This window comes from Lagopus leucura, unplaced genomic scaffold (assembly GCF_019238085.1).
Source record: "Lagopus leucura isolate 7727_CA_CO unplaced genomic scaffold, USGS_WTPT01 Super-Scaffold_100004, whole genome shotgun sequence".
Taxonomy (NCBI): domain Eukaryota; kingdom Metazoa; phylum Chordata; class Aves; order Galliformes; family Phasianidae; genus Lagopus; species Lagopus leucura.
The window spans coordinates 48461182-48934125 of NW_024962264.1; the positions used below are offsets into that span (position 1 = coordinate 48461182).

A 472944-nucleotide genomic window follows, 5' to 3' on the forward strand; every position below is an offset into this window, starting at 1 on the left:
GGTGGTTTTGAATAGTCTTTTCCTAAAAATACTAACTTTCTTTTGAGATTTTGGATAAGGAGCTTCAACACCTTATGAGAAAACTTGCATTGCTTGCTTCTCACACTGAACACCTGTTCTTCCATTTTTCACTAGGTTTAGGTTACCCAACACCAGAACATGCAATCAGGCAAAAAGTTTCCATTGCAATCATGATAAAGAAAGTCAGACACCCAAACATTCTGAGATGTTTCCACTAGAATGCTGTGGCTCAGAAGTAGAGAAATAGCTACCATTTGCAAATAATATTGATAGTAGTGCCCTAGGTGATCATCACTCATTTTAGGTCTGCTACAGATAGCAGCTGCTCAAAAAAATCAACTTTTTTTTTCTGCTTTGTACTGCAGACTAATCCAGATGTGAGGCCATCTGGGTAAGCAGCTTGCATATTAGATAAAGAGCTCATCCATCTGTAAAATACTTCATAAACAGCATTTGAATTGAGTGAGCTCTGTAAAAAAAAACCAAGGATGTACGATGAATGTGATCTAATGTCTCAGTTTCCACCATGTTCTTCCATTGTGCTTCCGGGAGCATCTTGACCCAATAATTTCCTAAATACATGTGAATATCATAGAGGGATTTTTTAGTGCTTCTGTTCTTCGTGGAGTTTTTGAATAAAAATTGGAGAGTTTTCATAGCGATGCACATGTTTCACATAGCCTTGTTCTATGACTTGACTTTCTAGTGACCAGGAATACTGCACATCACCTCCAGCTCCACACTCACCGCTCAACACTCAGGCAGTTCCAAAGGCAGGTTCAATATTGCAGCCTAAATGATATCTTTTCCTTGAAACCTGCTTTTTTTTTGTTGTTGTTCTTGCCTTTGTTGCTTCAGCTTTTCTGCCCCTATTCACCTCCTCATGCTGTGCAATGAAGGGGAACATCTGGCTGTAAGAGAATATTGCTATTACAGCCAAAAATACCTTGCTTCTCCTTTTTATACTCGGTATGAGTCATGAAGTGGGACTTTCAGAAACAAACACCTCGTTGTGGAAAATATTTATGAGGGTGGAGTGGAGGGTTGCAAATATGTATGTCTTTATTGAAAACTAAGTTGACAGCAAAAAATGTAGTCTTAAAACTCAAGTAACTGAGAGTTTCAATTGTGTACAATAATACCACCCAGAGTCTTATCGTGTTAGACTTGTTAGGCTGATTTTTAGTGAAAGGCCATGTTTGTCCCTTAATCCATTGATCTATTTCTCACTCGGACAAGGCAGCAGGATGCAGATTTTGGGAATGGAGCTAAGCAAGCTGCCCTGTCACCTCTGCCTGATTTCATTTTTGTTCTTACATTTGCTCAGGAAGTAAACCATGACACTCTTGATACCTGCTGTATTTACCCCTACAAGCCCAGGTGGCCATTGGATTAAACAAGGTAATTTTTTTTCTTATATCTATGCATTTCACCAACATTGTAAACAACATACAAGGAGTGTGTTTACTTGATAAAAGGGGTTTTATTATTATTGTTCTTGTTTCTTAAGTAATCATTCTCAAAGGGAAGCATGAAAAACGTGTATGGTCAAGATGCCAGTAACATGTTTGAAAACCAGCGTGCTGCTATTTGCTTTCCCTTGCATTCCTGGGCAGTACAGGGGAGGTCAGGTACGTTGCCCTCACCCCTTTTAACATGGGCATGAGTTCCTTCCCAGGGACAGGCACGCTGATCAAAGGGGGACCTCCTTGCAGCATGGAGGAGCGTTTGCAACAGTCTCTGAAATAGATCTGGCAAAGAAGTATCTCAGAATTACTCACTGTCAGGGAACTCCTTCTGAAAGAGGAAATGAAAATGCAGTTTCACAAGAAGCTCCTACATGGATTTAGGTAAGACATATGTCATTCATCACTTTACCTTGATGAGTTTAAGCTTTAGCTTCAACAGAAGATAACACAGTTGTTAAATACCCCTCAGATCTGTGCTATAGTGACACAGTTTGAAGCATATGATGATGAAACAGAACCCAAACTCAAGCACGAAGCTCTCAGTTCATCTCTCAAGTCCTTCCAAGGTTCTGCCTCTTCCTTGAGATGTCAGTACATATGATGCAGGTCTGGTGCAGAGGGCAGTTCAGTGTGCTGCTAGGAAGGGAGCCTGGGCTACGGCCACCACTACTCTAGTGGTGGGCCACTGCTAGGCTGGGTCAAGGAGCACTTCCAGCTGTCCTGCAAAAGAACATCTGCAGTGGCATGGAAACAGAGCGTCCTTCAGTGCAAGGCCTGCCCTGTGTTTCAGGTGGCTGTGGAGCAGCCCTCAAGCTACTCCAGTTCCAGGGATCAGGCTTGAGCCAACCAGTGCCTGGGTGCAGTAGCACTGAGATGGGGACAAGGCACTGAGCAGCTTAGAAAAGGTCACAGACCAAACAGGCCCAACACAGAGTATCCTGGCTTGTGCAAATGGAAATCAGCCTTGGGTCTGGCTTTAAAACCTAGGCGTAGGCACCTACATTATCATCCAGCCTCCTTTCAAGGTGAACCCATACACTTGTGCAGCTGCAGCAAACAGACATTACACTGCTTCTTGAGACCTCTGCTTCTGGCAGTCCAAACAGGCTTACACTTCGTTACCTTTATATCTTTTTTCCTTTGAACAGGTTTGTTATTTCTCTGCAATATTTATCTTGAGACCCAGCTGTCAGCAGCACGCACCACTAACATTTACACCTTTTCCTTTCTTGTTATCTGACAAGCAGAAACAGTGCAATAACTTCCTAGAACTATTCTTCCTGTGACAACAGCAGGGAAGTGGTGATCAGGACGATGTATGAGAAGTGCTTTCCTTTAGAGTAACTTGAAAATGCGCTTCCCCTTTCTTAAAACTGAAGCCTGCTTAAGTACCGAGCTAAGGATTACTTAATATTACCAGCTCTCACCCTGAGACAGCCTAGCATAAAAGCAATCACATCACTTCCCCAAAACTCAATATTCTTCCCCAAAATCAGGAACGCATCCTAATTCCCCAAACAGCCGTCAGCCCGACTAAGAGAACAAGGCATCTCCTATGTGTGACACACAACTCATAACTGCATTTTCCTTTTGTTGCTTTTGGGCGTTCATATGAGGTACTTGCAGCCCACAGAAGTGCAAAGCAGTGGCCATGGGCTGCAGGCCTGGAGAACGTCCCAGGCTGAAGCCAGCTGCTAAATGCAATGCGGTGTGCGAGCCCCCATCTGTTTCTGTGAACTATCCACCTTGTGTAATATTCCCTCTCCCAGGGACATCTCAACCTCCTTCCTCTCTGCCTGGATTTAGCATAAGAACGATCCCAGTGGCTCTGATGAAACCGCAGGGGTAACTTCCTTGTGAAATCACACCCAGCCTGAGGGATTTTGAGGCCTCAGGGCCAAGTTAGCTTCCTGTCCTCTACACCCTGAACCTGGCCTAAGGGCTACACAGCTCAGGTGTTTCCCTGACAAGAAAAGCAGAGAAAGAAACTATTGTCAGAGGTCAGAAGTTCTGAGGAAACACTGGTTCCTCCTTTCATTCTTCTTGGAAAGAAGAAGAGGTCTGTCAAGCCTGGGAGCTCCCCAGCCTCTGCACTGCAGGGGCACCCAGCAAAATGTAGCACAGGGCAGCTGTGAGAGCTAGCATCCAGCAAGATGGATACATTTTGCACGCATGAAGTATTACGGCATCCAGTTCCTAATGCCTGGCCTACGCTGAAAGCCCTCATTTCCCTCCTGCCCTCTCCTTGCTGGAGCCACCTCATTTTTGTGCCTCTCATTTTGGGGGAGGCTGGTACCCACTGGTGGAGAGAGCATTCCATATTAGCCTCCAATGTGCTCTTCCCACACAGAAGGCAAACGGTCTCCTGGTATGCATTAGGCAAAGCACAGCCAGCAGGCTGAGGGAAGGGATCCTTTTCTTCTGCTGAGCACTGATGAGGCCACACCTGCATTGCTGGGTACAGCTCTAGGCTCCACAGAGCAAGAGAGATATGGACGTACTGGACAGACCCCAGCAAAGGGCCACAAAGATGATGAAGATATGGGACCACTGTATGACAAGTGGCTCAGAGAACTGGAACTGCTCAGCTTGGAACAGAGAATGCTCAGGGGAGATCTCATCAATGTCTGTACGTATCTGAAGGGTGGGTGCGGAGAGAATGGTGCCAGGCTCTTCTCAGTGGCGCAGTGGGCACAGACTGAACAACAGGAAGTACTCCTGTGCTCTGCAGATAGATGACCAAGCACTGTCATGAGTTGTCTAGAGAAGTGATGAAGTTTCTTCCTTGGAGGTCTTCAAAAGCTGCCTAGCTGTGGTCCTGAGCAACCTGCTGTTAGTGGGATTGGACCACATGTCCACCAGAGATCCCTTCTAACCTCAGCAGTTCTTTGATTCTGGAGGAAAAGTGCCCTTCTATGAGCCAGGGTGCGTTACTCCAGCAAGGTCCTTGTTTAGTCTCTGCAGTACAGACTTTACATGGTATCTCAGTAAATGATGAAAAGCTGGAACTCTTGATCTCCTGAGGCCTGCCTACATGGCACTGCAGACAATGTAAAAGAGGATAACCTGAAATGAAAAGGATGACACACAAGAGAGGAAGACAACTTTTACACATGGGAGTCAGGCTACACTTTATGAATTAGCTGAAGTCAAGCCTGCACCATAACGCAGATCTCCCACCTGACAAATTACCTTTCCTCCTGTTTACAAACCAAACTTAACTCATTAAATTTGTGGCACATGCTGAGGATTTCCATCGCTCACTCTCCTGTCCAGCATTTCCTACCAGGTCACATAGTTGTCTCATGGGGTATAGATAGAAGAGTCTTATTTCTAAAACCTTTGTAAGCAACAGAAACAACTGTTACACTGCCCTACCACTGTCCTGCAGCCCAATGGATGTACCAGCCACCACACTCTGATGAGACAGAGGAAATGCATCAGCACTTAATAATTTACTATTATTTTAACACAAATCATGTCAAGAGTCTCTTGAGCATTTGAGAAGCATTCCTGCTCACAAGGAGCACACAAGCCTGGTTTTAGGCCCAACACCGTTACAGAGGACACAAAGCAATCTAGAGAGGAAAGCAAGATGGTGGCTTTTATCCTGAGCTCACCAGGCTGCTCAGTCCTTTCTGTTTTCGCGGCCCGGGTTAAAAGTTCACACAGCATAACAGCACGAGGGTCTCGGGCCACGGGGACCTGTGGTGGCTTTGGGGATACATGGTGCCTTTACCAAACTAAAAAGGCAGAGCACCTAACTTTTCACCTCTGAATGGATGCCAAAAGCCTCATTTGACTGTCAACATGCTAACAAAAGCTACAATTTCTTCCCCTCCTTCAAACTCTGCAGCAGAGTTTTTATCCCAGTCAAGAGAAAGATATGTAGCACTCTTAAAAAATGCAAGATACATAAATGAAGTAGGAGAAAGAGTAGCAGAACCTGACCACCTGACCACAGGATAAAACTAGTTACAGGATGTTAAGCCCCATCTATAAGGTGAATTTAATTCAGCAAGGTCCCTGAATGATGCATCCCAGCAGCGGCCTGCTTTGAGATGATGGTTTGGGTACATCAGCACTGCACCGTGGGAGCTGAGGAGGGTGGCTGCCCCAGCACAGAACCCATTCTATGCAGGGTACCTCACCACTTGATCCTGCAGCATCTCTGCTGGACACCATGTTACCCATCTATCATACGACGTCTTTCCCTATCTGTTCTTGCAGATCTCTTCAAGCATTTGCATTCCTCCCAGCTTACCTGCACTGGTAAGGAAGGCCTTTGTGAGTGCAATTAATCATGAGACCGGAGAGAGGACAAATGCCAAGCTCTTAAAGGCCAAGTTTCCAAAGTGGCATTCTGGACAAATACAGGCCCTGTTTGTGGAAAAGGTAATCCTCAAAAACACAGTATGTCCCAGCTCCGTGCCGTGTGGAAGTCAACCAAGCTATAGGAAAAGGTGAACTTCAATCTAGCAGTAACTGGTTAGAAGCCACAGTCAGCCCAGCCAGGCTCCAGAAAGTCAAACAGAATCAAGAGGGCTCTTCTCCATGACAGTTTTCAAGATGCCTCTGCCACCAGCAGCACTCACAGCTACACAGGGCTGCACCAAACAGCAAAAGTTATTTTCATGTCAGTTTGAGCAGACTGATAGCTGTTTGTCCAAGCAGTCAGACAACCTTCAAACGGCAGCTTGTGGCAGAAAAGGAGAAAACCTCATGTTATCTCTTTCAAATTTAAGTGCAAAATGCACTTTTGTCTTGCCTGACTTTAGCATAGAGTAGCAGTAACATTTTGAAAACAAACCCTACCCCACCCATATGGAAAGAAAGAAAAAAGTCACCAACACTGAATACTGTAGTCTCCTTCTAAGGAAAAATGAAAAATAAAAAAAAATAGCACATGACGTGCAGTAACATCCTCTTGCACAGTGCACAGAGAAAAACAACAGCCCTGGTAGGGGCACAGTGATGATGCCACCACCACTAAATGTCATTGGCAAGGGCACCACCTATTGTCGAGATCCCATTCATGTTCCTGTGTCCACCAGCAGACACCACCTTTCATCACAGCTTAATGATTCGGGTGACGTTTTCTCTTTGCCTCAAAAAATGCATTTCTTACTAGATTTCAATTGTTAGCTATAGTGTTCAATCATTTCCGTAAGTTAGGACAAGGTAAAATATGGCACTTCTCACATTTAAAAAGGAAGAAGGCTTTTCAGAATCCCCAGAGTGCAAAAAGGGAGAAAACACCCAGCTTTAAGCAGAGGAGCCCAGAGTTGGCCCAGCACGTCAAGGAAATAAAAGCACAACCAAAGCAGGAGCTGTTGGATCAGCGCAGGCTGTTGCAGCAAGAAGTCAAGCTGTGTGTCCACATTGGGCACTGCAAAAAAACTCTGTCCTTCCTCCAGAGAGGGCAAGTCCAGGATCAACTCCCACTTTAAAACGCTGCAGCTTGAGGGACTATTCTCCAAGATGGATCTTGCTGCCAGGAAAAGGAGTCCGTAAGTAATGACCAAAACCCAATCAGACATTCACTGAGGCTGTGGTGCAGTGACTATGGCTCAGAATCAGCTGTTAGAGCTAAGCTAGCATCTACCAAGTTTTCATGTTTCCAAATCCAGCTTTTTGTTGTTCTCTTCAGTTTATTAGGGCTTTCTATGCAAATGCACAAAGCTGGCTTGTTCCAGCACTGTACCAAGGCTATAAGACAACAAAGTCATAGGACTGACTCTGCAGGAGTTAACTCAGTCGAAGTCAGTTTTCCCCACCTCAGGTAATAAAATATGCAGGACTCGAGCCAGCACTTTGCTTTCAGGTGTCTTCCCATTCTTCCAGAAGCATGATATAGCAATATCTAAACAAAAGGGCCCTGGGAAAAGCCAGGCTTATGAGCTCTGAACTCATGATTATACAGCTATTCTTTTCCTCAGGATTTGTCCAATGATTACCTGTGACCAAAGTGTTCTCATCAAATGAGGTCTATCCAGAACACCATCCTCCTAATAACGCATCTGCATAGCGCTCAGACCTGCCCCTCTCCTTTGACTTAGGCCACCGCCTTCGGCTCTCACAAAATAGACCCATCTCTTCAAGGCAATAAATAAGTAATCCTAATACCACAACCCTTATTTTCAGTAATGTGAGCATTCAGCTCCCACTCACATCACTTAAAATCAGGCCACAAATCTGTTCCTTTCTGTGCCTGCAGATGGTTGCTTTCTCTCTCCACAGATGGCATCCTGAAGATGGGACAAGTGGCTTCCATGCAGAACTCCAAGTCTATTATTTGACAAAATCTGATAAAAGCCAAAATGTGTTCTTCCAAGGAAAGACAGAAGGCTATGCTTGTGGTAAAAATCCTTTATTAAACTAGATTTTGTAAATTCATTTTCACATTAGAAATTCTAAATGCAATTATAAAATTGTGTTTCAGTAAAAAAAATGACAGTTATAGTTAACAGCAAAATTACAACTTTATACAAATAAAAAAAATTTAATTTCAATTTAAAAATAGACATTGATTTCTTCCAATGTACTGGTCCTGAACACTTTGACACCTGGTAGCTACCAGAACACTCAGTCTTTTCATATGCACATTCACATAGAGTCATGTAGTACACAGCATACTTCATGTAGGTGAAGTAGCTTTCAAATAGCATTACCAGTTGGGTTTTCACTGTTTTGTTTGTGGTTTGTTTGTTTTTTTAATTAAAAATATTTTTATTAAAAAAAAAAAAAAAAACAACACCCTAATTTTGATACACAGGCATTGTGGTAACAAACATTCCTTTTTCAATGTTCGTACTCTATCCTCTTCCTCACTATGTGAAGAGGGCAGTACTACTCTGTAAACATGAAGTGCATTTGAAGACATGACCACGAGCAACATAAAGTCCATGTATGATTTATCACAGTACATTTATGATGATCTGCCATTGCTATCATCAATAAAAACTGTCCTCTTATTTACCAGACTTATTTTGTGGCAAGATGAAGTAACGATTTGGTTACTCTTCATCTGCTCATGTACTTGTTTAGAATACACGTTCTGCTAAACATGTGAAGATCTTTCTGACACTCTACACACAACCAACCAGGTTAAAGTAGGGCATCTGCATTGCTTCGATGAAGACTCCCAAGTCACAATGGCTCCCAACAGCCACAAAAAATGCCAGTTACATTTTGCCTGAGGTGTTCCTCAGCAGGCTTATAAAAAACACTAAGTTTAAACAAGATTATACCACATGATTAAAAACAAAACCCAAGTTAATCCACGCATTATCAAGGTATTGTTTAAAAATTACTTCTGCCCCATTGCTTTCATGACCAATAGAAATGCATTTCCAAACACTTGCACCACTTAGAACAACTAATCACCATTGCACTTAGGAACTTTTTATTCCTTCCTTTCTTCCTTCTTTTCTTTCTTTACTGTAGGGCTACACATCACTGCTACGGTTGATTGTTGAACTGAATTTTGCATGAACAATTTGAGAATCTTCCTGTATTAAAAATTGAAGTAAACATTAAAGTGTTTCATAGAAGAAGAAACCAGAAGTCACATAAGGGGTGAGCAGCCTTGCAACCACATGCTGCTGAACAGATTAAGAAGTGGCACACAATACAGGCATTTGAAAAGTCACACGTTTCAGAGTGCTGGTGGCCATACAACAAAGTGCTACTTGGATTAAAAATACCAAATGCAGAATTTTCACAATATGCCTCATGACTCACACTGATGCAACTGCAAAAGACATCAAATGTAGTTTTCAAACAATTCTATTTTAAATAATTCATCTCACTATAAAATACTTACCCTATTATAAAAACAATTGAAGAATCACAAGAATTCCGGTGTGTTTTTCTGTATAGTTTGGCAAGAATTAAGAAACTTCATGCTTTCAATTAATAGAACCCTACTTTCTCTCTCTGCACTGATTTTCTGCTCCACTCCATATCCCGCTCAGTAAAGCTTCTAAGCACACACTTAAACTCCTACAGGTGAAAACAGCTGAGCTCATCACCTTTTCTCTGAATTGGAAGGGCAATGCCTCAAGTCAAGCTGCTGAAGCTGACAGAGGTTTTGTCTACAATTTCAATAAAAGCAAGACAGCTTCTGCCCATTACAATATTAAACTGTAACTTTCATCCAAATTCAGCCCGCAATCAACAAATTATAATCAGGCAAACAACCAGCTTGTAGGAAGGTATGGTATCCAAAGTACCACAGCAAGCCCAGGCCTGTACCCAAAGACACAAGGGACAGAGAAAGAAGTATTCCAACTGCTCCAGCTCTGCACTTCTCCACTGACAAACAGATGGGAGAAAAGCTCTTCTAGTAGGGCATGGAGCTGAGGTCTTACCCTAAACATTTTTAGCCTTATTTGGTTAAACACAAAGAAAGAAAATAATGAGAGGGAGAGACACTGAAAATCTATGGGTGCAGCTTCCATAGACTGTTTTTGCACTTTTTTCTTTCCCTTTTTAATTTTAACCTCTTTCACACCCTTGATCTTGATTTATTTTTTTAAGTCTTACAGCAGCAGGTTCAAGAAAGGCTCAGAAAGTGGCACTTCAGGAGGACGCCGAGCCCACCAGGTCGGGCATTTTCTGGAGAAGTGAGAGCTGGGTGCAGTCACTGCTCCTCACTCGGCCAGCAGGAGAGAAGCTGTGCTTCTCACCTCCAGGGTAAGTGTATCGACAACTAGGCTAAGATGAACAGATGGACGAGGCAACAACTCCTGCTCATCTTCTGAACTGAAATCTAAGCTGTCTTTGTCCATGTCAGAAAGGTGTGAATATGCTGAGCGAATCAGGCCCCTTCCCAACACAACCAGAAGTGCAGGCATTTCTCTGGGTACAAGCTCACTTGCCTTACAACTTTGGCACCCAGCAGCTCAACACTGACATTTCCAAGTATAAACTGAGACCTTTGCTGGGCATCTCTGCCAACCAAGCCAATCATCAGGGACTATGCTGCAAGGAAGTGCCCCAGAGAGCCACATCTCCATTCAGTATAAAAAGCAGCAGTAAGGAAAATTTGCTCAAAAACAGAAGGAACTTCCTTTGTGCAAAAGAATGATCCTAGCTCCATTGAGGCATCTCAGATGTCTACAGCCCCAGGGCCTAAAAGAACGTCAGTCTTTCATTCTAGGCAGTCACAGAGGATGGAGCACAGGCTTCACCCTACGGGTGCAGTAGCATAAACAACCCTGCTAGTGCTACTTGGGGAGCCCAAATGTTTTGTATTTCAAGCACTGCTTAACAGTGTAGTTCAACAAGGAGAGAAAGGGACACGAATCAATAAAGTACCCCCAAAAATATAAAACTTATTACTTAACACAATTATTCCAGTAAGAGTCTGTTTGATTAAATATTATTCAAGCTATTCTTGCATTTAAAATCACCAAAAAAGATTACTGTATCTGTTAAAGCATGACAAACTCATTTTTTGATCTATCAAACACTGCATTCACTGTGTATCTATTACAGTAAATACAGCAGTAAATGCAGTAAATTTCACGTCTTTCCATTTGTCAGTGACACATTTGCAATGAAACCTATTTCTGTGCACAGCTTTTCTCACAGAAGTTCCTTGCTTACACTGCCCATGCACACAAATGGCAGAACTTGTACACACATATGGATTCATACAGAAACTCCCTGTGTGTGAAGTTCCTGGATAAGATTTACTGAGAAAGTATTTTAAAAATGAAAAACTCTCCTATTAATCCTTAACCTATGAATACTATTCCTAATACACAACTCCTATCCGTTCTTAAAAACAAAGCATTACATTAGGAAAGAAAAAAAAAAAAATAAAAGCAAACAAAAAAAACCAACCGGTTTAATGAATTCATGAATTCCTATGGCCTTCAGGAAGCAAAGGTGTACGATATAATTCATTGTAGAAGGTGAAATGAAAAAGGGTTCTGATTGCTTACTGAAAATCCATGCCAAAGTACAGGTGTTTCTATTTATTGGGTCTTTCAGACTTTGTTTCTTTTCTGTTTTTTTTTGTTTGTTTGTTTGTTTCTTTTTTTGTGGCTTGGTTTGGTGTTTCTGTGTTTAAAACATAGATACATTCAGATGCAAAACCACTGTGAACGGAGTACCTTTCATATCTTCTTCAAGATGGGCAATTACTACTGTAATATTCACATTCCATTTGATGTTAAAAATACATTTAAACGTCTTAAACAGACTTTCTACAAGGAAATTACCAAAGTTAATATACACAGAATGAAGACATCACTATTAAATACCTGTAAAATGAAGCAGTACTCATTTCATGCCATTCACAAAGTCACACAAGGTATACTCTTCATTCAATAGTTTTTGTGGGTTTGATATTATTTTTTTTTTTAATGAGCGCATTTCCCATTAGTTGTGTGTAAGTAGATGTTTTATTTTCTCCTTTAACAGACTGCTAAATCTATAAAAAATTACCTGACACATGGCTGGTCTTAAATCCAGTCCTTCCATTTGTTTCAAGAGTAATTAGGAATAGAATAAGAACAACAGAACTGGTTGAGTTGTCACAAAATGACCACTAAAAAGAACACCTCTGACTCTTGAAGAAATCTGGAAGTACTTTAACATCCAATGGCAATGGGATTTGAAATAGCAATAGTTGCTGAGTTCCCACCTCTCCTCTGCCTTTCAGAAGGATTGAGCACAAAGCTCTGAATCACAAAATAGCTGTACAGGGTTCTACATTCCAAAAACACTGGAATCACTGAAATTTAAATAGGTCAAGTGAGTTATGGACTGAGTAAGCTGAGAAGACTGCTGTATCTAAAAATTGTACCTCAACTGCCCTTGAACACATTATAAAATTCTCATCAGAATTCTTAATCTGCATTACTAAAACTTCAAATCCTGGATTTTTTTTTTTTTTTTTTTTTTTTGTATATTAAAACAAAAAAAATTTATCCCACAAGAAAATGTTCTTAGAAACATATTGACAAGACCATGTGCTGCAAATTGAGACCCCTTCTAATAAATACCATCCTTTAAAACAGATTAGAAAATATTATTGCAGCTGTTCAAAAAGTTTTTAGCTGTAATCCAACATCTCATTTTTTATGTTCCTCTTCTCATTAACCCTTCAATTCAGCATGACTTTCAGGCAGCCTGGCTTTATTTCTGCAAACCTGTGAAATAAGAGAAGATGAAATTTCAACATGAAAGTGACATTCAGTGTCATATTTCCAAGCCACCACCAAACACACAGAAAGCATTAATGTTCTCAATCAAGTAGGTGTGCATGCCAGAGTCAGATCACCAACACATCCTCTGGATGTGACAGTAAAGGTGGATTTTGTAGGGTCTGGAGAGGCAAAAAAAAAAAACAAAAACAAAAACAAACCAAAAAGAAAAGGTTGCCCAGTATTCTTGGTTACATTCATTCTGCCTCTCTTTTCAGATGTTTTTTTCAAACTACATTTTCTCTCCTGTATTCTGTAGAAAGTGAGAGGGAAATGGGAAGAAGTCTCTGCTCTGAATCCCACCTTCACAGTCACCTTCATTTATACTCCCATAAAGAAGAGGTAGCAAACGCATTGATGCCAACACCAGATTTGCTAAGTTGCTGTCCCATATAAGAAGTTGAGAGCTGAAGCATACATTGGAGACCAATAAAAAAGATTATTAACTCTTCACATTAAAAAGCTGGTGACCTTAAATGGAAAGAGGCAATTAAGCTATGTTTAGATAACTTTAACTCATAGTGTTTTCACTTATGTCAGATGAAAGGATCTCAGATTTAATAGGTATCCATTATATCACTTTTGAATCATAAAATTGTATAGGTCTTATGAAACAGCAGACGGGCATCAATCAATGTAGTAGCCTAGCAGTATGATAAAACAGACCAATTTTCACTCAGTTAAATGCAGGATAAGAAAAAAAAACCAAGTCCCACCAACAAAAATGTAAACTCACCTGAAGTTGTGGCTTGTGAGGTATCTGATAGCTGCTGGTTTGATGCGAGCAACTCCTCCCTGACTATGGCTTCCTCTTCCAGTGATAACACAGAGATAAGGTTTACCACCAGACTGTTGGTACTCTGTAACAGCAGGCACAGTAACAGTTAAAATTTATTCTCTGCAGAGACCTGGCATCCAGCACAACCTTCTCACCTCCATTTTTCTGAAAACTTTCACCAGTGATTTAGAGCTTTTTTTTCCTCATGCTGGCCAATGCACCTTTCATATAAAAGTAATTTCCCTTCTTCTGAAAAAGATACTCAGAAAACAAAACAAACAAACAAAAAAATACAGCAAAACTTTTTAAGTCTAGACTGCTTGTAATATGCAATGTGATCATCAGGAAATCCTTCAAAATTCCACAGCAGCTCTACTGGTTTTATCATCTATTCTTTACTTGGGATTTTTACCCTTTGGGAATATAATTAATTTAAAAAGAAGGGTGTTAGATACTTATTTTTTAAGTGACAATAACGTGAATAAAGAAATTACATGTTAATGGATATATGAAGAAAATGGAAAACAAATCCACGCAGTTTTTTGACAATTATGTCACACTATAATTTCTGCTACATTGCAGCACATGATTTCATAGCTCAGCACACGGCCCTTGTTAGGTGTTATTCATATCCTACAGATAACATCAGCCCAAATTGATAGAAAAGATTGCCCAAATTTGTAAAAGATTAAATAAAATACAAATGAAGTTGTATTGTCACAACCACCAAGATTTGTCAGTTAAAGACGATCACAGGATATTTTTCCTAAACTTTTCTCTCTCACTTTCTGTATTAGTTTGCAGTTCATTGTGTCAGCACTAAGTACTCTGTATTGATCCTTCTTCTACGTATGTAAGCAAACATGATTTTTTTTCAATAACGAGGTGAATGGAGTGAACAAGGAGCTCCTCCCACCATTCCTAAACTCCTGATGTCAGTGTAACTTCAGGAAATTAAACTGATAGATCAGACTGTAGCTTAAAGCAAACGAATGTTCTCCTAAAAGAAGACAATGTAATTTGATTAGCTCTGACTGAACATCTGACTCCCTGATGAACACTTAGTTTTTTGTTTCCACTGTGTGCAGTAGCTATCATTAAAAAGTTTTGAGCACTGGTGACTTGCACAAGAAATAGTTCATACAAAAAACACTCCCAATGCACTTAAATTTATAGGATAAACTAATAATGCAGAAAATGTCCTTTTACAGCAAGAACACTCAGCAAGTACGTCTCTTCATTGGGAGACAAAACAAGCCCTCAAGCAAAACTGCACATGGCATTTATGGAAGCAGCATTATCTCAAGATCCTGCTGACAGATTTTTACAACGCTTATCAAAAGACAGCTAAAACTACACATCTTCATGTGAAAGTTGAAGACAGTATCATCATGGTGCTTAGAATTGCAGTGATTTTTTATTTTTTTTTAAGAGTTTAAAAAAAGCAATAAGGTTCCAAACAAAGCAATGCAAGTATGACACAAACATTTGCATTATCATCCCTGTTAAAAACGCCATAAGGGATAGATCAAATCTTCGACAGATCAAGTCTTCAATAAAAAAAAACAACTGAGGATAAAACAGAAGCAAACAAGTACAAAAGCATTAGGATAAAAAAAGGATAGCACCACTGAGCAAAAATAACCATTACCTTGCCAAGGAAAACAACTTCCATGGGGAAATCCTGAAAATAAAACTACACAAAAGGCAGCTGCTTTCACGTGTTACAGAATTACAACTGGACTCTCTGCTATTGCTGTATATAGTGGTTTCTTAGTAGAGACCATGGAGAATAATTTTTAGGAGACAAGAATTATTAGCTTTTGCCTACCGTTGCTTTTTTCCTGCAGCACTCTGGACAACTGATTCACAGCTTCATCCACATGGAGACCATGCAGATCCAACACATTCAGAGGCAGCAAGGAAGTATTTACTCTTTCAAAGATTCGCGCAGCAGCAGCATGGTTGGCTTCTTTCATCTTCTGCTCATGAAGGCGACCCTTTATTCAAACGTAATGGAATATTACAGTCTGAGACATGATTTAAGCTCTACACCGGTTGCTGAGTTCAAAATGACAGTCCTGACAGGGTGCTTTTAATCTCACAGTTTGAGGTATTGATGTTTATAAGCACAACACAATTCCTAGAAGAAGCTCAGTGAAATCTACCCACAAGGAGATTTCATGAAATTTGTTTGCAGGAAACTGCTCAAAGCTGGCAAAAAGAAGAAACCATAAACAAAAGCTTCATGAGAAAGGGAAAAAGCTAGAGAAGGCACAAGAACATAAAATCTTTACATGAGCTAAAAAGTTACTCTTCGTGCCAACTGTCAGATTTATTACCCTAATAACTTCACTTTTTTAATCGCATTTTACTTTTTGAAAGTATTCAACAAAAACTTATGAAATAGTACCAAAGAAACTGCCTAATTGCCCAGGAAAACCCTGCTGAGTTATATAAAATACATTTTATATATTTTAGGTTAGTTCTTCTGAATGCATTTCTAAAAATCAGACTAACCAAGAAGTGCAAAAGCTTGACAAGTTGACTACTGTAATTCCTAATATTTTTGACATCTCTTATGACTAATGATATCAGTACAGCCTTAATTGGAAGTAAGGGCAAGGAGTGTACAGAACTATTAACACTACACTGTGAACAAGTACCATCTGTTTCCCAAAAACACTGCAGTGATCACATCTGAGAGACTAAAGTTAACACATTATGTCTCTGATAATCTTTAAGCACAACCTGAAATGAAATGAAAGACTTAACTCCAGGTACTGGACTGACAAGGGCTCAAGAGAACTGAAGTGACAGTCTGTCTTACACTTTCTTAAAATGGATCAGCTGAAGTACATTAGTGTCAGACCAGAGATAACAGCCCTATAATTCTCACTTTCAGAGAACTACCAGAACAGGACAAGGCCACCAGGCGTAAGTATTTTTTCATGAATAAAGGTACTTTGGCTTGCCTTCTTATCACCTAAAAGAAAATACATTATAGATTTCCAGACTGTATTCATAATTATGTTTAAGAACAAAAACAAAGGGAAGACTTTAAATCACACAGAGTGCTCCAAAAGTTATACCTCCTATCTGTTTCCATAGAAACTACAACAGATACAAAGAACACAACGATACTGTTTAATAGAAAAAATTCTCAGCTACAGAACACTACTCTTCAACATGGTCACCACCATTAGCTACACATTTTTGCCAGCTGTGAGCAAATGTCTGCATGCCGCACTTGCAAAAATCCGCATGGCTGTCCAGAATGTGGCTTGCCCTTCACACTGCCACTGCTGAAGAGCACCACCCACTGCTTCACTGTGTTCACATCCACTGTCTGGCCTCCATTAAAGCTCAGCAAGTGTTGACAAATGTCAATGAGTGCAATTTTTCCCACTTGGAAAAATTCAAAGACACCTTTGCTACACATGCACCTCCATGTCCGAGGCCCTTTTGTCAGACTGCCTCTCTGCTGCCATCTGTTGCACAGCATCAAAATGTAACAATATTGGTGAGAAGGTTCAGCCTCTACTGCCATACCACCAACATCTATCAGCCTCTGATACTGTAAGCCAACACAATAAAATAGGAGGCATTGCTTTTGGAGCAGTCCTAGTCATATATGCCGAGAATTGTGGTTGAATCAAGACTGGACTGCCTGTGCTCCACAGCCAGAGTTTACAAGACTGATCAGCAGAAGATCTACGTTCTGGAAAACAGATGAATGGCAAAAAGCATGGCATACCACACCACATTATCCTGATAGAAAAACAGCTTGTACTCATACAGACATACAAAATCAGGACACAAAGACAGCTGACAGTAATCTTCCAAAGACCTATGAAGGACTAAATAAGCAGAATGCTGAGGCAAAAGATCACATGTTAATAATTGATTCCTAATAAATACAAAAGACCTGTGTAGAAACAGTTCCTCACCAGTTAAGAGGAGCTCCAAGGATACACAGACGATTCAACAGCTAATGCTTATTGCACTCTACGTCATGCATTAGTGAACCTGGAAAGACCATTTTGACACAAATCTTGGTGCTTACGAGCATGCAGATGAGAGAGTGCACTCTGGGATGTTTAGCATACCTAAGCACTTGCATGTGATCTTTCACGAAGTTCCACACTGAATTTGGCTACATCAGTTTCATGTGTCAGCATCATTACTAACAAATGCAAGTTTAAGCATAAGGTGATTCTCAAAATACTGAACAAATCTAGCAACTGCAGTAGGCACAACTTTGTTATCACTTCCAATCTAGTATTTACTTATGTCTCTACACACAGAAAGAAAGCACTATATTTAAGTTTACCTGACGTGCATAAAATGCTGCCACAGGCTTCATTCCCATGTGATAGGCCTCCCCAGCCTTTTTCAAACACTCCTGCCTCTTTTGCTGGTGATGAAAAGCTTCTGCTCTAAAGTCATCATACTGTGGATACTCATATTCTTGAAATATTTCACTCAAAACATCATCTTCTTCCTTAGCTTTTCTTGCCTGTAAAAATTTGCAATCTTGAAACTAAGAATGTTTTCCAAGGTGTTTTTACTGACATGGCTTCGGATACACTTGTAACTACTATTTGAAATAATAATAATAATAATAATAATAATAATAATAATAATAATACCACCACCTTCTCCCGATTCTTTGCAGCACTGTATGAAGAAGCAATTTCGTTTCGCTGAACACTTTCTTGAGCTATAACTGTTTTTACAGGATCTGCCTCCAGAACACAGTTCAGAAATTGTTCGGTCTGCTCTAAAGAATAGCTGTAAATGATAAGTAAAATCTGTGACTTTCCAAAGGTATTATTAGCTGGTACTTCTATTAAAATACACATTACAGACCTTCATAGTGTTACAGATACAAATGCCTATGAATATAAAGCACTAGAATAGAATTTTCCAGCTTATTACAAAAAGACTTTGTCAATTTTGTCAAACGTACTGCATTACTGACATCAATGCACAAGCAGTCTTACTCATCCGAGAAGTAATTGAGGGGCACTCAAACACAAAAAGGACAATTAAATAGTAAAGTAAATTGCATCATATCTTCATAAAACACAGACATCCATTTAGGAATAAATGCTGCTGCCTGGGCTGCATAAGTTACTTTATCTTAAAATCTCCTCTGGACTGTGTTAAATAGTACAAACTAGCTTAAAACTAGCTCAGTTTTCTGAAACTTATGCAGGAAAATCCTCGTATTTCTAGTCAATTTTTTGTTTAGAAACTTAACACAGTAAGAATAGAAGATCAGCAGCCATTACATTTCTAGTAAGCCCTTTTTCTTCTTAATACTTCTCTTGCTGTTCAGTAAGCAGACAAGAGGAACATTGGTCAGAACTAGATTTTAGGAAAAACAATACTATGAAAAAGAATTTCATATGTGAAAAACAAGAGAAATATTTAAGCAGTAGAGGTGGATAAACAATTTATTTTAAACATTTCACAAGGAAAAGTTTTGATAACAACCTGGACAAGCGGAAAGACTGATAAATAGCTATGCAAATCTGTGTGGAGAGACAGACATTCAACTGGCCAAGGACGAAAAAGGAAAGTTTCTCATGAAAAGAAGTTCTGCTCACAGAGACTTTAAGAAGGTTGCCACATACAGCAGAAATATAATGCAGAAAAGAGAAGTAGAACACAAGCAAGAAGAAACAAAGAGCTCATTGCTGCTATAATAACCAGGAAACTACTAGCAGCTAACATCAGGCAATAGCAGCTTCCCTCTTGGTCTGAGTGCTATCTGCTGTGCACCCACTGTTACATTCTTCAGCAATTTATCCCACTTAATTTACACCTCAACTCTAGAGCAAATACACAGTTCCACTAACTGCAGTCAACAGCCAGATATGTACTTCTCCTGCAGAGTGAAGCTGTCTATTCTTCAAATGAAGAATCAAGTGTAACATAATTTCAGTATTCTTTTTTTAAGACCAGTTACTTTTGCCATAGTTAAATCTACAAAAATCAGGAAATGCCAGTTCAAAAAAAAAAAAAAAAAAAAAAAAAGGGAATTAATTTAAGTAATACCAAATAGTTTTACAAAGAACTATAAAGACTTCTTACTTATTGTCCTTGAAGATATCCATTAAGAAATTTTGATTAATAGTTGGAAACATCTCAAAAAGTTGCTTCTCCTTCAGTTTAGCAGCACAATCTTTTATAGCCACAGAAGGAACACGTTTCTATGCAGAAGACAAAGGAATAATATTCAAGCTCACGATTAGAACAAAATACAGTAACAGTGGAACCAACTATACTGCTATTTGTTAGGATTTCAAACAAAATATTCACTCAGTAGTTACATACCCACAGCTATGATAACACATCATTATCAGCCTGCCACACTGATTTGATGAGAAAAAAGGACAAGTGAGTTGTACTGCACACCACTGCAGTTCTCTGCAGTCATTTGAAGTGACTCAATTGGAGCGGGCTCATAACTTGGAAGATGTAAAAGGGCTACCTTTAGAAGGACTTTCAGTTTAGGAATGCACCTGATGCTAGCCTAATCAAATTAAGTTTTTAGGAAGTTCACCTCTACTCAGGTATCTGCAGAAAGTGATACTGAGAGGTTGGGATTGAAGCCATGTTTTCTTATCAAGCAGAGGAAACAACGCTGCTCTAGTGTAAAATATCTGAAGTTATAGTGTATTAAATACATCTGTAAAGTTGCATGGAGAATAATCATACATACACATATAATTACACTAATTATAGCCCAATATAAATTGATTGTTCTGATCATCCCAATACTCAGACTGCAGAAAAAAAAAGTTGTCAAAAAAGAAGCCAAGCTCCATGAATCCAAACCTGTGGACATCACATTATTGTTATCAGTAAGCCACATGCATGCAACTTAAAAAAAGAACCCACAAGCCATTCTTTCAAACTACAGGCTAGTAACATCCAAATTTCTTTAGTGATAGGAAAACATTCTCTTTTCCTAGGACAGCCGTGTATCAGAGACAACTACCAACAGAGCTGTCTGTTCTGAACTGCCCCACAGAAGAGGGCAGTGTTATGCATACACAAACAAGGCAGCGTATGGGAACTGTGTGGAAAATGCAAAACAAAAATCTCTGCAAATACTTATTATTATTTTCTGTTATTTTCTGACAAGTCAGTACAGAAAATCACTTGAGATTATCCTCAAATGCTTTAAAATATAAGTCTAATTTGTTAGGAATGTTGTGGGCTTAGAAAAAATATTAACAAATTCAATTTCTAAATAAACTATGCAAGAAGCTAAATAAGAAATTGCTGATATTTCTTTCTTATTAAGAAGTACAGGAAGTCACACCAGTCACCTCACTCTTTTTAAATGAGCCATGAAAAAAACAATTCAATCAAATGCAAATGCTAACCTGTATAGTGAAAAGCACCGTGATCTGTTTGTGAAACAGTCAGGATGTTACATTTTAAAAAGGAATTTAAAAAAAATAAATAAATCAACAAACATTTACTACAAGCAAATGTCTGTATCACTGCAGTTGATAACACTAATGGGCATGCATTTATTTCTCAAATTCTGGCTGTAATAAGCAGCACAAAGATGAGTCACTACATAAGACATTCCATTTTACTAATGGTAATGAATCATATAATCTGTACAAAAACTGTCATATTCATACCAGGTCCTCTTTCTCCTGCATAGCTATTTCTTCAGATATTATTTGTCTGAGAGAAACTTTCTGAGTTCGAGCATTCCAGTGATCCATAAAAGGAAAAACTTCTGATGTTGCTGCTTTTTTAATCTGTGTTTCGTTAGATGAACTTGAAACCCAGTTCATTCCTTTCTTCTGCATTTTATTCTCTGCATTTTGAGATAACAGCATTTTTGAGTCATTCATATTTATCTGCTGAATCAATGTAGAACCTTCAAAAGCAGTAAAAATGAAGTGACAAGTAAAACAATTAGTTTATTCACACAAGAAAAGTCAAAATAATTAAGATGCTTTCCAGCCTAGATAGAATCATAGAACCACAGAATTGATCAGGTTGGAAAAGACCTTTAAGATCAAGTCCAACTTCAACCTAACCATACTACCCTAACAACCCACCACTAAATCGTATTCCTGAGCACCACATCTAAACAGTTTTTAAACACATCCAGGGATGGTGACTCAACCACCTCCCTGGGGAGCCTATTCCAGCTCTTAACAATCCTTTTCCTGATAGCCAACCTAAACCTTGCACAGCTTGAGGCCATTTCCCCTCATCCCATCACCTGTCACCAGTGAGAAGAGACCAACCCTGCTTTCACTGCAAGAAACCTTTCAGACACTGGAAGAGAGCAATAACATCTCCCCTCGGCCTTCTCTTCCCCAGACTAAATAGCCCCAGTTCCTTCAGCAGCTCCTTGTATGGCACACTCTCCAAGCCCTTCACAAGACTTGTTGCCCCTTTTTTTGACCTGCTCCAGCACCTCAGTGTCCTTTCTGTACTGAGGTGCCCAAAACTGAACACAGTACTCGAGGTGAAGCCTCATCAGTGCCGAGTACAGAGGCAAGATTACTTCCCTAATCCTGCTCACCACGTTTCTGATGCAAGCCAGGATGCCATTGGCCTTCTTGGCCACCTGGGCACACTGCTGGCTCACATTCAGCCAACTGTCCATCAGCACACCAAACTCCCTATCCATCAGGCAGCTTTCCAGCCACTCCTCCCCAAGCCTGTAGGGTTGCCTGGGGTTGTTGTGATCAAAATACCCAACACTTTACCCTATTGAAACTCATACAGTAGGCCTCTGCGCATCAATCTAGTCTATCCAGGTACCTCTGTAGTGCCTTACTATCCTCCAGCAGATCAACACTCCCTCCCAACTTGGGGCTGCCTGCGAACTTACTGAGGGTGCACTCAATCCCTTCATAAAGATAACTGATAAAGATTGTTAAATAGGAGTAGCCCCAGTACTGAGCCCTGGGGGACACCACTGATGACTGGCTGCCAACTGGATTTAATTCCATTGACTACAACTCTTTGGGCCCAGATTTCTAGCATTTCACCCAGCAGAGTGTATGCCCATCTAATCCATGGGCAACCAGCTTCTCCATGAGAATGTTGTGGGGTACAGTGTCAAAGCCTTTAATGAAGCCCAAGTAGACCACATTGACAGCATTACCTTCATCCACTAAGTGGGTTGCCTTGTCTTAGAATGACATCGAGTTTGTCAAGCAGGATCTACCATTCATGAACCCATGCTGACTGGGCCTGATCCCCTAGTTGACCTTTAATTGATCTCTGATGGCTCTCAAGACTATCCATTCCATAACTTTCCCTGGCACCGATGTGAGACTGATAGGTCTGTAGCTATGGGGATCATCTTCCCAGCCCTTTCTAAAGCTGGGCGTCACATCTGCCAGTCTCCAGTCCACTGGGATACCCCTTGTTAGCCAGGACTGTTGAAGGATGATGGAGCGTGGCTTGGCAACCACATCTGCCAACTCCCTCAGCACTCTAGGGTGCAATCCATCTGGCCTCACAGACACTTGTGAGTGTCCAGCTTTTGAAGCAGATCCCAAACCATTTCCTCATGGATTATGCAGGATCTATTCTGCTCCCCATCACTATCTTCCAGCACAAGGTGTTGTGTGCCCAGAGAACAACTAGACTTACTATTAAAGACTGAGGCAAAGAAGGCATTAAGTACCTCAGCCTTACCCTGATCCTTGGTCACTGTGTTCCCCTCTATGTCCAGCAAGGGATGGAAATTCCCTGTAGCCCTCCTCTTCCCATTAATGTATTTACAGAAATATTTATTGTTGTCTTTCACCTCAGTGGCCAAGTTCAGTTCTAGTTGGGCTTCAGCCTTGCCAATTTTCTCCCTGCACAGCTTCACCGCATATTTGTAATCCTCATAAGTTGCTTGCCTCCTCTTCCAAAGAACATAAATACTTTTGGTGATTGTTAAAAAAGGATATTATTATTGTAGAAAACAACCTGATCATCTTCACCTACTTCCTGAAAGAAAAGCCACCATATTCCCCAGATTCATCAAATTTTCAATGTACCTTGCACATACATGAGGATATGCTTTTACAAGATAATTATTGACTTATGTATTTATATACTTACAATGATTAACATAATGACAGATGCCTTCTAGGAAGTTACGCTAACAACACTGGCCATTCAAGTGGGGATTTTGTGCCCACACTGCAATCCAAGTCTCTACCCCAATTGTATGTAAGAGGGCTGAGATATAGACAAACATTTTTTCCTAGGAAGCTGAGTGACTGGAAACTAGATTTACAGATTTTAACACTACCTGAACAATGACATGCATCTTCCTGCAATAAACAAGTAATCTGAAAAGGACAACAGTGTGTGCATGTTGTAGTTTCGACCTCCTTCCCTCATCAGCTGCAGAAATATTCCTCTGCTAGCAACTATCTGGCTGCATCTTTTCTTCCCACAGAGATAAGATATGTCCTATCAAACAGCTGTTTAATCTAGCCAGAGCTTCTCTAAATTCTTGCCAGTACACAAAATTATTTGTTTTTCCCTTTATCTACCTAGGATTGGTGATGCTGCATACAAGTAACATCTTTTCTATAACTCTGCAAAATAGTGGTAAATGAGAGTCAAGGCCAATAAATTAAAACTTAGCTTAATGACCTGTCCATCATCTTTTAACAATGAAAGTATTTGAAATCCTACTGAAATTTAAAATAATTAAATGGACTTACAATGTTGGTTTTTATTTTAATTTCTTTTTTGTTTTTGTTTTTTACAACGAATATCTAGCATACCTTCTGCAGACAACTTCCATGATTCATCTCTCCTCTGACGCTTCTAAATGAAAACAGTAAAAACGTGACTGTTAATAAGCTAATAAGTTAATAACATAGAAATTCACATTGGAACCATGCAAGTTTCTAGGCAAATCAGCCGTAAAATAATGTTTCACAGTATTTCTCAAAGATTAAATATTTTAAAAGAAATGCATTTAAGAAAAATATTTTAAAAGTGAAATTTAAAAGATAAAGATATTTGCAAAAGCACAAGCTTTAGAAACATTCCCCACCACTAGCATTTCAAAACTGTGTTGTCCCAGTGTGTAACTAAATAAACCAAACAAAAGCATGTCTGAACAGAAATCCAAGTTTCATGCGTTTATGTTGAAATGGAGATTACTGAACTCTTCAACCAACATACACATAGATGTTTTCTACTGACAGTAGATGTCAAAATGTCATAAATGACTTTTTGGCTAGCATACATTTTATCAATCTTGTTATGTGATTTCATACTATGGCCCTTTATTTTCAAGGCTCCTGTTACACGATGACACACTGGTAACTTGTAGTCCACCCCTTCAATTGTCTTTCTACAGCTCTGCCCATTACAACATATCCACCTACTCCACACAGTTCACAAAATACAACTGTATTTTATCACTGATCTCACAACGATATTTAAATCTTACACACACCTTTAGGTTAAGACATACAGACGAATGGTCTGAAACAGCATGTCACATCAAAATAAATCTACCTACCAGAATAGATTCTTTCCATTTTTCATGAATCACTTTTGCCAAATTCAGATCAATATGAACTACACAATCCTCAGCAGTTAGTGATCCTTGAGGAAGAAAGAAAGTACATCCATCAAAGTATTCTACAATATCCTGTCCAAGCACAGAAGGTACAGTGGCCTAGTACTTATTAAACTGAATTCTGGACGTTTTGCACAAATTGTCATTAAAAACAACAACAACAACAAAAAAAACACCTTCAGTAACTACACTAAGTTTCAAAAGCCAAGGTTTGTCACACAGAAAAAATTTGCACTCACTGACTTTCATTGATACTTGCTGAATATTTATCAAAGAATATATATATATAGAATATATATATTATATATAATAATATATATATAATATTTAGAATATATATATTATATATAATAATATATATATATAATATTTATTTATTTATTTATTTATTGAGTGGGTATGCAAGGCAGAAGCAGCCAAACACACCAATAAGTCAGGTATCTAGAGTTTCACATCACGTAAACTTTAGGATAAAGGGAAAAAAAAGGGAGAGAAAATAATTTATATCCCTCATGTTTTTATTCCTTCCCTTTTCTGTTAGTCTATGATTTTTGCATTTCAATGCATGTTCAAACTGCTTATGGCTTTCTTCACCATGATAAATCAAACTTTTTTTTCCTCCTGTTTTATTTTCATTTAAACATAGACTTAATTTTCTCTTTAAGCTATTCATATTCACCACTTTAGCTGATACCTAAAGTCTTTTTCCCCTTCTTTATTTTTTCAAACCAGTATTCATGTGCATCTTCCTCACCATCTCAATATTCCTCAAAGGCCTGTGGCTCAAAAGGCAAATAAGCCAACTTATTTTCTTATGCTTTTAAAGCATGTGTATTAAAAGACACAATTAGAATGTAACACTATTGGATTCATGTTTTACGTCATGCTTGGCTCAGTTTCATTTTTAGGTCAACAAAAGCGAACGAGTATCATGAAGAATTGTGCAAATACATTCTAAAACAATCAAGTGCCAGGGAAAAAAACCACAATGAAAATACGGAAATAATTACGCCCATACCTGCATCAATGCCAACAGGCCCAAATATTTCTTTCAACTGGAGAGCCAGTTCAGGAGGTAACGTTAGTTCTAGGCTATCTATATCAAAGGCCGTAGATGATACTGGTGAAGGGCTTTGTGTCTTGGCCTTATCTTCATTCCTGCTCAAAGTTCCACTTTCCTCTTTACCACTGATCTCCCTGGAACTCCCCAGATTTTCTCTATCAGTCTCCAGCTCTTTATCATTCCTAGAATCTATCAGAGGTGCATCATCCACATCCAGTAACAAAGGCATCCCTTTGGCATTCTCCACATTGCTTTCTGAAGAGTTGCTGTCGCTTTCATTAGTTAATTTTGAATTGGTAGTTGTTTTAAGAGCTTGAGATAAAGTTACGGGTACGTATAAATCTACATCAACTTGTGAGACTGAGAGCTTATTCATCACTTCTTCAACAGGACTCTCAGACTCCATCTTTTGCATTCCAGAAATGGACTCATTGACACTTGCTGCTGAGCTGCTTGCATAGCCTCTAGGAGCTGTATCACTGGAATTTTTCAGTTCCACTGAATCATTCAACATGACAGCAGTAAATGAGTCAGACACACCAGCATCTGCCACAATTGTCTTGGTAACTCTACTTTCCTCAGTGCTGATTGATGAGTTCTGGTCTTCTGAAGGATCAGAAACATTGCTAGCCCCAATGATTTGCTCTGCGTTTGTGCAACTGTCACGATTCTCATCATAGTTGGTATTTTCCTTGAAATCAAAGTCTGCAACAACTGGCTCAGCTTCTTTTACTTGAAACCATTCAGTATTAACATCGTTGTGCAACTTTTCATCAGAGTCTAAGAGTAGACCTGTGGCCCAGTTTATGTCTTTGTTACATCTTTCGTACAGATCTTTCACAGCTTCAACTGAAAATGAATCGAAGAGTTTACACAGCATGTTTAGCTTTTCAGTCTCATCAATATCAATAAGTTCACTTTCTTCCACAAATGTACTTTTATCATACATAACTCGATACGGTATTTTTTCCTGAGAACCTGAGGCATTATCCATGTCTTTGGGTTTGAAGCCATCTAATCTGCCATGCAATACTTTGACAGTCTCAGGAAAAAGCATTTTATTTTCTAATCTCCACAGGAGAGCAAAATCATGAGATTCGGTTTGTGAATGGCTACTTATCTGTTTACATGAGCATGCATCTTCTGCATGTTTCTCTTCTGCAGAATCAGGCACAGACAACTGTTCCTCTTCTTTGGAGTGGGGCAAATTATTGTTTGTAAAAGTGAGTGCTAATTTGTGATGTTTCCTTGTTCTCTTATTTTGCTGGGTTTTTTTCTTAGCAACTGTTTCACTACCTATCATTTCAGGTTGGTGAAAAAGCAACTCTTCCACATCCTGTTCTACAGTGTCCATAGGTATCCCACGAAGCACATCTACAGTGTCAAGAGCACTTCTGTTAACATCACCTTCAGTGTTTCTACCTTCATCAGACTGACTTAGACTTGTCTTCCTCATTCTTCTTGACCTTTGTTGTCGCTGTTCTAATGACACCGGCCAATGTCCCACTATTTGCAGGTCTGGTGCAACATTATCTGAAGTAGCAGAGAAACAACTAGAGGTTGTATTTTCTCCCTCCTGTCCTTTCACAACAGTACAGGTATCAGTTAGGCCAGCTTGCTCTTTACCTAATTCAGGATGCTGACTGGGAGTTTTACCTTCCCTATCACTCTTCAGAGAAGATTTTTCTAGCCTTCTAGTTCTTTTGACTCTCTGTCCCATCGTTTGTTGTACAGGCCAGTCACCCAGAAAATTCAGCAGCTCTGGTTTTTCTGATGCCTCCATAACCGAGACACTTGGTTCTCCTACATTACTTCTTTCTGTTGAACCTGACTCCAAGCCTATTTCACTGTTTTGTTCAGATTCAGTCTGAACTTTGAGAATATTGTCATTACTGTGTTTCTCAACTCCTCCCCTATGCAAGCATACAGTTTCTTCAGTTGTGATTATATCAGTCTCATCCATTTCTGTTTCAGTAATTTCCATTCTTTCTCCTTTTTCTTCTTTTTTCTCCAAGGGCAGCTCTTTCTCGACATAACTCGACAAATCAACATCCAAGATATCTTGAATGGTGTTGTTCTCAGTATTGTGTTCCACTGAGTTATTTTCCATTTCTTTTTCCTCTTTCTGATAACTCTCGGGAGCAAAATTACTTTCTGAAATTAGAGAACAACTGGAAAGAGGTTTATCATCTTCAGGTAAATTAAGAGGCTCCAAATCAGAAGCAAAAGGTTTGTTTTCCTTTTGGGAATGTGCTTCCCTTTCTCTGAAAGACAAATTGGAATAAAGAAAAATCTACTTCAAACTTTCTTTAAGCACTTGTTCTTGTCCACATTTTTAATTTTGGCTTTCCAATTCAATAATGTAAAAATTACAGATCATAAACTATCTTTCAAGACAGTTAAATCATCCAGTTGAATAATCTTAGTGAGAGGAAAACAAATTTAAGATGACTTAAGACAAATCTCAACACTTTATTATAAAAAACAATGAGCTAAACAAAGCAGAGCTTTCTTTGGTAAGTAACCCTTTTTTAGTTCAAAGTGCCTAGGAATACTTTTCCAGGAATCTATCTTCCCCTGTTCCCACCATTCAGTTCGGCACTGGAGCACTTTGTTACCACACTGATTGCTTGATACTAAACAAAAAAAGTCCAGAAATTAACTGGGAAGGGATCTGCCATTTCACATCACATCACTTTTCAAAACATACAACTCCCCATTAACCATCATTTCCTACTTGATTTCAAATTAATTAAAGAAAATAAAAGAATAAAATAAGATTTCCTATGCACTGTGACAATATCGGAACATTATTCAGATTAGCCATTACAAAATAATCTGTATTTATGCTTAACATAAATCTAGATAATTCTACATTACATATATTTGAGAGCAAGTTGGTAATTCATTACTATTGCACAAAACATCATCTTACACCAACACTGAAGCTCCAACTGTAGCTTGCTTGTATTCTGTTAAGTTAACAAGTTAACCAAGACTGGTTTACTGAAAGGTAACACAGCTACACAGATTTTCAAAGAGCATCTATTTGCTAGCTAGATCCCTTTACTGTTCATTTCTACAAATCTTGTAATTCCTAAAAATAATAATAAATAATATTATAAATATTAAATAATATAAATATTAATAATAATAATAATAAATCCCACAACTCTACAGTACTTCCTTTTCTGTTATTTATTTGATCTTAGGAATGTATAGTGTTCAACATCATCATCCAGGCCTTGCTGCTATAAAGTTTTATTTTTTTGCTTTTCTGTTTTTTTTAAAGCTACAAATCTAGTAAAAGAATCTAACCTATGACTTTCCTCCTGACAAGGATCTTCATTCCAAGCAGTAACTTCTGATTTTTCTGGGACAGAAGACTCCAAGATTGAGTTAACAGTAAGGCAACGTTCATATTGCTCCAACATTCTCTTGATCTTTTCTTTAGACACCCCATGAATATTCCGCCTATGTATTTGAAAAAAAGAAGAAAAAAAAGAAGAAACATTTCATATTTGTGTATCAGAATACACTAAGAGAAGGGAATAACTTGTGGTTACAGAAAGACTAACCAGAGAACTCAAGGGGCCAAGACAAAAGCTGAAACAGCAATTCTTACTGTATTAGTGTGCCAAGGCAGTCAAAATGGGGAGACTTAAACAAATTCCTGCTCTGCTTGACATCTCCCTACCCCACCTGGTGGCCCTATTCTGCAAGAGGATGTTTTGCTTAATACTAAAATCTAACACCATACAATTAACATGCTGCCTACAAATAAGCATCAGAAACACATCACATCAGATGTAGATACTGATACAGGAAGTCAAACCGGTAAGGCAGATTTCTGAACTCCCCCTTCCTTCACTGGCTTTTCTAAGCTAACAACTCCACGAGTCTTCAGGCAAAACCTATTTGCTTATTATTATGGACACATTCTTAGGGTCCAACATTTTCACCAACTCCGTTAAACACCAATTAGCAACATGTTCTAGGAGGAATTACTGCAGAACAAGTGAAAACTGACAAAGGTAGCAAAAAGGAATTGAAGGTGGAGGAGAAAATCCCAGCTGATCTCTAGCACCATAAGAAGGCTGGACTTTCCTTCCTTTGATCTAACCATAGTTTATTCCAAAATGATTCCCATTTGTTCCTGCTTTCTGAACGTGAAGTCTGCAAGGACCAAGAGCTAGTATTTATGTTGAAGGCTGCCCAGCAATCAACGGGTGTTTGGTTACTGAATGACCCAGAGCTCCTCTCAGTTCAAGGGACAACATAGCCTCATCTAGGCTTGGGATCAAGGAGCTCGTGTCATCATGACAAGATACTACCAGTCAACAAGGCACAGGTGGTCCTTGGTTTCTACTGAACCCACACATGTTTAGTTTCTATTTTAGGAAAGAAGATAATGTTCTTCACCTCCCTTGAAGAGTAGTCAAGTAAAAGCTAAGCATGCAAATTCAGATGACAACACATATTATGAAATCATAGAATAATTTAAAGTGAAAGGAACCTTTGGAGGTCACATAGTTCAAACTACTTTTCAGCCAGAATAGGCTGTAACATTTTGGATGTACCTCGTAACTGAGCATCCACAAACTTAGTGAAGCCTCCTCCAGTGATTGACCATCCTGAAGTTTGTTTTTCTTTTCTTAGACTTATTTTACGCAAAGAAAGTTCCCGAGCTCCAACTTGTTTATATTTGCAATCTAATGTAAAAATTTCCCTTACATTCTTACCTTTCAAGTTCTTTTGGTTTAAACTTCCACCACGTGTCTGGCTCTCGAAACATGACTTTATATTTGAACTGCTGAGCCTGAATAAAAAAGATATAAAACAAAGAACATATCAGACATGTAAAAGGACATACAACATGCACAGGCTGCTTTTTTAAAAGCTGTTTATTTTTCAAAAATAGTTACATATCTGGAATAACATTTTCTTTCATAGATTCACTTCTGATTAGATATATGGAGGTTTGTTTGTTTTTTTCCCCAACATGCTTACTTATGGTATAATTAGATGTGTGCCAACTTAACAGTAAAAATAAATAAAATACAGTCACTACTTTAAAAGTTGCATGTCCTCTGTCATGTCATGTCAAGATTGCAGCATCTCATCTTTCCAGGCATGGTATGCATGAATCTACACAGTCTCTTACAGAGAAAAGCTCACTGCTTACTTTCAGAGCTGGCCAGAGGCAAGTCAGTTCCAAACAAGCAATTCAGTTACACTAACATCGCTAGAGCAGACAGCCTTCCCAAAATCTGGGAAACTTGAGCAGGCTGCAAGTAAACAGTCATTAATATACCCTGTTCTCATTAGTGCAGATTACATTAAAAAAAAAAAAAAAGTAACTTGCTGTTTTTCTGATCATATAGAATAAGAACAGAACCTAGCTTCCCCAACAAAATACATTTTTACTCTTAAGTACAAAACACTTGGATTTGTCAGTTGGAAACCAGGTCAGCTCAATATGCAGGCATGTGCAGAACATGATGTTGGGTAATAATGTTTCACGTAACATTTCTATGACTCCAGACTTCTTTGTGACACACTAGCTAGACTGAGAATGATAATCACATTTTAAATCATATGTCGACAAAAGGGTCAACTCTTTCCACATGGAACAATCACAATACTAACCAAAGCAACATAAGGCTTCATCTCCCATGCCTGTATGTTTGTGTTGTCTATGATTATAGGAGAGATTTTCATTTCAAATGCTTCTTTGGCTGAAAGACACACATGTACAAAACAAAATGTGATATAATTAATTTCATGATAATACACTGGACATTACACTATTCTCTAAATATGTAACAATATTTGAATAGATAATCCATAATGATTAATTACTAAGTACTCTTGCACAGCTTGACTGGTGTGTTCCAAAGCCCTCTTATCCCCCCCTCATTTGTACAGCCACTGAGATACGACATTATTCTTTTGAATTAATAAATGGATGATAATCAAGGAATGAAAATGCAGATGTAAAATGCAGCAGGGTGACTAATCAATCAGTAAATCAAACTGAAAAAAAAAACTACATGATCACCTTAAAGTGGACTTCTTTGTTGCATACAAAATTCTTGGCTTTATAACAGTCTTAAGATTAGTCCACTCTGTAAACTGTATAAGATATGAAAAATCAAAATAATTATTTTTTTTCATACAAAGTAATAAAATGTTTAGAATTACTAGCTTTGAGATACAGCATCAAGTTCTGTAGCTATGATTGTTCAGACACACTGTCACCAAGTTATTGTCAAATCCCACATTTCTTATTTGCCCATTTTTACACAGATTATAACTTTTGACAATGTAGAAGTGATCATGGTTGAAATTTAGCAAAGAGAAACTTTAAAAAAAGAGTTGTTCATAGAAGAGCTTAGTGAAAGCCCCTACAAAAAAAAACACCAATTATGAAAAAACAGCCATTTCTGTCTAGTTCTTATAAATTTGCTTTAAATTTGACAGCAAATTAATGCTCAACAGAAAAAAAAAAACAGTAGGAAAGTATCTGTGTGTTATTTGTATCAACATTATCATTACTTATTGCGTATGTGTCCATATTCAGTCATCTTAATCTCAGAAGAAATACTCCCAGGAGATAGCACAGGCTGCCACTCCAGAAATGAGATCGACACCAAAATACATACCATTACAAGATCTGAGGACAAAATAACGTTTTGACAAAGACATTGGTATTCTCAATTGCAAAACACACCATGGACAAATGATACCTGAGTTTGTGCTCAGCCTCTTTAACCACACATGATAAAAAATAATTTTAAGATGAAGTAAATGCCAATCCTGTGACACAAGCGTTACAAAACAGGTAACTTCTTAAACAGCACACAAGCACTGAAATGTAAACAAGCAAGCCAGTCTACTATGTATTTCTCACCTCGTTTCCTGTTCCACTCGTGTGCTTCCCCTAAGCAATGTGCATCATAGTGGTACTTTCCACATTTATAAAAGTAGTCATCAGTACTAAGAATGACTCCACCTGGGTTATCCTCCAGTATCATCCTGCGAAAGATGAAGCAGTAAGTAGTTTTCTTCCCTTCTCCTCCCCAGCCCTGCTACTTATTATTATACATACACGTATATCGTTTCTTGCCCCAAACCAGAAACAGAAGCAGCAAACTTAGGTAAGGGAAAAGTCACCCTTTTGGCAAAGATGAACTGTAGCAATTTCCCTCCTTTACCAAATGCTGCAGATATCTAGGAAAAACAGCTGATACAGGTTCCCTACAAGTCTCATTTAAAGAAACCAGAATTTTTTCCATCTATACCTTGTGTCCATACTTTTATATGAACAAATATATATGCAGTCTTAGTCGCATCAAATATTTCAGATGCCAGACAGAGGAGACTAAGCACAGCATGGACTTTTGGAGAGCTACAAAAGAAATAAAGGGTTCAATCTCAACACATACTACTTGTTGTTTTGTTGTTTGTTTTTTTTTTTTCCCCCCAAAAGAACTTCAATGGCAGAAGAACTTCTACCTACTGAAGAGCTTGTATATTTCCATCTTTGTTACTGGAAGGAAACACTTGAAACTGATAGGAACTGGACTAACACAATAGACTCAAATACTACTGAAGTGACTCTCCGTTGGCATAAAACTCCATTCCAGACCTCAGACCAGTGACAGAAGTTAAAGCTAATTCCTCCTAGTTCTCTTTCCACTAGAGGTCAATGAGCTGGAAGTAACTTTGCTCTCTCCAGTAATTATTATTTGTGTTGTTGTATGTACCATGTATTAAATGTAGCATGACAATTAAGGTTTAATCATAGCTATTTACAAATGTCAGAAAATTGTCTTTGCCTGCACTAAATCTTTTAGACAATTAAGCAACTTCTTTCATAAGCTCACAATATAGATGTTCTACCTTGCCAAATATGATTTTCCTGATCCCGGAACACCTCTGAGAAGAACAAGTACTTGACCTACAAGGTGCATCTTTTTTCTCATCATGTGACAAACAGGTGGCTGCTGTGCTTGCGAGAGGTTCAATTTTGAGTTTCTATCTTGATTTTCCCATACCTTCAGAGAAGGGCTGCTATCCCAGGCATTTGGAACCACTGGAGAAGAAAAAACAAGTCCTTTTTCCAATGTCCTATAGTCTGAAACGGGCCTCCACTGTCCTGGACTGACAGCCACTGGAGTTACAAAGCTGTGACTTCCAATGGACGGATAAAAGGCAGGAGCCATAAGGTTCCATTGTTGTTGAGTCCGACATGATGGTGTAGAAAGAGTAAAACCATAATTCTGCTCAGATTGCTGAAAATCCTTAAGTTTTGGTGTTTTGAAACTGGATTTTTCAAGAGAGACACAGGCTTCTGGAAGAGAAGTGTTGTGAGTGTCACAGGCAGTCATTAACTCTCTGTGCTGTTGCAGGCACTGTGAATTAGGTTCTTCAGTGATAGCTACTCCAAGTTCCAGAGCTCTTTGTGAAGACTCACCAGAAGCAGTAGTTGCACTTTTATGACCTGAAACAATATGCTGTGCCTGATCAGAATTTCCACGGGACGTTTCTCCATCTGACTGTTTATAGGCTTCCAAAGCTATATCCTGGTGAACGCATATTTTTGACAAATCGGAATCCCCTAATGCTTGTGCAAAAGTGTCCGATGCAGCTGGTGAGCTTGTCTGGATGTTCAGCTGATTCACTGGTAGTTGAGAAGAACAGTTTTCCAAAACCTCATTACTTGTCGCTATTTGGTGTGGAAAAAGTAGAACATTGCAACCCAAATCCGATTCTTCCCACTCAGGAAATTCCTTAAAGCCATCATGTTCACATACAGTTTGATCATTTGCAGAATTAGGCAATTCGACACTCAAGCTGCATCTCTGAAAAGCATTTTCTATTAAGGAATCCAGTTCTTCAGTCAGCGGCATGTCAGGTGATAAGACCTTTTCTTCTTCTTCTTCTTCTTCAGAATTACAGTGTTTCACAGTACTTTCCCATATTCTTTGATTTGGAACAGATCTCCGCTGATTAACAAGGGCTAATGACGATGCCACGGATTCAAAATCTGAGGCTTTTGAGGATGCTGCTCCTTCAGCATGAGTGGACAGCTCTAACAGACAATCCATAGCATTTTCTACTGTTGAATAACATTAACAAAATTAACCATAGTCAACTGAAGAAATGCAGGCTGATGAGATTATAGTTTTTTACTTCAAGAAGTATTTATCACAAGTAAAGAGACAACCAACAAAGTTCACTAATTCATCTGTTAACATATCTTCTGCACCCTCATCATCTGCTTCTCATTAGAGAAAAAAAACAGAACTGAAAACAGACATATTGCAAAATAATAACATAATATGCATTAAAACGACTAAAGGAAATCATGTATAAAAATGACTAAGTTTAACTGAAAAAAAAACACCCAGATCTGGATGTTTAAATGAATACTTCTAATCTAAATCATCTAAGTGAAATGGTGTGAAATGGCGCTATTGTGAAGAGATACAAGTATAAAAATTACTTTCATGATGGCTAAGTCCAAATGAAAATGTCACAGTAGTCTGAAAATTTCAGTATCTTCATCAAATCTTTGTAAAGACACTAACTGGAGTATATGCCTATGAATAATGTGACCAAAAATGAAAAGCTAGCACAAGCAGTACCAGAGCACTAAAGCTAAGCTTCTATTTTTCTGAAGTACAATGCAGCAAAAAAAGAAAAAAAACACATTATAATGAACTTAAGCTTGTTTACTGAATTCTCCAAAAATCTTCTAGACAAAGCTGTCGTTTTCATAAAACTTATTGAGTCATGCTTATAAGTCTAATAACTCCATCAATTCCAGTTTTAAAGGAATAAACAACAAACATGAGTGACCTACTAAATTATAAACTCACTACAATTTTGGTAAGATAGAAACAGTAATAAAAGGAGAAGCCCTTTTAATGGCTACATAGCTTCCATGCATATGAAAAATATCAATCTCTATCTTGTTTACCAGTACTCTTAGAAAAATCTCAGCTAATCACAGCTTGATTAACATGCTCCACATATGACTTATTCCCTGCTCAAACAACTCAGATATTGTTATCCAGTATCTTTGCCGTTATTTTTATTACAAGCTAATGAGCTTGTATATAGGAAAATTTCAGAACCACAAAGCATGAGAAGAACTGGACACAGACATAAAAATGAAAATGACAGGAGAGGTGGGTAAGTAGTTTGGCCGAATACAGGGGAAGAAAAACAGTCCAAGTGAGGCTGCAGAGAATTCAACATGAAAAACAGAATTTATCCTGAAACAACTAATCCTCACTAGAAATGACAAGATGACAGTGCAAAACAGAAAGTAAAACAAAAGCTCAATTCAAATATTTAAGAAAAATCAAATGTTGCCAGGATAACGTAACGTGTATCACTGTCTTAAAAAAATATCATTCTAGAAAATAGCATACCCTCCCACAAGAACAGTTTATGCGTCCAGCAGATTTGGTACAGAAACTAATTGGAAACAGATTCCCCCCACAACTCTACTGCTGCCTGCTCTGTATCTCAGATCAAGCCAATTAAACTGTATCTCTGTTTTTTAAAGCCCACTGTTACTGCACATTACCAGCATCCCACAAACATAATCAAACTTTTGCATGGAGAGAGCTAAAAAAATAAAAATAAAAAATGTTATGACTCACCTACTCATTAAAAACTAGACTCACAAATACGTTTACGACTCCCACATCAACATGTTTGGTGTTGCCCTAGTAAAGAACTGTCTGCATATGGAACAAAGTTGAATGACAAATAAACTGTATTTACCTTTAAAATCACATTCCGAGAGAACCATATAAACCACACTAGGATCTAAGTCAGAAAACATTTCTGACATGCTGTTGAAGAGCTTTTCCTTATTGACACTGTAGGCTGGTTGTGACATTGAGAGGCTTGGGTCCCCCTGGGGTAAAAAAGCAGCAGCTCCAGTCTTCCGAGAAGGACTCCCACCAATTTTCCTTCTCCGTGGCATTTTGTTTACCAAAATCAGGTTGCTTTTCGTTTTATTTTGTTCCCATGAGGCCAAGAGTACCAAACTCAGAAATCACAAGAAAATTCTCATAGCCAAAATGCATACAACAGGAATAGCAGACCTGGGAAGAAGAGAACCAAAAAAAAAAAAATTTTTTTTTTAAATAGTCACATTTCCATGTCCCCTGTTAAGATACATAAAACATCAAAAAGACTTAAGCATCCAGAAAAAACACTTTTCAGAAGGCTGCTTTTCTTCTTTTCAAATGGCTGATAGCAAAATAGCAATCTTATTTTCTATCTATCCAATCTGTGCCTGAAAGAAAGTACAGTAAAGGAAGCTACCTATGCAAAGCAGACAGTTCACAAGTACTCCTCTGCCAACATCTACTGATGATCAGCTAACATTATGGAAAGTTTATATTCTGTTAAAAATTCAGAGCCTTTTTTTTCCTCTTACAAAACTACTGAAAGATTTGGAACATCTGTTGTTTTCCAGAAGTACTTCAGAGCATGACTATTCTTTATGTTTCAAATATTCCTAAGGGTAAAAAGTTGAGGTTCTTCAGTATTCCAGTATAAGAAAATATTGCCCAGACAGGGTGCAGCGTTCTCATCTTTGGAGATTTTCAAAACCTGACTGTACACGGCTCTGAGCAACCTACTCTAGGTGATGCTGATTGAGCAGGTGCATTGAACCAGATGATGCCCAGAGGTGCCTTCCATACCTCGTCGATTTTGTGGGTTTTATTTTTGTGTTTGTGTTTTAAAACTTTTAAAAACATTTTGCAGATCTATGAGCTATAAAGCCTGACGAGGCTAATGTCCTGCCCATGAAGCCTCTGAATGCTTCCAGTTAAAACGTTACGGCATCAATAATAACTGCAATTACTGCACTGATCCTCTGTAGAAGAAAGCAACTCTTAACTGAAGTAGAAGCAAGAGTGTAGTATGATCTTAGTCTTTTCTTTATGTCAAATAATAATAAAGCACTCTGTGTTCTAGGAAAGCTTATAAACTCACAATTTTTGTAACAAATTACTCAGTAAAGTAGCAAACTTCGTTACTGAAGTAAATTACAGCAAAGGATCATTATCCTGTAATAACAGCTGTGAACTGGCCACAGAATACCTCATTCTGTATCAGGATTATTCTGCCAGCAATGACCAATTTAACACAGACACACTCTTTCCTCACAGTGCACAAACGACAAAGCCAAATCAGTGTCAGCTTTGGGCAGCACCTTCCCTTTATTCTCCAGCAATCTCTACCACTAACTGCGTATTTAAAAGGAGATAGACTGTTATCTCCCAAGTTGTTAAGAACACACATAAGAAAAACAAATTTCAGGATACCAGGAGTTTCTACTATGTTTATGGACTTGAGCTACAGAAATGACGGACGTCTGAAACAACAAGAAGTCACAGAACTGTGAAAGGTACAGTGAGAAGAGCAGTACTCAGGAAGAAGAGAAAGAGACATAAAGGGGACGCGACCATGGAAGATGAATGCAGATTGAGGTCAATTGCGGCTGTTTTTTGAGGATCCTCATAACACTCCTGATTTCTCTCTCTGATTAGCTGCCCTTACATATTAGCTACCCTCTGCTCACTTAAAAATAAATAAATAAACAAATAAATAAAAATCAAGCAAAACAATTAAAAACAATGGCTTTTTTTTTCTTTTTGATTCATCCTCCAGGCAGTAAAACAGGCTGAGACGTATGTTCACAGAAGGTGCCAGTGCTAGAAAATCCTTGAGAGCAGCTCGGCAGAGAAGGACCTGGGGGTCCTGATGGATGAGAGACTTAACATGAGCCAGCAGTGCGCTCTGGCAGCTCGAAAGGCAAATGGGATCCTGGGCTCCATCAGGAGAGGGGTGGCCAGCAGGGACAGGGAGGTGATTGTCCCTCTCTACTCGGCTCTTGTGAGGCCCCATCTGGAGTACTGTGTCCAGGTGTGGAGCCCTCAGTACAAGAAAGACATTGAGATTTTGGAAAGGGTCCAGAGGAGGGCGACTAAGATGATCAGGGGGCTGGAGCACCTCCCCTATGAGGACAGGCTGAGGGAGTTGGGCTTGTTCAGCCTGGAGAAGAGAAGGCTGCGGGGTGACCTCATTGCAGCCTATCAATACCTGAAGGGAACCTACACCCAGGAGGGGAGTAAACTCTTCAAAAGGGCTGACAATAGCAGGACTAGGGGAAATGGATCCAAGTTGAAGGAGGGAAGATTTAGGTTGGATGTTAGGGGGAAGTTCTTTACAAGGAGAGTGGTTAGGCCCTGGAACGGGCTGCCCAGGGAGGTTGTGGATGCCCCGTCCTTGGACGTGTTCAAGGCCAGGTTGGACGGGGTCCTGGGCAACCTGATCTGAATGTGTATGTTTGGTGGCCCTGCTAGGCAGGGGGGTTGGAACTACATGATCCTTGAGGTCCCTTCCAACCCGGGTGATTCTGTGATTCTGTGAAAATACTCCTCACTAAAACTGGTTCAATGAAAGAAAAAATCCTGCAAGGGAGAAAGCTTTTCATGCACCTTGACATTCCTGCACGCCAACAGACTTTAAGCAGAACTCTGTTATTACTGTTTCATTTCAAGTCCCTTGTAATTAACAGTCCATGTTCTCCAGCTAGACCTTCCCAACATATTTCCTGCATTAGGATGCATACCACGCTACACATTAAGATGCATTACTCTAGGCATCCTAACAAAGCCATACGCTTCAGCCTGCATGAATCAAATCAGCAAATAAACTGTTTATGCCAATTAATCACACACCTCTCATCGTCTTCTTCATTTTCACTTGTCATTGCAGCAGCAATACTTTTTTCCCCCCAATTAACACACTACACAGAACAGTTTCAAAGGAAGAGATTTTGTTTGTATCAGTTGTGATCTGAATCTCTGCATTTTAGGTAAGCTGCTGGTGCCATGGTCAAGAGATTGAGAAATCTTGTAGATCTACTACTACAAGCCCTTAATATTATTACTGTGAAATGAAAAGAATACAAAAATAAGGTTATCACGGCCACCATCACAGACAGATATTTTGACAGATTCTCCTTTGTGTACACCCAAATTTTCAATGTAATTCCTCAACAGACTCCTGGGCAATGCTTTCTTGTTGATATCACCAAGCACGATAGAAATATATAAAAAGAGACGACTGCACACATGCAATATAATTCAGTGTGCTTTGTATAAGACATGACACTACCACACTAAGCTGAAAGGAAGAATTACTCGCTTGCTGATAGGAACATGCCCTGAACTTTAAAGAGGATTTTACCTAGGGACTTGCCTTTTCAGATACTCAAGTTTCTCTTTTTGAAAGCTAGTTTACTAAGAAAGGGGAAATCATTTTGAACAACTGAAGAGCCAGACTTGCAGGTCAGCTCCATTTGTAGGTTATGGCTAACATATTACAAATCAATTTGTAGTTTGCTGTGGATGGGGGCTTTTCTCCCCAAGATGAAAATGGAGTTGTAATAACAACTAGGGCTGCACTGAACACAGCGAAAGGGGATTTTAGAGATGAGGCAAAGGCTGTAATACATTGGTGGTCCACTAGGCAGTTCTGGGTACCACTACTCCACACATACCCAATTAGAGCAAATAGCTCTTTCATTTCAGTGCTGATGACAAACAACACTCCTGTGGCAGCCTCAGCCTCACCTACACAAAAAGCAAAATAAGACAAAAACCCTCAAGCACCCCTTCAAACTCAGTTTTTCCAGAAACACGCATCTACTGACATTAAGAGTCTCCTCCCATTGAAATTCAGCTACCACAAACATGTACAAAAGCCTGGCTGTACGAAAATTACCTTCTTTATGAAGGAACCCCATAAATGGAAGAGAAAACAAGTGTCTGGTATTTTCTACAAAATAGTATTGTTTACAAACCCTAACAACCTAACCTAGAAAACAAGATGCCATAGATCCATCAAGTCAAGGTGCTTCAGTCTTTCCAAAGTGACAGAATTTATTCTTAAATCACCCATTATGAGCCTGCAATGTTGCCTGTTCCAGTACTGCTACCCCTAAGGAGCTCAGTGATGAATCAGACAGCATCAAGAGAAGAGCAACACAGAGATCAGCAGTCATTACAGGCAAACTGTAACTGCCAAAACAGGCAAGCACTGATGTCACAACACACCTTTGTCTTTTCTGTTCTACAGTTGGAACAAGAAAGCGTAGAGAAGAGTCAAACCTCGCCAAGCAATGGGATGGACCAGAATCTCAAGTCTCAATTCCAACTTTAAGTAGCAACTCTCAATATTTCTTTCCAGGAAAAGGAATGCCAACAGTTTCTTAAACTATATAGGTTGCTCCAAAAGTAATGCCTCCTGCTTATGTCCATGGAAATTACAACAGATACAGACAACACAATAACACTGTTTGATAGAGAAAATTCTCAGCTACAGAACACTATTTTTCAACACAGTCACCCCCATCAGCCAATTCATGCAGATGAGTTGATCGAGATGCTCTTTATCTCACCGCGTGACGGCTGTGCACAGACATCTAGAACATGGCTTGTGTCTTTCATGTCTTTAACTACTGCTGAAATGCACCACTCACTGCCTCACTTTGCTCACATTCACTGTTTGGACCTCAGAAATGCTCAGCAAGTGCTGATGAATGTCGTCATATGCAAATCTTTCCACATGGGAGAAGTCAATGTCACATCTTTGCTTCATACGCACCTCCATGTCAGACACCATTTTGTCACACTGCCCCTCTGCTGCCATCCGTTACACAGCAACAAAACGTAAGGGAATATTGGTGGAAAGGTTCAACCTCTATTGCCATACTGGGATCATCTGCCTCTGACACTGTGGGCCAGCATAACCAAATAGGAGGCATTCCATTTGGAGCAGCCCTTGTCATAGATTTAAGAATGTATTTGTAATTCTCTAGGTGAACAAATGTAACATGACCCATGCTTCCAATAAGTACAATTCTACAAAAGAGGAAAAACACGGGTTTTTTTCCTCTCTCTCTCCCTCCCCATTTTTTCCTCCCCACTCATTCTAAAATTGACAAGTTTTCCCAGTCCTGAGAAAATAGATGAGAAAATTCTCCACAAAGCACAGAATGAATTTAAATTGCTGTAACTACTGCAAAGGAATTCCCTTGCAGACACATGTTCCAAAAGTTTCAGTTTTATTTTCACGAGCACAAATGTCCATAGAAAAAAATAATCAAAAATAGCAGGAGTATAGCAGTCAACCAAGTCAGACTCCTCACACTGGGAAGGCAGGTTGATGACAACACTAAGCATGCTTTCAACATACTATCTATAATGATAGAGAGCACTAAAAGAGATTAAATGAACAAAGAACTAAATTTATAATATTATACCAGTCTTCCTGACAGAATTAAAAGAAGAGGAAAGAGAAGTTACGTTCTGAAAGACAATGACTATGAAATGTTTTATGGAAAAAGAAACAAACAATCACAGCCTTGAGACCTACCAACATCGTAATTGCTACTGCAAAAGCAGCTGCTTAGGAGAGTGAAGAAATAGACTACTGCAAGGAACACATCAGCCCTTCAACATGGTCAACATTTGTTTCACAATAGCCTGCCAAGGCCAAATCTTAAAATCTCACAGGGACTGTTTACAGTACAAAATGTTCATCAATTAATTTTAAATAAATTAAGGGTGAATTCCAGTTAAATGGCTGCAAAGATATCTGGGAATCACAGCATTTAAACCACTTAAATGCTGTAATCACTATGTTCCTATAAAGTAGATGAATAAACAACCTATAGAAGGATTGGGAAAATTGAAACAAAGCTTATACTAACATTTTAGTGGCAAATTTTTAGGCAGAATAAACATTTTAGTGTCAAAGCCACACTCTAACACAGGTAAAGCAAACTGCAACTGCCATCAAACTTTAAATTTTCCTTAAAAGAATAAAAAATCAAAAAATCAAAATATACTCTTCTTCTGAAGATGCAGTGCAAAGAACTCAAAAACCTTAAAATCATCCCAACAAAAATTAAAGGAAAACAAAAACCCCTAAGATTTTCCAAAAAATGAACGTGATTTTTAATGGATCTAAAGATTTCACTTACAATCAGAAATAGTTGCTAATACAACCTCGTTTTCAATAACAAATAAGCCATCTCTATTACCACTCTTCCTTTCGCCAAAAAGAAAGATCCTTTTGGCCCTTCTCACCAAAAGAAGCTTCCAGCTTTGGCACAATGTAATTTTGAATGCTTACAACCAAAGCTGCTCATTTGGATGTTGTTAAGCTTTTCTCATCAATTTAAGGAAGTAAACCTCATATGCATTTAAAAACAAAAGTTTGGTTTTAAGTTTTATATCCAAAAAGAATTTTGAATTTCAAACCACATAAACTACTTATTAAGTAATGTTCATCTGAATCTTCAGAATGTTAGTGTGTGTGTATATATATGTATAGACACACACACACTTTTTTAATAACCACAAAACTTAAAAAAAAAAAACAAAACAAACAAAAAAAAACCTGTGTTTGAATTCAAATAAAACAATATTGGCATAGAACTTACATTTTCGGTTTCATTGTGTTGCCCCACAGTGGGTCCCTTCTCATCTTTCCAAAACCACCACAGATGGTATATCTAATACAGATTTGGAATTCAGAAAAAAATACATAAATACTTTTCTGTCAGGAAACCATGCTGTCAAATATGCGAGTTGAATGTCAATAGAAATTGGTAGAAGTGGGTGCTTCCTCCTGACAAAAGAATGATCAAAACACAAATTATAATCAGTATTATGCTCACAGCCCATGCAACTTTAAGAAAAGTTTTAACACTGAGCTATATACATATATATTTAATAGATTAAGCGTGGGTAACATTTTATTGAGAGAGTTCAACATGCTAAGTTGAACTCAAGTATCAGTTCGGCTAAGTGACTTCAGATACTTGTTTCTCACCTAGAAGAATGACTTACATCAGGTAACGAAATAGCATAATGACAGCAGAATGAACTTGGAACAAAAGTAAGTTTCCTTACTCATCATTCCACTCGGTTCTTCACCACAGTTCTTAGCCATCTTGAAAATGCTTATAGATCCATGTAGGTCCAGAAAAACTTCACTCCTTCATGTGATGAATTAGGCAACAAAAACCTAGTACAACAAAAACAGAATACATTACTTTCAGGTACACCTTTATCTTATAATATTCCACCAGCACTAGAAAGATGTCAGGAGGCACTACAACGGGTTGCCCAGAGAGACTGTGGAGGTGTTCAAGGCCAGGTTGGATGAGGCCCTGGGCAATGTGATAACAGCATCTGATTTAATGGCCGGCAACCCTGCCTATGGCAGAGAACTAAACAATCTCTGGAGTCCCTTCCAACCCAAGTCCATGATATTATGACAACATTACATGTACTCTTTAAAGTAGCTGAAAACTCCTAAACCACTGTGTTCCACTGATGACATTAGGTATACTCAAAGCCTAAGTTTCAGCGTACATATGAGCCTAGAGATCAGTTTCCTAACAATATCTTCCAAACAATTCAAAATAAAAAAAAAAGAGCATACATATGTAAACCAGATAAAGAAATCTAAACAAATTTTCTCTCATCCTCCAAATATGACAGGTTGTTGTCACAATTATTTTATGAGTCTTCTCAAGAGACTGAGAACCTCCCTACCATTTTGCATCTGAACATATTCCACTGCTCCAAAGTTTTAAGAAGACACATCAGAAACAAAGAAGGAGGGAGACCAACTTTTTAAAGGGTCTAATTGTTATAGGACAAGGGGGAATGACTTCAAACTAAAAGAAGGGAAATTGGGGTTATATATAACAAAAAAAATTCTTTACTCAGAGGATGGTGAGGCACTGGCACAGGCTACCCAGAGAAGCTGTGAATGCCCCATCCTCAGGCTTTCAAGGCCAGGCTGGATGAAGCCTTGGGCAGTCTGATCCAGTGGGTGGCAGCCCTGCTTATGGCAGGGGGTGGAACTGGATGGCTGTGAGATCTCTTCCAATCCAAGCCATTCTGTGATTCCGTGATTCAAAACCTGCACAGAGTTATCCAACACAGGCCAATAAGAAGGAAACGGTTTTCAGAAGAAAGGACCCCTGATCATTATGATGGGCTCAAGAGCCTTTGTCCACACAGCACGCTGAGGAGGGGTTGTTCACCCACAGCAGCAGGGATGTCAAATGGCCCATCCCACTGGGTAGCCTGGAGCCAGGACACTGCTCTTGAGAGAGGCCTCTGCTCAGTGAGCACAGACTGGCCTCCTGCTAGGTGTGTGCGACCAAAGCAACGAGGCAGTGTAGGGACAGATGGGACATACACAGCTGCCAGAAAGATTTCCTCCTGCATCATGTCTGCTCATTAAGAACTAGTTAATATTCCTTCTCAATTATCCCAGTACCAGGGCTTTTTTTTCAGACAAAGACAGAGTTGTAGCAGTTGAACATCTTCTCCACAAGCTTTTCTATAACTCAGATAAGGAAACTGCACATAATCCTAGGATATTTTCATTACCTTGTTTCCCCCACACACATACACACACTTTGCTACACCCCAACCACCTTTGTCTAGTTGTGGGCAAAGCCTCAAGGCTTGAGAGATGGCAAAAAGGAGTCTTGAGATTAAAGAGGGTGCAAATATGCAGCCAGACAGGCTAGAAAAGTAGCAGGCAGCTGTTGTCTTGTTTAAGGTGGTTGTTTCTCAGACAGTAATGACTGTCTGCAAAATGTCCCTCCAAACACCCAGGCTTGGCCGCTTTAAGGTTAGCAATGTCCGGGACGAAGTGCAAAGCAAAAGGCTGGAACCAGTGACACTAGTGGCTATGCTGGGGCTTCCACAGTTAGTGCTACTGCTTAGGACTGCATTCCTATTCCATGTTACAAAATAGCGACGGAGCATTTGGAAAGAGAAATGGAAACTCCTGCCAGATGGTACTGCAACTCCTTCACATCATGTTTCCAGAGACGTTCCCAAAGTCAGGTTGAAGGGCAGTTAATCAAGGTAACTGCAAAATTACTGTTCTTCTTCAGCTATAGAAATTCCTCACACACTCCAGCTGTACTTCCATAACTTTCCCTGAACTGCTTCATACAGACAGCACTGGACAGAACTTGCAGTTCAAGACTTGGCATCTCCCAGGATTGCTGGAAATGGCTATGAATCTTTTAAATTTTAATGGAGTTGCAATTTATAACTAAGAAGTTAAGACAGTGCAATGCACAAAGTATTTTAGGTTAATTTAAAAGGAAAAAAATGCGAAAACAATGAAAATACAACAAATTAAAAGCTGAACAAGACTCTCTTTATCAGGTTAACCTGAATATTACTGTAGTCTCCTACATTGCTGTCTGCGTTTCTCATAAGGATCTTTTTGATTTTTGCTGCGATTGAGGCCTGACAAAAGGATAGGCATTTATTTTAGCATTTAGAAAACCAACAAAAAGGCAGCAGCAAGGATAAAGATTGGTTCAGTAAGGATGAGATGATATTGGAAGCCAGTATTACTGAAGATCATAGGTGGAACTTATTATTATGGACATATACATGCAAGTGGCAGATGGAGCTAAAAAACAGATCATTCAAATAATCCTTATTCAGTTTTCTGCACTGGCAGCAGTCAGGACTGGTAATAAATGTAAATGCTACTGCCCCAAACCTTGACTTGTTTTAGCAGTTGATGCAAAGGAAGATAGGTTTACTTTCTACTTTTAGTTGCTGCTGGAATTCTAAACTGACACAAAGGAAAGGACTGAGGTGCTAAGCATGGATCTCCAGATCTATGCAGGCAATTAACAGCTTCTGCAATGTCACCAGGTACATGGAAGCACTAAAACCAAGGCTTCTCAGCTCCTCAACTTCCCCTTGCATTTGCTACACAGAACAACTCAATGGCAGCACTTTGCAATCAACTTTCTACAGCAAACCAAAGGTCAGCTTAACTCCTCCGAGCCCGTGATACATCCAGCCCTGCAGTCTGGCAAGCCCCAGGCGCCGAAGCCAAGCAAGTCTACAACAGTTTCCAGTTCTGCGACTCAAAATGACACTGTTGCACGCTGGGACAAAGCTGAAGCATGAGAAGTTCTTGAATTACAGAATGAGCTCAAATACAGAAGCACAAAAAAGATACATTCAGGTCTGCAGAAAGCACTTGAAAGAACAGGCTACACATGAGACGGTGACTGCTGGAACCTCAGTCGAAGCACAAAGCGTGCTGGAGTATCAGCCAGATTTTTCACCAATATCCAGTAACCAGTGGCTTCGAAACAGCAGTCTAAATAAGGAAGCTGAGTAGCCAGGCTGGGAAAAGACACACAACAGTTAATGAAATTAGCTGGTGGTCCGCCACACAACAGCAACACAAGCACCGCTCCAAAAAACAATTCCCAAACGTGAACATACTACAGTGCCACATAACAGGCTTCACATCGATTATACTATGTAATTACAAGTTAAAAAAGGAAGCAAGAAACGAAACCACATTAGGAAAGCGAGATAGGAACGAGAACAGATTATTCATGTAGTTATCCCAAATATTTTCCAAGAAAAAAGAAATTCACCCCATGAGTTTCTAAGCTGGAAATTACATTACATAGCTCTACCAGTACAAATATATCTACTTCTTACATTCTAATACGCTTCCATTTGTGAAGCCACCAGGCCAGCTGAACACAATGCATATGCAGCCATTACATAGCAATTAAAAAAGATAAAAGCCATTTTCAGCTTGCCATAAACCCACAGATAGATGACTTCATCCTTGTCCAAGTACATCAACAAAAAGCTTACAGCCACCAAGTGACCATTACTATTTACTTGAGAGTCTTAAGCCTAGCAATTTACCCTCAGGAAGTAATACATACGAGTTCAACTTTTATGACTGCAAAAATCGTCATGTGGATTTAAATCGTTTTTAATAGTCATCTGAGCTAACATGGACAATATCTGAGATTGGTATTATGGATTGGCTACCTAAATCAACCTGACAGTAGATCTATATTCCCAGTGGAGCCATAAGAAGAAACAGCTGGAAAACCTAGCCTCTTCCACAAGCACAGCTGGATTCTGGAGAAAATATCATTGTATAGCTGCATTTAATCGTGAGAGCCAGTTAACTGAAGACTATTTAACTCCCTAGTGGCATTTTTATAGTAGCAGACTCTGTAGAAGAGATGATGGCAGCAACTTCTTGAAGCACAAGAATTAATAATTCTGCAACTTCTATCAGCAGTAAATTAATGTACAGAAAATTCTGTGTAAAAATAACAGAACTGATTATTTCAGCCATTTAGCTACAGATTGGCACAGTTAAAGAAAACAGGCCCTAAAAGACCTCAGAAAAACCACCTGCCTAAGTCCCTATTCTATACACACTAATGCAGTATACACTAATTCAAGACAACAAAACTGTATTTTGTAAAATAAAGCAGGTCATGGATAAGGATCCACCTACACCATACGTTAAGTCACCTGTAGATGTGCTGTGGATGTTCCCAAAATTCACACTCAAGTTAACATTTCTGTCATGCACTACCACATTTCACATCCATAACACCATGAACCTCACTGCCCTCCCACACCAGTGCTTTCCCAGCTGAAATGCTCATGTTAGTGTAACAGTGGGAGCCTTTAAATAATAATAATAATGGGAGAAAGCCTTAGAGAAGAAATGAAAGGATTTTTAAGATGTGCTCAATCTTGCTGTATTTCCTTTACAGGCTCTCCATGTGGACACAGAGTACAACACTACAAACTACTGGAACTTTAAGGTGCTGCAAACATGACACGTACTTGCTCTGCCTTCCTAATGGCGACTATTAGCTGAATCAGCACTATAACTGCTATTACAAACGTATGTCACCCTTGATTTTCTTCTGCAATTTGCTTCAAGCCTGTAAGTAGTAGCTTGTAATAGACGAAGGGTGACTTATTTAACTTCCTTGTTCTTTCTGTTCATCTGAAAACTTCTCCAAAACAATTCTGGAGGACTTGCACTTAAGCTCCCTACGTGAATCATTCCCATCTTTTATCTGCATGACTACTGAAAGCTTCATAGGGGTGTGAGAAGCAAAATCCATTTTGTCAAGAGTCAGTGTTAAAACGTTTGTGGTGTCTCAGAGTCAAACTGTTCCCAGCTGTTTAGAACAAGCTTTAAGAACAGTAACATACAGAGAAACTGCACTTCTTTCCTCTGTTTAAGCTGGGCTCCCCATAGCACTGCATCAGAACTGCAGCCTGCATCCAAAACACTCGAGATCACCACACTACAAAGGTCACCACGCTTCAGGCTGTTCAAAACAAACAGCCCATTCAAGCACTACACTGCTCGTTATTTCCTTCTGCACGGGGCGGATTCAACTCTCGAAAAACTCATTTGAGGCCTAAAGGCGCACCGCACGCGGTTTGGCCGGGACAGGCGGACGGAGCCCTTCCTCCAGCAGCAGGTGAGGCCAAGCAGGCCGGCAGAGCGAGGCAGGCAGACTGAGGCCGGCGGGCCGGGCAGACCCGAGCTCCTGAAGCAGCGGCCCCGCCTCGCGACCGCCGCCACCCCTCGCCGGACGGCCCGGCGCCGTCCCCTTCCCCGCGCGGGGGCAGCCCGCAGCGCTGGAGACCTACGGCCGGACTCGGCCGCGCAGGACCTGCCCCGCGCAGGATCTGCCCCGTCGCCTCCTCTTCCTCCCGAGTTACGGGCAGCCCCCTTCGCCGATACCCGAGGCCGCGCCCGACAGCGCCGGGGATGGGCCCCAGCGGCCGCCGCCCGCCTGCGGCCTCCGCCATTTCAGGAGCCCTGCCCTATGGGGAGCAGGGGGAGGGCGAGGCTCCTCCCCGGCCTCACCGCTTCGCGCCGGAGCCCACCGGCCTTTACCTCCTGCCGCTCGGCTCGCTCGTTTCTGCCGGCCGCTGGGACGGGGGAGCTGCTCGGCGGCGGCAGGGGAGCGGGGGAGGCTGCGCGGAGCTCGCCGCGGGGACACAGTGCCGCTCTCCGTCCGGACGGGGAAGAACAGCCGGGAGGAAGCTCCGCTCCGCACCCCTCCGCGCCGCCCCTCCCCGCCGGGCCGCAGCGCCGCCCCGCGTGTCGCGGGCGGGCTGGCACGGCCTGCGAGGTCCGGCCGCAGGAGGCCGGGCGGCGGCCCTGCGGGGTTTAGCTGAGGGAGGTTCGTTCCCGATAAAGGCAGCCCCTGCTCAGCTCCTGTGCCCGGGGGGCGGCAGTTGCCGCCTTTTTCACGTGGCTGGTGATGCAACTGGGCGTTAAGCACGGCTTTCGCGCCAACCTCTGGAAAGGCCGGTTCCGAGCCTGCCAAAACACACCGAAACGCGACCTTCGGCGCCTCCCCCGCACCGCTTTGTCCCGGGCCGCTCCCGCCGCGGCACAGCGTCCCGGGGAAGGAACCCGTGGGCCGAAGCGGCCGGACCGCTCCTGTGAAAGGCGAGAAGCACCGCCGCCCCCGAGCCGTGGGGCCGTCTGCGGGCCTGCAGATCGCTTCCATTGTGATTCGTCCCATTCGGAGAAAGTGGCGCCCTCCGATCCCCATTTGCCCCTTCCCCTGTCGTACGAGATCTGCCTTCGGCAGACATTAAAGCGCTGCCGATGCGCTTACAAGTGCACAAGGCGCTCCCACCACCCCGCCGCTTCCTCCAGGGCCTGAGGTCCTCGCTGCCCCCAGGCCCTGCGTGCCGTACAGCTGGAACTTCAACTGCAAGGTCCAGAGGGAACAACCAGATGGAAAAAAAAAGAGAAGTTTTACAATGAAATAATCGCGCATGGGGAGCCCACTGTGGTCTTCTCGCACAACCTGCAAAAGAGCTCAGCAACTTCACTGTTGCTGGCAGGGATCACAGTCCCCCGGTGCTGTTTGTTAGGACAGCACCTGAAAAGCTATTTTATTTTGTTTGAACGTAAGTTTGTGTATATTTAGCAAAGAAGTAACGTTTTTTAAAAGGTGGGAAACAAATTATTCAAAACATTTAATTCTCAGGTAATTAGACTGACTCAGTTTGCCTGTCACTTTGCTGTTTTAGTGCTTATCCCGTAGTTATACGGTGTGCAGTATTTAAACAAATAAAGGACAAACTTTCACATTTGTACTACAACACGTACATACATATTAATGCACAGGATGTGCTGCTAAATTTCAAGAAAGTGCTCTCTTGCCCTGTCTCATGGTAAGAAAAAAAATTACTCAATACTGTGGTACTGGAAATGTCCAAAATCGTGGAAGAAAAACATCCATCAGCATTTGTGTGTGTATGTCTAGTGTCAAGCAGCTTTGTGCATGCACAGGGAACTGCTTCTTTCCTTCATTTGTTCAGAGCCTGGACAAATATCAGAAACAAAATCTTTTCTCTTTCAGGGTGTGATGCTGGTAAAGTGTTAATCATACGTTAGGAAAAATAGGTCGCATAGATTCCAGTCTAATGACTGTGTCTTTGTATTTTTAAGGTTGCCAGAAAGAGGAAGAGGAAGGCTTTCATTATGCTAAGTCCAATTGCCTCCATTAAGCTGCCATGCTGGTGGGGTGTTGCTGCTGGCACTCGATGCATAAAACTATGTTGTTCTTTGCCAGTTGTACGTATTACAGTATTTGACACCATGAAAATGCCAGACTAATTTGGGTACTGGCAGATTTCTCACTACAACAGCTAACACTTTAAACAGGAGGGGGGTTGGTATCTAGATAATTACCATAACTGTAAAAGAGATTCTTTATCTCTGTGCCTTTCTTTGAGTTTTCACACAACCATTTTTCACTTATTATCTGCTACTGTTTGGTTGTTTTTTGGTTTTTTTTTATTATTATTATTTTAATTCACCTCTTCTTATGTCTACAGTTGGCTTGTTTATACTTGGAATGGCTTGAACATACAGCATGTAATCTGTGCTGTTTGGCACAAGCTTTCAGTCACTGAATGCTTTCACAACAGATTTTCCATTTCTGTTTCTACAATCCTGCCTTCTCAAAGTAGAAATACTTCACTATGCTCTTGCTTATGTTATAACTCACATTAAAATATTATTACTACCAGATCTGGACTGTAAAAAAACAAGAAAATGTCAGTTCCTTCTGATGCTTCTGATTGTACAGCCTAAATCTACTCAGCAAATTGTGATTTCCTTCTGTGCTCAAATTGCCTCTGAGGGTCTACAGCTAAAGAGGAGATTAGATTAGATTCTGATTTGCAAGAACAATTTCAAGCTAGACTTGTGGATTGAATACCATTCTTATGCTGTAAGAAAGGCATTTAACTGTCAGTTTTAAAGATTCTTATTTTTATATACACTAACATACAGTAATAAATACCTCAGGGAAACACCTGTGAAATTGGGCTGTATTAAAGATTCAGATTTGCCTGCAGTAAATATAAAATATTTTATTTTTTTTCCGAGAATTTGTGGCACAGCTGTCATTCATCATTATTCAGACTTCTCTACTTTTTTTTTTTTTTTTTTTTTGAGGGAGAGTTCTGAAACTTGCAAGCAGAGCCCCAACTTACAGTATTATTTCCCATCTTCTAGAAAGGAGAGATGAGAAGAGCTCATAACAAATTCCCACAGTAAATGTTTATATAAGAGTTGATTCGGTCTCTCTGTGCTACAAGCCACCCTCTTCCTAGGATGCCTTCCACTGTCTCTTTCCATCTTTAGGTTTCACATACATTGGAGAGAATACAAAGGTAGCCTTTTCTCTTTTTTTTCCCAATGGATTTACCTTAATGCTGATTTAAAATGTTTACTTTGGCCTTCTGGACTGCGTGCATCTACGTTGTCTATGATCCTGGAGTTTGTGCTCCTACAAGAAATAACTTCTCTCAGCCAGAATTAAATTCCTCAAGTAGAAACTTAATTCTGTAGAGTTTTGGTTTGTCTTGTTTTTTTTTGTTTTTTTTTTTAAAAAGCTTTACATAAATAAATGTTTACAGAGTAAGCCACATTGTTATCTCTTCTCCTCCAGCCCTCTCCAGATTTATGTAAATGCACAGTGAATTATAGTGTTTAATCTCTATAAAGGGACTCCACATCTAATTCCTATACTTGAAATCCACTGATCTTCTGTTCCAGACAGCTATAGACTCCTCAGGTAACTGCAAAAGTTCTCTCTCCAGTTAGTATCACTGTAGTAATGTTAAATTATTCACATATACATTTTTTCATTCCAAATAATGTATTTTTCTGCACCTGTATTAAAATAACACCTTAATTCTGCTTATACAGGATTCTATTTCGGAAATCTTAAGTGAGGAAAAAGTAGTGTTTAGAAACAGCACAAATTTAGATAAATTTTTGCCACACCGAAGGCAACACCAAAAATTCTGCTGGCTTCAATAAGATTTGAAGTGAACTGGTCAGACTAATTCCAGCATTACAAATAATGAATCATAAATCATCAAAATGGTCAACATTTTGATCAATCAACAAAATGGTCAAGTCAACACTTTGGTTCATGTACCCTTCAGTAAGCTATCAAAGGAGCACATGAGCTTACTGCTGAAGGTTAGTAATATTATGAGTTTCTCAAGTCTTGGCTGAAAAGGCATTCTAAAGGGACATGTTGCTGGTATTCAGTTAACGTCCTTATATTTTAAAAGAGACTCTAGAGAGACTGCAGAAAAATATACAGTTTGCATATTATACCTCATCTATTAAACACTGCAAGAAAATACAAAGGATAAAGGTGCTTAGGTTTTTGGAAAGGGAATGGGGGAGGTAATGACAACAACTGCTGTAATCCAAGAAGTAAAGAATTATACTTAATTTTTTTTTTTTTTCTGCAGGCAGTGTGAGATCATGCTTTTATGAAAGAAGCCTCACTGCCACAAGGACTTTCAGAATTTGGAATAAGCTCACACTTCAGTTTTGATTTGTGATGAATGTTATTCATGTATTGGATGTTCTCTGCTGTGCTGTTTTCATCAATCCAATATGTCAAATTTTATAGATATCAAAAATCCATCCCAATCTGCTGAAACCAGAGAAAGGAAATACAAGTTGTGCTGAACACTCCTCCCTGGTGTGAGATAAAAAGTGATAAGCTGACTTTCATTGAAACTGTCATGTTTTCATCTGTTAGCTATCATTGATTTCACATTCGTAAACTGCATCAAACCTATCCCATAGCAAATTTAATATCAGTAATCCAAGAGATCGATGTATTCAAGATGTGGTCTAAGAACAAGGCAAGGAGTAAAGCTTATATTTGTATCATTTTAATCTCTGCAATAATTAGAACAAGCTGAACAGGAAAAAGAAAAAAAGAGATAAATGTTTGACACTTCAGCAACTTTACCATCATCAACATGTCTCAGTTTTAAAATAATAAAGAAAAGCACAGGGGATCCCCTTTGTACCTGAGTTAGCTGAGATCACCTCTGAACCACAACACACCAGCCGTTTACCACCACCATCCAATACCACAGAACAGAGTAATGACATAAATATGCCATCTATTTGAAACTGCAGGAACTCTGTAAGCAGAGTGCTGTTATCTGAATTGGAATTTGACCAGGATGTTTACTTATGGATTTTAACAAAACAATTGCAGTATGCTGACTGAGAAAGAAGACATTTCCAAGGAACAGCATCATTCACGGCCTCCACTCATGGGTAAAGCTGGAGCTGCAAGAACAAAATGCCCCACAGCAGAACCACGGGGGTCTCTGCTCTGTTGCACAATGACAGCTGGAGGTCTGGAAGAAACTGCTCTGGTTTGGAACTGGGCTACGGTTTTCCAGGTTGTGACAGAACTAACATCATTCAAGAGTTTGTAATATGAGACTTGAGCATTTTATTTTGTTTGGTAGCTGAGCTTCTCTTGGGATATCGTATTCACAGTCAGGTCCCTAGTATAAGTGATACCAGCAAAATCCAAATCACCCAACATTGTACAGTATCTTCCTTAAGGCAAATAGGGGTAGAGGCAGAAAGGGAAATAAGGTTGTTTCTTTTAGCAGGAAAAATGTATTAGAAAACTACAGTAATTTTGTATTCCTACCTGTTTACCTTCACCACAATAGCATGAAGAACATGAGAAACCTATCAGCTAGCTTGCCTATATTAGGGTTTCGGTACAGTAAGTTATTATGCATCACCTAGAATAACCATTTTACTTAGACCAAAAAAGGGGCATTTCCTCAAATACGTTAACTGCGAAGTTCACTTAACGCGATCGAATCATTTTGAGATGCAGAACCAAACCCTTGAAAACATTCACTGAAAAAGTAAATTTTAATTTGACTTTATTATAAAGAAAAGTTTAAAAAGCTGTAAGTAAATGTTTTCTTTTGATCATGTAATATTTCAACTAAAAATTAATTACAACATTTTAGTTATTCTAGATTTAAAAAACAAACAGACAAAAAAACCAACAACCTCCAGTGTTCCTATTCTCCTGGAAGCTTGGGGATGTCAGCTGTTTTACTGCTCTCATTCACAGATTTTAAAATGTTGGACCTTGCTCCAGAATGGAATTTCTAAGTAGCTGTAATATTAATTATGACCCTGAATTTTAGTTCCAGCAACCTATTAATGTCATCTAAGTGAATAAACATTTTCACCTGTCAAGAAAGACTCTACTCCATTGACTGATCAAATCATTTACCAGAAGTTAACAGCCTGCCAGTTACAAGTGATTTATAAATGTTTACCTCACAGTGACTGTTAACATCAGATTACAAAATGTATAAAAATCTATTTGCTTTCTTTCAGCAGTGTTTTTTTAGAGGCTTTATTTCAAAATACAGATCTGACCAACCCTGCGTATTTCACAAAAAATTTCTGAGTTCAAAACTATATGAGTACATGCTACATGTACATGAGCAAGGTATGTGTATCCCATGTGGTGTCAATGTTCCTCGGTCACCAGCTTTACAAAAAGAAACCTGTTTGGCTGCAACAACCTTCAAGCTTAAACTCAGTCATGCTGCTTGTAAAAATAAATTGGGATCCATTTTATGGTCTAAAATCACTAGCACTCATTTATGAATTCAATTTCACTAACTAGTTTCTGAACTTGAATAACTTGTGTGCTCTATTCCTTACACTGAAACAAGAAGCCAAGGAGATGGGGGAAGGGAGCAGGGAGCGTTGAGCATTTGAAAACAGCTTCATTGACTACATTTCTTTCCTTTCTTTCTTTTTAAGGAAATTCTTTGTTCACTATGTGACTCCATGTAACTGTCACATGACAGAATCTCAGTTACTTAAATAGCAAACTGGCTCCATGGTTATTTGGTCACTGCTGAACGGGGAACTAGGACATTTTTTTTGCCTTTCCTGCCTTTTTTTTTTTTTTTTTTTTTTTTTTTGGTCTCTTCAAAATAATCCACCTTTTACTTCTACTTTATATACCATTTCAACCCCTCTGTCACTAGAAAAAGCCACATTCTTTCCCAATGAATAACACCAGCAACAAAAGAAACTCAAATTTGGAGCACCGGAGGCAGCTTAAGACCATCTTATTTCAGATACAAAACATGACAGTACCTTTTTAAGTTTCCAATTTATTCAGGGGCTAGCTAAAAAAATAGGGTGAACTTGGACATGGCAAACTCATGTCAAATCCAAGTCACAAGGCCGAGGGAGTCAGATCTTTAGCTCTACTCCACCCTGCTCATGATATTCAGATTTGTATCTGTAACCAGATTTAGCTCACACACAATTCAGGATGTTGCAATTTGGATGTGGGCCCATCTTAACAGGGAAAAAAGAAACTGTTAATACAACCAGCATGCAAAAAATGTTTAAGCTTTCTTCAAATGGATGATCAGACAATGAACTCTTTGAATGATTTGATTCCTGTTGCCTACGTTCCCCAAAACCTGGGAGAAAGAACATAGTGTAAAATAACATGAAAGAGGAGCAATTCATTTGTTTGATGCACCTCCTCCATTACTGAGGTGTGATCTCTTCTCTTGCGCAGTAGTGATGGTGAGAGAGACCAGCCAGTAACTTTGGTAAGAATTACATCCTTATGTCACCACTGTTATGAACTGGGCAATTTTTAACATTACACATTTACTTTTCAAATTCAGCATCAATTAAAGGCGCCTAAAAAGTAAATCCCTATCTAGATTATGTTTAAACCTTCTATTGGAATTGATATAAGAGAAACAGCACTTCCTCAATTCAAGTTTTTTTAATTTACCTGTCATCTCTACATAGCCAGCTTTGCTGTTTTGTGGCCAGCAGATTGTTTCACCTGGCTGTATGACTGCTGCCACTGTCGCACACATGTTCTTTCCCACGATCAGCAAGAAGACATTCACTAAGCACCAAAACATCAAACAGGTATGCAGAAATAAAAGTCCCAAAATATTTTGATGCAGGTCTTCAACTCAGCTGGAACTCCCTATGTAAATGGCAAAAAATCCACAACAATCTTTTATTTTTTTTTTTTGACTTGAATGTGAATAGTATGCTCTGATTTGTAAAAGTTTTGCAAGTTCTTTCAGCCAGTTGCAGAAAGGATTTTTTGCATCTTCCACATACAGCGAACTAGAAACGAATTTGGTATTAAGTAAACATTAACTGTATGTGTAACTGGTTTTATAAATAACAGAACATCGCATAGTATTGTGTGCAGAATTTGGCTCCTTCAATTCAGCTTGACTTTGGCAACAGTGTACTTATTGATCACAAATAATGATATTTCAAATATATCTGCAATTCACTCAGCTGTTCTTTCCACCTTCCATCTCTCTCATTTTTTTTACTCCTATGAAACTCCTTTATGTTCAGACAGCTTCAGATCTTACCACGTGTGTGCATCTCAGCTCCTCCCATTTCTTCATCTCATTCATACACCTCACTGTGTTCCCACTTCTTGTATCTGGCAGCATGTTAAGAGGAAATTCTTTTTACTAAGGAGAACACAGCCCCAAAACTGGAGTTCGGTAAGGCAGACTAAATATTACTGCAAGTTAGCTTGAATTCCAAAAACAGTAAAACTCTTATTTTATTCATAGGCTATGTCAGCACATTTGTGTCTGTTTATTTAGTCACATTTCTTCCTTGTTACACGCAGCTGATTAGGAGGCTAAAGGACCTATTGCCAGTTACTACCTAATGTTTTCTCCCCCCACAGGTAATGCTGCTCTGTTCTTGCTATATTCAAACTCTGATAGGCTTGTCAACATATTTTATCATTTAAATCTTTTTTGCTATGAAGGTCTGTGAGAGAACATACTGTTACAGTTTTTGAAGCAAGGATACAAGCCTAGCGCATCAAGGCAGTGTCAGAGCTAAATGACTCTGAAAAGGAATGAAGAAACTGACTCACTCAGCTTTCTTCTCCACACGCTGGATTACAGATGGCTGCTGAGCAGAACTCGAAGGAAATTTTTAAAATATTGATCAGATATAGATCAATGACATCTCATAAGCAAAAACTGGGTACATATAAAGTAGCAACTTCAATGTTCACATGCTGGCTGAAAGCCTTTGTCTGCATTTTTAATAGTCTCAGATAAATGAGGCTGACAGTTTTAGCCTACGCTTAACTGCAAACACAAAAGATTAGGCATAAATATGCAGTGTCTGGAAGATAAAAAGAACAGTACCGATATATTTAAGAAAGCAAACGTTTACATGCTAGATACAGTATAGTTACAGTACATTACATGGAGAACATATGAGCTGCCTTGCCAATTTCAGACAGGATATAAATAGTGTTTTAGATGCTGGTAAAATTGTAAGTGCATACATATCAGTCCACTTTACAGTGGTCCCTCTGCTGGCATTCAGTATCATCATCTCCAGTGACTGCTACCATCGTGAGCTTTCCTATACCCAGTCATGGCAAATTTTTGGTTCACAGTCTGGCCACTGTGAACACATTTGCATCATTAAGCATTCATATCTGTCACAGCTATGCTTTCTCACTTCTGTGCTTGCTCTTGCCTTGTCTAGCCTACTTCTGGCTTCATCTGCTCCATTCCTGGTATTCTGTCCTCTCCTTAGAAACCCATTCATGGCCCACTTTGTTAAATATCCATTTGAATACTAGCTCAAATGAACTCAATCACCATCTTTATTGACCAATATTGCTGTTACTGAACACTATGCACCAGCACATTTGGAAATCAGAGCTTTCCTTTTACACCATCTGATGTAGTTTCCTCTCTCACCTATGGCCACACCATTCCACAGTTCAAATATATTATGCTGTTTTCGTAAACTCCAATTGTACTTCATAAGGTTTTGAAATTCCAGCTTTTACGTTTAAGTTCCCAAAGGGTGACATACATGCTGTAAGATTTTAATGAACATTTCCTCAAACTATGCACAAAACATGGACTGAATCATCATTAGCTGTTTTTCCAGCAGCATAAACCTATATGATCAATATATGTCCTGAATTTGTTCAAAGGCAAATTGCAATGATTCTTTTGCTTCAAGTCATACCCAAACGCTTTGATGCTTCCTCAAGTATGATAAATTAAACCCTTTTTGAAGCTTCTGAATACTACATGACATATCTATGCATCATGATGAAATGACCCCATCATTACACTACAGCTCCGAGATTTGACATCCATTCATCACATCTCTTTCTTTCATCATAATGGTGAACTCTAGATTTATACTCATTTGTAAAGTTTTGTATCATTCTTTTCTTTACTGCAAGCAGAAGGCATTGCATCCTCGAAAGAATTAGGAGCAGCAACAACACAAACATAATCAATACTTCCGAAGAAGCCTTTTAATCAGAACTGCAGTACCACACATTCTGATTTTTAAGACCACAGAACAGTTCTCATCTAAATGGGGGAAAAGGATGACTGCCTGTATAATCTCCTCCCTCGCAGGTACCTGCCATGGGCTAAACTTTCCACTTCTCTCAGTGGTATTTCCTTTAAAAGCAGTGCCATAAACTTAGAAATTCCCCAAATTTATCTTGATTTCAAAAAATATCAAGCAAACATAAATAGCCATATGCTAAAATTATAGATGTGACAAGTGCATATTTCCTTATAACCTGGCTGGGAATAAATAAATAAGTAAATAAAACTGGGGCAGGACATTTCAGAACTGAAAAGCTGTATTTGCAATGGACTCCTTTTAAGTGACCATAGGCTGATGTCTTTACGTTCTTTGTACAACTGCTTCTACTGTGCAGCAAGCATTAGACAGCCAATAAAAAGTCAGTTAAACATACAAGCTATTTTTGAATATGCCATAAGTAACTATACTTAATTAACAAAAACATAATATTATGCTTAATGGTCTGGCTACAGAGACCGTTCAGAAATTCAGTTATCTGGGATCAAATATATCCAATCAGAATCTGTCCAATAGAAACCATAAGATTTTGAACAACAACAGTTGGTTCAGTCACGGCTTTGCTTATATCAGCCTGAAAAAAAAACATTTCACCTCAAACAGTAGAAAGATTTAACTGTGAAATGCTTAATTTTTTGCTGTAGCAATTTATGAATGTGAATCCCAAGTAATTATTGATAGTGACAGGAAAAAAAATGGCATTTTTTGAGTGTGGTGCAAGTAAAGGTTCTTATTTATCTCTTGGACAGAAAAAGAAGATAAATGCTCCTACTGAAGATACTACAGGACAAAAGCAGACTTGGTTGTCAAAAATGAGTAGGTGTAAATGTATGTATGTTGGACACATCGGGAGTAGAGATAGAAACATCCCTGAGAATGTAATTATGGAATGACAGGTCATCATAATAGAAAACTGCAAGAAGGGAAGTGGATAGACGATTCATAGTAGACTGCCACGACTTCAGTTAGAGAATGCCCCAAACTAGTGATGGATTGAGGAGGCTTCTAAACATTCTCCTAAGATATCACCAACATGCATGTGCTAATAGATTGATTTTACCTAACTTCCAAGCAAAGGAAACAACCACAGTAGTTCTGTTAGTGCAGAATTGCAAGCAAATTCACAAGTAAACACTTTTTTTTTTTTTTTTTTTTTTTTTTTTTTTACACTGTTTTATCAATCCTTTTTACTTCTGCCTTCATACCACAAAGTCTAGTGGCAAGAAAAACGACTCTATCTGAACATGATTCCAAAGGACATCTTTCAGACACTACAGGAAAAAAAGTGCCCTTAAGAAAAAAAGAGCAAAAATCCATTTAGACAGATTATGGCTAGGAAATCACTTTCAAAGGAGAACACCATCCACCTGGTATGTGACCCTTCCCTAATTAACAACGGTGGTATTCAATGAGTTGTCAGTAAACTGGGGGATTCTCTTTCCCAAGGAAGCTCTTTCTTTCTCCAGCTGATTTTCTTCATGAGATAACATGCAAAAATTTTTCTTCTCTAGAGTTTTATGAATTTTGCTTTGAACAAAACAACTTGCTTCCAAAGCCGTATTTGTTGCATTTATCACATGAAGATGGGAGACTTTTCCTCCTAGCTTTGTCCCCATTCTCAGGACAAAATCCCCCAGCGCTGCATTGGCCCCCAGCACAAGAAAGACACAGAGTTGTTACAGAAGTGTTACAACAGTCCAAAGGAGCACCACAATGAATGTCAGAAAGCTGGAGCACCTCTCTTTTGAAGAAAGGCTGAGAGAGCTGGGCTTGTTCACCCTGGCCCTGGGAGACCTCATTGTGGCCTTCCAGTACTTAACAGGAGGGACAAAGACTTTACAGAGGCAGACAGTAATTACCGGGACAAGGGGGAATGCTTTTAAATCAAAAGAGGAGAAACCCAGGTTAAACATTAGGAAGAAATTAATTACTCAGAGAGTGGTGAGGCACTGTAACAAGTTGCCCAGAGAAGCTGTGGATGCCCAATCCTTGGAGGCCTTCAAGGCCTGGTTGAATGGGGCCCTGGGCAGCCTCATCCAGCGGGTGGCAGCCCTGCCCATGGTAGGGGCCTGGAACTGGATGGGCTGCAAGGTCCCTTCCAACTCAAGCCATCCTGTGATTCTGTGATTTCTCAGTGAGAGTAACTTCACTGCGAACACCCACTGGAATGGGATACATTTTGGAGCACTTTTACTACAGCAATCCACATTGCTAGGAAACCCACCTTTAAATCAGCTGAGCGTAACCCCCATTCTCAATTTACAGAAGCTGTATATAACATCATTATATAAAAACAGGTACTTAAAACAATTAGATACTTTTATGCAAGATATGCTATGCTGCAAAATGTAATTACAAACATCAAGCATTTCTCTGAAGACCTAATGCAGCAAACGTACAGATCATAATTATAACTGGAAGAACTGTGTGCAACTCCATATCTGAAAGAATAAACTGACAGACAAAAGGTAAGGGAGATCAGAAACATGGTCTAATATCAAAGTCAAAAAGCTGAAAGAAAAACCTGTGCAAAGCTAAAGCTGGAAAAAAAAAAAAAAAAAAAAAAAAGATTTTCCAAGGTTTGAATTCAATTGAGTTCAGAGGAACTTGTCTGTCATGGGAGAAAAAGAAAAGTGCATTATTGAAAAAAACAAAAAAGCTTTTCATAAAAACAAACAAACAAACAAAACCTTCATAACTACAAAGCAATCTGCTACATGTTGTAAACTGGCTAAATGCTAGAGCTGAAAACAAGTAATGATGCTTTTTTTCATTTTGACCTATTTGTTTGTTACTTAAAAATTCAGCAGTGAAGGTCCACACTTCACCTTTGCAGAAGTTCTGCAAAGCAAGACCTTTCAAGAGCACAGCTATTATTAGGAAGACAAGTGCTTTGCTAACCCACCAGATAGAATTTCTTACTTGTTTGCTAAGCTGACTGACTGATATGACTTATTCTGCAGTGTCTTGATAGGACTGCCTTGTTCTCGATCATTAGCACTATCTGCGCCTACTGTACTAACAAAGACCTGAGAACAACCATTAAGCTGTTACTGGAAACAAGGGCACACTGCCTAATTTAACAAGAGTTAAGGAATTCCCTGTGCTCAATCAGTCCATACTCTTCTGTTACACTTGAAAGCTGGGCTTTTTTGTTCTGAGAATCTTGTGCTGCATTATTCCCCCTACCAGAAAAAAAAAAAACAACTTTTTTTTTCTGTTACTTTCCTATACATGACACAGACAAAGAAGCAGAACAAATATGCCTCAAGTGTATGTAGCATCCTTTGTCTTAGTCTGCCTAAAAATTATATTTTAGATTACCATTACAAGTGTATTTAAAAAATAAAAAAATAAAAATTGAACTAAATATATTCCAGAAAAAAAAAAATTAAAAAAAAAAGGTGGAGGAGAGATTAAAAGTCAGTAAATTCCAATAGAAATTTTGCCAGGTAGGGAGTCAGTATAATTTGAGGACTAGGTCTTATTATTAGACAGAGCCATCCATTAAAGCCCAAGGGATCATGTGAACCTGGCTACAGCTGCAAAAGCAGCGGAGTCCAAGTCAGATCTGAGCTGCACGCTGAAATTAGAAGGGTGAAGGTCAAATAAGCAAAGGCAACAAACCAGACACTACCAGCTGCAATCATACCTGCAAGCAGATTTCAGGATTGTTCACTAAGATTACGAGTACCTCAGGTCAGATTATCTGAAGTCTTTATGTTTGCACATTCAGAAAACTAATTGCACGTATTCAGACTAATAGGCAATTAAGTGTTCATAACTCCCTTAATTGGGTCTGGTATCAGAACCACACATTTGTTTTTGCCCTTTAGAATTTCAGATGGTGCAGAAGTATGTACCCTGCTGATTCTCTTCTGTGGAGACAGGCCACTGCCTGATCAGACTGTGATTACAGAACTTGCACCTACTCCTCTCCACAACTTAGCTGATCACAATTTGCCTAAGATTCATTTCCAAACAGCGTGACAGTGTAACACCAGTACACTGGCAAAACACTCCTGCTGTGGACTACAGTACGCCAGCAAGTTGTGCTTTGTGTGGATACCAGAAACTACAGTCAGAGAGAGTGGCAAATCTTACCAGGAATACAACGACCTACTGCAGAGCTTCACCTGTGTTTAGTGGCTAAGGACAACTCCGATGCTGAAGGATGGCCAAACTTCTCATTCTGCTGGCTAATTGTGTCCGTAAAAGCTGAAATCTATTGTAAACCTCTTCTGGAATACTCAGCTTTCTACCAACGTGTTCTAGGACTTTTTCTTTGTTGTACTCCACATACAAAATCCTGAGAATTATGAATCCTTAGTGATGAATGTGGAGTAATGTTTAACTTCACTTTTTATCTGAAGCTGCAAAAAGATGCAGAGATCTTGGTCCACACAGTGAAGTGTTCAGCCACATCAACAGCTTGCTCAAGATAAAATTTTAATTAAACAAGCAAACCTTAGCTCTGACTGAAACCTTTTAACTGTCACATCTAACTACGTATTAGTTAGAGTATGCATACCTTATAATAAGAGTTTAGCTTATTCTTTGGTGGAAAACAAAACTGGTAGAACTGCACACTTGAGCTCTGCACTGCACTTGTTCTTAACTTGGACAGAAAGCAACATGTGGGACAGAAGCTCTTTCGTTTTTTTTTCCTTACTATACCTGTTGTATAAATGATTCTAGGTGGAGCTGGTACCAGTTTGTGAAAAACCTTCAACTACAAGATGTTATGACACTAGGTCATGCGACTATTTACATAAAATGCAGATTTTCAAGAATACACCAATACTTTTAAGCATTTTAAAAGGGGAACTTCAGAGAAATTTCAAGATTATCACACCCACGTGACTTCAATTCTGCCCAACAGAGAAATCTGCATAGCATCTTCCAAGATTTATACTAAGGTCATAAAGAAAATTACAAAGGGTCACTTCAAATTTATTTCTTGTATTATTTTTAGTAACTCCCATTCTCTCTATTTCTATTTAAATTGCAGACAGCTCATACAGGTTCTTGATATATGCTTCTCTTTTTAAGGAACAAAATAATATTCCAGAATTTGTTTCTGATTTATTGTGTTAATATAAGTATATTAAAAATGAGGAATCTACATCAAATTGCTTGTATTCATCATTTGTTGTAGGAAGCAAAGTATCTAATGTAAGGATTAAAAAAGAAAAGTTCCTTGAAAGTATAATAGCTCTGGCAATATGTATTTTTGCAGGCTTTTGACAGGTTGATAGCTAGTCTGAGTCCTGCTTCCAAAAATCTAATCTAAACAGCACTGATATTTAGGAGGAAATATTAAATAGAATCATAGAATTGCTCAGGTTGGAAAAGACCTTAAAGATCATAAAGTCCAACCATAACCTAACCAGACTATCTCCTAAGAGTACTAAGCCAGTGGTACAAGGCAGACAACAGCACTAAGCCCCACCTCTAACATCACATTGCCTCAAGAAATTTCTACCATCTTAGTTTTTGAATATTTGACCTTGCAACTTTAAAACATATTACTATACTTTCAGATGTCAGAAGAAGAATACAAACACAAATAATCAGTCGTGAGTAACTGGAGCAAATTCAACTACTATATAGATCTTTATTATATGAACACAGTCTCTTGTAGAAGCAACTGATTCCATTTTAGAATGATAAATGAGGCATACTTTGCCAGTAATTTCACTTAGCAGAAGGGGATTCCAGTTCATTTCAAAGCCCAGAAGAGCTACAAAATATTCCATCTTCGCTCTCCTACTTCTTTAGGCCTACTAAAGTTTACCCTTGTCTCAGTTTAACCATGAGTGCAGAAATCTCTTTTAATCCAACTTCCACCATAGAGTCATTCTAATTCTCTTGCCCAAGCATTCCAGAATGTAGTCAAATAAGGATATTTACATGTCCTCCAATTCACTATATAAGATTTCATTGTATCTATAAAACAGAAGGGGAAGGCTCTCAGCCTATTGCCTACTCTTCCTCTCAATAACATGAAGTCCTTGGTTACCAGGGGCAAGTTCTGTTGTTAGAAGCCCTGGACAACATCACAGACAGGAAGACAGACTCTAAGGGTAATTTTACTGCCATTTTTCAACCTGTAGTTCTTCTATAAAAGGCCCTAATTCCAGCAATACTTTAAGACTTGAGAGAATCTATTTTTAATTCCTTTTTTTAAAAAAAAAAAAGAAATTAATGAAGTCTTTCTCCTTTCCTTACATTCTGAAAAAAAAAAAAATCTGAAAAAAATAGTTGACTTTTTATCATTTTATGTTTTAAAATCAGTACCACTTCCTTAAAATTGTCTTCTGTACCCCACTCTTTTGTCACTTGTCTATTGTGAATTCCCCAATCCAAGTTAAACCTGGAGAGAACCTTATTCTTTTTAAACCAAGGACACAGAACCAGATATAAGTCCCTTGCCTGGCACCACTCTAGATTCCAAAAGCATTGCATCCCTTAAGCATTTCCTACAGCTCTCAGCCATTTTCACTGCCATCCTTCAGAGCAGGTTTCTGTAGGCTGCAGGCACCCAAAGCTTTCAGTTCAATTCAGGAAGACGCTGCAGGGAAACAGAGCACAGGTCTAGAAAGAAAAATTCCTGCTCACACGATCAGTCCAGAAGTAGCTGAGACCTCCTCATTCTCCCACCATTCCTCATAACCTGGTAGTAGGACCCTTCCCTCCAAGCGTCAGGTTCATCTCCCCTCTGTTCCACACAGCCAGCTCCCTCCAGCCACACACATCCCTGCAGACCTCTGCAGAAAGTTCATCAGCTAACTGCAAATAAGACACTTCCAGCTGGTGTGTAACCATGAATTATCAGCAGAATGCAGGACGAGCAAACGCATGGTACTTCTTGGACACCTGTACTTGGACACACGTGGCATAAAACAGGCCCAAAAGGGGATGGATGGATCCCACTTTGTCAGTGACTTTCCAGACATATCGGAAAGCAAAAGGAATATGGCAGTACAAAGACATTTCACTAGGGAAGGAATCCCTGAGGGTAGTGGTAAGGCCTCCTCGATCTGCACCCTTCAAGCTTCTGCTGAAGGTTTACATGGAAATCCAAACGTGAGACACTCATCTGCCATCAGCCAAGGCAAAACACCTAGATGTTGGCACGTAGACATAAACCTGGCTGGAGAAAGGCCATTCCCCTCCACAGTGCCACCATACATCGCTTCCCCCATTTGACCATTTACCACGCAGGTCAGCCGCGGCCGCCGTCCCCGCTTCGGAACCGAGAGCCGAGGGAAACGCGGGCCGAGCGGCGGCCGAAGCACAGTTACCGACACATCTCCGCTCGGCAGCCGGCGACGGCCGGCCCCGCCCGCGAGAGGCCGCGGCCCCTCAGCCCTCAGCCTTCGGCCCGCTCCCTCGGCCCGTGGCGCTCCGTCGCTTTTGGCGCCGAGCGTGAAGTGGCGCCAAGGCGGCCGCGCCCCGCACCGTGCCCCGCGGGCGGCTCCGCGACTTACGGCCGGCCTCATCCCGCCTCAGGGCCGGAGGCGTCCCGCCTGGGCGGCGCTGCGGCTCCAGGCCCGGGCGGAGGAAGGGAGGAGAGAACGAGGGGGCGGCGCGGCGCGGAGCCTCCTCCCGGCTGTTCTTCCCCGGCCGGACGGAGAGCGGCACTGTGTCCCCGCGGCGCGCGCTCGGCGGAGCCTCCCCCTCTCCGCTGCCGCCGCCACCGAGCAGCTCCCCCTCCCCCTTCCGAGCAGAGCCGCCGCACCGCCGCGCAGGGAGAAGGCGGCGGGAGCGGGCGGGCAGCGGCCGGAGGGGCGGCGGCGGAGCAGCGAGGAGCGGCCGGCGCGGAGGCCGCTCCATGCTGCACCTTCCGGAGCTGCGTGAGGTAAAGGCGGCTCCGCGTCCCGCGTCCCTCCCTCCCCGCGCCCCCTCCTCCTCCTTCTTCTCCTCGTCCTCCTCCCCGCGGCCGGGGGCGGCCGTGCTCTGGGCCGGCCCGGGGGGGGGGCTCTTTGTGGGCCCCGCGGCGGCGCACGGTGAGGGGCGGCGGGGCGCGGCGGGGCCGGGGGGGGCCGGGCCGGGCCGTGAAGTTGCGGGAACAAACGGAAAGTGGCGAGCGGCCCGGCCCCCGCCCCGAGGGGGGCTCCCACGGCCCGGGGGGGGCGGGCGAGGGGCCGGGGCCGGGCGGGGGGGTTTTGTTTGCGATCGCCGCCGCCGCCTCTCTCCCTCCCCCCCCCCTCCTCTCCCGTCGGTTCCTCTGCCTCCCGATAGTTTTGAGGCCTAACTGTTTAGGCCTCGGCTCCCGGCTCCGCGCCGCCGTGCCGGCTCCTCGGCGCCCCGCGTGCCGGGCATCGCGGCCCCGCGCCCCGCCTCGGCCGCCCGCCGTCCCCGGGGACCGGGGCGTCCTTCGATCGGGGCCGAAATTTCATTGTAAAATCGGCGGCTCCCAACTATCGGTGTCGGGCTGGAGCGGCCCCGCGATGAAAGGAGGAGGCGGCGGGGAGCGGAGGGGCCGGGGCGGCGGGGCGACGGGTCCGGCCCCGGGACGACGGGATGCGGCCGGGCGGCGGCGGGGGCTCGGGCGGCGCGGCGGGGGCCGGGGCCTTCTGCGAATTGAGGGTTCGAAATGGAAAAAGAGGGTTAGAAAGTCGGTGCCATTCCGCTGAACTTTTGTTTTCTGACCGATAGAGGCCGGTAGAGGACTGTGCGGAAGGAAAGTTTCTGAGCGGCGGCGCCAGGATGGACTTCCCGGCCGCCCAACCGAAACCCGCCGCCGATGGTAAAATCATCTACTACCCGCCCGGAGTGAAGGAGATCACCGACAAAATAACCAACGATGAGGTGGTGAAACGGTTAAAGGTAGGCCATCCCGGACCCTCTTCCTGCAAGTTTTGCTTCTCGCAGTAAATGTGTCATCGCAGGACTGTCGACTTCTCCTGTCAGAACTGAAATGTCTCCTCACCCACAGACGTTCATAAGAACGCAGATTCCTTGCTCGTCTCTAAAAGAGGAGGAATTGATTTTTAGTTCTTGACTGTCCTCTTGTGTTCTCTCAAAGCTGGAGTCAGTACAAAGAAATGCTGATTTGTACATGAAATGCATCCACTGTGTTGGAGGGGGTTCTGAAGTGGGGTCATAATTACTAATTTCAGGATGTATTGCCAAACTATTTCTTGATAAGCTAGGAGGTATCCGTGGGTTCCAGCAAAGTGAGATTTAGCAGAGTGGGGAAAATGACCAGGTCTAGTTTAGGGTATTCTGGACCAAAAAGACAGCACTGCTTAGAACCAGCAAAGATGAATTTCTGGAATTCATAGGTGGAGCCTTGTAATTGTTTCCGATGTAAAAATCAATCAGATTTTGGAGTTTAATGCAAGTCACGTGTCTGATGCTTAGCAAAGTTGCTAAATTTTCATAAACAAAAGGAATCATTGCTGTAAACACATGATTTTTTTCTTGTTTGACAGCATCCTGGAGGACTGTGAGGTTTATGGCTGCTTTATTTTTTTAATCTCTCTTTCCTTTAGATACATGAAATACTATGATACAGTAGTATTATTTCTCAACTCTGTGCCAAAAACAGAGAAGAAGATTAAGCGCTGACCAAATATTAGCACAGCTCATTTGTTAGCACCATGGTCTTTGGACCAGAATGTTGTCATAATCTAGGATTTGGGCCTGTGCCCAGGGTGGAGATGTGGTAATGATTTTTTTGAGATCAGAAATATTCTCTTATCTGATGATGTGTTTCCCATCACAGTCTTGTCTCCACAAAGATGGAAAGATAGAAATTGTGGTCTCACCCAGTTGCTCAGCACAGTGAAAAATGTCTTAATTATAAATGTGAAGAAACTGTAGGCATCGTCCTGTGCTCCCAAAGCAACAAGGCTCATGTCTGTGTCTTGTTTCTGTGGAAATTGACCTTGTTCAATTACAGATTGGAAATTTGTTTGCTGAATGCAAGAGTCTAACCTGGTATTTTCAAAACCGCAGTGGCATATTGTTACAGAAGAACCTAGAGCTTTGGTTGGACAGAGACCTTGAATCACAGTGTGCAGAATGGGGAGGAGTGCGGTTTTGAAACCTTTTGTGGTAAATGGGTATTCTTATTATTATTCCAATTGGAGGACTTGCATTGGTGAGCCATGCCATCCTACATAACAGAAATAATAGGATTTCCAAGACATACACATGTGTATCATTGAATTTCCTTGTTTGTGTGTTGTATGTGACTTTCAGGCTAAGAGAAGGTGTTCTTTCCTCATTTTTTATCAAGTACTGTTAAGAAATTGGGCTGTAGACTAATTGTAAATGGGAGCAAATAGTTTGGTTGTGGCTCCATTCTTGCCTAAGCAACAGAGAAAGATTTTTCTTGTATTGGTATTGCTTAATCTGAGTTTGGAAATTTTTTTCATCTGTTGTTCACTTTCCCAAAACATCAAGAAAATTGGAAGAAGTATAGAACCTTTTAGAACTAACCCAGCAAATATTCTTTCTTTGTTTTTGCTTAAAAGCAAGCATTAATCTTTGCATATGAAATCCATGTTTCTTTATATCAACTTGGTTTTTTATAGAAAGAAAATCACATTGGCATGTGGAATGTAATACAGTACTTAGACAGAAATGCACATGAAAGATTTGTTCAGTTTAAAGATAACTTTCCAGAGCTTTAAATATTGATAAAAGCCAGCTTGAGCAAAATGTACAGGCATGTTTTGATCCTTGCAGCTGTAGGGTTTTTGACTTGGCCATGTATCACCTAAAGATGCTCTGTGTGTATTTTTTATGTATCTTGGTGCTCTGATAGCCACCGTTCTTGGTGCAAGCACATTTTTATTCTCTGACTTACTAAAAGCACAGTCAACTTAATTGGCTGCAAATTTGTGTTGATATTAGCAACTTTTGTGATATCACATCTGTATTTTTGTGTCCAGGCTTCTACTCATAATGAAGGCTTTTCTTATTATTGGAACTTGAGACGTTCTGGGCACCTGTCCCAGAGTGCCTGAGCAGCAGCTTTTGTGCCAAGGACTTCTAAAAAGAGTGTTTTTCTATCCTTTCTCTCCTGCTTCGGGCTGTGGGTAATAAAATGTAGGCCAGATTCATTTGCAGTGTTTTGATAGATACGTATGCTAACATTAGCACTGCCCCAAAGATGGAGGTATTGAGAACTTTCAAGTCAGCGTGTGCCTTCTGAGCGGTGCCGAAAGGAGAAGCCTCTGCATTGCATGTGTGTGTTGCACAAAGCACCAGGAGCTCAGGCACTTAATGGTGTCAAAAATGTTTTTTAGTATGTTAGGTTACGCTGATGGTTCAGTGCCTCCTTGGAGTAGGATGTACGCTGTGTGTCATTTCAGCCATTAAAGAAGCGATTCCAACAATACTGTGTTATGGCTGGGGACAAATGGCCTGAGCTTAACTGAATCTATTAAATGGACAAATGAGGCAGCTCCCAAGTAACAGTTTTGAAACTTCCTGCAAAGTAGCTACAGAAAATTTGGGGGGAGATAATATTGCTCTTTACGGTGCACCAATTCATTATATAGCAGTTGGTCTCAGAGCTATAAATCAAATGTTTGTCACGTTAGTAAGGTTTGTAGGGAGAGATAGCATCTTTTATTTAACGGAATGATATAAGTGGAAAGTAAATAATTCAAGTCACCCAAGTCTTTCTTCAGGTCTATAATGAAACCAGCAACTCAGAACCAGTTGGGAACAGTTGCTATTGCTGTTATGTTTTTTCCTTTAAGGTAGTTTAAGGAAGCCTGAGGCACTCAGCATCTGTCCTGCAAAACTTCTCAATGACCTCAAAATTAAAACAAATAGTAATAATTGACTGTTGAACGTTTTCAAGATGGAATGTATTTTACTGCCTTGTCAAACTTGTATAGAACTTGTATACTATTGTCAGTAAAATATCAAATTTCTTTGATCACAAGAGAATATTTTCATGTGATTTATATGTAACCGTGTCATCATTAGGAGTAGGATTAGTAGTAGTGTAATTGATTGTCACAGTTACTTAAAATAACCATAGCAGTCCAAAATGCAGAGAGTTTCTCACAGCCGTTAAAGGTGAAGTGAGAGCTGCCATTGAAGGATGTCTGTCTCTGCTGCCAGTCTTCCTACCTGTGTTCTCTGTCTTCTCAACAAGTGTTTTGTTTTGCCTCATGGTAAAACTGATGGGTAAACAGATCTGGGTTAAAATTTAGGAGAAAACGAATTACTGCGTCGATTTTAGCCCGGATCATTTTCTTGCCTAGTTTTTCAGTAGAAGAACTGATGTGAGATGTACAAGTTCAGTTTAGGTTTGTATTGAAACTTACACAATTTGATAAGTGTTTGAGGGACATGTAGGAAAAAGGAAAGTGTCTGTAGTGCAGTGGTTGGCTTTACATCTAAGTATCAGTCTAAGCAATCCTAACTCATAAAATATGTACAAAGTGCATTTAATAGGCACTGAAATACAGAAGTACAAAAACAGTTTCTGAAACTTTACGAAAGAATGGAGTGAGATATATTTTGGTGTAGAGATTTTTAACAAAGCTTTAAGGCAGTGTAAATAAAGTTTTAATGAAATGAGCGTTCTGTGGGTGAGAATTTGTTGAGGATTATGCAGTCCTTTGTCATAGTTGGGGTTAGCATTCTGGTTTTTGTTCTGGTTTTCTGGATGGGGGGAGTCGGTCTTCCCGTAGTTCACAGTGAGTCCAGCAGTCTTGTCACTTTCTCATGGTAACAGTCCAGCAAGGTGTTTTCTGTGAGATTCTTTTTATCTCTCTCTCCTCCAGTTCCCCCTCTGCTGCCCCACCCCGAGGCCCAGTGTGTGATCATCTGGATTAGTATTCCTGGTGTGCCCTGCAGACTTCCTTATCTCGTCCCTTGGCATTTCTAAATTAGCTGATATAAACAAGCACTCCCTATCCTTCCCATTGTCTTTCTGTATGTTCCTCAGGTTAATAGATGTTGTCTTCTTTGTAGTTGAGCTTGCTGTGTTTTTATCTCTGGAAGATTATCCTCACATCACTAGAAATTGTTAATGCTAATAAATAATGCTAATTATTATGTGTGGATTTTTTTTTCCTCTTTTAATGTTTGGATTAAGCTGGAGATCTGTGAGGATAAAAAAAATAATCTCTTTACTCACCTAATATTTCTTTATATGGCCTTTGGGATTGTGTGGTACGCTGGGTGGAACTTGGATGTGCATGTGTTGCTATTTTGAAGGAAACTAAAAAATAAAACCTAGAATATCATCTGAGAGAAGAGAACCTGTTTTCTGTTGTCATACGCTGGGATCTGATATGTTTGAGGGGGGGAAAAAGATCCATATTAGATCCTTATTAGTACGTCAGATTGCGTTAACTAACAAATACTGTTTGCCTGTAAGAGATGACATGCATGTTCTCGTGGCTTAGACCTCTGACTTGCATGTCCATATGTGCTTAAATGTGAGAACTGTGAGTAGCTCTGTAGAGGTTGCATTGCCAGGTTGCAAAATGATCCACAGATAATTATTCTAACACTTCTTAAACTTCCATTAATTGTATTTAACTGCAGACTGCAGTTAGCAATGTTCTTGAGCTATTGCTGGCCGCAGAAGCCTAAAGCCAAATTTCTAATTTGAATTTGCTCATAGTTTAATCTTTTTAATTAGTTTGACTCTTGCAACAATCAAGTTTTTCATTAACTAGGACAGGCCACCAGTCAGAAGAAGAAATCTTATACTGATCTTTTTTTTTCTTCTTTTCTCCAATGAAGTCATAGCTCTTTTCTTTGTAAATGCCCCAATTTTCTCAATCCTTGGAGGAATAGACCATGTAGGTTCACCTGGATGTTACTTTATTTCAAATTGATTGATGATTAAATCCTTTTCAAAGATAATTTTCTTATGTTACAACTACACCAGTAATCAATGGCAGCTACGTGTATATAATATTATTTGGATGATATCCTGGCAATAAAAATATAAATGCGTTGCAAGAGAAAAGTAGTCCTGGTTGGGAGATGGAGGGAGGGGTGGAAACTGAAGTTTGCTGAATTAAGTGTGATAAGATCTGGAAACATGGGTACTGGAATGGGCTGCCCCGGGAGGTGGTGGACGAGATAAGGTGTTAAGGAATGTTTGGACGTTGTGTTGAGGGACATGGTTTGGTGAGAGCTGTTGGTGATCAGTGGATGGTTGGACTCGATGTTGCAGGTCTTTTCTAACCTTGAAGATTCTGTGATTCTATAATCCGATGATGAACCACTGAAATGGACAGACTAGGCCAGAAGTCTTTCTGTCCTTGTTTATTCTAATCAAAACCTCAAAGGATTATTAATACTATTGTGCTTAGTGGTTTGTTGTTGTTCTTTGGTGAGGGGTTGATACAAACCTTAGTTTAAGAGATGGAGAATTGAAAAGCTGCCCCTACTGGGAGGGGGCCAGGGGAACAACCACTAAGTTGGCTTCAGGGGCCTGATTTGGCAAGTCTGAGATGTAACTTCTGAAGTGACTGTGCATTTTGTTGCATTTTGCTCATTCAGACCACATGTTTCTTTGGTTTCAGTTACGCTTTGGAGTGCTTAGCTCTTCTTTGAAGCAAGCCCCCTCTTTCTGCTTAGGAACCTGGAAAATGTCACGTTTTCTGGAAAAAGTTTGTTGCAGGCTGTGTAACAGGCATCTTATAGAAAGTTTGTAATAGGTAACAGTATAGCAGGATCGGTTGCCCAATGAGGCCTAAATACTTCTCTCCTGCAGTATTTTTCTTCATTTATTGTCTTGCAGCTTCACTAAATAAATTCAGAAGTGGCGTCAAGGCTTTTTTTTGTTTGTTTTAAATGCGCATAATCGCGTAGCAAACACTGTATTAACATTAGCATTGAGGAAATGGTACAGCGATGTGATGTGTATAGATTTGTTTAACTTGGACAAGAGATTAATCATGGTAAAAGTATAGAAAATAATTGATGCCAGATAGTAGATTAGGAATTTCTGGTTGTGATCCCCTCTCATGGAGAAAGAGCATTTATTTAAATTGAAAGGTGAAACGTAAATATTGTTGAAGGTCAGCAATTTCTCAGGGTCGTACTGGAAGGTTGTGGCAGAGCAAAACTGAATTTGGTTTGCAGCAGTGCTTTACACATGTAAGTCACTTACTTGAGGTGGGTGTGCCTGGCAGTATGTGTTTTATGGTATAAATGTGGAAAACTCCTGCTGTATTCAAACATTTTAAAGTAAGTTTGGATACAAAATCCTAGCCATATTGCTGCATTCGTACAAGGAGTTTGTATGCGTTTGTGAAACAGCAGGAGCATTAGCTGTGCTCAGGGCTATAAGCAAAGTGTTAATCTTGCAATAGGGCTATGAGATGAGAGAAGAAAAATTATCACTTGGTTTGCAGACAGTAGCGTGGAGATGATTGATAGGAAGGAAAATGAAACATTGTCTGAGGTTACTTTTATTCCCTGTCTGCTTGAATCAGTTCATGTTACTGTGTTTGCTTAATGCCAATGTGTGTCTTTTGCTACCAAAAAATTAATTAGCAGATCATTAGTTCACAATGTGTATTAGAGCCACGTACTTTAAAGGAACCAAACTTGTGTAGCTCCTATTCCACATTAAACATTCTTCGTATATGAAGTTCTTGAATGGTCTGCAGCATGTCCTTAATCACTGTTGGTGCCTGGAAATGTAAAACACGTGCTTACTATGGGTCTCACTCAAAGCAGTGTGCGTTGGCCGGCTCTGCAGCTGCAGTAAACTAATGAACTGTATTCCCACTGCTGTGCTGACATCAGATTTTTGGTTGTTGCAAAGATGTCTTAAGCATGATGACGTACTGCTAGAAGAAAAGAAAGATAGAAGGGCTACAAAGTGTGCTCCTGCTCAGAAAGAAAAGGTGAGAATTTTCTCATTCCTAGATATTGTGGCATATCCTAAATGTACGTTTAATTAATGTGAGACAGATGAGACGCGCTTATCAGATAGAGGTGTCAGAACTGCAGTGGTGGGATCTGTTTTGCAGTCATGGTGGGGGAAAAGTTTCGTCAAAACTTATTGTGAAGGGCAGTCAGCCTATTTAATGTCTTATTTTTCCTTAGCCCATTTCCTTCTATCTGTTTGGCAGCGTTACTCGTCTTCATGATATTCTATTGCCATCAGTAAATGCAACCTGTTACCTTTGCTGAAATGCTATCTGATGGCGTCATTGGGAGTTATAGGCCTTACAATATGTTGTGAAGGTTGTGTTTTTTAAATACCTTTTCATAGAAATTATGACAGCCATCTTTAGGAGATTTGTCAGAAATTTCCAAGTCGTTGAAGTAGTACAAAAGTTTTATGGTGGCAAAATATGTTTGTAAGCATTAAAGAGGTGCATGTTTGTTTGTTTGTTGTTTCTACTTAAAAAAACCCTTTTTAATGGATGTAGGAGAAGAGAGGATTTTAAAAGGACTTTGGATAAATCAAATTTTTCTGCAGTTCTTTTCTTCTTCCCCCCCTTCCTTCTGTATCAAATGCAGCACAGTCCTTAAGAGGCTTTACTCTTCAGTAGTTATGGGAGTGGTTAGTAGTGTGAACTTCAGTGTGCAGTCATTGAAGAGTTCCCTTTCATCTACAATTTTAGTCTGTCTATCTTAGGACTTTCTGTGGAAATAACCTGATTAACCATCAGGGAATAGCTTCAGATTTGCAGATTTACAAAATACATTTTAATACTGTACAACGTGCTGATCTTAAGGCTATTTTATTGGTATATCTGACGTGAGAGACCATTAAAATGCTAAATTCAAACTGGTGCTTCCTATGAAAATCCTGTTACTGCAGTTCTTATTGCCTGAGAATTAGCTTCACAATTGGTGAAAAAGATAAAAGCAAATAGTTGAATGTAGGAGGTGCTTAATATGAAGATGTTGTGAATTTTGAGCCTTGCAATTGGGTTGTCTGATGCTGTAGTGTGGGTGTGAAAAGAGTAAGTACTGGAATCAGTTACTGTTCCTGAAAACAAACAAATGGGAGGTGTTTGACTGTACTTCTGTAGGAAGGAAAATGCTGCCAGATTGTTCGCCTCAAGTTTTTTGTTCTGTGTTCAGGTAGATAGTGGTCAAAGTAGGGTAAGTCGCATTACTTTAATATAGCTTTGTGTTCCTGCTCTAAAATATATGCGTGTTCTTAATTACCCAAAGTGCAGTAACACCTGTTTATTTAGTAAGCTCATCATTGAAATTTAATCAAACCGTGGTCATAATTTAGTAGGGAGTTATTTGAAATTAAATTGTAAGGAAAATGGAAATTCTTCCTGTAATTTAAAGTAATAAACCATGATATTCAGGTACTTATCTGTCACTAGCTGTGATGCCTCCCTGTGAGCTTCAGTTCTAATGGCCTCATCAGTTTGAAAGGATGTGACTTTTCTAAAACGCTTCGTTTACATGGAAAGAGGAATCATTCAGAATTATGCTTCTTTGTGCAGTGACATAATGGTATGAAAGGGTACCTGAAGGGAAGTTTTAATTCTTAAAGGTGTCCCAGCAATGAGATGAAATAGAGTTTTCTTTCTTTTGGTGGTGGAAACAAAGTTTGGCATTCTGGGAAGAGGTGGAAAAGATTACCCTATGGGCTTTTTGTTGTATTTAAGCAAGCAATTCTTCCTCAGCATTGAATTGCTGCCAAGTTAACATTCATTCACTTAAAAATTAAAGTAGAAAGAAAAGCAAGAGAATTGTGAAGGTTTTTGCTGAAAGTACATTTATTGAAATACCTCACTCAGTCATCCTCTGCAAATGTAGATGGTGCATGTCACTATTTCTGCAAAACTTCTAATCCATCTCTTATCTAAAGCTTCTCTAAAGACAGTAAAATTCCAGTGACAAGAAAATAGGTAGTTTTTGCTTCTATCTGTAAATGCTGACTAGGATGATCTGGGTCTTCTGATCTAGGAGTTGAGTTTGTGAGCCATTAGTGACATGGTTTTCTTAGAAAACATACGTGAAATATGAAAGTAGGCATAACTCTGCAGCCTGAGGAAAAATGGAAAATCAGGAAATGAGATTTCAGCTGTATTCTAGTTGAAACTGGTAATCTAGACAGCTTTGCAATGATGAGATGTTGGCTTTCAGATACAGATCTGTCTTTGTAGAATATTACGCATTGGTACAACTGGAAGTGAGTCAGCTGTAAACCTAGTAAGTTTTAAAAATATCTTTTGAACTGGGAGTGAAAAGCAGTTTAAAGACTATGTTTGTAAACCTCAGCTGGGGAAGTGAGCACAGCACATTTTCCCAAGGCAGTCTTACACTCCCAGCCTTTATTTCCTGTAAAAGTTAAAACGCCTTCTGTCAGATAACAAAGTAGAAATGCTGCCAGTTAATTTTGTTTAATTTTGACATTTTTTACCCTGGAACTTCGTTTTGGATCTTGTGCTGGGATGTCGGAGTACACTGGCCTGAATTGGATTTGTTATGCCAATATGAAACTGTATTCATCTTCTCCATGAGTTCTGTACTGCAGTTTCTCAAACTTTTTCTGTCTCTTGAGAAATGGCACAGCAGGACTGTGCCCTAATTCACACTGTCTTAACCTTCTTCAGAATCATTCCTACTTCAATCCATGCATGGGCTGTGATGAGTCTAAAAGTATAGAAACGGATTCGACTCCTATCAACGCATTGGTTAAAGGGCTGCATCGTGAAGTAGCTGCGTGTTGTTAGTAAGTTTAGTCTAAGCTGACCTGTATAGCACATATTTTAGTCTAGTTGAAAAGCAAGTTAGTTTACCTAAAAATGCAAAATGTAAGTCCTTTTGTGTATCGTGTTTTGGAAGCTTGTTGTTCTTGCAGTGCTGCACCTGAGTACTTTGAGTATTCTAAGCTGATGCTGCTACTGAAGAAAGGAGTTTTTCATCCTTAACCCTGCTGCTATTGCTATTCAGAGAGTTCCAATTCACAGTCCTTTTCCTTCTTTGAGTCAGCAGTTCTCTCAAGGTTGTAGAAGCAAATCAAGTTTGTGAAGACTAAGATGAGAAAAATGAAAAATGGAGATACGGAGTGAGGGAAGGAGTGTGGAGCAGGGGCAATAATGAAGTTGGAAAGGGTGAAGTTGCTACACCAGTTGCTGGAGGATTACTTTTAATCAAACCCTGCTGTGCTTCACTGTATTGGAGTGTGTGGACAGGCAAACAACTGAGCCAGACAAGTGGTCTTGCTTGTGGACCAACTTTTTCCCACGTGCCAGTCCAGGTGTTTGTGCTTCCCTCTCCTTGTGCTGGCAGAATCCGTGTGGCATTCTTGGGGTGGTACGACTGTTACATTCAGTAACAGTTTAATCTGGGACACTGTTCATTTGGTTCGATGTTATTAGCTCAACTTAAGGATAAATTAAACTGCACCCTGAGATTGGGCTGAAGCAGTCCTGCCCGCCCCTGTGGGGCTACCTTTGTCTTGTACTGACAGTAGCACTTGTGCAGCCACGTAGTGCCACTCCTCGATCCTGTGAGTGCTGATGTAGTGAAGGGATGGAACTGGCAGTTTTAGATTAACTTGCACTGCAGTGAAATTGCACTCTAAGAATTGCTGCAACGCCTGCCCCCATCCTGGTTTGGTGAGACAAAATGATGTCTCTTGTTTCAGAGAGCTTCAAATTTAAATGTAAGCAGTGTGCTATATTGGAAATTCATGCTGTGTTCGTACACAGGTGTGAATTTTGCTGGTGCTGGTGGTTTTGAACTGATGTGAATGTTGTGAGATCCTGAATGAATTTTCTAACGTTCTAACAGACTCGCTGCTAGAATAATAGATCGTACCATTCATGTTAATACATAACTGCTTTCAAAATAAATGGATTTTATGTTGGAGCTCAGAACTGGTGGGTGTCATATATAATGAGAGGTTCTTACACTTTTCCTTTGTCTAGGAATGTTTGGTTTTCTGCTTTCTCCCGTTATTATCTTTTTTGTTTGAACAAAAGAAATAGAATTTGAGGCTTCAGTGTTCTTCAGGCTGCCCTATGCCTGATGGCTCACAGTTCTATGCTAGTATTGTGATAAAGAGATGTGAGCCTTGATGTTTAGACTGGTCTTTTCCTGTTCTGCAGTCCACACTGTAGTCTTGTGCTGTGACTTGAACTAGAGTGTGCAGGACAGGCCATTGCTTGCAAACAGATTTGTCCTCATGCCAGCTCTTATTCTTTTTCCCCCTCCTAATGTCTGCTGCAGTTGATTGTTCTTTAAACAAAGGCTTGTGTGAACTTACATGTTCATACAGAGAAATGAATCTTCTAGATAATCATAATTTTTTAAAAAGGTACCTCCCAGCAGCTAAGCACCAGAAAGAGCTTGCTCTTTTTCCTCTGCCAAGCGTGAGCTAGTAAATACTAGAACGTTTTTCTGTCAGCCTAAAGCCAGCGTTAGTAACACACCACAGGGCGCATAGGTAGACCACGGGTTTACTGTTACGCATTCATCTGTTCCGCAAATATCCATAGAAAGCAAAAACACTTCTTAAAATGGTGGCCATTTAACTTGTATTTCTTATGCTCTTAGGTTCTGAAAAGTATGCAGACTGTTTTTTTTAAGGATGCCTTAATTGAACAAAAAACACAGAAAAATGTCCAAGCGTAATTTTGCTTATTCTTTGATGATGCAGTGTTTGCAGAGAGCTTGCACTTCTGTGGTGCTGTATGCATTGAAAATCTGTAGTTGCCAAACTTTTTTTTTTCCCTTAGCAACGTGCGTGTAATATATGGAAACTTCTTATGAAATGAACTGAACTGAAGTTATATGGGTAATTTTGATTATACAATCTTCTCCTTGAAACGATTTGATTTCATCTCGTGTTCTTGAGGGAGTTTCTGGCTTGTTTTTAGTTGTTTCAATTCATATTGTTATTTAAGCTAGTCTTCTTGTCATCTTAAATTCAGAAAGCTTCACAGTAACAAAAAAGAAAAGAGTGTGTGGATCTGTGTTGCATGTATCACCAGTTATTCTATCGGGGCTCCTGAATTCAGTTGTTATAAAAAATTTTGGAGAGCTTAGGTGAGTATTGATTCAAAATCTGTAATTGAATTCCTTGTCTGATTATGTAGAGAAAAACTATAAGCAACTGGTACCAGTCATGAGCAGTAAATCGACTGCTCTGTGGCTTGACCAGTGCAAAGAAACTTGGATATGTTGGTAGTAGATGATAATGCTGTTGCAAAGAGAACCTGTGTAAATGTCGAACTGAGTTAGCATTGTCTTAACTTGAACTAGAATGCACGCACGGTGGTCTTAGTGAAGGTGAAGCGGGGAGGGTGTCCTGATTTTTACAGAATTGTAGGGGTTGGAAGGGACCTGTGGACATCATCAAGTCCAACCTCCCTGCTGAAGTAAAGTTCCCTGAGTAGGTCATGCAGGAGGGCATCCAGGCAGGTTTTGAGTATCCCCAGAGAAGGAGGTTTCACAGTCTCTCTGGGCGCCCTCATATAAGGCTCTGTCACCTTCGCAGTGCAGAAATTATTGCTCCTGTTCATTTTCGTGGACTTCTCTGGGATTGACTACTAGGGACAACTATTTTCTTAGCCAAAATGAGTGATAAGCATTTTGTATTTTTGTCTGCCTGTGTGAATATTATATATCAAATTATAATTATATGTGTTGTATATCTCTCGTATCTCACTTTGTTAAGAATCAAGTCTTTTCTGAAATCTTCCTTTTGATGTGTAAAAACAGCTCCTAAGCGAATTAAAAGCAGATGTTGTTTGATGCTGTCTTTGTCAGCCAGGTATGGATGGATGGCCATGATGTGTGTTTCCACATGGCTTTACCACAACGTAGGCTTGTGAGTGAGCAACCAGAGCAATGGCAAAAGACATAAAGATATGAAGGTGAACAAGGCAGTGGATTCAAATGGGCAGCAGGAAGCTTCTTTATGCATCCTTCGGTTTCCTTTGCTGGTTGTTTCTCTGATTATTTCTTTTATTATTATTTTTAGTTTTTTGTTGTTGTTGTTTGTTTTGTTTGTTTGTTTGTTTAATTTTTTTTACTGTTAATCCAGTGCTGCACTCACTACTGGTGTGGAAACCACTGAGATTCACGATATGATTCAAGAAGGTAGCACCTTCTGCCCTCTGTTTGACTATGAGTTTCAGCCCTATCCCTGTTTTGATTACTAACCCTGCTCTTAACATCTGGACTGAAACTCTGCATCATGAATGTAGCTGTATTTTGGGAATACCTAATAGAAATACTGACACATTTTCTTCAATTTAACATACTTAGGCCACAATTTGCTGTCTTCTGTAGTAATTTGCAATGAAATAAATAGTCAAATATTTGGTCTCAGCACTTTTCTTAAAGGTGCTAAAAGGCTTTGTCTTAATGCCTGAGTTTTAGGCACTGGAGATTTTTCTTGATAGCTTTTCTTCCCTGGTCGTAAATCTTGGCTAACAGCACATTTACGATTTCAAATCAACTCCTGCAGGTATTAGAGACTGTTGTAAACCTCTGTAAACAATCTGTAGGCCAAAGTGCACTTGTAAATTCCTCGTTTCTTTCTATACAGATGCACTGCAAAATATTTAAACATTTAACAAAAAACAAAAACAAAAAAACAACCAAGCAAACAAGACCAGCAGAGCAATACGCTGCTAAATCTTTGTAGAATGAAAAAGTGAGAAAACATGCATAGCAAGATACTACAGTCCACAGGTTTGGGATGAACTATTTCAGGATGCTCCTGACCTACATGCTGTGATCATGAGGGCAATTTTAAAAAAAAATCAACAATAGAAGATTATACCTATAGAACATGAATTAAATTGCCAAGTTTCACACATTTTGGATTCTGAACCATAGCTAATGCAATGGAATTAAGTACTGTACATAGAATCATAGAATGGCCTGGGTTGAAAAGGACCACAGTGATCATCCAGTTTCAACCCCCTGCTGTGTGCAGGGTCACCAACCACAAGTCCAGGCTGCCCAGAGCCACATCCAGCCTGGCCCTGAATGCCTCCAGGGATCCACATCCACAACCTCCTTGGGCAACCTGTTCCCATGTGTCACACCCTCTGAGTGAAAAGCTTCCTCCTAATATCCAACCTAAACCTCCCCTGTCTCAGTTTAAAACCATTCCCCCTTGTCCTATCACTATCCACCCTCATAAACAGCTGTTCCCCCTCCTGTTTATACGCTCCCTTCAAGTACTGGAAGGCCACAATGAGGTTTCCCTGGAGCCTTCTCTTCTGCAAGCTAAACAAGCCCAGTTCCCTCAGCCTTTCCTCATAGGAGAGATGCTCTAGCCCTCTCTTACATGCAAGTTTGAAACAAACATAGGAAGTTTCTGTGAGTTTTAGGACCTGAAGGCAATAACTTTATAGGCTAGAGTGCAGCTAAATGTTGTGCTTTGGTAATATATTTGTATCAGTTGATTCATTTTAACAGTCACATGATCAATAATTTAATGTTCTCCTTTATAGTTTGTAGGTGAGAGATCTGATCTTGTTATAGATAACTTTTCCCATCCTCTTTTCTATTTTCACAGTCAGTGTGGGTTTTTTGTTAGGTTGTTTAATTTCGGTTTGTTTTGTTTCCTGAACCGCTTTTTGTATATCCAGCATGTGTCTGTGGACTGCAATTCTGAGGTCACTGCAGCTGAGCACATGAAGTTTATTTGATTCTCTGTTCACTTTTTGAAGAAGGGAAACAGAACAAAGATCATTTTTTAACAATGAGGCATTATTTTTGCTCTTTGCTTCAGGCCACTGGAAGCCAGTGCACTTGATGAAGTGTGCGCTTTCTCGTGTTTTCTGGGCAGCTTCTGTAAGCTGAGGCTTGTAAACTTCTCACATTTCTCAAGTCACTGGCCCCGTCGCTTTGTCACAGATTTAGGCATTTGTGAGATGACCAAATCCCGTGCCCATGGGGGCCAGATCTACGTTCACACCTGGGGCACAGTCCGGTATTGCTTCAGGTGTCTGAGTGTACAAAAGGAATCAGCTTCATCATTCTGCTGTTTCAGGTGAAGGCAAAAGTTGTGCACGTTGCTTCACTGTTGTCACTATCTAAAGACATGAGTGCCAGACCTGTCCAATGGGCTCATAAAATCTGTAAAACTGATTTAAAATGACTTCTGGTTTCTGAGGTTATTTAAAGAAGGTACTAAGTGTTTTAAACAAGCAAAAGGCAAAGCATTAATAGTGGCATTAGCTCAAAAAATGAATCGAGTCTTACGTTGTTTTGTACTTTTAGTGTTGAAGTATCTCTAATTTTCTCTTGGATAGAAGATTTTCTGCGTAAATGTAACATATAAAAGTGGTTGGAAAAAGACAAAACTATTCTACCTTAAGTCTTTTGATTTTATTTTTAATTATTTTTGTTCTCATTAAGCATGGTGGTACACCTCTTGGTTTCTGTTTCAGACATTCTTTATGAGAATGTTGCTGGCAGCCACTTAAATGATATTTAGCACTTGTAAATTGCTGATTTCAGCAACATGTTTTAGATAAATCTTGTTCTAATCTAAATTCAAAATGAATAATTATGCAACTGAATGTTTCTAAACAGTCTCTGGTTTTCTTTTTAAGTAGGAAAATGTCACGAGTTCTATACAGTGACCTTTCAGCCTTTCTAACTTTGTCTGGTTTTAGTTCTTTGTGTAATGTATTTATAGAGAATATATCTTTGCTTAGATAATGAAATAGTGACAGTAGGTGGAGAGCATCAGAATAAAGCAGAAGTGGATGTAGAGGTTAAAAATGGGGCAGTGTTGCCTAATGACAGTGATGCAGTAAGAATCTGTGGGGTCTGGCTAATGGAGAGTGCCTGGTGATGTCTTCATCTGAAGTCTGTACTTAGGAAAGAGGGAAAATGGTTGAGGTCTCTGACTTTTTGGGACATGAGTGATCTTCACATATTTCACTAAGAAAATCATAACACGAGAAGGCTCTCTGCTGTAACTTAGACGGCGAAGCGCTTAAAAACATGTTGAAATCTTTCAGCAAAAATGAATCCTTGCAATAATGTTTCGTTTCTGATATATTGCCTGCTACTTATCTTGGCAAAATCAGCAGCAGTAAAGCTGCAGTTGCCTATGAGGAATGCTGATGGACAGGTATGGCAGTTGCTGGCATATTCTAACTAGCCACAAGGCAAAAATCTGACAGAACTGATAAGCAACAGTTGCAGAACTCTTGTGGAAAAAAATGAGTTACTTAAATTTCTCAGAACGTGAGAAAAAGTTCCCAAATAAGAGTTCATTAGCCCAAGATTAAAATAACTGCAGAAAATAAACAGAAACACAACAGTTTGTGGAGGTAATGCACAATACTGCCCATGCAGGAAGGTACAGTAGAGCTCTCTTAAAGCAGTCCTTTATTTCTGTGTATTTACTAAATTAGGTGCCCTAAAATCTCATGTTTTTGGGAAAAGAACATTTACTGTGGATCAGGGAGGAGAAGTGACTTTGTGACTTGGTGAATTAGTTCAAGGTACACTTTTGAACCAAATAGATAATTAACAACATGGTTTGAATTGCTAAACAAGTGAAAATCCAGTCTTGTGACTGCTGATAAGATGGATATAGATGGATAATTGCAGAAAATAAAAACAAATTTGAGACAGACACAGGAATGTGTAAGTCTGTTTGGGTTTTTTTTTCCTCTTTTTTATCCCTTTCTCTCAATCTCCTACATTGTCCTTTTTAAGGCAATTATGATGGCAGTATTATATAGCAGTTGAATTTATTGTAGGCTTCTCATACTGCCTTTTTTTTTTACCTACGTTGTACTAAGCTACATGGGCATGTCATCATCTTTTACCAGGCTTATTTCTTAGAAACTTCATTCTGCCTTTAGAATCATTCTGTTTCTGAGCACCGTGGGTTTGACTTTTATATCAGCTGTGTTAATTCTTTTGATGTTCCATCCATCCATTTTATATATTTTTGGTAGAAAATTCTAAGAGGGGAAAACTTTGTTAGAATATTTTTAATTCTTTTTAATACAGAGGAGAAATCAGTGTTTATTACTGGGGATATTTGTAATTATATCAAAATAAAATAATTTAAATTTACATAATAAATTCTACAAGTACCACACTTTCCATGCAGTAATTGCACTTTTTTTTTTCCTCGCCAGTACTAAAGAAAGAAATAAGACTTGCAACCAGCAAACTACTGCAATTGTGTTTTAGTTCCCAATTCTTGCAGCCTTTTCCCCCACCCCCCCAGCAACTCAGTGCTCTTAGTGGGCTACCAAAAAACAAAGTGACCACATAAACAGTGAGCGGATGCCTGCATTTTGCCTTCAGTCCATCCTGGAAAAATGAAGAGCCCCATTTTGAACTTGGTGGCCACCTAAAGGGGATTTATTCATTTGTTTATTTATTTATTGCTAGTGATGTACCTAATGTGTAGCAAGGGGTAAAAAGGGTAGCAGAATTTTCTAATAAAATGATTCTTCTTTGGGGAATTAGCATTTGTCTGAATAGAAAATCTTTGCAGTCGTTTCCAGCTTGATGCATGCGGTAACTGATAGACCCACCAGTTGTTTGCTGATCTCCATGGCACTGGGCTGAGTGGGAGTGTCCGTTCTAGGCAGTGAGTTGTGTGGAGCAGGTTCTGGTTAAAGCACCATCAGTTAGGGTTTGCTGTTGTTTCTGGTCTGCAGTATCAATTTGGATTGTGAAATAACATGTTGTTGTTGTTGTTTTGTAGTAGGTTGCTTTGTTTGTTTTTACTATTTGGCAATTCTCATTTTTATCCAGTCTTTCACATGGAAATGGAAACCCACCATCTGTATTCTAGATTATCTCCATTAATGAGAGCTTTTTATTAAGGCTGCAGGAGGTAACAGGCACACAGACAAAATTCTTTGGCACAGCTTTATCACCAGGCACAGGTTCACGCTGGGACATGGCATCATTGCCTCCTGCAGTTCATTCAGGCTGAGTGCAATCTGCTTCTTTACAAAGCCAGAAAATGAATGCCGCAGCTGAAGAATATTTTCCTGTTGTCGTTGATACTTCTGTGTGCTACTGTATGTGGTGGCACTATGTCTAATTGCCAGTCATTGAACAGGTTCTGCTAAATAACTACTAATTTCTTTCTTCTGTTACTGTTCTGTTGCAGCTGAAGATCAAGACATTACAAATACTTTGTGTAGTTTTTCTGCTTCAGTAGATGTAGTTAACTTTTCAGTTCACCATAATTTACAGGATTGCTGAAATACAAAAACTGTATATTCTTAGAAAATAATGGATTTGTTGGTTTGTCTCATTGGTTGGGTAGGAACGCAAGCAGGCACAGGCATGCCTTGCCTTTTACATCTTCTCTGTGGACGATTGGGTCAGGAGGACTGTGTGATGCGCCCTGGAACACAACTGCACTGTAGTGTAGTAGTAACCATGGATCTGTTTTTGAAATATTGTTAGTACTGTAAGCGTAGTCTTCTAGTTGTATTTTAAAGTTCAAGTCTAAGGCTTGATTTTGTTGTGAGAACTGAGACTTAATGTTCACTGCAAAATGAAGCCTTGCACTCAGTTCACATTAGAAAACGAAAATAGTTCCTTGTTCAACACCACCTCCTGTCCTCTGGAAGAGGAAATGAATTATCACACAGCAATGAGTTGGTTATAAAGAATCCTCACTTTCACATCTGGAGGTTATTATAAAAGTACTGGGGAAACTTCATGTGGAAACAAAGACTCCTTCACCACAGGGAATACGCTTTTAAGAATGTTTTTGGTCTTGCCCCAACCATACATAGCACTTGCTAGTGTACCTTAGGGGAAAAGGTTTAATGAAACGCTTCTGATTGTGTCTTGAATTATAATTATAATATTTAAAGAATAGTCTTTTTAGTCCCTGTGCAAATATTCTTCTGTTATGTATCTATAAATGTGGGAGTGAAATTTCTGAGAAAGCAGGTTTTCAGTGTTTTAATTTATGAAATGTTAACCTTCTTCGGAGTACTTAAACAACTGTTAAACTTTGGCAGGAAAAACTGGAAAGAATCCTTTTCCAAATCTTTCTAGTAATAAAGACTAGATACCACTGCAGATTGAATTGCTTAACAAAATTAATGTTGGTGCTGTGGCACCGCACTCTAATCACAGATGTCTCCAAGGCGGTATGCAGCTTAAGTATGAAGTGTTGATTAGTATTTCCACTGTCCCTTCCCTCTCATTATTTGAGAAGAAGTATATACCCACTTAAAGCTTGTGATTTGATTTGGAGAATTATAGCTTATATCATAGCAAATCGGGCAATGGAGTTTTAAACCAGGATAACAAAATACTTGGAAGAATTCAAGTATGGAAAGAACAAACTAACAATATTTCTCAACACTTTTGTAATGAATTATTTTTAAAGGTCTTGGATTGAGTAGCCAGGAATGAAAAACTGACTACAAAGAAGAAGTAGATTTAAGGAAGTAATTTTTATTAATGACAGAGCATAGAATTAACCAAGAATAAATAGCGTGCTTGATAACTTTTTTTTTAGCTGTTTGGGAAATTATGAGGTGAATTGGTTTGGTTGGATTCATAGGATTCCGTGAGGATTTCACAGAATTCCTAGTCAGTCAGATATTTTAAAGTGGATGAGATGAATCCAGTAGAAGATCTTAGACTTAATAAAAAGGTAAGAAATGTGAAGAGAAAACAAGTATTTGTGAATTTATGTTTTAGAGGACTGAGTCAGGGAATAGAAATGCATCAGCATAGACCATATAGTGAAACCTTTCATGAGCAACTTCTGTCTAGAAAGGGAAATGGACCATAAAGTTGTGTTATGAGCAGGACTGCAAACAGCCATGGATATTATGCTTCCTTTCTAGAAATCAGGCATCTGTGCTAGTTTTAAAACTGTGTGGATATGCTCTTTGACACTGCACTTCTGGTGACCCTTTGGAGGAAGTGATGAGAATAATAAAGATGGTGAAAACACAAAGTGATGATGTAGAGATGTAAATGGATAAGTTAAGTTCTGCTGTCTCAGATCAGGAGACAAAACCAGGAAATACATCAGTAAATTTAAAATGAATAAATGGATTGATGTATTGGATACAAGTTTGGGAGTTTCCTGGACCAGAATGTTTCTGAGACAAAGAATTTAAAATTATCAGTGGTCACATCTTATACATATGTTGGGTTCTAATGAACAGAGTTAAAGATGTGTTTAGGGGAGACTAGCAGGATTTGAATACAGCTGCCAATTTCAGGCCTCATGTGCTTGTCACTGTTGAGAGTCTGCATTATGGTTAAGTGAAGAGCTTGGTTTATCTACCAGAAGGATAAATTCTTCACTCTCTGGTCTTGGCCACTGAATTGTCTTTTCCCATCTGCTGGCTTATCTATGCCTGTCAGAAAACCATCCGGGATATTCTCTGAGGAGGTTTTCTGCATTTCACATCAACTAGCAGTTACCCAGCAGATGTTGGAGCCAGTGCAAAATACGTGGTGGCACTGCATGGCCAGAAGCAGGACAGGGTGAGTAATGTGGGAAGGAGAAGCAGATGGTGGCAGCAAACTGTTTAACAGGATCTCTGTGTCACATGGAATCAAAACTGTAAGTACCGGGAGAGGGGTTTAAATTGTGCACTGCTGTGATTCGTGCTTGGCAGACTGGTCTGAAATTCTGTCTGTGCTTCATCTTGCTGTGGTATTTCATACCCTGTCACTTTGTACAGAACTTCAGAGAAGTTGGGTGTCAGTAAAAGCTGTGCTGGGTACTGTGTTCTTGACTTAGTACCGGCTCTTGACTGAGTTCAAATCAGCAGAGCCAGTCACTGGTTGCTGAATTTAAATCAGCTCCAAGATTATTTTTACCTCTGGTAAGTCAGTTACAAGGGAAGTTCTCTTAAATTCCTGGGCGTTAACACTGTTATAATCTGCTTTCTCTTAACCAACAAATTTTAGTATCTTCAGAACAAACAGAAGCATGATCTGTTTGGATGGAGTTCTTTAATAGTTTGAAGGAGTCTTTCAAAGCAGGGGAGAGGTGAAAAAGATCTTGTATTGTACAGTAGTCAATATAAATGAATTTATAGGATGTTCTTATGTGAGGAATAGTGGCTCTTGCTTAAGAAAAAAAAGAAAGACTTGGCTGTAGAGTAGCATTTGTCTTGGAGAAGAAAAAAAGCATAATTACGTATTACAGTGAAGGAGCTGAGATTCCATAATAATGATATTGGATTCTACCACTATTTAAATAAGTTGTGATGTGAAAGACATGTTGGATCAAGGCATGTGATTTTTTTTATCCTCACATTTGTCCATATCCTCACCCCACCTTTAGCATTTGTGTTACATGGGGAATCTTCTACATTTACAGCATAACTTAAATACTGCTATATTTTTAATTACGGAAATGAAGTGCGCAGGTAATTGTACTGCCTCTCCCAAGTTTGTAACAGTATTTGTTGTTCTGTTTTGGTTATCATGTGGTGTGTGTGATGTTTATAATCTTTATGTAGTTACTTTAAAATGTAAGTATCAAGAAAGTTTCTCCAAATAGATGAACTACTCAGTGTATTGCCTTTCTTTAAGTAGTAGTCAATGTATTTGCTTTTTCATAGGTCAGGTTAGTTTCTGGGCTTTTAGAAAATATTCTAATTATCTTCTTAACATCAAGCAAATCTAATACAGAGCCTGCTGCTTTATGAATGTGAAGATAGCAGTAAATTACAAGACTACTTTGCTTGTGATCTGGCAATTGGCCAAAGCTCCACAGAAGTGCCCTCTGTCTTCAGAAGAAGGACAGCTGCTTAAGCAGTTTGTCTGATCACAGGATCATTGCAGTGCAGGCTGCCATTGCTTTGCATCTCTTAGCTGGAAACCTTTGTCAATGTAGTCTGGGGAGCGGGGTATGAAGAAGGAAGCAAATAGTCTTTGCCCCAATGTGCTTTGCATAATATTTTGTGCATTTCTTTTTTCTTTTCTAAGTTATTTAGCGCTGCGTAAGGGTCATGTCAAAGAGTGCAGATTATGGATAGAATTAGGAGTGGAAATTAGAAAATAAAGTTCTTCTATGGGTTCTAATGGTACCAGAAAGGGGGCACTGCTTTTAATGTTACTAATGACAACAGCAAAACTTCACAGAAATAATACATCCTTTCTATTTCATTTTTCGCTACGATCCACGTGTGTCCCTTGCTTAATTTGTGTATCTGTTTCTGTCAAGTTAGGACTATTAAAAAGGCAATTAAATGAGTCTTTTTCCTTAGCATAAATAGCTCTCTTGTCTTTAAAGAGTGTTAAATACTTCAGTTTTGGTGGTGGTTTTGATAAATCAAACAGGTCACAGTCTTTTAATTGTATTGTCCCCTTTTACCAAAAGACTTTTTAGTCTCCTTTTGCAGCCATCTTCCATACCTTTCCCAAACTGAATTGTTGTTTTTTGTGTTGTTTTTTCATCAGTACAGGCAATCAGACTGGACAGGTATGTTTCGAATTAGTGTTCAATATTTTTAGCATTTCATGAGTAGTATTGCTGTTTTTTTTCCTTGCCTTGCCTGAAAATACCTCTCCTGTCACATCCTGCAATTGCATTTTCATTGTTTTCCTGCACATAGCCTGTTATTGGCTCATAATCTCTTTACAGTTGCTTAATAAATGCCCGTCTTCTGTTTCCAGCTGATGAGCTCTTAGCACAAATTGTTGGTTTTAAACACTAGGCATATGACTATGTTAGTAGATTAATTTTTGTTATTTCTTCTGTCCTGTGCTGCTGGTCCCTAGCTGTCAGTTGTCGTTATTCCTACTTCTTATGCCGCAGTTGTTTATGGGAACAGCAAACAGGGTCAATTATAACGCCATTCTCAGCTAATAAATTCACTCAGGTCCTGTATGTCCTTTCAAGTTAACACTTAAAAAAATGTCTAAGGAGGAGTGACAATGCTGAGCTAAACTCCATCTCCTCCAACTTATTTCAGCATGGCTCAGTGTGATGCTCTCCTTGACACTTACATTGCTTGTCATGGTCTCCCTTGTTTGGAAAGTTGATGGACTTAACAAAGTAAGTTTATCAGGTTAGCAAAGTAATTTTGTAAATCCCTTTTTATGTGTTATCCCGTTTTTCTAAACTCCTTTGTCTATTTAGTCTTTCCAAATTGGTTTGTATTAATACATTCTTCTGATGTCAGCCTGTGGGTTGTGTTGCTGAATCACCTTTCCTGATAATTAGGTTAACGTTTGCTGTTTTCTGACCCTGTGATAATCTTGTTTGATGTATTATAAAGGAAAGCAAACAAAACCTCTTGCTAAGTATGTGACTGTTTAGAGGTATTTCAGTTTTACTGCCATCCATGCAGTAATTTCCTTGTTTCCATATTTTCTGGTGGTTCCAGCTGATAGATAAGACTGTATCTGAGATAAACCAAGATCTCTCATCTCAAGTCTACATCATTACTTCTGCAGCTGTTGAGAAACATTTTTCCCAGATAAACATGTCTGTAGTTAATACTATTGCTCTTAATCAGAGGTCATCACTTACTATTAATAGGTAATGGCAAAGGTAATATATGATATTGCCTAAAACATCTGAGAAAAGAAATAGAAACTCTTCAGTGACAAAACTGAACATTTCAGTATTTGTGTGGACTTTGATACCAGACTTTCTCTTGGCTTTTTTCCTTATGCTAGCCATACTCTTGAAGAGAGAGCTAGGCTTTTAGAAGGAATTAGGCACTTCCAGGAGAAAAGGGAACTCAGGTCTGTAGATGTCATCAGACATCTGTGCTTGAATTTGGTCAGTATCTGTTCATTTCTCTCCAGCAAGTGTAAGGGATAGCCCAGAGCAATTGGCTTGCACAGTATGTGTTGTTATATATTCAGATAAGCACCTCCCAGAAAGTTTGAAATTCTTCAATTTTCAGTGTGCTCATAATACGTAGAGTGACTGAGCAGAGTTCTCTCCAGCTGGAATAAAGTGGTTTGCATGTCTGTACTGTCTCTTATGTTATGGAAGTGAAATGCTCTAGCTATGCTTAGAAAGCCTGGGAGGATGGAATCTTAGTGTGAGAATTAGAATTTTGAGGTACTATGGTAAAAATAGCAATAATGAAAATTTCTAGGTTAGTTTTAACACTTAGTGAAGTGCCAGTATGTGATAACTTAATGAAGACGCATTTAATCAAAGCAGCATAGAATGAATTTAATCTGAAATGTGAACAGCTGTATTTTGTTTACCTGTGCTAGCAATTGGTGTGGAAATTGGGTGCTTAACTGCTCAGAAAAGAGTGGATGATGTTACATTAATATATTCAAATACTGCTGTTTTGTCTCCTGATTTTTCCACTGGGGATGATTGTCTGTGGTGGAAACTATTAAGACTGGTAGGTTTTTCCATCAATGGAAATTGCTGCCCTAGCTAGGGTTGGTTCTGCTGTATGGCTGGACGTCACTTAACCAACAGTACTGCAACTTGAAAACGTGGTGAATTCCTGTTACAGCTTAATTGTTTTTCTCCTGGAATCAAAACTGGCTTAGTGTGACTGTAATTCCAGGTTTTCAGTTTGATAAGCACGTTGTTCCAGTACACCCATTTCTAGCTACCACAGTTGTTACTGGTACTGCAGCACAATGGCTGTCATATTTCTGTGGTATGGCTAAAGGTTTGTAACTGTGAAAATAATTGCAATATGAAGAAATAACTTTCATAAGATATTATCAGAACTTCCTAATATGTTGCCAATATTTATTGAGCACTGTGAAACTTGCATGCTACAGTTGTTTATTTATTTTCTTATTTCTCTCCAAAGGAACATGCGATTTAGCAGCTCTTTCTCCCCATATGTAGGACTCCATGCTTATTTTTGTTGAACCTCGTAAGGTTCCTCTCTGCCCAACTCTCTGAGCTGTCTAGGGCTCACTGATGGGCAACATGGCCTTCTGGTCTGACAGCTACTCCTCCCAGCTTTAAATGAATCATCAGCAAACTTGAGTGTGCATTTGTCCTTTCATCCAGGTCGTTGATGAAGATGTTGAACGAGACTTGCCCCAGTACTAACCACTGGGGAGCACCACCAGCTATGAGAAGTGATAAGAAGTAGCTACTTTTTTTTTTTCATCAGACCTTAACACTGAAGGAATTTAATGTATGCAGTCATTTCAGTTTTTAGTGTTTTGGGAGTATTTGTGACTCACATTCATAGACCAAGAGTTTGTGTTAAAGTTGTATAAACACTGGGGAAGGGAATGTGGTTTCCATCTTAGAGAGCTTGTGAGCAAATAGGAGGATAGCTGCGGAAAGGCAGGAGTGTGTCACTGCTATATACCATTCTATTAATGAATAAATGATTTAATCACATAGGCCATTTTTTGTACTTCTAAAGGCTTAGGTTGCTTGATTATGATTAGATAACTAGTTTTTCAGTTGTGCTAGAGGGCAACAATACCGACCCTGTAACTGATGAAGTTTTGACTGAGGTCTTGGCTTTCTAGCAAGTGCTGAGAGCCAAGCATATATTGTACTTAATGTCTGGGCTGTTTTTTTCTCTTCTGTTTCAACAATGATGTCTTATGTAGATGAGCAGGTGTTTGGAAGTTGTTCTAGTATGTAATGCCTTAAGCAGTGCCAGTAGTTGCTTGGCTTTAGAGAGTGCTCCTATGGTGTATGATTTTTAGATACAGTTAGTTACATGTATTCAAGAAATATATAGTATTGTTGAACCTTGACAGAATCAACAGATCCTGTAGGGTGTACTTTAATGCAAGTCTTCAAAAATATTAATTACCTTTTCCCAGAATGCTCTGCTATTTATTAGAAAGATGTACATGATGCTTTGAACTATTGCATTGTCTTTTATAGTTAATTTTTATATATTAATTCCTTTTTTGTTTTTTGTTTGGTTGTGGGTGTTTTTTTTTTTTGTTTTTTGGTTTTTGGTTTTTTTTTTTCTGCTTTTTTGTGGTATGTGTTTTATATACCCCATACACGTGATTTCTTATTTGTCCTGTATTCCTTATTGATTCCTTATTTGTCCAGGGTATTCTGTTTATGAAGCTTATGATACCTACAGGCACAGAGGAGTTAGGACTTGAGAGAGAGAAGGAATGGTTGCTTATATAGGTTATCCAGATTGGAAGGATTCTTAGTGGGACAAGTTTATGTGGCTGTGGATACAGTTTATCTTTGACCTCCGAAGCCACAGATATTTCAGTCCTTTCTACCCTGTTCTTAAAGCCTTCAATAATGTGGTTATCTGAAGCAATACTTAACAATTGTTACTGTTACATTTTCCCTGCCTGTAATTCAGAGTATTCCCATGTTCAGGGCAGTTGTTCCCCGTCCTGCCATCAGCAGACAAAAGAGGTGGTTACTTTTTGTACTGAAAGAATCTGGTGGATTATGAAGTGTAGGTTTTCAGTTTGTTTGTTTTTAATTTTTAAATTGGAAGGACAGGTGATCTGTGATGCTGCAGCAGAGAGACCTGTGCTGTCAGCTGAAGGAAGTAAAACAGAGTTTTGTAGGAGTTGTGTTTTTGTCCTTTCAGCTAATGCCTTTAATTATACCTTAAGAATAATCTATGGGAAACAGGCTGATGTAAGTAGAATTGGGATTTTTGTGGGCAGTGTCTTTCAGGTTCTGTTTTGTTCTGGTTGGTTTTTGTTCCCACCCACCTTGATTTTTCCTAGATGTTACGTCACGAGAGAATGATGATGTACATCGATAGAAACTGAGGAGTTTTGAGTAACACTGCGGGTTAGGTTACAATTAAACACCTGATTAGTAAGATGTACTGCATTTAAAACTGAGTTCCAAAATGTGGGGAAGGAGTGAAGTCGTAAGGCACTGTTTTCATGTTGGAAGTGTGGCATTCTTACTAAGGGAGGAACAGCCTTATTATCATTCGAATGACATAGTAACAAAAGAATTGCGGCAAGCATAAGAGAAGTGTTTATTAGCTTTGTCAGTTCAGTCTTCTCTTGTGTTTTACTGTAATATTCTACAGGCTAGACTTGAACCATCAACTTAACATTCTGTTTTCTTATCTCTCTTCTTTATGTTTACGGGGTAGACATGTGTATTGAGTTTACAGACTCCTATGGCTCTCCTTCACAATTTTCACTCTAAGAGTACTAGTAAGTAGAAAGACAAAACTTAATTTAACTTGGGTCATAATGACATATTTACCTGTGGAACACTGTCTGCAGTTCTGTGCTGGTATCTTGGGGGCTTTTTGTCCTTTAATGTTCCTATTTCAAAAGTTAAATCTGTGGCTCTTTAATTTTTTCAAACGAAATTTTCACTTTCAGTTTTGCCAACTAATTATGTTGAGATTATAAAATCCCAATGAAATGAAACATTTAAGACCAATTTTGATGGCATTTCATGGGAACTAGTAGTTCTTCCCTGTGCTAGAGGAAACAAGGAAAAACATACAGTTTTTTCCTTATATATATAAGAATATAGATGCAGTTTTGAGTATGCAGAGAGAGAGCAGATCTGCGGAGTTGGACATTTTATATGAGGGATGAAATGCTTATCTGGTATCTAGTTGATTTAATACAGATAAAAGGATTGTGTGCGTGTAAAGTAGCCCTTGGACTCTGTGCCTTGATGCAGCCAGTTAAGATTGCCTACTTGTAGGCTGGTATGGCTGATTGCACAGCTGCACTGTCCTGTGACCCATGTTTTAGGTCAAGCTGGCTGAGATGACCTCTAGCTCCTCCTACTGAGGCAAGTCCTCACATTGAAATGATTTAGGGCTCCAAGCTCATCAATACGTAAGATTTTGTGCTGCACCTCAGGTTCGTATTGGCAAAACGAGAAGAGATGCAGTATTTTTCAGTGTCTTATTGTAAAACACGGAGTTCACGTTCAGTAAGCATTTAAGCATCCAAATAATGCTTTTTTCTTTCTGATGTTTGTCCAAACAAAAAGTTGCATTACTGCAACTCAGTAGTCTAAAATGTATTGTTTCATCTTTTTAGAAAGTATTAGGAATGAGACCTAGTTGCACTCTTCAACTACTTGAACGGAGGATGTGGTGAGGTGAGGATCGGCCTCTTTTCCTGCATAACTAGTGATAGGACTGGAGGGAATGACCTCAAATTGTGCCAGGGGAAGTTCAAATGGGATGTTAGGACAAATTTGTTCTCTGAAAGAGTGGTGAGGTGCAGGAATGGGCTGCCCAGGGAGACGGCTGAGCCACCATCCCTGGAGATGTTCGAGAAACACTTAGATGTGGTACTATGTGGTTAATGGGGAAATGGTGGTGGTAGGTAGACAATTGAACTGGATGACCTTGAAGGTCTTTTTTAACGTTGGAGATACTATGATTCTATGAATAAAAGCTAAAAGCACTAAAATGGGCTTTGTTTTTTTTTTTTTCCCCTGTATTTTCCAGATGGTGGTAAAAACGTTCATGGATATGGACCAGGACTCAGAAGATGAGAAACAGCAGTATCTCCCATTAGCCTTGCACCTTGCATCTGAATTCTTCCTCAGGAATCCCAATAAAGATGTGCGCCTCCTTGTAGCATGTTGCTTGGCTGATATCTTTCGTATCTATGCTCCTGAAGCTCCATATACTTCCCATGACAAACTTAAGGTAAATAAAGGCTTTTTCCCTGCCTTATTCTCCTGTTGTGAATAAAAATTGTTCAGCTTTTTTAATGCATTTGTACTGATACCCAATTTTATTAAAAAAATCTTGGTTTAGTCCTGTGAGTCAATGGAGAGTTTTAAGGGCCTGAAAAGCGTTGTTGATAGATTTCTGTCAGTGTCTAAAATATTTTATATCATGAGTCTGTAAAAGGGAGTAGATGTCAGTACTAACAGGTTGTATTTTTATTCTCTACAGAATCTAACTTGTAAACACCTGCTTGTGTTTTGACAGGACATATTCTTGTTTATTACAAGACAATTAAAAGGCTTGGAGGACACAAAAAGCCCTCAGTTTAACAGATACTTTTACTTGTTAGAGGTAACGTAGTAATTGAAACTTTCAGTAGATGTGCTACTTGCTCTGTGATTCTAAGAAATGTAATTGATCCTACCTTAGATGTGCCCAATTTACAGGTGTTTATAGTGTAAATGATAGCAAACAAAGTAATGTTCAGTAGATTGCTTCTTTCAACAGTTAAAATTTCATAGGTATTTCGTAAGTTCATGCTGCCTGCAGTTGAGGTTGTGTTAAAATGATTGGTATTTATTAATGTTTAGCCTTTATCTTACAATTTTAGGCATTGGGTTTTTTGTTTTTTTGTTTTTTTTTTTTGGTGTACCCTTAAGGTTTTCTTACCTTGTAAAGAGAAAAAAATTAAATGCTGTTTAAAATGCAAATATTCTTATATTGATGGTGGGACAAGAAATGTTGGGATCTTATCAGTGTGCATTTAGAAAGTGTTTTATTATTTAATATCTTATTAATTTAAAAAAGCAGCATTGTTTCGTACCATGAATCCAAAATAAGTCTAGATATAACCTTATTATGGTAACAGCTTGTGTCAATCTGCTTTTGTACCTAAGAAATCAGATTATTCTCTAATTTTTCTTGTGGATGCGTACTGCAAAGCCCCTTTGTGTTAAGAGCTGTATATATGCAAAGCAAATATCCAGTCTCTTTCTCCAAAGGGTTTTTTATTGTATAATATTTTTATCTGAATAGAAGAAAAATTAACTAACATGATTATACTTAAGTGATTTGCAAAGTTTTAATATCCTGAATATCCTATTTTTGTTTTAGAATTTAGCTTGGGTTAAATCTTACAACATCTGCTTTGAGTTGGAAGATTGCAATGAAATTTTTATTCAGCTTTTTAGGACTCTTTTTTCAGTTATCAAGTAAGTTGAATCACTTCAATTATATTAAACTGTCAAAATATCATCAGATTTGGGGATAGACTGAATCCTTACGTAGCCTACAAATGAATAGATCTGAACAGAACAAAGTCCCCCTTCCTCCAAATGAGGAGGTAGTAGGAAAGCAAATGAGTACAAATTACTGGCAATTTAGAGAGGTGTGTTCCTAAAAGCAGACATTTCTGACTTCTTAAAATTTCTATGTTGTAATGGTATACTTCATTCTGACTTATGTGCATTTTTATTTCTGTGGTTGGATGTTTGCTTCTCGTTTGTTTCCCTTCTTAAAGCAAAGCTAGAGTATTCTAGATTTTTGAATTTTTCTAGAATAGAGGGAAGTCAAAATAGTTACGCTGATATTTTCAACATTTGAAAATGCAAGAGTTGAACACTGTTCAGTATTAATCCACTGTCTTTTGAAGTGCTGCTAGTATTTCTCAGGGTCTGAAAAGTTTGACTTGATAATATGCTTTTATCTTCTTAGTAATAGCCACAACCAGAAGGTACAAATGCATATGCTGGATTTGATGAGTTCTATCATCATGGAAGGCGATGGAGTAACTCAGGAGCTGCTGGACTCCATTTTGATTAACCTCATTCCTGCACACAAGGTAAAAATATTTAAAAGTAAAATATTATAGCAATATATCATTCTAACAATCTTAATTGCCTTTAGCTTGCTTATATTTCTGCACGCTTTAGGTTATCCGTGACGATTGTATTTTTTCAAGCCTTGTAACAGTAGGCTGAAAATTGCCATTAGGATTTGTTTGGTGCTGTTTCTTAGCTGTGTCTGGATTACTCATTATTAAGAAATTCTGTACTTAAACAGGAACAAAGCATATTTAATACTCTGAGAACGTTTTTACTTCCAAAACAACATACATATATTTCTCCAGGCTTCTGTGGAGACTTGCTTCTTGCATCTATTTGTCAGTCAGATTCCCTTCCATCTCCTTGTTATTTTTTTACTGTTTCTTTTCCATCTTAAACTTTTGTCCCAATAAATCCTATTCTTACCTAAAGCACATTAGTTTTCTAGTTCAGCTAGTTGCTTGTAGTTGTCTGTACTCTTTTATGAATTCTGTAATCTTTTCAACTTTTGTAGAGGTCCACATCCCTGTAGCTGTAAGTGACCCTCCTCTTGTGTGACAAGCTGTACATGAAGCCATGAGATGCAGTGTCATAGTATCAGCTCCTTTCTATTGACAGTAATGAGATGATGTATTGTTAGAATCCCTAATGGCAGGAGAGGCCTCTTAACTATAGAAGGGTTATTTTAAAATACACAGATCTTTCTGAGTTGTTTGTAGTCAATTACAGGCAGTAGAGATCAGAAGTGTATTGAAGAGTAGGTGTCTGTGGCAAGTGCCTGGTGATGCCTTGCTCTTTAGATACAAAGACCTTGGTAGACTGAGTGCAACTAAACAATTTGTTGTAACTTGCTCGTGTAAGCAAAGCAAAAATGAATATGATTCTTCAGCATATGTATTATTTTAATAATGTAATTTTGACTATTGAGAGAAGATGTAAAGACTGATGAGAGGAAGGCAAAACTCAAGTAAATACTGGGATGTGCAACTTATTTAATATTTTTTAGTATCTTTTATATCACTGATTGCCAGTCCTCATTGGCTCTTGGCCATCATGACTGGCAAAGTAATACACTGTACTCAGTGCAGTTTCATGCTTTTCTCAGTAATTTTGTCTATCTTAACCTTTCTTTGTTACCCATAACAAAAGAACTTTAGCTGCTGCTTTACATGTTACTTAACAAATAAATAAAACCAAGTTATTTTGTTTTTTTCTGCCAAGCAGAGTTTGACTATAGTAATTGTTCTCCTTTCATGCAGAGATCTCCTAAAAATTCTGGGATTATGTTCATTGTTTGTCCTTAGTTAATGTAAATCCAAAACATCACTGATTGCATGAAAAGCATAGTTTATTTTCTGGTACAGAACTTGTAACAGTGCTTTTATACCTGTGCAAGCAGTTGATAAGTTGTTCTCTGCTATACATTACGTAGATACCAGCATGGCTAGACGATTGCATTTAATAGAAGTTCATATTTGTAACGAAGTTGAAATATGTATTTTAGATGATGTATTCTATTCTTTTTTCAAACAAACTCTTCCACATCGCTTAAGAGGATAACACAATTAAAAAGAAGTATACCAATACTTAGACATGAAGTATCTCAGCATCTAAATGACACTTATTTGCACTTTCATTATCAATAAAGTGGTCCTAATATACGTTGTTCTTCTTTCTGAGTGTGCTAACAAGGCTCTCCTCTATTAAATGCAGTTTTTTAACAACAGTGTGGTACATCACAGCTCAGAAGACACACGGCATCAGGCTGTAGTTGTTTTTATTAATTTTAAAACCGGTACTTCCAGTCTATTTAGTGATTTATTTATTTGCATATTTAGTTATTAATGCTGCTCTTGACAAAACCATTCCTTAAAGAAGATAAAGTTCATGTATCTTCTACGTCATGTCCTATCCAGACTTCAAGGATTTATGCTCTGCCTAAGAGATTGCTTATTTTATTTGAAGATCCGCAGTAAAATGTACTTTTATATACAGGCAGCAGTTTGTCAGTTCAGTAGTACAAACATACCTACCAAGGTGATTTTTATGGTGGTCTGATACGGAGAGAAGTAATTTTGTTTTAGACCGTGTGGTAGCAAAAATTTGTGAAGATTTTATACATATCAATCTGATTGAAGAGGTATTTGTTTGAGCCTTTGGCCATTTGTTTCTCCTTAATATCAGTTGATGAGAGCTTTATTTTTGTCGTCTTGACAGCTTAAAGAACATGAGAGAATCATTCTCAGTGTAGACTTGCCAAATACAATCTTTCTAATAACTGGTCATCCTTATGCTTTATCTGTATTTTATTTGCAGTGGTTCATAATTTTCAGGGCAGCCAGCTAATCCAGCCTTCTCTCTTCTTTTTTTTTCTTCATTTTCTCTCCAAGCTGCATTAATCCCTAGATGAGATGATATATTGCATATGTGTCATGCATATATGTGGATTTTGTGCAGATTTGGACAGTCACATTTTTTAGATGTGTGCTTACATTCCTTACCTTGCTTGAGATTAATAAAACAATGTTTAGATTTGTAGACTTGTTGTGTTTCAACCAACTGTTTATTTGAAAAGATTGCAGACACCTCAGTGTGACAGCTTTGGTGCATGATACTTACCAAAGTATGGAATTGGGATAAAGTTTCTTTGAAATTTTTAATGATTGTATGTTAAAACATTTCTTTAGTTACTAGTACAATACTAGACTGATAACAACCTAGATGACTTTGCAAGTTTAGATTTCTTTGTATATAAAAAAAAAATCTTATTATGTCTGCATTGGTGAAGTTAATATAACTGAACTTTGAGTGCTTTGAAAATAAATAGATGGGTGGCAAAACATGTTTTACTTAAAATTGTGGTCTTTTAAGGCTGAGAGAGAAATGTGAAGTTAATTCAATTAGTTTGTCTTTCTTTAAAATTTTATATCCCCCTCCCCCTTTTTTTTTCCCAGAACCTTAATAAGCAAGCGTTTGATCTTGCAAAAGTTCTGCTGAAAAGGACTGTCCAGACCATTGAACCGTGCATTGCCAATGTATGTAAATTAGTTCATGATTACTGCAACTAACAATTTGTGCTTGTTGATGTTTTGATTTGTTGGAGGTTTGTGTATTTTAAAATGATGTTTATAAAAGTCACATTTGGAAATGTAACTAGAGGAATACTATTTTTTAGATAGGAATCATTAGCTTGCTTGGTTTTTTTTCTTCCTTTTTTTTTTTTTTTAATAGGAAGATATCCCATATAAATGAAGAGGAAGTAGATTTTTTTTCCATCTCATTCTTATAAATCTAGACTGTGACAACAGATGACCTGTCTTGCAGTATTATTTGGCACTAAAGAATCCTGTTGCAACAAAAGGAATTGTTAATGCTTTTTATATCTAGCAACCAGGCATCCTCATTTCATGCCTAGATGTAGGAGGAAGCACTCCAGACTAACAGCTCATTCATAGATTTTGTCTGTCCTAAACTTGTTTTAGTCAGAAAGACTAAAAGACTCAAGTTCTTTACAGGGCCTCTTTCTACTGTTTTTCCTTTTGATGAATATCGGTAATATGTTATTCTTAAAAGTCAGAATAGGTTAAAAAGGGAATTAAGTGAATTCATGAAAGATTAAGTATGTAAAAACTGAAGACATCTTGCCAACAAGTACCACTTTCCAGCCCCCCTGTTTTTTTACGCTTGTGTAATTACTCATAACTGGGAACAGGATAGTGGCCAGAGCGACTGTTGAGGTAATATTCTTTAACTCGTTCTTGCTTAAGTGTGTAATAGCTTTGTAGCATTTGCATTCCTCAAATAGTACTAGTATCAATCCATACTACCTAATAGGAAACGTATCAAGCACATTAAAACATAGCAAATCCATGAGAAATCTTTCATATTTTGGCTACCTTTTTTTGTTTGGTTGGTTTTTGTTTTGTTTGTCTGTTTTTTGGTACTGTCAAATACCAGAAGACCTATCGTAGTCATCTGGCATTCTTTAAAATGGCCCCTTCTAACTCAACTTTTTGTATGATTCTGTGAAGGAAAAATCTTCAATGTAATAAAAAAAAAAAAAAGTAATTGAATATCTTCCAATAGAATTAAAACATAAATGAGATTAACATTAAAATATGTTTTTAAATACTGCTTATGCCAATGAAGGAAAAGGGAAGCAGGAAAGAAGGGGACAGCAGACTCTTTAGCAGGGACTGTGGTGCTGTAAGACAAGGGGAAATGGTTTCAAACTTAAATATGATAGACTTAGGTTCGATAAAGGAGAAAGTCTTACAGTGAGTGTGGGGAAGTACTGGTGCACATTGCCCACAGAGGTGGTGGAAGCCCCATCCCTGCAGGCATTCAAGGGGCTCATAGACGGGGCTCTGAGCAACCTGATTGAGCTGCAGGTGTCCCTGTTCATTGCAGGGGATTGGACTGGGTGGCCTTTAAAGGTCCCTTCCAAATCTGAAGTATTCTATGATTCCATGATTCCGTGAAATGTGCTAAATAATAATGCTTTCATTCTAGTTTTTTAACCAGGTTCTGGTACTGGGAAAGTCTTCAGTAAGTGACTTATCAGAACATGTATTTGACTTGATACAAGAGCTTTTTGCCATAGATCCTCACTTATTGCTGTCTGTCATGCCCCAGCTTGAATTCAAACTGAAGGTAGGTTGCAATGTAGCTTGGGACAAATAATAAAATTTAAATGGATATTGAAGTGTGAGGTGCTGTAGATGAATAAGCGTTCATTAGCGTGATAAAAATTCTAGTTGTCATTTTTGTTTAATATTACATTTGTTGTTAAAATAAAGGCACCAAAGCATTAAATACGACTGTGTGCTTTCTGTGCTTGCAAATGCATACTATGTGTGCACACAGTGTGTAACAGCATTGCAGTCATAAATCCATATGATCTAGTCTGAAAGCTGTATGTACTTAATCTTTGGATTTCACTTGAAGTTTGTGAAATAATTGGGATGTGACTGGCTTAACTCATGAAATGCAAGGCTGTCAGCTTCTGTATTGATTTGCAGTATTTCATTTTGTGAAATAATGTTTTAATAATAGAGGAATTGTTTCCAAATATTTTGTCATGTTCTTAATAGTCAGCGTAATTCAGTTGACTGATGATGAATCTTTGGAGATAGCTGATTTATCCTTTTGTTTTGATTTTAAATTAGAAAGGTGTGTCTGGTAAGAATTGTGAAGAATTGTATGTGTGCATTTGCACACATAGGGTATAGGGACAATAAAACATAAGGAATGGGTAACCAATGAAATTACATCATTTTATTTTGATATCTTTTATTTGTGCACATCTATTTTGAAAATCTTAGTTGCTATTTATTTTTCACATGCATAGAAGTCTAAAGTATGTTTTAAAACAAAAATGAGACTATTTGCTGTTGAAAAGTTAGAAATACATTTTATTCAAACTGGGTTATAGATTTACTTGTTTGTTTACTTATTTATTTTATCCCTGAAAGGCTTTTTCCAAGCATAGTCTTCTAATCAGTGACTAACATTTTAAACTTTGGGCTTTTATACAGGTTGTGTGTGTCTGTGTGTGTTTAATTATATTTATTTAATAATCTAATTTAATTAGAAAGATTGGAGTTTATAAAAAATTATTTCGAATTACCTTACAATCTAAATTATAAAAACAGAAGGAAATGGAAGCCATGAACTATTCTCAAGATATCACAGGTAATGAATTGCAGTTTCTTTTTCATTTTTTGATTTTCAGAGCAATGATGGAGAAGAACGTTTGGCTGTTGTTCGACTTTTGGCTAAACTCTTTGGCTCTAAAGATTCTGATCTGGCCACACAAAATCGTCCTCTGTGGCAGTGCTTTCTTGGGCGGTAGGAGAAGTAGTGGTAGAACTCTGAATTTTCATTCTTGTTTTGCAGAATTTTCCTGATAGTGTTGCGATTTTGTGTTGTCAGGGAATGTAGCTGTTTTCTTGTATTTGAACAAATTCTTTCCTTAAGTCTTTGAATCAGGGTGTTGTGTAGGGCTGCATTTTAGAATAAAAAGCCTGAATGATTACTGCCATATTCCTATGAGGATATGGATTAGAGAAATAGCTACATTAGATACATGGCATAAATTACAGAGAATGAAATTCCAGACAATACTGCTGTGTTTACTGTTCAGCTGTATCTGCAACTGTACGTTTTATTTGACTTTTATCTTCTAAATGAGGTCATTTACTTTAAAGTAAATACAGAAATTCAGCATTACAAAAGCAAATGTTTTTAAATAATACATGTTATATGGACATATAGGTTCTTTATAATTTCATATATTTATATGATATGTATATATATATATACATATATAAAATATTTACTGTATAGTGGTGATTGATAGTGAACGTGTGATGGGGAGAACTTTGTCACTGAATGAAAACAAATGTGCCAACATTTCATCTGCAGTATAGTGTATTTATGCTTTAATTTTAATTCTAACTTTATTTCAGAAATAGCAACAAACTTATCTGAGGTGCGTTATGAAAACTAAATGATCATTATGGTTTTTTTCAACCCAGGCCATTCTATGATTTTATGCTTTCATGATTATGAAAATAAATTCAGAATGTTTGTAATGTATTATTTTGTCATCTAAAAGTATTCTAATAATTAATGGGACATACTACCAACACGTGTTACTACATAGAGAATAATCTTGATTTGCAAGGTTAATTAAAAATTAACATTCATAGTCTTCTGTCTCTCTAGGTTCAATGATATCCATGTCCCTGTGAGATTAGAGAGTGTGAAATTCGCCAGTCACTGTTTAATGAACCATCCAGACTTAGCAAAAGACCTCACTGGTGAGATGCTACTACTGGTATTTAGAATGATTTAAGAAATGAGCAGGATAGAATGTAATTACTTCTGTACATAACAATAAAGTTCTAAAATGTATCAAGTCCAATGCTTGATGCTGAATGGGGGAGCTTACTAATGTATAATTGCTTTCCGGTGAAGACAGGCCTATGAGGAAAACACATGCGTGTGCGTGGAATGCCTGGCATTGTGTGGCCTTTGTTACAATGAATCCTCAAGAAGCTACCCATTGCAGTTTTAAAGTATTTTCCGATTCTGTAGCAAGTTTTGCCACATGAATGCAAATATTTTGCGACATGCAGAATTATTTTCAAAAATAGTTGGTGTTCCTCTATGCTCTCCTCCATTGAATTTAGAAAAAGTTTGTTCCTTCAGTTCTTCATCGTTCTAACAATGAGCAGAATTTCAGATGTAACCAAAAATACTGTTCTTTTTTGATACAATGAAATTTTAACAATAGCCAATTATTTATAAATTATTTATTTTCTTATCTCTCTGATTTATAAATTATTTATTTTCTTCTCTCTCTGGAAATAAATATTTGTTTTATCTTTTTCTTTTTTTTTTTTTTCTTCCCCTTACTCAGTTTCAGTATATTCTAAGGAGTTTTTTTTTTGTTTTTTTTTGTTTTTTTTTTTTCAGAATTGCCTGTTGCAAATAAGATCATTGTTGTCATATGACTGAATATGTGAATTCAATTTGTAATTACTAGTAGGTTGCAGTATATGTGCAAAAAGCCAAACTTCTCATTGTTTCTCATTGTAACAGAATATTTGAAGGTTAGGTCACATGACCCAGAGGAAGCTATTCGACATGATGTTATTGTTACAATTATTACTGCGGGCAAGAGAGATCTTTCCTTAGTCAATGACCAGCTGCTTGGCTTCGTAAGGGAAAGAACACTAGACAAACGAGTAAGTGCTAATACTTTATTTTCAAGAATGTCTCTGCCTTTAACGTCATTGATAAAAGTAAAAACAAACAAACAAACCCCGCAGAAATAGAGAATCTTAAAGGTAGCCATTAAGTAGAATACTCTGGGGAAAATAATTTTCATCTTGACAAAGATAGGCATATTATGGAAACACCAATCGCACGCTGTCAAGCAAGTACAGTCGTTGGTTAATGAGGAATACTATAAGAGCATAGGAGTAACAACATAGATTTAGGCCAAAGGTCTCTACAGCCTAGTATAATTCTCACAGCGATCAGTTCTGGCTTACATCAGTTTGTCTCTTGAGGATTTCTTCAGTCTGCTTGATCACGTTCATCCTAGCTTTCAATGGAACTTTCTCCCTTGAATTTAGTAAGGTCTTCCTTTCACCTGTTTGTACTTGTTGGGTGTCCCTGGCACCTTTTCATGTTTAATGTATGTGTGGGGGAAGAAGTAGTTCTTGAAATGTAGTTCTTGCATTATATGAAATAATAATAAGAAAAAAAAAAAAAGCTGTCCCACTTACAGTTAACAAATATGTATACCTTATATTCTCCACTCCTCTGCTTTCAAAGATAAAGACTCACCTGACTGACTTCCACACAGGTCATTTCATACCTCTAATCATTCTTGTCTGGTTGTTCTGCAGTCCTGGTGGAACCAAGGTAACCAGACTCAGCCTGGCATTCAAAATACGTACAATATTGTGTACATTCTTAGTGACAGAATTTTTTTCTTACTCTTTAACATTCTGTTTGTCTTTTGCACTACCTCTGAATACTGAGCCCACAGCTTTGGAGAACTTTCATGTTGACTTCAGTATCTTGCATCATTCCAGTGCTGTTCATGCAGTTAGTGCAGGTGGTGGGAAAACCTGATCTTAATCTGAGTTTATTTCATTTTATGTTGTAATGGTTCAGTAGCGTAACATTTTTCTGTAGTTATTTATCATAGCATTAGATTTTACTACCTCAGATGTCCTATATCAACAAATTGTATGCTCAATGTTCAGTTAATTTTCTAATTCTTTTTATTAAGTGAAACAAATTCCCTCCTGATTCCATCCATAGATTCCCCTCCTTGTGGAATACCAGCCACTTGTTTCTGCCTTTTGACTCCTATGCTTTAGTTAGTAATTTCTGGGGGCCTCAGTGAGTTTTGCTGCCATCCCTGTGGGTCTGATATAATTAAGTTTTTGTTAGATATAACTTCCCTTTATGTAAATCATAATGATTAATTCTCTTAATTTTTGTTGTTGTTGTTGTTGTTGTCTGCACTTTATTGCTCTTATTGTTTTGTTTCAGTCTGTTTTCCCATTCAAAATCACATTTTCTGATGTGTGGCATTCTTTCTCTTGGAATCATTTGGAAAAAATCATTTCACATTTGCCATTTTCCTGGACAATTGTTCAATCTGTTCATTGACAGATTGCAGTAATGGAATAGTTAGTATTTGATGCATCGTTTCTAAATTCCTGTAGAAATCATGGTTAGGATACCATCTGGTCTTGATGATTTTGTTACTGTTTCCTAGTAAATCTGTTTTTAAACATCTTCTGATTATACTTAAGAATCCTTCTCAGACTATTGTCTTGGAATAAAATTGGATTTCAACCCTAAAAAGGAGCCTCGAATGCTTCCTGTTTCTGGAGTCTTTGGTGAACGTGTTTTAATTTACATGCTTACAGTACCAGTTTGGAAACTTTGCAATGGTTTATCAAGGTTTTACATTCAGTTTTATCACGGTTTATTTATGCTTTTCTGTTTTCACTGTTTTGGACATGGTTCAGTAGTGTTTCGGAGGGTGATACGTAGCAATGCCAATTTTTTTGTTGTTCCTGTTTGGTAGGCAGTGTTATTTCTGTAAAGCATGCCATTCTAGATAACCCCTTTAATTCTTTTATAATGACTTTCTCCTTTTTACATTAACATGTTTAGATGAGAATGTTACTGTAATGGGTTTGGGTTTGGAGAGAAGGGATTTGTCATCTTTATACCTAATAAATCTGATTTTGAGTATATTATATTCGCTATTATAAAGCAACTCTTTGTCCCTGTAGTATGACCTTACTCAATGTTCAGGCATGATTAAGACCACTTCCTTTTTTTTTTTTTTTTTTTTTTTTTTTTTTTTCCCCCTCACCTATTAGACAATTATCCCCCCCCCAAAGTTATTTATGAGACCTAAAATGTTTAGGCTAACTCCTGCTTCTCACTGGCACTTCCAACGAGTCAGAGTGAGATGATTGTTTCCTTAGCATGAGCAGACTCTTAGCATGAAGGGACTTTCTTTAATACTTTCTGAATTAATTAGTTCTAACTCCTCTTTTTCTATATGTACTAAAAACCACTGTGGCTTTTGTCAGCTAATGTTTTTTGTTTCCTTTTTTTAATTGCTATTATTCTTAATTCTGGGGTAGGAATTAACTATTCCAACAAGTAAGGGATTATCACGATCAGTGTTGTAACTCGGACCTGTAGTCTTTGGTGAAGGAGTTTTACTAGTTAACCAAGATTTTCTATGCAGACTATTAAGTGGGGGATACTATTCTCTCCCTCAATTAATCCTTCATCTGTTGTGAAATAGTTTCTTCTGGTTTCTTCAGCAAGTCAGTGTAAGAGGGCCTGTAGATCCTGTCAAAGTGTTTGTTAATGGGACATTTCCTGTTTACATGAATGGGTAGAGTAGCAATCACCAAAAACTGGAAGCTGCAGACAGCTCTTTCTTTCTTTTTTTTCTTTAATACTCTCTTTCAGTGATTACTTCAAAGCTTAGGCAAAAAGAGGCTTTCTCACTGTTGTGGAAAGTGGTCTCAGAGTTGAAGCCTTAGCAAGCTCAGCTAGGTCTAAGGTGTAGATTCCTAGACAAGTTTGCCACTTTAAGGCTGATGAAAAAAAGCTGCCACCTCTGCTTGGTGCCCAACTCTGAATACATAAATATTCCAAACCCTGGCTTAAGAAATCGCTTATTCAGACATGCCTGTTAAGCTCTACTTGAGTTTTAATACCACCAAACTCCTAGTTTTTCTTTGCTCAGCACATGGGAGCAATGGATTACTCTTTACAGATAATACCTTGCATAGTAAAGAGAAGAAACGAATAGGTATTACAAAGTTTAATTTAGAAACTCTTAATTTTTCAGTGTTTGCAGAGCCTGAATGTAGGAGAGCAGAATGTGGCCATTTTGTTTTTTATGCTTCTACATATTTGCTGTATTTTGTATGCTTGATACCTGTTTACCAAAGCTACTTCCCCATCTCCTTCTCTTCCTTCTCAAGTGGCGAGTGAGAAAAGAAGCTATGATGGGTCTTGCCCAGCTATACAAGAAATACTGTCTTCATGCCGAGGCTGGAAAGGATGCTGCAGAGAAAGTGAGCTGGATAAAGGATAAACTTTTGCACATATATTATCAAAATAGCATTGATGACAAGTGAGTCAACCTAAGCCTTCCTAATTTTAATTGTACAGTGATAAGAGATGCTCTGAAAATGAAAATATGTGCTTATCATGAAAAAGCTGTTATATTACATTCTGTACACATGGGTTTATGTTTATTAAATTAATAATTACTAAAGATGTATTAAGAACTCCAGGATGGTTACATTATCTGTTCTTGTATTTATGCTATGTACTGATAGAACTATGTCTGCTATGACAGTAAATTGTAATTAACTAACCTCTGCATGGAAAAAAGCCATCAGATTTTGCTTTTATTATGCTCTGCTGTGTTTGTCTTTTACTTCCCAGAGGTTAGCATGTTAAAATCAACGATCTGTGAGTACTGTACATGTATGTACCACAGTGACATCTCCTTTTGTCAGACTAGATAGAAATTGACCCTTTTGTTAGAACAGAAACTGAAGAAATGTCAGAAAGTGCTTCCACCATTGTCTAATTTTTCCTGTTTTGTCACTCAGTCCCTTTAGTTTAGAAATATTGTTTTTGGCTTGGGAGAGAAAGAATTTTGGCTCAGATTTTGGAAGATAGTTTTCAGCTCTTACTTCTTTGTCTTTTCACAAGAAAAGTCAAACTATGAAATCACACAATGATGGAAATTGAGCTTAGATTTCTAACATAGCAGACCTGGAATCCAGCCATACCTTTATAGTGTTTTTTAGCATCTTGCATATACAGTCTACTGCTTCAGTATGTTGTATAATCTTAGTAACTAGCCCAAATGGGTGACAGCATCCTTCAATTGCCACCTATTGTATTTAATTCTGTATCACAAAACACTGCTGCAGTTGTGAAGGATCTTGCTTTTGTTTGTCTTGCTGGTCATAACTGTTTCTGTTACATATTTTAATAATTGCTTTCTTAAAAAAAAACAAAAACTGGAAGTCTGCTGAGGTAGAATTATCAAAGAGTGGCATCAACTAGGAAATCTCCATGTAATTTGTACAAAGCCAATATTGTATTTGTGTGTATGTCAAATATGCTGGAGAGATTTGTATTTTTTTCTGATGTGTTCATAGCTCATTCAGCATTCAGGGAATGAATCAAAGTTCTATGGTGAATGTGTCAGATTTTTTTTCAGTATTCCAGCTTATTGGAAATGCAGAATATTGTGAAGGAAGCAAGTCAAGGAATTTCGAAGGATAACATCATCAAAGCTCTGTTTCTTTGAATGTGATTGTCTTCTAGCAGTCTTGTTAAGCCATATAAGGCAGTCTTTTGAGTGCAGTGACTGCATGCTGTTTGCATTTTGGGTGTCCACACTGAAAGGCTGGCAGCTTGATTCTCAGTGTTCTTCAAATTTGGCTGATACCTGGAATTTTAATCAAAATTTTGCTAGTTTTTAAGGTTGGACAATGAAATTTTTGGTCTGTCTCATTAGGTGATGTACTTAGAGTGGAAGATAGGACAAGTGGCACTATTTTAAGCTAGAAGAGGAAAGGGTTCGATTAGATGTTAGGAAGAAATTTGATACTCAGAGCATGATGAGGCACTGGTACAGGCTGACTAAAGAAGCTGCGAATTCCGCATGCTGGAGGTGCTCAAGGCCAGGTTGAATGGGGCCCTGGACAGCCTTATCTGGTGGGTGGTAGTCCTGCCCATGGCAGAGCATTGGAACTAGGTGGTCTTTTAAGGTCCCTTCAAACCCAGCCTGTTCTGTGATTCTATGAAGTAAATGTATTTCAATGTTGTTATCGATAGAGTTCTAAAGATAGTACTTTAAGTAGTAGAACTGTAAAAGTGCTGTGATTTTAAAGACTCAACCGTTCCAGGCCTTTAAACACACAAGTAGAAGTCAAAATTGGCAACTTTTGGCCTGCATTCTTTCCATATGGAAGGAGGATAAAATATAATGGTGAACAGCTTTCTGAGCCTTGCAGTGTTTTCCTCTGTGCATGTGGAATGACACTAGTCTTTCAAAAGAAAGTAAGTACTGCAGTATCACATAGTATTCAGGCATGAGGTGGAACAGAAGAAATTTTTTCTGGACATCCTTAATGTTAACACCTTCTAATATTTTTGATCTAACATTAAGTATTGGTATGCTGTGCTCAAGTCTGAGAACTTGCAGCTGGAAAGGTAGTTTATCACCTGGATGTGCTGAGATTCTTACCACAGATGCATAGGGAATGGTGCAAGATAACTACTTCATAAACACTGTCCTGTTGCCAGCTCTTGATATGCCAGTGAATGACTTTCCTCACAGGAGAAAAGTCAGTGTTCCATAGGTACCACCTATTCGTAAATCTTTACCCTAGCTGACATGGAAGGCATAATACAGCCTCACGATTTGTACTGACAGCTGTTTTTGAAAATGTATCTGGAGAGACATGGACCACAGCACTGTTCAAGGATTAGTAAAGCAGGTAGCTCTGATGCCTCCAATCACCTGTTCTATTAAACAGAGATGGAATCTCCTGAGATCTAAAAACCCTGTTTTCCAAGTCATCACTAGTGAAAATGAACACCTAAAGGGAAAAAAACAAGTTCTCTTTAATGTTAATGGAATACCTTGTGATAACTGTATTCATATTCATAGTCATACTTTTATTCCTCTGCCTTGACTTCATGTCCTTTTGAATGTTCTTTGTGTTGAAATAACTTACATTTGACCTGTTTTGCTTTCTCTGTTCTTTGTACAAGGCACTCCTTGGGTACTTACCAGGAATCATAGCAAACAAAGTCTGTAAATTCAAAATGTCTGTTGATATGGTAATGTGCGACTGGATGCTTTGCACAGCTCTCACTGCTAAGAATTAGATTAATATCTGAATGTTCTTTCATTTTGGAGTGTTACTAATGGGCTATACAGTCATACAGTAGCTTGAGTTTTGCCTTTTATTGGAAACTCTCAGTATGTCTACTTCTGTTGGTGTTAGGATTTTGTTGTTTTAAGAAAGATAACTGGATAAAGTTCTTGTTGGCTTGGTTTGCACTCACTTGGGTTTCCCTGTGCTCCTTTTCCTCTATACATTTTGCTGTTCTTTTTCTCTACCTTTTCAATGCTCACTTTACTTTCTGTGTTATAAATAACAGTTTCAAATATTTTGTGTTTGTCAAATGCTACTGTTTTACTTTACCCTTCCCCCCTAAGATGCGTTGGCTCTTTACTTTTACTTCCACTTCAGTTAAATTTTTATATCCTCTCCTCTTTACCTGGGCTTTCTACTGTCTGTATCTCTTTCACTTATGCACGAGGATGAACGAAGATTCTTCAAACCTGGAGAAAAAGGAGAATTTGAATGCTGACAAAAAGTTTCATCCTTTTAAAGTTGAAATTTAATGGAAAGGCTCTCAAGGAGCAGTTCTTGGTAATCTTTCTATCAGCAGTGGAGGTTATCTTTACAGATGAAAAGAGGCCACTTTTCTTCTGTGGGGGAAAAATCTAGTTTCTGTTGTTGTTTTTTCCTTTTTTTTTTTTCTTTCAGCTCATCTAAAAGAAATTACTAGTTTTGGAAATGTACAGATTTTCTCTCTTCTTTTCCTGCAGATTACTAGTAGAAAAAATCTTTGCTCAGTATCTTGTTCCACACAATTTGGAAACAGAAGAGCGAATGAAGTGCTTGTACTATTTGTATGCCAGCTTGGATCCAAATGCTGTCAAGTGAGTATAATTCCAATTCAGCTAATACTGTTTTGTTTTGTTTTTTTTTTTCTAACATCATCTGCTTATATTATCAAGACTTAAATAACATTATAGGTAACTGATGCTTAACGGTATTTGTGATTTTATTTCAAAATGTTTCCTTTAGCTCCAATAATTTTACATACAAACTGCACGAGGCCTTTAGACAAGAAGGCACCTTGATATTTGAGAAGATTTGTTTTAAGTCTTCATCCTGTGAGAACAATACATTCTCATTGTGCTATATACATGAAATTGATACAAGTAGATGAATAAAAATGAAAAATGATCTATTTTGTTTAGAATTGTTATTATTAATACTTTGTGGATTTGATTCACTCAGTCAGATGTTGCACTTAGTAAACAAGATAATTTATTTAACACTACATTCAGCATGTTATTGTGACAAATGAATCATGTTTTTCTTTCTGATTTTGCATGTTTTCAGAGCACTGAATGAGATGTGGAAGTGCCAGAACATGCTGAGGAGTCACGTACGGGAATTACTAGACTTGCATAAGCAGCCCACAGTACGGTTTTGAAAAAAATAATACTTTATCAAATGGACTTGTTAGACTAATCTACCTTTTTTTTTAATGCTATATTATTTGTTCAGCTGACTTTTGATTTCAACATGTAGACAGAGTTCTGTTGACATTAAGTTGCTTTCAGTAATGCTTGCCAAGTGTATGGCCTCCTTAAATTTCTCAGAAGAAATTAATGTGGTTTTTCAAGTTTTTGTTCATTTTTGATAGAATTCCTGATTCTCACTGTATAGACTTTAACATTTTCTAAGTGGAATATTTTCTAAATTTTTAAGTATACTTTTAAAAGTAAATCTTCAAACTAGCAGAGACTTTAAATGCATTTAATTTTGGGGTTTTAGTATGGGAGGCTACCTTTAGTGTTTTGGGTTTAATGTTGAGGGATTTTCTTTGTTTATTAGAACTGGTTGTTGAGTTTTTTAGGTCTTTTTCCAATAGAACATGCTGCTGCAATAGAACTGACAGATGATCTTAAAGGTATATTTTCATGAGGGAGACAGTGCTGATGTTTTTTTGTTTGTTTCTGTTTGCTGTTGTCCCCAGTCAGAAGCAAACAGTGCTGCCATGTTTGGGAAGCTGATGACCATAGCAAGTAAGTGTTAATAAGTTCTTTAAACTACTGTTACAATGTTCTTGGAAATTATTTTTTTATGAATGTTGTCATACTGAAGTAGCAAATTTATCTTAATAAACTGTGTTTAATTATATAGAAAACCTTCCAGATCCTGGAAAAGCACAAGATTTTGTGAAGAAATTCAATCAGGTTCTAGGTGATGATGAAAAGCTTCGGTCCCAGCTTGAACTGTTGATTAGCCCAACGTGTTCCTGTAAACAGGCAGATGTCTGTGTGGTAAGGAAATGGAAAAGCAAACTTTTTTAAATATTTGTGCTTAAAACAGTTATTAAGACCTAATGGTCTATTTTGATACCTTAATATGATTTATATATGTTTCTCATTGCTAAAATACCTTTTTAATTAACCTGTAAAGATTACTGATAATATAATCTTTGGCAATCATCCTAAGAAAAGCAAACAAATACTGGCTTTATTCCCTCCTGGGATTATAAGGATCAAACATTAAGTTTAAAAGACCAATTTCATTTTTTTTGCTTCATTTTAAGAATCTTTTTTATGTAAACTGTTTTAAACTGTCTCCCAGCACTGATAAAACTTACATAAGTGTGAGCACAACTATTGCACCATCTGCATATTATTAGTTCATTTTTCTTTGTACAAAATTATCTTGAGATCAATTTTTTTCTCTCTTTCTCTTATTTAATATCACTGCTGAGAATACACACATTAATATTAAATCAGGCTTTTCCAGAGATTTACAGTGCCAACAATTGCAGCAATTTGGTTGTCAGAGATCTCAGTACAGAGCATCAGCAAACACAGGCTTCTTGGTTTTTGCCTAATGGCTCTGTAATTGTCCAGGGAAGAGAACAGAATGGCCTTCAGAATTATGTTCTAACCACTAACGTATGGAATACATCTCTTTCTAAAACAGCTGACTTTGCAATCTGGGAATGCAGTGATGCAGTTTCAAAGGGAAGACTTATTTTCTCTCCTGAAGATTGTTTAGGGCAATCTGAAAATGGTTAGGGCAATTTCCTGGTCTGCGTAGATCTACAGCTTCCAAACTTGAAGTAAAAGGAAGGTTGAGAAATTATTTATTTGAGACTTGAGTTTTAAACTTGTGTTCAAAATAAAAATATTTTTGTATCCACCACCTTCTGCTGAGTTTGCAGCAGAATTTAATGTTTTTGACACTTGTTGCATTCAGAGGGGGAAGGCAGGTTTTTGATTCCAAGACATTCCCTGGCAAGAACACGGAGTCTGAACACGCGAACATCTGAACTGAACATTCAGTTGGAACTGAAGTGGCATAGTGCTTCTCCATATCTGCAGCATTGTAGCTTCTATTGCATTTTGTTGTTGTTGCTTATGGAATCTGAAGCATGCAGCAAGGTTTATATACAGATCTATGAATTACTCTTGTCTACATAGATACTTAAATTCTGTCTGTGTTGCACTTAGCACTCCCTTGGTTTTGTTTTGAATTTGGTCTCCATTTCCTTAAGAAACACTTAAGAAAGAAGTTTACATGCATCTTGAGTTTTAATGCTGTTGCAAAGCATGCCTGCTTTCACTGTAATGTGATAAAGAAAGATCCAGAAATAACAACAGTCCTCCTTAAAATACATTTCATTGACTATTTACACAGTTTCTGTAATTAAAAGAACTAATTTTTAACTTCTTCAACGTGCTTAGGAAATAATTAACATGAGAATAATTATTGTTGGTAATGTAACATTCTTGTAGAGAGAAATAGCCCGGAAACTTGCAAATCCTAAGCAGCCAACAAATCCCTTTCTGGAAATGGTCAAATTTCTTTTGGAGAGAATTGCTCCTGTACATATTGACTCAGAAGCCATTAGGTAAGTTTGGAAGATCATAGGAGCTCATGAATGGTTACAAAGTTGATTTAAGTAAAAAAAAAAAAAAGAGATTTTCTTGGGAATGGGTTATACAGGTTAGTCTGCCCTAACTGTAGATAGACATTTAAAAATATGTATTTTACATTAATATCTTGCATTTCTATGCAGTCTTGGTTTTTGTTTGTTTTTTTGGGGGGGGGCGGCCGGCCCCCCATTTTTTTTCTTACTGCTTTGCAATGCTACGTCTATAAATAATGATAAAATTTAGCAGTTGTTCCCTGTGAAACTGCTATTTGTGGGGTGTAAGGTGTGAATATGATGATCATAGCTCTCACGTAGTTAACTGCAGCACGGTCTTCAATATAACAGCTGAATTAATTAATTTTTATGGGATTGAGTAAGAGAATGTTTCTATTCCTTTTGAGACTTGTCTGGCAACCTAATTACGTTCAGAAACATTTGCTACTCTGTGTTGATCTGAATGCTACCAACATGTCTTTTACCTAAGCAATTAAATTTTGCAGTAAGCTAAGTCAGAAAGAAAAGGAATAATGAAAGAGTTTAATTTAAGAAAAAGATTATAACAAAAACACCAAACAGACTATCGCTGTCCCATAAATTATTGTCAAAACCAGGTAATCTTGCTGCTCAAACTTGACATTGCATGTTTTCAAGTTCTTTTTTTTTTTTATTTGTTTGTTTTTCTATCTCTTGTTTTAGTGCACTAGTAAAATTGATGAATAAATCAATAGAGGGGACAGCTGATGATGAAGAGGAGGGTGTAAGTCCTGATACTGCAATTCGTGCAGGACTTGAACTTCTCAAGGTAATTTACATTAAATAATCTACATTAAAGTAGCTAAGAATGAATGTTAGTAGTAGTATTTATTTAAATATATTTTAAGTATGTGCAAGATATTATTTAGTGAACTTTTGTAATGACAGAAAGGTTTTGATTGCTAATACTTGCTTGGGGAAAATAATATAAAAATAACCAGTTTTTGGGAAAAGTATGTTTCACAAAGGAAACACAGAATAGAAGTATTCTCCTTAAAGCAGGAATTGGTTTCTTCTTAGGGAAGTCAAAGAGGAAGATAAGGACATAAAGTGTGAAGAGGAGAAAAGAGCAGAGTAGGAGAGGCACTTCTTGTTGGCTTGTACAGTGCTGTAAGGAAAGCAGACAAGGAGGGGAGAAGGTGTTGATGAGTGAGAATTGCCTGAAGGAGAGAAGGAAGGACTTGAAATATCTGGATAACATCTGTGATAGATTTGGTAGTTTATTTTCAATATGTTATAAAGAGGGCTGTACAGTAAGAAAGAAGGGCACGGAGGGGCAGTTTAGATAATTGAGGTGAGACTTTTCTCACGTGTGAATGAGCAAGTTGAACTTCATGGAGACATATTGCACCAAATTTGGTAACGGCAGCAATGCATTAGAAACAGTTATGCAGAATTACACAGGGAAGTAAAGTTTATTTGTTCATGTAGCTCAGAGAAGAAAGCTGTTAAGGTTGAAGGCTTTGTTGCCTTCTTTGCTTTGTTTAAGAAAGTCACTTCAGATATTGATACAAACAACTCTGATCAAAGAAACCAAAATAAGATAAATATTAAAAAATACACAAAATATGTGCATTTTTTTAATTGATCTCCCTACAAAGTGTTATTTGAACTTTGTTATACATAATATAGTTTTCTTCTGGGATAATGGTTTGTTCTCTCCTTGCATCCTTGCACGCTTAGTTTTTTATTTAACATGACTTCTATTTAAAATAATGAGTATTCGATCAGTTTAGATTAAAAGACAGTAATTAAATACTGTGCTTGTTTTAACTTTCTTGATTTCTTGATTTCTCTTCTGCTCAGAAACCAGAGATTATGGAGAAATTAGGATTTTGGTTCAATTACATTTAGTTGAAAAGTGTTTTTAAGTAGACTGGAATATAAGTGAATAATTTTGGTTAATTATTCATTTTAATAGTTATTTTTCCATATTCAAATAATGTTATATCTTATAAAATGTTTGGAGGAAAGGAGGCCCTAAAGAATAAAATGTAGATGAATTTATTTGAAAATGTCTGTATAACTTTCTCCAAAAATGTAGTTTTTGAATGTAATAATCTCATGTGAGCATGCAATAACTATTTCTGTTGACGGTAAGGCTCCTGAACAGCTGTAAGTTTTTCTCTGATGATTCACTTACCTTGGAGAAATATACCTTTATACCTATGGTTTAATATGTATCTACAGGTTCTGTCCTTTACACATCCTACCTCGTTTCACTCTGCAGAGACCTATGAGTCTCTGCTGCAGTGCCTCAGGATGGAAGATGATAAGGTAGCTGAGGCAGCCATACAGATTTTCAGAAACACGGGTCACAAAATAGAAACAGACCTGCCACAGATAAGATCGTGAGTGTGTTTCTTTACATGCTGTTTCTCATACCCAGACTTCTGGCTCTTGGTAGTTAATTCAGAGTATTGCCCCTGAAGTGACATTACAGCCTTGTGAATATGAACAGCTTATCTTCCATCATTTTGTATTCTTTCACAAAGTTTCTGTCTCTTCATTTTTAAATTCCCTGTTCTCACATTATTTATTTATTTAAGATGTTACCTGCTTTTGAAAGTTCTTTTATAATAGACATGTTAAAACCAGAGTGTAGCATGTTTCCCAGGTTACAAAACAAGCAACAACAGAAATATGGTGGAGATGTAATTTCTTGGCACAATAATTTCCTTCACATGATATTTCTATCTTTGTAAGGAATGAAAACATAATCTCTAGTTAGCAGCTCTGTTTTGAAACAAATTGAGAAACAAGTTCCAAAAGCAGGCATAAATTTCTAAGAAAGAATAAAAGGCTGTCTATGTGTTGTCATCATAGTATTCATGTTGGTTAAAGCTACATAATCTACTAAGTATTCACAGACTTTACAGTTTGGTGACTGACATCTAAAATGTTAAAATCAGCCTTTTAGTAACTAACTAATCCGGGTTATAAACTAGAGGTTACAAGTTCTCGTATATTGAAATACTTGCAATATTACTACTGAGCAAAAACGTGTCAGAATATAGGCAGTAGTTCTAGATTTCGTATGTTCAGTGATGTTTACCATAAGTGAAAAATAGTTTTGTTTCAAGTAACCTGTTTGGCTTCTTTATTTCTATTTTTTAAACCAACTGTATGCAGACTGCTTGCTGCCCTTTGGAGTAGGGTTCACCGGTAGCAGCCCAAGTTCTTCCTCACATGAGAAACAAATGGTTTTGTGCCCCACTTCATGGACAGGGAATTCTAAATGGTTCTAGCGTTTTTTGAGATGTTTCTGTGTCAGGTGTTCTGTAAGCAATTCTGTCATTTTGACTCAGTAACTGAGTGCTGAGCATCATGAGCTAATGTCTCAGATATTGCTGTCTTAGGTGATAGGCCAGCCTTCCCACACTCTTGTGAGCCCCTGCAGTGGCTTCTGCCCTGCGCTTTCCTTCAGTGACCACTGATGAGCAAAAATAGATTTCAGGGGTCTCAAATGCAAAACTCTAAGCAGTTCTTAATCTGCTCATACACTGCAAATAAAGACTAAATTTAAAGCAGTAAAAGCCTATAAACCCACTAATGTTGAACAGCTGTTCCTAGGTTTTACAAATTTTCTTCTGCCCCGTTGCTTCCAAGCATGATGGAATAACAAGCCCCCACTGTTGGTTCCCCTCACGCTATAACCTTAATAACCTTTTTCTGATCACTGTTTTCTTTCATGTTTGATTTTTCCCTCTGAACCTTTTTCTGCCTGTGTACAGTCAGATGTGCAGCAGGTAATATTAAATATTTTGTTTGTTTTCAATTTATTATGGTCTTTTTTGAACTGACTTCAAAGGAGCGCATGATTTGTAAGACCATGTTCTGTAGAGATGTATCTGTATAGGTGAAAAGTTTCATGTTTTGTAGATCGCAAACTGTATTTTGAAGTATTTTATTTAATGTTTACAGAACATTAATTCCAATTTTGCATCAGAAAGCAAAAAGAGGCACTCCCCATCAGGCAAAACAAGCTGTTCACTGTATACATGCCATATTTTCAAATAAAGAAGTGCAACTTGCTCAGATCTTTGAGGTATGTCTTGCTTTTTTTTGTTTTTAAAATTTGTTTCTGTTCTTAGTTGAGACTAATGATTAATTTCTACTTCTAATTAGATACAGATAAAACAGATAATTTATGAAGTCAGCCTACAGATGTATGGTAGTTGTCATTACTTTTACAATAGAAAATTAATAATATTTCTGTTTCTTGTAGTCTTTGTAACATTCTGATACATAAGGTGCTCCTTTTTTGTCTATATGGGAGAAGGTAGAGAAAAATAAAGCAAATATGCTGGAATGCTCCGCACCAGATCTCATGAGAATGCATGTAGCAGATTCTAAATGGAGAATAACATCCTCTACTTTCAAACCATATTGAGTTTCCTTGTCTAAGATCTGTGTCTGTGCATTACTTTCTCACTCAGAAAGTGAATGCAGAGTAGTACACATCTACAAGTGAAGACACTAGCTTACTCCTCTCTTACTACTTAGAAAAGTGGTAAAGGAAAAAAATCATACGTAGGGCAGAGAGGTTACTTTTCACTATAAGCTCTTAAATAATACTAATATTAATATACACTTGTAAAATATCATAGATTCTCCATCATGGCCATCTTTGAATGTATATATAATTCAGAGGTGTGAAAATCTTTGAATTAAGTTTACAGAGTGTGATCTCTCTGCTTAGACTTACACGAGAGTGCAAGTTCACGTTCCCTTCTCTACTATCATGTTACTGTGGAAAGGTACTGAGTGATACAGCAACCTGGAATTATCAAAACTGTTGTCTTGAAGGAAATACTGATCACCAGTGGAAACAACTATTTACAGGATTGTACAGTTGTTAGTTTTAGGGGTTTTTTTTGACCTGCCATTATTTTCTGACACTTGTTAGCTACTTTTCAACTTTCTACAACTCATGAAGAACATAGAGTCAAGTTTCCTCCCATTTCTCCCAGGATTTAATGTGTTTCACTGTTAAAACAGGATGAGAACATAAAATCATATTGCTCCTATCTCACGTGAGATTTTAATTATTCTGTTAATTGGGAAATTGCATTCTTTCTCCATTCTGTTTTGCAAATGTTACTAATTCTTATGGAAAAAAAAACCCTGTAAAAGTCATCTGCAGCCCAGTATTAAAATAAGGTGTTTTTTAGGCATGGTGATTTACATATCTACAGCTCATTTTTAATATATACATACTCTTTTTTCCTCAGCCTCTTAGTAGAAGTTTGAATGCTGATGTACCAGAACAACTTATAACTCCGTTAGTCTCACTGGGTCATATTTCTATGTTGGCCCCAGACCAGTTTGCTTCTCCAATGAAATCTGTTGTTGCAAATTTCATTGTGAAAGATCTTCTAATGAATGACAGGGTAAGATCTTCTTTTTTTTATTAAGTCCTTACAATTCTCTGTGTTTGTTATTGGGGAACAGGGCTGTTTTGTTTTGCTTTGTATTTGCAAAATGGTTCAAAGGAATGTTCTGTAAATGACTCGTAAAGAGATGTCACGTCATAGAAGAATCTTCTGTATGAAAGAAAGCTCAGTCCAAAACTCTGTTTTGTTTCTCTCTACATTTTCTGTATGGGTTGAACCAGTTCTTAAACTTACATGAGTATCTGTAGTCAACAGGTGAGAAAAATGGAAAGTTGTGGTCTCCAGATGAAGAGGTTTCTCCAGAAGTACTAGCAAAGGTGAATGGCCAGCTGCCAATAATAATGTATATGTTTGAGTTTTAAAACTTACTTTTTTGAAGTTGTGCAGTGAGGAGTTTGATAAATCTCTTTAGAGTGTAGTAAATCTCTTTAATTACTTTTGTATTGGGTGTTTGGGGTTTTTTTAGAAGCACTGTTCTAGGTTTTCTGTCAATTATATAAATACACCATTACAAAATTGGTGGAAACCATGCATTTTGGTGTCTTGGCTGAGTATATTGAATGCCGAGAAAATTAAGACAACCAAAAGTTGCAGTTTTCCTTGTCAGAGATGTTATTAGTCCTTATTGACTGTAAATAAAGTTGATATAAATTGAGATTTTGAATTTTCTTTGTTCTCTTTGATAGGCTATTTACTGTGATTCTAGTTGTGACTGTTTTTAGAAAGGTTTGTGTAGTTGCTTTTATTGTTGATAATGTAGCAGGTATCATAGATGTACTTGTGAGAAAGCACTGAACCACAGCTGATAGTGCCTTTCTCTTTCTGTAAGTATTACTGCTTTGTTCTGTTCCTTTTAAAATATATCAACTCTAAGAAGTAGGAGTCTTTGGAAGCTTCTGTTTGACAGAAATGGACTGTAGCACATAACAAGTCTAGAAAGTAAGTTCATTGTTTGTTTGTCCATTTTTGATAGGTGCAAGCAATTAAACTTTTGGTACGCTGGCTGCTGGGTATGAAAAACAACCAGTCAAAATCTGCAAATTCCACACTCCGACTGTTATCAGCTATGCTTGTCAGTGAGGGAGACTTGACAGAACAGAAACGAATCAGGTCAGATTCTGTTACTTTTAGGCTTATAATAACATTATTGTGGAGTTGTGTACTAAAAACAGTAATTTGAATCCTTTTAGAATCTTAACGTGTGAAGGGTAATGTTGGGTAATATTGAATAATAGGAGGTGGATCTGACTGGAGTTTAAAATTTAGGACTGAATGGTGCATATGAAAATATTCTTCATACTGATTCTTTCTTGCAGTCTACTCATAATATAGCTTAGAACACTGTAGATATCTTGCTAGTAAAAGACATTCCAGAGAGACTTGCAGGAGTTTCTTTGAAAAAAACTGAACAATCAGGTTTAATACATTTAAATGTTGGGTAAATTTTGGGTGGAGCATCTTCCAATGTGGGGTTACTCTACACCACATCTCCATTCAGAGGGTAAGGGAAATCTGTAACAAATGAGTTGCTTTGATTCACGTAGTGGTATGCAGACAAGAAAGAGTGCAATAGAGCTGCAGAGCACCTTATTTTCACAAATGTCATTAAGTTAATTTAACAATATGAAGCTGTTGAGCTGGTCAGACTGGGAAGAACCTTGTGTTGTAAATGGTGTTGAAAAAAGAAAGAAATTGTGATACACAAGTAATTTAAGCAGAGTTTTGGGGTTTTTCCCTCCTGTTTGTATAGTAAATCCGATATGTCTCGACTACGATTAGCTGCTGGCAGTGCAATAATGAAGCTTGCACAGGAGCCATGTTACCATGAAATAATTACCCCAGAACAGTTCCAACTCTGTGCGCTTGTCATTAATGTAAGTAACTACTTTTATATTGAAGTGATTCTTAGAGTTCAAAGTCCTTCATCTGAGCTTTTGTTGCTGCTAAATTGATTATTTAATATTGCTCATTGTGGCTTTCGAGAGTTCTTGAAGCTGCAAATACTTCTTATACAACACTTGTTGATATTTTTAAAACATGTCACCCCATCATTCCAGTTGGATGTTTTCCATTGTTCTAACAGAATTGTTATGGTTGCATTCTTATGTTTTATTTTGTTACAGGATGAGTGCTACCAAGTGAGGCAGATATTTGCTCAGAAACTGCATAAAGCACTTGTGAAATTACTGCTCCCTTTGGAATATATGGCAATCTTTGCTTTGTGTGCCAAAGATCCTGTGAAGGAGAGAAGAGCACATGCCAGACAGTGCTTGCTTAAAAACATCAGTATACGAAGAGAATATATTAAGCAGAATCCTATGGCTAACGGTTAGTGTTTCAGTAAATTTGTGAAGAATACAGTGGTTGAATGCTAAATTGGAAGAAGTAATGGTTAAAAGTTAAGCAAATTGCTTTTATAAAGAAATACAAAGTTAATTTGTTTTCTCATTTTTTATATTTATCACATTTAAATCTAAATTTACTTTAGCATTAACCATAAAATACTTTTCTATATATTGCTGAGAAACATATGTGTAAAGTACAATACTGTTATTCTGGTAGCTGTTTTGCTTGAAAAATAAAATTTTGTTTTCTGATATGTTAGGTTTTATGATCTCTTCCTGATTTGGGGCCAAATAGTTTCAAAGTAGTAAAACTCATTTATATTTAATGATGGGGCAAACTGGAGGTGTCTCTGCCTATAGCAGGAGGGTCAGAACCAGGTGATCTTAAAGTTCCCTTGCAATCCGAACTATTCTATAATTCAGAAAGTAGAATCTGCAGAAAAAGGAACACAGACTGAAGTTTTATGTTCTGTGTATTTGGAAAAGTAATACTTGAAAATATTCTGTCTTGTGATGCTTGTCTGTATGTATGTATAACAAAGAGATTGGTTATGATTTTTGTTTCTTACTGCAGAAAAATTGCTGTCCTTGCTGCCTGAATATGTGGTACCATATATGATTCATTTACTGGCACATGATCCAGATTTCACAAAACCTCAGGATGTTGATCAGCTTCGTGATGTCAAAGAGTAAGTGTTGAATGATTCCAGAACTATTTTCTGTGCTTAGAAAAAATTGTTAGGAAAATGATCCCTTGTTTTGCAATATACTGTTGATAAAACATTAGTTTTGGAAAAGGAAGAAATCTTCAGAAACTGCTTAGCAGTGTATTCTGAAACACCAAATGGTAACCTTTAACTTTTATTAACTGTTTAGGCATCCATCTCTCCACATCACCACTCTTTGTTTTTGATTTTTCTTCTGTATTCATTTTGGATGGAGCTGTAAGCTAACTTGTTTTGGTACCACGAAAGCACATATAATGACATATTACAATATACGTATAATTAGAAAAACAATTATTTGCACAAATGTACATGTCCATATCTTATTTTTGTACCTTTATCTATGAGAATCCCAGTCTGATTTTTTTTCTTTAGTTGAAGACCTGAATTTGTTCTGATTTCTGAGTTACTTGACTCACACTTGGTCAGAACCTGGAGTTGAGAAAGATTTCTTAACTGATAATCAAGTCTGTTTTGTTTTTTGGTTTTTTGAGCACTTCTTGTTCTTGGCCACACCTGAAAGCACTCCACTGTGTTCTTTACTGTTTTATCCAGAATTGAACAAGTTCTGATTTGCAGTTGTTACAGTGCAGTACTGTGAGAAGTACTTTGTAGTGCACAGAGTTTTTCGGACATCCCTTGTATGGCTGTCCTTTGTTGCCAGATTTCCTCCCTCATTCTTGTCACAGGCTGGCTGAACTAGCCAGAGAGGACTGCTCCAAAGAAAGAAATGCTATGTACAGGAATCTTGGCAGGAATGCTTCTCTGAAAAGTTTTCTGAGATAAATCCAAAACATTTTTCTCCTAATGTAATACAGCATTTCTTTCAGGACTTCTGAGAGTCACAGTGTTCATTTTAAAGCGTTGACTTAGATGCTTATACACTTGTAGAAGCAGAGTGGCAGTGTGTTTTGCAGTTGTCTCCTCAGTTCATCTTGAGTTTTATGTAGCCTAAATGTAGTCAAATAAGGAAATACATGCTTAGTGAGTTCCTTGTTTGTAATTTGTGATATTTACACTTACAGTGTCTTTTGAGGCTGTCCTGTAGAGTTATGTTTGTTTTTGTTGTTGTTTCTCTCTCAAAAAGGTGTCTTTTCCCTCTGAATTGACATTCCAAAGAAATAATGAAATGCATGCAGAGAATGAACTTTCTTTAAGTGACTGTTCTTCTATTGCATCAGCTGTATCTGGCCTATTCACTTGGGATCCTTTAGTATGTCTGTTCCAGTGTTTATGTAGTGTGTGTTACAGTTGAGCAGTTGTATAGTTTGAGCTAGTTTTGTGTGGTCATGATGAATTGTTGGCAGTATGGTACCCATAGCCTGAGATAGTGATTGTAGAATTGCTGGAATTCTTTCTATTCTGAAGCCTAAGACTGAAACAGTTATAATTAAAGGTCTAGACTCTGTTCTCCTCTTTGGATGCTATCTGTTCATGATTTTTTCAAATTGACTTAGTTGCTTAAAGAAAAGCTAGCACAGCTGACTTGTTTTTTTTTCTTCCCAGAGAAGCTGCTGTATAAAAGTTGGAATGTAACTGTGGTTTATGGCTTTTTAGGTGCCTGTGGTTCATGCTTGAAGTTTTAATGACAAAGAATGAGAACAATAGCCATGCCTTCATGAAAAAGATGGCAGAAAACATCAAGCTTACACGAGATGCTCAGTCTCCTGATGAGCCAAAGGCCAATGAAGTAAGAAGTGCAGTTCAGATGAGTGTTTGGTGATGGGCTAAGGGTTTCACAAACTACTTGCTGGACAGGACTTACAGGAAATTTAAAAACATTAGCTCAGACATTTAAATTCTTTTAGAGTGTGCTAATTGGAAGCATTGTGTGTGTGCTACCAGTCTCATTCTTTCTGAAACTTGTTGACCTTAGCCAGCACACAGTACCAGAAAAGTTATTAAACAAGATTTGTTAAATATTCCTGTTATTCCGTAGTGCTTATTTTAATTCCAAATATCTGATTTTCCAACATAATTATTTTCTGTTGTTGAGGAAATACTGTAGTATATGGCTGCTGTTAAATATATGTTACCAGCTGAGAAGAGAAACCATTTATGGTGATTCCATCAAGAGCTTCTATTACACAGCTTAGATGTCTGTAGTTTTATTACGTTTTATTAAATAGTGTAATATTAAAAATGAGGAATTCTCTGTTCTAAGAGCCAACAGCATGGTTAATGACATAATTACAAAATATGTCCTTAGTAGTGGTTGTTTCACATACAGATTCAATTTGCTAAAGAACTGCATTCTCTACACAGCAAGTAATTCCTAAAGCATAATTTTCTTTTTTTCTTCAGAAACTTTATACAGTATGTGATGTAGCACTGTGTGTAATCAACAGCAAAAGTGCTTTATGCAATGCAGATTCACCAAAGGACCCTGTATTGCCAACCAAATTTTTTACACAACCTGAAAAGGTAAAGTTTTATTAATTTAATTTCCAGGGTAATAAGGGGAAATTCTTTGATTGTTGCAGTTGAGATCATGTCATGGAAAAAGGCATATATTTTTTCCTCAACCATATAGTTGGTATCACCAGGTGTACAATAAGCTAGATGTGTCTCAGCTAACATTTGCCAGAAATGTTTGTGACCTGGTGAGAGCTACATGTAGTAAACATCAACATGCTGCAGATATTGCTAGATCATTCTGTTGAAGTGCTGTACATGTTCTCCTGAATGTATGGGGATATATGTATATTCTGACTGTGTATTTAATTAGAATGCAAAACAGCCAAAAAAGAAAAAAGGAACATTCCTGACCTTCTGTGATGTTTTAGTTTAATAGCTGGCTATTTTGTTTGATGCCCAAACCAGTCCTCTTATTGCCCAGCAGTAGTCCAAGTGAGTGTACCTCTACTGTCAGCAATAATGCTGATGTTACTTCAGAGACTTACTTTTAAAAATGTATAAGTGGACCCATAGTAATTGTCCATACTAGTTTTGATCATACCAAGCAATGCATTTCACATTTTTCACTGTCTGAGACTGTTAACTGCCTTAGCAGAGTCCATTTAAACAAAACACAGTCTGGTTAATTAATTCTGGTTTGAGTGATGCCCCTGTGTTGGGAAGCTGGTGTCTGATAGGTGCCTGCATTCAGGTGTGGTGTTTTGTGTCTGTAAACTGTAGTCAGAGTGATGAAGTTCACAACTTTCAATTTTTCTAGAGAAGATAGCACTTGTTCTCTGTTAGGACTTCCCATAAAAAGATAGAAGTGAAGCAAGAGGGAAGTCAATTTTACTTCATTTCAAGTGATCCATGTCATTTAAGAAGGAAAAAATGTAAATTCCAGCTCCTCATATGCCATACTGTTAGTAATGCTCTTTCAGATCTCCTCTGAAGCACTAGTGTGACTGATCTTCATTAGATTTATTCATTATCAATAGAAGGTTGAGGCTCTGGGTAGACTGATCTAGTGAGTGGCAGCCCTGCCCACAGCAGGAGCATTGGAAATAGGTCCTTTTTAACTCAAGCCCCTCTGTGATTCTGAGGTGGCATAGTGCCATCACTCTTGAGAAATCAGTCGTGTAAATGTAAAAACAACAGCAAGATTGAGAGATCAAATGCAAATTAATTTTTTTATTTTTATTTTTTTTTTTAAATAGGATTTTTCCAATGACCGGAATTACATTTCAGAAGAGACAAGGGTTCTTCTTTTGACAGGAAAGGTAGTATATTCTGACAAGTTTCAATTAATTTGAAGATTATTGTGACTTTAAATGTTCTCCTTAGCTTGATAATAAACCATAAAGAGAATCATGATACTATAAAAAAAATTGTATGAAGAATTTGTATACAGTGATTCATCATTCATTCATTTGAGGGAATAATGAATGCTTTTAACTCCATATACTACTCAGTGTGGACAAAACACCAAGGTAGTACAGAGGATGGAGAACATAAAGGTAACAGAGGCATAGGTTCTTGATCTTGTCTTTCAGATAGTAACAGGTTTTTTCTTTATTCAAATAACTGTGGCATAAAACTATAATTCAGATACTTAATTCTGTGATGTTGCTAGGATTGATTATCGTAGATTTGTTGTCTTACTACTTTCAATATAACTGCTAAAGCTGTTAAATTTAACTATAAATGTCTATATCCATCTGATCATTTTAATTCAGATATAATTTGGCTGACACTCCATGTGGAAGAGAAAATACCTACCATGTCTTTCTTGTGGGGAGGAAAACATAAACAACAGTCTATTCCCGTTTTCTACCAGCCACTCTTTTTTAGGGGGATTCTTTCTTTCTTGGGATTCCTAGGTTGCATTTAAAGTTCATTGGAATACCTTTTATAGTAGCTCACAAAGCTAGCAGGTTGTTTTCTTGAGTTTAGTGAAACAGTGTTGGCTGACCTGTAAAAGAACAGTATAAATTATATCTCTATGTAACATCGTATGGGTTTTTTTTTAATGTTCATGTTCTGTGTTCAGTGAACAGTGAAAGCATTACTTTCTAAGTCTTCAGTCAGAGCAGAACTTTGTAGTAATGGTTCATTTTAAGGGTAGAAACAAGCAATCGCTCCATCAATAGCCATCATCTCAAACTGCTCCTCACGCTGTTTTTTGTTCTTTACAAAAACTCCTGCTATCAGAGCAGTTCATGTGGGTGAGTTCTGCTCAGCTGGCGGAATGCTGTATTTTTCTACTTTATGTTCACACTTCAACACTAGCCTGGATGCTGCTCAGCGAGCTGGTTAAGCTTGTTACACTGGCAGGAAAATAGGGACGGGGGCATGTAGATAGTTGTGTGCTCATTTAGCAAGTGTTGGCATTATGTTAGGAAGAGAGGAGGCAGGCAGAAGACTACCTTCTGTAAGCTATTCCTTGTTGGATAGCAGTTGGTAGTAGGCTGGTGTTATCTGTTTGCTGTTGTAATTGTTTCACTTTTGATATATATTTGATATATTGATATACAGCTAAAGGAGAGTTTGTGGTTAGTTGTATAAATGTAGAACATTTCTCTTTTGATAAAGTATTCAGCAAATGAGGCTACAAAGGTGCCTTACCATAAAATAGCAGGATTTTTGAGTTATGTTTTTTTCTCTTGTACTCTCTTAGAATAGAGTTTTATAGAGAATCAAGAGGGCAGGGTGTCCTGTGTCGAGCTAGCATTGTTTAAGTAATTGTCAGTGTTTTGGGAAAATAAACTTGAATTCCATGCTTTGATAGAATGCAGACACTTGTTTTTCTTACTTTCTTTTCAGAAAACACAGATGTAGAAAGACACCCCATTAAATCAGGCCAGTGTTTCTACTGGCCTTCTTTTATCCAGTGACCAGATTAATATGATCATGCAGTCCTAGCCACTTTATTTTGCATGCTTCCAAGCATATATGATTTCTAATGCAGTGCTAGACTCTGTATCTCTGTCTGTTGGTTTTGATGTCTGTTTATGGTGTTCACAAATTTGTCTGCTCATGTTTTGAACCTACTGATATTCTGCCTTCACACCCTCTTGATGAGGAAGTACTTTCTTTTCTCTCTCAAACATTTTCTCTCTCACCTGAGTTGCACCAAATGCTTCCTGTTTTCTAAAAATACCTAGTATATTGAGCAAATAAAACATGTTACAAGCATGAATAAATATTGATGCAGCTACTGAATGGTAGTTACTTTGGTAACAGGCTTTTTACAGAGATGTTGCTTTCTGATGGCCAAATGTTATCTAATATCTGTGGTATCCCTCTGTTGCCTCTTCTTCAGCTTCCTTGCATGGAAATTAATTTTTCTTGTGAGAATTGTAGAATCATAGGATAATGATTCTAGAATCATAGAATGCATTAATCTCCGAGGAAACATGAAATTACATGAAGAATATGACATGTTAGTTGGGAGAAGTCAAAGAAGTTTTTTCTTAAGAGATGGGAAAGACTTACAGCCTATTCAGCGTGATCAAATCATTCAGCAGCCATAGCAAGATACAAAATACCATCTCTCTATCAGAGTACCACAGCATAGATGGTGTATTAAGAAATTATGACTCAACAGTGTCAACCTTGGCAGCTTGAGAAGGCCAACCATACCTCGGGTACATGAGGCCCAGGCCCAGCACTTGCCAGCCCTGCAAGGGAACAGGTTGTCTCCTTGTGCTCTGTGCTGTGCAGCCTCACCTGGAGCTCTGTACATGTTTAGACACGACAATATAGCAATTACATAGAACTTTTAAGAGGGGTCATGAAGAAGGGCTACAGAGACAGGGAGGGGTGTAGAGGGCAGAATGTCAGGACTGAGTGGGAATCTGATAAATGTTTACAAATATCTGAAGGACGTTAGAAGGCAAATGGGTGAGGCCAGGCTCTTCTCGGATGTGCACAGCAATACGACAAGGCAATGGCCTAAAACTTGAACATAGGAAGTTACATACAAACATGCAGAAGAACTTCTTTACAGTAAGGGTGATGGAGCACTAGAACAGGATACCCAGGGAGGTGGTGGAGCCTCCTTCTGTGAAGGTATTCAAGACCCATCTGGATGCCTACCTGTGTGACGTATTGTATGGATCCTGCATTAGCAGGGGGGCTGGATTTGATCTCTTGAGGTCCTTCCAACCTGTGTGATTTTGTGATTCTATGATTTCTGTGATTCTTCACCAGAGGTTGGCCAGGCACTGGCACAGGCTCTCTAGGGAAGTGGTCATACTAACAAGCTGCCGGAGTTCAAGAAGCATTTGGATGATGCTCTTAGAAGTATGGTTTGAATGTTGGGTGGTTTTGTACTGAGCCAGATGTTGGATTCAATGAATCCTTGTGGGTGCCTTCCAACTCAGGATGTTCTGTGATTCTGTACACCTGCTTTCTGTGGAGTAGAAATGTGTGCGTTTTCTACTGGTGCAATGAATCCAATTTTGCATTATATTTTGAAGAGCTTTTTCCCAAAGACGTTTTGCTTTGCAAATATGGGATGTTGCTACATCCTTTTGATCTAGTATTATCCAACATCGTGTTTCTTATTGGTACTTCTTTAAGCACTATCACAGCTGGTGAGGGGTCGGAGCACAAGCCTTCTGGGGAGCGGCTGAAGCAGCTGGGATTGTTCAGTCTGGAGAAGAGGAGGCTCAGGAGAGCTTATTGCTCTATTGGGGAGGTTGATAGTGAGCTGGGGGTCGGCCTCTTCTCTCTTGTAACCAGTGATAGGACTAGAGGGATGCTTCAAGCTGCCCCCGGGGAGATCCAGGCTGGATGTTAGGAAATACTAGTTTCACTGAAAGAGCGGTCAGGCACTGGAATGGGCTGCACAGGGAGGTGGTGGAGTCACCGACCCTGGAGGTGTTCAAGGAACATTTGGATTTCGTGTTGAGGGACATGGTTTAGTAAGAACTATTGGTGATAGGTGGATGGTTGGACTGGGTGATCTTGTGGGTCTTTTCCGACCTTGGTGATTCTGTGATTCTGTGACTTCAAAGCAGGAAAGAGAACAATTGATGAAGTGCCACTAAATGATGAGAAATAAAACTGTGATAGACTGCTTGTTAATTAAGGATGAGGTCTGTAGCTCTAAATTGATGGCATCATGACCGAGACTGTTAATCCAGAAACAATATTTTTAAATATTCAAGAACATATTTAAAAATGTGTCTGAAAATTCCTGTTTTTAAAATAAAACCATTTTCTTTTAGCCAAAACCAACTGGTGTGTTAGGTACAGTAAACAAACCATTGTCTGCAACTGGAAGGAGACCGTATATTAGAACTACAGGATCAGAGACTGGAAGCAATATCAGTGTGAACTCTGAGCTGAGCTCTTCTGCAGGAAACAGATCAAGGTACAGAAGTATGCATGAAATACACTGAAATGATCTTGATTATTTATTTATTTGGAACTATTTCATTTTAAAAACTTGTGTATGTTTGTATAAATTGGTTTGAGCGCTGCTGGTCTTTACTTTTCCTCCATGTCTTTGCTAGAATTGGCTATTTCTGTCTGATAGAATTTCCATCTGAAACACGAGTTAGTTTAGAGTAACAATCATGATGTTTGTGAAAATAATTGCATGACACTGTGTCTGCCATAAAGGACTTGGCTTAAAAAGTTGCAAACATTTTATTTTCTGTTTTGTGTATCTTGGCTTTATTTTGTCTTCAATTATGCTACCAGGGAACAAAGTTCAGATATATCAGAAACTGGCGTCAGTGAAAACGATGAAAATCCTGTACGAATTATTTCAGTCACACCGGCAAAGACAGAACCTGTGAAAAATAAGGTATGTTTGGGGATTTTGTGGACTGTATCTCTATAATTAGCTTGAAAATGGGCATTAATTCACTATACATCTCTGTGGATGGTCTCAAAGGAATTGATAATGCCAGGTTTAATGTAACTACAGTTTTCTTAGTCCAATGAAACATCTCTGATTTTCAAAACTATTGTTAATTTTATGCAGAGTAATTTATAGGAGTCATGCTCAAAAATATTACAGAAATTCAGAAAATACTTCCTTTTTTTTTTTTTTTTTTTTACAGAGCACCAAAAGGTACCCACCTTTATTTTATGTTTTTGCAGTAACTGAAGATATTGTCTGGCGAATGTCAAGCGGTCCTCTAGAACAAACATGCACTAACTCTATATGTTGTTTAAATTTTGAGAATTTTTAATGCCTTCTTTTTCTTCCATTAGAGAGAGATGACCAGGCCTAAGTAATAATGTTGTTTGTTTGTTTTTTTTTAACTTATGAAGCATGTAGCTGCATGAAGAGTTATCAATAGTAAATATTAAGTCCTACACACGGAATGTATTAAACTCAGGCAGTGTACTGGGATCTGCCTAGGACTGCAGGTCTTAAGAAGGCCCTGGGGGGACTGTCTCAGTGGGAAACCAGCAGAACTTGTCAGCAGTATGCTTTGGCAGTCATGAGGGCAAACTGGGCCCTGGGTTTGCACCAGTATAACCAGCAGACTGTGTTTATTCTATTCTATTTGACTTTCTTTTGACCAAACCTGGAATCTTGTGACCTCAGATACTGAAAACAGGAGTCTTGCAGAGAGCCACCAATATATTAAAGTCCTGGAGATATATATCCAATATATTAGAGTCCTGTTATTTGAAGAAAGGTTGAAGGAGTTAGGTCTCTTCATCCTAGAAGAGAGAAGCTATGGCGGGACTTCGTCAGTCTTTCAGTACTATGAAGCTGTTCACAGAGAAGATGGAGGTTTTCTGTTCTTGTTGCTTAAGGGGAAATGCCATTTGGATATAAGCAGAAAAAATCAGGCATTGTGAGGAAAACTAAACACTGGGATAGGTTGCCCAGAAGCATTATGGAATGTCACTTGCTCTTCAAGGATTGGTATGGCAACAAGTAGGGTGACCCGTTTCCAGCAGAAGATTGGATCAGATGATTCCCGAAGTCACTTCCAATCTGAATGAGCCTGTGATTCTAAAATCAATGTAGATTTCTCTCATAATGTGGGGATACGTAGATGGCTCATGCTTTGCATATTATAAGAATTTGTATATCTACAGTGACAATGACTCTTTTAATTAGATGAAATCAGAGTAATAAACAGATGTTTTGGATTTATATAAATAAAAAGTTTTCATGATCTTGTCAAATAACATCCACATGTTCACAGCAATGAGCTAATGAAGAAAAGTAAAATATACATATTTCAACTGTATTATGCTTCCTTTTTTTTTCTTCTTCTTCTTTTTTTCTGTTTTTAATTCTTCTTTCCCAAAATAGAGCTTTTCTGAAAAGGTTGATAACAGGGAAGGTAGTTAAGAAATAGTTCTTCAGATTGTTTTTTAGGTTCTTGAAACGTGACCTTAGCAGAAATTTTTCAGGAGTGGTTGTTTGTAAAGATAGTCTGAAGGCATTTGTAAATGTTGCCTATGCATCTGTAAAACAGGAATGAAGATTATGGACACTGCAAGACCTATTTAAACATTTATTCAAATGGAAGAATATTTAACAGATAAGTCCTTGGTTCAGACATAGCACTTTTAAATAGCGAGAAACCTTAATTAGTTGAAATTGCTAAGTCATCCTAGCCATGCTTCTTAAATACTTTTCTCTCTGCATCTCTCTCTAGTAAGTGTTTCACAAGCTATTGTTCAAAGGAAGCTCCAGCATCCAATTTTTGTTTCCATGTGAATTATTTTTTGTGTAGAGACTTGCTTTGACACATTTGTCTTTCACATACAGGCAGCGCTTTGTGAAACTGAAACACTTCCATTACTTTGCTCATTTCATTGGGAAGAACATGCAATTAAGCCATACCTACTTAAACATGACAGAATTACCCATGTAAACTTTGTAGATGATCAGATCTTAATCCCTTATAGAGGCAGTGAAGGAGCTTAAGGAGAACTGTTGTTGAAGGCCAAAGCAACCTGCAGTTCATTATATTGACCCTGATTTCTCTGAATTAAGATTTGGAATTGCACACAGTCTAGAAAATTCTTTTTGTTTAGCCCTAAAAACCATCTTTAGTAAAAATTTTTACTAGATCTAAGCCGATTTGATTTACTTTTTAATAAGAACACTTTATTTTATGAATTCATGCTTCCGCCAAACAGAGGTAACAATTTCACTTTGACTTCGGCAATCTTTCTTCATATCAATGATTTTTCTTTCCTAGGAAATTAATTCCGATCAGGCTACGCAAGGAAACAGTACTGAACGTGGGAAAAAAAGAACAGCAACAGCATCTGGAACTGAGAATATTCATCAGAAAGCAGAAGAAAATAATGCAGATGAAACAGGACCATCGCTTGCAGCAAAAACCAGGAGAGGGCGTCCACCCAAACCTGAACCTCAGGGTACCACTGCAAAAAATGAGGAAACAAATAAGCCACCTGTCAGGGGAAGAAAAAGGGCAGCAGCCAGTCAAGAAAGTCCAGGAAGTTTAGAGACAGGTAATGCCAAAGCACCAAAACAGCAAGACACAGCAAAAAAGCCAGCAGCAGCACAGAGACAAATTGATCTACAAAGGTAAAAATAAATTAAATTAAAAATAAGTGGGTGGGGTGGGACTTCTCTGTTTCAAGATAGACTCTTTATTTAGAATTATAGCAGAGCACATGTTAAGAGCACAGCTAAGCCACAATAATTTACAAACACCATGATCCAACATACGTTATTTTCTATTATTTCAGTGTACACGCAGTCAGAGAACTGAAGTTGTTCTCTCAGGATGGTATAAATTGTGTTTCCAGTATGTTGCATCCTGGTTCCCCTTACTAGCATTGCTGTTTAAAAGTACTAAGATCTGAGGTTCTTTCAGTACATTCGTTAATGCTAAGTGTGCAGGAATTTGTGCATTGCTCATTGATGAGAAAGGCTTTAAAAGTGATCATCTTTAATGAATAGAATAAACTGTAATTCTAACTGTAATCATTTTCTCATATGTTGTCTGATGCTTGTTTAACATTAACAAACATTTAATATTACATTTTAAATAAATCAACAGTAGAATTTGAAACCATAATCTGAAAAATAGCTCTCTGATGATAATTTATTTTTCTGTCCTTTAGCATTTAAATGTGTTGATTCATTTCCAATGTAAACAAACAAATAAGCATAAATGTGCTGGTTCTGATACAGTGGTAATTTTAATGAAAATGTGGCAAAAGCCGTAGAGCAATAAGGGTAAGGTCAGCAAACCAGCATACTGAAAGAAAGCTCAATCTTAGGGAGGTGTGAATAATTGGGATGGTTTCTTTCTAGAGATTTTGTCAAATTGAAGATCTTGAAGAGAATCTTGGTCAAAAAGAATTACCCTTTTCTTCTCACAAGATTCATATACTAGTGAACTGTTCAGTCTCTCAAGAGAATAGTATTTGTGTTCTGCCTTGCAATGCTTGCTTTATATGTCAGTTTTGTTTAAGTCTTCATAAAATACTGCTCCACCAATAGTCTTAAGTGAACCAGCTCTGTCAAGATTCCTTGTTTGAGATATGCAATACATCTTTTCTTGGAAAAAATACCAAAACAGTGTTAACGTTTTTCAGAAGCCAGGTGCTTGGAAGTGATGGAGATTCACTGTTGGAGATAGACTCAAGTCCAGGATATTCCCAGAGTGCAATGGATCTTTTTAAAGCCTGTGAGAGCAGCCAGGAAGACACTGAGGATACAGAGATAGCAGAGGGAGGCTTCCTTAAGGTGTAGCAGGCATCTTATGTAGGACAATTCTATGGTTTTTATTGCAGTTTATACAGTAAGGAATCAAAGAAATGTCTTCTTTTTCTAGAAGAACTTATGTAAAGCCAGCTACATGTGATAGCTTTTCTGCTTTTAAGTCGAACTGTACGAGGTAGTGTAAACATTTGAAAAACCTTTGATTTGCTTCTAAGTAAAGCTATTTTTATAATTCTAGGTATTTAAATACAGTAAAACAAGTTGTTATTATACTGTGGTTTCAGTGAAAGCTCCAAATAAATGTATTTCTGCTTATGCCGAGAAAGCATAATTCAGTTATGGAGTGATCATCATTGGACTTGTGTATTTTCAAGTTAATCAGAGAGCTGTGAGATACAGTAAGGAAATTCAGCTGTGTTGAGGTAATGAAATAACAGCTAAGATACAAGCTAGAGTTGGAAGACTCGGCGTATAAAGGAAGAGTGTATGAGCTAACACCTGGATGTTATGGACAGCGTTTGATGCAGAATTAGCTGTAATCTCCTTGTCCTTAAAATTAACCTTTATTTCCTTTTCTCCCCCCACAAAAGGTAAAAAGAAAACTCACTCGAAAAGGGAGGAAATGAAGGCCAAATAAAGGCATGCTCCAAGCTTCTGCAAAAAACTAGGATTCAGAAATTTCCTGTACAGGAACTGAAATTACTTCAAAAAACACACAGCTTTCAGCTCTGAAAACAGAAGGAAAACTATGCTTCCCTTCCACGTGAAATTAATCCTTCTCAATGGAAATGTAAAGCAGAAACTCTTGAGAAAGAGGCTAAAAGCATCTGTACTTATTTCCCCAGAGACTTTTTTTATGAAAAGTCAATAATTAAGCAAATTGCTTAACACTTGGTTCCAGTTCCTGCATTCTGGAGTTTAAAAGTGTATTTACACCATTAATTTTCATGCTGCATTTTTTTTTTTTTTAAAGGAAGTCAGAGGGAGGTCCTTACACTGACACTGAAAATTCGCGATCCTAGAGCCAGGTATTCCCATGTTTCACAGAAAAGGTAGAAGTCTACTGAATGGATTTTAAATAAGACTAGAGGAAAAAAAAATCACACAAAAAAAAGTTTTTTGCTTTACTTTTGGAGACTGTTTTATGTATAATTCTTTCTGCCTGCCTACTTTTCTGCAAAAGTAAGATGTACAGATTTCAGTTCCCTGCTATGAAAAGTCATGTGGTGGCAATTTTATAAATGTTGCTTTCTGATTTTTATCAGAGTGGGAAAGTAATCACTTAAAATTATTAATTCGCAAGTAGACATTTCATTTTTTAATTTTCCCTCCATTTTAGTTTAATATAATTTGCAATAAATGTACATATTGATGTTTGTTTTATAAAAACATATATCACTTTTAAGTGTTTTTACTCCTGCGGTTCTGTTGGAATATTCTGAATTTTAAAGGAGTAAAGACAGTCCAGCATTTGATTTTATAATGTTTGTCACCAGATTTTTATTATTGATGTAAAGAAAAAAAAAAAAATCAATTTTTAAAAATAGTTGGACTTTGGCAGCTTTGTAAGGAAAGTTGGAAATGTTTAGGATTGCTCTCAATTTTAAGCATCGTGCTGATTGGAAGTAAGTCTGTTTTGCATTTTGTCTTCCTGTTCAGGCTCATTTTTAATGTTTATTTTAGAAGATTGTTGCATCAATATTACGTTTCCTGGCATTGTTCAGCATAGATAAAAGTGTACACTTTTATGTACACATGATCATATTTAAGTTTGTTGCATAAAATAAACGCTTCTAGGTGTCACATGGCAGTCTTTTTTCTTTCTCCCCCCCCCCCTTTTCTTTTTTTTTTAATTTCTCTCTCAAAAAACCTGTATCTCTGCATGGTCTTAGGTGTTCATAGAAATTAGCGTATAAGCTGTAAAGCAGACAGCTTCATGTAGTGTAAAAGGTTTGTGTTTAGGTGAAATTATGGTGGACAAGTGCTGAAGCTGTATGGCGAGAAGGGGGTTGGTCTGCAGAACGACTGCAAGCAGTTCGTTTTTCTCCTCCGTGCCTCACTGCTTCTCTTTTGCAAATCATTTTGCAATCCCCTGCTGGCCCTGTAGGGGAGCTGGGTGCTGTTGACTGAAGCTGAGGATTACTCGCTGTCTTGGGATGGATGCAGTGTGGTTGCATACTGATAAACAAGCACTGAGTCTCCCTTATCAAGCATTTATTTGGTGTCACAGTGTATTTTTTCTCTGTTACAGAGAAAACGTGCTCTGCTTTGCAAGTATGTGCAGCTTCTCCTAGGACTGTCTGAAAGTATTTGACTTGAAGTGTTTTAGGTGCTCTCATTGAGAGGGATTTGAAAAGCATTTAATCACACATTGATCCATCAGGGTTTTGATTTCTGTAACTGAGATACTTCCACAAATTTGATTCACTGATCATAACACTGTTGGTTTGGGTTTTTGTGCTCTGGTCAAATGCTTCCCTCATGGAGTTGATGTGCTCTGCTGGTTTAAAACAATTTTTAAACCCTTTAGACAGAAGTTTGTAGGTGCTACCAGGAAGAGGACTCTCTTAAAAATGAGCTCTGGTATTTAGTGATGTGCCTTTAAAAACTATGTGAAAAGTCTTGGCAAACTGTACAAATATTTAATTCTGAATTGTTTCAAAAAATTATTTTGGGAGGCAAGTTGAGTTTTTATAGGTCAGTTTTTAATCAGTTTAATTGTCAAGTCACCCAAGGGATCCTCATAGAGCTCTAGAGGCTAGACAGTGTTTGTGGAGGTTATATGATTCAGTGCCATGCTCTGAGCAGGGCTTTTTTTTTTTCTTTCTTTCTTTTTTTTCCAGTTTTCTTTTTATACTCAGTTTCTTTATTTTTCTTTAAATGGACATTTGAATTACTTCTGTACGTCGACTACCAGTATAGCTAAAGAAAATGAACACTCCATGCTGCAAATTAGGCTGTGCAGAGATGCATACCAACTGTAGGAAAAGGTCCCCTGGTTTGCTGGCACCGTAGACCAGCTTACATGCACAATTTCTCTGCCTGACTCCAGCTATCACTGACCAAAGCAAAGTGCTGAGAGCACATGAGGCAAAATTCAGTTACTCCAGGGGTGAGCATTAGCCTTTATACCAAATGCAGGGAAGCACAGGCATAATTTTTATCCATATGTAATGTTATACGTAATTTTATCCATACGTGTGTGCATTGCCAGTTCTCTTTTTGAGGATAGAACAAGTAATAAAAATCTGTTGATCAGTTTAGAGCTGTGGAATTGAAGGCAAGTTACTGCAAGGGAGGAGATGCTTATTTTGTAGTTGACCGTATGCGAGCTCTGAAATAGCAGTGGGGATTGTCTCTGGTAATGAGAGAACTGATGCTCAGAGGTTTCCACCTTTTATTCTGTGATAAAGAATAAAAGAAAGCCCAGTTAAAACCTGGTGTTTGTGGATGGGGCTGAGGTTTCTCATTCAGATCCATAGTTAGCTCTAAGTTACCATCTTTCAAGTTCCCATTGTCATAAAACTGTGACTCGGTTTCTTAGCAGACGTGCATTTGTCTCTGTTTCTCTGATTCTGAGGCTGTTTGGCTCTTAAAACAAAAGGAGAGGAAGGCTGTTCTGGGAGCATCCTTTGTAAAGTAGTACATGAAACCTGAACTGCCCTGCAAAATTTAATCTGAATAATTGTTATAAACAAGGTAGTATTTCTAGAGCAAACTGGTGTCTTAAACAGGAAGGATAATATGCATTATTCATCTTTTCTGCATATGCTAAGTAACAACAAAAATACCTTTCCTAAAATGTTTTTCCAGCCAGTAGATGGTTAGCTCACATTAATGGACCAAGTTCAACACTAGTTAACGTGAAACTCAGTAGCCAGTCTGATAGCTCTCATAGCTGAACTGTCTTGTCTGAAGTTCCAGAAAGATTTGGGTTCACTAAATAAGTACCCAAGAAATTGTTTCTTTAAGAAATCAACTGTGCTGATCCTAGTCCAGTTGCATGTGTGCTCCATGGCTGTGTTTTTGGCAGTAATAAGTTTGTTTGTTTGTGTGCAGAAATCAAGACACAAATCATGCTCGAGGAAATAGCCCAAACCAAAGAAGTTGGACTGTAAAGTCTGCTTGCAAGCCAGGCTCCAGGTGTGCATAGCTGATAACTAAACATCATTCAGAGTAGCTGGTGTCAGCGCGAGGAATTGTCTCGGTGCAACAACAGGTAGGCACAGAGAATAGCAAGGTGTTGAACAGCAGTTGAAGTTCTGTAAGCAGCACCTGCTGTGTCCCTCCAGCATCAGAAACACGACCCATCTTTCCCTCAGTACCTCGCCTTACTTTCTGTAGTTCCAAAGGAGCTGATGAAGTTTTAGGCTTACCGTAGCAGCTTGTAAAGAAAGAAATAAGTGATCTGATGGGACCGTAGGAAGAGGTCAGCTCACACTTGTTCAGGTTCTAACCCTTTGCTCAGGTTACAGAAGCAGAAGAAGCACGCACACTGCCTCCATTACCTGGTAGAAGCAGCTACACCTGAACTCAGCGATGTCTCATTTGCCTAAAGACAAACAATGTGATCGTGTTCCTCAGAGCTTTGGTGTCGCTCAGGGATGTTTGACACAAGCTGTACTTATGCTACAAAGTTACAGAATTACTGTCTGCACCAAACAGTGTACAGTCATTGTAAGGCTGCCCTGGGAGAAGCCTTCCTGTTTTACCTGATGGAAAGGTCTTCCTAACCCACGACAAAGTATCTTCTCAGTTTCTGCTTTGCAAAGTGTGATGACAAGCTTTTGTCAGGGAACAGCGTATCTCTGCGGTGGCTGGGTGTTGTCAGGGGGAAGAGTCAGGACTTGCTGTGACCCTTTAACTTTGATAAGAGCCATTCCATTTTCAGCCTGGTGGGTTTACCACCAGCTGCACAATCAGATGCATGGTCAGTAGAGCTGAGACATCCGTGGGCAGCACAGATGGTCGGCGCAGCTGGGTCCTTGAGGAGTGGGAGCATCGGGAGGCGCGTCTGCTCTGCAGAGGAAGCGCGGTGGTTATTGGAGCTGATTTGTAACTTGCTGAGAAGTCATGCTGGTGATGGGGTAGTCAACAGCAAGTCAGCTGAGGTAAGAAGCTCAACCAGGTAGCTCTGCATACATGCAGTGTCCCACACCCACGACCAGACTATTATTTCAACAGCCACGAGAGCTCAGATGCGTGTTCATAGCCACAAGAGTTCAGATGTGTGTTCATACAGCTGCAAGGCAGGCAAGCTCTAGAACAAGAAATACACGTTTTACTCCTTAAGTTCAGTCATTAAACTCATCTGTTTGCCCTGGAAGCTGAGATTGATGTATCTTGGCCCTGATTCACCAAAGCTTGGGAAGCAAAAGCTGGCCTATGATTATTGCAGTCTCAGACATGAGCTGAGCTGCTTTGGTGTTAGGTCTGAGTGCTCCACAGCAGGTAGATTATCACCATCTATTCTAGAATAATTTGAGTTCTTTCTTTGGTGCAGCATAGGTGTAGCAACCACTGTCTGCAAGAAAGCTGGGATGTTGAGGATATTTTGGGGTAGCACTGGTGTCTCTGAGTAAAGGTGTCTGATTTCAGCATGTTCCAGCCTTCTGCTTGGGTGAGGTTTCTCTCTTACACGTAGTTGCTGCATAAAGCTCTTTGCTTCTCTTACTCAAAGCCTCTAATGTACTGTCAGACAGACTTCCACATGTGTGTGCTGTTCATCACATTAACAGTTGGAATTTCTCCTGTTGATGTTTTTCCTATGCACATCTGAAAATCTGATGTCTTTACTGCTTTTATTTTGAAACTACGATACAGTTTTCAGCCATTTTGATACAAATATTCCTTTTTTTTTTTTTTTTTTTTTTCCCTAAAACTTAATTTGTCACACCAGTGGTTTCCACAGGCTTAACTGGATGTTGCAAGGACATGCTTCATTTCACTTTGTAATATTCCTAGTCTGAGGCAGGGGTTTGGAGACTGATCTTGAGATGACTGAGTTATTCTAAGCTGGTGGTGATACTTCCTCATGGTACAACAGCATTCATGTTGGATTTCTAAGGTGTTTTTCCAGAAACCAGAGGCGAGGTGGCATTCATGTGATAGGTTTTGCTTGATTTAGACTGGAAAAGTGCAAGTAAATCCCAGGCTCCAAACTGTGCATGTTCCTCCCAGCTATGAGGAAGTCCTGCCTCCTGTCCTTTGCTGCCATTTGGAGCATGGATCTATCCCAGCTCAAGTAGGTGGTTCTGGCTGCTCTTTGAGAACTGCGAGTACTTCATGGCTCTGGGGCTCCATCATATCTCTGTATAAACACCTGATAGAAGGTAGAGAACTGGTGTCAGACTCTTCTCAGTGAGCACACAAGAGGCAGTCATGGTTTCTCTCTTACATGTAGTTGCTGCAAAGAAACAAGGAATTTTGTTCAAATGCTTTTAAAAGATAAATAATAATAATCTTTATAGTGCAGGAACGGAGCACTGGCTTGGGCTGCTCAGAGGCCGTGGGCTCTCCTCCTTGGAGATGTTCAAAAGCCACCTGGCCGTGGGCCTGGGCACCCGCTCTGGTGTCCTGGAGGGGTCTGGGCTAGAGGGACCCACAGGTCCCTGCCAGCCTCAGCCGTGCTGTGCTCCTGTGATGTCAGCTCTGGGCTCTGAGTCCTTTGAAATGATGGCAGTTCACTCCAGGCAGCATTACATGATTTTCTGATTGCACACCTCCAAGCAGGCGCCTTTCCCATTTGTTTTCTCTTCCTGCTGACCCTGTCTGGTTGGTTTTTTTGCTCATCACACGAATTCATAATTTCACTTGTTTTTCAAAACCAGTAAGTACGATGTGTGGCAGTAACGTCAGGGGCTTTATTGTATAATCTCTTTCAACCTTCAGCCACCAACCATTTGAATGCACTGACACAGCAGATACTACCAAAATCCTTTTAAGTAGGATAAGGGAGGTGGCTTTGACCTCCCTTTGAAATATATATGTATGTATATATAAAAACAATCTGTTGATTACAGTTCAGACTCACGGCAGCTTTCTTGATGTCCAAACAGTTGCAAGTGCAGGGACTCCCGGAGCTGGGGGAGGAGTGCAGAGCTGAAATGGATGGCTTCTGCTGCAGCCTGGCGTGAGCGATTCTGCAGGGCTGTGCAGCAAGCAGGGCCAGGGCCAGCAGCAGGGAGGCCAGGCACATGTGTGGCTGTAGGCTCGGAAGGAAATTGCCCCTGTCCACAGCACGGGGTCATTGTTCCTAGAAAGATGAACTGACCAGTAGGCGCCGTTACAAATTCTAGATTTGGGACAGAAGCACAGCACAGCTGAGGCTGGCAGGGACCTCTGTGTCCCTCCAGCCCTGCCGCAGCTCCAGCAGGGACACCAGAGCAGGTGCCCAGGCTCATGGCCAGGCAGCTTCTGAAGATCTGCGAGGAGAAGACACCGCAGCCTCCGGGCAGTCTGTGCCAGAGCTGTCACCCACACAGCACAGAAGTGCTCCTGGTGTTCAGAGGGAACCTCCTGTGCTACATTTTGTGTCTCTTGCCCCTTGCCCTGGTACTGCACACCACTAAAAAGAACCTGGCTTCCTGCTCTTTGCACCTTCCCTTCAGGCATTTATGCATATTAATGAGATCCCCCTGAGCCTCTTCCAGGCTGAACAGTCCCAGCTCTTTACCTCTCCTCCCAGAAGAGGAGCTCCAGGCCCTTTATTAGACCCTTTCTGTCATATCCAGGCCGCTCAAGCTGTGCAGCATAGCACTGGACCAAGCACATCAGAGACACCTCACCAGAGCTGAGCAGAAGGGAAGGACCACTTCCCTTCCCCTGCTGGCAGCGCTGTGCCTAACACAGGCCAGGATGCCACTTGTCAGCAGCGAGGACAGGTTACTGAGTCATGTTCAGGTTGGTGGCCACCAGGACCCCAGGTCCATTTCTAGGGAGCTGCTTCCAGCTGGGTGCCCCCAGCATGTCCTGCTGCTGTGCCTCCTTATGTGCAGCACTACGGGTTTCTCCTTGCTGAACAGTCACAGCTGAGGACTGTTCCCAAGTGGGAAGAGTGACAAATGATCAGTCTGAGAAACAACACTTTCCCTGTTTGTTCTTAGGAGCCATTTGGCTTTTTCTACCTCTGCACCATCTGACTTGGAGAACTGTCAGTACTTTGTTCGGACATGTCTGCTTCTAAGTAGCTCTCTCTTCTGACAAGTGTGGCCTGCAGACAGTTTGCTCCTGGGGTTTTGATGTGGGTCAGGCCAGTTAGGGACTTGAATGTGGGAGATTGCTATAAAGGGCAATGTGCATGACAAGCAGGAGCGCATCCCCAGCTGCCCAGCCCAGCTGTAATGTGCCTCTGGAACGTTCATACACACGCTTCATTTCACAGGCTTTGTCCCTTTAATGGTGAAAGCCATAAACAAGTCTTCATTCCATTGAAGCTGACAACTTTGGCTCATTCAAATCACTTTGGACACAGGTAAGACACATCTCAGCCATTCCACCTTCCTGCAACGACTTGAAGATGCACCAGGAGTGCTCTTGCCCTGCTCCACACCCAGGGTTTGCTCTTTAGCCTCAGGGCTGGAAGAAGTATGGTAGTGGTGGCATTTCCAGTGCTATTTCTTTGCTGAGAAAGAAATACATACCGTGAGCTCTCACCCCTGTGAAATGGAGCTGACCAGCTCTAGGTCTGCTTTCAGAAACAAAATTCTCCTCCAAGCCTGACTGGCAATTCTGTGTTGAGCTGTTGCTGGTGAGGGGCTGCTGTTCCACTGGGGCTGTGTTAGGGTAGGTTAGGTTCCTGAGGCAGGCAGGGCTGTGCCCACAGGTGGGTACCATGGCTGCAGAGCCTCCCCAACCTCTCCAGCAGGCTCAGCAGGAGTCCTGCAGCTCACTGCCTCGCTCCCCTTTAACACACTGCAGTAATGCCTCTCCCAGCCCAGCAGCAAAGAGAACAGCTGCTCTGGCAGTAATGCAGGGAGGAAGGGACCTGGGCAGGGCAAATGACGTGCTTGCCAGCATCATCCTCCTGCCCCACTGTAAGTGGATTGCACTGTGAGCCACTTCTCCCCCTTCACCACCATAGCTCTCATTTTTCCCTCACAATTCCAGCTGCTCTTCATTTGTTCTTCATTTGGCTAAAACCCACCTAAAATCCTCACGTATTTCACCACAAAGCAGCTACTGCGTGAAACAATGTAATTTATTTGACATTATACCAGACATGGGTGCTCCAGCCCCAAACTTGGCCTTAAAACAATTTTAAATCCTGGACTTGCTGCACAGGCATTACCAGAGTTACCCAGCTGAGGGCTAAAATTTGCCAGCATTACAGCTGCCGAAACACAAACTTAAATACAGGAGAACTGAACCAAACATCTGTGATCACGATCAAAGCCTCGCTTCATGGTCACACCATCCCTGCACAGCAACGCCACGCGGTGCACAGCCCGCTAACCCAGCTCCAGGCTGTATTTCATCAAGTATCCTCTGTCAGCTCCCACTGAGCAGAAGGCAGCTTTCAGACCACCGTGTTCCGTTCAGCAACCACTGACCCAAGCCCCACAGCCTCTGCCCGAGCCCTCCCCCAGCTGCAGGACAGCACCGGGAGCTCAGCAAGAGCCATCACCTCCCTGCAGAGAAGTGCCGCAGTCCACGCAGCACACCGTGCTTGGAAATGCACAGCTACCAGATCAGCGGCAGCAGGAAACAAAGGCTGCTTCCTCTCTTTCTTCAGACACAGCCTACACCGCTTTGCTTCTTCTCAAGGAGACACCGCGTGTGCTCTGTGAGCCTTAGCCAAAATCACGCTTTCACCACACAGATTAAATTTACACCATTTCTCCCTTTTCCACGAGCATTAGGACAGAGCCCAGCCGCTCTCACTGCTGACACAGAGGCAGTGCACTGGGGAACACGAGAACCATCTGAAATACCAGAAATAAAAAGAAAACTGCTTTCAGGGAAACATGCATTTATTAAGCATTCCCAGCGAAAAGAAATCAACATCTTTTCAAATGTGTGTTTATTTAAAAAATCATTTGTGTACAAAAGTGTTTGTGTTTTTATTTTCAAGACAAAAAACACTGATGCTGCATCCCAGCCCCCCCACTCCATTACAGGCAGGCTGATGCACAGGAGCCCACCTCCTACCAAGCTTTTATCAGACTTTTTAATATATTTTTTAGGGTTTTCAGGTTGTTTTTTTTTTTTTTTTTGTTGTTTTTTTTTTTTTTTTTTTTTTGGTTTTTTGGTTTTTTTTTTAAGAAAAGTCAGAATTTCAGATGGAAAAGTGAAAAGCAGGGTTCTTCCACAGCTGACATCAGCGTTATGAGGGCAGCCTGCTCCAGCCACCCCCCAGCACCAGCAGTGGGCAGATACAGCATTTTCACAGTACATTTCCTCAGCTGTTGAGTCACGTCTCCCAGCTGACACCAGCAAGGAGAGGCTCAGCGCCACAAGCAGCCGGCCAGAGAGTTTGATGCCTACAAAGCAGGTAACAGCAGAGAAGGAACATCACAGTACAGGGCAAACGAGTTCTAAGATTTTGCTGAATGAGAGCAGATCTGAAAAGATGAGTTGCTAACTCCAGGGCACTGCAGCTGGAATAACCGAGCAAGAAGCAAAATGCATTGAGGACAGCTGGGCTGATGTGGCTACAGCTGAACCAGCTGAGGATGCAGCACCAGCAGAAGAGCGAGCTGTGTGCAGCCACTGATGGCTTCAGAATAGATCAGAAAATGAGCAAGAGGGAAGAAACAGCTGCTTCTTCACCTAGCCATGGGAGAAGGCTCTGACTGGAAAATGAGGAGAGTTCATAGCAAACCACCTGCACAGCCTTCCCAGGCAAAGCCCGAGGCACTCGCTGAGCACCCTGGCTTCCTGCTGCAGCTGGACGATGCAATGGATGGCACGATGAAGGGCGTTCTCAGCTCATCAAGTCCTACAAGCGCAGCACAAGTGAGCAGCTAGATGTTTGGATCAACTTCTGCCATCAACAAATAGGGCAGGAGCAGGACAGGACACCTGACCTTCTTGAGGCTGCATATAAGCAGACACGAAACCAAACTAGCACTGCTCAGGTGGTTATCCTTTTCCCCTTTGGGCAAGCCTCCAACACTAAGCCAGCTTTTATTGGTATTTAGGAAGGAAGCAAGGGACGTGCTCACAGTCAAGCTTCTTCCCCTCACTCTGAAAACAGAACATTTCACATTAGGAGATGCAGTAAACAAGAACTCTTGCTTGAAACTACGTTTCAGGTTTGATTTTCCCCCTCCCATAAATCAGCACTCCATAGGCTTTCAAGTACCCAGACTGATTCACAGCTTCAATTTGCATAGTTTGAATGTTTGTTGCCCACACCACCCCCGACAGGCTCGGTATCACCAGGTAAGCTCCTTCCTGCCTATTTAATTCTTTTATTCTGATCTGAAAGGAGAAGACGGACAGACAATATTCCTAGTGCGTTAGCACCCAGCCCCACGCTAACTCCTGGGCTAGGCACAGCACAGCGCCCAGCTGGCACAAGGCTCACCAGAAAGCTGCTCACTCATACCCAGTTCTGCGCTGCTGGCTTGGCACGCTTTTTGCTGCAAAAGGGAAGTTTGGAACACGCAGGAGTAGCACCGCAGGCCAGAACTTTCTGGAAGGATCCATCGCTAAGCTTTGTCCAAGAGGTCCCAGTTGGTCACAGCAGGAGCACAACTCCCTCACAGACACGAGGGAGAAAGCTGCGAGTTTGGCAAGGGGGAGCAGATGCCAGAGATGGAGAGTTTGGCACTCACGGGAAAACTGAGGCTTTTGGCAACACAAAGGGACATTCCTTTATCTCTATGCAAAATTACACTATGCTTTTTGAAGAAGTGGATGAGATAGGAGCTGCTGGTTCCCCACCAACCACTTTGCCAGATGAACATTAAAATGTTGAGCAGTGAGATCTCACGCTCTGGAAATCTGTATGCTCCATTAGCAACGCCTTGTTAAGAAAAACTGGGCCATCTAGACTTCAGAATAACTGTTTCAAGCTGCTTTCTTAAATACTGAAGGACGACAATATGAGATTTATTGTACTCGGCAAGCAACTGTCCCCACAGTTCACAAAAATTCGTTTTAAGCAAGCAGGAAATGTGAGCCTGAGCCTGAAGCAGTGAGCAGTGTGGCAGCTCTGCATTGGCCATGTGTAGGGCCCACAACATGGCGCCGCTCACGCACATGGCACAACTACATTGTGTACAAACTCAGCGAGCTGAATGCTGATAGTAAACTCCCTGGGGCTCAGCCCCAGCTGCAGCTGAACCAACCCTGAACAACCTTATTCCTGTATTCAACTCTGATAACTATCGAGAAGACAAAACCACTCCTTAGGAAAGACTAACATGAGAACTCGAGAACTTCAGCCCACTGATGTCTCCCTAATGTCATCTCTCCTTCCCAGCTCAGGCCTTGAGAAGCTGCCCTCTGCCAGCACCTGAGCCAGCATCAAGGTATCTCTGCTGTAAAGCACGTGGGGATGGAGGGCAAAAAATAGCATCCAACACCTACGCGTAAGGGAAAGGGAAGACAAGTGTTCTTGTACGGAGACAACAATGAGGTAACTTCACAAGAGAAACAGAAGTTAACAGGGCGTTGTTTCAGTGGTGACCATGACCACCTCAAAACCACTTCCACTCTTCTTCCCTCCCCATCTTCCTTTACGCACAGTTCAGGAAATGTGGGTACCTCTGGACACGCGCTTTCAGTGGGCGCTCTTAGGAGACCGATCTCATCCAAAGACACACGCAGAAGCCCACGACAGAAGTTTTATATCCCTTGACAACAATTTCAGAGTTTCTTCTTTTGATGAATAGCAGCGAAGAGCAAGGGAAAGCAGTCAGCAATTTATAATTACCACCAGGATAAAACAACACAACAGAAAAGGAGTTGATGTAATCAAGTTTTTACCCTGTACAACAGAAAAAACAGCAATCTGAGGTTAACACTAGCGGCGTTCTGCCAGTTTCCTACCGTCCCTGGTTCTCACCTAGCAAACCAGCTGAACAGTAGCAGCTTCTTGTTTAAAAAAATAAATAAATATAAAGAAAGACAAAACAATTTGTTTCCTTTGGCATCTTCGAGAATGATTTACACTAACTGAAGAAAATCCAAGAAAAGTGATCAGACTACACCTCAAAAAGCAGTATGTATAAGACTAAGCAAATGCATTTAGTATTGCACTGATATGAGCTAGAAGTATTTACTGTCTGTGCCCCCAAAATATTTTAAGCTCGGACACATGGGACAGAAGAGTTCAGAGCGCATCCCCGAAGAGTTGGGTCTGTACAGCTCTACTTTCTGGTTCTGTTCCACAGCTGTGCTCCAGACACTGATCAGGTGCAGCGTTCCTGATCTCATCCAGTACAACTTCTAAACAAACCTCTACGAAGAGTGAAACTATTTCAGCCTGCACTTCACAGTCCAAGAGAAACCCCAACCAGACGTCCCTCCCCACATCCCACCCCATTAATGCACTCTTCAGGAGAAGAGACAGTTGTGGAAAAATGCCTTACGTGGTACAGCACTGACAATCCCCACCCTATTCTCAGCATTTCTCTGAACGTCCTTGTCAGATATATTCTCAAAAGTTAGCATCATATTCATAAAGACAGTAGAGCTCTCTTTAAATAGATGTACTAGTGTTTGAAGTTGCAAAACTAATAATTTTCAAGCTTTTGCACTCAGGATGAAATGTCATTTTAATACGAATAAGACGACTGACTGTATGTACAAGCCAAGGTAAGTTTCAGTTCTCGTTTATCAGAAACATCAATCCAAAAGAAAGCTAAATTGAGAACAAACTTCTATGTGCATTTGAAGTATGTACAGTAAAAACACCAACACAGCCTCCATGTGTCAACTAGAGAAAAACGCAAGCAAGGATGAGTTTTCAAGTACCTGGAAAGCAATCCTTAAACTGAAGCCCAAAATAAAGCTAGGAAACTGCTGCAAAAACAGCTGATTGCATCATATCAAGCACTCAAAAGAAAATATAATTCTCAGTATGCCAGAGAATTAGCTTTTTCCTCCTTCAAATCCAGTGAAGTCATATTATCCAAGATATATTGAAGAACATTTTACATCCACTTAAGACAAAAAGAAAAAAAAAAAGAAAAGAAAACCAGCTCCATTCTTGTGCTATATCAAGGCATACTAAACCCTTACTAGTGTGTAGAAAATACGATGGATGAAAATCACTGATAATTCAAAATATGTTCTTCATAGGCGAGCCTAGACTACCATACATGGCACACAATACCAACAGAATGAAGAATCATCGAGGGAGGGTTCTTAGCTGTATGACGTCAGGGAGAAGAGAATCCGGCTCCCCAATTAATAAGCTACGAAGAAAAAGGTTCTGAACAGGTCACCATTTGCAACTTTGGGTGAATCTTTTAAAGTCTTTCAGGAAAACAGGAACACTCGAGTATTTAAATGGTGCTCTCTTCAGCGCCCCTACCTAATACGTCTATTAAGTACAAGCATGCAAATATAGGTCAATCCACAGGCACATAGGATCCATGTTAAGAACAGTAAGATAGCTGTGATGAGCGGCACCAACAATTTTGATGACTAACACTCAAAATGTGGCTTTCTGAATTACTAAATCAAAATCCTGAAGAAAGTTCCTGCTAGTTTTCGTCACACTGCTAAACACGAAAGTAGGCATGTTTTTCCCCCCCTTATTTTAGCTGAGCTCAAAGAATTTTTACAATATTTAGTAAGAAAAAAATTAAAGTATTTCCCCTTTTTAAATTTACACAGACGTTTAATTAGCTTTATTTACAGAGCGGTTTTTCAGTCTCCAATCGTGCCTAGATAGCATCATCAGGCAAGAGTGCCAGTTTTAAAAGAGAATCTATATAGAATCCTAAAAATAACAGATGGTGATGCTCCTCCGAAGGGGCAAGCTGGACAACCGAAGCAGCTCTCTACATGGTTCAGTTACTCAGGAGTAATTCTGTTGCAGTCTCTACATCCCATGATTTTGAAGACAAGGCCACTATTACTGCATTCTGCAATGAGAAAACAAACAGTAAGGTAAACAGGTAACAGCAACATTTTCAGTGCGTGAGCCTGCAACTGAGAAATGAAATTTGTTTGCAGATTTATCAGCTTATGTTGGTTTTTCACCCAAGTCTTAGCTAATCATTTTCAGAAAGGTTATTTCAAAAAGGGTGAGGGAACTTCAGATTTACTAATTTATTCTTTCACTAACAACGAAGCATCTCAGAACTCCAACTGCAGCCAAACCGCCTGACTGACCCTCCAAATTGAACAGAAATGGCCAGTTTTACTTCAATGTCTGAATGGCTCCTATTGCCTATATGCTTGCCCCACTCCTACTGGAAAACATTCAAGTTACCTATCATAGAACGGCTTGGGTTGGAAGGGAACCTCATGGATATACTTACCCTATCAAAGCCCATAGCACAAAGGTTTTCTATTTTTCTGGTGTATTCTGGACTAGAAACTGGTGCTCCAGCATACACATGTGCCCAAAGTCGAGCTGTCTGTTTAAACATTTCTGGATTTTGTTTGTACTATACAAAAGAAAGAGAGGGGAGAATGGGAAGTTAAGTCAACTCAACGGTCCAACCAAAGAGTACGATGACGCAGCAGGTTCCATTCCCAATTCTCTCTGTAACATCTTCAACAATATTTCAACCCTATTTCACGCTGATCCAACTCAAGTTTTTGAAACAATACGTGGAGGCGAGCGTTACACGCAGCTGAAGCTTATGCAAGCATTTAATTGGATGCGTTTGCCTTTGTTAAATGACACACTACAGGTGTGTGTACAATCCAGTAATACTAGCTCTGCCAACACAACGCTCTCGACTGCAGCGACCAGGAAGGACTACAGCAGCTGTATTTGGCACAGCTACCAAACGTTTCTGTTCAGCGCAGCAAAGCATGAGCTGCTCCCACGTCAGCAACTGGTGAATGTATGCATTGTGCTGAACTTTTGTGTATTTCTCTCATCACTGAAGTGACGCCTGGTTTTGTACACTGCAGGGACTTCTACATTTCAGGGAGGGCTGACTCTTACTACATGCCCTCCTACTCAAAATACGGATGTAAGGGCAGCTTGTTACCATGAAAAAGGGCTGAAAAACCAGGAGAATGTGCAAGAAACTAGGAAATTGCAACTCTCTGCAAGCTACTGTTAATCAGACAATAACATTTAAATACACTGCATAATTTTATTTTGCACCAATCTTGTCACTAGCAGGTTTTTCAGCAAACAACACAGTGACCATTATAAGAGCTTTTGCCCTGTGCCAGGAACTCAAAAGCCAGGAAAGTGGGTCATCTGTCATGAACTGTAGACAACAAAGCAAGACGACAGCTTCCTGTTCCAGCAACGTTCATCTAGAAAATCAAGTTTTAAATCTCCATAACCATACACTGCCTTTATTCAAACCATACTTTTTCTCCTTAATCATTCCTCCTGAAAAAGTTTTTCCATCCTTACCTATATAATAAGTGTTAGCACTAAGATGATGTGACAAGATACAGGAAAATGCACGATTTTAGAGTCATTTTAAGGACAGAAACACAACCATCATTCTAGTATTTTATCCATACATCTAAACAATCATACCTGTAAAGTACTGTCCAAGTCAGTACTTCTTACATTTCATTTCACTTTTCCTACAGCACAGTCCCAAATTCAACTGCATTATGAGCTGTGTACACCTCCTGCTAACTTTGTTCCCCACGAAGAACCCCACATAGTCACTGACTATTAATGGTGTTAAACAGAGAAGATAACCTACTGTAGAAATAACTCTTACATAAACAGTGCTCTCTAATACATTTTTAATCTTTACAACTAAAGAAGTGAGGAAGCAGTAAGGGTAGCATCAGTAACATCCCAAAACAATTCTGTCTTAAGAAAACTTCCTATTCTATTTTTTAAGGATTTGAAAATATTGGCAGATCTAATAAGCAACAAGCTGAAGAGGAAAGAATTTAAGTCGTGTTCGCATAACTGCATTTTATTCAGAACTAGCTTTCAGTTTCCTGAAAGTAGAACTCCTTTATTTAGTAATCTGGCTTCTCACTGAACTGAGAAGCACACAAGAATCTCTTACTGATGTCTCTGTATTGGGAGTCACAGTCAATTATGCTGCTGTACTTAAAAACCAGCTGTAACCAGTCAAGTATGATGAAGTAGTTTTGGCACTGGACAGCATCTGAAGATGGCAGGTACCTGAAATCACTGCCATTATCTGAGCAGGAGGAGTAGAACACTGCGTTCACCCTGAGATTCAGCCAAAACATGTGTAGGAAAATACTTCCCTGTACCTCATCTAACAAATAATTACGTAAATTAGCAAAGTAAAACAAAGATGAGCATACAGGATACATAATTCCTTATTAGATTTTGTTTTCAAGAAGATTTTTGGGGATAGTAGAGGGGAACAAGAGGATGGGACAAGATAAGTGACCTGGAAAAAACAAAGACCGTGCACCATTATGTGGAAGAACTGGATGTTAACCTTCACCTCTCTCAGAGTTTATAACAACTTTCTACTTACACACGTGTGTAACTAAAGGCCAACCTGCTGGCACAGCAGATTGGCCCTTCACATAGATATCTGTAGGGGACAAACTGAATCTTCCCCACACCAGCAGTGCCACAGTCCCACCTGACACCCCCAAAGACCACCTGGAAAACTGCAATCCAGAGTCCAGAGAGTTTCATGAAGTTTTCTATCTGAGGGAGAACAACTTCCAGCTGAAGTGTTTCTATGAGATTGTTGGAATTTTACTTTCAGCAGCAGAATAGGAAGTTCTATTTTTGTTCTTTGTGAAAAAGGAAAATGTAAAACAGCTTTTCCACCAACGAACAAAATGAGTTTCCTCTGTTCTCCACGTTTCCCTCTAAAACCAGACAGCTTTGATAAACTGATTAACTATCACCCTACATAGACTAGACTTTAGGAGAAGGGAGTACACACTTCTTACCCTTTCCTGGAGCATGCTGACTTACAGGAGATATAGAGAAGATTGATGCTGGAAGAACTTCTTACTTACTTACTTTTTTGTTACTGAAATATATCCTTATTATCAGCCAAATGCAAAGCAAAGCCTTCTCTCCCTCTCCCTCTCCCTCTCTCTCTCTCTCCCCCCTCCCCTTCCCCCCAAGAAAAAAGGAGAAATAAATGCATACTTGGGATTTTGCTGAAAACTGTCAAATGATTGAAGCCATAGAAAGGTTGTTCCCATCCTTGATCAACATTTTAAATAGCACCAGCTATTTTTTTTATAATAAATTGTTGCTACTGTCTGAAGAATAACAAACCTTGCTGATTACATTAGAATTCTATTAATACATATTTGACTAAAATAGTTAACCCAAGTACTTGCAAAGGTAAAACACAGAATGCTCCATGTAGATTAAACGTGTCTCACGAATAGTGACTTGCAGCATTTAATCCTAAGATTTTTGTTTTCAACAAATCAACACTCAGCAGTATTCATACTAATCTAGAAGAGGAGCTACAAGCCAATTCAAATCCAATAAATAAATAGTTTCAGAATAAAAACAAATGTTTGTGTAAGTCTTAGATTTTCACAGAATCATAGAAAGGCCTGTGGTGAAAAGAACTGTAATGATCATCTAGTTTCAACCCCCTTGCTATGTGCAGGGTCACCAACCACCAGACCAGGCAGGCTGGAAGGAAAGTTTAAAAGGAAAGTTACGTTGGAATCCATTTTACTATGCATAGTTACCTCCCGACATTTCTTACAAGCTAAATAAGGAACCAAGAAACAAATACATCTTTTCACACTGCACAGTAACTGCTATTTACTTTGGAATACAGAGAGTAAAGAACAAAACACTGTAGTAACTCACACCTACTGTAAAGCAGTTTTCAAATAGGTGACTGAAAAATCTTTATTGACTGACCTTATTCCAAACTCAGTTCAAGTTAATGAAGGTTACAGAAATGTTAGCAGTTCAGTCAACTGAGCTTCTTACCTGGTTTGCCACTACTGCGTCTTGCGGATCGTCTGGTTCTGCAGCAGCCAACAACGCTTGCAGAGATAACAACACTGTTCTTAGAGTCATTGCTGCTGCCCTGAAATTAGAATTTGAAAATGACTTTACCAAATCCCACACCTGTAGACACCTCTGCTGCTACAGTCATAAAACAAGGGATATGAGAATACATAGAGATATTTTAAATCTGGAAGTTAGAACCTTCAACTAGTACAGTTTAGAGGTAGTAAAACACAGTTTAATTGAAGTGAGTTTTTAAATGGGGACGTGATCATTAACGATGCTCTAAGTATGTGGAAAAGAACTCTTGACCTACACAATGGATCTTACCCACATCCCAGAATTCATTTCACTTGCTCAAAAAAAGAAGCTAGCTTGAAGTTTGTGTTGTCCTTCCTTACTACCCGTAACAGCACCTTGCTCAATCTCTGGGTACCAAACTGTCAGCCAACGTGTGCTCCCTCTGCTGGCACTCTTTATAAGAAAATAGCATATACAGAAACAGTGACCTTTATTTAAAATTCTTATACCAGATAAGGAATTTTACATTTGACATCTTTTGCATTGCATCACTTTACATTTCTTCCCCCTAAAGAAGTTAACAATTTACATAGTGAATCACTACCACAACAAAAAAAGGTTGGACAATTACAGAAGCATGCAACTGAAGGTAGTCTCCCAACTTTGTCTCATTTCAACATGATACACTACTGACAGTTTCAACCAGTCGTCCCGGTTTCAGCTGGGATACAATTCCAGACAGTGTAAGAAAACGTTTCTGTAGAAACAATGGTGCTCTAAAGGCATTTAATGGCTTCTCTGAAAGATGTTTGTTGAAGACAATGTGGCTCTGGAGTCTAAACCATCCATCTCCTAAGAGTTCATCATTTACCTTCATCTCAACGCCTATCGAGAATAAGAGACTTCAATTGCTTATAAAAGGGAAAACCAGGTATGTATCTAAAGTCAATCATCACTCAGAAAAGAGGTATCAAATCATTATTTGCATGTTAATCTGTAGAGCTGTAACATTTCAAATGTACAGTTTCAATAGATTTTGATCATGAACACCATCTCTGATCTACCATTCCAGCTGGCACATGTTGGCAGCCACATCAGGACCCTGCTGTGCTGAGCGGTTCAGCAGACTCAGTTGTTGCGCTGCTGGCACAGACAGATCTTCAAGGTAATACACAAAACTATTCAACCTTTTACTAGTGGAAAAATGCAACATTTTAGATTTGAGTTAGACAGTTACAGTACGTGAAATGCTAAAGGAACGTTGTGGAGAAAAGCATAATCAATCAACACAAGTATCAATTAACAGAAAGTAGCTTCTCCTTTTCTGGAAGGCTGGAAGTCAGTGCAGCAAGTTTGTTAGAATGGGTAGAGAGGAATTTCATCTGTTGGTCCAGATAGCATTGCTGTCTGTTTCTTTTTGTATTTCCAGTGTCAGATTTCAGAAGCTTGGCTGTTTTCCAGTACTGACGCGCTGTCTCGCGGTACGGCAGAGCGCATCTATGCTGCACCCTGTGTCACGTAAGGTGTCAGAGGTACGTCTGTGACACTTGAGTATTGTACTCCTAGCTGTATACACTAAGGCTTTCCTCCTATGTTGCTAGCCAGTCCAATTAGGCATTCTTCCCTAATTATGTCAAATTCTTAAAATATTTTTCTTAGAAAGTTAAGTTAAAAAAAAACCCACAACTTGATAATCACTGAGATTTCACAGTGTAATGTTCCACATCAAAATGAAGTGAGAAGAAGCATCCCATGTGCTAGAGATTTTAATTAGCACACATTGTCTCATTCCAACTGCTACATCAGTTTCAAGTCCCCTCAAGCACTCAGCTTCATACACTTAACTCTTCAAAACGTAACCCAAAAAAACTGAAAAGCCCTAACACTTTTACAAGATCTGTATTCTAAGAAATCAAGTATTTCAGCTTCCTAGCTGAATGCTTCTTTAAATTATAAAGCTGGGGATTAACTAGAAGGATGCTTAATCCAATAAGAACACCTAGTTACTGAAACGCAGCCTCAGCTGCACGAAGAGATCCTAGCTAACTCAGTAAACTGCATACAAACCATCTTGCTTTTCCATAGCTAAATCACACACACCAGAAGACTGACCCTGAATAACAGAGTTGAAGTGTTTTTGCATTACACACACCTGTGCTATTTTACTCTTACAATCTTCCTCTTCTCTGCCATCTTGAAATCAATCTGCCCAACACATACGTTGCTGGCACAACCCACAGGATAACTGCTAATGTTAAATGACTCATGATGCAATGTATTGACTTCTCTGGCACCCAGGTGTCAACAGACCACCAAACTTTCTCACCTTTCTAAGCTCAAATGGATGTAACCACTTCCATCTTCTTGCAGGGAATTTCAGAAGCTACCACAGCCACTACGCATGCTATTAACCCAAGGTCCTCAGTTATGTTGTTTTATTACACTGTCTAGGATTATTTGTTTTGGGGAGAGACACTTAACATGAACTATCAGCAACTGTAACAGACACCATAATTACACTGTCACCAAAAAAAGCTCTTCCAAACTCTTGTCTCACAGAAATCCTTCTACTTCAGGTGTTTGAAAATACTACCATTACTTAAACTGGACTGCCCAGGGCTCGTGGAGTTCTGACCACACACACTGCTTTTACAAGCAATTTACTTTCATTTACACTGTATCTTCTAGGAGCAGAAACAGCACAGCAGGGGCACAACCAAGGACAAGAGGTGCCTTGGAGAAACAGAGCACAAGTCCCAGCATGGCTCCTGCTGGCTCTGCCTTTCCAGACTCATCTCTCGTTTGTAGACTGATATGGAGCATCTTGGGACCTGCACTTCTGACACTCCAATTTCAAAATGGACAACAAAAATAAATACCTCACTTGTGTGGATATACAGATGGCTGACAACTCTCAGAACTCGCTGGGTTAGCTATATATGTTAAAAGGTTTTAAAATGTAATTTACAATGTACTTTCATTCCTCAAAATGGCTTCTTCATCTTACGCATAAGACAGCCTTCATTTGACACAAGCACCTGAAGAAATATTTTTAAGTTATAAAAGAAAACCAGATACAGTTTTAGCTTTTAATAGTGTAAAAATACACATACACTTTTTCTTTTTTTTTTTAACGAAAGGAAAATCAGGTTTGTGGTTTGTACCACTGGGTACTGTAACCATATACTCAACATTTCCTACCTTTAGGATATGAATTAGCTTTCCTGATCAAAAGGCCAAAAGTCTTTTTATTTTCTATGTAGATGAGGCTTAATTTTTTCAGAAGCAAATTAAGATTCCCAGAAGAAATTGGAAAGACAGCTAAAAATAGATTCTCATTCTCCCATTTCCTAAAAAAAAAAAAAAAAAAAAAAGCCATCTTCTTTCTTCCTATTGTCTACTTCTGGGATAATAAAGTGAACAGAAATGACTGCTCAGAATTACGTTCACAGACATCAGAAAAAAGCAGCAGGACCTGTTCCTCATCAGCAAAAAGCAGAAACAAGTGTCATCATCAGTTCTGGAGAAAAGCAGGCTGAGAGTGGCACAGAACAAACAAACAAGAACACACACCCAGCATCACCTCCCCAGAAGCTGGACAAGAATGTGCTGCGAGGAAAGTTGAGGATCTTCTTTAAAACCAACTTCCAAAAGAAAGAGGTTTTCCACATTTTCCAGTGTCCATCATCAGCCTATTTTTCAGGAATACAATTTTGAACAAAATACTTTGAACTCTTCTTATACCTGAAGCTCATTTTCAGGTGAGGATTTATAACTCAACCTATCATCAAGTTGAAGCAATTCCCTTTAGCAATGGAAGCTGCAAGTTCGGGTTTTAACTCCCTCCCCTCCTCTTTGCCAGAGGCAGAGTATTCTATCACTCCTGACAGACTCTTGTCTGACATCTTTGCCTCCTAAATTTCTTGGAAACCAACTTTGATGCCTCACTGCATTTGCTGATTGGCATGCTAAAATGGCTGATCTTTCATAGGTCGTATTTGCTTAGGCCATCATTCCTGTTATTTACTCTGGGTTTTTCCCATGGTTCCCATCTTCCCTAGACTACAGCGCTCAGAGCAGGCACACAAATCCACCTGAAGTCTTACCAACTATAAATAAGCAGGCAGTTACCTGATGCAGGTAAGCCTCTTGCACCCCAGTCTTCTACTTGCCTTCTACCTCAGGACCTCTTCAACTTCATTGTAACCTTTGACCCTATCCCAAAATGCTCCTAAGCCTCTAGGCAGGCCTGCTATCTTGAAATCTATAAAACGGGTGGGAAATGAGAACTTAGAATGGTAATCCCCACCTTGCAACTCCTATCCCCCAAGCAGGCTTCCTGATGGCATGGCACTTGGTAAACGTGCAAGGACAGTGCAGGGAAGCACTCTGCTAAGGAAAACCTGGATGCTGATAGATATGCAAACGTGCACTTTTTTTTCGTTTAACATCTTGGGGGCATTTCCATTAGAAATAAGCAGCCTCAGCTGGGGATGAATACAATGATAATATTGAAAGACATGCCAACCCAGTTGTGCTCAGCATGCCTGAGGTAAGAAATCTCCTACCTTTTGATGAGCTGAAAGAGTCCTAAGAGGATTACGAAGCACTCTCCCTCTCCCCACATCATCTTTAAAGGTAGGTAATTTTCTATTAAGGAAGATTTTATTTATGTTCTGTACATTCCTCTTTGAAAACAGTCTCTCTGGTACTCCACCTCTGAGAGGCAACCCAGCAGAACAGCAGGCACAGCTGCAGCCAGCAGATTGCTGTTCCAGTCTGTCAACCAGGCATGGCTACTGGAAACATTTATTGTCATTACTATTAAATAATCTGCAGTATTTATTCAATCTGTAGAATAACTAAACTTGTTCATCCTAGAGAAAAGAATTTGTACCAGGGGTTTACGGAATTTGGAAGGGGAGAAGAAATGAATGAGGCCTTTGAATGAAAGCCTGTTGTACAGTCACTATTTAGAGGAGAAATACAAGACTGGGTGGAGTGACATTGACTTTGGGATGGGGGGGAAGTGGCAGGTTTACTGCAGAGTTCCTTCAAGCAGCGTTAATATTCTCTGCCTATTTTTTCAAAGCTCTGGAAAGGCTTAGTGTCCCTCCAACAAACTGAGCAAAAACTCCAGCAGATTTAGATGCCCAAATGATTACTTGCTGGCTGTTGCTTATGTACCTATTAAAGTTATATTATCTCTTATAACAAGTTTGCTTATCAACTAAAACTGAAGGTTGAATGCTTCAGTACAACCACTACCAAAAAAAATATTCTTATAACTCATTTTTATATCATTTGTCAAAACCATAACAGCTAAAAGTTTTTTGTAGCAACGTACACAACCACAGCATGTCTGCTTGAAAACTCACTGCTCAAGGGATTCATGCAAAACAACTTCCAAATAATTTAGCTCTCAGGTTTCAGTTGAAAGTATTGATACAACTTATATTTAAGAATAAAATTCAGGGATAGAATACTAGCCTGGAAGATAAATGCAAGCTACGTTTAGTGAAACCACAAAAGAGTCAAATCAGCCCAGCATAAATGGTATTCTTTCTAAAATAATAATAATAATAATAATCACATCCCCATTTTAATTCTACTGGTAAACAGTAGTTCTGCAAACAAACTGGCATAACTGGTATTTACACATCTAAATACAAAAATCCACAGCTGCAGAGAATGTCAGCATCAAGCATATACTGCAGAGAAAATTTCATTAAACTCATTAAATCATCTAAAGGTGTTACTTTGCAAGCTGATAGAAGCTCCTGCCAATATACATAACAATATCTCAACCACGCTCATTAGAATAGAAGACTGTTACCATGGGTTGGGAGAGTAGGATGTTTTAACTGTTCAAACACACGATAATAGCTGTATTTGCACTCACCAGATATATGAGCATTATCATTGCATTATCAGCAAGACACAAGTGGTATGGTATCAGTGCTCCTTGTACCAAACAGTTTAAATACACATAAGGCAAGATCTTCTTCAAATATCCCCATTTTGAATACATCTTGGTGAGGGAAGGTAAGAACATTCTCTTTATTGGCAGATGTAGATTAATAGATCTGTGCAAGATCTAGCTTCCAAAGATTACAAGAGCACAAGTCAAATCTCCTCCGCTTCCTTTCCAAATTTCAGTTCATTATTTCTTTGGGCCTTCATGGTCGCCCATTGCTTTTGATATTTTATGTTTTTGTTGTTATTTTTCCATTTATTTGTTTTAAAGTTTCATCAACAACTGACAAGGCCAGAAACTCACCTGAAAGCTATAACTGCTTAACTTCTAAAGCAGCAGCTTTGGGATAAGACTGAACTGTGAGAATTTTTCAAGTCACAGCATTTGGCACTGATGAAAGAACAGAAGACCTGTTCCAGAAATGGAAACAGAAATGTGGTCTCCTGAGCCCCACTCTGCTGGTACAAAGGCAAGAACACCAACCCTTATTCACAGGAAACACTAATTCATGAACATATTAAAGTAATACGAAAATAATTGAACTTTTTAATTTGTTAATAGACTTTTGGTTTTATTTCAAAATACAATAAATAAGGAAGACCTCTGCTAAGGATTTCTTCCTCAGAGTTTTCAACAGGAAATGGCAGATGTTATTTTTGAAAAACAAACAGAAAAGTGTTCAGGAGTTTCAGTACAGAAAGATTTAGCCTTGAAGACACTTGAAGTCACAAGTCTAGGTACTGTGAGTAATGCAACCGACAGGGAATAAAGGAGTAGCAAAAGATGAGAGGAAAAAAAACAAGACCCTGAACTTCAGCGTTTTGGACAAATTCTTCTGAGGACACTATTAATGACTGCAATGAGGTCCCCTGTTAACCACCTTTGCTTCTAGAAATAAATGCTCACTATGTAAACCTTGCCTCAAATGAAAGAAACCTGCTCTCCCAGTGAGACTTATGTTCAAATCAGTGAAAGGATCCAGTGAAAGGATCTGTTAAAAACACCCCCTAAAGTCTGTTATTTTGCCAAAGCCAAAAACCAACCTACCAATGAAAAAACCTCCAGTAGAGAAACCAGCCTGCCAGCTCTCTGCCCAACAGCTTTTCGCTGATCTGCCTTATGATCTCTCAGGAAACTGCACTTGCACAGCTGAAGAGCCATTAATCTCCAGTACAACTGTAAGGGATGGTGCCAACATAAAAATACACTGGCTTTAGCTATATAAGTTGCACAGTGTACCATGCTGAAAGATTCTATTGCCTAAAGTATGGCTAAAGTACTGCACGATTATAAGAAAAAACAAGCAGTTCCAAAAAATGAAGACAACAAGTAATAATTATGTATGCTTTTCACAATTCATTTTGCTAATTTATACCATACTTTGCCACACGCACAGCAAAACTTCTCATCATGTAAAAATAAAAGTATATATCCCATGTGTCAGCTGCAAGACCTGAACTCAAACCTTCTGCTCTGGAGTTTCTCTTCCAAGCCCCGCTAATGCCTGCTTGGCCAATACTAGTCTTGATGAAGCTGGGGAAGTAACAAGCATTTGAATCTTATGTGAATTAGACAGTGATATTATCTAGCTGGGAATTACAGTCCCATTTCTTGGGGACAGATGTGCAAGAGTGAAATTCATCTTTCTTTTCTTTCATCGGATATCAGACAACAACACAACCAGTGCACACATTTCACACTGCTTGAAGATTTTATCGCTTGGGGAAAAATGTATGCAGTGAGTTCATCTCCTACTGTTTGGACAGATTTATTCCAAGGGTTTGGGCTATTAAAACATTTTTAATTAACACAACAGTAACAAATAATCAGTCAGCAACTGACCAGCAGCTAAAAGGCAAAAGTTTAGAAGTTCAAATCATAAGTATTATCAACCATAACTGAGATAGAACCAGTATAGCAGTCTCTTCTCCCCTTCCTATTGTCCAGCTGTTACCTTTTATACTCCCAGATTCCCAGCTGTTCCCCACACATTGTTTCAGCTCTCTCAGAATGAATTTTATTTGGAAGTGCAAACCAAAGTCAAAATGAAGTACTTATTTTTTCTGCTTTCATCTCAGGAGGCTGAGATGCTCAGAAGCTCAGAAGGCAAAAGGTAGCACTTGTTACTGGAGAACTAATAAACATCAGCAATGAAACGTATACAATGATCTGTGAAAAAGCTCATTCATCAGTTAATATCTACTCAATACTTCCCAAAGTTACTTCCCAGCCATTTCATTATAAAATGCTGCACTGAAATACTTTATGCTTTAAGAGTATATGAAATTACAAACACAAATTGAAAAGCAACGAGCTGCTGCTTTCCATCTAGGACACCGGTATGCTTGATTTTTGCACATTTAAGCCTATATGGAATCTTACCATTGATCTTTCAGAATATCCAAACAAATGGCCCCAGTAACTGAGCTAATATTAGGATGCCATATTTTGGTGATAAACCGCACCTAAAATACAAGAAAATTTCAAAATGCAATGGTTATTATATGCAGTATATGAAGTAAACATCTTTAAAATGTACCATTTGTAATATTATGAAGTAACACTGATTTAGGAAAGATCAAACTAAAAACTAAAAACAAAAGCTAAGACTATGATACGACCTTTTCCAGGAGGCCTCATGCTTGCAAGTCCATTTGCTACATACAATCTTGCTTTACTCAGAAACAGACTACTGCTCCACTGAGTGCCAAAATCATCCCCAGCTGTTTTCCCATATACTGTCACATGGGCACATCCTCACATCACACAAAGCCACTCAGAAATACCCTCCAGTAGTACCAGTGTTTAAACACGAGCATATGGTGAAAAGCAGACACATCTTCAGCATTGTCAAAAGTCAGCTTAAGTGCTGGAAAGCCCGCTCAGTTAAGGCATATCCCTGAACCCTAGACACAGGCACTGGATCTCACTGTTCAGCTGAATTGCTGGTAGCTACCAGAGCATCAAAAATGTTCCCTTGGTGGATGCTATACTTCCACAAACACCCACTCCTATCATCTTGCACAATGACCTTCAACAAACCCAAACCTCACTAAATTAGAATTTTTTCTCTGCTGTTGGAAAGACCTGGTCCCAGCACTTGCTCATCGATCGCGTCCATGTTTTAGCACTAAAGCGTATTCACACTCCTGAAGCATACAGAAGGTGATTTTTTGAAAGACGCCGAGAAAATCAGAATCAGCATTTTCCTGTATGAGCTGTCCCCTGAAAGAATGTATGCAAACCCATGGGTGCCCACTGAATTTTCTTCAAACCTCTTAGTTGCTTTTAACTGCCTTATAATGACTTTGACCTGTTTCGGTGTTTCTCATCTCCACCTCCTCACTCCAAACTCTTCCCAATCATTTTATGAACAGCACAGACTCTCTCTCAACTTCTGCCCCTGATCTGTAAGCAATCAGTGCAGCCAACACATTACTGGCCAAGTACTACAGCAAAACAGTGTACATACAGGACTGTAATAAAATCAAAACAATCAGTGTATGAATAGCTGACACCATAACAGTTCTGCTTTCCAGGACAGAATGTAAGAGCTCACATCTGCTGAGCCTCTTATTAACTAGCTCAACTCTGTACACGTGAAACGCAAAAAACCACCAGAAGGCACCATGTAAATATTAAGTATTTTCTCACAGAGAATGCAAGCTAACAATGGCTGTCAAACCACATTCTGAACAAGATAAAGAAATCTTCCAGATGAAAGGGGGGGCTAGATACAAGCCAAAAGGCCTCCAGTTCAAGACCATCTATTCCAGAATAAGCAGTACTGTGCTACAGTGCACTGAGTTTCTAACAGCTACCTATAAGCTTTAGAAATGAGCATCAAGCCCTGAAGCAGCAATTAAACCATGGTCCATAGACTTATCTTTCAGGGCCTACGATTGGTTTCAGCCATTCTTATTTTTAGCTCCCCCCAGAACACATGCTGATGAAAGAACTGAAACCAACAGACATTTCAGGAACAAGAAATTACTGTCTTTCACTCCAGACCCAAGGAAGTCACTCAAAGGACAAGAGCTAAGTGACACTGCTTCCCCTCCTCCTCTTTCCCAGTCCCTTCCCATTATTACATACCAGGGTGAAAATAATCACAACTCAGGACACATTCTTAGCCAAAAACATCTTTCAGACTTAAACAGAAAGCCAGTCAAGAGGCTGTGAGACAGCTGTAAGACAATGCTGGAGTCTGCTAGCTTATCATAAGCCACTGAAGAAGGGACCAAACAAGACTACAGGAATATACAACTGCAGCTGCACACAGCTGGAGTAAACACGATCCTGAGCACTATTTGAGATGGAAGCAGTCACAGATTGAAAATACCAGAAAGACACATAAAAGATGTGGTAAAAGTGAAGGGCAGCAAGCTGCAGAAGTTTAGCACACTTTTCCCTTCTCCCAAGCTTGTGTACACGTTTTATGCACCCCTTCAGAAAAACTGCAGTAAAGCCCTACTATTTCTATTGGTCTTTAGGTCACAAAATAACTGCAGCTCCAGCCGTATTTAATTATTAACAGAAAACTTGGAAGGTTAAACCTAAGACTTTACCAAATATAGTATATGGGGTTTAAAGAATTAAAAGAACAAACAATTATCTATTACAGCATTTCTTTAGCAGTTCCACAGAGCAGCAGGCAGAAATCAATACCCTCTACATCAAGAGAAGCTACCCAAAAACTGCATCTTGCCAAGAAGAAATTACAAGAGGGTCAATAAACCACTGCCCAGAATTTATCAATTTGTACTCTGAAGAATAAACAGTGGATTTCTGATTGGATACAGTTACACATCCTGCATGATTTCTACCTTGAAAAGACAGTTCCAGTCTAGAGGAGAATCAAAAAAGGAAGATGGGTACTGCAAAGCAAATGGGAACATAAGCAAATAACTAAGAATGATCAAAAATAAATTTTACAACAAATGTTGATCTTACCTTAGGAGGATTAAATGGATACGTTTCTGGAATTTTTATCTCTAGTTGATATCTTCCACCTTCAGAAAACAAAAACAAATAAGAAGTTAAAACTGAGTATTAATTAAGCTTAATCTTATCAGCAAAACATAGGCTTCTAAAGGCTCACATTTTCCAGCAATTTAAACTCACCAGTAGGCATTACCTAGAAGGTTCTTCTAGATTTCATATACTTTATACATAAATGAATGTTAATGACATCTAATAAAGTCATATCAGTGTATGCAAATCAGAATCTATATTCCTTAGGTACGTTACTGTGTACATTCACCTCTAGTTATTTCCAAAATTATCATTTCTCTATTCTGCGTAAGCAAAATATACTAAAATATAAATCAGTACCCCAAAACAGACATCAAATGAAGCAAAAGGCCACAGGATTGACCAGGGTGAACATGGAATGTTATGTTATTTTGACTCTTTTCTGTCATCTATTAAATACCAATCAGATTTCCTGCCCACCCCCCATAGCTGAAATTAATTTCACTTAAGCATTCCAGGCCTGAGAACATTCAATAATGCCATCTAAGCTACCGTGCTTTGGGAAAAAAGGAGGATCCAATGCTGTTCCCATTATATTTTACATTACTGTCTGAAGATAGCATTTACAACTCCAGTGCAATTCAGTACTTCCAAATACTAGGACTAATAATACTACTTGTAGAATTACAGCATGTAATAAAGGACAGCATGAATCTGGAAGATGGAACTCTGCTGTCCTTCTCTAAACACATTTTGTTTTCATCTGCCTGTTACTATATCATTATCTAAACATTCAAGATTCCCAGCTCAAACCATCTCTGCATACTCATGCTCACTTGCCAGGAAGCAGTGGCATCATTTTAATGATGAAAAGAACAGAGCATAGCAAGACACACACACCAATTTAGACACCTGGCTTTTATAGAAACTGAAAACATTGCTCCTCACTTGCTAATTTTCCCCCTCATTCTACCACCATTCTTTCTGAAAGAAACCTTTCCTCTCATTAAATATACTTTTTTTTTTTTTTTTTTTTTAATTCCTAAGTTATCTACAGCCCTATACAAAAGCAGATCTCAAGCACTCTGTATAGATCTACGTGAGAAAAAAAAAAAAACAAAAAAAAAAACCCACCATCTCACTGTTTTAAATACAATACAGTGTAATACAGTACACTTGAAACTGGCTATGGTTTAGTATCTGCTGATATTTTACAGAGCTGATGTTTTACAGTGCCTACTACAAATGCAGTTCCCTCTATTAATTCTACAGTAACTCCAAAAGATTCCGCAGAAAATATACCAGGGATAATAAGCCCCAAATTACCACCATTTCTGAACTGACTGCTTGCCTTTGCTTGCAGGGTAGCATGGGCAAGTTATTTTTGAAGACATTTAACACATCAACTTAAGCTCACTTCTTCTCTTTGAATGAGCAGCAATTTTTTCAAGAAACACAATTACACTGTTCCTAGATTACTAAAATCTAAAATCTAAAGTCCCTGCATGATTTCGTGGCCACACCATTTCGTAACACAATATAAGAAATCCTAGCCCTGGATATAACCATTTCTTCTGCACGCCATTAAGACGGTGCCTGTAAAAGACAGACTATTACAGCCTTCTCCACAATGGACTGCTTGGCTGCCAGATTTTTCCAGCTGGGATGTACAACTCCAAAAGATTTTAAAATGGCAGGGACCAGTAAGCTGGCAATGTTACTTATTAAGCACAGTTGTTGTGCGCTGAAGTTTACAGCTAAATCCATGGATTTGAAGACAGAATAAACAAGTCTGGACAGCTGTTAACTTCATTTCCTCAGCACTAAGTTTAAAACGCTAAGATTTCTGCTGTTTTCTTTATTTTTTAGAAGAAGGGAGTATGCATTTGTATGATCTTTTCCCAGCATTTAATACCTGAGCTCAAATTAACCGCTAATGGAAGAAATTCCTTCGGCACTCTTTTTGGAAAGCACATCTCTTGATAGAGTTAGACTAAGTTTTAGCAACCTTTCCTACGGAATTTACAGTTCAGACATTCCTTCGCTAACTGTGGTTCACATGCAAGCCTGGCTCGAAATTAATATCTTTATTACACAATGTGTAAAAACTATTGACCAGTTCTTGAATTCAAGTAAAAGAGCAGCTGCTAATAGACTTTTAAAGGTCCTCTCCTCAAATGGGTGCTCTGAAGTGGAAAGCAGCAGTGTTTCAGTGGCAGTCGTGTCCTGTAATATTCTAAAAATTGATCAGTATGAGTTGACAACACTTGCAGAAAAACAAAAGCTGTACGTTTGTCAAGAATAGATTGCATTCCTCCTCTCAGTCACCCCGAGACCAATTAATGCCCCAATAAGGCCTACAAAAGAACTCTGTAGCAGCAGTTTGTTTCCAGATACCTCATCAGCTGAGGTCACTCATAAATATTATCGTTCTTTTACTTCAACAACAGCCCTAAAAACTCCCTCCTGTATCAGGGAAGGATCTGACTTGAATGTCCATGTCAGTTAGCCTCTCCCCATACGGTTCGTGTGGCATTGCTGTTCAGACTGTAGATGACTGAAATCAGTCAGTGATTACGCAGCACGCGCTTCTGCTTTAGTCACAGAATATAAACCACACATGCTGGCAAGCCATCTGTAACTACATCAGAGAATAAATGCATCAAACTATGTTACAGAAACATTAGAACTTGAACTCAAACATCAGGAAATGCCAGAATTTGGGCTGATGGAAACTTTAATTTTGCCTCTTGGTGCATTTACCTCGCAGATTCAAGTCAGCGTGTGGGCACATTATCGTCCTGCCACAGTAAGTGTACGTAACAGTTCTGCCCTACTTCTCCTCAAAACAGGATATCTAGTATATCCTTTCAACTGCATCATTAAATGTACTCATTAGCATGGATGCAACTATGCCTGCACTTCCCACCAGAAATTTAGCACTAAACACAATGCCAGTTTTCATTAGCTACACATACTGAAGGTATGAACCCAGTGCTCCATTCCTGAAATTTTGGTCCAGCTGGAATTACCCAGCATAACATAGAATCCAGTTCTGCAGACATGCATTAAAACCTTTTTTAGCCTCCTCATGAACTGATTTAAAGTTCTTAAGTTTTGTGACACACAGATACATCCTTCATTGTAACAGCTCTCAAACCATTTTTCAAACAGAAATAACTGAGATATTTCCTAGTATCCAAATACCTGCAACATTAGCATCTTAAAGTAAGACTGGTTTTACAGCACCAACTATATTTTCAAAAGAATTACTCGACTAAGCAGAAGTACCAACTTCCAAGTAGGTTTACCAGGACAGTGCACTCGTGTCTGCAGTGCAGTTCTTTCAAATTGAAGGCACGTTACAACCTGAAGAAGTCATCATCTTTGCAACTATTATCTTCTGTCAGCTAAACATTGGAGACCGATGACAGGAGGGCATGTAGACATGGGAGACGAGGGAGAACTGTTATTTGCTTGACAGAGGAACTCCAGGTCTGGGGTTCTGGAGGGGAATATCCCTAACACTACAGACAAGATACTTTCCACCTTTCTGCTCCCTCCCTTCCAGATTCATTTCTTTTCTCCTCAGATTTAGGCACCTTCACCTCCTCCGATATCCTCCACCCTGTATTGGTTTATTTCCTCCTCTTTTACTGGGTCCCAGCTGGGACTCTTTCACTCCAGCTGGGAGAGTGCTGGAGTGCACCAGCAGCTCTTAGCCTGAGAAGCAGCTCCAAGGGAGCTTCTCCCTGACACTGTGACAATCACATTTCCAGCAGTAGCCACAGTGCTGAATGCATGTACACCTGTACCTACAACACAGCTTTCAGGTATTTTCCCAGTTGATAAGAATTTATCTTTCAGACCATTGATAAACAGCACAGATCTGAACAATACTCAGATCCCAATCTTGGCTTTGAGGCATGGAAAACTAGAACAACTGAAAAGGTGGAAAACCGATTAAGTTTTCATCAAAACAATTTGTCTGCAACAGTCCTTGGGACATTTTTGTTTACTGAAAGTTTAGCTAAAAATTCAAATGAAGTAGAACTTTTGCTAATACACCGTTTAGAGGTAACTAAAAAAAACCTTTTAAAAATCATCTTTTTTCATCAAGGAATTTTAATAGAAAGCATTTCCATCAGCTTCATGTTTATCATACACAGATAGGAGTGTCCACAGTTGTAAGCACTATGAGTTATTTGGTATCTTTAATCACACGCTCTATTAGCTCCTAAAGTTGGCTTTTTTTTGTTTTGTTTTGTGGTTTTTTTTTTAGTATGTATTTAATTATGTCCCTTTTTCCTGACTGAAGAAATGGGCGATTACTTGAATTGTGTGGCCACTGCTAACAGCTTTACCACACTAAAAAGTCACTAAGGTTACTTTTGAAGACAGCTGTAGACACAATGTCCAATAGAGTCCCCCACTCCAGTATAAATTAATCCCAAATTTAACTTGTACTGTTACTCTGTCTGAAGAGAATGCCATTGCATTTTGAATGACCACATTTGACCACAGAAATGCACATAAAGTTATACCAGACTAAAACTTAGATTCTTGATGCTACATGGCTAAGATGTCTAAAATTATTAATGCTAAATAAAGCCAGCATTGTATCAGTTGTACCACACAGCTTGTACCTGTGCATTTGATATTGGACAGCCTGTCCTGCTGCAGAACAGATGCACCAGGCAACACGTGTTAAACAGCTTAAAAAAAACCTTTCTACTAAAAAAAATTAACATTTCCAAACACGTAGCTCTTAATTTTTATCTTAATTAGTTTTACAAACAAAGCATCTTAAGACACACGAAACGTACAGCGACTGTATACATAAAAACTTTACTTGCCTTCATACGGTGTATCCGGAGGTCCTGCTATTTCTCCTCTTAATTCTGTAAAATTCTCATCTACAAGATCTACTTTAATTTGATTTTTGCTCGTCTTAAAAATAAACAGAGAAAGAGAGTCGTAAGTAAGCATTTAACACAGATTTCTCCACAAATATACTACATATTTCTGAACCGCTTAAATTTTTTAACATGGTGACCTAACGTTGGATCTTCCAGCTGGAGTCCTCCTCCAATAAAAATAATCTGTGAAGCATTAGCAGCATCATTAATTTTCTTTATATTATCACGAAAATAAGCAAAACAACTCAGCAGTATCTGAAGTTTTTTTTTTATTAGTTACATTTAAATCCTGATTGTTCTGTTAAACCAGCTAAAACTACGCTGGCTGAATTACATGCTGTCTTTTTTTCTGGTTTAGAGCTACTAGAATAATAATAGACATCATTGTCACTTTCACTGGAATAAGACAGACATCCCATGTGGAGCTCACTATTTTTGAACAAGATGATGATCTAAACAGAACACTGGAGTCTAAAGATCATGTTTATCTTTAATATTTAGGCATAAGGTATTATTTATACTCTTGAATTTCATTGTCACCTCCTCAGCATTTTCACACCCATGCCTGCAAAATAAAAACACTATTTTCATACAGAGAAAACATGCCTTCCAGAAACGCTCCTGATGCTTAACCAGAGCTGTATATTCCACTCAATTCGCCTTTCAAGTCCAAAGAGCAGTATTAATGAAATTCATACAGACCTTTCGGTCAGTAACATTTCTGACAAGGCAAAGCAAAATTCCCTTTTAGAAACACCATGACATTTTTGGAAGTGATTAAAGGTTTGCCCATTCTGCTGTCGCGTGTGCAGCGCTCACTGAACGCAACGGGGATTTCCTGAATCGCACATTATTTTCTTCACAACTTTTGTACCTTCTTCCTGCATCATTAGAACGTGAAGATGATGGTTGCCATCAGCTGGTTCTCAGATCTACCAATGACATGAAGCGTTAACGATGCAGAATTCACTGAACAACCACTGGGAGATTAACTACCTATTTCCTTCCCATAAATGGTCTATAGATTCAGTGCTACCCACCAAAAGCGGTGTGCCTTTCAGACCAGAGATGCTCACAGATATAAAGGGGGAAAAAAAAAAAACAAAGGAAAAGTTTAAATAATAGTTTCACCATGTAAAGAACATCAGGTGGAAGTTCCACTAAATTAATCCAGTGATTTGGGACTTCCCCTCTCCCCCTCCACTTCTGGTAACACACACTTGCCTTTAGACTTTGAGTAAAAAGCCCTCAACCCACAGAAGGGAGGCAACTCCTGTGACCACACAGCCAAGCAGAGGGTTTCAAAGAACACATTCAACCACATTACAAATTCAAGCCCACACCACGCACATCCAAAATTGAAAGTCAGTATTTAATTATTAATGTCTTGTTTAAAGGTATCAACTAATTGGCTTCTTTTATTTTAAATTTAGCATCAGGTGTTGCGCCATCTTTCATGACCTTAGAAAATACATCAGAGAAGGGAAGAAGCTATTAATAGAACCGATGAAATTACATTCCTTACATCTGAACAGATTTAAGATTGATTTTCATTTTTCCTACTCTTCAGAGAAGTTGCCTGACCACAGAATTTTCTTTCAAAGAACCTTTCAAACCTTTGCTTCCTGCCCAGAAAGCCAACAGCAGTATCTGCAGTCAACTCATGCTGGAACTTACTTTATTTTCCACTCAGCATTTTTACCTCTGTATCTTCCCCAAGACCCTCCATGTTGATGTAGCAGCTTGGATACCCATCTTCATTTTCCATGTCCATTAGTATCACGCTAGCAGCTTTTCACAACAATTCCCTCTCACCTTGAGCATTGGTGGCAACAAGCACACACCCACTATTGCTAGCTGCAGGACCACTTCCTTCACAAACCAGCAAGCCCAGTGCCAGGCGATGATGGGGTCTGTACTTTGTGCACAACCTTGAAGAACAGTAGGCTGCCTCACACTGTATCAGTGAAAGGGTTTATTTATTCTGGGGATCGCACCTCGTTTCCACCATGCCCCCATACAGCAAAGGACTTACGTAGCTGAAGGATCCCCTTCCTACTGTGCTGATAGACTTTGCAAGGCACAGCTCAGTTTGCTTTGCCAATGCTTGTTTTTGTCCACATCCCCAGAGAAATGGTCTGAAACATTTAATATTTAAACATACTGACTGTTCATCTCATCAAATCTGGGGTGTTTTCCTATAATGAGGATCACACAGGTAACAGCACTCCATCTTTGCAGCTCTAACAGAAGAAATCCCCGGCCTCCCACGCAGCCATTGGGGCTGCCTCTGTGAAGCTGCCACCACAGCACTGTTACACACTCCAGAAGCACGCCTCATCAGCACCAACAGCCCTCACTGCACAACACATGATCCAACCTGCGATCACACAGCACAAGCTGATTTTCCCAGAAGCACTTCTCCCACAAAGACCTCATTACTCTTCCATGCCAAGCCTAGAATAGCAACACCTCCTGTTGATTCAGTAGCAATTTGGTAACTAAATCACTGGGCTAACAACTCCTGAAATATCTGAGCCATGCCATCGCTGGCAGCATTTACTTCCATAGTTCCAGAGAAGTTTTGTAACAATTCCTACTAATATTACTTGTCAAGATGAAAACGCTCCACCCACACCAAAACCTTCTTCAAGGAATCTACAAGAACTAATGCTCTACCATCTCACTTTAAAATAATTTTGATCAAGGCTGATCAATGAGAAAAAGGAGGATTAAAGCAGTGAATGCAAGGCACATATCATTCCCGCCTCGCTTTTTTCAATATTCTAGTAAGTTTAGGAATGGAGGGTTTTTTTCCTTTTTAAATGCATCCCCTGCATCAAAGTAGTGCTCTGGTCTTCTCTTTTCAGAAGAACTGGTTAGACTCCATGTGCATTATTATAATCAATTCACCTCCTTTCCTCCAGCTCTCTGGCCTTCCCTCTTCACCTCACCAGAGCAGCTCAGGAAGCACACTGCAACCAGACAGCTCGTGCTTATGCCAGAAATGGGAGAACAGAAAAAAGGTAGGACATAGCACTTAACTAGAAAGCAAACCAGAAGTGCGAGACACTACACTGCAGCAAAATGGCAAATTCGACTGCAAGAAAACATTCAGCTCCATGCAAAAATGCCCCCTTCCCCCACCAGTCACAAACTCTGAAGAGCTGTAATAGCTCAACAGCTTGGAAATACTTCTTCAGACTCACTCCTGCTAAAAGCTGGAAAGGAGAACATCTCCAGAGCCCTAGAAAACCTGAAGCTTGTTAAGACAAGCAAAAGTGTCACAACTGTCAGTCATGGCTATAAATTATCTGTACTGCACAACCAGTTGAGATCAGTACATCACATTCATGGGGAGAGCTCTTGCTGACCTTCTAGGCAATGCTCATCATCAAGTGTTTGGGACGGGGCAGGGAAAAGAGAGGAAGCAAGTCTGCCTGAAATACATTAAAGAGCAGTTCTCCCAGATAAGAAAAGATCAATACAAAGAAATGCATTTTCTTAAAATACTGTGACATTCTTTGGCCCTACTACAGCTTTCAGTATTGAAGTTCTTCCACACTGCAAATTCCATCTCACCTAAGTTTCACCTGTATTTTCTAGTTGCTCTTTTTGCAAAGAAAAAAAAATGAAATCAGGGTAGCTTTGTCTTCTAATGGAAAAACTTTGTTTGCTAATATACTATGTAACTAATATGTAAAATATTTGAATGTATCTAAGGAGATACAAATGAGTACCCTGGGATATTTCTGTAGCACTTGTAAGGCATACAGACATTTTCATTGATCACTAACATAAATTCATCTCAAATTCCAACTGACGTATTTAACAAGAGATTAAACCTACATCAACTTTAAAATTCTGTATTACTACACATGTTCAGACACAATGACAATCCCAGCAGGATTTTCTTCTGTAAGAAAACAAAGCATCTCAAGAAAAACATCATCTCTCAAGAGCTGAACTAGACTCTGCAAAGCGATACATTTTACTAAAGCTTTCTTTAAAGCATCTAAGTATCAGTTGTTGCTATGTTCAGCAGTCAAAATGTCACTTTATCCCCAGTCTCAGCAGCTTAGACCAGCCAGTTGCCAAGTCTCTATTCTCCCCCTCTAGAGCTCCATGAAGAAGGCAGCAGGACTCCATGCAAGTGCTCACCGCACTGCACAGCAAGCATCTGGGTGAGAAGAATCTTACTAAGGTTCGTTCATTTCAACTCAACTCCCTTATTTGATTCACTGCAAACTGAGACGAGGAGGGGGAGCATAAAAGTAGGAAGCGACAAGGCTCCAAGAGGCACGTGACACTGCTTCTTGGCACTGCCTTTGGACAGCCTAAAAGTATTTTGAAACTTCAGCTCCAGTGGCTGTCTCAACTATTTCTGACAAAACAGTTGTGTCAGTCACAGGCAGGCAAAGGTGTAACTGACACAGCTATGCTGGCACAAGCTCATACGGTTATACAATCACAGCCTCTCTCTTGTGAGGATGGTGTGGTTAAACTGGGGAAGCCATGCTACGAATGCTGTGTATACAGCAGCACACTCACACTCTTGTGCTGACGCAAGGGCCCTAACAGACATAGGTTACATCTGTCTAACCACGCATGATATTTACAGTACCCAGAAGCATTAATCATGGGCAGGAGTTGCAGAACTGGAACAGGAACCTAAGCTGAGTACCACTGAGATGCTGACTGTCAGAAGGAGCACAGTGCAAGGGATTCCTGCTCTAAACAACACGGCTCAGCAAAGCCTACACAAACAAGCAACTCTAGAGGACTGCAAGGTATATTGCCTCAAATTCTGCATGCAGAGTTCTAGTTTTTGATGCAAAACAACTGAGAAACTCCTACAGTTAAAGAATGCTTTAATAACAGTTTGATTTCTATTTGGAATTAGTCATTTTATAAACATACAAAACTATTTGAGGCAGCTCCTGCAGTCCAAGTCCACTCTGCTTAGGCTGCTAGTAACGCTACATCTAAAGAAACTGCAGGATTCAGCTCATTTTAAATTGTCAATGTTAATTCACTCATTGAGTACATTTGGAAATAGTTTAGAACAGCTCTTCCATCCCAGTTTCCCCTATGGACTCCATTACTCCAAAGCAAAAGGTTTTACACCTACGTGCCATGAAGGCTCAGCTCTAAAGGATTCCAGAAGGGGAACAGGTAATAGACCGTTACAGTGATTTTCACTTGAACATGCTACTTTACCTTGCAATAGCCTCCCCTACTCAAATATAGCAAAAAACTTCAAAATGCTTTCTCAGTTTATTTCCAGTTAAAATAAAAAGTCATGTACCTGGCTTGAACTAAACTACCTACTTAAAATATGGACTAATTCATTTGTTTCCCCCCCAGTAAATATTACACAAACATTGCAGAACATGAAGGCATGTTACCTCAAACCTCAATTTTCCAAAGCAACAATACTTACACAACCATTAGCTGTTTTTGTTTTGTTTTCCTAATGAACTGTTGATCTGACTGGCTAGTAATGACTAAAAGTGATGTAATAACAAATAGAAGTTACTTTCTTGTCTGTCTTGAGACAACAGACAAAAGTAGACAGGATAGTTCCTATTAACGTTCCAGTAGAAGCATGATGCACACAGCATGAGTTCAGCTCTCATATACACATGCATAGTCAAAGTGGAATTACGTGGTATGACCGACTGACTTCTTTGGGGTCCCATAAAGCATAAGTGCAGAATGAAGCTTCTTCTGCAGCCAGCAATATTCATAACCTCTCTCTCTCCTACGTGGACACTGATGACTATAAAAACACTCCAAAGACCCAATGCAATCTTATTAGAACAGAATAAAAGACACTGACCTACTCTTCAAATAAGTTGCTGCTCACAAAGATACTTTGTTTATTATGTAGATAATCGTTTTATGAAGTACCCAGAGCAAGCAGATCCACACGCTCTCAATTCAAATACTGCAAAAACTAACAGTGATAGGTTTTCATGGATGCCAAAAAGGGAAAATATCATCAGCTCAGGAGTGCAGAACTGGACTACAACCCTAGAACAGGATACACGAGGGCAGCTCCAGAAGTAATCCCTCCTCTTTTATCATGTTGCCCCACAGTGTCAGAGGCAGACAGTGATGGTATGGCAGTAGAGGTGGAACATTCCTACTAATATTCCGTTACATGCTGTCATAATGTGACAGATGGCAGCAGAGGGCACTCTTAACAAAATGGAAGTGGGTATGGAGCAAAAGCGTGTCACTGAATTCCCTTCATTCAGAAAAAAATGGTACCCACTGATATTCACCGATGCTTATTGAACATTTATGGAGACCAACCAGTGGACGTGAGCACAGTGAGGCAGTGGCTGGTGTGTTTTTGTAGCAGCAATAGTGGGTCACCTCCACTGCTGTATGTTTTTTTAATAAGCGTAGCATGCAAGATCTTGTTTTTCACTGGTGAAAATGCACAACCACCACCTGCCTTTAGCTACGTTGAAAAATAGCGTTTTGTAGCTGAGAATTTCCTCTATCAAACAGTGCTTTTGTGCTCTTAGTATCTGTTGCAGTTTCCATGGAAATAAACAGCGGGCATTATTTTCAGAGCAATCTACACAGAATGTAAAGTCTCAAAATTGATAATCTTTGTGATAAAGTAACTCAGCTTTTCTCATCTTAAACACAACAAAGTTTTTACTCGGTTTGTCAGATACCGAAAGTTAGCATAGTAGGTATAATGTTTAACCATAAGTTTTTCCTTAATGTAATATCTGTACTAATTATTAGTGTAAAAATGAAGGATAGTAGTGACGATAATCCTTGGGTTGGGAAACCAAGCTCAGTGAGTAACGTAAGAGCTACACTAAGTATGCGCTCTAATTTAACAAGTTTAATGTGACCGAAAGACCATTAGACACAACCCAAGACTGTTAACTAGTACTTTCTTGCACACTCTTACAATTACAGAAGTTTACTATGGTACAACAGTAGCGACCTTTAAATTTCAGACCAAGTAAAGTGAACCAACCTTAGAACTCATACACTTCCTTCCCATTAAAGTCAAACTCCTAGAAAGAAGCATAGAAGAATGAATGGGAATCTGGGAAGGTTAAATGACTGGTTATTTCTACTACAGGGGTGTCCACATGGTTGTGGTGAGAAGGCAGCACCTACTAGCTGCGGCCTAACTGCAAATCCTAAACTGACTAACCCAGTCCTGTACAAACAACTGCACATTTCCTCAGGTTTTTAAAAGATCGCAAAAGACAATCAAATGAGCCTGACTTCAGTGCTTACCAACTTTTTTCCTGCTTTCTACTACCTTTTAGCATCTTTGGGATTCTTCCAAAATGAATGCCATTCACTAGAAATCTTGGATACATACTGACAACAAAAATGCCTCTAGCACCTACATAACACTTCTGAAAAAGTGCAATTGTATTTCAGGTGTAAAATGCAAGTAAACCAATAGTTCAGAAAGATCACCTTAGAAGTGAGAATAGTAAGAACTTTCCTTGAAACACCCTAGTAAATGTGTTTTGTTTAGAGCAAATTACTCTAACAAGAAAAAGCAGCTTATGGACCAAATTCTTTAAAGGCTGAGGTGCAGAGATCCAGCTCAAGTTATTTTGCCCAAGGGCCATGGTGTAACAATGGGGCTTGCTGGGTCAGGTTGGTAGTTGAGTCGATCACCGTGAAGGCCTTTCCTTGTAGGTGCCAACAAACACTAGTGTTATGAATAACACTGCTCAAATCTACCGTTCAAGATTCTCAGCAGTGATCATTTGACCACACCTTTGAGTTGGCCAAGTGCTGGTAATGGGAAGGCAAGTTCTGTTGCTCATTCCCATATTCAGTTGATTCTGTGATTTTCTGGTACAAACTGGAAGACGTAACCAAGCACACCACAGAGAATTAAGAACACCAAAAGGTGCACAGCAATGGCATTTCAGCATGCTTTTTTGTAACCTCTAATTATATATATAAAAAAAAAAAACACCTCTAAACCTTGCCTGTTGTCATAGGTAGAGTTTGAAATACACAGCAGAGTTCTTTCCAGCAAGGTATGAAGGATACCACAAATGGCTATTTTCAAGTTAAGATCCTCACATTTCAAATGAATAGAAGTTCCAGAAGCACTACAGATTTCATATCCATTCTACCCTACATGGTTCCAACTCAGAACTCATTCAACCTAAAAAAATCATGGCAACTTGGCACCTGCAGAAAAAAAAAAAATTAGTGAACTAGTGTCTGATTTGAGCACAGGGGATTCATTATCATCTTACAACAGCAGAAACTTCTCAGATAAAGAAAAAAACCTGATTTGTTCATGGAGAAAATATTTTATGAGGTCTGGTGACAGTTATAGAATCATAGAATGTTTTGAGTTGGAAAGGACCCTTAATGGTCATCTAGTCCACCTCCCTTTCAAAAAACAGGGATGCTTACAGCTCAATCAGGTTGCTCAGAGACCCACCCAGCCTGACCTTGGTTGTCAAGGTATCAACCACCTCTCTGGGCAACCTGCTCCAGATCTTCACTGCCCTTACCATCAAAAATGTTTTCACTCATATTAAACTTACTGAGGGTGTACTTGGTCCCACTGCTGATGTCACTGATGAAGATATTAAACAGCACTGTTCCCAGCACTGATTTCTGAGGGACACCACTGGTCACTGATCCTTATCCAGACATTGAGCCACTGACCACCACTCCCTGGGTACAAACATGCAACCAGTTCCTCATCCATCAGTCAACCCATCAAATTCATATACTTTCAATTTGGAGAGAAGGGTGATGTGGGGACCCCATCATAGTCTTCAGTTATAGCCTGTCATTTCCTTTCACAATAAAGAAAACCCCACCACACCACTAATTTAAAAGAACCTTATACTAGAGGCACAAAATGATGCAGGAAGAGACATTTGGAGAGCATCTAGTCCCACCTTCAGCTCAAAGCAGGTCCAACAAAGGTAGGCTGCCCAAGAACTTGTCTCACTGAGTTTTTGAACATCACCAAGGATAGGGAATCCACAGTCTCTCTGTCCAATCAGTTAAATCAGATGACTGTAATGGCTTTTTTTTTTTTCCTTTTTTCTTTTTTTCAGGATCCAGCTCTTACCTGTTGTTTCTCATCCTACCCCTGTGCACTAATGAAATAAGTATGATTCACCTCTGCAGTAAAGTATCTGTGGTGGGTTTAAGTGGCCATCTTTCTGCCCTTGTCTCACATCGCACACCACAGTCCCTTAACCTCCTTTATGGCATTCTACTGGACTCAGTTTGGCACATAAATGGATTTCCCAGAACAGGGTACAGCACTCCAGATACGGTCTCACAAGTGCAGGGGAAAGCGAAGAACCACTTCCTCATCCCTCTTCATGTTAAAACAACCCAGTATGCAGTTGGCCTTCTTTGCCACAGGTCTTTTTCTGCCAAATTTGCTTTGTCTCCAGTCAGTCCCCAAGCATATGCATTGATGTGCAGCGTTACTTCCCACATTCAGGACTTGGCACTTAAAAGTTCACTTCACAAGGCTCCTGTCAGCTCATGAATTTCTCCAGTCTCTACACGTCCGTCTACAAAACAGCCTGCACTTGAAGCACTGATGCCTCCCTCCTCCCCGATCTGAGGCCATATGCAAGTTTTCCGAGAGCCAAACCAGAGATTTGTACCAATACAACCTCATTTTAGATGCTCTCATTTTTACACTTTTTCTTTAATTAACTAGGCCCACTCTAGCTCTACTCACACTCTGCACTTACTAAACCTACACTTGACCTCAATAGGCCAATTCTTAATGGCCTACTGAGCAGAAAGTTGGTAGTGCTTAAATATTATGCTGCTGACTCAGGAGTCATAATAGACAACATTTCATTTTTATACATCTCCATTGGTCCTACATAATAAATGGTAAGAAAAAAAACACATACAAAGTGTTCATCAGGCCATTCTAATGACACTGAAGCACAATTACTAGTAAAAGCTTCCATTTTAGTGAATTCAGTTTCTAGCACCCAAGACTGCTCAAGTATGAGCAAATCAGGTGCAATGATGTTTTCCTGAACCTCAGTTCACAGCTTTCCCAATTACCAAGAAGTCATTTAGCAGCTTACAAACTGCTAAGCATCCCAAGACCACTAGAAGGAAACAAACACCACAGCTACTTGCTGCCTCAGGAGGGACCCAGTATGGCACACAACTGTTACTCTTCCCTTTTCTCTTTTATATCACAAAATCACATAGCAGACTCCAGAACAAATATCGACTTCCTTTTGGAAATGATGCAACTAAATTTTTGTCATCAACGTACTGTTTCCACTTGAAAACTATTTGGGACTCAAGTTACAAATTTTAACTGTTACTGCACATATCTGCTCTTGCAGATACTCATATTCTGCAACTACAGTCGAGTTCAATTTATTTGCAGCTCTATCTGTGTTTACCTTCTACGCAGATAAACCTCTGCCTTTTGATACATGGAAGAGGAACATCTTGTGGTAGAAATACCACCAACTCTTTTCTTGCCAGGAGGAAACCATGTTTACCAAAGTGTTACCCTCAATACCACAGAGAAGCAATTTCACTCCATAATAGCATTCGACTTAGAAAGCTCCTAACATGCTAAAGATATTGGATGGTCAACTTCACCTTGAATCCTCCACCGCCAGCACAACATCATTCCTTAAAGCACAACATGTGATACTATATTAAAATAAGAAAAAATATTTACACATTAAAAGTGCCTGATGAACTACAACCACTTGCCAGCACCAGTCCATGAATGAACACAATGCTTTTTCAGTACTCATTGCTAAATGTCAGATCCTTCCCCTCATAAGATAGCTGCTTACAAACAGAGAACGTAAGAACCTGGCTAGCATTCCAGTAACCCCATTCTGAAATAATACCAGCTAACCCTCACCAAAGCCTCCTCCCCGTCATCAAGAAGAAAGATAAACATCAGGCTATTATTTTCCCTCCACCAATTGTTGGTTTCTCCATCAAGCTGCAGCCTCACATTTTCATTTAGGATATGTTTCCCTACTTTGGATTTTAATTTAGCCTAATCCATGAAACTAACAAGATAAACTAGTGAAATGACAAAAGAAAAAAAGAGAGCAACTGATGCTTTGCCTAGACTATGATTCAAAACACTGTATGAGTTAATTACTGTTTACTACTTACGTTTTAATACAGGCACAATACAGTACCCTCTAACACATATTCCACTAGTGAAGTTATTACCTAGACTAGCAGCTTCACTTTTGTTGCATATGCAGGACATCATCAATCTGAGAATTTTAAAAACTTTTTCTACAGGACAGCAAAAAGCCTCCTACTGTGGAGAGAACTCTCAACAGGGAAATTGTTGTCAGTCTCACATACCTTATTCATAAACTCAAAAGATGTAAAGCTGCAAGGATCTCTACATTATCCCATTCCTAAAGATAACATGCAAGGCCATATAAAAAAAGCCAGAAATGGTTTAAAAAAAAAAAAAAAAAAAAAAAAAGCAAGAACGCTGAAGTGTGAGAAGATTTTAAAATGCTCTGTCAACCCCTCCTACCACATCAAAAATCCCTCAGCTCCTACCTGCAAGCCAGAGAGCAAGACAAGACTGAAAGCTGCTGTAGTGGTTTCCCAAAAATACTATTCAATGTCACACAAACAGAAAGCACTAAGTATATTTAGTCATACAAATATTAAACCTTATCTATAGCAAGAATAAGCACATTTTTCAGGATTACTTTTTCTGCAATACTTAGAAGTGAAACCTGGTGCTTCCAGTTGCAGAAGTTAAATACCACCCAGCTTCTCCCCCTTAAACATTCCTGGTTCTACCACCTTACTTCAGTACCAAGATGAGTATTGGAAGATGAGAGCAAACCCCTTGTATTCTTTCCAAGAGTGCTCAAGTCTTCCCCAGGCGTCTGCACTCCTACTGCATCTGCAGAGAAACAGGGGCTGCTCTCCACGCTCAGGTGTAGCTCAAAGCACCAAATGAAGAATAATTAAAGTGCAAATAACATGACTCACTTTGCCATCAGAGAGGGACTTAAACTTCTAAGTAACAAATTTAGCATCATCATTTGTGTTTTCTTTCTTTTAAAGGAACAAGATTTAAGATTAATGTCAGTATGTAAATTATGCAGGCAAAAAAACACACAATTATTTCCTTTTTGATTTGTATGAGTTATATCTCCATCCTCCATTCCTCAACTCACTGCATGTGTTTTCACATTAGTGGCACTACTGATACCCTAGTCTGACCACCTTTGAGCATATAAACATTCAAAATACACTGTGGTTGTCTAAATTGCAGGTGCTGATGAATGCTGAAATTCACTCTTTGTGATAGGAGAATTAGTATATCCTTAAACATCAATTCCATGTAAATTACTTCATCAATGTGACACTCTAACATGGCTAGCTAGTGGCAGGGGAAAAAATACTGAAGTGATGCATTCTAATGTTAAGATCTCGTAATTTTAGATTTGTAAGGATCAGGGTCTTCGTGGGGTTTTATGCAGCTTAAAAAGGAGAGCATTTCACAGTATTATTTATTTACAACATTCTATGCTGAGCCCTTCAACGCACAGAATAAAGAAACAAGAACTGAGAAAAATGCACTCTCCAGACCCAACTTTTACAGTAAAATAAAAAAAAAAAAAGCTGCATGGATCTCCCCCTAAAACTAGGGAAGTTTTCTTTCCCTCCCCTTTTCCACCTAAATAAGGCAAAGGGAAAAATGCCTTGAAGCTGTTAGACTTCAATTTCAAATATGAGCTGTTATATAGGGTACGGGGTTTAGAATTGGTAGCTTTGGTACGAAGAAACTCACTGAGAATTTTCTCTCAGTTTACATGCAATTCTGTCACCACGGTGCAAGAACTTGGCTATGTCCAGCCTGGGCTCTAAGGCAGTTGTAGAACCAGGCCTCTATGTTCCTTCAAGGGGCTCATCCAAGCTGTATAGCAACAATGCTATTAGTGCACTTTATTTTAAAGTACATCAACTACTGTTACGCTAAACACATTTTCCCTAAACCATTAATATATTTTGAAAGACATCCTCTCAACTTTTCCTCACTAACGTGTCCAGATTTCTACAACACCAGCTTTAGGAGTTATACGCTCCCATTAATATTTCACAAGCATCTAACCTGCAACATCATCCCAAGTAGGACGATGATGACGACACAACTATTAAATCCTATCTGGCTGACGTTCACCAACTCAGATACGGGTACAGCAAGAGCCATACCGATGTGATGTTTCAAAGGCTGCTCTATTCTCCCCTGAACAGATCAGAACTTCCTTAGTACCTCCCTGAGAGCAGCAGGCCATTCTTACCGAGCACCCATGGCCTCAGGTGTGCATCATTTCAGAAGGATGCAGGTGAAAACGAGGGAGACTGGGTAAGGAGAAAGAAATGAGGGAGGCTCTAAAGCCACACAGCTGAAGGTGAGAACCTACACCGGGATAATGGAAGTCCTGCAATGAAACAGCCTAGATAAACAGAGGTTTACCTGCAAAAAATTCAAGATATTAAAAACCCGGGCTTGTGCAGCAGAGGAGCGAGACGAGGGCGATGCTGGAGGCGGCGGAATCCCCAGCCCCCTCCATCACCCCCGGCCCTCGGGAGCCCGGCCCGGAGGACGAAGGCTGACGGCTGCGCGGACGGCGGGACGCGAGGGGCGGGCGGCGGGGCAGAAGGCCGGGGCAGGAGGCCGGGGCGGGCCCCACCCGCCCGGCTGGCAGCTCGCCGCCCCGCGACGGGGGGGCTTTCCGCCCGGCCTGTGGCGGGCCGGCCCCGTTCCCCCGGCTCCCGCAGGGGAAGGTCTCCGCCGCTCCCCTCTCTCCCCTTCCCGGCGGGTCCCTTCTCCTCGAGGATCGCCGTTCCCCTCCCCGAGGCCGCGGGACGATCCCACCCACCCCCCGCGCGGGGAGGTGGGGCCGAGGGGCAGCGAGGCCCCCCGCGGGCCGGCGGGCGCCCGCTCCTTTCCCCGCTCCCGCACTCCCACCGTGCAGCCGGGGAGGGTGGCGGCGGAGCGCGGCGGCGAGCGGCTCTGACCTCCTCGCTCTTCAGCACCTCCTTGAACTCCCGCTTGATCCTCTGCACCGCGATGTTGGCCATCTCCGCAGCGGGCACCCACTCGCCGCCACCTCCGAGCCGGGCCCAGCGAGCTCCGCCGCCGCCGCTCCCGCTGGATAACTCCCGGCCCCACCAAAATGGCGGCGGCTGCCGAGCATGCGCGGTACGGCTGCCGGCTCCGCGGCCGCCGCTCAGGCGGGGCCGCCGTGTGCGCGGCGTGGCGGGGGTAGCGGGGCCGTCGACCGCGGGTGGGCGAAGAGCCGCTGCGGGGACGCTGCCTCCCCCCTCCCCAGCCTCCTCCCCGCTGCCCCCGAGGGAAGGCTGCTGCAGCCGTGTGTGGAGGCGCGGCCGTCTCGCCCCGGGGACACCCGCGGTTCGCGGTGTCGCGGGCAGGGCCGCTCCCCTGCGGCGCCTGGCGTGACGGCGCGGGGTAGAGCGTGCGTGCAGAGCCCTGACGGCGCTCCCTGCCGCCGGCTGGCCCCGAGGCGGCTGAGCCGGGATTCAGCAGCCTCCCCGGCCTCGTCACCGCGGGGACGGCGGAGCCCGAGGGCGCGCGGGAGTGCTGAGGGCAGCTGGGCGGGGCCGGGCCGGGCAGCGGCGTTCCCCTGAAGTGCTTCTGAGGGAACATCTGGCTGGCAAGTCACTGGGCAGGTCCTTGGGAACCGGACGACTTCTCTCACGCTTTGAGAGTCTGCTCAGTCTGCCTATACAGCAATTCCCAGTTGTTTTGTCGTTCTTCTTGTTCCAAATGCTCGCTTGAGAAAACCGCAGTGCCTGCCCTTCGCACCCAGCCCAGCTCCTTACCCTCCTCGCGTGCTCCGATGTGCCAAAGTCTCCTCACACGGCACAGGGCAACTCTGGGCCCGATAGGCCCAGCAGCAGGTAATTGCGGGACACAATGCAAGCAAAGAAATGTCTTTGCACAGATTCTGCTGCAAGATTTTAAAAGTAGAGTGAATGGTGGAAATGTCAGTCCCGTGTAATGGGCTGTTATATTGTATTGCAGAACCAGCAGCTGCAAGCCACAGATGCTCTCTGTCTGGGAAGCTGAAATAGGAAACCAGGGATCATCCCGGCTGATCTGAGGTGCGCAGAATATGGTGTGGTACAGAGCGGTGCAGATAGATTTTCTGAGGGGAGCATGAGATTGCATTTACAGCAGTTGCTTATTCAGAAACTAGAGGCCTTTGAGACACTGAAGTCTATAGAAGTGCCTGCCCCTCCTGTGCAGTTGCCGGACAATGTGCAGTAGAGGCATTTTTTCACAAAGCAGCTTGTTTCCGTTTCCTTAGAACTGATTGTAGTGGCTTCTGATTGGGGTTGTCTACTTGTGGACTGGCTGTCATGTGCAAGTGCTACCTGCTTGTCTCCATTTGCATACACAGCATTTTGGCTGTTATAGCTCCATTAAAGAAAGTACAAGCCCAACAAATATAAAAGAACAACACTGCAGCAAACCCTGTCAGCTATATACGGATGCATATAGTCCTTATACTGTGTGTATTTACTCTTCCCCTGTGATTTGACTGGAAAAACTCCATTTTCCTGCAACAGTATTGTACCATGAGCATCTATTCATGAAATTAGATAATCTTTAAACCTAAGCTTGTATACAATGCAGTTTCTCAAGCTGAGGTTTTCAGACCTTTCTTGAGAAGGATAATTTCGCATTAGGCCAGGTTTGATTTTGATAACTTCCAGTGTGATCTTAGGCCTTCATCTAATTTAGACATTAAAGTCACAGATAGATAATGACAGAATGGAAGGGTTGGAAGGGACCTTAAAGATCATTAAGCTCCAACCCACTGTCTTGTGCAGGGTTACCACATACCAGATCAGGCTGCCCAGGGCTTCATTCAGCCTGTCCTTGGACACCTCTGGGGATGGAGTATATCCTGATCGTGTGTTTGAATTCCTTTTGAGGAGGTAGGCCATGGGTTCTCTGTGCCTTAAGTCCTCACCTGTGAAGCAGGGGTAATAACTGCTTTGCAGAGCTTTAGGATGAAAGCTAGGTTTATTGTGGGCTGAATTCCTATTGAGTGTTACGGACAAAAATGAAAAAGGCAGGACATCTAACCTGCAGGTTGAATGCTTCATGTCTTTCCAGACAGCTCCTAGGAGTAAAAAGTTTCTAATATTCAGATTTTGCTCTGAATAGAGTGAAAAAATAACCTCTATCTAGTGTCAGAATCCTTTGTGAGTGTGCTTGTATGTTATAGATAGTAGACATCCAGTAATGGCCACAGTAAAGGGCACTGATTTTGCAGTATTTCTAGATACTGGTTTGTATCTACAATTGTTTCCATGTGCTCATTTGGGTTATAAATGTCAGAGTCTGCTACTGCAAGAAGCAAATCTGATTAATATGAATTACTGTTCTCTTTTCCTTACCATAACCCACTCTTTTTGATGGTCCTTAGAATAGGCATTTTTCACTTATCTAATAATTGTTTCATATTCACCGTATATTTCTCCAGCCTTCCATTTTTGTGGTCATTCTTCTCTTCATTTTCTCTTTGGTAAAATATAGTGAATACAAAAAGGCTTTTTTATTTTTTGGAGGTAGAAAGGAGTGGGATCAATTTCTTCACACATTAAAATCCTGCATAACACTCCAGTACCTTATGCAGTCAGCATGCTAGGATTATCATAGTACACCTCCAATACTGTAGTATTCTATATTTTTACAGAAGATTCCACTGGCTTTTAGGCCATAACAGAAAATGCTTAGAAAAACACAAAAACATAGCCTATTTACATGATTTCAGTGAATTCTATATCTGACTTCATCATATATTGTATAACATATTGGTAATACAATTCTGTGTACATCCTCTGAATTAAATTCTCATTAGTATTTCACCCTTAGAAAAACCCATACACAAAATACACGAAATATAAAACTGTAGCCCCTTGAACGTAGTCAGCTCTCTGCTTGTATTATGGAAATCTGTTACACATCTCCTTTCAGGAGATTGCTTTTTCATTAATCCCATCATCATTTTAGCCTTAGAGCAAACAGTTCTTTCATTAACAGCTTTTGCAAACTAGCTCAAAATGATCTATTGGTCTTGATCAGAAATAACAGACTGAGAGGTACATCTCTAAAGATCCATGCATTGAGTATGCTTGGCACAGTGCTTCGAAATACTTCTGGAAGTGGGAGCGTGAGATATGGTGTATTAAATGAAGGTGTAGCTACGCAATCTTATTGCAGAAGTTCGTGGGATCAGCGCTTATAAACCAAGGTCAATGATTTAAGGCATCGGCCTAAGCTCTCATTAGGAAAAGGCAGCCAGCCTACATTAGCTGATACAAGGATAGCCAAACAGCCTAAACAATATATAGTTTCACATGTAGTATGGGAAATATTATCTATCCTACAACCTTTATGTCAGAAATGTCCCTACATTTTCATGGAAAAGTTCATGCACAAATGATGTGGGCATGTTGGGCTTACTGCAGACGTAGGACAGTCATGGCATACATGGTTCATCTGTCTGAGACTGGATGCCCCTCAACCCAGTGCGGTGCCTGAGGACTCCAAGTTGCTTACAACAGCACTAAGTATGATTAAATTGCTGTCCTTCGAGTTAAGATTATTGGTGATTTTCTTTTTTTTTGTATTTCAATATATTCCATATTTTATTCGGTTCATCTCAGTAGAATATCTTTCCATTAGAATTATCCAGGAGAATTCGGAATTTCTGAGGTTGTTCCCTGTGAAAATAATGAAATAATTTCTGAAACGATAACTTTCCAGCATGCAACATTTTTTTTTCTTCTTTTGCTCTGTTATGTCTTGCATAACAAGGCTTCTCCCCACCCAATCGTGGCCTCTTTCTTTTAGAGAAACCAGAAATGTCAAGTTTGGTCTTCTCACATTGCTGCTGGGGGATTTCTTAAGGGAGGAGAGAGCTGTCTCAAGAGATCCGTAGTGCCATTTCATAGAATCATAGTATGGTGTGGGTTGAAAAGGACCACAATGATCATCTAATTTCAACCCCCCTGCTATGTGCAGGGTCACCAACCACCAGACCAGGCTGCCCAGAGCCACATCCAGCCTGGCCTCGAATGCCTCCAGGGATGGGGATCCACACTTGGACATTTTAGAAAGAGGGACTGAAACTGTAACATATTTTGTACTCTTACTTTGTCTTCAAGAGGCATCCATCAAAGGATTAACCTCAGAGGTCGTGTTACTATTACATGAAATTAATTTCATATTTAAATGGTCAGATGCTTATTTATGTTACGCTTTATCAAAAAAAAAGTCATCAGCAACTAAAAGTCATCAGCTACAGTCCAGGAGCTGCTTTATTTACCTGTGGATCACTTAGTAAGTTTCAGACGCACAAAAATAAGCTTACCCTGCGTGTTTACAGACTGTCATATAGTGTTCCTGTTGTGGCAGCGTCCGGGTGACTCAACTCATTCCGAAGATTAGCGCTATCGTTAAAGTAACTACCGGTCGTACGAGTCGGCCGAGTTCTCGGCTGCAGTCCCAGCTTCCCCGTTCCTTCCAGCTGTGTCCGTGTGCGATCCGCGGCCAGGTGAAACAGTGCCCTCTCCCGGGTGGAACAGCGCAGGTTTCCTCGCTCGTGCGAGACGTATCCCTCCGCTGGGGAGCAGTTCGGCACGCAGGGAGCTCGTGGCGTTACTGCCGACTGCGGCGTTGCCTGCTCCTTCCGTCAAGGTGTTCAGGAAGAACAGTCCGAAACGCTCAAAGCAGCAGAACGGAAATCGTTCGGCGTTCCCGGCGGAGAGGTGGGGAATTCGGTCACGATTCACCCACTTTACAAGTTGTGTTTTTCAGGTTAGCAGGCTCGGTATATACACTAAAAATACAGTACGTGTACTAATTAAACTTAGGATGTATGTGAAGTCAGTCAGGCTGAAATTGTATGATGCAATTCACTTGACTTAGTGGAGTCAGATGAGAAATGAATTCAGCTGTTGATTTTACAACCTAAGACTTCAACAGCAAGACTTAGCAAAGTTTCCATTCAACAACGCCTGCACTGAGATTCTGGGTGGTTTAGTAGTAACACTCCATTTTTCTTTGCTTGTTAAGGACTTTCATTAGAAACTGATGTTATGGCCTGGACCTTTCATTAATTTGGTGATATTCTTCCAAATCAATCTTATATGAATATGAATAATGAATATCTTCCAAATCAATGTTATATCTGAACCTGATATCTTGGATAGGAAAACATGGAAATAAGCAGCCTCCTATTAAGTCTGTCAGCAAAATTATTATTATTTAATAATACTTCTTTGTGAAGGAGTGGTTTTCAAGTCATGGTATGTACACTGTGGGGCCCAGGGGCTGCTTCCCGTGGAATTATGAAAGGCACAAAATATAAAGATAAATAAAAATAATGATAATAAAAAAGCAGATTGGGCTGTGAGAAGCTTGTCATAATTCTGCAGGAGGTCCCAGGTTTCTTAATATTCTCAGTGAGTGGGCATCTGCCTTGAAAAAAATTGGCCTCAGCAGACTGGCAGATTGATCAGAGGGAAATAAAAGCACTTCTTATGAAGAAAAAGTTGTGAAGCTATACTCCTTTCTTCCTATTACAGAAAGAAGACAGCCATCTTTTTGAGAGTCCTTTCAAAATGGAAGCAAGCTGGGAATACAAAATTAGATTTCACGACATATTATTATTAGTCTCATGAGTATTAGAGTTACAGGGGAAGAGAGGATTTGGTAGATAATGAAAAAGATATAGTTACCATGCTCCTTTGCCAGTATATTGTTTTCCACTCACAAACATGTTCTACTCAGACTGAGCTGTTCATACTATTTTAAGCATTTTGCACTACTGTCTAATAATGTAACGATTCATAGTAAATTACCAAATCTATGTAACTTTATTTAATAGAAATTCAGTGTTCCTCCTTTCATAGGTACAAAGGGGACTTAGAGCTGCCTTGAAAAGGTAGCTGGACAGCTTTTCTTGGATAACAGGACATCATCTTCCCTGTCCTTAGGATTTGTGACTGGATAAAATCCCTGCTATTGTAATGACTACAGAGACTGAAGTCAGATTCAGACTGATGCATATGAAATTTCCATTTCCTAAATGTCATCAGGGCTGGAGCATATACGACCATGAAGCTAGAAGCTTAGATTTCTTGTTCAGTGCAGTAGTAGCCAAAGAAGTAGCTAATTGCTGTGAGAAAGTGAAAGAAGATTAAAATGGTGCTAGTATTTTGGAATGACTGCTTAGAGGTGGAGTTAGGGTCTCGTTAGAAGAAATTAGTTTAAAATTAGAACTGGAGCAGCAATCGTTGTGAAGCATAAATGGAATGAGTATGTGAATCCAGAATAAATTAAAAAATAAAAGCACTCAGAGTAGAAGTAACTGCAGCCACAACTTAATCACACAACAGCAGTCACTACGTGACTTCTGAAAGTGTAGCTGAGCTGGCTGCCCACAAAGTGGTCCAGCTGACTGTGTGTAGACCAGATTTGGGTCTGCAGGATACTTCTGTCTGGCTTTTCCTTTGAGGAGACAGAAAACACTTACTCAGGGACTGTATGTCACAAGCTGTCCTCTTGCATCACCGCTGCGTCTGCTTGGGAGGAAGGGATATGACTGGACAACTTGCTCTTCATGTCTGTGACCTGAGACAGCCATCAATGCAGGCTGCAATGAGGGATGTGCAAAATGGGGATCAGGCTCCTACAGGCAGTAGTTATGCATTGCATGTGGCCCCAACTCAAAAAAGCTTTCCAGTTATAAGAGATTATGGATTAACAGTGTATGAACAATCACAGTATAAGAACATGTACACTGAAATAAGAAATCTACCAGAGGACATAAAATTAAAGAGAGAAAAATTTTCAGTGTATTTTACATTGTCAGTTGTTACGAATCCTTTCAGAGGTCTATCTGTTTTCTAATGGGATCCCCAAAAGTAGGAAAATATTTCTCCTTTTAATAAAAGAAAAAAAAAAAAAAGAAAGCTAGAGTTGCTGAATTCAGCTAGTATTGCTTGATCTAGCAATTTGGGGATGCTGAGGCTTTTTGATTCCAACTAGATTCTGAAGATCTGATAGCCATCTTGCTAAACTGCAGTATAATCTGTCATGATGGGCACCAGATCCACAACTGATACAAGTCTTTTGGAACTGTCTAGAACAAAAATTTACAAATTAGTGAAGTTTGTCAGAGGTCATCCCAATAGAGCTTATCCATGACAGATGGGTAATTTATCAAGTTGTATTGCTGTTGATACCATCCTAAAATATCTGCAGTCTGGAGGCTACGACAACTTTGTAATAGGAAAATAAACTTTTCTATTGGTCTCACTATGGTTGAATACTAATTTAACTAAATCATCAAGTCTGAATCACTGCTCATTGTTTAGACCACAGTCATGTAAAATGTTAATTGTGCTGCATTTGAAGTCATATAAACCAGTAGCTACCAATTGAAGAAGATAACAAAGATAAACTGATTTTGTTGTTTTCCTAATTTAATTGTCTCCAGTCTGGCCATGTGAATAGCAAGCACAGAGGATGTGATGAGGAAGAAATTGAGGATAAATTCAAGTTAAACAATCAAAGCATGAATAGCATACACTTCATGTATCAAGTAATGTACAGTTTCTCTGAATGCAGCAGAAGTTAACAATTTCTCATCTTTGTGTGTCTGTCAAGCACGTAATATTTCATGGAACAGTATCTAGAAGATCCCTACTGCTCTATGTGCCTGTGTTTTCAGTAGTAGCATTTTCCTTTGCTTTGGCAGAAGATTCATTTTGGGTACAAGGAGCTTGTCTTGAACATTTTTCTCAAATGAGAAGTAGCAATTATAGCAGTTTCTGTGAGGTATAACCCATCTCATAAAATTTCCTGTTACAGCTTTCCCATCTGCCTGACAGAGTGCAAAAAGATCACGTGGTAAATTGGAAATTGGCACCTTTTAAAAGGCAGTATTCTAGACTGTATTTTTCTTTCCCCAATTAGAGGTTAGTCATGCTGGGAGAAATTCAGTCATGCTGTATGATTGTCTTTCAGGATTTTGCAGCTTCTAAATCCTAGTCCTAGGAATGCAGTTGTGTTACACTGTTGGTTCCTTCCCTACCCGTACACCAGACATAAAACCTATAACACCAAATGGTGTAGATATATAGCATCTCCCTGCATATACATTTCTGGGTGTCTTGAAGGATGTCCTTTATTTTCATTTCACTCAATTTCCTCCCATTGAAAACGTAGTGAAAGTGCTCTCACAGAGTCATCTAGTTCAATCCAAGTGAAGTGCTCAAAAGAATCAGCGAAAGCACTGACCAGGACCATGCCTGGTTGAGTTTCTAATTATCTCTAAGGACAGAGATGCCACAACTTTTCTGGGGAACCAGTTCCAGCGTTCAACCAACGATGTAAAGCAGTGTTTTCTTATGTTCAGCTGGAATTTCATGCACTTCAGTTTGTGCCCATATCTCCTGCCCCGACACTGGGTGCCACTAAGAGTCTAGCTCCCTCAGTTGTCTCTGGCACCAACTTCAAATTCTTTTCACCCTTTTTCAATAAATACCTCCATTTTTAGAGGCAACATCTGTTTCCAATTTAAACCTCAGTTGCTTAACACAAAGGTAACCACAAAAACCTACTTCAGCACTGGAAACGTAAATTCGTACTCTGAACATGGAAGCATTAATTTCTTACAGCATTTTTGCAAGATTTGCAGTGTGAAGCATGAGCTGAATACTACAGAATTCTTTTTTTTTTTCTTTTTTCCCCAACTGGTACTCTTATCAGCTCTATATACATCCTAATTTTCTTTCTTATACCAAACTACTAGGGTTTACAGCTGCTCTTTAACAGGTTTGGCATATCTTACTGCAGCAAGAATCCAGCTGTGCCATACCACATCCTCAGACAAATGTGCACAAGCTAAGGCTATCCAAACAGAAATGTGCACAAGCTGAAACCATCACATTAAGTTCACATGGAGCTTGGCAAGCTGAGACAAGAGTTATTCCTAAATTTTTTTTTCGATTCTCATCTTCTAAAATTCAAGATGAAAACCATGGTTGAAAGCACTACAGAAACCAGAGTATCACCATGATAACAGATCAGATTCTCTTCCAACAATTTGATTTAGTTCTCTGTAGTCTATATACAGACGCTGCCATCTTTTTAATGACTGGCATGAGTTATGCCTTTTGACACACTTTCTCAGTCATATGTGAAGTGTCTTCCCTTTTTTTATCTCTCTTTGTTCTTACTAAATAATGCCTTTTTTTTTTTTTAATGAGCAGTTACTCTTAAATTTCAACTGTGTACTGAGTAATCACATATTTTAATTAGCAATTACAAAAGTAGTTATATTCCTGTCAGATCAGAATAATTCCCAAATCCTGACCAGAAAAGTTTGATTCCCTGGTGCATATTAGATATAGTAAAGTGTTCAGAATATCCTTTGGGGTCCTATTTTCATTTCCTTCTCTAACACATTCTTGTACACATACATTCATTATACCAACGGGCTTGAACTTTGTGCCCATGGTGGGTGTATTAGATATGTCTTCTGTTGGATGTTCACTTGGAAAATGAACAGGAAGTCATTTTCATTTCAAGTCCATAAGTACTGTAACAGTTGAAGGCTCTGACTCAAATTCAGAGGCAGATTCAGACAGAACAGTAAAATGGCTCTGAACACAGAATGGGACACACTATGTGTCTTTCCCAAGTGGCAGCAGTTTTCAGATGAATGTAGCAGTGATAGCTGCTGGTAAGTTTATGGCTGCAGATAGTTTATGGCTGTGAACTACAGTGACTCAAGAAGCAGTTCATACTGCTTTTTGTGTTTTCTTTGCAAGAAAGCCACCACAATTGTGCAGCTGCTATTATGGTTTCTGCTCCAGAGGAAAAACAATTTGTTAAGGTTTTACTAGTGTTGGTCCACTTAGACCGCATTTTTAGAGGGGATTTCCCAAAGTATTTGCAAATTATGTTGCTACCAGAGATTGCATAATAGTCAAACACAATGAAATTCAGCAGACCTTTGTCTTATTAATTTGTGTGATTACTTAGGATGTACTGGTTTTATTCCACAGATCCAATTTTTGGCCTAATTCAAATGACTTTATCAGTCAGTGTTGTCATTAACAATTCAGTGGTTCAGACATTAATCTTCTATTTTTAAATATTTTCTTTCAGCCTAATCCTGTTAACATTCCAATTGATCTCCTTTCATTTCATAGTTACTGTAAGATACTAGTCAATATTCTAGTTAAATGTAAAATAATCCTTATCCCCTCCATTTCAGAGTTCATTCCTCCATTTCCTGGTTTGGAAAACATCACTGGCCAGCTACGATCTGGCAGCATTATAGCAATCCTTTGTGATCATTTCCCCTGACTGATGGCTGGTATCTAAAAGTCTGTGTTGGTGAGTTGATGCTTCAAGAGCACAAAAGCCCTCCTCTGGCAGCTTCAGTAGAATTCCTACTTTTGACAAAGCCGTATTTTTCCTGTAAGCCCTGACAGCTTAGGTTATGGTCAGATGTTCATTAAGCTTGTATCTGCACAGTAAGAAAATCTAGCAGCATAACTTTGGTTCACTTGTGATGAAATGACTACATTTCTCTTACATTAACCTGAGCACACAATACAAGCTTTGTATCAGCTAATTTGCAGGCTTGCTGCCTAATATCCCAGAGTACTTTGTAATTGTCCAGTGTGCTGTGAGATGCCATCCCAGCTAGGAATGTCTGTGAGCAACTTTTCTGAGGATTCGTCTTCCTTTTCCAAAATTAGATGCCTCTTTCTAATTTAAAGTATTGCTAAAAAGAGGCATTGCTGCCAAAAGGCAACACATACCTTGATACTACCACAAGGGAAAAAGACTTTATAGTCTTTTTCTTTCCACTTACTGGATGCCATTTTCAGGCCATGATACAGATGAGTTCCAAGTAGCTCTTCAGCATCAAAATTTGCAGTTGAATTTCTTGCAGATTCCTTCTGGGAACAGCATTATGTGGACTGCTTAAAGGAAAAGAGAAAGCAGACAGAAAAGTTAAGAGGACTTGCCCAATTTTCTAGGTCATTTTTCAGATCCTGTATGAATTGCAGCTGAAGAATTTCCATTCCACAGGGTATCTGGGTGGGAGCGATACAATGCCTAGCAGCACAAGTCATGCAGCAAAGATGAGAAGAACATCAGCAGGAGTGCTTCACAATGGGAAAGATAATGCTTTGGATATCTGTAACAAATTCATTCACTGTTTGTCAAGTTAGCTCACCAGCATGAATCCTGCTTTTCCACTGCTTATTAGGGTTAAACAGCAGAAAGCTAGCCCTGTGATTCTACCTTCAGTCAACAGATCTAGAGAATGACATACTGAGTTTTGCTCAACTCCTACCCTCCTCTATTGTACAGGGTTATTGGTGGAAGGAACATTGCCATCTTCTGCCCTTCAATCAGAGTCATCTTTGTATTCTTGCTTGGCAGTGGGCAGTACAGTTATTTCTACTGTGCTAAAATCAATGGATTTACAATTTTGTTGTTGTTACTAGCCAATCTTGAATGCACCTCATGCCTTTCTTCATAAAGTCATTACTGGTAGCCTAAATCATCGCTGTTTTCATTGTAGTTTTCCTGCCAGGAAGGACACTTCACAGAGTGAGTCTGAACACAGCCTCCCTATCAGAATCTCATTTTATTGCTGTGTCGTGCACTAAATTTCTGAGTGTGAGGGGGAGCAGATGGCTGAAACCTGGGAGTGGGAAGCTGAGATAGAATCACTGCCTGCTATGGCTTGTTCATTTGCCCGTGGGAACCAGGAGGGCCAAATTCAGAGGGATGCACTGAGGGATGCTGACAGAATGTTTTATGTAAAATACTTAGCTGCTTTCTGCCTACAAATAGTATACATGTACTTGTTGATTTGAAAGCAATAACCTTATGCATTGTTTCTCTTGCTCCTGGTCTGTACTTTATGTAGCTCCTATTGCCTGCTCCTCTTCCTTGATAGTTCATACTCAGATGTTTCATTACCTGAAAATCACTCTCCAACAATCCATCCCTCATTAGGTTCACTAGCTTACCATCTTTTCAAGAATGCCAATGGAAACATATTTGTTAAACAAAGAAAAATAATCAGATTTTGTTGTCAGAAAGGCAGTGCAAATAGTACAGAATGCAATACTGAAAAAGGCTAGCTTTTTACTGGGACCAGTTATGTAAAACTATTTACAGATATGTAGAGCTTTGCAGTAGTAATGTGAGGGGGAGAAAAATGGAGCAGGGAGGGGTGTGAGCATTTGCATCCCACCTAGAATGCTGCCTGGCTGGAATGCTGCATGCATGTCTTATCAAGAGACGATTTCAAGAGATTACAATGTGATACGTGTTCCTGGATGGGATGGTGTGAGAAATGAGCCAGAAAGATGCAAAGCACAGAGTCTGAAGGAAGCTGCATTTGGTTCAAAGCAGTAGAGGAAGTCGTCTCACATGTAGCTCTAAATGCCATCATTCCATAGTGTTTTCTTGCAGTTTGCTTGGTCTCCATCTCCATCAGTTCCTGCCTCTCCTTTGCAGCACCTTTGCAAGTTCATGCTATTACAGACAAGGCACCTGAGCCATCTAGTTTATCTCTTCCCATTTTATGACTGTACAAGTTTGCCATGGATCAGTCACTAGAGACTCTCTTCCTAATTCTACCAGTTCCCCTAAGTGTGCTTTCCATCCATTTAGCAACGTCAGTTTAGCTTTACTCACAAGCAAGAAAATAGAAGTATTAAGTATTTCTGCTTCAGCTTGACAATAGGAACCTTTCTCTCCACTACTTATGATTTGCCATTGCTCTGTTGTTGAGCCAGGACTAATATGGTAAGCTGTGTCTGGTTTGGGGATTTCAGGTCTCAGCTCCATTTCTAGAGCATTGACTGGCTCTAGGTGTTAGATTGGAGGGGCATACAGGTAGGCAAGGCTCTTAATGGTGTTGGGAAATTGTCTCTGCTTGCTTCTGGGATGGCTCATTCCTGAGATTTTTTTCTGTGGTGGCCTAACCTTGTGTCTGTGCCTCTGTTCACTTGCAGTATTGCAAGGTCTACGAGGGCCAGACCTGCAATGGGCATGGGCACCGGGGCTGTGTGTTAGGGACGTGGCTTTGCACACCAAGGATTGCTGGTAGTGCAAAACTGCCAGCTGGTGCTGTGCCTGATGCTAGAAATAGTGATGTGGGCTTGGCACACAGTGCTAGGAAAAAGTGCTCAGAAGAAAATAAACGGCATCCCCATTGCAGTGAAAGAAGGCTTGAGCTCCTCGTGAGAGCAGAGAACCGTGATGAGCCAAGGCTGTCCTCCCGTGTGAGCCGTGTCAGATTGCAGGAGGTTTTTGTGCTATGGGGAGTTACGGAGCTGGGAGAAATTGCAGCCTCTATCCAGCCCTCCTTTCTCATTGCAATTGCAACTTGATCCATGTTGGCCCGAGGCAAGTAATCTGCCCTGGATTACATTATTTCCTTCCCTATGGATTACAAGATTTCCTTCCCTATGAGATCCCTGCTGCGTTATGGAATGGTATCGCTGTCTCCAGGGCAAGACTTGCTCCTGACCCTCGCACGGCAGCACGGCGTTGCCGCTCTACGGCTGCATGAGGGTGCCCGACTGGCTGACGTTGGAAACCACCGTCTCAAGTTCTCCCTTCTGCGTTCCACAGCTTCTAAAGACGTTATTTTAAGGGAATGGCTGCAGAGAAGCCTTCTGAATCACGAGCATCCAAACAAGCTTTGAGGGACGAACTGCATCACAAATTCCCTCATTCTTCAGGGAGGTGAAAAGCACACCAGAAGCTGCACCGCTTCCGACCAAGCAAGCAGCCGGGGGGGGGGGGGGGGGGGGGCCCCGGGCCCGGCCGGCGGCGGGGGGGGGGGGGGGGGGGGGCGGGAGCCGGGAGCAGCTCGGCACCGCCCCGGCCGTCCGCCGCCGCCGGGAGCCGGCAGATCCGGGTCTCGTGGCGGCTGACGTGTGAGCCGGCCCCAAGCAGCGGGGCCGAGCCGCGGGGCCGCCTCAGCGAGTCCGCCCGCCCCGTCCGCGCAGCGCCCCGCGGCCCTCTCTCCCTCCGCAGCCCCGCGACGGCGGCCGGAGCACGGTGAGCGGGGAGGGGGGCGCCGCGGCCGCGGGGGGAGAGGGAGGGCCGCTGCCGGGCACGGCCGGGCGGGTCTCCGCGGACAGCCCGCTTCCCGGCCGTCCCTCCGTCCTGCAGGCGCGGAGCGGCCTGAGCCGCGGCCCGGGCGGCCCCAGTTGCCCCGAGGCCGGTGGAGTCCGAGACCGACTCAGCTGCCGGGCGCCTCGCCGGCTACCGGCTCGCCGAACGGCCGGCGCTCGCCCTTCGCGGGCGTTCGGTTGCGTGTCTGGTGGGGTTCGCTCGGCTGTTTTCGGTTGTTGGGGTTGTCAGCGCGAAGTCACACGCTTGTGGCTTTTTGGAGGATCTCAGAGTCAACCGAAGGTTCTGTCTTTCTGTCCATAAAGGAGCTGGGAGTGACACGCTGACGGGATATGCGCTTCCCTTGCTGAGAAAGCGGACGGCGTCCTGTAAAACAGAGCCTCCAAATGACAGCGTCGCGCTGCCGTTAGCTTCCTACGGGCAGGGTTCCGGGCGGGAGCCCTTGCCCGTGTGCCTCTGGGGCCGGTTGGTAGCGGGTTGCGGCGGGGCAGAGCGTTGCTGGCCTGGGCGCCCCGGGGAGCGCCGCGGCAGTTTCTCCCTGGCTGTCCCAGCGCCGCTGCCGGCTGTCCTGCCCAGGCTCAGCCTCTGCCCTCCCCAAGAGCTCGGACCTCGGCGTGTGACCTGCCCCGGGATCGGCAAACACCTGTTCTCCTGGCCCGCGGTCAGGACTGCCTTTAGGCTGTATGCTTAGTGGTGTAGGCAGTGTTTGCATTATGCGCTGGTAAACATCCTTGTCTTGAGAAGTCATGAAAACTCATTGTGGTGTTTTAGCATCCAGCTTTTAAAATAACGCATTATGTTAATGTTAACGTGCCCACTGGGCAAGTTGCCTATCTGCAATGAGCTCAATGGGTCACTTGTAAGAAGTCTCTCATGCTCAGCTCTTACAGTTCTGTTGACCTTTACTTGCTTCTGTTACTTTCAAAAGCAGACATCAGAAAGAAAATCTTTAGTCTCATTTTGATTTTTTTTAGCTGATTTCTTCCTGTCTGTAGCAACAGAGAATAATGTCCCTGATAGTTCTATCTCATTCTTCATATCCTTATGACCTGTCCAGATGAGAGAAATCAAACTATTGTTGTTACTGATTTTTTTTATTTTTTTTTTAAGAAGTGACCCTGTCATTGGCAGTGTAGCTCAAAACAATAGGAGCAGCTGGCAGAAAATAGTGGCTGTAACGGTTGGCAGCACAGCAGTCACTTCAGTCCTTCTCATGCCACTGGGGTAGGCAAATCTGAGCTCTGTTTGGCTCTGTTGCCCCTTTCTTTAAAATGTGAGATTTGCTTTTCTTGCCTAACCCCAGCATAGCACAGAGTTCTGTATTTTAATTGGTTTAAGATCATTTTGCATAAGACACAATACTAGTGTGAGGGCTTGGTGGATGTGCTATTGGCACTCTTGCAGAGTATTGGGCCACATGCATCTCTGACAAGCAGGAAAGACCCTGATGTGCTCAGGGCCATAAGCAAAAAGGGTCCATTTCCAAACTGAGATTGTAGCAGGAGCCTTTCTATTGTCCTGGTTGGAACATTTTTTAGCCTAGCTGGCTACAAAAAAGAATATTATGAATATGGTTCTAGGGGATTTTGTATGTTGTTGTTGTGGCACTTTCGCAGCACGTTACTGAAGTCATGCATTTAGTCTGTTAAATCCCAAGTGCATGACGCAGTTATTTTGTGCTGCATTCTGCAGTCCACGTTCTTCCTTCTTTCTAAAAGAAGTTAAGAAAAACATATTTTTCATTAGAGAAGTCATCTACAGAATACAATTTAAAAGTACATGATAGTTTTAATTCCTCTGTAACTGTCCAATCTGCTTTCAAAAGTTTAATATTTGGGTTTAGAGAAAGTTGGTTTCAAACTGACTTCTTGTTTCGTTATTAACCTCTCATTTTCTGCTTTCATATATTTAGACTTTAGAATTAGTGATGTGTGAATGTTATTTGCATAACAGATGTGTAATAAAACAGTCTGTTTTATGTTTCAGAATTTTCCCTCCCAGATATTTTAGGTACTTGACACACACTCTTAAAGGCCAAATTTTGTCTCAGATGACTTCATCATAGCAGAGTCTTTGCAGAAATTCAGGCCAGTGTAGTGGAAGTAGCAAAATCTTTCTATTCTCTATAAGCATGTATGAATGGAGGTGTCTGGTGCTCTGATAACACCAGGGATGAGATCCTTATGCTGTATGTTTTGAACATTTATCAGGTTTCTTTTCACAACAGATGTAGAAATATTTTGGCAGATGCACTTGTGCGTAGACAAATTGATGTCATCTGCCCATATTCTGCTTGGGAAGCAAATTAGAGAGCCTGCTTTGCATACTCTTCTACACTGTCACGCTTGATGTTAAGCATTCTTTCTGTTCTTACTTCCTAGATTTGATTTATTAATACATGAAGACCCTATCTGGTCATTGATGAAGCATCTGCAAGATGCTGAGGAGTGCTTCTTGGAAGATCCAAGTGCTCCTAAATCCCCTCTGAGTGCAGTGGAAGCTGAGAGAACTTTTTAAGGTTATATACTGCACAGCCAAATCTTGCACTCCTTGTTCAGTTTAAAAACAAACCACAAAACAGAAGAAAGAACAGTTTTCCCAGAATAGCTCCTTCAGCTTGCAGGCTTTGACTCACCGACAGCTAGCTTCCCAAGTTCCCAAGGAGCCTTAATTGAAGAAAGACTCAACTCCTTGTTGTGTAGGAATATAAGCGTGTATATGAGGAGGATCAAGCTGTGTTAGTCTTCTTTCTGCCAGACCTTGGCAGCGGTACAGTGGATGTTCATGGCCCTCTTTGCATCCCAGCACCTATCTCATGGCATTGGCATGGGCAAGAAGAAGCTCCTTAGCAGTGATTGATTCAGCTTTTTATGAGAGATCTGAAGATGTTCAGGAAGCAGCCCCTGGTGTGATTGAATGGTTGTACATTTGCATGGTTGTTAGTTGAACAAATGCGCTTTGGAGGCTTTAGTTACATTGTCTAGCTGGTATTTTTAGAGATAATGGAACAAATTAGTCCCATTTGGGTGGGAAAAGATAGAGTTACACTTGATAAAAGTTTTCCTCATTAAGATTAATTCTTCGGCAGCTCTGCATGCGTTAAAACCTGTGGTTTTCTAGTGCTAAATATAGTTTAATTCTTACTTTACACAGCTGATAGACCAATGTCATATCCAAAGCACTAAGCTGTCCTAGGGAAGAAATGATTTTATCAAAAGAAACAGAAACGCTGTACAAAAATGTAGTCCCAGCCTTTAGTATGAGAGAAGCAGTTGCAGTGTTTGGTTTGTCAGATTGTTGTCAATACAGTAACAGAGTTTTGTTCTTCTTTTGTTCATTGGTATATCCTCACGTATGTCTTGCTGTTTAATCATATTTTTGGTAAGACATTATTTTTGAAGAACTTGATAAGGTACTCTGTCAGTTTTCATATGTAAAAAGTTGGTAAAAGGAAAAAAAAAAAAAACAACTTTGAATAAAATTACATGAAGATGTGAAGAAAAGTTTGGTGTCAGCTCTTCGAACAGTTGGTAACCATTTGTGGAACAAAGCTTCCCAGTGTGAGTTGCATGGCTTCAATGAGAATGCTTCTGCCAGTGGTTGCAGCATGGTTAGGGGCTCACCACCTTCATATTCCTTGATATAGACATCTTCTGGGACACAGGGGTCACTGGATGCTTCACTTTCAAGTTTGTATGTAGAGCAGTTGTGTCCAAAGATTGAAAAATATCTTCTTTCCTGGGGGAAAACATTGGAGACGAAGATGCTATGATTTTATGGTTGTGATACGTTTTTCAAAGCAACTAATTGCAATCTTGTCAATAGTGCCATGGATTTTCCTTATGCAATTTAACAGATTTTAAAATCTGTTCCTTGTAGGTGCTGGGTAGACATGTATCATTTGCATAGCACTTTCCTTTTGATGATGTAGATTGGGCAGTGAGTCTGCTGAATGGGTATTAAATGGGCTTGGGATTAAAAATTGGGTCTTCTGTTTGCTAAACATACGTAAATAACAAAGCCCAGAAATCCTGTTTATTGTTACAGCTTCCTTCTGGTATAAGTGCTCATTAAAAGGCTCTATTTTATGAGCTCAAACCGTTTGCTTCAGGTATGTAGAAAACCTGATTCAACTTCTGTGTAAGGCAAAGACAGGCATCCGCCAGCTTCAGATAAAATTTGATCTGGCCTAGAGGGGTTGGGAGCAGGGCTGCCAGGGAATAGAGCTGCTTTCATCTGAAAATTGAAAATCCTGCTATCTTTCTCAGCATGCTGCTACCCTGCTAAATCTGTTTTCTCAGTGGCAAGTTATTAGAAACATATGTCATCTCTGGAGAAAAAACATAATGAAAATATTCCAGAGAATTTCAGTATAATTTTTGTGTTTGTGTGGGATAGGAGTAATATTAAGGTACAGTGCATTTCTACAGTTCTAAGGAGTTAGTAAGGCATTTCATAATCTAAATAATTACGCTCTTAAGAAGCAAGTCTCAAAAAAACTTAATCACTTATGCTTTAGGGCTGCACTTTCTGCCTCGGTACAGAGGAAATACTGTCATTTTTATTTGTTTTTATTACATTTTTGTAAAGAAGTGGATAAGAGATTTTTTTAATCTTTATTTTTCCAGAGAGATGGCATGTCTAAAAAATTCTCTATTACTGAGCCTCCGAAAAGAGTTATGTCAGACAAATGAGTTATCTCAGGCCATCTGAGCTGCAGTGGCTGTCTGGGTGCCCGTGGCACTTCTGAATGAAGTCTCAGCTCAACTTTTCTCTTTGACAGACTCAGCAAAGTCCCGTTGGCTTACAGGTCCCACAGGCTCAGAGCCTGTGTGAGAGCAGCTGCCACAGCTCAGCTGCTGTGTGGTGGCTTTGTTACACTGCAGTGATTTGCTCAGGAACTGGCACCTTGAGCCTCGCTGAAGGAGTTCTACGATTGCATCCACGTTGTGCTCCTAAATTGCTCGGGAACATTTGAATGCATTAATCAGAATCTTGATTCATAAACACTGGAACGAGAGCAGGGATGTTTTATGAATAGGTTACGTAGTTTGTTAGTGGAACATGTTCCATATACCCATTCTTGCCTCCCTGCAGAAGTCTGCTCCCTGGAATGCCAGCGTCCCCCCGTGCATGGCCGTGTGTTTGGATGGAGTCTGCCTGTGTGCAGCAGTGCCAGCTGCCAGCCCTCCTCACATGGCACGGGGCAGCAATGCTCTCCGTGGGGCTGCAGGTTCAGTGCTCGTGCAGCCCCAGTGCTGAATTTAGGAGACTGAGGAGTGAGAGAAGGAATGTCAGCAGAAGCTGCAGATAGTCTGCAGTGCTGGAGAAATGAACCAAGAGCAGGAAAGTAAGCACATTTGCCTCATAGCTGGATCTTACAGTTACCACTTGAGTGAAAAATTCCATTAAAGTCAATAGGACTTCTTAACCTTACAGAGGACCGCAGGAGAGGGCTCCTGATTTGCGCTGTGAACTAGTTAAATGGAATAGCTTAGTAATTGTAGAGGATTGCTCACCCTTTTGCATTAGCAGAGATTAAATTTCCTTTGGTCATTTGGTGTAATATAAATAATTTCTTTGTCCTAGACCACTGTCAGAGTTTCTACTTTAGAAAAAAATGCTGAAGTGAAGCTGAGGCATTTGCTTAGCAGAAACTGTTATTCTTGGACAATGTTCTGTGCCACTGACATCGTCTCTTAATTAGCTTTCGTGTTGCAAAAAACTTCTTTCAGAAAAATGTCATCCTTTTAACAAAAGGATGACCGAATGCTGACAGCTGGAGTTAGGCAATAATGTTCTGCATCAAATATTAGTAAATGAATTCTAAAATAGCTGGACTGCTTTTTTGGTCCATGAGTGGATGTGCATAATTAGCTCCTTTTCAAGTGCTTTAGCCGGAAGAAATGTGAGGCCACCTGCACAGGAATAAGTAAATAGCTTTTGAATTCTTGATGCGTCTTGCTTAGCTTCCTTGGGGGGAGTTGGTTTTGGTCACTGACTGCAACCTGATGGCGCTGAAGTCTGAAATCTCCCTCCCTCCAGGTAATGGGGACTGGCCATGAAGAGGACAGCAGGGATCAGTACTGCAGTGGTGGTTTGAGCGTGTGAATTCTTTGTCTCTAAGCCTTATGCTTGACACTGAATAGCTTTAATTAAACCAGATGCAGCACCTATGCCATCTTCTGCAGCTCCCTAGTGTACTGTTCTGCATTGAGCTGAGGCTCTTGGTGACACTCTTAGCCTTGGTCAGCTTTGTGTCATGGTCACAAGCAGGAAGCTTGCTGCCAGCTTTGTGTGAGATGCTGCCATCCTCGAAGCAGGATGTGCACACCTCAGTGAGAAAAGAATCGTGATGTTTGCCTGTGAGAGGTCTTTGTCCATACCATAAGCATCTAAGTTCTTGTGTTCTTACTTTGCTGTTCTTAGTGCCAGTGCCGCTGTCTGTCACCTGAACAATTCTTTTCCTGAGCTACTCAGAGCAAGTCCCAATGAACACATCACAGGTGGCCTAACAATGCTCCCTACATGATTGTCACACAGTGGTGGACCCGTGGGGATGAGGGATGCACCAGTGCTGCAGCAGTCCTGTGAGGCCATTGGGAAACCATTATAGAATCATAGAATATCTCAAGTTGAAAGGGACTCGTAAGGAGTGCCACTCCTGTTTCCACACAAAATTCAACCCCTATGTCTGAGAGCATTGTCTAAATGCTTCTTGAGGTCCAACAGTTTGCAGCCATGACCACTGCCCTGGGCAGCCTGTTCCATGCCCAGCCACCCTCTGGTGAAGAACCTCTTCCTGATATCCTGCCTGAACCTCCCCATCAGTAGGATGCTTAGCATTCGCTCCTCAGTTCTGAGTCTGTCCCTGCTCAGAGGCTCTTTCTCTGATTTATGTTCATCCCTGTATCATCCTTCAGTAGCTGGGTTGGCATTTCTTAGTTTCTTTGGGTTTGCTTCTACTTTAAACAAGTTGTTTTATAGTAAATTAGCATTTGTAAGAAGCGCCAGATGGATGGCACTGGAAAATTACTTCCTAATTTACTTAAATGCCAAATCATTTGTGAGACAGTAGGAAAGTTACCCACTGGTATGCCTGAAGGAAGACGTGTTTGAGTGAGCAGTTCTGTGGGGCTCCCGCTGGCTTTGGTGTCTGTTGGAACCAACCAGACCAGCAACAGCTGTGTGCATGGTTCTTTTCCATGAGAAGAGGAACTGGCTTGGCTGCATTGAAAAGTTCATCTTGGATCTCGTTAATTATCCTGAGAAAATTTGCAGCACAAAAATATATTTGCCAACTCATTAGGCTACGGCTGGAAGTCCAGGGAGACATGCTGATGCTTTCAACTACAAAATCAGCTTCATTCTCCCTACCCCCTGGAATTGAAAGGAAAGCGACTGAAGAGAATTGCTTCTGAAGTGTTGCTGTGTCTAGGAACTGTCTCTGGGTATTGTATTGGCTGACAAAGTCATTGCAACTCCTTTCACTAGAGGAGCTAAATGGATGATCTATTCTGGCACAATTGTTGGAGAAAGCTGTAATTGAAGCCACACGTCCAGTGGCAGCCCCCACACTGACATCCAGCTGTTCTGCTGCTGTGCCCATGCAGCCAGCTGGTTCTCGTCCTGAAAACTCAGTTTAATGCCCAGGAATAGACCTGGTAGAAGAAGATCATCAGTAGCTCTCTAGGGTTCCATGACCTTCAAGGGCCACTAGATCCTGGTTCAGTGAAGTCAGTGGGAGTGCCAGCATTTGCATCAATAGAAGTGGGGTGTAGCTGTGAGCTTGTTGAAGAGATGATGCTACAGAGTTTTCCTTGTACTGTTAATGAAATGTTAATGGCCTGCAGCCATCCCACCCTGGTAATGCCCAATCTTGGAAGTTAAGCAGGGTTAGGCCTGGTTAGTGCTTGGATGGGAGACCTGTTGGGAATACTGGGTGCTGTAGGCTTACAGACTGGAAGGAGCAGTCCTTGAGAGTAGCTCTGCAGAGAAGGATCTGGGGGTCCTGATGGATGAAAAACTTGAAATGATCCAGCAATGTGCTCTCACAGTTCAAAAAAGCAAATGGCATCCTGGGCTCCATCAGGAGAGGGGTGGTCAGCAGGGATAGGGAGGTGATTGTCCCTTTCTACTCTGCTCTTGTGAGGCCCCATCTGGAGTACTGTGTCCAGGTCTGGAGCCCCCAGTACAAGAAGGACAGAGAGCTGTTGGAGAGGGTCCAGAGGAGAGCCACAAAGATGACTGCGGGACTGGAGCACTTCCCCTATGAAGACAGGCTGAGGGAGCTGGACTTGTTCAGCTTTTTTTTTTCAGTACCCAAAGGGAACCTATAAACAGGAGGGGAATCAGCTCTTTGAAAAGGTAGATAACTGCAGGACAAGGGGAAATGGTTTGAAGTTGAGGGAGGGAAGATTTAGGTTGGATGCCAGGGGGAAGTTCTTTACAGAGGTGGTGAGGTGCTGGAACAGGCTGCCCAGAGAGGTTGTGGATGCCCCATCCCTGGAGGTGTTCAAGGCCAGGTTGGACGGGGCCCTGAGCAGCCTGGTCAAGTATTAAATGTGGAGGTTGGTGGCCCTGCATGTGGGGGAGTTGGAGATTCGTGATCCTTGAGGTCTCTTCCAACCCTGGCCATTCTGTGATTCTGTGAAAGGGCTTTATAAAAATATAAAAATATGGTAATACTAACCATTATAAAAATGCCAAATGGAGTGTTGCAGTGCTTCAGACTTGAGTACCGTGAGGGAATATTTATTTGAACGATTCAAATTATAGTGATAGAGGAGTGCAGATGACTGGAATGTTTTAATTAGTATCAATTTGTATACAAATTCCTTGTTACAGAGCCTATTTTTAGCCTTGTGTGAACTACGGAAGTTGCTTTGTGGAGGAAATCTCCTTCGGAGTCCTCAGGCTCACTTCTGCCAGTCCTGTAACCTCAGCAGTTTAATGCTGATGGCTGAGGGGTACAGGCCAATTTGTTCTGGTTTGTTAGTGGAATGTCCTCTGTGTTGCGTGAGGAGTATGTAGCCATTGATTTCTGGCAGAATTGCATTGGTTTATTTTAAAGCGCTGCACATGTTCTTGTTTTCTACCTATGTCTCTAGTTCCTTTTCTGATGTTTCATCCCTATTCAAATACAAACGCTTTTGTTTTCTTACGCTGTCCAAGCTTTATCCTGTGTTTAGTTATTTGCTTCCTTTGCTTTTTTAATAGCTCGGTTATCATTTCTGCCTTATTCCTCCTCTGTATTGCCCTGGTGATAGGAAATTTGTTCTACTTCTGGTGGTAGTAATAGAGAAGCTAGAAATTCCACAGAGTTGTGTGAAGGTGAAATCAGCCATGTCCTTATCTTCAGTTTGTTTATTTGAGAGAGAAACCCCCCAAATCTGTGTCTGTTGTTTTTCTTCTCTGTGCTCTAATCAAGTTTGAAGAGAAACTTGATGCAGAAATCAATGGATAAAATTCCCTGCCCTTTCTTACACACAAGAAGTTGTACAGCTGGAATAATAGGAAGTTAAATAACAGATCAGTGAGTTGACCGTAAGTAGTTCATCAGAAGGCTAACAAAGAACAGGGATCTATGGGAGGGTGGATGTGCATGTACAAATAGTAAAGAAGATGGAAATCAACAGGGAAAAGTGCTATATGTTTAACAAACACAGAGAAGAGTTTAGCTTCTATTTGCTGGGCTTGAATGTGTAGGCTTCTTTGTTGGTTGGCCACTAATAAGCAATATTTCAGCATTGCCGTGCTGGAGGTACCTTTCTGTATTATTTTGCTATACGCCCACTTGATGTTGAATTGGGCTTCATGTAACCAGGCAGGGCTGGGTGAGCCCCAGTCCCTAGGAGAGGCAGAGTATGAAACAGGTTTTGGAGTAGCCACTTGTACGAGAGGCTGAACCACTGCGTTTTGGCATGCCTGGCAATGAGACAATTGAGGTGCTTCTGTGTGCTTATGGTACCCAAGGGACAGAGCGGCCAGCAGAAGGAAGAGCCCTAGAAAAGCAGTGATCAGGAATGTGCTGTGAAGAAAATAACTGCAGAAAGCATAAGAGGCTGTAGGGATCATGGATATCGAGATGGCTTAGGTGCATGTGAGAAGGCAAATCCTTCCTATGGAAACACAGATCCTTTAGGAGAACGTGGAAAAGAATGGGAGAGAGGGTTTCTGCCTGTGACAGTGAGATAAAAATGGATATTTTATCTTTCAGTGAGTGAATTGTTCTGGCTTTGTGTGTTACTTTTGCTCATTTTAGCCCTTCATCATTCTTCAGAATGCCTGCAGAGCCTCAACATGTCATGTGCTTTTTTCTAAATTTTTCTTTCAATTTTTGTACGTATTTCCATTTCTTCTGCTATACTTTGCTAAAGCTGAACCCAGCAGCAAAATTAAGTGTCTGGCTTGGTAGAAATATTTGACAACTGTGCTTGGAGTTATTGCAGTTGTCTGTAAAAGAGCGTCAGGGAGCTGAATATAGGGAATTCTGTTTCTCTTTAAAGTAAGTGGAAAGATTCTGTTACTTGTCTGCTGCATGGAGGTATTTTGCTCCCAATGACTTCCAGCCTTCAGTTTAGCAGCACAGCAAAAATAGTTCTTGGAGAGGAAATCTTCAGTCATTCTTTTGTATTGTGTGTGTGATTTTAAGAGTGCTTGGATCCAGGAAAGATAAGAGTTAATGAGCAGAAAGCTTTGATATGAAGATGCCGGGTTTGATCCGTGACAGATCTGCAGCAGCTCTGAGTATGTGTTGTATATAGCAAGTGTCTCTTCAGATGATGTTCTTATACACTCCTTTCTGCCAAGGAATAGAGCTCACCAACACCTGTACCTTGACTGTCTCATTAATCAGCGTAGAATTGGAGTCACATTGGAGGCAACCACATGAAGAGTGGACAAAATGTCTTGTTGGCTGTCATGCTAAAAAAGGAATTTTGTTTTGTAATGGTGAGGGTGGAGAGAGGTGGAGTATAACTTCTGTCTCCCAGAGCTCCCCAGCTGCATGCTATTTGCTCAGGAGACGTGTTGCTGAGTTGGGAAATAATGTATAGTCATTACAATAATTTAAAGTACAGAAGAGTCTCCAGGTACAAAAAAAAAAAACCAAACCAAACAACCCACAACAATTAGATTGTATCTATAAAGATTGTTTTTTTGATATTAGGATGTGTAAAATGCAGTGTACTGCTGTAGGGCATGGGTTGGGAAAGATGGTAGCAGAAAAACGATTTACAATAATCATACAGCTGAGAAGACTCATGATTTAAAACATTTTTCATTATGGCTTAATTGCCTACAATTTCAGATAGAGGGCTTGTAGTGTGAGCTATTTCTGTCTTAATTCATCAGAGACCGTTCTCCTCTTTGCTTCTGAGTTACAGTCATCCTGGCACTGACTACAGGATTTTAATTCCAATACTTCTGTTTATGATTGCCTCTGTGGGCCACTTTACACTTAAAGTTGTGTTGATTCTTTGATGGTACTTCATATTCATCTGCATTTTTCTCTTTTTTTTTTTTGTATGTTTTCTGTCAGGTTGCTTAGTCTAGGGGCCACAGTATGTATCTTCTCGGTTGTTATCAGTGAGAGCTTTGCTGTATTTACCAAACAAATCTTCCAAATGCTTGTAAACCCAGAATTAAACACTGTGTAACTAATAATGTAGTGAAAGTAAAATACAATAATTTTAAGTAGGGTAAAAGTAACCTTCCTGGTCAGAGCACTTGCCTGTGGTTGGCACTGTAGCTTTAAATTCCAAGAAGACCAAGGTTGCGACCAACAGGAAAAGATCCAAAAAATAAAGAAGGGTTTATTTTACTTTATGTGATAGATTATATGTAAAAGAGCTGTGTTTGCAGAAGGTGGAGAGCTGGTGTGACTCATAGCAAAGAGGTCAGAGCTGGGCAAAATGAGCTAGCAGCTGACGTGGGATGGGACAATTGAGGTACTGGAGGAGGCAGGAAGCACACAGCAGCTCTGGAACAGGATTTCGGTGTGAGTGGGCTGCCTGAGTGCTATAGAGTCAAGGAATCCTGCCCCAGGATAGGTAAAAAAGTCTCTTATTACCAAATCTCATGTAGGGTCACAAAACATTAATAAACTTAGATCTAATTACAGAGCTTAGTTGATACCTAGTACTTTGTGCATTCAAAGTGTATTACAAATAAGTTATTAAGCCTGAAAGGTTTTAATGAGGAACGTAGTCAGAAGTGTCATTTTAGGAGTGAAAATCATCGTATAGTGTGGAGTTTCTTTATGTCTGGAGAGCTGTGTGTAAAATCTGTTTCCTCTAGTTCTTCATCAGGGGAAAAATAGTGTTTTTCTCACAATAGATGGCCTCCCTCATTCCTTTGCCACTAAGAATTTGTTACGGGCTTGGAGGACAGAAAGACAAAGAATGATTCCTTTAAGTGTCATTTGAAGGTGAGAAAGCTCATAAGGGAGATTGTGTTGGAAAGCTTGGAAGGCATTTTACTTGGTGACGTGTTCTGCTTTATTTTAGCTCATTAAGGTAATTTGTCATGTACAGCTCAGGTGCCTTCGGGTAAATTCCTTCTAGCACACTTCTACTTAAATTTGTGATGTTACATGACAGATTTCTCTTCCCCACTTACTGTCTAATCTTTCTCAGTTTATACTCTGCAAAGAACGCTGATTTGGTTTCACTGGTGAAGATTCTTATTTGATGTTTTGATTTCTCCTAGTTATATACAGATTAACACCTCTGCTCTCTTAATTGTTGTGCCATTACTATGTGTTACTCCTAAATTCTTCCAAGTGGGAATTAAATATTGTTTTGCAACTCTCATGGTTCCAGCACCTTATTTTAGGTGTCAGCGCTGTGTCCAGAAAAAGCATTTTGTGCTACTTAAAAATCGGTGCTTTTGCCTGTTCCTCATGCCAGAATAGTTTGATAAAGGCTGCTCTGGCTGATGTGACATGCTGTCCAGGGAACCAGGGCAATTAAAAATTTTCTTCTGCTATCACCATGCAGTTCCAGTGGTTCTGAGATAATGTCAGGAATGTTAGTGTAGTTGCTTCGTAACTAACTCAAAAAGAATCATTAGATCATCTCTCCTGCATAATGCAGAACATTATATCTGAACCTGCTTGCTTCTGTATCTTTATTTGGCCGAAGCACATCTCTGTGTATCAAGAGATGGGAAGTCCACCTCTCTGGCATTTGTCACACTGATGGTTTACCCTAATGCTTAAAATGCATGGCTGCCCTGTCGTCTTAATTTGGTTCATTACAGCTTCCAGCCATTGGTTCTTCGTATGGCTTTGACTCCTTCATTGAAGAAATTTTCAATACTTATTTCTGTTTTTCTAATCAAAGGTGCATTTCTGTTACATATCCAAGTCATCTCTTGGTCATCTTCTCGGTAAACTGTCAGGTTAACCTTTTTCATGACCTAGGCAAACAATCTTTCTTCCATTTCCTCAATAATTTTTTTTGCTTATTTTCAGTATTCTTTTTTAAAAAGTGGAGATGTAGTCAGGTAACCGTACTGAAGATGAGATTCTGTAATGCAGATATCTCTTACCTTCTTTTACTTACCTGGCCTTCTGCACCATGGCTGAGGAAAATATAGAAGAGTGGCAAGCATTCACAGTGAATTAGGGGAAAAACATGTAAAATGTGTTTTCTTTTTTCCACTACTTACCTCAGAGTGAAAGAACTACTCTAGTGATGCATTCTCTTCTATGGAGATTTCTTAAAGCCTTGTGGGTTGTCACTCTTTCTCCTAAGAAGATTAAAACATCAAAACACTTGTGTAGTTACCACACTAGGTGTTTGAAGGTGAAGTCTGCAGAGCACATCTGCTTGTTCAGCACATGCTCATTGAATGGTTGGTGCTCTCATTAACTACTTATTTTAGGGAATGGACAGTGCTGATCTGCCCTCTGCTCCCACGTGTTATGCCTGCTGGTTATCTCACAGTTAGGACCCCAGCATGTGCAGCACATAGTCAGAATCTAGCTTTAGTTAAACAATGTTTTAAAAGTATCACTCGTAGAAGCACAGAATGGTTTGGGTTGAAAGGAACCTATAAGGTAACCAAGTTCCAACCCCCTGCTATAGGCAAGGACACCTCCCAATAGACCAGGTTTATCAAAGCCCCATCCAGCCTGGCCATGAATGCTTCCAGGGAGGGAGCATCCCCACCATCACTGGGCAGCCTGTTCCAGTGTCTTAGCACCCTCCCCAGCTTTCCTGTAGGCCCCCTTCAGGTACTGGAAGGCTCCTATAAAGTCTCCTCAGAGCCTTCTCTTCTCTAGCTGAGGAGCCCCCAGCTCTCTCAGCCTGTCCCCTTGTGGGGTATACTCCAGCTTTCTAATCATCTTTGTAGCCCTCCTCTGGACTTGCTCCAACAGTTCAATGACCTTCTGGTGTTGGTGCCCCAGAACGGGATGCAGCACTCCTGGTGGGGTCTCACAAGAGCAGAGCAGAGGGAATCATCTCCCTTAAGCTGCTGGTCACACTTCTTTTGGTGCAACCCAGGATACAGTTGGCCTTTTGGCTGCAGGCACACATTGCAGAACAGATCTAGTGCATCATAAGAGTCCTTATTAGACAGAAAACAATCTCTGATTTGATCACAAGGTTAAAATTTCCTTCTGCTCAGCTACGCATTTTGAGCATCAATTAAATTACTGATGGAACTACTGGTGGACAGTAATGCTATACTTGTCCTGTTGCTGACATGTCTGGGGTGGAAGTGGTTTTAGCAGGGTATAAACTAGAATGTCTTCCCCACTGTGTCCATTTCTGCATCTTTTGAACTTTTTTTCTGTATTGCTGACTGAATGGCCTACTTCTTTGATCTAAAATTAGTGTGTACAGCTCCATTTCTAAAGCATTTCCAAGTATATCCACTTTTGCACCCCTGCCGCTCGCTTTCGTTATACAGTAAGAATGATTTCTCCCTCTAGCAAAGAAGTTACAGGATTTAAAATTATTTTACTGTACATTGATCCCAGGAGAGAATGCCAACAGTTTGTAAGGGGATTTGAGAGAAAAAATTCCTCCTGACTTTTCAGTTGATATTTGTACATTTAAGAGTGTCATTGTGCAGATGAGAAACCAAGACTTAATCTTTGTAGTTCTTGTTTGTCAGTATGCACTTCATAGTGATGTGTGGGAAAACCCAGGGGAGATATTAAAAAAATAATAATTTTTTTTTTTGCAAAAAATTATTTTGATCTCTAAGGAAGCCTGCGTGAGGCACTGCTTTCAGCAACATCAAAATGCAACGGCACATACCAGACTTTTTTATTCATGCTGCCAAAGGAATAATAGGATTACCCTGCTTTGTTTTGCTTTTTCACCCTGGCATTAAATGAGCTGAAATTTGATGTGGGAGTCTCTGTAAAATAAGGTCAGTTGAAAAAGAGTTCATTGTACTTTTATTTTTATTCTTCTTAGGTGTTCACAGAAAAGTTCAGGTTTATCCAGAGAACCATGGCAGAGGGTGGATTTGATCCTTGTGAATGCATTTGCTCACATGAACATGCAATGAGAAGACTGATTAATCTGGTAAGGATAATATGAGAATATTTATATTTGGAAGTGTGATTATATAGATGTTGCTACAGCACTTGCACACTTGCAGTTACTGATGCTTTTGATTTTGCTTATTCAAGTTGCATGTTCAGCTAGAATCTCTATATCTGACTCTCTGATGAATATTTGAGTACTTAATAAAGATTATAGCTTTCTCTTGATTTCCCAGGGCTACATTTTTACAGCACTGGCATTATTTCTATCGGAATGTTTCTCTGTAACTAGAAAAATCTGCACAAAACCAAAAAAACTATCTTGCAAACTCTCTGAGTTTAGAGTAATACCACACATATGAAATTCTACCTGCTCATGTGGCAAGATAACAACGTCTTTATTTTTTGAACTGTGCTTTAAAAGCTGAATTTGAGAAGCCAGTGATTGTGAGTACCAAATTCTGTTTCACGTAATTCCCTTTGTGAATGTTCATAAATTTGTTTCTATCCCATTTTCTTCCTTAGGATCTAGATTTCCTTTTAAGTTACTGAGTGCACCAGATAGATGCTCTCAGGGACCCTGGGTAGCTTTTTTTTTTTTTTTTTTTTTTAATAATTACTCTGCTCAGAGTAATCAGAGTTCAGCACAGATGTCCATAACAGCACTGCAGAACTTGTGCCACCATCTTTTCACTTTGTGCTTCTGGGCCCACATACCAAGAATGCTTTCTCAAAATCACGTATAGACCATACTTACAGAATTGCTGGAAACAAACTAAGTAAAACTAGAACAGCACAACTGGCCTCTGTCAGTGGGAGGGCTCAGTCACTGGTTGCAAGAGAAGGCAAAATCGTTGTCTGCAAGGGCAAAAGGAAATGCCAAGCACTTGTCACACGTGACCATGGAAATCCTTGTGCTGTGCATCAAAGCTGATGTTGTCAAACAACTCAAATCTGTGTAGTGTCCTGCTGAACAAAAGCTTAACATGACACCAGAAAAGCAGAGCATATCTGTATAGTGATTCCCTGTGCTTCATGGGCCTGATACTTTTTCCCTGTGGTAGATTTGAGGTATGGTGCAGCTTATGCTTGCCTGAGTCTTACAAGTCATGAGCGGTTGACTCGCTTTCTTATCTCATTACTCAGCAGGTGGCAGAATTGTTTAGGGGAGGTAGGTGCATGGAGTGAAAGGCAAGTGTGCCTATTTGCTAGTGTTGGCAGAATTATTCAGGACGGAAGGGTCTAGGTCAACCATCTGCTCAGAGCAGGGGTTGACAGTGAATTCAGGCTGGATCATTCAGGGCTTTTATTCTGAATGAGTCTTCAAAGCCTTCAAAGATAGCATTTGACAGCCTCTTGGGCAGCTTTCTCCAATGTTTTGCAGTCCTTTTGGTAAAGAATTCTTGTTCCAGCCACCGTTTTAGTTTAATGTCTCATACCCTCTGCTATACACTACTGTGAAGAGCTTATCTCTGTCCTCTCAGTAACCTCTTTGTAGGTGCTGGAGGCTGCAGTTAGATGAATCCAAAACAGTCTCTTCTCTAGGCTGTATGAGCCCAGCTACCTCAGGCTTCCCTCGTAGAGCAGGTGCTCCAACCCCTGCTGGAGCCTCTGGTGAGCCTCTGCTGAATCCACTTCATTTTATAAACATGTCACATATAGGAGAATCTAAGACTGGATTCAGGCTGAAAGTGCTGAGGAAAGATGAATAGTTACATCATTCAGTCTACTTGCACACTTCTGAAAGATCAGTGCACTTGGCACAAAGTTGTGCTAGTAAGTATGATTCTTCTGTGGAGTCTTTGCGCCAGGGCCCAACCATACTAGCCCATACTTCACAGCTAGGTGGCCCAATTTCAAAATACTCTCAGCTTTCCCAGATACTCTCATGGCTTCTGATGCAGTGAGGGCGCATCACTGAGGCCACAGGATGTTGCTTGGCAGGAGCTGACCCTGGGAACCTGTTTTTGCTAATTGTTTCTGTGAGAGTATAGCAAATACATCTTCTTTTGGATCATAATAACTCATTTGCTCTTTGTCTCACTTGGCGAACGATAGCTTTTAAATTCCCCTTTGCTCCCTACTGCCCTCGCGTGGTCACACGTGTTCTGTCCCGGGAATTATAAGAGCTAGGCACGAATCATGAGGTATGTGCTGTGTGCATCACTTGTGTTGACCCTGACTCCCCTGGACATATGATAAAATGGTGCAGAGGAAGCTCCAGGAAATTGGAAGGGAGAAAGGAGAATGTATGTTTGCTACTTTTTCCACTAAGACTTGTCAGTTGCAAATATGAAGCATGAAGTATGACTTTTGTCCCCACTTCTGCATTTCTCACCTTAACCTATTTTTGCTAGAAGGTGCCTATAGACAGTGGCACAAGTCAGCCAGTGTTCTTTTGGAGCGGCTGGAGGATTCTGGTTGTAGATGATTTGTCTGTGTTTTGTTCCTGGAATACCTCAAGCCATGTAAGGTGGCTGTAAGTGGATGATCTGGAGGCACACTAATTCCTGTGTTGTGAATGCACACTGAGTAAATCATAGGTGTCACCCTCAGGGCAGGGGTAACCAATACCAGTCTAACAGTGTTCCTGTGTTGCTGCAAGAATTGAATTTATTGCTCAGTGTTCAGTTTCCAATAAGATCATATGAATCAACATTTGAAACTGTGAGGAGTTGTGGGAAATGCCAGATTTCATCTATCATAAAAGGCAAAACAGCTGCTACTGGATGTAGAAGAGCAAATCACTATCTGGGGTAAGTCAGCAGAATCTAGAAAGGAAAAGTCTGATAACTTTGTCAGGGCCAGAATATCAAGTGACCTGCTTGTGATTTAGCATACTTGCTAAATCTCCAGTATTGTATCTGTAATTTTTATACTTCATTAAGAGTTTGCTTTCTGAGCTTTTTGTTTTGTCAGTTAATTGCACACAGTGAGCAAGAATTGTACTATTTGTTTTAAAAGGAATCCTTGCTTATCATTTTTCAGTGCTGCTGAGCTCCACAAATCTCAGTGGAGTCTGGGTACCTTCTAGCTCTGAAAGTTGGTTCTTCAAGACCATCATTCCAAAACCTTTGGGATGCAAGAAAGCTGGACAATCTGCCTAGCGAGATGGTGGGGGGGAATCCAGCCGTGCTTTATACCCAGAATGGCTCCATACTGCGAACTACTAAATTGTTAACTCTTGTTCATAGGTATAAAACACATGAGAGCACATTGGAGTGATGTTATTGTTTGGGAGCACTTGTCAGGACTCAACAGGTAGTTGTAATTATCTCCAGACCAAGCATTGTGAATTCAGAAGTTCAGAGTTAAGATCAAATATATCAGAAGAACAAAGTAGTTATCAGAGTCACTCAAGTATGGAAATGGACTTTTAGAATTCTTCAGTGCGGTAGTTACGTTATACAAAAATAACATGATTGATGTAAAGACTTTAATAACTCACACTTAAGCTAAAGTAAAGTAATTCTACAGATCAATTTATTTATAGCTGTATAGATCAGTGCTGATAAGAATTAAGGTTTATGCTGATGAAGAAGTCACATTGTATTCACTTATGGCTATTAAATGTGGACTTAAAATATATATATTCAAATACACGGGATTTTCATTAGAGTTAACTGTATGGAAAATTTCAGTGATAGTGTTATGTTAAGGTCAATAGGGGGTCAAAAAGTCCGTTTACATTCTGAAGTTCTCCTTTTAACTCCCAAAAGCATGACTTCTAATTTCTAAGTTAACTGGTGCATTTACTTTGAAACTCTTACAAAATGTATTTGGTATTCCAAATACCATAATTTGTGGATGGATACATTATAATTGTGTATGGATAAAATATAGTTTAGATCTCTACCCTAAATCAGTTCATCTTGTCATTACAATTTATTACACTAATGCTTATTTGAAGAAAAAGCCTTATTGTCATTTAAAGTCTTCTTCCTCTCTGCTACTAGAAATACCACAGGAAGTTACAAAGAAACAAGCAGTTCATTTTAAAAAGCCTAACTATTACGCTAGCTGTGTGGCTTGATTATTTTTCTGTCCTTCAGTTTACTTGACCGAGTATGGTTCTGTTTTGTTTCCTTAACACATGATGCTGTGAAGGTTTTATGAACAGTACATTGTGTAGCCTTAATGCATATGACATTCACAAAGATTTTTCACTGCTCATTAGGCTAACTGGAAGATGCCATTCATACCCTCAGTTCTTATAACTTGTACACTGATGCATCAATGGCATTGAATTATTTTCTCTTAATTGTTCTGACATTTTTCCTGAAGAGGATTTTTCAGGGTTCTCTTTGGTATTTTGAACATAGTAAACTTCTGTAGCGTGGCTCCTGTAAATAATAAGCAGATACTCTGATTTCCAAGTTTTCCTAGCAAACAGCAGAGATCTAAAGTCTCTGAGTGGGACTTCATAAATATCATCTCCAGTATGATTGGGAGTATTGGATATTACATACCCATGGCACCATCTGTTGTGATTTGGAGTTGTTTAACAATTTGACTATTGTACATTGGGTTCACTGTTTGCTCTACGGATATAGCAGATAACTGGGAACTTCTATACAAGGAAATAGGCACAGAAGAAAAATACCGCCAGATTTTCCATCCTTTGCAGATACGTAAGAGTTGTTAAGAGACAATAACAGATCTGTTAGCTTGTGTGACTTTATCTCCTGTTCTGTCTCCTCCTTCTACAAAACTTATTTTGACATGAAGAGCCAAAGTTCAAGAGGGAAGAACAACAGGCATTAAAAATACTTTAATGGGGGGGGGGGCTCAGTTAGACAAGGGGCCAGTTATTTGACAGAACCAAGTGAAGGATGTTCTTTGGTGTCAAGAGGAAATTATTTCTGTCTTAGTTGTGGCAGAGGATAGCAAACTTCTGGATAATAATGATGTTATATTTAAATCCCTGTTTTCCCCTTTTTAACATTTCTCCTGCAAAATGAAAATCTTTTCATCTGCACTGTGTTACTCCTCCAAACTTCCATGTTCTCTGAGTAAGCATGGGTGATCCATAATTCCAAGGCCCAGTTCAAGTCTGAAAACTAGACTGAAAGCATAGTGTATGTGTTTGGGATAATCATGCAAAGAGCATCTTCCATGAAGCCTGAGACCTGTGTATGACTACTTAGAGTTGCCAGAAATGTCAAAGTGAGCTGGTGGCACATAACTTTGTATGACATAAACAGCCCTTTTTTTTTTTTCTTCTATTTTTTCTGTGATAAGGTATTATTTGATTTAGAATTCTCTCACATTAGGCTCTACAAAAATGAGCAATATGTTCTTTACCCAAAGCATTTTTAGTTTTGTAATACAGAAGGACCATTCTTATGAACTGCCAGCAGTTCTGCTGAGACATGATGGCCTTACAGACCTCTATGGGAATTACAGCTTTGTGCTATGTTCTTTTGTAGCTAATTGCAAAGTAATGGCCCATGTCTAGTTATGTTATTATATCAGAAGGCTTGAATGTCTCAAAAACTCTAGGGAATACAGAGCAATTTTTTTTCCTTTTTTTTTTTTTTTTTTTTTTTTTAAATCTGCTTCATATTTTGAGGTGCTGTTGGATTTCTGGATAACAAAAAGATGCAAATTTTCAAGGTATTTAACAAAAAAGAAAAGGTTCAAACACTCTTCTGTCATAATTCTCTTGGCCAGGTCATTTTAGAGTCTCCTGATTATAAACTGGCATGGTCTGAAATAGTATCCAGCATAGCCATGAATCCTGACTGAGTGAGACTTTGTGCAAACAGCACAGAATAAACACAGATGATTAAAATAGAACTGCGTTGTGTGCTTCAAGTGACTGAAAAGCTCTCAAGATGCCAGCACAGATAAGCCTGACTTAAATAATCCTTCAGGCTTCCAGCAAGAATGAGGTACCCTACTGACGTGGCCTTCTATTGAAAGCAGAGCAAAACTATACTGAATGAATTTGTGATACTTTAAGGTGACCTTTTAAATGTGGAAGTTGGCCTGGAGACTTGTTACACATGTTGCATGGCACTTGCCTTCCAAATTCTTCTTGTAATAGCTGTTGCTACTGCTTCCAGTGTATAACTCTTAGCCAGGCAGCTGGAGAGCATGAAATTACATTTTACTCTCACTGTCCCCTTTTCTACCAGACCTGTGCCTTCAGTTCCTGGTTTCTTGTAGCCCAAGGTGGTTCAGAAAAGACCCTTCCCAAGAACTAAACATTAGGTTGTTCTTTAGGACAAAGAAGAAACTATCATCCTTCTGAGATGCAGGAGAGAGTCTTGATGCACCTCCTAAGGTACTGAGCCAAAAGAATAAAACGTAAGGATAGAGCGGCAGGATGCAAGCCTTCACCCAACTTAGTTGTCACTGGGTGCTCAAGGTGCTTGTACTGCACAAATTATGGCCCCAAAAGTCATGTGCTGCTAATAACCTTTAAACTAAAAGCTAGTTCTAGATCAAGCAGTATAAATGAAGGCTATTTTTTCTAGACAGATGAATGTTTAAAAAAAAAAAAAAAAGCCATAAAGAAAGGTGTATACTTGGGTCCCATAAAGTCAACTTTTTCCTATATGGAGTTAGGTTGTAGGACTTCATTGAAAAGGTTGTATTGTTTCATTGAAACTTCATTGAAAAGGTTGCCTTGTATTTCCCATTCCTGAGTTTAGTAGCATGATAGTAGCTGCTGCTTTTTAACCTCTGTGTTTGTGTGCATATACATATATGTAGGTCACTTCAAAGGTAATGCATCCTATTTATTTCCATGGAAACTACAACAGATACAAAGAGCAAATTCTCAGCTGGAAAACAGTATTTTTCAGTGCAACCACCACCATGCATTTTCACCAGTGATAAGAGCCTGCATGCCACACTGAAAAATCTGCACCAGTGGAGGTGATCCGCTCTTCCCACTGTTGAAACACCATCCACCACCTCACTGTGCTCACATCCACTGGTTGGTATCTGTAAGCATTCAGCAAGTGTCAGTAAATATCAGTGGGTCCCATTTTCTCCACGTGAAGGAGTTTAGTGATGCATCTTTGCTTCATACACACTTCCATGTCAGATGCCATTTTGTCATAGTGCCCCTCTGCTGCCATCTGTCATATGGCAACTAAATATAATTGAATATTGGCAGGAGGGTTCAACTTCTACTGCTGTGCCACCAGTGTCCACCTCTGATGTGGTGGCTCAACATAATGAGGAGGCATTACTGAGGTCACCTCTCAGTCTCCTCTTCTCCAAATGCTATATATAAGAATAAATATGTTGGTGAATACATGTATAACCAATAAATTGTAAATGTTATAATTAAATATATTATAAATATATCTATATATAAATATATTACACTTCAATACATGCATTATAAAAATATAATGTGTCAGTCACCCTCATGACTGTCTTAAATAGAGCTTATGTGGTATAACAGTATTACAAGTAGTTTGGAAGATTATACATTGAAAATTCTGTCAGCTTGATATTTCAGCACTAGTTCATTGATGGAAGCTGTGTTGTGAATGGCTGAACTGGGTTTGATAATCAATGCTGTGTTATAGCCCTCTCATTTGAGGAACATTGCTTTATCTCTTAGCTCACAAATGGTTATAGTGAACACTCAGTACAAACTGGTAGAACTTCTTGTTCTAAGCTTCTGTCTTGAAGGCCTCCTACACGGGAGCATGCTTTTCATTTAAACTGGTCAAAAATATCTAACAGTGTATTCTGTGTTTGTATTTTAGATACGCGTTTGTTAATGATGTCTTGGGAGATATATTGTTTGTGAATATTCTCAGTGTTTTCTGGAGTAACATCGTTCAGTTATTTCTATCTTACCATTCACCATCTGATATTTCATGTCATCAGAGGCTCAGTGATCTTCTTATGGTGACTCTGACTTTCACACTACTTCATCTTTTCACGTGACTCTTTTTCTTCTAATTCATTCTGTTTCTTGATTGTCAAGGATGTCAGTCATGTCCCAGGCCCTCAAGGCCAGCAAAATTACAAAATGAGATGCCAATAGAAGTCATGCAGTTGGAAAAAAAAAATGAGGGAAGAGTGGAAAAGGTGAATTGATATGGCACCAAGGTGAATCAGCAATCCTGGAGAAATAAGAAAACAAGAAGGAACAAGCTCTTGCCTAGATCAGGGTTTGTATGCATTTGAACTTACTGTTGCATCTTCATCTATGAAATGTTATGTCTTTTAGCATGAAAGTCAGTGCAGTGTTCTCCCTCTGGCATGACTGATTGGCGGCTCTGGGTCTCAAGAGTTGGTTCGTAAGCTAGGAATGCTGCTTTGAAAGGTACCGTCCATTCTTTCCTAAGTGTTGTTGAGAGGAAGACAGTAATTTGTCACCTCACAGGACCAAACTTGATATTTTTGTACCAGACTGTTACTGTCCCAGTATGAGCGTGTATTTATTTTATCTTAATTCTACACTTACTCATAAAAATGTGGGAGTCGGGAAGGTGGTGTTCACTGTTTTCCCTCTCATATCTCTAAAAGAAGCTAATGCAATTTAGAAGACAATTTAATTCCGTCAAAATGCCCTTCTTTCCACCTTTTTTTTTCCTCTTATTTCTGCTGGCCAGCTTGTAGGAGAATAATGCACGTAGGTGTCAATTTTATGCATCTTTAAATCTGAACTCTGGATAATACTTCAATTCAATTTACAGTCTGGCCCACATTCAGGACTGGCCTATCATACCAGACAAATTGTTTATCACGTTATTTACTAACTTTGGATGTGGCTGCCAACAGAGTGTAAACAGTGATTTCATTACCCAGAAGCATCAGATCCCAATCCAGAATATGTCACAGGGTTGTCATCTTCTGGCATAGTTGGGGAGAAAAGGCAGAGCTTACAACTGCTCTGAATTGCAAAAAGGGTATTTTCACAGAGGATGATATTTTGCCCTTATTATCACACAAAATTTTCTGTCAACAATCTTTATGGTTCCATTTTAAACTTTTATTCATGGGATGAATGACCACATCGTTGGTTATTTGTCCTTAACTCCCTACTTATCTGTCCTTTTCCTTGCCACCAGCATCCATTCCGGTTCTCTTATCTTGGTAGCCAGTTTATCTGCTTAATTCACACGTTTCTCTGGGCTTCCTTCAACTGCAATCTTTGGTATGAGAATCTTTTCCTGGCCTGGCTCATAAACTTGCTAATTTTTCCATCATGTCTTTTCTGAGAACTTCATTTCTGCTTTGGGCAGTTTCAAAGGCTTCTCTAAAAGGCAGTAGTTTTAATAAACAATTTATTTTCAGCTCATCTGCCACTGACAGTAGACATCATTGATTACTGCCTCGTGTTCCTGCTACTAGTCCTGTTCCTCTTGTTTCCTTACCTATTCATCACACTGCTTTAGAGTTGGGAAGTGCTTTTGGACAGAAATTACGCCACTGTTTCTTCTGGAAAGAGACAGACTTGTGAGCTGTGTCATCATCACTGTCTTCCCGATATTTCTCAACCTTATGCTTTGTCTTTATCTTTTTTTTTTTTTAACCCTAGTAATATTCTTAACCCTTAAAAATCTGAAGTTTTCCTCAAGCATTTGCTGTCAATTTTAATGAGAAGCACAGTTTTTCTGAGCAGAGATTGCAGGAGCAGTCCCAGGATTTGTGGCACCCTGTGGCAGCAAGTTCTGGAAAGTCATCTGTAGAGTTTCAGAAAAGTCCTCTGAAGAGGAAGCGAGGGGGCTGACACAAGAAGAAGTTACTGTGAAGGTGGACAGCTGTCTCAGTCCTCCACAGTAGCTGCCTGTGCTGAGTGGGAAATGCAAAGCAGCGGAACTTCTTTCATGGGAAGACTGAAACGATCCCAGTGGCTGAGCTCACTGTAATGGATAAACAAGTTCTGTGTTGAGCTAGACGAAGCTGGTTCACTGGCCTCACTACTTTGCTTGTGATGTTGTGGAGCAGCTAGCATGCAGGAAAAGTTCACGCCCTGACCACACAGCAGCGTGTTTGTCTGCTCATCCATTAGGTTTGCATGGGAAAAAAGTTAGAAACTTTGCTCATTGCAGCAGCTTTGCAAAAAAATTTGCAGAGCTGATAGTGGGGTCCCTTTACTGTGCCTGTTTGTGCTTTGGCCGCCACTAGAGACTGTGGAAGGTGGTGGCTGCCATTGCTAAAACCTCTGGTAACTGCTCTTTTTTCAATTATCTGACAACTGAACTGTCTCACATTCAAGTTTTTTTTCCAGCAGCTGCTACGTCCCTTAAGGGTGGTACAGTAGTCAGGAAAGAGAGCTAATCATCACTAGGCAAAGGAACAGTCTTGTTTCAGCAAAAGGTATTACCTTTTCCAGCTATTCACCTTACATAAGTTTTTCTTGCATGTGCCGGAATCTTTTCTTGTCTTTTGGCTAATTTAGTGACTGTTAAATACCAAATTTGTACTGGGTCACGGAGTTGCAACCTATTTCAACTGAGAGGGTTGAGAAAAACCTGTTTTTACTGCTGCTCATTTTCAGTCATCTGCCATGTTTCATCCCAGGAGAGCAGCACACAGCTTGTCATTGAGACAAATTTGCTAGCTGGTATACAGAGCCCTCCTACAGCTGGTGCTTGTAGGATAGGGAAGTTTTATGTGTATAGTCGGGAAAGAAGTGAGCATGAGGAGATAGTTAATAGGTTTTTGTCTTTTCATCTTTGGCTTCTCAGTCTTGCTGACTCAGTGGGCAGTGATCCTATGCTGTCAGTCACATCTTCTCTGGCACAAGTGGTTTTTGTAAGAAATTTTTTAATTAACTGGAATAGTTAATTTTCTAAGACATATTTTTATTGCTGCATGTGAACACACAGAGGCTATGCAGTGTAATTTTTCAGCTGGGATCATTAAATCTGCACTATTGTGTAGCTATGTATTGTTTTCAATTCAGAAGAATTTTACATGGATTATTAATGAAAACTGTAAAAATCCAGTTTTCTCCTTTTTCTTTCTGTAACTGCTTCACATAATAAATTGAGGTTCCTAAACCTACCTTGTATAATCGATTTTTCAATCACCGTGAAAGAAATGCAAAGTTTGTTATCTCTGTCCTTTGGAAAACAGAGTCCTATTGTCAGAGTATGGGTGACGGCACTTTGTAATAGTTCCTCTCTACATTGTTCCTCCATACGTAAGTAAACTTTTTTCTTTATTGGCAGGCTATTATTTTATTTTGTTTTTCAGCAGAGATCTGTAGAGCAAGTCCTAATGGCATTTCTCACTTACTGAAATATTTCTGTCATTGGTGTTTCCAGTAGTACTTATCTTTCTAGAGTTTTGGAGCCTGTTCTGACTTTTGAGAAGTCCCCAGTTTTTGCCGATGAGATAAAACTCTGTACGTTATAGACAACAAGCAAAATCCTAATGTCAGACATCATTCTAAGGGCCCACAAAATCTCAGGGCTTTAATACTTCTTGTGTCTTGAGCCAGGTGGCCTGCTGTGTCAGCAAGCATTTTCAAGCAGAACGTGGGCTTTTGATGCAGAAATGGCAATACAAAGTGTACATATCACTTGAGATGGCTTTTATAGATACATTGCTGACGTGGTTTTACAAAGTTGTGTTCAGACAGGTGTAACCTATGGAAATGGAGGTAGATAACATAGTGCTGGAGTACCCCAGGGCACTGTTGTCAGGTTGGGCGAACAAGATAGCACTGTCCCTAGCTATCCTGGGGAAAGGGCAGGGACAGGTGGATGCTCTATGCTGGCTGACCTGCGCTACGTTTCTGGTCATATACTTATTACCTGTCTTAATTCTGAGCATAATTCTGTTTTGATGAATACCTGCAATCTGCAGGCATTTTACAAATCAGGGATTGTAATTAAGCCCCTTGCAGTGTTAATCCCTTATAAGAATAGAAGGTGATTATGTTGTTGGTGTTTTTAAAATATGGTCAGAGTAATACCCAGTCTTCCCAGTCTTCTCAGTTCAGGAATCTCTCAGCAACAGATATTCCACATTGGTACTATCTGCTAATGTAAAACCTCTATTTTGAGAAAGAGGTCCAAAGGTTGAAAATAAACTGAGTTTTCATTGTTACATGAACAGGCCAGGGAGCATGCATGCTTTGATACCATTTTTTTCTGGTAAGGTAAGTATCATAGAATCATAGAATGATTTGGGTTGGAAGAGACCTTTAAGGTCATCTAGTCCCAACCCCCTGCTGCAGGCAGAGACATCTCCCACTAGAGCAGGTTTCTCAGAACCCCATCCAGCTTCCACAGGGCATCCTGGGAGGGATGGGTATCCACAACCTCTCTGGGCACCTTGTTCCAGAGTTTCACCACTCTCACAGTATGAATTTCTTTCTAATATGTAGACCAGATCTGAATGCAGTACTCCAGGTGGGGTCTCACGAGAGCAGAGGGGCAGAATCACTTCCCTTTGATCTGCTGGTCACACTTCACTTGGTGCAGCCCAGGATATGGTCGGCCTTCTGGGATGCAAGCGCCCATTGCCAGCTTATGTTGAGTCTTTCATCAACCAACAAAGTAGAAGTCTTTTACTGTAATTTCCCCTGCAGCTGCTTTTAACTATAGAAAGTACTGTAAGGTGGTACCCAACATTCCCTGTACTTCCTAAGGAAATTTTTGGTAGTCTCAGTAAATTTACCAACAGATTAATCAGAGAAAGAATGTTATAAGTCTCTAATGATATATTTTTAATTCTTTCTCAAATGGCTAGTTATTGAAGTTCATTGTAATTAAAGGAGCTTGAAGTTTCATGAGTGTCTTCCTCCTGCAGTTGCTCAACTGTTTCTTTGGTGTACTATTTCTAATATTGTGATACATACAGCTGATAAACGTATCAATGATGCCAGTACAAATGGAAATTGGATTTGTAGAAATTATTCACATGTTTCTTTCATGTGGAACATCTGTCTTATATTTGTGTATTTACACTGATGATAAACAGATTACCCTGCTGTGACAAGATGTACTGGGATTTGTGATATTACTGTGACATAAAACATGTCAAAAAGGAGATCACAGTTCTAACCAAAGCATCACAGCCGTTCTATGTTTTTTTAGGACTGTTATTATTAATCAGTGTAGCTTACCTAAGTAAGGAATAGAGTCTATTTCCATAATGCAGCAGATTAAATCCCATCCATTTAACCTTACCTGATAAAGAATGTAATATTTATGTGTCTTTAGCAATTCTGTCATCAATAAAATAGTTGTACTGATAGGCAGTTATCCAATGTTGACTTTTCTTACAGTTAGCAAGCTTACCTAGTAACAGTTTTATAATCTTTACCCATAAACAAGTAGGTAAAGCAAGATATCAATTAAAATCTATTATTAAAATATCTTAGGTGGAGTTACAGTAATTGATAAATTCAAACATGAAACTTTAATTCTACATCTCTCTATTTAACCATTATCACAGTCTGATCATTTGTTTTTAGGTCAGTCATGTGATTTAAAGTTCCAGTAATAAGCAAATAGGGTTTGGAAACTACCTCAGTACCTGGGATCCTTTGCATACCATAAGCTGTGTGATGCAGTGAAAGTTACAATTTCTCTTATCTTGAATTTGTGCTCTGGTTTTACACTGAATCTCGATTTTGGTACAAGCTGACCAAGTCTCATTGCTAATTGTCATGCCTTTCTTTTTCTCTGTTCTAGCTGAGACAATCACAGTCGTACTGCACAGACACAGAATGCCTTCAGGAATGTGAGTAACTGTTAAGTTCAGGAGCACGGAAGTAAAATAAACGGCTGTAATTAAATGTTATAAGAACATATTAAATGAAATCAAATACTGTGGTACTGAAACCATTATGTGAGGGAGGTAATTCCTGAGAATTTGTGACTCACATTTAACATTTGTACATGAGATGCATCATATGGAAGAGGATGCTGAGCAAGTGGGAGATGTCAGTACACCAGCACCACAGATGATCAAGCCCCAAGTATTATGTATCTTACCACTAACTTCCAAGTAAGATTATTTAAAATTCTTTCAAACCAGAGAATTTGGAGAACTTTATTTTTCCTCCTTACTGTCATGGCAGCTGAATATCACTGGTTATTCAGCTAAGGCAGCTTTGGCTGATAAGCTGACATAGACAACAGCTGTTTGACTGTTTGACTTGGTGGCTGTGTAGTTAACAAAGCAGTGTATTTAAATATACAATTCCTTGAAACTCGCTGTGAAACACATCAAGAATACCTTCCAAACAGTGAGCATGACTGGGATGATCAAGTGTTACCAGCTTCTGCTGAAAAGTATAGCTGTGCAGAGATTATGCAGTAATGTGAACATGCCCTGAGGTGCTCTGTTTACACTTTTCATAGTCTAAACGAAATGTTGCCAAGTGCTTATAAATAACAATGAAGTGGATCTGTTTTTTTCTATACTGCTTTACTATATGAGTGAGCATATGAGCTCACTCAATTAGCCTGCATCAGGACTATTGTAAGGCTTCCAGGGAATAACTGAGCAGTGCTCCTGCTGTTGTTACTCTTCTAGAAGTGCTTGTGTCTCCCGTGGGTCTGGGATCTTGTAAAGGTTTCCAGGATCCTGGGGTGAATGCATGCTTTCCTTCACTCTCGTGTTCCTATCTTCACACTACTGTAAATCCTGTTCAGAGATGGGCATCTAGGTTGTACTTGCACTGTGTCTTCCCTGCATGAAACACTCCAGCACTCATTGTCAAGATAGGCTGAAGGGGAAAAGTTACAAGCTTTACCAAATACTCCCTGAAAAAAAAAAAAACCCAAAAGAGTGGGAATCACGTTTGCCGTAACTGTATTTTTCCTTTTGAGCTTTCCAAATTAGCTGTATGTCTGGGACCTCCATCACGACTATGCATCCCTAATGCATCTGTCCTTGGGAAGATGTTTTAGTCTCCTTCTTTAGGCTGCTATGTCTAATTTCTTTTTGAATCTCTGTTTTTTTCTTGAATCCAGGAGAGGGAAAGGCAGATGAGAGGAATTAGGCTAAAGGCAGATGAGAGGAATTAGGCTGTGCATCCTTGTGAGCTGTAGTTCATGGTTGAAACCAAGCAATGATACATTCTCACTTAAACCTGAGGAGTCATTAGTATTTATGAAGCTCTCAGGCTAAGGGCTGTATAAATGAGTAAGTCCTGTTATGTATAGGCACAAAGCTTGTGGGATAGCTTTCAAGCTATACAGTCATAGTACAGTGGAGACGTGAACAGATTGTGGCAAATAGCTTTCAATCCTGAAAGAGATCTTTGCAATAGCTCTCTGTGCAGATGCAAGCAATTTGGCAGCAATTGTTCCAAACCAGTGGTTTGTTTCAAAAGCCCAAGGCAGAAATTATAGAGTAAATCCTTTCTACATTATTATGTTGCCTTAAATTTAGTTCCAGCAAAGGTATTTTTTTGCTGATGCGATCACAGTGACTGCCTGTTTGTCAGATTTCTGTGTGATTCTTCTGTGGTTCCATCCTTTAGCCAACATGAGGTCTGTGAGACTCCCAGGAGTTAAAAGGCAAAAATAAACAGATTGAGCCTGGAGAAGCTTCTAGAGACATTTTCAGACATAGATCAAAACAATTCTGGGCCCATCTTCTGTCTGTTGCTTCATGCCCTTTCTTTTCAGCTGTATCATGATGAACTTAAGGTTGAGTTGGATCTCCTCTTCTCCAGGCTCCATTTTGTGTTACTTGCTGCCTTTGATTCCTCATTTCCAGACCTTGATATGAAGAAACTCATTGTACTCCCACCCATTTGCTCATTCCCTGGATTTCGTCTTCCTTTTGGAAGCACAGCTGGGAATGTTGTCATAGACAGATTCTTAAGTTGCAAGGTTGTGGAATAACTGATGAAATGTGTGTGGTTTTGTTTTGGGAAATGTCAGGGCTGTGGTTCAGCCTGTGTCACAGCAATGTCATGTGTTGTGCTTGTGCTGTTGCAACCAGCTGGAAGTTATCAGGAACACCCTGCATTGATTCTTCCCGAGAACACTTTGTTTCTTCAACTCTTGGTATCAGATCTTTTGTAGATATTTGGAGCCAAGTCAAAACAGGAGCGCTAGCTGAAGTACAGCACTCCCTCACTCAGATTTTTGTGTTATTAGCTCTAAATTCTTACTTTCGGTTGTTAGCATCATTAAAAAAGTGGAAAGTTTCCTGCCAGGACTGGAACGAGTGCTTTCAGATTTACACTCCTACATATGAGAGGAAATGAGCACCACTTCAGAGAGCATTTGGGCACTCTGCTTGATGGCTGTTCTCCATCAGGATACCTGCTGTGATATGAAGCACACATCAATCTGATCACTTTTCCCTTCATTTCAGTGAGTGTATTGGAGTGCATTTTCCAATGGCAGTATCAGTGGTTCATCCAGTCCAAGGAGGCTCTACAGCTGCTGCTGGGCTACTCTGATGGCTAGTGGCCCTTCAAAGTCATCCTATCCTGTGGAAGGAAATTAGGGGCCGCCACCTGAGTTTAATCTCTGTGTTCAAGCAATTTCCAGACGTTCTGATCTGGAATTACCACATTCATATTTTGATTACTATTATTTTCAATGCTCTACTGGTTTGTAATGTTAACAGTCAGAGATGACTGTCTGAAATGTTGTCTACCCTACTTCCAAATTTTTATGTAATTTAAAGTGAATCTGTGACTCATCTTGAGTTGTACTCCTCCAGGGAAGTCACAGCAGCCTGACCTAATGGCATGAAATGTCTGCCAGCTCTTCCCTCCCTTTTCTGGTAATTCCGTTCTCCCTTCCTCCACTCGAATCCTTTTTAGATCTCTTCAGTTTCCTTGTCCCTGCCTTTGATTTTGTCAGCGTGCATGGATTATCTGCTGAAGGTCCCTCAGGCTCTTTGTCTTCCTCGATGATCCATCTACAAAATACTTCTCTTCATATGGTTTCATGCATTTCTTTCACAGAACAGGCAAAGCTAAAAACACTGTGGAAGGGTGTAAATCAGAGAGCGTATTTTTGCCTTTCCACATTGAAGAAGTTAAATGGTTAAAAGCTGAGCATCCAAGAGGAAATAGTATTGCCATGAGATGGCAGACTAAAAGCATCACAGAGATTCTACTTTCGCAGTAAAAGAAATGCAGTCTTTCTTCTTTTTTCTCTAGAGTGCAACCTCACTTTGAAAAATAGGACTTTAAGAGGAGAACTAATCTCTTGTGAGGAGTACTTAACAAGGCATTTGCTTATTTTAATTCTTGAGATTTCAGCTGCATGATCATGATGGGGTTGACCTTCCACCTGTAGAAATTATTTTTTCCAAATTCATCATTTTAGTAGCTTTGACTGCCATACAGTAGAACATTAAATGAGGTGGCTACATAAGGTTTTTTTTTTTGCCTTCTTGTCTTTCTCTGAGAGAAGGCTAGCTTGTATGGCCTACTGTTGTGCATGTCAGTCTCTGTTTCTATAGGTGAAAGCAAGCCAAACAATTGTATCTTGCACATGGAACAACAGTTCTGACTCACTGTAGTAATTATCTCCTATGAGTGGTAATCCCAGTCTCAGAGCAGCCCCTCATAAAGCTTTCTCCTCCACAGAGATAACTAAAAAATTGCAAGGGGTGAAAACTGTTCCCAGGCTTCGTTCAGAGTTACTGGGTAGGTAGGCAGACTCAGTCCAAGGGATCAGAGACAATGAAAATAAAGATCTTGGGCTGGATTTGGTGGTCTATGATTAGCCAGGTTAGAGACTATAAGCTTCACTTCACCGTGACACAGCTTACAAGGGGGAAATATGTTGCAGCATTCCATAGCAGTTGGTGCCTCGCAGGAACTGAAAATTAAGAACTAGATTTTACTGTAATCAAAATGGATGGCAGGGGCATTCATCTGTGAGATCAGGACAGTTTCCTAGTCATCTGGAAGTCCTAGAAAATATCACCCAGAGGTACTCTTAAAAGCAACCCTTAGTCTTAAAGAAATCAAAAGACCATCCCAAAATTACCTGCAAAATATCAATTGTAATTAAAACCACTTTGTTTGTGAACTCTCACAACATTTTTTCTACCCGTAGACGATGGGTAGATGGATAAATTCCATCCTACTTGGTTTCAGCTTCACTCGGCTGTTCTTTATCCATTAGCTGGTCTCATCTGATTATTTTATGACCTCTGTGATGCAACTTTTCTTAGTGAAAGATTCACAACATACTATTTTTCGCAGTAGCTGTAACAGCTTCTTGTTTGTTCTTTTGATTTCTGTTGCAAAGCTTGGAAAAGTGAGACACCCCATCTGTGTGAGACTTTGCTTATCCTCACCTCTTTATGTCAAGAGATCAAAGAAGCAGATTCTGAAATATCTCACATCCTTATTAAAACATATGGTCATTTGTAAATGAAGTGGCTTTAACAGTACTTGAATAGTATAAATAGTCTAGTAGCTGTTTTCATATCTAGCATGCTTTGAGTAGGTAGTACAGGGCCAACTGTGTTAGATCAGCTGTTGCCTTACTTAGTCTAGAACACATTTTGGTGCATTTGGCTCAATGCACACTGTATTACAAAACAGGCTGGGTAGAAATTGTGTCTTATAGGAATGCCTGTGGTTTCCCACTGTGGTTCCTTTTACTGCTTTCCATGACCTGTAGTGTCAATTGTATGTGAAATCAAGTCTAGCACATCACCTGAATTTTCATTCAGGTACATAGCAAAGCAGGCACCTCAAGCTGTCCTGTGTGCTGCTGAAGGTGGTCTCAGGGCAGCTGCTAATGTTGTCTGGAAGCTTGAAAGTAAAGCGGTTATTCATCTCATACAAAATTGTGTGCTGCTTTGCTGGCCTTCATATATAGTGAAGGTCATCCAAGATTTAAAATGCTGTTAAATCATGTTATATATGCTTTCTGAGTCAGTCTTGTGTTAGAATTTAATGAATTAAAGGCTGTAACATTCTCATTCATTATCTTTGCACTGCTCCTCGTATATAGCACCTTTTATGGATTCAGACCTCCAAGAGAATTTTTCAGTGTGTATTATGTCAGTAAAGGACATCAGTACAACAGCCCCAGTGTTCATTCAGAGAGCGCTGTGTGCAGAGTAGCTGTAAGCTTCCCCACAGTGCCCTGCTTCTCTGTTTGAGCTGTGTTATGAGAAAACTGCTTTCAGAGAAGAGCCTCTGGTAACAGTGGTACCTGGTATCTCAGTGATGATTCTTCAGGAGCAGCAATTGCCTGCAAGGAAATGACTGACTTGAGCAGTTCACTGGGTATGAGTTGTCTAACAAATGTTAAATAATAGCAGCTCCCAACAAGTAGTGCATCCAGCCTTGACTCCAAAATGAGATGGTTCAAGGAGATGATGAAACAAGTGAAAACTCTGATGGATGCAAGTGTTCTCATGTGTTAAAGGTTTTAGCTGGAATAGTAAAATAGAATAGACCTTCCTGTTCTGAAGGTTATTCGTCACAGCTTTGTGTTAATTGCTTTTGCAAACAGTTAACACTTAAAATCAATAGTAGATTTTCTTGTGGTTTCAGAAAGTGCATTCTCAGGAAGTGAGAAAAGAAAATTAGCTTTTTACAGTACTAAACAAAGTGCTTTGATTCATGTGATTTTATGGACTAGAATTTTAGTTGCTTTATTGTCAGCATGAAGGGGAAGCTTCTGATGAAGATGCTGATGGAATGAAGATGCTAATCTTGAGAATCAAGTTGAATTCTATGCTGTGTCACAGATTTCATGTGTGGTGGTCAAACCACAAGATCTAACAGGGTTTAATAGTGTTGGTCTGCTGTGTGAATACTGTTGGGTCACCGAAGTACAGCACAGCTGAAGTTGGCATGGACCTCTGGGTCCACCTGGACCAAACCCTGCTCAAGCAGGGACACCCAGAGCAGAGTGCCCAAGCACATGTCCGGATGGCTTTTGAGTATCTACAGGGATGGAGACTTCACAGCCTCTCTCTGAGAAGCTTGTGCCAGCACTCAGTGACCTTCACAGTTGTTTCCTGATGTTCAGCTGCCTGTGTTCCAGTTTGTGCCCATTGCCTCTTGTCCTGTCACTGAGTACCACTGAAAGGAGCCTTGCTCTGTCCTCTTTGCACTCTCACTTCAGGTATTTGTACTGATTGGTGACATACCCTGGAGACTTCTCCTCTCTAGCGAACGGTCCTACTTGGGGCTCTGCCCAATCGTCCAGATAATTAATGAAGATGTTAAGTCCTTAAATACTAGTGTAAATAGACCCATGTAAGTACCATAAGTCATAGTTATCTGTACATTGGTTCACACTTCACCTGACAACGTTAGCTATGAATTGATTATTTTAAATTGTGTTTCAGAAGGGAAAAGTTGATATTTTTAAATGTGCAAATATTTGCAAGACCTTCTTGATCCAGAAACACTAATCAACAGGCTAGGGGGATATTCTCAGTTTTATTTCCATGTGATTGTGTCTCAACATCTTAGTTAATATAAACTAAGAAATATTTGTAGAAACTCTGAGCGTTTCAGTGAAGTCTTATGAAATAGATTCTCTCTTTTCAAAGAGATAAGAAATGTGTTTTTTAGAAGTCTAACACTAACAAAGGATTACTTGCCTTAAAGACAAAGGAAGAACTAATCAGAAAATTCTATTGAAAAATATTTTCCTTAGATTTTTTGCTTTGTTTTGTTCATTTTTTCATTCAGAGGAAAGAACTGCTGTCACTCTGTTTTATAACTTGAGTTTTCCTTGTATGTAGTGCCAGGACCAAATTTCTCTGGTGACAATGTCGTCAGCTTTGCCATGGTAGTGATGGCCTGGGTTGTGATTGCATTCGTCTTGTTCTTGCTGAGACCTAGTAATCTGAGAAATTCCAGCACAGCCGGAAAGCCCACCAGCCCTCATAATGTGAGTGACTGTAGTAGTTTAACTATATTTGGTTTTAATACTGACCGTGTTATAGTCTTTCTCTTTTTCCTTTAAAATGTTCTTTGTGTATTTTCTTCTCCATTTTCTTGGAACTTAAAATAAGTAAAATCAAAGTGCATGTAGAATTGTGAAGGCCAGCTGTGAGGTCTGCCATGAAATGGAGCAGATATAGTTGCCCAAGATTTGGTTACAGTGTTCTCTGGACGCTGTCTCTGGTTGGAACTGCACCCTGCCTTCTTATGTGACAATTTTAGAGAAGTAAAGAAAGTCACATCATAAAATTTGGGAAGGTGACCTTCATCCTAGATGTAGGATATTGGAAAAAATCACTGTTGGTGGAGGAAACGTTGTCTGTATGTTCATATACCTGGAGACTGAAATAGGTAATGAAAGACCTTAAAGCACAATGTAACTTTCCTGGGGTTTTGTTTTGTTTTCAATTGCTCAATTCTTCTCTGTGAGACACTGTTCCTAATCCTCTGTGTGCTCTTTTTTCTTTTCCTGTGTCCTACCCCTAGAGACAAGAACCACCAGCTCCACCACTGGACTAGAGCTTTCAGTATCAGAGAAGTTCAGCAGCTAAAACCTTGCACGACCAAATGAACGAAGTGACCAGATTACTGCAAAACTCCCTTCAATACTGTTGTTTTCTCATTTATATAGTGCAGAATTACCACTCAGCAGTTATGAACTACTTTTAGCTACTTCAATTTTGCTTTTTATGTTACTACAGTTCCTAGTAGATTATAATTTGAATAATGATGAGGCATTGCAGGGTTTTTTGGTTGTTATCATAACTGCGGACATTCCACTCAGTGTCTTTCTGTTACAGCAATCTTAATTTCTTTGCAGTAGTTTCTGATATTCATTGAAAGAAAATTAAAATCCCTGTACATCTATACTAATGGAAATTATTACTGATCTTTCTTCAGATAAATCCATATTTTTTCTCCAGTATACTTTTAAGAGTTGTATTATGGTCGCAACTGTTATTTTACAGATGTGGTGAAAAGCAAAGAGATTATTTTGTATTTGCCCTGGTCCTTGGACCACTAACATAATTTTCAGGGCTGTTGGCCAAAGCACGAATTTTCCACTAGAATTAAATAATGTGCATGTGTGTGTGCACGCAAGGAAGTGAATGTGATAATTGCCACTGTCAAAGCCTAGACGTATGTATTGAGAGCTGTACAAAAAACAGGATACCACCAAAAATTAATTTAATCATGTTCTTTAGTAAATGATATATCTTATTCAATATGTTGTCAAAAATGTATATTCCAAAACCAGATTTGTTTACTTACTGAATTTATGAGAAGAAAAATCTAAGTGAGAAGAACTTGGCAGAGTTTTCTGTCCTTCTTTAGTCTTTTAATAATCAGTATCTTAAGTTTTTATCCATAGCATAACGTATATTGAGCAGGATGAATTTGTACCAAGAGGTTACCAATTTCTGGTATACAAAACATTCTGGATGTTCAGGTTTTTTCACCTGTATGTAATCAGCAATTCCTAACATTTCATCCTCACTACTGGCTGTAATTGTAGAATAACAAAATTGCAGGTGACTCCGTATGGCATGTCTTTCCCTCTAATACTTGTGTGTATGTGTGGTGTGATGCTGCGTGTGTATGTGTGGCTGTGCGCCTAAAGGTGCACATCTCCCATCGTAGCAAATGGGAAGGAATTTTTTATGTACATTAATTTAAGAGCATTTTAAAGATGTACAGAAAAGCAACACTGTATATTTTTCTTGATCAATATGAAAAAATGATGAGAATAACATAAAGAACATGTTTATGTTACCAACACAAAGCTTCTTTCCATGACGGTCAGTAGAGCAGACAAATGGGGATTCAAGGCCTTACTCTAGAAACCTTTTTTTTCTTGAGGACTTTAGCTGTGGAGCTGAAGGGACTAACTGTTCATATGCATAAAGGTTTGTATTAATGGGCTCTCACAAAAATCTCACTTCAGATCCCGTGGTTGGTAGACGCAGGTTTTTCCTCCTCAGGGCAAACGATGGGCCAGCTGAGCCTCCTCGCAGAGGAGCAGCGCAGACCTGAAGAACAGCCTCTGTAACTTTATGTAACTGCCCTTTAAATTTCTGTGGAACAGTGTGCTCCCAAGCACCGGAGTACTTGTTAAAAATCCAAACAAGTAAATTCTCTCAGTGACAGAGATGCAGTGCTGTGTAAAGCAATGGAGTTGCAGCAGAGAAACAGAGAGTTTGTCCTGTTGTGTGTAAAGGTGTCCAGGCCACGAACACTGTGTAAAAATGCCACTGGGACTGTGCTTGCTCTTTGCCTTCCTAGTATGTTTATATTTTGGATGCTATTTGGAACAGAAGAAGTAGTACAGAATCATTTTGTTGAATTAGAAAGAAGTATGCATTATCAGCTACACTGACCTTTTCTCCAAGAATTTTTGGCCAGAATCCTTCACCGCTAGATGCAGAAAACAGCTTTCCAATTGATTTAAAAAAAAAAAAAAAAACAAACCAGAAAACAAACAAACAAAAAAAAGCAAACAACTACTGAAACAGGCTTCATTTCAGCCAGAGCAAGCCACTCCTCATCCTGCTAGAGGCTGGTGAGATTTATAGCAGATGCTCCTCATTCATGAGCATCATTATTGCTTTTCTTAAATGTCCATGGATGTATTTATGAACCTCACTGTGTGCTCCCAACTCTGGTGGTCTTGGCAAACAAACTTTTGGTTCAGAGTAGTGCTGTGTTTTACTTTTAAATGAATTGTCTTTGCTTGAAATTCCTCTGAGTAATTGTCCCAGTGATTTTATGTCTGTATGCTTTCCTCATATAAATTGCTATTTTAAATTTTCTATGTAAAAGAAGAACATTGGAAATATTTTATTGTGAAATATTTTACTAAAGAGCCAGGCCACTATCCCAAATCAAAAGGTATGCCTTTAAATTCTGATATTTTCTCTAGCGTAACCTCCAAATCACCACTCTTAATTAAAAAATTACTAATGATAGGACTGTTTTGCCACTCTTATTCATGTTAAGTAGTGCCTTACTCATCTGGTAGTTGCACTGAAGTCTGTGGAACTACTCTGAGATAATGTACTAGTAGCAGCTTTAGTAAGAGTGGCAGAAATCTGGCCTTTAGTGATGTAGTTTGCAATGGCATAACCGTATTATCTTGGTTCCAGGTGCTTATGGTAAATTTTGAAAAGAAAGGCAGAAGAGATAAGTGGGATGCAAAGCTTCAGGTATGATTAATTCTGCAATAAGGGTTTTAAGCTCAGTTAGTAAGAGACACAAGTTGTAGCAACTTGGAAAACGTGGAGGAAAGTTTACAATTATACCTTCGCTTAGAACTTTGTTAAAACAATAGTATTTTTAGAGTCTGCTTAACATAATTATTATACTCTAAAATGAGAAATTGTATGTATTCATGTATTGTCTGCAGATCACTTAACCTTGTAATGTTCACTATTGAAAAAGGAAGAGCGATGATGTGATGTATCTAATGTAAATTGGTGGTTTAAAATGTCTGAATTATGCCAAACAAAAAATCATCTGTGCCATTTGCGGTTTCCTAGTAATCTTTTACTGAGTACTTGGATTGGGATAAAGGGCTTGTACTATGCACTTTTTATTGACTTAACAAAATAAATAGCAATCATTAGTAACCTTTTGTCTTGGTCTGATAGACTTTGTATAAGATGTAGGACTACACCAACCCATTAATTTCTAAATTTGAAATAATCTAAAAATAAATATCTCGTAAAATAGAATGGCATGTGTATAACTTTAAAAATGTAAGCTGTAACTTTTCAAACAACCCTGTGCCTTCTGTATGTATCTCAAGCAAGTCAGAATGAAGAATGAAGGTGATTTTAGACAGCCCTGCTTCTGCAGGAAGAGCTTTGATGTCTGGTACGTATGTGGTTTTCAGAAGAACATCATAGAATCTTTTGAATTGGAAGGGACTTTCACAGGTCATCTAGTTCTGCAATGAACATGGATACCTGCAGCTCCATCAGGATGTTCAGAGCTCTGTCCAGCTGGCCTTGGATGTCTCCAGGGATGGGGCATCCACCATCTCTCTGGGCAAGTTCTTCCAGTACCCTTACTTACTAAGTTCTTCTCACTACCCTTACTGTGAAAAACTTATATCTTAAATTCAATCAAAATCTCCCTTCTTTTAGTCTGAAACAATTTCCTCTTTTCCTATCACAACAGACCCTGCTAAAGGATCTGTCCTCTTCTTCCTTGTAGCCACTCCTTTAGGTACTGAAAGGCTACTCTCAGGTCTCCCCTGAGCCTTCTCTTCTCCAGGTTGAACAGCCCCAGTTCTTTCAGCCTGTCCTCATAGGAGAGCTGTTCCATCCCTTGGATCATTTTTGTGGCGCTCCTCTGGATGTGCTCTAGTAGGTCCACATCTCTCCTGTTCTGAGGATTCCATATCTGGACACAGTACTCTAGGTGAGGCCTCACCAGTGCAGAGTAAAGGGGAAACAAAAAAAAGGAAAGAAAAAAAAAAAATAGAGTATTTACTAAATAGTGGATACAGTGGATAAGGCCTTCAGCTATAATCATGCCTGGGAGGAAATATGAACAATTTCTGTGTATATGGAGAGATTTAAAGAATCTAATTAGAGGAAAGTCATATACTGGAAAGCAAAGCTTTGTTGTGCAAGAAATAAAAGCATAGCGTTTGAAAAGACATTCTCAGTTTTCAGAATAATCTTCCTTTGATTTTTATAGATTATTTTAAGCCTGAATGACTTTGGGGTTTTATTTATATTGCTATATTGTCTTTCAGTCCAGCTGAAGTTGTCCAGATGTATGAAAAGGTTCATGGACCCTGACCAAAAACTTGCTGCATTTTAGAACAAATTGTAATTGCAGTTTGAGGGTGCTGGTTGTCACTAACAAAAGCATCGCATGAAATTAACCATGAACTGTTAGGCCTGTGAAGAGTCAAGCCCAACAGCAAAGTCAAGGTTCTGGTGAGCTGCAGAGGTAGAGGTGAGTAGAGTGCATGCATACGAGCATGCTGAGCAGAACCACGTCCTCTGCCTCACAATGACTCGAGGCTGTGCCACCGTGCCCAGTCATGTTGCAGCTGGCTCTGAATACATGTGGGAGAAAAGGCACTCAGCCACGTGTCCTCTTTACAGTGTACAAAACTGCCATATGGTTTTTGTGATGCAACTGCATGAGCCTTTTCCAGAGGAGTGCACAGGCCCAATCCTACATGCCCTGTGTAATCTGTTCAGCTGCATCTCCTTCCTTCCTCTCAGCATTGCACAGCACAAAGCATGATTCAGGCACAGGTCCAGTAGGTCTGTGGACAAGTCCTCCAGGAGTGCCTGCAGCTCAGACCACACAGTACACATGGGACAGCCCCTGGGCTGGGCTGTGAGCAACAGTGCCAGGCGGACAATGGCCTGTGTCAGATGTCAGTGTACCAAGCTGCTTGCACAAACAGCTGGTTTTGGTTAATGATCAGCTCAAATCTTAACCTGACTTTATGCACTCACTAGATGGACACGAAACTTCCTTCATGCCTAGGGCTCTTCGCTTATCCTTTACCTCACCTTCGCTACCAAGGTGCTGACCTGGAGGCTGCACTGTCACACACTCATTTTCTCTTCCCCCTCCCCCCCATCCTACAAGTTCTTCATAAATTGCAATCTCTCTGGAGTCATGTAACGCTTTGTATACAGAGGTGAAGGATGGTTCCTCTGCTGAGCACCAACATTCGGATTGCCTCAGGTCTGCAGCTGCCAGGGAGGCAGGGACGTGGCCTCCAGCCCGCTGCACCATTCCTCACACAGACAGAGCACACAGCCGGCACTCACACTGCTACGTGCTCTGGCCGCTGAGCTGTTACATTAAAACAACATCAACACTTGCATTGGCCAAGTTTTTTGAATGAAGCACTCTGAAAGCTTTGGCTCACATCCAGCTCGGTTCTGCTGGGGTTGTATTTCAAATGCACGTCGAAGATCAGGTCTCTGAGAGCATGTAGCATAGGGACTGCTCGTTTTAAGGAAGGGTGAGTGGGTATGAGACGGGTAACTGAGTTAGGCCTGGAGAGATGGTGGCAGATCTCAACATACACAGAAGATGTACCTCTGGGGACCTAGAGAAATGCATTGTTAAAACTTGCATACCTTTCCATTTTATGTTCACCTCCCAGCACTGGGTTATTGACTGCTTCATGAACACTATCTGATGTGTAGCTGTATCCTAAAACTCACAACTACCTGTAAAAATACCTCTTCTCCTCAAGCAGGTGTGTATGAGTCATGGTAGTCACCTCACTATCCTGGTGCCTCTGTGAAGTACAGTGCAGGCTCAGCAGCACCAGGATCTGAGCAGAGGATCTGGCAGCATGGATGTGTGAGCAATGCTCTTCTAAGTATAGATTAGTTAAATTATTATGCAAATGATGGTCTTTAAAATGTATGCAGGAAGGGATTCATTAGTACTATCAGTAGCTTTCTCAATTTTGATTCAAAGGAAAAAAAAAGTGAAGACGAATCTTATGGGTATACTTGTGACTCAGTTTGCAGGAAGCTTGCTTACTTAGGATGGTGGCAGTCCTTCACTGACACTGTTGTTTAGCTGAATGGAAGCCCTGCCAAAATACCTCTCAGCAACCAGCTAAGGGAACATTTTAGTTTAAATCTTGCATCATATACATATTAAACTCATCAGTTAGAAAGCCAAATATGGCTACTCTGAACATCTGTTTTGAAACCCTGTATGGCACAGGATTTACCTTTCTTATTTCTTTTTTGCACTAAATATATATATATATATATATCTTTTAGAAAAACTTTCTAGAGGTGGACAATCCCTGAACTTTTTCAATGCTTTTTTATCTTCACTATTAGAGTGTCCTGAACTGGAATTTGTCAAGCTTCAGGTTTTATACATTATGTTTTACTAATTGAAAGGAATGATTGTTGAATTTCTCACAAGAAGAGGCCATTACAGACCTTCATTTTCTCTCACCTGGCTTTTAAGCATTGTGTCCCAGAAGGGAATATAGCCATAAGCTGGGTGCAGCACTTCCCGCATGGCAGGAAGGAAAGACTGTCAGACGTCTGGACTGGCCTGTGTGCTGGAGGAGGGAGCCATGGGATCTAGTTATCAGGCAATGCTAAATTAAAACACACACAAAACCTCATTTCTCATGTTCAGTTACTACTCCTGATGCAAAAGAACTCACAACTCACGCCAGGCCTTCAAAAAATGGAGCAGAATTCACACATATTTTACAATGTGGCCAGCAGAAGCCTCATCTGTTCTCCTGTTGCCTGGAGGTGTGCTTGCCTAGCAGTGAGCTCTGGCAGAAAGTTCAAAGGTGCACCCCGAAGCCTAACAGAAGCCTTATTGCTTCTGTGCTGTGTTGTAAAACACTCTGTGTTCTTGTAAACAAAAAAATTAAACACGCAGAGTCATTTAGAAGTTAGATTATTCAGTAACAAAACATGATCTGTGCAGTTCTCATTCTGGTGACTTCAAGTCCCATATTTTTTTCCTCCTGCAGTACCCTGACAAAAACCACAGTAGATGTTCTGAGGAAGCACCAAAAGCAGCATCTTTCTGGGGATGATCTAGAGCAGTTCTGGCAAAGGGAATTCAAGGTCAAAGTCTCCAGCAGGGAGCAGGGCAGTGTGGGCTATCAGGAAGGTCCTTTGCTCCATAGACAACACGCTTAATGTGCAGACAAGATGAAGCCTGGTCTAATACAAATTCGTGCGTTTGTGGCTATTTTGAGACCTAAGGAGACAGACTGAGTTTATGAAGATAATGGAATACATAAGGCTGTAGGACTGACTCAGTAGTGGGAACTCACCTTGCTTTGCATAGGCTCTATGTTCCCTGGGAAAAAAAAAAAAAAAACAAAAAAAAAAAAAAAGGATGTGATCAAAATTGAGACACCTGTGCAAATCATCAGTGAGACAAGGCATTACTTGTTTCCACTTCAGGATAAATGCAGTGAACCTGACACCTTTGCAGGGAGCCCTGGCTAACCGCACTGACTCAGCAGTGCGCCGTGCTGGGGCCAACACCTGCGTTGGTTCTTTCAGCTGAAATGTGTGTGTTCCATGGCACCATTGCCAAGGGACAGGGAGCTGGGATGTGTTCCAGCTTACATGGGTACAGGGCCTTCCAGGGAGAGAAATGGTACCAAAGGAAAGTATAAAAGACAAGCAACAGTTCTGATCTCTTCTTAACATACTTTAATAGGCATGGGTGAAAATGTCACATGAGAACAAGGCAGCACTTTATGAGCAACACCGAAGGACTTTAACACAGAGGGCCATCAGATCGCCGGGCAGTGCCCCCACGTAAGCAGGGCAGTGCCCCCAGTGCGAGGGAGGTAAGCAGAGTTCACTGCACCGCCTCGTCACGGCACCGTTTGCCACGCGGACTTCACACATTGTATTTCTGTTATTACCTATCCACTTTGTAACCACCTATCCTTGCTGAGAGCGCTCTGTACTACGTGAGAGAAAAGGAAGGACGACTTTTCCAGCGAGCGCAGCTGGAAGGCCAAAAGTCATTCACGGGCATCTTTTGCCACAGGAACTCAGCCCTCTGGTCAGAGCCGCCCGAGGCAGGAAAGGTGACCGCTCGAGCCGCCCCGGCCGGCGAGGCGCGAATCCCGGCGCCGCAGCTCAGCCTGCCGGAGCCCGCCGGGCTGCTTGAGGCAGCGGCACCGCTCGCCTCCTTCCCGTGGCCGGGGCCGAGCGAAGCCACCGCATCAGAGCCCAGCCCGGGCCGGGCCCGAAGACCCCAGGCGCGCCCGGGGGCCCCGGCGAGGCCTGCGCGGAGCCGCCTGAGCTGTCCGGCGCCCATTCGCCGGCGGCGGGGCGGGGCGGCTGCGCGGGGAGGAGCCGGGGCCGGGCCTCGCTCGGCTTCCCCGGGATGAAGTGGCCGCCTCAGCCCCGCGGCGGCCCTTTAAATAGCCGCCCCGCGCCTAGCGGTGCGTCGTCCTGAGCTTCTCGAGCATCTCCGTCTCGGCGTTTCGTTCGGACCTGCGGCCGCAGGCGGTGAGTCCTCGGGGTTGGCGGTGCGGTAGGCGGTCCGGCGGGGCCTCTTCCCCTCGGGCTGGCGGCTGCGGGGCTGGTGGCTCCGTTCCCGGCCAGGGGCTGCGGAGCCGGGCCCGGCCTCCCGCCCACCCCTCCGGATGAGGCCTGGCTCACGGCCGCTCGCCGCCCCTCGGCGCCCCGCGGCCCGGGCGGCTCCTCGGCTGGAGGCGCTGTTTGAGTTGCCGGCTTTCAAACGGACCGCAGGAACGTTTCCTCGGTGCCCGTGGAACGAGACTGGCGCGAGCAGGTCTGAAAGCCGTCCTCGTAAATTGCAGCTCGCCACTTACAGCCGGTCTTCTGAAAGCGCTTCTTTGTGGCAGCCCGACAGAAGAGCGCTGACGATCCGAGATCCTTGAGCTCGGATGGCTGGCCGCTGACTTTCATTTGTAACTGCTGGTTCTTTTCCCCCACCCCCCTCTTCCTAGAGCAATCATGTTTGAGATTAAGAAGATCTGCTGCATCGGTGCTGGCTATGTCGGTGGGCCAACCTGCAGCGTTATTGCACAGATGTGTCCTAAAATCCAAGTCACTGTTGTAGATGTCAACGAAGCTAGAATCAATGCCTGGAATTCAGACACGCTCCCCATCTACGAGGTAAACTTGTCCCCTATTGTCTCAGTTGTTCTTCTGCTTCCCTCCCACCGCACAGCACTTTTCACGTGGCCCTCTTCCCAAGCTTGGGAAGTGTGGCATAGCAATGTCCTTTAAAGACAGCATTCTGGAACAGCTGTGTGTCACTGCCACTCATTAAACCAGTTTCTTGAAACAATAACTGAATATGTCTGGTACAGGAAAGTATCTAGGTTCTGTACCAAGAGCCTAGTAATGAAAAATGAAACTGTTCTTCTAGTTGTACTAAATGATGCTGACTTTCTCCTGGGACCTTGTTTAATCATAATGTGCTCTAAGGCTTGGCTTGCAGGAGGGATGCCACAGCCTATAGCGTGACTCTGAACAGAGATAAGTAGACTTCCTTTGTCATATGTATTCATAGGAAAATGTGTATCATGCTCAGATTAGCAAGCAGGATTTGAATGAAGGTCACGAAAGTAGGTACTCTGTTTTCTATTAACATTTAGATGGAGTGTTTTGTTGGTTTTTTTTGTTTTTTGTTTTAATTTTTTTTCTGTGCATGGGCTTTAAAAAAACAACTCAACACATCTGTTTCCTGGAATGGTGTCTTCTACTTATGAAGAATGTACAAAAACTGCCAAGCATTAGTTCAGGCTGTTGTAAATTTGAGTCATTGCAGACACAGGGCTTTCTGTTTATTACTCAATTCGTTCTTGTTTCAACTTTTTCTTCACGGTGTCAGAAGGTACAAGGAAACTCTTTTACTTTCTAGTGAGCTACCTTTTTATTTACATCCTAGAGGGGTTACAGTTGGGACTGTTTGATGGATTGGTCTGCTTATGTTAACCTTTGCTTTCCTCTTCAGTTCAATATTTGATATAAAGTAAGACAGCAAAAATGTCTTGCACAAGAAAGCTTCTGCTTCTTTTTTCTTTTTTTTTTTTTTTTTTTTCCTCCCTCTCACTGTACTTTTACCTTCTAGTGATTACTCACCCTTGTCATGATGGGCATCTTAACAAGCTGGAGGCTGATTACCAGTTTACAGTGTGTGATTTGATTTTTTTCAAACAAAACATAAAGCCTTCATTTAGATATGTTTGTCACAGATCAATTAAAACATTCCATAGTCCATTCTACTACAGAGGATTGTTCATGCACCTGTAAGTGGATGTGTTAAGAGAAGGGAAAGTATTCCAGTGCCCTAAGCCCTGGAAAGAATTTCACCAAGTCATGCCTGTGTTGCTTTCACAATGCAGGTGTGGTTCTGATATAAACTTAACCTTGTCCAAACATGAGCAGTTGACAAAAGGTGTTGTCTTTATCTCCTGTCTTTCAACCTTTCTTCAAGAGGGTTTGGGCTTGATAATTTGATGGGAGAATATTTTTTTTAAATGCTGAGTCAGTTCATTAGATTTGAGCTCATGAGTTTAGGAAATCATGGACTGCGTGGCTGAGGGACAAGGAGAGCTATGAACACCTCTTTGTGCCTGCAGCCTTGGAAATATTTTAAGATTCCTTCTTGACCTTACTTAAAGAACCACTTGTAGAGAGATGCTATTTGTTGCTGATGGTAACAGCATTAAGCATGTAAATAACTGACACCTAGAATCTCTTATGTGAATAGCAGCTCAGTGTGGATGAAATCTTTGAGATTACAGTTCGAGTGTTTTGACTAAGAAATAGGGTTTGGTTTAGTTTTTTGTTTTTTGGTTTTTGTTTTTTTTTTTTAATTCTCCCCTATATAGAGCTGCAGAGGGTACTTCACATTTGACAGACTGAAAACATGCAACATGGAGTAAGAGCGTCGCTGTACCTGACAAGACATTCCATCTGTTTGTGCATAGCAGTTTGACTGCTCTGTGTGCCCTGAGTGACTAATGTACGTCATTTTTTACCTCAACTGTTTTCTTTTTTATGTGGTTTTTATTTTTCCTTTTTTCTTTCAGCCAGGGTTAAAAGAAGTGGTGGAGTCCTGTCGAGGAAGAAATCTCTTCTTTTCCACCAGTATAGATGATGCCATCAGAGAGGCTGATCTTGTATTTATTTCTGTGAGTTTGTATTTATTCTTTTTGCTGTGTTAACAAAACTAGGAAGAGTCCTCTGTTTTCTCATAAGGATTCATTTAGCCATGCTGTGTCACCGTGCCACCGACCTCTTGTTTCCTTTGTGCACTGTGGGAAAAGTAGTAAACTTTTTTATTAGTGTTATCTTGCAATCTGTTTCCTCTAGCCAGGAGAGTACTTGGCAGACCAACAGGCCCTAGGTCAAAATGATAATGCCCATATTTGTCTTGGCAAGGTGCAGGGGGCCTTAGAGCAGAACATAGTGCAGTTCTGTCTGTAATGCACTGAGGTCCACAGGATTTTAGTATTTATATTAAAATATAAATATCCTAGATTGGGATGTAACCAGTCTGATCACTGGTTACAAAGGTGGCTTATTTCTAGAAGATTTGAAAATCCTGTGAATTAATGAAATAGGAGCTGGCAGGGTTTTCTCATAATATCCTTCATTAAATTTATCACAATTTCTAAGCTATGACACTGTTAGGAAGCAGGTTCAGTCAGACATAACCTTATCAGGAAAGGTCATACTGCTTATAATGTGAAGCCTAAAAGAACTGACTTCTGTTTGTTTTGCTGGGTCACAGTTGGGTTTTGTTACTGAAGTCCTCCTTTTTTTGGGTCCCCTCTTTGTTAGGGCACCTCCGTACAGAGCTCTCTTTCTGACTTTTTCTCCATTGAGGGGTAGAGTGAATGCTGCTTGGTTGGATGACTGCCACTGATACAACCCACGTTTTGCCACCTGGCTTCCTGTCACTGACTGATGAAATGCTGTTGTGTTTTACACATTGTTGCTATTTCTTTGAGTCTGTAGTGAAAAGGACCCTCTGTCTTAATCTAGATGTGCTTTCCTGCATGCTTTCTGTGTACTTCACTGTAATGATTTCCAGCAGCTTTACACTTAGGTTGAAAGCATAATTGCCTTGCTAGTTGCAAGATTCTACATGTAATATTTATACTTACAGCATGGGACAGGAAACAAAAGATGACTGTCTGTAAGCATAAAGAAATTATTGCTGTGTCTAGAATATAAGGCTTAAGTTTTGCAGAAGCCTGCAGAGCTGCTATGAATTGCTCTTGTTTGAATTCTGTTTGAATAGAGGCCAGTGAGAACAAAATGGTGACTAAGAAAGCTAATAGCTGTTCATCTGATATGGCAACTAGAGTAATTGTGAGGTAGGACCGAACTGGGCTCAGGGAAGCAAAGCATCTGTCATAACATAAGACCTACTGAATAGGTGAAATTGAGAAGAGACCTAAAACATTTCTTCCCTGGCTGTGTTTTTGTAACTAGGTTAACACTCCCACCAAGACTTACGGGATGGGAAAAGGGCGAGCAGCTGATCTGAAATACATTGAAGCTTGTGCTAGACGAATTGTACAAAACTCAAATGGCTATAAGATTGTCACTGAGAAAAGCACAGTTCCAGTACGTGCTGCAGAGAGCATTCGTCGAATATTTGATGCTAATACTAAGCCTGACTTGGATTTGCAGGTAAGCGTAATATCAGATTTCTAAGCAGGCTGCTGTTTTCAAATTATTTTTTTTGTGTGTGTGTTGTTCTTTGTTTTACACTTTATTTCTGTGCCTACAGGTGCTGTCTAACCCAGAGTTCCTTGCAGAAGGAACAGCAATCAAGGACTTGAAAAACCCAGATAGGGTGCTCATTGGTGGTGATGATTCTCCAGAAGGACAGAAAGCTGTCCGTGCTCTTTGTGCTGTTTATGAGCACTGGGTGCCTAAAGAAAAAATCCTCACGACCAATACCTGGTCGTCAGAACTCTCTAAACTGGTTAGTGTTACTCATTGCTGTTACTGCAATCAGTGAAGGATGCAAGGGAGACAAAGCTCTTAGGCAGACTCTTACAAAAAGTGGGTGGTGCAGATAGGAAAGACATCTGGGATTTGGAGGGCCCAGTATATGTCAAAGGATATTTATCTTTTCCAGAGATCTCAGTTGAGTTAACAGATGATATCAGCTCCTTGCCTTTTATTCTTATTAATAATAGGAGTTATTACTAATAGCCAGTAGAGCAGCTACCTTTGTAAAATGTTTCCAACTCTGCAACTTTAGTACTACGTTGTTATGCTGGTATAAATGCCAGGTAATGAGAACTTTTACACTCCTTACTGCTACTTAGTGTCTCTGTATTGAAAGAGGAATTACTCTAGTATCTTGCTCCTTGTTGATCTGCGGGCATCCTGGTTTCCAGAAGAACTGAGCTCTATGTACTCTCTACTATGTTTTATTTTGTTTTTAAATTCTCAGGCAGCTAATGCTTTCCTTGCCCAAAGAATCAGCAGCATTAACTCGATCAGTGCTCTGTGTGAAGCTACAGGAGCAGATGTTGAAGAAGTAGCAAGAGCTATTGGAACAGACCAAAGAATTGGAAATAAGTTTCTGAAAGCTAGTGTTGGTGAGTGAAACAATCTTCTTTTCTTTCTTTTTTTTTTTCTTTTCTCCTAGGTGTCACAGATGATGGCACTTTGCAAAATGTCTTCCCAGTTTTCTTTGGGAATGGCTTCTAGTGGCCTGAGGAAAGGGGATGTCTCTAGAACACATGATGGCCACTTCTAACCTCTGTAATAAGATGTGGTAGTGGTGACTGTTACAAGAAACTTAGAGGCTTAAGGAATGAGATTAAATCATACGGCCTTCATGCTAGGAAGCATGGCTTGAGAATAATGATATTGAATATCTTTTCTAAGTACGTGTGGGAGTGAAAGTAAATAGTAAATGCATTACCAGAATTTCCACTGGGTTATTATAATTCAGCCTATGTTGTGTTACTTCTGGGACTGAGTTCTAAGGGTCAAGGATCCTTCTATTAATTGTTTCAAACCTCTGTTAGTTATTTGTGATCTTTGGTTCCTGCCTGTGAATAGATAGCCATTTGGAGGAAGGGGAGAACATAACCTTCCCTTTACATGCTTCTGAGAAATATTCATACCTCTCTAGGTGGTACTACTGGAAAGTAAATAATTCTGCCGTCTAGAGGCTCTTTGTTTCTCTGAGCCTGGCTTAAATCTTGTTTTGATTTAAATGGGATCTGAAGCAAACCTCAGGATTTTGTAACTGACAAAAAGCAGGTTGAGGAGTTTGATTCTGGGAGATTCGTAAGGTTTTCCACTTACCAGCAGTGATATGATGGAGAAAAACTATAATGCTGTCAATGGTTGCCAAAAGCTACTTGATTACAAAGATTGGAGTAGTACCTTGCTAATACAAGCCACTTCTAAAGTAACAGTCCTCTTTTTCAGGGTTTGGAGGCAGCTGTTTTCAGAAAGATGTCCTGAATTTAGTGTACCTTTGTGAGGCACTGAACTTACCTGAAGTAGCCCGTTACTGGCAACAGGTACAAGTTTTAAACTTCTGTATTTATTTTTTGAAAGAATGATATTTCTTCAGTGTTCGGCCTTAGAGCATTGTCCACATGCTTCTTCTGTGCCTTGGTGTTAAGGCAGGGATACTTTTAAAAAACACTTGCCATGCTGGGGGGTTGGGCTGAGAACCCTAAAAAAAAGTAACTTGATACTTGTGGAATCTTAGCCTTTGTTTGGAGTTAATTAACTTGTCTGGAGCAAATGAATTGTGAAGTTGTCTAGAAGCAGTAATAGAAAATGTGAAGCACAAGCTCTGTTGGCTTTGCAGGAGTCTATTTCCCCAAAAAGTCCCTTATACTGCTTTCTAGTTATCTGTTGCCTGGTTGGATGTCACTTTTAATTTTCTACTTAAAAAGTCTCAGGAAACCTTGTGTTATATATATATTTATATCTAATATAATAATATTAGATATATTTCTCTGCTTGAGAAAAGAAAGACTTGGATTTTATGCCGTCTGCCTCTGAAGATGTTTGGTTTGGTATGTTCCATAAATGCTTTCATTAGGATAGTCCAGTCCCTGGTAGAGAGAACTGCAGTACTGTCATTGGAGCTGAGTCTAACATACTGCATGAACCTTGTGCAGGTGCCCAGGAGGGATCTGATTTAATGTAGAACTTCGGTGCTCTGGTATAGCAGAGAAGGAGTCTAGACCCTGAGATCTGTTTGTGTTGCTTTTAATCTGTTTAAGATATGAGGAGATGATAGACAATCCTTGGAGCAGGAATTAATCATGTTATCTTAATAACATGGTGAATAATGGAGGGGAAAAAACACTGTCTTGAAAAAGACAAGGGACGACTTCAGTTTAGACTTTTTGGTTCCAAATATACTTCTGAGAAGACAACCTTGATATGTTAGCAGCTCAAGTGTATAGGAACACTTACCATTTTCTCCGTGAGTGTTTTCACAGAATCATTAAGGCTGGAAAAGACCTCAAAATCATGTAATCTAGCTGTCACATCCTCCCCACTGTGCCCACTAAGCATGTCCCTCAGTGCCACATCTGCTTGGTTCTTGAACACCTCCATGGGCAGTGACTCCACCACTTTCCTGGGCAGCCTGTTCCACTGCCTCACCACTTTCTTGAAGAAATTTTCCTAATATCCAACCCAAGCCTGCCCTGGTGCACCTCAAGGCTGTTACCTCTTGTTCCATCACTCTTACCAGGGAGAGGAGGCCAACCCCCACCTCTCTACAACCTCCTTTCAGATCACTGTAGAAAATAAGGTCTCCCTTGCGCCTCCCTTTTTGCCGAATAAACAATCCTATTTCCTTCAGCCATTCCTCATGAAACTTGTGCTCCAGACCCTTCACTGGATTTGTTGTCCTTCTTCGGGTTTTATTTAGCACAAGTCAAAGGGGTTGTATTCTTAAACCACTTTAAACTAGTTGTTCATAATGCTTTCCTGCTCTCCTGAGAGCACTTATTTGCAGTGTTTCTAAGTCACTTAAGCTGTGGTCAAATCAGATAGCAAGAATGGCTGCTGCACAGCTTGGATAACATAGAGAGTGCTGTGCTCATGTAATATGAGCTCTTACCTGTGCCTCTTGCTTCCTCAGAGCAATGTCAACTTGCAGAGATCTATCTATCTCAGCCCATGCTGTTTGGGTCATCCTGTAATACACATAAGCACCTGAATAAGCAGCTCTGTGAGTCCCTTCCTTGGCAGTGTGAGCATCACAGTGTCAGTAGTTCAGCCCTGTGCACGTACGTGGAAGACCTTGGACAAAGGCTGAAGGACATGCTGATCAGAGCAGTCCCACAATACGAACTTTCTTCTGTCTGGCCTTTGGGCAGGACAAGGTTCTCTAATACTGTCGTCTTCAGCACTTGAACCTACAGAAAGAAATGTCTCTCTTGCCCTGTTGCCTGCTATCCCTATGTTGCCCATCACTGCCTGTCATGTCCTTCCCTTTACAACACCTTGCTGAATTACAGAATCTCACTGCTTTCACTTCTTTTACTTGAAGAAACCTAGTTTGCCACCATCCTTCAACTGCATTGCTTACACTGTATGTTTTGCAGGTTGCTGTTGATTCCTGCTTTGGGTTGAAAATCTCAAAATCAATAGGGAAAAAATAGTTCTTTTCAGTTTGTGGTAAATACTGACTAGGTGAGGAGCCTTTTTCCCCTTTTCTACTGGTGATCTGGTGCCATGTGAGTTAAAGGCTGGGGGTCAAAGTATGAAGCAGGCTGGGAGGAAAGCACTAGAACAATCAGGCTGGATGAACACGTTTCCGTATGGCATCAAAAGCAAGGCACTTCAAAGTCTGCTTCAGCAATGTGAGTTTTGTGAACTGAAATCTCTTAAAGTGGATTATAAGATACAGAGTTCTTACAGTAGCCAGAGGCATGTAGGGAAGTGTAGGTCTAGCAAAAGGGTGTCCAGGTAACATCAGACACTCTAACACTGCAACTGCTTTCCACGTTTCTGCCTAGAGTTGGACAGCTGTGATTTTTTTTTTTCTTTAACTTTTTCTTTTAAATTAAATATAAAATAACAAAAAATCTAGCCCTTCAACTAGATTGTGTGTGTGTGTGTCTGTAAATGCATCTGCAGTCATGGATTAAAATTGTTCAACTAGATTGTGTGTGTGTGTGTCTGTAAATGCATCTGCAGTCATGGATCAAAATTGTATGCGTCTCAAGTTTTAAGTTAACTGAACTTACCTGTGGATTATTTGACACTAAATAAAAATACTTCATTTCTCAAGCATCTATTAAACTTCTGTGACTAGTTTGGCTTAGTCATTAGTACAATTGGTTTATAGTTAGTAGCTCTCTTCTGAGCCATAATGTTTTTTATAACTTCAGGTGATAGACATGAACGATTATCAGAGGCGGAGATTTGCTTCCCGTATTATTGACAGCTTGTTCAATACTGTCACTGATAAGAAGATTGCTATCTTAGGATTTGCATTCAAGAAAGATACTGGGGACACAAGGTAAGAAAGTGAATGCAATTAATTAACATGGAATCCCTGCACTAGATACAGCTGTGCAGCTAAACCCCACAAGTTCAGTTCTGTTAAAAAAAGCAGGTCAGATATGGGATCCTTAATCTCGTTTGAATCAAAGATCTGTATTATGTGCTTCTTAAATGGGTGAGACAGTTGATTCTTGATGTGAGACAGTTGATTCTTGATCTCTACAACATACCTGAATCATTCAGAAATTAAACAGGTAGCTTGTTCTATTTAGTCCCTAATTTGCAAAAGTAAAAGCTGCTTCTTGAGTCCTTCCAGTAAGGAATGCTAACACTTTTGCAGCTGACTCAAATTGCTATTAGAAGCCAAAATTCCATCTTTGTTTCCCCAGGGATGGCTAATTCTCTTTTCTTATGAGAGACAGTCCTGATACAATTATCTCCAAGTACAATTTGCATGACGTATTTAGGAGGGATGCCTTGTTACCTATGGTCAGTAGCAGTACTGGGACTTGGTACCTCTCTCTTACATGATTCAGCAAAAGAGATGCAAACTTCTTAAAATTACTCTCCTTGACCTTCCTCAAGACTTTTATTTTGCTGCTGGCATAGATTATTGCTAAGACATTTCATATAAAACTAGTATAAAGCTCCGACATTGAGCCTCACGACAATTGAGGATCTGTATTATTAAAACATACCAGCTGGTTCTTTAACTGTTTAATTCTCTTCTGCAGAGAGTCATCTAGCATCTACATTAGCAAGTATTTAATGGATGAAGGAGCAAAGCTCCATATCTATGACCCTAAAGTACCGAAGGAACAAATCATCTTGGATCTCTCGCATCCAGGTGTCTCAGAAGACAACCAAGGTAAGGATGCTTACATTAAATTTCTATGCTCACTATCCTCGCCACACCACAGCCAGAAGAAACTCTGCTCTCAAAATACACAAGGTCTATTTAAATATTATGTATTCGTTTTCACCATGGAAATGATGTGCTGTTAGTTACACTTATCAAAGTAGAAGATTGGCCTAGCTCAAAGATTACAGTATTATCTCTTTCCCCTTTGCTCTTATGGGCTAATGCTAATTCTGTACTATTGTATATTTTTCTCAAATGCTCACTTGAATACATAGAAAATAATTTTCTCTCTGTATAAATTAGGGAAAGACAAGCAAGAACATTCAATTGCAAGGGAGATTAATGTTGCTCTGTGAGCTCCTCTTTACCCCGAGTCCTGTCTTGTCTGCTTATGTAAAGTAGAAGTAAAGAAATAATTCTGGAATTCACTGTAGAGCATCCTGCCCTGTATTACTTTCTCATTTATCAGTGCTTCCTAATTAATCTGTTCATTCAAACTGGAAGTTTTTAAAGTAGTTGTCTTTAACTACAAGTCTCTTGGAGGAACAAAGGGTTTTTAGGACCCCTTTTCTCACTTCCCTTTAGTGGGAGGGACAGGCCAGTGATGGTGTGTGGTTGGGGGAGAAGACCTAGATCAAGTTGTTTCCAGAAGTGAGGAAAATGGCCCGTGATGAGGAAGGTGTATGTTACCTCACATCTCCTTGGACCTTGAGGGTGACGGGAGGGCTGCCTTTAGGCTTCTGAGGCAAGCAAATGCAGCCCACACAGACTTATTTACTGTGGTGTGAACTGAGAATTAAGTAAGTGGTAAGTACTGATATTGTACAAGCAATGACCTTGATAAGAGTTGGCATTTGATCAGTCAGTAGTAACTCCCAATTCTAGAGATGCTTTTGATTTGACTGCATTCTTTAAATTTGAATGCTTAATTTCAGACACTTAAGTGCCTGAATTCTATCTGTTCGAATGCTGGATACAAGCTGCTTTCATCAAGTAAAATCAAAGTGACAAATGTAGTGACAGAAGGCATGTTTAGATAAGCAACCCAAGAGTCTTTGAGTAGGCTGACAAAGGAAAATCTTGTTGGGATGCACCAGATTCTTGCAGGACAAGACTTTATTTTCCTTCTATTACAGTGTCTCGGTTGGTCACTATAAGTCAAGATCCATATGAAGCCTGTGATGGAGCTCATGCCCTTGTAATCTGCACTGAATGGGACATGTTTAAGGTAAAAATGTCACCTTCATCAACCTTCTTTTAAGTGAAGAATAAAAGATAGTGTTAGGCGACTTATTTCCTGTGTCTGCTGTAATTGCTTTTCACAGGAGTTGGATTATGAGCGTATTCACAAGAAGATGCTGAAGCCTGCATTTATATTTGATGGTAGGAGAGTTCTTGATGATCTTCATAATGAGCTACAAGTCATTGGCTTTCAGGTAACCGATTTGATGCTGCTGCTTCTGGAGTTTATTTAATCCTTCTGCTTTTGCTCACTGCAGTGATTGAATAGCAAGGAGGGGGAAACTGTTGTCTTCATGTGAGGCTTTAAATCGAAATGAATTTTTCCACTACCACATTCAGTAGCTTCTCTACCTGCTGCTTTGAAATCTCTTGTTCTTTTAAAAGAATCAAGCTATGTTAGACTATGCCATCAACACTCAGTAGTATAAGCAAGTCTTGAACCACTTCTAGCAGACAAAGAACTTGACTAAAACTACAGTTACCAAATCCTTGGACAAGACTACAAGTAAATCAGCAGGACAGATTGGATGTATGTTTTAATTGCTTTATGTAGCGTATTCCTGAGTACACTGTTCACATGCATAATGGCCACAGATTTTCCTCTTTTATCTTTTTTCTTTTTACACCTGCTTGAACAACATAAGCTTGTTTACATGTAATTTAATTAAAATTTGCTGTCAACTGCTGTGGAGATAACAGTGAAGTTGTTATAGGCAAATATGACATGCTTGCTTAAACAACTCTTTTTCAGAGCATGCTGAGGTAACTTCTATGTCCATCTTCAGAATATTCATTAAGTTTCTGCTAAACTTATTTAAAATAGTTAAACTCTTTAACTTAGAATACTTTATCTTTTGGTGCTTTGTGTCTGCCCTGCAGTGCTTTCTTGGTATAAGAAAGACAGAACTATTGAAGCAGGCCCAGAGGAGGGTCACCTCTCCTCTGCAGGAAGGCTGAGGGAGCTGAGCTCCTTCCACCTGGAGAGAAGTTTCTGAGAGCACCTCATTGCAGCCTTCCAGAACTTGAAGGGAGCTTATAAACAGGAGGGAGACTAACTTGTTAAAGGGTGTGGTAGAGGTTGGACAAGGGAATGGTTTTAAACTAAAAAAGGGGAGACTTAGATTGGATATTAGGAAGAAATTTTTTACTCTGAGGATGGTGAAGCACTAGAACAGGCTGCCTGTAAAAATTGTGGATGCTTCATCCCTGGAGGCATTCAAGGCCAGGTTGGATGCAGCCCTGGGCAGCTTGATCCAGCACGTGGCAAGGAGCAGGATCTGGGTGGGCTTCAAGGTTCCTTCCAGTGACACTTAGCAAGTATCACAGGAAAGATGTTCTTACTTACTGGGCATCTGAACTATTTTTGCTAGTTGATGTTTTGTCCTCTGTAAGCCCCACTCTTAGTAATTCATCCTACCAATTTACATTGATCTCATGTAGAATTTATCAGAAATCTCCCTTTCTGAATGTTGTAGGGCCCTGGTTTCTTTGTATGTCTTAACTTTCTCTTAAACAGCTGACTGTCTTTAGCATTGAGTTGAATTATTTCAGAAACAACCCACTCCCTCAAAGAGGGTGGAACCTTTTCTTTATCCTTATTTAGTGGATAGACATCTCTAAACAAAGGAGGCTTGAAAACACACTTTCTGAATACCCAGTAACATTTGTTGATGTTATTTATACTGCTAGTTGTATGGAAGCTAGGGCACATGAATACTTAAATTTCTAGGATGCAACTCTTTAAATCTCTACATGGGAACAAGTGAAAGGCTGATTTTTCTAAATTCTTTGCACTTCCACTCTCAAATTGTCCGCATACACAATGTGCTTCATAGCTTCTAGTGTTCCTCAAAAGTAGTTGTGACCTGGATTTAATTAGTAAACTCCCTGTACTCTGCTTATGTGACTGTTAGTTTGCTGTGCTCACTTGCTAAATGTGCTTTTCTCTTTTTTCTTTTTTCTTTTTTTTCCCTTCAGATTGAAACAATTGGGAAGAAGGTGTCAGCCAAAAGAATCCCTTTTGCTTCTTCTTGTGAAATTCCGAAGTTCAGCCTGCAGGACCCACCTGTCAAAAAGCCCAGAGTATAATGTTTAATAGGTACCGAAGGAATTCTGTCACCTTCTTAGTGATAATAACTGTAACCCTATGCTTTTTTTTTTTCTTTTTCTTTTTTTTTTTTTTAATGGAAAGATATTTTTCATAAACTACAGTCCGATTTTACGCTAGAAAACAGTACCTGGTACACATGAACTCAGCGTATTTTCAAATCTCTATTTTTCTAGCAATTTTGATTACTGAGGATGGTACAAACCTGTTTTTAATAATGAATCAACCTTTAAGAGGAAAAGTTACACTCAAGCTACAACCTTCTGCTTCCAGAAGTGTTCCTACACTGCACTTTAAGTGTAAATGCTCAAGTGATATGAGCACAAAAGAAATGGAACATCTATTTTACTTTAGTCCAGTTACAGACAGTGATCAGGAACTCAGTTGGTCTCACTTTTTTGTACTGTTATTTGGGGTAATTCTTTCCCCTTACATGCTTGTTTTAACTGGTGATGGAGTCAAAAGATGAGTTCTATGTGAATTTTGGTAGTTCTGGGTTGAGACCTAAAACAGAGCTGACTGCAACTATGTTGCCCTGATCCTCACTGTGATCAGCGTGTGCTGATGCAGTCTGAACTGCATCTGTTGGGTGCCAGGTGGCTTCTGCAGATGTCTATCACATACTTGTTGGCAGTGGAGTAGTAGCTATAAACCAATCCACTGGCTGATCTTGTTTCTGATTCTTGGTTCTTGCCTACATTCCATATGCCGCACATAAATTACTGATTTGATCAGATTCCTGGGGCATGATTTTCATAAATTACCACAATACAATTTTCCTTCAGCAGAAGAGCATTCTGCCTGCTGCTTGTTCAAACACAGAATTTGAGCAGACATACCTTAATTCAGTGTCAGTCCAAGTAGAAAGCAAACGTTAGCTTCAAAGCTAACGCTTTTTCTACTGTTCTTTCTGCTTATATTTTATGAATAAAAGCAGTATCTTTATGAACCTGCAAGAATTATTCTCTGCTGTTCAGAAAATTTAAAAAAGAAAAAAAATTCAGCCCCATACATAGTCAGCTTGCTACCTCATTTCATTAGCAGGAATTAATACTTCCTCTATTATCATGATACTTTTGCCTTTATTATTACTTTCTTTCTACTTGTTTTTATTATTCTCAATTGGCCAGTGCTATTAAAGTCCTTGATTATAGACTCTGTGTTTGGCTTGTTGCATGGGGTTGTGAAGTGGAGAAAGTTAGAAAGGGCTGACCAGAGAGAGGATTTGGACTAGAAGGCATGGAAGTCTTAGTTCAATGATAGAATCCTGTAAGCAGTCACAGACTACTTTCTGAATGCGTACAACAGCTGTGCCTTCAAGTATTCTATGTCAGTAGTTGTACTGAGAGCACAAGATCAATGTCTTGGTAATGAGGACTGTTGCTGTAACTATTTACTATGGAAGCACAGGTACCACGTAAGCCTGAGGATGGATCTTTGAAGCTTTGAGGGATGTGTAACAATTTGCAGAGGCAATACAAGGTAGTGTTAATTGTTTGGCTGTCCTATGTGTACTTTTGAGCTGGATGCTTTCAGATGCTGCACCTCAATGGTTTCTACAATCACTTTGGGCAAGTATGCCTGAAGTTGTTTTGTTTTTTTTTTTTTTGCTGTCACACACGGGATTCTTCTGTGAGGAACGTATTGGAAGCTTATCAAAATGAATGGGAATTATAGAGCCTTAAACTTATCTTCCATAGTGGTGTCTCCTCTTCCCAAGTCATTAGTGCTGCTTTCATACAACGCCTAGAGCAAAGGCTGCCCTGTGATACACCTGTGATACAGGTGTGGCAAATGTGAGTGCTCAAACTCCAGAATGCTGGATCGTCTGCTGTATACAGGCAGACATCTTTCTGGACTACCCCAGCAGAACCAGAGAGAGCAAGCTGGTAATGTCCCCTTTGGGATTGAGAGGGTGCTCACAAGTAGTACTCTTGCCCTGAACTATAATTAGGGTAGTACAGCACTGTTTCAGGGCTCATCTTGCATACATGCAGAAGAATCTTACCACAGGCCAAAATCACCGCTCATCTTCAGAGTACGGTTGCCAGGGAAATGGTGTTGGAGATGACTTGTATTCCTGTTTCTTGAAGGCTTGCGCTCACAAAAAAAGCATGAAAGAGCTGGGGTTGAGTGCTATCGGGTTTGTGTCTATGGGATCTTACAGAATGTAATTCTTGATGAGAACTGTGCAATATGAGTAATGGATTCCTGTGCTCTAATTTTTTAATGTTTCTTAATAAAATGCAATCCCACTGTAACACCATTTTTCACCGCAAAAGTGTGAATACAGCAGCTGAAGCAGTACAGTTTAATACAAGCCTATGAGTAGCATATGGGCTGCATAAATTGTCTCACTCAAGATGTACAGTAGTAAATCCAAGTGCCAGACATGATGTACTCTTTTTACCTCTTTGTATGCATGTGAAACTCTTAATTCAGACAAAACTGTTCCTGGAATGAGGACGGCCAAGAGCACTGCAACTGAATAGGGCAAACACATTTTTGTACAAAGAGCAGCATAAGAGCAGTTAGATCTCACGAGGGCTAGTAGGTTTATACCTCTCTTCATCCCTTGAGCCTTCGTTGGGGGTGACATAGAATTTACAGTATGCTATAATGCTCAACATCTGAAATTCAAAATGAAGTGTCAGACAGTGTGGGAAATAATGTGTTATCTATAATTGCTTTAGGCATAGGTCTTCATTGCCTGCTTTTTTTTTTTTTTCCCCCTCAATTCAAGCTGAGAATTGCTAGTGCAAGTTGAATGTCATCTTTAATAACTTTGCATGTAGTGAAAAAAGGGGACACCCCTATTCTCCTATTATTCACTGATCAGATGGAAAACAAGTCTATTCTTAAATGAATGCTTTTTCTTTTTTAACTTAATGCCTCTGTAAGTCACTGGATGGTGCAGCATATCTCCAGTTGGCTGTGTATGTTTAATTATGCTTTGTGTGGTGTTGGTTGGTATAATGATGCTTTAAAAAGATCGCTCTCTTAAAGAACACGTTGACTTGAGATCGTATTCCCAGAACTGTTTTCTTGAGTGCAAGGGAAACTGACAAAGCAGGCATACAGTACTATAAGAAGTGCAGACAGAATTAAGTGCTTTGCAAATATTCAATGTGAAATCTCTTCTGAAACAAGATTAGAGAAGTCATGAGATCAGTGCTGAATCTATAGCCATAACCTTGGAGTGTTTGGTGCCTTCAACATAAAGTGATAGGGGAAAAAATGGGAATAGGGATGAAAGATAGTTGGAAAAGTAGTTTTTTTTCAACTAGAAAAAGAACTTTAAAGCTTGTCATCTATGTTGTACAAATTGTCAGAGGTCCTCAAAGACCCTCAGAAATGAAACAAAAATACATCTATGCAGCCAAAATATGACTGCTTTCCTAGAAGCCATACAAAGCATGTGACTAGAAAATGGCTTACAGAGCTTGTGTAACTGGGGGCCTGCTGTCAGACAGTTGTGTAAAGCCTGAGATCATCTTCTGATCCACCCAGCAGCAGTCAGTAAAAAAAAAACTTACCATATGAAATAATGTTAGACTGTTTCACAGAAACATTTGTCTCAATAGGAAAAAAAAAAGTCATAGATGATCACTGCGCAGTGTCCTCTTGGCAGTTCTAAAATTGCTGTATGGCTCAGAATTTTTCTTCATTTTTCTGGTGTTGATTATACTGAAAGCAGTAACTTGGCAAAAGCTACAATAGCTTCCTAAACCCGCTCTATCAAAGCCCATTGTTTATAGGGGGGCCTCTAATAAAAGCTGGCAGTCATTACATGTGTGGGTATCATCAGGTTAGTGCTGCACCTCACCTGGCCTGCTGAAGCAGAGCAGTATTCAGACTCCTTGCTGTAGTGCCAACCTTCTGCTGCTCTGCTATGTGGTGTTTCAGCTGAAGGGAGGTGGCTGTGGCCCACAGCATGCCTGCTCTTGTTCAAGACTCCTTTGCAGACTTATTGATAACTTCAAAATTTTCACCTTTTCAAGGTACAGGCATTAAGCCTGAGCCATAAAGAACATACAATCTCTCCCTAATTTACACTACCGTCATACTATTTAATTAAATAAATTCCTTTTTAGTTTAAAGCTAATTTGTCTTCATAATGCCTTAGTATTGCTATACTTAATGCTTTATTTTGTGAAGTATCAATTATGCAACACTGGCCTTGGTGGCAGAGTTTGACTTTCACTGTCTATGACAATACCAAGATTCCACCTGCTCATTAGCTGTCATCCTAACAGAGCATGGAGTAGTGGGAGGGTCCTCTCTCCTTTCTATAGACTACAAAAGTGTATGTAAGTACTGCAGACAGCTCCAGCTTTACTGGAATAAGAGTTTATTACAACTAGACAACAAATTCCTGGAATATTTCCCAACAACTTTGTAAAAATAAAAGCTTCAGCCAGTTTTAAAAACTCTTATCTACTGTTCAGAACGCACAGCTGAGAATGATTAAGGAGAGACGACCATGACTGAAAAGACAGAAATGAACAGTTGCTATTATACCATATGCCACGCTTTTATTTCTACCTGAGCTTAGTACAGTACATAACAGACTTTACATTTCAGCCACAGTGCAGTTAAATCTGAATGCAGAAGAGTAAACACTCAGATCAAATCCCCTGGGGCAGGCACCCAGACTGAATGCAACCTCCACACGCTCAGGTGGGGTATAGAACTTTAATCCCCAGGCAACAACAGAGCAGAATTACAGTACAGGATATGCACAAATCTGGACACTCAATGCTGAAGCAGCATCTGTAGAAAGCAGAGGGGTTTGTTACAGTCACATACATACCCAAGCTAAAGGTGGCTCCCTCTTTGCTGCTATCAATTTCCTAGTGTTTTAAATTGATATCTATACAAAGTTAACTATCTTGTTTTCTTCACCTCATCCCCTAATTGAAACTCATCCTTTGAGACACCTGCAAAGCATTAGCTCTCAGAATGGCACAGTTAATTTTCTTAAGATGCAGGCAAAAGACATAATGTCTTGAATTAACAGTACTTCTCTGGTGTGGTTCAAAATAATCCTAATGTGGTCCTTTGTCATGTGTGCTTTTTTGTAATTCCTTTATTTCCCACAGTCCCTGCAAGCTTGTGTTACATAGTAATGGTAAGACACAGCAAGATCTCACTGCCTTTCAAAATACCTATTATTGGCATCTGAAGCAGTATCTAATTGCAGCAACATTGATGGTAGCATCAAATCTTTACTTAAACCTCTGATTATTTTTCAGCTTACCTCAATCACTTTGCTCTTTCAAAATCAATTCTGTCTTCTGACTTACTACTTAATGCTGGAAGGACTACATAGTTGTAGCATTGCCAGGAGTTAGGTACAATAACAGTGTTTTGGTAAGAGTAAAATGTTCTGGAAAGATAGTAAGTTTTCGTGCCTCCGCCATCTGGTCTTCTGTATTTCTGGAACTGGGTATAATTATGTGCTGAAAAAGGATCCTTAGAACTGGCTGCTTTAAATAGGCTCACTCTCCTTTTCAGATGACTTTCGTCTTTCTTTTTTCCACCAAGTTCTTCAAGAAGAATTCACCTAATCAAAAGGCAAAAAAGCACCAGAAGTCATTTGTAGGTGTTTCCAGGACATGAAGCGAAACAACGTGCATTCCTATTGCATTCTGTATTAGGGCTTACCAATATTCTATAGCTAGTCAGTTCTACACAGCTGCATTTTCAGTACAGCCAGGATGTGTAAAAAGACAAATCCATAACTCAACAAGCAATACCATCCATCCCCTCAAAATCTGAATTTTCTTCATGTTTAGTGTTATGAAAAAGCTCTGCTGCTTTGTGTTCTCAACCAGGTCGAGGTGAATTGATTTAATTAAAAATTAATTCCTATTTTATGAAGTAGCAGCAACTTGTAATGAAACCCACTATAAATCCTGCTTCAAATAGCCTGAGAAGCAAGGTGCCCCAAACCATCCTTCTGTGCTCTCTCCTTAGGAAAAAGCAGAATGTTGCACCTACACGGCAGTGCCACTAAGATCAGCTGCTACTGAACACACTGCTTTGTCAGAAAAAGCACTGCCTTAAGCGCGTCTAATTATTTCTAGGGCACTGCAAATAAATTCTGCCTTCAGCATCAAAACTGCACCACAAGCAACAACTGGCTCCATTAAAGCCTCAAGTGTTCAAGCAGCAGATTGTAATGGAAAAACTGAAGGCTGTGTACCCTATATATGAATCCTGTGCATTAAGTATAGCACAAGCTCGGTTTGCCAAAAAATCAGCTTATTCAAGGTGACAAGCCACACAACAATTGCACAGATACATACTATAGATGAACTACAAAAAACAGTAAATGTAAACAGTAAAAAAGCGTGACTAGATAATTTGCTCTTGAGAAAAGGTGAGCTTTGTTGCCTATTACCTCACAGTTTTAGCTTGATTACATAAAACATCACATCCTAAATAATTTAACACTGCTTAGTAATGTACCTGCTTTATAGGAGGAACGCACTAGAGGCCCGCTAGCTGTGTAATGGAATCCAAGATCGTTTCCTACTTTTTCCCAGTATTTGAATTTTTCAGGTGTTACATACTCCTCAACCTGAGTGAAAAGAATTCATTCTGATCAGCCCTTAATGTAAAGGAAATAAAATATAGACAGCATGTGGCAACATGGCACAATTAAATCTCAATTCAAAACGTTACATTCCAAAACAGATATAGTTGCAAAATTGTTGCTTCATCATGCTCTTAGCTCTGTTTTCAAACAGTCCTTTTGCACAAACCTTTTTGTCCAAGTTAGTAAAAACAAACAAACAACATAACAAACATCTCTTTGTTAGCAAATTATTTCAGTGAAACAGAGTAACAGTACAGAGACTCAAGCTCTGGACAGGTTACAGAAGAAATAAATGGTAATTTCTGCAGCTGAAGTGGCACCATTAAGGGCCAGCCTACCAGTCAGCGAAGAAGAGCTGACTTGAGCCATTCTGTTTGAGGCATGCAGGGAGACTCTTGTTTTGCAGAATCATTCCTCAGCTCCAGCTGTCTGCCCAGCTAATAGTAACAATGGAAAGTCTGCAGAAGATGGAATGATTGTAGCTGGGGCCATTTCTAGCAAGGAGTCCGTAACAGATGGGAATAAAGTTAGACAAGGAAGGAAATATTTCCCAACATCCACAATTAAGGGAAGGATGCAAATCAAGCCTCATTTTAGAAAGAAAAAACTTTACTGCAAGGTCCAGACCATAATTCTGTCTGTAAATGAAATTACCTTTAGGTGACGTTTTGTTGGTTGCATGTATTGTCCTAGAGTCAAACAATCCACACCTGCTTCACGCAACACTGCAAAAATAAATGTCCTTGTTAGTGGCAAAAGCACCACGAGGGATTGTCAGCAAGTGGCTAACACCCCACGTGCAAGGCTGAACCGCAGCACCCTGCAGGGGGTACGTTCTGCTCTCCCTGAACGGAGCCTGCAACCTCCACAAGCAGCAGCAATGCACCTCGTTCTGAGATCCAAGCTGCTGCACGATCTCTCTAGTTCAGAGCTGGAGAGAATACCACTGCACTGCAGTCACTTGTCTCACTGCAGAGACAACATGCTCTTTTTTGTTTTGCTGCTTTTCACTGCATCTTTAGGTCAAAGCCCTCCTCTGAGGGAAAATGGACACATGCACTTAGCACTTCTCCACTGGTTCAAAGCCTTCATGCTGAAGTTACCAGTACTTTTCTGAAGAGAAATAAATTTGCCAACACCTTTAGCCAGCTTTACACACCGAAGGGTTAGCTTTAATGTCTGCAAAAACTTGCAAGATGGATATTTACTAGAATCAAGATGCAACAAATGAGTTCAGGTTGTCTGCTTACAGAAAGTAACCCAGGCACCCAGCAGTCAGCTAGCTTGCAGGGCGATGCTTGCTGTGGTGATCAGGTGTGAGGGATCAGATTTTGAATGAATACCTCTATGTATTTCCTGGCTATGTGAACTGCTTGCCCCCAAGTCAAATAAAAAGATGATGTTTTGTTTACAGCACTTTGCACTCACTGTTACCTTGAAACTTCTTTACAGTGAGGTGACAGAGCACTGGAACAGGCTGCCCAGGGAGGTGGTAGAGTCTCCTCTGGAGATGTTCAAGACCTGCCTGGACGCCTACCTGTGCAACCTACTGTAGGGAACCTGCTTTGGCAGGGGGGTTGGACTTGATCTCTGGAGGTCCCTTCCAACCCCTACAGTTCTGTGATTCTGTGATTCTGTGAAACCTGATTAGGCTGATAAATGGGTTTAATAGCAGCACATTTACATGTTCTTCAGCTCCTACTTAGAGAAAGGGAGAGGAATGAGAGTAGAGTAACTGGATGGCTCCAAAGACATCCATGACATGCAAACAGCCCTGAGGCTGAACTTCACACTTCTGTAGGAAATGCTGGCCAGGAACTGATACGTCACAGCTGCAGAAAAACAAGGCTGTACCACTGCCTTCTAAATATATGGTTATTATGCAAGGGATAAAGTACAGGTAGACAATCCTTCAGCTGGATATGGGAGAAACATTGTAGGATGTACAAATATCTTGTGAAAAATGCCTGTGTGCACTATCCACTGGGAACTTTTCTCTTCTTAGAAAAGAATAGCAAAGAAAACAAGAAAACTCACACTTCATCGTTGAAAACACCTGTTCATCTGTCTCACCCAGCCCTAGCATGAGGGATGTCTTGGAAATGACACGGGGCTGCACCTCCTTGGCGTGCTTCAGCACACGGACGGACTGCTCGAAGTTGGCTCGGGGATCGCGGATTTTCCTTTGAGGTTTTCAGCACGACGGGGAGAACATCGGCGAGTTAAAGACGCCACGACAGTTACATTCTGTTACATCCCGCGAAGCCCAAACCACGGCTCGCCGTTCCGGGCCGCCTGCCGGCCCCGAGGCCCGGGCGCGGCGCGGCGCGGGCGCCCTCTGCGGGCGGGCGGAGGGCAGGGCGGCGCCGCGCGAGGCAGGCTGGGAACCGCGGCCCCGCGCCATTTCGGAGCTCCCCGCCCGCCTCCCCAGTCCTGAGGCGGCCGGCCGCCCGAGCGGAAGCCGGCGGGCGGGGGAAGGCCGGCGCGACGCGAAGCGGCAGCACGCCGCGTGGCTGCGGGCGGAGCTGTACAGAACGTTCTTGCCAGCAGGGAAGCGTTCCTTTTTCTCGCGGCAGAGTACTGTCAGATCGCGAGCGCGACGCACCCGCAGAACTGCGGAAAACCAACAGGCTACAGAGTGCCGGGAGCAGCGGGATGGAACAGCGCCCGGCCAGCCTGCGCCTTTTCTGCCGCAGGGCAAGCTGTGTGTAAGCCGCAGATAGTTCAAAGTACTACAGAGCTGCGAAACAAAACCTAGTTCTGAAGAAGAGAACCCGACACAATGGGATTCAGCTATGCTCTGTTCACAGTGAATGTTTCAGTTCTTTTGTTCGTCCTTTTTTAGGGCAAAGCGAGAGGCCTGTGGTCATCTCAGGAGGAAAAGGGAGCGGTGGTGCCGCCTCTGAGTGGGATTGGGACCGAGAGCTGCGTGCTGAAAGCAGGTTTAAATAAATGGCTCTGGCTCCCAGTCACAGAGAATTCCTTTCACAAAATCCCTTCTCCTACTGTACTGTATTCTGCTTCCATTTACACACGCTGTTCTTACTTACCTCTGTAATTCCGGAACGGTCTCCACGTTGTGGGCATACACGTCCAGCCCTGACAGTGCTACCTTCTCCACAGCCTTAAGGTCCCCTCGGAAATCAGGGGTAAGGCATTCCACAACTATTTTTGAGTTCCTGAGAAAAAGAAACTGGAAATGAACACATCCGTGGGATTTTTATCACTGTCGGTAAACATTCAATATAACAAAACCCAAACATAAGCAAACCGACGATGTGCTCATAAGCAGAGCGAAGTTAATTGGGGATATATGGCTAAAACAACAGATTTCTGCAAGTACTGACACTATTGCTTTTTTGTAATATCATTGTTCAAACAAAACACAATGTGTTTAATTCCTGATTTTACTGATGTGAGCTGAAATAGAATGAAAGTCAAATAATACAAAACCCCCCATTTCTTTGCAGTCTGTCTATATGTAATATTTTTCTGTCAGTCACAGGTTACTGCATGAAGTTTTAAATACTATTTTACTATTACAGCTCTGAAATACAGAGAAGATGTATTTCTGACCTGACACATAGTCAAAGAAATAATCCAGTGCTTAACTTTAAATAAGCCTGTGCTAAATTGGAAGTGCATTCCAATTTAAAATATTTTAGGACTTTTGTACTAGAAATATGAATAATGGGGGGGAAAAGGGCACATAAACAAGCTGAAGGCACACTTTTCTATTTGTATGGCCTCTCACAGAATCCAGCTAAAGGCAATTTTGACCTACATGCCATAGCACGTGTTGTGATTTAAGCTGGCAGGTGGCTCAGCATCACGCAGTTGTTTGGTTACTCCCCCCTTCCCAGTGGGATGGGGGAAAGAATCAAAAAGAAACAAAGTGGAACTTGTGGGTTGAGATAAAACTATTTACTAAGATAAAGAAAAGGATAATAATTATGACAAATATAGCAAGTGATGCACAAGCAATTCCTTACCACCCCCTGACCAATGCCCAGCCAGCCCTCCAAGTAGCAAAAGAGAGTGAGATGAACTCCCACACCTCCAAAACTCCTTCTGTGTGATGTCAAATAGCACGGAATGTCCCTGTGGCCAGTTTATGTCAGCTGTCCTAATTCTGTTCCCTCCCAGCTCCTTGGGGCCCTTTGCTGCAAATGGCTTTGGCTCTGAAAGACGTCACAGGCTAAATAAATAAATACATAAATAGATAGATAGCAGGCAACTATAAACATCGGTGTGTTATAATTTTTCTCCTAGAACCAAAATATAGCATCATATCAGACCCTTTGAAGAAAACAATTCCGTCCCAGCTGAAACTAAGATACAACAAGAAAGTTTTTTACTAAGAACAGTAATACATTATTAACGTACCTTTCTTTCAGATGGGAGACCGTCTTTGCGAAGTGTTCTGCTCCACCATCAGGCATATCTACAAGTATTCCAATTATTCAGTTAACCTTTCTGCTCAAGAAATGCATTTACTTATTAGTAGAGACAAAAAAAAAAAAAAAAAAAAGCAGAGTCACAATTAAATCCGAACTCATAAAGGAGTTCTTAGTCAAAGATAAAACTCATCTTATTTTACTGCTTATGCCAAAGGTTTGCAACAGATATTCTACCAAGCCTCACTCTGCACAGAGATTAAATATAATCATATTCACTTGTTTTTGTGGGCTCACTGTCAGCCTAAGAACAAAATGACTTTAACTATTTAAACTTTAACTACTGATCTGAGAAACCGTCCTACAAAAAAACTGAAACATCCAACTAAGCATTATTGCTCTTTTCTTGTAAACCACTTTGAAGCTATTGGATTTTCACCTAAAGTATATTGAAGAGTCCTTACAATTGTTTTTCTCATGCACATGATGTCACCACAAAAGAGCTATTACAACCACAGAACAAAAAGCAACTTTCAATACTATTAAGTATAATTTATTTCAGGTGTAGCTTTTGAAAACAAGTTCTGCAATAGCATAGCGTATGAATGTGATTTTTTTTCTGATCAAGTAGAATATAGTGTGTGTACTTTGAAAAAAGAAAAAGGTTCTTACAATATTTTATTAATTATTGTATATTTTTAATGTTAAGACCTCATTGCTATGTACAGCTATCTGAAAGGAGGCTAGAGAAGAAGGTGTCAGGTGTGAGGCATTGGCATCAAGCTGCGCCAGGGGAGGTTGAAATTGAGCCTCAGGAAAATATCTTTGTGGAAAGGGTGGTTAGGCATTGGAATGGGCTGCCCAGGGAAGGGGTGGAGTCCACCACCATCCACACGTGTGGATGTGGCACTTAGGGACATGGCTTAGCAGCAGGGTTAGCTGGATGGTTGGACTCGATCACAGAATAATTTAGGTTGGAAAAGATGATCCTCTGAGTGTAACTTCTATTGTATTTTACCAGGTATAGAGAGATACTAGGAGTATGTAGGCACTTTCCAAAGGTTTGGCACAGTTGACTCATTTCAAAGAAGAATTCTCAACACTTGCACTGATTTGCACACTTGTGCAAATTGCACAATTGAGCCCACACTGGAAGACATCAGTGACAGCATACTAACCGTCTCTGTCCACCGATGTCAATACAACGTAGTCCAAGCCCCACTCAGCAATAGCTTTTGCTGTGTTATAAGGCTCCTCGGGATCCAGTGGAGGTGGATTTTTTGCTGTCTTTACTGAACAAAATCTGCAGCCTCTAGTGCACGTGTCACCCATCAGCTGAAACAAGAAGGGCATTCCTACATTTACATTTTGCACATCACTACTGCTCAGCCAAGAAACAGCTGCATATGCTGTTTCAGCCTATCAGAACGCCTCAATACTAAAGAAAAAGGTGAGGAAGTGATTTCCTGTACATTTCATGTAACAAACCCACACCACTTCAGCAGAGGTTGCCACATATCCAACAATGTGCTACAAGTGCCTCAAACAGTTATAAAATACATGAAAAATTGTTAATGGCTTACCATAATAGTAGCTGTAGCTGTAGCATATTCACCACCTCCCCAGCATTCCCCAATGTTGGGACAACGTGCTTCCTCACATACCTGAAGTTAAACAGGCAGGAAAGTACTATATTTCAGTACTAGCCTACAAATAATCCTAATTCCATCTGTGATAAATGAGATTAAACAGAGTTACACATCGTTATGGAAGAAGTCAGCAGAATGGCTAGGAAGAAAATAATTGTTTCCTGGCATCCACTTCCATTCTTTACCCTCTAATATATAAACCCAGAGCCAACAACTCCTCAGCCAAGTAACTGCCTTATTAGTTAGCACAGATTGTCATTAGCATTTTAAATTTACACATTTCACAAGATACTGTATTCACAAGATCCATGATACATCTTGCCCCCAAAAAAACCCATAAACAAACAAAAAAAAACTCCAAAACCAACCAACCAAACAGAAAAAAAAAGCTCTCCATGCATACCTACCACTTTTTATTACCTTTCAGGGGGAAGTTCTTTACCAAGAGAGTGGTGAGCCTGGAACAGGCTGCCCAGAGAGGTTGTGGATGCCCCCCTACCTGGTGGTGTTCAAGGCCAGGCTGGATGGGGCCCTGGCAGCCTGGGCTAGTATTAGATATGGAGGCTGGCAGCCTTGCCTGCGACAGGGGGTTGGAGATCTATGATCCCCTGGGCCATTCTACGTTTCTGTGATTGAGGGTGTATTTAAGCAAATGCAAATTTCTGCAATTCCTTTTATAAAATTATTTATTATACATATTAATTTTTAATTAATTTGTTTTAATTTGTTTTTTGTAATTTTAATTAATTTAATTAATTAAAAATATTAATTATTTATTATATATATTTTTAAAATATGTATATATCCCTGAAACTGTGTGCATTTCCATTAAAAATAGTTACAACTGGCATCTTTTCATCTCTTTGATGATGCAAGTATTAAGTCATAATATTTAAAATCACAGCAGAAAAAAAACATTAAAAAGAAAAGTCAGCATTGGGTTTGATTTCAGCATCTAAGACCATACAAGACATAATGTCTACCTGTCCTCCACAAAAACAAACATACAAACAAAAAATCATCATCATCTCTACAGGAAACCTTGGTTTGATACTAGATTTACCGTGTGCAGATTTAAACTCCTCAAGGTATTTTTCAGTTTATTGTAATTTTTGCCCATGGGAATCTCTGTTTTCAGCCATGGAGGAAGTCGTAGCCTGAACAAAAATCAAACAAATGTAAACATTAATACATTATTTACATGGTAAGTTTCCATTAATTATACAGATCCATTTCAATTTGTTACACATCCCAGTGAGGTAGGGTTCCTTGAATATTGATGCAGCTCAGTGGCCAGCATTAATATCACTCACAGTCATAACAGGCTTCTCTCTTCTATGCATGTTACCATCCCAGTATTCAAAAATAGGAATTTGTTGTCACTTGAAGGCTTAAGGCTGTAATGATGGGATTTCATAGTACAACAGTGGAGAACACAACAATTAACAACAGTGTAAAGTACACAACTAGCAAGAAGGGAGATCAACTGTATAACTGGGAATATACTTTGTTTCAAGTATTTTTTAACTTATTCTGCATTAATTTGTTTTTTGATACCAGTAATATTTTTTTCAGCCCTTAAGTACAGCATGCTACCCTCTGATGTGCATTTATAACTTGGTACGGCACAAGCATTCAAGTTGAGAAAATATCATCACGTCTTAGTTTTGTTACATATTCAGAGTTAATACTGTGGGTTTTTTCCATGCAAAATCAATCTGGCAAGCCAATACAACAGAATTTAATAAAAGGACACGGTATACATTCTGCAGTTAATACCTGAACATGCAAGAAACTGCATGGAAGCGACTACAGCTGTTTGAAATTACATTTACCTTTCTCCTTTCTGACGCTTTAAATTGCCTTTGTACTCAGCCCACGCACTCTTATCTGCCAAATCTCCTGATACAAAGTCCTCTAAGTCTGGTCCATTTTGGAGAATTTTTTTTGTCTCCTCAGGCAAAGAACTTGATGTTCCGTACTGGTTACACACATGGCTTTCTGACACCTAAAAAAAAGCAACGGTGTTATGTACTAAATTGTAAATGAATTAGCGTTACATACTGAAGAACCGCCAGTCCTTTTGGTGGTTTACCATACGCTCTGCAACAGACTTCGTGCAAGTCTCTTCCCAAGGGCATTTATGTTAAACATTTATACTCTCCTTCACTTCAAGTCATGAAAAACAGACAAAAAGAATGACCAGTTCCCATATATCTCAGCGTCAGACTAAATTAAACAGTTTTTGATACAAGTATCACTGCATGGACTACTTTTTGCTTTTGAGACCGACAGGATTTTGAGGTTTAGATGCACATCGTCAAGTCAGCCACAGAAACGTACTATTTCACCGTGGACACGGCCTCAGTCAGAGCAGCACGGCACGGCTGAGATCGGGCCCAGCCGCAGCTCCAGCAGGGTCACCAGAGCAGTGCCCGCGCCGGGATGCTTCTGAAGACCTGCAAGGAGGAGAGCCCGCAGCTGGGCAGCCCGTGACGGAGCGTCACCCACAGAACCGCTCCTGGCGTTCGGAAGGAACCTCCCGTGCTCAGCTTTGGGTCCGCTGCCTCTTGCCCTGCCGGCACCAAGAAGAGCCCGGCTCTGCCCTCCGCGCCCTGCTTTCAGCTACTTCTGCCCATTGATGGACCTCTCTCCCACGCCGCCTCAGACTGCACAGCCCCAGCTCTGGGAGCTCCAGGCCCTTTGTATCTCCACGGCCCTGCGTGTCTCTCGTACTGGGGACGCAGAACCGGACCCAGCGCTCAGGTGCGGCCTGGGCAGCTCTAAGCAGAGGTGAAGAGCCGCTCGTCCCGACCCGCAGCCGACACTCCGCCCGACGCAGCCCGAACCCCACCGCAGCACAGCACACCACACCGCACCGCACTGCACCGCGCGTTTCCTAACCCGCCCGCGGCGGAGCCCTGAGGCGCGCAACCACGCTACTGGCCGCGACGCCCCGGCTGACAGACGGCACCCACCCACCCGCGCGTGAGGCCCCGATAGCAGCAGCAGTCGCCGGGCAGCGGTAGCGGCGGCGCCGCGGCAGCCCCTGGGCAGCAGCGACATGGCGACGCCCCCCGCCGCCTGGATCGACGCTCTCGGCGCTCGACCGCCCGCGCCGGCTCGCGCGCATCGGGGCTCGCCTTCTCTCGCCTCTCGGACGGCGGCCTCGGCGCGATGACGTCGACGGCTCGCGACCGGCTACAAGAGCGCGATGACGTCACACGCCGCCCCTTTCGGCGCCGCTTGCCGCCAGGTTAGTCTCGGCTGGTGGCTGCATCCGATGCCATCCGCGGCGGACCGGTTCCGCGCCGCCCCGCCGGGCTGCGAGCGGCTGATCGGGGCTGAGGTCGCACCGTCGCGGTGCTCTGGGCGCGGCCCTAGCGGGGGAGCCGCTGGGATGGTGCTTTCTCCGACGTGCCCCTTCCCGCTCCTCCCCGCTCTAGGCCTGGCCGGGTCCCGCTGCTGGGAAGGGCGCGGAGGCCGCCACCTCCCTGGGGCCCGGGGTCGGGCCTGCGTGTGGGCACGGGTGGCCGTAGCGGTGGCGGTAGAGGGTTGGAAGATCCCGTAGCTGCGGGCCGCGGGGTACGTGGGGGTTAGGAGAAGCAGGGCGGTGTAAGAAGAAGGGGCTTTCCCTCCCGGTCTGCAGCTTGTCGTGGTTGTCGTTTGCAGAATGAAGACCATCCTCAGCAACCAGACCGTGGACATCCCTGAGCAAGGTGCGTAGTGCTCTCCTGAAAGGCCCGTCGTGCTGCCGGCCTCGCAGCCGTAACGTGCGTTTGTCTGTGCTCGCTTTGCAGTCAGCGTGTCCCTGAAGGGCCGCACGGTCATCGTGAAGGGCCCCCGGGGAACTCTGCGGAGAGACTTCAACCACATCAACGTGGAGCTGTCCCTACTGGGAAAGAAGCGCAGGAAGGTGAGTGCTGTGGGGCTGCGCTCAGTACCCACTGGGGGGGGGGCAGCGCGGCCTGTTCAAAGGCTTGAAAAGTCTGGGAGCTTCAAGCAGATGTTCCTGGTTTTGCTTTCTTTGCGAATGAGTTCCTTTATGTTTCCTGGGACGAGTTGGTCTGGTGGAATGCTGAGGCCCGCTCCACGGCAGCCTTGAAGTTCTGTTGTGTCTTGGAGTGGTGTTGATTGTTCTTCTGTGTGGTTGCAGTTCTCAGTGTTGGGAAGGGGGTACCTACTGTGTGCTGTTCTTTTGCCTGGTGCATTTTAACTGGCCAAAATTAATTCAGTGCATTTCGTTTTTTGGAATTGTCAAGTTACGTTGGGAGGGCTGATTCTCTAAATATGTACATAATATTTCCATGTGGTGTAAACAGGTCTTCAACAAAAGAAAAAGGGCAAAAATGGCTGATTTTGGTAACTTTTAGTAAGCGTTTACTGCATCAGAAAAGCACTAGATCCTAACACTGTAACTGAGAAAATGGATAGCTTACATGTAGTAGTCTGACTTCAGAACAACTAGTTCAGCATTTAGGATGCTGCATCCTTCAGCTTAAGATTTCAGAACCTTTTTAGACCTGCTGCCTGTCCCAGCTTCTTTGCAGGTTTGTTACTGATGGGATAAGAATAAAACTTCTTGTGTGTATGGGGGTCACCACATGGGGCTGGAGCTGGGTGGGCCTTTAACAGTCTTTTGAGGAAATAAAGTATATCTGTGATTTTAATGGCTTCTCATTCTTAATTTGTCACAAAGCCACTTTATTTTTAGTACTGGACTGTAACTTACAGGTTTGTTGTGTTATTTATTTCTGTGTAGCTGCGTGTTGACAAGTGGTGGGGTAACAGAAAGGAGCTGGCAACAGTTCGCACAATTTGCAGCCATGTCCAGAACATGATAAAGGGCGTTACGCTGGTAAGTTTTGTTTTCAGATGGCATCTTTGTGGCAAGAGTGGACAGACTTTAACGAGCTTTTCTAAGCATGTCAGTTGTTATGCATATGAACAGCTTGCTTTCTTCTGTTTGGACATCAAAGAGATTCAGGGGGAGGAAGGCATGAACAATAAGCAGTGGATGTTTCTTGGGCTTAGTATCTTGTCCTTGCAGGGACCATATCTTCAGTGTATTTGGTTCTTAAATGTAGGCAGTGAGCTTTGTGCATCTGTTTTCCCTTCTGGATGACTTGTGATTTCCTGGTTTCAGTACCTAACGATGCCTTTTATCCTAGGGCTTCCGTTATAAGATGAGGTCGGTGTACGCTCACTTCCCAATCAATGTAGTTATCCAGGATAACGGCTCACTGGTGGAAATCCGGAACTTTTTGGGAGAGAAGTACATTCGCAGGGTGCGCATGAGGCCAGGTGAGTACATCTGGGGATATGGTACTCAGCTCTTTCTAATAGCGCTCCAAGCTGTTCCCTTTTGGTGCTGCCACTGATAGCAAGAAATAGCAGATTACTGGAAGCAGCATTTCTCAGTCTGTCTGAATTTATGTGACCTTGCAATACATTTACTGCTGTGGTTAATAACAGTTTTGCAGTTTATCCTTAGTAATGGGAAAACTTGAAGCTCGTTGCTGCAGTAGAAGTTAAAAGGATCCTAGCGTGTAATTTCATTGTTGTTTGGTTTTCACAGAGTTTGTTGGTGTGAATTTCTGGTGCTCAGTTTTAGACTGGTGTTTCTGTTTTAAACTTTGTAAGTCATCTGATTTCACACACATGTAGAGTTGTATTTTTAATTTTGTAATTAGCCAGGAGCACGTCTCAGTTTTCATCTTATGCTCAGCTCTGCGTACCTGTGTTTAGCAAGAAGCCTAATAAGGTGAACATTGGAAGGACAGGAATCATACAGTCATTATGGTTGGAAAAAATCTCTAAGATCGTTTAGTCCAACATACCATCAATATTGACAACTAGATCATATCCCTAAGTAGTACATCTGGCCTTTCCTTAAACACCACCAGGGACAGTGACTCCAGCACCTCCTGGGCATTCTGTTACAATGCCTCTTTCTGAGAAGAAATTTTCTAATATCCAGACTGAACCTCGGTCCAGCCAGTTTTGTGCCTGGCACAGTTGAGCCCAAATTATTATGTATTATATGATCCTGTACTATCTGGAGCAGTGTGTGGATGGGACCTTGGGACTGTCTCTGTTCTTGAGTAATCCCTCATTTTCAAACTGCTGCTCAAAGTATCAAGCAGAAAATGGGAATTTTTTTGGAGTGTGCAGGCACACTTCATCATCCAAGTGTGGTAGAGCTAGCACCTCGAAATGTCCCAAACCTCTCAACAGCAGCCAGTGATTGCTCAAAGAACTACAACTGAACCATGCTGGGGTACAGGGCACCTGATACCTCACCAGACGTAACTGTGATCCTGCCTCAAGTAGCTGTGTCATGGCATCTCAGATCCCTGTGCTTCCTAATGCACTGGAGATCTTGAGTAGATGGGAAGTCAGCAGGCACCAGGACAATTGAACCAATCATTGAAATTTTTACAAAAACTGTGAAGAGAAAAATGTAACACTTCAGAAACACAATTATTTTGAGATGTCCAGATTTTTTTTTATACTTCCACTACTGTGTGTGTGTGTGTAACAGATGGTATTTCAGGATGTGTTTAGATAAAAGTATCAGACTGCTCAGAACTCCCTGGTAGATGCAACATGGAGTTGGTACAGGGGCTTTGACTTTGGTTTACAGTGTGGTGTTAAAGGTGGGCTTGACTACTGTACTTGATTTTTTTTTTTTTAAATCAGCATTTACTTCAAAGATAGGTGTTAGTGAAGTGTTAGTTTACCACCTATTAACTATAGAGCAAACTATAGAATTGCACTTGTGATACTTTCTGTGCAAGAAAGTTTCCTGTTAGATTCCTGAATGTGGTAGTGCTTGTCCCTTAGAAAGGTTCTTATTGTTTCTTGTGTAAACATGGTGCTTAACATAGCAGAGGATAGGATTTTTTTTTTCAGTGACTTGGTCTGTATCTGGTTTTGTGTTCACGAACATAAGAACGTAGAAACTGGCACCACCTAGCTGACAGTCATGCTGGCAGATTCTCCAACTTATGTGCTGTGTTGGTGATTAATGCTGTAGTGCAGTAATGTGCAAGTCATGCTCTGGATTGAAGGGAAGTAATCTTTGTGTGCTGAAACTGCTGGGAGAGGACAATCTTGGAAGAGTTGTGGGAGGACCATTTTAAGTCATAGAAGCTCATTTGTTGTCTAGAGTAAGAATCACAGAATTATAGAATGGCCTGGGTTGAAAAGGACCACAATGATCATCCAATTTCAACCCCCTGCTATGTGCAGGGTCACCAACCACCAGACCAGGCTGCCCAGAGCCACATCCAGCCTGGCCTTGAATGCCTCCAGGGATGGGGCACCCACAGCCTCCTTGGGCAACCTGTTCCAGTGCATGAAAAACTTCCTCCTAATATCCAACCTAAACCTTCCCTGTCTCCGTTTGAAACCATTCCCCCTTGTCCTATCACTATCCACCCACGTAAACAGCCGTTCTCCCTCCTGTTTATACGCTCCCTTCAAGTACTGGAAGGCCACAATGAGGTCTCCCTGGAGCCTTCTCCAGGCTAAACAAGCCTGGTTCCCTCAACCTTTCTTCATAGCAGAGGTGCTCCAGCCCTCTGATCATCTTAGTGGCCCTCCTCTGGACCCACTCCAAGAGCTCCACGTCCTTCCTGTACTGGGGGCTCCAGGCCTGGACACAGTGCTGCAGATGGGGCCTCACAAGAGCCAAATAGAGGGGGGCAATCACCTCTCTCTCCCTGCTGGCCACCCTTTTTTTTTAATGGAGCCCAGAAGAGCCTTCATCCGTAAATTGGGACCTGAATGCTGTGTCTTTAGTATGTATTTATTGTCTTCACTGATAACAAGTTTGTGCATTTTCTTTCCTGTAGGCGTTTCCTGTGCTGTTTCTCAAGCCCAGAAAGATGAGCTGATCCTTGAAGGGAATGACATTGAATTGGTCTCCAATTCAGGTTTGTGAAGTAGTTGCAAGGGAAAATGTGATGATATGTTTGAGTTCATCTGGAGATGCCAGTTTAGCAAACAATTTCTGTTCTTTTTCTCCAATGCTGAAGTAAAGGACAGCTCAGATGTTTCTGCCTCATGCCTCATTGCCAAGAAACACTGAGTGAAATGCATACTTCTTTCTTTAGAACTGACATGATTTCAAGTTGATAATTCCCTCCTCCAAGTGATGGTTTTATTAGCTAAAATACTAGAGATACTGTTTTTGGATCTCTTATGCTAATGGTTTTGCTTTCTTCATAGCTGCCTTGATCCAGCAAGCCACTACAGTCAAGAATAAAGATATCAGGAAATTCTTGGACGGAATCTACGTCTCCGAGAAAGGAACAGTACAGCAGGCAGATGAGTAAAACTAATAGGTTGGTGTCCTATGTGGATTGGCATTATGTTGTACGTTAACGTGCTGTGGCTGTCAGGTGTGTTCAGTTCTTTCTGAGGACAAGCATGGCACCTTTGCATCTTGAAGTCTATGATGTACAGAATATGGGAGCTGGGAACAGTGGGGATGTGAGATAGCGTGTGTGAGAAGCAAGTGTCTGAAGACTGTGACTTGAACTGGGGGCTAGATAAAGTCTATTTCAGCAGAGCCTCAGTGGTTTACCATGTTCACTGCAGGGATGCAGTCGTATAAAGCTTCTTTATATCCTGAAACTTAGATTTCTTGGCAGCAACTTCACGTCTCTTAATAATGTTGTTTTATGTTGCTGTTGGTCTAAACATCTAACTGAATGTGGTATTTCTATAGCATGAATGTTAGTTTGGATGATAATTGAGAATTGAAAGCCAACTGGCCTGGGATGAAAGAGCAATTTCCAGTTATTACAGAGGAAACTTCCTTGGACTAACGCTCCTCCTGGTTATACGCTGGCTTTCCTTTTATTTTTTTCTCCCTAAATAAAGTAATACTAAGAAAAAAAAAAAAAGGATAGCATTTCACATGTTTTAGGGTCTTCTGCGTAGTTCTGTAAATGCTTGTAAACAAAAGTCAGATAAACAGTGATAAAATAATTGTTAATGTAAATTTGTTACTGACATTGAGCACAAGGATTTGGTGTTTAAGAATTCTAACTGCTAGAGGAATCTGATGCATTTCAGGTATGTATGGTTGCTTATGTGGTCCAAATAAATAACTTGTGTAGGATGAGGCAGGCTGAGTTGCATTTAAGATAAATGTGTGCCTTCCAGAGCTTGAGACAGGATGCTGATGAAGTGAATTTCATAAACTAAATCTTAGTAGCAGCAGGCAGATATCAGGTGCTTACAGGCTGCAGAAAAAGCGATTGCCAGCATTGCGCAGAGTTCTGTAAGAAATAGAACAACTTCTCTCTTTATTATACAGTTTTGAGCATTTACTCATTTTCAAGTAATCTTGTCTGAACAAGTTGGGCAGATTTTTTGGTGCTATTAATTCTTGTTTTGTATTAAAACTACCAGATAGATGAACTTGTTTTATGTCCGAAGCTTTTGAATGTCATGTTTGCATTGCTAGGTAAAACTTTTTAAAAAGCTCTTTAACGTTTTATTTCCAGTTGTCTGGGTCCTGAAAAAAAAAAACAAAACAAAAAATGAGACAGCATATCAGCACGTACTGGATTGGGACATCTGATACGGAAACTGAACAAGATCAGAGGTTTAATAAAATAAAATATATTTCATGTCTTGGTCTGTTATGTTGTTTTTTTCTTAAAGATCTAAATGATAATAATGTGGACCTACTCAAAGTCTTCATCATCTGGAGAAGCACATTGTCACATAGTCATGGTAAATAGTTCAGTGCTCTGCATGTTTGTAGTCTTGTGCAATGTTACTTCTCACTTGAACATTCAGATCAGCACAAGTCTGATGGATTGGAATCCTCATGCCACATAAAGCCCCAGATTGGTAGTTTTAAATCGTAACATTAAAAAATAGCAAAAGCATTGTTTTCAAATGAAGGAAATTGGTGTTTTTTCTTACTATGCAAAACCTCAAACCAGTGATTACAAAAGCAGATGACCACGTACAGATTCTGGCAGGAAATTCCAGATTTGAAATATGTTGAAAACAATCTAGAATTGTTTAAAGCCAACTTACAAGACTTTTTAACCTGGATGCAGGATTAGAGTAAGCCTGAACACATGACCTATGTGGCTTGAGCAGCATTGAATTAAGAAAACCGAAATACCTACATCAGAATTCAGATACAGCGGAGTTTCAGTGTGCGATTTGTCGTCTGTGGATTACACTTTTTTTCTTGGTTTCTCTTTTAAGATGTCTTTTTGTGACTTTGTGCTGTTTCTGTGCTATGCTAAAATCTACCTTGTAACTTTTATCATCAATTTTGGAAAGAATTGGTCTGGTATGAAATGTTGGTGGCCCTGCCTGTGATGGGGAAGTTGGAGATTTCATGATCTTTGAGGTCCCTTCCAACCCTGGCCATTCTGTGATTCTTTTTTTGGGGCTTGCGGATGTACAGTGCAGAATTTGAGGTAAAGCCCAAATTTGTTGGAAATGTTCTGACAGCTCTGCCAGCTGTGCAAGGAAATAACCTAAATGCTTATGCATTCAGGAGATTTTTTTCATCTGACTGCACCACTTTATTACTTGTAAGATTGTTTAACCTTTCATCAGAAAAAAAAGTATGTTCCATACTTTTCTAAATCTCATACCATTACTTGATTCATTTTTGTAAGACAATTTTTTGTTCGCTAATGGATACTTCCTTATAATAATGGATTTGACATTTGTCATTCCTGCGTTCTAGCTTGTTGCAGTCTCGATTTTTATTCACTATAAACATTTTGCTTTATTGAAGATTGAAGATTTGGCTTTGAAAATGGCGAGGCCGGACTCTTTTCAGTGGTGAGTGGAGACAGGACAAGGGGAAACGGCTGGAAACTGCAGCATAGGAAGTTCCACACAAATGTGCGCAAGAACTTCTTTACAGTGAGGTGACGGAGCACTGGAACAGGCTGCCCAGGGAGGTGGTGGAGTCTCCATCTCTGGAGATGTTCAAGACCTGCCTGGATGCCTACCTGTGCGACCTGCTGTAGGGAACCTGCTTTGGCAGGGGGGCTGGACTCGATGATCTCTGGAGGTCCCTTCCAACCCCTACAATTCTGTGATTCTGTAATTGCATAAAATACTTATATAAGGTGGCTAAAGCTTAATAACAAGGGAAACTTCTCTGCATGCAAAGGGAAAGTACCTACAGCAACTGAGTGATTCTGCGGTCAGTTGGTGTAGGAGTGCTGTACTACTGAGCTGAATTTTATAGGTATGAAATTTGAACAATTTCTTGTGTTCAAGCTGTCCCACTAAGGCAGTCTTCAGAATTCTGTGTTGGCTTACACAGTGAGCATGGAATTGTAGGGGTTGGAAGGGGCCTCTAGAGGTCATCCAGTCCAACCCTCTACTTAAGCAGTTCCCCGAAGTGGGTTGCACATGGAGGTGTCCGCATGGGCTCTGGAAGATTTTTGTCCAGGTAATGGACATGTGCATCTCTAATACTCCTGCCATTTGCTGTTCTAGCAGAGTGTTTTCATGTTCAAAAGAATCATGGTTTTACTGCTACTTGCCTTTTGAATAAATTGACTTCCTGTGATGTTGGCCAGTACTTGAAATAGACTGAGGGAGTAGTTGTGCATTTATGAACTGAGATTTAAGGTTGGGTGATGCAGGTTCAGTTGGTTACACGTGTACTGGTTTGAGGATATATGCAAAGTTTCTAGTTGGCTGTGCAGAAGGATCCACAATATTTAGCTGCCTTAATTGTTCAGTGTCAGTATACTTTTGCATCCTGGTAGTTCTGTGTGTGGGTGTATGGACTTGAACTCTAGCAGCTGGAAGTGATGACTGCCTTGGACTGGTAAGGAAGCTTCTCTCTAGGTAGCATTGTTTCTGCAAGATGGAAACAAACATGTCTCAGGTCTTACTATTGAGGTTCTGTATCCTTGGATAACAGTAGATAAATTGCATCACTTGCCTTGTGTTTGATGCTATTTTCAGTGTTCAGGGGCAGCTGGAAGTGACAGAATGTTTAGATTGTTGATCTAAAAGTGCAGAGTTACAGATAGTGATGGCACCTACCCATTTGGTGTTTGCTAACACTTTTATTTATAAACTACTAGTTGCATCTTCATGTTTAACATTATTCACAGCATGAATATACATCACAGAAAGTTTTGGTCCAAAGAAGTTTGTATAAAAGTGCATATCAGTTCTCACAGACTAGTATCTCTTTTCAAGTCACACAGTTTGTGTGGTTATTCCAAGGCACAGGAAAGGCATAACGTTTTCTTGGTACAGAAAGTGGAGAAAAGTGATTTCAGCAGAAGCAGGCATCATAGCTTGTTTTCCTGTGCATACAGTTACCTTCTGTTTTCAGCTGAGGTGTTCGGTGTGTATAACTGGAGTGACTCACATAGTGCTTTTCTGCAGTTGCCTGTTTACACGGTCCTCTGTAGAATGCACAGTCATGAATCCTGTTGAAAGTGGGCTTGAGCCCCCTTATTAAAGTGACACACAGATGCGCCGGATTCTCTTTGCCTTGAAACGTTTTCTTCTTTTTCTTTTGTGAAAAACAATAATAGTTAAAAGCAAGATCAGAGTGGAGAAAAGACAGCAGGCGAAGAATATTAATGGCTTCTTCTGAGAAACAAACAAACAGAAGCTACACTGCTTGTCGTTGGATGGATCGCAGACAGAGTAGTCGGCAGGAAAGCCGTTATTGCTTATCAGGTTATTGTAAAATTTTATTGAAGGCTTGCCTTTTGAGTCAGAAGTGAAGAATCCAAATCTGGGCTTAGATTTTTCCTCGGTCAATTTAAATGCGTAGTAGCCTCTAATCTTGACTTTGTCAATGTAGTATGCTGGGAGGAAAAAAATAGAGGGTTGTTAATATCGTTAATAACATTTTGTGTAACTTGCAGACTTTCTAGTAATGAGTTAAGTTTTCAAATGGTTATTCATTTAAAGACTATAATGACATCATAAAATATGTCCCTGCAGGACTTTGGAGAGCAGATGGTTAGCTGGGTCCTGAGAGTGGTGCTGATGAAATTCCTGCCTTATTCCAGACCCAGCTGCTCAGCCCTTTGTCATACATGATTGTTACCCTGCTGCATGCAAGTGCTGGGCGAAAAATACTTGAATGAAATAATAATAGTCCTTGGTGACTAGACATCTCTCACTCATATGTAAGTATAAAGTGTAGCTGAGGATGTGAGCCAGACTCAGCAAAAGCTTTCTAAACTACGGAGATATTTCCATGAATAGTCTGAGGTATCACGCTATCTGAAAATTGAATTTGGAGCACTGTGATGGTTGCCCCTTAAATGACCTTTTCCTTTGGGTAGCAGCAGAATTAATTATTGTCCCCTTGTTTGTAATGTGAAATTGGCATGAAAAGTAAACCAGCAAATGTTTATCAATTCTGTAGTAATTGGGAGAGAGCTAAGCACTGGAGGAGAAATGCTCTGCTTATTGTTAGTGTCCAGAAGCAGTCTGAAACTATGGCTAGCTGTGAGTAAGACCTGCCTCATTTTCACATGTTTAGCTTCTGGGGAGTCAGGATGTGCAGCCTGTGTTAGGGGACAGGTGCCCCGGAGGAGCTTTTGGATATCCTGTGGCCTGGCCAGGGAAGTCTCCGGAGTCTGTCAGTAGGAAATAGTGTAGGGATGTATTGCGCATCCTTGGCTGTATGGTTCAGGTACCAGTGCCTTTCAGGGACCTTTCTGTAACTGCCTCTGTCTCAGCTTAACAACACAGCATTGCTGCACTTCTCATGAAATATTATCTCCTGCAGACTTCGGAGTAGCTAGCATTGGGTAAAGCTTGGGTCCTGGATCTGTGCCATGAAAACAGCTCTGAGGAATCTGTCATAGGCTCACCTTTTAAAACCTCTTGTATGTATTTTTCTAAGTAGTAGTTCCGAAGCTCATCGTTGTCCAAGGACTGGTCATCTATTCCGTTTGCTGTGATGTAGATGTCTATGTCACCGTAGGTTCTTTTAATCCACTTCAGAACCTTGCGCACTCCCCAGGGCACCACTGCCAGCCGGGAAGGGGAGCTCAGGCAGGTGATGTCCTGCAGGAACTGGATGTCACGGTCAAACTCGTACTGGCTCCCGTTCTGGGGCTCGTGAATCACAAATCGTGTGGTGAAGTGATTCAGCGCGTAGAAGTCAGCTGCACCTTTAATGAGCTTCCTTTCCTCACTTGTGAAAGACGGCAGTAAAGAGTGGGAGAGGCCTTTTCTGTTTTTAAAGTGGATGTATTCCCTCATTGTAGCTGGATAGTCTCCGGTCTTAAATATGGGGTCGGCAAACCAGCCTATTTCAAACTGAAGGAACCTGTTGGCAGCTTTGGCGTGGGACTCAAAGTAGGGGTTGGCAGGCTCTGCCCAATCTGAGTGCAGGGACAGGGACACTTTGCCATGCTGGAAGGACCGGTACTGCTCATCGTATGTTCTCCAGGCCATGGCGTGCGCTATTAGCAAATTGTGCGCTGCCCGGTATGTATCGCTGCTGCTCCTGTTGTAGACATCACTGAGTCGGTTAGGCTCATTTATTGTAATCCAAAGTTTAACCAAATCACCAAGTTCCTGAAAGCATAAAGCCGCGTAGTCTTGAAAAGCATAGGCTGTAGACTGGTTGAGCCACCCTCCTGTCTGCAGCAAAGGGCCCGGCAGGCCCAGGTAGGCGTGCGTTGGGTAGTACAGGGTGACCATAGACTGCACGTTGAGCTTTAGCACTTCGCTAATCATGCATCTGTAATACCTCAGCACCTGTCTGTTGACCACTGACAAATCTCCATTGGGTAAAATCAGTGACCAGTCAAGTGCAAATCTGTAGTGGGTGACTTTCATTTTTTCCAGGAGGTCAAGTTGCTTTTTAATACTGACAAAATCCGTACACTGTGCCGGACGGGTTTTTAGCTTCACTCCTTCCACTTTGTGCAGGAGCCCATCTCCCGTGATGTTCCACAGGTAGAGGTTTGGATCACAGAACTGGGGTGAGGATGCCACAGACTCTGCCTGGGGAATGGAAAGCAGTATGTTAAAATGAGGTCATACTGACCCCTCCACCAGCGTACGCTACGTCCGTTTTCACGCAGATAAATGTCCCACATGGGTTCCCTCTGCGGTCACAGAAAGGACGGTTCTGATGGTTCTGCAAAGACAGCAGGGAATGTAACAGGCGGGCACGGATTGTTCTGGCACTGCTGCCAAGGTCAGTTCTGTGCAACCATGGCACAACAGTCCAGTCCCTGTTCTTACTGGTAGTCTTTCTGCCTGTGCAAATATCTGACACAATGTGTAGAGCTTAGTATGAACTCCATCTCTGCTCTCTTCTATTAGTTAGCAAGTATCTATGCAGAAAAGGATATATTTTTACTGTTATTTTTAACACTCTTAGTGCAATTTGTAGCATAATACAGTGAAGTTTAAAATATTATTTAAAAGAAGTGGTCTTTTCTATGCCGTATATTTACTCAGAATGCTTAACAGAATATATAGAAGCTTTATTTTCCTTACAGTTGTTGATAAGTAGGATAAATTACAGAGATTTGTTGGTATTTGGGGTGCTTAACATTCTTTTCATTGGACTACGTTTCTGTATGTGATGACAAAGAGTATCTCAGCACTGCCATACACATTGGTCATCCTGTCTACCAAATTTAAAGCTGAAATAGGTACTTCAGGAGACAGTTGGGAAAAAAGATGGTGTGCAGTGTGCGTTGAGATTCAGAATGAAAGGTACTGCACCCAGTCTTTTACTCATGAAGTAAGCTCATAATTGTTCTGCCTCCAGTGGCCATTTCTGCATTTTATTTACTCTTACCTTCAGAACAGACTCAGTGATACCCCAGGAGAAGTCACAGGAAAACTGAGCTTGAACACTTGGTGTAGACTCTCTTGGGAAGAAGCCATTTTCCTGTATGATTTGTTTATAATAAAGTGCAGATGACTTGGGAATCCGTTCCTTTTTTTCACTTTTGAAATCCACATAAAATAATCCACGTCGGATTTTGTAGGCATGCTGCCATTCAAAGCCATCAAGGAGTGACCAGGCTGTGTAACCGAACACATCTATGTTGTCATATTTAATAGCTGCGTAAGAGAAATTAACATTCATGATTATATTATACCATATTTAGTACTCTAACATACATATTGGAAAGTAACAGCTGCAAAAGATAAGTTTCAGTTGCCTTCAAGAATGGCAGCTGGGATCTGTTCGTAGCAATGGTGATTTTATGCAACTTATTTTCACGATTTGCTGCACTATAAGTTACAAGCATACAGTGCAAAGCTTTCAGCACTCTTCTCTGACACATGCAATGTCAGTAGCTACCAACCCATTCCAATCTGGCCTATACCAATGTTGTTTTATGGTTAAACAGATCAAATTGGTTTTGCTGTAAGCAGCTAATTTATATTAGATTTTTCTGTCAGCAAAAATATGAGAATATATTTGGAATGTTATTGTTAGTTAGACACAATTTCCTTCACATAAAGGAAAAAAAAGCAAACATTAATGATGAGGTTGCTCTGTATTTTGAAACATGTTGAAGAATTGATATATGTAAAAATACAGATTGCAGTTCTTGTAGTTATTAGTTGAGCACTGACCCAAGCATTTCAGAAGTGTGGGCCCACGGATGGTTATTGCAGACAAATCTGCTGCAGAAGAGGATTGCGTTTTCTTAGCTAGTAATCTACCTGCCGTGCATCTTCAAATGCAGTCCTGCCTCTAGGCTTCCCCCTGTTGCCATGCAATATTTAAAATATCAAGCCAAATGCAGGAATGTAACCTCAAATTCGGGACAAATCAGGCTATGTCATATATACTGGGCTATGTGAAGTTGACAGTTTGGAACAACTTCATCTAGACAGCCTTCATTAAGAGCTTGATCTTGTCTGTTGATAATCAGACATTCTGATTTCATATCTTTTCCCTTTGCTGAGGATTAGAAATGTTTTTGTGAAGGACGTAGGCAACCCACCACGGCAGCATGGCACACAGTGCGTGGTGCAGGAGGGCATGGCCTCAGCTGAGGCTGGCACCCAAGCCAGAGGTGTCTCCTACCCCCCAGCACCGAGATGGAAAAACACAGGTTTTACAGAGGCTTCAGATATTAACAGCATTAATGTTTTATATAAAATTAAATCTTTGGCCTTCAGAGAGCTGGTCCTGCCCTCTGGCTTTTTGGAGTGAAAATACCAATATTCCACCTGTGTATTTAAAACATGTTATCTTCTGCTTGGCATGGTGTAATCCCAAAGAATGATTGCCATTCTGCTGATTAATTCCATGCATTTGGCATTGAAGTAGGGGCTTGGCATGACAATGGCAGCCTGTTGTCTCTGCCTTATTTTCCTGCTGTCAAGGTATGTGCCCACACAAAGATTTTACACTCTGGCTGCCATCAGTGAAAAGTGATATGCAGTGTATTTATTTACATTCATTTCTGGCTCAGTTTTGTACCCAGATGTTGGACTTTAGCTTTCTGAGACAGGGACTAATTTTTTTCTGTTTGTACAGCACTACCACCAGTGGATCCTGATCTGTGGCTTGTACTTACACAGTAGAAATAATTAATAATTAACTTAGTTGCCATTACGTCTTTTAAAAAAAGATCAAATCTTTAAAAAAGCTAAATTATCTTTAAAATTTTCCTAACAAAAAAAAATCCCAAAAAGAACCCAGCAGCTCAGTTGTGCACAAACCTTGCAACACCTTATTTATGAAGTTTTTCATCATGTAGATGGCAGTGGTGTCATCGGTTTTCACGTGGCTGTCAGTGAACCAGCCGTTCTCTGCAATGAAGATCCGAGGACTGTCGTATTCCAGTTTAATCCAGTTCAGGACTTCCCTCAAATTGAGCGACAAGTTTTGTCCCATTTTCGGTAGTGTGTTTGGAGGTTTGAAGTTATCAGGACCGAAGGAAAATGCGAAGAAGTCAGCTGTTCCTTTTATGTACTTTTTTTCATCCTCAGTAAAGCGCGGCAAAAAAGATTCGTTTTTCAGATCTTCTGGATAATCGCCGTCCCCATGGATGGGTTTAGCAAACCATCCAAGTACTCTGTCCACAGACTGCTGGCATTTAGAAATGTCCGAAGTGTCTTCTGATCTGTTGGGTTCGATCCAGTGGGATCCCAAGACTATGGACATCAGTCCCTTCTGATACGGTTGAAAGTGTTTCTTGTAGTTATGCCAGACTTTTGCATGAGCCTGATAAAAGAAAAACAGGGTTGAATTGCTGCTATTTAATAACTCTGTGTCTGTGTAGGTAGCCAGCCAGACAGGTAGCTGGGTTTGATCTTCTGCAGACTTCTGTGGCAATATCACTGAATGATTAAGGTACAACAGTCACCCTGAAGAGATGCAAGGTCTTTATATGGTGGTAATGCTGAGCATCTCCTGTGTGCTGTTGCTATGATGCATTTGGCTTTCTGCCTTTTGATATAGGTCTGAAGGTTAGATGTTCCAGCAGATACGTGAAATGGTTCTTATAGCTAATTTTAGACCAAACAGCTGTCGACAGTGGGATATCAGTGATCTGCAGAGTCCCAGCTGGTTCTTTGTTTGTAAAGTACTGATTGTTGATAGAGTTAAAATTTTAAACTGTAATTACAGATTTTACATTAATTATATATCTCAAATTATGTCTCCTATGTCAATGTTGGCTCTGTGCTATTGATTGACTTTGTGCTATGGGGGCTACCTGAATTTGCTGTGATCAGACCACATCCCCTCTGTTCCTCTGTTCTGTTCTTAGGATGCACTTTCATTTGTTTGAATTTGCACTAATTATACAAGTGTTCCACTTTAAGTATGTATGTACAAAATGTGGAGGAAGCCCTAAGCTGCAGCTGAAAAATTTGAAACAAAATGTTGTTTCACAGTGTGAGAATTTTGATCCAGGCTTACAGTTCATTTCTTCTTTGAAGTTGCTATAATTACAATTTTCCTGACAGTACATAAAACAGAAAAGAATAAAGTTTATTCCTTTGAAGTATTCATTCTGACAACAGCACCACTTTGGTTTTGAAAGGAAAGCTGACAGCTGCATTTCCCAAGTTTTATTTGTTATGGCACATATCAGCGTTCAGGTGATGCCAATCAATGCCATCTGTAGGACAGACACAAATTTTGCCAAGTGTATTAGTGGCAATGAAAACATACCCTGTATTGCATTGTAATTCAATTTTTCAGATCATCGTTGCGTTTTAGACAGCTTAACATTGTCACACACTGGAATTACCTGTGAATGTCACATTAATTATTTAGTTAAGAGATCGTATACGTCAAAATTTTTATAGTCTGTGCATTAAAGCAAATGCATTGGAGATTTAGGAGCCTCTAGCATTGTTCTGAGTCCTGTACAGGAAAATAGGAGATTGCATGTGTCAGAGAAGGATGGCTCTGGATGTTCTGGAGATGGATGTGAGAGAGGAGTTGACACCTCCCTCTGCTGATGAGTTGTCCAATAACTCAGGGTTTACACTGCTCCTCAAGTACGGCTCTATACACTAAGCTTTAAAGCAAATGACTGTTTGCACCCAGAAAAACTGGGAGAAATATTGTGAAACACTTCTACGAGTTAGATTGACATTACAAAGCCAAACAGCATTGCTTACATTTGACAATAATTTCAGCTAGTTTATCTAGAAATGCACTGGTTGGAAAAAGGAAAAAAAAAGAATAGAAGGCCTGATGTCAGGTAGGTATTTATTTAAACTCAGGAGTACTGTGGAATGACAGCTTGTGAAATTTTGTGTATCAGTTTATGGTTTCTAAGGTCATGCTTGTAACATTCGTTCAAGGTCTGTCTTTGAAAGTACTGATAAAGCAACATTAACCTTTGAGATGGAGGTTAAAGGGAGGCCAGCAAAATTGTACTCATGAGGAAAACTGAAAGCTGCAGTTATAATATTACAAAAGGGATTTCGTACTAGTCTTATCAGAATATCTATGTGGCCAGTGCCATCCCCTCAGTTACCCTCACTGTCCCCTCCCAGAGGTCCCTCCAGCCCCACATGGCTGCTAGAGCCAGCCTTACTCTGGTGTTTGCTTGTAGTTGCCTGCCCCTACTGATTTCTTATGTGGTGAAGGAATATTATCCCCCAGACACAGCCTGCTAACACCTGTTTAATGAAAGATACATGTTCCTGTTGGTTTGACAAGAAAAACTTTGCTCAAGTCAGCTGTGTTATTCATACAACCAGGTAGCAGGATGGGGGCATCAGCTATATCTTAGCAATCCCGTACTACTAAATAAAGTGGAGTAAGAAGGCTTTGCCAAAAAAACAACCAATTACAAATGCACTACCGACAGGTAAAAGACTATCAGGGAGACTTCATTAGCTGCCTGTGCAATTTCAGGAAGTTGATTAGAGAAAAATAAAGTTACTACTAAAACACTGTCTGCAGGTGTGAAAGCAGCCACAAGTGCCATTCCACAAGAGCAGAACTAATGGAAATACATGCGTCTAGCATGAGTCAAGGTAGGATTTTCACATCACAAATTCATATGCATCACTGATGTCTTCTAATTCCAAGGGCTGTCCCAATTAAAAAAAAATGTGAGTGGTCTATTGAAGGTTGTGGCAGTTGTTGTAGATTTAATAGCTTTTGCTCACCAATAATTCTGTTTCAAACTGTTAATTGTCTGTGAAGCAGCTTAGCATTCTCAGGTGAAAGATGTATTCTAACTGCAAACTTACTGATGGAACCAGCTGATAATTAACATTTGTTTTGTAAGATGAAACATGAAATAAACATTGATTTAAAAGCTGTATCATACATTACGATTACTATTTTGAGTAAATCTTGACTAATCTTTTGTTTTCAGTTACAGTTTAATCCCTAATCTTTCACTTTCCTTGTTAGATCAAGGACAAATGTCAAGGCTGAGTACACAGTGAAAGCAGGATCAATATTGGGTATTTATTCTAGATACGTATGACATTAATTTCAGCATATTGTCCTGGCATTAGTATAACAATTATTCCATAGACTTCAAAGTCACAAGCGTGCTAAGCCAGTTAGTATTAACCCTGCAAAAAGGCTAGATAGAATGAGTCAATTTAATAAAAGAAAGACAACAGTGTTGTTCTCTCTTGAAATATTCTCATGCTCCTTCAAACTCTGCTGCTGTAAATTATTTTCTGTATGGACAAAAAAGCTTATGGAAATACCGACACTTTCAGATTCATAAGATTTGCTACAGTAAAGTGGCTTTCATAGAATATCTCAATATCGAATACACAAAACAATGTAGAGTTACTTCAGCATGCTGGCCAGCAAGAGAATTTTAAAAAATCCCAATAAAGAGATTCTCCCTTTGTGTTTAATTGTTTGGGTTTTAAAGAATGAGGAGCTAGAATAGACTGATGATGACAGTGTAAAAATCACTTTAGAAGCAGAGCTGGTGTGGGGGGCTTATTTGGAGAGTTTATTTTGGTTCAAGGCACTTTTGGTCTTGTGGTAAAGATGCCCTGTGGTCAGGATAGAGATAATGCCTTTCTTTTGCAAAGTGACACTGAAGCTGAGTCCTTGTGGAGGAAAAAAGGGCTGTGGACATGTAAGTGACCAAGTTTTCAAAGGGGTGGTTTGAAAGTTTGATGATGGAATTTGATGAGTGTTAGCCGTTCTGCACTTGGATTGCATGTTTCCTGATGGTTTCCAAGAAGTAAGCTAACTTGTAAGTAAGCTAACTTGGAAACAACAAATTGTATAGAAAAATGTGAATCATTCCTCATTCAAACCTTGTAAAGTACTGTCATCACTGATGACTGACACTGAAAAATCTTCCGGCAGTGGCATTTGTAAGCTTAAAAATTCTGCTGTCTCTCCAGGGCCATACTTCATGGACACCAATCTCTCTCCTGTTGTAAGAAAGATGAGCATTGGTATAGCTTCATCTTTCAAGGTCCTGAGGAGAGAAAGGGCAAAACGTGTCTGTGTGGACTTAGGCATAAAATGATTCCTGATTCCTTCAGCAGAAATTTGTTTTTAAAGAGAATAAATTATGGGACTTCTCAGAGACACGCTCATCCAAAGAGCCCAAAGGTAATAGTGTGTCCATGAAGAGATCCTGGCAAGGAACTGCTACCAGAGAGCTAGGAGTAACTCAGCCAGGCACAGAGAGGAACCTGAGCTGTGATGTGATGGATCTCTGTGTAGACATCCTGTGTGTTCTTTTCCAAGAATGTGTTATTAAAACATGTCAGTGAAAAAAAATATGTGGCATGATTTCCTTGTTCTGCTAGTGCTCTCCTGCCCTTTTCATCAAGGAGCAAGATGGAAGGGAATGTGAACAGTCTTAAACACAGTATTTAAAAAAAAAAAACAAAAAGTTTCTGCCTGTCACAGCAAGGACAGAACTGCCTGGAGGGCACTGATACAGAAGATGAAAAGATAGCTGGTCTGTAGTTTGTAGTGTTTACAAACCTCAGCCTAAGAAACAGAAAGAATAAAACTAGATCTACAGAAAATGGTGATAATTGATCTGATACATATCTGTTTAGTTCCAGTGACAGTGATTCAACTGCTTCTTATTTTCCTGCTTTTTTCCAATGTAACTACTATCAAATCAAAGAAATGCATCTATTTTTTCTTCCTGTGTGCAGTCTCTTCTTCCCTACCTCCGTAGTGCCTCAGAAGCTAATTCATTGTTTTTGTATTTTGTTGATATGTCTTTCAAGTGTCACATGGCAAGTTACACCTCAGTGTGTTCCAGTGTTGCTTTTGTGAAGGACAGTCCCTGTTAATGAAAAAAGGAGATGCAGACTGTCTTTCTCCATGTGGTATCCAATTTCACTTGTTCCTCATATTAGTGACTACCATCTGATTGACTAGAGATTCACCTAAGTGAGAATCTTAGCCATTTGTAATTTAAAAGCTTCAAACATCATATTTCCTATTCATTTCCATGTGAATACTACCAGATCTTTTCTAACGATGAGCAGCGTTATGACACACTGTGTAAAATATATACAGGCACATATTTCAGATGGAAACATCGATATCTATATATTGTTTTCTGAATGCAGAACTCCCAAGCGCACTGCTTAGCAACCTTTGCTTTCTGCATTCAGTAGCTGACTTTATTTCTGGGTCTTTAATAACAAGAGGGCTGGCTCTTAAAAGGTGCATCGGTGCCATTTCATTAGAAGGATGCAAACCACAGAAAGAAAGCACATGCAACAGCTGACACAGGATGTGCAATACCTTGTGCTGGGAACAGCATATGTCTCCTGAGCTTGAAGAGAACAGATAAATCCTTCTTTTGTTGAAAATCCTTCATAAGGTAATTACTTACCTAATGACCTTCATTCATGGAAGCAGATCACTGTCTTATTGGTTCTAAAATGTGTGGATTTTTTTTTTCCCAACTAAATATTTGAGTTTTAAGCTGTTGGTTTTCTTCAATCTACTAATTCTACTAAAGTTGTTAGTTAAGAATTAAAATAAATTTCTTACAGATTATGGCTACCTCTCTTGAAAAGCATATCACTCATGTCTTACGTGGTATGCTGGCTTTAACTATGTTTTATTAAGAAATATCTACATATATATATATATATATAAGATGTGTTGACTTGTGTCAACAGTTTCCACAAGAGTTTCAATTCCACCTCCAACCACAAAACATTACACTCCAGATGCTTCACTACAAATTTAGAATTCTTTGTAAAGAAGACCTGAAATCTTCAGGACTTTTACAGTGCCACTGGAGAAAACTGCTAATACATTTCGTAATGTTCACAGTGCTGTGGGAAAGATACAACATGAAAATAACTTCTGCTCAAGAATAACATATTGTGTGTTGCACAAAGTATCACTGAATGTTTCTTTCTAGTGATTTGTTTTATGCTCAGAAGCATAGATTTTAAAGCTAGAATGAACAAGTCTGAGTTAAATAATCTTCACTAAGAAACTTCACTTAGTAATTTGTGTATCACGCTCTGCTTGGCTTCCTGGCACACTCAGCTGATTCTTCAGTGGAGGTATTGCTCTCTTTGTGCTATGTGGTGTTTATATGGAAAATATACTGTGGAAAAATGCAGACACTGCTGAGCTGATAGTCCAGTTTCAGTTGTGCCACTCAGAAATGTAGGCAAGCCATACTGCACACTTGCATTACATTCTTTACATGTATTATATCAAATATCTTATATAGCACTTGAAAAACAAAAAGAGTGATTGGGCATCAGTTCTCTTTGAGATGCTTCACAAATCTCTATAGCTAAGTCAATTCATGTGCTATGTCTGAAATCAGTTATTGAATCTGGACACCTGATGACTCTTTGTGTAAAACTTCTATTGACTGCAGTGCGAGTTTTTCTGAAAAAAGATGTTCTCCAGCTCAAGCCTGGAAGCAAATACAAGAAATAGAAGTTGTAGAAAATTTTAAACACTGTTAATTAATATTTCCCAACGTGCATAATTCTTTCTGTGTAACAAATACATTCAGATGTATTTGTTAACTACATTTATAATGTATGGTAGGCAGAAGGAAAGGTCTATGACAGCTAGGAATTGCTTGAGCATGGAGAATTATACTAGCTTCTCTATCAAGCAGACAGGACAACTTGCTCTTTAAAGTACTTCGAGCACTACAAATAAAAACAAGGTGTATTTATATTGTTAATTATCTTAAACTGCTGTTGTCAGAGATTGTTTTAAATTACAGCGCAAGAAAATAAGAATATAAACTTTTAAGCATATGAACAAGCTACTCTGTGGAATGAAATCAGAGATGCTGTAAATTGTTCAGTTCTTAATATTAGCATGAATGTCTCTACATTTTTCCTTAAAAATACAACCTTGAGACTCCTCTTCTTGCCCTTCTCAAAGAAAGAATATTATGAACTTAGGACCCAGTACTGAAGCTGTTGAAGCTACCGAACACAGGGTCAAATCTATTGGATGTCTAATTCTGTAGAAGAAAGCTGATACATAAAATAACACTCACATAAAAATGAAAATGCAGAAATTGCTATGGAAATAATGTAATTTTGAAACTCTTAAATAGTAAAGGGGACATTTGTTATCTTCCAAAACCAAGAACTGATGACCTTGCTAGGTCAGTGATAAACATTTTGCAATATGATCTTACTAAGCCAGAACTAATCATATTTGTATAAACATATCTTCTATTAGTAGTAGAATTGATCCCATATGCAAATAGAACAACAATCTCTGCATGAGCTAATAGAATAGTCATTTTAGTGTGGCTGAATGACAGAACAGTCATTTCACTGTGACTAAAAGAAAAGAATAAAGAAGGAAACCCATGATCTTTGATAGGTAGATGCTGTAAGAAACTTAAATGGAGAAATAAACAAGCACTTGAAAACAATTACTGAGTCAGCTGCTGAGACTACAATGAAATAAATGTGGAGATTAAAAAAATATTCTTTTAAAGACTGCCTTAGCTGAGGGCTATTTCTTGGTATTTTCACATTCCTTCATTATTATTTTTTTACATAGATTACATGATGGATTTTTCCCATTACTTCCCATGACAGTGCAAGATTAGTTTGTAAATCCTTATTATACTGTACCTTGATCAAATTGTGTCCTACAGCGTAGACAGTGGTTATTTTCCCTTTCTCTCCAGGAGCATGAATACCCGTGCCATAGCCATGCCAAGCAACTAAATAAGGATTGTGGATGGTAATCCAATATTTAACACGATCCCCAAAGGTCTGGAAGCAAAAGGTGGCATAGTCATTGAAGATATCAATGACCGATTCATTTTTCCATCCCCCATACTGTTCTTGCAGTGTCAGGGGCAGGTCCCAGTGGTACAGGGTAACCACGGGGTCAATATTTCTGTAGATCAGAGAGTCAATAAGGGCGTTATAGTACTGGAGTCCTTTTTTGTTAGGAGCTGCTACCACTCCAGTGGGAAAAAGCCTTGACCATGAGATTGAAAACTGGTAAAAGGTAACTCCTAAAAAATCCAGAGCTGACACATCTTTGTCCAGCAAGGTGTAGCTGTCACTGGAAACATCTGCACTGTCAGTGTCTCTGAGCTCTGCGTGGATGAAGCGGTCCCAGACGGAGGGTCCTCTCTCGTCCTTCCTCCAGCTGCCTTCCACCTGGAATGCTCCCGTCCCTACGCCCCAGAGAAACTCTGTGGGGAAAGTGTCATACAAAAACATATGTTTTTCACTCACAGGACTGGAGTTGGGGTCCTTTTTCCACACAGATCTTCCCTCTCCGGCAAGCCCAGCAACTGTCCTTATGAAAACTAATGTCCAAAAAGCAACAAATCTCTTCAGCTGTCGGCCACGCATTATGCTGCTTTATAACGCCAGCATTAAAAGTCAGATTCCCTTCACCAAGACTGAAAAAAATCCATTCATTCCCTGGAATCCCTGCTGTGCAGGCTGTCTTCACTTGCCGCTAAATGCTGGAGTGTCTTATCAAAGCTTCACTAAAAGCTTGTGATTGTAAAAGCCCTGTCAATGATTAGCCTGAACTGTGAGACCTGGGGTGGGTCAGAGAACAGCGTAATTTTTAGGGAGGTGGCCTCTGTGTGGTCACTGAGACACCTCAGCTGTGTTCTTACTGCAGGAAAATAGGTTACCCGAGTGAAACAAAAAGCTTGGTCACTCGCATGGGAACATTCAGTTGACAGGGTGCTAAGAAGCTGTCCGGTTCTCTGTTCCTCCTGAAACTGTATTTCAAGGAAATGAGGAAGAAACAGAATTCTAATTACAAAGTCCTCAATTAAAGTGTGATTTAAAATTTTTAATGACTCACATGTTAAATTGTAAGAGTGCCGGAAGGGCTTGGGGGGTCTTTTCCCAGAGTTTAATTTTGCCTGCAAGAAATGTAACATACAGCATTAGTATACAGTTTATTTCTAGAATCAGGACAGAATCGTGCCTACAAAGAGACTGCAACATACATATGCATATCCCAGTAGTTACATCGAAACACAAGGCGAGGCTAAATTTATTCCAAATACACACAACTGCTGTTGTAGCTTATAGAAGTCCTATGTACAGCCCTACATACAGCATCAGTACAAAATTAACATGGGTTTGTTCTAGTCCTTAAGCAATTTCCCTTAATTTCTTTAAATAAAAATAATTAGCAAAGATAATTAGGCTTGAAAGATGTTATTTTGTTATTAATTTAATAACCTTGCAGCTGGGCCATCAGTACAGGGAATGTCTTGCAGAGCAGCTAGATAATATTTTATAGTTTCATCTTCTAACATATTTCAAATTACAGCTAAACTATGCATGTGAAGATTCGGTAAATTTAATAAATACCGTAAGGCTGATACCTGCCAGTCTTGATTTCTTCAGAGACAGTCACATAAAATGTATTCACGCCGCAGTCAGAGTTGCTGGATAGCAATGGATCTGTACCTGCAAGACAGTTGTGCGCTGAAATCTGAGCATGGAACAACTTACCACGTAGGTACAGCACTGTGCTCAGATGAATTAGCCCTGTTGACATGCAGGAGATGAAAGTCTAGATGGGCAGCTGGGCTACGGCTGCTTTATTGTTCCTGCTGCCTGTGAGAGCATGTTTGCAAGCAGCATGGGTGTCTTTTCTAGCATAGCCTAATGCCATTCTGACATACCTTCAGTTTAATTAAAACAGTGGAAGATGGAAGACATTTTATGTATTTGTTTATGAGATAAACAACAAAAAACTACATCTACCTCAGTGCACCCTTGTAAGCATATCTCAGCAGCGCCTTTACAAGAGACAGTTTCACCTTAGGTGATGGAGAAAGTTCCCACTAACATCTTCACTGCAGATCTCCAGTGGCAGGGCAGCCGCTCACCTAAGGTCAATCTGTCCAACAGAGCAGACCCAGCACTCCCTCAGCACCTGTTCCCTGCTTCTCAGCAAAGATCCTACAAAGGCAGTTTGAGAAAGGGAGGTGTGAATAGGACCTGTACCAAGTGGATCTACAGTATACACTGCCACGTTCCTTTTTTACTATATGGAATAGCATTTGAAATATTAATTGGATTAGTTATTGCATGAACAGAATCCATCTGTTTTAGCATTTAAAAGCTTCAACTGTGTGTACTGTACTATGAAGCAAAACTGAAATACAAGTCATTAAAAATGCTGTAACGCTAAAGTAGTTAGATACCATGACCAACATATGCATGAGCTCAAAGCACACATGAAAGCTCAAAGCACTGGGGCGACTGTATTGACAAAGTATAAACGACAGGCTTCTGCCCAGCAACTACAGCAGGGCTAGCACTGCTTGCACCTTATTTCAAACATGGTGCGGTGTATTTGCATGAGATGCAAAGGGCACAGCAGAGGCTTGTGCTCCCAGATGCTTAATTGAGATTAATTTACTAACTGTATTTCTTTCATTATTATCTATGTGACTTGGAGCATGCCCTAATCGAGGTCTGAAAATGACTGAATTTATTTTCTTTCTGCTTTGTCATTTTAACTGGTTAGTCTCTAACGTTACTTGATAAAAAGAAAGCAAACTGGGAGAATCATATAGTGACTTGAATTTGAAAGAGAGATGTGATTAGCTGAGCAAAGAGTTGGGGAAAGGAAATACTGTGACTGCTAAATCAGAAAACAATTTGCACAGCCAAGTGAGATGTGATCAGGGACTGCTGAGAAGAGAGGGTGCAGCTGGAGGGGAAGAGAAGAGGCAGTATTTAATTATTGCACCAGCTCAGGTGGCAAAGTCAGAGCAGGCTCCAGCCCTAATGCTGTTGTGGATGTCCACAGTGGGGTTTCCTGCCTCCAACCGTGCATTTAATAACCTTGGTTTGGGAATGAATTGAGGCTGGGAGAGGCTGTGGTCTCCAGGGCATCTGCCATTGACGCTGCATTAGTTGGGAAGCTCAGTTCTCATCTGTCAAATTTCTATTCTTGCTTCTGTCTTGATTAAGCAATTCCAGTTATGAAACCAACTTTCCACTTGAACACTGATCACATATTCTCAGTTCATGGGTTCAGCTTGGAAACGTGGGACTTGATCTGTAGAAATCTGGAACATGTGAATTTGAATGCATGCAGTGTTAGCATATGTGAGTGAGGACACTCTGCCTAGATACTCAAATGAAGATGGAGAAAAGACTTTGAAAGTTCACTTAGAAAAAAATGTGATATTTACATTAGCATCAGCTGCTCAGGCCTACTGAGGGCTCCAAAAAAGCACAACCTATGTAACTGTCTTCCACAGTGTACTTATCTTCACCTTATACAGCAAAAACTGTTTGAGATGGGATAAAAGTCTTTTCTAAAGACACATAATTGCAATGGCTGCTATAGAAAGCCTAATGTCAATAGAAACTAGATCATAGATTTACAAAGAACTTTTGGAATTTTTGGGCTGCAACAAAACACAAATTCCTGTTTTGAAAAAGAGATAAATTTGTGTTTTGTTTTGTTTTTAATATGGACTCTAATAATGAGAATGTTCTCTACAGGATTCACATGAAATATAGTCAACCATCTAGAAAATGAATATTTTAATGTTTATTAGTGCTATGAAAAAAAGAAGGAAACTTTGTTGCTGCGTTTTCCTAATCACAGCACTATGATACTTGTATTCATTAAGGCACTTCCTAATTTCTGAGGTTCTCTGGTTACACATAAAGCTCAGAATATCTGCATTCCATGATACATAATAAAGATTTCTTAAGTGACTGACATGTATTGGGCCCTAAAACAGCTGAGAAACATTGTTTTATGGACTTCAGAAGTGTATCAGGGCAATGGTGCAAGTTTATCTGCTTTGTACTTTCATTATTTCCTAAAATTTAAAACAAATTTTGTACAGCAGTAAATAAGACATTAAGATAGTTTCAATGAAATTTTATTTCAATTCCAAAATGAACCAACATATTAGAATACAAAAATGTTAAAAGAAACTTGAAAATATTAACAAAAGGAAAGTGGACAAATCTGTGTTTCACTTATCAATATGAGGTGTATTTTCTTTATAAACAACCTCTCATTAAACATGAAAAGGTCTTCACTGATCACTGCAACAACAGTAAGACTGGTTTTGTTCCACAGGGAAGAAGCCAAGAGCTTGAGTTCACATCTCAACACTTTTTCATGTATTTTGGAAAATATCAGTAGAAAAAGTCAAACATTCTTTCAAAAAAGGTAGAAAACAATTCAAGTTTTCTATTTTTTATCTTAGTTGTATGGAGGGTGATGACACTGAATGAACTTTTGTTACTTAAAAAGAAAAAAAACCAGCACAGTACTTTCAGTAAGATAATATGCCCTTAAAACATAACCCATGATCACTTATAGGATCGGTAAGGGTTCTGCCTTGGTTTTATGTTGCAAAGCACATAATAATATCAGAGGGCATTCAGGTTTGTTCTTGCAGCAGGGCACATTTTTTGGACTTGCAGTGGTATCACAGCAGTACAGAAAGAGAGAATCGTCCCCCTGCTGTGACCAGAAATGAGCAACAGTACCTTACAAGTACCCCAATCTTCTTTTTGTGAAGGGTTAATAAACTCCTGCCTTCCAAGAAACATGAATGTGTCACAAGCCTGCAAGCAGATACTGCTCTGCTGGATGTTATTCTAGGTAGCGTTATCAAATACAAACAGAGATAACCACCTGCAATAATTCTTTTAGCATTATTTAAACAGTTTGTGCAGCTCTTACAAATGTCAGCCTTTTCAGCTCCCCTTTAATTCTCCCACCAGGAACAGGCATGGCATTAAAAATGACATAACGAGGAAGAAATACATAAATACAAACATATTGCTAGAGATGCTTTTCCGAAGAGATGCTGGTTTTGTTTGCACTGCCATTACAGCTGAGCTCCCATAGTAAAAGCAGAAAGTAGTGAGGAGCACAGGCTGTGCCGCAGGCTGCACTCGGCTCTTTCACATGTGAAGCAGCGATCTGTTCCTGCAAACTGTGCTAATGTTGAAAATATCAAACGCAGACTCCAGGTGGCCGTGGTCCCCAAAGCTGAGAAGAGAGGCTTTCTAAAGCAGTGGCAGCACTCTACATGTTGGAAGTCCTGCCTGTCCACCCATTTTCTCCACCGCTGCCAGCGGTGGATTGAGCGGCTCCAGCGAATTGAAACACCGATCACTGAGAGGAGGTCTGACGTTTAATTCGTATCTCTGAGTGCATTCACCCCCACCGTTCAACAAGCAGAGACACAAGCGACAGAAAACTGAAAATCCGCCCCGAGGCCCGGACGGATGGCGGACAGCCGAGCAACCGGCCAAAGCCAGCAGCTCCCAGCGGGCCGGGCGCTCAGGGCGGCAGGACCAACCGCGAGGAGCCGCCCCACGCGGCCGGCCCGGCCCCGCCCCGCCCATCACGCTGTGACGACAGCGGCGCGCGCCCGGTGGCGGGAGTTGGCGCGAAGGTTGCGGGGAGCGGGGTGGGCGGAAGCCATGGAGTCGGAGGCGTCCCGCTAGCGAGGTCACCAACGCCGCCGCCGCCAGCAGCATGGTGAGCGCGCAGAGCGGCGTAGCGCCGCCCCGCGCCGCGAGGACCGGGGCTCTGAGCAAAGGCCGCGGGCCAGGCGCCGCGCGGGCGGCTCTGGCCGCGAGGGGGGGGCGGCATCGCGCAGATCGCGCCGTTGGGGCCGCGTGGCGGTTGCGCGCCTTCCCGGCGCGTGCGGCTGCAGCCCCCGTGCCACTGGAGCCGTTGGCGCGCGGCGCGGCTCTCTGCCGAGTAGGTCCCGCGCTCAGGTGCGGAGGCCGCCGCCTGCGGGCCCGGGTCCAGCGTGTGGAAGAGCGCAAGGAACCGTCCGTCCCTCGGCTTACTGTTCTGAGCGGGAGGTGTCCGCGCCTCCTGCCGCCCCCGGACGCGGCGGGGTACCGGCGCGGGCCGTGCGCTCGCCCGCTGAGAGCATTCCATGCTTCCATCCCCCCCAGCGCTGCCTGCCCGGCCGCTCGCCGCCTCTTGCGGTAGGCCGGATACGTGAGAGCGTTTCTATTTCAGCGCAGGGCGCTGTATCGCGTTTGCAGAAAAATAAGTACTTGAAAGTCTGAAAGTAAATGTGATTACCGGTAATGGAGGATGCAGCCCTAACGCGATTGTAACTATAAACACACGTGTGTCCCTGTGTGTCCTTTCCAAAGCGCTTCCCGCTTACACAGCCATTATAAGATGGGCTCCTGTATCGTCTGTTGCTTGCATACATTGGTTTCTGCTCAGGTGGGGTCTCTGCAAGTTCTGTGCTGTCTTAACTAAAAAATGTTATACAAAGCCAGGTTGGCTCAACTAGATCTTAATATCTTCTACCCAATGCTAAGCACTAATGGGCAGTGCTGTCTCTGTCTGCCAGCACTGAGAGCCCTGACACGAATGACCTGTGGTATTTAAGTCACCAGCTGCCCCACACGGGCTGCTGAAGCTCTGCAGCAGAACAAGGCATTTGCTGCCTCCCTTGCCACTGCCTGTCAGAAAGCTGAACTTCCTAGAAGACCCTCCCTTCCCTTTGGTATTCTGCTTCTGGGTGTCCCGCATCTCTCAGTGTTGGTAATTCCTAGAAGAGAGAAAGACTGCCAGCGTGGAGAAAGGATGAGTTGCCTCAGTCTGTGTGCTTTTCTTTCCAGTGCTGAAGAGAAGTGGCTGTACAGCACTGCAGTTGTGAAGGTAGAGGCAAAAAAAATAGCAGTGTCATTATCCCTGTACCCTGCTCTGTGATATTCAGGAGCAGCTGGGGCATGCTGGGATGTAATACTGAGCTCTTACAAACAGACTTTTATCGTGTAGTGCCCAACAGAAGTGTCCCCTGTCAGATTGGTTCTGCAGCTTATCAGCTGCAGAATGCAGCTTATGAGCTGATGTGTGCAGTTACACAATGAGTTGATTGGTGGGGGAAGGGATTCAATTTTTACCTAAACTAATTGCCTGACCCAGTTCCTGTGTGAAGAGCTGTACTGATACAGCTGAGGAGATGTGTGGTAGGGAGCAGGGCTACCTGAGCTGCCTCCAGCTGAGAGAAACAGTCCTGTGCCAATGCTGTGGCATAAGCTGCTGTGTACATAGAACTGGGATTCTACTCTAGAAATGCTGTGTGGTACCTGTGCCTCAATTACCACCATTAACTTCAGTATAGTTATCCAGCCAGGTTTAACTGATGTTACACGATTGATTTCAGGTAATGCAATTTTTCTGGAGATGCCAGATGTCAGAGCTGATGTTTTTGCAAAACGTGCACTAAAATAGACTGTAAATAAGTATGAGCTATCCTGCACAAGCAAGGCACTTATGGACACCTTTTGGAGTACTTGAAGCTGTGCTGCTTCCCATTGCAGTCATTGAGCTGAGTTGATGAAATTCAGTTTTCTGTTTCAGAATGTAGTTCAGAGATGCAAACATATTTGTATGATGTTATTTTGAAAAGTATTCTGCTTTAATGGACACTGGTCTTTTAAAACCATTACTTAAAGAGGTTGATGCTGTGGGGATTGCTGTGTCATTTAAACACTGGAGCAGCTGTTCTTGCATGAAAAAATGTCACAGAAAACCAATATGGAATGCTTATTTCTGAACTTTTCTTTTTAACTGAATATTTACTGAAGTCTTGAAAGTTATCCTGGTAAGCTCTTTGGATTGCCACCCTTCAGTACTAATAACAAGTGGGTTTCGCTTTCTATTTCTGCTTGGTAAAATGGGTGTATACAAATCTTCCAAGAGAAAACATGCAGCCTACTGTGATTTGTTGCTGTCTTGTAAGATTGAGGATTTGAAACAATAGTCAAATGGCACGAGCTAGACTGCAGAGCCAGTACTGAGGTTGTGCAGTTAGGAAGATAGCTGAGCAGGAGGCAGCCCACATGAACACAGCTGTTCAGGCTCTCCTGGTCTTAGGCATTACCTACTTCCCTAATCTAGTGGGAGTGATCAGAAGTATTGGGCCTTGATCGGGACTGTGGCTAGGTGTCTGCAAAATTTGGTGCTCACATGTGGCTCAGAATCCTTTATTTGGTAGCTGTTGATTTCAGATGCCTCTAAACTGTCACACTAAGCAGTAATTTCATTGACCCTCCCTCTTCTTTGTGTGAAACCGCTCCAAGTTATGCATAGGATTGGTGCAGCTGAAGCACCCCGGGGAGCTGCACTAAAATAGCCCCAGCTCTTTAGCTCTTTAAAGGATTGCCTGGGCACTCGTGCTGATCAGTGTTTCTCCACAGGCACACAGGACACAGGTCCCAGAGGAGATGTTACATTGCTATCAGCCTTCTCTCATTTGAGTGAGCATATGCAGTTCTGCCAAATGGTGAACTTGGGAATGAGTGGCATTATATACCAACAATATAGTTGGTCACAGGATGTTAAATAGGTAAAACCAGAATGGTGGCTGGCAGTGCTATCTGGGAACCAAGCTTACGTAGTGCATCTCCTGGAGTCGTTTTGATCGATACATATACTGCTTCATTTCTGCAATAGGTGCAATGAATTGTCTGACGTCCCTTGATAAATAGCATAAGATCTTTCTGTTATGAATCTCAGATAAAAACTTCTCTGAAAGATGACTTTATTGTTGCACTGTGATGTACTGGTATCCCACGCAGTTTTGAATTCACCATCTGTTATAGCCCAGCCATGGCTAACAAGGTTACTTTTCCTTCTGAAGAGTAGGATGACTGGAGGAAATTGGGGGATATATAACTGAAGATTGAAGAAAATGGTACGTAGTTGCTGAATTTCCTTTGTAGCTTAGGGCTTGTAGTTTAGTCACTCATAAGAAGATTGTCAATATGGGAAATGAAAATTTATTACTTAAATAAAATCCTTTATTCAGAAATGGCCTGAAATGGTGGCTTCTGTGTGGTTACATTTACAGTGTTTAATACGCTCAAACAGTACTAGAAATACAGAAGGAAATATGCTGCTGTTTCTGAGGACTGATAATTTGCAGCCAAGATAACAGTGTTGTGTTAGCACAGGGAAGCAGTTTTAGAATCTGTAGTTGCTATATTACAGCAGCACTTTCAAGGAAAAAGTAGTGTGGTGGTGATTGATTGCTTGATAGTTAGAAGATGCTGCTTTGAGCAAAACAAAAAAGTCATGAGATCTGATGAGACAGAAAATAAGAATTTATGTGGTATGATTTAGGCTTTAGCAGTCGAGAAACAGTGATGAAAGTAGTGGAAGAACCTGGGGCAGGCAGATGAGTTTCATGCATCTCCTTTACTAAGCCTTCATTTCAGAATCCAGGATATGATGGTATTGCCATACAATTTCCATCAGTCTGTAACAAAACAGTCTAATATTAATGCATATCAGCACGCTCAAGGAGTTTTTAGTTAAGTTACTAGAATGGAGTTACTAGTGATTTAAAAATAATTATTCACCAGATATTTTAAAGTTATAACTAACATCTATCACTATAAGAATCTCACCTTAATCTAAAGTCAGTTTGATTTGCAGTGTTGTAGTGTTTAAATTCTGTTACTATGTAAAAGATCTAGTGAGGACTGTAAGCAGTTTTTCTCTTGTGTGCCATGTGAGAAGTCAGTAATGCTGATGGAGTTATCGGGGTCACAAATCTACTACATAACTTCTTAGGGTTTTTTTAAGTAGGTGCTTTGCTCAAACGTTCTGACTGGGGTCAGAATTTCAGAGTGTTAGACTATGGCGTGAGGAGTGTGTGTAAAACAGCTGGGTGTTGAAAATTAATGCCTTGAGGAGCAGATTCCATAGATAGAAACGTGTACAGTCTTACTGAAGAGGAATTCTTCTCAGTCTACCAGTGTTCATTTGTTGGATCAGTCACATATGCAGGTAAAAAGTAAACAGACTGCGTTTCTACAGGAAATAACACTTCTGATTCTAGAAAATTGCTTTAAGCTAAGCATACTAAATAAATCTGTATGTGTCCCATTTTATGCTTTCAAGTTCTTTATTCTGTTGGTTTTCAGCCCAATAAACTCCGCTAATCCAAATCATGAGGGAACTGGTGAGAAAAAAGGAACCTGATGCAGACATAATCATTGATCATGTTTGTATGGAGATTTCATGTTATGTTTTCTTTAGCATTTACTACTTTACTACAAGAGGGATAACACTACCTAGATGTGTGATAGCTGCTGCTCTCTAATAGGGAATAGTTAGCAGCTGGGGAGGGTAGGGCCCTGAGCCACAGCCCTTACCTGCCATATATTTTGGCCATACCAGAGACTTTCAGAATGAAAGCTGAAATGGCTGCTGCCCCTGGAAGTGGTGATACCAAGGAGGTACAGATTTTGTGCTTCTTTTTTAATGATGCTGTAATGCTAGTTTAATAAACAGTTGTCAAATAGGGTTTTGGGGGGGGGCTGGCGCTTATTTTAATTGTAGCTTCAGTTTCTAGTCTTGAGTAGAGCTTTTTATGGTTCTTCTATGGTAGGATAAGAAAATATGGTTCCAAAATCCACCTTTTGGAGTCTTGTATTCTTAATATAATTAACTTTTCTTTTTGTTGAAATCTTACTTTGCTTTTTGCTAGCTAATTTTTTCAGTGAGATCAGAGTCACTGCCTTAAATTTGTTAGAAGGTGGAGGGTATGGTACGTCCTGCCAATAGGCTGCTTTGTAGCTCCTGGCACTTCTTGTCTTTTCACATTGCGCTCTACATCATGCCCAAGTTGGTCACGTTAACTATCAAAATACTTTGGGCTCAGTTTGTGATGATTAAGTGGGAAAAAGCAACCCCAGGCAGACATCTGTTTGAAGTCACTGCATTTCATTGCTAATGAAAGATTCTGAGTGTGTAAGATGACTCTCGAAAGGGGAAAAATACCTTTTTTTTTGTGACTGGGAAACAAGAGAAAGGCTGTGCGGTATCTGAGCGCTGCTTTTAACTATTTAGTCTTTGTTTTGTAATTTTGAGGAAAAACTTGTAGGTCAACAAATAACAGGAGCTGCTGAGAGTAATATTCGTTCTTTCAAGTGCTCTGCTCTTTTGCAGTGTGAAACTTGTAGGAGTTACTTGTATTTAAAACCTTATGAAAGTGTTTGTCCTTTAAATAGGATATCCGGAAATTCTTTGGAGTTGTGCCTCATGGAAAGCAACAGGAGTGCCAGGCTGTGAAAAAGAGTGAGAAGATAAAAAATGGGGAAGGAGAATCGAGTGGGAAGAAGAGGGGAAAGGAAACAAAGGTGAGTCTTGCTTTCCTTATTTGTAAGGTGCTTCATTTCTTGATTATGTGATTGTTTGTATCGTTTTTTAAAGTCATAACTTTAAAAACTTGGAACAGCTTGAAAATCTGTTTGATTTCCTTTAATTGGCATTAAAGTGGAGTATTTACTATCAGTTTAATTGCCTGCTGTTTACTTGGAGCATGCTGAACTTTGCTAGTGCAGTTAGTTCCTCATCTCCTCTCCCTGGCCCCTCTTCCACTCCCACCCACAAGTTAGAAAAAGATTGTTCTTAAAAGTAATACTCATAAATAAATTATCCGTCAGAAATGGTTTTAAACTCATAAATTGAAGCTGATTAAAGGCTGGGAGGACCTGTTTGCTGGTTGAGCCAATAAATTTTTTCTTCTAGGTGAAGAGTTCACCCAGTGAAGATGTTCCCAAACAAAAGCAGGCATACAAGAAAAAAAGAATAATCTATGATTCAGGTGATGTTCACAGTTGTCTCAGAATACTCCTTTCTATCTTTTGCATAAGGGTTGATTAAGTAAATGCTACATCTGACAGAAAGCTGTGCTTGGTTTGTTTAAATGCAATTAAGAACACTTCATAGGTAGCTCTGCTAGGGGAGGGAGGTATCTTTGAATGCACTGGTGATTTTTATTGCTTCACTGTAATAATTGTTTGATGGTTAAAAATGATGGATGAGAGAAGCCTGTGCCTTGCGTGTGCATTTCTAACAAAGCTTCTGTTTAAAAAGTAAAATTAAAAACTACTCCGAATAGCTAATTCTATTAAAATTCCAGAACTTCATGGTTGTGAAGAAATATATAGATATATAGATACATATTTAGACTATGGGGAGTTTTTAGTTTTTCCTGTCCTGTTAGGATAAGTAGCACCCTACCCTGGATACAGGTGACTGGTGGTGTAGTATAACTTTACAATTGCATAAATGTATTATGGTTTTAAATGTATCATCTGGAACTTATTTCTTCCATTATTTAAAACACTGATAATGATTTGCTAAAAATATTGTGTGTAATAATAAGGAAAACACCTTTTATAGCACTCATAAATGAAAAACAAACAAATAAAGAGCAGCAAAGAAATCACAAATAAACCATTAGCCTGTCAGGTTAGTGAAATTAAAATGGGGCTTTTGAACTTCTGCATTATTCCTGTCTGTGATATCATTTAATCTCTGGCTGGTTTCTGAACATCTGTGAAAGTGTCAAACTGGCAGCAGGAGTTTCTACAATTGTTCCACTGAAGACTTTATCTTGAAGTTTTAGTGACTTAGTAGACAATGGATTCTTCTGTAGAAGAGAAGGGGTGACTCGCATCTGTCAGAATGATGCTATTTTATAATAGCGTGCAGATGTGTTCAAATAAACTGTTTTACACAAAGCTTGTTGTAGGGAATAGCAGTAGAAATATTTCTGTTTAGAGCTGGAGTACAGAGGTAATACGTAATTCAACTTCTACCTTCAAATATTTGCACAATCTCACTATAGTGCTGTTATTGTCGGATATTGCTAATTTTTGCCCATTGTCAATAGGAGAAGAGAAATACTGCTCTGAGTTCATAAAGATGGAGAAGTTTTTTTTTTTTTTTTTTTTTTTAGAGAGAATAAAGTCAATTAGGCATGGATGTTTTTTCAATATATTTTTATATTCATTTTCTGTTATTATAATTTTAATTATATATTAGGATTTAATGTGGAAAAAGCTAGGCTTTGAAGTGTAACTTTCTGTTAAACATGCTAGTTGTGTCTGCTGCTTCAGCCTGTCCTGCATACTTATTTGGATGTTGGCATATATCGTCTTCTGTGGGATAGGTTTGTCCTCCTGTCAGCTTTTGGGACGTAGAGGATGTTGAGCTGAGTGGCAGCTTAGCAGTGTTCTCCTGAGAAATGAAGGAATACAACCTCATTTATCTACTCTAGCCTGTTGATAGCTTTTGGAAATAGGTATTGTAGAATAAGCCAACGTAATGGCTTATTATGTATAATGTATTATGTACAATGCCTTATAAATTTTATCTGGCTAATGAATCTATGCTGAAGGTCTGTTGTGATGAGGTGTGAGTGGTTTTTATAACTTTTATTTTTAAAACTTGTGGTAATCTGACAGTTGTACTCATTTTCGGGGGGGATTTTAGACAGATGCAGCTATTCCTAGATGTGTAACAACATTTCCCTATTCTTAACAAACAACCAAAAATTTTAGAGGAATGAGGCTGTGCTCTGACCTTCCATGTAACACCTTTTTCTAACACAGCTGATTCATTGTATGTGAACACATTAACTGATATTAGAAGATTTATTACTTAAAGTCTGTATTGTATATGGGAGAAATGTACATTTATGCTGTGGTCAAAATACAGATTCAGAAGAGGAGGTGCAGTCTGTGAAAAAAACCAAGAAGGCATCAGAGAAGAAAGCAGCTACTCCAAAACTTGGTCAAGTTCTAAAGCAGCACCCTGTTGTCTATGTTTCAGAGACAGGTAATGGAAACGTGATGCTTTGTGTGCAGTTGTAGTGGGGTTGGTTGCATCATAGGGTTGTTTGACTGATGTACTCTTAAATACTTGTAATAAGACCTCATACAGAGAACAAAAGATTATGTTTTCCTTAAGCTAACAATAAGCACTTCTGAATTTTAGTCTCTGCTATTGTGGAAAGCAGTGTAATTCTGATTAGTGATTAGAATTAGGCATGTGACTTCACAAGCTGGAATGTTTCTATTTGCTTCATAGCTGTAGAGGAGGCAAGTATGTATGTATGAGATGTCTTTTTCATACAGTTAAGCACATTTTTTGAAATGGCTGTTGGTTACCGTAAGTAGGCTTGAAAATCTGGATTTTAATTTATCTTTGTGTATGATTTTCCATGTCTTTAAACTTTGAAGAATATATTGGTGACTGCAAAAAAAACTTTTTTTTTTTTTTAAAAAAAAAAACATTATTTGTCTGTTGGTCTCTTTTTGTGTGATTGTTCCTTCAGGTTTTCTTTGCTCTATCATGAGGCTGTTTTGTTTACAGCTCGTTACTTGTTCACATCATGCAGTTTCCTTTATTAAATTGGAGATGTTATGGAGAAGTTGCTGGTATTGGTTGACAGGTAGACAGCAGCTTATGAAGGCTCATCTTACTTGTGAATTGAGCATATTCAGGTTTTGTGAACTCTGAAATTTGTCTGTGGAAGTGAATTAACAGCTGTTCTGGTGTTTAATACTTCAGTACATCTTGGGGATAGACTTCATTTGGCATCTGAAAACATTTGGCTGAATGTATGTGAATGCATTTGTTGTCATGTGAAGAGTTTTGTTTTTGAGAGTATTTGATATATTTACAAGGTTTTTTGCAACTTCTGGTGATGTTTTTATTAGTAATTGTTCTCCCAATGCATTTTCTGTAAGAGATCTTTTAGTGGCACTTAAGGGTATGACTGTATATGCAGGCAAAAAGAATCCAGTTATTAAAATAGTGACACTTATTAAGGTTCTGATTCCGTTCCTCTTTGTAAGGTAAAGACTAAAAGTGTTCTGCTTCAGAATGGTGCACTGCTCAGAGCTGAGAGCTACTCACTTTAAATCTTATCTTGTTACATTTGTTCTTTTCAGATTTGCTTTTAACACCAGTATATCTTTCTGCACAGGAGCTACTGTAACTTGACATTGATTTGTTGTAATGCAAATAAACTTTAGTATTTTGATACCAAGTACTGGTTACCATACTCGGATCACCTGTGTAAAAGCAACTGTAGCATTTCCCCAGAGTTACAACACTGTAGGGGCAGATTTTGGTCATGGAGGTGTTTCTTAGTGTGCAGGGTATCTGCCTATGTCTTGTTCCATGCTTCATCCAGTCTGAGTTTAGCTGAGACTTTAACGTTAACTTAATGTTTTAACTTTAACTGAGGTCTTGTGCGTTTGTTTTGTGCTCTAGAGATCTTTACTAGCTGCAGTTCTTTCCCACTATAGATTCCTAGAAACTGATTAAAGCCTGTGCAGTGTTGAAACCGAACCTTCTTGGATGACACATGTTTTATAAGTGTTAGATTTCTAGTTCTTCTGTTAACCCTCTGAGTTTTGTTTGCTCTGGCATCCAATTAGAGGTGTGACTCGGCTGGCTTTTTCCTTTGCTCTGCCTCTTTCCTCCTCCGGGCTGTCTTCATAATCTCTGTTTCTGAGATGGATTGTGCTTATTTTACTTGTCCTAGATATTTGACCTGGCATTTATCTGTGCTGTATCGCGTGTTGAGATGAACTCAATTTGCTAAGCTATCCCAAACACTTTTTCCATCTTGCTTGTTCTTATCTTTTACTCAAAACTTAATTTCCTTTGACAGCTTTCCTAATAAATTATAAAGGATAGCATTGATCTCAAAATAGATAAATGATTGGATTCCTGGAGAACAAAAAGCATTGATTAGGTTCATGATGCAATTCTAGGTGGTGTAATCAAGCTTTTCTTCATAGGGATATAATGGGAGTGCTGGTCAAGGTTATTAGTGAAATCCCTGAGAACCATGGATCAAGGTTGCTCTTATCTAAAGATTGTTAAGTACATACAGGGTTGACTTAGTCTACGTCTGAAACAACATCTTTATAATCTTGAGACTTAACTCTTGAATTTTGTTTTTACTGAATCTGTATAAACTGTTTCTTCAGCTTATTGGAATTCGGGAGAGGTTTCTGTCAAGTGTGTGACCCATCTATTTGCTTGGGATAAATATCTTTTGAAAGGATGGGGGGGATCCCCCGTGTCACTGAGGGGGGGAAATCCAGTTTTCTTAAATACTGTTGCAGGAATTAGTTTCTGGTTTGGGTAGGAGTGGAAGTATTAGCTTGTGAATTTTATTCACTTATTCTAGAACGGTAAAAAATAAAGCAGGAGTAATTGCTCTCTGGTTCTGTAAGAAATACTTTGTTAGTGAAACAAACTTAATGCTTATTTGAATTAATGATAGCCAGGGTGAAGTGAAGCTATTCTGGGAGGTAGCAAAGAGTCTTGGGGTGGGGAAGCCTGCCTTGTGGTAGAACAGGTGAGGGGATTGGGAAAAATCCAAATGTTTGTTGTACTTGTTAAATGGTCAAACAGTGTTATTTTAAAGAAGTGTGGAACCTTGGATTTTGTTTGTGGAAGATGACCTGTTGTTATGATGCAATGTAGCTTACCTGGTTTCATCATAAGTGGCTGTTTGGCAGGAACTGTGACTTAATTTACTTTTAGTGAACAATAATCTATCTTATATATTGTGCAGCGGTATTTATGGATGTGTAGCAATTGCTTTGACAATCTGAATATTGTAAAGTACAATTTATTTATTTGTTAAAGGCCTTATTCTAGGTGCTAGTCTGGATTACTCGTGAAGTTAGGAAAATGGAAGTTGGTAGAAGGTGAGTAGGATGGAAGTTACTGGAACGCTATTCCTCAAGGATTAGAATATAGGGCAAAAAAAGCACAGCTTGTCAGTGTGTTGTCTGAATACCAACTCTTTTCATACAGAGGATATCAAAAGAGAAGACATGGAAAAAATGGGTAAATGCTGGTGCTAGTGACCAAAAATCTCCCGAATCCAACCACTAGTTCAAAGTAGCAGCAGATAGTCAGTGAATAAGCATGTTTCATATTGAAACAGCTCATAGGGAAGTAAAAAAAAAATCTCACTTTTACTTTCTGGGCAATATTAGCATTGTATGTACTTACGGGAGTGAAAATGAGTGAAAGTAGTAAAACAGGTCTTCATGAAGCAGCTTCTCTTCATCAGATTTTATGAAAGGTCAGTCAAACCTCAAGGAAGTTTGACTTAAAATACACCCGAGGAAGGATAGCATGGAGTCTGGGAGAAATTTGATGGAGAAACAGGGGCTGGTGTTGCAGAGGACAGTGTACAAAGTGTGTAGGAGCAAGCTGTGTGGAAATTAATTTATTTAGGCGCCTGGGTGCTCAGTGTACTTCTTAAAACTTGATTATGTGTCTTGTTTTACCTTGTGTGAATCTGCAAATACTGGTAGAACAACAAAAGGGTCCTGTAATAATTCAGAAATAGCAAGAAGAGCATTTTTGTAAGTGTACATGAATCTGACTTCAGGGCAGTGCATTGTGTACAAGGGCACTCGTTATAAGCCAGAACCTGGGGTTGTAAAAGAGGCAGTATGCAGCTATGGTTGGAGTAAACTTTGCACTCAACTATATATAATTTTTCAGAAGATAAAAAGCAGAACTTCTGAAGTTCTTCCTGTTCTGTTTGCTTTAGTCCCTCCCCATTTAATTTTTTTCCAATACTTATACATTACTGTAAGCATATTTTAACTATTCAGTAGATGTAATTTGAGTGATAAAATTGGCCAGGTGAAGCTCACTAGTTCACACTCTCCTTCATGGGCTTTCTGTGACTGTAATGCTTCTTAAGATTCTTGTGGGCTTGGGAAAAGCATAGCACTTACTGAAAATATCATCCTTGGATCTTTTGATACAGACATTTAATTATTAGGGGCTTTTTCAGTTCCTTTATAGAGGATGTGCATTTGTTCTGTCTTTTGTAATAGTTACTGCTGTGTTGAGTGCTAATAAAGTTTTCTGGAGTCAGTTATGCTCCTAGGCATTAAAGTTGCAATTTTTCTGTGGGTTTTTGAGGCTTAGCGTTTTTAAAAATACAACAGAACAGCAAAACTGCTTTTAGTATTCAAAGTATCTCCTAAGGGGTGTGCAGTCTTTTCTTTACCCAGTCAACTTGGAATAAAGCTATATTCAACAAATCGTTGTGTTAAGAAAACAGCAGAGCATAATTTATTTAGCCTATAATAATGAACGGGAACTTCCCTGACCTCAGAGACATGGATCCTTTAAAAAAAGCCTGCCTAGCTCTTAAGATGTAATTATTGTTAAAGGAGCCATGAGTTGCAGTTTGGAGTAGTACTTCCCCATTCCTTCCCCATCCCCAGTGACCTTTTACCTCTCCTGAGGTGTGGTTTCACACGAAATGTGTTTTTTTAAATAAAATTTTATTAACCCTGTTAGGTTTTTGAAGAAGCTTTGTAGTGAAAACTTAGTTTTGCGTTTAGAAAGTAGTATTACAGCTCCTCCTTATTTTACAAATATCAGTTTTAAGGTTTCTGAGCACATATTTGAGTTGTCCCCACTTGAATTTTCTTCAAGGTTCTTCCTCCACCTTGTTTCTTTGACAGCACTGAATGTTCTTATCGTGCAGGTAACTTCAGACAATAAACCAGAACAAGAAGCTTCATTGCGTGGAGGGGACTCGTATCTGCTTTGGGAAAATAAAGCTGCTCTTATGGTGAAACTAACCAGTTCAAGTGCATCAAGCTCTCTGTAATGAACTGGAAAGTGTTAATGGACTGATAACTTCTGATTGCATGCCAGGGTGATACGTGCAGCAGTTTCTATGGCACTGTGCTTATTTAATTTAAAGGGAGTTGCTCTAATTAGTGGTTTGCAGATTATTTATGGTGATGATCATTTATTTTAGATCTAAAAATATATCACAATCCATATTATTTTAATGGCACCAAAATGTCTCACTAGAGACATTTGTAAAAACAGAAATGTGCATATTTGACTAAGGGTTTCATTTGGAATTTACTGGATGAAAGAGTTTTAATGGTTATGTAGTTTGGCACTGAAGTGTGTAACTCCAATTAGGTGTGGCAGTTATTCCACTGAGGTTCTGGCATCCCAGAACCCTTTTGTGATAGATACACAACCCTGAGTGAAAAATATAACTATTTCTTGAAATTATGTCTGCTAACTGGAAAATCCCAACAGATGTAAAAAAAAAAAAAAAAAAAAACTGATTTCAGAAGAATGGTACTTGGATGGTTCTGGTAGACTTTCAAATTTTTATAACAGAATGGAACCTTGACATGAGGATATAGGCAGAGCACTAACAATTATGGTTTAAAGTACATGTTTGTAGTACGCCTGAAATCAATCAGCTTGTTGACAAATGACACTGGAAATCTAAATGACTACACAGACCAGTTTTTGAAATATGGATTGGAACTACTGTGATTTTAGATGAGGGTGATAGAGGATACATTTTTAGGAGAGACGGTTATCATAGCTTTCTTAAAGACTTACTTTAAGCAAAAGCTGAATACAAAATACAGTCCTAACTTGTGTTGGAACTGTTAAGTACTGGTAAATGCGTGCTTAAAGTAATAAATACAAGCATTACTTTATCCACCCTGAACTTCAGCTTGGCAGTAATTCCTACTGCAAGTTCTTTAGGGCAGGAGCCATCTGAAGTCCTTGTGCAGATGTAGCACCACTAAAACTGAAGAATATCCAAGGTGTTGTCATCTTACACAAGCAGTGAAGGTATAGTGACTTTGGGGGAGGATGCAATCCTCTAGCTGTGTTTAGAAGGCCTTTCTGTGAAAGTCTGCAAGCTTCTATGTTTAACATAAGTTTTTCCTACTGCATACTGCTTACTCCTTGTATAGATGCACACTGCTTACTCCTTGTATGGATGCACTGCTCGTGTTTGGAGTTGGTATTAAAACCAAGCACTAACAAGTACTTGCAAATGGGCTGCAGGAGGTAGTTGATTAACCTCATTGTGCTGCTATAAAATGGAAGTGGGGTGTGTTCAGGTGTCACAGAGTAGTTTTTTAAACCCATCCAGGATGTAACAGTTATTGGTTGTTGCTAGGGCAGCTTGTTCCTGTAAATTACCTGGCGCAGAAGGACCCTGCTTCATGTGTAGTGTTTGTATCAAAAATAATTAAAAGCAATCTCCTGGCTGTCATGCACATCTGTTCCGTTAATCACACGAGTTTCTCTCTTTGTTACATCTACTTCATTTCCAGAAAACTCAACTAAAATGTGTGTCCTCAGCTTGCATTTGTAAGTCTTCAGAGGTTACGCTAGAAAAAAACCTAAACCTCAGATGTATTTGTTCAGTGTGTGCATTCTTTTTATAGCACACACAAAATGTGTGGATATAAACAGGAAATATTATTCTGACAGTAGTGTGCTGTTCTACAAATGTTCTACAGAGTAAAAGCCATCTACTTGGTGATAAGATGAATTCCCATTTCTTAGCGTTATTTGGGGGCAGGGACTTCTGCAGTCCCATCTCGACTGTTCACCTGGAAATTTCTGTAAGACAGGGCTATGAAAATGCTGCAATTGACCTATTTTGTCAGCTGAATTCAAAACTTTCCCCTGTGTTTTCCCAGAAATTGTTGTCTAGCTTCCATGAGTGGGAATGTCTTCCTCCCGTTGTGGTAGCACAGAACTGGTCATACGGTGAGAAGCAGTGATCTGAGCAGTCTGGTAGCGGTGCTGGGACTCCCTTAGTACTTTTAAGGCTGTAAAATAGGTCACCTTCTTGTTTGTAAGGGAACTATAAGTGTACAGCTGATTAATCAACCATGCTGTTGACTTCTGTGGCATTAGGCATGCATAAGGAAGAAGTGTGAAGGTGTTAGTGAAAAAGTTCAAGTTCTTACATGCTGGAAATAAGCGAGGGATGCCTGGAGATGAGGTAGACTTCTGATGTTTTGGGAAGTTCGTGAACCCGAGATGAAACCAGACAGGTGCTCACCTGTCTGATAAAGCATCTGTTGGATGCCACTGAGTGGCTTTGTTTCCTAATGACTGTTTTAGGGTTCTTGTCCATCTTTCTCTATTTACATTTATATGTGGCTGTCCCGAAGTGCTGTCTCTTGTTCTTGCTGAGCACTTGCCGTGTGCAAATGCTTCCAATTCTGTTGTTTCTAGGAAGGACATAATTAAAGCAAAACTCTGGTCATCCGTGGTGCTTAGTACTGGCATCATAAATGACTCAAATCCACATCCTTTTTAATTAAAAGTTAATTATATTTACTCTACTTCCCTCTAATTGAGGGAAAGCAATATTCTGTTGTTTTTTTTATATTGCTATTTAAGTGGTTACAAGTGAATAAGGAAAAAAAATTCAATCTTGTGTGCAGGTTATGTGATAGCAGTGGTAAATAAAGATTCTTTTCCAGCTTGGTAGCAGTCTTTAGATTAAAAAAAAAAAAAAAAAAAAAAAAAAAGAAAAAAAAACACGTTCATAGTTGGTCAGCTGAATGTCTTCTTGAACAAGTAAATGTAATTCCTCTCGCATGCACTTGTTTTTTTTACTAATAAGTGCATTTTGCTCCTGCAAATGTATTTTCTCATTTAAACTAGAAATATCAAAAGAAGCAAAATTCTGAAACTGGGTTGAGATGAGCAGTCTCATAGCCAGACCTCACGCTGCTGTGGATTAGGAGCCTAAAGCATTTGGTGTCTGACTCTCCCAGATAGATAACAGTTAAAGTGAGCTAAATGGCAATAAAGGATCTACAGCTGCCTGAGCAAAATGCGTAATTGGGCTGAGAACAGTGAAGCTTTCAGAGGGACCTGGGCTTCACTTTTGTCTTTCATATATTGCCTCGTGAATTGAATTGGCTGAAATTCCATTTTCTGCTAGATAATTTTTTTTATCTTCAGGCATTCTTCATTTAACTGCTGAACCAATTTCTCCCCTTGTAGTACTTTGCTCTATTTTTCTTTCTCTGAACTTTCACAGGAATAGTCAGGATCCCTGTTGATTTATGTTATGTGCTGCTTGGTAAGTGACCAGGAGCAGGAAGTCACAGCTGATGCCTAAAATGGTTGGGTGGCCTCCATCTGTTGAGAAACAGTGAACCAGAAGCAAAGATCTATAATTTTGTGTTTGTATAAAATAGAGATAGCAAGCATACAATGTAATTTAAACTTAGAAGTGATAAAGAAAACTGGCTGGCTGGAAAATGAATGTATGGTAGCAATAATAATGTGAATTTAAATGTAATTATAAAGCAGCTTGGAACATTTTTGTGCATGATGTGCTGTGTGAGTGATCAAAACATCTACATCTTGAGAAGTAAAAGCAGACTTCAGTTAGGGGCATGCAAATAAGACTGCCTCTGTTTCTTGCCAGTCAGTGAGCCTTATTCCTTTTGTATTGCCTTGTTCAGTTTGGGGCTTCACTTGCAGTTTGCTTCTTATGCCTTTTGAATTCTTAGAAGATTTCACAAGAAAGTGTTTTTATCACTAATCAAAAAGTGATGTTTTTCTTCTATGGTGTTACACTGATCTGATGGTTTGGCAGTGGTATCCATAGCTTTTTGTATGCTTCAGTGATAGGGTTTCATTTGTATAACTATCAGCAGGGCTTCACAAGGTGACACACAACTCCTGGAAGTCCTTGGTGATCTCTTTTTATTGATTTGACTGTGTGAAGAGTTTGGATCCAGAATGAATGGAAGACCATCAAGCTTTCTTTCTGTTTTCCATTGCTAGAAAACAGTGTACATGGGGAGGTTGGTGGCCCTGCCTCTGGCAGGGGGTTGGAGATTCGTGATCCTTGAGGTCCCTTCCAACCTAGGCCACTCTGTGATGTTATGAATCCTAAGAGCTAAAATTGAGTTTTGTTTTTGTTCAGTGATCTGTGGGCTAATACTTATTGCTACTGTGTGTACTGCTTCCTTCGCCTCCTGTGTTTGGAGGTGTCATTCTTTTTTATTGAAAAATCTGGTTTTGTGTGTTGAACTCCTGTGTGATTCCTGCTTTCTCTGAAACGGCTGGATTTCTTTGAGGTGCTTCTGGGTGTACTGGAAGGACAGCGAGTTTAACTGCAGAAATACAGAGAATAGAAGATAGCTCCTAGAATGTGTGACTAAGCAGAGACAGTTTAACAGCACGTTTTGCTAATGCACTCACAAGGTGTGAGCAGGACTTGACAAATAACTAAGTAATTATTCATACCCTATAATCATATGTGAGAATCTACTGCAGGTGCTTGTAAGTACAGTGTTCTAGTGTTCCAAGCATATATTAGGTGATCTATTAATACTACAAACAAATGAAACACAAAGCTAGATTTATTTTACGTATGTTATTTCAAGAGTTGTGCTGTGCAGTTGAATGGCAGTTCAGATTTCAGTGACCTGTATTTCTGTTTATGTGCTATCTTACGTAAGAGGGGAAGACACTCTGCAGACCTTTGTAAATAAGATGGAATGTGTTTATGCAGGCTGAAGACCTGAAGCTTTATTTTAGCAATCAATGTAGTCAGACTTAGCTACGCTATTTAGATGCTAAATATTATGTTATGGAATGTGGCTATTTATTTTCCCTCTTTTGCTCCAAATCAACTTCAAACGTGCCTAGTATTGTCTTAGGGTCTATGTTAATGCAACCTGACCAAAGTAATTCTCTGGACATTATGAGAACCACGTATCAGAAGTAATATAATATTCTTCATATTTAGATGAAGAGGATGACTTTGTCAACAAGAGAATTTCCTTGAAACCGAAGGAGAATGGGACATCAGCAATCAGTTGTCCAGGAACAGCAGCAGTGAAAAAAGGAGATGTAAAGCCACAGGCTAAAACCAAACCATTATCTCCAGTGAAACTGACTCCCACCTCAGCTCTTGATTACTTTGGGACAAGAAGTGTCCAGCGGTCAGAAAAGAAACTGGTAGCGAGTAAAAGGAAGGAAGTAAGTACTGATGGTGCTCCTTTAGGTTGCTCTGTGTCTGAATGCAGAACAAAATAGCTTACTTAATGGCCTTCAAACGATTCTTCCTTTTGTACTGCTTAAGGTTACTTTTTCATAACCACTCAAGTGTAAGGGCAATTTTGACAGTACATACAAGCATATCAAGTCTGCAAATACAGTTGTAGAGTAGTGCTTCTATATTTGAGAAGAGAGCATAAAGTTGGAAGCAGTGCTTTCTTTATTGCTTTTTCCCCCGTAACTTTTCTTAAAATATTACAGCAGTTTTATGAGAGGAGTAAACAAAGAGGTAGCTTATAGTTTAGAGAAGGGTGAAGGTGGGGTGTGGTGAGCTTGTACAGGGGGAAGAGGAATAATGTTGTTTTCCAGAGCTTTATAGTGTATGCATTCATGGAATAACAAAGCAACAAGTGTAGTGTGGAGGAAGTTCAAAATTGACAGTGTAGTTGTTGGCCCTGTGAAGCTGACCAGCTGTGGTAGCTTTAGAGGTGTTCAGTACTATTTGAAGAAGCGATACGCAGGTTACACCGTGGTTTTGTTTTGGATAGTAAAACCTCTTGAAAACAGTCCTGGTTAAATGTGTACAGGTTAGGGACAAAATGCTGCATGTCTACTTACCAGTCCTTTTCTAGAAGTACACAAAATGAAATTTTTATAAAATGTTGAGCGAACTGAACTGTTGGTCTGTTTTTTTTCCTTACATATAGCCTTCACAAAGCGCAGACAGCACACTAGATGATGAGGCCATTGCTAGGCAACTGCAGCTTGAAGAAGATTCGGAGGTAAAAGCTGTATAAATCTGTTGCTGTATGCCGGGGCAGTTTGTTTAACTTAAAATGTTAAGAAATGAAGATAGACTCTCTGTGGATCCTATAAATTACATGTGCACACGCACCTCTGTTTTGCTTGAACTCTTGTAGATTTATGAAAACTTAGTCAGGCAGTGATTTATAGCCATTATTTCAGTTACTTAAATAGAACGTTTCACCTATTTTCTGTCTCTGCAGACAGTTTCTACCCATGCAGGTGTCTAAAATCTTGTTTTTCACACAACTTGTTTTCTGCTTCCTTGCAATTGTATGTGTTTTATTCCCTGAGGCAAAGGCACACTTGTCACACGTGTTGGCTTTACTCTGGGAAAATCTGTTCATTTCCTGTTGGTAGTATTGAGCATCCTTAGAAATAGATATCTTAGGTGCAAAACATGACCTTATCCTTGACATCTCCGGAGGTGTGATAAATTTGGCTTTATTGTGTTGGAAAGTTAAATAATATGTTAGGAAAACTGAGTTGATTCCAACAAAAGCAGCAATTGTGTGACTATAACTCTGTAATCATCTGACATATAATCAGAGGAATGTGCATTGTCAGGTGCGTATCTGCCTCAGTCTGGTTTGTGTTTGGTAATCTGTGCCCTTCCCCTATCAAGGGGAAACAAGGAAGACATTCTTTTAATCATTATGGGCACATAAAAACAGTGCCTGTGGTATATTATTGTTACAAGGTCATCTGCTTGAGTCTTACAATGTGGCATGTTAGACATTAGGATAGTAATGAAATGATTTTGTTGTTTTGTTGGAAGAGCGGTCGGTATTTACTTACAGTGATGCTCACTGAATTAAGGAAGAGAGGTTTTCCCCAAAGGGTCATGTTTGATAGAAGAGGTTACCCGAAGATCAATTGAAACTGTATGTGTTGCATTCACCTTGCTATGTGAAACAAAGATCTGAAGGGACAGAAAACAACTTCAAAAACAGATTGTATGGGCCTGTTAACACGTCTGGTGCAACAAACTCAAACTCTAGTTTTGCACTATTTATGTCATTTCTGGGGCAACAAGTCATTCTGCAGTGCCACCTTCAGAAATTTATTTGTACCTGGTAAGCTGGTAGGATATTCCCATCTTCCTGCCCCTTCCCTCCTACCCACCCCAATTATATGCCATCTTATTTTAGATATTTTGTCTTGAACAGTAAAGAGTTTTAAAAGATAGTAGAACTGAAACTTCCTTTCTCTAAAACTTCTTTTCTCTCCTCCCAGCTGGAGAGACAGCTGCATGAAGATGAAGAATTTGCTAGAACTTTGGCAATGTTGGATGAAACACCACAGAAGAAAAAGGTTGAATTCTTTTTAAACTTTGGTTTTTCGAAATTGTATTGCTAGGGGTTATCTTGTTGAGACACCTCATCTGTGTCTAAAATTAAGAAGCTTCCACACAAATGCCTTAAAAATAGCAAAAAAATTCTTCTTGCATGAAAATAACATACTCACTTTTTTACACTTTCTTCATGGGATTTCTTCACTCAGTAAATTGTCATTTCTAGCAGCAAACACGAATATATCTTTGTGCTGTTTGTCTTGAAATGTAAATCTAAGTTATAGTTCTAATGAAGTCTGTCTCAGTTGTCTGTGGATGCATCTAAGCTGCTTTGTCTCCTCTGTTCCTTCTGCTAGTGGAGATCATCTGTGTCATGACACGTGTACCTGTCTGTAGGTTTCATCTTATAGTGAGTGGGTCAGAATCTGTTTTGTCTGGCAAAAAGCCTTTGTTACAGCCATACCACAGCTGAGACCAGTGGTTTAACTATTATTTCCATGTATGATCTCAATGGATGAAGGCATGTACCTAAAGTATGAGAATGGTTTAAATAGTTGAATGATCCTCCTTATAATTTTTCCATTCTCCAACCATTCACAGTTCACGATCTTGATCCAAATTTGATTTTTATGAATTTAGGAACTCACAGTGGATTTTTTTTTTTCCTGTGAGATAGTTTGTTTCGTTTGCAGTCATCTACAACATGCTGAGATTTGCTTTTGAACCAGTCTCAGTTCCAAGGGAATGTACACACTTATGAGTGATGCTCTTCATTTGAACAGCGATTGTGATGGAAAGGATCATATCCTTTAGGTTAAAGTTTTACATCCATCCCTGCTCATTTCACAGAAATGGTCTGCTCGTCTCTCTAATACCTGAAGTGAAGTGACATGCTGAGGGCTGATACCTTAGGTCAGCTTTAGCTCCTCTGTTTCCTGAGGACCAGATCAAGAAAAGTGAGTTAAGAGCACAGAATGGTGAGAAGTGATGGGAGAGAAAGGAAGGAAGAGAATATGCTCCATCTTCAGAGAGAAGGGGCAAGCAGGGATCTTCAGTTTTATCTCTAACCCCAGTGATGGGAGTTCTCCTAGTTGCCATAGCTTGTGGTGTGAGGCGCAGGACCACTTATGGTACAGTAAAACAGTTCCTGCGTTACACATCTAGGATTTTGGAAGTTAGGATAGCTCTTCTGGATATTGCAAACACTTCTGCTAGTGCTACTGCTATGAGAGTTGAAACATACAAACTGGAAGCTGTTTGAATTAAAAAACAATTATGTGTATGGCTGAATGTAGGATTTGCTCATCTGCTTGCTGTTGATAGTATTCTCACTTGTGGTAGGGAGCAGCTTTTTTGTGCACGTCATTCAGTCTGATGTACTGAACAGTTATAAAACAAACAAACAGAAACAAACGCTTAATGGCATTTTGGGACACACGTTTCTGATTTGCATCATTTGTTTGCTTAGGCCCGGAGAGATTCGGAGGAGCAAACGGTGTTGAGCATCAAGAGCAGTCCTAATGTGACGGGAAGATACAAACAATCCCATAGAGGTGGGTTTCTAATAGGGTGGATTGGTGAAATGTTTTCAAATTTCAGTATGTTCTTACCTATGTACTCTCACTCCTTTGCCTCTTTCAAGCGAAAGCAACAAACTCGGCAGCTGAAGTAAAAGAACAAACTAAATCTGAAAATTCAAGAGAGCCTAACTTACATCCACGGTCATCTGATGGTGAAATAGCAAGGGCAGTGACAGAGAAAACCTTGCCTTTGAAACCTACCTCGAAGCTTGTGGCTCTAAAACAGAAGGAGGAGACTACTAAAAAGGAAAGTGGCACTCAAAATTTAATATCAAAAGAAAAAAATGCTACGGGGAAAGAGGAGAAAAGAACACCCAAGAAGGAGAAAATTTCTCCCAAGAAGGCTGAGGTAGGAGCTGTTCATGTGAACCTAGTTGGCTTGGTGGAGCTTACAGGGAAGCAATTTTCCTATTGTATGTTACTGTTGTATCCAGGTACTTTTTTGTGTGTGTTTTGGGTGATTTTTTAAGAATTTAGAATCTTAGTAGAACTCCAGTTCCTAGCAATTCTAGAAATGTATGAGATAAATTAGCTGGACAAATACAGATGAATTACGTCAAGGAATTGAGCATTTTTTAATGCTCTCTAAGATGTGCGCAAACACTGAAACATCAGTGAAGTACTTTTTTTTTCCTCATTTAACTTCCTGAAAGCCTGTGTAATGCAGGATTTTTGGCAGCAAATGAAACAGAGGTGATTTTGTGAACGCTATACTTCTAAAGACACATCACTTATTTTCTTCTCCCCTCCCTCTGAAATTTCCTGTCTCTGAAATATATTTCATACTGTTAAAATGTTACATAGGAATGGAGTTCAGCGTTCTCTTAACTGTCTGATTCAGTAACAAGTGATTGAACATATTCCAACAGTTGTTGGCTACTGCAAAATGTACCTTTTAATCATAAAATAAAAATCTTTTTTTTTTTTGCATGTAAATAATAGTTGCAAGGGGGAGAAGAAAGCCTGTGGCATTTTGATAGGGTGAGAAGTAGTGGCCACAAATTGCAATGGAGGAGGTTCAGGATGGATACTAGGAAAAGTTTCTTCTCTATAAGTGGTGATGCATTGGCACAGATTGCTCAGGGAAATGGTGGAGTCGCCATCCCTGGAGGCATTCAGGAGCCACATGGATGTGGCACTGAGGGACATGGTTAGTGGGCATGCTGCTGATGGGCTGATGACTTGATTTTGAGATCTCCTCCAACCTTGGTAATTTCATGGTTTCCCTTTTTATTACCCGAATTAAATTTAAAAAATAAAAAGCTTCCATGACTTATAATCTACTTCTAGCATTTCTACTTCTTACTATAGCATACTATAGCATGTCAGTAACTGATCATCATTCTGGAATCAAATTGGATGTGAATTTAAAGTAATGACTTCATTAGTAAAATTAACACATATATGCTGAGTACAGATAAAGATATGAAAACTGAGAATAAATATTGGATACAGTTCTTTAAATAAAACAAAGTATGACTGAAAAAAATCACCATAAGCACCCCCTTCACTTTCCCCACCCCAGAGAAAAAAAACTCACAACCTCCTTTTCCAAACAGCAACAAAAAAATCCCACGGGCTTTGGTGTTACTTTTTAGTACGTAAAAACAGACATTTAATTCTCCTTTATCTTTGTTCCATAGGAATCATTTACACTGCAATCCTTGTGTTTTTCATTGCATTTTATGTATCTAATAAATGTGTTTTTATATGTACCATGTATTTATTTTTCTTTTGCCCAAGTCTATAAGTCCTGAGGACTCTGAAAAGAGACGAAGCAACTATCAAGCCTACAGAAGCTTCCTCAATCGCGAGGGTCCGAAAGCTCTGGGTTCCAAAGAGATACCTCAAGTAAGCTTGGCTACAGTCGAACTTCTCTAAGTAGAAGTGGTGTGCATCATAGGCTTCTGGTTACAAGTGATCTAACAAGCATCAACTGCACTATTTGAGGTTTTTTTAATGGGGGGAAGGGGGACTAAATTGGAATGCCAAGCAGTGATTGAATGCAAGAAAATATACTGAGAAAAGAAATTCCTTATCTGGCTTATGAAGCCATGCTGATGTAAAATAGTTACTTAGTGTTTGAAGGTTGCTGTCACTCCTTTGACTGACATTGCTGAGCTTGAAGCAGAAAGTGTTAGGAATGTGATAGGGTCAGGTTAGCAACGTGTGAAGTATTGTTGAGAGCAGTTCCTTCTAATAGTTTCTGAACTTCTACACCTGTTATCTATAGCTAGGTAGATTGGGTTAATTTTTAAAATTTCATAGAGCACTTGACATGGTAAAGATTTGAAAAACAAAAACCACAACAACTGAATGAAGGAGTATTTGTAGAACTGCATCACTGAATGGTATTTTCCATGTTATGGTTGTCAGGGAGCTGAAAACTGCTTGGAAGGCCTGACATTCGTAATTACAGGAGTTCTGGAGTCCATTGAAAGAGATGAGGCCAAGTCCCTGATTGAACGTTACGGAGGAAAAGTGACTGGCAATGTCAGCAAGAAGACAAACTATCTGGTTATGGGACGAGACTGCGGGCAGTCTAAGTGTGAGAAGGTGAGCACTGTGCCTGAGGAAGTGCAAGCAAAAAGAAATTATTTACTTGACTTGACTTTTTCATTTATCCTCTGCAAAGAGTGAGCATTACAAACGTGTTAAAAAGGAAAAGTTACTTAGCATAGTTAGTTCCAGTTTTTAGATTTCAGTTTATTTTTGTTTATACACACATACATTGAGAACAACAGCCTTCTGTTGCTTTTTGTTTTGTTTGTAAACGTAGCCTTTGCTGAAAGGATCTTGAAGTGAATTATGTAGCTCTCATTTACCATACTCTTAATTCTTATTTTTGCCCCCAGGCGTCAGCTTTAGGGACAAAAATAATTGATGAGGATGGCCTATTTGATCTTGTTCGAACCATGCCAGGCAAGAAGTCCAAGTATGAGCTGGCAGCTGAAACAGAGGTTGGTTTGGTTATTCTTTTTTTTTTTTCCTTTTTTTTTTAATTGCAGGGTGCTTTGATCTTTTATTCACTGAACAGTAGCCTTATCTGTGATTGTCAGTTTGACCTCATAGGTTAAAAGAATTGAAACTGAAGAACTGTATTTGTGTTTTAAAAATTCTACCTAGGACTGATAAGGTTTACTATAACCTTTTTATTCTCTGACATTGTTTTTCACATTTAGGTATTTTAGGTAGCTGTCTGAGGGATTGTTCTATCCTCTTAGATGGCTTTAGTTTTTAGCATTCTTTGTTCTTTGATTTTTATATGGTACCCAGAGACTGTACTGATGCACATTAGAGCTATAAATAACCATGTGTTTAGATAACAGGCTTTAGTGAAAACAAACAAACAAAGAACCTCCTAAGCCATACTAAATATAGTTATGTACGATTAAATCTAGCCTGTAGTGGCTGATAAAATGTTGGAAAAAAATAAATAAATAAATAAAAATGTTATGTTTGGCATAGATATTGCAGTTATTTCTGATGTGTCTAGACATAAATTGCCACACAAAATGCCTACTGTTGATGTCATCCCAAGAAGCAGCTCTGAGGTTGTACCGATTGCTTTTGCTCCCTTTTTGTTTGTTTTGGGTTAAATACCTTCTCTGCTTTCTTAAATGACTGCTGCTGCAGATCTCTTGTAAGTGTGTACTTGAGAGGAGTGCTTCGCTTTTTTTGAAAATGTGTTTCCTGGAAGTGTTCCTAGTGTTAAATTGTTTTTAGAGTTGAGACTTGGAATTGTTGTTTAAGATCTGCACTTCTCCTCTGTATGTGTCTGATGGAAGGCCTGTTCTCTGCAACCTGACAGTCATTGGTTTCAAGTGATTTCTTTTCATAATGCATCACACTCAGTGAGGAAGGAGAGTGCTGCAAGTTGGACTACTCCTGGGCTGACCTGGACACTTTGTGTAGTGGGTTCTGCTACACAACCTGGTGGCATTGTTTAACAGTGGCTTAATTTTCAGAGAACGTTCCTTGGTTTACTTCAGGGTGTTTATCAGTACACAAGCTCTGTGACTTTCTTATGCATGCCTCTGCATATGTTCAAGCACAGCACGTTAATTAATATATATTTTTTCAATTTTTGTTTAATTTTCCTAAGGCAAAGAAGGCAGAATCAAGACAGAAAAAGACACCACAGAAAACAGAGTCTGGCAAAAGGAATTTTAGCCCTCTCAAAAGGGAAGCTGACAGGAAGAAAAGTAATCGTACACCTGAAAAGGGAGGTACCTTCAGATCTGTCACGAAAGAAGCTACTGCCATTCGAAAGCTTAAGGACTTTGAACATCAAACTGTAGTGAAGAAAGAAGCCCCCAAACATAAGGGGACTTTGGTTTCTGAGAGCAGTGAAAATAAAACAGAGGCATTACTATGGGTAGATAAATACAAGCCTGCATCTCTTAAGGCGATAATTGGACAGCAGGGGGAGCAAAGCTGTGCCAATAAACTCCTCCGATGGCTCCGAAGCTGGCACAGGAATACCTCAGAAGATGGACAAGGTGGTGAGCATGGTCAACTTCTCTCTGTTCTTCCGTGCCAGTTGCACTGCTTGGTACCATATGCTGGTGGGGGCCCTCTGTGATGGGAGAGCAACTCTACACAGTATGAACAGAATGACTCTAAATTCAGATGCAGGTTTTTAGAAACAGTTGAGCCTGAGTGTTTTGTTGAAGCAGTTGCTCGCTTACCCCCTACTTCTGTCTGAAGGTGCTGTGTGGTATTTTCTTAAATGTGACTGTTGTTTTCCAAAGCAGATGAAAAAAATCTAGCAGTAATATCTATATAAATAGCATCCAGGCTATTTCAATTCTTTTTCACCGAGAGAAATAGTCATCAGTGCTAACCTGGCTGTACACGTGGGGAAAATGTGGGCTAGCAGTATGTCTAGAGGGCTGGCTTCATGCGTGAGGAACGAGAGGAGTGGTTAAGGTTCTCTGACAAGTAGCCACTGTCATGTGCAGTGAGCAACCCTACAGGCATTCTTTATTGAGAAAGTAGTAGTTAAGCTTCGCTGCAGCTGTCACAGGTAGTTGGTTTCTTCTGTGGTGTTGTTCCCTATGATATTGCTGTCAGAAAATGGCTGAAATAGTTTTATTGCATTAATATTTCAGTTTAGAATCTTACCTGGTACAGTTTAAACTGCTTTTGCCCATATGCTTAAGATGTGTGTATATTTTATTTTTTGATACTCGTATCAAGCCTTAAATGTGAAACTCCTGTAATAGTTGATATCTTCAAAGGTTTACATAAAATGTGCAGTGTATATATGTATGTAAAACCTGGAATCTTCTTTTATAGCAAAGACCAACAAATCTGGAGGCAAAGATGATGGTTCTAGTTTTAAAGCAGCATTGCTCTCTGGTCCACCTGGAGTTGGTAAAACTACCACAGCTTCTTTAGTTTGTAAGGTGAGTCTTCGTTAATCATTAGTTTTCAAATTTGAAAATTGGTTCCCAAGACTTTATCTTATACTGATCCTTTATATGGATGTGTGCAGGTGATTACTGCCTGAACTATCAGGTTCTGCTCCCAGCCTAGCTCTGCCTAGTCAGAACAGACTTAGAGGTGGCCCAGAGAAGGGCCACAAAGATGGTCAGATACTGGAGCACCTCTTCCACAAAGAGAGGCTGAGGGACGTGGGCATATTTAGCCTGGAGGAAGGCTCTATGGAGTCCTCAGTGTGGCCTTGCAGTGCTTAACGGAGGGGATCTCCAGGCATGATGGAGAAGGGTCCCTTTCAGGGAGTGCGGTGATAGCACTAGAGGTAATAGCTCTAAATGAGAGATTTGGATTGGATATTAGGGAGAACTTTTTTCTCAGAGAGTGGTGAGGCACTGGAATTCTGGCAAGCTTTTTGAAACTGCCTTTGGCAAACTTTTGGGTTTTTTTTTTATTTTATAAACTAATAGAGATACCTTTCCCTGACTTGACTGTCTCTTTATGATGAGAGAAACTGACAGAGCTGGGTGTCCATTTCAAAATCTGAATTTAGAAATTAGTCTTTGCAAACTCAGTGCAACACTGTACTCCACTGTTTCATGGCAGTCAGCTGGGGACTCCATATGGTAGGAATGCCTTTAAAGCTGAGTTATTAATAGTGATACTGTGGTGAGTTACAGATGATTTTGTTCTTAAGAACAAATCTCTCTCTCAAGAATTCTTAGGAAGATACTGCTGGCTTGCAAGGGTCAGGAAGAATCATCGGCTGTCTGGTCTTTTGTACTGGGAAATAAGGCTCACCTTCTCTCTACAATTCAAATGTTAAAAATAACTTCAGCCTTTTCGTTCTTTCATCCCTCCCCCCATTTCCAGAGGCCTTTGAGCTTTGTGCCAACCCAAGGGTCGATAACCCAGAGCTGTTTTCCCTGGCTGTTGCTGCACCTGGAGCTGAGTGTGCTGACTTGTGCTGATTTCTGCACTGGTGCAGCCTTTCTGCTTCTAGCTTTTCCACCTAGCTCACACACGGCTGCTGTAGGTCTCTCTGCAGAGTGCTCAGCTCTGCTTCTCAGACAAAGCTAACAAAACTGGGTTACCCAAGCTACAGGAATAAAGCTGTGTGCAGTACCCTGCTGCAGCTCTATGCATGTGCTGGGAGAATTTGCTGATAAAGGAGCAGCTGGTTTATGTTCCTTCAGGGACTGCAGGCAGACAAGCCCTGCTGTGAAGCGGTGCAGCTGCGGAGGGAGTCATGTATTTTCTAGCTGCTAAATAGTTAACTTTCTCCTTTCTGTCAGCTTTCTGTGGGATGTGGCATGTTGCTTTTCCTGACTCTGTGCATGAGATTTGGATACTCATCTGGAAGTACTATAGAGTTTAGCCAGCCTTGGCTCATAGTTCTGTTTCTGTCCCTTGGGACAGTTCAGTTTTATCTTTCACAGCAAAATCTTTGCCCCTTTTTTTCTTTTTTCTTTTTTTTTTTTTTTTTTGAGGGGATTGGGTTGGGGTGAGAGGTGGAACAGTTCTCTTTTTGGCATGTCTATTCCATGCTTGATTATAAGTATTTCTGGAGTGTGAGAACATAGAGGATAAAGGGAGAGAGGAATCAAAGCCACAGATAAGATTTGGAAGTAATGTTGCAAAAGCTTTTTTCTTGAATTCTGAAAATACTGTTTCAAATTGAGTATGCTGTTGTTCTTCACCAGTCTGTGTGGTCTCACTTTTCTGTATGGTTTTATGTTTGGACTAGGAACTGGGGTACAGCTACGTGGAGCTGAATGCCAGTGACACTCGAAGTAAGAACAGTCTAAAGGAAGTAGTTGCTGAATCGCTGAACAACACCACCATCAAAGATTTCTGTTCAGGTATGTCTTGTTTGAAGGTGGGCTTGGCTGTAGGCAGTTACAGGAGGGACAGAGCTTCCTTACTGCACAGTCATGTTAGGAATTGGATGTGCTCATCATGTGGAAGTGATCAGGCTCAAATAAGAGTAGCTTGATTTAGTAAGCTGTGCTAATTCATCCTCAACATAGGATTAAATCCTGTTATTAAGAGGATAAGCTGTTAATCAGCACAGGCTGCTGAAGGACTCTGCAGTTGTTCTTCTGTTGCCCAGCAGTTAATTTTGGGACGGTGACGTGAGTTACAGACAGCTCTGTTCTGTGAACATAAACTCCATATCAGCACATTGGCAGAGCTCGGACAAAAGGTTCATCGCTGCTTCAGCTGTCTAGGTTGGGCTTTCATAATGTGTGAAACACTGGGTAAAACTCTGAGCAAGATCCTGTTTTATTCCCTTAGGAGTAAAATATTGTATTGCAATCTCATTTTCTTGTCCATATTCATTTTCAGGCACATCCTCATCAGTTAGTGGGAAACACGTATTGATCATGGATGAAGTGGATGGTATGGCAGGCAATGAAGACAGAGGAGGGATTCAGGTGAAACTACTACAGTTATTAGCTGATGCCATTGCAGAGTGCCTGCCATATTTCATGCCTCTCTGTTGTCTTCAGCCGTGGGTCGCAGTCCCTCCAGGTTATGGTTCACTGACCTGTTTTAGTGATGTATCTTTGTGTGAGAATTACGCAGTGATAGAAGTGGGAAAAAGACATTTAGTTTAAAAAAAAACAAACAAAACAAAACCACCAACCTCTGCAGAACAAATAAACACACAAACCTTTTAGCTCAGCTGTGTGCACCATAGATGTTTATTCTTGGAGGGTGAATTTATAGCAGGCTCTCTGCAGCTGATGTCTGCCAGCAGTGGAAGGTTTGTAATCCAGCTTAGGACAGTTACCTCCTTCAGTAGACAATGGCCAGTGCAGTACTTTGACAAAGAGCATAGAGACCTTTAGCTCAGATACACGTATTTACCTTGCATGATCTGAAATTGAACTGAATTTCACCTCCATTAGAACAGCCAAAGATTGCTATGGTAGCTTAAGCTCAACGTGCAGGGCTGAGTTATTTGAGCAGGGAACACTTGATCTTTTTACTTCTACTTCCTCGTTGCTTGTGGCAGGGAATGGTTGAAGATGGGTGCTCCCTCTGGGCACAGTCTGGGTCAAACTGGTCTTTGGCTAGATGTCAGTACTCTTGGAGCTCAAGAGAATAACATGCAGAAAAAGTAGGAAAAAGGGGCAACATTTTCACTATGGAAATACAATTAAAGCAAGGAGCTGGTTTATTGATTTCAATCTTAAAAAGATTTGATTTAAGGCAAGGACTAATGCTGCTTGATATGACAATTTAAGCATTCTCATCTTCTGAGGTACTTGATGCAATTGTTACAATGTGTTTAAATTGCAGGAACTGATTGGTTTGATTAGACACACAAAGATCCCCATCATCTGTATGTGTAACGATCGAAACCATCCGAAAATTCGTTCCCTGGTCCACTATTGTTTTGATCTTCGTTTTCAGAGACCTCGTCTGGAACAGATTAAGGTAAAGATGGCTGCATGGCTTGCACTGAATTACCAGCAGCAATCTTATCTCTGTGTGGCACAGTTCATAGAGAATTGGAAAACACTGCTTGAAACTCAGCAGGTCACTTCACTGAGTTACTCTGCTTTCCCAAATGGGGTTGTCTGGCTTTATGGGAGGAAAGACTCAAGTATCTCAAAGCCATTCAGATATAGATGTCCATCTTAAATACATCCAAGGATTTTTTGAAAATGATCTCTTTTTTTTTCATACCAGTGTCAAGGACTGACTTGACTTGTATGTTCAGAAAGAAAACAGTTTAAATTATACTTAATTTAAAATAAAAAAACAAAACAAAACAACCCAGCACATTGATAACGTGCTCTGTAAGGGAAGGAATTAATAGGAAATCTCTGTCAGTTTCTCAGAACTGTTTGTGTTACAGGGTGCCATGATGTCTATTGCATTTAAAGAAGGTTTGAAAATTCCACCCCCTGCTATGAACGAGATAATCCTGGCAGCAAATCAAGACATCAGACAGGTCAGTGCCATTTCAGCATTAGCATGAATTTAGGTATAGAGATTAGGCTTTTTTCTTTTCTTCTGAAGTGTTTTTATGCTACCACGTTGTCACTTGCATTTTCCAGGTTTTGCATAATCTCAATATGTGGTGTGCAAAAGACAAATCACTGACTTACGATGAGGCCAAAACAGGCGCCGGCAGAGCCAAAAAGGATATCAAACTGGTACGTGTGAAATATGGGGCTGACTGGTAGTGTGATATTTCGGTACCATTACTGGGTTTGTAAGCATCTTCTGAAGTGAAGCACTGACAGCCTAGATGTGCAAGGCACTGTCAAATGTTTTCAGTACGTGTCAGTCTTGCCACAAGTAATGGGCCAGCAGTTAATCCAGCACTGACTTCCTCAGAAGACAGCACATCAAAATATGGAAGATACATACTTCATCTCTTCTCATTTTGATTGCTGTCTTTAGGAGGAAATTCTTTTAATATTAGAACTCAGTTCTCAAAACTGGCAAGGCACTATTGAAAAGGCACATTCAAAAGGGACAGTACCAGACACTGAGCTTGTGCTGATGAGTCCAGATACTGCTGTGTGCAGTCACTGTAGTAATTCTCTTGACACCGTGCTGAGTGTTAATTGTTTGCCTTGCAACCCACTTCTTGAAATACCTTTACCATTTAGGGCCCTTTCGATGTTGTCCGGAAGGTTTTTGCTGCTGGAGAGGAGGCTTCTCGTATGTCTCTTATAGACAAATCAGATCTCTTCTTCCATGACTATTCCCTAGCACCTCTCTTTGTCCAGGAGAACTATGTGCATGTGAAACCTGCTGCTGCTGGGTGAGTTATTCCATACCCTGAATTCACGTAGAATTTCACAAAGAGTACAATTTAAATTAAAACCTTTCTGTATTTATTTTGCTTTGTATTAAAATCAATTTTTCTTTTCCTCCAGAGGAGATCTGAAGAAACACTTGATGCTCTTGAGTAGAGCTGCTGATAGTATATGTGATGGTGATCTGGTGGACAAACAGATTCGTACCAAGCAGAACTGGAACCTCCTACCAACACAGGTGAGCACTCCACACTCATTTTGTGTGCTTTACCTATGGAGTGCAGTGTGTAAGACTCAAATCTCAAAATGTCAGTGTAATTTGATGACCTAGTATAGTCTGTGCTTTATGGAGTATGCTTCTGTGCTGCTGGGAGTAGAGCAGCTTCCTATAAATGACATGGATGACCTCATGCTGTATCATGAAGCAGTCATCTGAAACACTGAGAAAACTTAAACCTTCTTTACAAACTGTAGAACCATCTGAACTAATGTCAGTACTCATGTATGCCACGAGGCTGCTGGGTTGGGTTTTTTTGTGTGTAAAGGACCACGACTGGCATCAGAGAATGTATTGTACCACAAGTTGGAAGGGACCTCTGAGGTTATATAGCTCCATAATTAAATCTTTTAGCAGCTGTGTTTTTGTGAAGTGTTTGCTGTACTGTGTCCATCTCCTGGAGATGATAGTGCTTGTTGATGTGAAATGAGCTGTCTGTGTGACTCTAAACCAGAGAAACTATTTAGAAAGAAAACACACTTTTAAAGAGTCATCACTTGTCAGATATTTTACATCATGGTAACAAATAGGGTGGTACAAGAGATGAAATCTAAAAGGGATAAACAGAAACAAGCAGCCGGGGTTGCCTTAAGGTGAACTGTGTGTAGTGTGGAGCTCTCTCTATTCACTTAGCTGCTTTCAGTGAAACGAGTGTAGCAGTGCAGGTGGGTGTCAGTGAGATGGAATCCATTGTGTTCTGAGTTTTGTGTGTGTGTCATTCCTTTCAGGCTATTTATTCGAGTGTTCTTCCTGGGGAGCTGATGAGAGGTTACATGTCCCAGTTCCCTGTCTTTCCCAGCTGGCTGGGGAAATTTTCATCTACAGGCAAACATGAACGTATCATCCAAGAACTGGCAATGCACATGAGCCTGAGGTGAGGCAGTACTGATTCTTGGTGTGCGTCAACAGAGACATCTTGTTCTGTAGCTCATTACTTGCCAGTAACTCCGTGCTGTCCTTGGTACAATCTTAAATGTGTATTCTAGAAGTATCCTCACAGATAGTTGGTGATGTTTTTATATCGCTATTCTGGACAACAGTCAGAATGAAGACACTTCTTTTCTTAAGTTAGGGTTGTGTTTCCCCAAACACTTGGGTTTTTGAGTGCTGAATACCTTGCATCAGGTTTTCCCTAATCCAAGTGTGACAAAAGATATGTGGTACAACTCAGCTTGTGGTGAGCTCTTAAGGCAGCTGAGCATCCACTTGCTGAGAGACTAACCAGAGGCTGTGTTTAGAAAAGAGCTGTGTTGAGCTCGACAGATTTATTTCTCTCTTTCAATTTGACAAAGGACCCAGGCATGCAAGAGGACAGTAAATATGGAATATTTGTCTCATCTGCGCGATGCACTCATCCAGCCACTGACCGCCTTTGGAGCAGATGGGGTACAGGATGCTATAGCATTCATGGACTCCTACTGCCTGATGAAAGAAGACATTGAAAACATAATGGAAATAAGCATGTGGGGAGGTAAACCCAGCCCTTTTTCAAAGTTGGATCCCAAGGTAAGATTTACTAGATTTACTTCTCACATCTTTTGTAAGGAAGTCTTACAATGATAGTTATGGTATGGATGTGCTGCTGAAGGCTGGTGAAGATGCAAATGCATACTCTTGTGAACTTTAATTGAACATGGAAATCCATAGCAGTTCAGCTGTCGAGGCATCCTGTTAAGGGATGCAGCCTCAGTTGTTTTAGGGGTAGGTTGAACATGGGTGTCCAACCCTGTGCCTTGGGTTCCATCCAGTGAAGAGGCATTGTCTTGGCCACATGTAAAACACATAATGTAGGTAACATATGTAAGTAACAACACTTATTTTACTTTAAAAATATTTTTATTAAGACGTTTAAGAAAAAAAAGGGGAACAAAACCATAAAACCAGGGGGATATTTGCTCTCTTCTTGTGAAACTAATGCATTCTCAGGGAGTTCTCAGTGTGTCCGTCAGATTTTGGATGAAATGTTACCCTTCCTTGCACTCCATCCTTGATGACAGTTGTTCACAAATGACGTAGTGCCAAAAAGCGATGATTGGAGTAAGGCATGATTTCAGAAGTGAGGGATAGTTTTCTCTGGTAAGACTTTCTATAAGAAGTCCAGTAAAGAAATGAGTTAGAGGTGCAATCAGCCATTCAACTCACTGTTCCATTTGTGGATTTGCAGGTACAGTACTTATGTCAACTGAAAATGAGATTGTAAATATACAAATAAACTGTTAAGCTGATGCTCAGTGTTTCCTTCCCTCCTAACAGGTCAAGGCAGCTTTTACACGTGCCTACAACAAAGAGGTGCATCTGACTCCATATTCCCTTCATTCTGTGAAGATGTCTAGACGGCAGTCAGGATCCATAGGGACCTCTGACCTGCACGAAGAACTGAATGTGGAAGAGATCCAATCTGAGGAGGAGGAGCAAGATACTGTTGAAAGTGATGCAATGATCAAGGTGATTTCTCTTCCTCAGTACTACACTACCAAACTAAACTTTTTTCTTCTTATGTTAACTTTCTGGGACCTGTCACATCAGAATCAAAAACCAAACAAAAACCAGAGTAGATTTTAAATGCATCATCTCTTAAGTTCTTTACTTTTAGTAGTATTAAAAAAAAAAAAGTTTATTTTCATTGCTTTTTTTTCTGCTAGAATGTTGGAGCACAGTGAGACATCTTTGTACTGCATCAATGAATATAACCCAAGTGTTGGGCATGTCCTTACAGCAGCAGCAAACTTCCCTGCATCTATTGCTAAGCCAGGGAACTGTCACAGTGTTGCAGTGTCTGTATTCCATTGCACTTCAAAATGTGATGCTTGAAAGGGAAGGGGAGAGAGGTTCTTCCCCCTGCTCCCTTTTCTTTTTTTCCTTTTTAATTCACTGCATTTGATTTACACCTTCTGCCAGGTTACTCCAGGAATTTTAAACTTTCCCTGTACTCTCTTTGTAGCAAAAAAAGGTGAAGCCTTCCAAGCTGCCAAAAAGAGAGAAAAATGAAGAAACAACAAAAAAAGAAGGCAAAAGAAAAGAGAAAACAAGACATTAAAGAGAATAATCTTGCTCTGGAGGTGACTTTGTTTATCTAACTTCTGTCAGGAACATTTAACTGATCTGGTGATACAGAACCCATGCATTGACAGTGCTCCTCTTATAGAGGTGCTGTAGCTCCTGTTCTCACACGGGGCAGTGCTGTATGTTAGAAGCCATAACTACTCTTGTAGAACAGGCACCAGGGAGCGTGAACATGATGCAGATGTGGAGTGCAGTTACCTGGTGTTTATGCAAGTCTTCACAGGGCTGTTTTTAGTATAAAATCCTCTGTTATTATGTACTGAAATCTTGTAAATAGTAAATCCTAATCTGCACATTTGTACATTATAGCAATTAAGCAGTGTATAGAATTACAATAAATGTGTTTCACATGAGGTTTCTATTTTTGCTGAAGGCGCAGCATGTTCTGGCAGAGGTTCTGACTTTCCTGCATCTATCAGGCTTTTTTTTTTTTTTAATTAACTGATCCCACAGCCATAGAAAAGCAAAGCCGAGAGGGATTTAGTTCCAAAATTTGTAGTGTATAAATTTTACAGCTGCAATCAAAGCCAGAAAAAATACCTAAAAACTTAAGAACTGTTTAACAGAAACTAAAGCGATAAGAGCTCAGAATTGATGTTGAATATGAGAACAAGGGCAAAGGAAGCAAAACAAACAAACAAAAAAACCAAAAAAAAACCAAAAGCAGCAAGCAATACTCTCTGTGTGCTTAAGGGCAAATGTTAAATCTGCACCTCAACAACCTGAGGCCTCAACAACCTGATGGATTGAGATGCAGCCTTGTAAGTTAAACTCTTGAACACTGAACTGTCCTTGCTGGGAAATGTTGGCTATTGCCCTGTCAAATGAGCCCTGCTATCTAATTAAAAAAAACCCAAAACTCTGCAACCTCAGCAACTAAACCCCCAAAGCCCCACAAAAAGAGGCTCTCATACACACCTGAACTTAGCTGTCCATGTCATCCTGTTTGAGGTACTGCGTGCAGTCATTTATTTTCTTAAGATGAACAGCATTGATTGTTTCAGAACACATGGGACACACGTTTTCAGTCTGTAACATGCTGTTTTAAAGGAAGAGGGGCAACAGGTCAAAGGATGGTTGTAACACGATCAAGCCTGTGTTGTGTTGTGCCTGAGAGTCCTGTAACATGCAGTGTAAGAGATACAGGCTGGAGTGGCAGCTGTTCTGGCTAGTTGGGGAAAAGGTGAGTTGTGTGGTTTTTGTTTTGTGTTTTTTTTAACATACGAGAGCTAGCCCCACCAGGAATGCTGCTGCTGGCTGAGTGGGCATGAGGAAAAGGCAGCAGACCATGACTATAGCAGCTGGTGCTAGACCACAAGGATTTAAATGAGGAGTGCTTTGTTAGTCTGCACCCAGTGCTAGGTGCAAATTCCTATTCTAGTGGCTGCTGTTGGGCTGGTTCACTTGAAAGTGATGCCTTAAAAGTATGTTAGATGGAATGAACACTGAAATCTTTCAGTACAAAAAAATCCCAACTTACGTCTTGAATTCTGAATAGAGGGCAGGAAAGTCACAGTGTGGGCAGACAGTCCAGTCATCCCGTACCATATGTCGACCCTGCACGCAAGAGAAAGCAGTCATTCGAGGTCAGGTGCTCCCCCTGCTACGCCTGGCAGTTACTGTGGAAAAAGTCTCAGCACTGGAGTTCTAAAGATGTTAAGGAATGAAAAAAAACCCCATCGTTACAGTGTTACTTTGCTTACTGTGTAAATACTGTGACTAGAAAAGGAGCTCTAAACGATGAACAAGGTTTTCACTATAATACGTATTTATTTTTTTTATCAATTTAAGAATGCAATTATCACTTTAAAAATTATTTTAGTTTAGCAATTCTATATTGCCCATGTGGATACAGGAGTAGAAAGAGGTGACTGTAAAGTTACTGAGAGTTCTGGTGATGTGTGAGGTTCAAAAAATGCCAGCAGAGCCACGTGAGGCTCAGCTGTCTGTGAACAGAGCAGGAGAGCTGAAACAGCTTTATTTTTTTTTTATAAATTTTGGTTTCCTGTTGACTCTGATGCAGAAAATTCTTATGTATCATGGTCAACAGCGTGAAGCCCAACAGTGCCTTGATCTGTTTAACAATTTGTGCTCTAATACATCGTGCAGCAGTGGTTTGTTTTGACACTATCAAAAGGTATGAGAAAAATGACAGCCCTGATGATGTTACGGTGATGTAAAGGAACCATAACCAAGAGACAGCTTACATACCTGAAGCAGAAATAGACATGTACTAAGCCAATGGAGTAAAACAGTTTAAGAAACTACTAATATTTTTTGTAAGACTGATCCTTTAGTTTTAATATTAAAAGTCAAGTATGTTAACTCTCTTATTTGCTTCCTGCTTTAGTAAATCTGTACTTATTCTGTAATTTTAGTGTGACAAATCCCTTCGACCTAGCAGAAATGAAATGTTCATGTACAGGAGCTAACCACAGTGTTGACATGTCAGAGGTGAGATGCATGGCTCTCACTGGGAAATGTACACTGTCCCTTTTCAACAGACTGTAAAGAACCCAGAAACAAAACCAGTAGGGCTTCTCATTTTGCGTCAGCAATAGCTAATACTGAAACCAGCACTGGCCCAGTACTTAACATGGGAAGTGCCCCAGAGGTCTGGGTGTCACCGATTTGCCAACAGCTTGGACAGAACTGCCAAGCCTTAGCCTGAATCTAGTAGCACAGTGCAGATGGAAAACAAAAAAAAAAGCAGCTTTCTGTTCCTTCTCACAGTGTAGAAGAGGCACTCACCGTTGCAATGCAGTACGGCAAGTTGTTCTTACAGCTGGGACATAAGAGCTCACATTCTGCGAGCTGGAATGCACAGTAGGGACAGGCTGTTGTTGGCTCCTCTGCCTCGGTTTTGTCTGGGTGCCTAAGCAGTAACATACAAACATGAATAAAAACTCAAGCTCTCTGAACTTGAACAGTGCTTCTGGTGCCTGGCAAATGTTTGGAAGTACAGATGAACACTGCTCACCTGACCATTGCTTCGATTTTCTTTTTGTATTTAAGATCTATTTTATTGCGATTCTCAGGTCGCATCAGCACAGCAGCAAAAGTGAAGGCCGAGTTCTTCAATCCTGCTCTGTGACACTCAATTACTGTTGAAGTCAAAATGGGTACAATGTCTGCAACAAAACGAACCAATAGCAATAATTATGTACTAATATTACCATATAAAACCTTTGCGCTAATAGGACATCGATGAAGGATGACAGAATTTTTCTGTATCACTCAGCTGCACAAATTGTGCAATTCCTGCAACCACACCCAAGAACCATGGGTTCACCTCTTCCTTCCTGGTGCCTCTGCAGCACAGCCTGGCACTGGAAGTGTTTCAGTTGTAACCGTTTCTCCCAAATCTGGTCTATGCTGTGTAAAGTCTGCATTGTAGCGATGTGTTGAGAGAGAACCCTGGCTGTAAAAAGATAAAACACTAACAGGGATTACTACTGGCTGAGAATTAGCAGAGAAGGCAGACTGACCCATGGAACAGCCTGTGTGTGCACAGGTGAGGAGAGGTGCGCTATCAGTACCGCAGCCATCCATGACAGCAGCGTCAAGATTTCCCTCAAATGTTCCACGTGCCAAAAAAGCAGCCTTTTCAAAAGAAGGCTACTTCAACTTTGTGATAAAACCTCACAGAACATCAGCTGATTGGATCCATCCTGAGACTTTATGCATGGCTCAGGCTACTTAGCACTGCAGTTGTGGTGCTCAAGGACACATTAACCTTGGTTGAATCTCTCCTGGAGGTTCTCTACTGAGGAAGCACCCCAGGCACCTTCTAACAATGACTCCTGAGCTGCCCTGCAGAGCACAGCCCACTCATTTACGCTGTCAGTACTCACGTGATGGGAACTTGCTGATGTTGTTGGCTACACGTATAAGCATACGTGCTCCCTTCATGTGGTCGCCACGTTTCACGTGAGTCTGGAATACAACAAACACACCGAGGTGACTTCAGAGAGCAGAGAGCAGTTCCTGCTCTTGCTGTTTGTCCTCTGGGCAGCTGCACGCCCCCAGCCTGTTAGTGAAACTGGGCACGCGCGTATCAAGTTCTAAAGGAAGAACCAGAGATAATGGGAGCTGTTCTCCAGAGGTCTCTGTACTCTCCAGACCACAACCAGCAGGCTGCTGCCTGATGGCTGGCAGGCAGGGGGGGTGCAAAAAGGCCAAAGGCTGAGTGGCTTCCTCCTGACTGGCCACTGGTGTTGGCCACCAGAAATAGCCTGGGCTGCCCTGCCTAATTTCAATTAAAGAAAAGCAGTGATCTGCTTCTGACTAGTAACAGTACAAGCAGTGCACATATTTTTAAGTATGAGTGCTATATGCATAGGAAGCCATACTTAGGTTCTAAATTATTCAGTATTTTAAAGAGAACAGCCTAACCAAAGAGGCAGAAGCATCAAACAGGTATGGATTCTCCTGAAGCTCACCACTAGCTTGCACTTGGAGTCCATACTAAAACCTCCTTGGCAGTGCAGTTCATGAATACGGAGCACCCATCCGCACACTTCAGTAAACCACAGACTGTGCAACGTGTGTAAGAACTCAGCTTCTCCACTCCTTACCTTCACTAAAATATAGCTGTGTAGAATCATAAGGTTTGTAGCCATCTCAGAAGGAATTTTAATCTTCTGGGTCTTTAATTCTGAATACATACTGAAAAGAACGTCGTGTGCATTTCGGTAATTCCCTTAAAAACAAACAACACTGAATTGTAATTATTTTTTTTTTCTTTTGTAACCTAATAAATGTAAGGAAGCCAAACATGAAGCTGCATTGATTCTTAGAGCAAAACTTCTGCGTGACAATTTCTTTGCAAAGTCATAAGCAGTTGTTTGTCTCAGGATCCCAACCAGTATCAGCCAGGGAATTAAATAAGAAAAAAATACACTTGCAGAAGTCATCTAGACAGTAACAAAACATTTATGTGAACAACAACTTTGTATAATAAAGCTTTAAAAATGGAAGATGCTGTATCCAAGAGACACTGTTTCCACAACAGAGTAGAGAAAAGGTAATTTTACTTAAGAAAACTGCTTTATCGTTTGCTTTGGCAACTCCTTGCCTCTGCAACCAACCAACCCCAAACCTTACAGGGAGAGAACTTAAATGAGAACGTTAATTTGTGGCATTGCACTGCTTCCAGATCACTGATGGGGGATGTGTGGAAACCACAGGAGCTCATTAACTTCTAAACGTAGTTAAATTCAGCATCAAAATGTGTTCAGTGTAGTCAGACTGCTCTTAGCTAGCTGATTCTTCCTGCATTCTTTGTTTGCCATTATTAGAGCATAACAAAGTCATATTCTTTGCAGTTGGAGGCACTTAAGGAAAACTTCAGATTTAGTTATTTCACCAAGCATTGCTTCTCTCCATCTGCACAAAGCAGTTTGTTGTGTGTTGTTACTGCCATTGAATCAAGCTGCTGGAACTGGGTGGCACAGCATGATCAGCCTTAATATCATGTGAGTGTTACCTGAGAAACAAGTTAGGGGAAAACCGTGTAGGAAATGGCACACCCAAAGTGCATGCACTGCACAGTGCAGACTGCAACAGAATGTAAAACGGATTGTTAAGGAAAAGTTTCACCAACCATACTGGTGAAAACTTCAAAATCAAACTTGCTGAAATCTCCTAAAGGATGAGGGGAAAAACCCTTGATTGCCTCTGCAGAAGAAACAGTTGCTGCAGAACAGGTGATATTACTGAGAAAAACGCAGGGCTTATTTTGACACAGTGTCTGAACACATCTGAGCAAGCAGGGAATATGAACTACAACATGGGACACTCCAGCTTAGGTACAACGTTTTCAGATTCAAAGAAGCTAAAGAATGATCAAACCCTTGAGCCTGTACATTTCCTGCTTACATTATCAGCACTAATGCTTTATTTATTGCTGTGCTGCCCTGGCAGACCATGTTTGTCAAGGCCCCAGCCTCAGCCCATTGCTGTTTGTCCATTAATGTTAATTTCCATGGGCATTACTGTCCTCCAGTTCCTGAGGCTGCTGCTTTTCCTTTACGGATATTTTTCTTAACTTATTTGTAATGAAAAGAAAGCAGTGTTTTGGTAGGGCTGTTGCCATGGCAAAAGCAGCCAGCAGAGGAGACACTTATTTCACTTCTAGCCCTGTCCCTTCTTATTTCTCTTTTTTCTGTTTGTAACTTCAGGCAAACACAAGGCTCAGGCACCGAGGTACCTGACCCTTTGGCACAGCCCATCTCCTTCACACATCTACTGAAGGTTGAAACATGCAAAGAGTGAAGGATCAGAATCCAAAGCTGGAAACTGTGTAGTTTAACTGCAACTCTAAGATCTGTTATACAGAAAAGTATCAAGCAGTCTCCACCCCTGAATATAAAGAATGCTGAAATTTCCCATCACTTCATTTATTTCCATGCATTTAATATGCAGTTCTGAATCCCCATCTTTTCACAAAAGCTATTTCAAGCTTAAAAATGAATGAATATAATTAAAAGCTTCGCATTTACCAAAAGAGTAAGGCTTTATAGCATAATCTATATTGACAATGGTACCTGCAGCACTGTGAGGCCACAGCATCACGTATGCTGTCCTATCAGAAAAACCCGACTTACCTGAACGCTGCTCTTCCCTGGCGATTATTATAGCAGTTCTGGCAGCTTCTCTGTATTGCTTCAGTGCCATGTACAAGCGGAATAGGTACTTAGCATCCTAATTAAGTCAGACAAAAGCAGTTAATGCTGGTAAATGGCAAGCATGGTGTTCCCTTCCTCCCCTCATCCACCGTGCTCGCTATGAGGCCCCTGAGCTGAGAACCAGCAGCTCAGGCTGGTGCTGCCTGTGGTGGCAGAAGAGCACTCCAAACCCTTGCTGCGGTCACTGTTACAGCTCCAGGTGCACACAGCTCAGTGTGAGTGAGGGCCAGCTCAAAGAATTGAAAACTAAGGGGACAATTGGCTGATAAACTGTATAACGTTTCTAATTTGCTGCACTACGTACTGTCGGTATGTTGTGCAATTCAAGAATGGGAAATGCAGCAAAGGGTTCGCCCAAGAAGTGACAATCCAACAGCTTAATTCAATGTGAAGGAAACTGGTGAAATGATTTTAAACCAAAACTTCAAAAAACAAGATGAAGAAAACAACCAGGACTTCTGTTTTTCAAAAGGGACTCAGACTTCCCATACACCAGCACAAAAAAAAAGGTCAACATAAGACTTGGATTTCCGTAAGTATTTTAAGAAAATTGACGAGAGACCAAAAGATTCTTATTTCTAAAAATGCAGTTGAAATACACACTTGGATAGAAGGGCCTCGCTTTCAAGGAAGAGGAACTGTTACATGAAGAATAAAATCTGGTTTAGGGGCACTATTTTATACCTCCAGCTGTGATTTCAAAAGCGAGATTAAAATAAGTGCAGTCTGTATGTTACAATCCTTGGCTCTGTTAATCAAGGCCAACTTAATCTGCAACATAGCACATAATGGGATGCTCCCTAGTCAGAGAGAGGCAAGTTGGAAACAAAACACATCAGCAGCTTTAAGGACAGCTCAGTGAGGAAGAAAAGCAACAAACACAAAACCAAGTTGAACAATTCTGCGATATTATCAGTAAAGCCAAACACAATGGGTATGTCATGTTTAAACTGTTTACAAGTTCTTTAAAGATGATTAGTTGGGCTGTACTCCAGAACACTGCATGGCTTTTGTATACAAGTCCCAAACACATTGCAAAAAAAGAAAAAGGAATCAAGAAAGAAATTCAAGGGAAAAGAAATATGAAAGGTATAAACACAATTCCCAATAAAGAAATGACTGCAAAGATTAATTTCCTATCCAAGACGCAGGAAGGAAGACAAAAGAGAAGAAATAATCACAGAAATAAAAGCAAGCAAGACCAGTATGCAGAAAGAATGAGGGCGAGTCAAATTCTTCTCTTAACTTTCCTCATGAGGCAAAACGTGAAGTGAGCAAAAATAATTAATTTCAAGTAATGATGTAACAGAATTTTAAACAGTCAAAAGCTAGAAGAGCTGTAGTTTAACAGCATTGAAAAGGTTATCTGGATAAGAAACAAATGCATGTATCTTTGATATTATTTATCCTGAGGTCCCTGAGTGGGGGCACAAGAAAATGATGCTGCGTGGGCTATGGGGTGATTTTTCCCTGTTCCCACCTCTTGGTGTGGGCTCGGTGGGTGTCTGCACTTGCCCTGCTGAGCTGCTCCTCCCCTGTTCTCCTGCCTGGGACAGAGCAGCTGCCTTGTGGGAGCTGCCACGTCCTTCACTGCATCTCAAAGAACAGATTTCAGTAACTGACGTGACAGACATATGGAGAAGAAAATACACAAGTAGAAGGCATTTAACAAATGCTTTATGTTTTACGCCCTAACCTTTCACGCTAGACATTAAAAAGGCAATAAATAAAGAAAGGAATTTTCCATTGTCAACACATTTCCTAAAATCTTCAGAATTCCAATAATTAATTTTCCAGCCGACCTTAATTTTAGATAGCTATTATTTCAACTTAGTTTTGCTTTCTACAACGGTTGTGCCCAGCAAACATGCACAGACAGAACAGCAGAACTTTGCTACTTCATGCTTTCTGGAAAGTTCTAAAACACGACAAATGAAGAATCCCAGCATGCTGAAGTCAACAAATGCAATAGCCAACATAACACCACATTACAAACTAGCTTATTATGAGACAACAGTGTAGCAAATGTATGCTTAATACAATAGTTTTGGTAATATGGTGCTTCATTAAAGCCACGTGACATGGGCTGAAAGAAGTACCCAGGCTGCTCTGAGCGATTGCTGGGCTTGAAGATGAGTGCTGAAGGGATTAGCAAGTTTCTGCTGCTTGCCTGCTTGAAATTTGCTCTTACACTCAGCTTTACAAGAACACTACCACAGAAAAGCCACTATTCTCTAAAGCCCCCCTCTTGGTAATTTCAGAAGCAGCAGCTCTGTACCAGCAGAATAAGGATAAGGGAGAATTGATTTCTAATCTGTTTTTTAAACAAATAAAAGTAAAGTGATAAAGTAAAATGATGCTACTCACTGACAGAGACTATGGCAGATGGGATTAAAGCGTTTAGAAGAACAAGAAAGAGCTTTTAAAGGAGGAAAAGAAAGCTCTACACTGAATTTCAAAAGAATGTTAAAGACAGTAATCATGGCATTCACACAATTGCTGAATATTTCCTACAATCTTCAGAACCGTTTCACCATGCAGATCACACCACGTCAAGTCCCTTACCCAGTCCTAAGCACAGCCAGTGGGCAGGCTGCTGCCAACAAGGAGAAGACAGGATGGGACAGGTTCTGCCCAACCACTTTACAGCATCAATACAAAATTACTTTTGCTTACACTGATCTCAGAATCACAGAATGGCCAGGGTTGGAAGAGACCTCAAGGATCATGAATCTCCAACCCCCCCATATGCAGGGCCACCAACCTTCCCATCTAATACTTGACCAGGCTGCCCAGGGCCCCATCCAACTTGGCCTTGAACACCTCCAGGGATGGGGCATCCACAGCCTCTCTGGGCAGCCTGTTCCAGCACCTCACCACTCTCTGTAAAGAGCTTCCCCCTGACATCCAACCTAAATCTTGCCTCCCTCAACTTCAAACCATTTCCCCTTGTCCTGCAGTTATCTACCTTTTCAAAGAGTTGATTCCCCTCCTGTTTATAGGCTCCCTTGGGATTTGTTGTACCATGTCTCTAATGGCTTCATTCTCTTCTGGTCTCTTGCAGTTGGATTCTATTTTGTTTTGTTACTTTTTACTTCTCATATAATTTTTTTTGTAGTTCAAACTTCAAATTACAGACACATATTAAGAAGTGAATTAAAAAACCCTACATACGTAACTGTTTTTTCCCAATTTCTAATTTTGCAAAAGCAAGGCTGGTGTAGCCATCAACTGTCTATCTGGTGTCTCTGGAAGGCTAACATATTAAATCTTTGGGCACTCTGCTGAGAAGACAGAGATTTTTAACCTCACAACAGAATCATAAATCACACCTGTGATATTACAGGTGAAATAACCTCACTGTGCCAACACTGTGCATCCACAGGAAGCATTTACATTTTCAGGTGATCTCAATAGCAAATTCTCCCCTCAGTTCACATTTCCAAATTGTTTCTGGGCTAATTTCCTTTTGAGAACATGGTCATTAATTACTTAATGGATGGGACAGATGCTCCGTCCCTGGAGGTGCTCAAGGCCAGGTTGGATGGCGCCCCGGGCAGCCTGGTGTGGTATTAAACATGGAGGTTGGTGGCCCTGCCTGTGGCTGGGGGGATTGGAGCTTCCTGATCCTTGAGGTTTCTTCCAACCCAAGACATGGAGATGGAAGATTCTATGATTATGAAATCAAGGGGGGCTGCATAACTTTGAAAATCTGTCCACGACGTACCTCATTAGTTGACACGTTTTTGTTCTTCATTCCCTAATTACCACCTTACTTTCTTCCACTGCGACAGTATGACCAGTTCTCCATTGTGCAAGACATCAGGAGTGCTGCTTGTCCTCAGACACACACACATGCTGCCTGACCATCTGGCAAAGACAACCTCCAGCAGGCTAACTGATCCGAACAGCTGACTTCTGTCTGTTTGTCAGTGCCAGCACTGGTTTGGATCTCCTCTGCTGTCTCCACTGTATTTAGAGAAAGATGACTGTATTTCACTTCTTTCTCATCTTTCTGAAACTGAAGTTACTGGGTGAAATGACTCACAGAACGATCATATAAGCCTCGCTCCTTAGTGAAAGCAATCCTTAAAAAGCAATCTGTGTCTACCAAAATTTTAGGATAAAATAAACTCGAATGTTCTTGTTGTACAGCAACAGGACACAACAGCAGTGACAAAATACAATACCTTAGGCATGCCATCATTCTCTCCTGTCAGATAATCTATCAGTTCATTTTTTAGGGCCTCATCCTTTGCCTGTCCCACCTATTAAATAAAGACAGAAGAAATTACTGTGAGGAAAAAAGAAAAAATACAACACAAGCAGACTTTTCATAAAAAACTGCAGCTACATTTGTTTATCAACTGATGATGGGAAAATGCCAAACTACTGAAAGAAAACTTCTCGAAAAGATAAGTAATATTTTGTTTTATCAAAGTTGCTTACTGTTTCAATCGCCATTTCAATAGCCAAGTTATCTTCTGTGCTTGGACTTTTCATAAAGTGCCTTAATGCCTGAAAAGAAGTAGAAAAAGAGTTGAAGTTGAAATACATGAAATTAACATTTTTCTCATTTTTACCAAGTTGTTTCTCTCTGTCTTTTGACCAAAAAAAAAAAGGCACAACGGATGGACTGTATTCTATAGCCATCAGAATAGCCATATATGCCATACAGGTAATGGCTGCTTTTCATCCTGAAAATAAGATGTAAGTCTTTGCTAAATCCTGGCATATATCTTCATCTAACTGTGGTTGATGTGGCATTAGAAGCCTCCTTAGCTCCAGCTGAAAGCACAGTCACCTATGATGGCTGTAATCTGCAAAAATCAGGAACTTTTTTTAGCACGTGCTCAGTAAGCAGGAGTCAAACACTTAGCAAGCATCAGCTGACAGACTTGCCTGCCAACTGACACACTTCCTTCTTTTTAAAGATCTGTTCACGTTCGGGTGTGCAGCACTATTTAACAAACTATTTTTACGGCAACCAAATCTTCATTGGTGAAGCAAATATACTGCAAATTTTACCTGTATGTTTACACCTCTTAGAAATTCACTGAGGGTAATGTGACTGACATTAATCTGTCCCTACTGCTATGAAAAGTTTATCTGTGTGACAGTGTATAACTCATGGAATCAATACTTAGCTTTTTAACACCTTTTTGTATCAGTACATGCCTCAGTTAAGACAGCTAAAAGTGTACAGGTGAACTTGATTTGGAAGTACAGTATTTTCAACAGTTCCTATGAACAGTCAACCATCACTGCTTTGTCATTTAAGTACTGACCCGTCCATACTGGCCACACAACAAGAAAAACTTTCCCGCCTGAAAATGTTTCTTTTCTCCTTCAAAATACAGAGCGATGCTCTGATAATCTTCATTGCTGGTACTATCGGAAGCTGCAAGAGAGAGAAGGCCATGATAACAGAGCATTCCTATTAAGTAAGAAAAGGGCCCTAACAAAGAAATACCCGTTATACAGAGAAAACCAAAGCCAAGTAGAACCAAATTATGGCTTGTGTGCTTTTTTCCTACTTAAAAGACTAAATGTCAGACATCAGGGCCTAATAATGCATTGGCATTATTGTTTCCACAGGTTTCACATGGTAGTGGGATTTCTACAGACATAACAGAATGGCCTATGACATGCTATTTATTCTTTTCATTATGTCTTGGCAACAATAAAATAGAAAAGATGATATTAAGATTAACATTAGGATCATTTTCACAGCTTAAGAATATGAGGGTATACCTGTATTGCATAGTAAAAGATTATCAGGAGCTATCTAACCATTTAGCAGGCAATACAGCTGAGTCCTCTAACCAAGATGCCGTGTTACTGTACACACAAAGAGAGCCTCTTCTCCAAAGTTAGGTTTAAAACCTGTTTCCACCCACTTAGATTACAATTTGAGCCATGCTGCTGCGAAAGGAGAGAAGGAAGAAAGCACAAGGAATAATAATAGAACAATACTGCCCACCTTGACAAGCAGCTGTAATAGTATATCACCAAGCTAAGTGCTGTGAAGTTTCTGTAAGTACCCCACCCTAGCAGAAATGCATTTTTTAAAGGGAAACTTTCAATGTTTTATTGAAAAGATGAGATAGTTTGTTAGATCCTTATGTGAAACTTTCCACAAAGAAGGCTGCTAGAGCTCTAACAAAGCCAAGGTTTTGAAAACACCTAAGCTGGAAGTGAAACAAAGCTTATAGACCTGAATTAAAAACAGGATGCCAAATCTGCCAATAGTGATTGGAAACAAGAAATGAAAAGGGCTGGGAAACAAAACCACATATCCCTTGTCTTATCACTTTAATTTGGTCTAAACCAAGTAAAAGTACAGTAAAACACACTGTGTGCAAAGCATTAAACTGGAATACTCACTGATGATATCAGCATAAATCTCCATCTTGTTGTGCTGTTGAGCTAACGTGAAAGCTTCATTATTGCATTTAGACATGACCAGGAACTGGATGGCAGAACCATAGTCACCGAGCTGCAGGAAAAATCTAGTTGGAATGAACAAATTAATACCTTAGTTAGGTAACACAATGAATGCTCCAAACTTTAAGAAACATACAGTATTTTGTGGCATGCAAGAACGATGTATTTCTAATTTTGTATCTACGTATTTTATCTTTTAAATAGGTTACTAAAATTAACTTACTGCAAATAACACAGCATGGCAAACTTTTATTATTTTCTAAACTCACTACTTCAGGGTAATGTAATTTTCAATTGAAGAGTTAGAAAGAAATAAAGCAGTACCTGTTTAGTTGCCCAAACTTTAAAGAACTCGAGTCACTAAACTGAAATATGTAGTCATTAACCAAGCACTAGCAACTGAGTCTGATACACCAGCAGGCCTCACCAACTTCCAACAGGTATGACCTCTTCCAAGCTTTTAAAACTCTAACTGCCCATCTCATAAGCTGTAAGTGCAATAAAAACTACAAGAAAAGTACAAGAATATTCTTCCTGAAAGAAGTTAATACGAAAATTGTGCGTAACAATTAATTTTATGGTGCTCTCTATAGCTGCATCTAGAAAATCACTAACTTGGACAACACAATCATGATTTAAGAGTGACACTCTCTTTAAGTAGAGTGAAAAGGCAATGCTGGATTGAGGTAAGTTATGGGATGCATTAAGAATGTGTTCAAGGAAATATTATATTTTCTAAAAGCTCATAGGATTTCTTTCTAAAAAAATGCCACTTACTGTACTGAGCACAGTTCTACCCTCTGGCAACAATGCAGAAGAAAGAAACAGTTAACAGCCCTCAAAGAGATTAACTTCTTAACGTATAATTATTACCTGGCCACCATCTTTGCCCCATCAAGAGACTGGGTTTCTCTCACAATATTAACGGCCCTTTCAGGATTATTAAGGTGATCCAAACACAGTCGGATTACGCTGTCCCACTGTTTTGCATTCTCATACGCTACCACAGCTTCCTTGTACCTGAAAAATTACAGCTCCACAAGTTTTTCTGATTTTCAAAGACCTCTTTTCAGTATGGTATGAAAGAAACGTACAGTATTTTACTTCTGAGCCGTTATTCTGTGACACCTTCTTTTCAGTTTGCATAAATAGGCTTGTTTTGTGTTTACTAACTTTTCTCTCCACATTGTTTTCTCTTGGGAGTACATTTCTTGCTGAGACAGTAGAAAACCACGGAAGTATTTTTAACTTACTCTGTCAAGCCCCCCTTTTTGTATATCTTAGGAGTAGTTCATCTGTTTTATCAGCTCCACATTAAGTCACTCGGGAGTGAGAGAACAAGAAATCCAAACAGAAAACTAGTAGCACAGTTTCAAAAATGAGTCTATTTTCTGTTCCATAAATGAGTTAAAGAAATTCCTCATCCTTGCACTATGCAGTTAACACTAATAATATTGTCTAGTCTCATCCATCCAAGCATTTAGCCTTGGTTGTCTCATCTTACAAGCCATAATTAGTCTGAACTCCATTTCCCTACAGGCACTGACAAGTAGAAAACTAAACTTTGTGATTAAAATTTTATGATTATTGGCTGATATGACAAAGGCCTGTTTTGGTATTTATCATTTTAGCCAATAATTTCACTTTATCCAGTGCCTTGCAAGAGCAGCTATTAAGATGTAACAGTAATTTGCTTTCAGATTGAAAAAAATTCTTCCATGATTATTTCAATTTTGAAAGACCTTAAAAATCACAGCTTTATGAAAGGAATTGTTAGAAACAAACTGAACTTGAGTATTCCATTAATTGGACTGCTGTATTGCTGCAGCACCGTAAGACCTTCAATCATTTTTGTTATAAAGACAGTAATGTTTAGATGGGAAAAAATCAATTAAAACCATGTCTGTGATGGTAGTGGTTGGTCCTTAGACTATGTTTAAAATACTCATGCTTGGGTATTTCTGAATCCTTTTTTACAAGCATGTTTTATGCAAAATTTAAAGTCTGTCTTTTAGTATATTTTATAGAAATAACACATGCCATAAATAACAATTACATATTCTGTAAATGCAGATAAACACACCTGCCATCTGCTTCTTTGGCCTTTGCATATTGCAGGTGAATCTTTGGAGATGAAACATGAGGAAGAAGTTCACCGACTTTTGTCCTGGAAAGACAAGACAAAGTGAAGAAACATTTCTGGTTTCCTTTTTCTCTAGTAGAACAGGCATATTTATATCAATACTGAAAAGGTGGTTAAAAAAGAAAGTATTTGAACATAACGTGTAAGCTTTGAAGGCACTTTAAAATGTTTAAAGAGCTGTACTTAATAGTTGGAAAGAGGCAATTACAGGCAGATCCTCTGAATGACAACATCAACAACACAGCAGAGCATGTGTGAGGCTGCAGAGAGGCAGGCCCTAAATGTCCCTTCTGTGCCTGGAATGCAGAGCACTCCCTAAGGCTTCAAGAGACCTGAACTTACTTTTGCCTGAAGAAACAAAACAAGCCCCTCCCAGCTTCCATGTCAAGTCTGTCACTGTACATAAGCTACTCTTATTTAACAAGTGTTCTCTTGGTTCACCATGATGCTGCTGATGCACTTTCACAGCAGGATAAATTTTTGCATCGTAAATGAGCGTAATATTCCAGCCTAATTTTTAGAGCACTTGCATGAAAGAGAGGGGGTCTTTCTGATCTCTGCTTTATTCAGTTTCTCTTATTAAAATAACATAAAATGAAATTAGATAACAATCAAGACTCAGAATCTCTCTATAAAATAGAGAGCACATGCACACCATGCACACTCACACATGCAAAAAGGACTGGAAACTGCAGCTAACAGTGACACAATAAAAGGGGGGGGGGGGGGAAGGGAAGACTCCCATTTCCAGTAAGGCTGTATTTAAACCAACATAAGTTTCTAAGAGGTGAATGCTGTTCTTGTTCAAGCCTGAGGAGAGGAACCACAAAACCAGAGACATTTGCAGCCTTGTTCTTTTCCAAAGGCACCACGTCAAGTCCTCTGTTACAACAAACAACACCTCCCTGCAATCTGTACTTACCAGTTTTTACACCGGATGTACACTGATGCTGCCTTGTCATAATATTGTCCCTTCTCATACAGCTGTGCAGCTTCTGAAAATTGCTGTAATATTGAAAATCATTGTAATATCATTTGTAAACTATGATTATGAAAAAGTATCCTAATGCATTCACATATTCAACCTTAGGCTTTGTTAATTTACCTTCATACTCTCCAGAATAGCTCCACAGTCCCTTTTTAGTAACCTACTGGGATGCTTAATGGCCTGGTTTACGCCCTGGCGGATATCCCCCATTCGAATGCACATCTGAGCCACTCCAGCAAGGCAAGCTTCATCGTGTTCCTGATACTAGCAACCAAATGGAAAGCAGAGACATTACGTATCAGAAATTGCAGCTGGCAAAATCCACAGTAACAAAACACTGATTCCAAATAACAAAACATTACATGGACTTGGTGAATTCAATTTTTGCCTACAAATTCTTGCTCAGGTTCAGCTATTTTTTACTAGTTAAGAACAACTCTGCTTAATTTTTTTTTTCCTTAACCATTGGTCTTTTGTTTCTGTATTTCACTTGCAAAATCTGTCCCAGCCAAGCATACAGGGAATATATTATTACAAATGGCTCTGTACTACTTTATTCTTTCCTTCAAAGCCAACAGTAGAAAAAAAAAAAGCTTGTAATCTCTCTTCATTTTAATTTTTTTTTTTTTTCCCCAAACATGGTAAGGCCACTGAACCTTCATAAGGGCAAATGGCTTGAATTCAGAAAACACTGCTATTTTCTCTATTAAATTCCTGTATTATTATTTTAGCTGTTTCGTAATAGGCATTTTGCAAATATTAGGGAAAATAATGCCAGAATAAGGGAATATCTACTGAATAAGATGTCTACTTTGTAATGCAATCCTAGCATGGCTTTAAGTAGATAAAATTTCAGCAAAGAATAACCAAAGGAATAACGAAGATTTTTGCTTTAACAATTAAATCCTAGCAACATTACCCACAGTGTTTGCACGTCTACTATGAAACTGCTCAAACTAAGTCTTGTTATTCTATTCGAACACAATGGCAATAATGTTTTACGAGTAGAGAAAGCACCATTCTGTGCACTAAAAACACACAAAAAAGTACATAAAGGACTGCTATCACCAAAGCAATAGTTGTGTAGATTTAGCACTGAAATAATAAAGCTGAATTTAAACCATCTGAAACAAAACACTTGGAAGTGTAGTATTTGATAACTACACATGCTATCAGCACTGGAAATGAAATACCTTACTGTCCCCAGTGATTCCCTTCTCATAATGTGCCAGAGCATTCATATAATCGCCCCTGCAAGAAAATTGGAATTATGTGGAACAAGTTTTAATTGGAAGAGATCATTACCTTCCTACCTACCAGATCTCTCAGACAGATTATGCATGCAGCTGTTTTGCTTAAGAGATTAAAAACTGCAAATTAGGATGTGAGGTATGCAAAAGAAGGAATTACACAGTATGTTACGGCGTTTCCCTTTATTAAGCTATTAATCAAAAGGCAAGCCTGTCTCTCAATTCCTTTACACTGAGCTCAATCGAATTCCATGACAGAGAGGCACAGAATACCCATGTATGCAGTGCAACTCAATAATTTCACCTCTATTTCCACACATACTGCTGGAAAAAAAACCAATCTACTTTTTTTTTCCCCCAGCTTAACAGTGAAAGTTGGTGGTTTATTTTTTTATTTTTTTAAGTACATTCAGAACAGAAGTTACAGATGGTCTCATCATATATATTTATGGCCTCAGTTCCCTCCTGTCTGTGACTGTGTCCTCCAACAGTTCTGGGGGTATTACAGAAATGGGAATTTAATATACAGAGCTTTTCCCCTCAGGTTAGATGTTAAGCTGACTGAGTTTCATCTGCAGAGCCACAATACAGACTTAATATCACAGCAAACGGTTAATAATTCTCTTTTGAGGACTGTCAGGCCTGAAATCTGACACACTCCTATCTAAAATGTAAGAATATGAAGGCTTGAGTATTGAAGGAAAAACAAGCAAAAGTTTTAAGCGAGGCTTTTGTCCAATGCAAATAGTCTTAAACACTATGAATTTTCTCTATTTTCCAAATGCTCACATGCAACAAAGTACTTATTTAGGAGATGATATTACATAGTGGACCCACCATTCAAAAAGAATATAAATATACTGTAATCAATCAAAAATCACTACTACTTGCTAACCTATGCCTCGAGCATGAAGCATTTCTACAAAACTTTTCTTCTGGTCTTCCAGCTGCAAAAACTGGTAACTCAGCATTACAGCTGAGCTTTCTTAGCTACAGTATCTCAATGGCATGTTCTAGTCAGCACGAGCTTTGGTTTTCATGTTCTTACACTACAGTTTTACAGGAGAACTTACGTGAATTCAAGTTGCAGTGCATATTCCCTTGATATGAATGGGATTTGGTCTGGAGCCAAACACTTAGCCAGCTGAAGTGCACTGTCCCAGTGCTGCAAGTCTTTTCGCATCTATTAACAAAGAAGAGCATCATTTTCTGATGGAGACATCAAATTCTGAATTGTAATATGAACTTTACATTAGTCTAAATGCAATTATAGAGCTAGTATTCTAGTAGGATGTAGACTATTTGAGAGAGCTACATTTATCTTAAAAGAGAGTGTCTGCAAGTCACACAATAGCAAGAACAAAACCACAGAGGGCAGAATTACCAGAAGGTAAAATATTCCAACATTAAGGTGAAGAAAACTGCATACAAAATATTTACTCATTTTGAATACCTCAAGTGCAGAAATAGGACGAGAGGATGCCAAGTATAAATCCTGAGCCAGGTTAAAATTACTAGTAAACATGGCAAGGTGTCCTGCTAAAAGGTTGTGATCTTCTATTCCCTGCAAAAGGACACAATGGGTGCAACAATATTAAAAAGCAGAAGTTACAGGTAACACAGTCTGGTACACAGTAAAGCAACACGTCCCCACATAACAGGTGTAACAGACTCTACAAACCCTCACTTTCTTACTGTACCTCAAAGCCACAAATGCTGTCTAAAATCAACACTTTGCAGAAGTATATTCTTAAGGTACTATTGTGTGTACACTTTCAGATGCCTAAATACAATCAGCTTAAAAAATACGTATAAGTGGCTTTAAACACTCTCTTACAAATAGCAAAGGATAGAGATCTTGTCTGACACATGAATATGTATATTCTACTCCTTTCAAGAAAATATGGGAAAGAATTCTGCATCCCAGTCAAGTACTGCAACCATGTGAAGAGGAAATCAAGCAAGAGTTCTGTGGTTTGAATGCTTTCTGCTCTATAACAAACTCTCTTGAAAAAGATTCACCCACAATCTAAAAAAGAAAAATAAAAATAAAAAATAAAAAAAAGAAATTAGAAATTCTTAAGAAGAATTAAACCACAGCACTCCCCATTTAAAAAGGACTATGCTTTACCTTTATTTCTTCTAGTGACATCACCATCCCAGCATTCCCACACGTCCGATAAACACGTATTGCAAAATCCACCTCCATGTGATGTAAGCAAGCTTTGCCCAGCTCATTCCAACTAGACTGGTCATTCAGAAGTACACATATCCCCCACGCTTCAGAAAATCTATGAAGGGAAAAGTAATTTAAAACCAATACTTCCTGTACCTAAATTTCCTTCTCTACTCTTTTTTTCCCTGATACTACGACAGAGAAAACTCAAAAAAATCTCTACTTCTAAGCCATGGAGAGATAGACAATTATCAGGAACAAAGGAGAGGTGCAAACGCATAACTTACAGTTCTGCTTCTGCTATTTTTACCATTCTTTTTGATGAAATCACCTATTCTGGCAGTTTTCCCATTATACTGATTTTGCTTTGCTTCAGTGCAGTGGAAGAAGAGTGAGGCAAGAAGAACCTTCAGCCAGTTTTGGAAGAGCCACTGTCATAGGACCCCAAATCAGTCTTGAACAAATTACTTCTACTTGACAGTGGAAAAGCAGAAAGCAGCACTATTTCTTTTACTCTGGTTTGCACAGACACCATCATATGACCTGATGGATCAATCTAATTTATCCGTATTCAGCATGACATTCTCAGATAACCAGCTATGCTGTATAGAGCTATAAGCACAGAAAAAAATATTTACACAATAGAATTAAAACACAGATGTACCTTTTCAACATTAACGCTTGAGTAAGCATTTGTGCCAGCTCATTAGGTCCAAAGTCTTTCAAATCTCCAAGGAAACTGTGAGTACTGAGATAGATATTGTTTGTTTTCCCACTCTGAGTCTGACAAGTTAATTCTCCATTATACAACAGCAAAGGTTTTTGGGAAAAGGGGACTTCTGTACCACCTGCCAATATAATCTTCGATCCTAGATTCAAAGATTGGGAAGAAAGAAGGCATCATTTAAGAAAGCCCTACTTGGGAAAAAATGTGGTAACTGGTCAAGGTTGCTGGCTATTAACTCAAGGTCTCTAATTCTGATAGTTACAATCTACTGTAAAAGAGTACATTTGCCAGTGAAATAGAAAAAGTTAAAAATTATAAACGATAAAAATAATTTTCCAAATGTTGGTAGATAAATCTGTAGGCACTTGCCACTCATGTAGAAATAGCTATGGATACATTTTTGGTTAATACTATAAGTGAATAGAAGTTTTATCATCTGATCCTAAGAGCTTCTCTTGCAAAATACAAAATACAATTGAAGCATAGAGTGCAATTATCAGACAAAAGAGTGCAGGAGCAAGAAGCTTGAAGGGTTAAAATCAAAATGTCTCTTGCTGGAAATTTGCAGAGAAACCTACACAGCAGTTACTTTTTTTATTAGAGAGTTAACACTTCAAAACCTCTGTACTGTTCATTTTCATATGCAGTTGTGGAAATATTTAGCACAAATCAAAAACAGAACGTGTTTTACTTTAATAACTGAAGTAATTGACGATATTTTCAAAGCATTTGCAGTACCTTGAATGGCATCTTTATGAAAGACATAAGTGTACACTTTATCATCATCATAAGCAACAAAAACACCTTTATCCATTGGCCAGTTTTCCCACAGGATTCCTTTAATGGTTGGTGAGAAATTTGGAATCTCGTATATTCTATCATTTACCTGGGAAGAATGCAGAAGTAAAGTCACAAGGAAGCAAGACTAATGAAAAGAACTAAATTTTCATTCAGGTAATGATTAAGAATAGAGGAATAGAAGAATAGCAGAAATATGAAATTCTTATTACAAGAAGTTTTCTTATGAGCAGTGACTCTGAATAGCATAATTGTTTAATTCAGAAAGGAAGTAAGTGGAGAAAATACATGTCACAAGCATATTTACTTTCCTTGGAAGAAGAGCAATGGTACAGGCAGTGAACTGAAAGGTAGCACTTTAACATTAGCTAAAATATCAGTACTGGAATACACTAATATATAATATCTGAAAGGCATTTACCATAATTAAATTACCCTGATCTACTATGACACATTTTATTTCTTTACATTACTATTCTTTACATTACCATTCAAGCCTTTTTGGCAATTTCTTCTAGCATATGTGTTGAGTAACAGAAGTTTTATCATTCTCTATAAAACACATTTTACAAGATAGTTGGAGACCTAACTTGTAAATATTAGGGCACAGCTATCCCACATTAACTTACTGGACAATAGACAAAGCCATCACTTTTTTCATCTATGAAAGCCAGTCTGGTTCCATTAGGATCTGGAAAAATTTTTCTCACGCTGACAGGATGACGATATTCATTCACATATTGCCAGTCTTCAATGTAGAAATAATGAATGACTCCAGTCTAATGAGGAAAAAAAACCAGAAAAGGCTAATATTGACACTAGTAAATGGCAAGTAGATAATGAATTTGATTGTGGTGATTTTTTTTCCTATCTTAGAGATCTGAGTATGAAGAACATGTAAACAAAACAGCACTTCCAGGTTTCTTTTGACTTTTTTCCTCATTGCCGGACATTAGTAGGCAGTATAGGAAAACTTGAGGCTTTTTGGGAGTGGGATTAAAAAAATGGAGGGTCTTTTTATTTGAAAGAAAAAAAAACTACCTCACTAACTCACTTCCTGCCTTTTCCAATGAAAAAATATGAATATCTATATTACTGTAACAGGAGAGTGGAACAGCTGTTTATTATTTCTTATTTCTCTAACTAGCACTAGTTCTATCATTAACTAGCTGTGATCAAAAAATACCCAGAAATAAACTAAGAATCCAGAGATTTTAACTAATTCAAATAACCTTTGGATGTCCTCATTTAAGAGCACAGTTAACCACTTTTTCCTTCACTTGCCTTCAAGCTGAAGATAACCATGAAATAGTTTTAGGAAAGAGGGAGGAAAACTCACTGAGCTTTGTAGAGACAGTACAGTGCAATTCTGAAATGAGGGGAAATGCCTGCTTCTTTCTTGAAAGAAATTTAGCCTTCAACCAATGCTGAATAATTTGCCTCCCAAGAAGAAACAGAAATCCTTAAGTACAGGTTTACCCAATACAGGGGAAAAAAACAACCCAATTCACTGGTGATAAACACTATTTCTCAATTAGTGTTGCACAAACAAGAACACCAGAACTAAAAGGTGGCTTTTGAAGTCAACTGTAAAACTTGCACACACCAAATTGATCAGTTCCAAATTCAGCATTTAAAATTTATCAGTACTAGTTTTAACTAGCTAAAAAGGCACCTGAGGAAACAGGAAAGCCCTCAACTGCTACAAAACCATTCAAACTAGTAAATCAGTGATAAGAGCAGAGAAAGCAGCTCTGTCTTTCTTCTGAAAGGTCAGGACATCACCATGTGTCAGAAAGAGCACAGTACAATGTCAAATGTGCCCTGTATTCCCTGCAGCAGAAAATACTAAAACAAAAAAAAAATATGCCTCATACAGAGGAAAATCTCCTGAAAAGTCCATTTTCACATTATTCTTCAGTGTCCTCCTAATTTTTTCTCCTGTTGAAACACTTACAAAAATAAAAAACAAAAATCCCTATCATCTGTCAAATGGTTCAATAGTAAGCTGAGACCTACATTTACACTATAACACTTGCTTACCTCATTATCTTTGAGTCCACATCTATCATGTTACCACTTGAATCAATATATTCAAAATAAGCCCTATACTTTTTTTCTTATATCTGGAAGATACTTTGACTGCCAATTATCTCACTACTACAACAAAATTAAATTCTGCTACTAAAAAGCAGTGTTTTGAACCAAACATTAGTAAGACAACATTCCTGCCAAAACATCTCATATAAGTGCAACTGTAAGGGAAAGTTGGATGCAATTTTGCAGAGAAAATAATTCAAAGCGAATTTCTCAGTAACATCATTTTTTCTTCAAAAAATGATAATAATTCAAATCATTTGAACAGAAATATATTCAATTTTAAAAGATCCTTAAGAACAGAGATAATACTCACGTCTGTGCCGTATATGAGGAAGTCACCAGTTAAAGCATGGCACAAAATTCGGTATTTATCATCATCTGCTGGGAAGAGTCGAGTTTCTCTTTCTTCCTGAGCGTCCACACCTTCACCTTCTATCTAAACATAAGAAAAAAATGAACTTAAAAGTCTGCACTGTAACTACACTGTTGATATCAGAGTTTTGCCTGTATCAAGCTGTCCAGAAATGAGTTTCCTATCACACAAACAATTCACAAGAAAACAGCTTCTCTCACTTGTTCTAGACTAGCTTATATTTCTAAAGTTTCCAGAAAATCAGTTTTATATTTTCATTAGCCAGCATAGAAAATAAAGAACTTTATTTCTATCTCCATTAACAGAAGATTACTCCACTTTATCTCATTTTAAAGATTTCTTGAACTTGTTCAAGCTTTAATCTACTAATTCAGAAATCCAAACTGACTGAGCTCTTACCATATGCAACTGGACTTTACCCTCAAAGAGAGCAGCAGCGTAATCAGAATTAAGATGCATGCTTGCTACTGTACCCAGATACTCTGCATCTTTAAGCTTTTTCACGTCTACAGAGAGAGAGAAACATTCAACATTTCATTACCAATATCCGGAACTTGAAGTTTTATTTCATTTAATTACAATGTCTTGTAATAACTTCTTCAGTTTGGGAAAATCATTATTTTGTCCTAATAGGGATATTTGGTAATTCATTCTTTTTAATTGCACAATGCAGAATGTCCAGCACTTCTAAGCATAATGCCACATTCATTAAAAAAGACAAGCAACGATGTGGCTGCTTCAAATAAGAGAATGAAATTAATGCTTACTGTTTTCTCCAAGCAAATAAAACCAAGCCCGATTGTTCATTCCTACAGCCAAATGATAAACACCAACAGCAATGAAACTGGGCTCTACTTCAACAGAGACAGTAACTGGTAGCTCCTGTAAGAAAAGCAGTATCAGTTTCCATCCATTAGTCGTTCTTACTCTCCTTTTATCCAAACGAAGTTTAAAAGGAAAAGGTTATCATACTCTCTCCACATGATTGGCTACAGTAACTTCAAGAAGAGAAGTGAGGTAAGCAATCCGCGTACTGCAAGTATCACCAAGGACTGGAAGCTTTGTCAAGAAAACATGCAGGGATGCTCTTCGTGTAGATACTGCCAACAGCTGTCCATCATCTGTCCAAGCCAGCTGATTGACACCTAAAACATTTACAAGTTTTGGCAAAAGATCATTTCTTTGGCTACTGAAATGAAACAAAGAAGCAATGTTTTCACTTTGAAATGTAACAGTAGGAGGAATTCACACCTAGGAATATAGGTACTAATGTATTCAAACCAAACCAATTAAAATATTTCCAAGATAAAATAGAATCATTCGGAGAAAACCCAAAATTCACTAATTTAGCATCTTCCTAAGAGTAAAGACTTGACTGAAATACTTTCAGATACACAATATAATAGTGGTAACTCACTACCTAAGAACACTGCCTCATAAGAATGTTCTGGAAGCCACTGGAGGAAAACTTGTGTACCAGATTAAGTATCATCCCCAATAAGTAAATGAGATGCAGAAGAGCATTAAGAAATTCACCCACCCAAAAAACATGGAAAGAAGTAGTAAACAATCTGCATTATCCTATTATCTGAATATACCATATTGCAGATGAAAAAACACAAACTTGCACAAAAACGTCACAAGCCTAAAACCTAACAAACTCTGACTGATCAAATATTCTTCGAGCTGCACTTCTCTGTTCCTCAAAAAGATAAAATAAAGCTTTCAAAAAATAACCGTATGTTCTCATTTTTGCTGCAGATCACCTAATGCATATTAGGTGGGAAATAAAAACTTCGTAATAAATTCCATTTCTACATAGTTTTTCAACAATACTTTTTTTAATACATACATGTAAACAAGCACAAAGTTCTATTTTTTACCTGATTTATAAAAATTGCCACCCTCAAGGAAATTACTAACATACCTTTGTTTTCATCATCCAAGTTTATTATGGCATACATCTTTCTCAGGTCTGACAGATCATGAATTTTAATGCTAAAACAAAAATAAACAGTCTTTCTCACTCACATAATTCTCAGTCACCATAAATTGTAAGAAACTCAACCCAACCCAGTTAAGACAGCCTAATGGAACAAAATGAGAGCACAAATGCAGAATATCTAAAATTTCCTAAAGAGCAATGTACACACACGTGGAGTGAAGAGACTGATAGCTTTCATGTGCTTTCATGTTACCTAGTATGTGTGAAAGAATGGTTTAAAAAACCATACTTATTGTACAACTGATGTGGAGTTGTACCATGCTTTTCTCATAGGTATCTAACTCTCAATGTGCAAGTGTCTTAAATCAACAGCCTGTAAGGTCACACGGAGAACTGAGGACAGAACAGACTACTGCTGTCCCTCAGCTTCTTCTCCACCGAAGAATTTAGTTATTACAGGAACAGGAAGTAGTGGAAGAGGAGCTGTAGGGCATGTTCTATCATATGCACAATATATTTTGGAAGAACTCCAGTCTATAACTACTTTCTCCTGAATTGCTTGCACATTTATACTTTCCTCTAGATTGCAGTTAAGACCAAGTGGCAGAAGTTATCAGGTTATCAGTACATTCAGTACAGATTTAAATGAATAGTTACGTTGCTAAGCATCTATGTCCAATCAACCATAGTAAAGAAATTAGGACTTTTCAGTTGATGAATAACAGATTAGAAAAAGAATCAGTATTGAATTTTATCTACTTGAAAAAAACAAAACAACCCTAAAAACACAATTAATGACAATAAAGTTAAGTGAAAGTGCAGAGATATTGGTCAAGATTAGCTTCTTCTACCTTTAGGCAAAGAGGCAGTTCCAGAGAGCAATTCTTCTCATCTTCTCTTCACAGACTTCTTTGGAAGCCTTGAAGACTAGCTCTAATGCCAAACAGCTAGAATTACATGAGATGAAGTCTATTCTTTATGAATAAAAACGGTCACTTACCAATTGTCACCACCTGATGCAGCTTTGTTTAATGACTGTGATATAGCGATGCTGCTTAGATTATCTTTATGATTGTGAGCTTGAAAGATTTCTTGACCTATCTCACGCATGTGTGTAGAGATGACTACAAAACACCCTCGTGAGAAACCAATCATAATGTAGCCATCACCATACCTGATAAAAGGAAAAAAAAAATAACAAAAGAGATTTATTTATGTATTATGCAAAATGCATTTTCTTTCAGGCTACTGAGGTAATCTGTCAACCCCTCTTTCTAAAGGGAAAAATAATCAAGTTATGGGAATCCATACATATCATGTAGAACAACAGGGTATAATACAGATTAAGGAAAAAGCAATCAAAGATTCCTAAAGAACAAATACAAATTTGTCACACAAGGGTGCTCAGCATTCAATCCCAAATCCTCTTTTATCCTCTCTTCTACATTCTTTTGTGCCCCTTTACTTTCTGCAAGCAGCATACATGGCAGTGATGCTAGGAGAAAGAACTTTGGTATCTTCATTAGTATAAACGTGCCAGGAGGTGGAAACTTCAATTTCAAGGTTATTGCTGAGTCCGTTTTTATCAAAGCTATGCTAAAAATAATAATGGCAGTCATTCAGCCCTTAAGGCACACTGCTACAAACAGCAGTAAAGCCAGAGTGTGCGTTTGTGAATAGATAGTTTCATATTCACGGTGTCAAGTACAAATAAGCAGGTTAAAACAGAAATAGTTACAAGCATGCCAAGGTTAATCCAAACAAATGTCTCATCTGCTTAGTTGGGAAAAAATACAATATTACAAAGGAAAAAACCTGGGCACACCTTGTCAGGTGCCCCAAAATAAAGAACATTCAGCTACAGAATTTAAGCGTAAGCATTAAATGTTAACAGCACATTGACTGAACAGACACCGTGTCACAATTCAAAAATACAGAAACAGCACAGCTACTTCTGGGTGCAGAGCTGAAACTTCTAGCTCAGAATTTCTGCAAAGGAATATCACCTAGCAGGGGAGCTACAAAAACATTACCTAACTTTGTAAACAAAGTAGCTGAAAGATGCAACTCCACCATAGCTCTTCCACTAGCAACTCACCCAAACCTACTGAGCCCTCAATTTTATCTATTGTCAGGACAGTAACAGTATTACCATTCTAAAGCAGAACATACCAGGGGCAATTACATTTTTGGCAATCCTACCTTCTCAGCCATTGAATTGTTAAAAATTAGAAAACCTAGCTTCATACATTTAAGAAAAGTTCGTTGTGAGCAGTGGATACATGTTTTCATTTTCAGCATTTATCAGAACGACTGAGGAAATCTTTCAGCTTGTTAATATGAGAATGCTGCATTAAGGAAGCTCTGCTTACCATCTGTAGGTTACAATACTGCCATAAGGCTGCTGAAATTTCAGATCAATTGGGTTATCAGGATCATTCAAATTAAAAAGAAAGAGAGTCTTCTTGCCAACCACTACACTTACCTGCCAATGAATGAAAAGAAAAAATTAACTCAGGAGGAATAGAGTCACATTAAAATAAGGCTCAACACCCTCACTAAAAGATGAGATTTGGAACTTACAATAATCCTTAAGAATGCTATGAATTTGAATCCTGAATCCTTATTAATAATGGAAGAGATTTTCAGGCTATTCCCTTGTGAGCCAGTGGTTCACAGTTCTAAATGCAAGCCCAGTAGAACACACATCTCAAATTCAGCACTTGTCCCTGCAAAAGCAATAGGAGAGCCCCACTTCTTCTGAGGAAAGACAGGAGATCACATGCATCTTGTTGGACTACTCTCACTTGCACTACAATGTGTTTTTTGATCCACAGAACTTCTACCTGGAAAGCTGAAGGGAAGACTATCAGAATGTTGCTATTTCAAGTAAGAAAGTCTGCTCAGCTTTCTTTACACACATCTTTTCAGTTTGTTATCAGTCTAGGTATATCATTTAATTTGATGAAACCTGGATCATTGCTGGACTTCAGAGTTGAAGAGAGGTTGAGTGAACTACTATTTAATACCTTTTTTGCTACCAGAGCATGTGACTGTTAGACAAAAGTAAAACACTAATTTTAGAAAAAAGAAAGGAAGGAGAAATTGTTTCACCTTATTCTTTAATGAAGAATTTTGACAGGCTGCTTACAAGTTAATTTTGTTCTAGTCTAAAATTTTGTTCCTTGTCTAAAAAGAAGACTATTTTTGTAAAGAGCTGGAAGGTTAAAATACAGAGCTGTACTTTGAAATAGGAGGTATTTTCAAATTGAGAAAAAAAATTACCTAAAAATCCATTAATTCAGAAGTACAAACTTAAAGTCTGCCCTGTAAATCCTAAATTAACCTCAAATTTAAAATCTTATTTCTGTCACTTGAGGTAGTTTGCTTATAACTCCACTGCAAATTAACAATGAAACGTTTAAGAAATACAATTTCTTAAACTCTCTTAGAAAAGTACAAGAATTGTTTTATATTGTGATGCATGTTAACACACTGCTTACTTTGCTCCAACTTGAAGGGCTTTTTTTTCCAGTGTCGTAAGTAAAAGAATGGAAGTGATCATTATCAAGCCAAACTTTCTACAAGAGCAGATAATAAATGCTATCTGGTTTAAACTGCTGACGGACTATTCAAGTCTAACACCAAGAACTACAGGCTTAGAGATCTTCCTCAACATTCTACAGCAAACTTGAGAGCTGTAATAAAAAACAGTAATGGAAAAGCCTAGGATATTGCACACCCCAGAGTAGCAGGGAAAATTAAAGTGACAAAGTTCCTGCATTTTCAAAATATTTGTTAATTAAAATTTCCCTAGGAAGAGAAAGCACTTCATGCAGAGAAGAAAAACACTCCTGCAAGTCCTTGTCAATATAATACAGGAGAAATTCTATCCTGCATAGATTATATCTGACTGTGAAATTTTAATTATGCTGTCCATATTTAAGTATAACATCTGGACTAATTGTAAACACAGTATCACTTTGCTATCCATGAATTTTCTGTCTCATTTTGGTACTTTGTTACTGATCACTTACTAATATGTGCTGCTACACTCATCATTACCCCATTTTTCTGTACTTCATCACTGATGGATCCAATGGAACTTGACTCCCTCAAGAAAGATTACGAAGTCACTGGAAGTGTAGCCATTTAGAGAGAGCATCGTGTTTATAGGAGAGGTTTAACAGATGGCTTTCTAGGCTCATCAACACTGAGATTTGCACAAGACAAAAACCCAATGAGTGCTGATCTGTTTCCAAAATTGACTGCTGAAAACCATCTCCATAGTTGAGACTTTCCCTGTTTCCCACGTACCACTGCATGCACCGTTGCACAGTTATATTGGGTATTTTAAGTACTCACACTTACCTCTGTCTATTGTGTTTAAAATTACTGCAAAACTACTGTCATTTGTCTTACTGCTAGCCACCATGTTTTCATGGACACATCCTTAATGAGCAAAGGGGCAAAGCTTGAAAATAAAGGTACCTGGGGTGGGGGGGAGATAGGGAGAATTAAAGCTTCAAAGTAAAGTACTGAGTCAAGGAAGAAGTAAAATTACTTTCTGGCCAACACTGGTTACTAGCAGAAACCCTGAAACATCAAATAAACACTTTTTGCAGGATTTTGTATTGACTTCTTACTGTGCTTTCCCTGGTTGATGTTCTTTCATCAGTCTTCATAACTGAGAACTGCATATCACTGGGATCTGAACTCACTGAGGTCTGCAAGAAAGAAATTCAGATTGAAAAATCAGTACACAATGCAGCAAATATCAACGATAAATAACTGCATTATTTCTGCTCTGTATATTTAAACATTAAGAATTGCTACAGCATTTAGTAACAAAAATGAAAAAAGTTGAAAAAAACATGAAATTAGTTTGAATCATAAGGATGTGTTACCATGAATGATGCTGAAAGTATCTTAAAAAGTTAGAAATTTAGATAGGGAAAGATCCAAATGAATAGGAAGCTCTGCACAACAATGTTTTACAAACAGCACTAACTGATACAATAGAAACAAGATTATTGCAGTGCAGTATCAGAGAGAATAATCACCATAAATGATATATGCAATATTTACAATGTATAACAGCAATAATAAAAACCACCTGGTCCATGCAGTGACAGCAAAGTAGTTACTTTTGTAGTCAATATGAGGTTAGAAAACCTCATAAGGAAACCTTGTTTTGTCTTTGCTGTCTGAACTACACTGCTTCTCCTACTGAAGCTAGCTAGGTTAAAGTACAGACACATCCTAAAAACTTAATTTATTATTTCTTCATCCACGTTGGCCTTCAGACATAAAGATGGAAGCGTATGAAGTGAGCTACGAAAGACCTTTGAAAACCATGAGTGAAACAGCATTTGTTAAATGTAGAAAGAGAATTATATTCATTTGCATATTGTGCAGCAACTGTCATTGCTTGGAAGGACTCATCTGTGCAAGCAAATGGAATGCTTGAGAAGAGAATCTGAATATACTTACAGGAAACACTGAAATTAGCCTCTCAAGGATGTGAGAGGGCCAGCCTGGAAGAAATCACTGAATACCAGAGGCAAGATCCTTATTTAACCAATCTAAAGCAAAACAAACTCTAAAGACTTTATAAACAGTTGTGAGAGACCTGTTGTGTGCTGCTACTGAGCAAGTCAACTTAAAATTGCACTCCTAGGATTCTCCTGTAAAAGATATAGGCCAGGATAACAGATAAGAGAAGCAGAGCTATCAAGATCCTAATACCATCAATTATGCTGCATAACACACACGTTCAAACATTTAGATCTGCACTCCTCCTGTTATAAGTTTTCTCAAAGCCTCCTTGTCCCTGAAAGAAGAGATATGGAACAAAGCATCAACACCCCTTACACTGTAGCTCTCTAGCTCTCCCAAGAACCAGGGGTATCCATGTATGTCTTAAAATCAGAGATTATAAACACTACCTGTCTTATAGTATCCCCTTCCTGATTGCTTATAGTAATCATTTTGTCTTCACCACCCAGAGCCAAGAGGTTTTCAGTGCTCCAACAACCACAAGTAATTCGCTTAGTGTGCTTACCTGGAAAAGAAACATACAACACAAATGAACAAAACAAAACAAAAAATCTGGTTCAGAAATACACTGTATTTGGCCACTCAAATGCAGATTATCAGAATGCGAAGAAACTTAAAATTCAATAGTCAAATTTTAATTTTTAACCTTTCAATCCTAGATGGAAGTGTTTTGACCTTCCAGGAACTTGCACAGCCCCTGTTCTTCCTTTTATTTAAATTAAATTTCTACCCTTAATTTTTCTGTCCACAGGTGTCTTACACGGCTAACACACTGAACCACAGAAATACTCCAGTAACAACAACAAAATAGATGATGAAAGTTAAACGTAATTTTTGATTTGCATATTCTCACACAGAACAAAAAAAGTAGGCATATTAACAAAACTCCACCATTCCAAAGTGCAAGCCCAGGTTCAAAACAATGCATACCAAGAATAGGAATCTTGCGAGATGTCTGACGGTTATATATAAGTAAGTTTCCCTTAGTCGTTCCAACGGCGAGTAAAGCTCCTACTCGAGACCATAATAGGAAAGACAATGAATCCCTAAAATAAAGAAAATTATTATTTTCCATAATGGATTCCTTTTGTGTCCTTACAAAAACATTTTCATAGGATCATAGGATGGCCTGGGTTGAAAAGGACCACAATGATCATCCAGTTTCAACCCCCTGCTATGTGCAGGGTCACCAGCCACCAGACCAGGCTGCCCAGAGCCACATCCAGCCTGGCCTTGAATGCCTCCAGGGATGGGGCATCCACACCTTCCTTGGGCAACCTGTTCCAGTGCCTCACCACCCTCTGTGTGAAAAACTTCCTCCTAATATCCAAACTAAACCTTCCCTGTCACAGTTTAAAATCCCCTTGTCCTATCACTATCAACCCATGTAAACAGTCGTACCCCCTCCCGCTTAAATGCTCCCTTCAAATATTGGAAGGCCACAACGAGGTCATACTTGCATACATGTTTTGAAGTTTTATGAAACCATACACACCAAAGCAGAACTTCTAAAGGAAGCACAAAGTCTCTACAAACAAGTATCAGAACTACCTGAGTGTGCACAAAATAATGGAAGTAATAAAAAGTTGTATGAGGTAACGGAATAAGCTGCTGCTGCAGCTCACAGTGGTCTAAGTCTTCAAAAACACCTCTTAAAAACAAACAAACAAACAACTCTCTTACCTCATGCCACTGTCTAATTGGCTTGTTTTGCTTGTGTTGGCATCCCAGAGAAAAATGGCACTACATCTGTCTGCAATTATTGCTAAGGTATCTCCATCCTTATCCCAGTCCATAGCAACACAGTTACTGAAGAAAAAACATAGTTTTGTTAATTACATTAAACTATGCTTAAAAGTATACAAAGACAGCTGTAATTCTGCAGTTGAAGTACCTGTCCTTCCCCTTTCCTACCAAGCAAGCCCACGACAGACTTATCTGGAAAGTGTATTTTTGTAGCAGCCGTGCCCACACTCAAATCTCATAAAAATGACACAAGCTGAAGCACTTGAAATATCGCCACTTGGATTTTCAAGAGAGAGTGAAAACCTCCTGTAAGGTCCTATCTTCTTAGACTCCATTCATTGTTGGTATTTTTTCTTCTACTTCAATAAGTGTAATGACCCTGGATAAGAAAGTCTTTCAGAAGCAGGAAAATCCTTCAGCAAATTGTTCCCAGAATGATCTGAACAGGTTTATCCAAGAGTTTCTGATGAACTGGAAACTGAACTGTTTACCACACACATATAAAGTACCATATACTGCAGACTCTCTTTCCACTATGTAAGTTCACAGCTTCTGGTTCAAAAGGCGTTACCTTGAAAGCCTTAGTTCTTGTTACTCAGATTAAAACTCCTAATACAAGCAACTTTAGAAGCGTCCTGCTGAAACTTACACTGCTACAAATGAACTCAATAAGCCTCCAACTCAAGTTCTCCTTTTTAAAAATCTTCCTGGGGTTAGTCTGGAAAAAACAAAGTTGTCTATTCCCAAAACACATGTATGAACACTTACGAGCCAATCAGAACATCAAGAATGGGAATAAAAAGGACAAAAAGAAACAAACAGGAAAAAAATTGATAAGAGTTAAAGAAAGAAAATTCTATCAATGGAATGGTAAGAGAAACTTTGTGACATCAACTATTAGAGCAGGAAGTATTTGATATCCTGAACTACATTCTTAGATACCTACTGCTACATCAGGTGGTAATGGTGCCCAACACAAGTAGACTTACAGAACACAGTGATGTGAGGGCATGAAGTCACAGTGTGTACACCTGGCCACCTGTACTCTGTTCTGATGGACTGGCTGCCTCTTAGCAGTGAGAGTACATCTTCCAAAGGACGTCACTTTTTAAATTTCTTCTGAGAGAAATCCAGTTTCTATACTCTAAACATCACTCTCCAGAGTGAACAAAAGCATATTAAGCAGGAAAAATAGGGAGATTCACTTCAGAAGCACACTCCCAACCTGAAGCAAAAATGCCAACATATACATTATGCCAGTGATACAAGCAAAAGGACACCAAAACACAGGATAGCATTCCTCTGCGAGACTACTATACAAATCACTAGAAAACAGGCACTGGCAAGACTGTAGTCATAAAGAGTATAACATGGATATCCTGTATATGACCACATTATATTCTTACCATCATACTAGGCATCTTCTAATATTTTTAATGAATCATATTGATTCTATTATTTATTATTAGTAGCAATAATAAATAACGCTTCAGATATGAGGATGTATATTTCCAGCTATCCTTGACAACTTAGCATAGCTCAGATTTTAGTGCCTCATATTCCATACATACTCATCAATTTGTTTTCTTTTCTAGGTACAACCACCATATGTTCCTAAGAAGTTCTCAGACTGCATGAACACTTTGAAAATAAAAAAGAAAAAACAACAGAAACTCATCTTAGTACCTACCCTGGTAAAGTTATTTCATTTCTCTTCTGACCATGACGATCAAAAATTTTCACAGTGTGATCACCTCTAAAAAGATTAACACACAAAATTATTCCCTTTCTTCATCTATTATCGTCTATTCTTCATCAAGTTACAAATAAAAACTTTTCCTACATTGAGATTTTATAATTACAGTAACACAGCTCAGAAGTATCATGTATATGCAACTGTAAGACATTTTGCTTTGGTTCAGATTTACTTAACAACTGTTTTTTTTTTGGCTCTACTCTCAATGATTACTGTGGAAAATACAGTAAATATCTGCAATCTTACCCTGTTACAGCAAGGAAATGTCCCAGAGTTTTCTGCCAAGCAAAATGCACTGAGGAACCAGACCAAGCTTTTTCTAATAGACTGAATACTTGCTGGAGACACACACAGATAAAAAAAAAAAAAAAAGAAAAAAAAAAAGGGTAAATGACACGTTACCATCATAAGCTTAAAACAATATTGGAATTTCCCCCATGAAAAAAACACCACCAGCTTCCAGATGATTCTAATGTATCAAAGTATCAAAATTGAAGAGAATAATCTTTTGGCTTAAGCTGGAAGAATTGAAGTTGCTGATGCTGGGTGTTTGCACTGAGAACTGTTGTGACTCCTATCAGTGGGACCACTCTTCCTCTTGAATGACTGCATCAGACTCTTTTCTTCATAACCAAAGATCATAGTACTTAATCCTCTAAATTTTATGGAGAAGCATAGGACCAAATAGCACCTTCAGTCACAGGGGACAGCAAAACAGAGCCCAGTATCTAGTTTTTTAAAGTCATGTAGCCGTTTTGCTCTCCCTAAATTGTTGGGTCAAACCGGGGCTGCAAAACAACTCAGCTGTACAAGGTTTTGATTTCTCAGCACAGAACTTACCAGCTTCCCGATGTTTTACTCCATCTGCACAGACCGTTCTGTAAGTTGGCTGTAAGACAACGCCAACAACTTCACCCTTTTCTCCCCTACTACACCGTCGGACAAACACCACGCCTGGGGATCCCTGAACACCCAGGTATGTTTGTTCGGTTTATGTTTTTTTTTCCCCAGGGGTCCCTAACTCGCAATAAACCGAGCGTTGCGTGACACGGGCACAAACGACGCCTGACAACCGCGTTCCGCTTTGAAGCCATTTTAATGAAACACTCAGTAAACCGGCGGCCAGCTCCAGCTCCCCGCAGGTCACCCGACCCCTAATCGCGAGCAAGAAGCGTTCCCCGCCGCGGGCGGACAGGAGCACAGCGGGGCAGCATGAGGGCCGTTACCAAGGCGGCGGCCAGCGGTAACGGCTCCACAGCCCGGGACTGCCACGGCTGAGAGCGCCCCGCGCGCCCCTCATAGGCCTCAAGAACCGCACCGAGGCGGCCGAGGCGGCGCGGAGTACGAACTTCGTCACCCGCTCGCCCTGGTTGACGCCGCCGCCCTCGAGGCCGAGATCCCATCAGCGAACGCCTCCCCGCGTACGGCGGCCGGGCGGACTTACCTTCATCGCGCCCACCGCTCGCCGCGCAGCGCCCCGCGCGCATGCGCAACCCTCGACCCCAGCTGAGAGGGAAACCCGAACCCTCCCGCCCCGGCGTCCGTGTCACCGCGGAAACGAGAAGACCGCAGCCAATCAGAGGCGGAAGGCGGGGCCGCTCGCCCGAGCCAATGGGAAAGCGGAGATCCCTCCGGCAGCGCCGCGTGGCCGGTAGCGTACGCCGCCGTGCGGAGTGGGGAGCCGCGTACGCGCAGAGGGAAAAGGGCGGTTTCGTAAAGCGCGTACAACGAAGGCGTGCTGTAAAAACAACCTTTCTTAATTAAAGGTGCAGACTCGGGTACGCAAAATCGACATATCTAAGAAAAAAAAGGCACCAACCCATTGAAAGCGCATTTAAGTTCAGCTGTATTCAATTTCGAACAAAGCAGGTTTCAACACCAAGTTTCACCGCTTAGTAATTGCCTTTAAACCAATAAATAGTTCGTCGAGAGCATGAACACATGAAATTTAAAATTACAAATGTACAAAGACTTTGGGTGTCGGACACTTCACACTCCTGGAAAACATTCTGTGAGCTCACAGCTCGTCGCTCCGGCAGGAAGCAGCACGCCACGCTGCCCGCCACTTTGAAAACAGAAGGAACAAGGCACAGAAAAGCAAATACAAAGAGACTTCCAGAGAACATTCAGACTGTTCAAACAGTGTGTGGCAGAGCGTAGGAGTCAAAAAAGGCAAATGATAAAGCATTTGGAAAGAAAAAAATAAATCCTGTGAGGCATACACAACTCTCCTACAAGATGCTGAACATGCTCATACGGCAGCTTGGCTCTTTGCATTTTGAAGTAACCTCGCTGGAGAAAAAGACAGACGATTGCTTCATTTCATCTTATAAAATTATACCTTTCACATTAGTGCAAAGCCTCATGTAAAACATATTGAGAATCAATGTAGACTCTTAGTCTATTTGCAATGGAATGCTTTGAAAAATTCAAAGTGCTCTTACTAAATTGGTTAACTTCTAATCACACTTCAGAATTCTTCCCACTAGTTACTCATGCTTATAGAGTTTATCTTAAAAATAGCAATGTAAATATAAAAACCAAATTAGAGAAAAGGTACAATGTTCTCCATCTTATGGAAAACCTTCGAATATCCAAGTAGTACACTGGATTTCAGAAACCTCCTGCAGACATAATTAAATAGCAGATTTCTGTTAGCATTATAAGACAATATTTAAAATAAGGCTTTGGTTAAATAAAAATATTTCTAAACTAGGAATGATGGTAAAAGTGCAAATATTCACCAAATACACAACTTCATTTTTAAGGCAAGCATTACACCTGCCATTTACAATGGTTTGCATTGGTTTGTCAGCCTGCACTGTAATACCTCAGATACCCACAGAAAAACATGTTTATTATAGGCAAATTAAATATACGGGGTTAAATTCTGTAACTCGCTTCACCCAGAGGTGTCCTCAATTGTATCGGTGGAACTGTATTTATTAATGGCATCATTTCTCTGCATGTTTGAGGAGTCAAGGCCATAAATCAATAACATTTGATTATCCCAGTGAGTTCACAATAAGTTCACTCATTTCTTAGTATTTCCTCAATGGAGATCCCTTGCCGGCAACATCTTGGTTGCAGCTGATTTGCTTGTAACTCTTCCAATGTGCAGGTAACAAAGATAATTCTTTAGAAAGTGCTTAATATTGGTCCAAAAGAATAATACGTATGTAGGCCGGAGACCAAACACTTTGTTGTTGTAGATATCCTGCACCTCATATTCTTAACTGGCTTGAGGAAAAAAGATATCAGCCGAGTCTGTCGTAGTGGAGAAATTCACCTTCTCAAAGAAAACAACCTATAGTTTCACAGTCACAACACATGCTCCAGCTCTTCCTAAGCACAACGGTGCAACCTGTAAGCAAAAACACACATTCATTAGAGTAGTGTAGTCAGGTTTTAATCTTTTTTCTTAAGATTGACTATGTTTGATGTTTGTAATAATGGTTGCACAGCTGCAGCAGAGAGGTAGTACCATCCACACACTCTGTTATCTTGACTTAAAATAAACAAACATATAATACTGGCCCAAAATTCAGACTTTAACAACTGTCTGTTCAAGGTAAATCAGCTTGAAAAAAAATGGGGGGGAGGAGCAGAAGAGTGGGGGACTAACAAGAGTTTTTCATAGAAAAGGAGTATTCTCTTTGCAAAAAGAGTCACACTTGAAATAAATGTATAGCATGTTCTAATCAGAAACTATACCTGTGTCCATTCATTTGTCTGGGGATCGTAAGACTCCACTGTGTTAAGGTATGTTTGACCATCATATCCCCCAACAGCATACAACTTGTCACCAAGAAGGCATACTCCCACTGCATCTCTGCTAATGCTCATAGAAGCCACAGCAGTCCACATATCTGTTTTCGGATCATACCTAAAAGATAATTTGTGTCATGCTCTAAAACTGTTGCCAGAATTTCAAGAATAAAAAGAAAGTACTGAAACTAACACTCTCAATATAGTAGGGAGCAGGTATTGCAACACAGACTTGGGTGTTAATTTGAAAGGACCGTTTTCCCTGATCCTTTCTTCTAAAAATCTTTCTTTAGTCATCTGATAACACAGTACTAGTTACACATCCACTCTGTGCTGCTTTCCATGCAGCAATATATACATACACATATAGCTGTTCTTAGCATATTTCTTACTGCACTGAAAAGCATACCACTCTGGAACCAGTTCTGCTGCTATACTACTGTGAAGTAGAGAAAGTACATAATAATTATTAACTGTCACAGCATGGGCTGTTCAAGCTGAATGTGGTTGTAAAGAAAGTTACTTGTCAAGAGAGATCACCATTTTCTGAAGAACCCTGTTGGAGAAAGTTCCAGAGGAAGTGCAAAACTCTTAAGACAATTTACAGCACTTCTTAATCATAACTGTGTATCATAAGCATAATCAAAACAGTTTAATTAAAAAAGTGCCATTCTAGAATAATATCAGCATTCTTTACAAGACAAACTAATGATCAGGTAGGAGGGTCCATGCTATCATTATGTTAAGAAACTTACTTTAACTTGACAGAAAGAGACAAAAATAAGTACAGATGCTTACAGTACAACTGATGGAATCACATGGCTCTGAAGAGATCTAAAGAACTACACAAAGAACATATTTATTTGGCCACGAGACCATCCTAAGATCATACTACCTAGAAGCAAGTGTCTTATAATTTGTTTGCATAAAGAACACAGATGTAATGAACTCTTAATTTCATCTTTTGTTGTCTATTCCAAGTACTGCAGAAATGTATGTCTTATGCAAACATGACAATCATCATATGGAAATGCTGACAAAGCTCATGCTGCAAGTTGAAGTACAATGTAGTGAAAGAGGGCAATTCTTAAGCTGCAGATAGAATTTAATTTACTTCATCATTAATTTAAAAAGTAATGTACTTCTCTGGAAAAACTGACTTTTATTGCAGCATATAGTGGTAAATAACTATTCAGAAGCTTAATGTGATTAAAGTAATTTTCTAAGAAGCTATTTCCACGAAATAATGGTAAATCACACTTCAGACTGGCATTTTTAGAACCACTGGGAGGATATGCTTTCACTGGGATATTACCTTTCTACGCAGTCTGACAACCTGGATGTTAAGTTTGATGCTGGGGCATCGTGACCACCGATGGCATATAAGAACCCATTCCACGTAGTTACACCTACACCACCTCTTCTTTTTGACATTTGAGCACAGAGGGTCCATTTGTTTGTATGAGGATCAAAACATTCTACTGACTTAAGACAAGAACTTCCATCTCGACCACCAACTGCATAAAGTCTATAAAATTTGGGGAAAAAAAAAAGTCAATAAATATTGCCTGAACAAAATGCAAGTTAACTCAAGTTTCCAGTGATGTATGAAGAACTTCCAAATATCTTAACAAGGTAAGTTTAGAAGACTTTAAACTTTCAATAGGATATTCTATTTCTAAAACTCAGATCATACAGTTTTGCTCCAATCTTTTCCTACTGTGATGATTAACATACAGTAATAATGACAGAAAATGGATTATACCTATAGCATATTTACATTCCAACTTGTGCACATAGCTAAGATTTTCAAAATGTGTGATTTGACAACGGTGCATCTCTAGCAGCATCAGAGGGACGAGTTCAGTAATCTACTCATGCAAGAACTCTGCCCTGCCTCTTCTTAGGCATCATGTATTTTTGAGCCTGAAGTTTAGTTTATCAACAGCAGCGCTATGTTAAGTCCCTTACATCCACTAGGTGGCCTAGCTTCCTCAGTTCTAGCATTTATTATTAACAGGATTTTAATTCTTTGGAAAATAAGGATGGAAAGAAAAGACGGGTTTAGGTGCACTGCCCCACTACCACTGATGAATCTTTAAAAGTAACAAAAACAATTAGGTAGCATTTTAAGCAATGTAGGCTTAGAAGCAGAAGTGCCCAGCACTGTTATTTTGAAAAGAAAGAATGCAGAAGGCATTCTAAAGAAGAAGAAACACATTAGAGGTGAATTTCAGTTTGATATCACCTGAATTATCACTTACAACATCCTGTCACAGTTTGAGGCAAATTAGAGTAGTTAAATATTTATCATACAAACATTAAGTACTGTGTGTCTTTAGTGGTGAACTTGGAAGTTTTAGATAATGGTTGGACTTCATGATCTTAAAGGTCTTTTCCAACCAAACAATTCTGCTATTCTATATGATGATAGTATTAACATTTGCCAGCAGTTACTGTGAAGCTGTATTCAAGATGTTCTCAGACTGGGAAACATCACTGCATCTTTTTTTTTTTTTTTTTTTTTTTTTTTTAAGTATATATTAACCAACAAACTTAACTACAAAAAATAATGCATTTCCATGGAAGTGCCCATGTTTAATAATACAAATTGTTTAAGGTAAGGAACATACAGAAGTACATGAAAAAGTCATACTGCACAGTTCCAAAAAAATTATGACTAAGAATCATCCTTTTATGCAACACAGCATTTAAATGAAGCCCATTGCTCTCTCTTCCCCTAGAAACATGACAGAATTTTGATCACTTCTGCAGTGATTTTACACTCAGGATATGGAAAAGGATATGTTCTCCTCACAAAGATTTTGAGCAAATCATCTGGAATCTATCAGTTCACAGACATATTACTAGAATTTGCAGAAATTACTGCTTGCAGCTTAAAGGTAATAAATTTGCATGCACTTTCACGCCTTTAACTACAGGCATCTAAGGTTGCTGTCTATGTTAAGGGTCTAAACTATGTTCTAAAATAATAGTGAAATGTGAGACCACTTTTGGAGCTTTTTACCACACCTGGGACTCTCTGCTGAATACTTCAGACCTAACTTAAGCATTGAGTCTGCAGTTCCAAAAGCAGCCCAAGGCACCCTGCTTGCTGGTTGTTCAAGTTCTTCCCTCCTTTCTGCATCCAGGTGAACATTTTCAGTCATTCCTGGACTTGTTCCAGATCTCACAGGACCCTTTGCAAGTGCATTTCAGCTGTACTAATTAAGCTTTCCATGAAAAAGAAAAAAAAAAAAAAAAGAAATCATGAAAAGCTTTTTGCTTGCTTACAGTACTCAGGCAAGCTCAAGGGAAATGTGTCAGGACATAGCCTGGAAGAAAAAGTTTATGGTCAAGAGAGTGAAATATTCTGATATAATAATAGTAAATTAAGTTAACTTGGTATTCACTAGCCATAATGACAAATAAATGATTTGGATAAGCTGACTGCAGGGCTGGTGGAAAACAGGATAGACTGCTGGGTGCAAAGGGCTGTGATCAGCAGCATGAAGTAACTGGCTGGCAGCTGCTTAGTAGTGCCATTCCTCCCAGGCTGATAAAGTGCCTTGATACTGCTTAATGTCTTCATTAATTATCTAAAAAAAAATGTAATGGAAAATCAGCCTTAGGAAGTTTGCTAATAACATCAAATTAAGGGGAGTAGCTGGTATGCTGAAGGGCCTGGCTGTTATTCAGAGAGACAGGCAGCAAAAGTGGCTGCAGTCTTAAGAAGTTTAGGAAAGGCAAAGTCCTGTATGTGGAATGGCATATTCCCAGGCAATAGTATAGAGTGGGAGATGACTAAAGAAAATGCAGCTTGGCAAAAACAGACTTGGACTTCAAGTAACCACATCTAAGGTCTCCTCCTTGTTCAGTCCGTATAAGACTGCATCTGGATACTATGTCCATCTTTGGGCTTTTGGTGTAAGATCTGGTTGTACAGGATCAAGTCCAGCTGATGATCACTAATGATGACGGAGCTAGAACATAACGTCTAAGAATTGGGCAGTCTTAAGAGGAGGTAGCTAAGGAGATACCTCACTGCTGTCTCCAACCCCTAATAAAGGGTTATATAGGAAACGGTCATCATTCTCAGAAGTATACAGCGAAAGGAGAACAAGAGGGAAGTTGAAATATGGGGAATTCCAATTAGATTGTAGAAGAAAGACATTTGATACAGTGATGGTAAAATAACGGAACAGGTTGCCCAGAAAAGCTTTCAATCTCCATCCTTAGCAGCTATTTAAAACTCAGGAATTACCTGAACTAGCTCAGTTAACGTTGAAACTAGATCCTACAACTTTAAGGTTGGTCCTGCTATGAGTTGTTGCTGGATCAAATGACTCCAGAACATCTCTTCCAACCCTAATTCATCTAGTATTACATGACTCCAAATTTACTTTGGTAATTACTTTGTTCAAGTAGCACTTGTACTTTGGACTCTATCAAATAATTAAGCTTTGTCCAAAGGAAAAAAATATCACTGGAAGTCTAGGAAACATGGCCTACTAATAAGGACTGAAGGAGCTAGTGTTACTCTCTCTTGAGGAGAGAATCAGAGAATCCTTAGGGGACATGCGTCTTTAAGGAAAACATGCTGTGCAAATGGGAAGGAAAATAGCAATTTTCCATGGTCACTTCTGATAGTACAAACAAAAAAATAACAAACCAGCAAATGATACTTATGCATTGACAAATGGAGAACTCAAAGCTGTGTTAACAGTTAAGCTGGTTGCTCAGGGAAGTTACTGGAGCTTTCTCACTGGAGAAGGATAATAAAATCTCTTTTGCTGTGAGAGTTTTAAATGTAATTGATTCAGCTTTGTGGTAACCAACAGGATCGGGAAAACTTGAGGCCACTTGCAACCATGCCCTGTGACAGCACAAAATGACCTAGCTGTCTCGAGTATGACTTGTACAAAGGATTTAAGTATATTTTCACTGAAAAACAGCTTTAGAAATTTCTGGTACCACTCCAGATGAGATTTAATTCCGCCAGTTTACTATTCTCACTGAGATAATAAGATACAATGTGAGTACTCTCCCCTAACTTCACAGTGATTTTGGAAGTTGATTTTTCAAGCTATCACAATAGGAGGAAATCACTGGAGTCTCACTGGTTCTTAATGCTATCAACATCTTATATGTCAAGAGAAATAAGTCATTTAGGAAAACCTGTAATTACATATTAGATAAATTGGAAGTCACTTTCACATACTTTCCATTTAATATTGCTACACCAACAGTGCTCCTTGGAGTTGACATACTAGCTACAAAGTTCCATTGACGAGCTTGTGGATCCCATCTTTCTACTGTATTCAGGTAGCTCCAGCCATCATGTCCTCCTACAGCATACATGGGGCCTTCCAATACAGCTACCCCTAAAAAAAAAAAAAAAAAAAAAAATTAATTCCTGAAAAATTTTTCATCAGCTAACCTTTTAAAACATGAAAGTGTTCAGCTTTTACAGAAAGCTACGTACCAAGACCATGACGATGTGTGGACATAGGTGGCATTACACTCCAAGTTTTTGTTCTAGGGTTGTAGCACTCCACGGTATTCAAGGTTTTCAGTCCATCTCTGCCACCAACAACGTACAATTTATCATCTAAGACTGCAACTCCAAACTGTAATCTACGTCCGTTCATGTTTGCAACAGGAGTCCACATGTTGGTACGAAGTTCATACTTCTCAATGCTCGTAGCTCCTGAATGACAACACCCGCAAGTTAGTAAAACAAGCTTAATCTGAGCTACTAAAGTAGCCATTATTTCAGCAATATGTTGATCCTACATGACTGCATGAAATGCCACAGCACGTTCTTAACTGGGTACACAAATAGTATTTTTTGAATTCCTCAAGAACCAACCACAGCATAATAGATAAGGATTTTTCAGTGCTTTTCAAGACAAAAAGCAGAATGTTTAGCATCTTTAAAGAACGAAGCCTTTAGTAAAATGAATTTTAGGAATACTAATCAACTTTGTTAAATGCAATTATATACTGAAATCAATTGTTTCATAATACTAGAAAAAAAATCTGAAGTTACGTGACATGAACCTTTCAAGTGCAACACAGACTATGAAAAACAACTAAAATTTGGAAGCATTAACTCCAAAATGCAGAATAAATGAAAACAGATTATTTACCATAACTTTTCTAACTTGCCAGATTCCTTCTAACTACCATTAGACAATATTGAAGCTTACATAAGAAACAACCAAGCAGATGGCAGGCCTATTTAACCATTAGTCAAAAAGCAATTTTACTTTTGCTTTTATACCTGTGCATGTCATCTTCGTACATTTTCTGCCACTGTCTTCTTTTTCCAGATTACTTCCCACTCAAGTAAATGCGAGTTAGCTTTCACTCAGTTCAACTTGTTACTACTCAGAAATCAGATATTCCCCCGATAATTTCAAATCAATCATGACTGTAGCTTCCAGAATGTTTTTGATATCTTGAATGCTACCTAGCTTTTTAAATCAAATGTACACTGTCCTTTTATGATGCTTGCTTTCTATTCTGCAGAACGTTTGACTTAACGGAATATGTTACATAATTAACATGTTATAAAAACGTACATCCAGCATTTCTTAAAAATAAACAAATAAATAAATAAAAATAAAAAAGAAAAAAAAAACAACCCTCAGCAACTAATCATTATATAAGCCAAGACCTTTTGTTGCATCCATTCCTCCAACTGCAAACAACACTCCCACTGTAGATTTTCTAGGTTTGGTGCGAGGACTTTGCAACATAGGTCGTCTCTCTGGTAACAGATGGTACTTCATTGCTTCCATAATGAGTTTTTGACACTCAATGTCATCCCTAAAGAGTGCATTATTTTCCATATCTGCCAGAAACTGCAAAAAAGATTGAAAATTAAACAAACTGAATTGCTATAAGCTGCACAAAGTATAAAAACAATTAGAAAAATAGTTTATCCAAAACCTTCCATTGCTTTAGAATAGACTTATATTCAAAAAGTTCATATAAACAAGATAAGGGTAGATAGATAAAACAGCAATTAAAAAAAAAATCAGTTTTGAAGTGGAATCCTTGAGTATGAAAATCAGGAAGGCCACCTGATCTTAATGAATGACTTAAGCCTAAGAAGAAAACAAAATCTTCTGATGTTTCAGTGCCACCCCAAGTAAATTCAAGGAAACAGATCGGACTTCAGGTATGTGAGTCAGTTCAGTCTCACTCTCTGATTCCCAGATGCACCCAGTACAGGCCTGGAAAGCTGCTTCAGGCACAGGCTAAATGCTTTAATATGTATTCTATTCTTGACTCTGTTAGTGACCCACAGTAGGATATCAACTATTGCAAACAATTAAAAAATATTTTATTGTTAAGGATGCTAGCAAATTTGAGAAGTGTTACACTTTCATCTGACCTAAATAAAGGCTACTAATAAAAATCAAGTTTAAAGATTCTGGACCCTTTTGTATTCCATGTTTGTTAGATTGCTAAAAATGTATTAGTAGATTAAATGTCCCAACTGCAATTTTTACAAGTCTAGACAATTGGCTTTCTTCTGAGCTATAAGACATGGCCTGAGTAACAGAAGGAACAAGAGAAACACTCCACTGTGACACTGGAAGTTGTCACAATAAGAAAGAGAAATGCTTCTTGCTCCCCAGCACAAAATCCATATAAACATTAGAAATACCAAGTCCACAAGCCATGATATTACTGCTGAGCTGCTGACAGCCAATAACAAAACACAACCAACCTACCTTTTTCACTGGTTTCTCATCCCCTCTCCCAAACTACAGTGAAGTTTTCTCATAGAACAGTCTCAATCTCTGAAAATAACTTAATCTCAGATAAAAATAAATGCAATTTGTAAGGGATGCTCTGAAAGTAATGCCTCTTATTTTGCTGACCCACAACATCAGAGATGGATGGCGGTGGTACAGCAGCAGAGACTGAAGCTTCCCACCAATATTCCATTACATTTTGTTGCTGTGTGACAGATGGCAGTGGAAAGGCACTGACAGAGTGGTGTCCAACATTGAGCAAAGGTGTGTCACTGAATTCTTATAATGTGGAATAAGTTGCACCCAGCGACATTCATTGGCGCTTGCTGAATATTTATGGAGACCTATCTGTGGGTGTGAGCACAGTGAGGCACTGGGTGGTGCATTTCAGCAGTAGCAACAGTGACATGAAAGACAAATCATGTTCCAGATAGCCATGTAAATTTTTAGAAGTGTGGCATGCAGGCTCTTGTTCATCTCTGGCAAAAAATACATGGCTAAGAGTGGCGGCTACCTTGAAAACCAGTGTTGCGTAGCTGAGAATTTGCTCAAATAGCGTTGTTGTTCTCTTTGTAGCTGAAGTTTCCATGGAAATAAACAGGAGGCATCACTTTCAGAGCAGCCCACAGAAGACTGTTTTGGTATTCAAAAAATTAAAATGTTCTTTAAGTTACATTTACTGTACAGGAATATTCTGAAAACATTCTTCACTTAAAGTACTTGGAATTGGCTTAAGTGAAAACTTTCCTTCCTGTTATTTCCAAGTTTTACTATTTACATAGCTCCACAAAGCATTTATAACTCCGTAGTTACAAATGATATGCAAACATGAAATTGTAGTCACTGGAAACCTGATGAAGAGAAATATAGCACAGATACTCGACCAGAAAGGAAGATGAACCCATATTGTAACTCAGGAAATGGTTAATAATCTTTTTCATTTATTCATCTACCAGAGATGGAATAGTGGCCACCTTACAACTTAAGAAGCTGACAAATTTTCATCTTTATCTTCTTACAAGTATTTAGGACACTGTTTGCATTAATGAAATAGACAATTCAATGTTATGTACAAAGAGATGCATAGAAATACAACTGATGAAACTGACAATTCATCACATTTGTTTTTTGTTCCAGTGCTACAGTTTTGAAGTATTTCCCAAAGTTTTTTTCAAGTATATTCGGTCTAGTATTCGTTACAGCTCTGCTTGCAACATTATTGATTTTGGCAAGTTGTTCAATTTTCTAATTTTATTTCTTTCAAATAGCTTTAATTCTTCAACTGTAACATAATGAAAAGGTTTCCAATTTTATGTTTTCTGTCAGATTGCCTCATGTCATCATGAAACAAAATGTGATTGTGAAAATTCATTAGGGCCGTTTGGGGCACTTTAACCCAATTTACTTGTCGCTCTAATTGCTCCCCCTCAGCTTAAGCACTATAACTTGCTAAAGTAATAAAAAAAAGGGCAACGACAAAATATCATATTAAAAATTTAAGTGTATATATTTGGCAAAGACATGAAAAATTAAAGATAAATTTCACAGTATGTGAAATATGATATTGCTTTTGTGTGGCATTCTGCTATTTTCCTGATCAGTTATTCACTGGACATAACTTGATTACAGTGTATACTTCTGGAGAAAATTCTGTACCTTCAACTTATAAATTTTTTTCAATTGCATTAAATAAAAGAATTACAAAAGTGGTTACAGACTTTATACTTAAACATCAATTAATTAAAAGCTCAAAAAAAAAAAAAAAAAATTTCCTTCAAGGTAAACTGGTTTCTTACACTGTATTATGCTTCTGGAAGCAGGATGTTGCAAAGTCAAGGTCACAAGCAAGAAAATACTGCCACTGTATATGTAATGAACAGTATGAAAATATTAATACCACAGAACCTGCTTGTGCATCTTACCAGCCATCAATAAGATTCTGAATTAGAGGCAATACACAACACGATTTGTATGTATCACTGAATCAATTAATTTCAGTTTCCATTGTGTTAATGAATTCTACTTAGCATTCACATTTCGTAAAAAAAAAAAAAAATCCCTTATTTAATAGAGATAATTCCCACTAAAACTGAAAATCCAAGACAAAATACTTAGACTTTGCGCATTAAATATTACTAAATCAAGGGACAGCAAGGAAGACTAGCACAAGAAGAAATCAGATAGTTTACATGCCTGCCATCAGATAACAACTACAGTGCCACACATGACACTAACAAAAGGAATAATTTCCTAGGGTAGGAAAACTATCATTAAAAACTATTTTAAAAAAAAAAACAAACTTGTCTTCCTCTACAATACATGTAAATGTCCAACAAGGAGAAAAAGTAATGACTAGGAAGAACAAGAAGTACCCAAAGATGGATTACCAAGAGTTAACAGAAGAAAACAAATGATTCTAAATGATTTACTCAAATCCATTTCCTTAATATCAAGGACAACTGCTAGCTACATGAAGGAAATACAGTTATTCAAAATATGCCGTTCAAATTCCATAAAGAAGATAGTTAAAAGGACACATTCTAGTGACAAATATATCCTCAATAATCATCTTTTCGGGCAACGGAAACAATTTTTATCATAGAAGCTCCATGCCCTGTTGTGTCCAGTCAGATCTCAGGTTAGGATCAGAACATGCTGCAGTTCACAACAAAGTATCATGACTATACAGCATGTTAAGTCCTTATATGCAGCTCTAAGAATCCAAAACACTAAAGAATCTTGTGATGCTTTTGTGATTTGCCACCATCTCTATACAGATGCTGTAGGTGTGCCCACTATAACTATGGTATAAACTAGGGAGGAATTGAACAATTTACTTGTGGAGCAAGCAGAGGCAGTCTAATGTAAGCCAGGAGTTTACTCAGATCTTTCCTTCTCTGTTCCAAATCATGTCGAACCCATGTAAGTAGTGCATTCAATATAGTTTCTTCATTAGGAATATTCATGTCATCACTTGCTAAAAGCTTTGCAATTTCAGTGGCTGGCAGCAATAGAAATTCCTGGTTTCTAATTACTTCCATGAAATTTTCCTGAAAGAGAAAAAAAAAGTATTTTTAATATAGCTGCCAGCATCATCTGAAGACAGTTGCAGGTTTTTTTGTTTTGTTTTGTTTTTGTTTTTAATGAATTTCTACTATCCTTTCCCACTTGTCCCTCTTTCATGCCATCTCTCAGTTGTGCCAGTGAACACTACTAGAGAACTGACCTGGAAGGAAAAAATATGTCCTGAGTTATTTTGACTAATAATTACTTCCTAGACTTTTATGGTCCCTCTTACACAGTACATTAAAAAAAAAAAAAAAAAAAAAGTATGATTTGTTTCTGTTGACTATGAAGATACTTTGTCAAGCAAAGAACACAACATACTATAAGCAGCTACTGGGCACATCTGTAATATATTTCATTACTGGCAGATTAAAGTATGGCATTTTGTTTTCAGAGGAAGTAATTTCACTGTTGATTTTCATTGGGGTATCTGAAGTTTATTACTTCGTACATTTTATATAGCTGATCAAACAGACTGGCAGGAGCAAAACATACAAAGAATCCAAAATACTGTACACCCTTTCATTTATTAAGATTCAATTTTATAACTTTTTTCTATCATTTCCAGCAACAAAGCCTTACTTTGGGGCACAAAAATTACAATATGTAACATTTCTCACATTGATATCCCATTACTTCAGAACACAGGGACAGGCAGAATATTCCATATGGATTCTCGTAAGCTTAGGCAAAAATAGCAGAAAAGTATGTATATAGAAACATAATCAGCACCACGCACTTACAGTGAGAAACCTGAATCTTATTTTTTATTTGTAAATGTAAGAGAAAGGGTAAGATTATATTAAACTTGCTTCCCACACACCTTTACAAGGCAACAAAGGAAAGAAAAGTTGAAGCAGTCTATAAACAGGCTCTTACACATTAATAGCTCAAAACCTGACTACCTCACACTCCAAACTGAGAGTAGCTTCACAACAATAAAATGGTATTATCATCCATTTAGTAAATGTAGTGTTGATTGCTAGATAGCTAAATAACTGCATACTGATTTTGCTCTTACATTCCATATATCTCCAAAACCCACGGATCCATGGATAACATGCACTGGATCCACAGTTGTGGAAGTCTAACTTCCCCCCATAACAAAAGTAGTTCTCTTTAGTATCTTGTTCAATGACTTAGAAAGAAATGCACACTAACGAAAAAAAACTTTGAATTAAGACATACACACACAAAAAACATCTTCAGAGCTAGAAAAACAACAGGGAGAAACTTGAAAACACAAGCAGGACCAGCACCGCAAAACAGATATGAATTTAGCAGAAAACGTCATGAAAAACATACAGTACAGTTTGGCATCTTTGCAGCTGATATTAGGAGGAGACCTTGAAGTGTTATCCGTGCACATAGCAAGCAACTGTGTATTCCTAGACAGAATTTAGAAAGAAAAATTTCACACTCACTATCTGAAAAGCCTTCCAACTGGAGTGATCCAACCAGCTACATAAAAGTAGCAATTCCATGTGAAAATTGTAATGGATTACAAGGGAGACAGAACTGTCTTTTCCTCTTTAAGTACTTACTACAAAATTAAAGAAAATGAGCAAACATAAGAACTATAAACAGCGAAAGGACCACACAAATACTCAGCAACACTACACATGCAGTTTGTTTATTTTACTCAGCTTGGGAGTAAGTTACAGTTGAAAATTATTTCCAGAGATTAAACATGCAGCCCACAGAAATTCGGATTCTACTGAGTTCATTTCTTTCACTGCTGGTTTTCAGTTGATTCTGTCCTGGAGTGTATGCAATGCAAGCTGGAGCAGTGCTTTTAGTTTTGGTAACAGACAGGCACCGAGCACTGACACAGAAAAGTCAACACTTACTACCTTAAATTTTCCACACTGTCTACCTGGATCACAGGAAGAAGAAGGGAAAAGCACCTGTATGGAAAGTTTTGTTTGTCTCTGAAGGCAACAACAAGCTGATCTTGTCTAAGACAATAACAAGTCTTCTCTGGAAAGCTTTTTTCCAGCTGGATTTAATCACTTCAACAGCTGTTAAGCGTAAAAAGCATGATTTTTCCTTCTTGTTGCTTGCAGACAACCATGTTCTGATGGGAACAAATTCAACTTCCTCTTGCTCCCATTCTAATTTTAGAGAATTCCTTTTGGACAGAATATCAAAGCATTCACAGCCACAATCTTTGGCCTATGTATGGGTTTTGTGTTTTTTATAATCAAAATCTGACAGTTCCTCTTCCTCTACAGACAGAGATTCTGAAGACAAAAAGGAGGAGCCAGTGTATCTCCTAGCATTCTTAACCTCCTCATTAGCCTTTGCTTTCCTTCTTCTTATGGGAACTCTCTGTGGAAGAACAGGATATTTCAGAGAACAAATGCCCTGCAGTTTCAGTTGGAAACTTTATCAGACAAGCCGCCTGAGTTTTACGTGCTAAGTAACACAGGGACACAGCAGTGTTGCTCATTCAGATCACAACCTTAAATTCACCCTTAAGCAGCTGCAGAATGAATAATACTTACATTCTTAACTGGAGGTCTGCCTGGGTCTTAGTTCAGAGCAAAAAATACTAGGAGCACATGAAAAAGGTCATGATACTTATTTTCGAGTTTAATCCAGTTAAATGGTTAGGCTCCCCCTGCTCTCCATCAGAAGGATAAAAAAAAATAAAATATCTCAGAGTACATCAAAACACCCTCAAGCTGAGAACTGTACACAGATGTCCAACAGGAAGCTCTAGCCACAGAGATCTGTTTACACTCTGAACCTGGACACAGCTGAAAAGCAGAATTGCTTGATTCGTAAGATCTGAAGGAGAATGTAGTTGATGGCTGTTTTAGTGAATACAACTATATATGCAAAAATACAAAATCCTTGTTTTAGGCATTAATGAAAATGAGGGGTCTGGCCTCTTGAGGACAAAAAGAAGTGTGGCTATTTCTCTTCTTTTCATATCTGGAAGATTTCTGATGAAATTCAACGTGACTCACCATGCTCTGATGTGTGGAAAGGTGAACAACAAAAATTACGAAGACACCTACAGGTGGACTAACTAAAGCACTATCAGATTTAATGTTTTAAATGTCTTTTTTTTTCTTTAAGTTCTAATTAATGAAGTACAAATTAGACTACTAGAAGATACTGCCAATTACCTAAGAACAGCTCTGCTCACCACAGATACTTCGAGTTTTGAAAATAACACTGGCAACTTTTTTCTCAACTGAAATTAACTTCTCTTTGGTTTACCATCTTCCTTTGTAAAAGAGAAGCTAGTGTAGGCTCTAGGTACACTATCAACTATTTCAGACAAACAAGACAAAATGCTGTTTCTTCAGATGTGAAGACTGCTAAAATTGATCAGCAGGCATTATGCTAGAGGGCAGGAAAAGTGCACAGAAGGCACTCTATGTAAAAAGTCATTATAAATTAAGTGAATAGAGACATTACTGTCTAGGTTAGTAAAATTCCTAGATTTGTAATTACATGGCCTCAAAACTATAGCAAAACAAGAAACTCTTTGTAGGAAAGATACCTTGATCTAAATACATCTCATGATCATGTCAACTGTATTTTTAAATCCCTGACACATTAAAAAAAAATCAAAAAAAGAACAGAGCTGCTCTTCAAAGAGCGCTGCATCCACAACTGATCGCTTCGGTTTATTTCATGTTTCACTTAATGCATCCTGAGGATTTTTCAAGCTTCCCTTAGTTTGCAATGTCAAAAAATTGACCTGTTTTGACGATAACCTTGAATTTTTTTCTCTTCTGAATCAACCGCTTAACCGCCATCACAGTAAGCAATAAAGTAAAGCTACGCTGACACCCTACCTTTAAGGTGTGTACAGCTTTAATATGAAGAGCTGTGGCATTCAAATCCACTTTATTCATTTATATTTTTAATCACACTGTACTGTGCAATTAAAGCCATGCCATAAAATCATGCTAGTATTTTTCCAGTGACACTAATGAGCGTTATTTAGACAGAGCAGGTCAATTAACAAAAGCAGGCCTTTTGGGATAACTCACTGGTTGGCCCTTCAATTTAACCAAATGCTAATTTTGCTTGAATTTCTGATCTTCATATAAACTTATATTTTAATGAATCTGTTAACATGCTAATCAAAATAACTGCATCTCTTAAAAACTGTTAAAACTGAGAAGTTGCTTTAGTTGATGAAAAAAGAATAAGGCAATCTACTTTTATGTTCAAAGGAAAACTCATAGAAAATAGCACATATAAATGAAAATACAACTATTTCTTAAAATTGTTACTTCCTACTTCACATACTTTGAAAGACAGACAGCTACACGAAAATGCTCAAAGTATCTACTGCTCGGCATAATCCCTAATTGATTGCATCACGTTTCACCAAACAGAATTTACAGGTACTACTGGTGTATATAACTGTTGTGATCCAACAATTAATGGAAAGAGCATCAAGTGGCCAGCACTTAATACTGCTGAGTATTTCCTCCTTTCAAACAGCTTTTAAACAAATGAAATTACTTGGAGATTTATTTTAATTGACAATTCAATTGGACTATGTATTTCTATGCAGTTTCCATAGCAACATTCATTTCGAACCATAGAAGCTGCTTCTCTATTACTCATTATTACAAAAATTCAATTTCACATCTCCATTGGAACTAAACAACATTAAAAAAGGCCTAGGGAAGAATCCATCCAGCACAACTCATTAGTTTTAAAAACGTTTTTTTTTTTTTTTAAATCCACCTGATTTAAATTTCATCCACACCAAAGCCTAAAAAGCCAGTTTTGCCAAATAAAGTCCAAAAGGCAAAGAACTATATTCCTGTGATATGAACAAAAGGCTATTAAAATAATGGCTTCGAGAAAGTCCATAGCCTTTTTCCCCCACAAAAATCATGAACTGCCAATCAAAACAGTAAGACTATAATCACCTACGCTGATCTAACGCTTGTCCCTATTCCAATCTTTGTCAGCCAGCTGATAAAAGCTGTAAGGGACATGGAAATAACATAAGGTTACTCTGAAAAAAGAGCAAACGGGTCAAAAGAGGTTCTTCTTCAGCTTTTTTTTTTTTTTTTTTTTTAAAATCGCTGTCTCTCTCTGCATTAATTTTAATACTTAAAAGCACAAAGCACATTTATCTTTACTGTTTCATCTGACTATCTAATGGCAGTCTTCTCAATTTTGTTTGAGCATAATGAAGGTCAAAAACACAAATATATAAGCTACAATCTGCACACTGATGACCTACTTTGGTAAATTTCAACATGTAAGTAATTTTAAATAGATCTACTCATTGAGCAAAAATTGCATAATTGGAAGAAAGACAGCTATTTTAAGCTGTTACACATACTAAATCTAGTTACTTTAAGTCAAGAAAAGAATGATACAAAACAATAGTACTTCTTAAAACTGCAAAAAAAAAAAAAACAACACCCAAAACAATAAACCAAACCAAACACAAACAGCAGGCAAGAAGAAAGCCATGAGTTTCTAATAGTAACAAGACAAAAATTTACACCTCCTGCATCTAAGCATAGTGATAATGTAATTCTAAGTCATACAACCTTGTTATGTTACTTATTTCCCACATCTCTTATACAGTATCTTTGTGCCCTCATTCAGGTCCCCGAGCTTACATAGGTAAAATTTCATCAAGAAGAGAGGAAAATACCTCACAAACATCTGCAAGTAACATATGAACTGACTTGACTCAAAGATAAGTATCCTGCTTCCTTCTGCTGTTAACATTACTGAAATATGCTTGTGAGTGAAAAAAGAACATCATACATTAAAACATGCATAATAGCCATAGAAGGATGGCTATTAAAAAGACGAAATTTCATTTTGTTAGCAGGTCAGTTTTTTTTATAAATCAGCTGTGAAAATATCATTGACAAATTTATTTTTATGTAGCCACATATTGTATAGCCTGAGATCAAATTGTTTGCTGCCATGCTGCTATTCCATTGCAAAGAAGTATAATGCAGAATCTTTTTCTGTGAATATCCACATTCATACCCCAGGTGTAACTTAGAACCTGAATACACCTGCTCATTATGACACTTTTCTATTAACTCATCTGTTAATTTGGGCCAGACAACAGCAGCTTGCCAACTGTTAAGTTTGTTGTTTTTCGCTTGACAGAAATAAAAACTAGACATTGAAAGATTTTATTGAATGCATGTCACACAATCCCAATATCATTACAAGGAAACATTATGCCTGCCTCCTTTCTTCCAATTCTAAGCCAGTAATTTTGCAGCTATTTTGTCATTTCTCATCATGGTAACATATGTGCATTCTTGTTTGGAAAATGATCAAGGCTTTTCTGGGGGAAAAACATTAGTATTTACTCAGACAAACATTCTGTATTTTCTTTACTAAAATCAGTGGATGATGCTTAAAATAATAACGTACCATAGTGTAATTGTGAGCCACCTTGTGCAAGTCAGTGCAACCCTGTGCATCAGCAAAAGATCGGATTCCAAGGCAATTGGATGGGTGAAGCTGCTTCATGAGGAATTTGCAGCATGCTTCTACAACCTGAGATAGCTGAAGAAGGCAAGCTGTAGACAACAGGCACTCAATGTTATCTTCTTTTAATTCAAGGCGACCTATCAATATTAAAAAACAGACGATATAATTTCGCTTTTGTGATTTGTTAAACTCCCCAAAACTCAGACACAAGAGAATTATTTACAGATTACGTGACAGAACATAACACTTGGAAAATATCCCCTTTGGCAGTAGGTAACAAGCCTTTCAAAATTAATATCTACAATGATGCAAGGAAAGGGAAACCTACTAAGATTCCTTTTTCATCAGTCAAGATACATTTGAAGTATTAAGATGTTTTGTAAACCATCAGAATGTACTGTTATCAGAAAAACTACATCTGACCACGTTGCCTCAGGTAACAGCAATGATAAATTTTTTAAATATAAGTAAGAAACAGCGTGAATTCCTAAGCGCATTTCAAATCTAGTAATGGAATACAATGCTCACAGGAGGCCAATTCATTAGACAAAATTCCCATTTTCACTCTAATTACCTGTATATGCATATTGAACCAGAGCCCACAACGCATTTGGCTCCACACCTTCCATCTTGATTTCCTCCTGTCTTGCTTCCCTTACATCATTAGTAAACATTGCTGCAAAGTAGTCTGAAACGGAGGAGAGAACCAGTCTGTGCACACAGTGCAGGAGAAAATGAGAGAGACAGAGAGAAGAAAAAATGCTTAGTCAATCTGATGTTTGTTAATTTATGATTCATTATTTTGTCCTTTAGAGAAACAGTGCAGTGAGAAAAACATTTTTAAATTGATAAACGGCTCCACACTCCAGTTCCCCTCTATGAATAATGAAGCACTGTTACTGAATCTACATTTGCTGTTGAAGCAAACGAATTACTCTTTCAAAGCTCAGTGACTTTTAATAGTCAACATGGACACAACCCACAAAGCCACATAAATTGGAAGGTGAGTGTAAATAAACATGATTGAAATAAAAAAGTTGAGCTCCATTTATACTGTATCAGTTACTTTTTCTAAATGTGAAAGAATGACTTGCTAGTCCTTTTTCAAAGCGCTTTAAAACTTTTACTCTTGGTGCACACATACATTCATCTGCTATTACTGCTGACAGAACTATGCACAATCAGCACAGAGATGGTGCAGACAACAAAACCCCAGAAGGGGAAGAATATGCTGCACAGAAGAAACTAATTAACATAGTAATGTTGTTTGTGGATACGTATGGAGCTTTTTTATTTTTAACAATTCTGAGTATTTAAAAATACAAAGTAGGTAAACATGGTACTGCTTATCACACATTATTGTCATATATATTCCACATTTTTTCAACGCCACTCCACATAACGTGTAAGAATGAAGATGATAGCTTGGGTTGGAAGGAACCTCAAAGATCATCTAGTTCCAACCCCCTGCTTGTGGGACAGGATTGCTAAACACTAAATCAGGCATATCTGCATACGTTCAATGAATCCCATACTTCAGAAAATGTTACTTTATTCTATGGAGTCTTTATATTGGCTTGTTAAGATGAAGGAGATCAGAAACCTTAAAAGAGTAAAATTCACTGAAAAGGTAAGCAACAGTGCTTAGGAATAGATCTCAAAGGTATCAATAGAAAGGATCTGCAGGTGCATACGTGAAGTCATAAATTACAAAAGATCTGCTCTTAATTAAATGCAAAATGAACTGCAAAGAACTATCTTTTGGTTAATTAACTGCAAAGTAATAAATTGTTTACTGTTCTCAACTACTTTTTTCCTGCACATCTTTTGACTGATGACCATTTGGACAGAATTACAGTCCAGTAATGTTTTTTTGTTGTTTTTTTTTTAATTGCTAACTGAATAGAGTTGTGGAGGAATGCTTGTGAAAAAGGAATAACACTATTTTAAAATCTTGTATGTTTAAAATAAAATTTCAGTTCCCATTCAAAACAATAATAGAACAATAATAAGATTTTAACTTTTTTTTTTTTTTTTTTTTTTTTTTTTTTTTTAAGATACAGAACAAACAGCTTAAAGTATTCAATCTCTATACTGACCTGAATTTGTGTGGAATACAGCTTGAAAAAGAAAGGACTCTGCCATGGGAAACAGAACCTAACACCTAATATTGACACAGACCTCTTTCTGTTTTTCCTAACAGCGCAAGTATTTCAGTTTGCTGCACCATTATTCAGTAAACAGCTGGACTGTACATATCTTAGCAACATCTGCTGAATGCCAAATACCACCTACCAGCTGTGGTATCAGCAAGGTCCCTGCGATTTCCAGTCTTGAAGTCCTCCAAAAGAAATTATTAAAATTGTAAGATGCAATTCATTTCCTATTTTTGCTAATTTCCATTACGAATCGTGAGAAGGTAGATAGGCTTCACGGTGTTGTTTTCCTGAGAGTGACTTGCATATGCCTAAACAGCATGTGCAGCCTGAGAGTGGATTAATACAGATAATATGCAAATGCATGTACTATACTGGTAATAATTTTGTTTTGATTTTAAACAACAAGCATCCATACAATTCTCTAAACGCAACTATTCTCAAAGAAACACATCAAGTGACACTGAGATAGAGTAAGAAAAACTGAGACAGCCTTCCAGTTAACTGGCCTGTTCTTGTCCCCTGACCCTTCTGTCACTTGTCAATAAAAATCAATTACTGGACATCCAGTGACATGATCCAAAAATCACATCCACTTTCAATTGATTTCTTCGTCTCACTGCTGGTAACTGATTTTTCTATCAAATTTTTTTTTTTTGATGGTCTTAAAACAAACTGCATTCCTACACACATGTATTGGAAGAGTCCACAGAAGAATTTTCCCATGTAGATTTTGATATTTTTGCTAAAAAAGCTCTGATAACTAAGCAACAAGCATGTTGTTTCAAAAAAGAATCTAAGCAATGATGCTAAAAATGCCATTTAACCCCCAATCTCCCTGTTAGTCTATACCATCATTTACAGATGATTCTCTGTAACTGATTAATTATGAATTTTAAAATATTTGAATTGCATCAAGAGTACACTGGAAACTATGCATGCTACAAAATACTGCCCTTCCTCAGTTTACAAAATTAAATTATGCTTTTTGTATTCTGAGTTTATAGTGCTTTTCTTCCCCCTATATGTAATATTTCTCTCAAAATCAGCCTACAGAATGCCTACAAATACCTGAAATTAGCATATAGTGACGTTACAGAAGTCTCTAACAGTACCACGTCAGAAAGAAACAACTGTAATGCAGTTGGCATTGTATTGCTGTTTGTGAAGAACATATTTCACTTTTATTTTCCTCATCCAATTACCAGCAACTGTCAAATTCTACACAGATGAAACTGCAGAATTTGGTTACTGAATTATACCTAGAAAATTGTCTTCTTTACTGCACATAAAAATGCAGAATCACAGAATATCTCAAGTTGGAAAAGAACCACAGAGATCATTCAGTCCAACTTACGAATCTCTCATGTAGAGAAAAAAATACAGATGAATAAAAAAATTCATCCAGGGAAATCTAAGTTTTCAAAATTCTTTTGCCACTTTCACACTGAAGTGATGGTTGCAATACATTTAGCAAAATTTTTCTATTCAATCCCAGTTGGTAGCAACACAAAAGAACTACTTTTGTACGTACTTTGATTTTTCAGACACACACTGTGTTAAAGTTTTGTAAACATGCAGGTACAACAATGAAATAATTACAAAGTAAAAAGATACAGTGTGTGAAACAAAGGAAGTATTAAGTTATAGGAAAAGAAGTACACAGGTAAATAACGATGAAAGTAAAAATAAGTTTCCAAACTAAGATCTGTACTCTTCCAGACAAGTTGCTTAACTATGGAAGTGCACGAGCTTTCATTTGTCTTCTGTCCCGTGCCTTTTATACCTTCATCCATCAGTATCCCTCAACATGAAAAAATAAGTCTCTACAGAGATTTTCAGATTGCTAACATGGTGCAGGCTTTACATCCTCTCCGGACAGGAATTTACTGAGGCATCCCATTTCTTAAGCGAATGTCCTGAACACCAAGCTGTAACAAACTAAGCCAAACTTTTTTCTATAGGCCTACAGTTAGCTGAGCATAATAAACAGGAATGCATATTAGCATCCAATATGAAAAACTAGATTCCATTTCTCACATTTAATAGAGCCCAGCAAAATTTCTTTATGAAGGTGCAGGCTAAGGGAGCAGGAATATAACGCATTTATTTTTCCTTGTTGAGAACTGTCCCCCTTTCTAACTAGGAAGAATTAAAGAATTTTGACTTACTGAAGAATTTCTTAGCTATAATTTCAGCACAGACTGAGAAGATAAACAGTTAAAAGAATAGAGAACACCATGTTCAGGAAGACCATATGCTACTCTTAGTTGTAGTAGACTCAGAGCCTTAATTCTTTAAATAGATTCAAATGAAAAATCTTCAGAATTTTACAGTAATTTATTATTTGTGCTCTTTACTATTGTCAAATACCAAATTCACTGCTCTTCTCTCTAACTGCTTCATACACTCAGAACATTCAAATATAAACAAAAGTAGAAACCAACGATTAAGAAAAAATGTAAAAGATTTTAAAAATAGCAAGTTGTAAAGAGATAATTTGCAAACTCCGTGTATGAGAGAAGGATTATAACAGTGGAAAAACATTCTTACCAATGTTCAAATTAAAAAGCACTGTCCAGAGCAAAGGAACTTTCTATTTTCTACCATGCCTTCTACTGTCAAGCCTTTAATCTAACATCTATATAATAAATATTTTCTTACAAATTAACTCATAAGATAAAATAATCAATAGAATGATAACGTACACTGAGCGCTCCTATCTGTAGACAATGCTAAATAAGTCTGAATTTGGACAGGTTGATGCAGGCAGTAAAAAAGTCCTACACTTTTTTTTTTCCCCTCACAACACAGGCTACCACGAGTACATCAAGTCAATCTTACTGAAGTTTTGTAAAAATACGAGCCAACTTTAACATTTCCATGTTTATCCTTTGTGCAATAGGAAAGTTCAATTTTTCAGTGAGGTGCTTTGAATACACTGAGATGAGGACCATAAGTCATTCTTGTATTTGTCAGGAAAAACAAAACAGTAAGAGAAATAACTTACTGTTGAAAAGACAAAGCTTCTTTGTAGGTTGCTCCAATGCTATAAAGTGAACTAAGGATAAGCATAAGGCTTCCACCTCCTGCTAAAAGCACAATGTGCACTTCTTTGGCTTTAGCTTTTACATATATTTAAAACAAAACATTCCAACTACAGCAAGAAGCTTTGCCTCCTAAGAGAACAATGCAAATAACAGGCGGGAGCATGCACTCACTGCTACAGAAATAGATGCAGTAGCAGAAATTGGGAGAGCAAAGTCAGTTCTATAAATAAGTGAAAAACAGGTAAAATATATTTTAATATAAAAAATGTTTTATTTCTGTTCATCTTGCAATGAATTATTCCAGTCCATACAAGACATTAGCAGCTGTTCTCTGCACCATTTCCACACTTTTAACCATTAAATAAACACAATCCCCAGAACTGTATGCTGCAAACATGCTACCATGCCACATAAGGAAGTAAGATTATGTCGGTATTAATCACTATTTTTCCTATTTACAGCAATTTAAAGCAAGCAGTCAAAAGCTCTTTGACTTCTAAATTACTTCAGTGGGTGCAAACCCACAGAATCAGAGAACGGCCCGGGTTGGAAGGGACCTCAGGGATCATGAAGCTCCTCCCCCCTGCCACATGCAGGGCCACCAACCTCCCCATTTAATACTTGACCAGGCTGCCCAGGGCCCCATCCAACCTGGCTTTGAACACCTCCTGGGACAGGGCATCCACAATCTCTCTGGGCAGCCTGTTCCAGCACCTCACCACTCTCTCTGTAAAGAACTTCCCCCTGACATCCAACCTAAATCTTGCCTCCCTCAACTTGAAACCATTTCCCCTCGTCCTGCTGTTATCAACCATTTCAAAGAGTTGATTCCCCTCCTGTTTGTGGGCTCCCTTTAGGTACTGAAAAGCTGCAATGAGGTCACCCCACAGCCTTCTTTCCTCCAGGCTGAACAAGCCCAGCTCCCTCAGCCTGTCTTCATAGGGGAGGTGCTCCAATCCCCTGATCATCTTTGTGCCTCTTCTCTGGACCCTCTCCAACAGCTGTCTTTCTTGTACTGGGGGCTCCAGACCTGGACACAGTACTCCAGATGGGGCCTCACAAGAGCACTAAGCACTCCCTGTTTCCATCTGATTTACTCTTTCCATAGGAATGATGAAATTCTGTGATGAATCTGAATATGACAAAGACTGATTGTATGCATCTCTGTAGCCATAAGGAAAATAAAATCAGCTTCTTCAACTGCACTGCTCTCATCCCTCTGAAAAAACTGTTATCATCCACAGAAGTGTTTACAAAGGAATTGGGATCAAGGATTGGGTAAAGACCAGGACCACCTGTTTGTTGTATTAATTGCAGTAAGGTGCGCTTTTGTCTCGTGAAAAATGAAGTTTCACAAAATGAAGGCTCACTCAGAAAGCAATATTAACAAATTATGGTGTAACTATCTGCCTGTTCCCCAGAAAAAATACCAAACCCAAACCAGCAACATCTCATCATCCTTCTATTAACTACTGCTTTATTAACCTGAGGCTTCACTGTGATGGGAGAAACCAGCAATGGAAAATAAGAATGCTTTAGGCTACTATTTCTGTTGTAGAAATAACTTTATGAAGCCACAGCTTAATTATACCTAAGTACCTATTTAAACTATTAAAACTGTGCATCAAATACTGTAATATGCTTCTGTTATTAATACTTTTGTTTAATAATCTTAAGTATTTTCCTGTCATGGAAAAACAGATATGGTAACTTTTGATCTAATTTAGCCTTCTAACACTTACCTGTCTACTATCAAAAGATTCTTAATAATATGGTACCCAAAAAGCTATGTGGACAGACTGTCCTTATTACTAACAATCCAATAACTTAATTGGAAGTACAAGGAAAAAAATTAGTCTAACAAAACTTGCTTACTCCATTCTGTTGTACAAAAGCCACTACTGATTTTAATAGCATGAAGGTGCATTTGAGACTTATTTTGGTATGCAAACATCCAACTATATGCTTCAAGACAAAAAGCAGAATGTGAAAACATCGTGGTCATTTTTGACGCTGCATCACATATGACAGAAATTATGTTTTAGTTCCCAAATACACGTTACAAAGCTAAAGCTAGTTTAAAGTATTCCAAATTGTTTAGAATGTTCTAAACAACACAAACTTTGAAGACACATTCGTAAGTTAATATAAAGTTACTTCACTATAAGCTTACCTGTGAGCTGGAATCCTACGATCACCAGCAACTAACACCACATCACATAGCTGTTTGTGTCTAAGATAATTCTCCATCTTTTTAAAACTTTGTTCAGCATGATTGAGAGCCTGGAAAAATTCATCTGATGCACAGGGCTCCATAGTTTGACAAGATGATATGGTATGACTGCTGTTGGAGGTTCTGCTGAAGACAGTAACAGAAAACTTAGTTCACATAATATTAAATTATAACAATCTCTGAACAGATGACAAAATGAAAATCGCACATTCCCTTCCAATTTAATTTGTTTTTCATTCTTTCTTCCTCCGAACATTATTTAAGCTCTTGCATAAACAGAAACTATGATTCATTGTACTCTTCAACTAAGGGATACACAGACATCAGTCCAATAATCGTATCTATAGCATTGTAGACATTGTGGAAAACAGGTATCCAACAAGACCCCACAAAGTGAAAAAGGGATGCAAGAACGCAATAAGGAATCGCACTTTTTGCCATTCCAATACACACTTAGCTGAAGATGGCTACAACAAAACTTGGCATATAAGGAACTACAAAAGCTTTATGGATGAAAGGGAAAAATATAAATCAAGAAACACACCACTATACCACCATCATCTTACTTCATGAAGTTTAAAGTATTTGAAATGAGATCTAACAGATTAGAAGCCCATATGGGGGAAAAGCAAGAATGGATGGAGAGAACAACTGTCCTTGTAAATACACATAGCTGTTGTCAAGAAAACAGTAAGGTAAAAAGAATGCATAGACCTAGGATATAAAGGAGCTGGATCATAATTAAAGATACTGAGGAAAGCACACTTTTTCTTGATTACAATTCTCTCACTTTTCACTATGCAGTTAACTTAAAAGAATACTCTAGATCTACTGTAGTATTTGGAAACGTATGGATTGACACGATCTCATCCTGCTCATCTAAATTTTCAGGAGAAAAATGTTCCTAAAGCTTTTTCCTGTGTGTCTGTGCCCACGCCTGGGCATGTACTCACATGGCTAAGTAGGCCAAGTATTCTGACACTTAATTGAAACCCAAATCTAGCAATGGATCAGAAATGAGACACCTGCCCACCTACTTCCCTCTAAGGACTTAAATATCTTAAGTGTGCTCTCAAGTAGTGGCTAGGCATCTATTTAAGCTGTAACAAGTTCTTCTCATCCCTTGTGAGTCACTCGTTCTGCTCCACTGCTGGACCTCTGACACGCTGGAACAAGTGTTCTTTGTGGCCACGTGGGAAACAGAATCAAGGAACTCATATCTGAAAAACAGATGAGGGTTGGAAGAAACTACTCTGTGCCACATCAGTTCCCTTATCTGACTCACCATGTAACCATAAAAACCATTATGTTGTCAGAACTGGGTAGCATTCTCACAGGTGAAGGAGCATGTACACAGAGAAAGCAGCTTTTTTTTTTTGTTGAACTTCATTTTAAACCAGATTCCTCAGCTTACACAATTAACAGTTATCCAAAAGAAAACTAAATTTTGCATGGTATCGGGGATCTGATCTACATTACAACCTCACAAAGAGTTGTGCAGATACACCCAGAGAGGCAACAAACTAGGATGGAGAAGGAAAAATTTTCATCAGGCAACACTTGCCTGGAGGAAACCCTGACCAGAGCCACCACCAGTCCTCAGAACACACACGTGCACTCTGTGCAACACTCACCAGCAGTCACCACATTCATTCAGCATGGAAAAGAAACTGGCAGCAGAGCCTGTTTTCCAGACCCAAAACAAAGCAATTAGGACACGACAAAGTTCAGTCACACTCAGTTCAGTCTCCCTACTTGAACAAATTCAACACCATACCCATTCCTCTCTTGTAGCCAGTACCTTAAAAACCATTTTCCTCAGGGAAATAAAAAGGAAAGGGAAAGAAACATTAAGCTTCAGTGATCCATAAAGAGAACATGAAAGAGGTAGCTGAAGTGCTTACGCAAAAGGGAAGCTATAGCTTCAAGGTCTATTTATGCCTATTACACAGTGACTGACTATGAAAAATTTAAATCCTTCCTAACCCTTTCCTCAAACACCCTTACAAATTTGTTTCCCTATTCAGTTCAGCCTCAGCAATGACAGAATGGGAGAATGCACAAGCAAGGCAAGAACAGAGGAAGGGAAGAACCTGCTTTCCTCATCCCAGGAGCAGTACCAAAATCACTCAGGATTCTTGGTGGATGTCGTTTCCTCCCAGCAAGGAAACTCCATATTGAATGCTGATTTGTGATCTGCATAATCGGGGCAAGCATCCAGCCATGTGATCCTGCACCTCCAAGCATCACAGGTAGTTCTGCTCCCTTTGAATATGATTCATTCAGATTTATTTCTAAGTATAGCCCAAACTTTCCTTCCTGAAGGCTAGAGGGACTTCTGCACGCCTCACACTTACTGACAGGATAATTATAGGAAAGACTGAGGCTGCCAGCACATAAAATAGCTACACACACCAAAAAACCCTTTCTATGTATTCCTTTAAGATAGCATTTTTACCAAATTCAGTAGAAATATTTTTGTTATGAGTATCTTAGAATGTTAATCTGTAAGGTTTTCTTTTGGCAGCCTTCAACTTCAATTCCACTTTTTTGGTCTCTTTTCTTTATGTCAAAAAGATCCTATCTAGCACTGGCCAATTAATAATTTTATTAATTATTTAATTATAATTATCATAAAAATGTAAGTTACTCTAAAGGCAAGCTCTTTCCTAAGAGCTACACATTTCATTATCCTAGTGACAGACATCAAAATTAATGTACCAAAGATGCGAGCTTTCTTTGACTTCTCTGTTTAATATTTATGTATGGATATATCTTAGAATAAAACTATGTTTTTCTAGCGTAGCTTCTTCATTCTTTTTAAAAGGATTTTATTTATTGCAGTAGGATATTTGGAATGAGATGCTTTGTCCATTAAAACAGCTCATTACAGAGCAGTGAAGCAATTAACTTTGTTGGTTTCAAAAGTAACAACATAGATGGTGACAACCAAAAAGCTAAATTCGCATCTCCCCTTCTGCTATTGTTTGAGGTTTCATGCTCATAGCTTAAACAAAGCCACAACAGAGTTTTCAATGCAAAAGCAAAATAAAACAAAAATTAGAACACATACCAGCCTTCTTTCCTCCCACATTTAGTAAATCTTTCTACAAGAGTTGTGTTGTTTTGGTTGCTTTTTTTTTTTTTTTATGGGGGAGAAGCAATCTGCTTCTAGTACAAGGATTTGCATCTATCTTTTAATTAGTTTTAAGTATCAAAATTCACTTCAAAGCAGGAGTTACAATAGCTATTTCATAGCAATCACACACCTTTGTTATAACCTATAAAAATAATTAAGATACTTGACTGTAACAAAGTTTGCAAAAATCTTTTTTTCAAGCATGTTATTTCATGGTCTGTGTTCTGAATTATTTTTCAAAATATGTCTTTTAGGTTAGATCCTCCATATTTGTCATTTTGGAACAGAGGTAACAGAAAGAAAAAGGAATTTTAAAATATTTTTCTGAAAAATGTGCAATATTACCTTTTAAACCATTACATTTAAGTAAACAGAAAATCAACAAGCCAATATGGATATCTCAAAGTGAACAGATAGTTAAAACAAAGTAAATATAATGAGATTTCAAAGAGAATAATAGGAAAAAATATTAATATTAGTCAATTCCTTAAGTCATTAGAAAACGCAGAGAGCATCTCTAAGACAAATTAGGATACATACTAAGACTTTTCTTTTGTAACTTCAAATAAAACTGAATTTTATAACTTCAACATTGCTTTTAGATTGCTTTAAAATGATTTTAAAGTGACACTGCATATGGAGACCAGAACGTAACCTACCAAAGTAATACTATGCCAGTTTCCATCATTTCAGATGTCGATATATATTTTCTTCTTCAAAGTTATTAAGACAGGAATCTCAGCTGCAACCAAGAACTCTAGCATTGGAGAGGCTTGAGGCAGAACTTCTAATGTACTAACTCCAGCACTGTTTACGTAGAATCCAAACGCAGACTAGTCTGGGTGTATCTGTATCACCCTCTGCATCTAGACCTTGTCTTAGAGATCGCAGGCATCTTACTGAACTGTTCAGTGTTAGACCTCAAATGACAATTTCTGACATAGTGCTTGTATTTAGTGCTCAAATGTGAATGTGTTTGTATCTGAACCTGTTTCCATGCTTATATATCTACAGTAACACAATTCCAACACTTTAATGCATGCCATGGTGAAATGAACCACATGACACATTGCATAGTAGGTGCACTTGAGGTATTATCAGTGTTACCTGCGGTGCCTCCAAGGCCTGAGGACTGCTTTCAAGGCACCCACAAAAAGTAAGGAAAAACAGAGCTACTGTTCATAGGCTTTAATTTGCAATACAAGGATCTGTACACCCACTGGAAAACTTCAAGAAGTTACAAATCCGAAAGAATGATCAACACCTCAGGAAGGTTAACCAACAGCTACAACAGAGGAAATATGGGATGTGAAAAACAGTGAAGTAAAAGAATGCATACCTGATCATTAAACTAGCGTTTGAGACAATGATGATCTCAACACAAGAGAGTGATATATAGCCAACCAGCTCTGATCCCTTGAACTGAATGATATTTCCGCCTCAAACAGCTGTGGCAGCCTTTGTCAGAAATTCAGAACCAAACGTGGGATTTGCTTATCCTTTATGCCACCAACCTCTGTAACCTGTAAGAAAAGAATCCTACACTGTCTTCTCGAAATAAATCCCATGATGATCCAAAGCTCTTAGAATGACCGAGACCCGATCAAAATGCTTTTCAACCTGTGCCATGTGACATAGCAAAGAAGAAAAATACACAAACCAGTGACTTCAGTTCTGTCACTTCATACTTTTAGGGCTTGCGCAAGAAGTTGGAGAGGACTGAAGAAGCAAGCTAACTCCCAAAGCTTCTTCACAAAGTTGTTTGTTTTTTAAAAAGGATTTTTTCATACACACAATTTGTTTCTAATGGAGGAAACAGGGTTTTCACATGGGAAAAAGCCCTCAGAAAACTACAAAAATGAGGTCAGTAGATAAGAAGTTGTGTTTCTGATAACAAAAAGACAACCACTTTCTCAAGTTCTTAATGTTAGAAAGATAATCCAGTCGTTGGGTGGACTTATGTAAGTTAAACATTCTTAGTAAAATACAAGGTACAGTTTAAGTACAATCTACTCTTAAAAACAAAACTATAGATAATGATATAAGCAAGTCCTTATACTGCCATTAATCACCATTACCTTAAAATATTACCATTACCTTATTAAATTGTATGCCAACAATGAACTGAAAAATTACCTTAAATATTTAAAATGTGTAATTAAAACACCAGCAAGAATTGCAAAACAACAAAGGAACTACAGGCAACTCCAGATGCTATTTGTGACTAAATGAATAATTAAAAGATACTTCAAATTTACTAAGTTCAAATCCTACATACATTAAAGTCTACTAGTCCATCTGCAAAGAAAAAATAAAACAGTAATATATTGATCTCTCCCACTCCCTCAACATGTATCTGCAGCTCATCAGCTCTACAAAGTAACAAATTAGTTTTGTCATGTGTAAATTCTTCTCCTATCATGAAAAACAAATCTGCAATAATCTCAAACTAGATATTAATCTATTTGAACAGCATGTTTTTTTTCTATATTGACTACCTTGCTACGGTGAGAATATCTTATTTGGGGTAATGCTGTACCAAAAATTTACATCACAGACATGTGATACAGTGATGCTACATCTATATTATATATACTACCTAGCGATGTTGCTATTAAAAAAAATCATACCTGAATATCACTTAAAATAAGAACTCTTCAGAGGTGTGTTATTTATAGCTACCCGGTTGTTGCAGCACGATAAGACTGCCTGTTACAAAGAATCAGTATGCAGAACTTCCTTTCACTATACCAGTACTTTTGTAGGTCAGTGACAAGAACAAATACACTCCCAAGCATTTTTACTTCCCCCTCCTTTCCACCGGTCTTTAAAGGTTATATAAACCACAAACAGTTGGCATTTATATTCTAGACTGTTTTACCCTTGCACTAAATGAATTCTTCTCCTGGAGAATGCAAAACAGTAAAACTGCTCTAACTACAATGATCTGCCCCTAATATGCTTTATGAAGCAGCGTACCCTTTTAAACCAACATACTTTCAAAAAGCCTTATGATTGCAAATTATCCGAAAAATCCAGCAAGTAAATACTCTAAATTTCCCATGAAATGGCAAGCTAACCATTACTGTGCTACAGACAGCACAAAAGAGAAAAAATACTTTCAGTGAAGAATCCACTAACAGATAAAAGAAATAAACTAATGTTTAACAAGAAAGATATTAACTTGTCTAGTTTTCCACCAACTGTAAAACACCTTTCACTTAAGAACAATTTTTTTACAGTTTCATCTTCAGATGAACTACATACATGAGAAAAGAACACTGAAATATTTTTATAGATACAGAAAACTGTTTTTTTTTTTCCCTCTTTTAAACTGGGTACAGTTTAAGACACTCCCACAGACAACTGCAATCATTTTAAAGCAGCCATTTGGTATTCGCTTACAGCATAACCTGACTAACATACAATAGACTATTTTTTTCTTCAAGTTGTATATGCACAAGCAAAAAGGATGTTTTTATCTTACAGTCTATTTTTATTATTATTTTTTTTTAAGTGCCATCTCCCTTATCCATACAAATACATGGAAACAACAGATAAGAGTCAAAAGCAGCTTAAATGTCCCCAGATCCCTCCAAACTGGCAGGAGACTGATTCTCACCATACTCAGACAATTAGCATCACTTCAAAATAATTTTAAAAGCATCCAGTAACATCATCTTATAGTGGTCACTACCTTATTCATATCAGCATGTGTTGGGTGTAACACTGAAAACACAAATGCATGCACTTGGTCAAGCTTTATTTACTCACACTGAGTAAATAGCATTGCCTTTTAAAAAGGTCATAGCAAATACAACAAAGCCTGGTTATAAAACATTTTCTGTTGCTGATACACAGTGACTGCTAGGTTTCTGAAGCATTTCAATCTAGGATAAAGGTTAGCTTTTACATGCATGCTATCTGTATACATGAAACAAAAACACATTTCCCACAATAGTAAAGTAACAACCTGCACGAACTGCTGTCCGATTCATTTTCTTCTTCGCTTGCTCTATCATCTGTCTCTTGTCTGCCAAGCCAACGTGCACCTCCACAATCTTCTGCAGAGAATTCAAATGCGGGGATTTCTGAGGTGGATGCCATTGGCCAAGGAGGCAAGTTCTGGAAATCCTGTTGGCTGGACGTCCTGTAACCAACTGCTGTTAAAGCCAGGTCACTTGAATCTAAAAACTTTGTGCCACCAGTCGTTACATTTTGCCCTCTGCTCCAGAAGTCTCCCTGGTGGCTCTCGACTGCAGAATTAGGGGCTGACGCCTGATGACCAAACCACCTCCATCTGATTTTTAAAATCTGCTTCACGTCAAAGTCTTTACGAGAACCAGACATCCTCAGTGAAAGCCAGCGATCGTCTAGGCAACAGGGTAAGAAGCAGCACGCATAAAAGAAGATTTGTGCACCCAACCAAGACAAGAGGAACACATGCTCTGCCCGGCTGTGGCAGCAGCGGTTGTACAGGGGAAGGAGGGGGGAAAGGACCGCGTTCACACAAAAGCGCTTCTTTAACGGCACGTCATTTGAATATAAACAAAAGGCAACGGGAGATGAAAAATCCCGAGGTAAAAAGAGAAGGTAAAACAATCACCTCCATCAGGAAAAACGCCTGTCAGTCTGCCCTAAAAGCTCCAAGGCTGCGTCTGTTGCTCTCTGACCATTAGCTTTCAGAAGCACCAAACAGTATTCATTAAAGCCCTTCGGAGAGATGAATACCACCCCCTTTTCTTAAACCACAAATGACAGAGAAGTAATTCCTGTACCGCATCTCAGAATCTCTTCTCATTCCGTTAACTCTTGCTGCTACAGAGGGGGAAACAAAAACTGCACAAAGCAAACAAAATTCTTGCTGCACTGCTGAAGAACAAATTTACAGAAAGGACTAAAACCCATCCAAACATAACCGATCGTACTGAGGAAAAACTGAACTGAAATAATATTTTTCCCTTTGCAGGACATGTGGTAACTTAAACTAAAAAATAAAACAACAAAAAGCAGTACGGGAAGAGCCTGCAAGGCTTGAGGAACTGGTACAGGGTAATAGAGCCTTTCATCCTGCTGTGCCTTGTTTCAAATCTAGGTCTGCAGTAAACAAAAATTTATAACATTCTACATCTGAAATGAGCTAATGGTTTCCATTCACTACATATCACGAAAAGCAAAAGCAACAAAGGCTAACAAGGCTAACCAGTCACTGCCCAGGACATCAGAGACACCCTCTGAACAACGGACAACAGGAGACCTTTGCTTCTCTCTCATCATATGGAATCAGCTGTTTTACATCAGCTTAAAGGTACTGTGACAGAGGAGAGAAATTCTTGTACTTCTGAGACAGAACCACCAGTAGATGAGCAGTGTACGCAATACATTAAACCATCCCAAAATGTCTTTATTCGAAAGAGGAAGAAGTCAAAGACAAAACATACAATGACCGATTTATATTTCCTCTGAAAATGGCCTGTTTCCTCAGTGACAGATGGAGCTAGTTAGATCTAAGCTGCTGAAACTAATTCCAATCACATGCAAATACAACAACTTTAGAATAACAAAGAGACGCTGGATATTATCAGTCCTTGATAAATAGACTTACATTTTCAGTCTTCACAGTTCATCTGGTCTGTTCAGCTCTCAAGGATACAAATTCAATCAATTTATAGGAATTGTTTCTTTCCTTACCTACATTTGCCATGAAGAGTGGAGGTTAACTATCTCTCAGATGAACAAAGCGAACTACAAAGTATGCTTCTCTGACCTGACAATTGGGATACTTGCAGTGCTCTTTATAACAGGCTGTATGCAGAGTACATATGAAAATTTCCAGAGTACATAATTTTATCACCCCAAAAGCCAACACTGATTTAATGTCAGCAGAATATTACGCAATTTTCTTAGGAACTGCAATGCTAAAGAGGCCAGTTTTAAGCTGGAAAACTCACCTACCATTGCTCAGAACTTAGTTATTTATGAAACTGCTTCTCACAAAAGCCATCAAAGCACATTTCTATAGAAACAATATTCCAGCTATTTTCTACAAGAGATGCTGCATTTCAGAACTTGTACCTTGCTAACATCCTGGTCTACCAAAACTGATGTACCATGTCAGTTGCACCATATCCAGAAAATAGTTGAGAGCAACTTGAGAGATGAGACAATCAAGTAGATAAATATACAAGGCTGTTACCATCTTTGCTGGGATCAGCATAAAAATTACATGGATGTTAAACTAAAAATAAATGAGGTCTAGTCCCTATCCAGCTTGTACAGCTATGTAAATTTCAGAAGCGTTAGCTGCACTGTTCAAACATCATCCTTTGTGCAACCACAAGCTACAGTACAATTCAAGAAATAATAAATGGCATCTTTTAATTTATCCTGTCTTTACATTTTGTGCTGCTGTTTACTGTTTCTCAAAGGTGGGTAAACAAGAGAAGCTACCAGTGTATTTGGTAATGTTTGCTATAGTAGTAGTATTTTAATTATCCATTTAACTATAAAAAGTTTTAAATACTTTTCCTTCCACTGGTATGGTAAATGCATTATACATAAGGACTGACCTGAATTTTTTCTTGTTTAACAGACTCATCTGAAATTCAAACTGTTCCAGTAAAAGTAAGCTAAGACAATGGCAGATTTGCCAACTCTGTCACTTTTTCAGCACTTTCTTATGACTTTCTGGGAAACACAGTCCAATTATTGCTTTTTTCCAGCTGCGAAGCTATGGCCTCAAACAGAGACTAGAAAAGAAACTGCTGTGGTTTTAAAAGAATGAACTGTTTTCTATTTTCTTTCATTTTTCTAGATGATACAAACTTGCTTCTTTATATGCTCTCACCATAAAATACATTTGTATATATTTCTTTCATATAAATTAGATATGAGCTGTTATAAAAAAAAAATGACAAAATGAAGCAAGCAGCACTTAATTCAGTTTAAACTGGTAAGGCTGCATGAAATAATTGATGTCCCCTTCTTGTTCTCCACAAGCTTCCTTCCTATAAGCAACACGATGGATTTTATAAGGTCCCCTGTTGGGAATTACTGACCTTTGTGGAGATCTCAGGTGATGAACTGGAAGGACAGCCTCTTACTTGGACCACTCAAAGCTCATCTTTGATATCTCTTCTTCGGGTGGGCACTGACAAATCCAAATGCTCACACCCATGACTACATTCTACTGTAAGTCTTTCTGATACACTAACACATTTCTTAGAAACCTGCTAACATGTAAACTGGGTGGCAGCATCTTAATTAAACACAGTATAAACACACTTTGTAAGGATTCCTTTTTTTTTTTTTTTTTTTTTTTTAAATTTACTAAGGCAAAAGACTTCAAAGAGAATCCCAAACTGCTCACACACAAAGGTCTTTTCTGACCTTAGTTGCAGATGAATAACCATATTCTATCTCAGGGCAAGTCATAATTTTTTGAATACAAGTACATGGCCCTCTTTGTGAACATGATTCTGCAGGATTCTGTTGGCATTACGGAGATTGTGGAAAATTACTGGAAGACAGCTTTGAGAACTTGGATTTGACTGATACGATTGATATTCTTAAGAGTGGAGCAGATGAACATTTAAATATACGACTTCTCTCATATGAGCAGCTCCACAGAGTAAGAAATTAATCCTTGCAGACAGTTAACAGGAGTTTTCCAGATTATACCTTGTGATTAAATGAACATTTGAATGCATATTGCGTGTTAAACTTGTAGTAAAAGACAACAAAATTAACTTTTCAATCAAAAACTTTTACAGACATTTCCAGATATTACACATGAACTGTTTGTTCATACAGATGTTAAAGGAAGATTACAATCCAACAAAAAGTTAAAATTTAAGTAATACCATTACTCTTAAAATACTTTTTGTGCATAATTTCAGGGTAGATATGCTCCAAATATTGAGATATATCTAAGTACATTAGTGGGCTAAATAGAAAAATCATTATTTAACACATTAGTTCTATATGTTTTTGTTCATTGTGACTTTTTATTCCACTGGAAAGTCAGTTAAATTTTCAAGAAAGCAAATGTTTCTCAGATACATTTTTGAGGAATGTTTAAAATTTGAATCTCAACATCACTTTTCATGGCAACATTTTTACTGTCACCCCTACATTTTGGCTTCAAAAAACTATTGCCATCCATCATTGCAGTTCAGACATAACATTTTCAAGGTACTTATTCTGTCAAATAAATTTAAAATTACCCATTTTCCAATTGAAGAGCTAGGGATTTAAAGGCTAAGCTAGTCCCTATATTAATTATATTTTTAAGTGCTAATTTAGAATGAAAATGTCAAAATAACTGAAGCCTTTGTTTTGTCTGCAAGAGCTGTTTCTCCCTCCTGAAAAAAAACCCACTTCTTTGCAAAAGCATTACATATCAAAAGATGTATCTGAGACATAACTAGACTCATTAAGATATAACGAGGTAATATCTTACTGCCAATATTTATAGAGAGCCTAGATATTTATTCTGAAGCACCAGAACAGTTCACTGACCATAAGATGTTCATGAATTAATTAAATACATACTTAGAGCATAAAAAGGCATTCAAAATTTAACGCCCTTTGAAAAGAGATTTTAAGCTTTTAATTATTTCAGGATATTAAAATAATTGTCAAAAAAATCTACTACAGACAAGCCCTGATGCTGCAATCCTGCTTGTATGATTATGCTGAAGTATTAAACGTTCGCTATTTTTTCTTCCCAGTTCCTGTATTCTAGTCCAAAAGTTATAGAAACTGCTTAATGAAGACTTCAGAAGGATAGCTGTGCTCATGCTCTGTCATTTTATAAAACAGTGATCACTTCCAATACCCACTTTTTTTGTAAGTACAAACACTTTTGATTCATGTTTATGTAAGAAGTCAACAGTGTAATTCACCCAGGAAAAAAAGAAAAAAAAGAAAAAAACCAACACAAACCACTACAGAGTGCACTGCCAAAGCAGAAATGAGCTGCTGCCAAATTCTGGGCGCTGCATTGCAACTTCTTGCTACTTAGCACTGCACACCCCTCTTGAGAGGTGCAAGCCATTTGCTCAGAATACTCTGCCTTCAGAGCACACAGCTTTACTCTTGCTTTACAGAGTAAGAGCTTATTTTAGAGTTTATTTTACTCAAAATAAGAAGGAAAGAAAAAAATTCACAGATTTCCATCATTTCCACAGTATGGAAGATCACACTACCAGATCCTAGATTTGTTTTGGCTTGAACAACATAGTGGCTGACACAGAACAGTTGTGACCAAGACATTTACATTCTTTAACCCTGGAACATTTCACATCTGTTTCTCCCTATCCAGGTGATATTCAGGCATCATCAGGAACAGCATCATTTACAAGCTAACACAGAACTATCTCTGACGAAAAACTGCAGTAAGCTTATTCACTCTCAAAAACTTGGTGCTCCACGTATGGTGTGTTTTTCCAGGTAAAATTCAGTTACAATATGAAATAGACAATACTATGACATCAATCCCCAGGCTGACAAAAACAGTCTTCTGTACCAAAAGGCTCAAATAGTCACACATACATTAAGACAAGCAGAAGATTCTTACTTCATACACTCCGGGAATATTAGTATGGCTGACTCTAATGAAAATAAAGTAAAATTAACCCAGAGATAGTAAAAACAAATCACCTCCCCTAGACATGTCACTGCTATGGATGAGTTACGGCACAAACACTGATCAGTAGACACATTGCAGAAACATAGACTACCCCACGTTGGAAGGGACCAGAGATCACTGAGTCCAACTTCTAACTCCACAAAAGACCACTCAAAATTCAAACTATGTCTGAGAGTTTTAATCCAAATGCTTCTTGAACTCCAGGACCTCAGTATTGTCACCACTGCCCTGGGTAGCCTGTTCCATGCCCACTACCCTCTGGTGAAGAACCTCTCCCCAACACCCAACCCGACCTTCCCCTGACACGACTCCATGCCATTCCCTTGGATTCTGTCACTGTCAGCAGGTAACAGAAATCAGTGCTGTCCCTTTGCTTCCCCCATGAGGAGCTATAGGCCACCATGAGGTCTTCCCGCAGCCTCCAATCCTCTGGGCTGAATCAAAGGACCTCAGTCATTTCTCGTACACACTGCCCTCTAGATCCTTTACCATCTTTGCTGCTCTCCTCTGAATGTTTATAGCCTTACGTCCTTCTTATGCTGTGGCACCCAAAACTGCACACAGTGCTCAAGGCATACAAGCAAGCTTCTGTACAGCAGATACAGTCTTCTCAGGGATCTGCTGGAAAAAGTCCCATGGGATAAGGGCCCTGGAGATAAGAGGGGGCCCTCTGACTTTACAGGACTAGTTTCTGTGGCAGTGGGAGACTTGCACTATTAACAGCTTGCATTTAGTATTATATAATCAAATAAGCACCCCAATTCAATTTCTGCACTTCCATAGGTTAAGGGCCTTTATACCGTAAGAACCTTAAAAGTAACAGTTGGATAGAAATAAACCTCCCTGGTGAGCTCAAGATTGGCTAGATAGAAAACATATCTACTGCCTGACTTGGTTATCCTTACGAGTGCAGACTGCCAACTGAGGCAACTGGATGTACAGGAAGAAAAAAAGCCAAGCCACGAGTTCTGCAAAACTTCCTGGAAATGTTGTTCCACAAACAATACGAATCTAAGGCACAGAAGGGAAAACATCTTTAAATCTGTAATTGGGTGCTAATTAATTTCAGATTAAATCTTGTATCAAATCACCACATATTCCATATTATATGTTTATAATCAGTATCCAAGATAAAATCACATTAAGATATAAGTGAAGAACAGCAGCAGAATTTAACATCAATAGAAGTAATTATTTTATTCCGATCTGAAAAAATCCTACTTTATGTTTTTGTAATCAGAAAGTAAAACTTACAATACAAATAGATACAGTAAGCAAAGAGAAAACACTGAGTAGTATCTTTCAAATATAATTTTATTTGAATCAGTGTCAGTATGTAAACCACCGCCAGTAAATAAATAGAGCTGTAGAACTAGACGAGACTCATTTCTTGCACTTTAATTTTTCTGTCTGCAGTTTTGTGCAAAAATAATCTCAGGCTCTCCACTTATACTTATTTTACAGGCTCTTCTAATATTAACTCCAGCTCCTCTGGATGCTTCATCTCACAGTCTGCTTACACACAGCCACACTTCCCTCCCCACCTTGTGGCAGACAGGTAGTACAAGAAAATCCTTGGCCGTATTCAGGCCCAGAAGCAGACAGGCTCACCAGCTGGCAAGTCAAGCAGTATTTCTTATTGGACTTCCATACGTACCCATATATTTTCCATACCTTCTAGAAATTCAAGCATACAAAAAGATACATTCTGTCAGAGTTTGACTGAAATTAACAGACAGGCCCAAGAACTATCTGAGGGCTGATAAACCAAAAGGCACAAATCCAGCTTGTCTGGGTGTACTACAGACTCACAAGCTTCTTACCTGTTGCTTCTGGGCATGCACAACTGCCTCACCTTGATTGGCTACATATCACCTGAGTGTGGATTTATAAACAAAGTGGAAAAAAAAATCATCATGGTATCTGACAGATTGCTCAAACACAGCGTTCAAACACAAACCTACCAACTGTATGAAATTAAAATGACCTTGACAAGGAAAGCAACAATGGTAGCATTAAGCCTTTAAATCATTAAAGCACTCACTGAATTAACTGTTCAGCTATCCCAGAGGCGCACAGACCCATCATCTTAGCTGCCTCACCCCTGATTTCATAGGGCTCCTAAAACATTTGCTGTTCTGCACAGAGAGAATACTATGCAACAGCAACATAAATTAAGTGCCAGGAGGAACACAAGATACTAAACAAACAATGGGAGTATGAGAACTGTTGGCATTCCTAGCAGTATGGGGTCCAGTCAAGCTAGTATGCTTAAAGAAGAGAAAACTCAAACACAGTTGGCTAAGCTGTAAGATGGAAAAAGTACAATTAACAAAAACCTTTCTTTATTGGCTTATCAGATGTTGTTGTTTCTTCTCCTCCATCAAATCTAACTAAAGGAAAATAAGAAACTAACATATTGTACAACTACATATAGTGCTCATTAGTTTCAGATGGTTTGCAATCATCTGCTAAGCTATCTTCACCATTAGCTGAAAGTACCAGAAGTACTTACCTAGCTTAGAATGTTTATAAAGCACCCATAGTTATCAAGCTTGTGAATTTTCAGACAACAATGCCTGAAAACCTAAAGAAATTATCTCTTTATCTGTTTTAAGTGTAATTGTTCTCCAGTCCATTTCTTACGCAGAAGTGCAATTTTAATTTCTATTTGGTAATGAAAAAATCTGCCAAGAAAAGTTGTTACTTATCACTTCATCTGCCCACATTTATTATAAATGCATAGATTAATTTTAGTTAATTACTTTTATGTGCTTTACTTCCATGCTTAAAATGCTGCAGTTCCCGGTGAAAAGCTTGCCAAGTTATGATAACATCATTAGATCCTCTACTTTTGTAATGTTTTAATTAGACAGTCTGAATGCACAAGCTTGTGATTACATTAACATCCAAAATACTGTTTCTCTCACTAAATGTAAAAAGATCTAAACTTTGGTTTCATTTTTGGCAAAGACAAAGTGATCATTTAAAATTCAAACGCAGCTTTTAGGCCATCAGAATATATTTTATAACATCCACCAACAATGCATCTTACACTGCATATGATGAATAATCAATGCAGAATACTTTATCTGGAATGGCAACCAGCAAGCTAATAGCTTATTTACACAAACAACGTTGTCTATTCATAACAAGTATGGATTGCTTGCATGTAAGTTCCATCACCAAAGACACCAAGAAAAGTTTTACTTTCCCATCAGCTTCTGCCATCTCTCCTCACTCCATAGGTGCTACACATCAGCGCATCGTTAATTTGGTAATCCAGACATGCTGCTCTCTGCATTCTTTACAGCAAAGGATAGTAAACCTCTCTGGACACGATTCTTGTCTTTCTGTACATCATGAATACACACACATTACCTAGCAGGTACTGTGAATATTTAATTTATTCTAGAGGAGCATTTTAAGGTGACGCTGGCAGGTGCTGTTGACTCAGAAAATGAGCCTACAGTAAGCATAAGGATGGTGTGCGCTTTTATTTATAGAACGATGAATGACACCATTTCTCCCCAGACCAACTCAAATCTATACTAGACAGATTACTTTATCATCTTCATCTTGCCTTCACAGCCCATATCATACCAAAATATTATCAGTATTCACCTTTTACAGCTTCAAAAAATGGGAGCCAACAGTGAGGTGGCAGAAGAATCAGAAGGAATATCAGAAAACAAACATGAGAAATTAAAAAAAATAATCTAAGAAAGATTTGAGATTACGTGTCTCTCTCCTTTATAATTATTTTTATTTTGTTCTAATTAAGATTGCATGACAGTGTAGCATGATTTGAAATCAGTTTTTGAGAGGAAGCTGATATGAAGATGCAGAAGGCATTCTGACCACAGCACAGGAGAAAAGAATTCCTCCCTTTCTCTTTCTTTTGTTCTCTCTTTTATGAGTAATATCTATACAGTAAGTTGGATTTCAGAATTCCAAGGAAAGAAAGAGTCCTTAGAAAGTGAAACAGCCAACAGTTTGATAGGCTGCAAGATGTGCATATTTGATGATAATATTAAAAAGGTTATGTGCAAATAGCTCCTGCAGCCAAAAATGCAGCTGTCAATAAACACTGAGCATAGTCACCAAACCACAAGTGAATTAAAACACAATGATCTTCTATTTATTCTGAAAACACCATGAAACATACAGAAGCACGAACAGGAAGTCCATTTTGCTCCATCTAACTCCAACTTAAGTTTAAAAATCAAAACTTCTTACAGTTGCAAAGTTGAACTATTTTTGTTTCATGGTTAGTCACAGTTCTTTTAATTTTCTTTAGTAATTGCTATTAATGTGATCTTTCAGAAGAAATACATACCTCAGATATTAGTTAGCAAAATGTGTGCTCCAGAACTTTTCTTCTCAAAGGTTTAAACTCAAATTAGAACTGATATTCAAAAGGAGAAATTGTTTTTTAAAACAAACACCTTCCAGAACACTGTAATCATAGAACAAAGAATGATGAAACACATAATCAAGGTTCTGGCCTCCTAATGCCCAGTGTTTCAGAGAGCTAATTAATTTTTCATTTTATGTTCTCCTTTCCAATGCTGTTCGTGTAATTCTTTGCCAAGCTGAGAACTGCTTTACTGATGAAGGCAGAAAGCCTACAGAGCTGAAGTCTTCAATTGCAAGCCATAGGAAACATTTAAAGAAAGACTACTAGAAATGGGACTTAAAATGAGAAATTATCCACAGCACTCTGCTAGTTACTAATGTTTAATACAAAAAGAATGAAAAGCTATCCTCTCCTTTGTTTCCCTGCATAAAATTGAAGATGTGTAAGAATGAGAAACAGCTTACATTTTCAAGATACTTTCCAAAGGCTTCAAAAGCTGTAGTCATGCAAAACACTTGGACAAATTACAGCTTTTCTGAAACTCTAAGGGGATGACAGAACTCTGAAACAGGCTGCCCAAGAGAAAAGTGAGGTCTGCTTCTCTGGAGAAATTCAAAACCCATTTGAACCTTCCTGTGCAACCTACTCCAGAGAACCTGCTTTAAGATGGGGGTTGGGGAAACCTGATCTTCAGAGGTCACTTCCAACCCTTACAATTCTGTATCACTGTGTTTCTGTGACAATTTCAAAGTTAAAAAGGTATGCACCCCTTAAATAGGAAAGCACTTAGAATACAGTTTAAAGGACATCCAGAAATATAAATACAGTCTTTGAAGATAAAAAGCCTACCATCACTGAATGCATAATACAAGACTGCACAAGATTTCACAAAATAAAAATAGAATGTTCTATTAAGTGACAATTTATTGAATTGCAACCTATTGCATATTTGAAGGAATTTTACTGAAGATTTCTTAAAGAATTTAATGGAGAGTTAGCATAGGTAAGCTGACTATTCTGACAGTGTCAGCTAAGGCACTGCAACGTCTTCAGATGAGTTTTTAGAAGAGAGGGAGCCATTCTTCAACCTTAATTTTCTGTTTTACAAATACATCTTGCACCATTATATAAAGTCTTCCATTAATTCTGAAAATCTGAGGGATACTCTTGGAAAAAACACAGTTTACTAGTCAAAAATTGTTCTTCAAATTGAATCAGTGTTGTCAAGGAATACATCAGAATTTCAACATCAACTGCACTTATAGCTGAAAAGGTAATGAGCTGGTAAAATAACCATATATAAGAACATAATACGAACAGATTGAAATTAATGCCTTTCTCAACTTTACAGTTTGTCCTCTTTAAAAATGCCAGAGTTGTCTGTAAGATACAGTTACTCTTCAGCAGCTCCACTTGATAATTAGGTGTTCTACCTTGCAATAAAACAGAAGTATTTATCCCACAGTGAGCTACCAGCAAAATCCATACTAAACCAATATAACATCAAATACTCTCCTACTGTGGGTACTGACAGTCGTCAAACCTATCAAAAGCAGTTTGACTGCCAATTACTTGCCACTATCACTACCACTAAGGCAATGCTAAACTTGGGATATGGTGCTGAAACACCTAACAAGCTTTTTGTTCCTCAAGACCTAGAGAAATAAAAATAGTAAAGTGCTAGAGGCTTACAGGTACACATTTCTTTTAACCTAAATACTTACCAACTAACAATGTTACCTTCTTCTAACACACTGACTGTTGAGAAGTATTTGTGATACAAAAGAAAATTATAATTAATTTACATATCTTATAAAATAGCAATCTAGAGTAAAAATAATAAAAAGCAATATAAAAAGAACAAAACAACCAACTCCCACAAAAACTACAAAGTGACCAATACTGCTCACGGTACTCTTTGAAGGGACAAAGGATGGCAACAGACTTGAGCTGAAAACTTTCAAAACAAAGGATGTCTTAGCTTAGAAGCGTTATGGCCACGCATAGGAAACATCCAAAGAAAAATAAGACCTTTTAATAGCTCTTGCCCAGAATTCTCAGTTATTTTTTTTTAAAGGTGGTGACAGAAAGTGTCTCGAGTCGTGTACTTCTGGACCAGAATTGTCTCAGCAGACAGCTACAAAGGATATTTAGTGCTCAGCAAACACTCTGGGTTGAATCAACTTGAAGCACACTTCCTGTTATTCCAGTGTGTGGATCACAACAATCCTCTAAACTCTCTGCTCCTGCAAAGCCACTCAAAGTTCTCAGCTCCCCAGAACAAAATAAAGCATATTCTGTCAAAATCAGTATATATGATGATGTATGTACATCTTAAATCGCTACTGACTTGACAGATAAAGAAATAAATAGAGAGAACACCTCTCTTCAGCGTTTGTATCACGACATGAATGAATTCTGGACAAGTACACAGTTACTTCACAGAAATTGTTTTCTCAACGTACCCAGTGCAGGCATAACTCACAGGGAAGAAAACAGATACTTTTTTTTTATTTTTCTACACCCTAAGCACTGCCTTTCCTACCCTCATCACTATTTCTTCAGCAGTGTTTTACTTTATGCAGAGTTCAAATAAAGCCAAATTGCGGCAAATACTCCTTTTTCTCCCCCCAACATTCTTCTACCTCTTTGCATTGTGCGTGTGTCAAAGCTACTCTGTTTGAAAATGGCTGTGGCTTAGAAAAGTCTTAGTACTTTCTACTTAAAAAAATGAAAGAAAGTAAAAGCCAGTTAGTATTATCAACGTAATGAGATTTGACTGAGCAGTCTGAAGGCTTCTATCGTAAGCGTTTTTCTAAAGCAATATTTTCTCTTACAGATTCAGTAAGAAATTTTCCACTTTTTTCTATACCGATTAGAAGATTAGAGGATGGAAGTTTCTCATGTATTTTGAAAAGATTATAATGAGCATTATAGTATTACTGACAGTCTTCTATAAAGCATGTTTTGATAAACATCAGACATGGTAAGTGATAAAAACACATGCAAACACTCCAAACATTAGAATCTGAGTCCACAAAAGCAAAGCAAAGTCAAATCTTGCTTGTGTGCACTCATCAGAAATGTGCAGTACAAAACTTAATGAAGGTGTAATCAAGAAGGCCCAAATCCTTTGTGGATGAATTCACATTCATTGTAGCATCATTCAATACTGGAATTGAGTAAGTACAATAATTACCTACAACACCAGAATGATCTCTAGGTGTTTACAGAATCATGTAGTTCCATTTGTCTTCCTCCTTCCAAGAAGATGAGGTAGGCAGAAAATAATCTATGGACAGAAAACAGTGAGAAGAAATCAGAAACAAGGCACTGAAAAAACCTTGAGAACAGACTGCCTTTTCTATTCAGTCAGAACTTTCATTTGTCCCTCAGTTCATAACCTGAAAGAGATTAAAGTATGCCACTGAGCAACTGTCACCTCAGATCCTTCCACAATTTACGTAAATTACATATACAATAAACTGTTCAAAGAAAGAGAAGGAATGAGTATGAAATCTGAATACATAAACTCTCAAGAAACACTGTATTACAAGATTAATTATAATTATTTTTTTTAAATAACCTTAGTACATTTTCACTACTTTGCCTAGCTGTAGCTCCAGGAAGAATCCAGCCTGCTGAGACAGCACACATCCTCTTTTTGAATCAAAGTGACCACAGACACTTTAAGAAAGAAAACAGCCCTGTAAGGCACCTGCATGCATAATGTGGTATCTAATATCTGACCTTCAACAGTTTGATCTTTCCTACCAGGTGCAAGGACCTTCCAGCTGTGAGAACAGTAACATGAACTCACCTGGAGCCCATAACCTCATCACTTCTACATGGCTGCATTTGTTAAGGCCATGCAGCCAATTAATACAATTATTTATGATCTCCAGTTGCTTTGTTGGTTATTTTGAATGAAAATTTAACAACAATTTTGTTCCCACAGAAAAAAAGCAAATAGTGGATAGCGAGGTTTGCAGTTAATTCATTCCTCCATTTAGCTGTAATAAAAGGGAAATCTAGCTGATAAAGAGGAGGCAAACCTACACCTTATGTTTTGTAAAGGAAACACAGCAATTTCCTAAAAGCTGAAAAATCTCACATTATTGGGTGATGTTTTGTCCATTTAGGTAATTTCCCTTATCACAACTGAACTACGTCAATACCAACATGGAGTATCAGAACCACTGATACTGGGGATCTAGAGCCAAAGAATTGGCACAGCTTCATCCAGTGTGCGTCACCAGTTAGCAACAGTTTGCAATCAGCTTGAACCATAACAGCTTAAGCCAAGATTTTTTTCAATCTCTGTGGATTTTCTTCTTATTTTATATTCATATTCACTGCCTTTCTAACACAACACTTTAAAATCTACATGCTGGCAGGGTCCAGCAGCAGACCTGCCCTTCCAACAGACGTCCTCAAAAGACAGTCTGATGATGCTGAAGGGCAGCAGATGAAAGCACTGCCTCAGCTGAGGGTTACTGCCATCAGTTTGGGTCTGTCCTCCATTGTGCTGCTTAACATTGTTCAGCAAACAGAAAACAGGAAAGGCGTGAAGTTGGAAATGTGATCTCCGCTATCAGGAATGCATCTCTGAAGTTCAAGCTTTGTTGTTCCTTTTCCTTTTTTTTTTTTTTTTTTTTGCTTTGTTTTCTTTTTGTGTTTTAAAAAAGTCTTTATCTGCGTGCATCTCCCGGAGTTCTGCTGCAAAAACACCTTCACAAGAACGGAAAGGACGGTTCCGGGAAAGATCACTGAACACATCTCGTGATCCGTTTTCCAACGTGACGCATCCCCACAACACAAAGCGTTTGTCTCTGTAAAAGCTGCCGACCTGACCGCGAGTTCAAGCTTTTTATCCCTATCCACGCTCGTAACAAGACCCGAGCGGCAGCTCTTACTGAAAACAACACTTAGATGTCTTCGCTTCGGACAGCGGGAAGTTGGAGCACCAGCGGGCTGACAGCCGCTCCGCCCCTAACGGTGCCAGCCGGGGCACCCTGCCCGGGGCACAGCGCGCCGCGGCACCGCCGCCCGCCCGCGCACCGCCGCACTCCCTCCCCGCTCGGCCGCGGGAGCCGCCCCCGGAGCCCTCCTCCTCCGCGCTCTCTCCTCCCCCAGCCGGCAGCCCCAGCCCCCTCTCCTCGCCGTCGAGCTCCCGCCGCCCTCTCACCTCTCGCGGTCCGGGAAGGGCCAGGAGAGAGAAGAAAGGAGGGAGAAAAAAATAAAAAAATAAAAAAAATCACAAGGGAGGCCCCGGCACCCCCCGCCCTCCCGCTGCCGCTCTGCTCTGGGGACGGCAGCGGGAACCGGGAGGCCGCTTCCCGCCGCTAACGGGTCCCCATGGGCCCCGCCGCCGGCCCCTCCCCGCGGGCGCGCTCCGGCGGCTGCGGCCCCGGGGCCGGCCGCGCACGCGAGGGGAGGGGCGGGGCGGACCCGCGGCAGGGGCGGGGCCTATCGCCACGCCTACTTCGCACAGCAGGCCCCACCCCCCGGCCTGAGCGGGTGGCCCGCGCACCGCCCCAGCCAGCGGCCCCGCTTCCGGGCTGCTCCCCTCGGCGCCGCGCGCCCCCTGTCGGCTGGGCGGCGAAGGGAGGCTCTGGTCCGCCTGTGCGGTTTTCCTTAATTAACACGGGTGCAGACCTCGTTGTGCGCGCTGGGTACCCTTTCTGTATTTTGACACAGCGAAGCGAATTATTTGTGTCGTTCTGTCCGTCCTCCATTTAGTTGAAATAAATCAGCAGTGACACAAGGCACAACATTTAACCTCCTCTCATGGCACCGTGTAGTGCTGTGGCAGCCTGTACTCACTCTTTAACAGACACTCTGACCTCTGCCGCACTCCTCATAGCACCTTACCACTGACTTCTGCCACCCAAAGGGAGAATAATTTTCCAAATTAATAGACTGTGTGACAAGTCAGATGTGCCTCTGACTGATAAAGCTGATTTAGAGGTGTGCGAGATCATCGGTGAAGCATGGTGGGACGTGTTTGAAGCAGATGTATGTCGGGCTTTCATTGCCTAATTTGTAAGAACATGCAGCCTACGTGGCTGAGTGCTCTGTCTGCCTGTGGTCTTCATGACTGACTCTGAAAGATTTACTCCATTTTCACTAAATTGCACTGAGAAGTAGTGTTTTCAAAGACACTAATTGCTTCAAGCTGTGGAAAAATTATTAACTAGGTGGACAGAAGTGTCCCCCAGCAGGAAAACTCCCGCTTTTCACTGCAGTCAGTGGTCAGTCCAGGCAGACACCTGTTTACACACACACAGCTGTCTTGGGGTAATCATGTGTAGGCTTAGGATGTCCTTGGGGTGCAGGGACAGGTCCTGTGCCATTCTCCTGAACTGGAGACTGAGCTAAAATGTGCCTGAAGAAAGTCTGAGTGTCTTAGAAAGGCATAGACATGCACATTACTTGCCAAAGTCCTCCTGCAGTTTCTGAAAGACTTTTTCATTGCAACTGGGCGAAAGGGGTGGGTAAACACCAGCAAAACCTAGGAAAGTATAAATAATATGGGAGATATTTAAGTGCAGCACAGTCTCTCATGGTGTAGAGCTAACTTGCTAAAATGGCATATAAACGGTGCTGTGGTTATAGTTTATATTTTAAAGTCATACTGGTGACTTTCGCTGCTAGATGTGGCTCTGAGTGATGATCCAGCTGTAGCTGTTCCTGTCCATTGCAGAGAAGTTGGACTGGATGGCTTGTAAAGGTCCCTTCCAACTCAGATGTATTATGTATTATTACAATAATTGCTACTTAGGTTATAACCTGGTGTCCAAATAAAATTAGTTCATTTTGCTTTCTTTTAATTGATTTCATCACATAAAGTTGCTACATTTAAAATTTTGTGTTAACAAATTTGTATTCATTAAAGCTCCAGCAAAAGTCCTTCTATAGTGGGTTAAATTCCACCTGGCCTTACTCAACTTTTGAGGCAACTAGATAACATTTGGGGCATTTCAGGTTCATGGGACATTTCTTATTTTAACTTCAACGGCATTGCTTCTGTTTGGCAGTACTCACTATTTAATGGGTTGTAGGAAAAATTCTGTCAGAAAAGAACTGCATTAATTAATTGTCTCATACTCTAGATGCTCGATATTTGAGAAACGTTGTTTTTACATATGCATTATCCAGGATAATTTTATACAGAATATTCCAGAAATATTCTTTGCAGTCTCATCTAGATTTCACTTTTCTAACTGGAAAGTTAACTGTAAAATTATGACTACTAAGTATAGAAATAGTAATGGCTCTTTCCAGACCTCCCATGATGTAAAGGTTAATAACATGCTGAAGACACAGTACAAATTTGCAACACATCTGCTGTCCTTTGAGAATAGAGCAGCAATGATACTACGAACATCTCATCCTCAGTTCGTTGGACTTAAAACGTTGCTTATTTACCATATCAGTAACTTGAAGTTGTAATGATTGAATCACCAATCTATTGAAGTCTTAAAGCTACAGTAATACATGAAGTTAAATGTCATATGCACACATCCTGGCCCCAGTGCACATGTATATAAATGAAACAATAAATTCTACATATCTGACTCATCTGACTTATTTTTTAGTGAAGCTCTGACTTTTTTTTTTTTTTTTTTTTCAATCTTCTTGGCCAAAGGAGAACAAAATTTCTTCACAAAGATGATTATATTATTGTTCAGAAGGTATGTGAAAATGGCCATTAGGGGATGATGTTCCTAAAACAAAATTGCCCCAGATGAATGAAATGTTTTCTATGCGTTAGTTTTCTTGTATTTTCATCCTGATACATTAATTTTATCTTCACTTGAATCATTCTCAGACAAGCCAACATAAGGACAGAACTACTCTCTCTACAACTTAACGTGACGAGTAAAAGAAAAAGTCATATTAGAAAAAGGAAATGCATAGATGTTGTTTTGCATAAAGCCCACACCATGCTGAAAGCTAAACCAGGAAGGAAGTTGCCACCACTGTGCTAGATGGGAGTGCTTCAGTGGCATGTGCTTGATTTTAAGAAAATCAGAACTCTTCAGGTTAGCACTAGGAGTACTCACCATGTTTATTTTATGTTTACCTGAGTTTTTCAAAGTCCATGAAGGTGAGTGATCAGCTTTTAAAGGACCCCTTGCTTGTTCTGAAGTCTAATTGCAATTGAAAAGTTGTCATGTGCTTTCCTGAAAGTGATAGTTACGATGCTATACTTGTATGAACTGTGTAAGTCGTATATATAGATTGTTTTCTTTAGATTTTTAACAAACAGAATTCATTATATGTAGTAATTTGAAAAGAGTTTGCTGTTCGTTTATGTACATTGCAAAATTTCTGGTCACTATATGCATATAACTGTACTTTTCACTTGCTTCCTCATTAAGTTAGTAGTTGAAAGGTGTATGTTAAGAAGCAGCTACCCATGTCTTTAAAAAATAAGTTTTCTTAAAAATCTCTCAACACAAATGCCTATAAATCTTCATATGGTTAACCTATGAAGGAGATACGCAGAGGATGCAGAGGTACCACGATAAAAAAGTAGAGCAGAATTGGTATTATAGCTCAGTGAAGCAAATCTGTTAACAGAAATCCCAAATACTGGTGATCCCGAAGGTCAATAATGTATTTCAGATGAATACAAAATATGTGAGTGTAACTAATGCATTCAGCACTTTCTTAAAAATTCATAAATAAATTAATATTAAAATAGCTTTGTCACAGCTGTTCCTAAGTAAGGTTTTGTATAAGACAAATCTTATAATAAAAAGAATCCCCTTGACAGCTGGTGTGTTCCTAGACATCACTACATTATTTATGAAGCAATTTCTTTATGAAGTAATTTTCTGGAAACAAATTAATACCAAATATACCAAGATTTGTTTGCTTACATTTACATTTTTACATTGATTCACCAAAACCAGCCACTGTGACGGTGGCTGCAATATAATATATAGTTTTTCATAGGTAATAAACCAACGAACTTTTTAAGCTATCGTAAGTTTCAAACATTATGAAAACAATCATTCAGTTTAAGATGTTGGAATAATGAATGTTTTACCTCCACACAGAAGTGATCAAAGGACTTAGTAGCACAGACAATGCAAATAAACAATGCCATGAATATCAGCAGAAGAAAACATTGACATTACTGTCAAACATCCAAGAGTAATTGCATTTTTCCACTGTAATTGTCCTAGATTATTCTTCTTGGAGTTGCTTCACACTGCAATAACACGATTGTTGCAATGCTGAAATTTATGTATGGTCTTAATCACATTATGTATAAATTGAATATGAGCAGCGCGCTGCACAGAATTGTATTTGGAAGATTAGAATCATAGTCATATTTTGGATGTTGTAAAAACTATAGAATAATATGAAAGACTGTGCAACGTCTGAATTATATGAGAAAGTAAATACACTGAACAATTTCATATGAAAATTTCAAGGAATTTGGTTTCTGGTTCACTGAAAACCTTCTGGGAACTGCTTTTAATCCAAAGTGTGTAGCAGGCTTAAAATGTACAGAATTACTTTCCTATAGGTGTTTCAAATTGCTGGCTAGGAGGCTGTGGACATTACTTCCCCACAAAAATTTGTTACTGGAAATCTTCACTGCCATGTAAAAGGCAGCCACTGTGCCTTCTATGATCGGCTCCTAAATGAGTGGTTGAGACCTTGTTTCACAGGCTTGTCTAAGATCACATTAACACTGCAGGTACTTCAGGTTTTTAATATAATGTAAGTGAAAATTTGAATTTTTTTACCCTAGGGAAAGTTGTGGCATTTATTTTGACTCCAGAGTGGGAATAAAATTGAAGATTATGCCTTAAAGAGACTTTGTGGGAAAAATCTAACCCAAGCCATTAAAAGCTTATCGAAAGAAAACAGTTCAGCATCACCAAAACTGAAACTTGTTTCCTTCAAATTCATAAAGCAACAGATCTATTTGGCTGAAAGTCTGTGAAGCTTTACATTACCTCAGTTTAGAACAAAATGTTGCTGTTTTTTTGGAGCCCGATGCTCTCAATTCTGGTCCCGTCCTCTGGGTCTGGTTATTTGATGGACTGTGTCCACTATAAATCTATCATTGTGTACTCCCCATGTTGTACTGTAGGCCTCTGCCATCTCTGACATGTTGTGTGTTTGCTACCATTTCTGCAAAGAAGTGATAAAAATGCGATTTTGTATACTGCTGAATTGATTTGAAACTGAGTATCATAGATCAAAAGAAAAAAAAAATAGTTAAGCTAATCCAAAATGAAATATTTATTATTTTCTTAAGGCGAATAAGTTTTTTTTACAAATTCAGATTTTCCCTATGAATAATTTCATTTTAATAGAATTGGATTTTCAGTAGAAAACAGAACAGAAAACTAAATAGAGGCTTAGTAAAGGATTTAATAACCAGAGAAATTCTTAATATTAAGTATGCGGGTTACAGATTTTTCTCAGAGGATGGTAAGTACCCTCCCTAACAGTACAGCATTCAAACTTTTCCAATCATTTAGCATACTCTTTACGCTCTGTAAATTGGCTAGCATTAGGCAGCTCTTGAGCCTGTTTGGTCATGCGGAGCATAAGATGCAAAATGGAATACATGGTGCTGTGCACAGACCCCCTGACCACAGTCAGCAGACTCCCACGTCTATGTACAAACTCAGTGAAAGGGGCCTGGTGGGGAACTGCCATTTGCTGACCTTGAAAGCTGTGGCAGTAGTCTTTGATCAGTTCCCCACCTGCATGCATGCCTTGCCAGGAAGGTAAACATTTTCCATCCGATGTTGGCTCATCTGACTGGAAGATGACTGCCCAGACCACCTCTTCCAGCTGGAAGAACTGAGAGCCTGCTCCACTCCAGGATGGTCAGATCAAAAGCATTTTGAGGAAAATATTTTGACTTCCCTAATGGAAACTTAAAATCTTAGATTTTTTCTTACCCACATATATAATATCTTGCATTTCAATGTGTTATGTTTTATGAGTTTATCACATTCTTATGTAATGATAGTAAAGTGAAGGTAACTGACTTTGGCACTGGATTTTGGATTTTATTTCTGTTCCTGCCTGAAATCCTTCACCGATCTGTTTCTGAGGCCAGTCAGCTCTGATATGAGCACAGATGGCTGTTGAAACTGTCAGATTGCAGATGAGTACTGGAGCAATCAAAGGCTGTTTTCCTGTCTATATGTAAGGATTTATGAACATATCACTCATAATGAGTGTTAGATGCAGAATTTCCACATCACAGACATGCAAAGATACTACCAGAATTGGAAGGTTAGCTAATATACTATGGGTTAGCACTACATCAACTCATGGGAGGGATTATTTGTGTTCATAAATACATATTTCATGTTGGAGTCCCAGAAGATTTTTAATCTTCAATTTCTTTCATACTGAAAAAATAGTTCAAGGTTAACTCAAGTAGAAATACACAGTTCATATAGGAAAGCCTTGCTTTAATGTAAAAGACGTTTAAAATAACATGCATTAATAATTAAAACTATGTGGGTTTTTTTTTGTTATTTGTTGCATTAATGTGCTTCAGCTGCAGTAATTTGGTATTGAAATTCAACTAGCAAAAACACTGTGCATTAAGTTTAATGATTGAATAGAAAAAAAGCAGGAAGGGTGGCTGGAGGATTCAGCAGTATTTCTGTGGGTTTAAGTGTCACTGGAGAGAAAGTTTTCATTCTCCTAACTATTTTACAGTGTGATCACTCTGGTGGGTTGCAACTGCATGGTTGCAGGGCTATGTTTCCTGTTTCAAACACAAGTGGGTTTCATTTTCTCTTCAAGCACGCTGAAATTTGAACAACTTTGAAACAGGAATGACACTAGAGATCACCACAAATGCAATTCAGTCAGTACTGAAAGATACTCCATGCAACTCAGTAATAAAATCCAAAATGTATGTTGGGAAAATATTCTCTGCTTTCTTCTCCTTGCTTGATGGTGCATGCAGTATTCTGCCATAACCCTCAAGAAGTGCATTTCATTGTATGATGGTTAAAGGGTATTTTACATGAAACTTAAATGCACTTACTTACCCATGTACTCTAAGAGATGGTTTTGCTAATACAGTACTCTTTGTTTTTCAGCTAACACTGTAGTCGTATCGTGCATGGATACCTGTTCATTAAATAGCACCACCTTTCCACTTTGTACTTTTAATAATTCTTGCAAAAGATCGCTGCAACAAAAAAGAAAAAATCAGATTGTGTTACTGAAGACCATTGTAAATCATTCAAATTTCCAAAATATTCCATGTATTTGCCTGTCCTCTAGTAGGGAACAAAAGTCAAATACTCAGTACTCAGAGTCTGAATCCAGCAGAGATGTGAATGTTGATCATCAAGAATCAAGATCAATAGATAAAAAAAGTAAGTAGGAAAAGCAAAGTACTTTATTTGGAAGTAGTTAATTATAGCATAAGATGCATGGCTTGATTTGGTAGTTAAAGATGATAATATGGCGCTGGTTCTCCATTGTCTTTGCAAACTCTACAGATACTGCTGTTGTTTGGTTGGTTGTTTTTTTTTTTTGGTTGGTTGGTTGGTTTGATATTTTTTTTCCTTAATAGCATTCTTTGCATTGCTGCAAAACATAGGTTTTTTGTCGTATTTGTAGCAGCAGTAATTCTTGGCTGTGAGTGCTGATTTCTTTTCTTTGAGGATCTTGTGTACGGGGGAGCATTCATTATCTTAAGGTCTGCAAGGAGTGCTGAGAGATTGCCTTGTCCAACTATTCCAACTATTGCTGTTGCAAATTTGACCCCTACCAGCTGGGTTTTATGAATGCATTTTGATCTCTTTTTTTTTTCTTGCTGGATTTTATAAAATATTTATTTGTAGAGTTCTATAGTTTCTGATGAGTTTTCTTGGTAGGTTTAATTTTAAGAGTCACTGTGGATCTCTGCTTGCTGATGGCTAATATTATATGATGAAAATTTGCAATCAAGTATCTGAAGAAATAAATTGAAGATGGTAACTACTTAGATGGCAGCTATGCAGAAATTAAAAGAACTAAATGACCATTTTTGTGCATATAATCTATAATATCCATAAAGAGTTAGTGGCATTTCTTGTTTAATAGAAGGCAGCACTGAATAAGGACAGGCCCAGCAGTATGAAACACTTAGCAACATCCACCGTTTTTCAGAGTAGTAGCAGTATGTTCCTTCTGTGCCTTATGCACTTGCAGTGTATCTGAAAACATTTGGAGGAGGAGAAGCTTCTGAATTCTGCTCTCCTAACATTGCCAGCAACAGGGGCAAGAGGCCAAGACCTGAATGTGAGAAATGCAGTTTTCTTTAAACTGCATCGTTTCCTTACTGAAAAATAGAGCTGTCCTTCCAAGCGTGGACAATACCAAAACAAACAAATGTGTGGACAAACTCTGTTCTCATTGATACACATACAACTCTAACACTTCTGACAATGTCTCATTTACCTGTATTTGTTGTTAATGTTCCACAAGCCTCACAGCTTGTGGTTTGAAATGAAACAAAGGCTTTCTGCAACTAATAGCACAGGAGCTGGATGTGCACTGCAGATTTCTATCATTGTACAGCTTTTATTGTTTCTTTTCTTTCATAGCTCAGTTTTTTGCTTTGTTAGCTTTGACAACATGTAACAGAGCAATAACAACAACAAAAGATTTGAAGCTAGTTATAAAATTAAAAAAAAAAGGCAATAATTTGCTGAGGAAATGTATTTTTTAAGGATAATCAGTACTCCTCATAACTGTTCAGGATCCTTACATCCTTTTGTCCATTTTATTATAGTCAGTAATGTAAAAATGCACTATTTATTTTCTTAAATAAGACAGAGAATATATTTTATTGCTCTGAGAGTTGGCTCTCACTGTATACTGTTATTTAACAGGTTTTTTTTTTTTTTTTTTTTTTATAACCTTGTATTTCCTATAGCAAAAGACTCATCTGAAGTGAACACAGAAGATGCTATTTCTTTTTATAAATATTTTAATTTCACCATGCTTCATGCGAATGAAGAAGTAGAGCATAGTACCCACTACATTCTGGAAATCCACATCAACAGCTCCATAGTCAGAGGAAGAAGTGCAGCTGAAGAATACCTAAATCACTCTTGTCTAATGGCTATGATCAATGACCAAAACGGCTGTATGAATATTTCACTTCAACTGAAGTCTTATGTGGAATGTAAGTTACAAAGGAGATTTGGAAACAATTTGCATCTTGCAAAAAATTTGCAGTAGGTAGTTATCTGCTTTCAGCAACTATTTGAAACTATTTCACAACAAAACAATGCATTTTTGATCATCCCTTAGTAAAAGACCATTGTAAGTAGTCAACTGACATGTTTTGCTATGTTTTGTTGTTTTTTGTTTTTTTTTTTTCCCTAGAAACAAGACAGAAAAATAAGCATCTGTAAATGTTATTTTTTTTTTCTCCACTTAATGATGACAGACTTACAAAATGCATGTTTGAAAAAAGCTGGAATTACTTTTTTTCTTTTTCCCTCCCCCTTTATGGCATAATTCTGATGTCTAGAAGGTAAATTAAACAATTCAGTTAACTTTGAAGGCAGAACAACCACTAGACAAGTTTGACTTTTCCTAATGTTGTGCAGCAACATCCTACTTTCAGCATTACTTAAAAGAGAAATATTCCGCTGAGCTAGGCTTACTTTTCCCAGAGGACAGCCTGACAGCTATTTAAGTTTCTCTTTGTGCTGCAGGAGGTTGCCTGACCACAGTCAGGCCTTCCAGCCCATGTATGCTACACTTTCCATTGGGGAATTGCTGAATTATTACATTCATTTAGTTTTGTAAGGCAAATGCATTTTATGCTATGCCTTTGCTGGAAAAGTTAAGCGTTTTTGAGTTGGATAAACCAGTGTAAAATATTTCCAGCTTAAATCCTAGTAAAGAGAGGGCTTTTTTTTTTTTTAATAGGACTGCATATGAGCATAGTTTTCAACTTGCCCACTAATTTTAAAGCTGTGATCTCACCACCATTTCCTAATAGCAATTTCAAGTTATTGATAAAAATTAACAACTATTTTGCTTACTTCAAAACAAAGCTGGAGAGGTTCACAGAGCTTTGACTGGGCACTACTGGCATGCAAGCCAATACAAGTTACTCCAAGATGGAGTACAGTATTGTGCCTGAAAGGAGAAGGCCTAAATGACTTCTATAAAAAGTACTTTTTAGTTATGAATTAGGAGGGATGAACTGTGCTTACTTGAAAGCCTTATTGGTAGTTACCGCTTGACTTCTCAGAGAAGAAGGCATTCAAAGTTAATATAGGTCTAATTATGGTATTCTACATCAAGAGAGGGAAAACAGCATTTTGGCTGTGGCCAGTAATTTGACTTTATGAGTCAGAGTCAAATTGTTGTTTGTTTGGTGTTTTTAATATTTTATTAGACAATGTCAGGGTTTGCATTAGCATGCAGCTGCCAAAGAGGTTTCAAAGGTCTTCTGGGGAGGCAAGTTCTCCATGCCCTTCCTCTGTGGTACACAGTTCAGGCTTGCACTAGGTACTGAACTGATTCCACAGGAATGTGGGTTAATTTCTCAGTAGCCATAGTCTGAAAGAGCAGCTTTCCTCCTTTTCACACCAAGACTCACCAATTCTTCCCCAAACTAGCTTTTAATAGCTTGTTGAATGTATTCCCCATGGGCTTCCTATGGGAGGTATTTTCTTACTTTTTAATAAGAAAATTTCTATGTATAATATTTTTCCTTCTTTGATATGTGAAGATGGACCTGGAAATTGGGAGTGTCAGTACAGGTGAACATTGAACAGTGAATCATTTTCTTCTGTATCCCATTAAAAAGCAAACAAAGAGAGGATATGTATTTTCCTTGTTTTACATTAAATATAAACATTGATCTTTGAAGCATTTTCTTACTGGCTGAGCTGCATGTAAAATTGTGATTTCCAGCTTAATTTGATCTCTTGTACATTTAATGGACAGATCCAATGTGTATGACGAAGATCATTTGGCTCAGTATGATTCCAGTTGTTATTGTCTTGACTGTTTCAGTTGTCATCTACAAAATAGTCCAAGAAAATGGCCAAAACTGTAAGTAACAAGTTCATCTGCACTAAACATCTACATTATGAAAAATTGACAATAACAAAGCTATTGATTATTATGTATTTCAGACAACAGTATTTTAATCAAAGTGTTGTAGAAACTTCTGGAATACTCAGATGACTGATCCCTTTCATCTTTGAATTGTGGATGCAAATCCAAGATTTTTGCTACTAAATGAAGTCTGTTTGTTTTAGCTGTTTTTTTGTTGTGGTTTTTTTTTTTTCTGATACATAATTGGTAGCCTATGGTCTTTTGTCTAAAGAACTTCTAGTTTCAGACTTATTTCAGTAGATGAAATGAATACATCTGATCTTTGATTTAAGTCTTAAGAGATGCCAATGACCATTTTAAACAGATTTAAATTCCCCTTTGTACTCAAAGCAATTCAGAAACTAACTTTGCTATGGAATAACTTATTTTGAAACAGAAACAATTATTTCTACACATTGCCTTCATTGAACAAAACAGGGTCTTCCTATGCAATTCACTTCAGACAGAGTCTGAAATTAGGATTCACAGTATTTCTTCTAGCAACATGCCATGAATAAGCAAGAATAAAAGTGTAGGAGTACTCTAAGCATGAGACTTCTGGACAACCAAGATAAAGTACTCTGCACAAAATCTATGCAGAAAATTGACCTCATCAGCTGCTGGTCTTTATTTTTTATTAGAAGTCAGAGCTATATGGTACAGGGAGCACACACTTTCATCACTGTGAAAAGTTACTTAACCTCTTACCTAATAGAATAGCTTTCAGATGCTTTTCAGAGCAGTTTTTTTCTGAGACTTTCTACTAGTGTCAGGCCTGAGTGGGTAGGAAGCTTCTTGAGAACCAGAACTTAGTTCCTATTAACAGACAGATGCCCATTCTCCTTGTAGTTGGGAGCTACAGAATGGGGAGACCTTGGTCACAGTGGTAATAAAAAAAATAATGGGAATGCATGTAGCTTATCATCATCTCAGCTATACTCACAGGCAGCTTTGTAATGAAAAAGCAATAGGAGTTTAGCTTTAATTTTAATCTTTAGCTGAACAGAAGGCAGAAGAGTGCCTACACACAAGATGTTTCCATGATCAGAATGTTTGTGATTTTTTTTGTATCTACATAATGTAAATATTTTATGCATATATTTTTAATTAATAAGTGAAACAGTTGCTTAAAATGACAGCCCCTCAAAATGACAAAACAATCACCTCATCATATGAACTTGGTTAAAATACATGACCTTTTATTTATTGCAGGAACCAAAATCTGAATGCTAATTAACATATGTACAAATTCTATGAACTGTAAAATAGATCTTTATAAGTGGGCTATTAAATGCTCTGGTTTGAAGGACTTTTGTGGTAGCTTTCAAAATGCAAATAAATGTCATGAGTGTGATTGTCTACGCTCTGAGTCATAACATCTCATTTTAATACAGAGCTGCTAGTAGTGATAATTAACGATTTACTACCTTTACTCTTAAACATTGGTTTTCTATTAAATGCAAGTTTTTCAGAATTGTTTTAGGCACAAGCAGCAAAGAAGAGATGCCCTTTGTGAGCTCCTGGTTTCTGATTGGTTTCTAGAGAGCATTTCCTGTTTGTAGAGGAATAGTGTTGTTATTAGTTAAATTTACAATTTATAACATCATGTACAACATCAGTATCTTACCGGCAAAAAGACAAGAACATACAAATTATATTTGAAAGTTTTATTCCTTATATGTATACATTACGCCATCTTTAATCAAAAGTCTACATACTGCTTTTTTCAGTGGTGCCTGAAGAATCTGTCAGAGTATTACTATGTGCCTAAAACAGCTGCTATGAATTTTTACCATCATAGTTCAGTCAGTACTTTTTCTCTTAATTTCTGAGTACTACTGAAATCTGGTAAGAAATGTGGAATTATTCATTTCCTCTTGAGACGTTCCAAGATATTCTGTTTGGCAGACTCTGAGACTCTTCGAAACATTAATGAAGTTATTTCCAAAAGTGCATAAAATAAAATAGCCAAACACGTTTGAAGGAGCTTGCAACTGATCCATGACAAAAGAGCTAAATTAGAAATTAGTTCTTCACTATTACTCTTCCAGACTTGCCTTAAAACCAATTCCAGACCTTCCTTTAACATTAACCATTAGAATGCAGACTTAGGACTTCAGCATATTATATCTCACTTGTGTGTTCACAAAATACCATGACCTAAATAGTGCTAATTTTATGAACTTCTTAAAGATGATTTTTCTTTTTTAGCATTCCCGAAATAAAAATACTGGGGCACGTCTGTTGTTGGATGCTGAGAACCTGGGCTTTTGTCTTTACAGATCAGTGCTATTAAGATCATCTCTATCTTTCTCTCAGTGATACAGAGCTCATTCCTACACTGTGCTCCCAAAGGTGAACACCACAAACTAACAAATAAGCTGTAGGCTTCCTAGGATTCTAATACACTCAACTCTAGCTATTCCACTGTTAGCGGTGAGATTCTTAACCTCCATAGGAACGTGCAGAGTGACCTTTTTGATAACCTTCCAAAACGTTCTCAAGATACATGCTCCAGAGGAGGGAAAGAATAATTTGAAAAGGGCAAGCATGAAGACATAGAATTTAATTTGGAAAAATAAAAAAACATCAGGTTAAGTTTTTTCTCAAGACCTTATCACAAAACTTTCCCGTTCTTTTTCATGGGAGATGTTAAACAGTTTAAATATGAGAGGTTTACCCACTTCCCCTCTAATGACTGATGTATATAATTTTATAGCTAAGGATATCTTATTTTGTTTAAAACAGATTGTAAGCACAGAGGAACAGCAACATTTTCTACTGATCAAGGGAAAAGTGGTTCCAGACTTGATATAAGAACCATTTCTGCTACTAAAGTTCATCTATTTCCTGGTAGGTAATATAAAATGAAATAAAAAGCTAACACATCTTGAAGCATGGAGAGTTCAAGAAATGCTTTTGAGTCTTTCCTGCCAAGGGATGCCTCTGTTTTGTTTCAGAGTTACCCTGATCCTACAAAAAATTGATCTGGCTTATGTTATGGAAACATATTTATATCAGAAATAAATAATTCTCACAGTGAGTCTCTACAATGACATATTATATGTCGGAATGCTTCTGTCAGTCTTCCAAATGTTTTGCATTAAGAACTGTTCTCCTTTGTTGTTGCTGTTGTTTTTAATACTTCAATTTAGTTTTCAGTCATGTTGTGTGCCATATTTAAAGTCTTGCAGCCAAGTACTTTGTTAGTGTATGGAAATTGTACACAAATGTAGGCAATCATATGTATGCTGTATGTATTTATGACTCAACAAAATCAACTACTAAAGGATGGGATGGACAAAGACAGCAGTGAAGGCCCAGAGAATGTCTCTGCTGGCACTTAGCAGCTCAGTGCTAGAGAAAAATCCTAACAAAGTAAAATTTAATAGTTTCAGATCAGTATTAAAACATGGTCTTCTGAGAGCATAGTGTGTTTAGCACAGATAAATTAAGGGGCATGGCTAACCTCAAGGTTTTAGTTGCAGAAATTAGAATTTATTATTAAATCTGTGTGAGGGTAAATTAGCAAATATGGCTCTGAGTGTTACTGATATTGCAGGAAAAGTCATATGCTGCAATAACTTCAATCGATTCTGGTTCCACAAAGGGAGCTCTGTCTTTTCAAAGATAAACATAAAGAATAATAGCTTTGAACGAATTCAAGACAAGAACAGCTACAGAGCCAGCAAATGAAATAAATGGTTTTAAATTTGTCTAGGCTTGGATGCCTCGCTGTTTGTCTTGTCAATTCTTGAAGAATTAGAGAAGCAGCAATTTCCCTCTACAACTCAGTAACTCATGGCATTTCAATTTTACCTAGAAAAGAGTGAATAGCTCCCTGTCTGTCTGAACTCTCCTGGGAGTACAATTTATACTCCTTAGTTTTAGAGCACAAGCTACCTCTAAGATATATTTATGAGCTCATTATTTTCATCCTCCAGGAAAGGGATTATCTCCCTGACATCTTTTGTCTTTAGTAGCTTCACCATACCTGTTTTATTAGCACAATGTCATCTTTAGTGCTGAATATCCAAAGGCATTTTTGATTATGAAATTTTATGGAAAATTTCAAATGTAGTTTTATTGTACTGAAGAGAACAGGAATCCCATATTGGTTTGTTGTTCTTACTTCCACATTCCTCCTGCATCAATCTATACATTTAACTCAGAATGATGCTTAGTTGTATAGACTGCAACAATTGGCTTTACTCTAATCAGATATTCATTGATTTCACACACTATGATTCTGCTGAATCCAGACAATTTTCCAATTTATACAACTTAAAGTAGAATCAGAACCATATGGAAAGTGTTTACTTCATTTTACCTCCAGGATTTGCAACTGTGATAGTCAGTTATAAATTGTGATAGGTTTCTTATTTGACAGCCCTCGATAGTACTTAATTTATCATTAGTATGTAGCTTCAAGTCTAGAAGCATAACACTGAGATGCACTGAAGACAATACAAACATCCTGGAAACACCATAATGAAAATAACTCTGTATTACAAGGGGGTGGGAAGGTATCTCATGGATGAAAAGATGTTAGATACTTCTCAAAGCATTCAGAGTTCAGAAAAGGATAAGGAAAGACAAAGAAGGAAACTCATACTTTGAGAATGATTTCTTAAGGAGGCAAAGTAAATTAGTGGCTTAGTATTAATGTGTTACTACAAATAAATAATTCACAGCTCATATCTAAAACTGTTATTGCCACTGTGCACATGAATCATTACCATCCAGCCCAGTGGCAAGGAGGGAAGATCTACGGTATATTCTCTATGGTGGCACTGAAATGATAACTTTCTGACTTAAGAAAATCATAGTATTTTAAAGGAACTGGCACATACAGTGATGTTAGGGAAGCTTTAGTGTGTTCTTCTGGTCATGAATGTAGATTGTACCATGACTGTTCAGTTAAGCTAAAAAAAGTACGGATTGGTACATGTTATCTAGACTTTGGATCTGTCATTATGTTTTCATAAAACATTTCCTTGCATGGTTTAAACTGATAATGCAGTTTTCCTTTATTCAGCTGCAACAGCAAAGGATGCTTTTTGTTCAGTGCAAGAAGTTCTTTAAATGGCTGACCTATATTTCCAGACATGGAACATTTTCATACTGGATAGGATTTGACAGTAGTAGTTCAAAGTATAGATAAAAAAAATCAATTTCTTGCTTTGTGTTCATGACAGAGAATCTTAGGGAGATTCCCACATCAGAGGCTTTTATTTCAAGACTTCCTTTTTTTTTTTTTTTTTTCCAAATTGGAGAGGCAGTAGAAGAGGTTTTGGAACAGCTTACTAAATTAATAACAGCAATTATGAGAACTAGGTAGTATTCCCCAAGGTGTTCTAAAAGACCTCAGTAACTGCTAAATCGTCACGTGTGGTTCAATGCTTAAATCACCTTGATTCCAACAAAATGGAAGGTAGCTGTACTTGTGCTGCTCGTATACCTTTTCCTTAACCCACTTTTGCCAAACCACTTAAATACCTTTTCCACTATTAGCAACTCATTAAATATTGCTGTTCTCATATAGCTGTATCCTAAAAGGAATTTGAGCCTGGGGGCATGGCACATAATTACCTGTGTGTGTATGAACTATATACTACACTGTTAAAAAAAAAAAAAAGAGGAAAAAAGGAAAAGAAACAGAGAAAGAAAAAAAGAAAATAGTTGCATAAGAAATACAGATTGCATAAATAAGAGGTTTAATACCTAGGAGTGAATCTGCCTAGCAGATTCGTATTGGAAGTTTCATTAATATAAGTATGTGGGTTATAAGCTACAGTGTGAGTACATAGAAGTTCACCTCTATAAATTCCAGATCTCATTTTTCCAGCATTAAAAAAAATCACATTCAATTTTGTCCTATTTTGAATGCAGCATAAGGTCTGATGGAAAAAATCCTCTTCCCACTTCTGTTCTAGAAGAGTAGTGCACAGAAAGGGAACCATATTGCTAGTATCATCATATTAGCACTCTACAGTCTTTGTGAGCTATCTTAGTTCAGACATAACGCCTGCCACATTGCTGAAATTGTCTTCTCTCATTTTCAGCAACACTCCATTGGCTCACAAAGTCATACTTTGGCTCATTACATTCTGGTATACAAATACAGGATTCCCTGACTCACTCTCCGAGTCTGCTACAGTAATGCAAAGTTAATTCCCATGTATGTTTTCTGCTGATAATATTATGAAACTCCTGGCTTTTAGCCATGCCAAGTTAATTCATGTGCATAGTTCATTCGCCAAAACAGATTTTGAACTTATCTCAGTCACAGTACTGAGTATTCCAACGACTGTACTTATTGAAGTAGTAGCATTTTTAATTGATATTTCATTAGCCTGTGAGTTACAACATGCGTTTGTATGTTCACATCTGTGCTACTTATCTGAAATCTTAGAGTTATAAGTTTTCTCTAGTGAAAATGAATGTAGCCCAGAGTCAGTAAATGCACACAGCACTTGGCTACTCCATGGTTTGCTGAGTTACTGTTAGCAAAGACCAGCATCCATGTTTTGGCCTCAATTCCCAGCGGCAATGGAAATACCTCCTGAAGGCTAGCAGCCATTCACAACACGACAGCAAGAGCAGAAGCCACCCCAGCCATACCTGGGGGTCAGGCTGGGGCACATGGCCAGCAGTTCACATGGCTTTTGTTGCTGAGGAGGTGTTTTTGTGTTTCTCCTAGGGGAACAGTGGTCAACTTGAACAAAGGCCACCAGCAAGGTGATACAGAGCTCAGTTGCTGCAGTCTTAGCATAAAATGTAACACTTAAAACTATCCAGTGAAGCAAGTACATCAACATTTATATCTACATTTCAAATGGAAAAGTAATTTTTAAAAAGCCCAAAGTATGCCAATCAAAAGTAAAAAAAAATAAAAATAAAAGATAATGCATCAGCAAGTCTGAGTGCATGGCTCTTTGTTCAGGCTAAGAGAAAAGGAAAAGCAGAAAAACAGATTAAATGCTGCAAGCAAAGAGAAATAGTTGCAGATCTCAGGTACAGAAATTTTGGAGTCTCCAGGAACATAAGAAGTGGGGTGGCTTCTTTAAAACATGCTATAGAATGCTAAAAAAGCCACTAAGCAATTGAATGATAGTTTTATAACTCATCCTTGAAGAAGAATGATGCAGGATCACAGTGACAACCAGGATTTGGAGAATAAAAAAACCTCAGAGTTTCAGGGCTGCTGTTGTCTTCTGGACTGTTTACATTTTGTGACACCCATACCATCTGATATAAGCATGCTTTGCAACTATAATTTGCATGAAAGAAACAATTAGGTAAATTTCCCAGCAGTCACTTGAATTCCTACATTGCTTTCCATGCTATCATATTAAAATAATGGTTCCCAGCCTACAAGATTAAAGGAAATGTGCCATATTCTGCCATCTCTCCAAGGCACTGCTGCAACATCAGGCTAGTTGACAGGTTGGAAGTAGAAGCAATGCCTGGTTCAGTAGTGCCAGGGCTGCAATCCCACTGAATTCAGATTCAGTCCTTGTATTCTGCAATACATTTTCTTTTTAGCATGAGGACAGGCAGGATACAACTTCTACTGTATTAAGTACATGCAAAGCCAAGACAGGAAAGATTTGTTTAATCTTGGCCAATTGAGGCATCACATATTTGATTCTGATCCTTCCCAGTTAGTTCCTGACATAGCTGTTGTCCTTGCCATTGTAACTTAGATGAATAAGGCTGGAAGAAGCAAAGCTTATCATGAGGTTTAATACTAAACACAGACTTGCTAATTTCAAAGATGCAACATGTCCAGAGGAAAAAAAAAATGTGAAAGTTAATTACCATTTGGGGTCTTTTGCTGTTTCAGAAAGGAGAATAAAATCAAGAAGGGACAGGTAATCTTAACGAGCTTTTATAGCTCCTGTATGCTTTCAGTAGGGTGCTTCCAAATGATTGGTCTTTTATTTCTCTGTTCTATTTGCATGCACGCAGAACAGTGCTGCACTTAGGCTCTGAAAGAAATATAAGCCCACATTCTCTTCCAGGGTTCAGTCTGAGGGTAAAATAAGATCAGTTTTTAAAATTTGCCCTAGGTTTATTTATTTTAGCTTTATTTTTTCATATACAGTTTCTTAATTACCAAGATCCAAACTTCACTTTTTAATTGGTCAGTAGATACAGTAAGTGAAGAAGAGATGAAGCTAAACTTATATTACAGTACATTCTCTTGTTATAAACACAACAGAAACCCACTTGTAAGTTTACTGAAGTCATGAATTGTCAGAGACAGGGTGAACCTGAAGTTAAAATATTTTGGGTTCTACTTCTTCTGTAGCTCTTTGAAAAATGCATTATTGCATCAATAACTCTGACTTCATTAGCCTGGCAACACTATTTCACTCTTTCTTTACCTGTACTCCAGTAAGGTACTGTATCAGCATCCTTGTTGGCAGTGTGCTAAAGGCATCACTGCATCACTCCCTGTTTCTGAGGTGCATGATGCCATCTCTTTTAACCACCATATGACACCTAGATACTCTCCTTGTGCATATGACAAGTTATCTGAAACCATATCAAATGTTCCTGAGTGACAATCTGGGCTGTCCTCATATTAAAATGAATTGGAAAGTTTACACTCTAAATTTGTTTCTTCTCAACCAGCCAATGACAGGCTTTTGTATTTGAGGAGCATTACAGTTGGTATTACAGCTAGAAAGATTATCGTGGTGAAAATGGGAAAAGAAGCAAACAGAGAAGGGACACTCACCTGTATCCAAAGAACTAGGTTACCAGGAAAGACTCCACAGAGAGGAGATCTCCAGAAAGAAATCCATTCCTAGTGGCAGTCAGCCCTTGAATGGGGTGTAGGAGAGATGAAGCCGGGCACCACCTGTGACTTCTGCTCACACAGCTGAATCACCTTCACCTGTGCTTCCAGGGCTGACCCAGTCCTTTCCTCAGGTGGTCAATCAGTGGTTCAGGCCGTGACTCTCAACAGTTCCCATACAGGGAGACTTTTAGTTAAACCCAAATTTGCATGTATTTTCACTACTAGTAAACTTTTCACGAGCAATTTAGTTGCCTATCTCCCAGCTGCTTTCCATAAAGACTTCAGATCAGCCTGCTGTAGTCTAAATAGCATGCAGAAGTGAAATACCAGAACATATTTAATACTTGCAGGACTTCCAGACATACATTTGCATCTCTGGATACTGAAATCCTATTGAAAAATTGGTTATGCACCTCTGTCTTGTAATCAGATAGTTTTCAATGAATTTCAGACTTGTGTATTCAAACACTCTGCTGATGTATTTGCTGTTTAACAATGTGAGTTACAAATATTTTAACTTTTAACAGTGAAGGCCAACGAGCAACCGATTCCACTTACTGCACATAAGATACTGCCCATAATTCCTGAACAAGAACACTGTCATCTGAGTACATCAAGTATTGAAGGTACGTAAATATCTTACAATACTCAAATTTTTCTGTTTGCCTTGTATTTTTAGAATTAGTATTAAGCAAACACAGACTCACAGAATCACAGAATCATAGAGGCTGGAAGGGACCTCTGGAAATCATGTAGTTCAACCCCCTGCTAAAGCAGGCTCCCTGCAGTAGGTTGCACAGGAAAACATTCAGGTGGACTTTGAATGTCTCTAGAGAACAAGACTCCACAACCTCTCTGGACAGCCTCACCCAGTGCTCTGTCATCCTCACAGTAAATAAGTTATTTCTGATGTTTGTATGGAACTTTCTGTGTTACAGATTGTGCCCGTTACCCCTTGTTCTGTCACCGGGCACCACTGAAATGATCCTGGCCTCATTAACTTTGAATCCTGCCCTTCAGATATTTATAAGCATTGATAAGAACCCCTCTCAGTCTCCTTTTCTCCAGGCTGAACAGTCCCAGGTCTCTCAGACTTTCCTCGTAAGGGAGATGCTCCAAGGCTCCTCATTATTTTTGTGGACCTCCTCTGGACTCTCTCCAGATCCCTATCCTTAAATCCTTAAACAGTACTCCATATGTGGCGCTATCTGCTCAAAAAAACTTCTTACTTCATCTAGCCAAATATACGAGATGACTAACAGGAAAATGTGTTTTGCGGGAGCTAGATGGCAAGAAAACAAAATCAAGTTTCCTTCTGGTACCAAGAGTTATCTATAAACTAATCTGTTAGCCTTTTAAGTGCTGTGTGCCTCTGAGAGCAGCAGTGCTAATTCTGACACTATTTTTCTGGTATAGAACACTGAATCCTAGACATCAGCAATTTGCTGGTATTTGTTTCTGACAAGAGCGGAGGAGAGGAGCAGTTTTCAAATAACTTCTGGAAATAAGCATGTGTTTGAAATGATAAAATTCACAAAACAAAATAAATTACTTGTTCTGTCATTACAGCAGTTGGAATAAGTGACAAGAAGTTGGTTTCAGCTTGGAACCAAAACTAGTATACTATTTCTAACTTTCTCTGGCTGTTGTATTCTTGTAAGTGTTTCAGGAAGTCAAGATTATTGGAAAAAGTCTGAAAAAAAAGTGCAGTAAAAATATACGTCTTCCTGACAATACTTGTAATGCCTAGAAACAGATTACTCAAATAAATAATACAAACACAGAATCACAGAATCACAGAATTGTAGGAGTTGGAAGGGACCTCCAGAGATCATCGAGTCCAACCCCCCTGCCAAAGCAGGTTCCCTACAGCAGGTCGCACAGGTAGGCATCCAGGCAGGTCTTGAACATCTCCAGAGAAGGAGACTCCACCACCTCCCTGGGCAGCCTGTTCCAGTGCTCCGTCACCTCACTGTAAAGAAGTTCCTGTCCACATTTGTGTGGAACTTCCTATGCTGCAGTTTCTGGCCGTTTCCCCTTGTCCTGTCTCCACTCACCACTGAAGAGTCCAGCCTTGCCATTGTGCCTCCCACACCATCTACAGACTACCATCAATTTTATAAATAGGGTTATGGCTATTTACATAGATTTATATTACTTTTCATGGTGACTTTTTTAGGTTAAAAGTGTAAGAAGTTCTTCTGTACGCGTATTTAAATTGCATGATGTATTTTCAAAAACAAATCATACTATCTTTTTCATCTATTAAAAAAATTGATGTATGCTTTGTTTTTTTGTGCTTCATATGGAATCATAAGCAGCAAAGCTGTGCACTAATAGCAGATTTTAAAAAGCAATTTGGAATAGCAATCCTGGCAAATAATAACTGAGCAAGATTCTTCGTTTTTCTTCTGAAAGAGATTAGCTCTGTTATGGGGCAGCATATTATCACAAAACTGCAGGCAATTTTTAAGTTGTTCCCATCCATAGATCTTATGAGAGCTTACAAGGATGGAAAGTTGACATTGTTACTGTTCTAAAATGATTCTGCCAAGAGACAGAGAAAGATAACATGACTTGAAAAGTCAGAGAGGTGGTGAATGTCCCATCCTTGGAAACATTCAAGGTCAGGCTGGATGGGGCTCTGAGCAACTTTTTTGAGCTGTTCATTGCAGGGGAGTTGGACTAGATGACATATAAGAGTCCTTTCCAACTCAAATGATTTTATGCTTTTATAACAGGTGAGAGATTTCTCAGATCACTCAAGTTCATCTGTTTGCCACTTGGATGTCATGAGTTTTCTTAGGCTCTCATCAGCTTGTATGTAGGGCCCCTTCTTCCTTTCTGCAGGAGATCCAACTACTTCAGCATTAGACTTTCTATTGGATTCACAAAACTTCATATTCTAGAAACAAAATGTTGTGGTCCCTTCCCATGAAAATTTAATGTCTGTGTTCCTGGAGGTGAAGTAATCTTTCAGATTGATTTGCTGGTACCCCTTTTGCTTTTATTATCTTATATATTCTGTATTGTAGAATAGAAAGCAGGAATGGAACAGCTTTGTAGATGTTCTAATCAGAACTCTGTGAGATAGTATATGAGATTCAGGATGGTTTTGTTTGAAGTAATGTCTTTGATTAATCTCTGAGCCTGTCACTGAAAGAAAAAAGATTAGGTGTCTTGAGAAACACCAAATAAGCTTGTTTCAGTGCTGTGCTGTGTCAAAACAGTCTTGTTTTCGTGGTCATAACACAGTCTTCCCTCAGAAGGACTGCTGGCATCCAGGTGAAGTGAATGCAGTATGTGGGATAAATGCTCAGAACATGATTATTTAATGTTACGTGATATTGGATGGAAAGATTATTTAAGAGTGTGGCTGGAGAAGGACTTGTTTGTGCCTGAAGAAACAAGAATTAGATCTGCATCTCGTCTTCCATTGCAACTGGATTTTGAATAACGTTTCTCACAGGAATAGTCTCAAAGCTTAAGAAAAGCACTATCTGTTTTAGTCTTGCTTCAATTCCTGCAAAGAAACACTTTCTCCTTCAACCAGAAATGCAGCTCATTACTACTTATGTTTGTGGGTGGCTCAGTAGCTAACAACATTGGAGTTACAGCTTGCAGGAAATTTTGCTGGCTGGAATTGCATCTGGTTTCTTTGGATGTGAAAGGAGGCTGTGATCTACTTCTCTCATGAATGCTAGGGTCATCTTCATTAAGTCTGTAGCACTTTGGTCTTTGGTGGCAAAGACTAGTTTGCTCAACAAGAAAGAGCTGGCTGCATTAAAGTACTGCACACGAACACCTAAGTACTGAGATTGAAAAACAATATGATTATTAAATTCAAAGAACTGACAAAGCTTTTCACAGATGTGATCAACTTGATAAAATCTGATTGGGTTGTTTGTTTGACAAGAAGGGTAGGGTGGAGTATCAGAAGCCTCTTGATCAAAGAACATCAGCTTTCTATCACATTCTCAGTTGCTTCCCCAAAACACATGGATTGCAAATCACAAATACAGGAACTTGGAGTCAAGCCTGTAGTGAGGAAGGGTTCTAACCTGAGATAAAAATCTGCCTTAGCTCCACTGGTGGTAGTGCTCACAGCTGTCCTCCAGATCTGACTTCAGTCCTATTGTAAAAATGCCCTGGATCTCTGAGACCAGTTGGTAACTCAAGAGCCATGAGTTGTGTTCCTAAAGCTAACGTGTGCCAATTCCCCTGCATGCACATAAGCTTTTAAATCACTTGTGTTTTACACTTCTAAATCTTGGCAGCCCAGGCTGTTGGGTGAGCTCTCAGTTTGGCCAAGGCACCTTCTCTGAGGTTGCACACTTCGTAGAGGAACACATTTGAAAATAACTCAGCTGCTGAGATGTTTTTCAAGCAAACCACTTTTCTTTGAGTGATGCTTTTTCTGGATTCCACGTAGCTGAATCTGCTTGTAGCAAACATCAACCACAGCACAGTGTTTATCTGTTTTTTCTGTAATGACATTAGCTACACAGTAAGCACAACAGAAGCTGTAAGGAGCAGGAAATAAGTAGTCTTCATTTTGTTTGTTAAGATTTCAGAAAGAAAGAAATCTCATTTTTAACAAACAACATTGCATTCTGTGTCCATCATTTTTAAGGTGTGAAATATGAGAGGACTTTTCATAGCATCCTATGTCTTAGTACCCTTGAGAGCTCTGAAATGAAGGTTTGATAAGATTCATTTTTTAATCCATCTATTTTACTGCTTTTAAATCTTCCTGGGAAGGACATGATTTAAAATGTTGTGGGGACAGGAGAAGATCTCTCTGTTAGCTATGTTAAACTTTGTCCCCAGCATGCTCTATTCCTCATGACAATGTACTAAATCAAAGTAAGTAAAATATGGGTGATTTCTTTCTGAATGCTTAACAAAATGAAGTCTGGCAGTGTGGTGGTTACCAATGGACAGGAAGTAATTGGGACTATGCATATCTCTAAGCATACACATACCAACAGGCACACAAGAAAATATTCAGCTGATAGAACTCTCAACAACTTCTGCATCCATATACCTTTGACAAAGGAGAATCTTTTCAGTCTAGGTAACTTGAATATCTCTGTATGTTTTCAAGAAAACTATTATTATTACATTTGAGTGCTGAAGTTAAGAATCCTTCTCTATTTCTTCCGTCTTTCATTAAACCACCAATAGCAACTGTCCTGAAAAAAATGAATGAGTGAAGTTTCTCAGGTGCTGTAAGACAGTTCTCTGTTTATATGTGACAGTTGTAGATGTATTTCCTAACTGCTGTCAAATGGTGACATAAGAATTACTGCAGAGTTCAAGGCTGTTGTTTATTTGGTTAGAAAGCATGAGCATTTTATTCAGGGCAAACGTTTGCATTAGGAGGCTTTTCAGGGACAGGATGCTAGAATAAAGCCCTGGAGACCCAACTTCTTTTTCAGTCTCTTCTGGTGAGTCTTCATTACTAATTGCACTGTGACAAGAAATGTTTGCTCCCAGCTAAAACTAAGAGATTGTGTTGTGCTTTTAACTTATGAAGCACTGCTTGCATCAACGTGTACTCTTAATGAACCCTACTGGCATCAACTATTATTTTTAGCAGTTCTAAAATGCTATGAGATGTTTATCTGGGTCTGTTGCTTTTTTTTTTTTTTTAAATCTGAGGTGTCAGCAATGAATATTCTTTTCTGTGATAAATGAAAAGATAGAAACAAGAAGGTGCAGTCCAGGAGAGCAGATCAGAAGAAGACAAGACTAAATTGATATATTAAAGCTAGACTTCCTTTACTTAAAAAATTCAGCATGACAAACCATAAGGAAACTAACATTTCTGAATGCACCTGATTCAATGACAGTTCCGTAAAACAGTGTAGGGAAAAGAATTATTGCAGTAAGAATTAAAAGTGAACAAATAAGAGTCAATTCACTGTGCTCATTAAAACAGCCCTATATATGGTGACCAGCCTATCTAAAGGTATTAGAACATTCAGCAAGGTGGTTTTGTTGATGGTTGGCCTGGAATCACTGTTACGCAGGGAAGGCTTTAGCTACACTTGTCCTTTGAGGCTGAAGCAAGCATGTCCCAAGGAGGGATTTTTCTCCAGCTGTGTCTGTGTCCATCCCTTGGTCTGTCCTCCCCAAAGCAGACTGCTTCAGGGCTCGCTGGCCTCTCCAGTGCCACAGTCACACTTCCACCTTGCACTGATGAGAGCAGAGCAACAACCTCATGTGTATGGTTTGAAAAGTATTGTGAGCCCACTCACAATTTTTGTCCTCTGCCTTTTTAAAGGGAAGCAGTGTTGTATTCTCTGTCTCAAAAGGAGCATTAAAGGATTTCACAGCTGACTAAGGACAGAACAGTGTTCTGCCTTATTAGGGGAAATTAGAGGGAGATGCTGAACTGACAGTTCTTGTTTGAAGTGCTGTCATTTTATGAGGGAAGGGGAAGAGAAAAGGAAGGAGGGAGGGAGAGAAAGAGGGAAGGAAGGAGTGGGGAGAAGGAAAGAAGAAAGGAGTGAGGGAGGGAGAGAAGGAAGAGAGGAAAGTAGAGAGGAAGAAAGGAGGAAAAGGAAAGAAAGAAAGAACAGGAAAAACAGGAAGAAAATGGAGGGAAGAAGGGAGAAAGAGAAAACTGTCTTTCAGTCAACTGTCGTGGACATTTATTATTATTTTTTAAGTGTCCAGTGTCATGCTCTGGGCTGTCTTTAGATCAAGTTCACACAATTTGGTCATTGTTACCCTAAGCACTTTATTTACTGCATCCGTCTCTTTGACAGTCAGTGCCCCAAAGGACAAGATGAAATAATCTTACTGTCCTGCCTCCCATTAATTCTCTTAGTAAAAGTGGTTGATGTGTCAAAGGCTGCATAATAGCTAATGAAAGTTCCGCATCAGCAATTGCCAACAATTTTAGTCTGCTTCCTTTTGCCATCAGCACTTTCATCTCTCTTTATAGAAAGCTTTCAGATCCTTGAATACGTAAAGTGCTTCACATCTCTGTATTTCTTTCTGAGTGACAGATAGCTGTGTAGTTATGCAAGAGAAGTTGGTCTCCCAGTGAATGTATAATTTAAGGCACAATCTTATCTTCAGGTGAAATGAATTATAAAATTGGAACATAAGGTAGATGACAGGTAACTGACAGGGAGGATGCACAGGGGAGGAACATATATGGCTAGAAAGATGAAAAGCACATTTACAGAAAATAAAATAAGTTGATGTATCCTTTTCATCTCAGCAGTCCGAAAGCATGTGGACATGTCACCTCCCATGCAGCGCAAGAGATCAGCAAGTAAGCTTGCATGAGACAATTTGATTCCTACCCAGCTACATTCAGATTGGCATCACTGCCATCATTTCCTAAGGATATCTCCTTTCCTAGCAATGTAGAAATTCAGCTGTACAGAGTCCAGTCTAATACCACACTAACATCTAATGTGCTGGTCTATTTAGGACATTACCTGCGTTTGGGCCCAGTCCCTTCTGCCTTCCCAAAGAGGTATTCAGATATCTTCATTGCAGAATTTAGTAGCACAGATAGGATAACTAAAAATAGTTTTGCTTTTCAGGGCCCTGGACAGCCTGATCTAGTGGGTGGCAGCCCTGCCCATGGCAGAGATTTGGAAGTGGATAGTTTTTAACTATCCCTTCCAGTCCAAACCATTCTATGATTCCTTGATTTTCCTTATGTGATTGTGACTTCACATAAATGTTCTCATATCTAAAAGAGCCCCTTGTAATGTTCAAGCAAGACACCCACACAAACAACAGAAGACACTAATCATGCAGTGGAAACAGTGAAACTGTTCAAAACATTCTAATAGAGGAAACACAGAGCATGTGTGCTTGGAAGCAAGAGTGAGATTAGTTGGGCTCTTTTTGAAAACTGTATTTGTAAAGAACAATAGGTGTGATTTCAAATTGATGAGATCCTTCTAGATTTTTTGAAAAGCATCATTTGAGTGCTCAGAAGTGCTAAGTGTCTGCTGATGAGAGCCATAATAAAATTGGATGTGATGATGCTGAGTTCAGCCACATCTGGATTTTCCAGTTGGCCATTCTTGGAACATGAAATTTTATTTATGTATTATGCTTTCATGAATTCCCATAGATAGCAATGAAAAAAGATTTATGCCCGTATGCAGTTCTAAATTCCTTTGAGGACTACATAAAGTTACTTGATCTGAAATTAAATTATTTTTTTTAAGTATCACAAAAGATAATTCTCCTACTGTTTCTGCTTTTGTAATAGATTCAAATCTTTATTACTCATTTAAATTAAAACTCCTTTTAGAAAGAAAAAGCTCACAGAATCAGACTGCTGAGCGCATTCCAGGGTACTTGGCATGATTATTGGTCTCAGCTTAAAGTGCACACTGTTTCCAAGACAGACATTTGAAAGTTTTTGAAGGGAAGCAGTCCTGCATGCTTGCAGAACTGGACTGTAACAGGCACTGTACAGTCTGTTTGAAACCTCCGTTCCATTAGATGGCATCAATTTTTGATGCATTGTATCCTGCCTACACATTTGCTAGATTGCTTCTGCAGCTGCTGCCTCCAGTATGATTTCACAGCCAAAGAAACACTTCTTATCCTAGTTCACACAGCATAAAGGAAAAGAGAGACAGATGTTATTCAGCCCTCAGCTACATGAACTACCAGAATGGGTGACAAGCTGCATTTGCTTTTTCACTCAGTGGAGAGTAAGTACTAAAGAAATGCAGCACATTTTTTCCCAAGCACTTTTTAGTTTCCTGAAAACTAAAACTGAGTTTGATTTGGATCTGGGCATTTTCACATCTTGTCTCTGCATCACATGCATCTTCAGGAGCTGCAGTCCAGCTTTCAAAAGACTCACTGATGATTACCATACATATACAAGTATACTACGTGAAATGAAATTGGGCACAGGTCTGCAAGTTTTCATAAGGATAATTTAACTTCTGGCTGAGCAGCACTAAGTAAGAATTACTTAATTAACTTCTGAACACTCTGCAGCAGGTGGATCAGTTCACAAAGAGACATCCAGGAGTTGACACTGAGAGTCTGTGGGATTTAGGCAGGTATTACACAGAACATTCCTCATCTTGCTGCCAGGAGAGGAGATGAAATAACTGAACAAGTTCCACTCTCAAGGAGACGATCATCACCTACCTTTAAAAGAGAGTTCTACAGTGAACTGTATGGAGACAGCAGAAGCCCAGTTTGAAGTACTTTACATCTTACTGGCTCACTGAGCTGGGTGTATGTGGCCAGTGCTCTCCCATGCAGCTTCTCTCTGCCTACTGGATGCTTTTAGACAGCCCCATGCTGCCAATGTTCCCTGAAAATGAGGGCCTGTGGTTCTTTCTGGAGTTCCTCTACCCAAGGACCAGGTACCTGAACCATCATTCTATTGATAGGTGTCTTTTGTAGCTCTTTACCTCCAATCTGGTGTATATCCTCTGTGTAAATAACTGCTTAGTTAGATTTTTTTATTTTATTTTATTTTATTTTGCTTTTTTGCCTTTCTTTGCTTTTCTTTTCCTTTTGTAATAGAGGAAAAATAATTACTGTAAATGTGAAAGAAATGTAGCATTGTGAAGGGCACTGCATTGACATTTAAGAAAATACTGCTTTTTAACCTCCTCTTATTTCTGATATTAATGTTTTTTTTCATTTCAGGTGGTACCATATGAAATACAATTTCTATTGCATGAAAGAAAGAAACAATACACCACAGAAGACAGCATCTCTATTTCCAGTTTGGGAACTCTGTTATCCATCTTTTTAGGAGAATGCCAGCTGTGCAGTTTAGTTGAGAAACTTCATTTTATCTAACAGAACTACTTGGTATTAAGAAAATATGAATAATGGACGAACACACTTTGCTTTAGAATCAACTTCAGCAGTAAATTATGGATTCCCATCTATTTTCTGTTTGTTCAAGATTTATGCTTAATCACAAGGTCCTGAAATAATCCATGCAATAATTTGTTTTTCTAACTGGGAGGAAATTTATATTCTCCATAGAATGAAATACTGATAAAAGATAGAAATCAACCTATGTTTTCATGAAATGAGTATAGTTTTCAGCTTTTTTAAATCTCTAGGTGACTGAGATGCATAAGAAAAATCATTTCTGGCTGTTGAGGAAGATGGCCAACAGAATATAGAAGAAGAGAGTTCTGCAGTACATTTTAATTTCTGCAGCAAACTAGGAAGACTTTCATAAATTCTGCAACATCTCAGGGGATAAAGAAAAAAAGCGTGGAAAATTTGTACGTTTGGCTTAAATCCACTAAATCATTATTACTGTTTTATTTTATAAGCCATTAAGATGCCAAATGGGTTTTGTACTTTTTGAAAAATTGCATTTCTATTTTTTGGATTAGCTTAGGTCATTAGTATTCAAACTCATTATCTCCTGGAACTTTTCCTTACTTTCCATTTATTACTGCTCCTCTGAGCATAATGGAGCTGTTTGGGCTGAGCAGGGTCCCAAAGTCATTCGGCTCTAACACGTTATTTGTGCGTATAATCTAACCATAAATCAGTAGGCAGAGACAGAAATTGCAGAGCTAGGGCTTCAGACTCCCTTGTGCTAAATCCATCAGGATGAACAGATTGTAAACTGCCCGCTGCAAATATGATATGCAGCAATTTAGCGTCACGTTAATACTTCATAACCTCCATCCCTTACATTTATATAGCTTTTCCCTCCTGAAGCTTTCTGAAATTGCTTCTCCAGCCACTGCACTGCATGATGCAGTTCAGATTTAATAGGAATAGTTGTGAACATTAGCTTCAGAATAATTTGAGCCCATATGGGTTTTTTTAAGTTTAGTTGTGCAAAACTGTAGCATTTGTTTCTGTTGTTTGTTACCATCTTGTAAAAAAAAGTCGAAGAAAAATACTGACTTTCTTGATGTAGGGGCTTTTCAGTTTCATTGCTTATCTATGGTAATAACTTAAAGCTTTTCAGAAATTGATTTTTTAATGCGGTCTATAAAATAAACCTCCTTTTTTCTCCCCCCTTTCTGTGGAACCGCTACTTCCAGATGGAAGGGAAATACCCATCGAAAGTCACTGTAGAATTGCTAAGGCCATTTGAGTCAGTTTTTGAATGCTTCAGATGATGGCACTATCTATCACTCTTCCCCTTCAGTAATCCTGGGATTTTGGTGGTAGAGATAGCCCTGCTCCTTGTGACCTCAATTTAATTTCCTTTCTCCTGTAATTTATTTCTTCTCTCTCTTGTTGTTGTTGTTGTTGCCTATAGCCTCCTCCTTTTTTTCTCCTTGGAGGGAGGGAATTGTGACTTTATTACCCACAGTTATCCAACAGCTTTCTAAGTGTTTTACTACTTTGAAAGTTTGCATCTCCTGAGTTACCACTGCGAGACACCAAGAACAAGAAAAGGCTTTTAATCTCTCTCTTGAGTAGAGCTTACCTTGTTTTGCAGGAAGGATCCAAACTGTAGGAAAGCAGAGGCTCTTCTCTCAGTCTCTCACAGGACACATGCCCCAGGCACATTGGCTCTCTCTTGAGCTCACCCCAGTTTACTGTTGCTTCACTTCCAAACCAGAAGCAATCATGTGGGAGCGGGCTCATGAGTGCCAAGGTGGATTATCAGCTCACTTGAGCTGCTGGCAGTGCTCTCTCCAATACAGCTGAGGAGACCGTTGGCCAACCCAACTTGCTCTCTTCCAAGGCTTCTTGGTCCCTGTTGGAGAGCTGCTTCCCAGTCAGTCTGTCTGCTGGAGTGGAGACAGTTCTTCCATGTCACCCACAAAGAAGCATGATTCAAGGGTGCGTGTATACAAGCTCCCTTGATTTCCTCTCCTGGATGGGAAGGTCATGCTGTTAAAAGTTGCCTTTTCATGAGGGTCTTCCTGCTCATTACTCTTTTTCACTTCTGCATTTGAAAATAAAAAGCTTTTCTAGATTTTGAGAGTGTTGTGAGAATGAATGTTTTTGCCATGGAGGCCATCTATGTATGGCATGAAAACAACCAGGTGCAGCTCTGTAGCCAGACTCATTCCTGGACCTTGAGGAAGCATCTCATTTATTCAGGGCAACCTGGTTCCTGCTGGTGATGGAGCTGGCACAGGTATAGGGCAGGCTGCTGGGTAGGGGCAGGGTTAAGGTGTCCCCCTGAAGGAATCGCTCCTTTGACTGTTTCCTGAACCTGTTCAATTCCACTGAAGGAAGAAGGAGGGGGCTAAAAAGCAACTGATTTGCTCAGTCATCTTAACCCCCTGTCTTCATCCTGAGTTTTTTGGAAACTGAACATGTGAAGAGGAGAAGGATGTCTTGGTGCAGCCTCTCAGGTACAAGGTGAGGGATAGGAGGAAGAACCTCAGAAGCTGGTGGGGGAAGTAGGTGTGGAGGTGAGGTGGAGCAGAATGAACAAAAATGACAGAAAGGCAGAGCTGATGGCATACAGGAATGTGTGAAATAGTCATTGGGTGAGAGGGAGAACTGATGAGGGGACTGAAGGAAAGATGCTCTGTCACCTTAAGAATAAGAATAGTAAAGGCTGCTGATACAGTGAGATAAGCCAGGGCAGTAAGAATAACAGTTTTACAAGTCTAGTGAATGGCTTGAGAGTCATTTAAAGGTGTGTAAAAGTTGTTTGATTTACCCAGCATTCTGGCTTTCATTTAAGTGACACTGTCTGACTCCAGATCTGGCACCTTTTGTTGAATGCCTTTCAGCTTCACCCCTTTAGCACAGAAGAGGAATAGCTTACATTTGTTTGAGTAATGCCTTCACCCCTTCCTCTTTGCAGCAGCAGCAAATTCAGTTCACTAAGAATTACAATGAGGCCTTGCTACAGACTTTTTAGACTCTTTTGCCCATTATTGTACTATTAAAGAAGAAATATTCTTTCACTCATTTGAAAGGCAAAATGAATAGCTGGTGCTCTTTCTTGAGTCTATTAGAGCATCTATCTCAAAGATGGTAATGAGAAGCTGTGAAAAGGAGATCAAAGTGGGTAGGCTAATAAGTTCTTAGCAGATCTGTGCTCAGAGACTTTTGGGGTACAGGTGATAAAGGGAGAATGAGCACTGCAGATCTAGCACAATCAAATTAACTGTCTTCTTTCCTTTCAGCTTCACTGCCTTTAATGTTCTTGTCTTTGCCTTACTTCCTTCAACTCCACACAGATTTTTCCTTTACTTCAGAAGTGCTGTTATTCCAGTTCTGCTGGAACTAATCAGATGTCATCTCCTGTTTATTTTGAACAATGCTGAAGAATTCTTTGACTCTTTTCTCTAGTACAACCTTGAAAATTATCTCTGTTTTCAGACAGTATGCCCTTTTCTGCCTTTGAAACATATCTTTCCTCTTCCATCTGTTTAATACAGGTCAATTTTTGAGATTTTATTGTCTTTTTTTTTTTTAATGCAAAACAGCACACCATCAGCAATACAATTCTATAAGCACAGCATTGTGAGTGCTGAGGTTGATATCTGAGCATAGAAAACGTACAGGCTGCACAATAAAGCAGCTGTTCATATTTTCATATTCTCAGCAACAAAGGTTGACCTGAAACAGAAAAAAATGCGTCAAGTCCAGAGGGCTTTCCAGTCAGACTATGAATCTCAAAGTAGGTCAGACTGGCTGAGGGTGTCACTTTAAGCCTTGCTCTCAGATGGTTTTTAAAAGAACTCAGGAAAGTAGTTTTCCACTCTTTACATTCTTTTGAGACTAACAGAAAGGACAGGGCTGTCATTTGAGATAGAAGCAGAATGTCTCGAAGATAATCCTATGAGCAGGGTGACTGCTTGTGTGCTAAAAACCACTTCTCTGATTCCGAAAAAAAAAGGGGGGGGAGGGATGAAAATCTGTATTTGTAACTCAAAATACTGTGGGGTTTCAGACTCATTCAGATCACTGTGAATTCTGACCAGTGGGTGACACTGGAGACATTAAAAAGATGTCAAGTTGTAATAAGTGTAATTTTGTATATAAAGGCATATTTTAGAGAATGATGTTAAGGGCTTCAGTGGGTGATCTAAGCAACATGAAAGAAGTAGAAGAGACAGTTCTTTGGTGGCTGTCTGAAGCAATGGATGCTGGAGTGTAGGAGCAAATCACGGGGAAGAGATGTTTACACATGAACAGACTACACCCAGTAGTTCAACAAATGCCAGAGCACACTCACTGTTCCGACTAGGAAAAAGGTGAAAGAAGGAAGAATTTCCCATGAAAGTTTATGGCAACGTCTGTCTTTGTCAGGCTCTCAATAAAATCCCCTCAGTCAATCCAAAGGTACATCACAAAATCAGAAATACTTCACTCAGTACACTTCTCATCACGTTATTCTTTATAACACTTTTTGGTACGCTGTCCCAGTTCTGTATCTCAAATGATTTATTTGACTGACGGAAATATACAAGCCAATGTAAATAAAATATTCTGGTTACATATATGTAGTGCTTTCTAATAAAATAGTATTTGCCTAAAATTGATTTAAAGATTCAGCATTACAGTTCTCTTGGGATAAATCTGAGATCACACGGAGTATCCCTAAGTTTATACTGTGTCCTGTTCCTATCTTGTATGGATGTGAGCACTCAATGCTACACGTTATTTCTATAACTCCTTTTACTTCAGGGCAAAAAACTTTATTCAGTACATACATAATTTAAGCAAGACAGCGAAACCTCTCACAAGGAATAGCTCAGACAAGCAATCTTTGTCTTAAGAATGTCCCTCAACCATTTAAACATTATCCCCTGAGGCTTCTAATACAGTATTGTTCAGCCCCCGCTAAAAAGCACCACTATTAGTTATCACATTTTTCTGGCAGGCTTAACACTATATATTCTGCACTGTATTTCAGAGGAAAACAAAAGCTCCATAAGGAAAAGTAACTAAAATCATTTCTATCAGAAAACATTAACTCAGTACAGGAGCTGTATAAAAGAGCTATTGGTACATCGCTTGGATGATTCCCTGGGCAGTAATACCGTGCTTACAGGTACCTGCCACAGAGCTCTATTCCAAGAGCAGCAGCAAGGCTTCCTGACAAAGGATTATGATCGAGTTAAAGTAAGAGTAATTGTTGTAATTACTCTTACTTTACTTTTAGTAAAGTAATAGTAAAGTAATACTTTACTATTACTGTTGTAATCAAGTTGTAATGATTGAGAGCTGAAAACACCAGGCTTTCCTGACAGTCTTTGTTTGAAAAATAAACAAGTTTTTAACCAGATCTCATATTCTGCTTGCTAGCACAGAACAGGAAAAAATGCTTTACACAAAAGAACTTTTTACAAGATTCTTGCTGTTTTAATTGGTGTCCAGATATTTAGAACTGAAAACTGCTCATGGTCAAGTACATGGAGAAAGCATGTGGTCTTCAGTAATCCACACTGAGGAGCTGATCTGGGCCCATGTGTATACAGGAGTCACTCCTGGTCACATACGTGCATGCGTGTTTCTTCCAGCAACCAGACAGTACTACCATACAGGAGAATGTTTATTCCTCTCAAAGTGCAGAGGCCAGAGAAACATCGAGTTAAAAAAAATCTCATTTGAAAACACAAATCCAGAAATAAAGCAAAGTCAGATGGAAGCAGCACAGATACCGTGGTTAGGGGGAGCTGTATCCCACCTCAGGCTGCTGAGTCTGCTCACCAGTTACATTTCCCAGTGTCCTTTTTTTTTTTTTTAAAAAAAAACAACCACATTGTAGTGAAGTCAGCTGTTCAGTATGGCATAAGTACCAATAAATGTCAAACTTTCTTTCCCTTTCCGGCTGCCAATGGGTTTGCTTGCTTTTGCTCCTGGAACTTTTTAAAGCACATTCTATGCAAGTGGATTTGAAGGCTGTACACTTTCTACTTTCCCAGAAAGCTGTTTTAAAATTACAGAGCGGCAGAAAATACATTTTGCATAACAAACTGACTGCAGGGATGGTGAAAACTTCATCCTTCCCTACAGTCACAATGCAGATCAGGGCCAACAGCATAAGACAAACAAACCTTCCTGTCATCTCTTCTGTGGACTCACCGTATGCAAAGCAGATACATGGTTTCCTCTTTCTAACAAACAGGAAATTACTTCTTCTGTTCCATTATTTTTACAACGTATGAACTATGCAGCTATGATTAAACATATTCAGATGTCAGCTACAATTAAAAAATATTTCAATACAATTCATGAGTGTATTGGGAGGAAAAAAAAAACAGTTGTGAGAAATGTAATAAAAATCCAGGAGAACAGGCTACATAAAATATTGGAAGGGTCTTCCTGTCTTTGGAGGTAAACTGGGTTAAAGAGACACTGAGGTTCACAGCTCAGGATTTTAAGCTAAGAGCATGTGAAGTTATCACAGCTGTTAGCGTTATTCTGCAGCATTCCTGCTGCTCAGCTGCACTGTCAAGTCACTGCCTCAAAAAAAGGGTGACTGTTCCAACATACCCACAGCAATTGCCTCACCACCTCTCTTCACAACTTCACTGTTGTGCCCCAAAATGATACTTCTGACTCATCAGTGTTTGCAACTCCTTTTGGTAAAAAGGTTCATAATATTTAAGCACCAAATTAGAACCCCAAATGGTAACCTGGTAACACATCTGACAGGAGATTATTTTGGAGGGTGTTTCATAAACCACTGTCAATTAATTAAAAGGTAAAATTTCTGCCTCACCCCCATTTCTTATTAGTATAATTCTGTATGCATCCTCCAGAATTTTAACTCAGCAAAGTTAGTGCCTATTACTGTGCAACTCCTTGAACACAAAGTGTTATGTAAGTGGTGAGATTATACGAGGTTATCCTTTACTACTGTAAATAATATTTAACAAGCGCAACACTATGGTAATTTGTTCATGTTGACTAAACTTCAATACTGAAAGCACCTTTTGAAATACACATTTTTAACTGACAGGAAGCAAGCAAAGGAAATTATTATTTGGACTGAATTGTTTTAAAGAACTTTGCATTCTAATTTGCTTCGTATGTTGTGTACAAACGCAAGGGTCAACATTTAGAATCTGTTTTTATGCCAATACCAATAAATCATTAATCCAATTTAAATTAATACAAAGGGTATATACTTTGATGGAATAGAAATAACTCACTTTCCTAACTGTTTCTGAAGTCTAAAAGTCTGAAAGAGTTTTAAGATGTTGCTTGATATTGCATGTGCAAAACCACATTGTGTGCTTTCAGAAGACTCTTGGAGGCCAGACATCTTCCATACCACCTCTTCCATCCGCACACATGAAAGGGATTAGGTCTGTGGTCTCTGTTAAGCCCAGAAGTGACAACTGCTGGGAGACCATCACTCTCGTGCTTTCAAACTGGTCTGGATATGTGAAATTTGCAGCACTGGAAGCAATAGCTGGAAAGCATCCTGAATATAAGTAGTACTGTTGCAGCCCTAACGGGGAGAGAAAGTGAGGTACATCAGTTTACTTGTCATGTATATCAGGAATTACACTGTGGTTTTAGAATAAAGTGTCTTTGTTAGATCTGCATCATGCATTATTAGCATATGTATTCCCACAGGATTTTAGAATCCGTAGATAACAAAAATGATGCATTGCAATGGCTTACAGTAAATAAGCATGGCCTGTATTGCTACATAAAAATCTGATTTCCCCTCAGTTTGAACTCCTGGAGAGTTTCGTTTGTAATGTAAGTAGAATAACATGGCATTTTATTCAGAAGTGGATCTGACTTTTTAAATACAAATCAACTATTCCTTCCATCAAATGAACTAATTTTAAATTTGGTATAGGTGGAAGAGTGTCACTGAAATTAAAGTTTTAATTATTATAATGATTAAATTATATTATTAAATACACCACTTAGTATTTACAGAATTTCTAAACAGTGAACAGCACAGCAGTTTGTAATACTTAATGAACTCAGGCAGGACTAATAGGTGTTTCTATATAAATAATGAGGTTATAGAAGTACAAAACAGCTTGTTCCACTATTCTGGTATATCCCAGACATTGCAAGTCCTGGAGCATATAAAGATGTGTCAGCTGCAACAGCAAATTTACCCTATAACATAAGGAATCTCTAGTAATCTTTAATAGTTTTATTCATTTTTTCCTTAAAGATACTGAATTATGCAAAATTGCTTATTTTAAAACAGCCTTTTTGTTATTTTTAAGAACGTAACATTAGATACAGAACAGCAAACTGCAGTCACTACTGTTTGTATGTCTGTTTAAAGAGATATGATCTGATTAGCTGATAGAAGAGAGTTCATGCTGTAGACAGTACATGTTTCAGTACTTTATGAGCATATTACTCCCACTTGACCTCTTTTCTCCATGGTAAATTGAGGCCCATTTTGCTCACTGTGCTTTTCTGGTGAAAAATAAATCATATTGAATCATAGAAGAAATCACTCATGAACATTTTGATGCCTGACACGTGGTTATCCATGCGCTGACCAATGCAGCTGGACTGTGAATCTGAGAAGAAATCTAAATGCCTATGGATAGGAAACTGCCGCATTTCTGCAACCCAAACTTTAAAGAAAAGCACACACTGAAACTGTCCGTAAGCAAGAAACACTTTGTAAGTTTTGAAATTGTTAACAGCAATTGTTAAGAGCAATTAGAGGCAGACTTAGCAACTTGTGCATAAATTAAAGAAGGCTCAGTAGCACATTGCAAACTTTCTGTTGTGCTCTGACCAATAAGCTGCAGAACTTAAGCTGTCAGCCTGTCAGTCACACTTTAAGGTCACGTGCTTTTAAGAACCTTCACAAATGCAGCATTACTACTTACAGTATTTGTGGGAGAGATTGAACACAAAAACAAGAGGTTTCTGAGCTGGCACTCAGTAGCCAGAATGGTATTATCATTACTTTATACAGAGTTCTGTCTTCAGACATAAATGTGACTGTTTCATTTTGAAATAATCTTACTAGAGCATTCTTAGTGTGAGAAAGGTGACAACTTACCTCCAATAATACACTATCAATGATGGGGGTAAGAATCTCTGCCTTCATATTGCTCTGTAAGACAAAAAATATAATGAAATGTCAGGACAAGGAATACATTTAACATAAATATATTGGTACCTGCACGGTGCTTTTATGGATTCTTGAAAGGTCTTGTTTCACCTTGATTCTTATTCAGATTGTTTATCACATTATTCCCTTTTACTGTGCCTACATTTCATACACACCTCAGCAGCCCCCACGCATTTCTATCACTGAGTACAATGAACTGAAACAGACACAGGATTTTACTTTTTCATGTAATGCAGAGTTTCACATTGCTTGGTTTCCTATGGATATGAGATTTATGTGATTACATTGTCTTCCCATCTGATTACCAGTGCCCTTTTCATGCCCCCCCTCAATGTTTTCTAGACACTGGCTGATTTCAAGGGTAAGTAAAGTTTGGAAGGATAAGGTTGTTCTGAGATGGTTCCCGAAAATCTGTGGTTGCTTGGAAGTGAAAGGCCCAGAGCAGTTCCCCTTCAGAAGGAGAAACAGGTGAAGCAGACCCTCAGCCTGGAGATGGTGCAAGGGCTCCCCAGGGAGGTGGTTGAGTCACCATCCCCGGATGTGTTTAAAAACCATTTGGATGTGGTGCTCAAGGACACGATTTAGCAGAGGGTTGTTAAAGTTAGAGTAGCGTGGTTAGGTTGTGGTTGGACACGATGATCTTTAAGGTCTTTTCCAATCTGAGTGATTCTGTGATAACACAGGCTGGCCAGTGAACATGTGTGACTGGCTCAGCACACACAGCATTCTTCTCAATTACCAGCCAGGAATGAGGATGGGTACACGAAGCAGAGATGTTACTAGAGGCTACAGAATCAAAGCCCTAGAAACCCAAGAGTCATCATCTCTTCTGCTTTTCATAAAGACAAAAGTTTTTTCCTTCTCACCATTCTATGTATCGCACTGTATTTATTAGAATGACATTAAACTCCAGGAAGATTAGCTTTCTTCTAATGCCAAACAGCAGACTTACTTGGAACACAGAATACAACATCCATTATTTTAACTGAAGGGTGACCCCTTACAACCTCCTGGCTTTCATATTACAGATTTACAGAAACATGACGAATCTTCATTTTAGCTCAGACATTGCAGAACAAAGGGAAGGTGGTTAGGTAAAAGGAAAGCAATTTTACTGTCAGTTATTAGGAAATCCATTACAGAAGGTACTGTGTAGTACACTGTCAATAAACTTTGTTTCAGATAGAGAGCAGTATCAAATACTATTGACTGCATGCATCAATAACTTTAAGTTTGAAAGACATTACATAGCAAGAGAAGGTGCTATTTCTTAATTCTGCATTACTGCACTGTTAGAAATACTGCAACATCATGGAGTATGGGCACAGCCAGCACTACAACTAAAATCTGAATTATAAAGACATAGCTAATTATGACAGCACTATGTTTGGAAGAAAAACCAACAAGTGTTCTCTTCTAACTATTTCTGTCTCTCACACGTCAATGTACTTTGCAATATACTGGAATGTGTTAAACCAAGTGCTGCTGGCAGCTTAAGGAGACAACTAAGCCACTTGGGACATGCAGGAAGATGCAGATTTTGTTGAACATTCCTGTGTGATGGGTGCTCCTTGCTTCCATGACTGATCATGGGGAGCAGAAGGCCCACATAGAATTGTTCGAGTTGGAAAGGACCATTAAAGGTCATCTAGTCTAATTCCCCTGTAATAAATAGAGACACTTTCAGCTCAATCAGGGTGCTCAGAGCCCCATCCAGCCTGACTTTGGATGTCTCCAGGGATGAGGCATCCACCACCAATCTCAGTAACCTGTTCCAGTGCTTCACTATCAAATCATATAAAAACATCATGCTCTAGAAGCTTGCAGGGATGTGACAGTTCTTAAACATCAACAGACAGCCCAAACAAAGCTTTCTTCTAGAGAGTATGTTGGCAGCAGGAAGTATATTTGTGCTTGATTTCTTCCTGTGTCCATACAAATATGCACAAGATCAATTAGGTTCTAAAATCTGGGTAGAGAGCTGATGAGCACAAAACCCAGTGTAACTCTTACAACAGCTTCAGTTTCCAATTTTCTAAGTTGTCCCAGCTTAATATTTCATGTGAAATTTATTTTCGTTTGTGCATGTATTTATTGCAAGTGTGTCAAAAAAATGATAAAACACAATCCCAAACTGCAAAATGAGCAGATTCTTCAAGGGTAATGGGAAGGAATGTAAATTATTCAGCACAAAAGCAATCCAAGATATCATCTTCTCAACAAATAACTGAAAAAACTTCTTCACTGGTGTGCTGGAAGAGCTCATGGAACTGCTGTGGAAATTTCCTTTGATGTATATTAACCCTATCCTGGAGTAATCAGGAGAGCCAGGATTCTTCTCTGATCTTTGTGAACAATTTCAGCATCAGCAAAATGTTTGCCTCTGGATCCTGTTAGAACACTCAGAAGTCAGTCCATTTTAAAATACCTTATCTTGTAAGTCAGAGCCTGCACTATGGGCCCTGAAAAGACCCCCACTGCTCCCCTGCAGTGTCTGCCCATGTGTCTTCACAACAGCATTCCTTTTGTCAGTGAAAGCAAAGCAAAGGCAACAGGGTTGGGAAAGGGAAAGAAAAGACATTTCTACAGAGATGGCCACAGATAACTGGGTGCTCCCAAATGGCCTCTCTTGGGATATAAGACAGAGTGGGTTTAAGATGGAAGTCCAAAGAGATTTTTCTAATGAGATTGAGATTATTTTGTCTTATGGGAAAATAGAGAATAGTGTCTAGAAAGAGATTTTAGAAGGCAGAGGACATGCTGCAGTCTATCAAGGCTTATAAATTTCTAGGAATCTGCTAGGAAAACATTGTGTTCTTGATCTGAGGAAATTAGTGCCCTCCTTTTACTGGTAATACTTTCTATGTTAACAAGTGAACTGTGTTAATGAAAGCTCAAATGGTAAAGAAAATGTTTTCTTACCCCAGCTGCTGTTAAAGAATCAGAAAACTTCTTTGATAAAGATGAAACTTCATTGCACATAGCACTTGTTAAACTGTTTTTAAAAGGGAGAGACAAATAGAAAATTACAACCTTTTCCTGGTAGTAGATATAAAGCCTGTAATTAATGCAGGCACCAACATCACCTTGGAAGCCAGGACTGTTCCTATGGCAATTTTGCCTCTAGTAATTTTTAAAATATCTCGGGGTACATTTTGCTCGTGATATAAATTTCATATTCCTCCACTGAAAATTTCAATGCTGACTACAGCAGCAAAATATTGTCATGTTGGCTTAAACACTGCTTTTTTTGATAAAGAAATGTTTTGACTTTTAAAATTCTAAGCTTTTAGTTCTACTGTTGTTTTTTCTGATGGTTGCAGCAACACAACTCCCAGAAATACTGTTAGAAATAAATCAAACTTTAATGAGAACAGTGAGAAAATTCTTATCTAACCACAGAAAACATCTACTCTGTAGTAGAAGAGGAAGTATACTTGTGGTTAAAGTACAAGAGAAAAAGGAGACCTAGTTCTAATTCTAGATCTTTAACTGTTTTGTTAAGTATTCACAAGTATATAATATCAAACCTCATCCTGTGAAGTGCAACATACTTCTGCTCTAATTCTGCAAAGCACTTATTTGAGTACTTAGTTTTGAACTTAAGCATTTCAATGGACTTTGCTGAGGGTATTAGCCCTAAAGACAAATGCTTGCTGACATATTTTACTTAGGACTCAAGTGCTTACTTCTTGGGTGCAATCCTTATGAGGCAAGCAAAACTCACTGAAATCAGCAAAATCTATCACTACAGAGAGCTTTAAATCCAAATTCTGAGTTCTGCATAAACTGACTTCTTAAATTTATGTATTTTCTGTTGTGTATTACTACAAAGTTACTGATAGATAGCCTACATGACTTGACTATGAGGAAAAACAGCACCAACGTCTCCTAAAGCCAAGTGTTAGTTATTGATTCATGAACTTACTGGACTTCAAGTGTCAAAAGCTCAAAAGAGCTTAATGATTTTCAAGCAAATGTCAAAGATCACATGTGAAATACATAACACTTACTTTGTCAGTACTTTTGCTTGATCTTGAGCTGTCTTTTCTACTTCCTGCCCATGTAGAATTAATTCTGCTACTTTATGAAGCTGTTCTATACAACGAGCAGTTACCTCAGCCAGACTTTCAATGGACAGCATGTAGATTTCCTTAAATTAAGAATAGAGAACAATATAATCAATAATAGCACTGATAAATATACATACATATACGTGTGATAATTTGAAACACAGAATACTTCTCTTCCTCCCCAGATAGAAGTCCCACCACACACACCACAAAGCCATCCTCAGAAATGGTACTGAAAAATGAAATACCCACAGATTAAAAAATACAGACCGTATGGTGACCAAGAAAAACTAATCAGACAGAACAAATGTCTCGTTTAAAAGTCTTTCCTAACAAATACAAAGATCCCTTTGCCGTAGAATAAGTCACAATGTCTTTTTTATTGAGCCTAGAGTACTGAGTCATTCATCAGATGAATTTCCAGATTAGGAGTTGATAAAACTCCCAGTAAAACAGCATGCCTTGTCAGCAATGATAAAAAAAGTCTACCTAGCACTCTAGCATCACAACTTTTCACAAGCTGGTGCCATTTGGAAATTTGCAATCGCATAAAAATCTGTAATATATGCAGATGTAACTCCATTTCTTTCTTTGGATTCTTCTTTCCCTGTAAGGAAACCATGGCAGATGATTGCTTTATTACAATTAAAAAATCTTGACGAAGATCCTAACCACATTTAAAATTGTTGCAACTTTGCATAAAATATTCAGTCACAATTAACCACCTCAACAAGAAGTGCTGTCTAAATAAACAAAACACATTTAGCCCTCAGTGTTATCTTTCATAAAGAGAATTAGCACTTGTTAATTAATATTATTTGTTTGGTCTGTCTGTGATTTGAGCTATTCATGAGTTTAAATAAAGCTGAAGAATTTTTGCTGTGTACTGTGACTGGGAGAAAGAGATCCTAATGACTGCAGACATTTGACCTTCCCTGTTCTTCAGATTTACACCACAGAATCTCTCAGCTCACTGCATGTTGTTTATATCCATGCAAACAGCCAGAAATGTAGACAGGAAGAAAATATGATGAGCAGAGGATTTGGTACTTTGATATTTACTGATGGGAAAAGACCACCAGGAAAAATATTTCTCTAAGTTAATTTCCTGTTGGGTCTACACTGAGCAGTTATGTGTTAATTTTTCTCAATAATTTAATGAGTTTAACAAATAAGAATAACATATAGTACCAATACATAAGATAAAGAAGTAATCTCATTTGCTTAATTAAGCTTATTCTCTGAAGGTATTTTACCTCCACAGTTTTGCTTTTATTTGCTTCTGATTGATCGTTGTCAATTTTGTCTTTTCCTTTTTCAGTCTTTTCTTCATCAGGTTCTCCAGGTTTTTCTTTTAGTTTCTCTTCTATGTCTGCTGAGGTGGATAAACTGGTTTCTTCCAGCCACTCATGAGCTTTCTGCCTAGCCTGCCAAACAAAGAACCCAACCCCAAAGTACAGTTAAAATAGGCAATATCAAATAATGTTCCTAAATATTAATTAACAGTGCATTATCATTACTATTTTTTTTTCATTCAGAAGTTTTAAACACATCAAGCCTCTGGATGGCATTTAGTCAAATATGTTTTCAAGAAATTGTAGGGAGAAGTTTTCCTGGCTACGTAAAGATGGATCAGCCAGGTATAAATTCTGTACAGGTATGAAGTTCTTAGCCAACACAAAGAATTAGTGTTAATACCTATGAATATTCCAAAATGATTAATATTTCAGCTTAAGGAGGGATTGTTCAAAGGAATTTACATGGAAATAACTTTCCCAAATTAAGAAGAGGTTGGTATAAAGGCAAAAATCCTGGAGAGTTAAGAGAGTCATCCCAAATTCTTAAAAGAAAAATAATTAGGAAAACCACTGTATTTCCTGCTACCTTCCCAGGCATGAAAGTAGATTAAAGTGGAAAAACTTTGAAGTCGCATCCAAGCTCCCCAGACGACTTCTACAGTTAGTAGGAAATTTATTATTTCCCTTTTCAAAGGTAAATTTGAATTAAAATGCGTAACAACCTAAGCCTAAACTGCTTGTCAGTAAGCTATCTATGCAGCTAGAGAGAAAAACATTCATCTGAACCTAAGACCAGCAGGTGAATCACCTTTAATGTGCAAAAATGTGATTACTAATGTAATTAGCTTCTAGCCATCTAGTTTTTAGATGATTAAAGCTTGATGAGCTTTAAAGCTTGATGAGATTAAAGCTCCTCTCTAGCTGAGAAGGTCTGGAGAAGTCTTCCAGGAACATGCTCCAGAACTTTGCCACTGTTCTTCATGCCTAAGACCAAGTCTGCTGATCTTTGTTTTGCTGAGACATCCCTCTTCAAGATTTTCTAACATGGCCTACTGCACTAGTTGGGCATTTCAACTGTATTCCTCACTAATCTCAGCCCTTCTATGAAAGTATTTATACTTTTAGTCCCACCCTCCCATACTACAGTCTTCTGAACTGTCTGATCTGAGCTAGCTACAGCTCTGCATCAGACCAGAACAAAGATACCCTCTTTGCCCAAGCTCACTGACAAGCACCAACCTTGTTCAGTTTGTCAGGAGTTGCAGCCACATGTAATTCAAATAGCAGCTCAGTGAGCATGCTGACAAACTCTTCTCCCATATCTGCTGCAAGAGAAAGACATTTTGTGTCAAATATTAATGATAACAAAATCTAATACATCTAGCAAATAGCTTCTGCAAACACTCTAGAACTTGAAGAGTGGTGATAATGATATAAGGAAAGTGGAGATAGATGCTCAGAGAAGAGAGAAAGCAAGAGGTAGCTATACAATTAGATGTCCTAGCTTGACACTGACTATTCTTTCCACTTCATTTTAAATTCTGCTGTATTTCTCTAAGATAGGTAAGCAGAGAAGTTGCGTGCTTCCTAGTTACCTGATGAAAACGCACAACCTATCAAGTAACCAAAGAAGAGATACCAACCTCTTCTTTCAAACCAAAGAATAAGAACTACATCTGGGCCAGATACTAACACAGTCAGGCTCTGAAGAAACACCGGAAAATATGTTTTCAACCATTCTGTCTGCAAACCACAGCTAAGAAATATGTTTTTCTTCAGACTTTAAGATTGAGCTTTGCTTAAATAAAGAATTTTCTGGAGAAATGAGTTTTACACCTGCATCTTTATTGCACAAGGTAAAGGTAAATAGCACTAGTATTTGAACTTTGCCTATGTTATATACATCCCTTTGACCACCTGCAGTTGCCATTGCCTAGCATGCTCCAGGCTCCTAAAAGTTGGTAAATTAGGTTCCGCTGTTAAGCTGCACTGACTGAGCTTGGAATCTTCATTAACATTTCCTAATGGAAAATGCAAAATCCATTTTTTTAACTTAATAACTTTAAAAAAAAAAAAAAAATCAAAGTCCCCCTACTGAACCTGATAAAAGTCCAGCTACTTGAAAAATTAATTTCATATCTTGCTTCATCCTTACTTTGTTTCTGTTCTGGACACACTGACTTCATTGTTCTTAAGACAATGCCAAATTGTTCTATAAACTGCAGCACACTGAAAACAGATAGGCAGTTCACCAGATCACTGCAGAGTTGGCAAAATTGTTGATAACTGGCATATTCATCTCAATAATTTCCTCCCTTAACCTCATGTGCTTGCGCATGAAAGCTTTGTTGTTAATGGCTTTCAAACGTAGACAAAGCTGCTTCTCTCATTAGTTCATGAACAACTGAAAAGTAAAAAACACTGCAGTGAAAAATACATGAAAGGGCTGCACAATCACAGTGCAAGGAAAACATCAGAAAATCAAGGGCTTTCTTCTACTGGTATCAGAAAATATCCTTTTCCTCTCTTTTCCTGTTGATTTTCCATCTCTCACTGAGCTTAGCAAAGATACAAAAAACATCAAGCCCCAGTTTTAAAGTTGTCAAGAACAAAGTCTAGCCCCACTCCTTTCCCAAAGCAGCCCTCCATAGACCACTGCAGTGACTTCTTGTGTTGGACTGAAAGCATTTAACTTAGAGACTGAAAGCCGCACCAACATCTCTGCATGAAATCCAAAGAGCTTACATAAAGCAAATGGCAACTCTTCTTCAGATACTCAAGTACAAGACGCTCTCAGCCTATTATATATATATATATATGTATGTATGTAGCACTGGTAAATGACACCACATAAACAACATGGCCTTGATTACAAGAAGCTGGTAAAAAAATTAGTCAATAAGTGGTAATTAACCTGTTTTTAAAATATTGCTCAGTTCCTAGCTAAGTTTTAACATCTTCAAACACCAATAGATAATCTCTGGCTTCTGTAAGGGGGTGGCTTCACCATATGAAGGAAAAAACCTATGAGTGTCATCAAGCATAGAAAATCCTATGAAAGGTAAATTTGTCATTGCTATAAGCTAGCTAGCAAGGAGGACCAAACTTAAAATTATTTCCTAAGTTTTAACACAGCCTGCTCCTCCCACTTACTAGATGACCAAGTTTAAGTGAAACTACATAATTTTGTAATAAAAATATACCATTAAATGAGCATATGGCTTGCAGACTTGATTTTGCAAGCGTAAAACCTATTAATGTGCTTAACAGAACCTTGCTTAGCATAAACTAGAATAAACTCCTCTTTAGAGAAAACGTGAGCTGCCTTTAATCCTGACCAACCAACCTGTTGTTAAACTGTACTTTTATCTACGCTGGATGCCAAATGATGTTTAAAATTTCTCCTAACATTAAACACAGACCATTCGCTTAGCATAAATTAAAAGATCAAGTGTGCTTTCAGACAGGAACATGCGTTGTCTCACTCCTAGGAGCAAAACTTGACTGTAAGTATGACTAGAGAGGGCTGCTGGAACATAACTTGAATTATATAAGGATTGGCAAACCAAAGTCTGAGTGGATTATGAAACAATACTGTTGAACAGTACTGTGCTTTGGGGAAACAGACATGCAAATTCCACCCAGTATTATATGTAAAAGCTCTAGATATTGCTTTTATCTGAAAATGGCAGACAGCTGTGGTGTAAGGGTCTATTCATAGAAACCCTCAAGTTTTTATGATTTTTTTTTTGTATCTATTCTCAATAAAAACACTGCAGATGCTATGCACTTGCAACTCAATTAAAGGTCTGTTTTCCCTGACTCAAGAAGATTCATGAAGCTCCTAAGAAGCCTTCACTCCCTCTGACAGATTTTAATGAAGATAACACATTTTGCCTCAAGGGGTCATGTCAAAGCACTGCATGGAGTTCAGAGCTCTCTCTCTGCAGTGTTCCGTGTACACAGGGTTAGAGATGAGGCTGAAGAAACATCACTATCTCCAGTCAGGAGACTGAAGAATGCTATGCTGAAGGGTGATTAACTTCTTTATTTTTTGGTGTCCTCCAGTGGAACTAAAATTCATTCAACTTATAGTAATAGATGAAATCTGTAGTTCAAGTACTAATAAATATGAAGTCTGGCCACATAGAAGGACACGCATCATTTTGAATTGCAGCCTGAACTAACACGCATCTCACTGCAAGGTGGTGTATGGGGTGCAGTTAGTTAGCATTCCTGTTGTCCCAGAGAGGAGATGTTAGTGCAGATGAAAACCTGCAGCACT

At 39.4% G+C, this 472944-nt stretch overlaps 13 protein-coding genes, 1 long non-coding RNA gene and 1 pseudogene across 33 annotated transcripts in view; 8 read left to right on the forward strand and 7 right to left on the reverse strand.

Annotated features, from left to right (window-relative positions):
* Positions 1-11886: 11886 nt before the first annotated feature.
* On the reverse strand, positions 11887-50112 carry N4BP2 (NEDD4 binding protein 2). 2 transcript variants are annotated; one of them, XM_042870799.1, is made up of 19 exons: positions 50021-50112; positions 44176-44290; positions 43704-43891; positions 36953-37278; positions 34055-35273; positions 33063-33187; positions 31799-31887; positions 30892-30968; positions 29468-29623; positions 26105-28413; positions 25027-25112; positions 24278-24320; positions 21158-21402; positions 19590-19708; positions 18146-18281; positions 17821-18006; positions 15319-15487; positions 13446-13569; positions 11887-12655 (listed from the first exon to the last, which is right to left on the reverse strand). In XM_042870799.1, exons 4-19 carry the CDS (start codon positions 37155-37157, stop codon positions 12610-12612), a joined length of 5334 nt encoding a protein of 1777 aa, XP_042726733.1. In that variant the 5' UTR covers positions 37158-37278; positions 43704-43891; positions 44176-44290; positions 50021-50112; the 3' UTR covers positions 11887-12609. The 2 variants fall into 2 exon arrangements, with proteins under 2 accessions (XP_042726733.1, XP_042726732.1); XM_042870798.1 differs by having other exon boundaries at positions 18143-18281.
* A 17607-nt stretch (positions 50113-67719) lies between these two features.
* On the forward strand, positions 67720-139515 carry PDS5A (PDS5 cohesin associated factor A). Of its 2 annotated transcripts, none has more exons than XM_042871128.1 (33): positions 67720-67793; positions 68594-68764; positions 97210-97413; positions 97702-97788; positions 98551-98648; positions 99151-99277; positions 102215-102295; positions 103773-103913; positions 104995-105110; positions 105990-106084; positions 106869-107014; positions 110312-110463; positions 113980-114093; positions 114563-114644; positions 115203-115251; positions 115370-115509; positions 116986-117101; positions 117822-117927; positions 119349-119509; positions 121083-121206; positions 122393-122551; positions 122803-122871; positions 123528-123664; positions 124305-124428; positions 124678-124882; positions 125474-125588; positions 127182-127314; positions 127929-128048; positions 129239-129301; positions 133256-133401; positions 133734-133839; positions 136214-136566; positions 138303-139515. In XM_042871128.1, the coding sequence occupies exons 1-33, from the start codon at positions 67767-67769 to the stop codon at positions 138304-138306; spliced, it is 4071 nt and encodes a 1356-aa protein (XP_042727062.1). In that variant the 5' UTR covers positions 67720-67766; the 3' UTR covers positions 138307-139515. The 2 variants fall into 2 exon arrangements, with proteins under 2 accessions (XP_042727062.1, XP_042727063.1); XM_042871129.1 differs by lacking the exon at positions 138303-139515 and adding an exon at positions 137586-138296.
* Positions 139516-152488: 12973 nt separating this feature from the next.
* On the reverse strand, positions 152489-186866 carry UBE2K (ubiquitin conjugating enzyme E2 K). The gene is made up of 7 exons (XM_042870428.1): positions 186710-186866; positions 172586-172679; positions 167709-167767; positions 165138-165220; positions 156737-156836; positions 153156-153284; positions 152489-152756 (listed from the first exon to the last, which is right to left on the reverse strand). The coding sequence occupies exons 1-7, from the start codon at positions 186770-186772 to the stop codon at positions 152682-152684; spliced, it is 603 nt and encodes a 200-aa protein (XP_042726362.1). The 5' UTR covers positions 186773-186866; the 3' UTR covers positions 152489-152681.
* A 495-nt stretch (positions 186867-187361) lies between these two features.
* Positions 187362-192367, forward strand: LOC122179549. Its single transcript, XR_006178735.1, has 3 exons — positions 187362-187612; positions 187737-187816; positions 192317-192367. It is a non-coding gene; the product is annotated as an uncharacterized LOC122179549 (long non-coding RNA).
* An 8415-nt stretch (positions 192368-200782) lies between these two features.
* Positions 200783-240900, forward strand: SMIM14 (small integral membrane protein 14). The gene is made up of 5 exons (XM_042871374.1): positions 200783-200846; positions 216359-216469; positions 230061-230109; positions 237073-237221; positions 237761-240900. The coding sequence occupies exons 2-5, from the start codon at positions 216395-216397 to the stop codon at positions 237791-237793; spliced, it is 306 nt and encodes a 101-aa protein (XP_042727308.1). The 5' UTR covers positions 200783-200846; positions 216359-216394; the 3' UTR covers positions 237794-240900.
* LOC122180560 lies at positions 208767-208875 on the forward strand (annotated as a pseudogene).
* A 5281-nt stretch (positions 240901-246181) lies between the features above and the next one.
* Positions 246182-261756, forward strand: UGDH (UDP-glucose 6-dehydrogenase). Its single transcript, XM_042870698.1, has 12 exons — positions 246182-246288; positions 246753-246921; positions 248847-248948; positions 250258-250458; positions 250559-250756; positions 251234-251381; positions 252226-252320; positions 255165-255295; positions 256014-256147; positions 257278-257369; positions 257467-257577; positions 259361-261756. The coding sequence occupies exons 2-12, from the start codon at positions 246760-246762 to the stop codon at positions 259469-259471; spliced, it is 1485 nt and encodes a 494-aa protein (XP_042726632.1). The 5' UTR covers positions 246182-246288; positions 246753-246759; the 3' UTR covers positions 259472-261756.
* Positions 261757-264003: 2247 nt separating this feature from the next.
* Positions 264004-275206, reverse strand: LIAS (lipoic acid synthetase). The gene is made up of 11 exons (XM_042870699.1): positions 275123-275206; positions 273976-274148; positions 273204-273297; positions 272075-272155; positions 271670-271826; positions 270481-270538; positions 269145-269273; positions 268132-268277; positions 266749-266819; positions 265965-266076; positions 264004-265056 (listed from the first exon to the last, which is right to left on the reverse strand). Exons 1-11 carry the CDS (start codon positions 275204-275206, stop codon positions 265004-265006), a joined length of 1158 nt encoding a protein of 385 aa, XP_042726633.1. The 3' UTR covers positions 264004-265003.
* A 129-nt stretch (positions 275207-275335) lies between these two features.
* On the forward strand, positions 275336-281787 carry RPL9 (ribosomal protein L9). The gene is made up of 8 exons (XM_042871997.1): positions 275336-275396; positions 275813-275859; positions 275941-276056; positions 276903-276998; positions 277312-277444; positions 280000-280080; positions 280376-280491; positions 281662-281787. Exons 2-7 carry the CDS (start codon positions 275814-275816, stop codon positions 280480-280482), a joined length of 579 nt encoding a protein of 192 aa, XP_042727931.1. The 5' UTR covers positions 275336-275396; position 275813; the 3' UTR covers positions 280483-280491; positions 281662-281787.
* A 2416-nt stretch (positions 281788-284203) lies between these two features.
* KLB (klotho beta) lies at positions 284204-298555 on the reverse strand. Of its 3 annotated transcripts, none has more exons than XM_042871800.1 (6): positions 298310-298555; positions 297692-297835; positions 289844-290348; positions 287955-288223; positions 286003-287146; positions 284204-284982 (listed from the first exon to the last, which is right to left on the reverse strand). In XM_042871800.1, the coding sequence occupies exons 1-6, from the start codon at positions 298427-298429 to the stop codon at positions 284624-284626; spliced, it is 2541 nt and encodes an 846-aa protein (XP_042727734.1). In that variant the 5' UTR covers positions 298430-298555; the 3' UTR covers positions 284204-284623. The 3 variants fall into 3 exon arrangements, with proteins under 3 accessions (XP_042727734.1, XP_042727733.1, XP_042727732.1); XM_042871799.1 differs by having other exon boundaries at positions 284204-284681; positions 284881-284982; positions 297692-298555; XM_042871798.1 differs by having other exon boundaries at positions 297692-298555.
* Positions 298556-303485: 4930 nt separating this feature from the next.
* RFC1 (replication factor C subunit 1) lies at positions 303486-341929 on the forward strand. Of its 3 annotated transcripts, none has more exons than XM_042872245.1 (25): positions 303486-303584; positions 309101-309229; positions 309621-309696; positions 311598-311717; positions 321508-321740; positions 322466-322540; positions 323799-323876; positions 325325-325409; positions 325499-325785; positions 327180-327287; positions 327813-327992; positions 328292-328396; positions 329542-329941; positions 330738-330847; positions 332626-332740; positions 333228-333316; positions 334188-334325; positions 334750-334845; positions 334952-335050; positions 335513-335667; positions 335783-335900; positions 336668-336813; positions 337232-337445; positions 338193-338384; positions 338881-341929. In XM_042872245.1, the coding sequence occupies exons 1-25, from the start codon at positions 303582-303584 to the stop codon at positions 338974-338976; spliced, it is 3447 nt and encodes a 1148-aa protein (XP_042728179.1). In that variant the 5' UTR covers positions 303486-303581; the 3' UTR covers positions 338977-341929. The 3 variants fall into 3 exon arrangements, with proteins under 3 accessions (XP_042728179.1, XP_042728177.1, XP_042728178.1); XM_042872243.1 differs by lacking the exon at positions 303486-303584 and adding an exon at positions 308291-308326; XM_042872244.1 differs by lacking the exon at positions 303486-303584 and adding an exon at positions 308291-308326 and having other exon boundaries at positions 329542-329938.
* WDR19 (WD repeat domain 19) lies at positions 337757-375181 on the reverse strand. 2 transcript variants are annotated; one of them, XM_042872240.1, is made up of 37 exons: positions 375144-375181; positions 373946-374037; positions 373634-373699; positions 371881-372006; positions 371128-371243; positions 370587-370702; positions 369285-369365; positions 367011-367123; positions 365639-365812; positions 364621-364691; positions 363666-363838; positions 363461-363575; positions 363093-363199; positions 362634-362756; positions 360850-360999; positions 360161-360308; positions 359360-359564; positions 358651-358810; positions 357973-358083; positions 357593-357702; positions 356463-356520; positions 355387-355533; positions 355204-355286; positions 354222-354305; positions 353012-353158; positions 352079-352203; positions 350980-351092; positions 350141-350209; positions 349882-349959; positions 345611-345707; positions 343580-343704; positions 342857-342938; positions 341983-342133; positions 341754-341877; positions 340483-340559; positions 339921-340041; positions 337757-338025 (listed from the first exon to the last, which is right to left on the reverse strand). In XM_042872240.1, exons 1-36 carry the CDS (start codon positions 375147-375149, stop codon positions 339927-339929), a joined length of 4038 nt encoding a protein of 1345 aa, XP_042728174.1. In that variant the 5' UTR covers positions 375150-375181; the 3' UTR covers positions 337757-338025; positions 339921-339926. The 2 variants fall into 2 exon arrangements, with proteins under 2 accessions (XP_042728174.1, XP_042728175.1); XM_042872241.1 differs by lacking the exons at positions 369285-369365; positions 370587-370702; positions 371128-371243; ... (2 more) ...; positions 373946-374037; positions 375144-375181 and adding an exon at positions 367222-367318.
* A 347-nt stretch (positions 375182-375528) lies between these two features.
* On the reverse strand, positions 375529-424709 carry KLHL5 (kelch like family member 5). 6 transcript variants are annotated; one of them, XM_042871091.1, is made up of 13 exons: positions 424543-424709; positions 422554-422646; positions 406682-406865; positions 402144-402329; positions 395339-395475; positions 394705-394901; positions 388077-388289; positions 384150-384336; positions 382953-383177; positions 382689-382851; positions 378783-378995; positions 377414-377585; positions 375529-377063 (listed from the first exon to the last, which is right to left on the reverse strand). In XM_042871091.1, the coding sequence occupies exons 3-13, from the start codon at positions 406687-406689 to the stop codon at positions 377007-377009; spliced, it is 1758 nt and encodes a 585-aa protein (XP_042727025.1). In that variant the 5' UTR covers positions 406690-406865; positions 422554-422646; positions 424543-424709; the 3' UTR covers positions 375529-377006. The 6 variants fall into 6 exon arrangements, with proteins under 6 accessions (XP_042727025.1, XP_042727027.1, XP_042727026.1 ...); XM_042871093.1 differs by lacking the exon at positions 406682-406865 and having other exon boundaries at positions 402144-402326; XM_042871092.1 differs by lacking the exon at positions 406682-406865.
* A 2647-nt stretch (positions 424710-427356) lies between these two features.
* On the forward strand, positions 427357-454149 carry TMEM156 (transmembrane protein 156). Its single transcript, XM_042871943.1, has 7 exons — positions 427357-427467; positions 431462-431743; positions 433291-433542; positions 435327-435434; positions 438228-438332; positions 444819-444917; positions 453955-454149. The coding sequence occupies exons 1-7, from the start codon at positions 427368-427370 to the stop codon at positions 453966-453968; spliced, it is 960 nt and encodes a 319-aa protein (XP_042727877.1). The 5' UTR covers positions 427357-427367; the 3' UTR covers positions 453969-454149.
* A 5399-nt stretch (positions 454150-459548) lies between these two features.
* The window catches only part of FAM114A1 (family with sequence similarity 114 member A1), a 31883-nt gene continuing 18487 nt past the window's right edge, over positions 459549-472944 (reverse strand). For 4 of the 8 annotated variants that reach the window (XM_042871909.1, XM_042871905.1, XM_042871906.1 and 1 more), the window contains 6 exons: positions 469899-469984; positions 468618-468788; positions 467302-467441; positions 466211-466283; positions 463217-463270; positions 459549-461671 (listed from right to left, as the gene is read on the reverse strand). In XM_042871909.1, coding sequence (XP_042727843.1) covers positions 461573-461671; positions 463217-463270; positions 466211-466283; positions 467302-467441; positions 468618-468788; positions 469899-469984 — 623 coding nt within the window. In that variant the 3' untranslated portion in view covers positions 459549-461572. The remainder of the gene's footprint in view (positions 461672-463216; positions 463271-466210; positions 466284-467301; positions 467442-468617; positions 468789-469898; positions 469985-472944) is intronic. The other 4 variants (XM_042871910.1, XM_042871908.1, XM_042871912.1 and 1 more) reach the window with 2 other exon arrangements.

What these genes read in the sequence shown, in the direction of transcription:
- TMEM156 (XM_042871943.1), top strand. Translation starts at nt 427,368, where the DNA reads ATGTGCTTGATTTTAAGAAAATCAGAACTCTTCAGGTTAGCACTAGGA. An exon ending in GTTTTTCAAAGTCCATGAAG is followed by an intron (nt 427,468 to 431,461) that starts GTGAGTGATCAG and finishes TTTGTTTTTCAG; the next exon opens with CTAACACTGTAGTCGTATCG. An exon ending in ACTGAAGTCTTATGTGGAAT is followed by an intron (nt 433,543 to 435,326) that starts GTAAGTTACAAA and finishes TTTAATGGACAG; the next exon opens with ATCCAATGTGTATGACGAAG.
- PDS5A (XM_042871129.1), top strand. Translation starts at nt 67,767, where the DNA reads ATGCTGCACCTTCCGGAGCTGCGTGAG. An exon ending in AGGTGGTGAAACGGTTAAAG is followed by an intron (nt 68,765 to 97,209) that starts GTAGGCCATCCC and finishes TGTATTTTCCAG; the next exon opens with ATGGTGGTAAAAACGTTCAT. An exon ending in ATGAGCCAAAGGCCAATGAA is followed by an intron (nt 127,315 to 127,928) that starts GTAAGAAGTGCA and finishes TTTTTTCTTCAG; the next exon opens with AAACTTTATACAGTATGTGA.
- UGDH (XM_042870698.1), top strand. Translation starts at nt 246,760, where the DNA reads ATGTTTGAGATTAAGAAGATCTGCTGCATCGGTGCTGGCTATGTCGGT. An exon ending in AGCCTGACTTGGATTTGCAG is followed by an intron (nt 250,459 to 250,558) that starts GTAAGCGTAATA and finishes CTGTGCCTACAG; the next exon opens with GTGCTGTCTAACCCAGAGTT. An exon ending in TACAAGTCATTGGCTTTCAG is followed by an intron (nt 257,578 to 259,360) that starts GTAACCGATTTG and finishes TTTTCCCTTCAG; the next exon opens with ATTGAAACAATTGGGAAGAA.
- N4BP2 (XM_042870798.1), bottom strand. Translation starts at nt 37,157, where the DNA reads ATGCCACGGAGAAGGAAAATTGGTGGGAGTCCTTCTCGGAAGACTGGA. An exon ending in AAACCAAAAGAACTTGAAAG is followed by an intron (nt 29,624 to 30,891) that starts GTAAGAATGTAA and finishes TCAAATACATAG; the next exon opens with GCGGAATATTCATGGGGTGT. An exon ending in CAAAGAATCGGGAGAAGGTG is followed by an intron (nt 18,007 to 18,142) that starts GTGGTATTATTA and finishes AAATTTTTACAG; the next exon opens with GCAAGAAAAGCTAAGGAAGA.
- SMIM14 (XM_042871374.1), top strand. Translation starts at nt 216,395, where the DNA reads ATGGCAGAGGGTGGATTTGATCCTTGTGAATGCATTTGCTCACATGAA. An exon ending in CACAGAATGCCTTCAGGAAT is followed by an intron (nt 230,110 to 237,072) that starts GTGAGTAACTGT and finishes CCTTGTATGTAG; the next exon opens with TGCCAGGACCAAATTTCTCT. An exon ending in AGCCCACCAGCCCTCATAAT is followed by an intron (nt 237,222 to 237,760) that starts GTGAGTGACTGT and finishes TCCTACCCCTAG; the next exon opens with AGACAAGAACCACCAGCTCC.
- KLHL5 (XM_042871095.1), bottom strand. Translation starts at nt 409,692, where the DNA reads ATGTCTGGTTCTCGTAAAGACTTTGACGTGAAGCAGATTTTAAAAATC. An exon ending in CGTAGGATTCCAGCTCACAG is followed by an intron (nt 395,476 to 402,143) that starts GTAAGCTTATAG and finishes CTGTGTGCACAG; the next exon opens with ACTGGTTCTCTCCTCCGTTT. An exon ending in AGACAAATGAATGGACACAG is followed by an intron (nt 377,064 to 377,413) that starts GTATAGTTTCTG and finishes TTTTGCTTACAG; the next exon opens with GTTGCACCGTTGTGCTTAGG.
- RPL9 (XM_042871997.1), top strand. Translation starts at nt 275,814, where the DNA reads ATGAAGACCATCCTCAGCAACCAGACCGTGGACATCCCTGAGCAAG. An exon ending in CGTGGACATCCCTGAGCAAG is followed by an intron (nt 275,860 to 275,940) that starts GTGCGTAGTGCT and finishes CTCGCTTTGCAG; the next exon opens with TCAGCGTGTCCCTGAAGGGC. An exon ending in TGGGAAAGAAGCGCAGGAAG is followed by an intron (nt 276,057 to 276,902) that starts GTGAGTGCTGTG and finishes ATTTCTGTGTAG; the next exon opens with CTGCGTGTTGACAAGTGGTG.
- KLB (XM_042871798.1), bottom strand. Translation starts at nt 298,429, where the DNA reads ATGCGTGGCCGACAGCTGAAGAGATTTGTTGCTTTTTGGACATTAGTT. An exon ending in CATAAATAAGGTGTTGCAAG is followed by an intron (nt 288,224 to 289,843) that starts GTTTGTGCACAA and finishes TCTCTTACGCAG; the next exon opens with CTATTAAATATGACAACATA. An exon ending in CATACAAGAGGTTTTAAAAG is followed by an intron (nt 284,983 to 286,002) that starts GTGAGCCTATGA and finishes TTTTCCTCCCAG; the next exon opens with CATACTACATTGACAAAGTC.
- WDR19 (XM_042872240.1), bottom strand. An exon ending in CATTTCCTTGCTGTAACAGG is followed by an intron (nt 373,700 to 373,945) that starts GTAAGATTGCAG and finishes TAATCTTTTTAG; the next exon opens with AGGTGATCACACTGTGAAAA. An exon ending in GATTTATGCTGATATCATCA is followed by an intron (nt 351,093 to 352,078) that starts GTGAGTATTCCA and finishes TCTCTCTTGCAG; the next exon opens with CTTCCGATAGTACCAGCAAT.
- RFC1 (XM_042872243.1), top strand. Translation starts at nt 308,291, where the DNA reads ATGGCTGCTGCCCCTGGAAGTGGTGATACCAAGGAG. An exon ending in AGAGGGGAAAGGAAACAAAG is followed by an intron (nt 309,230 to 309,620) that starts GTGAGTCTTGCT and finishes TTTTTCTTCTAG; the next exon opens with GTGAAGAGTTCACCCAGTGA. An exon ending in AGCTGGCAGCTGAAACAGAG is followed by an intron (nt 328,397 to 329,541) that starts GTTGGTTTGGTT and finishes AATTTTCCTAAG; the next exon opens with GCAAAGAAGGCAGAATCAAG.
- LIAS (XM_042870699.1), bottom strand. Translation starts at nt 275,206, where the DNA reads ATGTCGCTGCTGCCCAGGGGCTGCCGCGGCGCCGCCGCTACCGCTGCC. An exon ending in TATCGGGGCCTCACGCGCGG is followed by an intron (nt 274,149 to 275,122) that starts GTGGGTGGGTGC and finishes GCTTTTTTTTAG; the next exon opens with GTGTCAGAAAGCCATGTGTG. An exon ending in AAGCGTCAGAAAGGAGAAAG is followed by an intron (nt 273,298 to 273,975) that starts GTAAATGTAATT and finishes ATTTTTGTTCAG; the next exon opens with GCTACGACTTCCTCCATGGC.
- UBE2K (XM_042870428.1), bottom strand. Translation starts at nt 186,772, where the DNA reads ATGGCCAACATCGCGGTGCAGAGGATCAAGCGGGAGTTCAAGGAGGTG. An exon ending in AGGTGCTGAAGAGCGAGGAG is followed by an intron (nt 172,680 to 186,709) that starts GTCAGAGCCGCT and finishes TTTATTTTTAAG; the next exon opens with ACGAGCAAAAATCAAATTAA. An exon ending in TCCGGATACACCGTATGAAG is followed by an intron (nt 167,768 to 172,585) that starts GCAAGTAAAGTT and finishes TGTTTTCTGAAG; the next exon opens with GTGGAAGATATCAACTAGAG.